This window comes from Rissa tridactyla, chromosome 3 (assembly GCF_028500815.1).
Source record: "Rissa tridactyla isolate bRisTri1 chromosome 3, bRisTri1.patW.cur.20221130, whole genome shotgun sequence".
In the NCBI taxonomy this organism is placed as follows: Eukaryota; Metazoa; Chordata; class Aves; order Charadriiformes; family Laridae; genus Rissa; species Rissa tridactyla.
In genome coordinates, this window is record NC_071468.1 from 40267919 (window position 1) to 40844634 (window position 576716).

Consider the following 576716-nt stretch of genomic DNA (forward strand, 5'->3'; position numbering starts at 1 on the left):
TTGGTGAGACCCCACCTGGAGTGCTGCATCCAGCTCTGGAGCCCTCAGCATAGGAAAGACATGGACCTGTTGGAGTCCAGAGAAAGGCTACAAAGATGCTCAGAGGGCTGGAGCACCTATGCTATGAGGACAGGCTGAGTGAGTTGGGGTTGTTCAGCCTGGAGACGAGAAGGCTCCGGGGAAACCTTACAGCAGCCTTCCAGTACCTAAAGGGGGCTTATAAGAAAGATGGGGACAAACTTTTTAGCAGGGCCTGTTGCGGTAGGACAAGGGGTAATGGTTTTAAACTAAAAGAGGGTAGATTCAGACTAGATATAAGGAAGAAATTTTTTACAATGAGGGTGATGAAACGCTGGAACAGGTTGCCCAGAGAAGTGGTAGATGCGCCATCCCTGGAAACATTCAAGGTCAGGTTGGATGGGGCACTGAGCAACCTGATCTAGTTGAAGAAAGGTCCCTTCCAACCCAAACTATTCTACGATTCCATAATTCTATGTTGCTTCCATTTGTGAACTCTACCTCCCCACAGTAATGGGGGTGGGGTGGGGGGAGTGTCTCCGGCTGTGTATGTATACTTTTTTCTGTATGTATATACATTTGTAAACAGCAATGTTTGTGAAAGAGTCCAGATACTTCATCTGTCATCAAATTTGAATTCCATTGCACAGGTAATAGTCACTATTTTAAGACAAACTGTATTATCGAGATAAATGAAAAAGACCGAAACACTTTAAGAGGTACTGAGTCTATCCTGTGAGCAAGCTTGGACTTGATGTGCATTACTCCCAGCATCACTCCCAGCTTTCTGCCTCTGTAATTGCCATGTTCAGAGATGAAAGAAAAAAATATCAGTGTGTACCTTTCATCCTTTTCTGTGCATTATCTGCAGCTCTCACTGAGCTTGCTTTGTGTCAGAGGATCATGACATCGCTCTTTAACGGTTACTATTTTCTGTAGCTGCAAGTTTCAGAAGTTACGTTGTATGGCCGTGGGAGTCTTCCAAGGCTGGATCGAAGCCAGCAGATGTTCAGTGACAGCCCTGTGCACGGCCCTTGGGCAAAATGAGGGGGTATCAAACAGGTAAGAGGAACACATTCTTTGGCTATATAACTAGCAGTGCGCTAAATACCCAGAAATGGCAGTTGGATGAATTTTCCTTTTCCATGCAACTGGGTTTACTCTGCTATAATTCTCCTGACTCTTAATGCAATTGTGCCTCGTTTATACCAGCACAGGTGAGATGAGAACATGCCCAGTAAAGAGCTAAGAAAGGAGGGCCTGGATATCGGTTTGCTTCCTTGACGTTCTGTGAAATACTACTTCTGATTGCTTAGTTCTGAATGAGTTGACGAGAAATTGTTTTGAGGCAAATACAAGGCATCCATGGCAAGAGAAAAGACACGTGTCATTATGACAAACACACCGGAAATTAGGGCTCTCCCATACCCTCTAGAATACGAAGTGACCGGCATCCGGAGTCAATGGGTGTGTGACCCGTGGCTTTCTGCCCGCTCCAAGAGCTCACGCAGACCAGTGGGATGTCTGAATCCAGATCGCAGCCAAACTCTCCAGTCTAAGGTTTGACTTGAATTTGTGGCTATAAAGCAAGTTCATGTATGCCAAGACGAGCAGTTTTCACAATGAGGCCCAAACTGCCCATGCCTGAGCACAGCGGTGGGGATGCGGAGCAGTGGTGGCATTCTGCAGCCGTGACACAACCTGACAATGAAGAACTGGGATCTCCTGTTACACACACGCGAACAAAGAATTAACCTTCAAACCTAATTACATTAACATTGCTGTTTCCTACTAAAGCTGTCCCAGGGAAGTAAGATTGATTTCTGAATGTGGAAACAATTAAGCAGTCCATTCACGTTGCTTATGAGTCTTTTAGGCAACTTGATGCCTTTTAAAATATCAGGATAAAAACAGCATTACGCTGCAATTGCTTAAAGAATGGGACTTCCTGGATGACTTGCAGAAGTGTATGGGTCTTCTCTAAAGTGCTGGCTATCTTCTCTATAGTGCTGGCTATCTTAAACTAAGATCTGTGATCAATTTCATAATAAGGTCCTGATGCTTTTAATTATCTGTTTTGCAGATATTTGAAGTATAAAAATATAAATTCTGAAGTAAAAAGCTATTTTCAATGAGAAAACATTTTGCAGGTGTGAAATCTCCATGAATTTTCATTCCCTTTTATGCATTAAGCCACCACAATTCCCCAAAATAGTTGCAAATTCTGAAATGCACTGACAGAAAGTGAAAAAAGAGAAGACGAGTATGGATTTTAGGATATGAATACGAGTATATGATGGGAGTGTTAACGGCCAGGCTAATTAAGTCCTCAGAAACAAAATATTTGTAAGGACTGTGATTCTTCTCAGTTAGTATTTTCAGTGTGCCAAATTCATCCTTGGCATAATCCATTTGGCCTCAGGAACAATTTTGGTCCATCGTGATAAAGAGGGCAAACGTACGCTCTCACTTTTTTAAAACAGTGCCTAGATAAATGCACTTTTTGCTATGCTTCCTAATCTACAGAAGTACCAAATCTAGAGACAATGACTAATTGAGTTAATGATGCTGAGGAATATTACACGTAATAGATATTTTATAATATCTCTGAAATGTGTCCACTTGATTTATAGAAACATCAGCACTTCTGTGTAAGTCCCAGACTATGTGCGAGGGCATTTCTTGATAATAATGCATTCTGTGCGTGCACCATTTGCTAGGATTTCACTTTCTCTCTATCAAGTGTGTGTTTACTTTTACTGTACCGCTTGCCATTTACCATCTCACTGCAAGCTCCTAGGGAGCCCAGCACACCCATTTTGGGCTGCTTGTTTTCAGCGGAGGAAGGACAACGCATCCCAATTACCCAATGACCACCTTCCAGCAAACACATTTTCAGAAATGCTTAAGCTTAAAGAAGGCAACATTTAATTCCATGTGCACAACTTGGGTTGCGGGTGGTTCTTTCTTAAATGTGGGGGCATGACCTGGGAGACAGGCTTAGTGCAGTCTCACGGGTGAGAGGGGTACAGGCCTACCTGGGGATGCAGGCAAGAGAGATGGGAGCTGGCTGTGAAAGTCTCTCTCCTGTGTGTATGTGACGTGGCAGCGTGTATCTGGGGCTCCACGGGACTAAGCCCATAAAGAGAGAAGCATTCCATATCCCAAAGGCACTAGGTCTTCATCCAGCACAAAACTGCAGGGGCGATTCCCATGGATCTGTGGAGTGTACTGAGTTCATGGGGCTTTGTGGAGAAGAGATGGCTTCAAAAGAACCAATACGTAACAAGCGCTACTGAAATCATTACAAAGAGAAACAAAGCTACAGAAATCGCATTGTTTGGGATTTTTTGACAGAGCTTTTTTTGCCTTGAGAGAGAAGGGGAGAGAGATATCAGACCTGTGCCTTTAATACTTACTTGGAATATGAGTTTCATGATAGGAAACTGCTGTGGAACAGACTAGAAAGCAACTTTCATATAGGACTTTTTCCCTCCAAATAACCCTATAGAATGTAAGAAGGATCTTCTACAAAATCCAGTGACAAGGCTAATAAAATGAATAACATTTGTTATTTCAAGTTGTAGAGTATTAAAAGAAAATAAAACTATATAAATGTTATTTCTATTAAAAAAAACATTTGTTTCAGCTAACCACTAGAAAATCTATCAGCATTAATGTAGGGATATTTTTCCATTGAGACTTGCTGCTTGGGATGTTGTAAGATGGCATTAATATGATGGTAGAGGTAAAAGAAGAGTTGCACTTAAGTACAGCAGTAAATTGATGCATATTGAGTATATGTTAAATGATGCTCTTATTTTCTCATAACGAACAGGAGGGTAGCACAAGTGTATGTGAGAGAGGAATTTTTGTGAATGGGCTTACTTCAATATAGAAGGAGAAGAAACCTAATTCAGCAAAATAATTCTTCATGCTCATACATAATTAAAATGCAGATTTCACACATTTCTTTAAGAAACACAATGGACGTTCCTTCCCACATACTGCTTTGTAGACAGAGGCAAGCAAGTACGTTTGGATGTGCACTGAGGTACAGACCCTTGTCCTTTTGATGTCAATGTGAATTTTGCCATGGCTTCAATACTGGAGGGTTGATAAGGAAAATGCCATAGGCAACATGCCTGAAGTGCTATATCCGCTCACTCACCACTCCCGTTTATTTCCAGACGTGCTGAGCTGAGCAGAGCCTGCACTTCTCAGGTATGTCTGTGACTATGGACAGACTGGGCCAGGGACCAAAAGCTGCCAAAACTTGTTTTGCAGTGGTATATGTCAAAAAGAGGTGAAGCTAAATTTTATCAATCGTAGTCTCAAGAAAAAATGACAGAATAAATCACTCATTTTCGGACTGATAAGCATGGGAGCTCTCAGCCTAAAGAGCAATTTTGCAAAAAGTTATTAGCGTCAGAAAAAGGGGTCAGGATAAAAGTGCCTCCTCATCCATAACTCTAGCCAGTACGAAGCTAAAAATACATGAAAAAAAAAAAGTTACGGCGGTCGGATCAAATGGAAAACATATTTACGTCATGGTAATGTCACCTCTCCTCTCTCATACACTGCAGAACAGGCTGGGAAAATTACTGTGTCCTCCAGAATACAAGATAGTACAGAAGAACATATAAGCAAATCTCACTCACTGCTAGAAAGATTTTTTGTGTCATCTGGGAAAGTTGAATTTCTCTTTGAGTGCCCTTACTCTGGTAACAAGAAAAGACAGTTAACATTTATTCATATGTTGTACTGATTAGGAAATATCTCTACAAACACAAGTTACTTAGAAACAGCAAGTCTGAAATAGAAGAAAACACCAAGAGAAAAACAAGCTGTAAATACATTTCAAAAGTGTGTTTGTTTTTTTCGTTTTTCTTTTCTTGACTAGCACCGTCTGTACACAATAAAGTATGAACATAAATGTTTGGATAATAAAGATTTGCAAGGCACTTAAACAGTTTTTCTGGATAGGTTTTCTTTTAATGAACCTCTCAATGGAAGTCCTACAACCACCCTTCCTCCTCCCTCAGCTAATGCAGGGAAAGAAGTGTCTTCTGCCAGCAGTTCTTATTTACAGACATGTCCTTAAAGGTTCCTCAAAGTGCTCTCTTAGGCTAAGAGAATCAACAGCCTTATATCTCCATTTTTCATGCTCGTCCTGTTTTTTTTTAATACTACTCTTCTGTATAGTATAGCAAATCTCTCATACACACAGTTGAGACTTGACTCCAACCTTCATCCTCATTCTGTTGTCTTTGGGATGCTATTCAGAAGGGAAAAGGAGGATGGCAGAGATGCGCATTGAAATTCTCTTGAGGTTCATACTTTATCGGCGTCTAGAGGTGATGTCAAAACAGGTGATCATCATGAGATGGGCCTTGCAGAAATTGACACGGTTTTCCAAACGCTCAGTCACACATTCCAGGGCCTCCAGGTATTCCAGAGAATCCAGCTCAAATACCTGCTCCAGATCAACTGTGAGAAAGAAAATACAGAGATAGGAAAAGCAGACAAAACCCAGTGCTGGTTGGTGGGAGAGAGTTAATTCAAGTCTTCAAACCCATCAGTACTCTATACGACATGTTCTCTGGCTTGCCATTGTCCTTAAAAGTTGCCTTTTCTGTTTAATGGCTATTAAAAAGGCACATTGGCTTGCTGGAAAATGCTGTTATGATTGCACTGGATGCTTTCTTGAACGATATGCTCTGCCACCCTCTCCAGAATTGCAGATACCTTTTGCTGCACTCCAACACCCTTAAGCAAACGTTGAATGCTAAGATGTACTGACTCTCTCACACGTTCTGCTGACCAGAAAGAGATTTAAATAGGTGCTCTGGCCTGGGAGGCCAAGTCCTTTGCTGAATTCAGAACTCAGAGTTAGAAACCAACCTCCAACTTCCTTGATCCCCACACTTCTACCTATTCCATGTGATTCTCACTAGACCACTCAAGAGTGGCAAGGGAAGGCGTACACATCAATCACTCCAACACAGGGGCCCGTATGTTGCCAGAGACCAGGTGGCAGTGGCTTCCATGGAAGCCAAGTGCGAGATATGTAGTCTGAGACAGCACTTCCCATCTTATCTGGTCTCTGAGGCTGTGCCGTCCTTGAGGCTTTCTGCATTTATCACAATGGAATCAGATGCAAAGGCATCACACAGTAAGCGAACGGCAATGTACGGCAAATTCTCTGCTCCCTTTGAATCTGTCCTCTTTACCTCTCTTCTTTAATAGTGTTCCTGAAACATATACTGTGGTTGTTTTGCAGGATGTACCAATCTAGTGTTAACTTATGGCAGCTGTCAAAGGAAGAGTTAGGATGCTTTAAGAGAACACAGCAGACAACCTCCTTTTGCCACTTGCAATTATCCTAAATAAATTGAAAATAGTTAGGGTTTTTTTTCTAGAACTCTTTGATATGAACTCATCTGCTTGCTAATACTAAAAATTGTTGTACAATTACTGCAGTATTCTTTATCTTTTTTCCTTTGAGGTGTTGAGGTCCTTCATGAAGAAGGTTGCATTGCATTGAATGCAAATGACCTTTAAGCTCTCTGAACTTTACACATCTATAGTTATAAAAAATGGACCAAATTCATTTTTCATGTAAGCCCACTGGTTCCAAGGGACAAGTTTGCTCCACAGTGTTATTTTGTGGTAGAAGAGCAGATTTATAATATTGCTCATATGTGAGTGATCTGAGGCCAAAAAAAAAATCTAATTTTCAGGAGCTGTGGACTGAAACACGTGAACGTTAATCTACCAATGGCAATATTCACCACTACAATGCTGTACCATTTCAAAATTCAGCTCTCAGGCAAAAAGGATTGTTCAGTTCTACTGTCAACATTTAATAAGAATTATAGGGACTAGTTCTAGAAATACAGTCAATCTAAAACTTGCCCTTAGGTCATATGTCAGTTCATTTTAGTTTACAAACACAGTAGCTCACATCTCATTCTTAGCAAACATTTCTGCTCCCCTGCACCCCCCTCCCCCCCCCCCCCCCGAAATAAACCAAAGGACACCTATGAGTCCAGGCAATAAAACGATGCCCTTACATTCACTGAGCCATTTATTAGGATCCAGCATCAGGTACTGTTTGGTCACCTCCAGTTCTCTCATTAACCACTCGTACTTGGCCTTGACCTCAGCAATTCTCTGCTGGCGATGCTCCAGGATCTTCAGCTTGGCATTGAAACATATCACCTCCTGCCAACCAGAAAAAAGAAGTAGGGAAGGAATAGGTGAAGAGAAGAAATAACCAGATCCATTCAGTCAAATGATCTTTCAATCAATAATACTAGCAACGAGCCATTTACTCTGGAAGCATATGAATCACTGCATGAAATAATCTATCATCTGTTTTATTTTTATTGCTTTTGTTTGGTTTTGATGTTTTCCATCAGTGAGCTTTGGAGACTTTGCAATTGTAGTTAATAATAAACCATAATAATTAATAACAGGCAGCATCTTGAAATCAGATTAACTGTAGCAAAACATTTCTGGTTTGTCACCAGAAGTTTGGCTAAGAAAATCTAAGCTCTCCGGAGAAGGAAATCCATTGCTTGCTGTACTAAAATCCTAAATTCCTCTCTGTGGTTGGCGCATAAGAATTGTAGTAGTCATACTATAAAATAAGAGAACTGGTAGCAATATCAAATTTAAAACATCCTTAAACAAAGGGAATATGTTATGAAAAGCTCTAGCAATTCACAATCATTAATAAAGAAGATATATTTTCTGTAAAGATATGGGGCACAGCAACAGCACGGGGTGCATTGCTGTCTGGAGGCACTCATCCTGGCCTTGCATGACTTCTGAGGGGTGGCAGCCATCAAGATGTGCAGTAAGTGAGCATGGTGAGGGCTGTGCTACCCTCGCCTGCATGGGAGCATTCCCAATACCAGAACTATCTTCCTCCAAGCCTGTGTGAAAGTCTCAGTACTATTCTGCCTTCTGCTCTGTACACAAATCTGCTGTGTGAGTGAAGTGCAGTGGAAACCCCACCCCCAAAAAGAGATTTTTTTTTGCCATAAAAAGTCATATCAGAGAACAACATCACAAACAGCCTAACTAAGTGACAGGGGCTAGGAAGAAAAAGTGCCTTAAAATAATAATAAAGCCTATATCCACAGTTACTCTAAAATTGGTGTTATTTCACCAACTTCAGACACTCTTCCCAATCATACCTCTCAAGAGCTGACCTTTACAACTCCCTGATCTTTTTGTAAATTTGGAAGGCTGAGGTTTGCAGGAACGATTTTGTCAGAGAGAAGATATTAGCTATCCTGAAAACAATACCACCAAAGCACGCTCAAGTGCCTCAGCACCATTGCTGCCTTCAAAGACAGATGCGACAAGATGCTGGAGCACAGGAACCACCAAGACAATAAGCAAGGGGCAAAAATGCAAGGCACCAATGTCTGTTAGCTGCTATGGAAAAAGGCATAACTTGAGTCATAACTGCTCTTAAATGAGATAACAGGTTTTGCTGACTGTTGAATTAACCATATACGATACTACACGTTTCTGACTGCATAATCTGAATTCCTGCTCTTACACCTTATAGGAGGAGGGAGACAGATTACATGGATTGCACTCACCTTGCTGTCCCCACCTCGTCGCCGCTGGAGCCTCTCCACATCATCTATCTCATAGACTTTGATCTCAAAGGGCTCCCCCAGCCCCCTTTGCCCACTTCGCAGGGGTCCATCCACCCAGCGGACCCCGGGGCTGTTGGTAGGCTTCCTTGCTGGAGAAGCGGTATCAAGTGATAAAGCTGGAATAAGCCTCCGTCTCTGTGAACCTGCAAATGCAGAAGTTGACATTCCATGTTAGCACAGTTGCTGCCTCTCCTTTCTGCTCCATCTGCAGAGATGTCTACAAACTATATATTCAGCCCTCTTATGCTCAGAAGAAAAAGGAGCAAAAACCCAGGAAGGCCATGGAAGCTGGGGTGAGCTGTATCTGCAATATGCTGTACCCACTCACGAGTCAGATCCTCATGTGTACTTTGGTGCCTGATTTCAGGATTTGATCTTCAGAGGGCATATGTACCCTAAAGGTTCCAGAGCTTGTGCCTGCTTCCCTTTCCTCAGGTATCAGTGTGTACAATGAAGGGCCAGAGCAGCAGGTTGGAACTGGTCTACCTTTGCTTTCCTATCTCTTTACTGGTACTGGCTCTTGCAGCCTAGGGACAAGGATTAGCCAGCCACTGCACAGGCCATCTCCAGGGGAGGTGTGGTTTTGTTTTTTTTTTTTTAATCACAGCACAAAAAGCACTTTGACATGCCAGTTCTTTTACTATGCTGGAGTTGAGTGCCAGCGTACTGCCACCTAGTCCTTTGCATAGCACCACTGTAGGCTGGCTAGAAGTAAAAACACTAGAGATGACAAAATGCCTGCAACCACCAAGCTTGTCACCAGAGTTGCATTAGCCTTGTCTCTGTTCAGTAGAATATTCTTCTAAAACATTTCCTGCTTATGCAGTTAATGCAGCACTGGTGATGGGCAAGAAAGCAGCAAGAACGATGGGCTAATAGAAAGGTTAGGCACTGTGTCTGCTTCAATACCAGTGCCCATGCACACCCACCCTGCTTTACAATACCAGCACGGTGGATGGGAGCGCTGCAATAGCTGAAAATGTACCATGGTTGATAAAGCCTATGCCATATGGAAAGCATCTGCCATGTGAGTTGCCAAGTCAGGGCCTAAGGTAAAGCAAGGGAGAAAAAGTACGTCACTGGCCTGATGGCAGCAGTAAGGAAGTTGAGCATATGGCTTGTTGGGAAAAAGAACAGACACAAAAAAAACCCCAACTGGTTACATTTCCTTGCTTGGTTTAGTACAATCAGAGCAATAGCTGCGTTTAAAAAAAAACCAAAAAGGTTTTGTAGCTGACAACTCCAGCAGGGTCCCCTCTAGGAGACAGCAGGAATAGAAGGGATGGGAGAAACCAAAAACAAAAGCTGGAGCCAGCAAGTTTGAATGAAACTATTAACTGACTCTCTTGGCTGCAAGAACAAAACTGATGCCAGCGGGGAAGGGATGCAGAATGATCATGCAGATTTTATTTTAAAAACAAGATAAAATCATTTAGAGGAGTCTCCAGCACTACATTTATTGAAACTTGAACGTAAATAGCTTCAACATGTCTGCCAACTTGGTGCTTCAATGAAAGCCAAAAAAAAAAAAAAAACAACCCCAAATCAAAAATATCTATTGATTGTCTAGTTTTTGCATTTGCAAGTAACAAAGACAGTTTCATTCATGGCAGTCTGTTTCTCTACTGACTTCATGAACTATCACATCTTATCTCATTGATTTCTGAGTGCAGCAGTCTGTGCTAGAAACCAGCAGTTAGTAACCAGTAATTAACCTGTAAAGCTCAAAACCAGACGAGAATGGTCTATTTTGCTGTCTGTCTGCAAAGCCTAGACTACAGAGCTTTTATTTGAATGCATCTAAGAGAATTCTATGCAAGAAAAGGAGAGAACAGCCAAGGAGGACGGACAGGGAACTCTAGAGGGCCGCTTCATACCTAAGGGCTTGAGATCTGGGCTGCCCATCCTGTGACACCTATCACGTAGTTGTATTTACTACTCAAACTGCAGGGCAGCAAAAAAGCCCATGCCAGAACAAATGAAGCCTTACAAATACCAGCAAGTAGGAGTTATTTTAGACCTGTGGTACCAGTCACTAGAAGTCGATGCCAGCATTCACTTATCTTGAATGCATTTCAGTTAATCTCTAGATTAAACTGCCTGATCAAGAGAAGAATCAGATCTTGATAAAAGGGAAAGCAGGACCTGACTCATTACCATAGCTAAAAAGGGACAACAACGAGAGAGACACAGTTTGGGAAGACCCCAACAAACTGCAATGCTAAGGGTGACTCTTGTCAGTGATGCTTGAGAAAGGCAACCAAATGGTGAAAGCAGATGCGTACTAGAAGGTAGGTGAGACAGACAGCGTGGTGGACTACTAAATTTTGTTACATGCAAGGAGAGATCTTGCAATGGGCTCAGCCCTTCCTGGGAAACGAGCCCTCCACTTGCTTAGATGTGAAGGGCACTGAGTACAACCCTAGTGCCACTCAAGACCAAAAGGATTTAGGCATTAAACACTTTTAAAAATACATTTTAGGCTTTTGGCCATGGTGTCTCACAGTATCAGTCTTTCAAATTTTGTCTGCATGTAAAAGCAATCTCTTTCCTATCTTTGCTGCTCGTCAACTTTTAGAGCCAGCAACACTCACAAGCATCAGATCTGACCTCCTGTGTAATGCAGCTGAATGCTGCTAATTCTGTTTACTTTGTGTCCCGCGTTGATAGTCACTTCTCCTTTCATGCCATGCCTATGGACTAGCTCTAGCATTTCAAGGAAGAAGCTGAGCAGATTGAAAATTCCTTCTGTCCAGCTCTCCCATGCATGGCTGAACTATGACTAAGGTAGTACCTTCTTCTGTGACGTTTGACCTTCCCTCTTTCTTTTTTTCCCCACTGTGGCTGTTAACACCACCTTCTTGTGTAATAGGGCACTTCTAAACCATCCCCACTGGAAAAACTGTCTCCGACCAGAGCCAAAGCCCAGGTCTGAGACTCTCTGTGATGGTGGATGGCTCCGATTCACCTTGCCATGAGAACAGTGTCAGGCTTTTATTCGGAGCAAAGCAAAACAGACGTCACCAGCATATGAATTACAGGAATGATGGTAAATGTTTTTGCATTTAGTTCCCATTCATATTCATTTAGCTCAATGAGAAACAGAAGCCTGTGGTCTAGAAGGAGGGCTCTGACCTGAGGCTCTGCCTAATAGTGCTTACTCCTCGGATAAGAGGCAGCGGAGACTACAGTAGCGGCAGGAGACATGCTAACATGAGCTTATTATGTTTTTCTAGCCAGAGCTCACGCCTGGATAGCCCATGGGTTATCACAACAAAGCTCTCAGCGCACTGGGGCAATGCGGCAGGGCAGAGCTGCCTGAGGCGGGCAGACTTGCTGCCATCCGCCCAGGGGCTCCTTCAGGAGGCAGGGGCCATCTGCACTGGTCTCCCTGCCCCATCGCAGAGGGTATGCCCACGTGGGAGGCAGAGAAGAAAGAGAAGAGGGATGTCTTTTTACCTGAGCCTTGAATGCTGACTCAGGATGATTTATCTGAGGTTTAGAGCACTTTGGGGAGAAATGAAATGAAAGATCTCCTGCATCTTTGCAGTGACGCAAAACTGAATCTAGTTTATTCTAAACATGCACTGATTAATAGGCTGCTTATTAGCCCAGGTACAGAAAATAACAATATCTTTTGACAGGAGACTCCTGCCACTGACCTCTCCATTTAGCCTCTATTTTTTCTGATTTCACCTTAATTGGGATCAGTAAGGAGATATAGCCAAAGCAGAACTTCAGCTGACAGCTTCTCATCCGTATCAACACGCAGACACAACAATTAAATTGTTAAAATTAATACAGTTTTCCATTTACATAGAAAATACCCATTTGAAGTCACAAATTTATTGGGAGCACTAGATGGGGTTAGGATGTCATAAATTTTGACTGTAAAATAAATAAAATGCTTTGTAGGAATTACAGCACATCCCTCCTCTACTTCCCTGCACACATCTTGTGAAGGTTCCTTATGAGCCTGGAAGCTCAGCAAGAGCAGCTCTTGGCAGGTCCCTCCTGTCTCTGCCCCACCGGCTGGGACTGGGGGAGCGTGCACCCAGCCCAGCACTTTGGCAAACCACCTTATCCTCCCATCAGGTAAATGGGATTCATTCCTCCATTAAAAAAAGAAATTTATACCAAAAATCAAATTGAATGAAATCCTGTAAGCTGAACGTAGGATGGAATAACGACGTTTTCATTGATGATCATACAGCATGTAAAGTAACACGTTGTTTGCTAAATGTCTTGGAGGATATGTTTTTCACTTAGTCTGAATTTATCCACACTCAGAATAACCCCTCTTGAGCCTAGCCTGGGTATGAATAATCAGACTGCAACATAGCCCTGAAAATGCACAGAATACAAGATTTCCTTTCGCAACGGGTCTGTTGCTCTGCCTTAGTTAAGCTTCGGCAAAGCTTAGGCTAAGGTTTGGCAGGTTAAAATTAAGATAAAGGGGGTAACACAGCAGTGGAGGTGTGCAGCGTGAAAGCAGATCTGACTGAAGAGTGGCACTGAACCTACAACATACTTCAGCAAAGATAAGCCCAGAGAAGTCTTAAGGTATTAGAAACACAGACCAAGCCAGCTAGGTATGTAAGGGTAACTTTAAGGACAAGAAGACTCACTGACCTCAGGAAAATTGCCCAACTACATAAAGATGTGTGGTCATAAAAGTTTGTGTTGACCAGGGCAGAAACTCTAAGAGGTCTGGTTTTGCTTAAGTACTGTATATTTTGCAGTGTTCCCCTTAGATTGCTTTCCAAGCACACATTCCAGCCTGAGCATCTTTTCTGTGAAAAAGGTAAAGGCAAAAACCATAAATGCAAAATCTTCATGAAAAAAAGCCTGATGCATATCTCTTCAAAGCAGGATACATCTGAATGGGATGCAAAACAACTGCTGTCCTAGAAATTTCAAGGTATTCCAAACAGAAAATGAAACTGTAACTTGATAGATCATAATTTCAGAAGTTTATAGTGTGTGCTTAAAGGCAGGATGTGGAGCCAAAGCTATTCCCCGCTGCATTTAATGTTATGGGAGGTAAAATTGCCTTTCTGTACAGAACCTGTTGTTCATCTTTTTGTTTTTTTCTCATTAGACAATCCATCCAAACTCAAGGCGATTACAAAAACCAACCCTGGTTAAGTAGAGCAGTGGCCCTAAGCTCCCACCCTTTCTTCTGTGGCTTCATTTCCAAGAAATACTGTGCTTTCAGTAGCAATAGCATCACCCTCAAATGTAGCCTCAAACTACTTGCTTACTAGCAAAGATTATCTGTCCTGCTCCCCCTGCTGCTCCTCACTGTCCAACAATGGGGCTCCTGCTTTGTTTGACTTAAAAATGCAGTGCTGACTCTCCTCTCATTCCCACTTCCTAATGGGATCTGCCCTCGTGGGCAATTGTCCATGACTGAATCAACTCATCCCCGTTCCTTTGACCTCCTTTCCCCTAGCTTATTTTATAGTGCACTTTCCCTAGTGCAGAGCACATAGCTATTCACTCTTCGGATTTTCATACAGTTTGCACAGCTCCCCTCCCAATTATTGAAGACATTGCCAATGATTTCAAGTCGAAGGCCCCTCTGATGGTGTGAAGACTTCATCAGAAGTATTTAGGGTGCCCATCTTGAGGTCAGTAGTCCAAACACCAAATAATCCAGGCATTTATTGCCAGAAAATCTAAACAGCATTCGCTCATCCTGACAACTCAGATTACTTGGGAAGGACTGAGTTGCAGCTAAACACTTGGAATAGTAAACACTGATAGGATCCATCATTCAGAAGAGAATCTTCTATGTCCACCTCACTGTAAAATAATTCAGGTTGTATTCTGTGTTGACTTAAATTCAATCCTGTTGTGAATCAATAAGAAGTACAAGGACACTTGAGGCTAGAAATCACTGCTTGCTGTACATAGGAATAAAGCAACCCTTGTTTTCAACCTTCCATCCACACCTATACTAGATACGTTGCTTCTGTACTGGTATAAGGAATGTGCTGAGGTACGGACTACTAATTTTTTTCTGCCCACCCAGTTCATTCCTTAACCTTGCTTCCTGAATTACTGTCTCATTTTAAAAGGAGCTTTTCAGGGCAGTTTAGAGCTGGTGAATGAGCACTGCTGAAACCAGATCAGGAAGCAGCCCTCCTGCAGCGTGGCAGGATGACAAGTAATCTGGGAGACGCTCCAGGGAAGATGCACATCACGGGGGGGGATGAATTTTCAGCACCCATGATCCCTAGCAAAAAAACAACCAGAGTCTCTTCTAAATATTTGTCTCACTTCAGGCTGGATTTTGGTTTAACAGGTATTTGTCTGCATTGTGGCATTATTTCAGGAGCTGGTTATTGTTATTGCACTGAATAGCCGTGCCAGTCGCAGGGGCAGGAAAGGTGGAGGCTGGAGGGGGAAGTGGCTCTGCAGCCAGACCATTAGCTCCCGACAGGACAGTGGTGGAGGCATTCCAGTGAGCTAATTCTGTGGCAGTGTCAGGAGCAGGTTTTATTTACACCCAGCCTAATGGTGTGCGACTCAGTCATGCATGTTACATGGAGCCTTCACTGTGCACAATAGCCTGCTGCCATTTCCTCTATTAAATCATTCCTATGTTCATGTGGCTGAAAGCTCAGTGCTGGCATGCAGTAGTCAAGCGTGTAAAAAATGATTACTCTGATCCCTTTCAACACAGATTTGCTGCATGAAATGGCCTGGCTTTGACCTGGGAAAATCAATGCTGTTGTTTTAATGAACAAAAAAAAAACCTGGAGCCCAAGCCAGCACTTCCCCTCCCTCTGCTCCCCCCAGGGCTGTCCAGCCAGCAGTCAAATGCATAAAGTGGTCACCTGCATGCAAACAGCATTTTCCTGTATAATTCTAAACATCCTTTGTCATAGTAAAGGTATAATGCAGGATATCAATTAGCTAGCATCACTTGTAAGCAAGTTAAAGTAGAAACGCTGGAAGTTCCCTACGGCTTTGTGATACAAAGGGCAATTCTCAGCTTCCTACACTGTGCCTTAGGCAATCTAAACATGAACCAAATTCCTTTTCACTTGGATTCAACAAGAAAGGCTCAGACTTTTTTTGTTGGTGTTTTGTTTCATCATTATCATTTTGGCCACGTTTCAAAATGTGATGCTTTGCAATATTGGTTGGAGACGGACTTTCATAATTTACAGCCCATGGAGTCAGCCTCTGGCTTTTTCTGCTCCTTCGTAGGCAGGGCTAAGTGCTTCCAGAGATTGAATGTGTTCGAATATAGAATTTTCAGGGCTTTCCAGGAACCTCTAAATCTCCATCTTTAAAACCATTCCACCAGTGAAACCCAGAGCACTCAAGTAAGAGAGAAAAAGGAACTCTAATTGTAGATAATTATTGTCATGTCTTAACAGTCTGTCTTTTTATTGAAGTGTTTAAAACCATGAAGCAATTTGCTCTGCTTTGGTGGTGAAACTTAGTACTGAGAAAGAGCCGCAAGGAGTCATGAAACTTTACTGCAAAAGCCGTAAAATGCTGCAGCAGGAATCTTTAATTATCTACAGGCAGACAGGTTCCCTGTACAAAGATTAAAGCATGTGCACAAACACACACGCTCCCATACACACGTGCCAATCCTGTCCTGGACTGGCAATAGCTGAGTCCTGCAAATGCTGAGATACACAGTCCAACGCAGGGCACAGGCCTAAACTTCCAGAAGTCAGCATTTGGAAACCTTGATTTTCCCCCAGTCTTGTTTCTACTTGGCCTTACAGCATCCCTTAGGTTTTTGTTTTCTGATGTTAACGGATGCTCAACATTCATGGGGCCCAGACTGACCCCACTTGAAAGCACTTTACAGGTAAGGACTTTCTCCCCTAACCCTCACCTCTTTGACTGTCTTCGCCCTTCACACATGAGTCACATCTTCCTCTCATGCCTGAGTCCTGGGTCATTGCCCCCATCAGTGGGTCTGTGCATACAGACAGGCAGCGGTCCCCATCGCTGGCTGCTGCACACTTGCTGCTCCCCCAAGCCTGCTCGGGCCACAGAGTGCTACCCCGAGCACTTCACCCTGCCAGCACCGACCCCAGCACCAGTAAAGCTGCAGGCTCAGACTCAGCTCCACAAAACTGCAACTAGAGAAATCAAAGGAGACACACTCCTTCGCAGTGGTCCAGCCCAATTTGGCAGCGCACTGCAAGCAGTGATACACTGCAGCTCTTAGGTTTAAGTTGATGTCACGTGGGATGGGGACTCTCTTAGGCACCCAACTCTACTCCAAAAGGGAACAGGAAAGAAAACGGCCTCAGGAAGATCTCTGTGGTCTCCACGAAAAGCCTTGTCTGTGATGAATCATCTCAGAGAGAGTCCCGTTCTGCGGTTCTCCTTACAGGCAGCTCTGAAACATTGTAAGGGGCAGGAACTGATAAATAACATCTTGGGGGGGAAGGGTGGTGGGGAGTGGTTAGAAGGCAGAAACAAGGCATTTGTGCACATTACATGGGAATGCAAACAGGACCGGGTGTTAGTGGGTAAACCTCAATAGAGCCTGGGCTCTTTGCTTGCCTGGAGCTAGCACCAAAGCTGCATCTCTGAATCATCCGGTCATGTTTTGAATTGAGAATTAAAGTAATGCCCACATACATACAAACTAAACCAGGGAAAAGATGCTAAAAACCAAAGCAGAAGAGCAAAAAGCAGGTAGGTAACACTTCTGATGTGTTCCTTTTTTCACACCACCATTATCTAGTTTTATGAGCTGGTAACCAGGGAGCACGGAAATTACATGAGTTGCCCAAGGTGATACAGCGAACCAGCAGCACCGTCAGAGAATACAACATAGATCTTGCAAGTCCAAAACTGCCACCCTGCCTGCCTCCCTCTCGTACCTGTCATGTTCCCAGAAAACAAATACAGCTTTCGAAAATGGAGGTCAGCCAGAATGCATTTCCTGACTACACACATTAGTACACGTTATAAAAGCACCCTTGTCATTGTCTTTCCATGAAGCAGCACTGGACCTTTGCACTTGAAATTTCCAAGGAATTAAAAAATAATATATAATCGGTGCTAGTGATGACCGTACAAACTATGCCCTAACACTTCAGTGCCCTGCTGAAGACAGCACTGCCTACCTGAGAGAGGGGAGACTGTAGAGTCAGAGCCTGAAATATGGCTGAGGTGCCAATTGTTTCTTACAGGGGAAAGGCTAATGGAGCGAGCAAAGAAACCAGAGAAAACATAGCTGCACAGATTCTTGCGGGTGGAGAAGGAGGAAGGGCCCACCACAAAAAGAAAATAACAAATGAAACACTCTGCTCCACTGCTAAGCAAGGGCAGGGGAGGATGTGCAGCCAAGTCAGTTGAGGTCGAGGTTAGGAGTCAAGGGTGCCTATAATTTCACCCTGGATCTGGCTCTCCTTAGTTGTAGGCATTGGGCATATCGGTAAAGTTCTCTGCCTTCATTTCTCCATCTGTAAAATGGGGTCTGGAATAATACTTCCACCACAGGGTGGATCAAAGAGCAGCTGTACAAAGCTTTGAAACATACAGCCATAGATCAGGGCTAAATAGCTCTGTTTCTGCCATAAGCAGTCACTTTGGGGGCACTACATGCTGACATGATGTTATAGGACCAACGTTAAATGCTAGAAAGATGGGAATGTTTATTAAGTGGATAGGTTAGCTTCAGGGAAAAGGCTTATGTGCTTCACAATGTAAACACATGATTTTTCAGTAGGTACCAGAATACAGGAGGGAAATATATATTTTTTTTGTTTTATTTTAATTTTGTACTCACAACACTGGTCTGTCTGTGAAATGTACAGATACCCAGGAAGAGCCCAAAATTTAACCTAAGGCTAAGACTGAAGGATATGAACTAGCTTTATCTTTCAAAGCTGTCAATGTAGGTCTGAGGCTTCATGTATGACATTCAGGGCAGAAGCACCTACACATACAAATAATGCACTTAAAAGCATTGAAAGACAAGATCTTAATCTCAGAAAAAAAAAATTATGTCTCTCCAATGTGTCAGAACTTCAAAAGTAATTGTGAGATCTGACAGGGCTGCTGGTGATTCTCTTAAAGACTCTTTATAGCTCCTCTTACAGGGGCCTTGGGCTGATTCATGTTGATCGTGTCTGACAGCTAGCATTTCTGTTAATAATAATCATAAATAAAGAGGACAAGGTTGCCTGACCTGAAATGAGCGTATCTATAGTGCCATATCCATTACAGCACAGTGGATCTGTGACCGCAAATCAGGGAAGGTCCAATGCTCTTGACACTATGTATTAAAATAATATCTGTCTTTTAAGAGCTCAGAACCTTTGTCTGCCATCTTTTTCATTAAAAAGTGTTCCTTAGGAGAGAACACTAGAACAGATCTATAGAAAGGAGATATTACAGAGTGTGAAAGACTGCAAACCTTTGCATTTTTTTGGTTTATTATGCAATAAAAATATATTTGTGAACAGCTCTATTCTCCCTTATGTATCAGCTCCTCCTTCATGTTTTCCTGCATTGAAGTCATAATCCTGGTTTTATGCCATCATAAATCTGCTGACATGTGAAAAATTATACTATTATCAAACACATCAAAACAGAATTATGATTTCACTGCTGCAGGACCAAATGCAAACAGGAGCTGGTTATAAGAAAGTGAAGCCTTATTAATTTCTGGCCAGTGGTTTGCTGCTAGAGATATGGAAGGTAGTAAAGATTTCATTTTTTTTAATTTGCATAAAACCCCTGGTTGTACTTATACACAAATACAAGTCATTCAAAACAATACAGGAATTACTTGCAGATATAGGGAATCACTCTCAAAAGCATGAGAAACAACACACTTAGAATCTCTCCATGTTAGGTGATAGGCTGAATTAAGACAGAAGCTTTGCAAAGTACTTGGAAGGAGGTCAATGTGCCAGGCTACGCTGAACCCCCCAGGGCAGGCAACTTCCAGGGACACAGGCCCCCCACTGAAAATTCTCCATGCCAGAGATTCACATCTGCAATGTTGCTGGCCAGGGAGAGAAGAACTAAACGTAACAAGAAATTAGAATGAAGAGATTAATCTGTTGGCCAACAAAAAAGCTGTATTTGGTGAAAAAATGCAGGTCAGATGTTACACAGCAGTAAAAAAGCAGCAAAGTTTAGATTCTCCATGTATCCCACTAAGGAAAGGTGCCTGCTTGGCTTTGCATATCTGCACAGTACAACAAAGCAGTGTCACTGCTCTGCCAGGTAGGCCAAGGCTGGCTAGACCATGGAAAAGCCTCTTCTCTCCATCTGTGTCTTCCAGACTGCTACAAGAGCAACCTGAAATCTGAGTCTCAGACAGTCGTCTCTTAAGTCCCTTTTCACGGCCACCGACACAACATTCAGCCCTACACAAGGCTTATCAAAAGCCAAAGTTTTAAGCCAAAATACAACCCTGATATAAAAGACAACACAGAGATCTGAAGCTCTTCTGTAATTACAACACAATGTTTTCCTTGCTCGTACCTCCAGCCTTGTCCAGCCTCCAATGTGCTATCTTAAGCAGAGAGAGAGAAGTGAAATGAAACAACTAGTGTTATGAGCATCAGAGTAAACAGATCCTGGTCTTCTACTGATTTAAGTTTGGGATGAACTCTGGAGTCTAAAGAATCCACAGGCTCTGCCTGAAGCTCTTCTCGGAGGATTTTTTTAAAGTACCTCCCCTAGGGAAGTGGGGGTGTGTTCGGTGGTGTCTAATAAGGATAAGTCTACATTGCAATTTTCTCTGTTCCCTCACCTGCAGAGCTGCCTGTTTTCACAGAACTTGATACATTTTTTTCATCTAAATGTCCTGTGGAAAAAGTCCATACCATATGGGCAGCTTCTCCACAAGATACAATCCAGTGGACAGTATACACACAGAAACACAATCTCTGTGGACAGCTTTGTTTTTGTTTTCCACAACATACAAATCATCCCTCTTTTTCTTGCAAGTTACCATTAAAAAGTTTGTATTTGAAAGGAGCTATTAAAGGAACAGCTCCTCAGAAAGAGGAAAATCAATTTATTGCCATGTAAACTGAAGGGGTAAGAAAGAGGTTTTCTCATAGGATGCAAAGTTAACTTCAGAAAGATTATTTCATCACTTGGTCTGTGCTTGCACTGTGTCGAGTGATCACTTTCAGATGCATCCTCTGAACAGGTACCATCAGCCATGCTCTGACGGATATGGTTTTAATAGCGGTATCTATTCTATTCACATCTGCTCTGCACATGTTCTTCCTGCTACCACAGTCAAGAGCATAAAGAAAGGGAGAGTTATGCATTACACAGTTAGTTCACTGCAAATGAATCCCAGAGGTGAGTATCACAGCAAGTGGGAATTGCTGGTGAATTAGGAACTCTATGAGAATAACACATTTTGGACAGCCAGCACTACTGCAGGGTAAGTAGCTACTGATATTTCACATACCTGTGCACACCAGTTCCAATGACAATGTGCATTTTTTCAAAAGTACGTTAGGCAGGACTCACACTTCAGCTTGGGAAAACAGCACCCAGGAGAAAGGTGGGGTGACCAGCTGATGGATGCTTCTCACCCCTGTCCTGCAATTTTCTGAAACTCATTCTGGTGGGAAGATGTACCAGTTGCGACTGCACAGACTCTTGGTATGACCCAGGAGGCTCTGGCCATCTAATTAAAAAGTCCTGATGTAGTGTGAAAGACACTGGGGATTATATCTAAACAAAGATCAAGTCTTTCTGATCCTTTTTATGATCACTGAAAAGGTTTCATATTTGCAAGTGCTTCAGTGCGGTAATTCTCGTATTATATAAAATATAATTTATTATTTGTTATCAATAAATTACAGGGAAAAGAAGGACTCATAACTCTTCATCTTCTAGGTGGGAAGTAGGAACTCAGCAGTGGCTTCAGCTGCAAGGCATGTTGTACCTTTGGGCATCCAGAGCACACAAGGAGCAAAAGTGGGCTCACAACACATACTGCTATTCGGCAAGACTCTGGTCATGTGCTGGTGAAACATGTGCATACCAGGAGGGGAGTCTGTGCCCAAAGTGCTTAAGAACAGCAGTTACATTTCACCACCTCACAAAGGCATCTTTCTGGAATCAAATCAGAAGAATATTTGTATAAATAAATACTTGAATGTGGCTGCCATTGGCAATACTAACCAGTCTTAGGGATAAATGTTCTTCTGTGAGGTAAACCTAAGTGAAATGGGTGAGGGGGAGACTCCACTGCAAAGGCAATGCAACCACACAGGATTTGCGCGCATTGCAAAATGAAGAAACTCAGAGCCCAGGACACTTACCCTGGCCTCGCTTCTCTGCTAAGAGATATAGATGGTACTGAATTAGCTCACCTTTAAGGCCAGCCTCCCCACCACGTACTAGTTATCTGCTTTGGTTTGCATCCTTCTTTCACACCACCACCAGCTTACCTGCATTTGATCGTTTCTTTGGATTTTTGAGACTTCGGCATCTGCCGCTCATGGAGCTGCTGTTCTCACTCATGGAGTCTTGAGCTGAAGAGGCACTCCCCGTCGCCTCGCTGTCCCTCATCATGCTCTCGTAGCCACTGCTCCCCCCGCTGTGGTAGAACAGGGCTGTTTTCCCCATTGCAGGGGGCAGCTCCCCGCTCAGGACACTGCTGTTGTCACTCCCATGACCACTGCTGCAGCGGTGAGGTTTCCGAGGAGGGGTGATCTTGCTGTAAGGTGAAGGCAGCATGTGAACGGTTGGCTTCTCATCTCCAGGAACGCCCCCACGCTCATCTGCCTCTGAGCTTCCCCGCGGCTGTAAGCCTCTGGCACTGGTGCTCCCTTGGAGCAGCTCCGAAATCCGCCCATTGACGGCCCGAAGGGGCAATTTGGAAGCAAGGCTGGAGCCCCGGTTTCTGCTGAGGGACTGTGTTGACCAGGACATGTTCTTCCCACTCGGAGGCAAACTGGAGCTCTGCCCTACAGACTGAGGCAGAGACTTGGTTGAGAAGCTGAGCGTTTTGGTGGCAGATGCAGACAGGCTGCGGGCCTTGGGACTTGCCAGCAGGAGCTTGCTGACTGCAGAGATCTTCGACTGGCTGGCTTTCGGGGAGGCACCTGCAGACTGGGAGAGGCCCGAGTTCGTGGGTGAGGACATGACACTGCGGCTGAGGCTCCTTCCAGCCCTAGGCATGGTGGTGTCTTTGCCAGGGCTCATTTTGGAGCTCACAGAGGACAGGCTTTCTGCTCTTTCCAACGACAAACACTCATAGTGGCTTCCTGTGGACCTCCCGAGGGAGTTGGTCCTGCTGGCAAGCTGCTCCAGTTTGGCACTGAAGAGCTTGCTGCTGCTGTTGTTGCTACTGCTGTCGATGCCAGGGCCCTTCTGTTTGGCATTCAGCTCCTCGGGGAAGCTGGCCAGGAAGGACCCGGGCTGGCTGGAGGGACTGCTCGTGGTGCTGCTGGCTGCACTGTGCTGGGGGCTGGCTCTGTTCTTCTGATCCAAGCTTGACTTTCTCACCGGTGGCAGAGGAGGGGTCCCTTTGGGACGAGTGAGGACACAGTGTTTGGGAGAGGCCATTTTCTTGTCAAGGCTAGTCTTAGAAAACTGAGGGAGGGCAGGACAGCTGACTCCGCTGGTGTCAATGGCAGTAGGATGGAGGTGACTGTCAGGCTCCTCCAGCTTGCTTGCCTTTGGGAGCCCTCGAGGGAGGCTGCCATTCTTCAAGCCGTCACTGGAATGAACAGGGCTTTGGGTTGCAGAGCTGGATGCTGCCACCTCACACCCATCCACAATCCTCTTCAGACTGTCAAATCCTGGGGAGATAGAGGTGTCCCCATTGCTGCTGCTGCTGCTAAACCTGTCCGCTGAGTACTGCTTTGTGCTGTGCTCGGGCTCGGCTGAAACTGCAGCTGTGTCAGGCCTTGGCCCATCACTGCTCCCAGAGCTATCCTTTTTTACATCTTCTTCTCTCTTCAGCCAAGGGTCTTCAAATTTTATATCCTTCTTAGCACTGGATTCTTTCCCGTCATGGGGATGAGCAACCTTTGGGTCTGCAGTTACTGCCGGTACAGCATCATCAGTGTCTTGTGCTTTGAAGGGATTAACGGCAATACATGGATACACAGTAATGTTTGTCTTCATTGGGATGTAGCCTTCACAGCTGCTGAGGCTTGCGGTGTTTTTGATTGTGACAGTAGTTTTCCCTAGAGCTGATATTTTACAGCCTTTGATGGGTGGCACTTTGCCGAAAGCTTCCTCCCCCATTTCCGACAGTATAAGCATGTTGTCAGTCACTGGCTTCTGTTTGTCACTTACGCAAATCATGCTGGCACTTTGTATGGTGCTTGCAAACTCAGAGACAGGGGGTTCTGCCATTGCTTCCCCATGCCCATAGCACGCCTGGGCTATGAAGCTGTGGCACGACTGTTCACCATCACTCCCTGTGCTCATTTCACTCAACCATGAGCTGATGGATGAGCGCCTGCTGCCATCATCCTGGGATTTGTCATCCAGACCCAACTTTGGAAGTGGAAGGAATTGTGTGATGCTGACTTCAGACACAGGTGCTGCACTGGAGTAACATTCAAGATCTTCAGATATGCTGCTGATAATACTGACTGGCCTAGATCCAGAGGCCAAAGCCTGAACAGAGCAGTCACTGTTAAAACTGATGATACTGGTTGGGCGCCCATTGTCGAGGACCCCACTAATGGTTAGCTCTTCTACAAGGGTGAACACCAGCTCATCCTCTCCATTCAGCTCTAACGGTTGCTGCACAGTCACCATGGTGGTGCTCAGAATCTCCTTCTTGGATTCTGGAGAAATGCTTTGTTGCTGATTTTCATCAAGAATGGTCTCTTCAAAATCCCCATTGCTGGAGGACACTGACTTCTTCATGATCTGAGGGCTCATGCCTACAGGTGGGGTCCGGATTTCTGGCTGCAATAAAGATTCGCTAGATGTCATCCCAGTATCCTTACTCAGGGGAGCTGGGGGGGGAGTGGAGCTGGGCAGGACTCCTTTCTGTGTATAGACCTTGCACCTCTGGGAAGGTGACGTTGGTGGCTTGTACTCAGATGTCTTTGAGAGGCTCGCAATGCCAAGCCGGGGCGATCCCATTGGCCGAGGTTTGCCTTCCACAAATCCACAGGTGTTGAGACCTTCTCTGCTGCTTTGCAAGCTGGTGCTATGTGCTAACTGACAAGAGCTAAGCTCTTTACTAGAGCTGCCTGTTACACTCCTGGGAGAAGAAGGAGTTGAAACATTAGTAAGAGCTCCAGAAGGAACAGGGGAGTGATTTCTCTTAGTTTTGCTGGGAGTTGCATTTATATTTTCCTTGGCTTCTCTTTCAGGATGCTGACTTTCTGGCATTGTATCTTCCTTATCTGACTCTGGTAAGTGGCTAAGCTCTGCCAGCTGGCTTGAGACAGAGCACTTAGACATCTGGTCTGAGCTAAATTGAACAGGCATCTCTTCAAAGGGAAATTTGTCTGTCTCTTCACTGCCATCTATGCAATCCAGCCTCTCCTGGAGCTCTGCAAAGGTGTTGCACTTCAGGCAGTCTCTTTCAGATGTGCTGGGTCCTGATTCACTAACTTCCTCCAACCTGCCCTCGGTTTTGGTCTTTTGCAGAGCAGGAACTATGGGAACAAAGTCAGGGGGACCCTCATTATCTGTCAGTTCCTTATCAGAAAGGGCAGTGCCATTGGGGCCAACGTAAATCACCGTGTCACATGACTGCTCACTGCTGGATGAATAATCCGGATCACTTGATAAATGCAAAATAGGGAAGTCGGGGTCAACAGTGTTTCTAGAATGGAAAGGCCTCAGCTGGGTTGGCCTCCGCATCCTGCCCTCCTCACAAGAGCTCTCTCCTCCAGAAGAACTCGATGTGTACTGCAATATGGGAGAGAGAGAGAGCGCATGACATTTCAGCATTGCAAACAGCTCCTTACACAAAGCGCATACACAAAAAGGTCACAGTCACATCTAAACTGGGAAACCTCCAAGCTAGGGCATAGAGCTCTGAAGCTTCCTAACCATAGTCCTACAACCAACACACAACAATGTTCAGTGGAGAACCCAATGCCCCAACTCTGTGTCACACTCGAAATCATGACACTTCCAAAAAAAAAAGTGAACAAATGGATCAGGATCTCTCCCTTAATTGAGCCTGGCAAAAGAAATCAGGTATTTGGCAAAGGCTTTGCTGTTTTTGTGTGTGTGTGTGTGTGTGTGAAGAGGAACAAGAAAATTCATTATACAAATAAGGCACAGAAAATAACGACAATCCCCATTTGGTCATACTACCAGTCAGATGTCCCTGGAGACACACTGCTGTGATGGTGCATGGACTGAATCCCTTCACTCGTCTCTTCAATCCATTGATAAAAAAAGGTTTTGTCAGTCCATAGGCTACCAATTTAAATGAAACTCATAAAATTCACTCATTGTGCCCAATTCACACCATAAGCTGTACAGAACGAACCAGGACTCTAAAACATGAAAGTGGATACAGCCCATCCTCGCTCCTTGGAAAAATCTATCACCCATATTTAGAAGCAGTGGGAATAAAAGGGGTATCAATGCTGGCAACAGACACACTGCTTTGCATTTATTTTGCTCCTGCTCTCTCTGAGAGATCTCACAGAGATCTAATTCTTCATTAACCCCAATTTCCTTTAACTCTACAGCAGTTTCATTCCTTATTATTTCATTAGCACTAAGAGCATAACTGAAAATAAATGCTCTCTGACGGCTATATCATTAAATGAGGCCAGCTTACAAACCTGCTATAGCAGATATGTCTGAACTCGCTCCTCTATGTCTGAAGCTGAAGCGTTTACCCGCCCCTAGTCTCTGCTACGCGCTCTAAGCCACTTGCCTAGGACAGGGTACATACGACCCACACACTTTGGAATTGATTACTGATTTTGTTACATGCTGCTCTACCCAATCAAGGATCCTTTAGGGACCTCCTTCCTCCTTCCTCCACCATTGCAAGAAGAGAGTTATACATTGTCTTACCTTAGTTTTCTTTTTCTTCATCCTGAGGACCCTTGATGCTATCTGGATGGTGGACAGCGTCTCAGCGTAGTTCCCCGCAGCGGCTGAAATGTGAGCTATCATTGTGGTGCGGCAGTTCATATTCCCCAAGGACTCCCGAAGCAACATGGTGAGCTTGCTGTCTCTGCAAAATAAAATGAATTAAGGCTACATTAGCGAGCAAGGTTCCACTTTGACCATCGTGATGTGACTTGGGTCTCAGCAAGATTTTTTCTCCTCTTTTTAATGGAATCCTAATTAGTTTCCTTCCTGAGGTTTGCAGTATGTTGTGTCTGCAGCTGAGCATGCTGAAAGACCCTGGACTACAATTTAAACTTCTTTCCACTTCCCAATTTCTCCTTTCTGTCTTCTTCGAGCCTCAGTCCTTCTGCACTGTTACCACTGCCAATACAGAGATACAGACCAGCACTGGAGACTGACTGTTAAGGAGCCGCTGCAGCAAACATCAAACTGCTGCCCTTTTCCAGTGCACAGTGTGCAAGCAAACTCTGGCCCAGCTCTGGAGGACAAGAGGGTAGTGGATTAGATTAGAGGGCCCAAATTTTTTCTTGCCTGCTAAGGCACTGCATAACTTAATAATAATACTAGTTAAATCACTTGAATTAATTTTGGATGATTCTGGTGAAATACAAAACAATCAAGCCTTAAGACTTCACACAATTGTTCTTTCATATCAGATCTTTTCTTCCACCGAGGCGAGAATCAGATTTTCTGTTCTTGCCATTTACTCTATTGTTCAGCATAGTATAGCTTTTGAAATGCTGATGCCGTATTGTGGGGCTGTCTGTGACTGGACTAGGAATAGGAATTGTCAAGCATGACAATTTTAACAGCATAATAATGCATATATAATGCTTCTGTGGTGGTCATCTAATCCTGTAGTCAGAAATGCATGACACAATTTTTAAAGAGAGCTTTAGCTACAAGGTGCACAGGTCGACTGGCTAGTTAGGTGGGAAGTGGCATCCTCTTGAAGAGAGCCTCTCACACACTAAAAGTTGAGGGTAATTGCTACATATGGCCGAAAGCAGAGACAGCATCAGCCTGATATTTACTTGTTGCTAAAGGAATTGCTTTCACTGTTGTAATGACAGCAGTAGCTTCAGTGGCTGGGGATCAGATTTTTGGGGCTCACTGTTTAGTATCTCCTAATGACCTACGGTGTGTGTGCGTCCTTGGTTGTCTACTTAACATTTCCAGCTCATGGGAATTCTCCATAAAGCTGCAACTGCTGGGAACTGAAGCTATGCCTACTGGGTGGGGCTGACAGACAAACACCAAAATTCTTGAACCTCTCTTTTAATTGAGTAAACAACAGCATTTTGGATGCATATTTTGATGCATCTAGCAAGAGGGCTGGGGAGCTCATAAATAGTGCTTCTCCTGAGATTTCCAGTACTTGCGATTTCAGCTAGGCTGGCCATACTGAAAGTAAAACATTTTTTGGTTCAGGATTTCTGCTTCCTTCTGCTCCAGACACATTGAAGAGAGTCTGGTGTCTTTGAGAAACAAACAAGTGTCCATAAAGACTACACTGAGATGGCCTCACTCATTTCACTTGTGACCTAAGGCTGCTTTGAATCCACAGATGCTGAGTTAATAGGCTGCTGTATCTCAGGTTAGTGGTCCTCCTCTCCATCAAGGAATAATTAAGATGTCAAATTTTGTACATCAGTTACTGCCACTCCAATGCAGAGTCACACGGAAATTATTAACATCTGCACAGAAATCAATAACAAGACTTTCATTTCCTAGTGCTTCTATCATAGCAAAACATGAGACGACAGGGGAAAGGGCAAAAGAATACATTCTGAACATGTCGGTCTCCTGAGAACACATAACCCATGCAGCCAGCATCAGCACACTGCAGCATGGCTCTCCTAGAGGTATATGCATTATGAATATAAAATCATCTGTGCCATCTGCCTTGTACTGAAATACACACTTGCAAGAAGAATGACGCTACAGAGGAAATTCCTACTCTATAATTCAAATGATCCTCTGACATATATCAGATAGGAACTGAAGGGCAGATTTGTTTAGGATTAAAGCCTGACACCTAGCAGCAAAAACGCCCAGCCAACAGCGATTTATAATTTCAGAGTTCACTCATTCAGCACTGTCTGCATCTTGACTATCAACTTCACTTTGCACCCAGACAAAATAATTAGCCTCATGTCAGCACTGCACATTGAAAAATAAAATAAAAAGGAAGAAATTTGCTAAGCACGGATTTTTGTCTGTTCTGGACATTTTCATAAGACAAGTTCACCTGTTCATGGTTCACTGATCTTTCACAATAACATCTAACTTCTAAAGGAAAGAAAGAAAATCAAAGAGAACATAATAACACAAAAACGTGCGGCTTAATTTTTAACTCACCCTATCCTCATCAAGTGAAATATTGGTAAAATATTTGGATGTCTCACTGAAATTTGCTTGACAGACAGTGTGAGACAAAGTAGATGCTTTGTTCTTCTGAATGCTGACATAGCATTTCAGCCTGAAAAAAAAAAAGGCTCTGCATTGTTTCATTAGGTGATTCATGAGCTGATATTTGCAACAGCAAAATTTCCAGTGAAAGCAGAAGTTTTCCAAAGAGAAGCTCTGCACTTCTGCACTGGAAGAGCTTTGAGAAGGAAGACTTTTGTTGATTTTCTGGCTGTGCAAACTAAACTAAGACACATGAAATTTTGAAGAAGCTCACAGAAGGGCTGGTGCTCCTGGGTACACGTTGCTCCCTGTATTAAACAGAGGCTGGTTTGTGGAAGGTCCCCAATTTCTCACAGCACTACAGTGAATTGCACCAATGTCTTTATAGCAAAGGGGAGATCCTCAGGAATGCTAATGGTCCATTCCTGTTCTGCTCCACGACCAATAAAATGATATGCCAGAGCAGCACAATGACCCAATTTTATATACCTGTCTTAATTTTAAACGTACTTCTATCCCATCCACTAATGTTTTTATAGTTTAGGAAATTTACCATAGCCCATCATGAATATCGGGATATAATACAGAGAAAATGAAGGTGGGGTCAGAAGGATACCACACTTTAGACTCCAAAGTCCATTCTGCAGCCTTTTCAGTACTTAAAAGTTACCTCTGTTTTCTAACCGCATCACTTGATCTAATAAAATACATTGTCATTACTTGTAAACCTTTTCTTGCCTAGCTCCTTAGATCATCATGGCTACAGCAAAATACTACTAAATACTACTCATACATCCCATACAGGTAAAACTCCAAAATAAAGTATGCAAAGCTCTATCTCTGGAAAGGTCCAGAGGCAGGAGCCCTAGGGGCAGGAAACTAAACACAAATATCTCTAGGAAATATATCAGCAGGTACGATACAGAGGGCCCATAAAGGAAGAACTGTGCAGGTTGCCAGGCAGAAGTCTCCAGTTTGTTCCATGGATGGCAGCCCTTCACGTGGAGAGGAGCTCTCTCTTCTCCATGCTCTTCCCTTATCTCCTCCGTATTCCCACCTTCTCACATTACAGGAGCTACTGGAGGACTCATAGTGCTATCTTCTGAGTCTCTCAACAGTTACCACTAAGGAACCCTAGCAGGTATTAAAACTCCCCAAACCAGAGACTTGGCAGTGCTGCAGTGAACGCAGGGTTCTCTATTCCTTCTCTTCTGAGACTTCACCATGCAAACTGAGATCAGTGTAAATTAGTCCTTTCACTTGCTCAGTAAGAAGGAAAAATAGATCTCTTTATGCTTCTCTTACACATGTCTGTATTTTCCTTCCTTATGAATGATTAATTATACTCAGATTCAAACAATAGAGAATCCTTTATTAGGTGAATGAAGATCACGATACTTTTTCTTGGGCACTGCCTAAATCCCACTTGCCTACGTGCCTGCTTTTAAAGTCAAAGTCTTTAATTTCATGACTGCATCCTATTTTTCCACTAGACCCCTGCCTCAATCACTGCACAGGATAAACAGTGCTCACTGAACAAGAAGATATTCAGTCTTTCATTTAATCCTTGCCTTTTAATGTGCGGAGTTGTGCCTTATCTACTGTTAGGACTATACAAACTCAGCTCTGAATCCAGAATGGCTGATTTCTTCAAAGACCCTTTTTTTTCAGTGGATCTCATCAAGGCAGTAGCTGATGAATGCCTCTGAGGTGAGGTATAGAATCTCCTGATAATACCTGCAGCAGTGAAGACTTCACTAAGTACTGGTGTTTGGTGTGAAGCACTGATCTTTCAGAGTACTGATCATTATAGAGTCTTTAGTATTCAAAGTACAGCTAATGTTGACTTCCGTTGCAGAGAAAATGAGGCAGCTGATTCTCAATCTGGGTACCCAGAAAACCAGGAATATACAACTAATAGATCACCCAAAATTTTTAGGAACGCATTGACAGAGCCGGTTATGAAGGTGGTACCAGATCCCTTCAAAATATTCCCCTTCTCTTCCAGAGCCCTCCATCCCATATTCCATATGCCTTCCAACTTCTGCTACAAATTAGAGAAAGAATTTATCAACACCGACCAGATCGCTGTATAGTCCTGATTCATGTCCAAATCAGATCCTATATCTGCCTTGAAAAAGATAATTTTAGGGGCCGGGGGGAAATACTGCAAAGACAACACAATACAGAGCCCATGGGGCCAGAGTAAGTGTGCCAGGACAACCTTAATTTTGGCATTTCCTGCCCCTGTAGTGATCGATTTCACAATCTGAATGCTCTTATTACATATTTTTATGTAACTTTATGTGGATTTGTGTTTACACTTCAATGAGACACCAGCAAGCCTGGAACCTTCCTACGTATTAAAAAGACAGTTGCTGAACTAGCTGGCCAGCTGGCAGCAGCAGCTGGCTGCCACCTTTTGTATGGACAAGCAATAGAGAAGCGGAACATGACTCACAATTTACCATGAGGTTTTGTTAGTATTAGCTCCCCGTAGAGAAACAGTGAGACTCAGAAGCATGGCTACACCGTAGAAGAGCTGTGCTCTCCTGTGTTCACATCCTTTTTGCCACGTTATTCTCTCATCCGACAATCCTGTTCTATCAGTGACTATCCTGGCCTTTCCTCATCTGACCTGCTTACCCATTCTCATTCCCATACCACGATCTTCACTCCCGGCTCCTCACTTAGGTACCTCCACTTCATCCTGCTGTGGTCTAACCAGCTACACCGGACTTTGCCAGTCTTTAGTGTCATTGCTAGACCCACTCCCATTACTAATCTCTTTCCTTGCCTCTTGCTCCCGTTAACATCCTGCACTGCCACTGCCTGACCTCTAACGCCCCTCTCCCTGCTCACGTGCCCCTGACTGCTCACTGATCCCCAGCAGAGGAACCCCATAACCCCGCCATAATTTGGCAGGGCTGACTGCGTCACACTGCATAGCCGAGGCACAGGCCAGGGTGAGGGGGCATGGCATGGGCAGTGCCTCCCTGGATCTTCCTCTGTTAGGTCCTTCAGCTTTACGAGAATCCGTGTGAGCAATGTGTTTGAAGTGAGCTATGCAGAAAAGAGGCAAATGGTAATTGCTTTTGTTTAGGGCTGCAAAATAGAATTCATGAATAGAAAATGAAGCAATAAGAATAAATATCACGGTCAGGAAATTCGGAGGAGTCTTCATTGCCCAGCATCTCATTCTCTGTATGGAAGGGGCAAGCACAAGACTGTTCCACAAAACAAGGGAATACTGGAGAGGAAGATCTGGCTGAAGTCTTGGAATAATGATTTTTCTGTGGAATTATTTAACCAATCCTATTATATGCTTTGTTTCATTTGTTTTCCCCCAACTTAATAACAAATGTTTTCTTTGTCTCCCCCTGCCTCTCACCCCACTGCTATGAGGATTTTGGCTATTCAGTGACAACAGCAGCACCATCAGGCATAGAAATAATAACATTCCACCGGGGATACAATACAATATTATAACTAAGCTTTAGGACTTGCAAGGGTGTGTGTTTGTGCTCTCTATTAATCATATACCTTAGTGTCTTCCTAGGCACTTGGCCAAAAGGAGAAAGTTGTGAACTCCCTCAAGGTGTTACTGTTACAGGATCAGACTATGTATGCCCTCAGGTGTCTTGTAATCTAATTATTTATAGAGGTATGTCAAAGGAAAAATCTCAGTAACTATGGTAGTTATTTTTGATCATGAAGTCTTAACTCTGCTCCCTCGTGCTGATGCACTGCTTTATTCGTAGTAATAAATGCTTGCATAACGAGGGAATCACATAAATACTCCATTTGGTTTTGGCACTTATTGCATGGAAATAATCTCTACAGAGGACATTTTATAGCGTAAAAGGCACAAACCCAATAGCGGATGTTACAGGTGTGTAACAGCTGAGTTCATGATGAACCAGTATAGTTTGCTTAGCTGTGTCTTTCCTTTCTGTTAATAATTTTGATAGAGGGAAAGAGGAAATGGGAGAAACGTGTGTAGGCACAGGGAAAATGAGGCCATGTGGAGTGATGCTTCAGCCATGTAAGCCTGGCTTTGTTAGCAGAAGGAAGCGAGGCAGCTGAAGAAAGATGGGTAACGTGTTGGACCTTTAACCTGGGGAATCCTTCACCTGGTGAAATGAGGCATTGGGGAAATAATGAACTTGTTCCAGGTGGAAGCTGACTAGCCTTAAAGGGAAAATTAAGCAAAGTGGAAATCTCCACTGCCACTGCAGTTAGTATAAGGTACACTAGAATTCAGAAAGGTTCATGTACTGGGAAAATCACTATCACATCTGGAAGGAATGTGACGCTGCAGCAATCAAAAGCAGGAGAAAGGTGTTGCTGCATCCAAGCATGGGATAACAGGGACTTATACTTGAATTCTAGTATTACAAAAGGTTTATAAATTGTAGGGCGTTCCCCCCTATAATTCTTGTCTTTTAAGAGTCTAACTATGCAAATTTCATACTGCCAACAATCCTTTTGCCTGTGACAACACATGACCATGTTGCAGAAGCACAAAATAGCATCTTTTGTTTATTTTCACCAAAGACAGAAAAGAAAATTAATGACAGAAGGACAGAGTCCCAATAGCTCTGGCTCCACTGACTCCTTGAAACAGACTGTCCCTCTCACCATAAATGGGCTCATTCAAGAGCTGCAGCTTTTGTATAAAAGTTGACCCCAAAGCTGACAAAACTTCAGCGGTCTACAAAATGGCCAAGGAGTATGTTATCCAAAAATGACATAAAGTGTCTTTGGAGGTCCTGCTGACTGATCTTACCGAACTTATCCATAGTAGAACTATCTCACACAATAAAGCAGTCGTTATCACACTCCTGCTCCACTTTTACCTAGGTATCAAAGAGCGCATGGTTTCTGACATTGCCAGCCCAGGTCTGAGTGCACACCGTTACACTAGCCTTGGGGAAGCACAGAGAAAGATGGCCCCTCCATCTTCTCATTTCTGCCTTGTGCCACCAGTGGAGCTAAAGCAGGACGGGCTTTATTTAAATAATTCATGAGACAAAAAAGCTCCTTGCAGTCTTTGCCCCAGCTACATGAATTTATGTGGTTTGGTTCAGGTGCACTTTGCACTTTGGCAATATCAAACTGAAAACATAACCCCTTATTTACAGGTCAACACGTTACTCAAATGAGAGCTCAGAGATCCAGAGGTACTTTGAAGTCACAGCAAGAGCAAGTGTTGGGGTGGGAGAGCAGCTCTACTGGAGACCAGTGATGGTTTCAGAGAGAGGACTGCACTGAAGATGGACACAATGATCCCTCTCCCCTCTGTACTCCAACCTGCAGCACATTCACACGCAACCATTAAAAACACACAAACAAAGCTCAAAGATAATAAAAAAGCAAAAGGATCCTAGTGGTCTGTCTCATTACAGTGCCAGCTCCTAATAAATTCTAGCTGAAAAACAGAAGCTCAATTATTCCAGGGAGCTAATTAGGCTCAGCAACTATATGTTGGAGTTAAAGCCAGATTCCCCAAAACCAGCAAAGCCACTGGTTAAGAAAGCCTGCTCAGCAAATAGACTGTGATTTACAGGAGAAAAAAAATCCCCACAGTTAAAACCAATAATGGTCCAGATTTTAAATAATTTAAGGACTCTGCATGTAGCCAGGCTCTAAGCTAATTTCTATCAAGCTACACTCACAAAGGGAAGGAAAAAGCCTTCCTTCCCCCCATACCCCTCCTTGTTTGGCCCCTTACTTGGAAGCATTACAGCAACCACAAGTTTGGCTCAGTTTATCTCTGTGAAGCCATTTGGTTGCTTTATATGAGAAAACAACAGTCGTATCTGCTGCTGAATAGCAACTGGAGCAGCTTAGGAGCCTGCCTGCTGCTCTCTGGGCTGCCTGCACCCTGGCAGCACAGTGGGAGCACTGGGAAGGGAAGGACTGGACAGTGGCTGGCCAGTGCCTGTGCCTATAGGGCAGCAATAGGGGAAAATACATAGTGAGAAGGAAGCATGAGGAGACATCCCCTGACAATCTGCTGAGGACACGTTCTGGAAACCACCTTCACACCAGCCACCCTGATGGCTAATACTGGCATGAGCACAGCAACGATATCCAGCAAGGGCATTTCCAACATCCCTCCATCAGCATGAAGAGCAGGATCCGCTCCTGTTGCTCAGCAGCTTCGCTTGCAGCACTGCTGCCCCCAGCTCCCGCCGCTTTCACAGGGCCAAGCAGTAGGCTGATTAAAGCGAGACTCTCCACTCTGCATTCAAGAGGCTAAGCAAAGGGATTGTTTTTCAGAAGGCCTCGCTGCCAGTGTCATCTGCTGGGGTCACATGTGCTGAAGAGCCACCATCGGTGACAGCCCCTGCAGAGAGGGCAGGGCACTGCAAACAAGGACGTGCCTACCAGACTGGCACAACTCTTGCAGGCAGCTAGATGACCGTTTCAGCTGCCTCTCTGGTGATGACAGCACGGTGATTTGGAGGGGGGACAGTAAGGCTGCTCGCTGCCACACTGAGCACTCCCATGCTGCCCGGCTGGAGGCAGCCCATTGCTGCGCACGTAGCAGCACCCGTGAGCCCAAGCAGCAAGCAACAGCACTTTGCCCTTTGCTTGCAAGGAGTGTTATGATCCATATGTAGCGAGAGTGGAACACCCGGGTTATTTCCTCAAATGAAAATTAACTTCAAATGTTTGTAATTGATCCATGAATATTCATGATCTTTTGGGAGGATTTCATAATTACTTCATTCTGGTTAGGCTCATTTGATCTGCAGTAGCGACAGCAGTAGTTTACACTCCTTCATCAAGATGCCAACGATTTGGCAGCATGACCTTCCCAGTTTCCTGTGCTGGAGAGCAGCTCTAGTTATCCTAATTGCAATCCCAAATGGAGTGGTACCTGAAAATAAATTGACTGCTGTTCAGTTTTAAAAACCACTCCACTTGGCACTGCTACTAGTGTAAATAGATGACATCTCCAGGAAACTGGGAAGGTCACTCAGCAAAATACTTCACATTTTGATAAGTAAGATTTTATATGCTGACCTCCTAGAGCCTTCAGCCCACAGCAATATAGCAGAAGGCTGTGAAAGTGCACACACTCCTGTGCAGAAAGGAAAAAGGGGAAAAAGAAGGCAGACTTCAGCTGTCATTAATATTATGAAAATTATACAATTCATCTTATGCCACTTCCTAGATGTATTCCCAAAGAAACTTAGGCTTAAGAGTTCATACTGCCTGTGCACCTGCGCCTAAGCTTGCCTCATCACCTCCAGCAATAAACTTCTATCCTGTTAGCCAATTTGAAGAAAATTTGAGAAAATAATATAAAAGCCTCAAAGATAGTAAGTCTCTGTAAATGCTGTGAGAATTGATGGCTGGGTGGATGGAAAGAAATTTTATTAGTGGTCCCACAGAAACAAGACTGAAAGTCCTTTAACTCTGCTCTTGAACACACCAGAGAAAGAACACAGAAGAGAGAAATTCCCAACCACAGAGGAACTTTCAGCCAGTATTTATACCCTTTTGGATGTCAAAATTAAGAGACAAATTGTTAGAAACATAATTTTCCCCATGCTGATGCTCTCAGAACTGTTCATTTAAATCAATACACCAAAAAATAAACACTCATATGAAAGCGGGTCCTGACTATAAGCTGTCAAAACACAAAGTAAAGCTGTGAAAGTATTAAACTAACATCATTAAATCAAAATAAATAGTCAGAAGCCTCAAGTCGCGCTTCCATCTTTGGTAATCACGTTATTACCTTTTAAAGGTTCCTTTTCATATATGGCTCCAAATCCTGCTTCACAGAGAAGCATGAAACTGCTAAAAGCTGCTAAAAGAAGCAGTCCCTATCCATTAGCAAGGAAGATGGACTTTGCAACAGCCAAGTGATGTGCTAACCTAGGATGGGAATCAAGTAGGTGAAGCAAGTTCCAAAACAGGAATTTTTTGTTTGTCATCTCCCATTTATCAGTGGGGGACACACTGAGCTCAGTTGCTTGGCTCCAAACCATCTAGGAATTAAAAAACCGTGACTGTTATTTAAGAATACTGTATTGGCATGGACAGGCAATGTGTACAGGTCCTAGACAATATGCATGCCCATCTCCTAAAAATCTGAGTAAGTAATAAAGTGGCTAAGTATGGACTTAGCTGTCTAACTTTACACATTCCTCCTCTTTTGAGAAGTGTGAGAAAGCTGAGCTTCTCCTTTACGCTTATCTTCTTTAAAAAGCAAAATGGTCTAGAAAGCTGGTTTCATTTCACAGACTCCATTTATTTACTATTCAATATATAGTTTCAGGGTCAAAATAAGTTTTTTAGACACCTGCAACGATGTTTGCAGAATCTGATGAACACAGCGTTCTCTGGCCTGCAAGTCCTTGGCCTCTATATTTGTTAGGAACTGGAGAGAGACCAAAAACTCCTTTCACATAAAAATGAATGGCCATCAGACAGCAACAACTTTTATCCACAGATGGCCTGAGCTACTCACACAATGGGCTGATTTAGAGATGCGATCAACAGTGATGCTGTTGATCTTGCATGGCAATTAAAGATCATAGATGAAAAGTTCTCTATCCATGCCCGGTTTTGGTGATATCTGAAAACAAGCTCCAAAACTGAGATTTTATGAACTGAAACCCATGGCACTGTGGTCCGAACCCAGTTGTCACTGAAAGCTACAGAAAGGCTCCCATAAGCTTCAGCAGGGTCTGAATTGGGCTTTTACAGATTTAGTGACAGGTTACACGAGATAATGAATAAAATAGTCCCTTCTGAAGTCAAGTACATGGCATTGAAGTTAAAACGTGCAACCACAGGCAGTTTTATGATGTTATTTTTGACAGCATAAAGCCAAATCTAGCAGCTGCTGCAGGGCAGTGGGAAGTTGGTCGTCAAGAGAGGGACAAGAAAACTAAATGTTTGGTTCTTTTACCCCTCTCATGCTCCATCATACTTTATTCATAGAGGACTCCAAATAAAACGTGAGGGACCCCAGTCTCCATAAAAGTACTACGCATGTTAGTAAAAGTGGCCAAATCAATGTATAATGATTTTAATGTGTATATATTTGCTATTTAAACCATTTGGAGATAGGCTGTATCAAATACATTTATCTTCATCTGTGCACCAATTTAAAATACTAATGATGCACATGCATTTGTCATGTTATCTGAAGTTTTGCTCCCCTTTTAAATGGATTCTTCTATTTATTTTGCCGACTATGATACCATTAATTAGACAAGTTCCTCAATAGGCTGTTATATCTCTGACGCTTCAGAGATCTCTTAATAGCCTGTGACAGCAAAGGAAAGAAACTCTTTTAAACTTGCCATTTAGTAATTGTTACATAGCTTGCAGTTTTACCTGAGGTAACTAGAGCATGCTTTAGAGTTTGATAGGTATCTATTATGCCCAGAAAATCAACTGTAAATTTGAGTATTTCCATGTTAATAGCTGCCTCTCCACAAGATTCGTAATTAGAACAGGCTTGTGAGTGCCAGAAAGTAATATACAACTACTGATGTTTGTATGTATTTAGTTTGAAATAATAAAAATATATCTCTTAACAAGTTAGCTGTTCAAAATCCCAGAAACACTAAAATAAAATTTCAAAGACAAGCTGAGCCAGTCTTACATAAAAAGCTCCTTTCAACCTTCAACCGTCTTCAGAAAGCCTCAAACTGGACTCCTTTACAGTGTGCCCGGAAGGTCCCCCTTCTGTTTACAAAGCCACTGCAGAAGCTCAGGAATTCCTGCAGGTGAAAATACTTGAGGCTGCAAGAATATTTTGACAAAGTACTCATTCTAGTCTTACGCTCTTTCCTTGGCATCTGATGTTGAATTTAGGCAGAGAGGGGATACTAGGAGGACATTTGACCTGACTCAGTATGGTCATGCTTATATTCTTGGTGTTAGGTTATAGTGGTTTACAGTGAGGCCCTGCAGCCTCCTTGCTGCATCCCCTCCACATGCCTGCTCCTAAGGGTGGCGAAAAATGTTTTTCAACGTCCAATCAACCCACTCCTTGTCAGTGTGTCTGGAAACACAAGAGAGGCCAAGAAGAGAGGCAGTCATTCCGTAAATGAGAGTGCATGGACAACAACCACAGAATGAGAAGGAGGAAAAAGAAATGCATTGTTGGGTCGTGTGAGCCTGATCCCTGTGGGATGTCATCAAAGCGAAGGTGATGCTTGGGGTGAGAAGAAACTCCTGCCCCTACCCAGTACAGAGAAACCTTAAGCATTTAGAAAACCCATCCTTAAAAATATTAGGGCTTCCTAGCACTGCCCACACACACTTCCATTTCAGAGTGGCATGCTGAAAGCCACCTACTTCTCTATTTGCCTATGCTCCAACACAGCCCTTTGGTTTCCATTGCTCTCACTCCCCGGGAACAGGAATGTTCCTGCCACATGTACAGACACCACTTACACTCCTTATCGTGCACTCTCTATTCCTTAACTCTGTTTGGGTATGCAAGCCAAATTCATTTAATCTTCTCTCACATTAAAAGCTATCCTGCTCCCCTTGCCAGTCTTGTACTTGTTTCAATCTGAATTCATCGTTCATCTATATGGGTGACCAGAGCTGCATCCAGGAGAGGAACTGCTAGCCCCTTGCTTAAGGGCATTACTATTCTTCTGTTTTCATTCCTAATGCCTGCTCAAACTTCATTATTTTCTCACTGTTACGTCAGCTGTGGACACCTGTGTTCATTAACCAATATGCCTAAATCAGCACACTCATACCACCCCCTTTCTAGCTGATGAGCTCCCAGATTCCAGTAGAAATAGTCAGCAGTCCATCAGGGCAAGCGCTTGCATTAGTGCTATTTCTATTATGGTAGCCCTCAAGGTCCCACAGCTGTTCCCATCTGATGTTCTGATCTTCCTTTGTACGGATGATGGCTCTCAGCTTTGTATAACCAGCCACTATGATTAGCGTGCTCCTGCTTTGTGTGCCAAGGCTGCTGGTAATAACACTAAATAAAATCTCTCCCAAAACTGGTCCTTGAAGAACTTCCCTGGTGGCATTCCCTCTACTCTGATAGCACCCACTTCAATGCTAGCTATTGTTGTCTCATCAGTCTTCACTATGTGATGCATCTTACAGCTCCTTGTCTTCTTCAGCTTCACTAGTAATTTCTCAGGAGACACCAATTCAGTTATTTACTCAGGTCTAGACAGATTATGTTTACCACTGTTCTTTCACCTAGAAATTCTGACATTAGGTATCATGTCTGCATAAAATGGAGAGTGAAGGTTGTATCCAAATGTATCCCCATTTTGGCAGAAGTGTTGAATTTAAATGCACAGACAGCTGTTCCAGATTTCCCTGTCTTGGGAACAGTCAAGATATTTCAAGGCTCACCCTCTGAGAAGACAATACCTGTTGCCTGGATTTACTCTAAAGTGAGTTTTAACTCAGGCCTTCAGGATTTTTTCCTCTCACATCTCAATGCTAATACTGAATTTTTGTTGTAGTGTGACTTTTTAACATCAGTGTTAACTTTTGCAGCTACTACAGTAATAAAAATTGATCACTTAATTCAGACAATCTAGCAGTGAACTCATTTAAGCTCCTCTCTTCTCTCTGTCCCTCCTCCTCCTCCATACACACTGATGAGCAAATCACTTAGAGAGGGGTTTGTCTGCTGACTGCATGAATTTTACTCAGCAGGAAAATATATTAATCTAATTGCATTTCAAATGGTGAGGATCTGAATAAATGAACAAGTTGTTCTATGAATAGAAGAATTAATGAAGACTAGTTTCCTGTGGGTTTGGATTCTGTGTTCCTCCATTTCCTACACTTCTGCTGTCCCCTCTTCTACAGTCCCTATGACCCCACCTTACCACATCCCACCTACTCATCTCCTCCAGCTGCAGCTCCTTCCTCTCTCCCTGTTGGCTTGTACGTGCTGGCTGGCTGGTGTTAGGCTCAGCTGGGTGGCGAGCCAGCACGCAATGGAGCACGTAACTGCTGGCTTCACACCTTCATGGCCCAGCCTGCTTCTGCTCTATTCCTCTCCCAGTCCCAGGAGCCTTGCAGGGACCTCCGAGATCTGAAGGCCTGTGCCTGTGTAAAATCTGATTGGAAATGGTCAATTAAGTGGCCAATTAAAAAATGTATTTGGATGACTAGCACTGAGGTGGTCTGATTGTGTATGCTTCAGCCTCTCAGGAGGTGGCTAAGTATCTCTCAGAGCACACATGTCAGAGTCACTCCTGCTTGCGGAGCTTGTCAGGCTTCACAGTTTTGAAGCACGACATCGCGCATAGCAGTCATTCCCACCACCAGCTACTGAGGACAGACAGGACATTTCCCATATTAGCATTATGAGAGTGATTAGAGCCTCCTAATTATAGCTGTGCGATGACAAAAATCTCAGTTCACAGATGTCAAGTTAGCCAGGCTTTTAAGTCTTTCATGTCCTGTGGCTTAGATTATTCCTGCTTTATAATTTTTCAGATCCACCTTATGATTTTATGTCCAATTAATTCTGTGGGAGGACAGCAGTTCTCCAATGAACACGGAGGAAATACAATCAATAACAAATGGGCCGTTGGGAGAGTTCAAGTCATTATTGCATTGTTAATATTTTCCAGTATTTCGGGTTTAGGGTTTTTTGTGTGTGTGACATATGACATTAAATACATAGCCAATGGTTTAAGGGTCCTCTTGCTTTCAAAGCCACTACTGTACCAGTTTAAAAAAAAAGTAATAATGACCCAAAAGGGACCAAAGAAGTTTATACTTCCCTCAGTGCAGCAGATTTGCATATAGTGTAGCTAAGAGGTGTATTTGACCCAAGCATTTATAATTAACTCTTAACTCGTCATATATAAAGAAAAACTTTATTTTCATTTCAGTGTTTTCGTTGCAGTGTAATTCCAAGAAACACCAATTAGCTATCAAATGCTGACAACTTGCACTTATCACTGATTAGGGCTAGATATGAACTATAAACCTAGCACGTTACCATAGTGCAACAGCTCATTACCAGTCTAGCTTTCCTAGCTAATCTTTTCTACTAATTTTTATTTAGGGACCTTCTGGCTAGCTCATCTGAAAATTGTACACTAATGATCTGAGCAGAATTGTGAGCTTTAAACTGTAATACAGGACTAAAAATAATCGTGTTTGATCTCTTTATGTTATGATAGATGTCATTTAATCAATTAGCACAGCAGAATGTATCATTCCATTTCCGATCTGGCAAACATAAAAGAAAACAGAAAAGAGTGAGAGCTACACGCATCTCTAGACCTTTCCCACCATTATATATAGTATCAGGGAATGTTTAGGAGCACAGTCACTGAGACAGCAGTCAAGACACTATTTCCTGTGGATCACCTACAAGTCTACCACAGGGAAATGCCAAGGATGTGACTGCTGCTAGTAGAGGGGACGTGTCAGGGACAGGGTTACAGCACTGTGAATTGTGTCCTGTGGAGATGTCAGGCAGCAGCGTGGCCCAACAAGCATGCTGGGATGCCTGCTGCCAGTTAAGCCTCCAGAAAGGTTTAACATGGGGCGCTGGGCCCCTGGAAAGCCCCAGAATCAGAAATGTGCTTCCAGTTATGCTTGCCTCCTTCTCTCCTACCTGCTTGAGATTATGAAAGTATTTGAGAAACTGCAGCCAGAACTCACATTCTTAATAATCATGGACTAAAGATACTGCAGCAGTGACAATGAGTGCTTCAACAGTTTTTTGCCAAAGCTATATGATAAATAAAAATTACTTCTGAAATATATTGGAGATAAAGAAGGAAAATAATAGGATGTTTCATAATGTTACCAGTTGTTAATGAGTGAAAGGAGTAAAAATGGGAAGAGGTAGGTAGGAACAGGTAGGAAAATATATCTGATCCACACTCTCTAAAGCTTGTGTAAATTAAGGGCATCGTGGGATATAAAAGTTCTATATTTAATGAATAATATAAACAGATTGAGAGCCATCATAGATATATTTGAGAAGCAGCACAAGATCCCATTTAGGGGCTATCTCATTTCCTGCAATCTAACTGTGCTGGAGTTTCTTTTTTGAAGAGTACGAGATTCACTCAGCAATACCTATACCCGTGTTTACCGGTTCCTACTCTGAATGAGTCAAAAATAAAGGTGGTCAAAATGCACATTAATGCCTCGAAAACCAAATTATGTCAATAAATTAACCAAACATCCATTGCCGGTCTATACTTGTGCATTTCAAAACTTGGTTAATGGCAGAAGACAGTATGGTGAGTTCTCACCTAGCCCTGACCTTAAGACAATAAGTGCATAGCCTTTGATCTGCAAGAAGCTGGACCTTTTCGCTAAATATGGTGGCAGAGAACCTTGCTCCTTTAGGAGCAAGAATCCCTCAGGACTCCCCTTACTGGAACCTGCACAGCAAGAGGAGTAAAGATTTGCCGTTCTCTGCCCATATTTCTAGATTTCCCAAATACGTACACTTAAATATGCACAAGTTTGCAGATTTAACTGCCAGAAATGTTTCAATATGAACATAATCAGAGTGTGGGGCTGGGAGACATTCATTTACTATGAGAAAGGAGCCAGAAGGAGAAAACACTGCACATATTCCTATTGCATATTATAAGATTTACCAAGGAGAACTTACTCTCACATTCAGATACTGCAAAATACAGTTAAAGGTCATATGGGCAGCATATAATTTATAATGCCAGCATAGAATACTTAACTCTGTCCCTTTGTATTTAAGACAATAGTCATTGCTAAATTTTATTAGTTGGCTTCTGGCACAACAGAATTGTACTTCCAAATTCTGCAGTTTTAAAAAGGAAGTTATATGAAGCTGCAGTTACTGGCACAATTAATGGATAATACACAGAGAAGAATATAGAATTCATTAGATTTAATATGGATTACAGATTAGATATTAGTAGGAAACATTTGGATTTTTATATTTCTGGGAGATGAATTAAGGTGAAGCAACACACTGGTAATACTTATGAAGCATACAGTTATTGGTTTTATATCTGTATGGATAGGAACATAAAATTATTAGGAAAGTTATTTGTGTTCCGAACTTAAGGTTAGTTTCAATAGAGATAACACAGCTGTTTAATGCATGAAGTAGATGTGTAATTGCTAGTCAAAATGACTCTCACATACCCACACTATTACTGCCAGAGTTGAATATTACCTTACTATAATTTCATACACATCCTGCAACATTCTTTTTTCATAGCCCACAACTAAATGTTCCCTGTTGAGAAGATGTGGTGTTTTGTTGTTACTCTCTTCAGTTATCTATTGTTCTCTGGCCTTCAGCGAGGGATACCTTTAGCAACAGCAGAGTTTGCCCTCTGATTAGGCATCTGAACAGTTACTAGCGTGAAGCTGAGATTCTTTAAAAGAATCAGGTATTGCTCCACAGAAAAGCACCACTGATGGATGGAACCTGGCCAATGGAATTAAAAATGTATTTTTAGGGATTATACTATCTTTTGCATGGGTGTGATCTAATAGCATTATCAGAGAAAATTCAAAATCTTACATATTAAGCAACGTAAATCGTTCTCCAATCAAATGACGCAATTTTTAAAGAAAACCTTATTGTGGTATCTGTTTCCAATAGTCAATTTATTGTCTTGCTTGTAATTCTTTGTTTTCATTGTCTTATCTCTCTGTGAAAAAAAGATGTTTGGTAGAAAAGTTTAAGCAAAACTATGAATTCTCTTGGGAGGATGACAAAATCCATTTCAATTTTCAGAGTATACCTAACCGATGTGTTTGTGATACCAGTAGAGAGAAAGGAGTTTTGCTACAGCACCACAGAAGCATCATGTCCCTGCCTGAAGAAGCCCTGACCCTGCTGGGAAGACAGGTGACAGCCCCTGGGAGCACATACAGTAGAGAGACCCAAAGCATCATATTCAGATTCACAGCAGCCAGAGCCTTCCCCCAGACAACACCCTCTTCACCATGGAGCTTGTTGGGCTGAGATGAGCATGAGGAGAGCTGACACAGCATCTGCCAGTGGACACAAAGGACTTTGCCAGTTGTGTAATCTTCTTGAAGTTTATCTGACACACACAAAAATGATTCCAGGTGAAGGAAGACACAGAGGACTGCAATCAAGAGTAGCTCAAAACCAACAAAAGCCATTGATTGTAATGCCATTACACAGTACATAGCCATCCAAAATGGCAGTAGTCACCGAACAAGAGAAAGGAAAATCTTTTACCAGCTTAACAGGCTTATTTTATATTCTGTATGATGCAAAGATCCTAAGGTTACCAAAGCACACCCTCACTTTTTCTGTAAAACACGCTTCACAGTCAGCAGCCTCAACCCTCGGCTGAAAAAAACAGGAGCATTTCACAAATCTCACTGGAGCACAATGTGATAGGGTGCCAACTGGTTCTCTCACACACATGTATTTTCAGAGTCAAATCTTATTTGGTCCTCCATCAGCTGCTCTTTCACAGAATCACAGAATCTTCAAAGTTGGAAGGGACCTCTAGAGATCATCTAGTCCAACTCCCCTGCTAGAGCAGGATTGCCTGGAGCACGTTACTCAGGGCTGCATCCAGGCGAGTCTTGAAAATCTCCAGAGAATGGGACTCCACAACCTCCCTGGGCAGTGTAAACTATTGCAGTTACCCTCAGTTCCCTTTGACATGAGAGAAACTACCCTCCATGACTCCAGCAATGTCCACACATGAGCGAGATGAGCAGGATTCAGGAGGTGCATGTCGGCAGGGTCTGACTGAGTACACAGAGCTCCTAGAATACTCTCTCTACCTCTCTGAAAAAGTGCAGTTATTTCTCTAACACTGTACCTTTGGAAACACTTTTTTTTTTTTTGTTATGCAGTACATGCCAACCGGGTAGCAAATCTGGATACTGCATCTAATTCCTGTCCTCTTGCACAGGCGTGTAACTTCAAAGCACATCACATGGAGCCTGTGAAAACTGTTGTTTGCAAGAGATAGGAAACGCAGTCTAGGAGCACAAAAGATTCTGCTTCTCTGTTTATAGCTGGAGGGAGACATGAAAATTGTGTGCAATCCTTAAAAGACTGCTCTAAGGAGATTCAGGTCCCACTTCCACAGGGATGATGAGGTGCTTTTAACAGCTCACCTTCTATGTGGCTCCCCTCGTTTGTTCTCTGGCTGTCTCCAAGTGGAACAGCACAGGTGCCTAGTACAGTCTGAGCTGCCCGAAGGGATGAGCACACATGACACAGGAGCTATGTGAGAGCCCTGCCCTCTGGAGCTCCAGCTGAAGGCAGGCAGGAGACCTGGGAAAGCTGCAGGCTGTGCAAGCTGCCTACGGCACAACAGCAGGAGAGAGACTTCAATCAGGGAGAGCACCCACTCCTGCAAAGAGTGTAATACATTGTGCGTCCTTTTCCAAGCCCAAAAATACCTTCATGTCTATGACAGCTCCCAACTTTCTCCTTTTCTCCTAATTATAGAGACTGAAGACTGTATCTCCATAGCTCCCAGCTTTGTAACACCACACAAAACAGCTACTGCCATCATGCTGGTACCCAGCTCTCTGCCCTTCAGAACCAGCTGTACCAAAGGGAGCCAGAAGGGATGGTATTTCCAACAATATGAACTTACATGGAGCCAGAAGGGATGGTACTTCCGACAGTATGAACTTACATTTTGTCATTAATTTTCAAAATGAGTGAAGCTTTATTTCCGCCCAAGAGCAAAACTAAGGAACAGGGAGAGATTTAGGGAATAGCGAGAATTTAGTAACTCCCCTCAGCCCTCAAAAATAACCTATTGGAAAATAATTTTAAATATGGCAAGTAGAACAGTTTTGCCAATGGGTTGATGAGAAAAAATACAGCTAAAACAGTTAAACCTGCCGTCTGAAGTTAATTTTACTGAGTCTTGTCACATACTGCTAGAAAGCATGTCATCTGATGGCATTTATAAACAAACAAAATTTTAAAAATTAAAATAACCTTACAAGTTCATTCTGCAGCAGAAGAGAGAGATAGTTTTAATATTTCAGCAGATAACCAGCCTGCTTAACTCTGAAAAGTCAATGCATATTTTAAAAAATTCACTTCACATCTGTTCATTGTGTACAGGCCTGGAGGCAACCACCAGCCAGAAAACTTTGATCATCCAGCAGAAGCTAGTTGGTGTCTGAAGAGCAGAAGAGGATTGTCTTCGTTGCTTTCCTCTCAAACATGTTACAAAAATAAGAACTTCGGTAAAAGTTTGTATGGAAAAAAACATGTTGCAGTTGCAATGCTATTCAAATGCTCTTGAAGCAATAGGACAAACTGGCTGAAGTATTCAGTATTTACAACCACGCAGTTCTCTTCAAAGCTTCTACGGCCTGTCACTCCATTGAGGGGGTGGTGTTAAATAGAGTCAAAGAAAAGAAGGAGTATAAAGAAAAAATGTTCCGCTATTTGCCCAGAAAATGTAAACCAAGTTTTTGCTTATTTTTAACGTAAGGTCACAAATACTATTTGTATACATTGAAGAGGAAAATCAAATAGCCCTGCTTGTACCACGTCAGTAGTCACAAGTTCCTATTTGTGGCAAGTTTCTGTATAACCTTCTTGAGCTCCAAATTCATGGTTACAGACCCATTTGCAACCAGTCATTAGATGATTGTACATTTCCAATTTTCACATTCACCAGTTTCATCAATCACGTCCCTTGCAATCCCAGACAAACTCATCACTAAGTAACACTTAACCACATACTGCCTCTTTCAACAAATAAGCTGCTAATCATCAAATACTGAACATGAACTATGGTATACAATATCCCTTAGCAAGGATTTGAGGATTATCTCATCTAATTAGATATAAGCGTGTTTTCTAATCTGTGGGTTTAAGCCAAAGCCCAATAAAAAATTTACATTGACTTACACTGAGTTTTGGATCAAGCACTGGGAGAACTTGATTTTGCAATTCAAAGAGAAAGAGACCTTAAAAAAGAAGTGTAACTAAATGATGAAGGAAGAAAAGTGGTTAACCGAGTTAAATCACCTGGCACAGAAATGGACTGGACATCCCATATCCCTGATAGGATAGAGTCTTGAGAAAGACACTGATGAGACTTTCTGGATTTCTTTGATGCCATCCAAGTGTAACAATCCAGCTGACTGATAGTTTTCAGACTCCTAAAAGCAGTGGAGATTCTAGCAGACATACTAGAACATGTTTTATTGTTTATTTGTATAACTGCTGCCATGTGCAAACACTTTCCAAACAAGGCGGAAGATAAATTATCAAAATGGAAGTACAGCGATTGAAAAGTGTTAAAGATTTGACTCGAGAATTCTGCACTGAAATTGCATAAGCCTTGTCCCTACCCAATCTGGAACTGTGTATTATATAACTGTCAATTAATATTTGTTAGTTGCATTTTTATTTTGCTTTTAAATCATTCTACCAATGAAGTGTTCACTTCAGCTCTTGGGAAGTTATTCCATTGACTAACAGGAATCACTGTTAGCATGCTTTGAAGTTTATACTCCTCTATCTCATTACTTAAGGATAAGAAATCATTCTGACACTTTGTCTCACCAGAAAAAATTCTCTCCTCCTGTGTGTATTCACATCCTTCAAATACTACAGAGCAGTTGTCATCTCCCCTCTCAGAGGTCTCCTTTTCCCTGCCAGCTATGAAGCTTTATTTCTGTTGCAGTGTTCTTCCAGGTGCGTAACCCTTTCATCTCAGACCATTCATAGATCTTGCTTCCCTTTTAAATTTTCTCCAGACTGCAACCTCTTCTTAGCGATGAGATGCCCAAATCCGAACAAGGGCTATGTACTGGCACTATACAAAGAAAAGCCATTTTCTTTGGTCATCTGCAGTGGGGTGTCTCTGCTCTCTTGCCCTAAGTCACGCTGGTTTTGTGCAGGGAAAGACGGATCAGTAGGGAAACAAAAGTTAATTTCACAGATCCTATCCATATGCGACTATTCAAGAAACCGGAGATAACCAAAAACGTGAAGTAAGGCTAATAAATACTACTGCATGCTTTTTGATAATTTGCTGCGTTGCACAAGAGCTAGTTATTCCAAGGACTATTTAAAAATTGTTCAATTATACATGAAATGAATTATCACCACATTTCCACGAGAGAAAACGTATTCATGTTCAATTGAGCCTGAACCTGTGGTGGAACAGGTGAGAATAAACTGCTGGATACCCTGACTGAAGGTTCAAAATGGCATTTTAATGAATTAAGTACAGATTCATTTGTATATGAAATCACCACAATGGCCTATTTGGGTCCCACTCAAGTTATATTTCAGCAATAACCGCACGCTACTGGATTGCTTGTTCATTACCAGTCATGTCTGTGCTGGCCCGGGACCAAATTAGTGTCCTTCCATGATACAGCTATCTGTTGCTGATAGGAATGGCTATTTAAATGCAATTAGTAATTGCTATTATATCTGACTATAAAACACAAGCACTTCCCTTCTCATTTCATTTTGCAGTCCATCATTATTTGCTTGTTACAGTATCTGTAAAGTGTTAATTTGTTGAGTTGTTCAAAGAGCATTAAAAGAGCTAGCTCACACAGTGTGATTCTTCCCATTTGAACACTTGTGCAGAATGGAGCCGTATCAACTGAGCTCTGTTGTAAAACTGGTGTAAAGGGATCAGGGTCAGTGAGTACAACATGCTCGCTTACATCTAGTACACATGCACGCAGAAACCTCTGCTCCAATAATTATCACGTTGCCAGTCTGGCAGGACTGAGTTGAAAACCCAAAGCTGGGGAATGGCAGCTCCACTGAAGCTATCCTTGAGGATTTTGTCTACTATCTCTCATTAACTTGATGATGAAACACAGTACTGTAAGACGTGTGCAGATAAAGCTCAAATCTGCACTATCAGCTGTACAAAGTGTCCTACAATAAAGTGCATTGTTGATGAACACTACAACAGCGATTGCTGGAGCATGCAAAATCCGTTATCTTAATGCTCCTGAGCTGCAGATTAAATTACTCTAATAAAATGCAAGAAGTTTTCCTACATTCACAGACTGCGCATCCCTGATTCCATCTATTTTATGTAGTTCCCTGGAATAAAGAAGAAAATTGTCAGGAATTCAACCTACTAAAAATGTCAGCTACAGAAAACCCCCAAAGGTGAAAGTAATTGCCAGATGCTCCAAGGCCTCATTATATCTGCACTGACAGTGTTTCGGTGCTCTTACTGGCAACTGCATTGCTTTTCCATGTTGCCAAAGCACTCTGGCTAGTGTCAAAGAGCACGCACCTAAGGCCAGGTCCTCAGCTGGTATAATATGGCATTGCTCCAATGGCTTTAGCGTCTGTTAGCCAAGGCTCTGGTCCATATGATTTGGTTGCCAACATCATGGAAAAATTCTTTTGTTCCCAAGCAGCTCATGTTTTTAATAGCTAATTAGGAACTGTTTCACATTCAACAAAATCTCTATTGACCACTCTCCTACAATTGGATCATTCAAGGGTATTTCTTAGGCTTATTCCTCTTTTTGAATGGGCTCATTTCTTTTCCTCTTTTGCTTCCCAGTTCTTTGTGGATTGTTGTCTCCTCTAAACATTATCTCAGTGTCTCTTGGAGCTCTCCCATTCATTTTGGGACATTTCCCAGTCCTCTGATTCTGTTTCAGCCGTCACTCATGTCCTCATTTTCCTTCCTTATTTCCCCTTCTGCTCTCATGTTTACACAGGTAAAACAGCACAACAGTTCTTCATCCACTTCTAATATAGTTAATACTAAATTAACACGGAAAGATTTGGTTTTGCCTTTAGAGATTCCAAAGGCAGCACCAGACTTCTGAGGCTTTCTGTTGTCTTTGTACCATGTTCTCCCTGAGGAGAAGAAAAAGCAAGAAACAGAAGACTAGTAGATGCAGCAGTGGAAAGCAAAAGTGATTGAAATCTCTTAATTAAAAAAAAATAATAATTTAGGTTTAGGCCCTGATGAAATAACCATTAAACAGATTGCTCATTGGGCATATAGTTCAATTTTGCATTGAATTCTTAGGCCTAATGAGCAGACAGGGTTGTGTGAATCCCAGAAAACTTAGTACGAGCTCATAAACCAGGATAAAATCTCCAGTACTAATACTAGTTACTGTACAAGAATTATATTGTGAACTGGTTTTTAGCTTTCCTTATCTCTTCCTGAAAAGTTTTCACTGATATTTCTTCTGAGTAAAATAATCTAACTCATGCTGGAGAGGTGGGCCTATGCCAACCTCACAAAGTTCAACAAGACCAAGTGCAAGGTCCTCCATCTGGGTTGGGGCAATCCCAAGCACCGATATAGGCTGGGCAGTGACTGGCTTGAGAGCCACCCTGAAGAAAAGGACCTGGGGGTCCTGGTAGACGAGAGGCTCAACATGAGCCATCAGTGTGCACTCGCAGCCCAGAAAGCCAATCGTATCCTGGGCTGCATCAGGAGAAGCGTGGCCAGCAGGTTGAGGGAGGTGATTCTCCCCCTCTGGTCCACTCGTGAGACCCCACCTGGAGTACTGCGTCCAGTTCTGGAGCCCCTACTACAAGAGAGATATGGACGTGCTGGAACGTGTCCCGAGAAGGGCCACGAGGATGATCAGAGGGCTAGACCACCTCTCCTATGAGGACAGACTGAGGGAGTTGGGGTTGTTCAGTCCAGAGAAAAGAAGGCTCCGAGGAGACCTTATAGTGGCCCACCAGTATCTTAAGGGGGCCTACAAGAAAGCTGATGAGGGACTTTTTAGGATGTCGGGTAATGGTAGGACTAGAGGGAATGGATTAAAACTAGAGATGGGTCAGTTCAGATTGGATGTTAGGAAGAAGTTCTTCACCATGAGGGTGGCGAGACACTGGAACAGGTTGCCCAGAGAGGTGGTGGAAGCCCCATCCCTGGAAGTGTTTAAGGCCAGGCTGGATGGGGCTCTGAGCAACCTGATCTAGCGGGAGATGACCCTGCCCATGGCAGGGGAGTTGGAACTAGATGATCTTTAAGGTCCCTTACAACTCTGACAATTCTATGATTCTATGCTATAAATGCAAAGGCAAGACCTATAAACAAAAGATACCTGGGATCGCAGTTCTCTTCACACACAGGTTTTTTTACACAGATGAAAAACTGCAGATAGATACATCCATTTGACCAAGAAAAGAATGAGTTGCTGGCTCCATCCAAACCTCATTTTCATTTTTACTCCAATAATTAAGTAACAATTTAAAGAAAATATCTGATACACAGCATATTCTTTAGGCTCATCTTCTATACCACAATACTATAATCTAACACTTTCCCTTTTCTCGTCTTTACTTAAAAGCAATAATAGTCTACCCTTGACCAAAAAAACCCAGATTTTGCATTCCATTAGGACTATCTATGTGAGTCCACAACTCTAAAAAAAGTGAAAAAAAAGTAACAGAGACCTAGCAACACTTAAAATGTAAGTAGTGTTTTTTGCCAAGTCTGAATGCCCTTTAAAAATCCTACTTGAATTTTTTCTTGCTTGGTTTTATAAATGGGAATAAATAGAAAAACCAGAAATAAATTATTTTCCAAAGGTCATGCAGAAAGAAAGACTGGATTAGCCCATGGTTTAAGCACCAGATTAGATCTGAAAACATGGTGGCTCTGCCATTAACCCTCTTGTGCAACCTTGCACCAGTCATTTAATATAATTTTGTTTTCTACAGGTAGGATTAAAAAAAAAAACAATACCAGCATGTAAGATCTGGGAGGAACTGCAACCATATGACAGAGAAGCAGAAGTGCCAAGAACAAAACTCATGCTTTTGACTCATGCCCATCTATTTTATGGACAAGACTCCCTCCTTGGATAAGCATAAGCATGGAGTTCAAAATACAGGATGCCTCCAGAAACACTAGCACATTGCGACAGCGCATTAAGAGGGAAGCCTATTAAATAAAACAAGCAACAATTTCTGAAAGAGAAATTCATACAGCCTTGCACTTTTCTAAACAGTTTTCTTACGTTCTTGTAGTCATTAAAATGTATAAAAATGATTATTTCCAAAACAGCATTACCATGAATTATCACCACCCCTGTTGCCTAGCAACTGGAGTAATTTTTGAATAGTGAGCTACATAAACCAGTATGTGGAGTTTGTGCAAATGGGTATTCATCTGAGGGTTTAAAACACATTCATCTTGGAAATCAGAGGCAGATAATGCAGCGCTAATGTAAAGCTGAAATGCTCTTAAAAAAAATAAAATGGCACTAACAATTACTGCAGCTTAGCAAAACTCTCCTCCTGTAGCAGATCTGAGCCCTGTCAAACTTGGTCAAGGCTGGAGTTGACTGCCTTGCTCTTCCCCGGGCTTGCAAGTGCCCCTTTCCAATTTTTATGAAGATATTTGACATTCCTGCAGAGAAAATAATTTTTGCCCAGTTTTTTGAGGGATTTGCTCATAAGTCGAGAGCAAAAGAAGCAGGTGACATTAAATGGCAATGTATTTAAGTCAAACTAAAAATTCTATTTTTATATAACATACTGAGCTAGAAGAACTCACTGGTTCATACCACGACAGAATGATGTGCTTAGTAAGGTTCAAAATAGGTCTGGACATTAACAGTGACAAAGATATAACTCACTGAGATATTAGAGAGGGAGTATAAATGAAAGAGAGACTATACATGAAAGATACAAACTCCCAGAAATGGCAGCCTGGTCACTCATTATCTGCATGTGGTTGCCCATTATAGGCATTCTTACCCCTTCTTCAGACCCACGTGGAATTTAACTTGAATGCAGGACAAGATCCCAAACCATATCAAACTGTATTTTTTGATGTCTGAGAATTTCTACATTGCTTTCTTACAAATTTACTAGACAAGTTCCTGCTAAAGCCAGTGTCAATTTCTGTTACTATTCCCAAAATTTGGGGGCGGAGCAGGTGGGTTGGTCCTGAGGGAGAAAGATTCGAACTTAATGGCTTCCAAGACTTGGCCTTACGGGTAAGAAAAAAAAAAAAAAAAGCAAAATGTGCTGAACAGCAGCACGTGTTTTTCATGGAGACTAAAGGCAGAGAGGCAGATTCATCCCTGGCATAAACACAGAGCCCACTGAAGGCAATGCAGTAGCATCTGCTTATACCAGCTATGAATCTGAACAAGCTTTTCCCTACAACTACTACCTGTGGAGATAAAGCTGGATACAGCACTGAAGGGAGTTTAAGAGCCTGCAGCCTCTCAGAGTTTAGAGAACTACATTTCTGCTGTAACAGAAAACCTCATGTCTATGAAATTGTGAGTTTCCGGGCTCCCAGGAAGCAATGCAGTGCCTACTGACAGGCTGCCATAAAATACTTAATAGTTGTTTAAAAGCTCAGATAAAGAAAAGACGCTCCATTTTGTGAGCTTCTCTATGGAAATTTGCTGAGATCAGACACACAATGCGCAGTGCTGTCACATAAGAAAACACTTCCGTTGTTTTCCTTTGGTTCCACTCAAAAAAGGCAGTTAACAAAATTTTAATTTTCTCCTTAACAATGAAAGAGAACACCCCTAAGAAAGGGAAATTCTCTCAGATAGATAGGCTGGCTGTTGCTTTAAACAAGAGGTACTACTGAACACATAACACATCAGTCTATGGGATGATCAGCCTCTTCTACAATGCAGCACACACACTCCCCCCTCCTTCCTCTCTTCTCCACCGAGGAGCAGCACACACCTGTACTGCCGCACCACTGAGGAAATAGTGTTTGCACTCACCCAGCCACCAAGTCTCTTATTTCCATTGCTCATGAACGATCACATTTGGGAAAAAATGCTTACATTTGGGAAAAAATGCTTTCTGCACTCTTCTCAGCAAGAAGCGGACAACAGTTGCTCCAAAATCTGCCAATACGTTATTCAAGTTATATTTTAAAAGTCCTCCATAGAAACAGCGATGTTGCCTCTGATTTACAGATGACAAACCACTTCTCTATACTTCTACTCTATACTATCTGCTCTTATAGGAGCGAATTCAAGAGGAGATGCTGTCCTGAAGAGAGCTCTTATCTTCTTTCTGCAGCACAGAAACATTGATGAGCGAGTGTGCTGGCACCTCTGGCTGTGTAAGTTCAGGAGTGCAACAGCTGGGAATCACAGCAGAAAGAGACTGGTAGTGCAGCAAGTAGAAGACGTGTTTGGTAACACTCTTCTGCCAGTCAGGCATTGCCAGGAAAGGCACCTGTTGTATTTGGTAAGTATTCCTTGTATGTTTAGTTCTAGCCTAGGGAGCATCATTAACACCATTTTTTCTATTCCTACATTTGGCCTTCCCTTCAATCCCTAAAATCCAACAGGAAGGAAGACAGGTTTTTGAAAGGCACAGTCTGAGCTACACTTTGTGAAGCAGAGTTCAAACTATTTTCACACTATGACTAGGTGCTTGATCCACAAAACATTTAATGAATGTTTATATGTACAAATTTGGTTGGCCCTTAACTGAATTCCAGTCTGACTGAGCTCCAGGAACAGGAATATTTCCAGAGAGCATGTTTTAAGCCCAGAATGCCGAAGAATTTTGGAAAATAAATGTTAAAAGAAAAATAAAATTATAACTAAACTCAATGAATCTTTATTTTCCAAAATGAAGTAAACCAAAGAAGTAAAACTTGTCAATACCTTGCAATCTTGAATGAACGTGAGAAAATAATCACATTTGCAGCCTTTAAAATGATAAAGAGAGTAAAATGTATGGACTGAAATATGCTCTGTGAATGACTTGTTTCATTTTTCCTGTCATCCTGGTGTTCCTAACTCCAGATTCTCATATACATGTCCTTCATGAACGGTGACATTCAGTAGCAGTTTGATTACAAAGTGCTACTGTAAGCCATTCCTGTGATGCTAGTTGCTACTCCCTAGGCTTCAGGCTAGAGAAAAGCAATACCATCCACAAAATCAGAAACTTTTCAACAAGAAGTCTGTAAGACTGCCTGGGTTGGGTAATGAATCCAAACTTGCTTTCAGATCTGCACATATGACAAATGGGGTGAGAAAACAGTGAAGAGAAATGAGTACAAAACATACCCGCTAGGTGAGCAATTACTCTAATTTCCTAGAAGCTAACTGCAGTAGCAAAGGCCACTTGCCTAGGGTGACAAATAGGGCCTACTTCTTTTTTGCAAGTGAAAGGCTGACACTGAGATTCAAATCACGCAACACTAAAATGCAAAGTAACCTTGGATCACAGAAAGAATCTCATGACAAACATGCATGCTGGCAGGGGGGTTGGAACTAGATGATCTTTAAGGTCCTTTCCAACTCTAACCATGCTATGATTCTATGATTGTGCCGTATATTTTCAAGAAACTAAATTCCACACAATGGACAACAAAATAATTTTCTCTATAGTGCTGCATTATGGCAGCAACATTTGTCTCTGTGGAGCAAACATGAATCTGTCTCTCAGATGCTTTGAAACATTAAAAAAAAAATCTTTGAACAGTCCCAAAAAACACACTCATAATGTGCTGAAATCCAAGCCTTAAAATCTTTAAGACACCTGAATCCTATTTCAGCAGGCTTCTTCCTTTGCAACCTGAATGTCAAATACAGTGTAATACCAGATGCAAATACCAGATGTAAGGTGAGATCAGGTGTTACTGGACCCTAGGCAGGTTTTGCTGTACCTCAAGAGGGCTGCACTGACCCCAGCAGCCTGTCTCCTGCTTAGCCCACATCTGCCTCAGTCCCAGACAAGCCCACTGCTTGCAAGCATCCTCTCATTAGGTGCAACACAGAATACCACTTACTTGTACGGGATGTGTTTGCTTCCATTGACAAGGGCAAGGATGACGTTCCCCAGTGCTGACAATGAGAGACAGAGGCCAGAGCTTCCCTCCCGGTTTTTGCTGAGCACTTTCACACAGCTACCCAGGTCAATAAGGTGCAAGCGGCTGCGACCTCCAGACACTGCCATAAACAAAGCAAGCAAACAGTTAGCATGTGCCTCCAAAACAGCTTCCCAGGAAACCAAAAAACTCAGCACGATTTGCAAAGAGGAAACAATCCAGAAACGCGTCCTAATTCATGTTAGCAGCAACAAACTGTAGGGGTCCTGTTAACTCACTGTCAGCCTTTATTGCTGTGCATTGCTGTCCGCTCTGGACTTGCTTAAAAATTGCCGAGGCTTTCAATACTCACCCGCTCCTGCAGGTTTAACTCTGTGGGAGTCACCACTCTGCTGCTTTTTTTTTTTTTTTAAATACATCTCTATTAACCTGTACCTCTGTCATTACTGTTCCTCTGTCTGACAAACTATAGGCTGGGAATTGCTGCTTCCTGAGCAGTGATCCTGTGTTAGCTTCTCTTATCTTTCCCATCTTTAATACTGGATCTTTAGAAGAACCTGTGGTGTCTGTGTGATGCTCAACTTTGCTTTAAGTCTATATACTTTACATTATCATTGGGGCTAAGAAAAGGTTTGCCATGCCATGGATGATGCATTGTGGACAAGCTGCTCTGTTCTGAAAAAAGTTTCTGTAAAACAGACAAGGGTTCCCTATGTTTTTTTCTTGTTTTATTTATATTTAAATACTATATTTAAAGTGAAAAGATGCTACCGCTGAAACACCAAGATTAACTGACATTTGCTCTCTTTAAAAACATATGGCTCCTTATGAACCCAGGGTGGAGACTATGTAGACCTCTCAGAAGTGCTTCTAATTCTCTGCTATCTCAAGATAATTTCCTAGCTATGTATTTTTGCATCCGATCTTTGACCACTTCTCCCTATTCTCAAGAGCTAGTTTAGAAGCAATCTGTAGAAAAAGGCAGTTTTATTTCTAGGATCTTAACTCAAAAGTTAAGAGCACTATTTGAGGATGCAACATAACTTAAACAGGATTGGAAATTCGCATCTGAGTTTATCTCTAAGCAAATAAATTCACAGCCATTTTGACACAGAACCTCAACTTTTGCATCTAGTAAAAAAATGTAGTAGCATGTGGGGAAACAAGTTCACAAGCAAAGATGGTGATGGGAGCAACTAAATGATGGGGACTTTGTAAAGGAAGTTTCCAGATACATGTCATTGCTTTGGAAATGTCTCATCAATCACAGAATCATAGAATGGTTCGAGTTGGAAGGGACCTTAAAGATCACCTAGTTCCAACCCCCCTGCCATGGGCAGGGACACCTCCCACTAGACCAGGCTGCTCAAAGCCCCATCCAGCCTGGTCTTGAACACTTCCGGGGAAGGGGCATCCACAGCTTCTCTGGGCAACCTGTTCCAGTGTCTCACCACCCTGACAGTAAAGAATTTTTTCCTAATACCTAATCTAAATCTACCCTCTTTCAGTTTAAAACCACTACCCCTCATCCCATCACTACACTCTCTGATAAAGAGTCCTTCCCCATCTTTCCTGTAGGCCCCTTTAGGTACTGGAAGGCTGCTATAAGGTCTCCCTGGAGCCTTCTCTTCTCGAGGCTGAACAACCCCAACTCTCTCAGCCTGTCCTCATAGCACAGGTGCTCCAGCCCTCTGGTCATCTTTGTGGCCCTCCACTGGACCTGCTCCAACAGGTCCATGTCCTTCTTATGCTGGGGGACCCAGAGCTGGATGCAGCACTCCAGGTGGGGTTTCACCAGAGCGGAGTAGAGGGGCAGAATCACCTCCTTCAACCTCCTGGCCATGCTTCTTTTGACGCAGCTCAGGATGCAGTTGGCCGCCTGGGCTGCGAGCACACATTGTCGGCTCAATTTGAGCTTCTGAGCTTCTCAGCACAAGCATGTTTTTTCAATGACCGTGCATTCAGTAGCTGTGGTACCATGCCATGATATACAGACATATAGGTACCATGCCATGGTATACAGACATGTAGGTACCATAGGAGGCAGAAGGAAATAAATTTACACAACATTTTACAGATTTGCTCATAGAAAGAAAGTCAACTATGAAAAATTTATATAAATGTAGAAAACATACAGCTACTAAGGGTATTTATAACCATTAGTTGTAACTTAAAACATCTTAACCTAAACTGAAAAAATAAGGAGAGAGATATTTATTTTGCAAGCACTTCAAAATGCAAGGCTCATTGCTTAGTCCTACTACCCAGTGCCTTGACTGACACAAAACTTCCTATAAAAATATAAAGCCTTTCTGTAGAATGTGTTATATATAATTCTATAATTCTGTTTCAGTTGTAGGTAATAGCTAATTGAAATGAACAACAATAAAACTACAAGTAGATTTTTATCCACAGATGTTTCACCGCTGTGCTCTCAGTGGTGGGAAGCGGTGGGATACATCTCATGGGGAAGTATTCACATGCATTACGGGCTCCTGCACTCACTGCGGAAAGTCAGGCTTTCCTGGTGAACCATCCAGGCAGCTGCACCTTCACCTCCTCTGAACTGCTCATGGAGGACTTTTGCCTCCCCACTACAAGTCCTTAAAACTCTTAGACTTAAGAGTCCCTGAGTCCTCTAAGACTGCTGTCCCCAGAAGGCTGAAATTACCTTTTTTGAGTATCCCCCAATATTTCCTTAGAAAACCAAAGAAACGTGTTTAGTTGCTACTGAAAATGACTGCAGGTGACTTTACTGAATTATATATAATAAATATTTCTGTTGCTAAGATTACTGGACGTTGGGAAAAAAAAAAGAAAATGAAAGAAAATCTCAGTCATATTGTTTCCACACACACTCCTATTACACAGGCTGAGGAAATCCAGAATACAAGAAATTACCCTATCTTTCCTTCTTATTTAATTTACAAGTCAAAGTAAGACATTTTGAGGATGGCAGATCCACTTGCTTGATCTGAAAATGAAATTATTTGTTAGGCAAGTTCTCCACTAATATGCTTGGCAACTATAGAGAAAAGAACTGGAACATCCTAACACTTGTTTTTGTCTGTGGTTGCAGAGACTTCGCAGAGCTGACAGCTGAAAAATGACTGTGCCAGTTCTGCCACAATGCCATTTATTTCAATGGTGATAAGCCTGCTTCATGACATTCCTGGTAATGAATCTAACAAGGAGGTAAATACAGTACCAATACGTTATTCTAATAGTCATTTTTTACCAAAATCATACGTTGGCCAGCCCTTTAATCTCTTATCCTTTGGAAGCTGGGTTTCCTTTTTTTTTTTTCCTTTTTCCTATCCTTTTTAAATCCTGTTACTGGAATCCATGTATCTGTACTATCTTCACGATTTGGTTTTTTTTTTTTTTTCTGAAAAGTCCTTCATTACAGCAGGAGACAGTGATAATCACTAGGCGCCTTTTCTGAGCAGCTGGAATTCCCCCCTCATTCAATTATCAGTGAGATCTGACCCTGCCTGGCTTGTGAGGCCACTCAGATATGGGAATCTGAAGACAGGAGGTGGTATGGCCATGAGACAAAGATAAAACTAAAGGCAGTGGGCAAAGCATGCCATATTATAATCCAACAGGATCGTGTCTTCTTTTTTGAAAATGAGTCATTAGAACCACAGGAAAATAATTTTTCCCCTTTTATTAATTGCATTTGAAACCAGTAGAAAAGGACTGGGTGTACATGTACTTGCATCCAGTAAAAAGGATGGAGCATTAAATAATTGTAATAGTAATTCCCTCAAAATCAGCCATCTTTATTCCGATGAACCAGTGTGTTTGAGCTTTCACAGTCTTCCTTTCCACCACAGGGTGGTTAATTAATAAACTTTTAGTTAATTGAGACATCTGCCTGCCAATTCTACAAGGGTTATTACTTAAACACATGCAAACTGCATTTTCTTTTAGAGCGAATTTCTGTTTTTCTCTCTTATAAGTACAATCAATGTAAATTTTCTGCATTCAAACATCAGACATTAATACTGCAGTGATGTTCACCCACTACACATCATAGCTTGCAATCTATTCCTTATTACAAATAACCTGTGCAGAGCCAGGAGCTGAAGCGTATGCTGTTTCTGCAGAATTGCTTAAGACCGCAAATTTAAAGAAGGAGCCATCTCTAGTGTCTTTCAAACAAACATTTTTCCCTGTAAAAAATGATTATTTAAAAAAAAAGAATTTTAATGTGAAAGTTTTCTTTTTTTGGTGGGGCTGCTTCTTATATTATACAAATCTTTTAACGCTGGAACTCACTAAAAAAACCCTTTTGTATATCTCCAGTTATAAACAATTTGGGATACTTGAAACAGAAGATAAATATAATAAAAAAAATATAAATGGTGTGAGTTAAATGAAACCTTTGAAAACTATAGAAACATATAAGTAGACATGGAAGCATCTTGTACTCGTTTACAAGTGGGAGATGGAAGTAAAGACACAAGCCAGTGAAAGCACCTATGGCAAAGAGAGGGAGCAAGCCAACCTGAAAAGCCCAGAGCCCTTACAAAGATCCATGAGAGTGCTTTGTGTACATGTAGTTCGGCCAGTAATTAAAATATCGTGTATCTCCAAGAAAAGCTACAGTTTATGCATTACCAAAATAAGCTTCCACACAAACTGCCGTATTTAGGTGCTGAAGGGGAACAGCTAGTCTAAGGGTGGCAAGAAATTCTCATCCCCAAAACATTTTAATCCATGACCTCAACACTATCAGTAAAGATAACACTAAAAGTCAACCTGAAAAGCACTTCTTTTTTCAGATACAGAGGCCCACACAGTGCTGAGGACGAACTGTTAGTATCTCCACAATGGCAACTAAATTGACAATTAATGGGAATAATCCCCAGTGGCCTTTAATGGCCTTTGGTGGGTCTTTACCAGGCAGGTGGACAATCTGCTGGTATGAATGGCCCCACCCCATTCTGAATGGAGAACTGTTTAAAGCCTGTCTCCAAGTAGGCATGGAGGAAACTAAAGGGAGAGAGGGGACAGCTTACTTCCGCCTTTGCCGCTCTTCTCCATGCGGTACTGGTAGATATGCAGAGTGAAGAGCATGTGGGAGTTGCGGTGATCCTCCTCATCACAGTCCCTCTGGCTGCTGCGACGCGAGGCAATGGCGGCGTCAAGGAAGAAGGCAGCCTTCTCTGCCGTAGGGGCACGGAGCTCACTCTGGTTCTGGAGCTGCAGGTTAACACAAGGGAGAAATGACCTCCAAACTTCCACACGAGTCAAAACTACCAGACAACTTCCCTCAGTCAACACACACTGTAGATACGTTGGCTTCTGACAGGACCAAAAAGGAGGAGGTGCCCGATGAAATGAGACCCTCCTGACACTGGCAGTGACAATACCATATCCTCCAGGAGCTCCATGATCGAATCCAGGCTTCTGAGGGTTCTTACTTGGGATACCTCTGGTGGCAGTTGTTAAAAACAAACCACAGCAAATGAAAACTGTCCTATGAGCTGGTCAAATGCATAAATTTGTTCCTTCACTTTCCCAGAATTTTAAGCTATTTATGCCTATTAATTATTCACTATTTTCATCATTTTTACTGCCTTTTTTTCCCCCTGCATTGCTGGCTCTGGCAATCACTGTGTCCTTCTGATGGTTAGAAGTGAAAAGAAGTGGAAGACACATCAGTCCCAAACTCAACAGTTGGGGGAGACTGGTAGGGGCAGGACTACATGTTCCCCTTCAGAAAGTTTTAGAAGGGAGCAGTCCACAGATGAATCTGGGAAATAACAGCATTGAAGCTTGTGTTCAGGCCCATAGCACGTGGTGAGCAGCACAGAAGAGAAGCTTTTTTCTTGCCCCTTCATACCACAAGCTTATGCACCTGCGCACGAGCCAGGGCAATGCATTAAATGGAACAAGGCAGGTAATACACATACATTCACATTTGCTGGACCTCAGTCCCAGTCACCAGCCTGCTCTTATCTCTCCAAAATGATAGACAGCATAGGAGGGCAGATATTATTAACCTCCCATAATGTTAGGAATGCATATGTGTTTCATGTCACCTAAGATTAGTTTGTCTGTGGAAGGGACATGTAACAGTGTAATCTGATGGCATCAGTTTTGGCAGTACACAGAGCTGGCCCACAGCCCATAGGGTAGATTTGTTTCATCTTGTGTAAAAACAGTGAGGAACTCCCATTCACAGAGTTTGCTCCGCTGCTACATAATACAGCTAGAAGTTAAGTTCTCCTAAAGAAGACAGTACTCCTGTCTTCTCTTCATGACCATTAATCAGCCTGAGGAGGGATAAAGCCGAGGCTCTGTATGGGCTGGGGTGACACAGCTGAAAGCTAAGCTCTCTCTAGAAAGAGGGAGGAGGGCAGGAAGGAGTTAACAAGGCAAGCAGAAGGCAGGCCAGTCTGGGGGTTGATCTCACTAATGTAAGCAACAAGAAAATGTGCATACTTGGAAAGGCCCAATGACAGACAGTGTGACATATGGTGATTATTCATTTGCTATACACACTGCTGAGTTTGCGTATCTGTATGGCTATAATATAATATACTCCCTTCATCTGAGGATTTTGAGAATTCAGGTGTAGGACACATGACTCCAGAATGTCACTATATCTTGTAAACACAGGCAAAAAGGCTTTTTTTTCTGGCAATTTCATTCAGTATTTTACACTGCAGAGGTACACAGACGTCTCATGGAGCTACCTTTTCTCCACTGATCTAAAATAATTCATTTTGTAAAAGGTTGTTCTGTCTGTATCTATATGAAAATAAGCAACAATAATGGAATATTTACTATTATTATTGCTATTGTGCTTAAATACCATAGTAAAGCATTAAGCTGTATAGAGGAGCTAGTTGTTAGTTATGTAACATTTATAACATGCATACGTATGCTAATTCAGATTTTAACTGGCCTGTCTATCACCCCAATGGGAACTGTGAAGAATCAAGTCTCCCATCTTATACTCACTGGACTGCACCGATTACTGGATACCAGGGGGTGAGATCTCATGACACTGCAAATATTTCATAAAGCACTAAAGCCAGGAGTTAAGTGAGAATGTAAACGCTACTTGTTATTCATAAACAAAATGCAACTTTGTAGTCCTTAGGCAGAATGGGAAAGATTGGAAAATATGATCTAAGTATGTCCAAAAGGCTTAAACCACAAAGAGATAAAACGAAATTCATTACTTGCTGTTTAAAATCTCACGATTCATTACTTTTGTGGATGTGAAACATGATTTCTAGATGCTTGGATCTGGAAATAGGGTACGTGACCCTGTAGGTCCGTTCCCTCCTCCCTTCATTCCCCATCCTTGGACACACAGTGCTCTGCAGGTTCTGGATGGAAGCAGCCTTCACCTTTAAGGTTGAAGGAATGTATTCAAGCTCCATCATGCTGGTTTGCTCCTTCATCTACTCATACAAAAATCAGATATACTCCCTCACAGACAGCAAAATGAAAGCACAGGCCTTTTTTCCCCTCAAACCAAGTGCGGGGCAAAAAAAGGGCTGCTGAGGCTTTCTAGTTGTTACCCAGGAAATACAAAACCCAGTTACTCATTCCTGCTAAACCTCCAAACCTGAGAAGAGTTCGAGTTATTCTTGGCTTGCCCAGCTCAGGAATTTATTTCTTGGCAGCAATTAATAAGTAGCAATTAATGCTTCCTACAATGCTGCTAATGCAAGTGCTATAAATAATGTAGTTTATACAGAGATAAACAGCCATATTAATGGCCTCCAGCTATTTGTGCAGTACTGTAAATATTTTAGCTTGTTGTTTTACGAAAGAGAGATCACACTTTCTTTTTATTTTTTTTTTTTAAAGAATGAGGTGAATTTTTGTTTGCAATGAATGTTTTCACGTTTTATTGCAAACACAAGCCCCTGCTCAACATCAGTTATACCAGAGGTACAAATATTTAGGCCAGGAGAGCAGATGGCCCTGCAGCTGCAGGTCATAAAGTTCTTGCATGTTTTAAAGTAAACACTTTCAAGTCTATAAACTTTATGCTCCGGGTAGTTCTTGAATTTGAACCATCCCAATAGCTAAAAAAAAAAAAAAGGTCACATTGCTTGTTTCAGTGTAAAATGAACCGTGGATTCACCTGCATGCCACAAATGGGGTCCTCACAAAGGTAGACACCTGGGGACTGGCCATCTTGCAGGCTTCCTGTAGCCACTTCTGACAACAGGTCTCTCAGATTTTCTTCTTTCCCCCACACCTCCACTGCAGAAATTCGGACAGAGAAGCGTGCTCCTGTCTTCTCTTTGCGTTCATTAATCAACTTGAAGAGCCAGGAGATGGCACAAGGGATTATGCCAAGATTTTGCATGGAATCATCCTTCCCGATCATGGTGTATGACTTCCCTGTCAGGAATGGGGGGGTGGGGTGGGTGGAAAAAAGATAACAACATCACTCCCGGGACCTTCACAGCCTTCTGCCAAGAGAGATTATCCTGCACAGCCTCATGAAAACAACTTCTCTACAATAAGGACAGTTAGCAAGGGAAAAAGATAGGCAGGCAGACAAATAGTACATGGAAAATGGAGAGCATTTAAAACCAGCAGATGAAATCTTGAGTTGCTTTCAAAAATCATTACCTCAAACATTCCCCTGACATCCCCCATTCTCCAGGCACGGTGCTGCAGGTCCCTACCACACAACATTGCAGCCTCTGATGTGACTGAATAGTGGGGGGAATTGAGGAGAGTAGGAGTGCCATGGTCTCTAAAAATCCCTGCTTTAGATACTGTGAGTGTGATATTCTTTGAATACTATTTTACTTCAAAGCACTCCATTATGCTCCATATGCTGGGGCTGGGATTGACATAAACCTGGTCCCAGGATCATAAAGATGTAACTTCACACAGAAAAAAACAAAACCAGGTACATATGGTCACTTGGTGCTTAAGTGGGACCACAACAAGAAATATATTTTATCTGGGTCAAAACCTTCCCCTGGTTTGCTATTATTTGACTCTGCAATTATAGCTGTGGCTTGTTTCTGCTGTAAAATTTTAATTATTAAGAACTGACACAGAATATATCTTGTACTGCTTTAGGTTTCACTACATATAGTAGACAAGTTTTCTAAAGCTCCTAAATCTATAAGCAAAATGATAAAGGTTATACATCCTTTCAGGCAAGTACTTGTAGCTTCTTTACCTTGTTTCATTTCTTATGTTGAATCTATGTAGAAAAAGATCAGTGAAGAAAATATTGCTATGCACATGTCTGTGGCAAGACCTGGGTCTATCCATGGTGGGTGGAACGGTGGTGATGTAGTTAAAGCAACTGCAGAGACTCAACTCATGCTCCAGCAAAGCCCTAGCTAGGCCACCTCTCTGAAGGACATGTAGCACTTGTGAGACACCATTATCCGGTGGCTTTCTTTTCCATCTCATTTGCCATTGAGTGTTCAGCATGTCACAGGGGGTCCAATATCCAGGTGCTCATCCTAATGTTACTCCTGTCTGACAAAGAGGGGCTTTGTGGTTAGCTGGACCAGTGGCCCTGTTCCATTCATTGTACCAGACCCGGTGGCATTGCAGCATTCAGTACTCTTCAGTTTTTGTTGCCAATAATTTGGCATAATCATGGCCTGATAGAGCTTGCTCTTCTTTATCGCTTAAAAACTGAATTAACCTTTTAAGTTGTGTGTGTACATCTGTGTTTCTTTGAGACAATAAAGAATGGAGATCATTGCACATATACAATACAACCCTCTTCATTAAAGAGACAGTATTTTCAAAATACCTTCAGGTAAGCATGAACAAAATATACAATTAATCTTGAAATTTAGTTATTGCAAAAGAATAATGTGTTAATGATGATGATTCTCCCTTTTATTTTCTTTCCATGAATAACTGAAATGCTGTTGATGCATTTGCAAAGAGCAAGTTTTGATCCATTTGTAATATTCAGTTAACCATTACAACAGGATTTGTTGGAAACAGAAACACAGCATCATAGAATGGTTTGGGTTGGAAGGGATCTTAAAGATCACCTAGTTCCAACCCCCCTGCCATGGGCAGAGACACCTTCCACTAGACCAGGTTGCACTAGATTAGAATCGGAAGTGAATCATGAGTGAATTGTCTAATCAGGGAATAGAATACAAACCAAACTATTTGAGTGCCCAGTCACAACACTTCAATAGCACCATCACAAACATCAAGTACTTGAGTGGATACTCAGAGCGTTTACGCAGCTTGATAAAAGCAGTATTTTGGCAAACAGTCTCCCATTTTGTTTTCCCTAATCTAATGTACTAGCAATCTTGGGTTAAAAATATTCACTTTGCTGCTTGAGCAGGGAAATTTAACAATACCAACCAAGCTTGGCATGGCCAAAGCAGAAGACGCAGCCATCTGCCCCATTGACAACAGACTGGATCACCTCAGCCACAGTCCCAGCGCATACTTCAGCCTGTCATGAGTATTAAAAAAAAAAAAATAGGGAAAAAAAAGAAAGAAAAGAAAATTATTAACAATAATAAGGAAAATCAATAGAGTATTTTCACTGGAAAATGGTCATAAAGTCATCAGTGGTCCAGATAGCGTGTTGAAGCACCAAAAAGTCTAATCCTGCTTGTCTCACTCATGTGACCTACTTGTGTAAGCACATGAAGCAGGACTTTTGCTCTGTGCCAAATAAGTTTCATTTGCTGAAGCATCAACATCCTTTGTAGGGTTAAACAAAATATACACACTGTAAGGTGATGTGGTTGGTTTGTTACAACTGCCTATTTAGGGGACTTTAAAAGTACATTTTTAATTAAAAAACAATCAAACACTGAGGAATTTTTACAGGCTCTATTATTTGCCCAATTATGGGCTGAGTTCAATTCCACTAGCAGGTGGGCAAGGAATGTGAGGGGAACAGCCTCTTTGGTATTAGCTAAGTGACATTTCTTATTTTTTCTCTATGTTATTATGAGTCTTAGCTTTTAGCAGCAGTAGGCTCCATCCTGAAGATTGTAGCAGTATTTTAAGAAGTACAACACACAAATTTACCCTGGGCATTCTTAGATTTAAGGTTCAAGCAGGCTGAATGGTCTACAGTGCTTCTGCGGCAACTGCCTATCAATAGTGGGTCAAACTAAATCAGAATTTGCAGTTTAGGCTTTTACGTAAAGCACTTCACATTTGATAATAAATCATGTAAATTCACCTAGTTCATGGGTATTTCTAGACTATCACTATAATAGTAAATACAATGAGCCAAGAAAGGGACTGTTCACAGGCCAGCCCTTGAACGCCATCCAGGCATTAGTCTGGGAGGTGCAAGCTGCCTGGACCGGAACTAGGTCAGGGACTGACCTAATGATATGGCCATATGACAGTGCTTTAGCTGGCCCTGTGTCCTAGCTTTGTTTAGTTTAGTTTAGAAGTACAGAAACAGCCTTACAGTACTGTTTTCTAATTATACTTTGCAATGTTACTTAATTCTTCTACTGTCCTCCTCATGACATTTGGGTAACATAGTTCATCAAAACAAAGTCTAATAAAAATAAGAAATCTGAATATACACATATGAATAAAATTTGTGGACTAACAGAACACTGTATAAATAATCCCTGACTTCTTAATGAATAGAGGACTGCATTAGACAACTTCAGTTCTGATCAGATTGCCATATACACCAAAAAATAAAATTTTATAATATACAATAACTTGTTGATATTGAGGATTTGCCTATGAGGCACCATTTAGCACATTTATTGCACATATAATTTTAGGAGCAATTATTTACAGTAAAGAATAAAGAAAGCACGCAATTATCAAGATACAATTTAATAAACTGATTTCACTATTGATGACATCAGAGGACCAAATTCATCCCTGGTGTAACTCCACTGAAAGTACTACTGTTGCAGCAGAAATGAATTTGGGTCTGGTGCGTGCTATTGTTTAGATAACTGTTCTGATCATACATTGCCTACCTGTGATGCATCTTGGGGGAAAACTGCATCAAAAGCAAACATCTTGGGTGGAACCTGGTTGCCCCTTTTCTGGAAAGCATTCTGACCTCCACAGGCCAAGGGGTCATACAGCGTGATTTGCTTCTTACGGGGGTCAACTTTTAAGAAAGAGCTGGACTCAGATGTGTCTCTGGCAAGGGTGGAAGAAATGCGCACCATGACTTTGACCTGTCAGCAAACACACAAAAAGATGAGCGCACTTGATTAGTCTGTTGGATGCTCTAGACTGTTGAATGAACTTTCCAATTACTCTCGACCAAATCATACTTGCTTGCTGTAGCTAGTGTTTCAGTGGAAGTCAGTGAAGACACAGGAATTATTATAGGCAGAACCTGGCCTAAAATACACAGTGAATAAAGCCAGAACTCATCTCCATCTACTTCAACAAGCAACTTGTGTATTTGAAATTACAAGCGACATTATGGTGGTTTAGTGTCAATGTTACTCAAGTACAATGATAAGGTATTACATCACCTTGTCTTACTCTTAATATAAATTGAAAATGAACTGTACCCCAGTGGCCCAATTAAGAAAGCTGAAAGGTAATCTAGACTGCTAAACTATCAGAACTGCTGCAGTTTCTACGAAGCAGTCTGATCAATAACAGTACATAAAAGCCAGATCTGTAATTTACACCTTTCCGATTCTAATCCAAATGCAAAAAGATGAACTGCTCAGTTTTAAGTGTGATCATCAAAGACTTGTGAAAAGAGCCCTGTTTTAATGGTCAGATTTTGAAATTATCGTCAAGGGAGTGGAATGTAATAAGCGATAAAAGATTTGTTAAAACATGTTAGCTCACGACTCATTAAATGGCTACATAATAAGACATTACTCCTAAGACAAAAATACATCTTCATGGATTTAATGAGGTTATACTGCATGCTTAACCCAGTCGGTAAGCAATTTAGATGTAAGTAAAACTCATGACAATCGCTCTGGCTTTGGTTCTCCCCATAAATTCACCACCTGCAGACACATGAGTTCCCGAACTTTACAGGGCAAACATGTCTCTGCCAGCTCTTGCCTCTAGCCACACCTGCACACACTTTGTCCTAGAGCAGACTGACTTTCACACCAAGCAGACAGAACTTTGATCTTAATGCCTCTGAACTGTATGCCACTTATATCAAACCTACCCACGGTTGGCATGCAAGTGACCACAAAGGGTCACCCCTTGGCAGAGGGTGGGAGCACATCTGCTGTTGGAATGGCAGATGCACCCTGGGAGGAGGTTGTAGCTCTAAAAGTTAGACAAGACTGCAGTTCCTGTTGGCCTCACTGAGACTTGTGCTCTTTGTATGTAGATCTCATTTCTTGCTGGCCTAAGCTCATCCCACATGGAAATAAATCAGCTGCTTTGAGAAGTAAAATCTGGGCAAATTCATTTTTGACACAAGTCCTTCGAAGACAATGGAATGAGATCAGAGATTAATTGGGATTATTCAGTACTTTTGTGATGTCTTCTCTATATATCTGTGAGTCAAAGTGGTAATTTGACTCCACCTATTTTAACCTGGGAAAACAAGTGGTCATTAGATGGTTAATGGTTACAAATCTGTGCACATGATTTCAGTTTTATACAATTAGTTGAGGGAAAAAGTACTGCCTGGGTGTGAACGGGTTCTCTTCTCAACTGTTCATCTGAGCTGCTTATGAAACCTAACCTCTAACTGAAAAAAGCCGCTTACAATATTTTGCCAAATGCATTCTTCTAATCCCAACCCTAAGCAGAGCTGATTTCTACTGAGGACAAAGGCAGCCAACACCCCCAGACAGTCCACATGAACCAGGCAAGGTCTGAATGTTTATTTCAGCCCTAGGTCTCCTGGCAGCTCAGAAGGGAGGCACTAGTCAAATTGGCAGGGAAGGGAGGGAGTTCATCACTGTGAATCCTAGAGCAGCAAGAAAACTAAGAGCAATATCAGTCTTGATCTGTTTTCCTATTTTCAACTTTGGATGCCTTTGGCTTTTTCTACTGTGTCCCACATTTTTAAACAGATGCCAATATCAAGAGCATTAGACTGATCTGCTGGAAACCAAAATAAATGCTATTCTTCAACTACTTTAAATAAAATACTTGGTCTCTGTAGAAAACCGTTTCCCTATAAGTTTATGTGTATTTTTGGCTGCTATGAATCCATGTTCTCCAGATCCCTGATCCTTGTGTGCAAAGGAGAGTTAACTGAATACTCTGGGGCTAAGTTTCTTTGGGTTTTAGAGAACAGATAGTGTGTGAAATTTAACAACCCTTCATGTACAGGCAGCCTAAGAGTTCTTTCTGGCTTCAAACTGTATGGGCATTCAGTTTTAACTTCAGCTACACCAGTTTTGTTACAGCATAATATCACTGGTTTGGGTCCTGATTTAAACCTGTTCACACAAAATCAGATTAATACCTGTCACTCCTTACTCCTAACTTCCAACAGCTATAGTGATAGAAGCTGAGGCATCAGCTTTCTCTTTCCCTGGACTAAAGGACCAATTTAACTGAAATCCTAAATATTTACTAGCATCAGATAAATGGAATGAACCACTATTAAAAAAGAGCTCAACTCAGAAGTCTCAGTAGTTGTCTAACAGCATACATTTTCTGACCATTTGGCTCCTCAACTCTGGCAAATATAGACATTTCTCAATACAAATACTGCTATTGCCACTAACTTTTGGATTTCCTGTGCATTGGGGATTTTCGTTTTGAGACTTAATAGTTCATAGAATCATAGAATTATTTAAGTTGGGAAAGACCCATAAGATCATCAAGTCCAACCATTAACCTAACACTACCAGGTCCACCACTAAACCATGTCCCTAAGCACCACGCCTATGTAGAATCAGAGAATCATTTAGTCTGGAAAAGATTGTGTTCATGTGTGTTAAGGCAGAGGAATATCACATTGATTACATGTGGGTATATCCTGATAGCTGGAACACTGCTTACTCTGAAGCTAGTTTTTTTGCAGCTGGCATGAAGATGTCTGTGTGCCTTGGCACAGCTTATCGTAGGTAGTTCCCCTCACCTCCATTTAGACCTGCCTGCAGGAGCTATCTCCATCCAAGCCAGTTGTCTGGCCCCATCGTAGACAATAGAAACAGAGACTTCTAGCACTTAATTCGCATGGTCTGTTTTATAAAACTGCCTTCCAGATAAGACAAGTTGGACTCCAAAAATGCTTCTTGCTTTCTCGGTACCACCACAGGCATCTTAAATGATTACCTGAGATATAGGTGCCTACATTGTAGGCTGTCTAAAGTTACTCTTTTCTGTAGGAAAAATAAAAACACTTTTCCTGGGCAGCACAGTCCCTGGCCCAAATTCAGCAGCACACACAAATCTGTGTGACAGTCTTCAGCAAAACTCACACGCTAGCCAAAATAAAGATGGGTGCATGAGTGTGATGGACACTGAAGACAAGTAGTAGCAATAGATTATTACTTGAACTCATCTGGTAATTTGAAAACCCTAGAGCATTCTTCCTGGCCAGTTTCACACCAGTGTAACTCTTTCAAATTACTCCTGATTTACATTACATCAAATGAGAAGACAATTAGATCCTGGCTGTGCAAAATGCATGTCCGTTATATGCCATGGGAGCTGCGACTATAGCAAAAACCCAACAAGCAGGCAAGATACAGGGAAACTTCACCCCTGAGAAACACATACTGGAATTCAGAACTGCATACATAACTGTGGCCCAATAAGCTAGGCAGCCCAAAACACGTTTTAAAATATCTGAGCTAGAGGTGTCTTCCAAGCAGAGAGGCAGGTTTGTGGTCTGGCAATCAGGCTGAGATTGGGGGGCTAGGACCCCTCCTAACGGCTGCACCTCAGATGCAATACGATTGTGAACTAGAGTGATATAATCTCTGTTTTACACTCCCCACTGGTACAATGGGCTGAGTCGAAGCCTACTTCACTGCAAGCATATGGATACATTCAGTCACTACCAGGCTCAAAGGACGGGCAGTTGCCATGAGGTAGGCACCCCATTACTAAACACTATTATGCATGGAACTGAAACCCAAGGATTTGTGCAAAGCATTTCCCAAAGGCAGTTATGACAACAGTAAATCAACTAAGCTACTAGTAGAAACGATGGCAGACTGCGTCCTCCTGCTCTGTCGTTTCACAGTCCTTCATGCAATTTATAGCTGGGGGCGGCTCAAGTCCGTGCTGGCCCCTGCAATCCACGCCACGGGGGAGGCAGCGTGAGGACGGGTCAACTTAACTCAGCCAGCTATGGGGATAGCACAGGAACTTAATGGACTTAAAAGACTTCAGTTCAATTTAAGGAACAGACAGGCTGAAGATCACTATGCTGCTTTGGGGAAGGCAGAAATACAGTATGGTTAATTTGAAACTAACTGAACAGTGAAGTTAAAGAACTCTAATACTTTATACTTGCAATTTATATTTAAATAAACTGTAAATTGAACTTCTTCAAAAGAATAAAGCAGGTTTTCTGCTTCACTTCCTATGTGTCATTACTCCTTTAGTCCAATGCTACAGTTTCCCACTAATCTCTTGTAATTGAAGGGTTTAAGAGATACCACTTGCGATTAATGGGACCACTCAGACCGCCAGAAATTCTTATTTGAATCCCAGGGATCAGGTCTTGGCAGCGCCCAGCCTTAGATGCACCTCTGACTGTTTCTATGGAGAAACATGAAAGCAGACTCTTGAGACATGCACTGTTGGTGAAACAAACAACCTGGGCCTAATTTTGATCTAATTTTACACTCATGCAAATCTAGCTGAACTCAGCAAGAATTACCATAGTTTATGAGCAGAGAGAGAGAATAAAAGAAAAGGGCACTTGCTCTGCATCATTACTGTGCCTTTTCTAGGCTATAACTTTACCTCTTAATTCTGCTTGTGTTGGAAGCATTTTTTAATATGTTTTCTCCTGTGAGTTCACAGAATTTCATTTGACAACTGTTCAATCCAATAGGACCCCGTTTACTTCTCTGGATTTCAGTTCCTGCCTACAAAGATTTGTTCTGTTCTTGAATGCATTCTACGGTCATTGAATTCCACAACATTAATCCCGATGCGCAATGCTACAAATGAAAGCAGAACTAGAGCTGCACTGTTTAGGTTTCCTCAACAGAGTTTCCTTGTATTTCTGTCTATGTATTTATTTCATGCGCATATATATGTGTGTGTGTGTGTGATTAAATTACATACACTGTTTTTTAAAGAAACGGATATACATTTTCTGAATGTATAAAAATATATATATACATTTTTCATAAATTTATCTCTAAATCATAATTATTGGCACTGAAGAGTTTCTTCACAGGTACCATTCAGTAGCATGAAGGGAAGATATAGGGGAATTGCTGTAATATCATTATGCTTCTGTACTGTAAAAATAAGTACAGACCTTTTAATCAGCTCTACTACAATTTCAGCTCCTGAACCACGTTCCTTTGCCTTCTCCTCTTTTATCTACTGCATCCCTGTATACACATCAACTATTTCTTGAAGAGAGAATTTGCTAATTGCAGAATTTTTCCCCAGCTAAACTCAACTTGTGACCTACTATGGACCTTTTGTTATGTTCTTACTATGTGGAGAAGGACAAAGGTTCAGCAGGCTCTGCAGAGTAGAGCAACTGGTGCCACAGGAAAAAAAGAAAACAAGAGTCCAGCCCCAGCCATTGACGCTCCCATGTCTCCTGTGCCTGCAGGGGTCTGTCTGGAGGACCAGCAGTGAAAAGAGCACGGAAGGTGGGAGAGGTGAGCTGTGTCAAATCTGTATAAAACACAACTAACTGCAAACAGAGGTTGGAACAAGGCAACACAAGCGATTGGAGATTGACACTGGGGATATTATCACTTCCTTCTACTCTTGCCTGTAAGATTTCGTTTGGGGTTCATTTATCTAATTACTGCAGGGACAGGGCTAGACAGCTGTTGCTTTGGGCACTGTGCTTGCCTTTATGAGCTGTTTTTCTCATCAATCATTTGAGCAGCTTCTGCTGGAGTTGTGCTGGGTAGTGGTGGGAGGCAGGAGCTGTGGTGCAGTCAGGGGCGAGACAGGCCAGCCGGGGCTATTGAGCTGCATTAGCACTCCATCAATGTAATGGCAATCACTGGCTGCAGGAACAGCCTTATTGGAGGTTAATGAAGAGTGGGGTTTGTAATTTCTCACTGTTACAGTTGTAAATAATGGTGGCAGGCATGCATTTTTGCTGTCGCCAGCCACAAAATACTACAGCACAAGAAAACTATGACATCCCAAACACACACTTTGCATGTGTGTGTAGACGCTTTTGCACGGTGGATGTAAAGCTAGCCTTTCTGTAGTACCCAGAGAATATAGAAACAGTCTGTTAAGCATTTTAAAGGATCTTTCTTACAGATTATGAGACAATTAACTGATCATGCTAAAATGAATTCTAGGAGATCAAGATAAACAGACTGAGCCAAAATGAGACAAATACAAAACTGTATGAATGGATGTTGTTTTAATGTAGGTCTCCTGGTCACATTTGAAAACAAAACAAAACCAAACCTCGGATAAATTTATGCCAGTGTAAACTGGTCAGGAAGCATGTGTAAGCAGGCCTTATTCTCCTCTTATTCTGTTTTTAAAAAGGTAACTCTGGTAGGCTTCAGTGCTTCACTTTAGCACAAATGAGAAAACGCTCAGGCCTGATTGCTCATATTCTTTGTGGAAATGGCTGATTCTGCTACTGCTGCTTTGGAAAAGCAGTGAAAAGAATTGAAAAAAAATACCATTAGGACTCGCAGGTCCCCTCTTTTTTACATCTATCCCTCTGTTTCTTTCTTGTGTAATTGCTAGAACTTTACCAGCTCATCAACCCCATCCTGTACAGCAGTTAAACTAATTTGCACTTGTAGCAATAATGGGAAGAACTGTAAGCGTACTATACCCAAACACCAATCATACTATTTGAAGAACTTGCCCTTATCAAGATTGTACCCTTTTTCAATTGGATTATGTAACTGTATTGGTAAATTCAGTAAAATCTGCTGTGAAATATGCTCAGGTCACAGGCCATGGCTCAGTGACCTCTTGTCTTGTTTGAGTCAGCAGTAGCTTTGAGTTTTGTCACTGTAATTTGCTATGGTGAAAAGACAGCGCTGAGCACCGACACTGTCTGAAACCAGCACGTACATCATCCCAGTCACTCAACTGTCACTTTGCTACTTCAGCATTTACTAGATTAACATAGAGCACTGCAACTTTCTTCTCTTCTTTAAAAAATAAAAAAGACATGAGGATGATCCTGTCACAGAAATAATCTCTCACTAAGTTACCCCAAGTGCCCACAAAAAGATTGTGTGTTCCTGGTTTTCCTTTTGATTCCTTCTGATCTCTTTGAGGGAAGCCTGCATTTAGGACCGGCACGGCCGGGGCAGTCTGCGTGTTGCCTCAAGCAGGAGGAGGATTTTCCCCAGCTTCTGACGCTCTTCACATTACCTGCACATGCACCCACAGAAGCGTACCTGCAATCTGTGATGGGGTTAACAACAGCCTAACTCAGCTCATGTGTGGGGATGAAATTTCAGCTTGCCTTTTTTTTTTTTCTTGAGAATATCTTTAAACATCACTGTTAGTGACACTTTCATAAGAACTGAACAAACCAAAACAGCCTTCAACAATCCCAGCATGAACAACATGGGATCAGCTGGCAAGCCTTGTCTTCCCTGCAGTGGATCTGCAGATATGTAAGCATGCACCTACTGGTAAAGTCAGCAGATGTCTGTCTTAAGCCTCTAACACACTACTGCAAAAATTTTCTCTGCTTCTCTCACTACTATAAGAATTTATTTTTCTGCACTGAGTAGCAAGTAGAGTTAGCTGACGTGAATTTCAAGAGCTCCCTGTTTTGCTTCACTTTAGTGACCTTTTAGAGTTAGAGGGTTGGCTGACCCCAACTAACCAAAGGGGTAGCCCATACCATATGACGTCATGCTCAGCAATAAAAGCTGAGGAAAGGAGGAGGAAGGGGGGACATTCAGAGTTATGGCACTTGTCTTCCCAAGTAACCGTTCCACTTGATGGAGCCCTGTTTTCCTGGAGATGGCTGAACATCTGCCTGCCGATGGAAAGCAGTGAATGAATTCCTTGTTTTACTGTGCTTGCGTGCGTGGCTTTTTCTATTAAACTGTGTTTAGCTCAACCCATGAGTTTTCACTTTTACCCTTCTGATTCTCTTGCATGTGCCCCTGGGAGGGAGTGAGCAAGCAGCTGTGTGGGGCTAAGCTGTCTGCCGGAGTTAAACCACGACATAGTCCCAGATACAGAGCATTGCCCAGCTTGGCTATGTTTTCCATTCTTTAAGGTAAGAAACTCAAGTGGTGCAGTAGTGGCCTCCTAAGCATGTGATGTACCTTATGTTGCTCTGTTCGTATTCCAGTCTGGCTTGGTGTCTATGGATCCTACAGACAGATTCACAAAACCCAGGAAACACATTTGCGGCACCACTGAGGCAAGCCTCCCTAAAGGAACTTCTCTGCTCTCATGATAGAAGACAAGGCTGCCATCGTTCTTGCTACACAATAAGGTTGCCATCAGCCTTTGTGAGGGAGGGATCTGGCAGTGGCGAGTCACGTGGCTCTTTCTCATAGGCCATGTTCATATCCTGCTGTAGCGCAGAAAGACTGAAGAGAACTTTGCTTCACTCATTCAAAGTTTCCTCCTAGAAACCTGCCCTTCCAGCAAAACATGACTGTACTGCCTTGGCTGCCACAAGGACTGGAGGTGATAGAAGGCAGCAGCAACATCAAGAGTAGCAGTACTCAAGCATGCTCATTGATAATTATGTCTCCTATATTACTTCTAAGAGCCCTGGTTTCCCATTTTGTGAAGCTATGAAAAAGGTGTCCAGGATGTGGCTTGGTAAGTTTAAGCAGGCAGGTCATCTTATCCCTAATTAGAGAAAGGGTGGCACGGAGGGCTTCACATTATACATTCTCAGGAGAACAGGAACCCCCAGATGAACAAGGCACTCTGGTTTTTTTGTCTAAAGAAACAAGAATTTCTATGGAAAGAATGCAGATAAAAGACAAAGTTTCCTTTATGCGTGTCTTTGAGATTTCTTTTCAGTGCCAGAGAAACAAAGGATATACAGGTATTGCACAGATGATGTATAATCACAATTGTAAGCTTTTCCATTATTTATAAAGATGATCTCCATGACTGCATACAAAAGAAGATTCCCCAGTCTGCACATAACAGTGTATGGCATAGCACCATAAATAATGAGCAGCAATGCAATCAGATAAGAAGGATTTACATTATTTAAGCCAAGCCGGAAGGAGTGACAAATTGCAGTTTAATGCAGATAAGTATGGAAAAAGATGTGTAAAGCTTTGGAGTGGCGGTTGGTAATGACAGCCAGCAAATAAGAGACAGTTCATGGTACTGACTAGGAAAAAGATTTGAGAATTCATCGTGAGGAAAAGAATTCCAAAGAAAGCAAGGGACCACATTGCTAAAGAGAGTCTATATAAATGGAAGAAGGTACGATTATCATATTAGGCAATACAGTGAGATATCTAATATATGCTGGGGTTTTCAGAGGATAAATCCAGTCTGCAGAAGGGGAATATAACCAGCCTCCAGCACCATACATTGCACGAAACAACCAGCAGAGACTTCCAGGATTAGAGCTAGATGCTTTAGTGAGACATACAATACATTATTACCTCACTGAATTCAGCAATAATTCCTTATTTACCTGCAAGTATACGAGATGAGAATTTGACTGGAGTTAGGAACAACCACCAACAAAAGGAAACTTGAAGAAGGAGAAAATGATAAAATCTTCATCCAAGCAATGATATGATTTATATTGTTAGTGAACCTTTCACCTGAAGATCCTACAGAGCTTTGCAAAGGCTTCTGACAGGATTAAGACATATATTTACAATTATGCTCATTTTTCAACTGCAGAAATCGAGCATAAGAACAAATGAATCATCTAAGATCCCAGAAAGGCTTGCTTTACCTAAACAGACTACCTGAACTGTACTTCTTCCCTTTCTTATCCCGTAACTGTAGGTTATAATGTTTACAAGGGCATAAACCCAGTATTAAATTTACTTTTTCTTTCATGTTGTATCCTATTTAATACTACCTGCATGCTTCTATCTTTGGCAGTGATACAGGGAGGAACAATAACTACGGAGCCCAAGCAGCCAGTCACTTAGAATTAATGAGATCCATTTGTAATGCTATATATTATCTCTAACTAAAAATGCATTTGTTGAGCTTTAACAGAAATCCATGGAACAGACTGTTATGGTGGACTTGATTCTGCATGCCTCTGAAACAGACAGGATTATTAATTGTGCCTGGGACAACAGAATAGAAGACAAGACCATACAAGATGCCTCTAAAGGTTCACCATTACTCCATAATATCCCATCTCCAACAGTGACCCAACAGTCTGCTCTGTGAACCTCCCACTGCAGTGTGCTGCACTGATGTCCCACTGGTCCCCTCTGAGGTGTGCTTTGCCACTACCTGCATGGCTCACATATCACTTGCATCCTACCCAGACACAAACTGGGGGGAACTTATACTATCAGGAAAGCGCCACGGGCTCTGATGAGCCAACTTGTAGTTTGAATCAAATCTACAGCCCATTGGGGACATTATTGGGCTTGGGCATGTTCATAATGCCATTTGTGGGATGTTGTCACTGCTTTCGGGGGTGGGGAGAGGAATGCCTCAGAAAACTCTCTCCTGGGTACATAAAGTACATGAAGCTGCCTCTCCCAGCTCCCCCAGAACCTGTTGCTGAGGGTCTGGTTGCTTGTCGTTACTCAGATATTTTTTTTTAATATAAATATATATAGGGGTTTTTTAATACTTGCCCAGACCTAACATTCAATTGCTTTCTGAGCAGTAGTGAACATCATGTTGGGATTTTCAGTAGCCTCCAGAAGGCACTACAACCTGACTCTTACCCCTGAAGGAAAGTACATCCAAGTCAGTCATATGTCTGAGCAAATTTGTTCCTAAAAGCTGGGGATCAGCAAACGCAGCCTCTGGTGGTACAAGTGGTGGCTCTTACTTGGAAAAATCCAAAGACATATTAGCTAAGACCACATTGCTGGTGCAAATGATCTCTATGTTGTACCTGCGATATTGGTTCCTGGGCATGCATCTGACTCCAGGTACAGTGCAGCTCATCTCCATTGCCTCCTGTGTTCCCATGGGAAGAAATCCAGGTATGCAGACAAGGAGGATGGTATACAGTATGCTTAGCACTGATGCTGGTCTGTCTGATCACAGAACCAAGACAGGACTGTAATGCTTTCCTGTGTTTTTTGTACTGAACATAACTACCTAAATAACAGAAGAAAAATGATACCAAACAGAACAACAAAAAAGACAATGAAAACTAAACAGGTGAGAACTAAATGGAAACAAGTATTTTGACAAGTGAAACTTGCCTTGCATCACAGGGAGCTGCTAACTTCTTTTACTCTCGGCTGAAGTTAGAGCATAACATTGCTACTGACCCTCTTCCTTGACGAACACAACTCTATAGCAATGAGGAACAGCCAACAAAGTGCCCATCTGCCTAGTGACCCCTACCACTAATGATTTCATCCACTGCTTGCTGCCTTGTTAAATGCTGTAATAAATAATGGCAGTGTTTGTGAATAGACCAGGTAACTAACCATTTGCCCTAAAACGAATGTCCAGTGCTCGTTAGTAGATTTTGTACATGCTGTAACTCTGCCATCTTAATTCAGGCAAAATTCCCATTGTCTTCAACCTCAACTGCCATTTCCTGACTTTCGAGTGCTTAACCACGCAACCTTAACATTCCCTTAACGTTGCTGTTCGTCAACGGAATAATTCATTATGTTGTGTGTAGCTTAGGGACTGCATAATTCTTTCTAGCAAGTAGCAGCCTTTAATGAATGGCACCTGATCAATAATGCAGAATTCAACATCTGAGAATAAATAAAAAGCCTTTTTCGTGAGGGGTGTCTGTAGGAAATGTCAAAACCATTTATCAAGGGTCCAGGCTGATAGCCTGCAGCTGCTGTCCACAAGAACTATAAATACGAACTTCATTGAGTACTGCAAATACGTTTTTTTTGCCTTGAGTGTAATTAGCTTTTTCCATGACCAAAACACAAAATAAGGACTTATTGAGTATGAATGCAATGGTCATTATGAGAGCCTTTTTAAAGCAAAACTTTGCCATAGTAGTACTTTGTCCCTAAACTGCTAGTTATATAGGATTATTTTGTCTTGTTTTCCAGGTGCACATTTAAAACAATCCTCATTGTAAGTCTGAGCTGCTCAATAGAAATGCAAAAAGGCATTTATGTTTGGGTTTCAAAAAACTCAGATTGACAAGGCAATTGGACAAACAATATAAACGAAGACAATGGTAAGCACACTACCTCTTCCTGGTATCTCGGTGAAGCAACTATCAAAGGAGCAAGCAGTTTTTACCGTTATGGGAAGCTTTGCTTTTTCTTAATAAATGATCTAACAGAGAAGCACTGGATAACTCCAGTTCCCTTGCTGATAATTTGCAACCAGCGGTAAGTGGAGTAGCAATAGGTAAGGGCTATAATCACTCTTGACAAATATGAGCAAGATGATGAAAACAGAGGTTTAATGAAGTTCACTTTAGTCCTGCATGGCTTAAAAAACTTCCTTTTAAGTGGCAAAATGATTCCTCCTTGTCAAATCCTAAACCTAGTGTGATCAGTTTTCTAGGCATGCTATTTAAGTAACCGAATAATCTCATTCCAGACTCTACATATACAAGCAAGGCTCTTTCCACTGCACCTATCACCAGGATGGGGACTGCATCAGCCATATAAACTTACTTTCTAGAGATCAAACTCTTGATTACTTAGGAGATGCTGAAGAGGACTTCACTTTTAGCTAGCCTGAACTACACTGACAATTTGATTTCTCTCTTTTCTAGTGCAGGGAGAGTGATCTGATGGTGGATAAGAACAAGTGGATGGTCTTGGTGAGGTTGGGCAGGCAACAATTCTGTGGCTCCATCCACTCTCTCTCACAGGTGGGTGACAGAGGTGGATGCTTCATCTCTTCTAAAATCTTATGATTTCCAGTTTGGTCGCAATGATGTCACCATGAGTTAACAATGAGATCCAGTGTTCTCAAAACTGAGATCACTCAGCAAAGGCCTTGGTAATTCCTGCAGAGACACTGCATCTCTGTTGACACTACTGGAGGTATTCTGGCTATTACACCAATGAATTTGTTAGCAATCCATCTATTTAAACAGTCCTTTTCCACCTACTATGAAAATTTCTGCGGTAACACTGCTATTTGTCATGGGTGGCCCGGCATGCAGACAATGACTATGAAAGTAGCAGTTAGTGCACAGGTTTCATAAATGATTGAAGCAACTAGCCTTCTCTTGAGCAATAAAGGAATCTTTCATTTTAAGATAATTCATCCTCCATACTTGTCATTACTGTAGCTTAGTTCAGGGAAGAAATGATCTTTGATGCCTTGTAATATTTTGTCAGTCATCACAACATAGAGAGATTAGTGAAGAAAAAAAAAAAGGGTTAGGGGTTGAGGGCTTTTTTAAGAAGCATATTCCCACAGTAGATTAGAGCACAGGGAGAACAAATAAGCAAGGTAAAATGTATCAGAAAGATAAAAGGCAGAAGATGCCACAACAAATAGCACTTACAGAGTGATTTTTAATGTCCAGCACAGAATGAGGCTTGATGAAATATTCAAGCTTCAAATCTAAACATGACCCTAAATCAGCACTGTGTGGTAGGGAAGGAGTCAGCTCTCCTGCCTGCCTATCTGGTGCAGGATGGTTTTATACCACAAAACCTGAAAAAGGTATGTCTTGAAGTGGGACTGCCTGAGTACAGACTGATCATATGCATCAGTATGAGATGTGAGAAGCACTGAAAGCAAGTGTGGCCAGGGTTTGGCCAGGATCCAAATGAGAGTCATGCCAACTTCAACAATATTCAGATTTTCACTGGTGGGGCCAAGGCCCTAACTTGGATCAACTTGGGTTTTCCTCACTTCTTTCAGTACATAAAATCCTTCCAAACAGTTCCTGGAATTTACAGTACCACATTTAGACAGAATGGATCACAAATCTGTCTGGCTAAGAAGCCTCAGGTACAGACACAGACATTATGACAACTATTATGGTGAAAAATTAACAATGCTGGTTTTTAATTGCACTTCTAATGCTGCCTTTATCACTTGTTGTCCACTACTATAGCTGTACACTAGCCCTTCATTTTTTTTAAGGACTGTCCTCAAAGCAACACTCATCTGTGAGTGCTGCAAACCATGCAGTTCTCTGTTTACTTCTTTAATAGTCAAGTATCTTTCATTCTTACATAGTATTTTTGCTATAAAAAGAAAAAATTGGGATATAGATCTTAGTTTGGACAGCATGCATCTCAACTTTGGGTATATTTACATCTGGCTTTTGATTCAGATTATTCAATAACATAAAGCTTAATAAATGGTAACATGTCATGGTTCACACACAGCTTTGTCTGTACCACTGCTCTTACTTTATTTCTGTTAAATTCTGGGCATCTTACCTGACTGCATGTGAATTTGCATTAGCTAATATTCAATACAAGTTTTGGTAAAGGTGACTATTGCGCATGAACCCGCCAAAGTAAAGGAAATGCATTCTGTCATTAATTTCTACCAATTTGTGTAGATGTTCCAAGAAATGTGGTCTCTGTCAAGATGCTTCAGGACATATCCCATTCACTGTGTAATAACAAGATAGAACAGGGCATGTTTTCAATGGAGTGACTATCTCTGGATGTCCTTGGATAGTGTGGGATTCAGTAAACCTTTTAATATTATTTTAATTAAGCTGTTACAGTCCATCATGTCAAAACATAAAAATACAGATTATATAAAACTGCATTAGGGGACCTTACAAAGCCCTGATTAATGGCCTGATAGGTTGTAAAATGAATCCAAACTGTAAATTTATACTGAGGGCTTTTCTAAAATGTGAATTATTGACTTGACAGATCGTAATAACTCTTTCCAAACTATTCTGGTCTATGGTTCAAATCTTTTCTGTATAGCTCACTGACATGCACAGTAAGTCTAATTTACTGTGTCTCTTACTGCATGAACATCCACAGACTGCAGCATCCGCTGAAATGTATTCTGAAATATTGCGAGTGACCAGATGGACAAAGGCATGAGAAAGAAAATGTCATTAATCTATAATGACTTTCAGATAAAAGTAACTCAGAATTCCTCCTACTAGCTCACCTGGCAGAAAAGTTTCTACCATTAATGAGGTACACCGATGCCTGAATATGTTACATGGAATCCGCTTTATGCATCAGCTACCTTGGCTCTCCAGTGATTTCCTTTAGAATAAAAAGGTGGTTTACTTGCTGTTTTGGGATGTCGTTATTTTCTATAGACCTAACACAGAAGAGATATTTCTAATACCTAGCAGATTACATCTAGACTGCTATATTAAACATGACCCTCAAAAAAACCACTTGAACCTAAACCTTCTTATCTGGATATATTTTATTCACCTTTAATTACCTCTGAAGACTGGAGCAAACCTCAGTTCATCAGGCAGGACACTGCAGGCAAAGAGGCATTCTGGATCCTACAGAGCTCAGGCCCTATAGACCATACAGATGTGGCTGGATCAAGCCACTCCGTTCTGGGAACAGACGCTCACTGTTGCAAATATCTACACGAACTCAAAGCCTGTCTTACTGAACCTCTGCAATGCAGGATTTATTTCCCTGAAGTTAAAATTACGAACTCAGATCAGCCAGCATATATTGCAAAATGCCTCCTTTTTCCCTTGATAAGAGGACTCTCACTTACATGTATCTAAATGGAAAAATTGTATCTTGTTGAAACATATACAGTTGAAGATCTTTTGATTGCAAGAAATCACAAATACATTTTAACTTGAGAACTTTCAATTACATCTTTAAAGATCCAACACTCAGAATTTCTATTTTTTCAGGACAAACTTCTCTATTTCAAAATATGATTTTGTTTTGAACAGAAGTAAAAATCCACAAGACTGAAATTTTCTGAGAAATGGTGAAATTATTTTGGATTCATTTAAAAAGTCCGTGTTGGTAAAACAAAGTGTTTTCCTCTCACTGAATTTAAAAATACTTTGAAAATGTAGTTTATATGATGCATTATATAAACAAAAAGTAATTTTGAAATGAAAATACTCCATACCTATGGAATACTGTCAACCCAATTTTTTATTATTTTTTTGGGGGGGGGGGAACCCACAAACAAACAAAATGCAAAACAAACAAAAAAACAACCCATCAAAAACTGATTGAAAAATTTTCAGCTATTTTTGGCTCAATTGCTAGTTCCAACTTTCAATTTCATCAGTTTCAAAATATTCTGATTAGATTAGAACAACAGGCAAAGTCTTTGGAAAGAGGAGTGCACCTGGGGCTGGAGATCAGGGACTGAACTTAGCCTTCGAGTCTCCTTTACCTCATCCACCACTTTTTTTCCTCAGAAGAGAAAGAGAAGGGCTGGCTGGAGACTACCATTGCCCCAAGGGCTGAACATCTACCTCAGGGCTTGAACACAGCCAATTACTTTAACTCTGCTGATGCCTTTGGTGAAGAGAAGGAAGAAAGCCAGCGCATGGCCAAACACTTCAAACGCTTTCTGCATAAGTATGGCCAGTAATATAATTCTGAAAATGTAACATCAACCCTATTTTGAGGTTCAGCTACCCTCTGTACATTGGGAACTTTGCTGTTGAAATATTGGTGACTATAGTAAGGGAGAGGTTTATAAATGCCAGGAAGATGAAGCTGGCTTTTCTAGTTCTAACATCCCATGATAAATGCATTAAAAAAAATTCACTTTGGATTCTCAAGCAGGGAGAGTAACTCTAGGAATGATAATACCAAGCATTTCCCCTCAATATGCAGTACTCACTACTACATAAGGCTATTAAGGTAAACACTGTAACTGGATTATTATTTTTTTAGCGTCTGGATGATGGTGTGACCTTAACAGGATTTGTTCTGCAGTTATGGTCTCAAGGGGATGCTACGAATAATCAAACCACCTACTACACCATGTCACCTAATTGTCCACAGATGTTAGAAAAGAATCCTTCCTCTCCTTTTCCCCAGCCAATGCTGCTGCACAGTTTGCAACTTAGTTGAAGATGTCCTTTAAATCACCAGGTAATGGCCTTTGACAGAGGCAGCAAGAGACTGGACTGATATTTACTGACCTAATGTTTACCAAATACATGTAGGCATGTTCATGAGTTTGTGTGGATCTATTTGATGTCCTTGCATCTCCACCTGTACTAAATGCCTTCAAAAGCAGGATTTCTCCTCCTTCCCTCCATTCTGTTATACATTCCTACATGACTCAGTTCTCTAGGCCTTACTATTGTGACTCATTAGGTGTATGCTATTAATTACTTTGCAAGATACTCTAGTATCTTGAGGAGAAAAGAGCATCTCTTTGCCCTCAGCATCTGACAATCAATGAATCCAACACTTAATCAGGCTAAATACTACTCTCTCCTGATAAATTCTATGGGATTAATTTTTTAAAAGTAAGGCATTGCTCAACGTAGCACCAAATTTCAAAATTACTCCCCAAATTATTGAGAGAATAAATGTTAAGTAGGCCCAGAACTTCCAGGATTTCTCTCACCTTCGTTATGGTATCATTCAGGCGCACAGGGAAGGCATAAACGGGCAGAACTGTAACTGTCTGGAACGAATAGCAATGTGGAAGTGTCCAAACAAGCACTAAAAATGCTGGATTGGATTGGTGGTATTTCTAGTCATCTGCCATAGACAGAGTCTGAATGATTTTCTTGCAGTTCTCTATCGGCACTCTTCATTTCTCACCTGGAAAAGCTCTGCTGCTATTCCAGTCCTAAACTGCTTCTGGCCAGAGATGGAAACCTGCCAAAACATGCAGGCATACTGTGAATGAGGTGTGCTAAAGGGTCCTCTGGGACTACAAACTCATTTTTACACAAGGTCTGAGCAAGGGTGTGAACCCAGATGTCTAGAGATAGACTATTGCATTAACCTACTGTGTCATTTGTCTGTGTTTGTAACAAACTCACGCCGTATTTCATGAACAAGGCTGCACTTCTCTTCAGCCACACAGTGACAAAAGAAGTGCTATAATATTAATTTGTAGTAAAAAAAAGTTGCATGTGGAGCCATCCTTTGCACTGACAGAACATGCATCCTTTTCCACTGACACCGCAGGGAACAGTCATCAGATGTCAAGAGGGATTTTTCAAAAGCCTTCAGAGACCTAATTAGGCTGCCACTGAAACCAGTGATAAAATTCCAATTGCCTTTAGAGGAATAGGAGCCGAGGTGGGCCCTTGTTGTGCTCTGCCAAAGCTTCTGCTCTCTCACCCATGTGTTACGCCGCAGCTCAGACTCTGTTTTCCTCCAATCATTTGGACCTGGTCCATAATCTGGTGCTATATGTCATCTGTTTTTCCAGTCTGATTTAAAAGAGAAGATCATTGAAACAACACTGAACAAACTGATGGCAAAGATAAAAATAACAACAATAACTGCCACTAAAGATCAATTCTTCAGTGCATGATGGAAGGGAAATCTGTCTCAACTGAGAGCTGTAAAGATTTTTAAAATACTGCTCTAAAAAATAGGGATACTGTTGGTTGAGCATTCCTAGTTTAATGCCCTTATTGTGACTAACTGATAAATATATTTATCCAGTAAATTCATTGCCGTGAAATTACAAAAGAATAGGGTTGGGGTTTTTTTCCAATTTCAGCCCATGATAAATTCCTCTTTATTTTACTAGCTCTCTCACATTGTATTAACAGAACTTTATGAAGTGTTTGCCAGGCCAAAGGCTAATCTAATTACATAGACTTTTCTGGATCAGATCCATTTGTTACAGACTATTTCAGTGACTTGGCTTCTGTCTGTGCATGTATGTGTCTACACAAAATGATAAAATCAATGTTCTCTCCCCCAAGCTGTGAATTTTAATACTTTTATACACAGCCTTCTCAAAAGGTTCAAAATTTATTTAAAAAAGGAAGAAATAAAAAAAAGGAAGAAACGGAGAGGTCATTTCTTAGCATGAGTTCATCTGAGATGATCATTTAGACTGCAAAATTACTGTGTATCAAATAAATATTTTTCTCCCCAATAAAGTCTTTTAAAATATCTGTGTTCATTAAGACAGAAATGTAACTTTCTTTTTTCTCCTCACTCTTCCTCCTTTCTCTGATTCTCAGCTGCTCAAATCATTACTGTTCTGCAACAGAGCCAAATTCACAACTGATGTGGAAGACTGGTTTATGTGGTGAAGGACTGTAATTGTGTGCTTAGGTAGTCAAGAGCAAACCCACATGGGTATAATGTACCTCTTGAGGGGGTAAAATGTCTGTTGAGGGAGTCAAAAACAGATGTCTGGATAGATTCATCATTCTCCTGTTCCAGTGCATATAACTCCATGTGCTGAGTTACATACCAGCACACTGTATGCATGGGACAGCTGCACGTCCACTCGCGTGGAGCAAGAGCCCCAGAGCTAGTTCATGAAACATGTACTGCTCCAGTCACACCTCTCCTCCTCCTCAGCCCAACACACCAGGCACAGCTAGTTAGCACATCAGTCAGCAGTCAGAAAACAGGACGGAGATTTCACCAGGCTTCAAAACTAGGTGATGCGGTCCTGGCCATAGGGGAGCATAAGACGAGGTTCAGCTGCAGTCAGTCTCATATGCATCACATGAGACTTGACAACCTTGCTTAAATCTTAAACCCCATTAAAATTGTCTGGCACATCTCTGGCACTGCAACCACGTTAAGGTTCTCCGTGACCAGCTGTTAATTCCCCCAAAGTGGGGAAAGTCTATAGAATTGCTAAATAGGAGCAAGGCTGGTTTTCTGTGAAGAGCACCAACCTAATCACACACACTGAAAATCCTAACAAACCCAAACACAAGCTATGTAAGAATCATCTTCTGAGGTTCTTGAGAATACATTAGCTATTCGACACTAAACATTTCCCCATCCTCAGCAAGATCTCAGAGGTATTTCAGGCATCCCTGTTGATGGGCAGTTTTCTGCTTTGTTACACAAAAATTTCAGTGAAGTTATTCGGCCATCGGCCTGCCTGTATTCTAGTAAAGTAACTTACTACTGCCTCTCCTGTCCAGCCCCTCCTTCTCTTTCCCTCCAACCCCTAATCATTTTGCTATAAATCTGATGACTAAAAGGGGCAGAAGAGAGCAAAGGTGGCATTACCAGAAAGTAAAGTGGTTATTGGTTGAAGAACATAATGACATCTATGGCAGAAACTGTCAAAGAACCTGTCTTCTACTACTGTCGCCTTTAATAATTTTCATTTTGTTTTTTGTTAAAACATGAAAATGAAATCATTCAACTCAGATGGCTGCTACTGGTCTGTCTGCCTGTCAGCCTCGGAGAGCAATTTGGTTTCTGTATTTCTCTGCAGCAGCACAACAAAGTCATTGAGCCAATACTCATCTAATACACACAATACAAGGGGGTCCCAAGGTAGAGCACCATAACTGGGAAATCTGTATTCCCACTGGACAGCCCCATATGGGATCACTGCGTCAAAGGTATGCCACGAGCAAAGGAAATGCTGCAGGAGCCTGCACCACTCCAAAAACTCTCAGGCAAAAGCAATGGCTGCTGGCAGGGCCACTTAAAGCACACAAAAGCAGCCCTGCAGCTCTTCAGCTCCTGCAACTGAAAACAAAAGATAGTGCAAACACACAAGGGAGGTCAGGAGCCACGTAGAACCCGTTATCCCTCACATCATTCCTGTATGAAGTGAAGCACATGCGGGACTGAAAATGTGGCCCAGCAACACCCATCTGCAGACTTTCCAGTCTAAGGAAGGAGAAGGAATGATCTATCCATCTTCTTTCTGGTAATGTTCAAACTACTTCTCATCCAAGCCACAAGGCACATGCATCCAGGCACAGTGTCCCAGCAAAAGCCCTACATAGACGTCCCCAGGTATCATTCAGGTAATAGATTTTTAAAGTTTACTTGACTTTGAACACCATAAATCTAAAAAGTGTTTTCTGAGAAGTCATAGCATACACAGAATAGAAAGCAAAATGTTCTAATTAAAGGCCTTCTCTTGTTATCAGAGGATATTGGATTAGTGCAAACCACATTAGAGGAAACTTGTTAATCCATGTTTGGTTGATTTGTCCGCTAGGGAGACCAAAAGATTTTAGCAGTCAGTATTATTTACAGCAGTTATAATATCCTGTCAGTTTAATGACAGAAAATCTAGTGTTACTTTTTTGGCTGAATGATGAGGGTTTTCTTTTTTTTAATGTGTACACATTTCTAACTATCTGAGTTCTAAACCAATATTATAAATATACTTTGATTTGTGTTGTTAACTTCAACAATATCCATGACACATGAATTAACTGTGCTGATAACCTCCAGAGAGTTGCAAATAGGAACATGATGTAACAGCCATGGTAAGTCATTTCAGGAGTACTTTAATTCCACATGACAACAGTTCTCTTGATGGAGGGGCGGGCTGGGAGAGGCCAGGATTTGCCTGGATTATTCTCTAGGATTACTAGCATGCATCCTGACACAACATCTACAGTTACGTTCAACAGAAAAGCATGAGAACTCTGTCATGTCCCACAGCGTGCATAAGCCAGAACAGCCTATTCAGCTTTTGTGTTGCTTTCTGGGTGAGCATACTAATATAAATAATGAGCATACCTCTAAACACACTCTTTGTCGAAATGAAATGGGGTTCTTCATTTATGGTCCCAAAGTTTCCACATTCCAGGTGGGTCGTTTCTGGCCTTTTTCGCCTTGGCACACTGTTTAGACAAAGAAGCGTCTGTATGCTTCACTAACCCTCATGTTGTACTAACTCTAGGCTTGAGCTTTCAGGCTAGGTGATATTTTTCCCCTTTTCTAAATGAATGCCTTGTTCAACACATTGTTGATACAGGGCTGAAGAGAGGTATATTATACCATAAGGGACCAGTTTACATACAGCAATACATTTTTTTTTTATTAATGCAATCCATCATTTACCTTATCCTCTCTGTGAACAAAACAAAAGGATCAAATTTATACGTAACTGCCCAATGCAGAGATTTTTGTAAGGCTTGTTTATGAAAACAGAAACCAGTGCGGGAGTAAAATATAATTCATAACATAAAAATACTTCCTAAAGGTACAATAAAGATCATGGCATCAGCAGAAATAAAAAGCATTATGGGAGAAATAGTAGCAGATCCTCACATTAGAAGGCAGCAAAGAGAGGTCAGGAAGGGAGAGTAAGGGGGAGCTGGTAGCCCCACTCTGGCCCACACAGAGGGAGCAGCAGCATTAGCTGAGCAGGAGGGAAGAGAATGTGAAGCTTCTGTCTCTGATAAGTCTGTTAAAATGCTGTTTCTAGCAAGCAATATCTCAAATATCAGCTAATACAGACATTTTATATTGCAGTAATGGCATCTGGACCAATTACCATTCTTTTGTGTACCTCTTCACACAAGCAATGCAAAACCAAGTATTCGTCTACTTCTCCTATCTATGAAGAAAATAAGACATGATGAGTTAAGGGCAAGTTCCTAAGATTTTAGGCACCAGATCTTTAGCAGATGTAAATAAGCACGGATCAGCAGAGCTGCTCTCACAGAGCTCTGCCCTGATCTACTTGATCATTTTCTTCTGCTGCAGCGCGGCATCTTCCTCCCTTTTTATAACAGAGCAAGGACAGCTGGGGGAAGCTGGATGGGAGCGAAGACAGACTGGTGTAAGAGAAAAAGACAGATTCCAAAACAGGGAGTCAACAAGGAAGGCAGCCCTGAGAAGAATGTGGGAGGGTGAAAAAGTGGAACACAACGTGAAAGGACCATATTCCTGGAAGCAAAGACATAAAGCAATGAGGAGCAAGCTGTGGCCAAGGGCTGTATTCTGCAGAGTAAGAGTGGTATCGCAGTCCAGAAAACTAGATACAGCAAGTAAAAAGGCAGGCTGGAAGAGTTACATATCACAGTCATTAATGAACTGAAATTAGATTATAAACCCTTTTGGATCTGTCATCCATTGCGGCAATGACGCCCTGCCTCTTCATTTTGCTGCAGAGACCATTTCTGCTGATGAGACTGTAAGCAATTAGAACGAGAGTCCTCACCACCACGAGATATATCAGAAGATACGCAGATCAGAAGATCAGGACATCACAAATTATATGCTTGTGGTGCAGCTACTACAAAGTATGTAAGGAATGCAATGGGATATAATGTTTTTGGTGGGTGCTGTCAGTTAACAACAGAAATAGGAGAGATAAAAAGCAAGAAAACTAGACGGTGAGAGGCTGCAGTTGCCACAGACAAAATTTCTGTATCAGAAACAGAACGGAAAGAAGATAGTGCCCTATTTCGCTTCATCAGGAGGTGATCGTGTCTCTTATTATTGGTATAAAAACAAGCAGTCCTCACTGTGAGCATTTGGTTCTGTTCTGTTTTCATGTACTCTCGGCCTCCCAAACCTGTTGGTCCTGTGAAAACAAGCCTTCTGAGAAAATCAGCAACGAGTTTAGGAAAAAAGCGACACCTTTTACAGCAGCAGAAACAGCTGTTGAACTCCAGCTTTGTAGCACTGCTGTACTGTGGGCTGGCAGCTTTGAGAAAGAGAAGCCTCTAGGCCTGGGGTTTGCAAGCAATTTGCCACACTTGTCATCCTTGCTGTATAAAAGCCTTTCCCGGAGGACATTGTTCTAACAAAATTATCCACCGCAAAGGCCAGCAGCATGCTCATCGTGTCTCAATCAAGGCTGCATAAAGAGGAACGTCAACCATGCATGTCTATCATTTGGACGATTAGCCTTTCTGACTGCAGACACTATCCTAAAAGGCTAGTCCTCAGAAGTACCTAATTTCTCAGTTGGGAATTATTTCTCTTTGTCTGTCAGAAGCACATAGCAATGAACGTCCTCTGAGAACAATATTCAGTGGCTTAAAGCAGAATCGATGCAAATACATCAGAAGCATCCTTGTAACCTCTCTATGACCAAACAAAAAAAAAATTTGTTATTTGTTATATGGAGTAGCTAAAAACAACAACAAAAGAAATAAGATGAGCACAGCACACTAGTCCTTGTGCACCTCCATTTACACTTTTTATACTGCACCTGTCAGTCTCCTTCACTTATCGTGTATTCCCTCTGCACCTCATCAGCTGTATTAACTGCAATTATTTTTAAAGAGGAAAAAAACCCCACATGGTCAAAAGAAAGGGAAGAATTATTTCCAAGGAGCTCTTCATAATCACAATGCACTGCTTTAATCTCTGAGCTGTATTCTATGTCTGATTCATACTAAATTAAACCACCTTCTATTATTGGTTAAGTTTTTTAGTATTGTCTCATTTGCTTGTGCTCCCTGATAATTCAAAGGAAAGAAAACCTGTGAATTGCAGGTGACACCCTTACACCCTTACCACAAGTATAAGGGTCTGATGAGCATAACTGATAGAATAAAGCAATTTACACAATAACATAAAAATTATTACTTACTTTGCGATAATAATTTATCTACCACCTTGTGTACTTTCTGTGAAGGCAATGATCTGAGCCAGGCAACGTCTAAGAATTTCCAGTTCATTCTTAGCTTCCTTCCTTCATTCTTTTGTGACATTTTTAACATCTACTCAAAAGAAATTCTTCAAAGGGACCAGATCTGAACCATGATGACAAAGGCATGCCTAGATGGAGCTAAGAGTCACACTGGGGTTTTTTTCAGTCTGAATTGAAAGGAAGGTTCACTTCTTTCCCTATCTGTCTTATCTCTAAGCTCAGTAAAACACAGACAAATTGGCTTCTTAATGGGGGAAAAAAAGCACAAGCAAAAGCATTTTTATATTATGGGGTTGCAACAGCCTTTACTTTCAAGCTCAACTAAATATTAGCAAATGCAAATTAACATCTCACTTAATATGAAGCTCTTCTTGTCAGTCTATAATCCTCCTCATCCTTCCTCCTCCTTCCCTGTACTCTTGAACTTGATGTGGTCTCTGGCAGCTATTTGATTCGTGTAAATTAAAAGGCACCACTGCATGACAGGGGTGTTTTTGTTTGACTTCTGCATGCACAGGCTGGGATGTGAACTGAAAGCATGATTGCTGGGACAGCCTGCCCAACGTGCATAAATCAAGATTTATTTTTTTAATTTTATTTTTTTTTAACTAAGTTAATTAAAAACTACGGAAGATGCCATGGTAACAATTTTGGAGGTCAAAATCTTTCCCTAAATAGACCAGGTACTGCATAAACTGTATCCAGATCCGTTTACCTATTAACATATCTCAAGTCTATTTGACTAGGGCCATTTGAAGGGGAAAGAGGATTGTTTAGTGTCTGCGCCCGTTTAATCTTGGGCTCTCAGTCAAGACTGCTAATTCACATACTGGTTTTCCTGATCTATTTGTCTATTCACTGAGAGACCACCAACAGCTTTTCCCTCCACTGGTCTGAATCTCTAGCTGTCTGGATTTTGAAAATATCAGGTCCTAAAATTCTCCTTTTAAGAAAGTATCTTTCCATTCTGCTTCCATTTTGGGATATAATACAAACTATTAAAACGAAGCAGGCTCCCATGGTCTCTTTGAAAAATTGATTTCTCCAGCATAACATGTCTCTGGGGATCCAAAGAACAGAATTCCTGCACATCCCCACACAGGAAAAGGCTGTTGCCGGAGGGCCCCCTGCCCACTGTGGGGTGACTGCTGTCCTAAATAATCCTTGAACTCCAGTTACCACATGTGTTGCTGTTATGTGTGGTGTTACTGGGTGGGTACATGAGGAGTAGATCTGTGAATATCCCCCTGGGCTTGCACAGCCAGGCAAAAGCACGGTACAATTTATCTTTCCATTCTTAAAATCCCAGCAGCAGGAACAGACAGTGTTCATGAAACAACCATTTTAATTCAGCATTTGCCTTCTGCTTGTAAGAGTCGTAGCAGAATTTGGTTCGTATTTTTACTTATCAGCTGGACTTTGAACAACCATTAAAAATTCGGACTTGATTCATTTACTTGCATGTTGCAATGTAAAGCTGTGTGCATTGTGCCTCTGACAGTTAGGTGGAAGATACTAACAGTCCTCCAAGGAGATGAACGAGGGGTATGGGAGGGCAGCAATGCTGCAGGATTAAGGTGTCGGGAACACGGCAGGGAGAAGCAGGTTACCACAGCTTTGCTTTATCTGTCTTGTCAGGTCATTTGATCCTGGACTAAGTAATGGACATGTTTACTTAGTAGTGTATTTTTAAAAGATTTCCAAGGGGGTCAGAAAATTTGGTGAATACTCTTCTATCTCACAGTAGTAAAAGAACCTAAAAATAAAAGAAAAAAAGAATTGGAATATGAGGGAGCAAGTTAAACAGAAGTAGAAGGGTGGTTGAGAAAGGTGAAGATAAGTGTAACTTGCAGAGAAAGGAAAGCTGAGCTTTGTCCACAGTCTGGTATTTTAGACTCACTTGCTAGCTAGAACATATCCTTTCTATCCATGTTTCCATATGGTCTGGGACTACCCTGTAGGAGAAGATTGATATAAATCATAGCGTAACACACGTAAAAAATCCCTAGAAAATCACAAAAACCCTACTGAGATGCAAAGGCTTCCTATGAAAACTCTTAGAGCCTAGAAGGTGTTTTCAGCTCTTACAAACTTTCTTTGAAAAAGCGAGGGGGGGGGGAAAAAATGCAGGGCAGGCATGCACGTTGTATATTTTCTGTCCAGACAGTAACTGGGAAATGTCTAAGAAAATATTAATAGTCTGCCTCTGTGGTACTCTTTGCAGATCTGTTCAGTCCCCTGATCAAATGTCCACAGTATAGCCTTGAGAAATAGTGGATGCCGACAATGCCTTAAAAGAAGGATTGTCTCATTAATCGTTGTTTTGTGATTATTGCCTGAGAATATAGTGAAAGGAGACCCAGACATGAGAGAAGAGCAGTTTCAATTTTTATACTTTAACTCAAGTTTTCAGTAACTGACTGCATGTCTCTCCTTTTTTCCCTTTTCCTCCCTTTAGATGCAACAAAGAAAGCAAACCGTTTACTGATACATAGGTAAAACACATCAAGGGAAAAAAAAAAGCCTTCCTGAATAAGAAGAAATGTTCACATTTAAGATGCAGTGCTCAGGCTGGAACAGGCACAGGTAGAAGGATCACAGGTTCAGGAGAGAGGCCACCTGAGGGTGCAATGATGGTGGGAAGAGCACCACGGCCAATGGAGGTGCAACAGCAAAACTGAGATAAACAAGAGACATTCTTGGCAGTTAGGGACAATAAGATGCGCATCAGAGACATGAATAGGTAGATGGAAAACATTTGTGAATAATTTCTGGGGAGGAAACAAAAGGAAGAGAATCCAGATTTGGATTGATAGACTTTAATAGCATGACAGCAGCTATTATAATGGGTAACGAGTATCATGGATACTCAGTTTGTTGGCAGGTTCTGTAAAAATGCCTACGAACCCTGAAATTTTCACCATCCACATGAATTCATGCGCTCAAAGTGCTGCAGTCATCTAGTTCACAACATGAAAATGTTTCACACACTGCTTTTGTCACAAGTAAACACAGGTAAATGGAGTCTGCCTACGTTTAAATTGGCCAATATAGTTTACCTACTTTCATTGCTTCACCTTGACAACAAAGCTGGTGAATTCACCTACTGCTATGTCCATCCTTTCATCCTTGCCCCCCAACCTCCTCCTCTCCAAGTTCTCTCTCCTCCCCTCCCCTCCCCTCCAAAGGACTTACTTTCTTCTATCTCCTGTTACTGAAGAAACCAATATTTAAGCAACAACTTTCTTCACCTTTTTAATCTGACAAATCATGGAGGATATTCCTGTGGCAACCCACTGTCATGAACTACTCTGTACAGTAGATTGAATTCTTCGGTAATAACAATATTATACGCAGAAGCTTTTTTGCACTACTAAAACCATATTAAAAGCAGGATGACATATGATTTACAGTCTTTGACACTGAGCTCCCATATTGCTAGTTTCACAAATGATGTTGCTTTCCAGAAAAATGCTGGAGTAATAGTTGTGCTGCAGTTCTTTGCTAAGCTTCTGCTCCTTCAGTGTGTCGGGCGTTCAATCAAATGGCCTTCCCTTGGTAGCCTTATCTCCCAGTGGGCTAGTGCTGCTTGGATGGAGCTGTGTGAAATGGCTGCACATCGCAGTAGCTCCGATACCTATTTCATTGAGAGCAGAGTTTGAGTGTCCTGAAAATTGCTTAGCAAATAGGACTTGAAATCACAGTGACAGGAGTCTCATGCCTAAGTAAGGCACATTTTGGTACCCATCAGGGGACCAAAGAGTAGTTCTGAGTCATTATTTTAATTCTATTGAAAGGAACCATGCAGAGGCTCCAAATCAGGTGAAGCTCTGCCAGGTCAGTGACTGACAGACATAGGCTGAGCAAGAGCAGACTGGGCGCAGCACAATCATCCAGTGCCAGAGAACTACATACTCATGTTTCTCTTTGCCCAGCCCTGCTATTACACCTCAAGAGACTCGTGGATGCTGGGAATTTCATGCCACTGCAATTCAGAAGGACCTTACAAACCTCCAGGAACAATCTGCATCAATTCGTCCTGAAACCTGAATATTTGACACTTGTAATGTCTTGTCTGCCTTTATATTGTGGGCTGGGAGTGGGAGGAGAAAATGATAAGAGGTTTATGTAGAGAAAGGCTAGTAATCAGAATACTCTTCTTATTCAGCATTATTAGTCCCTACTGAATTAGATGGATCAGCAAATGATACTCCATTTCTCTGGAGATAAAAAACAGTCTGAAATCTTGAGGAAATATTGTGCTTATTAGCGTCTATGTAAAAGCCCTAGAAATAATGCTTACAGAGATAAGATGAAGAATAAGAAAATAATAAAGGCAAAAAAGCAAAGGCAAATTTCCCTCTATGTGCTGCTTTGCAATTAACTGTTTGAAGCAATTCCCGATCCCCTTAATCTCAAGAACTCTGCTTATCTGCCCATCCAGTTATTTTTAATTTGTACTTCTATTATTACTGCTGCATTATTAATACACCCTGATAAGATAGGAAATAGCTTTGTGGTGTTCTGTTTCAGCAATGTCTCACATGGCATAATAGTCTTTATGATGAATAACTCCCTCCCATCTGAGGAGATTCATGATTCCCGCCACCGACGGAGCACAAGGCCCTGGGGGAATCCCGTTTCCTCCTCTGCATTGCTATTCCATTTCCCAAAAGCAGCCTGCACCTCCTTGTGTTTATCACATCTGCACACGCTGTTATCAATCAGGCTGCGTGCCTTCTCCTGTGTGGCGGGGCAATATGCATCCTTGGTGCCTCTGTCAGATCTCATGCCAGCACATACCTTAGCACTGCTCCTCATAGCTGACAAAAATACAACGTTTAAGGTATTTTCTTGAGGATGGAGAGGGGGATGGGGGGTAGCGTAAAGGAGGACAGATTTTCTAGCCACGCTGCTTCCAGAATCTGGGTTTAGGGGCTGCAGCCGAGCTAGTCAAGAACAGATTTCTATTACAAGCCAAGATTTGTATTGGGATAAACTTGCAGCAATAGAGAATGGTGGAAAGAAGGAGGCAAGACATTAAAGCAAAGATAATTATGCTCACACCATACAGTTTGAAATACATATGTCATATTTTCTGTGGGAAAAGGGGGCAGGGAAGAAAGGATCGACAGTTTTTAAGTTTTCCCACATCTATGTTTCTGAAATGGAGTATGTGCTGCTGTAAAGGTTATTGTACAGCTTTCCTCCTGGCATTTTAATACGCACCACATTTTGACACCACATCTTTTTCTAACTAAGCGTCTCCCCTTCGGTACAAACATTGTAAATTGAGCAGATCTGTGGAAAAATCCAGCAGCAATTAATATGGATGAGACCAACTGGGATCTACAGAAATGCAATAGAGCCTCACAGGTACCTAGAGAATGTAATGTAAAATGCTGCTATTTGTATGAGCATTTTCAATCACCTCGCAGGAGAAAAAAAAATCATGCAATGTATAGGAAGACTGAGCTAAACAAGAAGGATTATTATTCTTGATTAAAAACCAGGAGAGGTTACTGGGAGTGTCTTAAGACAATGTTGAGTTCTCCCTCTTAAAAAAAGAATCTGCTAGTTTATAAATAAAATCAAGTCTATAGCTAGTTAGCCCCTCAGTTTTTTCAGATCACTTGCTCAGAAACTCCATATATACCTTTTTTGCAATATATTCTCACTGTACTGGTGGGGAAAGAAACATCAGTATGTTTATACATATATATATGCACACCTATATATGTTTGTAGATACAAATATACAAACCATATGTATAGTGTGTATTACACATGTACGTTCCCATTCATCTGTCACAGATGCACTGCTACAGAAGTATGGAGGGTCACAGGCCTTAAAAATTTATTAACCTACCTCCTGACTTTTTTAAGATAAATAGGTCAATGATTTCAAACTTTGTTTTTACCTTTACTATATAGAAAGATTCTTTCATAAAGAAAAACGGGAACATCAAAGTATTGCTTTTCATACCTGGCATTTCAAATCTTACTGTCCAATAAAAGATCTTGCATTTGGCAAGGCATTTGGGTATCAGGAATCCAGATCCACTAATGAAACGTTTCCAACCCCCAAGCCACACTGCCTGCCTTTCTGGGAAGGAGTCCTCACTGGAAGTGATTCACAGGTCACATTACGCAGCAATGAGAATCTGTGCATCTGAGGGCCAGAGGCTCTGATTTAATGGGTGTGCACATTGTGACCAGCTTTACAGATCCATCCTGACATAAGTACAGCTGAACATCTCTGGTCTTCAAGTCAATAAAGATCAGTTCAACTTTCCTTTGGTTTTCATAAGGCCAAACATGCAAAAGGCTGCTTGTCTTTTTCCTTGAAGGTCTGGTTGCTTTATGCAACCTGCTCAGTTGCATGCAGGTCTGTTCAACCAGACCTGGATGCTGTATAGTGAGCCACTGATGTTTCTTAGACTGGAAAGCAGAGGATGCAGACTTCCATCTGAAGGAGTGAATGCAAGTATCTAGAACTTTCTGCAAGAGTCTTGTACCTGTATCTCCCAGTAGCTAGTTTTCTATTAAAGTTAAAGCTTCAGAGCAGAACACAAGAAGAGAATGTGGTCCTACTCGGGGAGAGATTCATTTCACCTTACTTGAGCCAACGAAAACACAGATGTCTCATTCTAAGGCAGCTGTCTAGGTCGCCTCTGTAATCAACTGAAAAAGAAAGGAACATCTGGTTGGCAAGTCAGCCCATCCTAATATAGGTAGCACTTCTCTCCATTCCTCCATAGGAATTCGTATGACCAGCCTAGATTAGAAGGCTAGTGATCAGTTCACTTCAGCTAGCAACATGAATCTCAGCCTAAGGGAGTGCAATAATGGTGGCAGCAAAGAGTGAGGAAAAAGATAGGGAGATAATGATTTGGAGCATGGAGATACAGGCTTCTTATAAAAGCAGAAAAAATGGATAAATGTCTCCAGAGAGAGCCTCCCAAAAATGGGTTTAATTCCTAAAGGAAAAGGCAACAAAGGGGGAGACAGTGAATGAGAAGAGATATATCTAATGGCATTCTCAGTATTAAAATACAGTTCACACTAGGCTCTTCCTCAGCTGAGCTGGTTATGTATTGAAGTCAATGTTGTACCAGAGAAATGAGGTAAAGCCCAGACCTTTAGGATAATGGAAAGCAGAATAACCTTGCAGCTGAATCAAGAGGCTCAGCTGAATCATTAGCAGCAGCACTGTTACAGCAGTGCTATAGTGGAGACTCCTGCAGTGTCACCATCCCGCCTGCACCACTGAGCACTGCTCTCAGACACATGCTGAGAGAAGTCAAACACAAAAGGAAAAGGCTGGGAAGAGAAGACCTTTAGGAAGTTTTAAAGAAAAAAAAAATTGTAATAAGGCCTACAGCTGAGTGCTTAAAGTACAGTGTCTGCAATTTGCATAAGATCTCAGAAACCTTACCATGATCCCAGGTTTAGCAAAGTATTCAGCATTTAAATTCCCTCCTCAGCATTGTATGAGAAACACCCATGTAATTTTCAGTTTCTTTCATCTTGACTTTCCTGATTTATGTTAACCTCTTCTTCATGGATTTAAAAATTAATTTAATGGGGGGAGAGGTGTCAGGGAGAGGGCAGGGAAGAAGGGGACAGTTCCAAAAGTGCTACTGAAAGTCTTCGAAATGAAGTGGAAGTGATTAACTAGAACTATCATAATGCCCAAAAATATCAACCAGCAGTACAACCTAAATTGAAAAGCAGAGGAAATAAAAATACAGTAGCTCAGAAAAACTTTGAGGAAATCAAAGTATTAAAAACAATAAGTTTTTATATTCTAGAAAAACTCCATAATTTTCATAAACCTTCAACGTTTAAGATATTTTAAAACGTAGCTGCTGTACTCTCATAATATTTCAACAACATGAGAATATGTTTAAAGCATACCGATACTAAAGATTTCTGTAGCTTCATCAGGTTGACAACATTGAAACAGTCAATTAATTGACCCATGTGGGCCTTGTGCACAAGGCTTATAGCCAACCAATTGTCTAAAAATTATTGTCATTCATGCCACTAAGTGACTTCAATCAAGAAAACAGTCAACGAACCAAAAAGTTAGAGATTGCTGGGCAAAAAAATCATGCATCTATGACAATGCAGAGGGCGCTGTATAAATAAAGTCTCTTAGGAAAGTACAAAACCTGGTAGCACCAGGCTGAAGTGATTTGAGCTTGCTAATTTTGTTTTGATCCTCGATGTTTACAGGAAAATCCATCCAAACAGACCAAGGTAAACAATACAAAACTAGGCTTTACAGCTCTTTGCCTGGGTGAAATGTACTATAAAAGAATCACAGAAAGGATTGATTCTTCTAACACAGAAATAAGAAATGTTATCAGTGAGGTACATCCTTTTTCATATTTTGTCTGTCCAGTTCAGTTCCACATGAAGATCTCCTCCATCCACCTCTTGTACTCACAAGCTCCGTCATTAGTACAATTTCTGAATACACATAGGAAGATGTCACTAAGGGGAGGAACACCATTTTTTGTATTCTTTGAGGCAAAAAAAGAATTTACCGAGCAACAGTCTCATATCCATATTTGCTATCACCAATAGTTGGTCCTCAGATTAGGGTACAAGTATTCCTCTATGACATATGGAAAGAGATGCTTTTTCTTTCCAAAGCCAAGAGTTTCATTTAAGGACTGTAGGTTGTTCTCTAGAAAAACCTCACTTTCTGTGTTGCTGTTTTCACTGCCCTCCCAGTAAAAAGGGAGATGTCTACTAGTTTGATGGATGGCTTTATTTTATGGAAAATCAGAAGAGGCAAAGGAATTAACAGAAGAGAGAGATACTTTAGTATCATGCTTGGCCACACAGTGCTCAGATTAGTAGAGCACTCTTCATGCCATACAGCAGAACTGGTCCATTTTGTGGAGTCAAATGTAAGGACAGCAACAGTATTCTGCCTTCAATTTTCCCCTTTCAGGTGTAAGCCAATTTGTCGGTATCCACCTCCACTTACGTGCCTGCATCTGCAACGTTCCAGGAAACCATTACACTAGCATTTGCTTGCTACGAGTTCCGCTTTCTGGGATCTGCTCCTTGCCACCTGACCTTAGGAATCCCATTATCTGGAAAGACAGCTTGTCAGGCCAGGAACCATGGAGCCACTTCCTAAGCTTTTAGCAGTTTGCAGGTGGGCCAAAACAGACCCATTGCCCTTAAACTGTCCCATAAATAGGTGGAGTGAGACCTAATCTTCCTGTTCCAAAGGGGCTGACAAGATTATATGGAAGAAATGCAGCCCTGCTTCTCCATGCAGGAATTCTTTCTTGCATGGTGTAAAGTTTAGGCAACAGGCCAGGTTTTCCCTTAGCAGGCTTGGTTGATATGTGCTAATAGCTCCCACGAAGTAGCTGCTTCATGGAAGAACAATTATGGCCATTCTCTGAATTGTGGAAACATGACCACATAGAAATTTCTTTAAAATACATCTTTTGTTAAACCTAACAGCCAACCAAAATGCAATCTGGCAGACTCCTGGCATGCCTGGCTTGGTACTTCCACATCCATAAGCTTTACTTTAGAGGAAGACGAACTATGCATAGAAAATATGATTGAAGGGGGTAAGAGATTATTGTTTATAGCAATTGTTCCAACTTGTATTAATTTCACCTTTTTCTTAAAGCAGCTTGAGGTATTAAAACTCCTCCCAGAAAAGCCCACCTACCAGGAATCTAGACAAAGAGCATGAAAGCCTCCACCAGCACATTTAGTGAGGAAAAACCCAGTTCTGAGCAACTCTGTCTGGAGGGCAAGAGGGCACCTGGATTTCATTCCAAGTGGAACTAACTATTTAATTTGTACAACAACCATTTGACAACAAAGATGAACACATATGTCTCCTTTAAATGCCTCAAGGGATCATCCTTCCCCCCCCCCCCCCCCCCCCATTTCAGTAACCATGGTAGCTTTGGGCAAAACCAGCTTTCACCTGGGAAATTGTGTTCTTTGATAAAGGTTTTAAAATGGCGTTTGTCATCTCATGGTTAACTTCTTCCCGCTATACACCCGAGTGATGGAGAAAACCTCTGATTTACAAAGGAAAGAGAACCTCTTCTGATCCTCTCGGAAAAACCTTCAAGATGGACCACAGTGAAGTGGAATTCAAAACATATTTTCCAAGTTGTTCTCAGTTTTTTGGCTGACCTTAACACAGGTTTTCAAAAACACCCGCTTAATGTATACCATAATATTGCCAAAAATGTCCTCACATCCACCAATCAGCTAGTCAAAATCCAAACTCTGATAGTAGAAAAGGAGGTTTCCTACATCTTTTGGACTTAATCGAGATGTGCATGAATTTTGTTCCCTTCAAATCAGCTTTGCAAAGCACATAAGTCTAACAATGTCTCTCTACTTCCCACTGCACTGATACAAAGAGTTGACACAGCTTTTGAGGAAGACTATTCAAATCATGATTCATACAGGCTATAGCCAATAGAATACTTACTCATTATTAACACATGTATTGGGCTGTGATAGCTTGGATTAAAGCATGTCAAGGCCAATGCAATAATTGTTGCCCTACTTAGTGAAAAGTCCAATAAGCTATTTTAAGGCAGTGGATAGCTGAAATACTAGTAACTTGTGAATCCAAAGCATTGGCATACACTTCTGCCTCTCCCAAAAGACAGTTCTGAATCTACTCAGAAACCTGAACTGCTTGGGCAGTAGGGCTTTCTTCACTGTTACTTTTGACAGGGGTACATGTAAACAAGAAACAGCACAAGTGGAGAAGTAGAGACAGAAAGAAAAACAGGGAGAAGAGCAAACATTGGTACTGTAGGACAAAGAAATGCCCTTAAACCGAGGAAGGAATGAGAAATTGAAGTCCTAGCTGAAAGGACCTGGTGGAGTAAGAAGGAAAATTGCCTTTTGTTGCTTCCCTCTGTCATCATTCAAGATTTTGTATTTCCTTGTAAAGGAACTGAATTGCGCTAACAGTACCTGATCCATTCCCTTCATAATCTCTTTCCCTATCTGAAACAAATCTGTGAAGTGCTCCATCTTGGCTAGCCACTTGGATCCAAAGAATAGTAACATGTTATATGACCAATATACAAAATGGGACGGTATGACATAAGACCATCTTTTGATTTTTAACAATGATACTACCACTGCCTTTTTTAGGCCAAAGACATAAGACTCTGCCCATTAATCATCAGTGGTATTCTGCCTCTCTGGACCTCCTGCCTCCAAAGAGGCAAGGAGTATCACACTTCTCCCCAGATGTGTTCTTCTTCACTGAACAACGTACTCACCAGCTAGCCTTTATGATGGGAACCTTCAGTGGGGCTCAGAGAAGCGGGTACCAGCTCCCAGTGACGTTCACAAAAAAAAAAATCAAAGGAATAACACAGATGAGTGCCTCTGAAAATTCTCTGCTGTTTTGGCGGAGGCACTTCCAGGTCAGACAAAATCTTTCTGATGCTTCCAGATGGAGTTTAATGCAAATGAACACGAGGAAGAGGTAAGCTGCAGACTAATGTAAAGTGAATAGTAGATTTTAGGCTTATTTCAATCAGATATTGGCCTTTAATAGAAGATTAAATTCTTAGAGCCAGGCACTGAAAAATTATTTTTAACTGAGCCTTCTTTAGTATGTGCCACAGATCCTTAGGAGAAAGGTATAGGACTCAGGAGCATCTATCACACTGCGAATCTCCTACCAGTACTTTGGGGGCATTCCTGGCATTTGGCCATGGCTCAGCTCCCATTCACTACCCTTCCCAGCCAGGCTCTGCGCTCAGGCCCTGCCAGGAGACCGGCTCCTGCACACCTCACTTACTAGACTCTCAAAACCCCCCCTCTCTGCTGCTTCCTACCCTGCCCTACACACTTAGAAAGGGCTCCTCAGAAGCATCTCCAGCATAACTTATTACTCCCCCTTCAAAGATTTTAATAATCTCCTCTTCTACAACACGTACCAAAACTTGACAAGGGGTATCTAATATTAGACTGCTGATGGGTTAAGGACACCACTATGAAGATGACTGAAAATACCTCATTGTTTCTTCTTGCTTCCTGTCTCTCTGTCTATCTGGCCTTCCTCTCTACGCTGAGATCATAAGTGCTCTGGGACAGAAACAGGGTGTTTTTTACCTGAATTTATACATGATTTAGCAAAATGGGCCTAGGCTCTGCAAACAGGCGTCCTGGTGCTACAGAAAAATAAAAAGTAAACACAGCCTCACAAATTACAATCCATTTTGCTAATAGGTTGAAATTACTACCCGAAGAAGGTTCAATGATGACTTGTTTCTCCCTGGTAGAAACCTTTTGCATAGGGATGATTTTAATGCAAAACATTGCGATTTTATTTTGAAATTAACAAGTACCAACAAACAACAATTCACACCAAAAATAATATATAAAGAAAAGTAAACTAATTTCCACCCAAACATAACAAATATTTCTCAGTGAATTTTATAAGACTACACACAGAAAAATAATAAATTAAAGAAAGCACAGAGACCACATCCATTCATCCTAAACCCTGTGCCACCTGAAAACAACCTATTTATTAAGGTTGGCAGAAAATTTTTCATTTAAGGTGTTTTTCACACATAATGTGGGATTTAGCAAAACAACATCTTTCACAGAAAGAACATTGCAGATTTTCATCAAAAGTATTGGTTTAGTTTTGGTTTTGTTTGACAGAAAATGGAAGCAGAGAGACAGGGGGAAGGAGGAGGGAAGCAGACTGGGAAGCAAATCTAGGCAAACCTTACTAGAATGCTCTTATAGTAGTTAATCTGATTGCATGCATGGAATAATTGATTATTTCTGCATGGAAAGCCTTTTTGCTCTGTTTCTTGGCTTATTGTCAGAAGGACAAAATAGACTTAAGGAGTATGTTCCAGAAAACAATAGGACTTGTCGAAACTGCACGTACAGTCATCCAGGACAGTGGCATTCTCTCTGTGTGTAAACCCAGTGAAAGGAATCTGCCACTCTCAGAATATGATGATTCAAAGACAGCAGAGAGGGAAGGAAAAGCGATGCTCAAGCTGTGGCAGTTTATGGAGCAGGACCATCTCTCATCCCAAAAGAAAACTCCCAAGAAACGACTGTGGGGGTTACCACACTACCACCCAGGATCAGATCCTTCTGCCAGCAAACACAAACCCAAAGCACATGTGTGTTATGACCCATACAAGCACCACTGTTAATATATTTGCAACGAGGTCACAAACCTTTTGTTTTACTTCAGGGAGAACTTTTTGGAAATCAGCACAACAAAGAAACTGATCCTTTACTACTTAATTTCCCTTTGACGCTGCTGTATTTCTGCTATGGTCAATGGTGTATATGACATCGAAGTAAGGTGGTGATTATGCGGTCCCAACATTTCATTACCAATATCATGTTCTTCCTTCTGTGAAGCTGAACTTTAGCTTTCAAATAATAGTTCTTCCAAATTCCAGGCTGGTACAGTTTGATTTGCAAAGCCTTTGGTAGGAAAGGGTGTGAAGCATGCAACCTGAATATATACTTTCTAATTCTATTCTCTGTCAGTTGAGACTCTTCAGTTGTAGCCATATCCATACTAATCCATGATAATTAACTTTTAAATATGTTGGCAATAGGCAAATCTTCCTAGTTTAGCTCACAAAAATTATATGCCTGCACATGACAGCTGGGAAACTACAATTTTAAATAAATCATTGTCATAAATTTTGCAATAAGAAGTAGAATCTTTGAAATTTCTAGTAGAAGTGGCAACTGTTTGGTGGCAAGTTCGTTTTAGAAAACTGTGAAATGAAGTTTAACCTCAAAGTCTAAGCTTCAAAGTATACCTGGCTTCCTATTCTGCAGCATCTCAGATACCCACCTACCCTGGCAAACTGACAGCTCTTGAGCTGACACCAAGCCAGCAATACCCAGCATCTGTGCCGGGGCTCCCAGCCCTACAGCAAAGAGCCTGCCTGCCAGGAAGCCCGTCCTGGGACAATCTGTGCGCAGCTGTCCCCGTCAGTCTCAGATACCCAGAATCCTTGGCAACGGCCAGCCTTCCAGTTCTGGTGAAGCAGATTTTCCAGTAACAAACTGTCATTTAAGAAATTGCCCAGCCCACTCAAACCCAAAGTGAAACAGAGTTTTATCACGCTGGGGTTGCTGGTAAAATGCTATTTAAACACAAACCAGAAAAAACCCTAAGACACTGAAAATAACGTTTAGTGTCTTCGCTGAACCCACATCCTCCGTATGGGTCCACATTTTATAAATTTATACCCTTACAGAAAATACTATATGAGAGAAAATGCTGAGAAAAGTAACAGTTTTTAGCATGCTGCTATCAAAACATATGCCAACCAAACTGAACAGTACATGTATAAATAACAGCAATAAAAATTAAAAGCAAACAAGCTTCCATTACCTCATCTGAAGTTTTCCCAGTCTGACAGATCAATTACATTGTTATCCTGGAGTTATTTACTTATTATGCCTCGCACCTATTTCTGACATATTAAAATGAGAATTTGCTACAGAGGTAAACTGATGGGAAACTCTGATGAAAGTGTACGAGCTTCAGGTCAGAATTATAAGATGACCCCTCGAAGAAACCGAAGAGGTGAAAAATGAAACTGAATTCCAGAAACTGCAGGTTAGATGTATCTTTGCTAATGGAAATATGGGGAAAAAAAAGAATTTTCTCTATTTTTACTATATGAATTAACCTAATTTAGTTTACTACTTTGGAGAAGTGGGTGTTACAACATTTTTTAAAACATCTTTGCTATTTCTATATACTCTGATAGCTATGGGATGGTAAGTCTAAACTGAAAAGAAATATTCATTGACTGGACTGCAATATTTCAGTTTTACTTGCACAGCTTCAACGTCTGAAGCCTGTTCTGGTACATGGTATTGATGAAGAAGCAAATCATAGGTCTGTTTGGGAATATTGCAAAACTGTTTCCCAAGAAACCAATGATTAGAGGAGCAAGAAATGTTCAGATTAAGCGTGCAATGTTTTGACAGAGCTATGTTTCTGGCTCTCTGTGTGTAGACCCTTTTCTTGGGAAGGGTGAAAACCGATAGTCAGGAAAAGTGCTCACACAGTTCAACATGGGAAATCAGTCTTCTTGTTTTCATGAACACACCCTTTATTATTCCTCAATGGAATTTTTATTTTTATTCAGATGTAGCCTGTCCCAAGCACAGAAAAGTAAGAATCCTGAGAGGGTATCTTCTATTGTAAATATTTTCCATAGCAGCTTATTACAACAATGAACAGGTTCAAGCTCACTCCTCCTCCCGCTAAATTCAGAGTATGCATCACTACTAACTTTTATAAGACAGTGATAAGATTTGTACATTTCTTCCCACCTACCAGCCAGAGGAAAGGAAGGGATCCCTATGTGTAGGGAATCCCTTTTCAAACAGGCATTAAACTATCCATGAAAGTAATACCATCGTTCTTCGCCAAAAAAAAAAGAAAAAAAGAAAAAAAAAGAAAACCAAGGAAAAAAACCTCAACCCTGGAACTGCACAATATAGGAAAGTGAGTATCCAAAACCAGCAATGAAAATTCTGAAGCCCATCCTATGCTCAGCACTTCTAGATCATATATTACAATTTCTCTTCTAAATACAAAGATTTTCACCAAATTCATTGTCACTGCTTAGCATTCAATGAATATGGAAAAGCTACATACACAGATGCTTGCATAAGAAACTTCCTTGATTAAAGCAAATTGCTGTCCTCAGCAACTGCACATGAGCATTCCCAGATGTAATATACCAGGGTTCTCCATTTGTGACACAGAAAAAGGAAGGGCCGCTGAGACAAACAACAAAGCAACAGCAAACTATACAGCCACCTCCTCTATCACCTCAACCATTTTCCATTATAAGTATGCACCTAAACAGCATTTTAAGAGGGTATGATTATGGAGAATGGGAGGAAATAACATGACAGAAGGAAAAAGGAACAATTCATCATTATCAGCACAGGCTTTGTTCAAGTACCTGGCCCAGCTTTGTCCTGACCGTACTGAAAGCAAGCCAGGAAACATAATCCAGAAGCAAATTACAGTGCGTCCAGCCAAGACACCACTCTGGACAATGAGGGGATCAGGAACCCAGAATATACCACAGCAAGCAACTGCTATGCAGTTTTAAACACAGCCACAAAGACCAACTGCTCTGGAAACCCTAGCAGAATGGACATTATCACTGCCTGGTAGCACTCTGGTCCCAATGCAGGTGTGTCTAGTCTAGCTGGGCCTTGAAATGTATTATTGCTGCACAATTAGGTCTGGCTGTGTCAAGTCAACTTCATTAGAAGTTCACTTGCATTAAGTAACTTATATTGCTAGGCCTTTGTACACATGTTCAGGGACCAATTGCAGTAAAGCCAACTGAGAAACGACACGGTCTTCCAATTCCCTTAATGTTTTGTGCAAGGATAAAATCTTCTCCCAAAGAAAACAAGCATTTCAGTGATACTTGCAAGGCCTACCTTGCCCAAACCAGGGGTGTCTTTCACTTTGCTGACTGCCCTCAACAAACATGGTGGTGCAGGGGGTGGAGAAGTCTGAAGGATACTACTGAAGCTGGTGGAGAAGAGAGGAGATTCAGGAACAGATGATGCAGAAGGCCTGTGTTTCTTCTTTTTGGAAGACAGGTTCAATTTCTGAGCGGCTCTGTGGGAAAAATGAGAAGAGTAAGCTAAAACAATCCCAAACTCATCAACACAAGCAGTCAAGAATAAAGAAAGGTTTCTATCAGGTTACTATTTATGTGGCATTTCGGTTTTGATGTCATTGATCCCAACAGTTTTATAATTCTTGTTCTTCACTCATTATTAATAGCTTAATGCCACCGACTTCACAAAGTTGCTCCAAATTTTGACAGTCTGCAATAAGTAGGGTCACAATCAGGCCTCTGTCACTATCTCATCTGTTGAAACAATTCAGCCTGCAAGAAAACTCCAAAACCTCCAATTAAATCAATGAGCTATATGGCAGTTTCTGTTCTAAAATTAAGTTCAGTCACCAAACGGTTCACACAGAATTGTGTCTTGTTCATAAGCCTCTGATTAGAAAGTGAATACTTGTGCAATGTTTGGATGTAAGCAGACACTGTTAATTAGTATTAAATGCTCAGGTGAATTTGCTGATGTGTGAGAAGCCTTGCACTAGCTGTTTCAAATTTTTATCACCTCTTAAAACATAAGCCAGACTAAAAACTAAACAAACGGTGACCAATGAAAATATTGGTGTTTGCAGTGAGATGGAGACAATTATACCAACTACAGCTGCATTAACCACTATGCAGGGAAACCAATGAAGACTGGTTTTAATACTACAGTATTCTTAGATAACAATGCTGAAGTTTGTATAGACTTTGATTGAAAAAGCTAAGCTTTTCTGGAACAGCAACATTCAGTACTTTTATTTTGCAAAATGTTTTATTTTGAGAGACAATTCAACATTCAGCCTTTGTTGCAGCTGTGTTGTTCCAACACTTGTGCGTTCTGCACTGCCCAGGAATAATGTTAATATTAATCATGCTGTCCCACGGTTTCCCTTTTGTAAAATGAGCACTTTAAACAGAGCAGGTCAACTGGAGCACCATCTCAAAGGAAAGATGGATATAACAATTCATGAGGCTACTTTTATGTTGTTGCTTTGGCAGAAAAATTATTACTTAAGATAGGTGTAAAAGTAATCTGTGCTGACAGTAGCTTTCCTTACTTTGCTGATGTGTGACAGTCAAGACCAATAATTCTAAATCCTCCTAAGTTTTAAGAAGCTTTAGATCCATTAAACTGGTATCAGTATATATTACCCAACACCGAACTCACAAAAGTAATTACATTATTTTATCCCAAGGAGTCAGGGAAAAAAGTTTAAATATATATATATACACACACACACACTCACTCCCTCATTTCAGTATGGAAGTACCTTGTGTTTGTATCAGACGTCTCAGCCACATAAACAAATTACCTTTGGGCATGAAGTTGCCCTATGTCAGCTGGTCATGTGCACACTGTATGCACTGCCAATATGTATTCTTTTAGCCTATGGCAAGTGCACAACAGTTCCAGATAGATTAGTTTTTAATAAAAGAAAAACACTAGGAGATTTTAATTGACCTGACACAGAATTACAACTCAGAAGCTTCCGTACCATCTCCTTGTCCTTCCCTCTGGCCTAAAGACTGCAGTTCATAACCTGGCCCTCTCTTTTAAGAGTTTGCTTTCTTTCTCATAGAAAACATAATCAAAAGCAAAAAGCACTATTTTTTCCTTTTCCCAGCACCATTTCAATCATTTGAGAGAATTCAATGATTTCAGCTTCCACGCTGTCCATCACTAATGTTTTTATCAAGTTACCCATGCATAATCAAGATTTTCTGTATGTCTTAGCTTCATTATAAAATTATTTTAAGCAAAATCTTGTTCTGTGTGCAGCGATTGAGAATACGAATGTTGGCCAAACCCACTGAAAAATTTACTCCTGTGGTCAAGCTCAGTGTTCCAGTCTGAAATATAGACAGTGGCTCCACGCACTCTGGTTACACAGCTGATGTCACTGACTCACCTCGGGTGAAAATACATTTCCTAAAAGCCATTTTCTCAGTTGATTGACAGAGCTGTTATCCCTCTTGCCACTGAATGCTTCTCCAGCATTTGCTGTTCCTTTTACAAAGCTGATAGAGTAATACAAACCACTTCTTGACCCAACCAAGCCCATAGCTGGCATTTTCTTAACGAAAAACCATTGTTGGAGGTACCTGGCCTTTTCAAAACCTTGGAACTATATTCTAGTTTGACAGTTACAACCTTTGAGATTGCATTCAAATGGAAGAACCCGCATTTTCCTTTATATTTTTGGTCTGCAACCAGCAAAATGTATGAAAAAGCAACGAACTATTTCTCACAACTTCATGGGGTTTTTTGCTTTTCCCTAAGGAGAGAAAAATCAGGCAGGCTAGAAAATCATTTACAAGCCCTATCAAACTTGACTGAATTTTGATGGGGATCAAAAAGGCAATAAGCCTCAGGTAATTCCCAGAGCATTTAACTAGGAAGAGAAGGATATTTTAACCAGATGTAGGCTGCAATATGACACAAACATGTACAGTGTGGTAGTGTGGCTTTCTTGTGAGCTCATTTGCGTGAGTAAAATTGTTCAGCTTGGGTGGCTAGCATTGCTCTGAACACAGTTGGTCATGCCAGCTGATGCTGATTTGGCCCTGTGATCTAGGCCAGGAGGTTAGAAATTCTCCCATTTTACTTTTCAAGTCAGAGGCCTGGCTCTCTCATGCAGAGTCTCTGGACAGCCAGACTTCTCAGGCAAAGCACCAGGCTGGACCATGGGAGACCCGATGCTGCTGTGGTTCACGGCCTGCCCAGCCAGCAGCTGTTTAGACTCTGCTCTTTGTACAGGAGCCAACTAATTTGTTTTCTTTTAATATCTAGTATAATAGGGCTCTGATTTCCACTTGAGACTATGCATACTACCGCAGTAAGGGTAATGGTGATGATGGCAACATGGCTTTATGTATTGACAGTAAGCTGATCATACTCCAAGTTACGTTGCATCCCACTTGAGACAAGTGCTACCAGCTATGAACCATGCAGGGGTGTGCAGTGGGCTCCAGTACAATCCAGAGCACTTCCCCGCTGCGTGCGGTATGGCTGCAGTAGGGATTGTGTCCACAGAGACATACAAGGAACTTGATCCAAATTAAATTTCTGAAGTGCATAATTTAAACTGCATTAGTTTATGCGTGGACACACTGTGTGGACACACTCATTCACAACAGAACTGACTTTAATATCATTTTAATGAATTATCTTCCAAAATAATGCAGATTTAATCCAGTTTAGCTAATGTACTTTGGATTCACACCTTCAGTTACTTTGGATTATTTTTTCCTGAGAGTCCCTACGTAAACAAGCTGCTGGAGACTTTTTGAAAGCTTGCAAGATTTGTGGCAGAGGAAATAATCACAAGATCAAGACTTGAGACTGCAGGAGGGGTGTTAGAAAGCTGATTAAAGTTCAATCCAAATAAAACTGATGGATTGCTGGCAGGAAAGGGGAACTGCTTTGAATGTCCACCTGATCCATAGCAAAGACCGAGGTAATTTCTTGAAAGGACATTCTCTGCTCTTTTTTTTTTTAATATACAATTTTAATAAGGTGTATATCTTTGGGCAGTCAGAACGCTTTTCACCTCCCACGTATGCAGAAATGGTGATACATTTTTTTCCCTCAAAACTCCAGGGGGAGGCCGGGATTTTCAAACACATTTATTGTAGAGCTAACTCCCTTGCACTGGAAACCAATTTATGACTGATATGAACTTTCTGAAAACTTAAGATCCTCCGTGGGATTCATTGAAGAAATGGAAGCAAACCAGCTTAGGAGTAATTCTGAGACGTGAGGTGTGGTCTTTGGACACTTGTCTAGAGAGATGAATGAACAGAAATGAATTAAATCATCCATTTTTAACACAGAACAAAGGCACTGCGAGGCGCGATGCAAATATCTCTGCTAAGAAAGTTATTCATACTACTTACAAGCAATACAAGAATGAAGTTGATGAAGCTTCAGACAAAAATAAAAGGCATTATGGAAAGCTCTGTAAATACCTTGCTTAGAGAAGTCCCTGGGTAATGGTTACAGTACAACATACATAAGGAAACACTGTGGAAAGAACAGTTTCAAAATTCATGGTTTTAAATTAACTTTGGCTGCTCACAAAAAGCAACTTCAGAAACTGAGGACGAATCCATACATCCACTTGTTGCTAAGCAATAGTCAGGGGAGGAAAAAAAAAACAACACAACAAACCACAAACGGTGTGATACAGCACTTAAAGAAAAGAACAATAAATAAAGCCTCCCTGCAGTACCGAATGTTCATGTGCCTCCAGCTCGAACAGAGTGGACTGGGACCTCATTTGGCATAAATTCATATAAGATCATGAACTTCAGTGAGCCTAGTTATGCCAACTCATGGCATATTTGCTTCCTCTCTTTTAACTAAGAAAACAGACATTGCTAATAAAATTTAAGGGAGACCTATTTAGCTTGATAAAAGAAATTATTTTTTTATCCAACATATCATTCAAGGCAAAATTAAAACTTTAGCACTTACTGTCAAAGTAGAAGTCAGTAAGGCCAGCAGGTTCATTAGATTCAGAAGGAGATTAGGCATTTAAGTGAATAATTAAAATATTATTCACACTTGTGTGTCAGCAAAGATCATCATTGATAAGTAAAACTGACTCTCACGTGTCAGTACCTGACATGCCCTTTCACCACTGGTATCTGAAGAAATTTCCTTAGGTGCATATCTCTGTTTAATTATTCATTACTGGAGTTTCATACTACACTATGATGCATCCAGCATTTATCACCCTTGGACACAGAATTACAGATCATAGGGGCCAGTGAGCTGGCATATCAGTTTCTGTGTCAAAATAAAAACTTAAAATATGCTCACTTTCATGTCATATTTTCCACAGAGAAAATGGCTCCCAAGCTGTGGAGGCTAAACAGTCGTGTAGTAGCTAACTTTAATATAAGCATTTGCAATTTTCATTAAAACTAAAAATCTATTTTTTTCTTCTGTATTTGGAGGCATAAATTTCATTTTATAAGACAAATACTCTCTGCTGGGTGCAACACTGATGGATTGAGGCATGAACTTTATATGTGCAAGGCATGGCTTACTGGAGGATGTGCTGGTTTGACAGGCCCAAAGGAGATTAATGGTCTTCCCTAGTAATTAAAACTCTATCATTACTTATCCAAAACTGCCTTGCCTGCTGTATCTTAGTGCTGGGTTGGAAAATAGATAGAACCTTAATTTGGAAATCAGTCTCCTGAACTAACTCCCTGAACATATTTGTGCAGATGTATCACCACTGATAAAATACAGTTATAAAATACATTTGTGACCATCAGTGTTGGTTACCCAGTGTGAAACGCTCATATCCTATGGTCTCAGGTTGGGCACCCAAAAGTGAAAGGCACCATTCCCCAATCCCACCCTCACACAAAAGACCTACCAATTTTTTATTTTTTTTTTTAACCGTGGGCCATCCTTCTTCCTGTAGAAAAAGCAGAAATTCTTGACTTTCACCTACTAAGTAAAATGTAATCTGTATGGTATTCTAGTTAACTGAAGGAATGTCAAGCAGAAATATACTGGAAGCTTGCCATTAGTTTTATTATTTCCAACTGAAATGTTTGCAAATATGGGTTCGCAGTGTATTTTCTGTTTTGGGTAAATGTGTTTATATAAAATGAGTCATCATATTGTATAGTTCCTCATGTGGCTTTAAGGTAAAAAACAATGGGATACAGCAAAATTACAACCATGCAGGCTTTTTTCTGTGAGAAAAGCCAGTCTTGATTTTCGGTTACACAGCATCACTCAACAATGCCGCCTTCTCCAGTATCTTTAGTTACTGAATTATATCAGTTATATGCTGCCTATACAAACTGGACACAGGGCACTAAATGGGATGTTTACATTTTCTAATTACAGGGATCTAACCTAGCTTCTGTGAATCATCACCAAAAGCGATTCTGTTTCTCCCAAACACTTGTATAGGTAATGCAGGCTCACTAAGGTGACATTACAGCCAAGTTGGCCTAAGTACTACCACCAAAAAGGGAGACCCCATACCTGCCACTGCCCTGTCTGCATACTTCCTTCACCTCCCATGCTTCTTTCCTCACATTTATTTTGGTTTGGCTGCTACTGGTTTAACCTTCTGAACTGGCTTATGACAAAGGGTGGTCTAAATCATACTTATTTGACATGGCTAATATGGCTGAATTACTATAGCAAGCACTTCCCCACCTTAAAATCTGAGGCACGTGGTAGTAAATGTGGTTTCATGCAAAATCTCATCTTTCTATTTGGAGGGCAATGATCTGGCTTCCTTTGTGCCATGCCTTTCTTTGCATCTTCTAAAGCAAAGAGAACAGAGATGCTTTACAGGACCTTTAACCAACAAGCAAACGGCCACGCTCTGCTGCAAGGGACCAGGTTGCCTGTTCACCATCTGCAGCAAACCAGGGGTACCACCTGAGAAGCATGCTCCATGGCAGAGTGAGAACAACCTCCACGGGCTTTTTCTCATACCTCTACATGGAACAGTTTTTCTCATTCAGACTGAAAGTCAAAAGACAGAGTGACAAGTCTTGCAGTTGGCGTGCCATGTCCCTTCCCAGCTCACGTTCCCTGCCTTCCAACATGGCTTACAAGCTATGAATGAGAATCGGAGCAACTTTACTCCACTTTAATTCTCTGTGTGGCCAAACCCAGGGCTGTGGTGTTGCAGCCTAGTAAGATATGTAAAAAATGAAATAAGAATCCTCAGAGGAATATTTACTGGATTTGTAGTTCCAGTAAGATTCTTAGTATTTGTGTTTAATTATTTTACAATGCCTTTACAATCTGGAGATAATTTGAGCTTTCTGCTTATGCTGTAGAAGGTATAATAAACATCTCTCTAATGCCCAGTAAACACTTGCCCCTTATTGTTCTTTTTATTTTTATGCATGCATTCAATTTCATAGCAACAATAAAGCTGTCCCAGGCTGCAATCTTTCACTTCTTGGGTGGTTAATTCAGATGTTTTGGCCACAGTGCCTTAGTGACTGTGCTCTCTCCTGGAACTGTATTGTAACTGTCCAGAAACTCATTATTTTTAACTTATTTAATTCTAACAAAGTCAAAATAGGGCTTCGAACTTTATTCAGGACAGGTCTTATAAAACCTGAGGTTTGTTACACACAGGGAATCTTAGTGAAATTAGCAGCTCAGACCTGCTCTTATATCAAGTTCAAAGTTGTGTAAATCACTGGCAAACAGCTACTCCTAGGTTGCACCAAAATGAACAAGATGAATATGCTTGAAGACTGACAGCTTAATAAGAAGCTCAAAGCCCTACACAAGTACATATTTCAGGACAGAGGGCTCATATTGTACATAGCTATTATTTGGCTGAAATTCACAGTTTTAGACAAGGATACGACAAGATACGAAACAAACCACTTCTCATGTCATTACTGTTCGATCCACAAGATTCTCTTCACTAGGTATCACTGTGCTCCGGTAAAGATCTTTTTATCTAACCTAAAAGTTTCTGAAAAACCCTAATTCAGTGACAGATGTCCTTCAATCTTTGTCAACAGGATCGTTAATTAGCTCTCATGCATAGAGGTAATGTTGGCCAAAAAAGTAACAAAAAAAATGAACTATCACATTTGGAATTCCTACAAGAAATCATACCCTTATCCTTCAATAGTACTCATCAACAACACTACATCTTGACTTAATAGCTTGATACATTTAGCTAGAGAAAGATCATTTCTGCTTTCTTTCCTTTTTTTTCCAAATCTTTTTCTCCTCATTCTCTTCTCCTTTTAGTACTATTCCTAAATTTCAGGCATTACTGATCCAGGTCACCACACTCAGAATAAAAATGACCAGATTCACATTTCCTGCTGCGTTACTGACTGCAGGCACACATAATCAACCTGCATTTTTAGAGAAAAGAGTGATTTTGGTGATCAGCAGAAGGACCCAACTCTAAAAAAATGTTCAGCACTCAAATGCAGAAGAGAAATGACTAGTCCCTTTTTTTAAAGAGTGGGTAGAGGTTGTTTTTATTATTAATCTAGCTTATTTTTCTCTCTGAAAAATGCTTTTATAAAAAATGGTAGTCAGACAGATGACAGTGCTCACAGCATTATCCCATTCTTGGAAAGCTGTGAGGATGAAATGAATATGTGTCTCCGCATGCTTAGTGCATGAAGCAAGCTGAACCATTATGCTTGGATAAAACAAAATCAGATGTTTAGCACTAGTTTAATATGGGAAGAAAACCAGCTACATTTACTATAACTCAAATGAATTCAAATGTAAGCACTTACCAATTACTGCCATGGTTACTTGGCAATGCATCTCCCATGGGAAAACTGCATAGGCAAGAGACTGAAAACCACAGACTAGAGTAGCCTTAATTTCAGTCACACCGAGCTGAGGGCAAGAGCACAAGTACCTTTCAAGGTCAGAAGCAAGCTCTGTCCAGCTCAAGCTTTGGGTATTAAGAAGTATTGCCTGTATACACTAAAGATTTACATTGTAAGACACGAACATTGCCACTAAGTAATAAGAAAGGAGACACGCACTGTTTTGCATTTGATCTGTTATTGTGTAAAACAAGAAACACACACAGATCTGTCAGTTTTCAAATGTTAGCTGGAAAATATTAGGGGCATAGTTACACTGTCTTCTCCTGAAACTACCACCAGGGATGTCTGGCAAACAGATTTTCCCCATGTGTGAGAAAACCTAGCAAACCTCAACCCATGGGACAGGGCTCCTGGTTAGCCAGCCCCTAGCTGACTCTCCTCAGGACCAAGAAGTAATGACACCTATGACAACCTTAAAACGTGACTAACAGAAGCTTTGCAATGAGAGGCCCACAAACTCCTGGCCATTTAGTAACAGTCCTCAAAATCATACAAAGCAATTTCTTTAACTGTAAGTTTTATGGACCTTATATGATTACAGTTATTCTATTACCTTGGATGCTAAAGCCTGACCACACACTGTGTGGAAAGCTATTGTGCTTCATCTCTGTCCCATTCATCAAAAACCTCCCATAACACCCGGAGGAAAAGCAGCCAGCACACAGATTCACAGTCCATTTTATCATTGTTTAACTTTCCAGTTGGCAAAACAATTAAACAGATACATATAAAGGCCAAAAGGCAGGTAAGCTTTACAAGGTTTTTTGCCTCATCAATATTTTGGAGGCCAGCACGTGTAAAATAACACCAGCATACAAATGGTAAACTATTCTGACAATGCAGATGCACTCAAATTCAATGCACTTAAGCCCAGCTCTGACAAGCAATCTCTTGTCATAGTCAAAAATATTTCCTCTGAGAGTTCCTGTAACTCTTGCCTTGTACTTATTTAAGTCATCACCATGAGATAGTGGTAATTCTTTATGACAAGTTGTTTTCAACTACTGGAGATTATCACCATTACTGTGTATAATATGTTAAGGTCCAAGACTGAGGTCCTCCTCTTAACAGAATGCAAACGTGCTAAAATCAGTCCAGCCCCAACAGCTTATACGCAAAACGGCCAAAACAAAAGAAAAAAATTTATGATCCCACCTTCACAGAGATATGCTGATGCACAAAGAAATTTATGAACAGTGGCAAATAGTAATTTAATATAGATCTCCTGAGCAGATAGTTACGGTGGTTTTGGAGGTGCCTAATGGCATCTGCCCAGTACCTATGAGGAGGGTACCAAGATGACAGAGTCAGGCTCTTCAAGCCAGCGCATGGAAGGAGTACACGAGCTAATGGGCACATGCTGAAACAAGGGAGTTTTGGACAGGATATAAGGAAAAGTTTTGTCACACTGAGGACAGCCAAGCAAGGTTGTTCAGCCTCTGTCCTTGGGTAGGTTTAAGTCACAGATGGATGAAGTCCTGGGCAACCTGTCTGAGCCCAGAGCTGAGCCTGCTTTGAGCAGGAAGTTGGACTACAAACATCCTGAGGTCCTTTCCAGCCTCTGTGATCCAATGCTACAATGAAAGAAATGTTAATGCAATTCTAAGAACAATAAAAATATTCTGCTTTATTTTTTTCTTTCAGAATAGCTTTTCATTGAAAAGTTTCGACAAAATCACTTAGCATCAATCTCAGCAATTTATTTAATCCAAAATGAAAGTTTTAATTTTTAGAACATTAATTTATAATTGAAGCAAATGTAAAACTAAAGTTTCAAATGGAAAAAGTTTGTAACTAAAATTTCAAATGGAAGAAGGGTGTAACTAAAACACATTAAAAATATCTTGATTCTTGTTTACTTTCTGGGAGGACATAAACTAAATCAGCAGAAGCTGATGGAGAAATTTCATTTGAATGAAATCCACATTTCTTGCTGGGGAAAAAACGACAAAATTTTCACCGAAGTTACCTTCAATGTTTTGTTATAAGACCTTCTATCTCTATCTACTGAAGATTCAGGAAGCAATTCTACACAACACTAAATGTCCTCCTATCCTACCATTTGCAGGGGAAGTCCTATGTGCCCAACCTCTTGCAGGAATGCTCAGCATTCTGCTAGCTCAGACCCCACCTCCTTTGGGAGCTGACCTTAATATTTAACCTACTTTAATCATGCTGCAGAATGAGTTATTACAAAAAATTATGAAACTGGGAAACACTATTACTGTTGGCAATTACTGTTATTTTTTAAATAAAACTGTTGTTCTTGTTTTTCTATTTCCAGTAAAATGAAATAAAAAGCAACGTGAAATTAAATACACCACACAAAGTAGTGAGACACTGCCAGAAAGAAGTGAACTGATGTGTGTCACAGACACGAAAAAGCAGAATTTATGAGATGTAAAGCCTTTAATCTGCAGCTTTTTGCTTATTACCTGTACAAATTTCAGTGAAAGCCAATTAATTTTCAGTTCTGAGGGCACTTCTCAGACAGTCGGGCACACTGCTAAACTGAACAAGTATTTGACATGTATTTTTGTTTCTTAGCAAAAGTACATTATTGGAAATACCTCTAAAAATGAAAAAATAAGTTATTTACAATGGCTTAAAATTTTATGCCAAAAGTGTTTCTCTAAATGCATCCTGTCACATATAAAGACACTGTTTGATTTCAGTTGGACCTCAGCCTCTTTTGTGATTTGTTGATAATACCCATACTCGCACCTCTGTTCCACCTGAATAAAGTGCCAGTAACTCATGTTCAATATTGATAAAATACAGCTGAGACTGATGGGTGCAAGGGGAAATTAGCAAGGGTCTTGTCTACTCTTCCAGATCACCAAAGGGACTGCAATCTGTAAGTGCCATGGGTCCATGTTAGGTATGACAAATACAAGCAGCAATATTAGCCAGGAAAAAAATTTCCCCCTTAAAATGCATAGAAAACTAATCCTCTTCTTTCTTTTTGGGTACAGACCTTGATGATGTGATATATTTTTGTCATCTGCAGGCCAGAATATTGCTGTTTGCTCTAATGACAGCAAGGCATGTTTCACCTGGTGCAGCCAGAATGAAAGCTCATTTCCCAAGTGGGGACATTCAGCTGTAACTGAGCTCTCCTTTTGCCGTCCTGTTGTCTTTCTCCATTCTCTCGTCAAGGGTTAGGAGCATGATAAACTTTCTGTTCCTTGTCTTTCATAAGAGAAACCATGCTCAATAAATACCTGAAGCTTTCACAGAGATGTCTGCACCTGAAAATTTTCTTCCTGGACAGCTGCCCTACTGAAAGCCAGGTGAGCTCTCTCAGCTCTGGGGTCTTTTGGTTCCTCCCTCTCCAATGACCCATAGGTTCCTGACGCACAGCACCTACCGCTTGGTGCAATTCTATCAAAAGGTACATTCCCTATGTTACAGCATCCTGCCACAAAGCATATTCTTCTAAAAATCCTGGTCCTCATCATCAAAGTAAACAGCAGGCAAAAAACTACCTCTACCAACAACTTAGAGAATACTTGAAAAAACAGGAACTAAATCACCCTTCCAAGAGCTCTTTGTAATGCAGCTCCCTGACACAGGAGATTAGGCCACTGCATTGCCTTCATCAGAGCAGAATCACTTCTCTACAAAGTTCTTTCTTTGATGAGAAGGTCTGGAAAATTGGTTCATCTACCTCCTTCATAATAAATGTCCCATAGTCAGGAAACAGAACGTTAAGCTAGGAATCTTATGGACAGCATTTTCTGTTGGACTTGCAAAACATTTCCAGTAATTTTTTCTCTGCACACCTACCTCAGAAATTCAGTTTGCCAAAGTACACCTGAATAATTCTGCAATACGCTTTATCATGCTTTCTTATTTGCTATATAGGAAAAGCTTATGCGCTCTGGAAGTAAGATGCAGGACAGCTTGTAGTCGCACACTAACATCTCTCTTCCCTGTAATAAACAGTTGCAATTTGCCCCCGTCACATAGCTCCCTAAGAATAAGACAAAAATTGTATTTGGCACCTGGGCCAAACTCAGCACTGTGATACTCCAGTTTCGAATGGTAAATCTCTACTGCTTTGAAAAGAATACATCAACAGAAGCATGGCATTTAATGGTGGTGAATCAAGCCCTCTGTAATGAAGAGAGTACAATGATGCAGTTCTTAGAAGTCAGCCCCTGAAATTGAAGATGAAAATGCACAGGCAGGAAAAGCAGAGAAGAGAGAGATCACCTATAAAGGTGCAGAAAACAGCACCTCTATAATGTCAAAGATAAAAACACTTAAGCTGAATTTCTGAAAATCAGTCATGTGCTGTGGCTTCTTCTGTTAGCGAGCACACAGCTGGACATTGGCTAGGCACCCCATTAAAGGCCCTTGACCAAATACTGTAGCTTAACTTGACGCTGTTGTCAAATGCTGTGTAACAGAATGAGAAAATTCAAAATTTCACAGATGTCTTTGTGTACTACTGCAACACATTCAAAGCAAAACCTTGGTCATACAAGGAACGGGATGGTCTACCTCAGATTAAAGAAATATGGCAGGAGGTCAGCAAATGCATCGCAGCAGTTCATATGGACAGTATTCAAAAGAAAGTCACCTTATCATTTACCGTGCTTCCATACCACACAGAGGCTTATAGTTTTGTTGCATCCAACTTTTTTATGGAGTTGAATGAAGAAGCTGTTTACTGATCAAAGACTTCTTATGCATTCCATTATAGGGCAGATAATGTTGCAACATATTCTTGAGAAACCTACCACCAAAGAGATTATGATTCAAATATCTTAAATGTTTTTATACACCTACCTCAAAAAAATCAATCCAATTTGGCACAATTTATGTTACCGTCAACCTTTAAAATTGAAGCGTTCTCTTTCTTCCTACTTACAAGAGGCAGACAATGCAATCTTCTTCCAGAATTGTCTATCTTTAAGCCTCAGGTTGCCTCATCTTGCCGTGGATAGAGCCTTCTAGTCAAACTTCTTTCATTGTCATTCCTCTCAAGAGTGCTGGTTCATCTTTTTGGTACATTTTTTCAGAATAAGGGCTTTATGGAAGAAGGCCTAGAGTATGTACCGCCTAGCGTACTCCAAGGAATCAGTTTGGCCCTAGGGAAGGACCTCAAAACCCATCAGCTGATATTAGAATTATAGCAGCGTAGCTTTTCATTTTTTTGAGAAGATCCATTGTGTATTTTGATGCCCTGCGGTCTGGATTGTTGTTTATCTGGAAAAGCACATCCTGCATACAGAAAAATTTGAGTATACCTTGCTCTCCAGACCAGAAGATAACAGAGAGAGAAGAATTTCTTCCTTTTGCCCTACTACAGGTACCTGCAGCAAGGCACAAGCAGTCCAAATGCTCCCTCACCCTGTGTTTGCAGCAAGAGAAGCCCTTGTTCTCCACCCTGAAAATTTGTTCACCTCAACACATCCAGTATATTGGTCATTTTAAAGAACCATAAACCCCTTAACACAATAGCTAGCCAGAAAATAAAACTTGGAATTTAGTTTCCAATGTCACAAGACTCTGCTCTCATTTGGGATGCTTTTATCTACAAGAGATATCTTTTATCTGCTTTTATCAAACAAGAGAGGATGGAAACCTTATTGAGTGGGTAGTGTAGTTAAAATGAAGTTGCCTGACTGATCTGTCGTATCTGCGGCTGCCTCCTTGTATTAAAGAACTCTGCAGCTCCTCTGGAGTAAAGCATTGTCCTGATGTAGTTTCAGACCAAAATGAAAACTTCATTCTATATTTAAGGTATTGATCCATTTGGGACTTATTTAAGCTGCCCAGCTTTATCAGTTTAGGCCTCCTGGGCTCAAAACAAAACTGTGCGGTACTCTCTGAGGAGCCTCAGGCAGACTCTCCCTTCATCCTCCCAGCCCGATTCTTCTGTGTCCTAATACCCAATGAACGTAGATTGCAATCAGCCCTTTTCTAAAAGGCTGCTTGCAGATACCAGCATATCATAGCACTTTCCTTTCTCATAACCAAAAAAAACCACCCGGCACCCTCTCATAGAGCTGCAGAGTTTAACACCAGTCCTTTGGCTTCAACAGGACCCATCAGACTCACAGTGAAGAGCGAGGCTGATAGAGCAGCCAGGGGACTCCTCTGCACAGCTTTGCACACAGCCACACAGCCTCCCAAGCTCTCAGAAATGAGGCTATTTTTAGTAAATCTTCCGTTTTGTCCACTTGCAGCATCGCCATAAACTGTGAGCATCTCTGTAGTGAATGCTTCTTCATTCACTACGTCAAGAAGAAGAATGACTCAAGCCGTCATTCAAGACTGAATATTACAGCTCAGAACACTACAAATATTGGGGGGCAGGAGGAGAAGTACTTTAGCTTAAAGTAGCTGGTAACACAATCTTTTTACGCCACAAGAAATATTTCCTTAAATTTCTAAACAAATTTTATTCTTCTCCCTGATATGGTGCTTTGGTGGGAAAGCAATAGCTACGCACTCTGTGTCTACACAGCGCAAAAGCACTGTAAAGCTGATACGGACAGACAAGCCTGAACTTAAGCCATATAAATACTTTTTGTCCTTGCCTAAACATAAGTTATCCCACTGTAATTTCAGGAGTATGATTATAGCAAACAGCTTTCTTAGTGTGAAGGTATTTATGCTGGTACAGTTTATTCCCAAACAGCAAGGGGAATAGGGGAATATAAAGTAAGTACCACCTAGTGATAAAATTGCAATTACATGAGAGCAGCTGTAGTATTACAATTATTTTGGCAAGAAGAAATATGCCCCACAACAAAAATGACTGCATTGTATACATGTGAACACACACATGCAATACAGCCGTTCCACTTTCCCCTGCAGAGATCAACACCCACACCAGTCCCACAGGCACAAACCAAAGAACAGAAGCGCTGTGGAGCGCAGGATGGGGAGTCAATCTGGGGCCTTGTTAGCTTGGGCAAACATCATCACGCTGCTTCACACCGGAGCTGGGACAGCAGAACACTGCGCCAGACAAAGCTACTGGCCCACAGATCTCCCTCCTTCAGTCATCAATATCACTGACTTTCTTCTTTCATTTCATTATGTGCTCTTGTCGCTATTTTATATATATGTTGTGCTACCTATTTTTTGCTTTGTCTGGTTATTGCCCCATCAATTCATTTAATCAAATAATATTGGAAACACAGCAGGCAGATGAAATAGATTCAGCTCATCACTAACCCGCTGATGGGCATTCGGGGGTGACGTTACAGTCCTTACTCTATTATTAGCGCCTGCCCACTGCATTAAGTTAGACTTCCATTTGCCATTCTGTTCCCCAGGCTAGAGTGTACTTATACTCCCCTTTGGATTTCTTTTCTGTACTAGACATCTACCTCTGAAAATGAAGATATGGAAAGAAGACCCATGGACTATGTGATGCATAATTAGACAGCATTTCATACCAGGAGAAACAGTGTATCTGTGGGGCCTTTTTGCATGGTTATATTTCACATCTCTAACACTGCATGGAGACATGCTCTGATCGCATCAAATGCAAATCAATAATGTTAGGGGGAGTTTCAATGAATATCAGGAGATAAGATCATGCTCTGAAGCTCAGAGGCCAATCTTAGATCACTTGTTTCTGAACATATGATAAATTTGCTGTGCAAGTTCAGTTTTGCAAGGACCTAAGTACCTCCTATGATGTGTGCTGCATGCCTTTTGCTCCTTCTGAGAGTAATGGGGCCTTAAGGGGCTGGACAAATTTCAGGAACAGGCATTTTCCAAGTTATGAAAGGGATTCCTGTCTGTGGACCTGAACCCACACCATCATGTATGCCCTGTATTGCTGCTGAAGGAAGCTGAAGTGGAAAATTCTCATTCTCTTGAAGGAGGAGATTACAGGAAGCCCTAATGCTTTAACAGAAGGCAACCAGCTCATGAATGGAGCTTGCCAGTGCGACTCTTAGGAGACTCTCAGGAAAGTTGACTGGTGGGGCTGCCAGCCAAACTGGGGTTACCATAATGTGTGTTAGGAGGGCGAGACATGATTACACTATCATTATTTACCAAGCAAGATGCAGATTTTTTTTCAAGCATGACTGAATTGCATCAGCCTCTGAACACCTGGCTGGGAGTAAAAATGGCTCACAGGCACAGAGAGGCTGGCTGCCATTGCTGCAGATAAACTATCACAAAAATTTCAAGAACACCACATTAGGTAATTAAAGGAGTATAAATATAGGGCATGTGACTATGCCATCTCCCCCTCTCTATCTGATGCCACTGGAAGAAGTGGAATGACAAAAACGAAGCTTATTTTCATGTTCTTTTCCACCAAGATTAAAGAAGGTTACAGCAGAAGGGCAGTGCTGTGATATTGTCAAGCTGGTTGGGGGGGAGAAAAAAAAAAAAGCACGAACACACACAAAAAAATCCCTCAGTAGTCTATTTTAAGGAGTAATCTTATATAACAGGAAGCAAACACAGTTATTCTGGATGCTTGAACACCGTCTGTCACATCGCCACAAGCAAAGGAAGTATGTGTGACCATTTGAAGACTGTTAGTTTTAATTAGTCTGTAATAATGTTGGTTACATAAATCCTTGCAGGTTGAAGTAGAGGAAGAAAGTGCCATGGCATGGAGATGAAGCCTATATACTATCTAAATTATTCCAAAGCTAAGGGGAAAATAGGCCTTTCCTTGCAAATGGTAAGCTCAGAGATGAGGGTGGCAGTCAGTGTGTCGTATTTACAGGCACTAGTCACTAACACTGGTCTGAATTCTTCAGGACAGGAATATATACTTTCAGGGAGGCACAAGACATGTGGCTCCTCCTTGGCAAAGGAGAACTTTTCTGTCCAAAACCTAATGAATGAAGCATCAGCTATCTATGTACAATTTAGCTGGAACCCTAGAAGGGTCCCTCACAGCTGTGGTATACCGGCTGGCTCATTAGCCACTACCCCAGCTTAGCCTGCGAGTGCTCCAGCGCTGCCCAGAGCTGCTGGTGCAGAGAGCTAACATGCTCCCTCTACACAGACATGTAACACAGGGCAGGATGTGGTCCTCAGTTTCTTACGTTTCTACGTTAGGCATTAGAATTTTGCTAATAGCTTTGGTCACAAACAGTGTTTAGGACAAAAGGATGTACTAGGATTTTGAAAAGATCAATGAAACATTTCAGTGCCTTAAAACCACATGTGCATATTTGTTTTAAGCTTTAGCATACATGGAAAGAGAAATAAAATTGTCTGTATCAGATTGAAAGGCATGTTGTGTCTAACTCGAACCAGAATTTTGATGCTTTCATTTCTGATGCCAAACCAAAAAACAATTATTCATACAGCTTTAGTTACTAACCTGATGAGAACTAAAGGAAGAATTGTGTGGACACTACCCAGGCTTGGGGAGCTTTACCCCAACCAGCCATGCCTGCTCCTCCCAAAGCTGCTGAGGTGTATATATTAGGAGCAGTTCATATCCAGAAACGCAATGCCACAGAGAAACTTTGCAAAGCTCAGGGAAAAAAAACCCATAACTTAGACAGTAACATATAACTGTGCACAACACATCTGGGGCAAATTCTCAGGAAATCTAAGTTAGTGTTGCTCCACATACTTCTGTATGATTTCATAGCAGCTGGTTCATGGAGAGCTTGAAATTTGTCCCACTCTTTATCCCGATTAGATACAAAACTAAAGGCCTCCTAATCCACAAATGAGGAGAAAAAAGATGAAAGGATGAAAGTGAGGTCAGCTAATAAAAACATAAATAAATATAACAAAATTACAATAACTGAATATTACTAAAGGTTAATGTAATGCTTTACTCTTTTTTATCCATTTAGTTCTTGGTATGCTAATTCAAGAAGAGAAAGACCCATTTAGGCACGTCTTTCACATGTAATACTAAGCCTCCCCTTCATGAAAAAACAACTGCATATCGCAATGCTAGGAACTTTTCATAGTGACTAGTGTATAAACCAAGGAAACATATTGTTTTGATTATACTTTTAAAATGGGCATATTGAAAGTTATAAAAGAGGCAAAGAAGGTAATAAAACTCCCTCGATTCACCATCCAAATAACTATAATCACATTATTTACATTGCCTTCCATTCCATCATTATCATTACCATATTATGGCTAGATAATCAAATGCAAGAAACTTTTCTTCATGTCTGATAATAAAACATTTTGCTCAGATGTTCCCAGTTAGAACTGCAGCTTCCCTCACAGAAGTGCAACAGTATGAAGGTAAATACAGCCAGCCATAAAGATCCCCAAATCCACAGGGATGGTGCAAAGCCAGAAGGAATGGAAGAGCCATGATTCCCTGGGCACATGCTACTACTGCCAAACGGACTTCATCTGAGAAGGCATCTCAACTGAATTTCATGGTAACTTCCCACCCCACACAGTACCTGCTCTACATTTCTCTTTGTTTTCTGCAATACGTTTCTCATTTATAGGAGGTTTTGAATAGCACATTACAAACTTTCTGAAAGAAACTGCATCCATTTCTCTCTTCTGTGCTATCCAATGTGTGAGCGTGGCTGAGAAAGAGCAAGATTCACAGCATGTGTGTAAGTGGGAGAGGCAAAGAGATCCAAACACCTGCTGTGACTCCATTTAACCTGTAACTGAAGAATTCCCTTGCAGAAAGCTGAAGAGATTAAGCCTTTAAAATGTACACTTTTTTTTCTATAAACACATGCACAGAATGTAATTTTTACCTCTGTAATTGAGCTAAATATAATTTACATAGCAAAGTACACATAAACATAAGTAACTGTAGCACGTATTTCTCTTGTATACATGCAAACCTGGGCTGTTGGAATGGCTGATGGAAAGGGCAAGTCCAGTTACTTCAGTGCAAAAGCCAAGGCTCACATGTAACAGCCAACATGAACTGCATTTACCTCTGCTGCCCTGCTGGTCACAGCTTGTCACATCGGGAGAGCAAGCACACCCCTGAAGAGTTGCCATTTTAGCCTACCAGTGATCCAGTTCACAACACAGAGAGTTATGTTGGCACAACAAGGGGAAGGAAGGGGAAGACGGGTCAGTAAACTGTGGCATGAAATCAAGGTGTAGCCAGAGGTGTGATGAGGAGTGATTCCCGGTGTTCCCTCTCTCTTTCTGTGCCACTATGGTCCTTTTTTTTTTTCTTCCCCCATCCCATTAATGTTCTTCCAGCTGTTGCCATAATGTGACTTTCAATTTCATTTCTCTGACTACAGTTTGATTTAAGCGTGTTTGCAAAAACTCTCCTGAGATTTTAGAATCACTGTTGCATGTCTCCATATTCAAATAACAGTGGACCCTGATCAGGGTTGATGGTATACCATGAGGGCCTGAGGACCCAAGGCCTGATTTTTTGCTACCTTGCGAAGTCATTAATTGTTTACACCTGAGTAAAATTTAGATGTTAAGGCATTTTGAACCCAGTTGGCCTAGGTATAAACATTTGCACAAGAGACAGGATGTCAGAGCAAGAGAAGCATGCCCTCCTAGCAGCAAAGAGACGCTCTGAGCAACACCGCATCACTGCTCGAGTGATGGCATTTACGTAAGCTCACAGTAGCATCACATCGCATACAGTGTGCACAGCAAGCACACCGCAGTCCGCTCAGAAGAAAGGCGTTGCCAGTGGCATCACCAGCACAAAGGGGACACAAAGATAATTCATAGGATAATTCAGGGTGGAAGGGTGCTCTCTATTCCATCCCCCTGCTCAGACCAAGGCCTTGGTGGTCCCACGGAGCTCCCTCCATCTTGGCCAGGTCTCTTGCACTGGGAGGCCCCAAGCTGGGTGTGGTGCCCACACACAGTCTAACAAGTGCCAAGCCGAGAGGGATAATCAGTTCCCTCCACCCGCAGCTCCGCTCCCGTCAGCACAGCCCAGGACGCCGGTGCCCTCCCTCGCTGCCAGCGCACCCCGTGGGCTGTGCCCGCTCGCTGCCCAGCAGGACCCCAGGTCCTCTTCTGCAGAGCTGCTCCCCAGGCAGCCAGAGCCCAGCCTGCCCTGACACAAGGGCTTCATCCGGCCCAGGGCAGCTACATCTATACAAGTATAGCTGCTGATATGCTGTGAAATTTGAACCGATTTCTCAGAGAAATAAAAAAAAAAACAGAGAAGAAAAACAGGTCCAAGAATGCACTGTTTCTTCATGGAGCCTAGGGGTGGTGGACCCCTAGACCTCCTCTCTTCTCTCATGCTAAGACTAAGATTGCTGTGTGTGGTATTTTTCCAGCCAAGCATTTAATAGTCAGGCTCCCACACTTCTTTAGGATGATTATTCTGGGGGGAAATAACTGAACTCTCATTCAGGAAATCATTCCCAATATTCAGATTAAGTTTTTCTTTGTTTTATTTCCTCCATTTACTTATAGCTACAACTCATCCTTTATGCTAAATAATTATTCTTCTCTCCCTCTTTGGGGGAGTTACCTCCCTCAGATATTTGTGGGCTGTCCTATCCCTCAGGCCACATTAGTCACCATTTAGCCAAACTATACATATTTAGTACTTTTTATTAGGACTCGTTAATTATTCTTAATCCCCTCCTCTGAACTCCCTGATTTCTCAGTCTCTCTCACAACACTGCAGCCAGTATTTCCCATGTTCCTGCATTACAACACTGGAAAGAGTTTTGCATCCCAGTGTTTCTGGAAATAGAGAATATAGTTTAGCTGTTGCACGCTGCATCTCTCCATCCCTACGACTTCTTCACTGCTTCCCAGTGCTTCCCTTACCCACATGGCTAGCCCAACTGGAGCAAAGCCCACAAATAGGATTAAGAGCTGGCTTTCTCCTCTGTCTGAAACTGTGTTAGCTTCTCTTAGTCTTTTTTTTTCTTTTAATTGCTCACTCTCGCTTTCAAGGTTTAGTACAATGTTCACTTTCGCAGTAATAAAATGGTCCAATTTTGAATACTTTCGACATGGTTTCAGTAGTATCTAAAGGTACTGAATGTTAAGCTCAAGCCAATACATTTGGGGCAATTCATAGGCTGATCTTTAGGAATCAATTTTCTTTCCAAGTATGGCATTTTCAGAGCTGTATACTTTAGCTCCAATAACAAGGTGGGCATAATTGTGTCTTGCTGCTGCCCTACTTTATTTTTAGAAATGCAGTGGTTCTGTCACCATGGGCACTTTCTGTAAATGTTGGCTATAAAAATAAACTGACTTTTAAAATAACCAGCAGTGCCCTGCTGCAACTAATGCTCTTAATAATCAGCTACTATTTAATAAAAATACTGATTTTGAGTATTCAGTGAGGCACTGCCTCACTGTGAAACAACAGGTATTCACTGCCAGTCTCAGTGGCTTTGGCTTAAATCATTAAAACCTCTGAAAGGCTAAGGAGATGGCTTTGAATTACACTGACTCAGGAGACGGATACAGAGGCAAGGACTGGGGAGCAGGTACAGCACATATTTATGGAGTACATCTTGCCTCCCACAGAACCAATCCTTCTCATTGGCTACAGCACATATGTTGACAGAGCGAGTGAAGAGCATGTCCTTATCCCTTTTCTCCACTCATTGGGATGCTTTGTACTCTTGAAGAGGTAAAGAGGGAGCAGAGAATATAAACTGACTTCTGTCCTGCCGGTGTGTGAAGGCAAAGGAGCATCCTGTCCCATTCCTCCCACAGCCTAGCACATACCTACATAAAGCTTAGGCAGAGACCTCTGCTAGTTAAGTAGCACGAGAAGGCAAATCACAAGTCTGGCAAGACGAGAGATGGTGACATAAATACTCATCTGCTGAGCAGTCCTGGTGGTTAATGGAAAACATTTATCAGAAAAACAACCCCCACTCCTACAGAGCAGCTTTGACTAAGAGTATGGGAGTTGTATCTTGTCCACAGGTGTCCACAGCTACTAAAATAATACTCTCTGACAAGGATGAAATGATGCAGCACTACCTAAGGATAAATTTACTAGATCCAAATTTAACTGACAGGTCAACAGATCCTTTCCCAGCTGCTATGATGTCAGAGTATGTCAGAGATGATAAAGTTCAGAGGAGCCTTGACTACTCCATCAATGCAGGACCTTATTTTCCACTGACACTGTTAACGTTTTAATCACTATTTAATAGTGGGTCAAAAGATCAACTAAATATTCTCTTCTCCTGGCATAACATTTATTTCTCTAGCAGAAACCTTACTGTTCTGGCCATCTATATTACAAATTTCAAATGTTAGCCACATATCCTGTGCTACCTGTCACTAACATCACACCTTCAGATACATGCCACATTTTGGCTTTCATGGGCTGGCTACATGCCAGTCTCTGTTTTTGTAAAAAAACCTCGGAAGTTTTTTTCCAGATCCTACCTTCCAGGTTTACAAAATTTTTCTCCAATTTGACTGCAGTTCTCTAAAGTCAGAGGTGGCACACTGTAATATATAATTGTGATATATTCCAGAAACTGTTTTATTGCAGTTGGCTAAATTGCAGAAGTCCTTTTGACAAAGGCATGTGGGCTTTGCTGTTGTCAAAAAAAATAAAAGAACAGGCTTTTTCCAAAATGAAGATCTTTGTTCTGTCTAATATCTATAGCTTTTTTCCAACACTTCTATTAAAATTTTGGGTAATTTGCTGAAAATCTATTGTGAACTAGAATATTCAATAATGAAGGTTAAACCATCAAAAACAAGAAGAAAGGCAGTTAAGTGCTGTTCACAGCTTAATATGTTCTCTACAGCTGAGTTACTAAAATGGCAATTCTTGGTACTAAATCCAGATTGTTGAAGAAATGCCATTCCAACATAGCTGAGGACATGCATGCACAATATTTCCTTCATTTCTGCTGCAAGGTTTTTGTTCCCTTGCCCTAGTCTGTTAAGGAACAGTGGCAGTGTGCAGCCACTGGTATCAGCCAGGAAGATGCTGTGCACCACTTGACTGGCCAACCTGATGATGGACGGATTGCTACTTACTCAAGAGTCCTAGATCAAATGAACCACACAGTGCTGTAGTAGCAGTCAGAAGATGTGCTTATGCTTGGCCCCCACAGAATTTCTCGCATTTCCCCAGAAGCTGCAAGCTGCTTATTATAAAGAGGACAGTGAACTAAACAGGCATGAACCTGATCCAGAAGTTACTTCTGCTCTGCAAAAACTGCTACTTAACACACCAACTCACCACCGTTTGGTGGCATGCCAGCATATGTTGTGTTCTGCAACACAGAGCTCTTCCCATTTGATACTGCTTTGGCACTGCCTCCCACAACAATGCTTCGTTAGCTGATGCAATTTTTGCTTCACAAGAGCGTAGCTCTGGTTTGGCAGGCATGACCACAGCAATACCTAGTAAGTCATGCAAGTGCTATGACAGCGTGACCACCACCTGGCTACTCAGACATGCTGTTCTAAGCCGCAGTCAATAGCAGACCTACGACATTTTCTATTGCGTGGGGGCACAGGCAGCATTTCCTGTTAACATGAACATGGAATGGCCTGACTAGGCCACATAGGAGCTAACACGTATGGATCTTGAAGGTCTTTTAGTGAAAGTTGTTGTTTTATGCTTTCCCCTCAATAACATGACCGGAATGTGGATAGGAAAACTCCAGGGCTAGGAAGATGTCAGCCAGAAATACCACAGGGAGCCTATCAAAGGGCTTTGTGGCAAGAAAGGCATTCTATGGCAAGAATGTGATCCACAAATAATTAGATTAGAATTTTCTGCTGACAATTCCCCTGAAAGATAAAAGTGAAAAGAAAGAGAAATGTGAAACTTTATTCAAAGGAAATCAGGAAAAAAAAACCAACAAAACAAAACAGAAATGCAACCTAAGGCAGTGCAAGATATCTAATTGTCACTTACAAAAAAATATTTCTATTCCATCTTTCTTCTTTTTTTAATTGGCAGGATCTGAGGCAAATTATTATAATAATCTAAATTAATTTACATTTTGAAAAGAATGTAGGAAAAGAAAGCAGTATTACAATAAGTAATGTAGCCACAATCAGTGGAGATTGTTTAGAGGCAACTATTCTAACTGCAATCTGTGGACAACACTATTTAAGAGTTTTCATTAAAATTGATAACATTTTCTTTTGAGAATGCCTTAGGTTTAAAACAGCAGCTACACCGTATGACTAGACTGGATTTACCTTGTATGTTGGTTGGTGTATTAGTGAATTCACCAAACGCACACAATTCATTATACCGCCTGAGTCTAAAAAGGGAAAAGTGCTATTTGGGCGAGGACTTTATATATAAGTAGAGGAGGGCCCTGGGGCAATCCCTCAGGCTGCACAGACATGCTCTAACCCAGAAAGAAGTCCAAGAGCAAAAGTTAAAGTTAGGCTCCTTTTAGACAGGTAGTTCTGACAGCAGCAACAAATAATTAGAGTGCCAAATGCAGAATCAGTAACTTTCTTTTCTATTCCCAGATCTCCACATAAATTCCCATGTCAGCTCCAGTGAGGAAAAGTACATAGAAAACGATTGGGTGTATACATAATGCTGAACCACATGAACCTGATTTAGCTGTCCAAAGAAAGAGCATCTCTAGCTTCTATACAGTCTGTGGAGGGAGATAAACTCCTCTAAAAGACACTGAGACCATCTGTATTAGGTTCCTACTCTAAGCTGATGCCTGTAGGAGTTCAGCTTCCCATAGATTGAGAATTTCAGCAGCTGGTTTAGTAAGAACATCCTTCATTAGGATAAATGCATCAGTTTAATACTACATCATACAACTGGTATAGCCTCCTCCAGAGACTTGCAGAAAATCACAAGGCTGTCAATTCTGTTCTTATTTACACATGCAGGTTTTCTCCACATCTTCAACTTCAGAAGCGCTTTTAAGTATCTGCTGCTGCTCTTTATAATAATTTTTCAAAAAAATCTGTCTTACAAGAAATCTGGGGTTTTTTTCCTCACTGAAAATGAATTTTTCTGTCATCTTGGCTTCTTAATCAAATGTATGCCCATATCACAAGAAGTAAAATATTAGGGTTTTCATGATTAGACAACCAAATATTTATTCATGAGTGCACCCACCAGGAACATATATAATGATTTTTATCCTAGTTAGTACTTCCATTCCTGAGACAGTGGCAACTAACCAATGAACTTTTGAGTGAGTCCTCTATAACTTCAGAACATAAGAAATAAGTATAGAGGTTTTCTTCACCTAGTACACGCTTTGCCACAGCCTGGTCCAGTCCCGTTGAGGTTTGGACTGCGAGTGCTGGAATCAAGCAGTATTCAGAGGAAATGTAGGGGCAGGGGGACATCACGGCATCTGGTACACCAGTGACACAGAGCCTACTCTACTGGGGACATGGAAAAGGAAAAAAGGCAAAGAGAAAACAACAACACGTGAAGGGAATAACGGTAAGAAGTGTAGTGATGTGAATTATAGATCACAGTAGAGGCAAACAGAGGAAACTGACTGAAAAAGAAATCATGAAGGAGCACTGAAAGTGTGTCAAGATGCAATTCGTCATTGAGCGTCCTGCTGCCCACTGGAGCTGACATTACCTGCCTGATCCAGAATGATTTATGTGCTGAAATTCTAATGTATATTGCACAGTCAATTCACTGTCAGAAGACACTTTCTGTGCAGAGCTATCCCAAAACAGAAAAACAGAGCAGCCCCTCCACAGAAACTCGTTCACACAGAAATCTTTCATCATAAACTCTCTTTGCACATGGAAAAACCTTTCGGCAGCAAAATCCACTCACAGTGAATGAACAGATTTGTCAAAAGTTTGCAGAAAATTCCATTTGCAACTATCTGCATCATCTAAATCATTCTTTGTAGACAGCCACAGTGTAAAACCACTCAAAGCCAAATAAAAACTGCAATAATGTTATTCTTAAGAATAAGTTTCCCTCAGTTATATCTCCGTATTACAGTCACTTCTGTACATGAATAACAGTTTCTGTGGGTAGAACCTGTTTTTATTTTGTATTGTGAAAACCTGGCTCAAAAACTTTTAATCTTCTCTGTACTGATAGATCCAAGTTTTCCAACCACAGATGACTGTACCTATGCCATTTCTGACAGATGCTTGCCCACTCACTCTTAAAGATGTCCTATGATGGTAACTCCACGACTTCCCTAGGCTATCTACTCCAGTGTTCCGTTATCCTTACTGTATAGGAAGTTTTCCAAATGTCCAGTCTGAAACATCCGTGTTATAATTTGTCCCATTCATCACAAATATGGTGGAAATGTTCTCTTCCACTTTTTTAGACTTTCATTGAATCACTCCTCAGTCTCCTCTTTAAACAGCCCTGTTTCTTTCAGTGTATCCTTGGAAATTATGTTTTCTAGATATGATCCTTCTCACCACTCTCCTGTCTTCTTCCCAGTTTGATCACCTCTTGCTGGAAGCAAAGAGCCCAGACACAAGATTGCTCTTACCATAGCCAAAGGTTTGGTCATAACTACTAATTTTTTTTCTATTGCCCTATTATGCACCACGCTGCACTGTAAACACACAGAAAGAAAACACAACCCTTATCTTCAAATTCACAAGAGGTAAAAAGTGGCTGGCACTAAATATGGAAGTGGTGAGGTGTTTTAAAAAATGCTTAAGACACACTCGTATGCACCTTTGGTCTGTTGCTTTAAGTACTTAAAACCAAACCTTTAGAAATCCAATCCTTACCTTTTAAGTGAAGCATTCTTTCAGCCAAAAGACAGTTTCAGACATTTTGCTGAACATTAGCATTCACCACTGCTCAGTGTGCTTATCCTACGCTTGAAGAACACTCTGACAATCCTTTGGAATTAAAAAAAAATTAAAAAAAATCTTCTAGTAACAAACATGGCAGATGAGGGTGCTATTTTGTTTTAAGCTTTTGGTTGTGGTACAGCTTTACTTCCACAACAAAGGTAAAGGTAATTTCACCAGGTGCTTCATCCAGAGCCAAATCAGGCCAGGATCAGAGCAAAAGTCCTCTCCTGCAGCACGTGCAGAAGGTGCATCAGGACGAGTCTTACAGTGTCATCTGCCACTTGGATAACTGAAGTCCATGGCTGTGCCTATAATTGTACATAAAATGGGCAAGGAATAGTATTTTGGCCTCAAGACCAGCTTGTAAAGCATTCAGCTAAACGCTCTCAGCCCTAAAAACAGGGTGCCTGTGTCCAAAAACAGCCACAGGGGGTGATCTCTGGTCTATGCTAACCTGTGAGCTATGCCTAGGCCTTCTCTGAGAGTGCACCAAACACCCACACTAACTCTTGAACGGCACAGGTAATTGCCAGGCACTGCACCAGCCCAGGCCTATCCGTGCTACAGTTGTGAGATCCATAAGGAAACAGAAGGCTGTGGTAATGGGGCTGACAGGAAATTTTAAGGATTTTGGAATGTATTCCTGAAAAGAGAAAGAAGGACAAAGTCTGTAAGCATGTGAAAATATCGCTTTTTTTTTTTCCATTCAAATCAATTCAGCATGAGCCCAGCTGGTTGCCCACAGAGAGAATTTAACCTGGCGGATGGGGAATGCCTGCCTCAGCACTGAACACTGCCTCTTTTTGCCCCAAAAGTAGGAAGAAAGCAGCTCCTGCTAGAAGGGGTAGGAAAGGATAGGGAGGAAGGGGGCAGGGGGAGCTGCCCTGCAAAGTCACTCACCACCAGCACCCACCAGTCCCCTGTCCCCACAGTAGAACACAGCGCTCAGCAGTAGGCACTGAGTGCCAGGGGAGCTTCAATGAAGGGAAGAGGGAGTCTTAAAAGCTATAAACAGACCTTATGCTTCATGAGAAACTAAGACAAATGATGTCTTATTTTTTCATCGCTAATTTTTTTTCTTTGTTTTTCTTCTGACTCCCACTTCCGGAGGGTTATCTTATTCTTTCAAGCCAGTTGTTTTAACTCTGGAAATACTACCTGCTCTGTTCAGGGCTTCAAGACAGTAAATCTTAGAAGCAGAAAACAGTTGCTGCTCTGAAGATTAAAACAACTCTGCATCTTTTCCCTTGGTAACGTGCCTATGAAGCAAGCATTGTGAGTTTAGACTGCAGCATAACCTACTGTGGTAAAATCCCAGTGTTGCCTCCATGGATTACATACCATTTAATGTTTCAAAGAAGTTGTGACACTACATTTTCAACTTTTTTTTTTTTTTTTTTTTTAATGGGCAGTCTCAGCCAAGCCAAATGCACTGTTTGTTAACAGAAAGCTCATTCCTACTTATGGCCTGCAAGTAGACACTCAGCAGCCCTGGAGTAAGCTGTGAGCCAAGTCAGAAAGCCTTTACATTCAATTAGTAGCTTTACTTTTCCTCTCGGATTTGTAACTGCAAAAACCAATTTAGGATGAGAATGAGCAGAATCCTCAGAGCTGTCAGGAGTGCGGCAGTGTGCTAAGCAGAACTCTGCTTGACAGAAACCACACAAAGAAAATACTGAACTCACTTCCCTGCCCTTGGCTCTCGCAGTCACCTTCGCATGCAGTGCTCCCAGGTCCCCTTTTCTCTCGTTTCCAATTATTCCTCTTCTCATATCATGCTTGATGGACAGTGGAATCAAATATACTGTAGAAAGGGAACTAGGGAAACTAATCGGAGGAATGCACATCATTATGTACTTGTTCACTTCTCCTTTATGTTTTTCTTTAAATAATTATTTGTTTCGTTAACTTAAGTTGGAATCTGAAGCAGGATTGACAACTTCTATTTCTTACATTAACTACATGGGGATCTATTCCAGTGGACACTGAGAGCTCACAGACTACATAACATGATAAGAAAAGAAAGAGTGGAAAAAACTACAACATTTACTTAAGCCGCTTGTATTACTCTTAATTATTCAAATTTTAAAATACTGTTTGATTTGTGTTTAAATGATTGGTGAAGTAGTAATTCCAGTATTTCGGGGATTCTTCAGACTAAGTCTGAGAGGGTCTTTCCTGCCTCAGACCAAAATAATAAGCAGAAAGGCCTGCCTCAATATCAATTTTTATCAAGCGCCCAAACTAGCCACTTACAGAATCTATCATATTAGGCCTCAACGTTATAATCCTACAAGTATCTGAAATTACATTACATCTAAATGGAATAACCAATAAAACATGTCACTTTGCTCTGGTTCTTTTTGAGGTTGACACTAATTTATATTTCCAGAATTCCAATTACATCGCTAGATCACAATTAACCAATATAGTGGAATGATCCGTAACATGCATATGGAGAAAAGATCTGAATTTTCATTTCAGATCAAATTGTAGCCTTGCTCCGCTGAACAATACTGCTAGGACCCTCAGCAGTCACCACCAAGTGGATGCTCTCCAGAACATCCTGTGCGTGCCGAGAATATCTAAAGTGTCAAGGACTGTCAAGGACATATCATCTACAACCCTCTGAAGCGCTTGAGAGATCCTAAAAATAGGGCTCTCTACCCCTTTCCTTCAATTGTGCACTATTTGGTATAATGCCTTCAGCTTTCCTTGCAGTGAGGGAATGCCTGAGAAATTCCTCCTGGGAGGATCTAAATTTTTTTCCATGTCTTCTGTAAGTATGGCTGGTCAAAAACTTGTGGAAGAGATCTAACACTAAATTTTATTTTAAGGAAATGTAAACAGTTGGGGTCTTTATGGCACATTTTTCCTTCACAGAAGGCACACACAGCATTGTACCACCAATAATACCTAGTCCAGGTAGAGAACTCAGCCCACATAAAAGATTAAGGAAGAAATCACAATTCTATTGAGGCAACCAAAGTTCCAGTCAGTTTCCAGCATCAATTTTTGGACCCAAATCTTTCTTTTTTCCTTTTTTTTTTAAGGAAAAAAATAATATATATATATTTATTATAGAAATATAATATAAAATTTAGACCACATTAAAATTATTTAATTCTCATCGAAAACATCTAAACACACTGTTTTTCAGATAAGACCTGTTCACAGTTGCTCTGGAAATAAAGGCATGCTACAAATAGTCCGAAGTGCAATCTTTTATGTACTATACTTGCTTTAATGCACAAGATCACATCTTTCCTTCCAGTGGCTGAATTTAAAAAGTATTAAAACCTGCTACTTATACATAGTTAATGGACTAATTCCTTTAGCTCAAGTAATAAATTGGGCTTCCTGAGTCCAAAGTTGCTAGTGCTTAGTCACCACTCTGTAAATTCAGTCAATCTTTCAGCATTTCAGGACAATTTAATCATCTCAGATCAACAGTAGCACGCACGCAGAGACTCCAGAAGTACAAGATATTAGCTCCTGATGGACCCTGTTGCAGGACACCTGGAGCTAACAAGACAAGCCAGACCCAACTTGACATGCCTCCACATGAGCCGCTCAGGCAAAGCTTCCTAGATCTGTAGGTTCTTGGAAATCATCTTAGCTGCAATGAAGAGCAGCACAGATGGATGCTCTGGCTGAGCAAATAACCCTGGCCTCCTATCTGCTCCGCAGAAGTCAGCATTGGATTAGGAGCTTCAGTACAAAGCCATCCAAACTGTGGATGAGTTGGCTATGCATAAAGGGTCACTCAGCTGTCTCTCCATAATACTGTATTATCTGGGTTTTTCCAGGTGTTTCAGCTCCCCTCTTTCCTGTGTAATTGAGAATCAGCTAGAACACAGAATGATGTTAAATGCTGACAGAAGCATTCACAAGCCACATAATACCTCTCGTTATATGATAGTGACAGTGTCCAAATACAGCAAGCAATATTACTCCTTTCAGAACACGCATGCATAAAGTAGCAGGCCAGTTCACCAAGCTTATCATTAAAACTGGATGTTTGGGAGACGCGCATGTATGGGTGTAAATGGCTACGTGCTGGCATATGCTGGCATGCACGCTTGTGCACAAGCTCATAGGCACCTACTCATGCTCTGCAGCAAATGAATTTTCTCAAAAATAGCTCATTATATTGTAAACTGAGTTATACTGACAATAACTAACCATGGCAACTGCCAAATATATAAAGAACATACAAACACTCCTTTCAAAGCACAGTCTGTGCTTGAATCTGCCTTTTTAAAGCTTGTATGAAAACAGTAGGATGTAATAATACAAGCCTAATTTGTGAAATTCTGCAAGAGAGAAAGGGAGAGTTGAGTAAGTTTCCGAAGAAGCCATATTATAGAAGAGATTTTTTGGTAATGAAGTCAAAAGCATCATCCTGCAATCCTGGCTGACCTCCTGCATAACACAGGCCACAGAAGCTCACTCAGCAAGTACTGCTATGAGCCCATACCTTCTGTTGAGATTATCATGTATTGTTTAAATATATTAGAGAAAAAAATTCATTCACTGTAGAAGTCTCTTCCAGTCTTCTAAGGCTCTAAGCCTCATTTTTAAACCCTGGGCAGCTAATCATCGATGGGATACATATGTTATCACGTAGCTAATTAATATGCATGAAAACCAAATCAGTCACAATATGACACTACCAACAAGCACAAGTAGTATCTACTGCAATACAGAAGATGACTGTATTGCAGTAAAAATTGCAGTAAAAACCCAATTTTACTGGGCGTGAATCATAAAATGCACTATACATGCATTTAAACATGCTCAAATATTGGCCATAAGATATTTTATATGACAAAAAAAAAAAATCATAATTTTAACAACAAAGTATCTACGTTCAAAAAAAAATTTGAGCCATCTATATATGGCCCATAACAAAACACACTGAACACATTTGCATGGAGAATGTTTTCCTCTCCACATATGGGATCTTTTTCATTAAATGGAAAAACTGAAAAACTTGCCAATGGAAAGGGAAGAATTTAATTTAAAGTTTCATTAAAGAGTTTGCTTTCATAGCTAAAACTAAGGAAAATGGCTAGTAGTCCCAGCTGTGCACGCATTACGCAGCATGCAGTAACAAAAAAAAAAAAACCCAAACAAATAAATAAAGGAAGGGGCTTGCCAGCCAAGCTGACATCCTTGGTATCCACTTGACACACTTATAAAGGATGAAGCAATTACCTACTTGTGGCTAGAGCATCTTTGGGTACCTTCATGAGCTCACACATGCTTGACAATGTAACAACTTAGCTTTTCTAATTCAGCATTATCTCAGAGCTGGGCAGGAGCCCATCTCTGCTGTGATGGAGTTTGAGGACAACATAAGCCACAAGGCACTCCTGGACATTTTTCTGAGCGTTCTAAAAGAAAATTGAGTCAGTTTTGACAAGCTGCTGGCAATAACACCGAAAGCACTGCCAACATGCTCAAGCCATTCAACATGTTAACAGGTAGTAGACCAGATGCTATTCGCCTTACTTCTGTTAAACTTATCTTTGGTACTATTCGGAGTTCAGCAAAAAATACTCTTCCCTTCACTGGCATCATCAGCACTATCATCATAACACCACTGCCACCAATCCAGAAAGTTCAAAAAGCTTAAGAAGGGAATGATCCCCAAGGTATCAGCATACACCACACCTACAGACTGCAGGCAAGGGCCAAGCTGTCAAGACAATTCATCCACCTACAGATGATTTCCTGCCACCCTTGTTTTCCTGCAGGGCGTTCAGCCAGGGGCAGGGAGTGGGCTGTACGAAGATTAATTGTTCTGGCATCATCGGCCAACTCCTGGCCACTCTCTTCCCCAAGGGCTCTGCTGCCTCCCCTGTCACGTGGCCTGATGCATATCCATTACATGAACAGGACACAGGTCAGCATTGTGAAATGATGGGTGCAACCTACAGGCTCATCTTGGGATGAAAACATGTTCGGTCATGTGAGGGCAGACATTATATCAGGGCACAGATACCTGCAAAAAAGAATGGGCATCGCTGCTATCCAGGCACAAGCAAGACATGAGACAGCTTTTGCGTACGGGCTTTTGTCTGCTTGGTAAGTTGTTGTCTGCTCTTCTCAGACTTCCTCACGCTGGTACAAGCACAGGGAACAAGCAAATCTCTCTGCAAGTCAACAGGCTTTAGCTAATATCCCCAATACATTTGTAGGCAAAGCCTTCTCTGGGAACAAAAGCATACAGAGAAGGACTTCATGAATCTAGTAAGTTTACTTGCTTGATTAAATCAATTAGTGAGAAAAAAAAAAAGCTTAGATCTCCATGGCTCCAAGGATAATTCACTTTACTTTGGGGATGACTAAACGCAATCACCAAATAGGGCTGGAAAACACACACTTGCTTATTTGGGACAACATTTCTTAATAGTAACCTCAGTAGGCCTCAGGTGAAAGCCTGATTTTTGAGAACAAGCAGCAATAAGAATTAGTAAGGCCATTACTTCTCACACTGCCTAATGCAATTATGCGACATTAACTCACAGAACACTGCCACAAGACTTTTGTCTACCTCCACTGCTCCATTCAGAAGAAGAAACATCTTATCTCCTCTGTTTTGGTCTATATTAAAATGTCCCTGTTAAAGCTAGTAGCACTGTTAGCATTAGGAGCAGAATTGAAATCCAAATCACATACCCAACTCTTGCCACTCATTATTTTGAAAAGGCATTTCCTGTTGTTCAGAATTGCTTCGCTATATAACAGTCTGTGCTAAGGGAAAATGGGAATCTCCTGCTGTTGATAACAAAACACCAGAGATCCACCATAGATAGAAGAGACAATAAAAAACACATTGAAAACTGTCTGGCAGTACACCTCTTTTGCATCCAGCAGTTAACGATTTTAACTAAAATCTGCTTTCCTTAAATATCTTTACCCACAAATCTCCCTCTTCCCACCTAAGCCATTACAGCTTTCTTAGTGACTGCTCCTCACCTGTCAGTTAGCATTATTTAAATAAGTTATCTGATGTAAAAGCACTGGAGTAAATCAGCAGTTGAGGGTGAAAATGCAAATGCTGTGGTTATCAGAGCTAACAGAGCCAGCCTGTCTGCAAGCCTTTGCATGTACATTGGGATCACTTGCTCACCGAGGCTTGGGAAAGCTCTGTCACATCAGGCCCCAACACACTGTGCTCCTTCATTTTCACAATTAAAGCTTAAGATGGGGGGGTGTTTTAAGGTGATATGAACATATCTGAACAGGTAGGATAGAGCTCACTATCTGCCAGCTATAAATATGGTACTGGGGGGTTTGGGGAACTGAGTTTTAAAACAAAGGCTCCAAAGTGACATAGCATCCCTGTGGTGAGGAAAATCACCCAATCCCATCCACGGTCCACAGACACAAAACCATTATTCACCTTGATCCCACTGTTTGTATCGGGGCACTGGCTTTCCATTGGACTCCTATTATTTCTGTCCAGTCTTTAAGTTCTTTGTTTTAAGGAAAAAGGAAATGCCAGCAACTGAAAAGCATAATGTCTTGAAAACCATTCCTTCCCCCTACCCCCTAAAAGGGTGATTTCAACAGATACCCAGAAGTACCAACTTAAATTCATTATTTCATTCATATGCATAATGCCAGCTCCAGCATTTCTCTCCTCTCATTCTCTCCAATGGTTGCCCCAGATAAACAAGCCTTAGTTATGGTTCACAGGCTGTTTGCCACATGCTCCTCTTCATCACAGTTTCATTTCTAATGAAGGTTTTGACACTGGTAAAGTAAATGATAATCTGCTACTCAACTTCTAATTAAGCATACAGAGCTGATAGTGATAACCTTAGCATCTCTGCCTGACTTTTCATTTTAGAGGCCCTTGAGGTTTCCAATTCAATTTCTATCTTTTTCAATCACACAAGAATAATTAGGTTGAAAATGCAAGTAGTGCAATGTGGTACACATCCTCAGCTGTACTGCAGTACTGAGGGTAAACCGCAGGTGGCAGAAACAAAATCCTGTCAAAAGAGAAAGCCTGAGACAAAGGAACTTCAACCAGCAGAGGTACACGCATGTTTACATTTTAGTCTCTCATTTGACATGTATTAAAATATTGGTAGGCTTGCAATCACTGCATATCTCTCTGTTCAAAGGCCTTCTTTTCTATCAGAGAAGGTGGGTAAATTGAACTGCTGATTTTTCTGTGCTTGGTTCTTCCATGTAGGAGCTATACAAAACTGTCTTCTACATTTTTACTGAATCAGTATCTTATATGCTCAGAAATCTTAACATTCTCCTACACCTTTCTGTAAAGTTTTATCACGTTAAATGTTCTGTAAATTTCTTCATTTCCTTCCCAGATTAATTGGCCATGAAGCACAACCTTACTACTTGAAGGGGCTGTAAATTATGTGAAAACACCAACTATGTGTCGTACAAAAAGCGTGTTGAGAAGCACAGGGTTTGGAGTCTCGACATAAACAGAGAACACAGGGAAGAAGTATAAAGTTTGTGTATTTTCCTCTACTAGATATGTTTCTATAGAAGGTATCAAAGACCGTTGAATACCCTGACAACTCTAAGGAGTCTTGAGTTGTTGGACCTCGGTGCTCAGGTTTGCCTTGGAAATTCTTAACCTGATATAGAAAAGCCATACTTAGAGCTCAAAGCATACTGAGCTCTATCTCAGCCCACATGCATGGTGAAGGGGCTGGCTTTGCACAATGTTCAAGGTGCAAAGAAAGTTACAGCAACCCTAAATCACTCTCTTTAAAAAAAAGCAAAACCCCAAAAAATTATGCTTTTATATTAACAGTACTTAAAATGTGATTATCATGTCCTAGATCAATGAAAAGTGCTGTTATGTCACAGGTACCACTGGTTGGAATGCATGAATATAGGTGAAGTATTTTAAGAGAAAACCCTGCACTTTCAGCTCCAGAGATGTAGCTTGGTCATATATTACTTGAATGTACAACAAAGGTGCAATATAAGCTTCCAGTACAGGAGACAGAGTGTATTTATATCAAGGGACGGAGAGGCCGTATGATAAAGCTTTCCTTTGTGCTCCCGTGCACAATCCACAGCTCTCATTAAATTTAAGTAGTCAGTAATAGCTTCAAATGGGATAGGGACTGCAAGCTGTGCTTTCAGAATTTGAGAGGGAAGTGCAAAGGACAATGAAATTCAGCACTTTTAGAAAAGGTACTTTCTATATTTACGTTTATATTGAAATGTATAGGAAACAATAAGTGATACTACAGATACAGTGCTACAGTCTGTATTGTTATCCTGCCGTTCACTTACTCTGATATAATGTTTTATCTTACAGAGTACATATTGCTTATACTGTGGCATTTTTAATATCATGACGTAAATTTGAAGTTCAGGAAGTAGAGGAAAACAGTGCAGACGCTTCAGTGTTACATTAGGGATCTTAATTTGTTTTAAGAAAAGTTTTTACTCAATCTTTTAGTCAGCTTTGTATAATTTGAAAAACATTTGTAATTTTGCACTTTTTCCCAAATACAGTATAAGTCTAAGAGAATGCAGGCAGATACATCAATTTATTATGTTACCAATTAAGGACACAGTTCTACATTTCTTCTACAAAGAATGTATACAACTAGAGGGTATTTTTTTCCAGTCATACTTCATTGGGTTTTTTTATCCTCTTCTCATGGGAAATTCCCATCAAATATAATGAGGATGAAACCAATAAAAGTTGGAAAGAAATTAAACAAACTCTATAGAAATTACTCTAAACAACATATGGGTCAGAGGAGAGTTCAAAAAAAAATATTTGTGTAACTAACTGAATTCTATAACAGAGAGGCATTACCCTTTTAAATCCTATGAGCTGCTTTAAGAAGTCTATGAATAGGAGATAGCTCTCTACCAAATTCTACAGGACTTTTTAACCAATGAAACAAATATCCCAGCTTTCCCCAGGAGCAGTCTAAGAGGAGAACGTGCACAAGAACAGTGGAAAGTTTTCAAAAAAATAATTTGGTTTAGTAGGTTCTTATGAAAAGCAGTGCAAGTGAAGGCAGGAGGAAAGCAGGGGAAAAGAAAATCATGAAAGCTCACTTTTTACACTTTACTAGCTGATAGGAAATGATGAAGTACAAAGCAAATGAATGACTAATTTAAAATATTCTTATTATAATGGACCATAGGATGGAAAACTACCAGTGAAAAGGAGGACACAATGAGATAGGAGGTATATTAGCATAAGAAAATACTGAGCTGGCAAAAAAACAGAGGCAGTCATGCTGACCCTTATTTTATGAATCTCAATCAGACAAAACTCTTATGGAAAAATAAACAGTTTTGGTCAGCAGTTTTTATTTGGTGGGGAGGGGAAGGGAATGGGGAAGGGAATTTTTAGTTTCCTTTTGTAGCTGGAAAAACATAATTGACCAGCAGTGAGTCAATGCAACCAAAAGGATATTTTAAATGCCAAGAACTCAAATGAAAATAACAAATGCAGAAGTGGAGCTGTTTGAAAGAACATTTTCTGAAGGCTTTCTTGGTTCATTTAAAATGCAAGGTGCTTGTCTTGGAAATGATAAATTGAGACAATACTTTCAGGCTCCCTTGGTGCCATTACACCCAATCATACAGGGTGACATTTCTTTGATTTCCACTCCAAGACTTCATTACATCTTGTATAATTTCCCACCAAAAAGAACTCAGAAGGGAATAATTCAGTTAGTGTACAAGTATATTTTTCTATGTCTACATCTCTGTTCCATGTATATTAATAATTGACGTGTTCATGTAAATTGACAAAATGATCAAGCATTCTCATTTTAGTCTGTGACTTTGGAAATCAAACTGCAGTCTTTAAGTCATGTTTTAAAAAAACAACTGTGAATAAAATTACTATAGTTTTGTAATATAAAAAAACCCATATCTGACAGTTTGGGTTCTGCTGTTTGAAACTGCTAACCCAACCTTCAGCAACCTCTCTGTGAGGTTCTGGCCTAGCCCACAGAAGCTGTCTATGCTGAACTCACAAGGCTGAGTATCAGAAAATCTATGTAGCAGTACAGGCACTTTCTCATAGTCTTACTCAGAACTAATTTGGCCTACTATGAGGCTGATGAGTCAAACAGCCACTGTGAACAACCAGAAGTAAAGGACCTTGTAAGGATGGGGTCTGACGGCAATAAAAGTGTCGGTACTATGGCACTATTATCCACTTTCTTCTCGGCAACTCTTAGAAATACATTTGAACAGACCTCTTGCCCATTTATCCACTAAACGTGTTTCCTGCTTGAATACTTCATTGCCTTTTGCATCCACAATGCAGACTTGTGGTGTTGTGAAAAAGGAATTGTGTTATCCATCTTCAAAGCTTTTGCTGCATTTTTCAAAATCCAGTGAAGCATATATTACAAAGGAAAAAAATGTAAAGCAAGAGCACTGTGCTAACCACTAACACAGTAGGGCTGCAATTCAGAGAGGATTACCGTTTCCTTAGCACTGCCTTTGCAGCCACTGGGTGTTACAGTGTATTAAAGAGATTGTTCTGAAACCATCATGGTCAAAAGCAGACATTATCCTGGAAGTAAAATGCAAGTCATTTAACAGCTGAGCTCCCCAGTACAAAGATTCACTCTGTATCAAAGAGAAAAAAATATATTTATCTTCAATTCATTTTTGCCTACCAGTATGTCTCAGTGTATTGATTGTTCTGCCTCTCCATCCTAACATCCTACCAAATCTGCACAGCAGCTTCCACAAACACAGTTCTCTTTTACTAGGACTTGTTAAATACCCCTACTGTGATAGCAGCAGACCATGACCCACACTAAAGAAAAAACAAAATGGTGTGTGAAAGTTCATAATGTCAGCAAATATCCATGACGGTATTGGTTTTCTCACCTTTTTTTCCAGAAAAGCTTCACAGATGTTTCCTCAACTCACAAGTCATGTTGCTGATTCATCAGCATCCTTTTACCCCTGCATCCCTCCTGCTGCCTCCTGTGGTGCCACTGTGGAGCCCGCACTAATAAGCCCAGCAGATATATTAGCCTAGGCTTTGCTACATATCCAGCTTCTTGTGTGGGTGCGTACCACTGGGACGGCATATAGTCCCAACTGGGAATGGGTGAACAACACAAAAGTTGACTCAGCTCATCAAGTTATTTTTTTCTACAATGTACATCATAATTGAGCCTCTGTATTTTCTTATGCTAATCCTAAAAGATTACAGTAACAGTTCTACAACCATTAATACCACATCTGCACATTTCCAGTTTACCTGGCAGTACAATTTGCTCTGACTGGGAGAAAAACATACAATTGTATTTCGCTTGACCTAGCTAAATCGCTAGGATGGAGTGTTCATGCTGGCATTTCTGTGAATCCTGGGAGAAGAGATTATACTCAATCTAGTTGAAAAAGTCTACAAGGGCAAATTAGCCCTTCATGTACCTTAAGCAAACATGAACTGGCAGAATGGTTTCATGTCATTCACTGATTTGCACCATTTAATTGGTGGTTTTCATCTGGTTCTGGATGGCCTTAAAACAAATTTACCAATTTGTGAAACCATTGCCTGATGTTCTTTTTCACTTGGTGCTCCCCCTTGAAAGAAACATTTTTGATATCGAAAGATCCCAGTTCAGAAATCACTGAGGTACATGCTCAACATTTTAAAACGTCCAACTATAAACTCCAACAACTGCTTAATGTAAGCCCATGCCTTAGTAGCCTGAGGTATAAAAAAATAAATAGTGCCTTACTCAGTCACACAGTCTGCTTCACTATGAAAATACTATAAAAGCAACTGGCTTTTATTCCTTTACCTCTTATGCATGCTCATGCTAAGTAGAGAATGGGAACACCAGGAACACAGATACTCTAGTGTAAAACTGTTACAGAGCCACAAGATAAGACAACTGCAGAGGCAGTGCATACGTATGCCTCCTTACTAAAAACATGAGCTCACATAGACAGAAGTGTGAGTACTTTAGCTCACATACAATTCCAGCAACACACACAGATGCGAAGGCACCACCTTGCAGCAGGCTGATAGAATGATTTATTGTCTCTGTTGATTTATCTTGGGAACCTGACAGCTGTCATTGAGAGAGGTACCAAATAACAGTACAGCGTATTACATTTTTTTAAAAACTACATTAAAATTAGTTGGGTTATCTGGTTAAAGCACCCAGAAGTAGGGCTACACAAGAGTCCAAATTTTAGCTATCAAGACCTCTTTGTTCATAATACTTGGAGCCGTCTTTAAAACAATATTCTGTTTGTACAGCTTGAATTATTATAGGAAACATTTCTCTGCACAGCTGTCCTACAAAGAACAAGGGCAATCTGATAACTATTAATTTTATGCATATCAGTTTTACACTGAAGGTAGATCGAGTTGGCAACTTATCTGACCCTACAGAATTACAGCAGGGGAAGCTGTAAGGTGAAAGGAAGCAGGAAACAAAACAGAAGTAAGGTGCTTTTAGAAAGAACATCAGGTTCTTTAGTAAAACAAGAGAAAAGAGGAGCTACCTACTGAAGAAATGCCAGTGTCCTTAGATGCAGGTTCTTTTCCTCGGCAAACCCAGAATGTAAGAATGCAGGGGAGGTCGATGCATGAAAGCCCTCAAGCTAGAGAGCGTGAGCTAGAGACAAATGCAGCAGCTACCCGAGCAAGATCCTAATATCATCACGTGAACAGTGCAGCAGCTTGGACTGTGTCTTATGAGTAGGAGGATAAGCCGCTAAGTTTAAAAGATTTGCATGGAAAGGAAAAGATCTCAGTAAGAACACAGTTAGAGACTGTTTGCTGTTTTATCTCATTTCTTGCTATTTATCTTTGAGTAAATGAACAGTATACTTGTTCTTAATGGATACTTTTGGGTCACAGTCAACCTATGCTTTCAGAGGGAAGATGCTTCTCTGGTGCCGAAGACAACCAAGGTGTCCCTCTATCAGAGGCAGCAGCAGCTAGGCCTCAATTGAAGGAGCACCCCAAGGCAGGATTGAACCAAAGGATCCCACCTGGACACAGGTTAATGATGCCATGTTTGTCACCACGCTTATGAGTCACCTGACACTGGGCATTTCTTGATGGACAACTGCACTCAGCACCTCTCACTGCAGATTTTAAGTATTATTTTCTTCCTTCCTCTGACTACAGCTCTGCAGTTCCTTCTCTTCTCTAGCACTGACTTTGGTGCTTGTTCAACTCACGCTCACCAGCAGACCTAACTAAACCCAGTCTAGTTTTCTGCTAGGACAGCTCAATGCTAAGACAGCAGCCATTACAAAGAGAAATGAACACAGTACTTTGTACTTCCAACCAACTATTCTGTGATTTCTTTCTGTCATTAAAAGACTCATTACCCCGAAACAAATACAGTTTTTATTATTTATGGCTTGGCCTTTCATAGATTTGTGGGTTTTCTGTAGGCATCTAAAACTAATCTTTGGACACCCCCTGGACATAGAGAAGATTCTTTCGAAACCATCGCTTAACACTGAATCAAATGCTTATTTTGATTATTTCAATGGTGGTTGAAATTGGGTGGTGTACACTGCTGTGCCAGCACTGGAATTGTGGAAGTATTCCATCACCATCTATGGATGGAAAACAAAGTTGCAGCATGTTGGATTTTTTTTCCCATTTTATGCCTATTTTCTAAAAACTTGGATCACTACTTCAGACATTCCATTCCAGGCACTGTTCATCCTTATGAATATGACATGTTTTTCAACAGTCTTTTTTTTTTGAGCAATCATTATATATACACTGAAACACGTCCCTTTCTTTGTCAAGAGAATTAGCCGCTTTTCTGCAAATTGACTTCACAAACCAGTTAGGTTTCAGAGTCTTGTACTTAATCTTTTTATTTGTAAAGATCAAATGTCACTGACTAAAAGCTATGATAACTGCACACGGCAAACACACCACCATGGGACATGCAAAGAAGCATGCATCAGCTTCTGCTGTTAATTAAAGTGAAAATTTTGACTTTTTAAGGTATAATTGCAGCTTTCTCTTGAGGTGCAATAAAAAACAGGTCTAAACATTACCCTTCATCTGTCTTTTTCGTCTTTGCTCCAGAAACCACTTTTCTATTTCTCACAAAGTTGTGACAACCCAGCCTGATTACTTCATGTTACTACAGGTGTGTCATGATGTTTAGGGATAAGAAATATTTAACTTGTAATCAGCTTTTCAGCACTGTTTTCTCCAGCTGAGATGTCATTTGCAACGGAATTATTAATTAGTTTCATGACCCAGCCAGAACTAGAGGATTCAATAAGTTTCACCCAGCCATTTGCAACACTGTTTAAAAATTTAATTTCCAAAAGTGATTTCTTTTAAGAAGTGGTTATAGAACTGATTTTTGAGCTGGGAGTAAAATGGCTGGAGAAAGAAGCCCAGTAAATAACTTCCAAGCAAATATCCTGTACAGCAAAAGGACAAGCTATCCAGGGTGTTTCAAACATCATTTAATTTTCTTTACGTATTAATCAGACTGGTAAGCCCTCAATCCTCCAGCTGTTTTCACTCTGAAATGTTGCTAGAAGAGGCAGCATGAGGTTCCTTTTTCACTGTCTTTCAATTATCCTGACTGAATTAACTCTGCTTACAAACTCACAAGGTTTTTCTTCTCCTATTGCCAGCCCAAAATTCTCAAGCTGATAGAAAACTGTGTCCATTCTGGCTCACTTGTTCAGAGCCAAGGGGAGCTCTGGTGTAGGTGAACTGCCTCGTGCCTTCTGCCTTCATGCAAAGGATGCACACACAACTCTGTGCTTGCTGGAGGAAAATAGGAATATATGGGCCAAAGAAACTCTCTCTCCTATGGCTTTATGGGTACTGTAATGCTGATGAGACCTAAAAGTTGTAAAAATGTATTTCGTTCTTTACAGCTAATGGCTTTAATTAGGAATACACGAAAGAGCAAACACTGATAAAGAGAAAGATGAAGTCCAGCAAGAATGAAGTTTGTTAATGTAAAGCACAGTCCCCCTTATTCACATGGGAGAGAGAATCAGTTTCTTGTTACTTAACATGATAAATACGTTGACCATGACTTCAAAAATAAGTCACTATCGCATATGGCAAACAATAGTACTCTCTGTCACAATTGCTCTGCAAATCTGAGATCTGTCATTTGATGTAAGTTACAATCTTTTAAGACCATCGAAACCTGCAGGCTCCACAATTACAAGAAATTATTGTATATTTGTAAACTGATATAAAAGGGTCAAACAGTCCTTCTCTGCAGTGATCTCCCTTTAAGCAACTTGCAAGTCTTTTGACTCTGAGAGGAAAAATGGCCCTTACAATAACAAGGCATTTGCCCAAATCCTCATGCTTTGCACTAATTTCCATTTCAGATGACTAAACAGCAAGGCCCTTGCCCACAAAACTGGAATTGAGTTCCCAATGCAGCAGAATGCTAATAGTTTTAGTCTTAATTCAAAGACACTGCATTTTTAAAAAGCAAACAACATCCAACTATTTGGCAGTTCTGGCCACAGTTTCTTGCTGCTCAGTAAGTCACCTCCCAGCTGCAAAGGAGGCTCCACTGAAAGCCACGCTGATACAGATAGCGCTGCCTAGGTCAGCCTGCAGAAAGAGTTGTAGAAGTCAGATAGGGGTCTGTCAGTTAGTAGAGCAATGATGAACAATTAATGGATGAACAACAAGGGCAGAATTATATAATCATATGCAAATAGCACTCTACCATACACTAGCCCAGAGGCAGACAGAAGGTAATAAATCCATAGCATTTTTCAGATCTTATCTGCAGAACTAGAATGTATACAGGGAGGCCCAAGACATATAGTGCAGAGCCATGAATTGGTACAATTTCATATCTCAGCAATAAAAAGACGAATAAATAAATAGCAAACTGATAAGATGACACATCAGTAAAATGCTAAACAAAGCACTATTTATATTTAAATACACATATATTCCTTTTTTGTTCTCAGGCAAAAAAAACACCCTGGGGATGTTAGGGCTGAGATTCTTCAATGCTGAGCTGATACTAAAACCAGAAGGAAATTAAGAATAACCTTGTACAAGTGAACAAGCAAATGATGCTTATTAACAACCAGCCCTAGAAAGGCAGTGTTGGAGGTAACCTAACCTACAGTGAGTGAAGGTTACCATGGCCACTAGTTCAGCGACATTTAGGAGGAGCATAAGAACAGTAAAGAGAATTGTGTAAACAGGATTAAATATACGTGATGAAAATCATGCATTAAGAAAACACTGAGCTTACATTTATTTAACAGAGAAAGGTGCTCCACTGATACTATTCAGAACTGCTCTGTGCATACAAGTATTGATTTGATACTACTGATTAGGTAACTCCTTCCCCTCCAGCTGTCAATAAACATCATAATGCAAAGGCTTTGGCTACAAAGGGTGCCAGAAAACTCTGGCAGATTGGTTTTCCTTCTTTCTTACTGACAGATTACGTCAACTGAAATACCTCTTAATAATTTTAATTAGTTTCTTTCCTTTTTTTAGGTCAATTGAAATTTAATTAAAATTATCTCTGTAAAGGAACAAGGCTTGCCTAATGCTGTTCAGCATCATTTATTCAGAGCAAGCTGCACTCAGATGGCTGTCCAGCGGCCCATGACATTGTGTACAATTTATAATCCAAATGCCAAAAAGAAAAAGAGAGAGAGAAAATAAATTTGATTTTAATAGGAATATGGAGTTAATGAGTACGAATTCTTCTTATGTTATTATCTAAACTACCTTGTCTGGCACCAGTTAATTATCAGCTATAGCCTCAACAGAGTGTTCTTTTATAAAGTTTCTGTAAAGTTAAAGCCTTCTTTCTCTGCAAGTAAAGAAAGACTTACGCCATGTAGGTTAAAACAGAAAGAAGATGAAGCCCTGAGCTAAGAGGTTACTTTATCCAAAGCAGTGCAACATCTGTTGATGTTTATTTAAAAGCGATAAATATTCCTAAGAGCTATCAGACACCTTACCAGGAACTTGACCCAGCTTTCATCATATTAAAGACTTTCATTGGTTTCATTGGTAACTGGATCACTCTGCCTGTCCCATGTACGGCCAAAAATAATATGTGTTCAATTAAAAATTCTGAATTTACTCTAAAAAGTAAACCAACATTTACTCAGTTTCCACAGAGGCAAAATGCATTTGTTCACAGCCACACACCTAGCATAAGCACATACACCAGTCTGAAAACCCGAGCATACGTCATTGCTGCAAGTTTCAGTAAGAGGTGCTTCTGAGGTGATGCTCATGCAGGTCAAAGACCAGAAGTAATGCCTGAACACAGTGAGTTGGCTGCCACACTAAAGGATGTTCTGACATTTACAAACCATGAGATTCAAAGATGATTGAATCAGCCTCTTCATCCCGATGATCAAAACTCCAGAATGATAATTCGTATCTAATAATGTCTGTTCTTGCACTGGTACGCTATGCAGAGAGAAATGAAATTTGGTTCAAATTTTTACTAGTTTTTTAATTATCCTGATATTAGATGTCTAGAGTCACATTCTTGAAATGATTCAAAAACCTTCAAATAAAACCAAAAATAATCAAACAGAAGTACTAAACCCAGTAATACCTTTTTTCTATAAAGAAAACACATTCCCATACTAAAATTCTTTATGAAAATTAACTAAAATGTGCATTTGAAAAAAAAAATCAGCATTTTAATATTTTTTAAAAGAATGCAGATGGTAAGATGTCAGGAACATCTCTATCTGCCTATGCTATCAAGACATTAAAAGAGATAGCTTTCAAAGGGCTACACAGCATATTTACTTTTTCAGGTTGAAGCTAGAGTAATATAAATTTTTATTGCAACTCTTAAAGTGCAGAGCCCAGATGTAATATTTCTGCTCCTTTCTTTTGGAGAAAAGTACGGAATACCATTGGATAAACTACACATTTATTCCAGAGGTAAAATTTTGTCCACAGCTACATTTGAAAGAAAAAAGCCTTCTACCACAAGTATTAATTTTCTTGATTTCACTTGGGAAACACCAAGAATGAAGATTCGTGATGATTAAAGAAGATTAAAATTGAACCCATGTACAAGTTCGAGCTGATTACTGATTATTTTAATTTGTTCAGTTGAAAAAGAAGGGACAGATATATTGTATAGGCAACTGGGGAGCTGGCAAAACAATCAAAACCATCTCAGAACTGATTTGACTAACTTGCACGTTTCACATCCTTTTAAGTTCAGAAAACCTGTCTTTACAGGAGGTCTTCTGAATCATGAACTACTAATAGCAGGGCAACGATGGCAATAATGCAAGACCAGTATAAAGTTCAGCAGCAAGAGAGACACATGCAACTTGGCATGTGAACTGAGGTAATACCAAGGAAGCACTTAATCATTCTATGAACTCCGCATTGATTTCAGCAGCAGAGCCCATAGCATGGTGAATGAGCCATAATGACAAACTGCATTTTACATCACCTTTCCACTGTTAGAAGCCAGTGTCATTAGTCACCTTGTTTGGCCACAGTTCCCTTTTGTAACAATCAGTATTGCTGTTCATGGATTAAGAAACAACAGGCAAACAGGTTCTGCTGAGGTCCTTGTGGAAGGCACTCTGCCAACTGGGTAATGCAGGCAGCAACCAAAGGGAGGTGAAGCGGGGGACAACGTTTGGAAACATGAGAGGAGCATGACAGCCTTGCCAAAGATAGGCTTGATACTTCTGAGATACTTCAGTCCATTAGATTTATTAAAAACAAAAATGAAGAAAGACTTTGCACCATTTCTAGGTTCCAAACTGACTTAAACTGTTTGACAGGCAAATATATTTTTTCTTTCTAAACCCTTGAATAAGGTTGCTCATACTACAGATGAGTAGAAGCCATGTTTATTATCACTGCAGGGGAAAAAAAGCACAAACAAAAACATTCCCCCCGCCATCCTGAGTGGTGTGGCACTGCGGTGCTGAGCTTGCTAAAAGACAGAGTGCATAGCAGAGAGCGCACCTGGCTGACTCCCCTCCCTCAGAAACTTATAGTAAAAGACTGTCACTCCAAGCAAAACAACACAGCAAGCCTATCAATTTGCATATTTAAACATTACAGTTTGTGTTTGAGATTCCTCTTGCCACATTGAGACAGTCTGCAATTTGTATAGTTCCCAGTCAGGGCAGACCAATTATGCTGGGTTTGTTCTTGGCAGGTCATCTAACTAGCTTCACACTGATGCAAAGTCAGGATTCAGTATAGGAGACTACTTTTGTGAGGAACACTTTAAAAAAAAAAAAAAAAAATTCTTTTCATCAAAACTGACCCTTTTGCACCAGACCAGGTAGGCAAGAAATAGATAGGAAGGTGGAAAAAAGGGATTATTTCTATGACTTCTTATCCCTTTTGTGTTCGTTGGTGCAACCAAAATGCTTAAGGGGTATTAAAACATGATGTTGGAAGTTAGTCAGAAGTAAATTACAAGCTTCTAAATCTGACCTAGAATAAGGGCATAGAAAGGAAGGAATTGTGCCCTAAAGGAATCTCCACGGCTCTCCCAAGCTCAATTTTGCTCAAGTTTATACCATGTCTTTCTCAGACCAACATCTTTCCACAGACTTAAATGGTACGTTAGTAATAGAAGGTACTATTTAATGTAAATAAAAAGTTGCAGTAACCAAATATTTAGATATATGAATTTTTTTCCTATTTTTTAGTGCAGCTGGTATGTCCCTTGTTCATGTTCAGCAGCAAATATCTATACAAATAGCATCACCCAAAGAGAAAAGAAAAAGATAAGTCAAACAGTCAAATATCAAGCACTATGCATCATGACAGGAGGTGAAAGAATGTGATCCATAATTTTACAACTGAGAATTTGCGCAATTAAGAGACATTTGGAAAATGTTTTTCCAAACTGAGTATTTCATAAATTTTAACATAAATGCCTATTCACTGAAAGCACATACACTGCTCCACTGTCCCTCAGAGCGCACAGCTACTCAGTTTGGCTCTTTCTGCCAGCCCCATCCCTGACTCATAGTTACAACTTCCTTGCTGCTTCTGCAAGATGTGCCCATCATCCTCTCACCCTCCCCCAGCCTACATTCACTGCCTTCCTATTTTGAGATATGATGGTTTATACACCCAGGAAGATCATCATGATCACCACAGTTGCCCTCATATAACAAGACACAGATCTGCATTACACATTTATAGAAATCTCTATCAATAAGCTTTTACCAGTCTTCAATCTGCAATGGTTGACTGTCTTCACAGTAAAGACCTTATTTCAACTCTAAGTCTTTATTGCCTAGCCACTGCCTCTCTTTACACACCCAGTAGACTTAAGAGTCCTCAACTACCAAATTTCACATCAATGCAATTATATTTAATTAACTCTACTTGATATTTCTTTTTGATGAGATTACAAGTCATTTTGACAAGAGCTATTTTCCATAAGTTCATGTTGATTGGCATTAATTATATTGCCTTCTTTTAATTCTTTATTAATTAATCTTTATTAATTTCAATATGCTGCTCTGTTTTACAGGGTGCATAACTGGATCTCCACAAGCAACAGTATGCTTTGAAAATGGTAGAGAAGTTTGAAAAAACAGCAAAGAACTGCACTGTAGAAGCTGGAGGTCAAAACCAATCGTCTACCTTTAGGCTCACTGTTCAGTCCTGACAAAGCAACTCAAGCCCACCTGGCAGAGCAGAGAGCTTCCTGCAGAAATGGCTGCTGGGTAGACAGAGCTGGAGGGGGGTGCAAAACAGGAGCAAGAAGCCTCACAGCACATGAGGACGTGCAAGTGTCCCTCACCAAGACAAGTGGGGTGAACCCCACCAGCCTGCAGAATGCTTGAAGTGTACTGATGTCCCCGAGGACTCAGGGGCACAACCTGCATTGCTGTTCCCTGGCCACCTCCCTGCAGAAAAAAAGCACCAGAATACTGAGCACATGTACAATTCGACCTGAAGGACTCCACTGCCATAAACATGGTCACGTCCACCTTTTTAGCAGGCTTTGCTGTTGTTGGGTAGAACCCTACTGAATTTGAGAAGGAGGGGAAAAAGAAAAAAAAAAAATCAGAAAGAAGGAAAAGACTAATTTCTGGTGCAAAATGATAGCAAAATTGATCCCAAAAAGCACTTGGTGCCACTCAACACCTCGTGTTTAAATAATTTAATAATAAGTTTAAATAATAATTTAATAATTTAAAATACTGCTTTTTTAGCAACAATAAGGGTAACACTGTCTTGACTGATGAATTAAAAAACTCAACATTTGACATGTATACAGTTTATAATGACTAATTCAATAAGCTCCATGACCGTTTACATAAAGGTGCTAGCTCACTCTCCTCTCTCACTAGCCATCATTTAGAGACTTGTTTGCTAATCATAATTTGCACCATTTTTTAATCTTTTATTGTTTACAGTGGTTTACAAATTATTTTGAAAAAACAGAGCCAAGGCAGCCTTTCTATAACAGATATATACATTATCAGCTATTCAAACCTCATATGTGGGATTAAAATCTCAGTTACTTCATGATCTAGACAAACCCAAATCTTAAACTGGAGGTTGGCAATTAGCTAACATCCTTTCTGGTGCAGCTTGCATCAACAATTTAACAACCAAGTGGGTTTTTTTATTACACTTCAGTACTCAAACAAGTAGCATTTATGTTTTGAGACATACAAATGCCCACCCAAATGTTTGTGCTGCTTTTATGAAATAATATATGTTTTGGCATGTGGTATCTCTCAATCTTGATGCCTTAGAAGGTAAAACTGCATTAACTTAAAATGCAGTTAGAACACCTCCTCTTCTCTCCTACAAGATTCTCATTTTAACCCCGACCAGAACCTCTTGCTCCTTTCAGCTGTGCCGAAACAACCATTTCTAGTACAGTGCTGTAAACCAAAACACTGGATGATTCAGATTAAAAAAAAAAAACAAAAACAAACTTAATGTTAGTCATTCAATGGTGCAGCGTGCTGGGCAGGCCCACAGTTTCATCAGCCCAATCAAAGAGAAGTTGTAGAGCCAAACCAGAGTAAGAGTAAGCATCTGCGGAAGCTGAGGGATATGAATTTAACAGGATTACACAGCACAAAATTGCTTCTCAGTGTCCTAAAGTTAGTGAACTAAGAGCCATATGGAAGCAAATACCAACAGAGAAGGAGCCAAGGAACAGTAACAGGAGAGCAGGAACAAACAGTGAGTTGGGAGAGATGACTGGGGAACCACAAAAGGTTGAAGAATCCCCACAGGCCATAGGAAAAATTCAGAGGTGGGAAATCATTTCAGAAAAGGAAGATTTATGTAATGGGAGTATTGTACGAATTAGAAAAGACCAGACTGTTAGACATCTGTATTGCGCTCTAATGAAATGCTGTTGGCCACATCATTACAAACACTATGAACTTCAAGTCAATGTACTGACATTGGTGCAGAAGCACCAAGGCAAAAAAAAAAAAAAAAAAAAAAAAAAAATCACACTCTACCTATCAAAGTACAGAAGGGAGAGCTGGAGACTAAAAGAGCTCTTTTGCCCTTGAATCCTCAAGACCTATCTTACATAGGGGAATGCAAAATATCACATCCTCTGTTTGCTTTAAGAAATTTTAAAGCTCTACTTTACTTGCCCATGCTTTGTTATTCTATCAGACTTTTAAAATAATATAAAATACTTTAAAAATACTGGTAAAATACAGGGAATATCATGGCCAGAAGACAACAATTTCTCAGGAGCTGTATCTTTCCTGGTGGGAAGGGAGTGAGAATCAGAACATCCCCTGCACATTTCCAGAGATCATACGCATTACCGAGAATACCAGACTAGTCCTCACACAGCTGAGCACAGCTCATCTGCTGATTCACCTGACCACAAAGCCAGGTAGGTCTCCCTGACCCAGCAGTTCATCTCTCCAGCTGTCTCAGCCCTTTGTGGTGGCATTGAGACCAGGGGCCTGGTGGGAGCACTCTGTGCTCCTTCACTTCTTCCTGAGAAACCAGGTCATAGGAGATGGTGCCAGCCAGGTCTCATGGGAACAGCTGCAACTTACAAGGGTCTGCAACATCAACTTTGAAGCAACAGACTGAAGAAAGAGAAGCATTTTTCCCTTAACAGGGACATTCTAAATAATATTATCCTCACTATCATCCAGAATAAAATTCCAGCTTAAGGTGGGACACTATCTAAAAACTTATGAGCTCATAAAGATGTAAAAGCAAGCGCTGGCAGACAGCAACCTCCCCAAACTAGAGAGGAAGAGAATCAAGTGTGAATAGGGAAATTCTGTGAGCACTTCACCACTTTGCATTTATTTTCCCGTGCTTGCTAGGCCAGAAGGTATCGGGTAAAACTAGGCAGATCTAGCTGGTCAAGAGATACTTACTGACCAAGTTAAACAATCTCCTACTCTGATACCCATACTAAGGAGGAAAGTCTGACATCAACTTATAGACAAGTAAGTATTTGCATGCTCCAGTATTGTCTTTGTGTCTCCAACTATGTGGGTGTGGAGGGAATTTGCTGGTTGCAAACAGACACATAAAGAGGAAATGCTTAACTTAAAAACCATAATTAGCACTTGCTGCTGTTTTTCTGTGGCTTGTGTGCAAAATGAATTGTGCCTGGGCTGAATTTCCTGACTCCTTTCTATTCCCCCTTTCACTAGTAGCTGAAGCAATAGGAAAACTAGAGCAGTACTAGTTAGTTGCCAATGCAGTAAGGCTCATGGAGATGAAAGTCACTCCTCTATTCATCTCTGCTAACCCTCCATAGTGGGAGTCAAAGAAGTTTGAAATTATACTAGTTCCAGAGTAAAAATAAAGAATGTTGATCAAACTGAGAAGTCCAACAAAAATTACACTTCAGACAGGCCTAATTATTGGCCTGTTTCTCATATGCTGCAGACACAAGATTGGCATGTGCTCCAAGAACCTGATAGATGCTTACAGTCTGGTAATTTTTGCAGGCAATGCAGCAATTCCTCCCCTCCCCTGTATTAATCGGATCCTCAGCAAATCAGTGATAGAGAAATCTTCTTGCAGCCTGCTCTGTGATTTTGCAGCCCCTTTTCAGCCCCATACCAGATGCAGCTCTGGGTTTTCGTCTTCTAACCCTAATGCTAGTCCTTGTCTAAGCTTCAGCTCCCCTCAGCACCGTGGCCCACATAAACAAGCTCACAAGGGAGAAACCTTTTCACAGGCTGTACTGTTGTTTTGCATCCCCTTTCCAGCCTCACACCCTGCAGGTCTGGTCTTTGCCCTTCTCTTAACCCCAGTCACACCCTGGGGTCTGTCATGGCCCTGAGAGCACCCACAGGCCTTACAGGTCCTGCCCAGCCCTGCCGGGGCTCCCCACACGTGCCCAGGGACCAGGACCCCACGTCAGCCCCCCGGGCCGTCAGTCCCTGTGCCAGCAATGCCGCAGTTGATACTGTCTCCAGCTCCTCACAGCCCTGCCCTGCCCAGCCATGGGCCCCACTGAGCCATCCCATTCCCACGGAGATGCCCGATGCCCAGAGCTGGGGCTGGCCTGGTGCCCCCCCCGATACTCCTGTGCGGGCAGTGGGCCAGGGTCTGGCTGCCCAGCCCTGCCCTGCCCCGCAATCACGGGGAGCCCCCCAGCCTTACAGCACCTGACAAGATGTTGGCATTGTCTGAGCCTCCATAGGCTGCCTTAGCCCACAGCAGCAGCCCACACGAAAAATCTCTCCAGGGAAAAATCCTTTGGTGGTCTACATAATCATCTGATGCCCAAAACAGCAGTCTGCAATGATGGCTTTTTCCACAAAACATTGATATTTAATAGCTCCTGAGTATGTGAAACAGCAGCTCAGGCTGTCAATGCGGTTTGACTCCCAGTCAACGACTTTGCAAAGCAAATATGAATGAACCACTGTGGGTGTTCCATTGTATTACCCATATTCACTACGAGAAGAGCAGAGAAAACATTAGCTGTAGAAATTACTGCACCTAAAATCTGAAATCACACATCATCTTACCAAATACATAATCAGTTCAGTCTCTCCTGACTATCTATTGCTCAGGTGAAAGCAATGGAAAATATAGTCAGCTTCAGAGATTAAAACCTGAATCTTAAAGTTCAGATTTTGACTGTGATCTCTAAGACCAATCCAAGTAAAAGCCAAATTGCACAATAGTTAGATTACCTATATAAGCAGTTTATATTTCTAGAACAGTATCTCACTGAAGGCATATCTCCATGATCATCTTCTCTTCCAATGAGATAATGATCGCTTTGTCCACAGAGATGAACACCCAGGATGGTGAGGGGCTGGAGCATGTAATATATTAGGAGATGCTGAGACAGCTGAATTTACTTAGCCTTGAGTAGGTGAAGGGGAGCTCTTAGTCCTGTCTACAGCTGATGGAAAGGTTTAGAGAACATAAGGCCAGATTCGTTCTTGGAGATGCACGGGGGCAGAAGGAAAGGCAAAAGATACAAACTGCAACATGGGAAATTCAATTTAATTTTTTTCCCCACCATGAGCATGGCCAATCACTGGAACAGGGACTCAGAAGTTGTAGGAACTCCATCCAGAGGTATTCAAATCACCATGAGACATGACCCTGAGCAACCTGATGTAACTGGACCTGTTCTGTGATTTCACAAACATTAGCTTTTAAGAGGCATACAAAAATACTACTAGAGCATATTTGAGTATAAGGCTTTAAACATTTGTGTGTTTGACAAATACAAAGCCAGCAAGGGATAAAACCAGATTCTGCTGTAAATTAAAGAGGAATTTTGTTTCCATGAACATCTGGGATATGTGTGTGCAAGTGCCATACTGCTAAACAAAAAGCTGGCATGAAGAAAAAGAAAAGTATCTGATTTAGTTTAGGATGTTGTCCCTTGGAGCTAACATATTATATAATGTGTTTGGGGTTTAAGTGTACTTATTTGTAAGGAATTAAAAATAAACAGAACTTTCAAAGTACAAGAATAGTGCTTTATGACAGAACCAGAGATAAAATCTGAATCAGAACACAGCTATAAAATCTGCTTCCAGGAAGTACTGAAAAAGTTGTAATCACTTCACAGGTAAAATGTCAGAAGTTACCCAAATGTGCAGTGGTAGCCACTGTTACTTCAGCTCATAAGCGCTTCAATAATTTTTGAAAATGGGACCAAGGCTCCTGAATCATTCCCATGACAGTGCTCTCGGAAACCTGGTCTCTTCAGCAATTTTGAAATTTTTATTCTAGGAATACATGGTTCTTGTGTTCACAATGTACTTGTTATTTTTAATGGAAATTAAACCTGAAACTTTCAGTCTGAACACACTCTTCAGATTCAGGTGTAAACTTCAGCTTAAATCCATGCCATCCTTAGGCGTGGCAATTTCTTAGCAACTCTACTAATGAGAAAGTCAAAACTTCAGCTTAGGTACCTAATTTCAATACACAAGAGTACAGGAAGATTGAGGCACTTGGCTCAAAATCACCCCAGCTTGGCATGGTGCAAACATATAAACTGACCCATAGGAAGTGCTGAAGACAGACATTTCTGAAATAATGTCTTTCCTAGACCACAGCCCTTTTGCATCACAGAACTAGGCACCCGTGTGAAAAAGGGAGTCACAGCCCCAAATTTCTTTCTAGGTGTAGTCACACACAATGGCTGGCACCTCTCCTCTCTTGTAGATGCAGCTGCTGGAGGGAGAGATGGGCAGCTACAGCACTTGCCCAGCCCCTCTCTCCAGGTCTAGGAAAGGGCTTGCTCCCTCTCACTCACTGCCAGCGGCCCTGTGGATCCCACAGTCCACTGTACACAGTGGAGCATCCTCAGCTGACATTATTCAAGCAAGGACCTATTCCACCCTTGTGTATAAAAGGCATTCCTTTGGGTTGCATGAGCTGTCATTTTTGACTCTCTTCAGGTTCAGGGCTGCCTACAACCCAGTTCTCCAGTTTCATGGAGAAATGCACTAACCTCTAGGTTACTATATAAAAGCCAGGCGTGTTCACAGAGCACAAAGGTGATTCCCTAAGGATACGTGCTATCACCTCTTCTGCATATATGTGCATAAGCAGGTGCCCTGGGATGAAGATAAGCTTCATTCAAGTTGTACTTAAATGCATTTTGTGTTTGACTCTTACTGAGGTTGACTCCATCTCCAGCCATAAGGGAAGCAAAATTTTTAGGTATCCTCTCCATTTGCTCCATCATACTGCTTGCTAAGCAAAAACAATATGCTGAGCACCTAAGCCAGAAAATCAGTGGTGCTGATCCTTCCGTGCCCATGTTCAAGGCATCCTGAAGGTTCTGCTTTCTGTGATACCAGATGTCAATAATGTGTAACAAACTCTTACCGTGATGTAATATAATTACACATAAGATAACCATGTGACTACTCCTTACACGCAAATCCTGTTTGTAGAAAGGATAAGGCATTGGAATGACAAATGTGATGAACTAGAAATAACGGAGGCAAATTCTCCTTGTCTTTGTCAATCCACAGTTACTAAATCCAATGTGATGTTTCATAAAAGGCCCTTTTTATTTCCTGCTCAAATTTGTTGACATTTAGTTTACTGATCCCATTGTTTGAACCTTCTGTGAAAGATATAGCCTCTGTGAAAACCCACAGACTCCATTTGGTTTAGGTATGCCTTGCTTACTGTCTCTGACTGATTAATCTTATTGACTCAGGTGTTGCTAGCTTATCAGTCCACTCTTCACAGGTGAACAAAAGAAATTCATTTTTCAGCAAGGGCTGCTTTTATTGCTTATGTTAATCAAACTTCACTGATTCAGATTTCGCCTCCTCCCAGCAAACCCCGACATCTTTCCAGCTTGCAGACAATTACATTACGTACTGAGCACTTGTCTGAAGCGTTTATCTGTGTTGTAGAGCTTCTCTGCAGCAGACAGCATGTTGGTGCCTGTGGATTCTCTGAATTCCCAGAGATGGGAACCAGATGCTACCATAACTATGCATGCAAAAAAATAGTCTCTCTCTAATAAAAAAAAGCCCTTGAAGGACTTTATTCAGATTTTATGAGCCATCAAGTGGAACAGCTGGGATTTTTTTTTTGGTTGGGATTTTTTGGGGTTTGTGTGGTTTTGGTTTTTTTTGCATTGGTTTCATCCCAGTAATTTTAAAGCACAGACATTTGCCCCAAAGCCTTTGCCTTCAGATACAATATGGTTTTTATTTCAGTTTCGGCTGCTAACTTCTCCTTTTAATTTATATGTCAAAATATTAGGATCCTCTTTTCTCAGTCATATGATTTTTACTGATCTACTTGTGTCAGCAATGAATGCCCATCACCTTTGCTGATTGTCATCCTCAATCGAAGAGGCAAAGGAAGAAGTAAAACATTTAAAACTTTAGGAAGGTTTTTTTGTTTTGGTTTGGTTTTTTTAATCATTTTTATTTTGGTTTTTGGTAATATATACTGATGTACTTTCTGAAACAGACAAGAAATGGATGGAATCCCAAAAGAACATGAAAACAACGCACCACTAAAGCAGATGTGTGCCCAGAGAAACTATGAAAAAACAGATTCCCACATCTTGTTGCATAAAAAGGCAAAAATGAAAATTCCTGATACTGGAAGTATAAAAAAAAAAGAAAAAAGAAGAAAGAAAAACAAACTCACAGGACAAAACCTCTGAAGTACATCTACAAAAGCCACATAAATTAAAAGACTTACTTGTTAATCTCTCCCAGCTAAATTAAGAAAATAAATAGTTTACTCCTTTGTTGCAGTTTTTAACTTGTGCGTTGCTGTCTGAAAGAGGAACAGAAATACTATTCCTTGTTGCTGCACCTTCACACACAATTGAGTATGTCTTCCCAGATTGTTAAGTGAGACTATTATGACTCTCTAACGTACCTTCACGCATAGCAAGTGATGGATATTCCCTACATTAAATCTCTTAAAGCCCCCCAAACTATGGTTAACTACAGCCTTTTTTTGTTTAAATATCAATTTTAATTTAAAAAGTATACACTAAAAGAGAACTCTTCTTCATTTCAGCAGGTCATTGCCCTTTCCTAAACATGCTTCCTAAACACGCAGACTTCATTATGATTCTGAGTTTGTCTAGATTCAACTTCCTGCCATTACATCTTGACATGCTTTTGTCTGCTAGACTGAAGAGTCCTCTAGTATCACGTTTCTGTTCCCTGCAGAGGTTCCCTGCACACTGTCAACACATCTCTCTCTAAATCTGTTTGATAAACTTAAGTCAAGCTGTTGGAATGCACGTTTTCCAAACTTTTAATCATCTTAGTGTCTCTTCTCTGAGGCTTCTTTATTTTTTCAGCACCTTTCTTGACTGTGGACATCAGAACTGGACAGAGTATTCTAGCAGTGGCCATATCTATTCCTAATGCAGAGTTAAAGTAACTTCCCTGTCTCTCTTCATATGTTCTTGTTCTTACAGATATTCAAGAGTTGCATTAGCTCTCCTCGCCACAGTGCCCCACTCTGTGCCCATATGCAACTAATTAACCAAAACACACAGCTCCTTTCCATTAAGCGCTTCTCTTAAGCCCCTATTCTGTAAGCATGGTCTACATTCTTTACTATTGGATTTATGATATTACATTTGACACCAATGTAACACCTATTGTTGGCCGAAATAACTAAGCGATCTGTTACTAACAACCTTTCCAACACCACCTGAAAGGTTTGACAATATTTTTCCAGTTAGTGCCCTATGGCATTCTGTATCTCTACAGAATCCCAACAGGAGCAGTCATTTAACATAATACATAATTTCATGTAGTTTAGTCTGTTTAATGCATTCCCAATTTGTTTCACATTGCTGTAATGTATTAATCAAGAATTCAGAGTGTTAACCCAAATAGCTCAGTGAAATCCACATAGATTGTATTGTATGTATATAAAATTGTACTTTATTAACTAAACGTGTAATCACCTCAGGAAAAACATTTCAAACCAGTACGACCAACACCTGTTATCCATAATCCTAAACTCATTGGCAACTCATTTTAATTTTTTAAACTAATTTTAGATTTTTTTTAATTGTATTTTCCTGTTTGCCCTGGATCAATGTCATGTCCAGTATTGTCCCTGGAGACTTGGATTGTTCCACTAAACCCTCCTTAAATAGTGGCATATTAGCTCTCTGGTGCTCTCAGAATTCCATGACTTAATGAAATACGTCTGTTTCCTTTCGAGTTTTATTTTGTTTTCCTTCCTTCTAGTCCCCTTCCCATGCATAACTTGATTCAGAAGATATAAGTAGTCCTCATTCCTATCAGTTCTTAACTTTATTTCATGAGTTTTGTAATACAGAATGTTTCTCTTCAACTTGTGGAATCATAGGATTATTTTTCTCAGTTTTCATTACACAAGTCCACTTCTGACCTCCATGCATGCAGAGAGAAGTAAAAAAACAAACACCAAGAATCTGAGCGTATGAAACCTAAAGACTCTTAACAACTCAAAGACCCAAGAAATTATCTTTTGTTTTATCCCGTGATGATTTGTGTCTCACTCATGACAAGCAACAGTTGAGGTCTACAGAAATGCTACTGCGCAGTGTCCTATGGAGAAAATCAAAATAAATCAGAATAAGCAAGTTTAAACAGGAAGTCCAAGGCTAATTAACTGACCTGAACTAAAGGTCACAGGGCCCTTGGGAATCTCTGAACAGTGCTATCTTGCACATTTTTGAAATATATAGTTGGACATAACTCAGACATCTTTCACCTTGCACAACTACTCAGATATTTCCACAAGATCACATAGCTGAATTAAAGTAGTTCTGTCTTAATAAAAGGTTGATGCTGCTGTGGGAAGGGACAAATATGGTGGAAGATGAGAGCTGGAAAAGGAATAGCTATTGCAATGAGAAACCTTAGATTCATACTAACTTGTTTCTCTTTCAGTAATAAAAAGCAAAAGCAGAAACAGGCAACTTTGAACTTTCATATAGTGTTGATATGCTCCATCCTGGACAGGTTAGTAACTCCGCTTGCTTACAGATGGCTTGAACAAGAGACACAATGCTGTCCAATTTTTCTCTATGTACATTTCCTTTCTAATGAAAGGCTGACTAATTTCTCCCTGTATTTGCATACAAAGAGGTATTGAGAAAAGGAACAGAAATAATTTCTGCTAATATTGTCTTTTCTGTCTTTGCCTAGATTTCCACAGTTTTCACTTATTCAGCATTCTTTCTTAGATTCAAAGAGTTTTGCTGTAATTCTCACAACAGAGTAACTAGCTTGGTTCCTTTCTCTCATAGTTGTTGGGATAATGAAACCAAAGACTGCCTCACTCGTTAGCCTGGTTATTCAAAGAAATAAGGATGACTAATATCCAATCTAAGTGAATCTCTTTGACTATACCCTAAAAGGACATTTGAATCCATTGACCAATTTTAACCACAAGAACAGATATCTTAAAGAAACGGAGTCTCTATTGATTTCCTGAAAATAGAAAGATGAATAGAAGAGGCAGACTCTGTCAACACTTTGACTGAAGAAATTGTTGCCAATTCTTTATTAGACAACAGCAAATACACTTAGGAGAAAGCCTCTAGAATTCTCCAGTCATAAAAAACCTCTGAAACTACACCCCAGTCATGAAATCTCAAGAAATGGATTCACAGGAAAAATTGTGTCTGTTAGCTGCAATGTTCCTGTAATCACTTGTTTCCTAAATGTGTACATTGATTTTTTGTTTTCTCCTTTAACAAGTCTGTCTCCTGAAAGGCCGCTAGTAGTGTCAAATCAAGAAGCGTGGTAGAAAGCTCTGGAGCCCATGTCCTGTGTGCATGTAATCCTGAGCTTGAGTTATTCAGAAGAGACCAAAGCAATATATTGACTGACATATGCCAATGGACAACAGCTGTAAGATGGGCGTTATGTTCAATCGACAGCTGACCAAAGAGGTGAGGTTCTAAATCTCTATTTGCTACAATCCACCTAGTCACGTATACAGGTGTACTGTGGTTTTATATTTTATAGTCTTATATTTTATAATCACATCACAGGGACGCATATATACAAGCCCAACTGGCAGTTGTCTACCTAACATTAGATTATTTGTCAATAAACAAGTACTTCAACATTTCAACCCATTTTCTTGTTAAAGTTTGTATTCTATGAGCAAGGAAAACTGAAATGGTCTGTATGCATTAGTAATCAGAAGGAAAAGCCATTCACTGGTTGAATAGATTGCTCTCAAGGTTAAGAAAACACTGACTCTGAGCAGGTGGTGGAGAACTCTACAGACAGGGTAAATCACAGCTGGAATTTCAAGGCTGCTGGGGAAGCACTATAACAGTACATCTTGTAACAGGAAAGCAGTAATCAGAATAAAAAGTTTGCCACTCAACTTCCAGGAGTTTAGGAAAAAGTCTTGTTACTATGGATTTATGAAGGTTAGTTTGATGGTGTTAAGAACAGAGGGAAAAAACAACTGGTGGTGCATATGATTTTCTGCTATAGACAGTGCAACTACATCAATTCATCTTTCTCTCTCTGCAAGCCGAGATAGAGACACTATAAATCAGAACTCTTATGTCAAGGTTTAAGGGAAGCAAGAAATATGCAAAACAGTAAATCAACATGAGGTTGCCTATACTATAGTTGGCAGTCACAACTAGACTAGAAGTCAGAAGATTAATGCTGTCCATTTTTATTTCCACTGCTCTAAGAGTAAAACGCAAGATTAAACACCAGGAGTCTTTGGTAACAGGTGCTCAGGGATTACTGCATATGCTGCTAGCAATTTTTCTCAATGTACATGTCAGGTGCAGGGAAAGGCAGTGCCGAGGGAAGGAAATAGCCTCAGTTCCTTTTAAGTTTTCCTAAATCACTGGGGAGCAGTTGTTCATGTAGCAAGTACTCTGGCACCCTAAAAGCCCTCTTAGAAATTAGAAGGCCAAACCTATCCTTAGTTAAGCTCCCCCTGTGCAATCTATTGAAATCAGCAGGAAATCACAAGATGTGGCGAGAAGTAGAAAATAAGTTACCTCTGTTTTTGCATAGTGTATGGAGAGCTGCAGGAGTTCAGCTTCCATACACCCAGGTACTATTGTACCGAATGCTCAAAATCATCTAAGAGAATTAGGAATACAAATCCATGAAAAATTGCCTCCTTCCTTAGTAAACCACTAAAATAATTAGTGCCTCAGTGCCATATCACCGGCATCCAATATTCTTCTCCACAATGCAAAGCACTTATCGGTACACAACATCTAAGACATGAGAGTTGCAGCAAGAACAGGGCCGGCACAGTCATTTACAGGTCAAAAGCTTTTTATCTGTAAAATAGCAGCAATCAGTGAGGTACAAATAGAGAAAGCAAACTTTAAGCTAAGGTAACATCTCAGAAACATCAGACAAAGGCCATTGCCAATTACTGAAGGCAGGAAGTGTCTTCATTACCTCCTTCTGCCTCAACAGAAGCTACGTAACACTTAGAGCTTCTACAAAGCATGTACACTATATGAAGTAGATTAAGTAGGTGTTTGCATAACTGGCCCTTTTCATTGTAATATAATCAGTTATTGACTTTAGCATCTGAGACAGATGGACAGTGTTTGCTTACTAGCTAACGAGTCCCTACTTACCATAAATTTTCATGGAATTGTAATTGAGAAAATAAGCAGTCAGAAAAAAGGAGGGAAAAACTTATATAAATGTATTGTATTCCCAGATGAATTTTTTAAATTTAAAAATTGAACATAACTGATCATATAAAAAGTAATAGCACAAATGAATTCCAGACACAAGTTCACCAGCTTGTGTACATAAGAAAGTAAAAACAAAAATGATGCAAAGAACTCACACATTTACAGAAACAAAAAGTTGTAACTAAATACCAGATTCTTATAGGAATCAGAAAAACTTTAAGGTTGTGGTTTTCAGGCAATATATATTAGAAACAATTAATGTAATGAATTACACTTACAAGACAACATCCATTTTAAAATAATCTCTTAAGCAGAAAAACTTTAATGGTATGTGACCTTTGCTTTACAGAACCAGACATTCATAAGATGGAATTGGGGATTGCATCACAGAGAAACAACATCTTATCTCAAAACTTGCCAAAGAAAAAGGGAGGAAAGGGGAGCTTTGCTTAGAAAATTATCAAGATTTCTCAAGACTGTGAAAGGCTAGTTACACAAGGGACTCCAAATCTTGATGACCATTTCAATAATGACGTTATTCAGTGATTGACATTACCATCAATACAAAACATACCATACGTGGGGCAAGTGCAGATCCAAAAACACTCACCTTGTGCAGTGCACAGAAGCAGGTGTAGCATGTTTCAATACAGACATAACATCAAAGTAACATACCTTTTGTGTATTGGAATTTTAATTTCTCTCTTCAATGGTCAATAAGTTGTTCCTGGATGGTAATCTTTTACTTTAAATGGTTCTAAATAATTCATTTTAAAATATGCTTAGTCCTGAAAACTGTACTTGTTAACTTAAGGTAAACGTCCCTGTACATCTGAAGTAGATTACTTTGATACTAGGAACATGAGGAGGTTTTACATCCTTTTTATCAGTTACATGCTTTGAGGCTAAGCAGATGGCATGTCCCTGCAACTATAGTATTCCACAATAATCTAAGGGTAATTTTAGCTTATTTCTTTTTATAGGTCCATGGATCACTCCCAAAATCCTGTTTAAAAATCAAGGTCCATTATCTGTATTTTAAGCTGTAAATGAAAGCTATTAATCTGCAGCCAACATATAGTGGATCTAGTTGGCATGAAGGTTCTAATTATTTCTGTTTACAGCCCAATGCCAAATTAAACATATCACAACTAGATTTCCAACTGAGGTCTGAAAGTGTATACACTTTGTTAAGTTTTTGTTTGTGTAAGAGCAGCATGCAAGCATCCAAAGATTCAGACACCATGGTTTCACCCATATACCCTACACAATTCCTGCTGGAAATTTACCTAGTCTGGAATCCTGTTGCTAAACTTTTTTGTAACCAAAAGATAAACTGATTCAAACAAAAATGCCATGGAGAATGTGTCAACTTTGAAAAAAAAAAAACGAACCAAAACAAAAAAAAAACATCACCAACAATGGAAATTGTTTGGGACCCAAGATAGAACTACCATGCAAAATTAGAGACCATTCAAATACCTTTGTTTGCCCTCATCTAGGTGTGCCACCTAAGTCCTGATATTTTTTATTGTGTATCAGATCATTGCCTCCACCACTAGGCACTGGCTATTCCTGTATGTAGCTCACACAGTCTTTCCTGCCAGGACATTTTTATTATGTTTACATCGAACCATAGAAAAAGAATATTTGTGCCCCAACTGCCAGCCTTCTTTGGCTTCAGGAGAGTCAAGATTCCCTTTTGATTGGCATGTACTTTATACACATGAAATAACACCAGTAACAGGATGTAGAAATGGCCTGTCAGTTAGGGCTCTCACAGCAATGGGGAGCACAGAAAAGCAATGACTACGAACACAGATCTCCTACATGTCTGATGAATGTTGAACAAGTATGGAAAAGTTTTGCACTCAAACCTAAGTGTCCGTGTCAAATATTTGTTTCACAGTCTTTCAGGTTGACTGAGATCATTGTGATTGAAATTTCCTCCACTAGTCATCCTCAAGACAGGCTTTGAAGGTAGAAATATTTGTGAAAATGATTTACAGATGTTTTAAAACTTGCTGGCATTCCTATTGAAAGACCGTCTGTGGATCTTTTATCTTAATATTCTTCTTTTTATGTATTTCTTATGCAGTATATGATAAGGATGAGAGAAAAGAGTAGAAATTCTGTTCAGACTTGTTAATATATAGTTCTTCAAAATATCTGAGAGACTGACCACATTAAATTCAGCTAATGAAAGAAAATCCTGTTGGGTTCTGCAAAGTTTAAGACAGCAAGAAACCAAAATATGTTTTCACCTAAGTCTCAGAAAATAATTTTCTCTTAGGCATGTTGAGGTCACCACTATTTGACATCGAGGACTTCTCAAGCAGTGCCTAAACCAGTGAACCACTGCAAGGCTTGAAAAAGCAGTTGGGTCCACCACTCTTCAGCACGAAGAAACATTGTCCTCTGAGTCACCTGCAGTTGTGACAATTTAAAAACATTAACTTCAACAGAACTTTCTTCGGAAAGGCACAGAGCATGAGACAAGCAGCTTTCACTCTCTAGCAATGTTCACAATGCTCTCTTGAGAGGTCTCTCAGGCCTTGGGAGCACCAACACCCTGGGTGTGCCCGCACAGCCAGCTGTGCACCTGCACAAGTTACAGGAGTATCAAGAGGAGATTCCTGACCTGGCTCCACATCAGCTAGTGTAATGCTTCAGCTATACCAGTTACAGTCGGACTACTAACACAAATCAAATGTTTCTCCCACAGAGCTTCCCAAGCCAAAGCTGGGCTCTGTGGCACAGGAATACCCACTACAAGCCATTTCTTTCCCTACTAGCTGTTTCTTTCGAGTTTTCGCTGCGCATGTCCCAGTAAAACCTCTGTTGCAATGCCAGGAAAAGTTCATTTTTGTGAACTTCCCCCAGACCTCCAAAAAATTCAAGCCAGGATCTCAAAATGGTGTGATTAAATTGAAACAATATACAGTCTTTAAGGAAAAGTCCCGGTGTTCCTGGATTCTAAGTCTTCGGGCTGTAAGAGTTTTCCCTATATGCAGAAAGATTGTGCAGACTGGGTCCTTACTTTAAGTTTCAACAAAAGTCACATAGTATTGCACCTATAAGGAAAAACAGCAAACTTCAAAAGTTGTGCAATGATAGTTTACCACTATGTATGCAAAAAACAGTGAGGCATAAGATTCTGGTGTCTCTGGAGTGCTAAGTCATCAAAACAGCACAACAGCTTTAACAAGAGCGTCCCACAAATAGCATCCTCATATAATCTTTGTAGTTCATGCAAAATGTACCAGACTTTTTAAAAATATTCAAAAAGGATTCTCAAGAGTGGAAGGGAAATCTGTGGAGCATTCAGCAACATTTTGAACACAACATTCACAATACCCCTCAAGCAGTAAGGCACTGCCTCACCTCCTCCTCCACTAGCTGCCAAACCACACAGGGATGGAGAATGAGTGTAGAAAGGGTCACCAGCAGTTTTCCCAAGAATGGAGGTAACTGTAACTAGAGCTTATCCCATGCTGAGTAGCTACATGTCAGTTACATATGAAGCTAAGGTTTTCTATTCTTATTTTGTCTCAAAATAAGAAGTTTTTTAAAAAAATCTGGACATTTCTGCATTTCATTTGAAAAGCATGCCTTGCTACATCTACAACAGTAGCATTGTGTGGCCCTGCTTAGTGTTTAAGCTGTATAAAGACATGGAATATGATCCCTAGAACAGATTTTTCAGGCTACTTTCAAGATTATCTGTATTCCCATTAGGCTCAATTAATCCAAATATGACTATATCTGATTTCAGACTGAGGCAGGCTTTTGTTCAAGATACACTGTTAGACTTCCTGACCAGCAACAGGAAATGACTTTCAAGACTACCATTTAAAAAAATCTGATTCTCAAAAAATTTTATGTTTTTTGAGTCCCAAAGTGAAATGGGCTTTTATACTTCTCCTTTGTCCTGATGCAATAAAAGTTTTTCCTCTCCAAGAAAGAAGCTTACTGTGCAGGGGAAACAAGGAACAATACCAAGATCCCCAAAACCTTTAGGTATAGTAAGGACAACTGAAAAGCTTTGGTCCAGTTTTGACTTCTAGTTCCTGCACTGTGCTATCACTCTTTGAGAGACTGTTGAAACTCTACAGACCAGTCACAACAGAGAAGTTTTATTCAGAAGGGCAGGTTTGTTTATGGAGTAGTCAGGCCAAAGCTGAAGTCAGAGCCCCAGAAGTTTTCTCCATGTAGAAACCAGCATAGATAGGAACAAGGTTGAGCACAATGCCCCTTGACCTGCTAGAGCTTCACAGAGACACCAGGGAGACAAGCAACAGAAGGTCCGTCCTTCAGATCTTTGTCTCCATCAGCACTGGCATATACTTCTCCCTTAGCTGGAGGTGGCACACTCCAACCTTGTCCTTGGAGGACACAAGGCAGGAGGCTAGTACACCTTAGACTGCAATGGCTCAAAAATGCAGTGCTCTTTATGATAAAGATCCAAACTGGCAGCAAAAGCTAACTCATGTAAAAATCCTAAAATGCTCTGCAACTTATTCTTTTTGTGTAAAGAATCTTACTATTATTTCACATTCACTAAATGAATTATTGTCATCACAAATATGTACTAGAAAGAGGGAAGATGATGCTAAATTAGCATGGATTAGAGGATATCTGAGACAAAAATGACTGATAGCCCTGAAGAGAAAGGCAAATTTGGTGCATGTCATTAAAAGTGTAATCGATTGATTTCAGTTTCTGTGTCAGAACCACCATTAGAAATTCATTATTCATACCTGTATCATCTAATATTCATAAGCCTACCAGTAGAGCACTTTGGACAGTTTTCACTGTTTCTTCCTTTAAAACATTCACATACTGTCCCATGGGAATCCTGACATATCATAAGTTCTCTTGCAGTGAAATCCCAACAAATGACAATTCACAGAAGTTGCAGCCCTTTTAGCTGGCTTGGAAACTTGTCAGCTATAGATCATGAAACATAACAGTCAAGTACTGATATAACTGATAAGTCTCTTGGCTTTTCAAAAGATTGAGAGTCACTATGGCCTTCAGACACTTCTCCGTGGCCCAATGCCAGCTGTAGGCCAGTCAAGTGAGTATCACTGTTGGACTAGAAGTGCCTGAAAACAGAAAAATTATGAGCTCCCAGTATTCCACTACTGATATTCCTCAAGTAATTACACGCAAAATTCCCATGGATGCTTTGACATTTCCTCTAGACTATAGCATTTTAGTTAATTGGGTTTTTTTCCTGAAGATGGATGACTTTTATATCTGAGCCTCACCTGAGGTTTGCTTTGCTTGTTAGGGAACTCAGAGTGAAATACTGTGGGGTGTTATTCAAATTTCAAAAGAATATTTTCTATTCTTCTACTTCAGATTCACATTCCCTGGCTGTGTAATAATTTCTTACTTGCTGACCATGAAAACATTGTATGTGACGCGCATTCGAAAAAAACAGGTAAGCTGGTAGTCACTACTCCATCTGCCGCTTACAAGCGGAAAAAACAAAAGTTTAAAATTCATGTGCCTGGTACAAATGACTGTTTCATATTGTAAACAGCACACCATGTTAATGAATTTGACAACTACTGCCTTCTACTTTGTATTTTATAATACACATACATGTGTGTTCTTACACTTCTTACTCCAACTTTACAAAGATGCAAATAGACACATAAGATGCAAAAGAAAAATTAATGAGATCCATGTTTTGAAAACAAGTTGTGGATTTTCTCGTTAAAAGGTCAAGCATTGAACAACTGAATTGGATACTTCCCTCTAGTGGGAGGTGTCCCTGCCCAGGGCAGGGGGTTTGGAACTAGATGATCTTTAAGGTCCCTTCCAACCCAAACCATTCTGTGATTCTGTGATTTGCTGCTTGAACTGTCAGCAGATGATATAACTTGAAGTTCAGAACAAAACTGACTTCTTATATAAGTGATATTAACCTAATTATGCTATAACCCAAACTAAACCAGGCATTTACGTCTTGCTAAGTACAGTTTAAAAATAAGCAGCCTAAACATGAGAACTCTGCTGGGCCAAGCACACCCAAGAATTCACACCATCAGCTAGAAACGAACAGAGTTCTACTTAAAACATTGTGATTTACACGAGGGATTTTGAGTAAATTTAATTAGTTTCCTACATTTCAGCAGAGTATATTAAGACCAAAATGAATTCTCTCAGCATAAAACAGTGAAACAATGAAAAACAAATGAGTTGAGCCATCTTCATAAATTAATTCATGCTAAAATATGTGCTAATCCCAATCTGCACTGCAGTTAGATATTACCATATGAGTTTATTCAGCAATTTTAATTTAAACTGCCTGCAGTTAAACAGAAAAGGGCAGCAAATCAAGACCACTGTCATCATTCACATTTGCTATTGCAGCATCACATCTGTAAAAAAATGGCAGAGCTGCCCCAAACTATGTTCACTGGGTCTTCTAAAATGCTACTCTTAATCCTTTTACATGATTCAGTTATTGTGTGACAGTGATTGAACATATGCAGCCTTCACATTTGTGAGGGAAAACAGAAGAGGAAAATCTTTCCAGATTTACAAAGTCCAATAACTTTATAAGCTTTTCATTTACCTTAAAAATATAATAGAATCATGTGGAATTAATAATAGTTGGCTCTCTAAAGGGTAGGAATTTAATCGGAATATGACTAAGGTGTTCACTCAAAAGTTCACCCCATATTTTGAAGTTCAGATCTCTCACTAGATTGGATTGGAAGTGCTGTAAAAATAGCTTATTCTCTTGTTATTTCATTACTTCCACAACTCTTCCCCAGCCAATCTTCTAATTATTGAAAAGCATTAAAAGACAAGGATTATTTCAACTTCTTCAGTTACATAAGGATTCAAGTAGGCTAAAAAGATTATGTTCTGCAAAGGGCATACTTCTCCACAGAAAAATATTTCTGTTGTTGATAGTGGATAATTCACTTATTAGCTGCTATGCCCATTTAACAAACAATTTTTATGAATAAATTAATAAAGACAGCCATAAGGTTTTTAATGAAACTTTATCAAGATTTTTTGAAACATTTTTGAAACCTTGTGGTTTTTGAAACATAAGGCTGAGTTTAGACCCTTAGGTAAATTCAACAGCATGACAGGAACAGAAACTGAAATCAGTAACCTTAACTTTCAGCCTGAAAGTGGAAATATTGGTAATTTCCCTAGATGGAAGTAAAATTCAATAAGGAAGCCTGAAAGTTGCCTGCAAAATAGAACTATCCACTTTCAGTTGGCTGTACAATTAATTGCCTATCTCAGAAAATTACTTGGATAGGCCCTTCTCATTCAGGGATACACCCTTCTAAAAATGTCACTAAAACAGGTATTATTCTGGGAGCACAATCACACTTTAACCCAAATCAAGAGTTAAAAAGATATTTTACAGAAGAGGGTAGAAGTATCATCCCCATCTTACATACAAATGCACACAGATGGATTATACAATGTTTTAATGGTAATTCAGCAAGTTTGCGATAAGTATCTATAGCCATGTTTCAACATGTGTGCTGTAGTCTGTCAACCCCACTTCTTCACTACAGAATCATCTCCTTTGAAAGAAATTACATTTCCAGAGAAGGAAAATCTAAGAAATCTCTCTTACCTGGCAAAAAATGATGCTGCCACCGAAGTGCCTGTGGATACTTCACTGGCAACATATGTGCTGTGGGAAGCAGGGAAGCTGTACAAGGAGGGCTTATCTGCATTGTAGCGGTTCAATGCTGCTTCAGTCAGGCCCTCTCGACTAGTCTCTGTCATAAGCTGAGATATCTGAAGACAGAAAAAAACAAAAGTGTTATCAGCTAAAGCTTGCTAGCTGGCCCCTCCTCATCCAGAAGTGCCTCTGGGTTGCAGACGGAGCAAGAGGGACATTTCATTCACTACATCTTTGCTGCTCTGTGAAAAAGTTTATTGCTTCTGTCACGCTAATCTACAGTACTTTGGCTCAGCTCTAACCTTGTCTGAATTAAAACTAATGGTATAAATTCGTCCCGTCACTAGAAATGTCCCTAATGTCTATGGGTTTCCATCCATATGGAAAAGAAAGTAAACCATAATCTTTGCTTGATTTTACTTCAGGATACAAGACAGACATCTTAGATATGTGTAAGATATTTATATTTTACATCAGGGAAAAAAAAATACATGTGTTTGCCTTTGTAAAATAACACAGCACTAGTGTATTAAGTACTTTTGTTGACCTTTCTCCAGAAAAGCCAGCAAACAGCATGGAAAGGAGTCCCTTGGGATCCTAGACTATTTATCATCTCTGGAAAATTGGGATCATTACCACTCACTTTCATTGGCTTTCTTAAAAGGTTTTAAACATCCCATGATTTCATTCTTCTGATGGCCCATTTAACATTTTTTCCCCTGTTAGGAAGCCTCATCTTAGCTTTTCGTTGCCTGGGAAAAGAAATGGAGTTCAATCAGACTCAACCCAGCTCTTCTCAAATAAACTGAAAGATCTTTATTGACTTCAGAGAAAACTGGGTCAGCCCTATTGAAGAATCTCCTCAAAACTGAATTCACTTTCTTGACTATTACTTCTGCATGAATTTACAATGCTGCAATACCATCTATTGTACTTCATGCAATTCCTAAAAACTTCCCTTCCCTCATTTCAACCACAAATAACTTTTGGTCACCAATACGTGTCACAAAATTGTAACATGTGCCTAAAAAACCCACTCCCAAATTATTGCTAGCTATCATACACGGCATTGCTTCCGTCCCTCTGCGAAAAGGTTGCATGCCCTCACCTGTTCAATTTCAGTTCTCATGCCTATCCTTATCACCACAGTAACAGAACATCTTTGTGAGGCATATCAAGAAAAGTACTTGAGATCATCCTGTAGTTCTTTTTCCGCTTAGGCATGCTTTATTTCAGCTGTTAAACATTTCAGCTATTAAAGGCAAAGTTGAAGAACTGTGATTTGTATTTGGGAGAGGAAAAGACATGTTATATAGCAACATTTTTTAGGCCAACTAACAAGCTACCTCTGTTTCTTTTATAGAGAATTGTTACCCATTCTACTATGGCTGAGAAGATAATCTAAGAGTTTATTCTTATTGTACATATTTTTTAGGCCAATCAACTGTAATACTTCTAGAACAAGTATGCTAAACATACTTCTAGAACAAGTAAGCCACTGTATTTTATGAGGAACCAGTAAACTTGCCGAAAGTGCCCCTATCATGTTAGTCATACACTGAGCCTTTCTAATTTACTGATTCACTATATTGAACGATCAGTGCTCTCAGAAGGCTATAGCTGAAATCCTGGACTTAAATCATCTCATACTACTGTTAAAATACAAGAATTTAGGCTGGCTGCCAGGATACCTCCCAACATTTCCAGCGAGCAGGCAGACATTTGTTCTTCAGTGTTCTGCTAACCTATGTATGTCCACTTGGGGCATCCAATACACTTGAATGCACTAAGCAATAATTTTCTCAAGTCTTCCATAAATTTTGCTAACTCAGCTACTTATATTTGCAGGGATCTAGCACAAGATTCTGCCCACAAATTATCCTGAAACCAATTTCATCACCTACCATCTTTGGAACTGCTAAGCAGACAGATTTAAAAAGCTCTCCCTTCAGAGTAGAGAACACTTACAAACTTAACCTCATCTTAGTCCATCCAATTTATATACCTGAAATCAGGGATGTACCATCATTAACCAATTGCCATTGCCGACAGTGTCACCAGGAAGTGCTACTCACTTCCATGGCAACCTGGCAGCAGTTAAGTCGATAAATTAATTTATCTCATCTGCAATCTCAATTGCAATCATAACCTCCCCATCTTCTGCCAAATAAAGATTTGCATCTCCAAATATGAATTTCCACAGCCAGTGCAGCACATTTCTATTGGTGTCAGATCCCATGAAGTTGCTTCTCTCAGGCCTCACCATCTTGCATTTCAGCCAACTGCAAAACAGGAAAGGATTTGTGTGTCTCGATGTTCAGGACACCCAGAAAATGTCCATCATGATGTGGGCTTAAAAGCTGTAACTAAATGGTTTCTGTGATTACGGACACTTTCAGGTGATCCATGCCCATACCCACAAGTCTTATTAATGTGAACAGCACAGAGAAAACAGAGCAATAAAAAGCTTCAAACTGATTGTGGACATTTCCTGGAAGCTATTACTCTCAAGCTTCCTCAAAAGCTGATTAGATGCTCGGCTCGTGAGCTTTTGAATAACTAGTTCTTAAATACAAGCACTCAAAAATAATCAAATCCTCACTTACCAAAGAGACATAAGAAAGATATAAACATAAACCATTCCCCCTCACCTATGCACTCAGAGAGAAATAGATATTAGTCATCAAATGGAATGTTAATGCTTCTTAATAAATGGGGATGAAGATCTTATAAAGCCTGTTTTTAGGTTACATTTTCTTATAGTAAAATGCAAAGGAACTTAAGCTGGAAGTAATCAAACATATTTACAAACTCTGTATTTGTGGAGTACCACACTAACCATAGGACATAGACAGAAGAGAGATAAATAACATTAATTTTGGGAATTGCATAAACTATGGACAAATGCAGAATGGGATTGTTTCTATATAACTGTAGGTTTTCAGTAGTACTGCTATTTTATCACGTGTCCTACACAACAGTCCAAGTACTACAGGGATGCTCAGCTGCTCAAACCACAAGCTGCAAAACATCTGTATGGTACTGACCACCAGAGCCTGCTGAAGAGGTAGCAGCTCTCCTTCCTCTTCAATCACACAGCTTGCTTTGTTGCAGAAAACAAGAAGTTACTGTTGACATTGATATTGATGTATTATCTGTGAAAAGCAGCATTCCAGTGTAAACAGCCATGTCAGAGAGCCCTCCCAGAGCTGCCCTGGATGGACACTCAGAATGGGGCATGTTGAGCTTGTTGAGCACCTTCTCGGTCCTAAGGGTCCAGCACCACTGCCCCTGTCCCTACCCTACACTGGCACACTTCCTGGGCAAAAATCCATTTCTCAGTGTGAGCTCTCACAGAACTAAACTCTCAAATGCACATACTGTCTATCCTTGAGCTCCAGTGATTTACTCTCTCTCTCAATAGGGCCACTTCTTAGTTGACAGTGTATTACAAGGATACCAAAAAGGGAACATACATTATTTTACTTAAACACAAGACATAGGCAAATTAAGACAAAATAAAAACTGAGTTAAGCCACAGTCCGGGATTTCTAACCTAGGAATGGTTTCCAGTTTTAGCACTTGCTTACATTGTCGGTCGAAGTGGGATTTTTCAACAATGAAATATCTCCAGAACCAATAAAAGCTGAAATATTTCCCTGAATTTCAAACATTCTACTGTTCTTTATCTGCGAAGCCTGCAACACCACTTGATGTTATACAGTTCAAAGCCCACAAAAATACCTTGTGATACTGCAGCACTCATAACCTCAAGCAGAACATCAGGTTTTGCTTGAACTAGTTCCTCAAGTCACTCTGTTCCTGTCTTTTCCTTATATCAAAGCAAGAACAGCATAACAAACTAGAACTTGATATTTAAGTATGGAATTGTCCCTTTTGTCATGCAGACAGTGGAGATGAAGGGCAAAGACAGTGTTATGCCAAACTCTGGGCCAGGCTGGGAGCCTTTTTTGTGTCTAGTACTTAACAGAGTATTGTTTATACTACACAAATTTGTACATCTGGGTCAATCCACAGGCTGAGTACCTCAACAGACACCTAAACACATGCCAACAATATTTGACTAAAAAATACTCATGTATTCCCAGAGTTCAATACATATACATAGTGGGCAGAAAGAAATCCAGATAATTCATATATCCAGAGACTACTTACTTTGAGTCAGCATTTCTTTGTTTTCCCTCATAGATTGGGGAGTGTAGAAATAATTTACACTATTATACTGAACTGAAGAGTGGGCTTTGGAGGTAATCTTACCGTCTCATTTACTTTGTCCTCCACTCACAGTACCAAATTATCCCTTTCTCCTCTGACATTGCTCACTGATGTTCACACACACACCAACTTGAGTAAATGCACTCAGGATATATCAAGCATTTAAGGAAAAATGCTCATAGAACAGACATTTCCAAAGCTCTTAGAGAAATTCTTTTTTCCCCATCCCAGTTCAAAAGGCATAGTCGAAAAAAACCACACTTTGAACATTAACAAACTTAGGGATGCTCTTTTTTTTTTTTTTTGCCTTTCCACCCCCCCAATAACATATGCCTGGCAAGTACAGTTCATGTAAGTCTGCCTCTTCAGTGTGACTGTCTCTCTCACCAGATACCATTTCTGGATTTAATGGGGAAAAGAAGAACAGATTCCTCGATTCTCTTCCCCTTCTCTTCTGTGAGTACCCACATAGCATATACATGAGGTTTAAGATCGGTTAATAAGATATATTTTGAGAAAATCCTTTATTGAATTGTTGGCAGCACATCACTGCCTGGATAAGCAACAAAAAGACGAAGCATGGAACAACGCAACCCTTCATGCCTCAATAAAAACCTTTTAAGTGCACATGGAACAAGACAGATGTCCCTCCCAAGGCCCCATTTTTTTCTGCTGTCTCATAAAAGCGAGGCATCCATTAACCTCCTCTTTCACTGCTTTCTGACAGTATATAGCAAGAGCTGGAGATAAGTCATGATTTAAATTCTCTGCTTCATAGGAAAAAGATGGCTCTGCAGTTAAACCTCAGGTGTCAGCCAGGATATTCCAGTTAGAGAGTCACTCTGTGCATCAGACTTGCCATCATGCAGTATGAGGTTAATTATATTTATGTAAGGGCATTCTACAGCCAAGCTCATTAGTGTTTCTAAAGCTTTTAACTGAGGACTCCCAACTGAAATTATTGTACAAATGGAAGTTAGTATTTATGAAAGATGCGAAACATCCTTTTCTCTGGAAGTAGTGAAGCATTCAGGAACATCCCCAAAATCTCATTAACGTAAATAACTGACAAATGAACCGGATACACAGAAATGTATGAAATGTATCCATTTCTGAAGTCAAATTCAAGATATCTGTGTCCAAAATCACTATAAAGCAATCCTCAGTGCCCAGAGATCCTAATCTCAGGAGAGAAGCTCACTAGCAAGAAGAAACTGAAGGTAGAAAGCTCTCTTTCATAAACACACACACACTCATGAATGAGTTCTTTGGCAATCTACTCTTGATTCCGTCCAGCACTGAATTTTCCGCCCAATAAATACTGATGAAATTACTTCCTGGTTTATTTTAGACAGCAAGTGTCTACATTAACCAAGAAAATGGTTCTTCTTAGACACCTCCCTTTAAAAGATGTGTTGAGGGAAGCTCTAAAGGATACCTCTCTCAAAGCTTTAGCACACCAAAAACATCATAAATTCTTATAAACCTGCTTAGGACACAAGCTTAGCAGCTTCATTTCAAGTTTTCCATTACGCACAATCAGGTGTTCTGGTTCTTCTAAAATATTAATCTTTTACCTTCTGTCCAACTCCTTTTGGCTCTTCACAGTTTACTCTCAGTCATAACAAGATAAAGTTGTTCTTCCTGTTTGGCTCAAGAAGGCTGGTTTCTGGTCTACAGGAGTAATGAAACAAGCACTGGGAGAGACACATTCACATGCGTCTTTCTTCTGACACATGTATAGGATACCACACCTTTCCCAAGAACTGAGTGACCCTGTTTTTCCTGGGCTTGACCTATTCCTACTAATTCTTACAGGTTGAGGCAAGAACTCTAATTTACAAATTAATTTTGAAAACTCAAATAATTCTTCCATTTTCTTTAGCATATGAGAGTTCTCTCTCTGATGTGAGTGTGGTGGATTACAGAATAAGATAAAAATCTTAAGTCTTCAGTAAGCCACCAGCTTCCCAGCCACTACAAATTTCAGTGGAAATACAGTAACTTGCCTAAAGGAAGCAGCATCAGAAAACAAATGGAGCTGGAGATGACCGAAGGGAGGTTAATGAAGGAAAGATTGGAGTTCTACTTCACCTAGAGAAGGCATCTCTCAACGAGGAATGTATCAGTAAGTAGTAGGTCCTCTTCCTACCGTTTGGCTATTTTATCTGACTTCATCCATTTTGCCTAACATGGAAGTTCTGCGTTAAGTTCAATGCAGTAACAAAAAAGTGCAGCATAAATTTATGTATGGTAGCATTCAAAGGACAATATCACAGCTGGGACCCACTGTGCTCACTGCCAAAAAGAAAAAAAGAGAAATGGATGTGAATGTGGATAATTTGACATTTATTATATTTCATTTTCATAATTTTAGGGTGTTGCTGGGAGAGGTTAGCATGTGAAAAGAGGAAAAGGAAACACTTAAGAGTCAGTTTCAAATATCATTGTCGAATACAGCTTCAAATGCTTTGAGGTAAATCTGGTAGAGGGCTTACTGAACAACCAGTAAATTGCAGGGGGATTTGGGGGCAGAGGGTAGAGGAGAAAGAGGAATCTTGTGCCTCCCACACAACTATCAAATTAATTTTAACACATCCTTCACAGGGCAAAAAGGAACAATTACACCATTCAATGAGAGCAACTTGAAAGTGGTGAAGATTTGCTAAGTCAGTCATCTTTAATATACCATGGAGTACCAAGGACATACTCCACATCTGTCACAAATCACTCACAATAGAGGTGACATTTAAGGAATTATTCAGGACAAAATCCACCTTTAGAAAAAATAATTTTGAAACGGTAGCAAGTTCCTGTAGCTAAGGGCACTGGCATTGCCTTACAGCACCTTGCCATTTGATTATGACCTTTTCCTCTCACAGTAGAATACTAAGCTGCTGTAGCTCGAGATCACTGTAACTGCTGATACAGACACTGTGTGAGCAAGAACAAGACAGCAATTCCTGATAGTCCTTTCCTGTCAAAAGAATGTGTTCTACGAGGAACACGCTGAAAAAGGACATGCATAATGTCTGCTGCATTCACTCTCTTTCCTGAATGTAGACATACCAGATACTGCTTAGCAAAGACAACTCACTATTCAGTGTGAATACTGAAACTCTAGGGAGGGTCCTTGGGCTTGCTTTGCTCATGCTTCATTCAAATTTACACACAAAATCTGAAATATTGATCTAGCAGAAGGGGCTACCACAATGGCAGAGATTTTCTGTCTAAAGTCAAAACAGTGCACCTTAGAAAGAGTGAGGTTTTTCAAAGGGGGAATCACTGGGATGGCAAGAATGCTGATTATGCTTTGCATTTAACAAGGAAGAGTCAGAGTATATTTAGCATAAACTACTTTTACTTAAACATTACTTAGTTACCATGACAGCATCTAGAGCTTAATTGCAACCTCCAGCTTCCTGCTGTCCAAAAGAAAGATGACCTTTGATTGTTGCAGCCACCTCCCATGTTCCTCTTATAAAAGATAGCTATTTAACACAGATCCAATGCAGTCCTTAGCACAGATGAAATCCCAATTTGCGCAGACATGGGCGCATCCTCCCATTGAAACTACTATGATGCAGTTAGTTCCTTTTCACACTCAAGAGCCCATACCATTAAATGAAATATTTTACAATAAATCACTGAACATCTTAAGATCAGCTACTTAGAGACTGATCAGACATCCAAGTAACGATGGATTTCTCTATTGTAAGACATTTTCCTCTGATTCTTCCTCCTAAGCGTTCTGCCTTACAAGAGTATTTTCGAAATTTTTTATTTATGCTGTATTGTCCATTGTAAATAATGCCACTATTTTCTCAGCCATCCGGTATTCTTCCTCTTACTTTCACTCATTCACTCAATGCACATTCTTGCCCTAGCTTTTGAACTGAAAAGCAAAACAAAACAAACAAACAAAACCAAAACATTCAGTGCAAGAGTACTGCCTGAAAATCTGTGAGTTACTTCTTGAGCGTGCTCTCCTAAAAAACAATACCAAGTAAGAACTGCATTGACAACAATGAAAGCTTTATTATAAAACAGGAAATCTGGTCTATTAAGCCTCTAACAATGGTTCATTCGCTTGATCAACAAATTCCCATACAGACCGTAACTTGGTAAATATAAGCTGATGCACATTCCCAAGCAACCTCCACCACTGAGACATGAGGGACATAGGCTCATTTTGATCTGGTTTAGCAACAAACTCACTATTCTCAGCTTGCCAGTGCCATCCTGAACTAAGCAATCCATGGAAGGAATAGATAGTACTCTATCTACATCAAAAGGAAACAGCACATTGAGTCTCAAATAGTATTGACCAAGCCTGCTTATTGCTTGCTCACTTTGTACCGATATATTTATTAAGCAGAAAAGCAAACAGAGGAAAAAAATGAATACAGGAGGGGAAATTACATGATCTGAAGCATTCAGGACAGCAAATATTACCTCAAGTGAACATAATCCTTGCACAGAAGTTGCAGATTCTAGTCTGCAGTGCTTCTATAGTCTCAGTGACATAGCTTGCAAATTTTATTTATTGGCTATTACTTCATTATCAAACTCTTTTTGGAAAGGCGAGGCCTCCACATTGTTACTAAAACACAGTAGCTATCATAACTTACCTTCCTTAATACCCTCAGTGTTTTCTGATTACATTCAGGATCATACCAGCCTCTCCTATTCCTCCCCAAGGAAGCTACAGGCAGGATAGCCCTCCTGGGATGTAAATCTGCTCCCCCAGAGCTCCCCCAGTGAAGCAGACTCCCCATGAGTCAGTCCCCGATCCTCCCTGATGCAGACCCCTGCAATGTTGTGAGTTATTCCTTGTGAGAAAAGCAGTAAAGAACCGTCAGCTAGACCCAAATACGCCTCTCATGAATGAAGCTCCACCAGCCAAGTCTCTGTGGACAGAACAGCAATGCAAGGCTTCCCAGCTGCCATATTCCCGTACTTACTCTGCAAATTAAAAATAGGAACAGCAGCTATCAAGGAGAGGTTCTGGTCTCAATTTTGTGTCTCTAGGCATTTCAGTAATACAAAAAGATGCTGTGCGGCAACACAATAAAACCGCTTCCTTTCTAATCAAGACAACAACAATATCATGGCAATCTGTGGGAAAGCTGAGGTTGCCTCTAGCTTTCAGAAGTTTTTTAAATCTACTTTATTAAAGCTGTTAATTCTCTTAATTACCTGTATATCCTGCTGGTGCATTATAGAGCTGTGCAGCTGGAAATTAATTGGATCTTTTTCTACTATGACTTTTATTTGCTACCAGATTAGTAACATTTTACAAGAGAAAAGGCCTTTCTTTTATGTGGCTCACTTAAAGTTGATTTCGTACATCCAGATTCAGCAACCATACTGTAACCCCTTATTCCATCAGCTACCTTTTAAGACCTCAACAGCCAGACTAATTGTGCTAAAATAACTAGTGCAGCAACAAAGAGTGTGTGTGAACCATGAAAGATGAGCACGTCTGACTTCTTCCTGTCTGTACACACGGGCAGCTGAATGAAGTGACTGCACTTTTGAAGCTGAGGCAAAAGTCTCTCTAGTTCACTGTGTGCAGGAATAATACATTTGTTATGAAAACAAACTTTCCTTTCTCTGATCAGTTACTACCTGCCAGCAACGTCAAGACATCATAAAAAGTTCAGATCTTACTGTAGCTGTTTCCCTATCACAAACAGCAATCTGTAAGCCATTGACCTTTCACTTGTCAGTTGACAAGAACAGCTCTAGAAGCTACCAGAGTGTGTCAGCATGTGGGCTTAACTTAAATGGCATTATTGACCCAGAAAGCAACCTCGTTCTGTAGCTAGCAAGAAAGTAAGCAATAAAAAACACCATTAGTTTTTCCACAGAGAGGTGTATGAACCGGATCGTTAGTCTTCATTTAAAAGACACATGATCAAGTTCTACCATGAAAACATGAGGAGAAAGAACTACCTCATTTCCAGGATGCAAAAAAATCTGACCGGCTTAGAGATTCCTGCAATGATTATTGCATAAGAATGTGGCATAACGCAAATTGAGCCTACGCACATAATCACCTCATGATCTGACCTTTCTGGGGGTAAGATCAGCATACATCTGATGGGTCTCCTACCCAGCTGCTTATGGAAAGGGGCATGGGAGGTCTGACCCCCAGGGATCTAGCAAATGCCTTGAGTCTACTTATAAACTGGTACAATTCCAGTGGCTTCCCCATCAGAAAGAAATTACGAATATCAGGTTTTCAATAAACTGCTGCCAAAGATTTAGTTACATTAGTGCTAGCAGATAACACAATAATACAAATTGTTTTCTCTGCGTGTTAGGTCATAAGACTATCAATAACGTACCTCATAAAGGGAGGAACCAGGACTTGAATCTTGCATGAGGCATGAACACACACACACGTTTTCAACAAACACAAAAGGGCTGCTTGCAGAGAAGAGTGAACCCATTTAGAGGCCAGGCGTATTTTGGACCAAGCAATACAGAAGCCTGGGAAATTTAAATTGACAGAGGCTGAGAAATCTTTCTCAACTTATCAAATATTTTAAGTTTGAAGATTTATTCTGTAGTACCCTCTTCCATCCACTTTCCTAAACCACCTTCACACAGAAGTACATTTTTTAAAAACTGATTATCTGATGCCAATGATTGTTAATAGTGCTTACTCAGCTTTCTCTTTTGCTGCCTCAATGAAATATTAACAGCTCATCATCTGAAAGGACTCTGAGGAGACTCTTGTATATCCTGATCCATCCTTTAGTGGAATGAAACTTAAGGAGCACATTTGAATGCTTTGTTAAATTTGTATCTCTCAAGACAGGTTTAAGGCTCCAAGTACTCTCAGCTCTTCTGAAAATCCACTGAAACCTGTGGGCAGCAAGGAAAGCTTTAAAAAATAAATAGTGTGTTCAGATCTTAGTGTCTAGTCAGTAAGTTGACGTGTTCCTTCCCTCCATTTCAGTTCAGCTTAACCAATGCTGCAACACATGTTCCAGTGCATTACCTGCATTCCGGTAAGGTCTCTCATTTTAAAAAGAGCATTTTGTCTCATTCCTGAAGAAAGCATCTTTTCTGCTTCCTCTGCTTAGACGCAGTTCCATAGGAAGCATTTAGAACTGCAAAATACCCAGTCTTCTGCATGAAATTTAGTTCTTAAAATGTTGATATCAGCTTAAATGCTCACAATGAAATTAATATCGCTGAATTCACACGTATTCAGGTGACCTTGAATATGCTGTGCTGAGTCATAACAGCTCTCCACATACCTTGCGTTTGCCAGAGGCTGTGTGTGTGTAATAATGATTTATCCTATAGTCACTTTTCTAGAAGTCAAAGAAACCAAGCAATATTATCTTGAATTTGCTGTGAGCGTATATTCATAGTTACCATGTATTAGTAAGCTTCCTAAAAAGTTATCAAGCTGACCATGTGTCTGAGTCCTAAAACTTACATTAGACTAGGATAGCCAAGATAGGAAACATTATGCAAGGTTGAATACAGATCTGCTCAAAAGTTAGAGCATATGTTCAGAAGGGTTCAGTGGGGCTAAATGTAAACGTGGGGTATTGGCTATTGCTTGGCCCAAAATTGCACTGAATATATGCAGAAGTGAAAACAAGGGAAGCACCAATAGAGCAGTGTTGCAAGAAAGGCACTTTTAGGGGGCTGAATTCCAGCTGGAAAAGCCTCAGAACTGTGAGCCTTGCACTTGCCTAGGAAACGCTGTTATTTCATTCCCACAAGCAGGGATGTTCATACATTCTTCAGAAGTCAACAGCATATTCTTTCAATACAAGTACCTTGCAAGACCTCGAGACCAGCCAAACTCTCAATTCAAAAACATAATATCATGTTCCTCTTTTCCCACAGAGAAATAGCATTTAGCCTCAACTTTCACGCTGCAAAATTCCACCTTTGCAGTGAATTGCACAAACCATGGCCTAATCAACCATCTCACAATGTAACAGTCATGCTGAATTGCACTGCTCTTTGGCTTTGGGTAGCTGCCTCTCCCTTTTCTGTCCCTACTATTAATAGTCCCTTGCAGGTGTTCCTTCTTTCCTCCATGCTACCAACGTGCAGATGTAGCAATAGCTAATTTCACAGTTATCAGTGCTAATGGGAGCTGCCATGAAATTGCCTCATTCCCAGAGAAGTCAGTATGCGGTTGCTAAAGGAGAAAAAAAAACCAAAACAAAAAACCAACACAAAACACCATACAGGCAGTTCTGCAGAAGCTATGCATCAGCAGGAGTGACCTCTGTAAATTTAACAAGGTTGGTCTTTCTGATCTCTGTCACAATACACGAACACCTGTCTTACTTTCATGTTAATAATAAAAATGTCCTGCTGAGGTTTTAAAATTATTTTATGACAGCAACAACCATCATTTTTAACAATGAATTAACAAGAATACATGAAAAGAATTCAAAAGGTGCCAGAAGAGCCTTCAAATGAGACCACAGCTGGACAGAAACAGTTCCTTCCTGGCCCTGAAGGTGAATGCCTTAAGGCATAGGTTTGATTGCCTTATTACCTTAGTTTGCATAGCTACAGCTGTTATTAGTAGTCATAAAATCACTCAACTATAAGCGTTTCACTTGGAGGCTACTTCCTGCAATGAATTCCATAGGCTGATGAGGTGCTAGGTTATGCTATATTGTCTTCTGTTTTCTCTAGATTTACTGCCCTCTCAGCTAATGAAAGCAAAAGGAGGAGTAGCAGATCCTCAACTGAAGACCAAATTAAGCTCTGTTGGTGTATAGTGTTAACTATTAGGAACCGGGACTCTGTGTTCTGGTCACCTTTCAATGGCACAGCAAAGAGGTCAGCTTGTGAGCATCAGGCTATGGTACTCTGCTCAACGGGATGGATATTTCTTGCACAGCACTAAACGTATTCTTAGATTTTTACGTATACTCCTAGTCTACTTCTATTTTCCATCAAATTGTGGTTTTGCATCATATCATTTGCTGCAACTTCTGTCATGCTTTCAATCCAAATTGTTTCAGTTGACCATTATTCAATCAGCAAGTCTTAAAGGGATACAAGCCAAGCATAGTTTTCCAGGAGCTAGATGAACATCACATTAGCTGAAGCTGATTGAGCATTTAATTCAAGTGCACACAATAATCTTTCCCCAGTATATGTAATCTGCATTTTGGTCTGCAGGAACCATCATAATCCATCTTCGCTATGACAGTTTTACAGCATGAAGATCATACTCCCACTTTTCACATCAGGGCCCTTGTACACTAAGAACTTTAAGCATACTGACTGTCATTCTCAGCTGGAATTTAGTGCACATTCACTTGCAGACTGAGTAATTAATACTTAATCCCCATCTCTCCTGACCAGCTAAATAAGGTCAGATGAAGAACAATATTTTCTCCGCACCACTGATTTTAGATAACTCTACTTTTAGACAACACTGAGACCTTTGCTTTTCTCAGACAGCATTCAAAAAAAAATAATCAGTGATCAGTTTGAAAGATATGAACTACAGACATGCATATTTTAAAAAATGCACAATTCTGAAAAATTAATAATAGAGCAGAAGATGCACTGGCTCTAGTCTGGCTGTGTTCTACAGCCCTTCCTGAAAAGACAGAAGAGAGAAGAATTGAACATCCGTAGCCTGCAGCACTAACAAATGGCAAACATTCCTCAAAAAAGGATGTACTTTCAAATTCCATCAGTATAAGCTATCATGAGAATTTTGGGTGGACAAATAAATAACCACTTGATTCATCAAGGATTGTTTTCCAGTAAAGCAGAACTTAAATCAAACCAAGGGTAGACTCCATACAGCTTTAATGATCTTGTGTCAGCCATTTCCTGTCTAGGAGAAAGGCTGTAAAAGACAAATAAATGGCAGTCCTATGCAAAGTCTTATGCATCTTACTACCTAACGTGTTCAACTTAACTTTGGAATGCAACGTGCACAGTAAACACCGCCAATTATTTACTCTTTACTTGTAGGTACACTTGGCGTATATTTTCAAAGCAAAATTTGTTCACAGTACGTTCTTCCAGTTTTTGTTATAAATTATTGCCTGTCTCTATAGTACATTAATCTCAGGTAGGCTGTACTTGGTGAATTATCTAAGGCCCTTGTCATTTTCATAATTTCTGCTTCCTTGTAGGCTTATTATTTCCTAATTTTTACCACTAAGATTTGCTAATTTTTATTCTTGTTTCTTTACATAGCCTCATCACTTTTCCTGTTGGGACCCTAAGAGGCAGGAGAGAACAAAACAAACTACTTGGAAAATTTAAAAAGATCTTAACAGTCAAGAGCCAGAAGGTAAAAGAATTGTCAGAGCATACAGTCAAGTCTTATAGCTACATTTATTTCTTCCTTATAAAAAACAAATAAACAAAAAAACAACCAAACAAAAAAACCCCACCACCTTCAAACAGCACTTCTCTACTTCTCTCTACTTACATTTTCTTCTTTTTTTTTTCTTTAAACACAGCAACAATGAATATACACTTTCTTCTACACAGGACACAAACAAAGACAAAAAGTCATAGCCCCAAGAAGTTTGCACAATAAACTAGACTGACAAAACACACTTCACTAGGATCTAAAAATAAACAGTGATTAAAATTAGTGAAGGAACTGGTGGTTGATTTTTTTTTATAAGCAAATAGCAAGATTACATTAACTGCCCCCTTGGGAATAAACCAGATTTACAATAGATTTAATTAAATGCATTTAATGAAGTCCAAATATAAGAACAACAAACAGGCTCATCATCTGAAATGGTGCCTAAACTCTAGTAAACCATTCTGAACCGTAATAAATGCCTCACAGTTATCTTCAGTTTTCATTTTGGCTTTCAGCACTCCGCAGAGAATTTTTATTTGTACATGAAATGTTTTGCATTTTTCCTCTTCAACTCGTTTACTGGATTTGTAATGTAGAAGTTTCAGAAGTCACTTTTAAATCAAGTTTTGAAAGGAAGGCTTTACTCCATTTTAATTAATTCTTAGTGGAGCATCATGGACTGATTTTCTGCTCCTCAGTAACACGCCAAAAGAATGATCACTGACTACAGGTCAGTCGAAGTGCAGTGTTGTAATCTGTATAACTGAAGAAAAAGGTCTCCTGTGTCTCTTCACAAGGTATACTGTAGGCACAGTAGTAAGTACACTTAGTAATAAGTCATCTTGCACATTTGCACTAGGACAAAGGGAATACAAGACAGCATGAGCTAGCTCCAAAAGGTGGAGCACTATTCCATATGTAGGATAATAAAGAACCAAGCCTAAAACACTTCTAGTACTGCTGCTTAGTGCGCATTCTTAAGAGGAGATGAAACACTCCCGCTTCTACTACGTTAGCTTTCAGAACCGGTATACTCTGAGCCTTTGATTTTCTTAATATCGACAGAATGGCATAGAGTTACTAAAAGCAAAAAGCATGATGATGCTCTATCACCAGTGGAGTAAACTTGATTTCAGATCGGAATCTATCCTGAAGTTTATCAGCAATTTCCTTTGGAAAAGCAGCATAAGAGTCTTTCCTAAAGGAAACAAAGTGGAAGAAAGATATATTTGTGTGCGTATATACATAATACATCCACACACAAATAAAGAAATCAGACCAAGCATGCCCAAAAAATCAGAAATGGAAGGAATATATTTATGCATTAAACCATTCAATCCTCCATACTATTTATGCATTAAACCAAAAATTCAGGGATAATTCTCCAAAGACTTCCCACCAAGTTGCCCTGCTCACAATGGCCACAGCGACAGAAGTCACATAAAACGGGTTCATTTTACCCTGTGACCAACCCAGAGGACTAGAATTCTGAAATACTCATTCCTGTATAGTGTCCCCTACAGACAGTGAGCTTGATGCACACAGGGTTCAGTCCTATTCAACAGAAACAGATTATTATGAAAGTTCAAGGAAAAAAGTTTACAGTTTGAAAGCTCAATTTTCCAGCAGATGATCATTAACGGAAGGTTCCCTAGGAGAAAACAGAGCATTGTACAAGGATGACAGGATTTTAGTATTTGCTGGAACTACTTTTATTAGGAATTAAGGCATATTAAAAAAAAAAAAAAGGGAGATATATCCTGGACTCAGAAGCTTTTTGAAAGAATATGTTTCAATGACGCTAAAACCTAAAAAACTTCAGAGGTCAATTTAAAACTTCTATAGTCTTTTTCTTTCCCAAAGGCATGCTTTCAAGTGCATCCCTCTAAAGCAAAGCCCTTGTTTTCAAGTTTTTTCTTTTCAGAAAGCACAGTAGCAGCTTGTTGTAAATGGTAAAGTGTATGAACTCTGTGCAGTTGATAAAAATTCCAGCTCAAGCCATATTTGAAGATAAAAAACAATCAACAACCAAGATATTTTTAGCCAGTCTCCTCTGTTTACAGACTTTTTCCAAACTGCTGTGAACCCTTATAACTTCTCTGTTTCATATTCCTCTCTAATATTGATTCTTCCAGGCAGGCACAGAAAAATTTAACTTCAACATATGACATGATGGCCCTTTTGTTCTGACTGTAACAAAATAAAAGGTTATTTTCTCAACTCTTTGCAAACTGCATAGTGCCCATCTCAGGCATATCCTTCCACTTGCCTGTACATCCGATTCTTAACACATAAAGCATCGGACAATAAAGTTTGTTTCCTTCAAATGTATTGTGAAGGTTTAGTTTTGATGCTCAAAGTATTTTAGGTCCTTTTATAGGAATGGACCTTAAAGTCTGAAAAATATTATACATTTACTGCTCTGGCTCTCTTTCAGCTGAGTTTACATTATATGCTTCTTGATAGAATTTCATTTTTCCCCACTCCACGTCTGTGCAACATTTAAAAAGTCTTGTGAGCAAATTCTCTAACCACCTAAGCACAAACCATTCTCTTGCTCTAGTAGAGTTCTGGCTACTGACAGGTCCTTTGGCTTTCTGTGGTACCATCTATGGATTCTCCAAAAAAGTTATAGAGTCATTTCTACTCAATGTATTCAAATTGGGCACAAGAACATTAGCAGCAATAGCATAAACAAAAATCTTTTTTTCTCACAAATGATATAAAATTGTGCAGCACATAAAATGGGATACTGAGCAGCAATCAGTTGTTTTCCAGTATTTCTGTTAAACCTTTTTAACTCATAGGTGCCCTCCTGCTCTCTTACACTCAAAAGAAAACCAAGCTATCATAAGCCTCCACTGCCACACTTGAAACCACCTTTACTGGAGAACATAGGAGGAATAAGGTGCTATATCATTCATATTCATTATATCATAAAACACCTAGAGGCCCCAGAATTAACGGCCCCTTGCACCAGTGCCGACTGTCCCTGCCTCAGAGACAAAGCATTGAGGGGGCAGAGAGAAGCAGCAAATGCTCCAATATGTGATTAAAGTCATTGAGTAGTGAATGGAAAAGGAAGCAGGGAAACACATATCACTGGGCTTGGAAAAATCTCATAACCTACATAACCCGCACATACATAACCTCTGTCTCAAGCCCCTTTCCAGAAATCTTGATCTAGCCCTAGCTATCATCAGGCCAGGTGTCTGCATTTCACCTACTTTTATATAAGTAGAAATAAATCTTGATAAGCTGGTCTCTGGCAACATTTAAAAGGATCTTTACAAAGGCTCTGAAGTGCAAGACAACACTCAAGATAATCAGCATCACTACTAAATCCTGGCTGCAAATGGCACTTACAGGCATTTAGGATTACAGAGGCAAAGACCCTTGTGATGACTGACTAGGGCAGAGAATAATGAAAAGCTGGTAACAAGAGAACTAGATTTTTCCCCGCAAAGCACTTATTTACATGAAAACAACTTGATCGTTTATTTAGCATTTACACCTAAAAATAAAATAAAATATCTAACCTTTAGGAGACCCTCTGATGCTCTTGTAATTTGTCAGGTAGGCCTGGTGGCCAGGAACCATATTCTGGGCTGCATCAAAAGAAGCATGGCCAGCAGGTCAAGGGAGGTGATTCTACCCCTCTATTCTGCTCTGGTGAGACTGCACCTGGAGTACTGCGTCCAGCTCTGGGGTTCCCAACATAAGAAGGACACGGACATGTTAGACTGAGTCCAAAGGAAGGCCACAAAGATGACCAGAGGGCTGGAGCACCTCTCCTATGAAGACAGGCTGAGAGAGTTGGGGTTGTCCAGCCTCGAGAAGAGAAGGCTCCAAGGAGACCTTACAGCAGCCTTCCAGTACCTAAAGGGGGCCTACAGGAAAGATGGGGAAAGACTCTTCATCAGGGAGTGTAGCAATAGGATGAGGGGTAACAGTTTTAAACTGAAAGAGGGTAGATTTAGATTAGATATTAGGAAGAAATTCTTTACTGTGAGAATGGTGAGGCACTGGAACAGGTTGCCCAGGGAAGCTGTGGCTGCCCCTTCCCTGGAAGTGTTCAAGGCCAGGCTGGATGGGGCTTTGAGCAGCCTGGTCTAGTGGGAGGTGTCCCTGCCCAGGGCAGGGGGGTTGGAACTAGATGATCTTTAAGGTCCCTTCCAACCCAAACCATTCTATGATTCTAACACTTAGCTGTGTTGTTCTCCTAAGTCACCTGAATAGTAGCTGGTTATATTATTTCCTGAACAGGACAAAGAAATGACGGTCTTGTTTATATTACTTCAAAGCAAAAAAAAAAAAAAAATTAGAAATCTTTCACAAGCTTGCAAACTAAGTCTCAGTTAAACCTGCCTAACATTGCAAGACTCTTCATGATGACTTTCACAGAAGCTGGTCCAAATATAGAAAAAGCTTTCTGAGTGCATTTTCCCTGTCAGTCCTGCCTGTGATCACTGTCATGATATACCTGTATGGTACAATTGAGAATCGTGTCACATCCATTTTTACCTCCTGCACATTGGCAGTGAACTTCACACAAAGTCTTCAGGGATCAGAGAGATCAATTAAAAACTGATGATATCTCATTACTATACATTTTCTTCTGATGCGTTCTGTATCATTTCTTTAATAATGCTTGAGTTAATTTCCCATCTTCTGTGTTGCACTGCAGTAACTGAGAAAACGTACGAGAATAAAACAGAGATGACTGTGCTTATGGTTTGTGTTTAAATCCCACAACACTGCCTAGCTCCAGCAGCATAAAACCTGTCAGGAAGGAAGAAAAGCAATAATAAACGCTATTTATCATCTCTCTGTCTCTTACAGGAAAGAAAATATCACTCTATATGCTTTAAAAGAGAAATCTTTTTCAAAACTAGGCCTGAACTCTGCTTTTAGTAATAGCCTTGACTTTCTTGCCAAGTAATAGACAGTGCAGTAAAAGGTGTAAAGAAATTGCAGAATTCGCATCATAGGTGTGACACCAAGCTGCACTCGTTGTAGATCAATGCAGTCACAATGAAGTTAGGGAAGCAGACGTGATTTCATCAAGCATAGTTCAAACCTTTAATTCTTTTTCTGTCTTTCCCATTAGCCAAAAGCCTGTGCATAAATTTAACCTGCTACTTAATAAACACATATATATGCCACTTTCACAAATTCAAAAAAGAATCATACAATTTGAAGTGAAGCATGGCACATGCATGTATTTGATTCAAAGAGCTGTCACAACAAAAACACTTCACTTGCACTCCCACCCATACAACTATTACCTTGCGCTGGTTGCAGCTTAGTCACTTGATGTTCACATCTACCAGTCAGACCTGAGACTTTTTTGGCTTATAAAACTGAAGTCCTCAGATGCCTTAATGATACGAGCGACGGTGACTCTTGTGCTCTCAGACAAGGAAGAGCTACAGATGCTCCTGCTGAGATTTGCTAGTGACATTAAGCATAATGAGTACCAACCAACCCCTTGGAAAATGAGAGCTCATTACTCTCCCTTCCTCTTCAACCTTTGGAGCAGTTCTGAGTTCTACTAGAGAGGTTCAGTGGAAGTGAAAGATGAAGTGCAATTTCATTTCTCCTCAGAGCAGTTTGTAGATTTTAGGAAAAAAAAAAAAAGATGGATTCATCAGCTGGGAGGGACTTTTTCTCACTCCTGTACAGATGTAATCCTTCCTTATTCTTCATAAAATACATCTAGGCACATTCAAAGTTCAAAAGCTGATGGACAATCAGCCTTCTGCTTTCATTTTCAAGAGGGACAGTTCCAACAGACTCTTCAGCGTGGGGTCAGACCAGAGGCGTATGGATAAAGAAAGCTTCCCCATCCACCAGCCCAAAGAGAAGTTGAGCCCACTTGGAGTGCAAGACACCATATTCACTCCCATCACCACAACTGTTCTCACACTCTAGCTGATAAGATCTTATAGGCTTGAAGTTGGTCTCCTTCTTATCTGTATTACACCAATGTAGCCATGTCAACTGCAAAGCAATTATCCTGGAGTGAGACAGAAAGAGTCTGACCTCAAATGTATTTTATCTGATAACACCCACCTCTCAAGTGCACAATGCTCTGGAATATAAGGGAACCAGCAACCACTTTAACTCAAATCCACTGAATTAAAGAAGAGCTGTCCCAACAGAGAACTTGATGCTCCATTTCGGATGCCATTTCAGAAACACTTTAGAGAAAAGAAAACAATGGTTTTACATGATAGCTGTGTGGAATCACATTTCAGTTACATCAGCCTCTAGCTATTTATTCTTTACTTCCCAGAAGCACGGCACAGTATCAAATAAAAAGGCTTTGTCAATTTATTTTTTGCATAGTAATACAATTCTTCATATTTAAAAGCCCAAATCTTTTTCTAAGCAAAATCAAAGGTTAGAAAAGGGTCTTACAAAAAGCAATCAAAAAATATGTATGATTATGTTCCTAAATCTAATCTTACTTCTGTGTCCCATTTCTATAAAACAATGTGAAAAACAAATGTCTCAGTCAAGGAGACAATACATTGATTTGTGTCTTCTTTGAGTGCAAACCTTAGAATCTAAAGGGAAACTCCTAAAAATTTGCTTTCTAATTCTTTTGTCATCCTCTCATTCCCCTGGTTTTGTACCTGTCTTTTTTCTCTCTTCTTGCAACAGACATTGAACAATAGCAAGATACAGGAGGAATATTAGCCACAGGACTGAATCTTTATGAAGCTTTAAAAGCCAACATGTCACTCATATGAATGATTCAACCTAAGAAAGTTTTTTTGAAGCCATGAATCTTCACACACTTTAAAAAAAAAAGAATTCTGAAATGTACACCACTCACGTTGAACTTTGGCAATGTTGTTGAAACTGTTGGAAAAGCACTCTTCGTTAATCTGTTTATCACAGGCCTCCATCCAAAACACAGCACTGGTCATCTGGTGTTTATCCATCACCAGGTTCAAGCTCTAATCTAGGCTTTCTCCAGCTGCCACTCAAGGGCCACTTTCAGAATAGAGGGACAAAGAGTCTAAGCACTACGTACATCAACATCCTTCTCCCAGTCAGCCCAGTTACACCTGTGCTGGAAAGCTTCAGCGGTAGTTTCAGGAATCCTAGTCCTTAGCTATCTATTGGATGCATTTAAAGGAACCTTCTCCATAGAATATAAGATACTAATTGCCTTATGCTTTATGGAAATTTCTCTCTTTTTTTTTTTTATCCTAACATCAGAAATAAGGGAATGTTTATTGTCCACATAAACACATAATCCTTTTATGAATTTTCCTAAGCTCTTGGCCTCAATACTATTTCCACAGCCATAAGTTCCACAGAACTGCACACTGCCTGAAAAGCATATTTCCTCTTCTCACTTCCAAATAAGTCATCTTTTAACTTAACTCTTTGTGTTCTTGAACTATGAAATAAAGCAGAAGCCGACCATTTTTCTCACTGCCACCTTATTTACAATTTGGGCTTGATGCATCAGTCATCTTCTCCCTCTCTCCAGCCCATCTCTACATCATTTTTCCCACTGTTAAAACATCTCCGCTCCTCTCAGTTTATACTTTGTTCAATGATGCAAGCAATCAGCATAGCTATTATTTCAGAAAAGAAATTAGTCTCACATGTGGATGAATCCTTAAGCTACAGAGCAGAGGAGGAAACCAAGACTCCAAATCCTCACTAATTGTGATCTGTTGGCTTTCGCTAATTTATAGGATTAACTCACTCCTCTAATAATCCACAGATTTCTTCCTCACATCACAGCTGAGTCATGGGGTTTTCATACTCATAGGATAAGCCTACTTAGCTCTTTTCAGTCCATGGGATACCCTTTACCTCTTTCTTCCCTTGGTCACCCCAGTATCATGAAGGGGAAAAGTAATGATTCTAAGGTCATTAAGCCATGCATAAAAATGCTGCAAGAGATCACATCACACCAAAGTAATGTGAAAAAGAAACCCCTCCTACAGTTCACATAGACTTCAGCTTCCCTTCTGGATGATATTAGAGAATCAGTATACAACTGGGCTGTTAGTTGAGGGGGTGGACAGGAGGAATGAAATACGAATAGCCAACTCCTGTAATATACAAATTGAATGATCAAACAATCATGGCAAAATGTCAGCTGATGACATACACTGACTTTAGTAGGGTCAGATATAATTATTAGTGATGTGGTTTAAAAAGGCTTTTAGTCAGAGGAAAGCTACTTCAGAGATAACAACTAATGCATGGAGGATGAGGGCAACAGAGATAATTAAGCAGGGATATAATTTCAGTGCCAATGAATTTGTTTGACAATCTGTTTCTTTGCCCAGTCAAACAAACTTTGGAAATAAAATTCCTGCACTTTCATGCTAGTCTCACTAGAGTTACTTTATTGTTAGAGTCCAGGTCACGAAATAAAAAACCACCCAAACCATCAGTGCAAGAGTTTGCACACGTTTGTTCAGCATCATCATTTATGAGCTCACTGTAATGGGAAAGAAGTTTTCTACTATGTTCAGGAGCCATCCCATTCAAATGTGGATCGCATACATTCAGTAACTGAACTGCTATTGAAACACAAGCCATCCAAAAAATTCTGGACCAAAACCTAACTGCACAAAGGTAAAACACCTCCTGCGTTAGTTATCTCATACTGAATTGTGCATGGTCACATAAGAACACGGTACTAGAAGAGATAGTATACAAATCTCCTTTTCTTTTGTTGCTAAGATGCTTTGGCAAAATAGGCCTGGCTCTAGAAAGCATGGAATAATTATAGAAGACACCTGTTAGTCTACAGATGGAACAAGTAACTTGATTTCTGTACCTTGCATTATATGCTTTAGAAGCTACCTAAATTACCCAGGCACTGTTGTAGCCATCGTTAACATTTTAGCTTTATCCTGCTGAACACTTTAAGAAGCAGCAGAAACAGCAGCAAGTGGAAGAGAAATAAATTAGACAGCAGAGACTTGGAAAAAAAAGCTTGGAATCAAAATCCTGGAGGGAAATACCCGCCACACAGGCGTTGGCTCTGTATCTGAACTCTCCATCTTGTGCCCAACTCTAATCATTACCAGTTTCTTTTTAAAAGCCTATGCCTGAAAGAACTGATGTGTTATGAGACAGATGTGACCTAAGTAAACTCCAAACAAATCATTCATCACTGCAAAACTCCAGAACAAGCTGGTACTTTCTCAGAGAACAGTGTTCTTCTAAACACACATTATACATAAAGAGGAAACAGAAAGCACATACTGTAGGCTTTCACCAATTGTACACAAAGCCTTTGATAACTCTCTGAATAGGCTTGAGGATCATTACGCTTGGGGCCAAGAGGCTCTCAGTAGTTTAAGATCTCATTTTCCAAACTTTTGGTCAAAAGGGTCTTTTTAAGAGCAAGGGAGAAAGGAACATTTTCTCCTTTAATATCATTATGTTCACAATACCCCTACTCAAATCCTTACATGCACTATCTTTTTCCTTACCAAATTCAAATTTACAGCCCCAAAGTATGGAGCAGAAGGTGCCCACCCAACCCACGTCAACAGCCACCTTTTCTGTTACCCATCCTTCCCTTTCATGGCCCACATTGTTCCTGGAACGGTTCCTGGAACCAGTTTTCTGGTTCTTTCTTACCTTCCTGTCTCTCGAACATGCTGTGCTAAATAATTTTTTTTTTGCTTTTTAAAATATTCTACTTAGACATGAAAAGATTCTTATGCGGATCCAGGAAGGTAACTAGGGACCAAGGAAGTGGCCACTGTTTTACGTTCTGCAGCTCACACCACAATGCAGTTAATGCTATGCTGTTGGTTTAGAGGTACACCAACATGCAAGAACCATGCAGTTCATTTAAGTTAAAAGAGAGTGCCCATTCAAAAGAGGAAGACCTACTTCTAAAGAATGGAGCACTTTTACTCCAGAAAAAGTCTTTCAGTGTAACCAGCTTAATCGAGTCACTATTTTCAACTCCTTTCCCTTTGAAAGCAAACCCTAAATCAGTCTGAACTACTAAGGATGCAAATCTATCTCAATCTTTGATGTGGTGGTTTTGTTTCAGCTACTTTACCATCTTTTGGATAATAAAGTAATAAAAACGTTATGTATTCCATTTAGTGCCACATTCGCTATAAAAATTATGAGAAGCAATCATTTCATCAAGGTATTTGCACTTTTGGCTCCTACATTACTACCCCAGGACCAAAGGTTTCTTTAGAAGTGTTACGTAATAACCGGTAAGCAACAGAAATGTACTTAACACTGTGGTATCCTGTAATTCACATTAGCAGTTGCACAAATAATTACAGCCCTTCTCAGGTAAAACCTCACCAATTTAAATGAGCTTCTCTGAGCAGGGAAGGACTGAAATCCCTTTGAGTGATAGGGAGATCAACAGAAGCCTTTACAAGTGTTAAACACAGTCTGATCCCCAGGGTATACAAATGCTACCTGCTGATAACTGAAAGAGCACGATTTTCAGACTCTGGATCAAATTCTATTGAATTTTGGCTGGCATTTTCCTATATGTATTCAACAGAAAGGGGTCCCTTTTACCCTGACCAGGTAACCATTTCAGCATTCCAGTGTTCACAGGAGGGCTTTAACAGGCCATGCTTTTTGTTTAAGATCAATCAGTTCCCTTTCCCTTGCCTCTGTGTTTTGTAAGAGGACCGTTTACCAGCAAAATTTGATTCAGCCCCTTACAGAAAACAGCATCAGCTGTTCATTTGTGAACTAGGCCTAGGGGACATCACAGTTTTTTAGAAACCAGTCTTCTTTTCTGTCTAGTCAAAGGGCAGCTAAATATGGAATCACATGAAACAGGGCTGGCAGGGAGTGATGGAGTCATCTATGCCATCTCCTAATTGCCTAAGCAATTCTTAGCAACTATTTCTGACTTAGGGGACTCCATTGATGAGTTCCCATAATGCCTGCATGAAATGATGAGAAAGTTTCTTTTACATCTTACATGCATCTCCAGTTAAAGACACTATTACTGCTTCTATTTTCAGATTTTAAACATATAATACATTACTAAATCTGGTAGTGTATAAATTGACATTTGTTTTACTTACTCCTGATAGCAATTACTCTTTCTGCAAAAGTAGTTGAATAGCTGCTACACTACTGCAGCAGGAAAGCCTTACAAAATCTCAACACTCACTTTATTTTTTATGTTACTTTTTTCTAGCAGAACTGAAATGAAAGTTGTAATCCATTCCCCATAACAAGGTTCCAATTTAAGGCAGTCTGGAGGCGAAGATCCTAGGAAGGGAGTAACATCCTAAAACTTACAATAGTAGGAATACTTTTTGGTGCCTAAAATTGCCATGAGTCAGGTCTGAGCCACAGAATGTCACTTCCGAACTAATGTTTTCTCTTTTTGGTGATACTTCAAGGGAAGAAAACATAGTGATTTTTCAAGGTACTCAACCATTTCTGTCAAGTTATCTACACTGTCTAACAAAAGCTCATTTACAATGGGAGGTGTCTACAACAGGCGCCATTAAGTCTAGAGCCATGAGACTGACTTCTCCCTGGGCATCAATTTAACAAGATTATGACGTAGAAGGGTACTGTACCTCTCTGAAGTGCAAGGCTTTTTATCCCAAGAAATTATTTTCTGTTCCTCTTAGCTAATGCATAGTGAGGTTTTACTAATCACTGTTCTTAAGGGAAGGCAAGAAAATTCAATTAATATGTAGTCATTCGCAAGTAAGTAGCTAGTGCCTCCTTTTTGATTCACCTTCAAATCAAGAAGGGTTCTAATTAAGATGAGGTAACAGATTTATCTTCCTAGTGCTCTTCCCCAGCAGAGTTTTGGAACTGTAAGTGCATAACAAAAAGATATATTTATATGGGAGAGAGATCTAAAACATTCTGAAAATGTGTATCAAATAAGATTAGTATCTGTACACAAAAGCAGAAAAAGCAAAGCTTGCATCTTCCTACAACTTCAAGTTACAAATAAATTACTTTTCAAAGTTTTTCTTCTTACTCGACTAATTCCCAGTCTGATACAGATACTACATAACCAAACGCTAAAATCCTTTCAACATGTTTAGAGACAGAAGCTATCATTATTATTCCTTAACTGGACAATTAAGTGTGACACTTGAGTAAAATGAGAATTTTAACATTTGAAGGCAGAATCTTAGAATATAAAATTTACTATTACCACATTCCACCGCAGACCAATATTGCTAGGTTGGTTTGTGGTTTTTTTTCAGTTTGTCTGGGTTTCTGGGGGGGTTCTTTGGTTTGGTTTTTTGGGGGTTTGTTTTTTTGTTTGTTTGGGTGTTGGAGGTTTTTTGGGGAGTCGCGAGGGAGTCTACTATTTCAAGGTTATTGAAAGGAGAGGGAACAGTCCTTAATCTAACTGGAGCCAACCTACAGGATCAGTCTGGAAAGTTTTGAATATTATATTCTCCTTAGTGAATATCTTTAAGACAAAATAAACCATCTAGGAACCATGAACATTATTCAAAGTAAACAAAAATACATCTTCATAGAAGATGAACCTAAAAGATTGTGAATGCAATAAAACTGAACTAATTTTCCTAATAAAAATAATAATTATTCTGTTTTCTTAACGTTTTCTTTATTTAGGTTTTTTACTTAGATCAAACTTAGATCAGATTTTTTTTTTTCTTAGATCAAACTATGATCACATACTGACTGCCCAAATGTAATTCAGGTTCACTAGAGCATAAATCCACAAAACTATAAAGTCACATATTTTCCAGACAAAATAACTGTAGTTCACTCCTGGTTTTACCAAGTCTTCTTTGGTTCTTGACAATATCTTAATGTTTATGAATAAAATCACTTTTTTCTGGCTGAAATATCAGTTACTCATACTGATAAATGTTAAATATTAATTTAGGGATCTATCTTGCAATCTGTTCATAACTTAGTAGAAAGACCAACTTCCAAAGATATTTATGCGCCTAAGGAAGCCAACAGGGGTGGCTGGGAGAATTCAGCAAGAATAGGCTTGTGTGGCAATCTGCAAGTGCTTGGGCACTCTGAAAAATCCCACCACCTCCAGCTAAGTAAGTAGGAAAGCCTGCCTCCTGTCATAGAAGCCCCTTCTGTGATAGCTGGTATGGACGGGGTCTACAGGTACTTATGGGTGTGGTGTACCAGAAAACAGCAGGCCAAAGAAGAGAAAAAGAACATGCAAGTAGCACATGAAAAATCCCCCTAGAACTGCTAAGCTCTGGAGAGTAGTGGACCTGTTGAATCCATGAGAACTGATAAAAACCAAAACATCAAGAATCAGTTGAATCTGCAGAAGGCCACCAGTACACTCTAGCACCAATGAGAACGTATGCAACTTAGAACAGAAAGGTAGTTCCTGATATATGTAGACAAAGACTGTAGGATCATATGCACACATCATGAACCAAAAGACCTTCTGAGTACTTCCTGAATACCAACCCAGAAGTCACTGTGCACTAGTGTGGTTGCTCCAACCAAATATTATGAGTGAGAACTGTGTGAGGGAATAATTGCATATACTGTATGAATAATTATCTGCTATTAAAAACAACAGCTTGGTTCTATTATTAATAACAGCTGAATTAATAAGTGTTCTAATTAATCCTGGCCATCTGTGTCTCCCCCAGCTCAATTCCCTATCAGGGAAACAGTTATTCACAGCACTCCTTGTTCTGGTGCTCACTATATGAGCACTATTCACTCTTGTACACAACAGAAGCAAGCAGCATTAGCGAGCTCATGCAAGCTTCGATGGGAAGAAAATGAATATGTTTTGTTACTTTAAAATACTTACTTGGTAGGGATATAGAGTGACGCCATTCGTTCGTGACAAAGACCAGGTGCCGTCAAGGTACTGATGAGCCTGGATTGCTACAGAGTTGAGAACGTTACCGTTGCTGGGACTGGTGGCCATTTGAAAGCTGACCTTGGCTTGGTGTCCAGGAGAGCCATTTTTCTTCTCCACCCCATTGACAATTCCTAGACTGTTGGGTTTGCCAGTGTGTTTGTTGGCAACAAAGCCAGTATAATTAGATGTAGCATAGGGAGCAGGCATGTATGCCCAGTCCCTGGGCTGCAGGCTGCCCATGTGCCGAGGACTCACTAATGTGGGGATATTGGAGAGAGGTGGGGGAGAGCCTGGTGAGGCATCGTAGTGTTCTGAGTTGGCAGCTTGCTCTAAGGTCAGCACCATCTGAATGGCCTCTTGCTTCAACTGGTTCAGGTGTGTGGCACAAACATCACATCTGTTGTCCTTCTCGTTCCATGCCTTACGAATGGTATTGGGAACTTGAAGCTTGTCATGAATCACGGAAGAGAAACCTGGGTCCTAAAAATAAAACAGAGAAGGGAGAGGGGGGACAGGAGAGAAATGTTTAACCATGGTCACCACAGTGAAACGTTATTACTGCTGATTGTGCATTTCAAAAGCCAATTTATGAGATAAGCTTAGAATGCAAACAAAGGCCATTAGATATAGTCAACATATGCCAGCAGCAAAGCTGAACAAAAATGAGAAACTAGATTGCGCTGGAAAGAAAAAATTCTTTTACTTTACTGATAAGTGGCAAATATAATTCCACTGCAAGCTTCAACGCATAGGAGAGAGAGACTGAATTAACCTACTTCACACCACTGCACCTAATTCCTGGCTTGAATGAAATCTACTCTTAGTTACACAGGTGAAATCAAGAGCAACTCCACTAAAACCAGTAGGCTTGCAGCAAGGTTCACAAATCCATCTACTCGTCAATGCCTGGTTTTGGTACTCAGAAAATCCAGGAAATATTCTGCAACAAAAATGCAAAATTTCGAAGCCTGCTTGTAAAGAAAAAATGAAAACACGTAAGTACCATCACTCTCCCAAAATCCTTTTCAGAATTCAAAACAGATTCAAACAGATGAATATTTTCAAGACCTTTTCAGCATTCCATTTACCAAAAGTACACTTTTCAGCTGGAAAAAAAAAAAGCCTGCAAACTTTTCTGTTAATCAAATGTTTTACCACTCTTTTGGATATCTGCTGATAATGTAAAATAAAACAATAATTTTATTTAGAAATTAGAACATGTATAGGGTTAATAATTTGTAAAGAATAATTTTCTTCTTGGAAAGCATAGTTTTGGTGAAAAACCATGTGATCAGGTTTAAAACCTCATATCCTTACCCCATGGGTAGATGTCTGAATTTCAGTGGTACTCTCCACAGAGCAATATGCCACCCTGATCTGGCTACAGCCATTGAATGCTGACCTAAATTGCAAAGTGCTTCAGTAAGTTCTGAAGTCAGACAGCAGGCTTAGCAGGAGCTTATCATCAAACTTGCCTAATTCTTACAGTGTCATGCAGTTTTAGAAACACACAGCAAAAAGTGTGTGTGTTACACAGAACAAAAAATGGCAGTTAGGAAATATTTCTTGGAAGTTTCGCACCACATTTTTGTGGTTTTACAGACCAGACAGGGCAGACTTCACCTTCCCTCCTTAAGTTTTGGAGACTTACGGGTGGATTTTCTTATGACTACTCAAAAAGATTTACAGTTAGTAGGATCAGAATCTTTATTATTATTTTCTTTCTCTTCGTCTTTGTGGCTTTATCAGCTTTAGCAGCAAACTGAAATCAGACTGGGAGAGTGCATGGGGGTGGACAGAGGAAATCACACAAAGAGACACCACCCTTATGAAGTAATTTGATGAACCCCATGCCATCCAGGATGGACAAATTTCATGTCTTGATAGTTTGGCTGTGCTGGAAAAGAATGGGTAGGGGGTATAATATAGGGAGGGAGAGAATTCATTGGTAGAGGGTCATATTCATTATGATCCGTCTTTATTATACACTCAAGCATTTTATTTTCACTGTTTAACTACCGTGAACAGCTCCTCAGCATGCAGTGATTAATTGATTCATAAATCATGGTGCCTCTTTATGCACAGCAGCAAAAGAGCAGTTCTAGCCCCAGAAGCCCAAGAGAGTCATATAAGCTGATGGGAAACAACAGGAGGCTGAGATCTGATCAAGCCTCAAGCTGGTCATTTCTATTCTATGCACAAAGGGGGTCAGTGCAAAGTGTGTCAGGAAGGCAGGAACTGGATTCTGCACCAACCCTCCCCCCTTAACCTTCAGAAAAGGGACCAGTGGAAGTCAGGGGGAAAAAACAGGATGCAAAAGATGTCAAATCTTATTTGCCATCCCAGACCGTAACTAGGTCAAGAGATCACATCAGATATGGGCACCCCATCCATGATGCCAGGTACACAGGGAAAGGACTCTCTATTTTTACCATAATGAGCTAGACATAGCTACCTATACGTCTGAAAGCAAGGTGTGAGTCTCCTTTCCAGGCTGCTCCACGTCCGTCCAGGAAAAATCCTTGCCAGCTCTTCCTTCAGCTAGCTAGTGCCACAGAGCTAGTTGTTGTTCTTTGAAAGTTAACTTCCCTTAGGCGACTGGGCTTGAACCCAGGTAATTATATACAATATTCAGATCCAGCAGCAGTTCAAGATGGAAATTCTTGGATACCATGATAAATATCCCAAGGAAATAAAGCCTTCTCTAAAGTAAGCAAACGTCAGCATGATATAAATATTCAAGTAGCACACTGACTTTAAAGAGTGCTGGACAGCAGTGAATTCAGCTTCATCTCAGTGTTAAAACAAACATCAGATCATTCTCTGATACAACAATAAACAGAGAGAGGCAGGGAGGGAAGAAGGAAGACTGTTCCTCCTCAGAAGCAGAAAGGAGGAAACCAGGCACAAACTGAATTGATTACTCCCGAGATTGGCCCTACTAATCTATCAGACTCTACTAGATAGATAGCTCAACACTGGGTCCAAGTCTGGAATATGAAACAGAAAAGCCTACAGGACAGCAAATAAATTTGGAGAAACTCAGGTTCCAGAAACACATTAGTCACATTTTGTTCTCAAAACAAATCTGATAAAGCTTAAAAGAGAGTTTACTTTCTTATTCTGCACTGGGCAGCTCCACCATAATTTCACAGTAGAATCGGCTAACAGTGTTGCAACACATTTAGCAGGAAGGAGGCCAAAGCTGGACAGTCACTACACCCTTGCTTGAATACCAAGGAAATGCAGCTACACAACACTTTCTGTTTCAGTATTTCATCTGCAAGCAACCATCTGCACACATTCCCTTAGGAATGCTTATTCGTTCAATAAACAGTACCTTGTCCCACAGACATCCGACAGTACCTTGTCCCATATGAAACAGTGATGGGCCAGCCTCACGGGGTAAGTGCTTTGAGCTAGCTGCACTAAGCAGCAGGAGTTGGAAAGGTTATACTCAGTACTGAAACTTGTGAGGTCTAAGAAACTCCACGCTCACTGGCATGAGAGTAGATTTGCTTGTGAAATCTGAGGTTGACACTGGAAATACCATTTATATTTTGGCACTTGTTTCCAGTCCTGACAGAACAAAGTACAGTGACACTGAAAACTGAAACAGAACTTTAAAAGTCACAAAAGGGTTTGGTTTGAGTTCAGGGTTCATGATGGTTTCTCTCATTGCTGTAATGGTTCACCCATCTTCAGTATAAACAGCATTACTATAAACTCTTATTCCTATAATAAACAAATGAAGGCATGTAAGAGGTCTGAAAGCTTCAGGAGATCAGTCACAACACAGACCATAGTACAAATGCACAAGGCAAGCAGTGAACTAAACAGAGTGCATACTGAGCTTTGTTGCAAGGATTCTTTTCACATTACCTTTGAATTTTCAAGCTCAAGTAAACACCACTACCAGCTATGTTTAGTTGTTCATCTTCTCCTTGGTAACCAGCTAGTAATTAAACCCTCATCTTTGGTCCTGAACTAAAAACCCCCAAGGGAAAGACAGAAGAGGGAAGGAAGTTTTGCTTTTTAGAGACCCATCAGACAGGTATGCTGAGGAATTCTTGATTTACCCAGTGCAAATGTACCCAGTGAACTGGCACTAGTTAAGAAACACTGAAGTACACAGACAGCTATACCAGGGTGAATGCAGTCCTGACCTCATGGAAGAGGAGGAACAGCACTACTATATGATCATATAAGGTAATGCAGAAGCATCCTTGTCTCTTTCATCTCCCTTTGTAAATTTATACCTTGCTGTATAGTTTTCATGACATTTTAATTCCATCACTAAGAAAGCAGACTACAAAGAGAAAAATCCTTTCCTTCCTGCTACCCAGCTTGGTGCCCATCTTTCTCAACAGAGAAACCAAACAATGACTTTCAGCATGAAGCACAGTCTGTTTCAGACACACATTTACAAAAAGCGCAGAAGAAGACATGATGAAAGCAAATAGAGCTCAACTGGTGGACAGAGGTGGGCAAGAAATAGGATAAGCGATTTGCACTTTTACATGTTACATGGAACCTAGCTGATCATAGATTCATATAAAAATACCTCATACACATACTACTTTTTTGTAAACATGTAGCAGACAGACACTAATATGGGATTTTGTGCAGAACTATTTGATTTGGTCAACTATAGCCTACACAAGTTAGACATTGTAGCTCTATGTCATTACCTCAGAGAACACTCAGCTATACAATGGATCTCAAGACCATCTTATCAAATTATGTTCTTCAACACCAATATTATTCATTGCTCTTCAGGAAAAAATGAAACAGTCAATACTAACTAAATCCTAGAGGTCAGCTTCTGCTTGAAGATGCTCACGGAAGACTCATGGAGTTCTTTTATTTCTGAAAAGGTCCAGCAATGACTGCTGGTATGTAATTCATCACACAAGGTGAGGGGAGAAGTAGGGGAAAGCAACGATCAAAGTTCTGCCCAGGAAGAAGTGTGTTTTCCAGACCCTCACTCTCCACAGGCAGGGAATAAAAGAACTAATTAAGAAACATTAGTAGGAGGGAAGCCTTAACCCTGATAAAAAACACATGTTTTTCCATGACTGTGCAAACATCTCTGCTCTAAACACAATCCTGTTAATCCATGGTTGGTCTCTATTTAGATTAAAAAAAAAAAAAAAATTTCCTCTGTTCCCCTTTCTCTCTTGAGGATATATTTCCAGCCCAATAAAGAAATTATACATACTTTTAAATTTACTTTCCAGGGGCACTTGGGCTATTTTCCAAGTGTGTCTGCACCTTAACTTAAACATATCCTATCATCTTCTCAGCTACATTTCAGAGATCTGCTGTTTTCAGCATTCCAGAGCCCCAGCAGTTGAAAAATAGCTCCTCACTGTTACAATGGCACCACTTCTGTTAAAGCAAATGTTCAAATAAACTGAAGTCAATGGGAGTTTTTCCTCAAATAAGCATGACAGAGATACACACTATGATTATAAATTAGTAGCACTGTACCATCAAACTGAGCCGGGAACCCTGGATAAAAAACAGTTAGCTTTGCTAAGTAAAGACAGAATCATCTGAATTATCTAAGATGGCAGGATCTCTGCTAGCACAAGCAATGTTTTGGTAAGTAAAAGCCAAACTTGCACATGAGCAAGACCAAGGGGGCAGCAAGGTGACCTCCCTTTTTCTATTGCTCCGTACATAACAACTGACACCTTCTTTGGGCAAGACCACACTGCTTTACCTTCTCTGTCACAGAAGACTTCCCTCATGCCCAATACATCTTCTTCACATAAGCCATCCATTACCACTCCCAGCTGGGTAAATGAAACTATCTCATCTCCTTTGCTAGAAAAGGAGAACATATTTCCCTCTTGTCCTTATGAAACTCTCTCCTTTTCCCAGCAGGAACGTCCCCATTTAAGCGCTGTTACTACATGTTGGGGAGAGGAGAGAGGAGGCAGTCCCGAACTGGACAGTTGTAATTAGGGAACTTGGGCAAAAGGAGAGACAGAAGTCACAAGGAAAGCACAGCGGAACAAGAAAGAAGGTTTTTACATTAGCTACATTAGCCTGTTTCCAGCAAGCCATTGAAAAGAGACTGTCTTACCAAGTGCAGTAAAAACCTGCAGTGTTATCATATTCCACCTCTAACTATTATCATTTTATTCCTTAAACTTGAAAACTGATTTCTACTGCTGACTTGAGCCTTCACTTTCAAGAGAGTTCTGTACCACAGTCAGTATCTCCAGAACACATCTGAGGGACCAGTGGGACCAGTTCCTTGTTTTGGGGGGAGAAGGGGTGGAATCAAACCTTAATCCTGTCTTGTGTAGCCCTCACAATGTTAATAATTTCAAGGTGTTTTTCTTGAGTTGGCACGTATTACTGACATTTAGACTTTTATAATTTGTCAGTATAAACCAGCCACTCTGCAGACAGAAAGATTTGCTCTTTTGGTTTAGGTTCTCTGCTTTCTTATCTGAAAGAGACAGAAAGTTTGAGCAAGGTTCACCTTATAAACTTGCAGCAGCAGGAAGCAGAAGAGAGGAAACCCTGGAAAAATAGGAGGATTAAAAATGGGGAGGAGGGAGAGAAGAAGGGGAAAACCAAAAAGTGTTTTCTGATTACTCCATGGATTGGCTTATGGCTCTGATGATGGATCAGCACTGATGGACTTACAGCTGTACACATCTGGCACACAGGTGTTTGTGTTAGCATTTGATAACTAGACAGCAGCCAGATTTTTAATTGGGTTGGGAAGAATAGATGAAATAGCAGCAGGAAAATCTAAATATACATTCAGTGGTGCAAATCCAAGCCTTGCCCAATGAGCTCTGCTGTGCAGTTGTCTAGAGCTCTGCAACACAGACTGAATCTGTGGCCACAGCATGCATGGGGCATCCTGGAGGGAAGCAGCTTCTACAGCTAAGTGGTAGACAAACTCAGCTGTTGCCAAAGAGGCAGAATTTGTCAGCACCCTTTTTATAGCACAAAGAATAGAAACAAACAGAATTGCAGAAGCCTCACCACTTACACGGGAAAAAGCAGCAGCTCCTCCATTCTCTCCTCCTTGCTTTGTATTTTCCTGCCTGAACGTTGAAGGATTGCATTTGCTTTCTTAGCCACCAGAGCACACTATGGGCTTGTGTTCAACTGATTATTCACCTTGACCCCCTGGTACTTTTCTGCATCATTGCTATAAGCAGTCTTGTGTCATGCATGCAACCCAGATGTATCACAGATGCATTTTGGCTCAGATTTCCAGTCACCACCCAGAACTCAGTTGCTATTGCTGCCTCTTCACTCAACTAGGGGCTGGTTACAAACTTGACCTAAATATTGTTAGAATGAGATACTTTCAAGAGCTTACAAATAGTAGCTTTATCAACCAAATGTTTAGTTTCTCTCCTCACCATGGTGGCAAATGTGATGATACTTTTTTTTTTTTCCATAAAATCCTTCTGATTGCTGTTCACAAAGAAACTGTTCTTTATTGTTGATATCCTGTTACCCACCCTTTCAAGCCCATCTGTGATAAGAATGAAGCATGACTGACCTATGATTACATGGGCCAGACCTGTTAAAATACTGGAATAACATTAGTTTTTCTTTGATCCTTTCAAACCTCCCCATTATTCCAAGCTGTGATAAACATCAAATCAACAGATCACTTGAACCTCTTTGAGTAACCAGGCTACAGTAGCAATTACTGTTCTGACACACCTCCACATTTTCAAAGTTGAGCTTGCTTTTCCTGTGAGAAGAGCATTACAGTTCTTTGATGAATGGCAGCACAGTTACTATTGACACTGTAACCAGTGATTTCTCAAACAGCTGTCATACCTGAAGACTGGTAACTAAACATCACAAGTGTGAAGGTCAGGACAGTATTTCTGACACCATATACTTACTGTTCTCCTGATTTATAAACAGATTTGTAGCAAGCTGAAATCTCTTGTAACTGCTTTTCAAACATGAGAATAATATCCCTTTTATTTTAGGCAAACAACCATTAGAAAAAATAGTGTTTTTTATTTCATAACTTAGCATTCTCAAAAGAGCTATTCAGTGTGTAACATTTTTTATCAAATCTCTTCAACTTCATCACATCTACAATTGACATACATCAGAGAATCAAAAAAGAAAAAACAATAGATTGATGCAGGTTATTGGTGGCTCTTACAATGGGTGAAGAACTTTGCCTTTGCTTGTCTGATGTTCCTTTTTGGTTTTTGGTTTTTTATTCACTCAGCTTTCAGAAACAATTTTACCAATTTCTCCACACTGAGGTTCCAACCTGGTTCAGCAGAGCTACCTTTTGTTCATCTTGGATATGCTTTCCTCAAGCAGCAATAACTCAGGGTCTCTTATCTAGTTTCTGTTCTGCCACTATCAGATTTCCACCCTTCTTGACTCGACTGGAGCAGAGTTGAGAAGGCCAAAGGTATGGATTGACTAGAATTAGAGCATTGCAAGCCTCAGTACAGCACTAACTGTGGCCAGTTAAAACCTGAAGAGTTTTACTGGAGTTTAACAAAGCAATTTGAAATTCACACTTTAAATTGACCTTCTTTCATGTCCTTGAATACGAAAAGGCAACCCAAGTAATCTTAATCTTAGTAAAACCGCAAGTAAAAGTAAAATCCTGCCCACTTTATTCAAATCAGATGGAGCACATATGTGTGCCATCTAAGAAACAGAGAATGACTTTTGTTCCTAAACAAAGTATATCAAACAGTTGCTTCACAGTAATAATGCAGTCTCTCCCATGCACACTCACAGTCAGAAGCACATGAAAAATTGAAATGTATTTGCCTCTTCTCTATGTTTCCATTTTGCACTAGATAGATAACATAGTTAAAAACATGTAATTTGTAAACAGAAGCAAGTCTACCCTCTGCACTGATTCTCAAATCTTTGTACATGCGGAGCATTCCAAGCTGCATACAAACCTGCTCTTATCACTCAGCGGCAGTCACATCTCACACTAGTATTGACTGGGGATTTCTACCAGATTTTTATCCCAACTGAACTAAACAACACGAACCTCAACATCTGCAGAGCTGTTACATGTCTTCTTTAGGAACTATTTCCTCCATGTGAATGTACCCAGAATCAAGCAATCGGGCATCGTGAAAGCTGGAGTGTTAGTTAAGACTGCAGAGGACAGTCCCAGATAGGACAACCCTTGAGTTTGCAGGGGGAGAAGATGAGATACCTACTTGAAGCTGATGGTGTGAACTGAGGGGAATGAAGGAGGGGGGAGAGGAGAAATCAAGTCAATGATCTATGAAAGGATTAATGTTTTTCCAACTAATTTCTGATACAAATAATTTGAAGGTCTACTGATGGGGTCAGCAAAGATACAGAATTGCTGACCTAGAAGGAAGATCCCAACATCTCTCTTAGAAGTGTTGTATGCCACCCTGCTTTCCCAAAAGACTTTATGCTGTATTTCGGGAGGACAGAAGTTGCACAAGAGCATCTTGTAACCAGCTCTGACGTTTGACAGCACCTGTCTGAAACATCCTCCTTGACACATACCAGGCCTGCAGCAGGCCACTGCTTTAAATAGTAGCCACATACCAGGTGCTGACAGCTACTTGCTCCACAGGCAGCTAATGTCCCCTGCTGTCTAGCCATACAGGCTCTCACAGCCTCATTTCGATCTGCTAAATCTTTCCCCCTCAGTAACATTTGGCCTGTTATCGTTTACCATCACCTTCTCACCCCAAGCCACTCACCCGCAAGAGGGCGGCTCTGCTTGCTCCCACCTCAGGATTCTTCAAACTCCCATCATATCCACGATCAAACTACATTTCACTGACTCGGTCTCTTGGAAATCCCCTTTTTTCCCAAGAGTGGGAAAAGCACCACCACCCTGTTCGTTTCCTGCCAGTAATACAATGCCCATGCTCCCTCCCCTGGTTTGTGCAGCCTTTTGCGGTCCAGCCTCAGGCTCTCCAGGCTTATCAGGTGCACAGCTCCAAAAGCCAGCAGATACCCTTCGACCCTTCTCCTGCCCCTCACCATGATACCCCACCTCACTCTGTGCACTAATCCCAGCTTCAGGTTAGTTGATACCATACTTATCACTTTGGATGTGCATGACATTATTCTTTATTTTTATTAGCACTTGGTTTTGGTTTTATTAATAATGTGAACTGAGAAATGAAAAATCAGAGCAACCCATGGAAATTTTATTCTAACAGTTTTATGTTATCTCAGGGTGGGTTGTGTCTGCTTGTGAAAGCTTCTCAGCTTTGATGTAATGTCAGACAGCTAAAAATACAAAACTATGTCTGATACAAAAACATTACAGACATACGAAAACAAACAAAAATGCACCACAAAAGTTAAAATCTTTATCTTAGAGGATGCTGAGTGCCCCCAACCTCCATACAGTCAAAGAAATCTAAGAGCATTAGAGCAGCCATGAAAGAACATTTATTTCACCTAGTATACAAGGCAGGAAGCAGGAGCACACCTCAGCTTTTCAGCTGGGAATAATTTCAGGAGCAGAGTTGTTTGCAGGTTTCCAATTCAGTTGCAACATCAGGTTATGTTTGGTCAGCACGGTATAAATATTTGGGGTATGCAAAGGGGAGGAAGAAGAAAAAACAAGATCCTGAAAAAACTAATGAAAGTAACAAGAATCTGCCAACTCTCAGTGGGAACAGAATTACACTGTCACAACTGTCTCACATACAGTATGAGGATAAACTGCAGCGCATGGGACACCTTTTTGCCAGGCAAAGCTCTGTTCTCCAGCCTTGGGGCAGTTGTACTGTTTAACTATGCCAACACAACTCAAGTGGCAGAATGAGTGTTATGACAAGCCCATGGCACACAGCCTTTTTCTCTTAAGTCTGCTGCAAACGTACCTACTAAATTTCATTAAACTGTGTCTGTGCGTGACTTTCCACGCAAACTATAAATGAATCTGTATACTTCAGCATATGCTTCAGCTCCAACTCAGCAGACTGCCTGCATCTGCTGAGACAGGGATTGCACGGGATTTGGTACTTTGTGCCAAGGGTAGGTGACAGAGACTGGGTTCAAGGGGCTGGTGAGTGCAGAAAGATGTGTGGGGATGATAAGAAGCTGCTGTCGGGATGGAAGCTGGTGGGCTGTTGAGTGTGGCTTTACACAAGAAGAGAGCTCCAATTCCACTCACTGTGGCTTTTGCAGATGCCAAAAGGGCCTGCTTTTGGCTGCTCCCTCTCAAAGTGATCCAGAAGGCACCTACCACACCAGCACTAAACTCAAGCTAACACAGCTGCATGCTGCTCTGACGGAAAGTACTGGCTTGAGTCCAGAAGCTGATGGGTCAACTTGGCTGCCAGGTATCAGGTGATGTGAGCATAGCAGAAACTTCCATGGATCTGAAGCCAACTGAAGTTGATACAGAGGACAGTACAATTTTGTGGGCCTTGGTCCGCCCCCTGGGAACATTGCTGCTTCTGAACACTTACAGCCAGGAGCAAGCAACATGATCTAACATTTACCACTGCACTTCTCCAGACTGGTAAATGCTCTCTTTTCATATGTATCTTTACAGTCAGATTTGTGACATCAGAGGAGCTTTGGAGTACAGCTAATAACCTCTTTTGTTATTGTCACCTATTAAAAAAGAACATCCCAAACTCAAAAAGTAGGCATTGTTTCAGTTCAGGGCTACTGGGTTTGTTCAAAAGTACTCACTCACACTGTGCAAACCCAGGCTGTCAGAGCCTCCACAGCTTGTATCCCATCCTCCGCACCCTCACAAAATCCCAAGCAACTCAAGTGTCAGAGAATGCAACAGGGCTCAGTTTGAATGTGTTCTCACCAAGGTCTCAATGAAAGCATTCAGAGCTGAAGGAAGCCAAGCACTCCCCTCCCCACATCCATTCACTACAAACAGAAGCCTCAAGCCCTTGCTGTGGGACCACAGGGGACAAGCACATAATGAGCCCTCCCTGCCAAACAGCATGGTGTTGCTGGCCCCCTATGACACCGATCTACAAGTGTGGGCTAAAAACATGCCTCCCCCACTCTCACCACAGCTCACGTTCTGTCCTGAATAAGCTGACTGCTGACAAGCCCAAGAGGGGATCGGCCTCTTGACTTGTGTGGTCTGATGAAGGCTAAGATTACAAATCTTTTTCCAAATAGTCCCCATGTGAGCCACGTAGAAAAAAAAAAAAAATACCAGTATACACCACACCACGGAGGAGGGGGAAGAAAAAGCTTCCAGTAGAGCCCGGTAACATTAGCCAGCCTCAAACCAAAATACAATGTTCCTCAGGTTACAGTGTCCGCTGAAAAGCTCTCTAACCAGTGGTGAAGAGAATGGATTTCCAACCTTTCTAAAGATTAAAGACACTGATCATGACTTCAGATTAATACAGGGCTCCTTGTGTACCCAGCCACAGCATAATCAATAGAGAAATGGGAATGGCATCTGAAAAGATGAAGGTATTAGTTCTAGAGGCAGCCACTGCCACTATGGCACTGCTTTTGAAATGCACTGAATAAGGCTACCCACCCTCTGTCCCTATCCAAGGGTACCTCCTGCAACTAATCTGCAGAGAAACCCTCTGTAAACTCAGGCTCCAGGTTCTCCACTACTATAGATATAGCTCTATAGATTCAGAAATCAAACACAATTTAAGAAAACATAGACATACCTGCTCAAACAAAAGTGATTTATGATCAGTAGAGTAACAGTGGTGTCTTAAAACACCTTGTAAGAATTTCAGCAACCTCTGATTAAGTAAACATGTTATAAAATCTACATGGTTGCATAATTCATGCAACTTGGGCAGGAAAAAAAAAAATCTACTTTTTGTTATTTACTGACAGACAAGCTGACATCTGGATTTAGACCTATAAAAAACAAAACAAAACAAAAAGACCCACAACATACTGTCAACATCATCCTGGAAAGATGCTTCAAGGAAAACAATGTGGGGAAGGGGGAAACAATAAGTTGTTATTGTACCGGCCTAAATTTATTTTTGTCAGAATAGCTGAAAGCTACATATCCAGAAAGAAAAGAGTAAAGAAATCCAACTTCATTTGTGAGATAGAAAGCTCTCCTACCACTGCATTACCTTATTTTCCTTAGTTTCATTTCAAGAGTCTGAGTCTCATTAATTTAAATTTAATATTAGTCTCTATTTCTCTCTCATGCGTATCTCTACTTCTGATTCACACAGACCTGAACAGTTCCTTGAGAGATAGCTTTATTCTTCTCTGAAGCAGATGGGACACGAGCTAAGGAGGACAGTGTCTTGGAATTAGCACCAAACCTCATTATTCCTAATGCTGTAGCAGAAGAGCCATACTAAGATGGAGACAGAGTAAGAGTAGGAGATCAGAAGGAGTCTGAGCAGATCAGCAGTGATTAAAGTTGCCACTGTGGCTTTAGACTAGATTCACAAAGAATGGCAACATGAAGCATTGTGCTTGTCCTTTGCGGCCAGCTCCCATAGCAGTATCTGGAACCTGGACCTTGGTGCTTGGGGCCCTTAGATAAGCCATGAGGAGCAACGTAGAGACTTGAGCAGTGACACCCAGTAGGGGAACCACATAACCTCGCAAAGAAAAGCTACCAAATATGAGATTGTATCTTGTGGTTATAAACCCCCAGAGCTGTGTTCTACCAGGATTCACCCGTTAAGTCCTCCCCAGCTGCTAAGGCAGCTTCATCATACTCTCCACACAGCAGTAAGGCTGCATCCCTTTAGGCCAACAGCACTTAGCAGAGCAGCCTTCTGGTTTTTAAAACCTCCATCTCCCCAGAAGCTGCACTGTCTACCTTCAGGCACGGCAAGATAAGAAATACAATCTATTCTTCTTGCAGAAGGTGTGCTCCTGAGCAGCCATCACTAGGCTACGTTTTAGGCCCAGAGTCCAGCTCACCACAAGTAGATGTGGCCATGGAGGAGCTTTGGGTCAGGTAAAGTCAGTGCTGCCACCACACCTCCTTCTCCACGCAGCTAAAGTTAGGCAGTTCCCAAGGCGCAAGGCAAGTATGAAGGCTGCAGAGCTAGGAGTTAGTGAGATAAATCATCTTCTGCATGCCTTGATGTTGTGGCTTTATTCCACTTGTCTGGTAGAAACCATCTTAATTGTTGAGGGCAGTGGCCTGAGCAAGGAACCCGAGTTTCTCCAGGTCTTGCTGAACACCATCATGTATAGGCTGTTTTATGCCGAGGCTGCTTAGTGCAGCAGCACCACCTGTCAGACGAACGAGTCCCCAGTTTGGCACAGGAGTGTCTTTTAATTGGCTCTTGCCACGCACCTCTCAATATAACTAATCTTGCATGAGAAGTGATCAATTTTCATGGGGCATCAACACAACCAAAGACAGGCGTCCCAATTCAACTGATCTAATTTAATACATTCAATTAGACTTCGAAATCAGAGATTGCCACTTTATACAGCTTCTTGAAATTCACTGCTGCTACCTCTAAACTTGAGGCCCAGCTTTAGATATTCCATGTATTAAGTTAGAAGAGATAAATTCTCCTCAAAGATCGCATGAGCTTTGTTACATAGAGGGGAAAGGAGAAAGAAGAAGGGGGGAAGGAAGAAGAAGGGGGAAAAGGAGAAAGAAGCCACCAAGCAATTAAAACACTAAATCAATGGAACAGAATCTCCATTGTCAGCCTTTCTTCTCAGGACCTGGGCAAAGAATAGAGACTGCCCTACAATAATCCACTCATTACTTTGTATTTACTTTTTCTTATGATCAGAGTAACACAAGAGCCCTATGACATTGCACTACTCAAGCTAGCAAGAATAGTAGATATGTCCCATAGGAAAAGCAAACTGCACTTGCAAGCTGAGAGCTGTATGTAAGGACCCAACTCCTATATGCCAACAGACCATTTTGGAAGCACACAGGGGCTCCACTCAGTATGTTTAAAGTGGAGGGGTTTTTTTTTTTGTTACCCATACTTCAAGTTTATGGGTGGAAATGTAGTTGCATTGCACAGTCAAATTGCTCGATATATTTTTAATTACAAGCATTTTAGCAACCATTTGTACAGTTTGATATTATTAAGCAGAACTGTGTCTCTGGCTCACAGTCTCTGAAATGATTTCACATATTTTTATCAACACTACACAAGCTACATCTAAGATCCTCAAGGCTTTTGCAGAAGTGATACTAGAACACAGGGATCTTTTTGTTTTATTAATGTTTACAGAGTCTGCATTGAAGACTCCACTGATTACCATAGGGACTAGCAGTCTGGAGTTACTGGGAAGTCCAACTCCCCCCTCCCTCCCTCCCCTTCTCCGCAGTTTTAAATGCTTTTGGTGTTCTCAACTAAACCCTGCATTTAGTTTTGTAATTTAAGTCACTCTCCCATGTTACCATCCATAGAATTTTTTCTGGCATGCTCACAAAATTCCATCAGAGACCTTTTTTGGCATCCACTTCTATAGCATTTTGTGAATTTATTATGCAAAAGTTAAGGGACACAGAAAGAGAAGGATTATGGAGACATCACTTGGTATATCCAGTGCAAATAATAACTGTAACAAAATTTGATGTGTATACATTCAGAGTTTTTATGGCTGCTTTTTTAAAAAATTAAATATTGAATGCACTACTGCATATTAAGGTCATTTTATTGCTAGGGAGAGTTATACCTGCACAGCTAGAACATTTTACACCATCTTCCATAACAGATGTGAACCTCTGATTCCCCACCCCGCCTCCTGCCCCTGTTCCCAGCCAGGCTTTGTACACAATTGTTTTCACATTTATTCTTGGCAGCAATGTCAGCCATGTCAGATGCATAAGGTGTTCCCAGTGCTCTTACACACAAATAAGCACTGAAATGTCTCTGTTCTGAACTCTGTTGTGGCTAGTTTCCTGGTGTTCATACTAGCTTTTGAAAACCTTGATGCAGAACACCTCTTTTGCTACTTAATAACATATAAAGTCAGCTTTCAGAGGATAATATAAAAATATACTGTCTTCAAACCTTTGAGATTTAAGTTACTCCTCTTAATCACATATAGAAGGTGTTTTTAACTTCAAGAAGGGAATTTGCAGATCAATGAATAAATAATTCTGACTCCTTCCTGACAACATCAGCCCCAAACAGAAAACGCAAAAACATACACTTCTTATACTCTCCTTACCCCAGTCCCCAGTTTTGGCTGAACCAAGAGTCCTTGGTAGAATCTGAGTGCAGGAAGCAAAGCAACAGAATCAGAGAACAGTTGAGGTTAGAGGGGACCTCTGGAGGTCATCTCATCTAACCTCCTTGCTCAAGCAGGGCCACCTAGAGCAGGCTGCCCAGGACCATGTCCTGATGGCTTTTGAGTATCTCCGAGTGGGAGACTCCACAATCTCTCTGGGTAATCTGTGCCAGTGCTAGATTACCTGCACAGTGAAAATGTTTCCTGATGTTCAGATGGAAGCTCCTAACGCTTTTTCTCATTTCTTTTGGAGCAGTCCAGATCTCTGTGTGGGCTATGGCACATGGCAGAACAGATGCAGCAAACTGAGCAAGGTGCAAAATCCCTCCAGAATTCAAACTCTGATGTGGGACATGATTCCTAAAGATTCCCCATCTTTAAGCACACTCTAGGCACACTTGCAATGCTGACACCTAGGAGGCCAACATGAAGACTCATCACAGCAACCACCACTACTAAAAGTCATTCTCTCTTACTTCCTCAGAAGTGGAAACCCTCAGGCTTCATTTACAGTGATAGAGCAGAGATCACATACTGTATATGTACAAACTGGCCTCAGAACACATATGATCATGTCTGCTGTCAAACATATTGTGGAACACTCCAAAACAGGAGCAACTATGTAAACTGATGGAGTGCAGCCCTTTGGTGAATACTCTGTGTGGGAAGTAGCCATCGTCCTGCTGACAGATCCCACTAGATTTGGGACAACACCCTAAGTTTTAAGCCTATTCTTGATTCAATACATTAAAATGCCTTTCAGATCTCATCCTCAGAAAGTAATTCCTATGTCATGTCTCATTTGCAGCTTTTAGCATATCACTCATGAGATAAATCCAAGACAGAGGATGACTATGTGCAATGTCTAAAACAGAAAGGATTTTTTAGGGTAAAGCAAGCAGTGTGCAATCTGTTGATTCCTCACATAGCAATAAAAGGCTGTAAAGCACTTCAACAGGGAGGGATGTATTTTAGCCTTAAAGGCTCATAACGCTCAGTAACCTACAGAATTTTTGTCCCTTTGTCTTCTACAAAGGCCTATTAATTTCCTATTAAAATAAGTCTGTGAAAACATAAGTATATAGTATAAGAAACTGCCAAGATGATAATTTTAAGTGGTGTCACAGCAGTCTTGTGTGCGGAAAATCCCATGGGAGGGAAACGGGTGTCGTACCTACCACTGAGCTGTAAAAAGGCTCACAAACGTGGTGCCCAAATACCCACGCTGCAGACCCATGGCACCCTGTTCACAGCTATGAGCTCCCTGACTAGACCACTGAGCCTTAACGCCAGTAAAAAATTCAGTTTTCAAAAGATATTTGCTGTACCATTCTCTCAATTCTGCTATCAGAGAGCACAGAGGCATCATGCCGGCAAACAGCTGTGGGTGCTGAGTCCCTCCCACCTTTACTGCCTCCCACCCCCTCCCCAACACTTTCCTGCCCCTCTGAGCTCCCCAGGGTTTCCAGCTACCAGAAACTTTTCGGAAGTGAAGATACCACTGCAATATATAAGTGGCTAAAAAAATTAAAATAAAATAGAAACCCTATAAAGCTAAAAATAACAGTAGACTATTCTTGTATTGGGTTGGTGGGGGAGACAAGGAAGAAAAGCACAGTAACAAATCCAGTTATTACGCAACTTACTCCATGGAACATCTTTTCTTGATTATGTTTATAAGAGAGCTCCTATCCAAAACCTCAAATTACCCTAATTTGAAACACATTAGGCTTTTTTAATGTAAAGTTTTAATGTAAAATATTAACCAAAAGAAACTACATCTTGCAAGGGCAAGAAAGAATCCAATTTTTTGCCTCTAACTATAACAACTTGCATTGCAGTCAGAAAACAAGATCAAGTCTTTAGTGCACTATATATCCTTTTAAATGCTCAGGGTCTGGTCTTGCTCACACTAATTCCATTAGGATCAAATTCCAGGATTGCACCTCTTTCCATTTTTCCCCTCACACAATCCTCAAGGTTTTCTTTACTCCTCCACTCCTTAATAAGTACTACACAAATATGCATCAACTTTACTTTTTTCCAGCCTTTCATGAATTTAAAAAAAAAAAAAGACTCCCATAAAACACAGGATTGCTTTGTATATGGCACTTCAAACTATTATCAGTGAACATAGCACACAACAGTTACTACTAAGGAAATGCTAGAAGATTGCTGGATGCTGAGAATTAACTACCTTTTCCACTTTCTCTGCAAAATGGAGAAAATCATGTTCTCATTTAAAATTAGAGAAGTTTAAATTAGGAAAAAATGAGGTTCTTGGAGCATTGTATTGTCCCTTTCCAAAAGGAACAAACAGAAAAGCAGATTCCTAGGGCCCTCTCTCTTACCAGGTTCTCCTTATATAAGCAACCTTTGATCAAATATCTGAGCAAATTAATACCATCCAGTTAATTATTTGTTTCCTCAGTGTCTGCTTCTTCAAAATAGCTCATGAATATCAAACCTCTCAATTGGGCCATAGTTTGAAAAGCTCCATAACTTTGGAAGTGCTGCTGCTCAAGATTTTGATTTTTACTAACAGAGCTTCTAACCAACATCCTGCCACCTCAGCTGTGCGTGTAATGAAGACTTTAAGAGATAATTAATTTTTTTTAGACATGGTACAGAAACAGTACTGTTAATAGAGGAAGGGTGGTAATCTAAGTGAAACACAAACACTAGTGAGCAGACATCATGAAAGTGGATATTTGGACATTTTGTTCTGCCTAAGTTCCACTACACTCACCACAGCAGTATGCAAGCATCTTTTCTTTTTTTCTCTCCAGATGGAGAAGCACATGAAAGAGCATGAACACTTCTTTTGACATATCAGGTATTTATACCAACAGGAGTCAACCACACAAATCACAATATACTCAGAAAAAAAGGCGAGTCAAAAAAATAACTTTGTATGTGGAACAGGCTGCAGGGAGACTTGCAATGAATTTTACTGAGACTCACCCTCAACTTGGGTGCACACGGGCTACGTCTCCATCAAAAATAAGCATTTTTTGTAGTTTTACTCTAAAGAGTAGTCTTGGGTCTTCAGTTTTTATTCCAGAGTTTTAATTAACGTTTTAGTTATGCTAAGAGCGTGTACTAAGCACTCCAGTTTTGACACAGTATTTCATCAGAAATGGTTGCAAAGAGGGGAGGAAAGGCTGCATTGCCAAGGAGCTATGCTTCAGCAGTTGCAGAAATGCCTCTACAATAGTAAAAATATGTCAGACCGAAGCCTTTGTGCATTGTGCACTTCTCTATGAATATGCATTTCATCTTTTAATCTGAAGAAAATTAAGCCTAACTTCAATCTTTAAGGTATATATAAAAGCTGAAAGATATGGATTTATGCCTCTCAAGCTATGTTCCATGCAGTATAGACTAGCTAACAGGTACCCCTCGAATTCTTCTATTTTCTCTACTAGGTGAGTAATCATAATTTTAAGAAAAAAAGTTTTAGTTCTCTGCTTTGATCTCACAAAGCTAACTGTCTCACAAACCCACAGACTACCAAGGGCATACTGCAAGGTTTTTTTTTTTCTTGTGTTACTATACAGATCATCATTGTGTTTGACAAGCGACCAAAGCCCAGACATCAGGAAACACAGGCAGACCATACTAAACACAAAACTAGAAGCTAGAAGCAATTATACCTCACTTGAAAGCCACATCTTGCCCAGCTGGCAAATCAACTAGCACTTGTGTGTGGAGTGAGTACTTTTTTTTTTTCCCTGCCAAACCTCCCTCAATGAACTGATGAGATACCCACTTTTCTCCATCCAGAGTAAGATTTATAGTCTTACAAAGCAGGCTGTTAATATAAGACTAGAAAATCAACATGGCAAGGGGAAAACAATGAGTGTGAATGGAATTGATGCAGGAAGTTGAAGTAAATGGAAAAGAAAATCAAAACAGTCAGCAAGGTGAAACTTTATTGACCAAGGAAAGGCTCATTCATTACATGAAAAGTTCAGTATAGAAAGCATTACCCTTCCTGACCTGGAATCTCCTTCATTGAGGGATTCCTCCGTGACAAGCCCGTCTACTTTGGAGATATGATTTTATTAGTGCTACCGAAAGACCTGGAACTGGTTGCAAGGTGCAAGCATACTTTTCATCTAAGGAATCGATGCTGAGTCCAAGAGCCATATCTTTAAATCAGAGCAGTCCACACACTTAGCAGGCTTTGGGGCACAGTCACAAGTCAAGTTGAATGATTCTGCGGCTTTCATAGTTCCTTTACCACAGCTTCCACCTCTCCCAAAAGGCCGACAACCACACATATCCTCAAAAAGACACAACTAATAGTATTAGCAGTTCCTCAGTGACACAGCAGCGTAACCAAGAATTTGCACAGGTAACATCAGGCATTAAAAGAGTCAATATGACTTAAAGGCTTTCAATTCAGTTCACACCTGAACAGCATTTGGACAGCATCATAAAGCCATAAAAAGAGGGGATATACAAAGATGGGATGTTCTAACATCACTTGAGCCCAAGCTCACATTACAGTTAGAGGAGAAAGGCAGGTTACTTTTAAGAGTGTCTGAGTTTGTAAACTCACCTTTGGAGGACTTTGCCTTTCTCCACTGGCTATAGAAATACCCTTAAATCCATCAAATGGTTTGAATGAACATAATACTGCAAGTAATTTTTGCACAATACGGGTAAAATACTGAAACATATTCCAAGTCATTTTCTCCACAGAAGAAGCTAAATTTTTCCGGGTGGTCTGTTTACATGAATTCCTAATGCAAACCCTTGGCCTGGAATTCTTTAAGCACAAGGAGAGAAAAGCACAGAGACCTTGCCTTGACCAGCTCTGCTTGTGTCCTCCCAGAAGTAGGGGTACTCCATGAGACTTCCAATGACATCTATGCTGAGGCAAGGTCAAAGGTAATACAAAGAAAAAGAAAAAAAAAATGTACGTACTTTATTTCACAGGAGAAAACTCCACAAAACAATACACTATAAAAGAAATAGTATAGCTTTTTGTTCCACAGGCATTTTTATAAGGGGCACGGATAAAACTTTATTAATCAGCCTAGCACAAGTTAAAATCCATATACTATGCCAATTTATTTTAGTCTACACTCTTACCTTATAATTCTCAGACCATTTTTTCCACTTTGAAAGACATCACCAAGATAAAGGGGCACTTGAGGTCACTACACTAAGCATATCTTTATGTTCTGAAGAATCAGAAATTCAGAAATGTACTGTGAAATACAAGTCACAAAGAGGCAACTTGCATTTCTTTTGTACGTAAGCTAAGACTGATTTCTATCTGTTAGGTCTCATCCTTTAAATCAGCTTAGGCGCTAAAGTATAACTCCACCTACTACTCAGTAGAAGAACAAATGCTAACAGTATGGTTTAAGGCTAGGCTCACTTAGCCAGTTCCTAAATGACCAGAAGGCTATTCCAAAAAACTATACCCATTAAAGTGTTCAGAATAACCAACATGAATAACAGAAGTGGTGCAGTATCCCTAGGATGACAGAAAAACACCACACCTGTAATTATCTCTTTCCATTAGCCCACAGGTTAGTATCAACTTTGGACTTCCCATTGGTAACAGATTACAAAATAAGGCACAATCAGGCATCCCTGCTCTAGTCCAAGTAAGTAATGACAGGTGCAGGAGAAGGACACAGTCTCTGTCATGAGAGGATGAATTGCCACTGCTGTGGCAGCTTTATTTATACCCAAGAAACATCTAGAGATCACAGCCAGATTAAACTGAGAGCCTTTGCAGAGTCAGGAACCAAATCTATATATTCCAAATCCTATACAAAGTCATCAATTTTGTTCAACTAAGCTAGGAAGATGCCTTCAAGATTATTCTGTTAATACTGAACCACCAGGAAATTAAGAGTTTCTGTTCTTTGTCCACTCTTAATTTGCTGTTCATTAACATTAAAGCCATTTAATTTACTAAAAGGAAATAATTACTTCAAAAATAGTACATACCTTAAATATAGGTTTCTGAATTCTAAAATTAATAATAGTCTCAGAGCAAATCTGATGTATGACATGTTGATGGTTCCCTGAGATGTGGAAGCATGATACCAAGTAATATAGATATTACACAGGAGCACAGAAGAAGAAAAAAATTAAAAATCCACACACATTCCCCCTCACACATTCCCATAGAACAAAAACCCTCAAGATATTTAAAAACAGTAAAGCAAATAGCACTAGTGTATAAACAGCATCACTGTCAAATTGAAAGTTTACAGCAGTTTACAGACCAACGTGGCTAAAAGTTCTGGGATAAATCCAATCTCAACCAACATGGAGGTGGCCTTTTCTGCAGTCTGTGGATTGATTGTCTTTAGGCTTATCCTTGAAAGCAATATGTCTTCCTGAACGGGGGTGTCTCTCACTCCTGTCCTCAAGAGCAGTGGATTAGCAACTTATCGTGGTTCTTCTGCACAATGAAACTGCTTCAGCATCATACCATAAGGGTATGGGCCCTTACAAGTGTTGGGACTTCAGCATTTACTTATGGAAAGAAAAAAGAAAGATAAGAATTTTGATCTTAAATTCACTAATAACCTGCTTGTCCTCACCAAACTTCCAAACACAAATTTAGCAGCCACCCTTAATTTCCCAGTTTTGAAAAGTGACGCTGTTCATAGAACACTTGATAAAAATGTAGGCAGCTCTGTTTCATAACATATATGCCTTACTTGCAATTCACAGCAGCTCGTAGCAATGAAGACAAGGTATTTATGTTGCCCTGATGCTAACACAGGTCTTCACTGTGACAAAGGTGCAGCAGCACAAACTTCAGTTAAAGTTCATCCTGTCAAATTGGGATGTGAGCACTGAAGTACTGAACATCATCATTCCAGGCTCCCCAAACTGCCCAGAGAGATGTGAGGTCTTCTAAGGCACCTCCTGAAAGTGATTCAAACTCAGTTATCTAACAGACGTGCTCTTCCCTACCAGCAGTAGAAAGCCAGTAAAAAGACTGTACTAATGCAGCCACAGAATTCAGTTATGTACCTCAAATTAGTATGATTAATGGACCTGCAGTGTTTAATCAGTGTTATAAGGCCAAGCATATATGAAGATCCCCCATGTCTTTGGGCAGTTACCTCTGAAGTCCATATTATTATTTCTTCTTGGTTATCATTTTCCAGACTAGTTAGCTCAAGGCCAATGCAGGTACACCATTTCTAATACAGCTACCCCTTGATTTCACCGTACAGCCACAGATTTAGCTTGGCCTTATAAATTTGGTCCCTTGCTGCAGTTTATGTTGTACCGAGGCAGAGAAAAAAGCTAAAGGTGCAGCCAGCCTCCCCTTCTCTGTGTTACTGCACATCGCTCCCTGCTCTCAGTGTCATTGCTGAACCTGCAAATGTTGCTGGGAGCCACATGGCCTGTGAATCACACAAGCAGATGCCAGCACTTCTGCGCCTGTGCAGCAGGGATACCACTAAGTGCTGATATCCTTCAGACCAGAGGTTTGGATCCTAATCTCAAAAGCTTTCTAAAAGATGGGCAACCACACATTTCTGACAACTACAGTGCTGATACAGATTAGAGGAAAGTTTAGGTCATGGGAGGATTAGATCACCCTCAAAAGGCAGGATGCCAAAGTAGGAATCCGCATGACAGGAGAGATCAGACTAAGACCAAACCTCGATTTAACATCAAGGGAATGAGAGAAGAGAGGTAAATAACTAGCTCTAAAAACTCATCCATGCTCCTGTCTGGTGCAACATTTCTGATGGATACTGGCATTTCCCAGTTTCTGCTCAGTAGTTGACCATTTATGGGCACCTTCTTTATCAGCTGCTGAATATATAAAACACTTCTTGGGCAACATTAGGCTTTTTACTCTGTCTCTCTGCACCTTTGTATTGACTGACAGAGCAGATTTTCGATGTTCCCCCTCTGATTTAGAAACACTGTCACCCTTTGGTGCAAATCTGATATAGATACTGGTAATTGCATGCAATGTAAAACAGTTAAGCCCCATTTTTATTTTAAGTATGGAGCAGCAGGGGTAGGTCCTTCCTGGGTAAGCTGGTAAAGCTTCAATTAAAGCTCAGTTTTAATTGACCTGCCCCAGAGAGATGTAAAGCAAACCAGCCTTCCCATATCCCAAAGCAATTCCAAGGACCCACTCAGCCATCCATTACAAAAACATGCACATACATTCTGCAGGACTAAGTCAGTCTTTCAACCAGCATGTAGAGCTCCCAGCTAATACATTTCTGACTAGACACCTTCTGAAGGACAGCATTATACTGGTAACAATCCCCTAAATATGAGGCTGATGTTAACTGAAAGGAATAGCCACTCAGTCTTTTTACAGTGACACAATAGCCTCATATTAAAAATGCTGTACTACTGAAGTTTGACCTACATCTCTTACATAGTTTGTTTCTACAGTTTAGATGTCATTTCTTAGGCTATATGCAGCTCTTCAATAATTCAACTTCACAGTGGAATACATTTGGAAATGGGAAAAAAAAGGCATTTAATAAGCATCTTTATATAGAGCCTACAACCCAGTGCTGTCTACAGCTGGGCATTTTACACCAACTTATCTAATTTTCAAAACAGAGGAAGCCTAGCTAATACTCGGATAGGAAATAACCTGGGAATCCAAGTTACTGAAAAAGAAAAACCCACACCAAAAAAAACGCCCACACATGCTACTGAATACCTGATGAATAGGAATTAAAACTGAAATTGTCTGTGTGCAATGGCATATTTAGCTATAGGGAGATGAGCACTGTACTCTCAGACATGTTACAACCTAAGCCTATCATGTTTGCCACACTAGAGCAAGAAGACTAGCATTAAGGAGCAGAAGGGTGATCCATAGCAACATTAAGAATCAAGATTCTACTGATCTTCAGGTCTTTATGGACAGACAGCACAGTTAGAAAAGGCAGGAAGTTAAAATTACTATCTCCCATGTTTCTTCAAAAGTGGCACCAGGGCCACCTGAATGGTGCTGGGAAGGGCAAGAAAGGCGTACTACAAATCAGAAAGAAGCAACCTGCACCACATTCCTATGGGAAGGTTTTACTGCCAGCTCAGTAGTGTAAGGTCTCAACATCCCCCACACTTACCTGCAGGTCACCTCTATTACTGAGCAGTGTGATACCTGCAACTCTGGGCCCTTATCCAGCAGAGCTCAGCTAGCCCCAAAAAAAACAGTGGGTGAAGGTCAAGAGGTGCACCACTTCTACAGCTGAATACAATGAACTCTCCAACTCTTAGCTTGAAAGGTTAGTTGAGTTTGTTTGGCCATAATGCATAATGGTAGTTCTGCTAGTCGAGTACTGGATACACAGCCTTACATACTTAAAAACAAGAAGCTAAAATTAAATAAGTAAAAATATACTCTTTCAACCAGCCTGTGTGTCCACCCTGTCTGTGAACTTATCCACATAATCTCATCAAGTTGCTCCACTGCCCTGCCTTCCTAGCAGTATCACATAGTTATCGCTAGCTAAAATGCAGCGCCCAGTAGTACACAAGGGTAGTAAGACATGCCTGGTTTATGGGATTTGCAGGGTTAGGTGCAGTCTAAATAAAACACGGTAAAGTTAAATGAATATAGAGTGGCTCTGATATATAAGAGGAGGAAGGAAAAGTGTGCCAAGTACGCCACTACATCTATACCAAGATGCAGGTCAATTGAAATTCTGAAATGGAAATGGAAAATTAATCAAGGAGGTTTATCTACAGAATTGTAAAAAGCACGATGAAGAGGGCTTTGATGAATTGCTACTGGAGTAGAGTCCATGTTTGCATGTGGCTTTAAAGACATAGGTCTCTAAGTGCCAAAAATAACAGACAAGTATAGAAGAGGGCACAAGAAACATGCAGAGGAGAAATAGTTCCCAGTGGAAAAACTGTGCACATCAGCCTCTCATTGCACGTCTTCAAGTCATTCTTCTTGGCTTCAGCAATACCTACCACAGTGGGCTGAGAGCCAGCCAAATTGTTCACAAATCCCAGCTAGATGTGGCAATAACAGCAGCAAAAGTTTGGGGAAAGGAAGGGAGAGAAGTGGAAGTAAAAATGGAAACCCATCAGCCTGGCATCTATCATTCATCACTAAAAACTCATTTGTTTCTAAGATGTCTTTCTCCTGCAGTGGTGGAGACTTAGCACCTGACTTTTAAAGTACGATGCAATTTCTGCAAAGCAATCAAGTTCCCTCTCATCAGGGAGCCCCTCCACAGGAGGTCACAAGAGGGGTCTCGGGAATTAGATCTGGGAAGGGTGCATGGAGCTTGGCAGATGTTCTTTAATTTGTCCTCCCTGAGCAGGCAGAGAAGCAGGCTAAAAAGAGTACTTTCAGGCACAGAACGGAAGTTTTTTTTACTCCTTGTAATCCTGTTAAAAGGACTCACTGTGTCAGTTTTCCTTTTTTGTTTTGTTTCTTTTTTTAACAAAGGTAGCATAGTAATTACCTTACAGAGTACAAAAGACATTATAGTAAAGAAACCTCAAAATGCATGAGTTAGGGGGAGACTAAAAAACCCCCAGTCCTTGGTGCCAAGTTGCTTTCATGCCTGGTTGTTATGCCTGGTACATGGCCAAAAAGAGGAGTTCCTTGGTGGTGGTTTTTTGGTTTGGTTTTGGTGTTGGGTTTTTTGGTTTGTTCGTGGGTTTTTTATTCCCCCTGTGAAAACTGAGCAAGCAGCACAGCCAAGCAACACATTGTCTCCTGCGGTTCAATAAGCTACTATTTACATTGAACATCATATACCCAGGCAGACAAACACCGAAATGTAAATCTCACCTGAAGTCTAGGTGCATTATTTGTGGCAGGTCACATCTCTGATGTTGCCCCATCCCCAACTGCAAGGCTGCAATGCCCACAATTCCCCTGCTGGCCCTCAGGTGGGGTTTATCCTCCCCCCTCTCTTCTAGCTACACTAAACCATCTGTGCTAGAGCGAAATGGCTCCCTGCCTCTGATAGATAGCATTTTATTGCTGCTCCTGGAATGCACTAGTGTACCAAAGGGATGCCATTTCAGCATCTCCATGCGTTACAATTTTATTAGCATCTGGCAGCTACTGACTGGCTTTCAAGTGGGAGAAAGAAAGGGTATAGAAACATGCCTCTGAAACAGAAAGATTAGATGTAAAGTGGTGGGGGTTGGGGGGAGGGGTTTAACTGATAGCCAGTCTCCAAGGTTTCTTCTTGTAAACTTAACTGGCAAAAGACTTCCTCTTTAAGAAACAGCGGCGAACTACCATCAGCTTTGAAGTAAGTTTGTACTTTGCAAGCACCACCAAGAGTTCATAGAATCTGTTTTCTACCACATGCAGAACACAGCCCAGCCACCTGTGGACATGCCTTGGCCTCAGGAGGCAGGGGATCTTGCCCTAGCTCTGGGACAACAGGCAGTTATCAAATCATTGGGAAAGGTCAACAAGATTCCCACAGTTTGTTAAACTGCAATTTCATCCCCACCATCACCATATACATCTCAGTATTCAACCATAAATCCTTTAAAATTGTGCCTACATTTCTACTTTGCATGTTCTGGTCTGGCCCTTTGACTTCTCTCAAACCCATGAGTATCTGGGAATCGCTGTTGTTCCAATGCAGAACAACTGTAACAGCCAGCTAATGATATGCTGGCCAGGGCTCAACTGAGTATCAGACTGGTTCTTAGGATGCATTCGCCAGTTTAAATTTAAAGAGAAAATCTCAGTTATAAGAGGCAAAATTATAATTCACAAAGAAATCCCTTCCTTTTGTTGCACAAAATACTAGGACAGATCAGAGGCAAGGGGGAAAAAAGGAGGAGCTTTGAAGGAAACAGGTGCAGCACTACTTTGTCATGTGCCCTCCAGTTCTTCACTGAATATTTCTCAAATACTGAGTCTCTGAACAGGCTATAGAAGAAAAGGAACGAGTTTGACTATATTTTAGGCATTTTTGCTAGCATGTGACCCACACAACAACACAGCTGTAAACTCAGTTTGACTAGTCAGTTAAAACTGGGCTCATGTGTGTGTCACAAGAACAGTACAAAAGTACAAAAGCCAGAGAAAAATCTAGGCTGCTATGCTTCTCTCAAGAACGGGACTTCCAAGAGGACACAGCAAATCTGAGACAGTGATAAAATTCACACTGATGCCAATGACCAAAGAGTTCAGTCAACAGTGAAATTCTCACCTCGCTTTTCTTCTGATGCAATACACACTCTTTAAAATCTCTTCTTCCACAGCTTCTTCCTGACAGTGAGTTTCTACAGTCAATATCTATAAGGCACCCAGCCCTACTCAACATTTTTCCATGCAAGACATGCCCTTGGAGGACAAATGCAGAAAAGCAGAGCTTGCGACTCCAGTTACAGAGCAGCAGGTTCCACAGCGAACACCATTGCCAACACTGCAAAGTTTCAGACATCAAAATCTGGCCTGCTAGTCTAGAGAATGTCTTTATGCCACTGCTGTTTGGATGCAATGAGAATATCTCTGCAGAATTTGAAGTCAGAGTATTTTATTATTTTTTTTTTTTATGATATGCATATGAAAGACAGTATTTTGCTTCTCTGTCTTCTGTGCCCCTCCCAGTAGTCTGGGTGTTTGTAACAGAGATGCTGTTTCCTACCATCATACTGTTACGCAGGATAGCACTCTCTGAACCACCAAGCAATACACTGCTGCTCACTTGCTCAGGGGAAGAAGTTTTCTCTCTTGATACAAAATGGCTCTAAAAGAGCAAAGTTTCTCCTACGTCTGGTGATGGGTACTCTGCCTCGCTCAGGCTACGTGACTTGAGCCTACATTTGTTTTGAATATACACAAATACCATCACAACATATTTCATTCTCTAGCATCTCTTCTCATTTTCCCCAGATGTTGCACCTCAGACTCGAGAGAAACGTTTTCCCCACAGAAGTTGTGCAAACTTCCCACAGCAAGTCTGCTTTGACGATTGCACTATCCCACAAAAAGTTTCCTTAAAAAAAAAAAATCACTAATGGCAATGTTCACATGGAACACATTTACGTGCACATAATATTTGTGGGATATCTTTCTTATCTAATCTTCTCTAAGATTTCTCTTCTTATTTTGGCTTAGCAAGATGCAATTTTATTTTGAATATTTAAGATGCAAATAATTGCTAATTGGATATTACTTTTTTTTGCCCCCCCCCAAGTTTATTCTAAAATGAGAAAACTCAGCTAACCTGATGGAAAAGAACACCATAACAGGATTTGATCTCACTTCCTTTGATATGTGAAACAAAAACAGTTACTCCAGGAGACTTTGAGAAACTCTTATGGAAAATTACAGGTGATTAATAATCCACAGGAAGACTCATTTTGTTCCCTGAATGCAATACGGAGAATTAAAATAATAGAAAAGAAAGGCTACTAGATCAAATCACATTTTGGTTCCTACCAAAAGCTATATTCATTCCAGTTCCCATGATACTTTCCATCTGTTTGCTCCAAGCTTTGCTTCATCAAGTAAGAAAAAAAAAATCTGCTGAATCCGTAAGCAGATCAGATACTGTAATTGGTTTTCCTCAAGCTGTAAGTATTTCTGTTACAAATTCAAAGAACAAATCCCATTTGCCTGGCTCACAAACACTGTCCTGCTGTTTTCCCTTGGACTAGCCACATGAACAAAGAAAACACTTTTCTAAGAGGAACAGAAAATAGGTATTTCTTTCTTGTTTTGTCATATTTTTTAAATGTAACAAAGAGCCAAAGCAGTGCCCACTCCAACACCCCAGCTCCCTTCAATGAGAAACAGAAGACAGCCACCGAGAAACAGAGAGCAAGGAGCCCAGGCCCATTTCATGTCCTATTCTTTGGAAGAAATGGATCAATCAGCCCAATGGGACAATTAAAAAAGCAGTATCAACTGCATGAGAAGTCTTTTTCTGTCCCCCAGTCAAGAACTCTTCTGTCAATAGACCTAAGTGAAAATCTAGGTTTACATTACAAAAATCTAAGCCTTTGTACGCTAGTAGATATGTTGCACATACTTCCAGTGCATCTGTCCTTATTAAATAATCAGGTGAAGGACTGTATAACAAAATTTCCACTACAAGAGAACAAAAATCCAAGACAAGCCTGATCTGTTCAAGTCATATATCATTTACTTGCAACAGATCCAATATACTGTCCTGACAAAGTCATCTGTTACCAAGGCTTGTGCTGAAGACTTCAGGGATCACCTTCATCACAGCAGTTAACGGCTCAAATAAATCTTGTGGTAAAACTCACAGGAATAATTTATTTTTTTAACTCCATATCATAAGAAACATAAAATGCAGCAATTCAAGGCTTCCTAAAGGCTTTTACTGGACAGTCCATGGCTTACTGGAAGGATCTTGAAGACACAGTCCCTACCAGTTCTTATTGCACGAAGTCTATATCTCTCCAAGCCATATTGTAACAGTTCAGAGATGATGGGAACCCCAGATTGACATTAGGCAAGCACATCATGTGTGTGGCTTTCTCTTAATGTGAATGGCAACTGGAGACAATCAGTCCCACAGAACCATACTACTCCCCTCTAACCACTAACAAGTACGCTATAAGCCACAGCTCAGGAAACACTGGCAAATTTAAACCTAACAAAAGCAAAAGAAAAGAAAAGAAGAATTTGTTAATACCACCCTGTCATACTAAGCATGCTCCATATGTTTAAGATCTCCTGTGATCTCAAGACAATGAACTAATACATTACATAGATCAGCATAAAAATAATAAACTAAGCTTAGCAGAAGCACTTTGTACGTGTATATATATATTTGTATATATTTGACAGAAGTCTAGCCACAGATATCTAACAACATAAAAATCAGACAAGCTCAACTTAATATTTCCTGACTACCTTAGATTATGTTGTGCCCACATCTCCTGACATTACCAATGCCTCCATTCCCATTACCCCCAGTACAGATCTCAACTAGCAATGCGCAAAACTATTCACAACAAAACCCAAAGCTAAAAGAAACTATAAGGTGCAGAGACAAGGTTAAACTACTATGGAACTAAACTAGTTTTGTGCAAGCCATTGCAGTTCCACCAAGAGTCCAAAGTAAAAAACATCCTCTTTGAATAAATGTACTTTCAGGATTTTAGTGTCATTTTCATTTTATCACAAATCCAAACAAGTGGTGTTTGTGAGCACTGGACCCAATGGACGTTTTACCAGTCCTCCATCTCTCCTTGCTTGAAGTTCTGGCTGCAGTAAACACACCACAGAATCATTTTCTTAAATCAAAACAAAAACAGAATGCTATTAAAACAACAAAAGAGTAGGAGCCCTAGATCTACTCTCCCTTCAGAGAAAAATTTTATTTCCCAGTTTCACAGGCTCTCCTGCCTGACACTCTGATGCCAAGTTACAGAAGTAGAGCATACACCTCTATGTCCAGTTTCCATTTCACAGGAAACCACAAAACCTCACAGACACACATACATGAACACAAGGGCTCTCTAGTTTTACACGAGTCTTGGTTTTGTTCTGCGGGTTTATACATAGCAAGTAAAATCCCACAAAAAATAAGCTTAAGAAAAGGCACATTATCCACTACTATGCAGTTTTAAAGTAAAAGGCAGCAGCCTGAAGAAAACAAGAGACATATCCCTTAAAAGGAAAGTTTTTTTACAAGGTTTGCCTTAAAAATAATTTTTGTAACAAGCTGCTTTTATTTTAAAAACTAAAAACACAGCAAACTGTGGGTAGAGTGGGTAAATTCTCCAACAATTCAAACTAGAGTGGGTAAATTCTCCAACACCACATAAAATGGCAAACCTCTAGAGTGGCATTCTTTAACAAAGCACAGTTAATTTCATTCTTCTTATTAATGATTTAAGATATAAACTGGTAATATCCATCTTCTTTCCTAGCCCTAATTAAAGTCAGAGCTAAAACGGGTGTGAGTAGAGCAAAGATCTCCACTTACCACTACAATTCAAGGGTATTGCGACAGCGTATCTCACTTCACAACATCATTCTCAAAAGAAGAGTACTGAATTGAGAGAATTTACTCCTAAATTGCAGTGCTAATAATCATTTGCTGTCTGTGCTTACATCCAGTCACCTTTGAGAACTCATGGCTTATAGAATACTTCCACAGAAAGATGCTGTAAGCCAGAAATCAGGATGCAAAAAGCTGCATGCTTGGCTGCATTATTTACTCTTAAACTTTTTCACACCACCTCCCACCAAACTTGGAGCTTCATTGAAGGCTTTTTGCTTCCCATTCAAACTGTTGTGGGGCCTGAGTACCAGCCACCCATTTAAGCACCATTATCTCCAACCAGTTCAGCAGAGACTTATTCTGAGAAAGATGATCTATCTCAGCTGATTGACAACTTAATACGAAAGATAAGAAACATTGAAGATGGGGCATGGAAACAGCAGTTAAATCAATGCTAGTCCAAACAGCTGCAGGATACGCTGGATGGCATCTTCTTCTCTGACTTGCACACAGGCAAAGCCCAGGACAAAATGAAATGTTTTGTGACTAAGCGTACAGCGCCTTAGTTTCGTGGCAAGTAAGATCAGTGAATATAAACAAGCGGTTAAGACAAATTTCAGAATATCTTTAAAGGAAATACAGACTTAGTCACAGCCCTGTTCAACTGGTTGCAAAATAGAGCTATCATGATTTTTCTGTCCACACACGCACACTCTCCCCTCCCCCTGTAGTGGGTCAGGATTCACTACACAGCGACATCTTTCCAAACCCTAGCGCTCTTACTCAGATGCAGTTTCCAGTTAAGCAAAATCTGATAACTAACCACAGGAGTATACACAAGCAGCAGATTTACTCTCTCATTTATGCAACGTTTACTTTATTACAGTGAAAAGCAAAGTTTGGCCCTTTGAGTTTCAGAGAATTTTTTTTAAGGCTAGAAAAATAAGAAACATCTAACTAGTGCTGACTAGCAATAGGTGCAGTATTAGGAAAAATATATTTAGAAGATCAAATATGACATTGCATCAACAAGTTTCATGCAGATAGTCTCTAGAAAATTTTCTCTTATTAATTCAAGCCAAGACACTAATTCACAACAGATATAATTTGACAAATCTACTTCACATTTTTTTAGAGTATATCAACTATGATTTTCTTTTATAATTTATTCCATAATGCTTTGTCAAAATTCTTATTCTACACAATAATCACAGTGTGTTGACTATATCTGATGTGCAGACACTCTAATTCTGACCCATGCTGAGTAACAAAGAGAGTCACTTGAAATAGCTGCCAGTATCTGACTGGACTGATTTTTAAAGCATTTCCAGCATGAGCAATCATGCTTAGTAATTTCAAATAGGATTTCTGAGAACTGCTATGGATGTGATTTTCAAATTAAAGTTGCACTTAAGCAGAGAACACATTTACTGGATTATTTCAGTGCCCAGAGACAGTGCACATCAATATCATGATAATAGTTAAGAGCAAGTTCATTTCAAGTTTTAGCTGCACATGTGGGAAGAAATACAACTAAGGAAGAGGGGAGATTTCTGTATAATCATCTGCCTCTATTTTTAACTGATATCTGTTTTTTCAGAGCTTTGGGGGAAAGAGATATTTCCCATAGAGAGAATCCAAATTCTTACCTTTTTCTTTCAAACTATTTACATAAAGAAATATCCAGTGAAACTACAGACTTGTACCACTGTACTTAAGTAAGACTGTCAAAGAAGCAGAATTCCTAATATTGCCTGCTGAAACATCAAGTTTCAGGGTCAAATATTAAGTGAGCGGAAGTGGAAAAACACTGTTAGAAGCTTTAACACCACAGTCCACTCCTTCCCAGTGGGACCTACCTCAGGGCCCTTGGTACCACATGATCTGACCAAAGCCTTCATGTAGGAATGGGTCAGAAGCTTGGTTAGCTGTCATGCCTTCTGCTGTCCTCCTCTGGAATAAAATCTTCAACCAAGTTTTCCCAGTAGTTGTCCAGTTCATGTTTAGATTTCCCTCTCAAACTCATTACCTCTGCTAATAATACAGCAGACCAGTACTGTAAACTCCAAAAACTGCTTAGTTATACCTTTAGATCTAAGGGACTTGAGTTCAGTTGACTGATTTTATTACTTTACATGGCTGCTCACTTACTTCTAAGTATGCACCTAAAAGGAATGAAGAAATAAGTCCAAGATCATCTTTACTTAACAAGACTGCTTTGCTCTCCAAGATATGTACAATTGGAGACAACAGCAGGAGGAAACATAATCCAACAGAAAAGAGTAGGATTCCCATTAAAAGTTTAACATCAAAATATATCACAGCAAAGACACACATGCTAACTGGAGACTAAAGTTTTTAATTCTAGAGAGATTAGTTCCTGGAAGCCATAATCCTATTGAGAACTTCCCCACAGAAAACTGAATTTATCAAGTTAGCAGAAACTACTGTTGCTCAGATTTGGATTACAGTAAATAGAATGGCATATAACCTAGTGGGGAGGTACCCAAGGGAGAGAGAAATAGTGAAATAAAATGAAAGTTAACAGTTTACCAAACATTTTGAAAAGGTAAACATTTGTCAATAAAGTAAACAAAGGGAGAATTCTGGCAGCTGAGTCAGAATATTACTCCAATGTGCTGAGAATAAAAAGGAATAATACCCTCATTCAAAGACACCTACCAGCCATATCTATCAGAGTGGAGAAACACTGAAAAAACCACAGAGCTAGAAACTGCCATTGTCATTGCTGTTTTACAAAAAAAAAAAAAAAGAAAAAAAACCCAAACAAAAAAACAAAACACACTTAATCAACAAAACCACCTACACACACAAACCACCACGCTTATCTTTATTTTTTTTCACCCACTGGATGAAACTATTCCTTAGAAATCCAGCCAGAGCTGGGAATCTCCCACAAAAGTCTGACTGAAATGACTGGGCTACACTGCCCTTCCCAAGATAGAGAGATTTATGAGAAGTCTCCTTTGCTACTTATCTCCTCATTACTCTTCCACCTTCTAAAGCTGACACTACCTTGCTCCCTTTTGATGGGACAGCCACGCACACTAGTGCTGGAGAACAAAGCCAAAGGAAAAGGTACAAAAGCAGTGACTACAGCTCCACACCCTGACCTACTGAAGTCACTCCAAAAAACAACCATTTGCTTCCCTGGGGACACGTTTGAACACAAAAAGCTTTTTTATTTTTCCAAGTTTCCAGTATCTCCATTCGGGCATCATTCATGCCCATGTCAGAAGTACAGCGCATAGTCCTATTCTGTGTAATTCATCAAATCCTAAGATTTTTAGCAGGACTGTTAAAATCACAATCCAACACAACAGTTGCTGTCTGTGCTGCAGCAGCCCTTAGCACAGCAGCTATACTACAACAGAAAGTATTCTTGAGTGTTTCTGTAGAAATAGCTGAATGCAGCAGACCCACACTGAGAACCATCCCAGGCAGATGATGCATTACTCTGCCAGAAGCCCCAAAAGGCACAAACAAAGTAGAAGGAATAAAATAAACAAGATTTTCTGTGACCCTAAGGATGGGATTATGACATATTTTTTTTAAGCTTGAGCAGGAAGCCTTTCTAAATTACATTTCTTGGATTTTATTGTATTATCTTCATGGCACGGTTATTACACATTAAAGGTAATGACTCTCTTCTGCAAGTAACCTAATATTGAACATGATTGATAACCCCTATCTGGGCTTTAGAGAACACTGAATTTCCTAAGTGGAAGGAGGGAACAGAATCAGATGAGGTGAATAGGGAATAGCTTGAGTGGATTATATGTATGCATATGAAAAACCCACTGCTAGGTTTTCACTAGAACACAGTATTTTCTTGAAAACACCCACTAATGGCACTTCTGTTCTTTTAAGACTGGGTTAATTATCCTCTGCAGGGAGTAAGAGGCAAAAACAAACCTAGGGCCTAAGAAGGAACTGCTTCTTCAGAAGCTGATTTCTCTTTCTCTCACCTCATGTTAATAAGCAAAGATTTGTCTTGGTATTCTTCAGATCCTTACCCATTCCCCTAGTAGCTTTCTGACTCTCAAGCTCGCCTACTTATCAATGCATCATCTCACTGCTCAAGCAAGCCTAGTTAAACTCTCTTGTCTACAATCATTACATTTTAACTTAGGAAAGCGAAGAGAAATAAAAAAGAAAAATTATTTTTAAAAGTAAGAAATTAAAATGGTTCATTATAGAACAGACTCAGTTCTTTGTGAAACAGAAAAAATGTTGTTTGTGGGTTTGTTGGGTTGGGTTTTTTTGTCTGGAGGGGTTGTTTTGGTTTGGTTTTTTAATGTAAGTTTGACCAGAGACCAGACAATCCTTAAAAGGCACTACACAATCATTTAATAGCCTCCTAAGCATGAAACCAGAGCAAGCCACCAACAAGAAACAGCCTCTGATATAACTGTAAAGCAGTACCTCAGTGTTTCTAGATGCTGTCAGACATCTTCAGTGAAGTTTCTTGTGATTTTTAAAGTTAGTTCATTCATTCAAGCAGACATTAACTCTCCCCTCAAAAAAAAAAAAAAAAACCAAACACAGTCCGCTAACACACTAAGTCAATACAGACACTGATCCAGCAGAACTTGACTGTTTGTCAAGGTTTTGGGAAGCACATTTTTCTCTTCTTCCAGGATGGGAGAGCATGCTCTCCTCTCCTCAGCAGAACAGGCCAGGGGAAGCCGGACAAGGAAGACTGCCTGGGGTCGATTCCCTTCAACCCTGACTTTTGCCAAAGGAGGAACTACCAGTGGCTGCTCACCCCTCCTGACATCTCACCAATCTCTGGGAGGGCAGCAGGGAGGCTGCAGGGGAGGACAGCATTTGTTAGAGCTTGTGTGGGACTAACACGGTGACACTACCAAAAGGTGGTAAGAGCTTGTTCAGAGTCACTGTTCCAAACTTCCAGAAAAGCTAAATATATCCCTACTCCCACTCCTCACACACACAGACACCGATAAACAGCAAAATTTTAAAGATATTTTTAAAAATTAAAGTGTCATATTATGGATGTAGTATTCATGGTGTCGGCCTTTTAAAACTTGGTGACTTTTGTACTTGTCATCATGACATCAAGCTGTGAAAAGATTTTGTCTACTTTAAAACTTCTTCCAGTAACAGTTTCCTGAGATAAGTGTCCATCAATAATAGCCCAGAATATTTCTCTTATTGCAAAACTGAAGGAATTATTTCTTTATTCTTAAATTTCTGTCAGCTACAAGTTAGGGCCTCTGAACTATGACATAGAATATTTTCCAAATTCAAGAGTTTATAAACAGAACATGTCCATGTATTCAAATACTAAAGAAGGTAAACAATGAAAAATAAAAACAAACCCCAAAAAACCCCACTTGGAACTATGAAGAAGGAAATAAGTCATCAGTGTAGCAGCTTTTGACATTATTTGTTCTCTCACTCATGCTACAAGGCAGGACACTGCAAAAGTGGTTAAACAACAACCTATGACCTTCAATAACAGAGTCAGGGAAGAAGTTTTGTCCCGTGCAAGCTCTGTTGATTGTCCATTTTCACAGACGTAGTCTCCTCTCTATCTTCTAACATAGGAGTCTAATCTTTGCATCTTTACTGTGACAATAGTCTCTTAGAACACACCATGCCCTCTAACATAGAGCATTTTCCAGTGTTCTCAAACTTATGAGCAGGGAGTCCTCACTTCATATTCACGTCCAAATAAGTACATCAAAGGAAGTCTGAGGTATGAAGTTTGAAATGCCGAATGCTCTGCGCTTACCTACAGCAGCTTCTAAACAGACAAGTACTTATCTTATCTGTGCAAGCAGATTCAATGACATCAGTATAGCATGAAGTGTGCAAGAGATATCATGAAACATACAGTTTACTCTTTACCTGTAAGGCTAAGTGGAACGTTAAAAAGGAATATTTGGGAGCAAGTGGAATGAACTGAGAATGTTATCCCAGTATAATGAAATCAACTTGGGTGATTGAAAAGCTGTCTGCATAAATGATAAAAAGAGTGCTGCACTGAAATTTATGCACAAAGACTGAAATGCAGTTTGTGGCAGTAGGTTGAAAAATTACAGCACTATAATTCAGTAATATTTCATTCTTTGTTGTTTTTTTTTTTTAACTTTAACTGCTCTTAGAATCATTTTTCCTGACAGCACCTTTATTTTCAAACTTGAATAATCTCACTTTTCATCTAAACTGTGTTTCTGAGCTTCTGTTCCGATGTATCAAGAGCAATGCATGAGCATGGCAAGTAATTTGCCCAAACCACACTCTCGCCACTCAAGTTAGAAGCAAGTATACTCACATGCTAAGTTTTCAAGTCTTTATTTTCTTCTTACACTGGTTTTAATGTGGTAAAAATCTCCACTTACTTAAACTTTGTTGCTTCCAACTTCCCTGTCTATTAGCTCAGAAACAGCCAAAGACTATAGCAAAGAGCAAAGCAACTCCCACCTTGCCTCCTTACCAGAGGAGCAAGGAAGTAGAACTATACCTTCATATACACTATTAAAATGTAAAAAGAGTAAGAAGCAGCACATAGTAACAGGGAGATATAAACTAACATCTAATACTCTGACAGAAATTAATCTAAAAGTAGTAATTTTTGCAGGGCTAAAAACAAAAACTGAACAACAAACAAAAACCCCAACAAAATAAAAACCCCACCTCTACCCGCTTCTGCTCCGTGCAAAACCTAAGCAGTATGCAGCCCCTTAAGTAAGAACTGTTGTTGAATGCAGCTCATTCCCAAAAAGGGAGAAACAGAGGAAGTGGGAAAAGCTACATACAATGGAATTATTTTTCCCCACTTCAACTGGCACAAACAACTAACCAACAAGAGCCTGTAATGACCAAAGCTGGACACTCAAACAGCTATGGAACTTTACAAGTTATTTCTACTCCTAGTTCTATTACTAGACTTAGGCTCTGAAGGAATAGGTACGGACTTGCAATCTCCAAAGGGTAAATTTAATTTAGTTTGACATATATTTCATTCAGGTTATGTAAGAACTACTGTAACTTTTTAAGGAAACCAGTGTATTCTACGTAACTTGTAATTTGGGGGTGGTGGGGGTGGGAGAGAGACACTTGATTGTAAAACTAATCAAAAGGTTACCAAAATTAACTTATCACTCTAGCTTTCATTTCCCAAAATGATTTACCAAATACCTCCTTATCATGCACAGGCAGCGTGTTTGTAGGCAACTGAAAGTGAGTTGTTGAGCTCTCAGACTAAACCAGAAGTGATGAATGATAAAAAAGATTTTGGCAAGGGGTAAATTTGTCTTTTTGACAGCTGAGTTAAGATACAGGTCATTGAAGTCTGTCTCGATCCTACAAATTAACCTTACATTCTCAGACACAAAATTTCAAGGTTAAATCTACCAAAGACATTATAATAACAACTCAGTGGAATCCTTTGCTGAGGTTTTAGTAATTTTTTTTTCAACCATGCACAGAGAGCGTGTCTACAGGCACCGTCTGCCAAGAATGATTTTGACTGGATTCTCATGGTAGGCTCCTCTCCCCCAGGCCTGCTATCCCAACTAGGGAACTTGAGACATGTCTTAGTCATCCCAATCTATTTGCTATGGAACCCTGCTCACCCAAATCAGTTTGGAGGCCCAGTCAAGCAGCATATTTTATGGATTGGCATGAGTCACATTTTTAATTAGCTAGTGCTTCCATGTAAGACATTGCCACCACTTGGTAGATACCTCTGAACAAGCGTGAGTACACTTAAAACCCCACAAGCTCAAATATTTTATGGCTGCCCTGTAGTAAATCAGCCCTCAGTTCTTTACACTTCCCTTCAGGAAGCCAAATTTATCCTCAGGATTTGTTCCAAGCATAAAGTATGTGTGTAAGAAAATAGATGTGTCAATGGCATTTCCCACCAAATTACAACTGGTAGTTACACTTGACTCGTAGCATTCCTCTTCTCTCCTTTCAAAAAACCTAGATAGAACTGTATCAGTGAAAGAAAATCCATTAAAAACCTTACCTTTATCACTTCTGTTATGACCTTTCCTTATATCTGCTAATGAAAGCCAAACCACCTCATTTACTTTAGAAAAAGGGGATCTAGATGCATGATAACTGTTGAAGAGTGGTTTGCTTTTTCAAATGCCAGCAGGCAAGTCTTTGGGATACTAACTAGTTCCTGATGCTCCCCAGTGATATATCTATCAACAGAGAATGGCTTAAGAATAGAGACTGCTTTGGGTCTGCTTTTGTGTTTGCTTGTTGGGGTTTTTTTTGTTTGTTTTTTTTTTTTTTTTTTTTTTTTTTTTTTTTTAAAAATCACATCAAAATAATAATTCTGTTTAGCAGTCAATACCTACGTTCCTAACACAGGAGGGTCTAAATCTTGTCCTGTATAATCAATGACCAAGTGATCATTAGGATCTATATTTAGCACCACCAGGTTACAATACCACAATAAATCTTGCTGATAAAAAAAAAAGAAAATCTATAACCTAGACTCCTGCAGGACACGTACATTTCTCTAAGGCAGAAGGCATGCCAAGTTTGCTTCAGAAAAAGGGCCAAACCCCCAACTGTGGTTTGCTTTTATTTTTTTCTCTTGTTGTTTGGCACAGTTTGTTTTTCTATAAGAAAGGAAAACCTGAGGAAAAATAAAGTGTCAAAACAGACCTGTGAATTGGTGCTACGGTAGTTCTGGGGTTTGACTGAAGGAGAGTAATCTCTCTCTGAAGGGGGAACCAATGCCAGAATGATTTAGGAAGCACAAAGCCCAGGTGAAGCCATTGTTTAGTCTAGAAGAAACTCTACAATGGAGTTACTGTGTGCAGTTTAACCTACCACATGTCCTATTTCCATTCCTTATTAACAGAAAAACAAAAGTCACTGCATGAAGCTTTACCTCAGGGACCACTGCAGGTTTCACACATTACACCAGGTTCCAGTCCCGGCTTTGATGATGACTCTGTGTGGCATTATCCGTAGGTGTGCCAAAGGTGCTATGTGACTTTCACAACTTCCATTCTACTGACAGGCTCATCCTGAGCCTCAGCAATAGGAGGCTGCACCACACATCTGCCCTGCACGAATACCTCAGATCAAGGCAGATAAACACAGGAATATCTTCTGCTAGCAGCTTCTGATGTGGAGCTCTCCACTCACATAGGAAAACATTTCTTACTGGTTTGCTGGACTCAAATGTATTCCATTACCATTTATTCCACAGTAGAAGAAAGACTACAGGAAAAGCCACACAGCACAACATGCTAGTCAATACAGGCCATGCAGGCCTACTACTGCCATCCATTCAAGTTCCTCAGCATGTAAATAGTGAACGAATTGCAAGCAATTTCTCATTTATCTCTATTTCTAAAAATATTTTCAGGAAAGTTCCCTAGCAAAGATAGTTAAAGAAATGAAATAATTGAGTAAGTACTAAAATATCTTGGATCAGCAATGAACCAAAAGACAAAAAGAAGGCAAAAAATAAGCAGCCAGTTCAGTACAGAAAAAAAAAAAATCAGCTCTAAGTTTTGAAGATGTACTTTAGCTTATTTTAAAGTATGTTTTCTTGCAAGTGAATCCCTAGAATCATATTTGCTGAATGCTACCATTTGAAAACTCCATTGCGGAACCTGCAGGCTCTGCAGTTTGGTAGCCCCACATAAAACAGGTGAAGGCTGGAAAGAGGCCTGTTGCTAATGAGACAGACCTGAAATGAGTAAAATAAATGTTAATCTCTAGTCACTAACCTGTTCGTTCTTTAGCCATTTAAAACAGAAGAAAAGAGAGCTTTGATCCGGCTCCAACACAAATACTGTTGTTTACATACAGTGTTCAATATGTTCAGCCTTGATCTGGAATTATTTCAGAAATTGGCTGCATATTTCACAACTCTTGCTATTAACACCCAAGACTCTTCTGGCTCAGAAATGCTGGACTGATTTTCTTGCAGGTAAACATTCATTTACCTGTAAGAAAAACATACTTTAACAGCTGCTGCTATGTCTACTGAAAAGACTTTTAATAATAACCTCTCCAGAGGCTAAAGAGTGCAAAGACATGACTGGCACCAATGACTTCTAGAAGGTAATTCAGTATTACAGATAAAAGGAGGAGGAATGGGCTTGGTGCCTACTGTTTGGAAAGGTGTATTGAAACAGCTTTTTTTTTTTAATTCTATGAAACATTCCGTTCACTACGATTCTGAAGGCAAAAGCAGATACTTCTTAAAAAAACACAGCTGGAAAAAGGTAAATATGGTTGGTGCTTTGGTGTGGCAGCCTTGAACATACCTTCACGTTGTACAGGAACCAGTGGAAGGCTCGATACCTGTCTATTATCAATAGCTGTTAGCATTTAGTAGAACAAAGCATTTGCTGCACCGGGAGTAAAATGAAGGACTGCAAGAGAAAGCCTTTTCCCTTGTATATCTGATCTAAACCAAAACAGATTTCACATAGTATTCACCGAAGCAGGAGTAGTGCCTTCCAAAGATTTGGGTCAAATGCAATTCTTATCTGCACCAGGTGACAGTCTGCTGCAGCCATGGTCCCAGAAATGAGGGTGCCCCTCTGGGCAGAGGCTTGCACTTTTTCAGGACCTGCCAGCCAGTTCCTGCAGCAAAACAGAAACCTGCCATCTCGAGTCAGGAGATGTCAGCCTCTCTTTCCTCCCTCGCATCACACACAAGTCCTGGCAGCTTTACAGTTGGAAGACCAGCTTGCACTTGGGCAACTCCTCTGCAGAAATGAGTCTCTCCTCAGAAACTCAACCCTTTCCCCTTCTCCCTAGTCCTTAAACACCAGTCTTATAGCTAAAGAACTGCTTTATGCCCACAGCCAACAGAACAAAAGTCTAGAAAAATAGTTTGAAACTCCCCATCTGAGCACAGGAGATGTGTGGTGGGCTGACCACTCATCTTTCCTTTGCACAGATTGCTTATAGCAGGAAGGAACCCAAAACAAACTAGCCAGCAAAAATTCAGTTACTATTTTCCACCTCTTTAATCACATCTAGCATTGTACCTTTTAAATTCTTAATTAGAATTCTTCCTCTTGTCCTGTGTCTCCGAACTTATGTATCAACCATCTTTGGGGATGTACAGTTATACAGCACCTCACCTACTCACTTCACCACTACAGTATTTCATAAAGCCTGCTACATCTCTTTTGTATCCCAAATGCGCATCTTGCCACCACCTATCCTGACAGCCATAGACATCTGTCAAGAAAGGAAGATGTTTCAGGTCAGACTACTTTAAAAAAACATTATCTTTTATTTACATTAATCTAACATGACTGTAAAACTAAAACATTACCTAAAGCACCTTTGACTAAGATTTAATACCTTCAGTTAACGTGTCCTGTTGCCACCCCAGATCATACATTCCCAAGCTTGGCTTTGGTAAAACAGCCCATAAGCTCAATATTCCTCATACAACCCGAGAGTATGGGCACAGAAGAGAATAGGGCAAAGGTAAAAAGTTTGTACTTGAAAACATAAAAAAAAAATAATGAAAAGGGACAAGCTCCAATTATTTAAAGGCCACTTTAAATATCTCTTCTACGTTTAGAAGCTTGTTCAAATGAAAAGCTATGCATACCAGCAAGCATTCAGGCATGATAAGGAGACACTGATGCCCACTTTCTCAATGACTGTGTCAGTGAACCACTTACGGTTTTAAGAAAAGCTGCTGAGTTTGTGGGTTTAACTTTTCAGTTATTTCACAAGAGGATGGAGGTCAACAAGAATTTAAACATTATAAAAATAAAAAAAAAAAGGGCCATGCTGACCTCTTCTACTTCTCCAACCAAACACAGGATGTCTGTTAGATTAGCTAAGAGACATGCTGCTTGTTAAGTACGCAGTGTTTTAACACAACATGCTTTCATTCTGTTATAAACACTTAATAGCAAGCGCACATCACAAGATACAGTGGAAGAGCTCCCCTACTGGGCTGATTGCTCACCATTCAAAAGCTTACAAACCACTTGAATTAACTGCTAAATAAATCTGTATACCTACCCCTTTTCTCCTCCCACAGCATTGTAACCCCCAGTGGCTGGCAGTATTCCAAGCCAGAGCTTGAATTAGCACAAAGCCCAAAAACCTCTTCAGTTCATACCCACTCACTCTCCCCTTGCTTCCCTCACCCCAACTTATATCTGGGTTTTTTACTGGAAATACAAATTGTTAATAAATAGGTAACTTTCTGCTTCTCCAGTCAAGAAGGGGGAAAAAGGAGTATCTAGACCTGGAAAGCAATAAGCACAAAGTGTGTTTGGAAAGCCACAGTTACGGATAAACACTTCCTCTCTTTGTACTTCCTCAACTTCCAGATCCTCTCTGAATTTCAGTGAAAACACAAGGGGATCAGCACAGTGCGATGCAAGAAGGAGGAGAACCTTTTTGCAAAGTAGATGCCATTTAACAGATCAAAATCATACTACAGATGGAAGCTATGTAACATCTCTCCCTTGCACTGCATCAGGGCCTCTGTAGTTCCAACTGCTTTTCTTACAATTAGTCTTGGTATATAAAATAAAGCATGTGCTTAAGTACTTCCATGACTGGAGGCTAAAATTTCTAATTATTTTTTCATTATCTGATGCCTACTAGATCTTTCTCCAGCCTTCCTTATGGTCCTACACTAATCTTTGCTAGCTTTACCTAAGGCATGCATTGTAGAAACTGAGGCCAAGTCACAGTACAACTTTTAGAGGAATCCAAGGAAAAGAAAATCTGCCAGGCCTGTCATCGAGTTTCCAGGTTCCTCTGCTGGAAAACTGCAGTGTGTTAAAAAAAAAAAAAAAAAAAGACAGCAAAAGCATCAAGGAGCATCTCTAGTCTTAGCCTCAATTCTCCAAAGGCAGGAGTTACTTGCAGCTATCAGTGATGCTTTAAGGAATAGGATGGCAGCAAGAAAGATAAGATATGGGAATTCAAGACTAAGAGATAATCACTTTCCAAGCAGATCTCATGGATAGATTCCTCAAAAAGCATGTTCCTTAGGTATAGCTTGTTATTAAAATATCACTGTATTCCTATTTCTTTGAAATCCTTCTCACACCCTACTTGCCAGCATACAGGTTTAAATACTCCAGTGGACGCTCCTTTGCTTCCTGTATGTTCCATACACATTCAGCCACTGAAAAGGAGTTAAAATATAGCATTAGAAATGCTACAACAGAAACATGGCACAGCTGAACTTCTGCTCTAACCAGACGACTCTTCTTGAGGAAGATGCAAAACCCTTAAAATGCAGCCTGATGTGCAATATACCAGGCTACTTTATCTCCTCCTCTAGTGACCAATCTGTCCTAAAGAAATGAGGACTGACATCACATAGCTTATTTGAGACCATTTCCATCCTGACTACTGCAGCCACAGTAACAGTTTCTTTCATAAGAAAAATGAATATAGAAACAAAAAAAAAATTAAGGAGGTGTATCTTCAGAGATTGTTTCAGTATTGTAGCATGTGCTGCAAGTTATCTACTGCAGGCTCATTGTAGGTTTCCTCTCATTTTTGTTGCCTTTGTGGTTCAATGGTTTTGGGAGAGATTGGCGCAAGAGGTAGGTTTTGGTCCTGGGATACATTCAAAAAAGCACTGCAGACCGAGGGCAAGGCAAGGGCTAGGAATGCAGATACAAATCAACAGCTGGATACAGTTCCACTCTGTTCTTTACTTTTTCCCCACAAAAACACAATACCATGAGATACCCTGTTTCTGGAAGGCCCCCCCACCAAATCATCAGCACACAAATACACTGCTGAAATTTTAGCTGTATCCACACTGTAACAGAAGCAAGTTTGGTATGTCCTGAGACCAATACAGGCAAGGTTTAACTCTCTTACAAATTAATCCCCTCTTATTGCCTATACTCCCCAGCAACTGAGGACATTCAGATTCAAAACACTGGTCAGTTTCCATTTTTTGCAGTCATCGGTAATTAAGAAATTTCTATGACACAGTTAATAAAGCTGCAACAGGAACATATACAATTCTTGCCTGTGAATCCTCATTTAGAACATGAGGAATAATTCTAGTAGCACAAAAATCACTGTTTTATCAAAAGAGAGGACACTTTTGCCTCTCTTTACCTATAGCACAGGCCAAATCCTACTAATGTCCTCAACTGACTTGGATTTAGCTACATATAATAAGCATGGTGGCAAGCAGCCAGAAGGGATCATCAGCAGATGGCAGAATTGACTACAATCTATTTTGTAGTTAGACCACACGGCTGTGTTTGTATCTACTGGGGAAATAAGACTTTTGAAGGGGCGGAGGAAAAAAAAAATTAGATTCAGAAGGCTCTGTAGATTATTACTTGCCCCCCTCCCCTGCCCCCAAAGGAACAAATGAGAAAGATAAAATACATGTAGGCTACAGAGGACTGTCTTGAACGGGAAGCTAAGTGAATACTAGTAGGCTACAGCTAATGAGCGTGTTCCTAATTTCTGCACAATTACTATGGACATATTCCTGGTCAGACAGATGATTCAGGCTTTATCTCTGTTTGCTTGGGGCGGGGGGGGATTACATAGCAAGATACCCAGCACATACAGGTCAGAATTAACAGATTCCAACATATAGCACGCAGCACAGCTCAGGTGTCAACTTTGGTCCAAGTTTTAGAAAGATCTTACAACAGTATTCGAGGTGGCTATATTAGCTGTATGCAACCAGGGACTTTTAAATTTCATCCCTCAGTAGGTAATTCCTTGTTGCTATACTAGAACCAAGCGATACAAACTATCATCATCAGTTGTATTATGTTTTAGCGACATCAGCTAAAAGCCAGAGGCACATGTGCTACATACTGTTCAAGTAATCAGCTAAAGACCACCTCTTCCTAGTGCAGTTTGCCAACCCTGTAAAACAAGACAGGTAATGCTTCATTCCACCCTTTTTTCAACTTTTCACAGATGGAGGAAGTGAGGCTGAGCATCACTGTGGCTTTCTCAGCTTCACAGCCTGTCAGAGGGGGTTTAACTGCCGAATCTCAGTGGCATAGCTCAGTCACAAAGCCGTGCCCAAACCAAACTTGAAGAGTCCAGAGGACAGAACCCAAGTCCACAGATGGAATGAAAACCCGTAAGTAGTTTCAGTGTGCCAAGAGCTACAGTACGTGTAGAAGTAAGTAACAGAGGATAATTAAGGGAAAGAGAGAAAGGGGAAGATTAGGGACGTTTGGGGGTGGGGAGAAGAAATCTTTAGCAATGTTACTTCTTGCTTTCCTTAAATTCTATCCTGAAAGCTTTAGACATGATTGTCTCAGCTGATGTTTTTCAGATGAGGTAACAAAATCTTGTAAAGCTAGGGATCATAAACAGTCTACCACTAGCCAGCTAATTTATATCATTATTTGCAGTTTTAAGCTTAATCAGCACCATGTGTCCCCACAAGATGACTGAGTAGCACTGCACAAGGTTAGACCATCTGGTGCTGGGTTTTTACTTTCTTTTGATTTTTAACTGTTAACACTAATTCTTGCGTGCCCACTGTCTCCCTGAGCTTCAGTCCCTTCTGCCAGATCGAGATCCCATGTATAGATGTAAATGCAGACACAGAGAACATGTTTGCCTCCCACCTCTGCAATCACTCACAGGCATGTAATTTCTCAAACACTTTCAAGCCTTACGCAGAATTCCTTTCTTTGCCTTCTCCAGTTCACCCTTTCCCCCTTCATCTTTTCTGACCTCTCAGTGAAACAAGTAATATCAGCCCAAGAAAAGTAATGTCATGTCTTCTAATGACAGTCCATGTTGACCAGATGATGCCTACTGAGAATATGTAAGCAGCATTCAGCATGACCACATCCGTCTTCATTCCCCCAAAGAAGATCCAGTGTCTGTGTAAGAACGCCAAGTTTTGTCCTTACTTAATGTAAGAGCTCTGATGAAGACAGGTATACACATGCTGCTCATGTGCCTTTCTCACTCCTGCAAGCATCCATTATCAGAATCTCTCATCAGTCACCACCATAACTTCTTGAATGAAAGAGTTTTAAAACAACACATTGCATATTCTAGAACAGGACTTGGTACTTCATCCAACTGCTCCTATCAAAATATTGTCCTTAACCAAAACTAAAAATAATTCCCCTAAACATAAAACATCCAATACCAAGTAGCTGCGATAAATCAATTTTCCTTGCCTGCAGTACAACCTGGATCTAGGCACTTAGTATATCTTAATAAACAAGTTACTCATTCAAAGGAAAATAAATGAAATGCTTTGCCTTGAGGGACAGTTTTACTTAATAGTTTGGTGTTACAATGACAGAACATATGATCTGTCAGCACGAACATCTTTTGTTCTCTGGAAAGTTTTGAAAATGGGTGGTCTCTCTGCCTCAGAGTAGACCATGCTTTAGAAGCATAACGCCCCTTCATCCACAGCAATGCCCTTAAACACATAGGAAAAATAATTTTGTTAATCAGTAAAGAAATCAAACAGAAATCCCAAAACAACAACAACAAAAAAAGTGCTCCTGTGGCAAGCAATTTCCTAGTGTTCGAAGTTTGTGATGTACTATACACCAAGTGACAGATTTAAAAAAAAAAGGGGAGGGGGAGGAGGCTTTAAGTAGGGGAACATGATTTAAACAGTTAAAAAAAAATACAAAAACAAAAAGCAGCTGAAGGCCTGTTACTATTTTTTCTAAGCAGAAAAGAATTCAACGGAATAATGAACTTCAGAGCACTATTATGTCTGAAGATGCCATCCCTATTTGCCATACTCCTGACAAACACAAACGTTGCATCAATTGAGGAAGCTCAGCTGCTCTGTGCTCCAAGCAGTCACGTGCATACAGGTATCTGTGACATGAATATCATAGAATGGACAATAAGCACAAAGCCAATCCTGCTGGAGAACACAGACCAACCGCAACATGAAAATTACTGCATCTTTAATTATCTGTCCCCACACATATGTATTTTCTAGATACAGCTGCATATATTTAATTTATAAGCCAAATGAATTGTTACAAGGGTAGACTTAAAATAACTCCATGACCCTTGAAAGAAATTCCTCTCTACAGACACTACCACTAGAGATACTGGCATCTGATCCCACATACCCACACATACCCAAAAAAATGATTCCCTATCATGGCCAGTAGCAACACTGATGTTTATTATGATTATCTAATCCTTATTCCAAAAATACACACATATTGACAGACAGTGGAAGAAGCAATTGTTTTCTCCACTTTTTCTGACAAACCATGCACCTATCTGCCACCCCTCAGGTTATCAGAAAAGCACAGAAACAACTGTATCTGATCACAGTAATGGTCCATCCATCTCTTTTATACCAATTCATTTAGGGGGTCATTTGTGCCCTGATGCATGAGCTTCTCCCCTTCTAGGTATTTAATATCATTTTCAGTAACATGAGCCCTTCCAGGCTCAAGTTTCCCTCAGCCTTTAGTCACCCTCGTTTGTTAATTATATCAAAATTAGTGATCACATTTGTAACCCCCTTTGCAACAAATGCTTCTAGTTGCCAGACTCTAAGCATAAAAAGCATTTTAGATTGAAGTGATCCTGCAACAATGAGTATGAAAGCAGGGGGGGAGGGGTAGGGAAAAGGCGAGGGAGTTTGTGATCCCATAGGAAGTTGGAAAGGAAAAATGAAAAGCTGGTCTTTTCTATAGGAGGGTAGCATTAAAAGGCCCAAGAGCAAAATATTCTTCTGGGGATGAAAGTCAAGATATCTAACAGGTGCTCAATAAGGCTTCATCAAGAGCTCTTTCAGGATCTTAAAAGTCAAAAAAGGAGTGGTACAAAAATGCAAACAAAGATACATTGATGCAGGTAAGTATAAAGAGATCAGTACAAGCAGAGAGAGACAAAAATCAGAAAGGCTAAGGCACAGGCACATTATGAGTCACAACTACCAAGGGAAATAAGAAATTACAATAAGGAAGTTAGTTTAATAATTAGAAGTAAGTGAAAGGATGCAGAATAGACAGATCCATTACTGTAGGAAAGTCTTTTGTTAACCAACAGAGAATGTGGAGAAATACCTGATGGAACATCACAGACTGAATTACTTTTACCTTAGGCTTCACATTATTTTTAATCAGAATTAATTAGTGGGAATTTTAAGATAAAATAAAACTAAAAAAAGAACAGGAAAAAAAAGGAAATAATATAGCTAGGCACACAGAAAATATTTAGGCTGACATAGTTTAATGAGATTTACCAAGAACACCTAAAGAATAAAGTAGTTTTTAAGAATTCATACAGGATAGGTGGAAACCCAAAAGGGGAAACTGAAATACTAGCTGTAGAAAGGAAGCAATGAGAAGGCATGGTCAGTATAGCTTTAATACCCATAAAAATACTGAAATGAAAGGAGAAAACTTAGAATCATGTAGGGAATAACAGTCAGAGAACAAATAACATCAAGTCAGTATATGACTTAAAAGATGGCAGAAAAGTAGTAAATGTGCAACTTAACTGCCTGAATATAATTGGGCTATACCACATGATATTTCATTAGTAGATTAAGGAAGTATGGTTTATATCAAATCACAGCTAAAGAAGCACACAGCTGGCTGAAAAGACATTCCTGATCAATCATTCTTGCTAAGTCACTATCTAGGAAAATGTGAAGCATGGAACTACAAGGGTTTACTCAGGGTCCAGTACTACACAACATTTTTAACAGTGACTCGATGAAAAACTGAGCGCATTTGCAGATTTTGTGAAATTTATCAGTCCAGGAGAAGCATTAAAGAGCAGGGCTAGCATGCAACACCATTTCTCCATTTCCAAATAAAGGCATTTCACTATTTCTCCAACTAAAAGTGATTGATTGAGTAAATGGAAAAAGAAAGCCTCAGATTCAAGAAGGGTTACAAGTGCTTGAGTGGTAGCCTTGCAGTATTTAGAGAAGAAAGAGTCTAACACTTTCTAGCACTCTCATCCTGCTGGTTTGATGCTGTTCTTCAAGCCACTGTCTCCAAGAAGCACAATGTTGGATAGGCTCAAGTTTGGAAATCATTCTGTCAGACAATGGTAACAATAACCTGACTTAAGTACTGAGTCATGATTTATTATAAAAAGCTTGAGTATGTAAGTTTCAGAAAGTTAATAATAGTTGATCCTTGTACTGACAAATAGATTAACTACCTAGGCCCAAGCACATGTTAAGAGAGCTGTTATCAGGCTGAACAGAAATACTCAGACATAAATAGTTCCATCACACTTTTGAAACCACAAGGGTTTCAAGTCTCCAGAGACATCTAGACATTGACATGAAGTGGTTGAAACTGGCATCAAAACAGCTCTGAAGGGCACATGAAAGTATGCTTGCAAAACCATCTTTCATGTGCTCATTTTCACATAAACAATGGTGACCTGGGGCAAAGAGGATTACCTCACAGAGATTAATGGCCACTCGGAGATGATGTCACAGAGTGTCATTCAAGTGACACTTCATTTCAAGTGTCAACTATGTCTAGATAACGGCTAGCACCCTGGAAATGTCTCACTTCTCAGCCATTAGCAGCAACTAAGCACTCCTGTACCTCAAGAAACACATCACCGTCTAGAGGAGTCAAGGTAGAATACAAGGATGTGTTTTGGAAAGAAGGTTCCTGCAACACCAAGAGCTCAAGATTGCAAGCTTGCAAACCAACTGCTACCAGACAAAAAAGCCCAGAATGAAATGTCACCTTCTGGAAAGATTTTGTAAGAATCTCTCTCCCTATTACTCTGTCTGCCACATCAGTTACTATTCCTGAAGTGAAACAGCAGGGACAAAACCATCAAGCTTCTTTCAGGTAAAACAGTAATTGAGCACAAGAATTTTGCCTCCCTAAGCAAGATTTGCACATCTCTCTTCCATCAAGTGTATGCTTAAACTATTATCTACCCTCCCTCAGTTATGGGGGGTGCAATATCTGAAGGTCAGGTTCTCCTTTGCTCATGTAATCAAACCTTCTTTTTCAAGGACCATGTCTCCCTTGAGGCAGCAAATAAAGCAGAAGAAGAAAGAAGGAAAGTGTACTCTGTATGCAATCTCATGGCTGTAAGACAAATAGGTAATGCTATTTCAATAAGTAAAGGGAGAATTGATCCACAAACTGTCAATTCCACTACAGATTTAGGCTCTTGAAGATTTCTGAGGCTTTTGGGAAGGGACATATTACTTCATGATAGTAATCCCAAGCCTTCACAGAAATTACAGTTTGAGGAAAACCACAAACGAAATGTCAATAGTTTAATCTATAAAATAAGAAAAAAAAAATCACAGACTATGTAACAAAAAAGCGTGACTAAAGCTTTTGAAATTAAACTATATTATTTTACACTGCTCAGATACAGTAACCTGCAGCAGCAGGCCACAGATGGCACAGTAGATGTCTTATCACTCATCCTACAACTTCTTCAGTTCTTGGAACTGGTACATTTTTGGGATAGCAGACTTTGACAGGGCTTCTAACCAGGGCTGTTCTTTTGTTATCAGATGCAGTACCTCCTACTCAGTGCCAACCTTTTTAAACTTTACAGAGCATGTAACTATGCAAAATTAAAAGAAATATCAGCACACTAATACTTATAAACAAGTCATCAATTGTTCTCCCAAATGAAACAGTACAATGGAATTATCTGGGGAAAAAATATAATCTTGCTTTTCAGAAGTGTATGTGTGAGACAGTACAACAACTAAGGAGAATATATTCCCCTGAATCCAAATCCCCCTATTCACTTTCCTACTTCACTCAAAATTCATACCATCACTGGTAATGGCTTAATTTACAAATCCAAATACCCAAAGAACTGTTTTAAACACTACATGCACAAAAAAAGTAAGGCGTGTACCACAGAAAGAACAGTGCATAACTTCCCAGAAGGAATTAAATTCCTCCATATTTCTGATTTGCCTCACATTCACATCCAACCACAAGTACAGATGAAATGGTCTTGCAAATAAGATGTTTCTGTCTTTAATAGAAAAATACTTTTCAGCTCAGACAAGAAGACATTACACCAGATAACCAACAATGTTATTGTTGGAAACAGAAAAACTAGTGTTTTCTATTAAAAGGCATAGACTCATGTTTTACACATTAGTTAACTCCTGTTTGGCACCTGCGGACCTCTTGAGGATACTCTTTATAAAGACTTGGAGGAAAAAAGAAAAGAAAAAAAGAATAGGCAAGCATACACGTCTGTTTAGGAGTCAAAACTAGTCCACAGATTGAAAGGCTCCAACCCACACTTCACATTGAAGTAAGTGCATCAAAGAGGTCCCTTGTACACAAGACTACCATTTTGCCCTGCAAGTAGCAATAACTGTACTTACTATGTACAGCCTTTAATGTCTATTAATAAAAATAATCCAAGGCTAGCTTGACAGACATATTTATGTTGTGAATGTTAGCATCTGGGTCTGGTCCTCTCCTCAAAAAACTGACAAAGACAGACCTTTACAGAAAGACCTTTACAAAAGAAAAATGAATGAGAATTCTACAATAAAAAAGGAAAGAAAAAGAAATACTACGGCTTGCTTTTGGGGGGAGCGGTTTGTTTTTTTTTTTTATTTTGGGGGTTTTGGTTTGGTTCGGGGGTTTTGGTTTGGTTTGTGTGGGTTTGGATTTTTTTTTTTTTAAATAGAGGATTAATTCCCCAGCTTTCCTGCCCCTTTACACCTAAAGTGTCATCTTCCAGACATCACAGCAGGTGTGTTCTAGCCCACCCATAGCTTCAGGGATTAATTAGATATTCCCTATGCCTGAAAGAGACCATAATTTCTTACCCAGTGGTTACTATTTGCAGGTCTGTTTGATTACAGGCCTGTTTAATGGAATTGTTTCTTCAAAGCTGACCCAATGAACTAAGGTGTTTCCAGTGCTGCTATCTGCAAAGTTGAAAGAAATCCTTTATTTTTATGACTACTGCAGCCTTCTGGAAAAGCTGAAGGAAACTATGATTATATTAATAAGTTCAAAGTTTGATCAACTATCTCCACAGCAGGGGGATTGGAACTAGATGATCTTTAAGGTCCCTTCCAACCTAAACTATTCTATGATTCTATTGTCAGACTCACAAGATTTTGTGCTTCCGTCTATTCTTTCCACCAATTCAGCTCCCTACAAGAGCTACTTTTTTGCTCATTCAAGATATACTTGCTTTTGGGGTCCTGTTTAAAGGAGAGGAGAAGGGCCAAGAGCCATTAAACTCACTGTTGAGAGACATCACAAATAGGAAATTCATCAACAAATTTATTCACACATTCACAAGCAAAAAAAAAGTCACAACAAATATTTTATCATCAGCTTCAAAGATGTAACAACTATGTAGAGCGCTTTTATTTTGGGCAATGCATTTCCAAATCCCATAATTCTGCTCCTCCTGAGCAAGTCAGCACAAAGGCAAAGCTAGCAGCAGCAAATGGAGTGGAAAGAAAGGGGAGAGAGAGATGTACCTTCCATATTTAATTGCACTGGGTAGCATCTGTAGAAGCATTCCTGTAATTCATCAGATAAGCAAGAAATTCAACTGTCTACATAGGTGTTCACCAGAACTGCACAGTGACACATCCTATTTGCACCTCATTGAAGAAAGCAAGAGAGATGCACTTCATTTCTTTTTTCCTCATCCTATACTATCCAGTTTACGGGTTTCATCCTCTCCTCAAAAACTGATAAAGACAGACCTTTACAGAAAGACCTTTACAAAAGAAAAATTAATGAGAATTCTACAATAAACTTGGAGAAAAAGGAGTTGGAAATTCCACAGCAACTAAGGTATCAGCTCCTCCTGTAGAGGTCAGGGAATCAGAAGATTACAGCATGAAAAAAATCTTTGAATATCATCACTTATTTAAGTAAATAGTTGGTTTATTCCATTAACTACTCCTTATGGTACTATTTAGATGCATATGATTTGTAGAAGTATACACAACTTCAGTTACCAACAGACAGAAATCTGAAGGCTCAGTAATTGAGACAGTTCTGGGTCAGAAGTTTACTGCATGCTCTTTCCCTGTAGAAGGGTGGCCGTGGATATGGAGTTCCTCCAGCACTGGATAGGTATTTGTTATAGCATTAGGATTTCACAACAGAAAAATTAATTGTTTAATTGAAATTTCTCTTCATCCTCCCCTGCTGTCAGATAAATCATCATTATACAACACTTAACACCACCTACAGGAAACTGGCAGTAATACCTCTCCAAGTAGATAGGCAATTTGATGGGAAGGGGGATAAAACCAAACTAGAAATCTCTCAACCATATGCATTTCTGTTAAATCAGTAATAACTGGGCAAGGGCTTAGCCCAAAACAGCAAATTTACCTCAATGTTTCCTCTGTCGTGAAACAAACAGTATTGGTGAACAAAGCCAAAAAAAGAGTGGAAATGTTCATCTTCCTTCCATTTTTGTTCAATAGACTATATTTCCTCACACCTATAATATTTTGAAATATTTATGGGAAGAAATGATGCATGTAAAAGCCTCCTCTATCGATCTGCTGAAGGAGAACCGCTTTTCCTAGTGTTTTGATCCCAGATGACTACTAGGACTTCAACTTAAAATAAACTTCCTAAAGTGATGCTACAAAAAAAGGGAAGCATTACGCATAACCTGGCAGAGTAATTCCTGTTCATCAGATTGGATTCAGCATCACTGGAACACGGGGATAAAGTGTGCATTTATCACAGAATAGGATCATAGAACCCCTCAGACTGAAAGGAACCTCAGGAAGCCTCGGATCCAACCTCCTTCACAAAGCGAGGCCAGCTGGTAGGAGTATACTCAGCTGAGCTGATTTCATTATCACTGACTTCATTGTCAATTTGGACCGAGCCACCCTGAGGATAGTACATCCATACCTTCACAGAAAGGAAGGCAGAAAGGAAAAAAAAGAAAAAAAAAAAGAGAGGGGTGGTGGTGCTGATGAACCCCACTACCTGAAATTGGGACGCATGTGAAGAATCAGCAGCAGTTATCCCTCTGCCCCACCCTGAAAGTAAACAGTAAGGTCATTACAATTTGGAGAGAAATTTTTCATTATATGCAGGACACGCAACTAAATTTTTTATTCCTCGACAGATTTGTGAGTTGGATGTTCCTGACTTAACCTTATATGCAAGCAACCACATTAAGAATTCCCACAACCACCTCATTGTAACTGTCACTCACGCTTCCTTGTCCCTCCCATGAGTAGAGCCAACTACACCCTAAATCAACGTGACAATTCAGAATTTTCCTCTATGCTAAGATTTGTTCCCTTCATCTTTACTGCACATTTTTTACTCGTTTTTCTTTATATAGCCCCAATGATAGCACAATAAAGTTAAATATGTAAGTCTTTGTTGGATCAGGACCAGAGAGATCCCCACCACCATTTCACGCTATTTAAAAAAATATTTCTGTGATCAGCCTTTGCACGTTTTTAATCTTTATTAGAATTATTCTCGGTGCTTGCAGCTACTCTTAAAAAAACATAGGGAAACAGATGCATAGTAAAAACTCTACTTATACCCTGGATGAGACTAATCAATACAACTCTAAATTGTGTGTTTATTTCCACTTCTTTTAAGGGAAACAGCAACTAAAAAGCAACAACTTGTATCTGGAGGATGGGTAATTATGGACAGCAAGTGTCATTTCAATATAAATAGGGGAAATAAATGCAAATTACACAACACTTAACTCTTACGAATTGGCTGTTAACTGAGACAATAGTCTACAAGATGTTGTTTGGAGTATCTCATTAATAAAATTCAAAATTGTTTTCAGCAATTATGTGCAATCGTTGTCATTTTATCACTGGCCAAAAACAGTCCCTCACTGCATGCTTCAACATATAATTGTATCACAGATTGCCAAGAAAATCATCCTGTCTATAGGAGAGAATTGGAACTGTACCACGCTAACACAGAAATGTCACACACTAGCAAAAGGAAATGTTAGTTCAGAGATTAACTTGCTGCTAGACAAGACTCATAGATGTTCTTGAAAGACCAAGGACAGCACTTACAAAAAAAAGTGACGGGTCACTTTCATAAACTGATTTTAGCAGGTCTAGAAAAGCATTTTCCAGGCCTTGTTTTCACTTGAGAGGTTTATTGTAGCTGGGTTTTACTCTCAAGAACACATGTACCTAAACTTTAATCTGCTGGTTTGGGTCATAATATTGAGCACTGCACACCATTTGTGAAATACCTTGACAAGCTGCTTTGCAACAGGCAATAAAACACTAGTTCTGCAGCATTGTGAGGGAATAACTAGCACCAGCTGCTCAGTCCCTGTAACGGCACGTTTGGAGGGACAGTGCTCAGCTAATAAGCAACAACTCTCCTGCAACCCAGTACACCTAGTTACCCAACAAGATCAAACTGTTTCCTTGATTACTATGGAGACTGTGACACAAGCAATGCTTGTCTGTTTTTACCTGTAGCACAGCCAGAGCATAGTCTGGGACACAGCAATCTGGGCAGAGGCCAGCAGATCAAACTTGCAGCTGAAAATTTGCTATAGCACCTGGACATCCCTTGTCTCCTCCCCCCATAGTGTGTATCCAAACCCAATGTTTTTCCCACATATATCCTAGCTCTATACTTCGCTTCACACTTCCAGGCAACCTGCAGCATAACCCCATCAGTCCCTTCATCCTCCCTGTAGATTCCCATAGCCTATCCTCCCCCTTGACCTTATGCATACCTTCACATCCTCCCTCCTCCTTACCTGTTGCTGGCATGCATCTGTCTTACAGATGTTAATAACAGCCCAATTATTTCTGTGATTTTAATACATTGCAATGTCAGAGACTCCTCAGTTGAAACACACTTCCAACCCTTTTCTTGAAGAGTTATGCCCACCTCGGCATAAATAGCAACAACAGAAATAAGAATAAACTTAAATGAGAGCAGCTGGCTACTTCTTCACCTCCTGCACATACATGGGCACATACACAGAGGCTCACCTACATCACCGACAGGAGCTATTTTCAAGTGCCTGAGACATTGTAGGCCACCTGAAACCTGTCAGAGTGGAAGGATGGAGGTAACTAGGCCTGGGAAATTTGATGAATGTTTATTTGGGACCCAATTTTGCCTACAATTTTTTTGTGTGTCTTGCTGTATCTTTTATTCTTTACAATACAATATGCCCATCTCTGTGCAGTGCAGACCACCCTTAATTAAACAGCTGCGTTTTACTTTCAGGATAAAGTAAAAATACTGTGCTTTTTAGATGATAGGTGTAATTTATAGGAGAATAGATACATGAAATATATTTGCAACTAAATGCCCTCAAGTTTTTAAGTGAGGTCCTAGAGCACTCAGTAACCGTTACCTGAAAACTCACCTTCTGCATCTAACTTTTTCATGAGCAGTAAAACTTCCCAGTCTTTGCCATCCATTCCCTCCACATAGATACAACCTGACACATGAAAGAATGTGGGGAATTTTCTCTCAACTGTCACTTGCTAATTTTGCAAGATAAAAATCTGGTCTCACAAATTTTAACATTGATGAAAATTTGTCTTTGCAAGCATGAGTTTAAATACTTTTTAAAAAACTCAAACACATTCAACAGGATTTCCTAATAAGATGACCAAAAGCATAAAATGTAAATGTTTTTAAACAAAAATATACAGTACTTCTTTTATAAGAGAACTTAAAAAAATTAAGATATAAAAATAAACAAAATTAGAAGGGACATCCAAAATCAAGGGAGAGATTCATCTCTCCCATCAGCACTCAATTAACTCAATGAGGTTAATAGACTCATTCAAGTGAAGAAGAAAACGTGCACAGCGTTCTCTCACTAGTCCAAAAGCACCTAAATCTTAGCTTATTGATAGATCTATCTCCAGCTCTATAAATGATGCTCCCACCAAAAGTCAATCAATACTTTTTGGAAGGGACAATTTTAGGCAGCAGTTGAAACTGAAATCCAAGTCAGCTGTACTGTATCTCCCTAGGGGAAGAGAGCAGACCAAAGCAGGAGCAGACAGAATAACTGCTTTACAAGGGGGATAATGACAGGTAGTTTGACAAGCACCATACTGACTTTATAAAATGTTTCACACACACAAATTATGCAATGCAGCTAATAACGCGACGGGGGTGGAAGGAGGCTGGAAAAGCAGAACACTGTTCATTCATTCTGATGCCATGTTGTTCATACATTACAGAAGCGTCTGTCTGTGTTTTGACAACCTGCCAGTCCATCACTACCTAAAGCACAAGACTTGCCGTAGGCAATTTGACCCTTTTCTTCCTTTCCTACGCCCTCTCGCTTATTCTAAAGAATATAGGCTCTCCAGTAATAGCATTTGATGTTTTTAAATGCAGGCTATAGTTTAGAATTATTTTGCTTATTGAAAAAGCCTACAGGCACATGCAGTATTTTCTCTGTTCTCAGGAAGAATGGCAATGACAGTTTTGTTATTCAGACATTATTCAAATTTAGGACTAAGGCAAGAGTGGGTCTCAGACTTCACACAAAAAAGGTGTTTTAAGCAGCTTGGGATAAGTAGGTTGATTGAGTGTGAACTTTGACCTTGATTTTTTTTTATTTCTACTTGTTCATGTAGTTTTGGTGGTAAACATAAAATTGTGCCTCCAAATATATGTGTTCATATGCCTTATTTTTTCCCCACAGGTAGCGGTACCTGAGCAGGTGGACACATCAAGATACCTGTCTGTACCAAGTTCTTCAGTTGCCATTCAACTGGGGTTAGAAATGTGATAGGAGCTACTTGAGTTGCAAAACTTAAAATAAGGAAGAAGTAAAAGGTAAGTCACAAACTAATATTTGAATGGGGAGATGAGAAAGAGATGGGAGATGTTCTTTCTGCCTTTACTTTCTGTACAAACCAGGTATCTACAATCTGTACCCACAAGCAACCTCAAATAAAAGACTACTAAAAAAACCCCAAAAACCAAACCCCAGAACATATGGAGAGGAAAGGATGCAAGGCTCTATCTCCTACATCTGTTTAGGCATTTGGTACATAATTTCCTCTATGTTTTGCTAACTTAAATGAAAGAAAAAAAACAAACAAAAAACCCAAACAAACAAAAAAAAAAAACCCATTCATACAAAAACAAAAGGGAGAATTGGGTTGTTAACACTGCATTCCTTTGGACAGGCTGTCAATCTCGACTGTTGAAATTTTTTCCTTCTTTCCAAGATAAATTTCAGCTAAACTGTCAGGTTACTGCACTATGAAATCCAGTTTTCAACCTGGGAGGGAGTACTGGATATAGCTGGGGTGGATATAATTTTGTTCACACAGCAGCCTGTATGTTTTAGATGGGTGACCAAAACAGCGTTGATAACGTACCAATGTTTTAGCTGCTGCTGTGCAGCCCCAAGGCTTTCTGTTTCTCATTCTGCTGTCCCAGTGAGCAGGTTGGGGGTGGACAAGAGGTAGGGAAGGCACACAGCCCCAGGACAGCTGACCCCAACTGACCAAAGGGATGTTCCAGTCCATACAACATCATGCTCAGCTGTAAAACTGGGGGAGAGAGGTTTTCTAAAGTAGCTGTTGCTTAGAGACTGGATGAGCATTGGTGTGCTGGTGATGAGCAATTAGTTTCGCACCACTTGTTTTTTGGGGTGGAGGTGAGGGGGGGTCCTTTTTTTACCTTCACTTAAACTGTCTTTATCTCAGCCCATGAGGGTTTTCCCCTTGCTTTTACTCTTCAATTTTCATCCCCACCCCACTGGAAGGGGACAAGCAAATGGTTGGGGGCTTACCTTCCAGCTGGGGTCAACCCACCACTGAGGGGCTTGCTAGGTGGCAGTTCTACTGGTTGGGGAAGATTGGAAGTGAGGTGCATGTACAATTTGATCACCTACTCCTTTCAAGCATCCAGAAAACACCATTTGTTCAGTATTACTGACACACGGTTGCATTTGAACTAGAAATTTAGTTCACTGTTGGGCCTGATTAGGAATTGCCTCTCAAATCAACGAACCCTTTTCAAATGCATGCCTACCCTGATAACAAATTGCTTCTGCCTTCTCCATGCCAAGTACCTTTATAGGGATTTAAGGCAGAGTTTATAAGTGCTTAGTGTCCTGAAAGGTGTTAATATTTAGTCCCACACTCAACACCTGATTAGTGATTCACAGCAAGTCAAGTCAAAGCTCACTTCTACCAGCCTGTGTAATTCCTTTCTATTACTGCCCACACCATAACAGCAATAAAGCACTTAATGCTGTTTTCAACACAGATAATGTATTGCATCTGAATTAGTCTTTTAAACAGCACAGGAAAAGGTAACTCATCCCCTGCTCACATAATCTTTCCTCCAAAGTATTTCTTTTATAGCTACATCCACCAGACTAAATGCTGATATCCTCATCCAAGCAAAAGTTATTCTAAAGCCCTAAGAATTTCTCCAGACGTTATTTGAAGAGCAGACTAGGTGTGACAGTTAGCACAGGGCTCATTTCAGGCAAAACAGAGACTCTATCTTGTAGGTATTTGGAAGAAAATAACACAGAAAATCCAGCAGGTCTGAATAGTAAAATCTGACATAATTACATGACATCATTCATGACAGAATCAGCTCAAGTTGAGAGCATCCTGTGCTCCCTGCTGCCTTGCACATTGCACATGTTCACTAGGACCAGGCTGTATCAAACAGAACATGGAATAATGATTTCCACCCTTTTGCACTCATTTTGCTCCTGCCCAAGTGACCACAGAGAATTAAGAACCAAGCTGTGCCTGGGTTCTAGACAAACTGTTCTGATTCACAAATCAAGGGTTTCCTCACACAGTCATCCTACCACAGACTTTAAAAGACTGAAGAGAGTCATGCTGCTTTGACCACAGAGTTTAGCTGAAATGCCATGCACTGGTTCACACAAAAGCAAGAAACAGGAGAGGAGGCTTGCGCATTAGCATCATATGAATATGACATACACCATGTACTTCACTGACGTACCAAACAACAAAACAGATGCCAAAACACTATGCTGCCTCTGAAACAAGGGTATCAAGTTGGCACACATATGTATACAGACCAGCCCCCAGTGCTTCCTGGGGAAGGCCATACATTATAGCTAGCGCAGAGCCAGCAACAACAGTGGAACTGCTGCAAGAGGAGCACACTGCACTAATTGTATATGCTCCAGGCAGTGCAACAAGGAAGGGGAAGGCCAAATAAAGTGCTTGCTGGCACGTCAAGCTGGCAGTCACACTTACAGCATGAGAATCGCTTACCTACACCCAGTAACCATTGCTGACCTTTGCAGACGTGTCACAGAATCAGCCTACCAGTTCAATCGCTTGCAGGATCAGAGCAACAAACATATACACTATTTACTGAAGAACAATCCACAGAAGAAGGCTGTCATGATATAAACCACAATATAAACACAAGGGTTTGACTGTGTTGCCACTTCTAGCTCATCTGAAAGCAGGGTAACAACCTGTGAGAGTATTTCATCGCTTTTGATTTCTCAAGTCCAACAGCTTCTCCCCACCTGTGTCTACAGAGGAGAGCACTAAGCACAGGGCAGGGTGAAAGATGCAAGACTTAGAATTATAGGCCATTTACCAAAGCTACCTCCTTTTGCCTTTGGGTAGAAACGTCCTAAAAGCTATAGTGTTATAATGACCCAGGTGGTGAATAACCCTTGCAGGGTAAAGTTTCCCTACAGTCATAAAAACAGCTGCCTAGAGGCAGGAATGGAGATGTTTGAGGAAACCTTTTCTTTTCCTCCAATATTTTAGCCGTTGAAAGTTCAGGAACTTAGGGGAAAGTTTGTATCAATATAATGGCATTTTCTCTCTCATTTGCTTCCACAATAAAAGCAGAATAAGCAGCTGTGTTTACAGTTTGCAAATAGAATATTTTTTTATTACCATCTCAAATTATTCATACCAATTTAGTCATTAAATACATTATATATTGTATTGTATAATACATTAAATACATAAATACATATCACAATTGTGGCAATGAGTTAGAGTGATAATGCTGTTTAACCATGGCACACTGAAATTTTACACCTTTGACCTGAAGATTTCTGTAGAAAACAAAACTGATAAAGTTTCCTGTGGCCCTTGTACAATGGGTCCTTTGCTTGTAGTACTTCAGACAGTGAAACTCAGGCATTAGAATGTGCAGAGACTTACTCAGTCCTAAAATTCTTCCACATGTCTTCTTGCATGCTCTGAAAAGATAGGGACATACCATATTGCAGGTTTTGTAGCCCCTTTTCCAGGGCTACACAGCATTTAGAAGTGTTAGCAATATAATCCTAATCTTTCAGAACAGAAAACTGTCTAGGTGGATTATTACTGATGGAACATGATAAATCAGTATTCCCATGTCACAAGCAAGACAATAAATATGCAGAGTGACACCCTCAGACTTTCTTTTTAGTTTAAAAGTTATTGCTATTGTTTAAGAGCTGAGAGCAATCCTTTCTTTTGTGTACACAGTGCACACCATAATAGGACCCTGCTTTCCACAGATACTTAGTATTTAGCGTGAGATGCAAATAATGAAATACAATAGCCAACATGATGGAGTCTGTCTGAAAGGCGTGAAAAGGGAAAACAAAGCAGGAGACAACTCAACCAGTACTAATGAAGTAAGAAAGAACATGACATTGTGTACAAACTTTTGTAAACAATTTCAATGAGCTGTATTTTTTCTACTCCTAACCTGCCCTATTATGAATATGACATAATCTCATGTAACACACTAGATAACATTAAGCTTGGCCTTGAAAATATAACAACATTGTTAAGGAGTCTGTCATTTCCCTTTAATTAATGCCCTACTGTGTCTGACAGACAGCAAGTGTTCATAGCTCACACCAGTGAACTTCAGCGTTGAATGTTGAGAAGGTGTCGGCAAATACTGATTTTTAGTGGCAGACACAAATGAAAGGAGAAACATATTATTGGAATCAGATGAGCTTGAAAGCTCAGCAATGGCTATAGGTTAGGAAGCGTGTAGAGGAAATCTGAATCACTTATGCCAGTTCAGAAAGAAGATTTCAAAAAAAAGGTAAGCATAAGTTAATAGCCTTGCGTGAATCTCATTCCAACATGTAAGTCCAGCATGAGGTCAAGCCCTGGCATGCAAAAGCCTTAGTCCTGTGCTGCATTTCACCTGACATATTCTGCCACTGAAAACTTCTCACTTGCCCACTTTCACTCAGAGCCAGAAAATGGATAAACAGACACTAGCCCATGCAAAATTCAGTTACAGCCCAAATCTTTCACGTAAATAGTCAAAGTGCAATTTGAAGTGCAGCTGGTATCTCTTTGCAACAGCAGGTCTTCCTAACACCACGAAATAATAGCAGCTATCAAACAAATATTGTGCATGACTCTCAGATGCACACTGCTGATGACAAATAATTTCTCCATCAGAAGGCTTTCTGATTAAATTCACATGTAAAGATTATAAGTAATAACAAGCAGTAATCATAATATGGATGCTTTTGAACCACTGCATCGAAGAAACTCAGTTACGATTGAAGAAATGCTCTAAAAGCCAGAGAAAATTCTCCATTTGCAGTTGACAAACTCTCTAAAGTCTATCCAAAAAACTATTCATCCTGTTTTCCCACAATCAGCGTTATTCTCTGCATCAAGTTCAGGAGAATTTAAAACAGACATGTATATTGTGCTGCATTCTATACAATACATCATCCAACCTTGTGATTCAAATCCATCTGCACTGCACTAAATAAAAACAGAATGAGGTTGGGAAAGCTCATCTTGCCAGATAGAAGCAGAAGCCCTGGCCTTCAGGAGAGCAGACTTTGGCCTCTTCAGGGATCTGCTGGGCAGAGGACCATGGGATAAAGCCCCAGAGCAAAGAGGGGCCCAAGAAAGCTAGCTAATATTCAAGGACCACCTGCTCCAAGCTCAGGAGCGATGCGTCCCAACAAAGAGGAAGTCAGCCAAAAACACCAGGATGCCTGCATGGATGAACAGGCGCTCCTGGACAATTTCAATTGGAAAAAAGAAGCCTACAGAGAGTGGAAGCAAGGACAGCCAGCCTGGGAGGAATACAGAGAAATTGTCCGAGCACCCAGGGATCAGGTTAGAAAAGCTAAAGCCCAGATAGACCTAATTCTGGCCAGGGACACCAAGGGCAAAAAGAAAAGCTTCTATAGGTGTGGCAGTGACAAAAGGAACACTAGGGAAAGTGTGGGCTCTCTCTGGAAGGAAACAGGAGACCTGGTCACTTGGGACATGGACAAGGCTGAGGTACTCAATGACTTTTTTGCCTCAGTCTTCACTGGCAAGGGGTCTAGCCACACCGTCTGAATTGCAGAAGGCAAAGGCAGGGACTGGGAGAACAAGGAACTGCCCACTGTAGGAGAAGACCAGGTTCAAGACCATCTAAGGAACCTGAAGGTACACAAATCCATGGGACCTGATGAGATACGTTCACAGGTCCTGAGGGAACTGGCAGATGAAGTTGTTAAGCCACTACCCATCATATTTGAGAAGTCATGGCAGTCTGGTAAAGTTCCTGCTGACTGGAAAAGGGGAAACTTAACCCCCATTTTTAAAAAGGGAAAAAAGGAAGACCTGGGGAACTATGGTCGAGTCAGTCTCACCCCTGTGCCCAGCAAGATCATGGAGCAGATCCTCCTGGAAACTATGCTAAGACACATGGAAAATAAGGAGGTGATTTGTGACAGCCAAGATGGCTTTATTAAGGGCAAATCATGCCTGACAAATTTGTGGGCCTTCTACAATAGGGTTACAGTGTTGGTGGATAAGGGAAGAGCAACTGACATCATCTACCTGGACTCATGCACAAAGCATTTGACTGTCCCATACAACATCCTTGTCTCTAAATTGGAGAGACGTGGATTTGACAAACAGACCACTCGGTGGATAAGGAATTGGCTAGATGGTCACATTCAAAGAGTTGTGGTCAACAGTTCGATGTCCAAGTAAAGACCAGTGACGAATGATGTTCCTCAGGGGTTGGTACTGGGACCAGCACTGTTTAACATCTTTGTTGGTGACATGGACAGTGGGATTGAGTGCAGTCTCAGCAGCTTTGCCAAAGACACCAAGCTTGGTGGAGCGGTCGATGTGCTGGAGGGAAGGGATACCATCCAGAGGGACCTGGACAGGCTTGAGATGTGGGCCTGTGCAAACCTCATGAAATTCAACAAGGCCAAGTGCAAGGTCCTGCACCGGGGTCGGGACAATCCCAAGCACAAATACAGGCTAGGAAGAGAATGGACTGAGAGCAGCCCTGAGGAGAAGGATTTGCCAGTGTTGGTTGATGAGAAGCTCAACATGAGACAACAACATGTACTTGCAGCCCAGTAAGCCAACCGCATCCCGGGCTGCATCAAAAGAAGCATGGCCAGCAGGTCGAAGGAGGTGATTCTACCCCTCTACTCTGCTCTGGTAAGACTGCACCTGGAGTACTGTGTCCCGCTCTGGGGTCCCCAACATAACAAGGGCTTGGACCTGTTGGAGCAGGTCCAGAGGAGGGCCACAAAGATGATCAGAGGGCTGGAGCACCTCTCCTACGAAGACAGGCTGAGAGAGTTGGGGTTGTTCAGCCTGGAGAAGAGAAGGCTCCAGGGAGACCTTATAGCAGGCTTCCAGTACCTAAAGGGGGCCTACAGGAAAGATGGGGAGGGACTCTTTATCAGGGATTGAAGCAATCGGAAAAGGGGTAATGGTTTAAGACATAAAAAGGGTAGATTTAGGTTAGATATTAGGAAGAAATTCTCTGCTGTGAGGGTGGTGAGACATTGGAACAGGTTGCCCAGGGAAGTTGTGGATGCCCCATCCCTAGAAGCGTTCAAGGCCAAGTTGGATGGGGCTTTGAGCAACCTGGTCTAGTGGGAGATGTCCCTGTCCATGGTTGGAACTAGATCATCTTCAAGGTCCCTTCCAACTCTAGCTAAATATCTTGCTGGCAGCACAAATATGCTATTAAGTCACAGTACATAGGAAACTATTAGAGCACACAAAAAGATACTAATAAACTCATAAGTCTAAGATGATAAACAGTGATGCACCAGCCTTTGACAGCGTGGGATACAACATTAAGATTTCATTACATTTTGGGGTTGGTTCCCCCCCCTCCAAAATTATTTACTCTTCTTTAGCGAAAAGAATCTGACCAAGAACTTAGTGTATCAGAATGCCTTGTAGATCTAAAAAAACCTGCATCCCATCCCTTAGGAACTGGCTGGTTGGGTAGATCTGTTTATTCAAATTCTTTTTACTTATGAAAAACGATGAGACTCCTATACCACTAGACTGAGTTAAACAGAAGAGATTCAACAGGAAGCAGTTGCTGTTCTTTTTTCGAAGAACTTATCACACTGCAATGCGGGTCCATCTCTCCCCCTCTGCATGCCTCTGATTCTTCTTGTTAGGGGTGGAGGCAATATCAGAGTGCTGAAAGATTATAAACAGATTTGGACTGTGCCACAGGCCAGTCCCCTGGAATTAATAATGCTTCTCTGCAAGGTACATGATTTGCAGGAGGCTGGGTGACTTAGGAGACAGGCAAGTCTGGGGAGAGTTTTCCACACCTCTTATAACAGGCAACTGAGACACTTCCAAGTTTTTAAAGTAACATACAGAGAAACACTGTTTCTAATATATACAGAAAGCCCACTCATTAGTTGGGTTTATTAGTTATTCTTCAAATAGTTTGAAGTTCAAACTTGGATTAACTTTCATTATTGTCATTAGGTACTAGAGAACAACTCTGCTCAAATTTGTTGCTATATGTAAGAATTGCTCTGTTGCTTTAAGATATACGTAATTTAAAAGTGTTTAGAAGCGCCATCAACACCAGTTGTTACCCACCCCCAAAAAAAAAAAAAGTTATTCAGTGCTTCCTCCAATATCCTTTCATCTACAGAGCTCATTCTGCCATCAGGTGTGGTGTACATGGCAAAAAGACTAGAGCTGGCTTCATTTGTGTCCAGAGACTATCTAGTTCCCTCAGAACTGTTTCGCCTAAGTACAAAATTAAATTCTTGAAACATTTGTATGGCTCTGGGATGAAAAAAGTGCTATTAACACAAATAGCGTAGCTTGCATTTCTCTGTATTTTAAATACTGTTTTATAATGATCTTTCCACTTCACAGTGAAGAATCTCTTTACTCTGTGACATCCAATGCTCAATTAAAAAATACCTGGGAATAAGAGTCATAGGCGTAGCTCACTTAACTATGCCAGTGAGTAACTAGATAGATGTGGTTATATTCCTGCAATTTCTCCAAAAAGAAAACAAAAATATCTCAACTCATGTTTACAGGGAAACATCTCTGTCTCCACTATACATGGCATTCATATTACTAAGCAAACTGAATGGGTGTATGTTTCACTGACACTGATGGGCAGCTGGCACATGGAGAGGCTTTCTGTCTTGCCACCCTGCTACCAAGCACATACTAATGCCACAGTCTCGTCTACCGCCCAGCCCTCCTAAAATATGTTGGTATATGTTACATGGGCAACATTCCATTGAAGTCCATGAAATTACTTACGGCTGACTAGCTTGTACTATGATGTCTTATTATATAGCTGAGGAGGGAATGGCAAAAAAAGTGATACAGTTGCAAAAATTCAGAATCCAATCCCGTATGGTGCTATCAACTATATATTAACTCTTTGTCATGCTGCAATTTACCACCCACAATCTTATCTTCTCCCTGTCCCCAGATGTAGATTTTCATGCCCATTAAAAAAAAAAAAGGCTAGGTCTTGCCATTCTTTTTCCAGACACTCATTCTACTTCATTCCCAAGCAGTTTTTCTCAACATGAAATTCAGAAAGGATTAACTATTTCTCACTATTGTACAGAAACCTCCAATACACGTGAAAATATCAAGTGTGGGAGGGGAATTTTCCACAGAAGTATGATAAATTAGTCTGATGCTCAAAACACATTTCTCTGCAAAGCTCCTGAAGACTCCATCGGGATTTCTTTTCTGCACTTAAGATGCTCTGCAGGATTCTTTCCTGCAGAAGTGACAGAACTTTAGTTAAATGTTATTTAACTAGAATACATTGCACAGCTCAAGTTAACGGATATTTATTGTACTTACACTTACAGAGAAGTCCTAACTGGTTTGTAGGATTTTTCTCAGATTCCTGCGGCAACTACTACACTTTATGATACAGTTATAGGATGTAGAAAGCAATTTTTTTTCTTGGTCACAAATACTTGCTTTTTAAGCTCCTCTTCTGGCCTGAAGTTCTTCAGAGGGCATTCCTTTTAATCTCATGAAGGAGCAGAAACCATAGCACTTCAAATGAAATTGTTAGTGAACCAAAGTCATCCTTCTCCATCCAAAAATACTATTTCTCTTACTTGCCTTCTCATTTGAAGAATGTGAGAACAGCAGCAGCCTCAGCAGGTTCCTCTTAGCCATACCATCTCTTTTTACAATATTATCAACTTGCTTATAACCATCATTCAGTAACTGAGCTTTTATAAAAAAAAAAAGTGAAGGAGTATAAAGCTACAGCAATCACTGCTACTGGATCCCTCTCTATCCATCTCTGCCTTGAACTTGCGAGCAAAGCAAAACACTAAACACAGAGTGAGATACTGCTATCATAGCCGGGGCAATATGGAGTGGGGCACAGGGCAGTTATAAAGAACACTAGTCCAATTAGGGAAGTTTGAGTGTCAGCCTGTTGAATGCCCTATCATTTCCTGGCACCACTGCCTTTAATTAGGCCTTAGATTGATTACTGTCTCTGTTCTCCATTGACCCACCACTGACTCTGACAGGGGTTGTATTTTTCTCTGCCACAATTAGAAGACAAAGTTCTGAGTGTCAGCAAGCATTACACAGGCAGCCAGGCTGCTTAAAACTACAGAGCCTTTGGAGAGAAGACATGTACGTGACATTAACACACACTTCTTTAAAAGATACAGTAAGATGGAGTCAGTCCTGGTCAAACAGTAAGTTATGGTCAAGGTTAATTTAAATTTGCCAGTATATTTAAAAAAATAAAAAAATAAAAAAAGAAACAAACCTAGAGCAGGACTAGCAAAACAGAATCTACCTGATCTACCTGGTTCTTCTGTAATCCAAAATAAGAGGGAAGGTAAGCAACAGAGAGTGAAAGAGTGCTGTTTGAGCATTATATTTGTAAAACAGCAGCAAGTAGGCTGGAGAAAGTAATTTTGTACGCAGGTATTTAGAATATAAAGCTTTACGGCAATCTAGAGCACAATGGACATCTCTGGAGACAAAGTAGCAATGCAAAAATACAATAAAGAAAGTAAAACCTGAAAGAATGTAACAGACAGAAGATCTGTTTCTACATTTATTGTTTTACATTTCATTTTTTGGTAGCACTTAGACACAACAGCTAAAAATAAATAAATCAAGATCCTTTTGCCATACACTATACAGACAGCTTTTTTCCCCAATGAGAATTTACAGTCTTAGTAGACAAGAGGTAAGAAAGAAACAGAGGTAAAAATAACTTGTAGGTAGCACAGTTTGATCAAGGCCATACGGTTTGTCTATGTTACTGCAAGAAAGAGAATTCCAGATTCCACATAGGTTAGTAACTATTCACTGTGCCACATTGCTTTGTGTCATTAAAACACAGGTCCTGGGAATTGAACTATCAGGCTCCTTGTGACTGTGACACATCATTTCACTCCTCCATATCTTTGATCTCAAGTCATATATCTCCCAGGGCGGACAAAAGGCTGGAGCATAATTCATTAATACCTGTGAATTATTTGAGTGCATTTTTAAAACTGAACTAATGTATTTATTACTAGAACTAAGTCCAGATATTAAAAAGTCTTAATGCATTTTGAATAATTAAACTGTCTGAACTTGGGAAGGTTCCTATTAAGTATGATTCTCATTGGTACAAGTTGGCAGCTCAGAGGACATTAGAAACTGGTGGTAATGAAAAAAAAAAAAATCATCCTTCTCCCCCTTCCCCGGCCTTTTCTCATCACTCATGCTTGGCAAGCTCCCACAGTGCAGGACAGCAGCCACCTGTGGAACCAAAATGACACTAGACAATTCTGACAGCAAACCCAGGTGACCAGCCTCTAAAGGATTTGTACAGGTAGAAAATGGGTATCTAGCACCCATATTCTTCTACCATATCAGTGTTCCCACCACAACAGATATGTACATCACCACTCAGAGAGGGAAAGACATTGTTGGGGCTCATTTCTACTTTGCCAGTCCATAGTTACTATTTTGGCCCAAAAGACAGTTGCAATAAGTGAGCTTTCAGATTTGTTCCTTGGAACATACAGGGCTAGCACAAGCTCAGAATCACGTAAATTCAAAAGCATGCTTGATTAGTGTCTGGCATCCAGGTCTGAGATTAGTCCCGCTATCCCTTTAAAATTTGACAACTAGAAGTATGGGTTTATTTTACCAGGAAGCTTCTGCAAAGGAACTTGGGGTTTGTTTTTTTTTTTTCTAAGTTTGTCATAATAGCTACAATTCCAAAAAGGACTGAGAGTTGCTGGGTACATGCAGCAGAAGTGTTAACAAAATGGCAGTGGATGATGCAACAGAAATAGAGCAATGTTTACTCTACTCCTAGGATTCCTTGAACTTGTTGAAATACCTAACAGGTAGAAGCGGCCCATTGTTTGTATTAAACCCCACAGTATGATCAGCAGTCACAGGCCGGGGTCTTGCAATTAGTTCTTTTTTTCCACCACAGCTGAATGACAAGAAGTGAACTAATAGCACAACAGCCACAAAAAGATGGCAATCCAACTTCTTTTCTTATCTACTCTCTGCATCAGTGGAACACCGTTAGCTTCAGTAGAGAAATCTTAACCTACAGGAGCACAAGATCAGCTTTAAGGTCTGTGGCTACTGGAGAGCTATAACAAAATTAAGTTTTAAAGCACAGTAAAATGCCCAGGATATAATTTTAAGAAGTGCAGTGGTATCCCACAATAAACTCATGTACAACCCAGGGAGAAAGTGGCAATACCAGGATGCATTATTTTGTGGCTAGTAAGTTGGTTTTTTTAGTAACCCCCTTATAATTAAAGTGCAAATCAGTTAAATAAATCTCATGGTGCTTTAGCAAAAGTCCTCGTCTTTCACAGTATATGTCCATTCATATTTTGAACATAAACCACTGAGCCATTGATACTTTCCAGTTAGCAATCCAGACCTCACAGATTTCAGCCTTGCTAAACACCAAAGGAATAAGGCAGAATCTTCCAGCGACTGCAGATTAAGAAGTGATGCTGAATTTCTGTTATTTTTGCAAATGCTCAGTCAAATATGAATTCATTCTGTTGAAATGTAGATGCAATGTTTGATTCATTAAGTAGATATTCCTTTTTGCTCACAGGTACAGTATGGCAGCATGAAGGAGAACACTGAACACCCAAGGTATGTGTCTTAGAGGAGCTTAATATCTCACTCCCAGTGCTGACCAGAAATACAGAACCATGAAAAACCCCATGCACTTGTTGTCTCACTCCGTCCCAGAGAGAGTGCCCTGCAGTAGTCTGTTTTGCCACTTCAGAAAAGCAGCTCAAGGGAGAAAAGAAGCCTTCGCATCAGATTGACTGTTAAGACGACAGCCACCAGGACGGCCCAGCACAAAAGCCTCAACAGGGTTAAATCACATCCTTTCAATTTGTGCAGGGGGAGCACAGGTGTGTCTGTAAAATGCATTTATGGTTTTCAAGCACCTTTCCCCTTCTTATAGACCTTCAATTAGATGGTATTTAATCCACTATTTGTCACTGCAAGTAGCCACTCATGGCCACGTGTAAGTAGAGCACGAAACACTATATTTAGACTGTTACTACTGTCAATAGCATACTTTTCCATCTACTTGCATTGCCTTACTAAATTCACTGCCTTCAGACCAGTTCTAATGGAAGGCATTCTCTTAATTAAATTGGCACCTCTGCCCATTTTTCTATCAACTACCAAAAAAAAATGAGAGATGCTAACAGAAGTGCAATAACTAAGACTGCAGTATATGAAAAGGCTGGCTTTTTTCCCCTCTAGTTACAAGTACATTTTTTCATCATGCAGTCATAAACTGTGGGGTAAAAAAATCATTTGCCTGTGGCTATATGTAGTCATTGTGTTTACAAATATTCTGATGTCAGATGAGCAGTTCATGTCTAAATCACTCAGCTGGGCGTAGATATTTGGTTCTAGAAAACACAAATCCCTCCAGACCAAAGGAGAGCATAGGTGAAACAAGGTCTGATTTACTGAGTAATATCTCATGCATTGAAGTCCCTTTTTACTAGTACCATGGGTTTGGGGAAGGGGTTGTTTCTGTGAGATTAGATCCCTAACAGGCTCACCACAATGTCAAAAAATAGGTGCTGGCACATAAGACAGCACAAGAATGTGCACTTGAGAGGACAAGACTGCAGACAAGCTGATCTAATACTGAAGTCCACCCTGCTTTAAAGAGGAGGCTGCACTAGGTAACTTTCAGGAGTCCCTTCCAACCTAAAACATCTACCATCAAGCCTGGCAGCACTCCAGCCAAAGAGCTGCACTGGTATACTATGCACCTTTCCAATTCCACAGAATTGGATCAGTGAACTTGGTTTGAATTTTCCATCTGTGATGACATTTGGTAAAAAATTGATTAAAAGGAGCAATGGGGGTACAAAAACAACTTGTAGCTTTATTAGCTCTGTGTTTGTAGGCAGATCTACCTTTCCCCTCATGGAGCCAATTCAGCAGGCTGTGGTTAGCGCTATAAAGATTTAATTGTGCCATGTCACCTCAATTCAGACAGCTTGTTCACATTATCACCTCTGATGTTAGTTGAGAGGAGCTCTTTGATATTACCTGGTACTCAGAGTGAGGCCTGCTTTGAGATACCTACGTACACACTGCTCACTCACATTTTGTTCAATGTTCAAAACTCTTGCTTACACATCTGCTTTTAGTTATCATTGTGTGAGCAAGCTTGCTAAAGACAATAATGTATTCCCAAGGCCCTAACTTCAAACTGTATTTTCATGATTCTCTGCCACCAAGTGAAAGACAATACTAAGGCTTGGCTAAACACCACTATAAAAATCAAGCCTAATATGCAGAAGAAAAAAAAAAATGTTATTGCAGTGATTCCAGTTGTAGTTCTCCATTCCTTTAAGCCAGGCTTAAAGGGCCTTGTTTACAGAACCACCAAAGCCTTTGCAGTTTGCTAGAAGTTGTAAGGAATCCACAGCAACTCTGAAAAATCAAGTCAACAGATTTTAGAATAACTTAGCCGACCTGAAAATTGACAAGATCCTTCACAGTAAGTTGCTTTTCTTGCTAATCAATAACAAGATTAAAATGAAGTAAGAGTAATGTCTGTTCCATTCTGTTTTACCAGCTCCTGTAGACCCTGGCTGCCAGGCAACACAGCAAGCCATTTCCTTAGGGTTAAAGGTAATTGCTATAATCACAGAGCCAGCAGCAATCCTATCCAGGTGAGTCATTAGTTAGGGAAAAGAAAGTTATCAAAAGAGAGCAGAAAATGGGGTAGAGAGGTTAAAACAGCATCGAAGTTTTTTAAAGGAAGGAGGTGTACAGTGCATTTGCTGGTTACAGAAAGAGAAACAGCAGTATATAAAGAAAGCACAGGGCTGTAGCCAATTAGCAACTCCATGTTTTGGGTGCTCTAACAAGCCTCAGACTGCCTGACAGGATCCTACAACAGACAATAATGAAGGGAAGCACAAACTCCAGTACTGCTTCACCCAACGCAAGGGAGGCCTCTAACACACTGTAACACTTACAGATATATTTCACCCTCGTTTTACACCCTGTAATTTCACCAGAGTCACTACAGTTGCCAGAATAAAACCAAAGATGGAGTCTGCTGCAGGATGTACCATTTACAAAGAACATAATTATTTTCCAGTTAATTGTACATGCACTGCAATAAGTTTCCAGTGGATTTTCTACCTTAATTCCCATGCTAGTCTCCAGTTCACTCACAGCATGCTGCTGGAGGCCTGACATAAAAACAGTATTATAACAGAGCGTGCAGGTTGCCACAGATGGTTCAAATTAAAGGCAGCCTAACAAGCCATTCCACAGACAAAGAGGCAGCACATCCAGCACTGCCCACAGTGAGAACAGTGTCTCCAAACATGCCTGCCTTGAGAGACATTGCAGTGCTGAAGCCCAGTCTCAGAACTCACAGCCATTTGGCTGAAATCCAGGAACGAGAGCCACAGGACTGGACTCTCAAGGCATTGGCCAAGCAAAGCAAGCATGTACCTGCAATCCAGCCATCCAGCAACAGTGGGGTCAGCTTTATAGAAAGTTATTCCTCTGCATTAGGTGCACCCAGCATCAGGAGCACTTCAAAAGACCTTCTGCTGCCTACAGGGCTATGCAACAGTTTAATGAAGCCTAGCAATATGTAGTGGACTCTGGTAGGCACCACAAGAAGAGCTTGGCCAAAATATCCACAAAAGTGGAGGTTGTTAGAGCAGCAGCATATACTCAAACACTTTTTAATTGTGGATGATGAAACATTTCAACGTTACCATAAAAAGTTACTATTCGTGTAATGCCTGCTTTCCTGCTGGCTGTTAAGTAATTTACACAGGACAGCAAATGCTATTATTTCTTGTTCTTAGCATGTTTTTTTATGAAAGATGAAGCTTTCTCAGAAGGGAAATTCAGCCCTGATATCACTCTATAGAATTGCAGTAAAGTATTAGCCTGGTTTTCCATTCACCTGGCAGAACTGCAGACACAGTATCTTGGGGTGTGCTTTCTGCCTACTGTTCTCAGGATCTCAACCTGAGGCTCATGAGGGTTACAGATAGGATTTAAATATATGTTTGGAATACTAATAGTGATGCTAATGCTTGGATGAGAAAGGATGTAAACAGAAAAGAGTTACAGATGCTTTTTTTTTTTTTGCTTGAAAGCATCATGACAAGAGCAGTTAAAGTAATGCAATCCTCAATGAAGAGGAAGAGAATTAAAATCTGAAATATGGTATTTCTGCAGTTTAAACCTTGGGAATAATGACAGTAACAAAGAATGTCTAGGGACAGGAAACAGAGGGAACACATCCAAGATATCATGTAAGCCAGTACAAATTACTACTTATAAATTCTAGACATATTCCCAAGACAAACTTTTCAAAAAGTATAAAAATGCTTTCACATAAACATTTACTTCTGCACTGGTGAGAAAAACACTGAACAATCTATTCCAATTAATGTTCTAACTAATGAAGTGACAAAGGCCCCTTTCTGTTCTTTCAGACACAGTTTAATAGCATTTATATGTTGTCAAGCCTTGCATCATCCATTTGATCTCTGGAAAGGCAGAGAGGCAGACAGAATACAAAACAAACATTAACAAATACTACATGAATACAGGATGCCTAACAGCACGCCATTCACATCAGCAGACAGCCAAGGACAATTAAATTATTCATAGATATGAACTGTCCAAGGTAGGAGAAAAAAAGAAAGAGAATTAGTAAACACTCTCTTGAAGAAAAAAAAAAAAAGAAAAAATATCACAAAAAGACACCCAACTCCATTAGCAATTTCTTTTTGTTTTGTTTTTTTTTTTTTTTTGTTAAACTAACAGTCAGCTTCTGGTACCAATCAAAGAATCAGAAGTCAAGGTCTTTCTAAAAGACTTTTTGTCATAACTGGGTAATTAGTTACTGTATATTCAACTGCCTATTCCCGTCCCTTTAAGGCTGACAGCTTTGAAATGCAAACCACAACTCCCTTCTTCCTCTCTGTACAGAGTCAGGAGGGCTAATGCTGAGCCAGCATACAAGAACTGCTGCAGAATGAGATGGGCAACATTAGCAAGAAAGGAAAAAGCCTATTAGTCAAGAGTACAAGAAGCATGTAAGAAACCTGGACTCAGTTTTATGCAACTGATTATTTCAACAAGTTACTCTGTATCTCCTCTCCTCAGCTGTAAAAACAGAAGCAGCAGACATTTTACTGGGATGAGATCTACATGTGTACTCTAGTAATGGGCACATTGATGTGAATATTTGCAACTGTGTGAAGTCCTGTGACTTCCATGATGCTTCCAGCATCTAAGTGTTCCAAACCACTTGACTCTACCTCTAGGAACATCATTCCTCTCCCATTAAGCAATTTAAAGATCTTTTCCTATGGAAACTTCAGTGGGGAAAGCCCCATTCCACATCACAAGTAAATATTAAAACTTTTTTTTTTTGTAAAAAGCCAGCAAGACAGACAGAAATAGCCTGAGGACAAAGGCTAAGATAGCAAGAAGCTAGAGGGCTCCAGTAGTCAAGCAAAAATTTAAGAGAGCTGCAGCAGCATGGTGGAGCAGACAGCTGTGGACAGCCATCAACACCACAGCAGGGTGGTGGGACAGGACATATATCCTCATCTCAGCTGCACCCAAACTCCCTGTCAGATTTATTTACACTGCCAGTGAAGACAAACTTCAGCTGAGGTGCTTGATAGTGTAATCTGGTAGCTAAGTTATGTGTGCACGATAAGTCCTTGTCCCGACACACAGCATTACCTTTCTGCTGCTCTGCCAGCAGACCATTTTATATCCTTGCAGCTCAACCCCAAGAAGTTAATTTCTCAGAGCCCCGAGGTTTGATGTGTTGGCTGGAATTAAGAAGAGCAGGGAACTTATCTGGATCTTTATGTACTGGGAGCATATGCTAACTACCATTGGTTTTTTTCTAGGTTAGACAGAAATTCTACTCTGATCTCAAGAGATCTTTCCATCAAAGCCTAAATTAACAGAGTTTCAGTGCCAAGATCTTCTAGAAAATTGGCCCAAAGTAGTGAAAAAAAAAAAAAGGATTGAAGAAAGGCAAAGACCAAGTCCGATTCTTTTCATGCATCAGTGATGTCCAGTGGTAACATGAAAAAGATGAGAGGCTTTACTTCAGTGCAAAATAGATTTGTAGGCTGTCTCACTGCCTTTTGAAGACTGTAATCATGATTCTTCAAAAAGGAAAAGAAAGCATCCAAGACCTTTCCCTTTTCTTTCCCAGCCACCACAACCTCTACTAGAACAACCACAACAAAATAAAACAACAAAAAACAAGCCATACTTACCTCTAATTATATACGCATATGCCCAAAGAACAAAATACATAGAACACATTTCATTTTAGGTTTCCAGAAGTAAAAGACCTGTCCTTTACCCTGAAAGCCATTTCAAAAAGCTGTATGGCTAATCAATGAGAGGACACTGGGAGTTCTGCAGCCATTGCTGGAGAAAGCAGTGCAGAAAAAGAAATATATATATGTGTATGTACATAAAGAGAGCAAACTCATATAAAAGCTGCACTGAAGCAATGAATTCTATCCTCTCATTTCATATGGAGGTGGGTAAATAATGGCACAACAGAGATTTCATTCATGCAGAGGTCTAGGGTATGCCGGGAAGTCTCAGTCTGACAATTTGCTGCAGATGCTTACTTAGAGGAGCCATTTATCAGTGTCACCCATGCGCATTACTACACACTGCTTCCTCAGCAGCGTGATTCCACACCAGCTTCCCACATAGCACACTCTGGTCCTTGATATTTCAGGCACAGAAATAGCTCTTATCTGGGCCTTAGCAGTGTGTGCTTATTGAAATGATTCCTATTATCCAAGGAGCATGCATTTGGAGCAGGAAAGGGACAGAATTTATTTCCTTTGCTGATAAAAAGAACAGCAAATTAAGACTAGTCACAACAGTTTTCCTTCCCCCTCTCCCCCTCCTTGTTATACCCCTGTTTACTCATTGCTTATAAACAGCTAACACAAGTATTCACATCAGTAGAGCTGACTCCTGCAGATACAGGCATCTTAGATGTTTCAACTCTTGTTACACTTAAGTGGAATATTAAACAGGCAAGACAGGGCAGACCAAGCTAGAAAGGACTAAGTAACTAGGACTGACAAAGAAGGCTGGCAATTTAAAGGACTTCAATCTGTAAAGTGCTTCATTTAGAGACATCAGTGCCAGCAAATTCAGTCCTCATGTATACCCCCCTGCCTTTAGCTCTCCTCTCACACCTTAAGTCTTTTATATTCTGCTTTTAAATTATTTGGAACAAGTACTACTACATAATAGCGTGCCCTTAGAGTGTCCAGTATGATAATACTGCAGAATTAGTAAGCTTAACTATAAGAATTCAAATTAATCTGGAAATCAAATTATTTTTTTTTTCCTTCAGAGACTGACACAGGGAAAAGAGAAGCCAGGATGCATTCATAGCTATTGCTGGTGCAATACGTCATATGTCATTTCTTTCCTATGTTGGGTGAAACTGTTAGCGCAACGGGTTGAGTCCCTATATTACACCAAGTCTCAAATTGACAGTATGGAACGTGTATGTCCTTGTGACCTGTAAACAAGAAACAAATTAATTAGGTATAAGAAAAAAAAATGTAGTTACATCCTTAGATCACAAGGTGCACCAGTACCTTAGTCTTTGGAAAACCTAATTTCAGAATGAAAAATACTGCAGTGCATTAAACCAAAAGTAACTTTCGTTTTACTACCTTCTACTCTTCTGGCTGCTTGCTGGTTTCTGTTTTGAGAGAGATAGACATATGGAAAATTGTAGGGGTGGTATTTTTAAAAAAAATAAAAAAAACAACACACAGAACCCAAAACAAAACACAACCTTCATATGAATTATTTCTGTAAAGCTTTAAGGACACCAACAGTGAGCTCAGCCTTTTAAAGAACTTTGATTTCCATCACCCATTTCTCCCTGCTTCCCCAGTGTTCGACCTTTCCCATGGATTCTTTCACTGCCTGGACCAACCAAGGCATACTTCATTCCCCACTTCATTTCTGTCCCTATAGCCCGTCTTCTTCCTCTCAAAGCCCTGTACTTCCTCTTGCCTTTCCTATTGTCACAGTAGTTTATGTCTTTTAAGACACCAAAACATATTGGCCAATTTGCTTTAAGTGCCTACCCCCACGCCTTGCAACTTTAAAAATGATTGACAATGATGTTGAAGCCAAACACCCAACAGTTCACCAGCCAAGAAAAGGATAAAACAGAGATATGATGATCAAGTACCTTTAACAATTAAAGATTATTGCAATAGGGAAAGCAATTATGAAAAGATTTCTTTTTTTAATATAAGTTCTTGATAAGAGCTCTGATAAGAATCAGATCCCAACTGTTCATTTAAAATGAGAAGGCATTTCAATGAGCTGCCTGTCCTATCTCATATTCCTCAAACAGCCTCCTTGCAGAAACACTGAATCAATGACTTTACAAAAACCAACTCCAAAAAATCTTGCGGAGCCTTGTTTTCATGGTAATGGGAGAGCGTACCCAAAAGCTCCTTAAGCCAGTTCCTTCTCGTACCCACCTACCTCTTTCTCCCACCTCTAAATCTAAACCAAAATCCACAGAATTTGCGAAATCCATTATTCAAAAATGGATTTGACACACAGGAAAAAAAAAAAGGAAGTCTTATTAAGCATGCTAAAAGAGCAGCTCTGGATTTAGGCTTACCACCCATGCTGCAGAACTGCTTACAAAGCCATCATTAATGGCCTTCCAGCTACCCATCATTTCCCCGTGTTCAGTCTGCCCAGACAGCTAGCTATTGCTTTCTAACAAATACCATTTTAATTGCATCTCCCACTTTGTTAGCCTTCTCGACCTCCAGTACAAGCCATCTACAGTCTAACAATCTCTTAAATCTGACATTCGCACCAGCTAGCACACTTGTATTCCTCCTGCTAGGTTCACATGTATGCAGGCTTATTATCAAGAATTTCCATTAGAAATCTAATGAGTATGAGCTGAAAATGACAGCTTTAGGACTAGTGGGGAGAGAAAAGGGAAGAGGGAGCGAAAAGGGAGAGGTGAATAGGAAAGAATATGTATGTGTATTGCAAATGCCCCCTGTCACCAAAGACTTCATTGTGCCTTTCTGGTGCCAGGGCTTCTCCAGCCCCAACACCTCCCTCCGAGCAACAAATGCCAGCCACATAGTCTCAGCCACTGTTAACTCTTCCTGTGGGAATGCTGCCAGCAATTTCAGCAATATTAACCCAGGGAATACTAACATGATTTAGAGGACTTGTTAAATTTTAATGATACCATTAGAAAAGAGGAAAACACACGAGTCACAACTCCCAGTTTGGTGCATTTGGCTGCTGAATAGGATATTAATGTTTTTCTTTGCCCGGCACTATTAAATGAGCAGTGAAACTAATAGAGAAATGAAGAGTAATGACTTCTATTCTTGCTGTTCAGAGCCTGCTTAAAGCCAAGACTGCCCTATTGCACACTAGGCTTTCTGCTGGAGTCCATCAGGTGGATGGAGTAAACGGGTAATTCTTTCAGCATTTGGCACTTAGCAGGTCAGAGGTTCATTTAGCTAAGAAGCACAGAAAAATAAAACTGTCCCATTGAAATAGTAGCATACAATCATTCAGGCTATCAGTTAGACGGTAGAGCCTGCTCTCCTGAATAACTTCATCACAATCAAGCCCAAGTTTGGCTTTGGTAAGAGAGAAGTTTGCCCAAGTGACTTTTACAGGAGACAGGGCAAAAACATGCAAAGGCTGGGTTCCACACCACTTTTACCAGAGCGACCATCTTCTTCAGCACTGCAGGAATCTCTTTCATATCTTCAAGTACACCTGTGATAAAAGGAATGGGCAATTCCCAACAGAACCACACAGCAGCCCACAGAAATTGAGGAGCTGTAGTCCTGAATCCTCGTTTATCTTCAGTTAATTATGAGGGTGAGAGAAAGAGGGAATGAAACACAACTTGGGAAAAGTTAATTCCACAGCTGAGACAGGTCTCCTTAGACAGTTCTGAACAAAAGTTGAAACCCCCCCAACCACTCTGAATTTTCACTTTTTCTTCAGAAAAAGAAAACATTTACTGTGGTGGATGTCAAAGTCTCCTTTCATTTGCTTTTCCCCAAACATTTACGTGAGTAGAATTTTGTTCCCATGCAAGCTCATGGAATAGAGAAGCTGTTGTGAATACTCAGGTGCAAGTAAACGATCACGTCGAAGTATTTATGATTTAGGGGTCATGGTAAAATAAGTTAGAGTAGAGGCTTGTTATTAATAGATCACAGAAAATCTGCAGGTCAAAACCCATTTGTAAGCAACAAATATATATAAAGCAAGTTCCACTTGAAGGTAATTTGGAAGAGAGGGAATTTTGTATTCACAATTTAAGATTTTCCTACGGACACTAGAGCTGGATGGGTGCTTTACATCAGTCATATTGCACTTGATACAGATATCCTATCTCCAGCATACACAGTTCCTCTGGCACACAGCACGAGCAAGAAATTTTGAAGTGTTTTCTAGAGCCACACTCACATTGGCTTGCAGTATTTTTTTACTAGAATGAAATCATTTTTAAAAAGCATTTGACAGTCTTTTCCTGAATCACAGAGGCCGTTGAATAAGATCATTGACCAGCCACCTACAAAGCAGATACCACAGGGCCTGTAAATTAAGTTCTCCTACTTGTAGGGCAACAAAGTGAGCAGATTCAGCCCTACTTTGTTTAACAAGAAGGCACAACAAGTTTAAGTACGCAATAGCAGAGTCTTGTACCAACACAGGATTTACTCATGTGAATCTAGAAGTGAGGAGAGGGAAGTCTTTTGTTTTCATCATGAATTGTAAACTAAGTCCAATTTAATATGCCATCAGTTCTCCCAGGTCTCTCAAACACAAGATTACTGCTGAATACAGTTTCAGAGGACAGCTGAGCAGAGAAAACCAGTCTGAAGGTTTCTTCGGACTGAAATCTGTTTTCTTCCCTGCCAGAAAACATAGAATATTTTATAACATATAAGAAGTGCAAGATCAACCATAGACTATATAATTTAATAGTACAGATTGAACAGAATAACAGGTCTTAGTGACAACTAAAAGTAAGCACAGTAGAAAATGAAAAAAAAAAATTTAAGAAGCACAACAATGCTGGAATGGTAAGTAGCTTTTAATGGCCTTAATTATTGCAAATTAAATATTTCAAATAAAATAAATTTACTACTGAGACGACAACAATAAATCTGAGCTGTGATTGAACATTCCAATTTCTTAAAATGTATTCATTTGTATAGTTGGTATCATATTTTCCTTTACTTTTTTTTTCATGAAGTAATTCAAAAGTAATCCCTATATTCTGTACTAGTTACAGCTGAGGGTTTTGGTTGGATGCATTGTGCTGCTCTCATCAGTACCTTCTCATCACTCGCATCTGCTGTTGTAATAGCACATCTAGTCAGTCCCTGACCTTTCAATCAAAAGGATCTGAGTTCAGAAAGCAGCACTATTGGAAGTGTTTGAACTATCTATTATTTTGATTAGAACCAAGGCAGGGAGCAACCACCATATATTCACACAGGAGAGCTGCAGGGTTGCTAGCTTATGACCTTCATATGGACAGGGGAAAGAAAAGGTACTTTGGGAAGCCCCAAGGGGACAGGATGCCTACGCCCTGCTCAGCCCAAGCAGCACATCTGATTGCTGCCTTAAATGCATGCAAGTATTCCCTGGCTAGAGGTATAGGATATGTAGAGCTGTGGCCTAACAGAAATCCTACTCATCTCACTTAAGTCAGAATCCCGTCACTGGGGCAAATTTCATGTAAGTCAATAGACTGAAGAGGTTCAGGTTTGGACTTCTTCTCTCTCCCTCCCCACTTCTTGGTTGTTTTTATAAGTAACCAGCAATAGTTGGTGTTACACAAGGAAAAGAGTTTTCAATATTTGACATTTCTTGCAGGATCTTTTGAATAGCCTCCATCCCATGCTCAGAACAGTCCAGTCAACATTACCCTGCCCTATTAAGTGTCTTGTGTTGGTTTGTGCTTTTACTTAGAGAAACCTCAAAAATGCTCTCATTACTCTATAGCTTAGTAATGTTTTCCTATCTATATATTATAGAGTGGAGAGAAAAGAAGCATAAACAAATGCATATTTTGGTTGTAGATACTACAAGATAGTACAACTGTACCAAGAAGGTGTCTGATTATGTATTTCAGGTGTCAAAACCAGAGATCTAAATATAGTTCAAAACAGCTTAATTATGCTCATAGTTATGTATTTTTTTTAAACCCTGGTTTAATGTAGGAAAGTTGCATAGAAGGCAATTGAAAATAAAATTGGACAAGAGAAGTCACTGGGGATTTAAGTACCATAAACCTGTCAATAAAGATGCAGCCATGGTATGATCATCTAAAACAACCTTGCTCCAACGACCATCCCCCATCTTAACAGAAACTGTTAGATGAAACATTGCCATGTCTTTCAAATGTGCAAGATGAAGCTTCCAAAGAAAAGCAGCATTTCAGTGCGTGACTGCAGCAGACTGCTTGCACTTATTGCTTTACCACTGCTTTCTAGAAGAGCAGTACCTTAATTAATTGTTGTGACTTCCATCAGTGTCACAGTGCAACCAAAATTTGGTCCTATAATGTCAAAGACACTTCTAGAACTTTCCACTCTTGGAATACTACTTTGTTTATCAGGCTGCTATTACATACTACAGCTTGCTTAATTCAAACTAAATGTGCAATCTGCTTTTCTGCCATCAGGGATAGTTTTTGAATTGCAGCTTCAGCAACAAACAACATGAACTTAGGAATTACTTACCCAATGGCAGGGAGAAGCCCACACACTTGTATTCCTCACATATTATTAACATACATGCCTCTGAAGCTACAGCATGACACATTGCTAAGTTAGCAATTTAACTTAGAACATCTCTCACACTTTTGACATGCAGACCACATGTCACAAAATGTTGCAGTTCCTACTGCATCATTATGCAGAGCATGACAGTCAAGTTTATTGTGGTGGAAGGCTACAAGTTCAGTGACTGGAAGCACCCCAATTATATGATGTCAAAGGCTATGGGCTGCTGATGTGGCAAAACTGCAAGTGTCTTTCAACCCTACATACACAGCACTGCAACATTCTAATAATCTGCTGATGCAGGCGTGAATCCCATTACATGCTGATGGCCCATAATGGTAACACATGACATTTTTTCTAACACTGTCTGGGGAATTCAGCACAGACTACCTTTCTTCCTCCTGCCCTTCCAAAATTATAAACCAAAATCTTACGCTCGTTATACAAGATGGCTACAGATGTTGCAACATTTACTTCTAGGAAAATAATAAGACTATCTAAAGATAGATGATTTTAGAGATAGGCGCAGCATTCATGGGAGGTATAAAGCACCTTGAAAGAACTTTGTCCCTTAATAATAGGCCAGCATGAAGAGGCCAGCTACAGATTAAGCATTGACTGTGTATTTCTGAACACAGTGTTTTCAGATGCACAGCCAAGTCTCTGTAAGAAAAAAAAAAAACCCCACACAAACTAAATTTCGTCAATATTTTCTTCCTCCCTAGAGATTTACTTCAGATAAAATGTCAATACCCCCAACAGCTCTGTCTATGGTCTCCTAAAAGTATTTTCTTTTCTGATAGGAAAAACACTGTAGTTTCGATTCACTAAATATAATCGTAGGCCCATTCCTAATTTCCAGAGCACTCAATAATGGCAAGCCTTTTTGATCACATGGAGAAAGATACAGAGCTGAGACTGACAGCTTCACAAAAAGCTGTCTTTAATGTACAGTATCTTACCTCAAAAACATTTGCAAGTTTGAAAGAAATATTTATATCGTTTCACATACTGACATTGTGGATTGCAGCAGCAAGACTTCCAGCTGCTCCAAGAAAAGGGTTTACATTAATTCATCGGAGGTGAAGGCATATCCGTTTGTCTCCTCTGGACCTCTGTAAGCAGCTATAATTCCAGGGCAAATGAAGTAGCTTGTGGTTTCACAACTTGCCAGGAAACGTACAATTGTAAGAAGATTTGCAGACGAGTTATGCTAAATGTTTGCTATTGTGACCTGTGATGCAATACAAAAGAATGGTTGTTGTTGCCTAAACTTTAATGGAGTTAATCCTTCCAAATGCTGACAAATTACTGCCTCAGGCCATTTAAAATCACATTTCTAATGCAATAATCCTATCTGCATTACAATGAGTTGGGATGAAATGATTAGGTGCCTGAGATTTTTGCACAGTGAATTAAGTCACCATACAGACTGGCCGTGCTTGTTCACAAATTAAAGGTCTGGACGGAAATGAAATTCCATTATTGTGCCACTTGCTAAGCTTTGAGGAAGGGTTCATTACTGTCCTGTCTCTACTGGGAATGTTTCTAAAGTAGCTACAAGCTAACAGGAACCTATATTTCATTAGATCAGCTTCAGGGCTTTCTTCATTATTAATAATTATTAGTCAAGTCTTTGACTACTCAACACCTCTGAAATAGAAAAAGGCAAATTCAACCATATGCAAGCAAAAAATAAGATAAAGCGTCAGTAAATTTGTGAAAACAGAAACCAAAAGTGTACCCTAAATGCAAGCCCTTTCCTTCCCTCTTCACAGACACGCTGCGCTAAACCAGAATTTGCCCAATTCTTATACTCAGAAACACAGACTTTTTAGCTAGGGGATAGTCCAGAATATAAGTCACCTAACAACATCAGTGCTATCTATCTCTAGCATTTAAAATAGCATCCTTACTTCCTGACTCAATGCCCAGGCAGATATTCATGTCTACACATTCAAATTACCTCTTGGCTTAAAGCCTGTATTCAGGATTTTTGGAATCCTGTACTAACAAATCGCCAGCTTGAGACTATTCTTATTAGCATTCAATTGATTATTTACACACAATATAATTTGATACACATAAACATAGTAACTCTTCAATTAAACTTGATTTTTTTTTTTGTCAGATGCCTGCAAGGTTAGCGTTAAGTTAAAGACAGAGGATATCACAGGTTTGAACTCAAGGCAACCAGATTTCACACAAATTCTGATAAATATGGAGTGTGATGTCATAAACCTCTATACTACACTTCTGAAAATGTAGCCTAAGAAAAGGCTCAAAATTAAAAAAAAAAATAATTTGAGACCATCCTTATCATTGTGGAAATGTTTTGACACTGTGACAAGAAATCCACAAACAATGGCCAATGGCTCTAAGATCCTTTCAGTTACAAACTGTAATGTGCAACTGTAACAACGACTTGTGCTCATTTCCCAAGGGCGTGCTTCGCATGGGGGTTACAATAAGATTTCATTCTCATAAAACATAACCCCTTGTACGCAGATAATTGCTGTACATCATTAAGTCACATCTGTATCACAAGAGGGGAAAAAGAAACAACAAGCTTCTAGCATTTTTCCTTTTGTAATTGGCAGGGAACCTGGCATTTTAAAAGGGTAAATTAAAGTAGCACAGCTATAATTATATATGCCTTACCTTTGTGCCTCATCAAAAAAAAAAAAAGAAAAAAGGAAAAAAATTACCTAAATCCCAAGTTTTCATCCTGTTGATGTATTAGGAGAGAATGCTTCTATTTAAAACTGAAAGCTCAACACTAACAATGAGCTAGTCAGAAGCAGTTTGCTCTAGGTTAAGCGTGGGGTTTTCTATATCAAATAAAAAGCTTCACTACATAGCTTCATGCATAAAGCCTGGTCTGTTTATGCAGCAATTAAGTATACTATTACACTTTGCAGATATACACAAACCTTTACATGATTACACACTGTAGAAAACATCGATGTAAGTTCACATTTGGAAGAGTTATTGCAGATTCCAGTATCTGCTATGGATACATGTCAAAACACAGATAGCCTCATATTCTCCTTGTTCTGCACTACACAATACCCAGGGTTATATGCATTTCTAAATACAGTATAAATGTGAAACAGGTGCCACAGACTATATTTATAATGCTAATGAAATTTCTAGGCTGTCTTCAACAGCACCAACAAAAAATCATCATGTAAGTCAGCTAGATCTAGCTGACTAGAATATGACTAAATGCTCCATTTCATTGTTAAAATAAAGGTGTATTGCCAATTAGTTGTATCCTACAGTGCACTACAGTCTTGAATCGTAAGATGCATTGCAAGTTCTGAGGGAATACCCAGAACAAGGAATGTTATCTGCTCCTTCTTCCACTGAACTCAATGGCAGGATCAATTCTAGCGCCCCTCAAACCTATTCCCATAGCATCAGTCAAAAGCAGACCTCACAGGACCCTGAAGAATGCCAGCTACATTAATGCAGCATGGTAGACTCCAGTTGCAATCTAAACTGAAGTAAGTGTTCCTCAGACGTGTGACAGGTTTCCACGTTCTTGCAAGGGACTCCATAGGTCTCGCCCTCAGAGGTCCTGCCTTCCCCTAGGCAGACACTGATCAGGTTACCCCATGGATGCCAGCAACGATGAACTTGCAAGACCAGCACAGCAGCCCCTATCCAAAGAAGTCATTGGCACTACCATATTATTTGGACCCTATATCACCTAGAACAAAGCCTCACTGTGCTGGACGGCATCTGCTGAAGGCAGAAATCACACGCCCAGGAAGTTCTAAGAGTTGTAAATAAGCCAGAAAGGATGAGAGAAAGGAAGGGATGTTTCTGCAAATAGCCACAGCCAGGTAGCACTCACTTGCAGAAGGGAACTGTATGCCAAAGGCTGGAGTACCTCAACAGGGCTGAGCCTGCAAGTGCTATTAAGCATACCGAATAGGGCAGAGGCTCACCATGGCCCACAGTGACCACTTTACTTGCGCCTCCTTCCTTCCCCCTAAGTGGATAGCAATAGTTTTGCAAAAGGCGCTCCTACAGAACTGGAAGGTTTGGAAAGGAAATGTAAGATGAAAAAAAGAGCATAGGTAAGGGGACTAAAAACAGAGAAGTAAAGCTTACTACTGATGTGATTAAAGATTGGCCTGTACAAGACCATCAGATAAACTACATGAACAACAGAATGAGTAACAATAGTAACACAAGGGTAATGTCTCAGGAAGGCTAGGATAGGCAACAACTACCTCTATTATGGTAAGAGAAACCTGTACAAATCTTTACATGACTGCAAGATCTGACAAGATCTCACATTTAGCACTGCATGAGCGATACAAAGCCTTAACGCTTACATTTTATCTTCCCTCCACCCCCAGGCTCAGTTGTTCTGATGGCTCCTGTATCTGTATCAGTAATTTCCCACCTATACCCACAGCTAGTAATCACTGTCAAATCACACAGCCTGAAATTTGTGAAGATTTTGGTACAGGGCCATTTTCCAGAGAATCAACCGTGTATTAATATGGTTAAATTGACTATTAATTTTGGTGGTTCCACCTTTCCCTTTTCATGAATAATTCAGTTAAGCCAGCTCTTGAGACAAGGTAATAACCAGCCCTTGAGTCTTTTGTTCAAGAGAGCACCAACTCCCTCTCAAACAGCACATAAATAAATAATGGAGAGTACAACACAACAGCAATACCAAGGACCCTTTCTCAGCAGTCGGCTCTTTTCCATGATACCTCTTTATCGTAACCACTAATGAAAACTCTTTGAAGTGGAAGAGTAAATATTATCATTTGATAGTACCTGAACCCAACAGGGCAAACAAAATTGCATTGTATTACATTCTGGGAGCTGTAGACCCATTCACAATACAATGCTCACAGGGTTGCTATGGAGGAATCCAGTGATTACTATTTTGGTAGCACGGGGTCAGCCAAGAGCTGCTGGTCACTCTTTTAGGGCTGTTAGCCTTAATCTTTATATGCACAACAAACAGGGAAAACAAGAAAACCAATGCCAAACAAAACAAAACCAAGAAATTTCAGAGTATGCCTTTGGAGGTGCCAGATTGCCCAACAGAGGCAGAAAGCAGACTTCAAACTCTATCCATGGTTAGTCAGCTCTTAAAACCTGAGTCCAGATTTCAGAAAAGCTTTCATGCTCTTTAGGCACAGGATTATTCAACCTAATACTCAGGGTCCAGCAGCTTCAAGTATTTTTAAGTTTTCTTATTTAAAAAAAAGAAAAAACACAAACAAAACAAACAAAAAAAAACCAAACAAAACAACAACTTAGTGCTTCTCTGTAAAAGAAAAGCATCACCAAGTTGTCCTTGTGGTAATAACACCCCAGAGAGCTAGGTTCAATGCCACGGTCTGTCACAGCCTCCCTGGGTGACCTTTGAGCCACACAGCATTTCAATGTCTCATCTGAACCTGGAGCTACAGGAGGGTCTCTGCTGCACCTGGCCCCACAATGGAAGTACAAACTGCGTGCATCAGACCATACACACCTTACCACTAAGTGGCTGCCAAGCCTCAAAATATTTTGTGAATTCATCCTGTAAGGATCAAAGACAGCAAAAGGAGAAGGGACCAATGACCACCATGAGGCATTCCCATCCTTGCTTGCTCCTCACAAGAACGAGTACACGGGAAATAACAACACAAAACTACCCTCAACGCAATGAAAGAGGGAGGCAAGGAATGAGCTTGAAGGACTGTCACAGAGGCCCACCGAAACCTGGCAGTTCCACAGGAAGCAGGAGGAGGGGACGGGAAAAGGGAACACAATCAAGAAGGCACGAACCCAAACAAACCCCAAAACCCTCAGCAGTGACAGCGGCAGAGGAGAGTCCAGGTGGCCGGCAGTCCCAACGGGAAGCCGGCCCGCAGCCCCACCGGCCGTGAGGAGCCGCTCCCAGGCGGCTGCGGCCCCGCAGCGCAGCCAAGGCCGGGCGGCACACGGATCCCCCCGCTCCGCCCCGGCCCCCGGCTCACCTTGCTGCTGACGGGCCCAGGGATGAGGAGCTTCAGCGCCTGCCTCTTCAGCTCCGCCAGGCGGGCGTTGCAGTGCTCGCACCAGACGCCGCGGTCGGAGCCCGGCGAGGAGCCACCACCGCTGCCGGAGCCCGGCGAGCCGGTGCCGAAGCCCGGCGAGCCGCCCAGCGAGCCGGGGGAGCTGGTGCCGATGCCGGGCGAGGCGGGTCCCGGCGAGCCGGTGAAGGAGCCCGGCGAAGAGGTGCCGGAGCCGGGGGACGGGGTGCCGGAGGAGCCCAGGGCAGAGCCGGCTCCCTCCGGGGCCGGGCGACTCCCCGCCCGGGACTCCTCATATGCCTTCCGGTACCAGCTCTCGGGGGAGAAGGGGGCGGCGGGCTTGGTGGGGGAGCAGGGGTCGGTCACCTGGAGCGGGAGAAGGAGCAGTGGGTCAGGCAGGGAGGCCCGGCTGCGCCGGCAAGTTTCGCTCGGACGCTCCGCGCCCGCGGATGCCCCTGCGCCTCGCCCGCCCCCACGCGACGCCCGGAGCCGCCGCACCGCGGAAGTTGAGCGGGGACGAGGAGCGGTAGCCGGCGGCGCCGGTAAGCGGCGGGCCAGGGGTGCGGGAGCCCCGGCACGGCGGCGGTCACCGCTCCGAGCCGCCCCTCCGCCGACAACTTACCCCGTATTTTCTGCTCCGCGCCGTGACGGCAATCCTCTCCTTATTTCCAGCCACTGAATTCATGGTGGCTTCGCAGCGCGGCGGGAGAATTTCCTACAGGTTTCCCAGTCCGCATCCGAAGGGAACAACTGGTCCCGGGAAGTACCCCCTGCCGAGCGGGCAGGCTGCTCCCTCCGCCGGGCGCAGCCTCCGACGGGATCGCTCAGCCCCGAAACACCGTCAGTTCTCGGGAAAAGGTTTGGGGATGGGGTTTTCTCCCGGTCGGTTTTTCCTCATTGTCTTCCCTCTCATTCCCTTGCAACCCTTGTTTTCACAGAAACAGCAAGATCCAGAGCAGGAGCATTCCCCCCGTCCACAGCTCTCCTCCGCAGGCGAGGCAAAGCATCCAAGGTAGGTTTAGGAAGGTGAAAAGAGGGAGCGGGAGCCGCGCTCGCCCTCGCAGAGGCGCTTTCTGCCTCCGCTACAGCTGCAACTTGTTTCCTTCACCAAGGTTTGTAACTGAGTTAAAAGAAATCCTCCAAAAATATCGGGATCCAGGCTCTGGGAGGAGCCTCCGCGTCCCTTGCAGCCAATATCCTCCTGCCCATTTGTGCCTGACAGTTTCGCAAGGGAAGGGAAGGAAGAGCAGCCGGGCTGCGGAGCCCTGTGCGCTCCCCGGTCAGCGGCAGAGCGGTGGGGCCGGTGGCGGCGAGGGGGCTGCTAAAGCCTCGCCGCGGGTCTGCGCCGTGCCTCGGCTGCCAGGAGGGTCCATTTTATTTTGCAGTATTTCTTGATTGACGTCTGTGATTTCTCTCCCCTGCTCTTGAAAAGGGCGGGGGGGCTGGAGGGGGGGGAACCTTGTTGCTTCCACTGCCGTTATTGGTTAGTTGCCTCTATTCAGGGCTTTAATGAACGTGATTTCACAAGTGTTCCCAATCCTCCCTAAATAACTAGGAAAGAAAAGCGAGCTGTATTTATGACAGTCACTGGCATCTCTTTTTCGTGTTATAATTTTACGTGTATTAATTTAACTTGCAGTCAAGGGCACAATAAATTGATCTCTTAACAATGAAATTCTACAGACTTGTGTCCCTATTAATCTTTCCCTTCTAATTATGATTTCTTTTTGCAGGCTGTGTGTATCTGGTTACAGATTCTTTTTTATTTCAAATCCTGCAGGTAGCACAACCATCTGTAACAAATCTTCCCCCTCAGAACAAGTTGCTGATTTTCTCAGAAATGGATGCAATAGAGACCTAAATGCCAGTTCCCCTGAGAGGGTTGTAACACGGATGGGTTGATGCAATTGAGAAGGCAGAACACACAAGGGACTTGCATCCACCTTTCCACCCTCCTATTGTTACTTCCATATAAACGCATCCTTCCAGCATCCCTAATGTACCTGGATTGTAGCAGCCGTGAGGAAACAAAACCAGCCCACTGCATCACTGAGCAAGGAATCTCCCAGTGCCTTTCTGCTTTCACAGACACTCTGCCAGTAGTAAAGGCGTGTAAGATGCTCTGCTGTCTTTTAACTTGACTGGGTTATCACCCTTAGAGCAGAGCAGCCATTCTTGGTCTGGTTAGAAAGCTTTAATCTAAAGTGATGCCGCCCAAGGTAGCCAGGCTGTGTCAGTAGTGCCTCATACATTTACACAGGTGCCTCCAAAAAGCTGACCAAACGGGCAAACAAAGGAGATTTACGCTAGCTCCTACTGCACGTGAGTGGGTTTCACATAAATCCGCAGGCAGAGATCCTGTGTTTTGTTCGGTAGAGAGACGTGATAGGGGTGATAAGGTAGCGCAGGAAAATGCAGCAGTCCAGAGCAGGCATACTCCGCAGGCCCCCGGAACACGGACTGTTGGCAGCCACGTGCCATCGACGCCACGGTGTGCAACTTCTCGTTTTCTGGGCTCAGCAATTCTGGTGGCGAACTGGCAGATTGGCTTTGTTTTTCCAGCAGCCCTTTCATTACCAAGCTGCCAGCTCTGCCCGCCGCACAGCATCTGCTCTGTAGGTGGGCACCACCCTTCGCCCAACGCCGTGCGAACCTCGGGGAGAGGGTGGCTACCCTGTGGGGGGCAAGGTGTGTGTGGGGGGGGTGTGGGCGCAGCAGCTCGACTAACTTCCAAACAGCGGTCCCGGGCCGCGGCGCGAGCAACACGGCTAACCGTTAAACCGCCGATTTAACGGCCCACCTGGGCGCGCGGAGAGGGGTGGCGGTGGGGGGGGTAAAGCCGCGTGACCCTCAGAGGGCGGCGGTGGGCGCGGCCGGGCGGGGCGGGGCGCGCGGCCCCGCAGCGTTGGCGGGCGGCGAGCGCCCTCTGCCGGCGGCGCTTGGGCGGCGGCAGCGGCCGTGGTGGCCGGCGGTTGGGGCGGGGGTGGCCGAGCCGTTTGGGGAGGTGCGGGGAAGGAGGCGGCCGCCGCTCACCCGGCCCCGCTTTGGTGCGGCGGGTGAGCCGCCAGCTCCGCCGGGGCACGGGATCCGTAACGGGGCCGAGCAGCGCTGTCCCTCCTTCGGAGAAATGCCTGCCGTCCCTGGGGCGGGGGGGATCGGGCTCCAGCGGGCACGGCTGCAAACGGCTGTCCAAGAGTGCCTTTTTCCAGGGTTGGACTCCTCCTAGGGTTTTTAGGATAGGAGATGTTGCCTCCCAGGCAGGGCACGGTGACACGATTCCTCTGCTCCACTGCTCCCGGGTGCTCAGGTCCTAGCGATGTGCCGGTCTGTGCTGCGTTCCCCAGAGACCTGGGCCTGTGGTGGAGTGTCTGCTCTCAGCCAGCTCCTGTCCACCTGGCATCTCTTCCTTTCATTCCTGCCTGCTGCCTGGCTGGGTGACAGCTCTGGCAGTAGCCCAAACGAGCTGGGTTCGTACCCAGGGCTTCGGGAGGCACTGACAGCCTGGGTGCCTGCCCACAGGGTGGCTGAGGGGGGGTCATCTCTGGCAAAGGGGCAGTGGAGAAGCAGATGGAGTAGCCCAGGGAAAAAACTGGATCACATCCACATGGCAGGATCTTGAGAAGGATGTCCACGGCTTTCTCAGTCCCTAGCTGATGGCTAAGGTTGGTTTGATGTGGAGAAGTAGGGTCATGAGTGGTGAGGAGGAAGAACATCCCCAGTCAGGAAAGTAGGACCTCAGGACGTGGGGAAATTGTCATTTGAGCCTGAAGAGTCTCATTAGCAAATTTCCATTTTCTCACCTCTCAGGTCTGGGGGGACTGTAAAGAAGGTGACATTAAGAGAACTCCTCTTGCAACTTGCAGTCTTGCATGACTTTATTGGCCAAGCCTGGGTGGTGGCTCTGTTGCTCTTGCTCTCCCTCCTGACAGGTGTCAGTATTTTGGGTCATTCAAGAAAGGCTTTATTGAATTGTGAGAACTTTTGGAAGCGGAGATACTCCAAATTCTCCAGTTTGAGGTAATTTTCTGCTAAAATCTTTCCAGTTCTTGTTATTTTGTGCTGGCCCAAGTATTGGACACTGTGGTATCACTCCAGCAAGAAGCTCTGCTGGGAACCCTTTGTCTGGGTTAACACCTTCTTCTCTGAGAAGCGTTGAGGTTTAATTTTCTCCCTCTCTTTGGGCTCCATTGTGTGGAAGTTGATAAGGTTTCCCCTTACAACCCCTCCTGCTCCCTGTGTCACTAAGGAAAGACGATTAGTCAGAAGAATCACCAACATGCCAATGACAGGCAGCTCCACAGATACCTCTTGATTTCAAGTTTACACATTTCTTCTGTTACTGTAAATGGTAGTCACGGGAATCTGCCTTAACCTTAGTTCTGGCAAATCATTTGTGCTAGCAGTTCAGAAGTTGGACTAATTGTTGTTCTTAATTCCAGGCAGAGCTGAAAAAATGAGGCCGTTCAGACATTTTTAAGTAAGTGGACAGGAGCCAAAGCCTTGGATACAGGCTTAAGTATCAGACAGAGGTTTGAGCAAAAGCTGGTCTCAAAGCACTGAGGGTGGACTTTGATCTCGATCTACATATTGCACCCCTATGGACAGTTGTGACCTGTCTTTTAGCTAGTATGCAAACTTCCAGTTCCTCCATCACGCCGCATCGGACACAATTGCGGTGGTGCACTGTCACTCTACTGCTTTCAGTGGATTTCTTCTGGGTATATCTCAGTGTGGGTGCAATTAAATCTGACCTAGAAGTTCAGCTTCATTACTCAAACCTGAGATGCTGGCATGAGCCCAGTTCTATCAATAAACAGCAGGTTATGAGAGCTGGAAATGTTGGTTGCATCAAAGAAATCCTTTGAGGTATTCACATTTATAATAAATCTCCGATAAAAAAGGTGACAGCAACTGTAACTTGAAGAGTCATCACTGCCTGCACAGAAGCTTTGTTTCCAAGTTTGGTGCTAATAAGTCTCAGTATCGGGTCTTACTTACAATTTTAAAAAGCTTCCTTGGGGAGATCTGAAATGCATGACAGCTCCGATACTTGCTTAAAGCTGCATATTAATGAGCTGGAGTCCGTTGGGGGACAGGGAGGAAATTGAAGGCATTTGTAGTAATAGTGACAAAGAATTAATAGTAAAGATAGAAACAGCTAATTATTAGGAGCCACAAATAAAATCACCAGAACTTTTCCAGGTTGATATATTTCTTCTCTAAAATCTTTCCCTTGCCAAAGGATTGTTTCAGCCAAAAGCTCTGTTAAGAGCACATTTATGTCCCTTATCCTTTTGTATAGCACACACATCAGCAGAAACACAGCCTGAGTATTCTGCAGGATTTGCGAGTTCATGCAGTACAGGAGGAAATCAGCAGTAGAGATGGCATTTGTACTTCTGGTGTTGTAGGTAATGCTCCTTCTATAGTATCTGGGACATACTGCGCTTCTGGAGTGTGTTTTTCTACTTGCTCTTGACAATTGTTGAGTATCACGGAGAATTAAGACAGGGCATTTCCTCTCTATGAGCTGGCTTCTGAGGCATTTGCTGTAGTACAATTTCTAAATCAGTCCCAAGGTTTACCTTGTGTGTCAGCAGAAAAAAAAAAGACTGATGCCTGAAAATGTGTGCTTCTCATGCATTAGGGACTGTTGCAGTCCCTAGTTCTGGGTGGTGTAACATGGACAGGGAACTCTCTAAGTGGTCCTCATTACAGCTTCTACTTTTTGCTGTTGCCAGCAGAGCCGCATCAGTACACTTTAAATACATTTCTCCCCACTCCAAGCACCACCAGAGTTTTATTGTCAGCCTGACAGGGGTATGTCTCCCTGTTTGCTTAGTTTAGCCCTCTTGCCTCAGGGCCATTGTGCAGGTGTTTAGCTTGTACTTTCCTTGCTTCACTGAGAGACTCCTCGAATCTCTCCGTAATATAAAAGGAAGCCATTTGTGTTTAAATTTGGACAGAGTCTCATTCTGTTGCAAATCAGTTGCCTTTAAATTCCACCCTTGCCCAATGCAAGAACTAATCTATTTTCTAAGAAGGGCTGTCTGTTTGGATTTATTTTGAATGGAAAATTTTTCTATATCTCAAATGTAAAATCTTTCATAGATTTTCTAGAAACTGCTTTCATAGTTCTGCCACACAGCACTGCCTACTTTCATAAATCTTTATGTTCTTGGTAAAAATCAATGCCTACTTATTAATACAATATTGATACGTGTTTCATAAGCAATAAAGGATGCAGTGGCATGCACATATACTCACACAGCAGGGTTGCACGGAGAAGTTTACAGTCATTTTCTGTAGTGGGGTGCATTGCAATGACAAGTCTGCAGCCAATTTTGGTTACGTTCATAAATTCAAATACTGAAATTTGACAGAATCCCATTTTCTGTTACTCTGGCACAATAAGCATTCATTGCAACTCCAGAACTAAAGATGAGCTTGAAAAATGGAACAAAGTGGGAGTACCTGTGAATCCCAAAGCGCCGAGCTCAAGCGAAGCAGATTTTACGCAGAACAGCAACAGAGCAAGAAAATATTGGAGCAACAATAGCCAGAGTCCCAGGCTCGGAAAGAGAAAGATGTGAGCTGCTTCTTGTCTGGAAACCCTGGCTGTCTCTACAGGCATGTGAAAAAGCCATTGACTGCTTGATGGAGCCGCATCCAGGGTAATGCATCCATGGGGTTGTGGTGGAAGCTCCCAGTGAAAGCGTCTGTGCGCTGCCTCGGCCGCGGAGCCATGCTGAGGGGGCCCATGGCAGCCTGAACTGCCAGGACCTGGCTCTGGCACACTGCTAGCCATTCTCCCCGGGCGCAGGTACACCACCTGGAAATAGTAGAGGGCAAAGGATTCCTTTTCAACATTCTTCAAAGACTCTCCTAACTACCTCAGAGGCCGAGGAAAAACGTGTCTTTCCAAAAGAATTATTCTCAGTAATCTCCTTTGGAGAGAAGAGGGGAGAAGACGATGTTAACAAATAACAGCATTAACGGGAGGAATATAGGCCAGCATGTGCCCAAGTGAAAAAAGCGGCTGCTGGAGGGTAGCAAGCACAAAGCCACTGTGCGTGCCCGCCTCCCCTTCGGAGCTGGGGACACAGGCAAGCAGTGCAGGCAGTGTGGAAGGGGGTAAGCAGAGATAACATAGCAAAGTGAACAGGCAGCCCGGAGAAACAAACTTATGTATATAATTTATATAATCACATTTTTATGCTGCATCCTTTTTCTTTGCAGGAGTAATTTATAGCAGTACAGATCAACAACAGAGCTGGCATCACAGACACTAGTCTGTCACCGTCTTGAATGTGTAAATGCCTCAAATTAAACACTATATAAAACGCAGTAGGCATTTCTTTTCTGCCCCTCAGCTCAGCTGAGGTGAACAAATTCAACTCAGTGCTCAAACAACAGAGAATTACGCTCATGATACGCTGCATCAGAGGTCTCACCCCAGTATGTTCCTGAGATTTTTGTAACGGTAGGCACTCCAGATCTGGGAGCATCTGTTTCATTTGAAACTCTTTTTCAACTCCTTTTCAAACATTTGATACATTTATTTTATCATCAAGTCTAGGGTTAAAAGTGAACCTTACAGCATGCAGATTTCAAAAAAAATTAATGCTCTCTTTTTCTCTTTGCTGTACATCATTCCATGCTGATTGTATTCTTCATAAAGAAACTGCAGAGGGCTGATGACTGGCTTATCTGCCTGCCATTTTCCTCATACCTCTTTGTTACCTGACTCTCTGTTGCCATTGCCTTGAAAGTCACAGTTGGGTCCCTGAATCCCTCTCTTCATTAGCTTGCTGGCAGCTGGGGAGGCAGAGCCATGGCCAGACCTGGCACCTCCCATGGACACAGGTCAGTGGCCAAGAAAGTTATAGAGCTGCTCTCTTTGCCCTTCCCTGTCTACCAAAGTGAGTTTTCCTCCAGCTTATTCATGCTCTCCTGCTCTGAGTACTTGAATAACCCACCGGGGGAGTCCAGGAGGATTCGTGACTGGACCCAGGTGACTGCAGTTTTTGTGTCTGTCCATCAAGGGACGTTCAGAATTGGCAGCACAGCTCTGGAGCGCTCAGAGCAGGGGACGAGTAAGGCATGCTTGTTTCTCAGAGGGACACCGTGAGGCCGGTGCTCCAGAACATGGTTTGCTGTGCACGGGAACTTCTTTCAGGTTTAAACAAATGAGCAGTCTCGTCACTGAGCACGGAAGTCAGCATTGGGGAGATGCTCCAACAGCCTGTCTGTGTGCCCAGGCAGGCCTGGGTAAAGTATTGCTGCAGGGTTTCAGGGCAGGCATACTCACAGCTTTAGGCCAGTCTCTGTCCCCTCAAGCTGTGCTGTGTCCCTGGAAGCAACACAAGCAAGGGGCAGCTGTGCTCAGCAGCATGTCCCCGCCCGCTGCCTTAATGAGGTGTCTCTTTTCTGAACCTTAACTATTCTGTCAAATGCCATGACAGAGGGAAAACAATCCCATACCTTGGCAGCTAGCAACACAAACAGTTTCAGAGGTGGGCTGGCAGCAATTGATGGGCATTTCTTCCTACTGCTGGAAAGCTTTGGCAGAGTGGAATGCATTACCCAGTGTTACCTAGTTCAGCAGAACTGTCTTCTTTTCTTTAGAGAGGGCTTGTCTGCTTGTGAAAGTTTTACCAATTTAACATAAATGGAAGCTTAAATTGCCTTAATGAAATCAGCATGACCTTCTTCGATGATTATTTGCTTGGAGTTAAAGCTCCTTTTACTGGTTACACGCATTTAGCTTGTACCCAGGTGCAAGTTGACCTGGAGGGAACCAGCTTTAAGCTGGTAGCAATGTTCAGACATAAAGCCGCATCAGTTTGACAAAGCCAATTTAATGTAACAGCCATAACTGCACCGTAGAAAGATGAATACTTTGCAAGCAACTGTGCTATGGAGGAGGTGAGCGCTCTTAGTCTGCCCCCAGTGCTCCTCACTGCCTCTTTTACAGAGGTTTCCCTCTCTTCAGAGCCATCAGGATATCTCTTTATGCATACACAAGGCCTCAGAGTATTTATAATCGCTTACATTTTAATTTGGTTGTTTAGCCTTGTGCATATTAAAGAAATGTTCACCCATGCAATTAGCCTTATTGAGCATTTTAACTAGTGCTAGCCTCGCCAGTGTATTCATTGCACAATATCTGATCTGCAATGATGCAACGACATCAATTTACCGTAATTAATTTGGTCCAAATCTCCTAGCACAGGCAGGGTGAGAGTCTGGAAAGCGGCTGATGCTGTAGGAGAGTCACACTGCCATGCCGTGACCAAGGAGTTTTGGACAACAGTCAGGTATTTGGTCTGAAAATGTGATGTGCTGCAGTGACAGCTGAGGCTGGTCCTGTCTGAAACATTGGGCCAATATTCCAGGATGAACATTCCTAGGTGAGGGCCCTTGTTAACAATCTTAATGTTTACTGAGAAGCCATGAGTTATTTCTCTAATGAGACCGCAAACTGAAACAGGCCTTTGGTCCAAAAGAGCTGGAATCTGTGCCCTGGAGCTGGCAAATCTCTGTGTTTGTGAACATGTAAGGGACGCCCTCCCGCACTGCTGGGAGCAGCCAGGGCTTCATCATTCACTAACAGGTGCAGAGCAGGGCTGGGGGGGCAGCCTGAGGAGAGGATGCCTTTTGGATCCTGAAGGCTCGCGTGATTTTGTATTGATCTGCATTCTCGTTGGCGGTGGGAGGCTGGTGTTTGCTCCCATGTTATTTACACTTTAAGTCTGTATGACGATGGTGTCTTTGCTAGGTGGAGGAGACACTGCAAGCCTGGGAGGCATGTTCTTTTAAGGTTGTTTACATACAAATAAATAAACAAACCAGCACCAGTGAGTGGAAGATCTCAAGAGAAATTGAGTGTTTCTGTAGCATGCTAGGCCTGCTTAAAACAAAAAAGGAAGAATGTAGTGATTCTGACTTTTTTTCCTAGGAAAAGCCGCACTCTGCCTCAGGGTGGTGATGACAGTTGATGTAAGGATCACCCTCTAGAGAGGAACATATATAAGGTTGTATCATTCAGATAATCTTCATCTTTGGGCTTCAAGTTGATGTATTTATCATCAGAGAAAACATTTTCGATACTAAAAAGTAGGGAGAAAGACCCAGAGGGACCAGAAAGAGTATTGCCAAAATTTCCAAAGTTGAAACTGTCCTATTAAATGCCACACAGCTTGAAGTTGCGTTCAGAAAACCTGTATGGGGATACAGCCTGTTCTGTCAGGCAGCCACCCCATTCCCACTTGCAAATGTTGATGTCTAAGGAAGGTGGTTCTCAGAACTACCTGGAAAGCAAACATCTTTGACTGACAAATATAGATGACTGACTTACCTTTTTTTTTTTTTCTATGAATGTCAGGGTTGCCCAGTTGTTCACGTTCTTTCACATGCTTGACTGGAACAAATTTTCTTAGGCTTCAAAAGGAAGGTTGTAACCTTTTCAGGAAGTGTTTTAGGAAGCTGCTCAGATGCTAACTAATCAGTGGGGGATCCATGTGTGTCTAAGAGGCTTTGTTGAATGAGTCTCTGACAAACCAGGAAGAAAGAATTGCCACATATAACTCAAGTCATTCTGGAAAAGAATGGGCAGCTAGGGCTATATGGCAACTTCAGAATTACAAATTGCCATGCAAATAACAATGTACAAATAATTATAATACAATGAAGGCTACAAGCTTGTAAGCTTCTTCAGGGGAAGGTCCTGACGACATTCAGGAGTCTGGCAAAGGGTGGGTGTGCACGTGTCTTTGTGCACCTCTGTATTTATTGTTTTCTGTGATGAAAGAAAAACATCTGTGTCTCCTCCTAAGATGAACTGTTTACTATTAAAGGCTACCTACCTGCCTAGACACCTGTTGCTCTTTTTGTTTATAGCATACTAATGAAATGAAACTGAGGTTAATTAGGCATTAGAGTTGTATTCAGACTTACTAAGGAGATAGATAGTAAAACTTTAAGTGAAACAAGAAATCATTACAGATACTTACAGTTGTTATTTTACATATCTCAATTATAAGCATTACTAGTGATGGTCCTGTAAACCAGTATTGAATAATGGTCACATTCCTTTGAGCGAACAGGCCGAGGAGGTGCCTTTTAATGGCTTACATAAATGAAGATAGTTTGCTAACAAAACCCAACATCAACATCACTCTCCAAGCTTTAGCCACATGGAATACTGATAAGAGCAACCTTAAAACTCAAGAACCTTACAGCTCTTGTCTTCATAAATGAGGATAACTTGCATACATCACAACCACAAAGACTTTTTTTTTCATGGAGCACAAGGCTAATCCTGACATTCTTCCACACTCCTTCTTCAAGCAGGTAAGAAGTTTCTTACTTTTAAATAGAGTCTGCATTTTCTTATTCACAATACCTGCCAGTAGCTGGTGCCAGGATGTGGCATCTTAATGAGACTTGTTTGCTGGTGCACTTTGACATCACACCTGTTGCAACAAAAGGCCCAGGCTACCTCTCCTTCTCAGGCCCAACCTCTTTTTAGGGTCTTGAAGATGTCAGTAAGGGGAATAAATATGAAGAATCTGTCTTAATGAACTCTGCTTGCAAGGAAATAACTTCCTTTGACCCATAGACTAGGTTGGCAAGCACAGATCATGCAGGAAAGTGGAACGTGGAGCCCCAATTAATGAGTAATTGAAGAAATGTTCTGCAAAAATGGGAACCATTTCTAATCTGTGAATGTAGCAGTGCGTGGCAGATCTACAGATTTCTGTAATTAGCAGGCATCCAAAATATGCTGTTGACGCCACCAGAACCCCTGGAGAATGAGGCATTCTCTCCAGGAGGAGGAAGATGACAAAGTATGCTCTTGCATATGAACTTTTGGCACATCCAAGTACCACTGAAGAAGGCACAGCTTGTATCCTGAACTTTCGGTGTAGAAAATAATGATATCCTTTGGATGCACTGGTGTGAGGACAGGTAGAATATGAGAGAGTTGTTTGACACTGTTAGTTCCCTAACGGCATGTGTCTGGCACATTTCAGGAATCAAGACAGGCAAAGACAACTCAAAGGAAGTACTAAGGGTTGCAGTTTGTAGAAGTGTGAGAGAGAATGAGAGATATCTACACAATACCATGAAATTGGGCTGGTTAACCATGTTCCCCTAGTTTGCCTCTGGTACAGCTTTTGTCTCCAGTAAACTGCTCTAGCAAGGCATGGACTTTACAACAACCCATTAGATTAGGCTTCAAGCTAAACACCTTCCGGTTCTTGTAATTTGCACTTGCAAATGTTGATGTTAGTTAGAGATGCAACAACCAAAATGGTGTAGGTACTCTTCCTCTATTCCATAATATACAGGTCCCTTCAGCAACAGCCTAATTCTGCATTCGACAGCACAAGTATTACTGGGCCAGAAAGTGGTTACTTGTACAAATGATACTCTGTACACGTACTCATACACAGTTTTCAGAGACCAATTTCTTCTCAACACGATTGCTGAGTAGGCCACTATATGGGGACAGAACCAGTTGACTTCAAATTTGTATGAAAATAGCATCTATGATGGGAACACAGAAGATACAGAGCTTGCTGAATATAATTGTGTTAATTACGAGCCCCTCTGTCAAAGACCTGGGAGATGGGAATTTTGAGACCTGGCATCTCCAGAGGTACCTCTGTACATCTGTATGAGGTACATACCCTCAGTATGAGGGTCATGGATGACGAAAAACACCGTACTGTCCCAGTGAGATGGACCCTTAATGGACAGCAAAGATGCCCCCTTATGAGTGTTATAGAAGATTAATTATGTTATTGGTAACATGAAGGTAGTAATGAATGTGGAAAGTTTATCTTATTTTTACAATCCTGAGTGAGAGGAGTGTGACTTTATGCAACCTGGCCTGTCATTAACGTAATTTCTTTGATATAGTTCATGTTTCTGTTGTCAGTGAAGCAGCAAGGGCAGTATGAAAGCAGGGGAGTCTGCTGGGGCAGCTGTAGTGGGGCTGTATGGGGGACAGGGCAAGGCTTTCTCCCCAGGTGGGGAACAGCGATGGTCTGTAAATGCCACTTTTCAGAGGAACACTCACTGATCAGCAGGAACTGAATGTAGCCATTTCTGAACAAATTTATTTAATCCACTTACTATCTAAAAAACGCCCTGCAAACAGAATTTTATCTGTTGTTCTTAAACAAATATTGTAAAGCTTAAACATTTCATTGGCAGAGCAGAAGTTTAGTGCAAGAATTTTACCTTATGGCTTATATCTGATTCGTAGCATAACAAAAGGAAAGCGAACTTGCTGGTCTTGGCTGGGTGCACATAAGTGCTGGACAAACATCAGGTAATTCCAATAGAGAAAGGGGAAGAATGTTCCTCTGTTGCCCTTTTTATTATCCTCGTTATGAATTTTCATTGCTGAAAGGTAAGTTACAAAGTTAAATTTTAGCAGTGATGAATGCATTGTTTCTTCTCTTGCTCCTTGAGATACATTCATTAGCTGATGCAGAGATCTGGTTCTCAGCCAGCTGTTTGAAAGGCCAGGCAAGCTCTGTGTGTGTGTGTGAGAACGCTCTTGTCTTTTTCCCACCACTATTTAACTGTAGTTTCTGATGGTGTACCTCATAGACCTCACTGATTATAGAAATAAGAATCATATTTGAACAGCATTAATCAGAATTTGGCTTCCACCAAAGGACAGTACAACATACATTAAATATAAGTTAGAAAGGCATACTATAGCCTTCCAGAGCTATTTACTTTCAGATTGCTGTTATTATTTTTGAAGCTATTGCCAGAAGTGAGGAAGGCAGATTATTTCCTATTTCTTGTTTAAATGAAAACTGAGAGTGAGTTTGACCATAAGCTTCTAAAACCAGGGCCTTCACAAATTCAGAAATATGACAACTCTGTAAAAAAGATATTACAAAACCTTTCGCCAAATAGTTTCTCATAGATGCCAGTGAGAACATATTTAGTTTAAAAATAAAAGCTGTTTGTACAAGTGTCTCTGGAGAGGGAAATACATGTATTTTTGCCTCTGAAGGGTTCCCCAGTTACCATTTTTTCCTCTCTCTTCTGAATTTCCTTGAAGATGCATTCCTTTTACTGAGGTTTCCATGGTTATTGATCTCTTGAAGTTGTCATATTAGCCCAGGGAACCACTGTTTCTCTGTGTGTCTCAGTCTTTGAATGCAGGTGTTGGTTCTTCCTGTTTTGTAGGGACCCTATTTGGCAAGTCCTTGTCACTGAATTGGACTTTACTTCCCATCTTGATTTGTTGTTCTCTGAATTTAAGTACCTTCCCTGAGCTCATCGTTTTCTAAGCATATACTAGTACAGAGCATGATTGACATTAGCTATCTTGGGTGTGAACTTTGCATGTAAAAGGTGTATGGGTTCAACACATCTACTTGTAGATCATTTTTTCTAATTTCTATGATTGTCCCAAATGTCTGCAGTTTATCATTCATTTCCCCATGTGACTGTATCACTGAAGCCTTTGCTTCCCCAGTGAGAATGGGCAGGGAGTCAGCAATGATGTTCAACTTCTGTGTTATCCCGAGAAAACAGAACAGTCTTTCTCTTCATTTTAGAGCTGTATGCTTCCAGCTGACATTGCACCCAATGGGAGCAATGGTTTCTGGCTATCAAAGGCTAGCTATCATGGCTTACAAAGTGCCTATGTTCTTCCACAATTAGGTACTAATGTCTGTGGGTATAGACCATTCTCAGAACATTTAAATGGTCCTTTCCCCTCAACACCAAGTGATCAGGTTCTGAAATAAGGATGCTACAGAGCGAGCTTATGGGGCTTGTGGGAATCCCTTGTTAAAATTCTGCCATCCCATCCAAAAGAAGAGTTAACCTTATTCCTCTCTGTCTGCTGGAGCTCATCCTCTCAGCGGGTATTGCTAAGTCATCTCTGCCAGACAGAACATGCCTTTGGCACTTAGAAAAGTCCATATGAAGAGATTTATATCTTTTTTTTTCTTTTTTTTTCTTTTTTTTTTTTTAGCTTTGCAGTGTCTGCTACTGTCCCTGGTGTTCATTTACCTGTTTAAAGAGTAAGTTCCTGGGAAAGATCCCCTGCCTCAACTAATTCACTGTGTTATGCTGGAGAAGTGGTACAGAGATCTCACCAAGAAGTGCATTCTGCATTATACTACTTTGCCAAAAGAGGTTGCATCCCATCGTGATTTGGAAGATGCAAAAATAAAAAAAAGTTTCAGTCATTTATGTGAGAAAATCCAAAGGACACATTTCCACATGCCCCCTTTCTTCATGGCCGCTCAGTTCTACCCCATGGAGCCACAAGATTTCCGTGAGAACACCTTCTTGAAAGCCCAATAGCACATTGCCAATAGGAAATGAAGAGGAAGAACGTCTTTCTTCGCATCGGTGTAAAACCAATGCTTGTGTGCTTTCAACAGTTCCATTTACCTCTGTTTCCAGTGCACTTTTACAGATACTTTCAAGATATGTACTTTGGTGTGACATAAAAAAAAACCTGCCCTGGCAAAGAAGACACAGGGGAAACTCATTGCTTGTTTATATAAATTGTAAAACACTGTAATTCAATAAAGTAACTATAAAAAGAGTATGTAACTGGTTTCATTGTGTGTGTCCCCTGCTTTTCATCATAGATATTCTTAGATTAGATAGTTGGGTTTTTTTAAAGCACACGCTATTCCTGATTTGAGCTTCGTAGGGCTACGTTTAAAAAGGTGAATGTCAGCAGCACCACATTGTGCCTCCAGATGAGGAGGCGCCAGAGGAAACTACCAATGAAAACAAACTACATTCAAACAGCTAAACCTCAGAGACAAGCCACCCTCTGTAAACTCAATAATAGCCATCTTGAGCAAATAGACCTGTCTATAGACAAATAGACAACGTATTCTGAAGGTCAACAAACTCTGGCTCTGGTGGCCCAACAGAGCTCTTCTTTTTTTCTCTTTCTTTCTAGGAATGGGTTGAGTCAAGGGCCCTGTATTAAGAGTGGTCTTCTTCCCACTCCTAGTCATACAACTTCTTCAGGAAGTTCTTCCCTACTGATCTCAACAGCTAATGGTAAAACACCATATTTAGCTTAACAAACTATATCTGCAACTTTCACGAAGCTCAAAGAACTACAGACAGGTTCTCAGTTTTCCATCAAATTTGAGTTGAATTCTTCAGAGCTCCTCCTCTGTGCTTGGGGGAGCTCTGAAGAATGGCATTGCTTCTCAAGGCAACAACTTAACACCATACAACTGGCTACTGATAGGATTTTTAGTTTTGTCTCTGCAATATTGAGTGCAGCTTCACCACATAAAAGATATTTCAACAAAGAAGTCCTTAAAGTTGAACTATTGAGTTTTTCTTGGCTGTGTTACTATAAATTAAAATGAAGCTAAATTTCAGCCTTTGCAACTAGTCTCCATCTGGACTGTACCACATCCTTAGTATTCCATCACTGTAAAACCCAAACTATTGTAATGTGTAAAGCTTGAACAACTTGCACATGTGGAAGACCTCAGATGATAGCTTCAAATTCTTGCATTATCAGCTCGAACATCGCACCTCTAGAAAACCTGAGATCTCCGCTCTGGTTATTCAATCATTAGGCTGGTGCCTAGGGCAAGACGTGGTGGCACACCACAACACAAAGCTTAGGACCTGTTCTGCACTGAAAGATGCTGTTATCTTGGCAGGAAAGAGACTACTTTTGGCAGGAAATATTCAAAGGCTTTCATCTGCATGAAACATCTTATTGTTTCCTTTTATGTTACCATTTAGGCAGGTATTTGGAACAGAAAAGTCTGTTCTAGAAGGGCTTCTTAAAAGGAATAGTTAGAGTCCAGGGTAAAAGGAATTGTTTTAGCACAGAAGCAACACGTGTGTTTTTAAGGCTGCAGTGTTTCCAGGACAATGGCAGGAAGAGGTAATTTTAAGCCTCCATGCAGTAGCATCCCTAGATTTTACTTTTTGTACCCTGAACAATATGGAAAATTTCTGTCTGCTGACTCTTGTTGGATCTTGCTTGCTTGCATTTCTGTAGACAAGAATTAACTACCTACTCCCATGGTTTTAGAGATTTGGTCATTTTGATGACACAACTTGCATGCTGGCTGTACATCTCTGTTAGATCTTCCACAGATGAGGCTTCATTTAAAGAGACTAAAAGGTTTTTCCAGCACCTTGTGAGCCAGTACATCACTATTTCTGAAGCTCTTATGCAGACTGAACTCTCTTTGAAGTCAATGGGAGTTCTGTCTGAATAAGGACTTCAGGATTTGGGCCTCAGGATATAAATGCTGTGATCAATCTTTTGAGCATAATGAATAACGTTTTCTTGGCTTTCAGAACTGTACTAAGCCAACTAGTAGCCCCAGGGATTCAAAATGGCTTAAGCAGGAGAATCTGCTTTGTTTCAACTTACATCTTTATTTAGCTTTTAAATCAGCATAGTCCCCATGCCTAGTACTGACGTGCCCGAAAAAAAAACTCCAATAGTAAGACCAGATGTTTCAGTAGTTTTACAGTCAAACCCCTCATGGCATGAGACACTATGAAACAGAGTTGTGTTCAATGAAAACCAAACATACTTGCTGTAGACCGACCTGTTTAGAAGTTGCAACCTGAACATACAGTCTGAAACAAAAGACTTGAAGGCTGAGAATCACAGAATCACAGAATGGTTCAGGTTGGAAGGGACCTTAAAGATCATCTAGTTCCAATCCCGCCGCCGTGGGCAGGGACACCTCCCACTAGACCAGGCTGCTCAAAGCCCCATCCAGCCTGGCCTTGAACACTTCCAGGGATGGGGCATCCACAGCTTTCCTGGGCAACCTGTTCCAATTAATTATGTGACAAGGAGGTCTGTAGGCACTGACTTTGATCAGAACATTGTAGTACCAGACACTGTGCAAACATCAGAGCTAGTAATACAAGAAGTCAACCAATCCAGGGTAAGCAAGACAGATACTGCCTGTCTCCTATTCCTTGTAATTACTCTGACTTTATAGATGGAAAGTTCAGCTAGGGAGAGGTTATATGACTTACCCAATACCTCTCACAACGTCTAGAATGAAACCTGACTGCCAACCTGGTGCCTTACTGTCGAGACTACGCTCCTGCTTTTATACAACGATAACAGTATATTACAGGACTTAAAAAATCATAGTTTCCTGTTGCAGTCCCAGCCTTGGCTGGACTCCAGCATCCCCAGCCACCTTCTCCCCTGAAACCGAGGGCCTCAGTCCTTCCCATTACCTGTGAGGAGAGTTTTGCTGGTGCTGATTTCAGTCTAGATCTGGTGATAAATGACATCTTGATATGACTGGCTGATACTGCCTTAGTAATTGCTGGCAGAATAAGCAGCAGGGCATCAGTAGCCGTGGGGCAGAGCAAAACTGTCTGATGTTTTCAGCCCTCATAGTTTATCATGCAACTGGATTAATGAAACAAGGTATAAAAGAGCCAAGAAAAAAGATAGACTGCAGCAAGAGAAAGAAGTAAAAATATTTCAATTTCTTGTTGCCTAAGAAAGGTCTTGATCAGTGTTAGGCTCCTTTTGCTCTCCTGTGTGATACAGGCAGGTTGAATGAGCCAATAGCGGTTTTTCAGTCCAGCCATGCAGCCAGAATAAATTCCCCATTCATAGGATGGTGAAATGGGCGACAGATGGGGAGGATCTCTGGTCCTGGGATGCTGTAATTAATGGAAATTATCCTGGTGGTGGCATCAATATTTTGTGGTGTAGGAACAAAAATTACAGGAGGTGCTAGCTAGGCATTTTTGTGAGGGAAAAGTTATAGGAATCATTCCTGTCAGGGCAAAGTAATGATTTTTCCTTAGCAATGGGCTGGAAAAGAGAAATAAAAACAGAATAAATGGAGTTCTTCAAAACGTGTTGTCTATTTACTCAACTGCACTGACTGTGCCCTCCTCATAATGACTAGGGGGCTGCTGTTAGGCACCCCAAAGCCTTCTGTTCTCCCAGCTGATTGAGCCCAGCTCCCCCAGCCTTTCCTTGCAGGGTGAGTACTTCAGCCCTGACCATCTTGGTGGTCCCACGGAGCTCCCTCCATCTTGGCCAGGTCTCTTGCACTGGGAGGCCCCAAGCTGGGTGCGGTGCCCACACACAGTCTAACAAGTGCCGAGCCGAGAGGGATAATCAGTTCCCTCCACCCGCAGCTCCGCTCCCGTCAGCACAGCCCAGGACGCCGGTGCCCTCCCTCGCTGCCAGCGCACCCCGTGGGCTGTGCCCGCTCGCTGCCCAGCAGGACCCCAGGTCCTCTTCTGCAGAGCTGCTCCCCAGGCAGCCAGAGCCCAGCCTGCCCTGACACAAGGGCTTCATCCTGCCCGGGGAATTTTGTAAGGTTCCTGTTGGGCCATTCCTCCAGCCTGTGTAAGTCTCTTTGGATGGCAGTCCTGCCCTTGAGTGAATCGCTGAAACTGATGGACAACATCTCCATAAGTTGTCCACATTTATAATGCCAACCTTTCCCAGGCTGTCTGCCTTTCAGAGCCAGCTGTCACAATGAGCAGGCTGAGGGAGAACAGTGCTCTCCACTGTGCAGGAACACAGTGCTCTCCACTGGGATGGATGATAGATAACGTCAGCCTCTCCAGCAGTGGGGAAAAAAGATGTTTTGTGATGAGCTTGTGACAAGTTTTGAACAGGAGACAGGACCACTGGCTCTGGGAGCTGACCATGCAGGTTAGCAAAGCTTTTCACCCAAGAGTCAGTGGAGGTCTCCAAAATAACCGCTGTTATATGTTGTCTTTTCTACAGTCTCCTCTAATTTAACAGTAGATAATTATCATCTTTGTCTCCTCAGATGTCTCACGCTGTTCCTCTGCAGAAACACCCTTAATCTCATTTCCTCTCCTCTACTGGAACCAGGATGCCAGGACACACGCCTCCCCTTCCATGAAAGCTATCTGTCATGCCTCCTGGCCCCTAAATGGGCCTGTCTGGCTCCAATAATACAGGGACCTTCAGCCTTTATTTAATGTGGTACCTGCAGACATGGCTGCCGCTGACAATCCTTGACCTTCCTCTGCAGCACCAAAGGCACCTGGGAGAGCACAGTTATATTGAGCATGCCTATCTTGAGATAAAATTTGCAGGGAACTGCAAGGCCAGAAGACGTGGACTAGGTAAATTCACGTTTCTTAACACAGTAGTAACTTGGGGAACATTTTGCGGGCTCTTACGTCTGTGTAAGCATGGGTGAAGGTGCACGGGTGAACAGCCCAGTTCCTTTCCTCCAGTCCCAGGTCTGATGCTGGCCCTTTAGCATTTTGGTGGAGGAAGTCCACAACTTCTGCTTGTGCCAGTGGAGAGTCAGTGGAGAGTCTGAAAGAACTGTAAGTACCAGGTTGGTATGCATTGCAATGGGAAAATGTGAAGCCTTCAGGTGTGAGTATATATTCGACTGTCACTAGCAGGCAGAAAAGTGTTTTCAAGAAACAGCTCCAAAGGTGATGAGGGAGACATAAAAAGCAATGTATTACCTGAAATACAAGAAACGGGACTCCCAAACATGAAGTTCAGCAGCTGGAAGAATTTCTCCACAGTATCAATAAGACTGAGGAGAGAGTCTCCATGATGTACCAGATATGCTCTGACACAGCTGAACCTACTTAAAGTTTTAAACAAGTAAAGTCTTGCCCAGCCTACAATTTGCAGCAGCGATGTAAACAGCCTGCTGATTCAGTTGTATTTGTAGATGGTTTCCAGGGCTTGCTTCTTTGATTTCGTCTTTTCTTTTTGTTTTCTTTTTTATGCCTGAGTAATGAGTTCCCTTCCCTCTCCCTCCTTCAACTAGGTCAAAAACCCTCTGACTTCTTCAAAGCCTTGGCTCTGCTTCCCTGTGTGGATTTAGTCCAGGTGCTAGGCTGGTTCCTCCCTAGAGGCTTCCCAGTGCGATCTGCTCCCTTATCTTGGTTCCTGATCTTGAGGGAAGAGGCAAAACAGCCAGCAAGGAGAGTCATGTAGCTCCCCAGGATGGGCTCCCTGGGGAGCTTCGAAGAGTCCCCTTATGCAGCCCACCACCACCACGGGGAGCTGGGTGGGCACAGCATGGGCTAGCAAGTCATGAAAGACAAGGGAAATGGAAGAGCTGGGTGCAGCACTTCTTGGCTGCTTCCTGGAGGACCCATGGGGCAGCTCCTTCACAAGCTGGTCAGATAACTGCTACATGATCCTAGCTGGCAGGGAGCACTCAGCTTTTTGGATCCTAGAGAGTCTGAGATTGGTTCTGGACACTTCCTTCACCCCCAATTTGGTAACAATCTAGACAATGGAATTGGGCTGCTTATGCCCAAAGTGAAGACTGAAACTTGCTTTTATCTGTCCTATTTGCATGTGTCTTTCTTGGGGACAGGTATAAGAAGATGGGGCTGGAGGAGTCGCTGTGTGATGAATTCAGGCACAATCCCACTTTTTACTTGCCGGAATACCCTCTTCCCTTGCATTTGAGACTGTAAGATAAAAAATTATATATACCATCAAAGGATATATGTTAAGATCCTATCTGCACTATGAATTGTAACTGTGTTGTACACAGGCATCCTGATTTGATACAGCAGTAGCTGAGGCAGCCTCTGGGGTAGCACCGCTAGAAACAAATTGTGCTCTCTCTGGAGCCCTGTGAGCTATGAAATGATTTCCTGAAACAGGCATCTTCCTGCTGACAGCCAGGATGAGGCTGACAGTGGCTCCCAGACTGCAGAATATGAATGAAACTTGTATTCACGCCAGCTGTGTTAGTGATCCAGTACAACACACTGTATATCAAACGGAAGAAGGATTCATCTAGGGAAAATAATTTCAGCTTCCAAAGAGAGACTAAAGACGACTAATAAAAAAATATATTTTCTTAATGGGCCTTTATTGCTCTTGCTTTAATCTTCAGAAACCTGTATCTTCACACATTATAACAGTAATGATTACCTTTGTTTTTCATTTTTACTGACAAAGAAATGAAATACACAGCAAATGCATTAACAAGAGCGCACTGCAGTCTTAGGAGCAGTGCAACAGTGGTTTCCAGATGGAAATCCAGTTTATACCTAGTCAAATGTTTACCTGCATTAACTCTTTCTTGCCTTACTGTTTAAGAAAATATCATTGAAAGACAACTTGTGTTAGAGAAGTACAAAGAGAACTAAAAAATTGCCTCTTTCAGATTGCTTCCATCACCACATTTAGACCATGCTAATCTCTTCTTCGCAAAGCATAGCAGCTCCTTTGCAGCTATGTTTGAAAACAGCTCCGCTGAGCTTCCAGCACAAGTGAAGCAAATGGGTAGAGCAGAAGACCTGTCATGAGAAGCCCTGTACTCTGTTTTCAGCTCTGCCACTAGAACTGCCTGACAGAGGGTAAGGCATTCAATGCCTCTGTGTGCCAGTCTTCCCCAGATTTCATCAGCTGAAGAAGTCTGTTGATGACACAGAGCTGGGATATGCAGTTAAGACAGAGGAGTGGTAGGACACTGTAAAGGAGGAAACCAGCTTTGATGGAGAGTAGAAAAACAGAAATGGGGCTGAAGGTGTGGAGCACAAAGTGCAAGATGGTGCCCTTGGGGACCAGACCACAGAATCTTCTCCTACAAGCTGAGACGTCCTCAGTTGAGGGCAACTGCTGGTCACTTGTTAGAAGATGATGTACAAGGTAAGAACGCCAGGGGACAGAGCTCGAACTCAAGTTCGAGGACAACAGTACAGTAACACTCAAGAAAATGATTAACCTAGAAATGAGAAGAGAAGTGAAGTCTGTGCTGGTCTTCTGGCAAGGGTAGTTGAGACACGTATTCTACACTAATGTCTTTCAAAAAATGGTGCTTCATCAGTTTATGAAAATCAAATGTCCTCTGATCCTAAGTTTTGAACAGTTTTAGCTCCTGACTTTCAAACTGGTTATGAAAAGGGAACTGTTTATTGCCTATAGTAGCAGAAATGTTCTCAAGGATTACTTTGTTTGTAAATTTGACTATGGCAATGGTTTGAGTGTTACCTGCATGTTTAAAATGGAAGCAAAATATCATGTGCCAATGGATGAGTAACATAAAATGGAACTAACTGGTCCAGTTTAATTGCCTACAGTAAACAAAGCACAAATATTTGACAAAAACTAGAAATTGTAGAAAATTTATTTGATCTATTATATTATTTCAAAAGTAGTAACCTATCTGATGCCTTATTAGTTAAATACAAACAGGGATTACATTTAAATAAAAAAGCTTTATCTTAGTAGCATGCCTTCGCAATTTTAGTCATCTTACGGTAGTCACTTACCTACTTATTACTCATTTTCACAGGTCTCGTTTTCCATTAGTTTTTCAGAAGCAATTGTAAAGTCATTTCTTGACTCCATTAACATTAGTTTTCCTGTATTTTTCAAACTAAATTCCATGATTTCTTTTCCAGACCTTACACAGTATTTCTGTCAAGAGCTCTTTTTCCAGGTGTGACTATATTTCAATATGTATACAGAACTCAAAGAAATATAGCTACACAGTTTTTATTTTAATTACAAGCACAAGGTCACAAGCTGAGCTTTGTTATACTTTAAAATACGTATTTCAACTAACCGCAAAGCTACACTGCTGTTACCATAAGGCATCTTGAACACTGAAAGGGAAGATCTTAACTTTCATCTACTATCATCATTGAAATGTAGTCTCTGTAGCGAACAGTGTTTGTTTCTGGATCCAGAGCAGTGGAGAGCATGTCCTCCATTTCTTCCTGAGTAAAGGGCTCACCTGAAAGACAGCAGAGAATAACACTTTGTCTTGTTAAGTATTCTTTCCAGGGCTGACAAATTACACCCCTTTTCCCATGCATGGATCTCCTTTTGGTGCTCACACAGAAGAGAAAAGGACCAATACTAAGGATCCAATTCCTTCACTTTTGCCAATATAAGTCCTGCACCCCAAGCGAGCTCGTCTAAAGGAAAGGAGACAGAGGGCCTGGATCTTCCGATCTCTCCTTCTAGTTCACAGACTCCAAAACAGCCTGTTCCTCTCTGCCACAGGGATTTTGAAACCACCGTTTTTGCCAGAGTGAATTCTTCTAATGTGTACATTAGAATTATTATCTCTAATTTAGCTATCCTTTCACTGGTATTTACATTATAACAGTCTTCAGTTTTTTTCTCTTTTAGGAGCTTCAAAGCTGCTGATGGCTTACTGCATCCCTCTTTGAGAACAAGGTCCCCATCTGAGGGTAGGTCTTGTGCAAAGCCTGCACTTCGTTTTGTACTTGAGGCAGGCATGAGTCAGCCATGCAAGAAAAGCAGGCTCTTCAAGGGATATGGAGGATTACATGATATACCACTTAAATCTGGTCTCTGAATCTCTTTGTTTGCATACGGCACTAGAATTAAGATCAAGATAATGTAGGAAAGAATGAGCACTGGAACTACCTGGAACTACATCTGGAAATCTAAACTACAATTCTACAGGTGGACAGAAAGTGTAACATCCTTAGGAAGCACAGAGATGTGCACAGAATCATAAAATATCCACACAAGACTGAATTATGACTCTTAATAATAACCTCTATCTTAAAACGTTTGCAAGCAGGCACATAAATGTTGTTTCCCTGCATTATTCACCAGTGAAGTGTTCTAGTCTGCAGCCACTCATCACGGCAACAGCATTGTTTGAAGACAATGTATCTACTCCCACAAGTTTTGGCAAGCAGAATGAGGACCTCAAGGTGCCATATACATACGTCATGTTTATTTACTTAAATACTGATATTACAAAAGCCATGTTACCTTCTTCAGTCAAATATTTGATCACGTCCTCTTTAGTAATATACCCACATTTATTCTCATCCAAAACCTTTAAAGAAAAAGAATAAAACTTGTGGTTTTAACCATATTGATTCAAGAATCAGCAACTTCTTTCCAGCAGTTATGTACTTGAATATTTAGTTACAGACCTCAAATGCATGTAGAAGAACATCTTCTGGAATAGGCTGGTAGCTGAAACCATTGAATCAGAAAAGTTAAGTCACTGTTTGCCAGGCTGCTCTACTATTCTGAATGAATAAAATATGAGTACTGAAAGAAAGGGAAAACTTAATTTCTATGAGAATTTACTAAGCTTGTCTATCAACCATTTAATTTCGGCTTGACTTTTTGAAACTGTCCAGATCTTCAGCTCTTTTATTGTACTCCAGTTGAATTTTCCTTGTGCTAAGGAGCCAGATGAAGGGCTTCTGCATGTCTGGGCTGGCTGAGTGGGTTAGTAGGAATCAATAATAGCTGAATCATTCCATGTAGCCAATGCCCTGAACAGAAGATGGCCAAACCAAGAAAACACAGTTTTGTCCAGGTACGCTTGTAGGTAGGCAACAGATCACCTAGTGGGACTTCAACAGTCTAAAGAGCTGATGATCAGTAAAGAATGCTGGCAGCTATAAAAGAAAAGGTCTGTCACTAACAGTTCCAGAGAGACAGGAGAAGTGGGCACATGTGTGTGTACATATGTGTGCCTAATTTCAGAATCATAGAATCATAGAATCATTTAGGTTGGAAAAGACCTTTAAGATCACCAAGTCCAACCATTAACCTAGCACTGCCAAGTTCACCACTAAACCATGTCCAAAGAGCTGGAAAAGAAACCCTGTGCAGCAATGGAGACCTTCTATATCCCAGCAGACTCTCACCAGCCCCCAAGAACACTAAAGAGAAGCTGTTGAAGCCAGGGAGGTTCTAACTGCGTGATTGTTTTGTCCAGACCCGCCTTGCTCTTTTACTATCTAAAAATCAAATGTACTAAGAAGAGGCCTTGTTTTTTGTGATCCAAATCTCATGTGCCCTTGGATAAGTGAACTGTGGACATAGTGCCCCAAAAGATAAAGTAGGTCTTGACAAGCCTGCACTGGCCTGGGGAAAATGTGTGGGGAAAATGTGTGGGGTTTGTTGGTTTTTTTCTTTGTATGTGTGTGTATGTTTGTGTGGAGAGGGTGGGGGGGAGGAGAAGAGAGCCCAAAGTAGAAAGGTATAATTTTGTGAAAGGGTGAACATCAGTGTGGAGCCAGAAATGTATCATGAAGGCCAGAGAAGGCAAAGGTGCGGGAACCTGGGAAGGCAAGGCACCTGCGCTGGCACACTGGGACCCAAACACTGCTGGCTGGTCCATGTCCAGGCACAGGCACAAAAACTCTCAAACTCAGCCCCAAGGTGGACCCTGCTGCCTCTGGATGCTGCGAGACAGTTTTGGGAAATCCTATAGCTATTCTGTGTGTAGAACACACTCTTACCAAAGGCTCTCTGTGTGCAAAATAACTTCTCAGTATTGGCCAAGGCTGAGTCTCCCAAAACCCTTGGCTACCATCTTTAAAAAGAAAGATAAATTCCCTATAAGTAATCTTGCTTTTAGTGCAAAATATCAAAATAGCACAAGTTCCTGTGTACATGCAAATATTTCTATGTACCTTTGAACAATGAAATGCGGTTTTGTTCTAGACTTTTGGATCAGCAGTCTTTTAGAGTGCTAGTTGTGTACATTCAACTGTACCTGGCTGTCACTTTGAGACATGAATATGAAGCTGATTTAATACAACTTATAAAAAATACACTGTAACAGACTGTGCTTCTCAGTAACCGTAACTCATATGTTCAGAGAAAGTAATGGTTATGAACTTAATTTGCATTTAAAATATTTTAGAGATGCACAAAACATGTTGAATAGCAAGTTAATTCTGATTCACATTAAAAATACAAAAGCTACACATTATCACAATTCATGATTATAAGCTGGTATTATTTATATCATCTGTACAACATAATTTTATGTAGATAAAGTAATTTTGAAACAAAAGCTATCACGCTAATGTAAACTGAGTTTAAATAACAAAAAAACCCCTGTACTTCTTGCAGTTACATAAAATTACTGTCGATATATTTATTCAGAATCAACCCTGTCAATCTGGAATAAACTACAGACACAGAAAATCCACTTTCCATTACCTTCTGTCGAGTAGTACTTTTGTCATCACTGGAAGAAATTTTTCCAGATGAACGTATCCGGTCGGTTCTTCTTCTTCTACCTAAAAATAAAACTTAAGCATGGCAGGTTATATGACTCATTAGCAAAATAATATGAAAACCAGAAAATTGGGGTGGTTCCTGCATTAAAATTACAGAGTTAGACTTTGAATATTTATATCAGGTTTTTAATATCACATGGCACCGTAACATCTGAGTGAAATGCTTGTGATCAAATAGAGGGAAATTTGAGGAAGAAATAATATCCCAGGCAAAATACAGCCCTGCTATTATAGACACTTTCAACAACTCAATATTGCCCTCTTGTGCTTAGAAACCATTCATGCAAAGGAACTGGATGCCTAGTAACTGATCTTATCTCCCACAATAACACAGCAGAGGTTTAAATTCAGAGGCATTCATACTAGTAAAGTCCAGCAGGACGTGGAACATTCCCAAGCAGTGTAATGTGACCACCCATAACAGCAAACCTTTAGCACGTTCCCTGGCATGAGTTTGGCCTGTGCCACCTAACGCTCCCCCCAGCAGTCACCAGGCCTGGCTAGGACCTTAGGGACTGTTCTCCAGCAGGCTGCTTTGCGCAGCCACTCCACATAAAACATTTGCCAGGGTAGACATGAGCTGCTCTGTGCCAGCTGGCTTCAACACCCAAGGATGTTTCTGGGCATATTTAATGTGCTAGTTTGGACATAACCCCAGTCTAGTACACCTCAAGGATGGAATTTGTTGCCTCCACATGTTTCATAGCCAGAGAGAGTCGTCAGGGGAAGGACCAGAGAGGCAGGCAGACTGAGTGAGGGCAGTCTGAAACAGTCATAAGGCAGACCATAAAGCGTTACACAAAGAAAAGCCTCCTTTTGCCTCCCAAACAAATTAACAAATTAGTCCCAAAACATTGGGGACTTCTAGCAGCATTCTCGCTACATTCCTATACTTCTGCAGGAGATGAGCAACTGCTCCCTATCATCCCGATGCATCCCTTTCCTGAAAATTTCAAGTTTTACTCCCAAAAAGGAGCCCTCTTAATGGAGCTAGCCTGTTCCCGTCTGTGTTGAAACTGGATGTGTGCCTTGTGGTCTCACATGACAGCAGCGACACCTTGCTAGGCTCTCCACAGGCACAGCTCAGATTGAAAGAAGACTCAAATAGGCACTGATTTGAAATCTCCTGACTGAGCCAGGAAAAGATGAAGTAAGAAATCTTCCTCTTGGGAGCTGGTTCAGAGCTGGGGGTGATGCCTGATACATCCAGTTGCTTAAATAGAGAGCTACAACTGCTGCTGCATGCTCTTTTCCAGTGCTCTTGTAGGGTTTTGGTTGCTAAAAGCAGGCAGCCACCACCTCTTGCTGCTTTAGAGTGGAAATTGGCTTGAAAAAGAACTTTTTCCCTTCTGTTTGGTGAGCCTAGTGGAAGACATCTTTAGCAAGGAAATTAAGCCATTGCATGCTTCATGCTAAATCAAATGGTATCTTTTACCACTACAGAATCATTTGTTTTACTGCTTGCTTGATTGAAAAGATGTAACAAAATACCTGACAAAACTTAACTTCTTTGCAGTGACATAACAGTCAATACACTGAACTATTCCATGCATCACAAATATTGAGATGTAAAAGTACACAGCATGTTTTAGGGAACATCTTGTGCTTCAACTAGTATTAGGTCAGAAGTCCACAGAGACAGAAAAAGAAACAGGGTAGCTATTTATTGCAAATAGATAGATGTGTCTTATATTAAGCAGAACAAGCAAAAGCAAGGACGCAGAACATCCATGAAGATGCTAAAATATATAAACCAAGTTTAAGAGCCAAAAAACATTAGCTCTGCTCAGCCAAACAGTTGAAGGTCATCCTAATTTTCATTCCAGAAGAACTCACTGCCAATGACCACTTCAGAGCTCAACATAACAAATACTTGTGAAAGCGTCAGCCCTCACTGACAAATATCATCCAGCTTTGCCTCTTTATGTTGGTGTGCTATTTGTATTTTGCCTTCAGCGAGCAGTCTGCAGAAGAAAACCGTCCTTCCTGACAATGAACCTAGACCTGGGAGGTGATGAACAACCTCAGCTTCCTCTGACCTGGAAAGAACAGCTTCCATTTCAGTGGCTCCACAGGCCCAGCAATATCTTGAACTGTTAAAATTAATCCTATTTCTAACATTGGATAGATAGGTGAATAAATTGAATATATTAACCTCACCTATGTCAGTAAGTATTCAGATTTGCAGGTGTATGTATCCTCTTACTCTTCCTCATACTCACTCCTGTTCTACAGCTCATTTCCCATTGATGTTTTCCTTTTTCTGTAATTCCTCCTCTTTTCACAGTGACTGTGACAATAACAGTATTTGGTTGGTCAAACTGTGAGTTTTGCTGTATCTCTTTTCCTTTGTGTACATCCACAGCTCCTGTAACAACTGTACTGTAGCATCCATTATGTTTTGTATCTTTACTCTCGCAGCCGTATTATTATTGTCCACATAACATTTGGGAACTTGACTCACAAAGAAAGAAAACCATCTTCCAGAGTTATCCAGGAGATCTGTGTCAGAGCAGTGCACTGAACCTGGGATTTCAGACTCCAAGCATTGTAGTAACCCTCAGATTATCTTTCACCATCTCTAGGATTATCATTTAATCTTAACTTTGTAACTAGGCCTAAAGATATTATATTAACTCCAGCATTTAGGATAAGGCAATATAGGAAAGAGTATATGATAAGTTTTAGAGATAAAATAATTATATGAATGATGATTTGGCAGATATGAATAATTTGAGGGCAACGTATGCTCGTTTAGCTACAATAAGGCTAATAGGAAGATGAGATGACTGAGAGACAGAAGTCGTGAGAAACAGAAATTAATCACAGTTTACAAGGGCAAAAATACTGGAGAAGTAGCTTGGCTACAAACTGGCCAACAGAGACAATTTTTACTTGATCTAGATTAAGATAAAAGGTTATTATCATAGTCAATTGTAATAGTACCTTACATAAATTAAGATATATTTGTGATTAACATAATACATTAAGGGTTCTACAAGAAGACAGTGTTGTTCTGGTACTAAACTTATGCCAAGGTTTCATTTACAGGCACCACAAAACCTTCTTTGAGATTTAAATTTCAGTTCAGCAATCTTTAATGTTAACCATTACTCTTGAATATATTCTTTCTTCTTGCAGTATTTGTACTTTAATATCCTTGTAATCAACAATTGCATACATGTTGTACTGTTGTATCTCCAGAATCTTCCACCTCATAGCTGCATTGCATTCTACGTTGTTATGTACTACTTATCTCAAATTTTCAGTAATGCTGAAAATTGATTTTAAAAAAAAAAAGAAAGTCCAGTCTCTTTGGGAGGGGGAGGCAGGCCTTAAACTCTCCTGATTCCCCTGGATTTAGCAGGGTGGTCAAAGTATCCTTTTCCTTTTCTCAATTCTGTATCTTGAGTCAGTTGCACTGTTCATTTGCTGCAAACAAAAATCTTTGTGGGCCACTAAAAATATCATCTATATTAAGCACCATAATTTCTCTTTCCATTTTGTCTTGTTTGTCAGTGGGCGCTGGGACAATCTGGTACTGAGAGTACAGAACCAGAGCAGACAGACTGCAGTATCATGTTAAAAGATCTTTCTCCTCTGACGGTTCTTTGCACTTCCTCATCTGAAGCAGCTGTGTCATATTCACAAGACTTAGCACAAGATTTCTCACACTTGTCCTGGTTTGAGGTAAAACAGAACCAATTTTCTGATTTGTAATTTTACTTTTTAGCTGGGCCTCTCCTAACTGACTAAAGTCTGAAATTAACAGCATATTGTTCAGAAACCGTTCACTCTCAGAGTGATAAGACCTGATTATACCAAGAAATGGTATGCACAGAGGCTCTTGCTTAGACTTATTGCTATAACATCCAAGGTCAGCTAACTTCGCTGCTTGCCCCGTTAGAGGGTCAGAAGCGGAGAAGCGTAGAGGGGTCCCACCTGCAGGGAGGAGCAGAAAGGACAGGTGACCCAAAACTGACCAACAGGGTATTCCATCCCATAGGCATCACGCTCAGTATAAAAGCTGAGGGATCAAAGGGGCAAGGCTGCTCTGGCTCACTCTTTCTTCAATGGCTGATGTCTGAGGAGGACCCTGTCTGTTCATCTGCCTTTGATCCCGATCCGAGCATTCCTGACTCTAGTTCTGGAATTCAGCTCCTGTCCATCGCTGACTGCAGTCTGGGACTTTCCCTATGTCTGCTAGTGACGCGATCGTCATCCTGGGAGCTGGATATGGTTTTGTATATATTGTATACTCTTTTTTTCTTTAATTTTTATTATTCTATTATTATTTACTCTTTTCTTATTTATTATTATTTTCATTAAAGTAGTTTAGTTCTTTTTCTAAACTCGTAAATCTCCTTATCTCTTCCTCTCCTCTCTGAGGAGGGAGGGGGGAGGGCTGTCTGCCGTTCTGATTGTCCAATCCAGCCAAAACCACGACAACGCTAAATTCTGATCTGCAAGAGACCAGAGAAGCCTACTGAGGAAAGACTACTACTGCAACCATCCAAAGTCTTGTTGGGGACAGGAAGAAAAGAGTAAGAGAGATCAATTCCCAGTATCGTGACCTATACGTGAAAAAGAGAAAAATACTTCCCCCATCTCTCAGGCCCAACATCTTCTATTCCTTAAAGCATCATATCAGTTTGCGAAAAGCACATGAAGTCCTTTTCCCACTTCTTTGTCCCATTTATTAACCATACCCTGACAAGGCACCACCACACCATCCTTTCTATTACAAGCATGAGGGAAGGAGACAAAAATTAGAGTAGGAAAAAACTGTGGAGAAATGTGATTGAAGTTCCTTACCGCTGCAGATCACAGGGAGAAGGGGAGAACCACTAGGTCATGTGAAGTTTTATGTCTGGATTCTGACTTACAGGCTTAAGTAATCAAGAAAAGATTACTTACCTATAATTGAGAAATCTCAAGACTGGGAGAGACCTCACGAAGGACAAAAAGTTCAGAGGTCTGGCTATAAGATATCAGTAACGGGACCCAGTGAAAAAAAAATAGCAGGTCTTCCCCCTGTGTACTTTTGGAATTTGATGTATAATTTTAAAACCTGCTCAAGAACTAATTTTTATTGCTTAATCATCCAGTGTGTGTTCATGGCACATCCAGAAGAGTGAGATGGTCAGGGTTTGGATATGCTAGTCCGACTGAGGTTTAGGACATCCTTTTTCATCGGCCAAAAGCAATTTTTACTCCATTTTCTGTAAAAGCCACTCCACCTTGGCACAGTATCACAGTGACCTTCTGGGGTAAAAGAGAGTCTAAGATTCCTCATTTCAACCCATCAACATTGTTACCTCATCAGCCTAAAGGCTGGCTTCAGGGCAACCTGAGAGACAGCCTGCCTCCCTGAATCGCTTCCATGACACTTCCAAACTGTGGGAAAAGAGCTTAGGTTTCCCACACAGCAAGGCAGAAGGGCCAAACTTGTGCAAGTTTAAGATTGAAAAAAAAAAAAAAGATCTAAACATTTACCTTTGCAAGCAGTTCATGTAGCTCTGCCTCAGTTGGGAAGCAACCCAGTGACCTGACAATTGAACCAATCTCTCTGAAAGAAAGAAAGATCGTCTCTGTCAGTAAATCTGCAATACATGAGTGTCTGTGGAGAATCCAGATACCAATTCAGAGCTTGCGTTTAGGAGTGTGCATGTGCAAACACACAAGCATGCACACGCATATGTATGTGGACTTTTAAGATGATGTCTCAGTAAGCAATGTCTATTTTTACATACATTAAATATTCTGGAGCTTTTTGGAAGAGTATAATTGTTCCTGTGACCTTCCAAAAAAATTCTTCTTACCATTGTGTTGCAGTGTACTGTGTGCAGGTTACTTTTCAACCGCTGTCCTCTAATTGTTAAGCTTAGTTTCAGTATATAGTTAATAAAACACTTGAAAACCTACTGAGATGAAAGGTAACAAATAAAATATATGTTTACATTAAATGCTATAAAGATAGAAGTTGTAACTGCAGGAAAGAACAATTACAAAAGGTCAGGAAGGAGGCAGCCCTGCTATGCCCCTGCTGTGCTCTGAAAGAGCCAAACAGACCAACACAGGGGCTTAATCACCACACTGTTTATGCTGCAAATTATATTCATAGCTTGCATTTACTGCTGAACCTGATGTAGTTGTTCTGAGGCTCTAAACAAAATTCTGACCAAACTGGCAATGCCTCAAAAAAGTTTGAGATGAACAACATCACAGACTAGAAACAAAAGTACTGTAAAGCTGTAGAAGAGAGTACTAATGAGACTTACGGTATGATTGAAAACAAAATAACAGAAACATCAATATTGCTTGTGATTCTCAGTCCAATTCTACAACACATAAATTCAAATGTGAATAAGCGCCCACAGTGCTGTGGTTCCCATGAATCAAACCTCTGTGGTTTCTTCATCTTCACCAGTACATTTGGTGGAAAAATTAGATTGCCTAATAAAAATGGTAGATACAAGAAGCAATGACCTTTGTAAAATTATCTTACAACAGTAGGGCCCCAAACATAGCACACCAAGCACACATAAAATTAGATGGGTCAGACTTTGGCTTTCTCAGAGAGGTCCCATGGAGCTCTTGTGGTGACTGAAAACATGTGAGAAGCACTACAATAGACGAAAGAGAGGATAAGGCTGGCTGCACAAAAACAGTTACAAAACAAAACCCAGTCTCATGCATACAGTTGTTACAGAGCAAAGCCATCTGCTCAAATGACTCAATGAAACCTTGTCCCCTGTGGACACGAATGGAAGTTTGGCCATTGGCCTCAATGAGGTCAGAGATTAAGTCCTATTTTTGTAATCCTTGTCCGTGCATCCTATTTCTGGTGTGGATATACCGTATTTGATGCTCTCACTCCTGCACTCCCTCATCTTTTCCAGCTAAAAGGTACGTGTAAATATTTTCTGCTTGCCCCAGAGAAACATCCAACCCAAATCATGCCTCCCTGCTGTCCCACACTATTTCTACTCTTCCAGACTGCCAGAGACGGGAAGGTTGCCATCATCTCCTGCCTCACCTCACACTCAGCAAAACTGCGACGTGACTAAGGTAAGCCAGGCCCTGGAAGACTTTACAAAATCTGGCATTGTTGGTTGCTGTTTCTGACAGTCCATGCATGTGCCAGCATGGGGATGTTGTTTGAAGTGTCTGTGGTCAAAGAAGTCATGTCACATTTGGTAATAACGTGAAGTTTAAAGGACCCAGATAGGAAATTGTATTTTCCTCCCAGCCACTTCCTCTCACTTAGTTCAGCAGCTGCAGTTTCTGCTGTGTAGTTTTTAGCATACAAAAATGATGATTAAAAGGAGTTTATGTTCATACAGATTTTGTAATACAGACACAACAAAATTTTGGGCAATAGTTTTCACCCTACATATAAAACTTGCGGTGACTAGATTTGCAAAATCATGAAAGCCCTTGACTCAGATTGTGTTGTAAGCAGCATGAAACAATACCGTCTTCCTCATGCTTAATTTCTTACTAACTTTTATTTGCATTAGGAGTCATGCAATACCAATGCTGGCCTCTCAAGCCAGGGTAATTTTCCATATTCTTCACAGGAATCTGATATTTCAGGCAGCAACATTCATACGTCTGCAATTGTGGTTAAGAATTGTGCTGTACTGCCACCTTCTGATACAAGATAATAAACCATTAATAATCCCATTATTGTGATACAGCCCCACAATATGAACCTAGGAACAATTAGACAATAAATTGTTGTTCATTGTCAGTAACTGTATTAGGATAAAAATTCATGTGAAATTGTGCATTTATTATGTTAAATAAGCTTTTGAACGTCTCCTCTCACATGTTATGACTTAGTGACTGAATGAATACATTTTAAAACAGCCTATTTGTACAATTTCATTGTTGTAACATTTTCTCAAACTCTATATCCATAAAATAATAGAGTGAGGAGTGTAGCAAACTTTACAGCTATTTAGCCAGGACTGCAGAGGTAAATGATAAACGAATAAGCAACTAGTCCAACATGGTGCAGTGAGGGCTTGGGGCTCCCCAGGGCTGGTGGGGTGGCAGTGGCAGGAGCTCCCCGTGGTGGATGGCAGGGCAGGACCCAGCAGCCAGGGCCTGTCCTATTGCCCAGCCCACTTCTGTGAAGTGCCCATAATTCCTTAAATTTAGAGGCACTAGTAAGCATGCATTGTTAAAACCATCCCATGAACATTTTGCACCTCTCTTGCCTCTGTCTTATAATGTAGAAAAGATGTTTGGAACATCTAAAGATGTTTTCCAATTTGACTTTGTGAGGAATGTCTAATGACAACAGTTTCACCAGTTCTCACGCTCCTTTGCAGTGTCTATACTCAATAATTGATTTATAACTGAAAGCTCTGGTGATACTCTTGTGAAAATAGTAACTGGAAATATGAAAACTTACTTCAGTAAATTTTAATGACTACAGCTTACGACAACTTCAGAACCTGCTCAGTGAGACATAAATTTGTGTTTTATGTATTTTCTAACAAAAGCCATATTGCTATGTGGAGGGATGCTTATGCTAAAACAAAGTTAAAGTAGCAATGTCAAATATTAAAACTTTTAAAATACCAGAATTAAGATTATTTAGGAATTTTTAAATTGGACTGCCTTTTGCTGTGTATCTTGTAGCCAATTATGCCCTGATCAGTCTAACAGTCCATATTTTTATCTTCCACTGAACTTTTTCTTACTCCCTCAGACATACATTTTGTTTGTATTTCCATAACATCGCACACAAAAGGTATAGTGCATGCAGTTCTCCCTCCTGACTCCCATCTGTGCATCCCATTCCCCCAGTTCTGGTCATCCTATTTCAAAAAGGAGAAAGCTGAACAAGAAGGAGCACAAAAAAGAATGGCCAGAGCTATGGAGTAGAATCTCCTAAGAGATCAAACACATCCAGACTCTTCATCCTTAAACTACTGTGGTGGAGGACGGATGTGACAGACGGCTATGAAATCATTAATGGTGTCAAGAAGATTAATAGAGAACAATTGTTTGCTATTTATCATAAGACCAAGAAAAATCAGGTGCCGTTCTAATCATAATGTGGCAGATGTATGAAAGCCAACAAGAAATACTGCATATTTGCTCAATTCCTTATATTCTTCCCCCAGGTAACTACAAGTAGCTCAGATGAGGGTGCTGGGCTAAATGGACTTTTAGTGCAATCAAGTATGATCATCTTTATTATTGTTGTTGTTGTTGTTATTATTATGTTATATAATCAAATTACGTGCAAGTTTCTTCCAAGTCTCCTAAAAACACCTTCCTGTCAGAGCCACATCCAACTCCCATATTAACCCAGAGGAAGAGGGACAAGCAGGATGCATTTCAGCTGGAGACATCTACTGAGAGCAGGTGACACACACTGGCAGGGACACACCCTGGTGTGCCAGGCCTATCCCGAAAGCGAGGGGATCCATACAGGATCCGGGACCTGTAGCATCAAATGAGCTATCAGAGCAGAGATTTGCCAGTAATAATTGTGGCCTTAGACTTCTTGTCTAGCTGCAGTTTCTTCTTGCCTCTTTACTCCACCAGTCCCAGCATCCCTCTCTCAAGCCAGTTTCAACCACTGAACAATGCAAAATGTCTTTTAAACAAGCAAAGACATAATTGCCCAATCAGGGACAAAAGGACTGTTTCAATTACATTTTCTGATAGAGCAGAGGCAGGTTTAGGGAGTTATTTATCTCTGTACTAGATACTGTAATATTTCTGTGGGAAGATATTTACAAACCTGACATCCACAGTTTTATTGCGTTCATGGTCAAACACCTCAAAAGCTTCCATAATCTTTTTCTCAATTTCAGCTACTGCGACATCTGCAAAAAAGAAACATAAGAAAAGAAAAAGAAAGATTCACTGAGCCGTTGCAACTGATTTATTTCCAATTTGAGAACTGCAACAGCAGAACCACCAAAACTGATAAAAGGGCAGACAGGAAAGGTACTTTGAAAAAGCGTAAGTTATTCTGAAAAAAACCCCCACTCTAAATGCAGAATCTGTCATTTATATTAGCAATATGGCCTTGCTATGGCTTTGCAGCTACACCAAGTCTCATGGTAATGGTGCATCTCAGCTGCGTGATCACCTAGCTGTCCAGGTGTGGACCCTGCTCAGGGTGTGCCCAGCTCCTTCTGGACCACAAGCCCTTCCTGGATGCCATGGTGCCAGTGGAAGGAGCAAGGTGAACCCAGGCCCAGGCTTGCCCTGAGATGGGGCTGAGTCACTTCATCCAGGTTCCTGCATCCAAGGAAACCTAAGTGCTCTCATGTCCACTAAGTTAGCCATAATGTATGAAAAGCTGAGAACCAGCAATAGAGAGATGGCTACGATACATGCACAGTGAATATGTCTCATGGTAAATAATTTATTGTAACAGTTTGGAAAGGAAGACAGTCTCAGGGAAAGGAAAGGAGCAATTTTCTGCATTTGCTTTTTTTATCTCAATCTCAAAGAATGGGGAAAGAAGAACCACAAGTTATCACAGTTATATCTCATTAAAGCCAGAAATATCATACTTGGGGTAAGTGAAGTACTAGGAAATAAATTCTGAAGAGAAAAATGTAAAGAGAGGAAGAGGCCCATCTCAAAAAAAAGCTCCCTGTCAAGGAAACCAGGATAAATAGTGAACTGTTTTGCCCATTTATTAATGTCATTTGTCTCCAAAACACAGGATATAGGAAATCAAGTGCTATGAAGTTGACCTTTTGGTTCCTGTGACTAAATACAGCCCCAAACTCCAGATGGCAAACCAGCTCTCAGGAGGCAGCATTTTGTGAGCTAGCCCCACGGCCTCCACAGAGACACCATAGGGAACGTGGCTGTCTCTTCTGTGTTCTCAACATGATGATAAAAGCATAACTCTTCTCTATCAGAACAGATTTATTTTCTTCTTTAAGCTCATCTGGTGTTAAAAGTGTTTTTGAACAGCTATGACTAGCATTAAACCACTGGACATTGTTTCCACTGACATAACAAATCCATACCTGGTTTTCCACAATCCAAATATTTTAAGAATCCCTGGGGCTGCAGTCTACAGCCATTATTGTCATTTACTCTCTTGCCCTCATGACAGAAATGTCTGTTTTCTGGCAAAGGGTATCAGAACTGAAAGACACATTGGCTTTGTGATGTCCCTGTTTTTATCTTGACCCATGAGCTTTTTCATCATATTTTCTCCCCTTGTGCTGCTGAGGAAGGCAGAGAGTGGCTGGGTGGGTGCCTGGCAGCTGCTCAGGGTCAACCCAGCACAGGCTACAAGGACTTCAATATAGTAGTGGATTGACCCAATTATAAAGAAGTACTTTTTCATATAGGAGAGAGGTGCATCCCCTTATAAAGGTACAGGTGCCTGCTGCTTTCTGTCTGTGTTTAGTACTGAACTCCCCCAGAGGACACATAAGGAGAAGAGAGGCCTGTATTCCTCTTTCTGACTCTATTCCCCTCACGGAAGCATGGGCAGCTACATGTACAATGGATTGGAGACTGGAGCTCACTGAGGAAGATGAGACCTGTTCAGTCCCCAGACAGGACAATCTGCAGTTTTTCATAGCTTGACACTAATCCCTGCCTTTTATGTGCTTAAGCACTACGAACCACATTTAATTCCTTTCCAAAAAGCATAGTTAAATCTAAGTGGACCTGATTCCTTGTAGAAGGGGCACTAAAGACTTACTCTCAAACTGCTAAATTTGATGGGAGTTTTTCAATGACTTCAAGAAGTCCTGGATCCATTCTCCAGTGTAGACTGTTGGAGCTTAGTTCTCGAGATCAGGCACTTCAATTGTACACTACAACTGGCAATACAGAAATGCTGAAGGAATATTTATAGCTGTATATTCTTGGCTTGATGAGCGACCCTTCTGTAGAAATAAGAACTAACCAGGGGAAAGCAGGGAAACATTTACAGTACTGGGACTATACAGCCATCCAGCCTTTTCAAGCTTTGCCTTCCATGAAAATAGTATACACTAATCTTACCTGTTTCAAGAGTCCTGGCAAAGAAAGATCCTGATATGAAATTAACTCAATGGTTTAATCTAGGTATTAGATAATCTATATTTCTTCGAAGAACTGAGAGAAAGTTGTGATTAAGAGCCATATCCATGGAAGAAAATATAATACACTGTGGTCCTCTCAAAGACTCTGTGTGAAAAGAGTGAACACCTAATAAGCTATTACCTAGATCTCTTGTTGTCCCTCTAGGGATGAAAGTCAAAGATGCTCAACACAGTTCAGCATGGCAAAGCCAGTGTCATGGTTTAACCCCAGCTAGCAACTAAGCACCACACAGTTGCTCGCTCACTTTCCCCCATGGCGGGATGGGGGAGAGAATCAGAATGGTAAAAGTGAGAAAACTCGTGAGTGAAGATAAAGACAGCTTAGTAAGTAAAGCAAAAGCCACACATGCAAGCAAAGCAACACAAGGCATTCACTCACTGCTTCCCATTGGCAGGCAGGTGTTCAGCCACCTCCAGGAAAGTAGAGCTCCATCACACGTAACAGTTACTTGGGAAGACAAACGCCATAACTCTGAATGTCTCCCCCTTCCTTCTTCTTCCCACAGTTTTATATACTGAGCATGACGTCATGTGGTATGGAACATCCCTTTGGTCAGTTGGGGTCAGCTGTCCTGGCTGCGTTCCCTCCTAACTTTTTGTGCACCCCCAGTCTACTTGCTGGCATGGCAATGTGAGGAGCAGAAAGGTCTTGACTGCCTAGCAACAACCAAAACCATCAGTGTTTTACGAACACTATTCTCATCCCAAATCCAAAAAACAGCACTATACCAGCTGCCAGTAAGACAGTCAACTCTATCCCAGCCGAAACCATGGCGGCCAGTTATCTGAAAACTTCTATGACTCACTCTAAACCTCTCTTTGGGAGGGAGAAAAAGATGGATTCCAGCTCTAGGCTAGGTAATGGATAAAGGTTTAAAACGACCCCTTCAAGAAGGGCATCAAGAGATCAGACATGCAGCTAACACAGCAGATGTGATGCTCTAACGTACTGAAATCTTTCTGTACAAAGAGAGTCTGCTCCATGGGTAGATAAATGAAAGTTTCATGTTGTCCTGTGGAGCAATTTTTTTAGCAGTTTTTAGGACTGAAATACCTACGCTCTGATTGAATAAAAGATTTCACTCGCTTATTCTACTAACTAGAAAAACAATACATAATACCAAAGACAAAATTATCTGATTTCTTCTAATGGCTGAAATAAATAAATATTGAAACATTCCATGCCAAAAAGTATTCCATTACCTACACCTACTTATCCCCTCAAATGCATCCTTTAGGGATGACATACTATTTCCATTTTTATGCTGCTAAAATGCTTCAGATACTTTTTTTTTCTCATTTTCTTGTTCTCATTTATTTTCCTACCACATAAGCAATAAGAAGACAAAATGTCTTAAAATGCATTCCTCAGATACATTAACTGAAAAGCGTATTCACTATCAGTTCCCTTTCCTGTACTATCCTTTGCTATTTTCCCAGTTTGTTTAGCATGAACTAGATAAAGCTCTAGACGCTGCCTGTTAAGTAAGACTGGCAGGGAGCTGGGAGTCCCAAATTAATTCTGCTGGTTCTTTCAGACTGAATTGTTCCTTTTCAGATTGTCCAGACTGTTCCCCGGCACTCTGAGGCCCATTTGAAGCCAGCTCTTAAGCAGCACACCTGCCTCAGTTGTGACATTTCTTCTTCAAAGACCACAGCTTCAGTCTTTGTAGGGAACAGAAGCAATTAAATAGATGTGGCTCTGCCAGACTCTTGAGTAATGAGCATTTTAAAAAGTGATTTCTAGTTGATACAATTTGCTAGATTCTACCATTCATTTAACTCTATGAGCTTGCTTTCTTTTCTTCCTTGGGGCCAGTTGCTCTGATGGTTCAAAAAGCCAACCCTTCCTTTCACTGAAGATAAACTATGCGCAGAAAAAAGAGTATCAAAAGGACAGGTAGGCCAACATTAAACAACCACCTAAAATGCTGGGGAACAGCATCTGTCTGCTGCTTACAGGAAAAGATTTAAATGAATCCCACTGCAGCCTGATGAATCTATTTACAAAATGCGAAACTCTGGAACTCTTTTCATGCTCTGTAAAGAGTAAAATTAAGGGCTGATTTGTAGAAGCACCAGTGGACTTGATTTTATTACTTAGTGTTGCTGCTGAACACACCTGAAACATTAATCTTTATAAACATTAATCTAGGTGTATTTTAATAAATATAGTCAATTTTATATTTAAACTCCCATATGCATGTGGACACCTCATTAATTACTGCATCCCCTCTTCATGGTACTATGTTATGGTCACAAGCAGGTGTGAGGAAACCCCTGAGGTCTCTGGTGACAGGAACTCTTTCTCACAGAGAGCTGCCTCATGGAACTAGTCAGTCTGAAACGACAAGGGACACAACTGGGTAACCCCAACTCAGTGACAGACAGTTTTAGAGTCATCTACATGTTGTTTTTCTGGTTTTATTTAAAAGTGTTGTTACCAACAGCTCTTTTGTAGACTTCCCCATTCAATAACTGGGTCTTATGAGCAGGAAGTACAGAATTGTACCCATGGATACGTACTCCAGCACCTTTTCTTCTCTTTCCCGCTAGCCATTATTTCAACCCAAAGGGCAGGCAGCAACATTGGTTCTGTCAGTTGAAAAACCAGGAATGGGATGCAAAGACTGCCATGAAGAAAAAGGAACATTTTTAAGAAGGCAATGGGCACGAGAGGGGACATGACTGTGCAGGCAGACACATGAGAAAATGTGAGTCTTAAAGCCCCCTGCAGTCTCCACTGGAATTCAGTGAACCTTCTCTTTTTGCTCACAGATCCAAGCTACAGTATTTAACCACCCTCCCCTCACTGCTCCAACACTCTTCCATAAAGCCCTATGACCATCCTTCACAAATCCTAGCTCTTCCCATCATCCCCAAAATCACAAGTAACACACTCTGTCTTGCCATACAACGCCAATCGAAGAGGAGAGGTGAGAAGGGGGTTGAGCTATGAGGTATATCTGAGGTATATCTGAGCCAGCCAGGGGTGGAAAAGGTACAAAAAAGTAAGTGTGAAGTCCCTGCTTAAAAAGTGATCCTACTGCACGATCAAAAAGAAAGGTTTCACCAACAAGCAAAAATAGCTAAACAGATCTTATTCCTTGCAGCTTTAATATGGAGTTAAAATCCTAGAAAGATGCAGGAACAGTTTCCCGGTAAGAAGTAAGATTGGTGCTATTCTTGAAGAATACCATGTTCCCTTTAAGGGCAATTCCCAATTTATTATCTAGGTATACAGGGCAAAAGGACGAAAGAGATGAGCTAAAAAGCAGAAGAGATTTGTCTTTGATTTTTCACTGTTTCATCTAACCTCATCCAAAATCCTTCACAAAACCACTACTGGAAATCAGGGCATAAGAATTGAAAAAAAAAACAAAAAAAAAACCAAAACCAAATCTCACTGTAGTTCTAATGAGAAGCATGCAATGTATATTTGCTTAAATACAAAGCAAAAAAAAAACCAATAAGAGAATTCATAATCGCAACTCTGAGGAGGTTATTGATTAGCTCTTATGAGATCTAATTAGGCTTTTAAGCAAGTGTTAAATGTACTGCCACCTAGGTCAAGATATTAAAAAGCTGTCACAATACTCAGCATCACCAGCACAGGTGAAAGCTCAAACACTCTCAAATAAGCTCGTCTGTTTTATCATGACATTGTGTTTCCAGAAGAAAAAGGAAAAGCCGATATAGTGTCATAAAATGAATTCTTGGTGATGATATCAGTGTAAGGTGTTCCCATACTTCCGCTTCTCTTTCCTAACTCTAAAGCAAAGTATGCGACTCCCTAAATTGTTCTGCCACAATTGTTCATGTCGCCTTCAGGTTAAGTGTGGGGAGCTTGATTGACTTAAAAATAATTCAGAAACCTTGCCCCACCCCAAAGTAGAAAACCTTACAGCATTTAACTAATTCTATTTTAAGGAAATCACTGAGGAAAAGGAACACAGAGAGAAAACAATCTTGAGGCCATTTGAATCTGACTTACTGGCAAGACCTTTTTGCTCTATAGAATAAAAGGCATACATTAGTTTTTTTCTAGTGACCTTCTTAATTCCAAAGGAAGGTTAATGTACAGTCAGTCTAATATGCTGAAACAGTAATTGTATGCCATACTCTAAAAATATTGAGGCAAGAGAAACATTTTTTCTCTACTCTGTACCTCCTATAGCATGTATGATATCAATATATTAGATACCAGAAAAGGAAGGAAAAATATGATTAAGCTGTAAGCTTGCATAATATGCAGCGTTGTTTCTTTGTGTCTTGTGATACATAATGAAATAATTTAAGATATCTGCTCATCGAAGAGTCTTCATTCTGTAAAGACAAATCAAGCAGATTTTCAAGAAAAACAAGAGGTTTATAAAGCAGCTTCGTTTCTCCAGAGAAGGGATAAACCCATTCCTGCACTGCAATCTGAAAAAAACTAGGTTGACACAAAATATTGATGGCACCAATCGGAAATGTGTCACCTGAATTTAGCCATTCAGATTGAATGAAAAGACAAAAGATGCAGCTTCATGAAATTTGGTACGTGCTAGTTCCCAAGAAATGAACAGACTGAGCTCGTCACTGACAGTGGTACCTACTCCAATCTGGGGATCCAACCTATGGCCTGCAGACTCAGTAAAGGGATAATCCTTTCTTGGATGAGAAGCATCCCATGTTATCACAGATGATACGTAGGCAATCTGAATTTTAGTCTGTTTCCCTATACAAGAACAGAAAAGCTTAACTGGTTTCTGCAAAGGCCACTTTCAAGCATTCTCAAAGAAGCAAAAATGAAGGCTCAAGAACAGCAAAAGCTTTTTCTTTCATGTTTTTCAGAATTGTTGAGGACTAGCTATATCATTGCTCCCTATTGTTTATGCTTGTCACAGCATACACCATGTGGTATCCAGATAAACAAGCAAACCCCATCAACAGTGTTAATCAACAAAACCAAAACCCGACACTCATCATCATCTATGGGAGCAACCTTGGACTAAGAGCATAACCTCACCCTATTGTCATACCTCTTTTCTTAATGGGAGTACCTGTGAGAGCTGAAAAATTACCTGAAAAATTTCCATCACAGTAACTGCCTTACGTAAAACTAATAGAAAATAAAAATAAAGGGACTATATTTAAAAATAGATACACAGAATGGAGCTCTCAGTGTAGAGCAATCAGAACAACATTGCACAGCCCCATGGCACGTGGTGTGAATAACCATGAGAACAAAACCACCATCAGCAAATAGTTTTAGAAAAATCAGGTAATTAATTTCATGTCTGATAATAAAATACAGGCTGTCAGTGTGATGAAGGCTGTGGCAAAGTTAAGTGCAAAAGCTACTTCAAATTCTGACACAAAAATATTAAACACCGTTTTTCCTTTTTGTCTTCTTTACATAAGACAATTGTAACGTGGGCAAAATATATAATAAAGTAATGTAAAAAATTAAGCACTATCTTGACTCCAGCATTGGCTATGGAAATGAGATTACTTTATAGAATTAAGCTAGTAATAAAAAAAAAAAATAAAAAGAGTTCAGATCAACCACAATGGAAATATTTTGGTTATTTCACTTAGAAGTTGACAAATTCATTAGAGATTTTTAAAAATGATATAACAACTGTGCATTTCAACCTCAAAGTTGAAAATGCAACCATATACCAATATGCAAAGTATATCCAGTTTGTGACAGTCAGTTGGCAGCAACTAATGGAGCTACAAGTTGCCAGTAACTTTACCTGATGAAACAAGATATCCTGAATATTACCTAGGTTTTGATTGTTTAGTAGATGGTATTTTAAATGCCATGGCATTCTAATCTATCATAGATTCAGAGATGTTTTAATACATGTGGGAACCAAAACTAAGAAAACTAATGGGGCAATTAACAAAGTAATTCAACTGTTGAGAAACAAAGTAAGTACAGAAATTATTGCTGCCTTGATAAGCAGTCAAGCTTCTAGTTGCTCATAAAAATCTTAATCTAACTGACACTATAACATAGAACAAAGCAGGCTATGGAGGATGCCGTGTCAAGCTGGAAAAAAAGCCATAAATAATCAATGCCTTTCATCACCTAGTATATCCAAAGGTGTTTAAATCCATAGTTCACACTGCTTCCAAAACACAGTTCATATTAAAGTGTCATTGATTTGAAAGGGACCATTCACAAAGTTCTTGTCCCAGTTATCTCTCCCCGGAGGTGTTGGAGTCACAGTCAATCTTGCCCACTCCCCTCCCTTCTGGATCAAATATGGTTCTTCATCAATGGAAAAAATATTTCTTTCCCTCGGCAGTACACATCCTTCTAGGTCATCAAACCCATTTTAATGCTGTCACTTCTGGTTGCTCTTGCAAGATGTCATTATTTTGCCTGGTCTGTGCTGGGCAAACAGCCCCCACACCAGTCCACAGAGGTCACTCTGTATCCTCAGTACTTGATAACTCATACCTATCTGCCCTGATTCATAATGATATAACAGCCTGAACAGCTGCTGCATTAAACCTGACTCTCACATCCTCACCAGGATCCTGTTTGCCTGCTCTGTCCAGAGCTTGCTCTGTATTTCTTAAAGCCAGGGGATGCAGATGGCAAAGTATGTCAGCATGAAGCCCCAGTGGAACTACAACTACTGCCCGGGCTTGCTGCAGATAATGCATTTGCCTATGGGAATGGAGAAGGGCAAATTAAGAGGGATACCCTTGCTACTTCTAAAAATTCCTTGACAGATGCCTGCTGTAACACAAAATTCTCCATATGCTGGAGGGGACCGATAAACCACTATTTTCTGCATCACTTCCCATACTATGACCCTGACAGTGTCCCTGTGCCCAGGCTTCCAGAACTCAGACATTAATTTCCCTGGAGGAATTTCCCATTTCTTTCTGGAGGTCTCCAGAATGGGGGATTGCAATTTGTTTGTCAAAGAAATAAAAGGCTTAAGGACTTCCTATATACAAAATGTAAACCAAACTTACTCTAAACTTACTGAAACTATTTATAACGAAGCAGAACTTGCAAGTGAAGAGAAGAGGGGCTGGGAATGTTAAATGTTAGGAGTAGCTCAGTGGGACTGGGTCCCAGCAGGAATCCTGCTAATGTTACACACTGCTGCTTGCAGTCTGTAAAACTCCACTAAGGAGGTTTTACAGTCTGTAAAACTCCACTAAGGGCTGGACATGGGGTAGGTTTGTTGGTGAGGAAAGCATATGGAAGACGGACTGCAACTTTTCTGCCACTGAACAAAAAGCAGGAGCACGCACTGAGGATGTGGTAAGGGATACAATTCTGCCCTTCCTATTACCTGGCTGAGCTCCCTGCACAGAAATGCACACAGGCAGAGGTAGCTGACACCACTGGCCAACTCTTCTTGCTTTGCCCTGGAGCACTGTTGCCTCTGGGACAGTACTCCTTTGCTCTGCTGAACCTCCTTCCCCAGCTTTGTGCATTTGTCATCATCATCTTTGCCCCTCTTCAGGTGCCACATGTGACTGTGTCCTTGTCAGTCTAGACCCAGCTCCAGGAGATTAGACTTATTTTTCGGGAAAAGGGAGTAATTAGTCTCTCCTCTGCCCTACAGGCAAGAAAATCCTTCCTCCTTGCTGTTCAAAGAGTTCCTGAGCAGCTTGTTGGTGAGGGCAAGCTAAGTGTACATCCAGTCGTGGGACATATGAGGGAAGGATGCTACAATCATACAGTTTGCCAGGGAAAACTCCATTCCCTTGTAGGCAGTTATTCTGAGTAATGCAAAACAGGTACACATCAATCCATGTCAGTCACAGCACTTCATGCATCTCAAGAAAGGCTCAACAAAATATGCCCCGATGTTTTTATTGTACACAATCTGTGCAGTTATGCTATATTTACATATATATCTATATATACTGAAGCACCATTCTTCATAAGAATCAGCAGAGAAGCCCGCAATCCTGGGAAATGATGAAGGAATACTACCTAGCTATACACAGCTAGAGTTCAATTTTCTCAAGCCTCTGCACTAGCTGAGGTTTGATGAGTGATCAATTTTTTTTTTTTGGTGGGATGGTATGGAAGGAGTCTTTCCTACTTTCACTGCACAAAATGAATTTATGATTTGGTCTGCATCTGCCAAAGAGGAGAAACAGAGGTGCAGTGGCTGGCTGGGATGTAGCATGCACCATGTTCCAGGTCAAAGCAATTACGATAAAACAGACCCTGGCAGGGACTCCTAATCAGCCACAAGCCCAGGCAGTGGCCCATAGCAGCACCTAGGTGAGCTGGGCTAGTCCAGGCCTTGGAAATGCAGGTGTGCAGGCTGGAGCCAGGACTTGACTACAGCACAAGATTTTCTGGCTGATGAAGTGTTCTGGACGTAGCAGCATGCCCAGAAAAAAAAAAAGTCAGAAAAGAAAACCACAAGTTGGCCTAATTCAGGTTAAAATTGCAAGACATTCTGACATTTTCTATGTGAGTAATTTGTAAGCCATGCTACAGCATTCCTTTTACGTATTCAAGAAAAATGGTCCAGTGGAGGCCATCATCTCCTTCCTTGCTGGTGGCAGTAGGCAGAAGCCCTTCCACCAGGAAATGGCAATGCAAGTTGGGATTCCCACATACACAGCAGCACAGGCAAGTTTCCTGCTCTCTGTTTTAACCAGCCAGGATGATACTGTGCAGGTGGATTACTACCTTTAAGTAGCAGGGAAGCGCACAAGCAAATACTTGGCACCCAGCCCTCCTCCAGCTCCAACTTACTGTTGTTCTGCTGCTGCTCTAAGGACTATGTGCAGGTCCACCAAGCCACAGCCCCAAGCTCCTCCTGCCATCTCCCACTGTCCCCCTGGCTGTTTGGCGTAGAATCATAGGGTTGGAAGGGACGTCTGGAGATCATCTAGTCCAACCCCCCTGCCAGAGCAGGGTCACCTAGACCAGGTTGAACAGGAACGTGTCCAGGCGGGTTTTGAATGTCTCCAGAGTTGGAGACTCCACCACCTCTCTGGGCAGCCTGTTCCAATGCTCTGTCACCCTCAGGGTAAAGAAGTTCCTCCTCATGTTTAGGTGGAACTTCCTATGCTCAAGTTTGTGCCCATTACCTCTTGTCCTGTCCCCGGGTACCACTGAAAAGAGCCTGGCCCCATCCTCCTGACACCCACCCTTTAGGTATTTATAAGCATTGATAAGGTCCCCCCTCAGCCGTCTTTTTTCCAGACTGAATAGACCCAAATCCCTCAGCCTTTCTTCATAAGAGAGGTGCTCCAGTCCCCTAATCATCTTGGTAGCCCTTTGCTGCGCCCTCTCCAGCAGTTCCCTGTCCTTGAACTGGGGAGCCCAGAACTGGACGCAGTACTCCAGGTGCGGCCTCACCAAGGCAGAGTAGAGGGGGAGGATGACCTCCCTCGACCTGCTGGCCACACTCTTCTTGATGCACCCCAGGATGCCATTGGCCTTTTCGGCCACAAGGGCACATTGCTGGCTCATGGTCATCCTGTTGTCCACCAGGACTCCCAGGTCTCTTTCAGCTGAGCTGCTCTCCAGCAGGCCAGCCCCCAACCTGTACTGGTGCATGGGGTTATTCCTTCCCAGGTGCAGCACCCTACACTTGCCCTTGTTGAATTTCATAAGGTTCCTCTTTGCCCAAATCTCCAGCCTGTCCAGGTCTCTCTGTATGGCAGCACAGCCTTCCAGTGTGTCAGCCACCCCCCCAGCTTTGTGTCATCGGCAAACTTGCTGAGGGTGCACTCTATCCCCTCATCCAGGTCATTGATGAATATATTGAAGAGGACTGGACCCAGTACTGACCCTTGGGAACACCACTCATCACTGACCTCCAACTAGACTCTGTGCCCCTAATCGCGACCCTCTGAGCTCTGTTTTTCAACCAGTTTTCTATCCATCTTACTCTCCACTCACCTAACCCACTCTTCCTAAGCTTCCCTATGGGGATGCTGTGGGAGACAGTGTCGAACGCCTTGCTGAAGTCAAGGTAGACCACATCTACTGCCCTCCCCTCATCTATCCATCCGGTCATGCCATCATAGAAAGCTATCAGATTAGCCAGATTTAGGGTATTGCAGTTAGCACCCAGTGACAAGCACTGTGCTGTGCTGTTTTGCACCTTTCCCTATAGCTACAGCTTACAGATTTTTATCACCCTGAGTACAAAGTCTCTCTGAGCTCTGCGACAGTCAATAGTGAGAGCTAAAGCCCTGACCTGACCTTCTTAAGTGCCTTACTCCTTGTATTCTAGCTCCCTATCACCCCCTTATTAAATAGTGCAGGCTCATGCTGTGAACAGTAACATACAGCTTATTGCCGATATCCTCTGGAGAATACATAGCACTGGGAAACAGAAGGAATGCATGTAGAGTATGCTCTGTGTACCACCAAACCTCAGAAAAAACGTAGGGATAATCTTTTAGAGCTTGAAAGAATCTGGAGTCATTGTTACTTACAGCAAAAACACTTGGCAGTCCTCCTGAGCATCCTCCAAAACGCAACAGTGCCTACCCTGACAATAGCAGTTTCTCTCTTCCCAGCTTTCACACAAGTTTGTTTGCCCACACGTTGTGCATTTGTTGCTGCTGAGTCCTTGCAGAAAAGCCAGTTTCTTTTTTTTTTATCACCCCTAATAGTTGGTCATGTGTTGAAACATCTCTTTTTTTCCTCAAACCCATTTTGCCTTCTTGCACTTCTTGGAGGGGAGGGTTGGCTGAGAAGGGCCTCAAGACAATGGGATGGGACAGTTACAGTGGCTTTACAGGACAGGAAAAGCTATTGAGTCCTGCATCATAACAACACACATTTTCATCTCGTAAGCTGTCAAACATTTTATGTCAGGAGTACCTGTAACATTTTTAGAGCAACAATCAGGACACAGCAAGAAATGTTCAACTACAGCTCTCAGGATTTCTCCCTGCCTGTCTTCCCAAGCAGTTGGCCATAGCCATGCTGCTCTAGTTCCACTGGCCTCACAACTGTTGCAGATTACTACTTTGGAAGCAGCATGCAATAGGGACTCTCAGGAAGAGACATATATCCAAATTCGACCTAACAGGTCTCTATTATGACCTAGATTTCAGCCAGCCAAGCACATCATCATTTTGCAGCTACTCAAGCGGTGGCCTGGTCTGACTTCACAAAGCCTGGAGCTTCATGAGCCAAAGCAGCAAGCTCTGAGTGATATCACTCACCCTAATCATTTGCACAGGTCCAGCTCTGACAGCAAAGCTCTCCTTCCGCTAGCTGGTGTCCACAGACAAGCTGCCAAATACTTGCCATTGCATGCAATTGACACTGAGGGCAATGAAACAGCATGCTTTGTCACACTAACTTGTAGAATATAGGGGTAAAATCCTTTCCTTTTGATATAAAGATCTCCACTTCTGAGCAGAGGATGTGGAGATATGTCAGTCATCCAAAGAAAGCAAGGAAGTCACATCTATGCAGAGATCTGGATTGCCTCCTGTACGCCTGTGATTTACAAACATACAACTAATATTTCTCTTGAGGAAAGTCATGATGTTATCCTTCCTACAGTGAAGTGAAAGAAATGCCAGTACTTGATGCATGTTAGCCTGCAAAAAATAATTGTGATACTTTTTTAAAAGTCAATACCGGGTGCATGCAATCTCCCTTTTCATAAGGCAGAGATAAGCTCAGCATAAATCTCCATTAGGGATGTCTTGCACATCCCTGAAATCCCAACTCTGGCAGTTGTACCAGTCAGCACTCCTGTTGCGGCTCAGAGCTGGCAAAAACAGTAATCTCCATTGTTGTAATTTGTTCCCTATCTTTCATCTCAGCCACACCTGGGTATAATGAAAGAGTTATGTCTAGCCTGTACTTATATTCTCTTTCATCACTAACAGCCAACTGCCCTGTGAGGATATATAGCTCTCCTGGTGATGCTGAGAGCCTTGCTATACCTCCAGCTGCTGCTGAAAAGGAAGAGCTTACAGAGGCTGCGACACCGGCAGCACACAACCCATGCCACTACCCTGTGTGGTCGCAGAAGGCACTTGTCTCCATTTCTCCTGGACTCCACACAGTGCTGGCCCCAGAAGCAGATGGCAGAGCCACAAAGGACAACTCCGACACACACAGCCTACAACATGTATGCCCCACACCAAGGTCCACCAAAATGCAGTGACGCGCAGGCTGCTGTGTGCTCCACAGCAGCAGCTCACACTGCCGACGACGTAGGATGGCCCCCACAGGGCACTGCATAACTTGTCACCAATGTGCACGTGCATCTGACTGCATGTATGGCAGCACCCGACACCTCGCAAATCGAATATGCCTAGTGCGCTGCCTCTGCACAAGCAGTCAGGAACCAGGGACCAGAATCAAGTGGATATTAGTACTCTGAGAATTAATTTACTTTAAACGTAAGCCATTTTAAAGTTTAACTGCAGCACCACAGTAGCTCGGCTAGAATACAGCAGTTTGTAAACTTTCTGCTTTTGAAAGAACCGTAACGATCTACAATATAAGGTCAGAATGAGGGCGTTTAAGTATGACGTTTAATACATGCTGTTACTATGTAACGTATCACAAGCCCTTCAATTTGCCTGACAGGGTCTCAAATGGGTTAAAAAATATACAGTTTCTAGACTGGTTGCAATTCTATCTGCACTACTCTGGCATGAGGGCTCTGACCAAGCAGAGGAAGACTGCTACAGCGAAACAAAATGGCAAGGGATTACAGAGGTTTGCTGCAGCTATGCGAATTAATATGAACCTCCATTTTTTCTTTTTGTTTGCCTAAGAGTAATATTCTGAATTTGAACAGCATTTCAGCTGACAAATTTAAGATGTTTACATTTACCATCAAGGGGGAATAAGACTTATTTCTATAACTATTTGAGGCAGGCTAAGCTAAAGGAGAAAGCTGGTAAACAGGGGAAAAAAGGATACAAGCTGTTCATGGATCAGTTTCAGAATTCACATCTAATTTTCAACCTGACCATCAGCAGTAGCGGTCCAGAACCTCCTGTGACCTTACACCAGCAACACGACAATCCTTACCATTTTTAAGATGGAGCTTGTTAAACTTTTGAAAGTTATGGTTGTATGGAACCCCAGGCTGGACTCAAGGATCTCTTGCTATCTTTTCATTCATGGGGCTTTCACGTACTACCCACGCCTATGTAGCATTGAACAGTAAGGATGTCACATTTCCAAAAAGTTGGGAGTCCCTATTTTCTTGAAGATGGACATTTACAATTAAAGACCATTTACAAAAATATCTCCCAAGACCTGTTAGGTAGCACTTAATCCAGCCTCAAAAGCCATGGGGGCCAGAGGTGAGTTTTGGGACCTCCTGCCCCTTACCATGCTGATAGCTTTTTGTCATGGTTTTGGCCAAATTGGCCAATGGCCGGTGACAGATGCTCCCCCTCAGCCTCTCATACAGACAGGAGGAGAGAGAAAGAGATTTATGAGTTTAGAAGAAACTAAACTACTTTAATGAAACATTAATAATGAGATAAAAAGGAAAATAAGGAAATAGATACAGTATATACAAAACCGTATTAAGCTCCCGGGATGACGTCACCGGCAGGCACTGGGGAAGTCCCAGATTGGACTCAGCGGCGGGTGGGAACTGGATTCCAGAGCTGGAGTCAGGAACCCACCGATCGGGATCAAAGGCAGATGAACAGACAGGGTCCTCCTCAGACGTCAGCCATTGAAGAAAGAGAACTGACCCTTTGATCCCTCAGCTTTTACGCTGAGCATGGGGCAGATGGGATGGAATACCCCTGTTGGTCAATTTTGGGTCACCTGTCCTGTCCGCTCCTCCCTGCAGGTGGGACCCCTCCACGCTTTTCCACTTACGACCCTCCAACGGGGCAAATAACGAAATTAGCTGACCTTGGTTGTTACAGCAATAAGTATAATCAAGAGCCTCGCTGCGTACCATTCCTTGGCACAAACTGTCTTATCATTCTGAATGAACCATTTCAGACACAACATGCTGTTAATTTCAGAGAGTTAGAAGAGGCCTAGCTAAGAAATAAAATAACTGAACAGAAAGTTGGTTCTGTTTTACCTCAAACCAGGACACTTTTACCCCCACACCGGGTACCTGCGAGCTCCACGCAGGGGGCTCTGGCCACCTTCTGCAGTGCCCTGAGCCCCATCTCCCACTGCCCTGTGCCCTCCCCGATGCACAGGGCCCACCTCCGCACAGGCTGGGCTGGGACATCGTTGCCGCAGCTACTTCCCCCTCAGGATACTTCACATGATGTGCAGGAGCTATTTGCACCTTCTGATGCCCCACCTCAACCATACCCCCATGATAGAAACCACAGCAGTGGCAGCTGGACCCCATGGCACGATCTGGGCAGGGCAGAGCAGTGGGGTGACAAGTACCCCTGTCTGCTCGGCCACCTCCCACCTGGGGGCGAAACGCCGAGCACATTCGACCACAGGTTCTTGTCAGACCTCTGTTACCCGAAAGACCACGTCCCTTCCACAACCTTTAGCCCTCCAGGTTTTCTTGCCAATAGCAACAAAGCAGTATTTGCTCACACAAAATAAAGGTACTCCTAAATTGAAAAAAAAAAAAACCTCCAACCCCACAGACCTCAGAATAATTAGTATGTAGACATGGAAATTCTTAATAACATGTTAACTATTGTTGGAAAGATAATTTGTGGGAGTTCTTGAGCTCCCTGTCAGCACTGCGTATCTGCTGGTTGGCATTGTTTAAAAGACAAAAAAGTTTAAAGCCTTTCTGCACACCAGCCAATTTTTTATTCAGTAAGTCAGCTAGAAGTAGAGCCAAACTGAAAAACTTCTGCCATTTTATGCACCATGGAAACAAGAAACCTGTCAATCTGCAATTACCTATTCTACATCCATTTGAGATCAACTTTTACTGCAGAGTGTAGCCAAGGGGATTGGATCTACAGCCTGTGTTTGTCCATGGGAGATGGACAAAATTTATTTTTTGTATCTCTCTCAAATAAGTACAACTATTAAAACATAACTCAGATTGCTGTCAAGGTGCGTGTTAAACTGCATTACAGTCTAATAAAAGCTATAAACTCTTCTCCTCATGTGATTTCTCACAGCAATGTCAACAAGAGGATACAAAAATATTCAGTGTTCATCTGCATCTGTAAATTCCACTGTGATAAAACTGCACACTGATTTCCTAAGTGATCTCATATATTCAGATTTTCTTCTAGAGATGAAATATTGCTTGCTTGAGCCCTATGAAAGCTACTTATTTTTAACACCTCATACAAATGTAGTATTTTTTTTCCATAAACGAAACACTGCTACTTTTTAAATCAGAGATAATTTCTCTGATGGACTACTTTAGCCTGAAGGTTTATTGTGAGTGTTTAATCCGTAGCTTTTGTACCTTTCAAATGCCAAGGCTTATTTGTGAAACTCTCAAAAATACATTTTAAAATCCTTAATATAGCAAGACCCTTAAATGTACTCATGTGCTTAAGCATCATGTGCATCATATTATCCCATTCAGCGGGATTCCCCAAAGCCGTACACAGCTTAAGTGCTTTTCTGTGTCAGATTTGAAACTCTCTAGTTAATTAAGTGTGCTCCAAGCAGAAATAATGGTTACAACTGCCTACAGCGCTCACGGCAGCTACTAGGCTCTCTAAGCTTGGACTTGCAACTTTATTAAAACAGGATGAGCAGTGATAGCACATTTTCAATATCGCTAGCAACACAGAATCCAGGCAGAGCCAGGTGACATGGAGAGGGAAGGTTTAGATCCTACCTCCAGACACGGGAGGATTCGGCAGGGCTGGTGAAGCAGGGGCAACTCTGCCTCTTTGCAAGAAGGTAGTAGCTGAACGGGTATGTAGCTACTTCTTACCAAATGTAGACTCCAGTAAATCTTTGATTTCACCAGCGTGCCAAGTAGCAAACCGTGGCAGTTAAAGAGCAGATATATACGTATGATTGAATGTAGTTACTGTATTTACATAAAGCGCTAAAAGTGGGGTGAAAACTCTTTCCCATCTCCACTAACAACCTCCACATGACTGCTTCATAAGTGGGGAAGAGGATCTGTGAAGCCTGATTACATACTGCAGCTGTAACTCAAACTACCCAGGACAACTACTAGTCATTTACCAGAGAAAACCACCATCACAGAACGGTTATTCACCACCTCCGTAGGTCTTCACATCAGAATCAGGTATCTTTCTGGAGGACATCTGTTGTCCAGAACTAGTTATTCGGTTTCATATGGGTGTAAGTGGGTGAAACAGGAGCTCAGACAATTTAATATACTTCCTTTTGAATTAAAATTCATTACTTATTAATTGCCTTTTAAATATGTGTTAACTGGCACAAAGAATATGGTCTTAGAAAAACGCTAATACTGATCAATTACATAACATTACCATAATGATATAGGAACACTGAGCGTTTTCTCCTTTATGTACTTTCACGTGATTTCTTAAATCCCAGCTGGAGAAAAATATGTCTTGTCTTCTGTCTAGTTCTACTTCAGGCACTACCGGTCTGACATTTTGCTTTCAGGTTCTAGTAACATCAGTATTGAGATCAGAGATATTAAAACTTAGAAAATCTGACATGTTATGTCAAATTACAAAGAAGGTATCTGAGAGCAAATGGAAGAACAGACAGACCGAATTAAGTAGCAGAAAAAGGGAAAGAAACAGAATGATAGGAGGGAAGATACATGCAAATATACAGAAGAGAAAGATTAAGAAAACAGTCTAGTGTGATCAGATAGGTATGAAGAAAAAACGTTAAATAATGCGGAAAGCACAAGTGTAGGGATATAAATTCATACATAAAACATGTAGCTACTGTCTAACACTTATGCACATACAAGATTTTATTCACAAGGATTGCATAAGTGAGAGGGTAATACTCATGTGAGTAACATGACGTACAAGAAGTTGCAGGATTTGGCCTTTCACCATTTTTCCTTGTGTGCATCGTGTGCATCTGTAAAACATTTAGGCAGGCATTCTAACTTTGAAGAAGACAAAACTTGAAAATAATAGGACCTAAGGGAAACCTTTAACATGAAAGCTGGTGGAACTGCAGTTCTACAAAGAACCAAGAAGAATACCCTAAAGACTAATTATTTGACAATACAACTAATGTTATTGTTCTGTTTGAAGCATAATAAAGTAAAAGTTGCAGTTTGCATAGATGTGGGATGCTTGTCGGAAGAAAACATGATTGATGTGTGAATCCGGAATCAAGGAATCCTAATTAACCCTCTAATTGCTATCTTCAAGAAGTCTAATAGCAACTCTGAAATGGGTGTAAGTGATTTATTCTAATGGGATTGCTTCTGCAGTTTAATGAGACACTGACTGTTAGCTTATCTCAACTGTTTTTATAATAATGAGACTCATTTATAGGGCAATATGCAACTGGTTTGCTAAGAGCGGTCTATGATTCTCATGAGTGACAGAAGGTAAGTCAGATGCCTTGTGATACAGGTTTATCCTCATTCTACAGATAGAAAACCAAAGCCCAGTATTTCACTTTCCATGGTCCACCAGGAAGACTGGTAAGGCCAGGAATGGAGCTTATGGGTCAAGGTTGTTTAGGATGACAGCACGATTTTCCTCTACAAGATGACATCTGATTCTCTATTGGGAATACTGTTTTGCACAATGTTAAAAAACATGAAGTGTAAAAAAAAACAACAAAAAAACCCCAAACAAAAACCAACAAGAGAGTCTGTCTTCAGTAATACAGTAATTAAACTTCTTACAAAGTATTGTCACTTTGAAACTACAAAAACAGCATCAAAAGCCACTAATCAAGCAACCAAAAACCCACGACCTTCCTTCTCCAAGAGCTTCTGCCCGTAGATTGACAAAATGGTGCAGAATCTCAATATCATACATATGGGTGCCGAAAATATACAGAGACAGAACTTCCCGATATTACTGTTATCCTGCCAGAACACCAGATTCCCCCTTCTCAGATGGTTCAGCAGACTTCTAGGCTGTTATCCTATCGTCTCTATCCACCTCTGCCAGCACTATGCCTCAGCTTCATTTGCAAGACTAGAAAGATGCAAAAAATATGCTTTCACAAGACTAAGCAAAAACGAAAAACAATATAAAAGAAATAATGCTTTTAGAACAGTCCTCACTGAAGCCACATCAGTGTTACTTCTTAATTTCTGTATGATATCTATACTACAAAGTACATGCTGGAAATACTTCTACCAAAATCAAATTACTTACTCAGCACCATCCACAGCAACTATTTATACAGGACTTTCCTATGGATTATATTATTTTTTTCCTAAATAATATGAAACAATCCATTATTTAGATTATTTCAAATACAATGTTCAGAATTTTCAAACTGTCACAACACCCACAAGTCTACTTACGGAAGGGATAGATTTTAGAGGTCACGGTATTGTGAGTTGTACAGAAAGTACGTTTTTGTTGAAACGATACTCCTCACAAGAGGAATTACCTTTAGCCTGTAAAATATAATTTCTGGCAACACTCCCTAAAGTAGAACACGCTTGCCTCTAAAAATAAGCCGTGGTGCTATCAGCAGCAGAGATTACTTTTTCCTGGCAGAGAGCGCCTGATGCATCCAGAAATGACTGCAAGGGGCGATGGCCAACTGGCTCCAGCGGCCACTTCAGCCATCCCGGCTGTCCTGGAAGCCACCCCACACCGTCACCAGGCAGTCAGCCCGGCCGCCATCAACTATGGGTGCACCCTGCGCAGCCGTAACACAACCATAATGCTTCCAGCACCCGTGGCCATTGCCTGTGGGTGGCATTGGCCATGGGTGGCATGGCAGCGGGCAGCTGGTGGCATCTCCGGTGACAGGGAGTGCTGGGGAGAAGCTCCTGGCCGAGGCGGCGCAGGCCTGAGGCAGGGTGGCACTGGTGTGGCCATCGTGAACGGCATGGGGGGGGCAGGAGGTGTATTTATATAAATATATGCGTGTGTATGCATTCGTATGTACCCATACACACACATGTATATGTCTGTGTCTCTCAGTACGTGTCCGTCTGCCATCCCGGCACCAGCCCCGTGAAGGGCAGACCCCGCCGGCCTCCGTCTCTCTCGCCGCTGGAGGCCGCCCCCGCTCGGCCGGCGCCCGGCGACGTCCCGTCTCCCCAGCCAGCCCTCTCGCACAGCCTGTGGGGCGGGAGGCCCCGGCCCCGGCCCCGGCCCCGGCTCCGGCTCCGGCCCCGGCCCCGGCCCGGCCTTACCCTCGCTGCTCCCCTCCTTCTCCGCCATGGCAGCAGCCCAGCGCCGTCGCCATGGCGACGCGGGCCTGGCCGGGCCCCGCCGGGCCCTTTCCTCCCGCCGCCGCCGCTCCCCGACACCGGGCGCGGCGAGGCCGGCTGCCGGCGGCCTGGGCCTGGCTGACAGACGCAGCCACTTTCCCTCCGCCCTGGAGAGCTCGTCGCTTGCGGCCTCCGCGGCCTGCTGACACAGAAAGCCAGGGAACGGTGATGGAAGTAGTTTGGTGGAGGCTCGGCCTGCCGGCCTCCAGTACTGCACCGGGCACAGCAGCCCACCCCAAAATGTGGGGCCCAGGGCAGAGGCCCAGCCCCGGGCTGCTCCCCAGGCCCCGGGGCACCCCACGCTGGGGGGTAGGATGTTATTCGCGCTTGTGCTAAAGAGATGGAAAAGGTCACCGACCAGCAGGCCTGGCCTGCGAGGGGGGGCAGTGCTGCGGCCAGGCACCGAACCAGCCCCTTCACAGTACTCCGTTTCTCTTCAAAACAGCGTTTTCCCAGCAGTTGCAGAGATTTCCGCGTATCTGAGCTTTAGAAAGTGAAAGAACATTTTATTCCAAATACCATCGCACCAAAAGAGCTAAAATATTCTGTCTTAGCGATATTAAATAAAACGGTGCCGTTTAAATTTAGCTCTGTGTTTTAGCAGACACACTCGCGATGCCTGGTTCTTCTGACTCTAAAACAACTGTGAAAGTAGAGAAAATATAAATATTAATATTCCGGCAAGATGCAACCAAATATTCATAGAAAAATAAATATTTATGAAATTCCTAGAACTAAAACCTTGTCCTCGCCATAGCAGGTGCTTGTTTGTCAGATGTTAAACTTTTGCAAAGCCCCTGTGGATGACTCCTCCTCACAGGCTCATCCCCACCTCTCCAACAAGCAGTTACGATGGGCTCAGTATTCATGGAAGCCTGAAATTTCAAAAAACACATTGAACCCAAATAAGGCTTCTCTGCTTTAAAAGAATCACTTACTTTTTTATAACATTTTAAGATTCGCTATTTGCCTTTCAGCCACTTATTTCTGCGTTTTTATTGAACGTGGCTGAATAAAGAGGGTATAATAGATACCCAAGAGAATACATCTTCACTCTGTTGGGAAAACAGCTGATGATGCTCTCTAACAAAGCTGATCCCTCTGAAAGGTTTTCTACAGACTTGAACTGTTTATTCAAGTAACTAAGTATTTCAAATTACATGTCTGACTACAGGAATAGCACGGATTTGTTCCCTCTCAAATTGATAAGAGATGTTTTGGTGAGAACAACATGGCAGCCGAAGTTAGGGGATGCAGCAGCAGCAGGAAAAGCCCTTATCTTTCAGTCTTACAGGCATCTCATTTCTTTATTCCCTCAACCCCTCCACACACAAGACCAGTGTCTTTCCTGGTGGCAGATCTATGGTGGTGGATCATTCACGTGTTTGAGACTGAAGAAGAGCGTGAAACACGTTGTTTTGGCAAGGACGGAACTTTCTTACCTCTTCCCTCTCCTACCCCAAAAGTGGAATTTTGTGTTCTTGAACATTGTGCCCAGCATTAGATTTCTTGTGTCATTTTCCAGATGACCTGATTCATCGTAGGACATTTACCGCTCTTCTGCAAATGCTACGCTAATTCAAAGTGTTTACCACAGTTCCCTAATAAAAGCCTTAAAAAATCCTGTTCTAGTCATTCAGATTTTCACGCCAAATCCATACCCAAAATATGAACAACATTCAGCTTTAAAATAGACATAAATATTGCCTATTGTGTGAATTTATTGACATTCCTGTGTTTTTACAGTAGCCTTTGAATTTAAGTGAGTCGCTGCACATGTGACATGATAAGACAGTGACTCCACTGAGGCTGCTGCCTTTAACATCTTCCCAGCAATTTCACCAGGGCTTTCCTCACCACCCTTTCCTATTTGGCGCACACTTGTCTTTGTTTCCTCCAAGAGGGATGGTAACGAAAGCAGTGTGTAAGAGCCGATCAAGAAAGGGGAAAGCATGAAGTACACAACAGCTATGACACGTGTATGCCACAATGTCTGAGTCCTGTTGTAGCAGCTGACTCCGGCCCTCACGAGCTGCTACAATAACTCCTCAGGGAGAGCATTATTCTGAGCATATAAAAGTATTAGTCAAATCCTGGATGTTCATACTTGTTAAGTTTGATGCCATTAGACTAGCTGCCAAATCTTTTGTGACTTAACGGCTAATACTAATTTCAGCAAACAGTATTTTGCACTGTCCTGCCCATGTTGTTGAGATTCCCCTTAAGACAATTTCTGTAAATCGAAGTGCTTTGTTTGCATCGTCTGCTCCAGCCTGGAGTTTCCTTTTGCTTTCAATAGCTTGCAGCCAAATGTCAGCACCTGTTTCCCCTTCTTCCCCCAATTCCTGACAGACAGGCCTTTGGTGTCTTGCATGTCTCCAGAAGCAGAACAAAATATGGAATGAGAAAGCACTTCAGAACAAGAACTTGCTGCTTTAAAATTTCCTGGCAACATATCTCGAAAAATCTATGTAGGAAAAAAACGTTAACAATTATAATGCAGATCAAATATTGGCCCTGAACCACATGACTGTTTCCCTTCTAACTTAATGCACAGACATCTCAAACCAAGGGTATGAGTGGGCTGAAACAACTAATCGCATTTTGGCACAGACAAGTACAAAAGGAAACCCAGAACTACTAATTCAACAGCTTGAAATATCAGCTGCTGCATGCAAGATCTTTAAAGAGCTCCTCTGAAGAGAACATACCCTTTTAAACTTGTAATTTTTCACTTGAAAAATGTCAGGAAATATCTCAGGGAAAATATGGAAGAAACCATCCTTGTTGATATAAAGCCTGCAGTCTAATAGATGTAAGGTACTCTTGCCTCTGCACCTAATTTCATCACATACATTCCCCTCAGCTATCAGGGTCCTATCACACATTTTGTATATTTTCCATACATATGTTCTGAAATTTTGTTTAGCAATAAAAAACGGCTCTAAAATGAGAGAAGTGATGTAAAAGATAAAGCAGTTCAAGGAGGTATAATAACTTCCTACAAAGCAGTGTCCCCCCGTGGCTTCGGGATTGCAGCGTTTGGACATGTCTTTACTCTGAACACTTGAGGAAGACCTTCACTATAGAACACCCTTCCTGGGTCCTGGGGGACCATATCACTGAAGGCACAAAGCAGCGAATTCATTTGCCCTTTGCAGAGACAGTAAATGAATAGCTACAATTCTGTGATAGGAGTCTACCTACAACTCCTCTAAACGGGTACAGCCCTACCACTCTGGAGGTGTTCCCATGTCACAGTACCCTTTTTCACCAATATAACACGAATGACCCAAGTGCATTTGGCATCTCCATTCCACTTTTCCTCTGGGATCAGCAGCTGATCTGAGTGACTCAGAAAGAAGCTTCTTCAAAACAGAGTATTATCTAAACATTATCTGTTCACCCAAATGATACACAGCAACCAGACAAAAATGAGAAAAAGACTCCATCATTCCTTGCCTATGCTGTATCTTTCCCTTCAGATTTTGGGTAAATTGCACTGAGAGCAGCTACCTCGTTCCTTGATGTGTGGGAAGGAACACAGCTTCTCTTCTGGCTTGTTCTCTTTGATACTGCAGACTTTGATCCTATGCTTGGACCAGATGAAGGGAAGCCTAACAGAGTGGGTAGAGACAGACAAATAGGCATGCCCACCATTACTTGCCCTACCATTGACCTCTTCCAAGCTGCTGGTATTTTCATATTAACATTATCTGTCATCATTTTGTTTTCTTTTTGAAAAATAAAAGTCTTCCTGCTCTGACCTACAGAACAGCAAAAAGCACATAAAACGGGAAGGGAGTTCCTTTATTTTTCATACAACATAGTAAATCTAGAAGCCCAAAATCTGATCGCTTAAATAAAACGTCAGGGTATGTTTCCTTGAGACAGGTGGAGTTCACCGATGATGAAAGGGGAGGATCCAGCTCTTTCTTCAGTCTTGCCCTTCCTTCTCTACTGCTGGCTGCACATCCTCCTTCTACCTTGTGCTGGCTCTGCCATTCATTGAGAGCAGATATGAGTCACTGAAGTAGTAAAAAAACAAAGTGAATAGTTTTCTGCCACATTAAGAAATTCTGTAAAGGGTCTGACAAGCATCTGAATCAGCACTGCCAGGATGTCGGACCGTGCAATTAGAAGTGAGGGAGAAATAGGGAGGAAGGCAGGAAGGGTGAGAGATTCTTTTAGAGGGAGAAGGCTCAGTAGCTGGCCGAGTCTGTACGTAAAACTCAGAAGGAAGGAAGGGGAAAAAATAGGTTTGAAGGCCACTTATGTAGCAGCATCTCAAATCCTTCTCCGCCCACAGGATGGCTTTGTAACTGTCCTGGCAAATATCTCTCGTTGCTCATATACAGCTACTATCCTATGGATCTTTAGCTGCTCCTGTCCAGCTCCAACAAATCTGCATTTGAGGAAAAGGGACTGAACATGCATTAAAAATGAGTTACTAGGAAAAAGGACGCATTTCTTTCCCTCAGCAGTATTCCTCAATGTCAAGGAACTACTGGCAGTGCTCAGCCTCTGGGATTATGCCTAAAGAACTGCAGCAGAAAAATGCTCTCGCTTTTATATGTAAGTGCCAGGATGCTGTTCCCCTTCCCACCCAGGCATAGAAATGGCCCTAGAGATCCACATATTTTAACCCTCAGACTTTATTACCATTAATTATATCTAGAAATGAAGCCAGGATCCCCAAGAACACGGTGGCAGGAACAAAACACAATCATCCATCTGCCTAGCAACACGGGTTGCCATGAGTACTTCTCCCTGTGCTCCACCGGCAGCAGGGGCTCGCCACTGAACACCGAGCCAAGTTCAAGGGCCCCATACTGGTAAAGAAAGCCTGCTTACTCAAATGAAGACCTTGGTTTTCATATCCAAGACACCTGTGGTCCTCTGGAGCCTAGAAGGTGTCAGCCAGCAGCCTAAAATTCAGAAATGAGGGACTTCTGGAGAGCAAGACGTCTCCCTTGCAAGAGACAAAAGCAGTGACGTTGGCAACATGAATGCAAACTCCATTCTTCCTTTCTCTGTTTCTTTTGAAAAAGTTCTTTGCACATGTTTCAATACCATGCCAAAAATCGCCAAATAACATGCTATCAAATCACTCAATTTATGTACTTAGGAAGAAAAGAAGAAAAACCCAAGAGTGGTACTGAATACATGAAAATACTCCTTCACGCCCCTAGGTCAGGGAGTCCTCGAATCACAAACCATTTGTAGGAGGCTGAGAGAGGGTGTATTCAAGATATCCATTTGCCTGGTTCTCCACTGAGCAGCTGCTTCAGGCCTCACTAGAAGAAAGGATACTCAAAGAGACAGACCTTTGATATGACCCAGAAGGCTCATTTTGGTGTTCTTAAAAAAGTGAAAGACTTTTTGATTGTTGTTTAATATTTAAGGGAGGCCCTCTAATAGTGTAATGAGCTAGAAGCTGTGTAAAAATAGAGATAATATGAGAAGAACACAAAATTGTAGGTTTCAGACTGACATTTAGACAATCACAATTGAATGAAAATGTTGAACGCTGGAATTGTGGTTATGTTACCAATATTGTGAAACTAGCCCTTGAAAAAAAGCTCTGATTTCATTGTTTGTTATATGATAACATGTAATTTAAGGGTATAAAGGCCATAGCGTGAGTAAATTGGACGAAAGTACAATTTACAAAGCCATCAGCCACGACACAGGATTAATTAGCTTTGGGATGAGAGGAGGAACTACGGTTACGCACCTGAATGATCATATATGGCACTTAATCAGTTTACATGAGGCATGATATAGTACTTTTTAATACTTAGGAAAATCCTCCTAGCACATGAGTAGCAGAACTACCTTCTTTTAGATTATCTGTCAAGATTGTTTGGGCATGAAGATATTGCTGTACTCACTAGGTTAGTAATAATTAAAATCAAAATGAACCTGGGTATAAGAAACCCCATCAATTTAAGCACTTAAGATTTTTCTGTTTTCTTCAGAATGCAAGTTTTCATTTATTAAAATAAATTCTAGGCCATCTGTTTGTGAAGATAAAGTTTGGAGAATTTATGTAGCATTATCCTTTTAAATCTCCAGTAGGACAGTAAGGTAGAAAATCATATTCTGTAACAAGCCTCATTAACTTAATGTGTTCAGGATTTCACTTTACAAGTCTGACCCCACTACCTGCTCATGTTAACTTCAGAATTGCAGTGGGAATAAGGTTAAGGTCTGTAGGACTGATCTTAACTTGATTCACAATTTATTCATCTCCACTGACACAAATGGCACAGGATTAAGACTAGTGTTATAGCATAAGCATCACCTCAATTCTCATTCATCTCAGCGTTTTTTTATTCAAAGGGCTAATTGTATGGCTAGCTTGTTTTTCCAGGTTTGTGACATTTTCTTATTACTTAAATATAAGCTTTAACTTTGCAGAGATTAAATTAATTTCCATACTTAAATAACGTTACCTCTGATCAACTAGAGATATTGTACAGAGTATGTTTTGTAAAATTTCCTATATAGACTTACTCTTGTAAAATGAAAGTTGCTTTGAAATAAAAATATACTTTGTTACTTTAAGAGGGGGAAAAAAGGAACAGAACTAAGACATGTCCCAGGAATATTTTCTCTACCTTTAGAATAAAAAAGAAATTGAACTCCTGTTTGATTCCCTCGTGAGGGATAGGGGACTTTGATGCACTGTGGCCAGAAGATAGATAACTGTATTAATGAAAATCTAATCTGTGCTCAGAGACTGTCCATGTTGGCTGTGAATGTAAATATTCATACCACAATAGACTGTTACACTGTCAAAAGCTGAAGTTCAGCCAGTTTTACCAGGAAGAGCTGACATTTTGCTGTATTCTTCATTCTAGGGAACAGGAAAAATAAGCCATCAAAACTGTTCCTCCCCTTTAAATTTTGCCAGTGTAACTATTTACATATGTCATAAACCTATAAATAGGAAGCGTTTGTCCACTGAGCCATTTAGACACAGTAACTCAAACTAAGAGAGGTACCAAATACTTCAGATTGGTCAAGTTTACAGTGGCACTGTGCCAGGGCTAGCAGAGGCATCACCTCTTTTTGTATCACCTTTCTGCCATGCCCCAGGGCATGGCCATGAAAGGATCTGAGTAGTATACTGATTCAGATAAAAAATAAAAAATACTCTTTTGTTGTTGTTGTGGCTGTGAGGTTGTGAGCTGGGCTAGCGCAGCAGAAGGTCCAGTGTAAGAACAACTGACTGGGGCTAAGGAAACACAGACCTGCCACCAAGCAGCAGCCTGAGCCTTTCGGCACTGTCCTCCATCATTGGGTGGAAGGGGCTTTTGGTCCATCGCTGGCTTGCCTTCTCCCAACTCAGATGTTTGCTGTCCTCAACTAGCTTCCAGACATGCTCCAATCAGTGGAGGCCCACCAAGGAAGCAAAGGCAGGGCTTGAATAGAGAAGCATCATCATGTATTAGACGAGCTGGCAGAGCTGGCAGAGGAAAAAAAAAAAAAAGACTGTTTTTAGACATATGATCCCTTTTTCAGCTCTGAAATAGAAGTTGCATCCCTTCAACAGAGTACAGTGGCCATCATTTTCAAACAAATTTAGCTTTATTATGTTACATCATTTGGACTATTGGAGTGAAATGGCTAGCTGGTACCTGCCAGGTAGAGGTGAGTGTTTGCAAAGGAAGACATGATAAGGACATTAGCCTTGTGGGACAGATGAGAAGCAGTTATCACATGCAGAGCCCTAAGGCGTGGGGAAAACTGCAACATGCAAAACTGATTCTAATAGATACTGTAGATAGATGCAGATAAAGGAAGAGGCACTTAAATATCCTGATAAGGCCATTTCAATTGTCTAAGGGTTGGACCTTCAGAGCTGTATCACTTAAGCATTTATGAAGCTGTGCAATGAACCACACAAGGGAAATGACAAACAACATGAAAAATGACCCAGGAAAAACAAATAGGTAACAAAGTACTAATGGGTTATTTCTCCATGAGATGAGTTCTCACTTGCTGAATAGCTACAAAAATACTCGCACAGCATAATGTAGGGAGCGACAACTGCTTAAGCCATGGTTGTTCATCAGACAGTTGCTGATCAGACACACTGATCTTACACAGATCAATGTGTAAGATTATTCCAACAGGTAAAGATTCACAGCATTAGGAAAACTGTGATCAATTACCTGCTCACTTAAGGAAGTTATGGCTAAGATTACACAAGACAGTGAAAATGGACTACATAATATATGCTTAAATTTTAAGAGCTGCTAACTGAACTTTACAAAGTGGAAATACAAGTTTAATAATCCATCTGAAACTAAGGATCAGTAAACCCTAAATGAGCAACCTCTTCCCAGTTCTGTCATTGGCACCACAAGTTACCATTGGAATAGCTATGTAAATAAACCTAAAAGTGGTATCACTTACAGTGTGAGATAGTTAATTTCTTATAATTGCTTATTGAAATATATAATTAAAGCAGAACACATCTTTTATCTGTTGTATGTATACTTCCATGATACAGCAGTATTTATTGGCATTGCTGCATACATCATCGCCACCTTGAGAGCTATAGTAACTGTCAGTTCAGATTAACTCAACCAAACACAGAGCCCGAGAGGAAGGGTAGTTTTTAACTAAACTGCAAGACCTGGAAGCCTGAAGACCAAACCTTCCTGCAGTGATTCGAGGCAGTACTGTTGTCTCCTTGTGACTTTATCTTCCAGCTGGCATCTCCCCCCTGTAACAGAAGAATCAGATAGCAGTGGGTGTGGATGCCCCTGTACGTCTCCTTCCACTTCCTTTCACCTCACCCCGGCTGTTCAACACAGCACAGCTTATTTAATACTTTAAATTGATAAACAAAGCTGTGACCCAGGTAGTGATCATACATCCTATTTTGTCACTTCTCAAGCAGTGCAACTGCTGGGACAGTAAGATCTTAAACCACTGCAGCTGAACTACACAGAATCTGACAGTGAAATTATTAAGTGTCGTTTGGTCTGTGACCTTGGATAAGCCTTTTAAGCCACATTTTTCAAACACTAACACACGTAAGTGTTTTTCCATCTGTTGTTATTTGCAGGATTAAGAACAAATCTCCAAAAGTTCAGAATACCTTACCTGACAAGCGATATTGTATCATGTATGTATTGCATGTGGGCTAAGTATGACTGTTGTATATTTTAGGATCTCTTTAAGATAGTATTTGTACCTCTCTCCCCATCCTCTTTGCAAGTAGTCTGTCTCTTAGGTGCAGTGTGGAACATCTGAGACACGTTGAAGACACACAATTGAAGATAGAACTAAAATTTAGTATTAAAGAGGTGAACCTGAGGTTAATTTGTAGAAATAAGAAAATGTAGAATAAGAAAATGTAGAGCACGTAGCAAAAAGGGAGGCATGTGGGGAAAAACGTGGGACCTAGGGAAGATGGCATATCCAAGTGATGAGCCTTTTGGAAAGGTTCTCCTTTTGTGCTCTGTGTGCCTCTGTAAACACCCAAAGATGCTCCTGGAAGCAGACACATCCTTGAAGGAACCATCACTTCTCCTCTTCCAATAGTGAAATATTTGCATGCTAAAAGTCCGTATTTCACAGAGACGTAGACAGGTTCGTGATCGCCAGATCCCAAGACACTAAACAGGCCACTTTGTTGATCTCCATCCAACACCAGGAAGTTTAACAAGGTCAAACAGCAAGGTGGTGCAGTAACATGTTCTCCCTTCTGACTGATGGTCAAATATCTGCAGCCTTGGTCTCACCAGCAAGCCTGCATGGCTACAGTAGTCTTTTCACTAAGCAGTTTATCTATGAAACCTTCTAAAATGTCTACCAGAAATCTGCCAGGATGCTCATGAACTGATCTGGTAGCCATGGAGATACACATGATTCTTCTGATCTAAAATTTCAGAAGTCTGAGAATCTCTTGTTCTCCCAAACAATTCTAGCAGCCAAAATTTTCAGCATATTTTCAGAAGTCCAGTTTCCAGAGTGACTGAAGACCTCCTCAGTAAATGACACAGTCCCAGAAAGGACTAAAAGAGGTTTTCTGTCTTTGTGGGATTACTTTGATTCAATAGTAGAAGGAAGAAGCTGATTTTCAGAGCTCCATTTTTATCACTTTCCAATCTATATTCATTGCCATAAAATATGAATGCATAAACTTATCAGCCTAGAGCCATTGGCTTCCCTATAGATTTGAGAAATGAGAAACACAGAGGAAAATCTCAGATTTGAGACTTTGAATGAAGTAAATACCCATCTCTTTTTCTCAGTAGGGACAATCTGCAGTAATATCAGAGTTACAAAGGGGGGGAAATTAAAAAAAAAGCTCCATAAATTCACAGATCACTCAAAGCTCCAGGACTGGCATTTGGATCTGCATGAGGTGTGGCTGGTTATGAAGGAGCCAGTGCCATTAGTAGCAACCCAATGGTGGATGTTGGGAAGGTGTCTTCTGCTTTTAGGAGAGCCATCACCAAATTCTTCAATAGCCTGGTGGATTGCAGCAGATGAGAGTTGATTTTATATTAATCACAAACTTAGCTTGTAAGAGCTCTTTTTTTGACAAGTTTGTGATCACAAATAATTGCATGGAATTAATCACTTATATTGTCACTTGGAAATCAAGAATAAAAGTGCTAATATCTGGAAGCTGGAGAGAGAGAGAATCTGTGTTATCTATTGAGAAAGGCAGATAATATGCATTGGGAAGAGAAAGGATCTGTGAGGTATTAGTGTTAGAAGAATTAGAATGAAACCTAAATGAGAGGATTTCAAAGTAGAATAAAAATGAAGAACAGAAGTGAGAAAGCACAGTCAAATGCTTGAAACAGAAGCATCAGGAAACAAAAGGATGAAAGAAAATCTGGATATAGATAATCAGATAGAAAAGTTGCATTTGTCAGAATGATATATAAGGAATCTTTAAGTTTTGAAAAAAAATGAAGAGAGAGGAGGATCTAGTGATCCAAAACATCAGCAGATCTAAATGGCTAAAGGAGAAATCCCTGTCTTGAGGCACATAATCATAGTCAATCCCAATCAGGAGGCATATCTATATATGCTTAGCTTTACCTCACACAAGTAACACCAGTGAGTTCAGCAGTAAGCTCCATCAGTGTAAATCACACTTCTCCCTGTCTTACACCCCCAGTTTCAGCAGATGCAGCCACAGTAAAGACTGAAAAAAAAAGAAGACAGAAATCAAATGCAATTTCCAATTCAGATAAAACATCAGACTGTTAAAAGTGCTGAAAGAAAATTCTTCTCCTTTATCCTTACAAACGTGGTTACAAATATACCTAAAGGGCAGAAAGGGGAAAATTAACATATGCTTACCCAGTTTTAAATGCTTTTATTTTAAAATATAGGCTGTTAGGATTTTAAGAGATCTTGGTGCCCTGCAACAAGCAACTTTATTGCTAATTAAAGTACTGTGTTTCATAAATTTCCTTTTCTTAATTCTAAGAAGTTTTCTCATTTTTGTCATTCTCTAGAATTAACAAAATCCCTTATGCAATTCCAGGAGAAGCAGTAATAAATTAGTTTAATAAACTTGATCAAAGAAGCAAAGTAAACTTCAAATTTCAACAGAACTGCTTAAAATCCAGAACACACTCTGGAAGGGCGCAGTGTTTACCACTGGTATTTAGTCGACGTTTTTTTTTTAAACTGAGCTTTATTCAAACCCGTTCTGGATATCACCCAAGAAAGCACCCTGTAGCATCCCAGCGTGAGGCTGCTGACAGCCCACCCTTGTTGAGGCAGGCAGGCTCCTTGCTGCTGCTCCACCAGCCTTTCTGCTTCAGCCCACACAGTGGTTGCTGCTCCATCTCTTACACTTCACTCTCGCTCTTCCTGCCCTCTGCCTGCAAGCCACAGCCTCCCTGTAAAGCCAAGACATTTTCAACCTTGGCTCAGAAGTATCTGTGGCCTCCAGGTGCTTGTTCCCTGGCAGATTGGGCCCAAGGTGCTGCCAGCTGTGGGTGTTGAGTGACCAGCCCTTGGCTCCTGAAGGGTTCCAGTTAGCCGTCATGCAAAGGGAAGTGCTCTCTCCCTGGCTCCACAAGTGCAAGTTTCCAGCATGGTCCCCATCACACCAGTAACAGTTTGCCTGGGGGGGAGGAGAAGGAGGAGGAGGAAGAAGGCACGAGCGAAGGAGGAGTATTTTCACCCTTACACAACTTTTGCTGCTGAGTATCCAAATTGGCTTCTGTGGATTTGTTACCTGTTCACAGCAGTGAAAAGTGACTCAGCACCCATGTTCATTCACTTCCCTCCCAGGCTGTCAGTTTGGGGGGGTTATCTGGGGTAGTGTTCTCCAAAGCAGCCCTTGTTCACTTGGAAGCAGTCAGAGATCTTCAACTCATTTCACGTGGATTGCCGCAAGCTGTGATCCACTGCCAGCACAGGTCAGGTTCAAGCCAGACATTTCAATCTTTCAGCAAAGTGAAGTTTTGCATCATTATGATGAAATATTTCAAGTATATGAAAGCATTTGAAACACATACAAATGGGGTAGAAAATACAGGGAAAGCTATAAACCGGTAAATGAGAAGTACAAAGGAACAAAAGGAAATATTACCAGAAATATTTCCTCATAATAAGGGTGCTTCAAATAAACAGTGGACCTAAAGCTTGGTTCTGATTTATTGCTGGTTGCCAGTGCTTGGCATTAGGTACAAACTCGGATATTGTCAAGCCTAAGAAGTTGGACAGGGATTGCTAGAGTTAGTTACTATGGAGTTAAAAAAAAACGTTGGCTTTTGTGATGAGACAGCTTCACAGAAGAAATGAAGGACAGAGGAAAAAAGTTGGTTTTGAGCATTCATTTAAAGGTTTGCCATCTGAATGGTCTGTATTCATTTCCTTTAAAGCTGATCAGTTATAACATTATTTTCTCACATAATTGCTTCAAGTGTTTTGTGTTTTTTTTTTTTATTTTTAATTGCCTTTTTTGTGTCAGTATATTAGAATTTCACAGTGCTATCCACAACCAGAGTATCTGAGCCTTTCCCATGTGGAATATACTGAGGATAAAAAAAACTTTCTAGATATTGTGGACAATCTGATTCTTCTCTGGTTTGAAGGTGTGAGATTTGTGCTTGGAGCACACATCTTTTTTCATTCCTTCTTAACAATGCTTTTGATTTTAAGTTCTTGAGTTTGTACATGATAGACAAGCATGCTATTGTCACTCAGCGACCAGCTTTTGTTTGATTTCAGAAACGCTGTCCCATATATGATAATAGGATTGCTAAAATAGTTCCATGTTATGACTAGCATGCTGTGTTCACCTTGCTTCTTATTTGTTTTAATTTTTGCTGTTGGGGATCTCTTATTTTGCTGGTAATTGGAGCAGGAGGGAGTAGGACAAACAAGTGCAGATGCCTCATCTCATAGAGGAACTGCCAGGCAGTTCTGTTTTCTTTTGTATGAAAAAGAACTCATAAAATCCAGAATCTCATTGAGGCCCTGACCCTGTGATGAACTCAGCAGAGTCACAGGGGTCCCAGGACATAAGAAAAACTACAGGATAGAGTGCCCTGGATTGCAAATACTGATAATTCAGGGTGCTGCACAAAACACGTTAGCCTGATGCTCTTTTAGAAAGATGGCTTGCTTTGTCAGCAGAAAATTTTAGCTGGGTAGTTTAGGAGCTTCTTGAGTTAGCTACCTTACAGCATAAAACCCCAAAAAAAACTTCTAACCCCCCACCCCTAGTTTTGCTGGCACTGCTCCTTTAAAGCAGTGTGACCTGATGGGATACCTGGCTGTGGTTTATAATACCTGCTGGAAGGGCTGCCTGCCTTCTGGCAAGAGTGTGCTCCTGGGAGTCTCCTCAGACTATGGATGTGGAACAGCCAGGTTAAGTGACAGCACTTTTCTTCTGATGCTTATTGTCAAGTAATTGTTCTCAGAGAGTTAGCAGGGGGCTTACTTAGGTTTTGGATGCTTTCCTAGGAAATTACCTGTAGCCGTTTGCTAGCAGTTACTTTATTGTCTTGCCAGAAGAGTCTCTGTTGCTGCTAAGTCTGTCATGTGAAATGATGCTGGTTTTCCTCATCCTGAAAATAAAGAAAGGCTGAGCAGATTTGCTCCAGCAGAGTGGGTTAAAAAGCAGCCGATGACAAAATGGCTTTCTTTCCAGGGAGCATTCTACAGTGAGGTAAACTTAATTGGGTAAAATGCAGTTTCTTTAAAAAAAAAACAAACAAACAAAAAAACCAATCCACAAGCTAACCAAACCTCTGACTTCATTTCTTTATCCTGTTTTTCTGTATTTCTTAATTTAAAGGTGGTATAGGTATAGTGTACAGTCTTAAGCATTGTTAATGGTTGTGCTGTGGTTTGCTAGTGCATGGTTGGGTTCTGCGTAGCTCTCTGAGCCCAAGCATGTGTGATGGGAGGTGAGAGGGCAGAAAGGAAAAGGCTCCGTTTCCTTCTCTCACTGACTCTGTAGAGGGCTTTTCCTTTTCTGTGCTGACTTATTCTGGGGCCTAACAGAAAAGGAGCTAGGCTTTGGGATGCTGCTTCCAAAGGTAAGAGTGAAGAGATCTGAGACCAAGACTGTGCGGAAAGGCAGTTTTGTACTTTCTAAGTTGTTTTCTGATGCTTTGGTGTCTCCTGGAGCTACCTTAGCAAACCTCAGGATTTTGTAGCAACAGCCTTGTAGGACTGGCAGAGAAGTGCCTAGACAGGGAAAGCTCCCTGACATCTAGCTATTTCTTTCTTTTCTTTCTTTTTAATGTACTGGAAGTGTTTCCTATGTAAAAGTACTGCTGGAGAGAAGTTTGAGGTACTGCCTCTGCCAGCATGTAGTTCTCCTGAGGCTGTAGAACTTAAAAACAAATAAGCCAGCAGCTTCAGAAAGGAAAAAAATAAGCATCCTATTGCTGGGATATGTACATTTGTGAATGCTCTGGGCTTCAGCCGTGTGGCGTGCCCTCATTACAAAAATGGACATCTTGAAAGCATGCTAACATGGATTAATGAATATTCAAGAATAGTTTGCTTACTCAGCTTTGCCCATTGCAGATTTAAGATATGTGGTTGGACTATTGCAGTGCCTTTTGTTAGCATACAATATTCTTTTAAGTCTTAGGGGGTTTACATGGGTTTGTTTAGCAAGACCTTCCCAATCTGTAGAAGACATTCTTTGTGAACTGAGGAGAGGGGACAGAGGAGATGACCTAAGAGCTGGCAGCACTCTGGTGCCACAACAGGTGTGTGGCTGCTTCCCTCTTTTGACCAAAGCATCTCAAGAGGAGAAGGAGAAAGAATATTAAAGAGGCTTTAAAAGTAAAATGATGACAGGAGGGTACTGTGTGTATTATAGAGGGTGCAAAGCCTCAGAACAGGAGGGAAAGACAACCCAAGACAGTGGTCATCTGGACATTAAGGGGGCGGGGAGGGGTGGCATTGTTTGGGTTTCGTTGGGTTTTTTGTTTGGGTTTTCTGGTTGGGTTTTTTAAGTCAAGTTGAACAGAAAAGTTGCATTAGGCAATAGCTGGTCTGTTGGCTGCCAGTTATGAACTGTCCTGCCACCCATGCTTCTTGCATCTGTCTTCTGAGATCAATTGGTCTTAGTTACATATATTGACCATAGGTTTCTTCTGGTATATAAGCAGGAACGTACACCAGAGCTGACACTCAACTTTAAAACCTACTTACGATTTTCTTAATAGTCCCTTAGAGAGATTAATTGATACTCTCTTGAAATGGTTGTTTCGCATTGTCTTCTCATGGGAAAACAATATTTTTGGAAGTTGATTTACAGTGCTACCTTATCTGTCACAGACTGACCACTATTCAGAAGGGTTTAGTCTATCTAACCTTCCTGAGTTCACAGCTTCAATCTAGGAAATGTGTATATGTGACAGGTTACAAGAAAATATCAAGCAACTGCAGATGTCTGATTTACAAAACTGTATACCTTCTTATGAACTAGTTCATATGTAACACTTGATAAGTGTGTGGTTAGTAAACTTCTGAGTGTCTCTGAATAAAGCCAGAATGAATCCTGGGTTTAATGGTGGAGGATGCAGCCTTTTTTCAAGGCCAGGCTTGGAAGCTGTGTGAATCTTTGAACGCTCTGAATTGAGAAACTGTTTCTCAAACTCATGGGTTTGGGTTTTGGCTTTTTTAAGCAAGAAAAGCTACTTCTTGAAAATGGGAAAAGGGGGATTCCTGTTGCTATGGGGTCAATGGGTACTCAGCCTTTAAAGGGTGACAAACACAGTTTGTGGCTGGTTCGTGGTGTCCCAGTGTAGCTTTGCAGCCCTTCCTTCTGCTTGGTGGGATTGTTTCATCCATACCTCATCTTCATCCAGCACAGGAAAAACAAAACAGCATTAAGATCTTAAAAAGGACCTGTGTACTGACCCTTGACTGACAACGCCCCTGGAGGCCCAAAGGGTACGACGGCAGAAAGGGGAATGCTATGCAGAAGTGTAATAAGAGAAAGATGCTCCTGAGGAGGAACTGGCCAACCAAACTGGTGCCAGAAACCTGAATTTCAGTCCCTTGAATGCTGTTAGCTCTACTTGTGATCAGGCACTAACTATCCTTAGGTCCGAAACTATCCTTGGGGCCTAACTGATCTAGTTCCTGTGCAAATAATAGGCCTTATTATGGCAAATGACCGCCTCGTTTCTGAGATTAATTGGATCTCATTTGATATTAAAATATCATGGAGAGATTATAGATAGTACAAGGCAAGGTCAGTCTCGTTCAGCATCTTGACTCTGATAGTGAGCAGTAGTGAATGTCAGGGGAAGAGAGGAGCACAGGGCAAGTGTAGTGGTATTTCTCCGAAACAAACTCCCAACCTCTTTGTGGAGTCTCTACAGATAGAGCCTATCTATAGAGATATACAGTTAGGGGGTTCTTTGGGCTCAGAAATCATCAGAATAGACCCTTTTGTCATGCAACCTCACTTGTTACAAATTAGCACTTTAAAAATGCCTGAAATTTTCTGACTGGCTCTAATAATGATTAATGAGGATTTCATGAGGAAAGATGAAAAGGGAGAAAGAAAAAGACTCGCTCCACATGCTCTTTGCTATCATAAAAGGCACTTCAAGAGTATTTCAAGAATGACAGTCTCTTTTAAAGTAATGGTGTGTTGAATGTGGATCTCTGAAGGCAATATTAATTGAGGGTAAATGGGTTAAGGACATACAAAAGAGACCAGGAGCATATTGTGATGGTCAGATGTAGGGCAAAGCATGAGAAGAACAGACAGAACAGGACAAACACGGCTGTAAGAGCAGAACTAGGAAAAGATAAATGCCAGTGTCCTCCTGCAACACAGAAGGTGTACAGAAAGGTTCAAAGCCCAGGTGGGACAGGACTCCTGAGACTATCCAGTCCCCTCCTGAAAGCCTTGTTCACCCTTTTGTCACTGCTCTTGGCAAACAGGAGGATGGGGATTTGGAAGGACTAAGGGTGAATAATGGAAAGAACATTAGGGATGAGGAGAGCAACTAATTAAAGTCTAAACGAGCACAAACAAAAGTGAGGGAAACCAGAGTAACTGAGCTGTTGAAGGGCCAAGTCCCAGAGGGAGGATCCCAAATTACTTTTGAGAGGGGAAACTGGTTTGGAGAGAAAAACATTGTCTTAAGTTAGAAAGTTACACATTGAGGAGGAAAATGTTATATGATGGATAAATAAAGTGCATAGAACTGCATCTGTTATGTATGGGTAGTTGGGGTAGATGTCACTTTCCATTTAAATGGAAAGGAAGATTTTTTTTAATATATTTTTGAGACCAAAGAAAGGGCAATTTTAATGGAGGAGTACTTGTGGCTATCAGCAATGATGTTTTGTTTTTCATATGGTCATCATTATCATACAAGTAGCAGTTTTTCAAAGGAAAGCTGAAGTGCTTTCCTCTAGCACTTTCTTGTTTCAGGAGTTTGCATTACCAAACACTCACTTTTATCCTATGGCTGGTGTCTGTCTCCATGATCTAGGAAAAGCAGAGTTGAAGGATCTACTATCTGTATTAAGAGAGTGCACAATGATGAGGAGAGCATATCTCTTTAACTTATTTTTTCCTCTTCAAAGTATGAATAGGGAAGAGGCAAAACTCCTGAAACGTAGGACTCAAAAGAGAACAGGGGAGCATCTTAGAGGTTTTTTCCAGAGGCAAATGTGTAAGAAATATGTATTTAACTTAAACTGCAAAAAACTTTGTTTTTTATACACTGAGAGCCTGTCATTAAGGTTACATGTCTGTATCAGTTATGTGTGTATTTTATGTACTTAGCTTTAAAAAACACTGTTCTTACCACAATTAAATCACCCGATATCTGAAAATAACTGGGATTTCTCACTTTTATAATGGGTAACAGCATACTGTAGTTTGAAAGCACAGTCGTATTGTACTTGTGAATATTTGTTTGGTAGTGTAATTGAGTGGTTAGATAGTGGTTACTACTGTGGTATGAATTAATCTCCTCTTAAAAGAAGTTCAGCCTTCTAAGTGGTTTAATAAAGAGATAGCCTTAGCAACTGAAAAAATATCTCAGGTTGGTGGTGTTAAACTTGGGGGCAGGGGTTTTTTTACTTTATGTACTTGTGCCTTTATATACAGGCTTGAATGCTTTAGGGTAAGTAATCTCTTGATGTGCCTCAACGCTCTTAGCTGTATTGTTTCTCCATGGTAACGGGAGTATAAAGCAGTATAAGCATGTTACTGAAGTAGGCAGACATGACATTGTTTAGGAATGGGATTACATGTGAGGACTACAGTTTTAAGGTGATTCTGAATGAGAGCATTTTCTAACATAGAGGTGCTGTGAATGTCTGCAGACGTGCTGATTTAAGGCCAGGTTTAGGGTTCCAAAACTAGCATGAAAGAATCTCTCAATCTGTAAAGTTTGCGGCGGTGAGAGGGATTATCAGGTGATTAGGTGGATGAAGCTCTTCCAAAAACATGGCTCAACATGTGATGAGGCTTCTGCCAGATCAAGGCCTAAACATAGGGCTCTGTCTGAGGTTCAGATGTGAAGGCTTAATTATGTATCTTCTCGTTAAAAAATTTTTACCTTCAAAACTCAAAAAAAGAACACGGAGGTTGGGCAGGCAGATGACATCTAAATTAATGCAGAACTGTCTGTAAGCTTCAGTAAGTCATGTGGCAATATTAACTAGGTGAACCCTGCTTACTTTTATTCCTGCTGTGGCAGAACAGTATATATATCAAAAGTACCTCAGCAGACTAGCTTAGATAGCTCTTTCATGAACAAATGGACAAAGGTAATGATTTATATTGGTGCAGCTTGATCACACACTGACCTCTGCCTAGCACTTATGCACTCTTGTCCTTTTCATCCCCTATTGAGATGACTCTGACCTACTAGGCTGAGATAAAATCTACTAACTTGCATTTCCTAGGAAAGGAAAGGTTCTGACAACCTTTTTCTCATCTGTACATGTTGCATGAGGGAGCACTCCCTGTCTCTGTTCCAACAAGCTGTTGTGTAGTGATGGGTTGAGCTAACCTTGCTGACTGAGTCATGTTTCCTCCAAAGGGATCCAGCCTGAGTGAGGACAGAGCAGCGTGTGTCTATATGTGCTTAAAAGAGCCCTTTCCTGGTGCAGCTAAAACACAGTGACTTCCTCATCTCTCCTCCCTTCCTCTTGGTGCAGGTAAATGTAATTTGTTCTGGTTCAGAAGGCCACGCGACCTGTACCAACACAAAGCAACTTCATGCCAAACACGCCTTCTCTTCAGTAGAATTTCATACTCATCTTCTAGTTGTTTGACTGGCTTTTTTTTTTCTCGTGCAAGTGAAAATTAGCTTTTTATCCAGGCTCCCTAAGGAAGCAGATCAGTGCTTCCTTTCTGTTCATGCAAAACCCTCTCTGCTGTTTGTTTTCAAGTAACTTTTGACCAAATTGGAAAAATTCAAGCACTGTAGATCTCAGTGGCTGAGGAAAGCCCTGAAGTAATGCTGTACTGAGGAGGAAAAAAGAGAGAAAACCGAGCAGTTTTGGTTAGCTGATTGGCTCTGCGCTGAGCCCCAGACTAGCACTTCTTGTCCTGTGGAGAGTTAATGCACTTGAAAAACCTTTGTTAGTCCTGTGGCTTTGTGAGCCCCGGCCTGCTCTAAATATCAGGTCTATGCGTGCCTCTTGCTGCTGCAACTAGTGAAAAAAAAAAAAAAACCAAACGGGTGTACAGCTCTACTTTTGTCCTTATGTAACTGTGTTAACAAGGTTGTATCAGGCTAACTATTTTGAGTAGCGGTGTTGTTCGTTTCGAACCCTTTAGGAAACAAACCGCGCAGGCTAGGCCCCATCCGGCAGCGAGGGGAGAGGAGGAGCTGCCCTGCCTGCCAGGCCGCGGCCTGCACACAGCGCCGGCTCGGGGGAGGGGGAAAGAGGCTGTTTAGTTGGGCTGGGGCCTTTTACTCGTGTTTAATCCCCGCCAGAAGGCCGGAGAGAGGCCTGCCTGGGTGGCATGGCGACTTGAGAGGATTATTTTGCCGAAGGGGTTGTCTCGGTTGAAGGGACAAACGGCGCGGCTTCCTGCTGCCGCCTGCCCAACATGGCGCGGGCACGGCCGCCGTGTGCGCGGAGCGGGGCGCTCCGGCAGGCAGAGCCGCTCTCCCCCCCGCCTCCCTCACACCGGGCCCGGCGGGGAGGCCGCCGCGGAGCAGGCGGCGCCCCGCGCCTGTGAGGGCAGTGGGGGGGTCTGCGCTCGGGCGGGTATTTACGGTACGGGCGCGCGCGGGCGGCCGTTACGGTAGCGGGGGGAGGAGGGACTACGTGCGCGGGGGCGGGGCGGGCGGTGCTGCGTGCTCGGCCCCGCGAGGCGCGTCTCCCTCGCGAGCTCGGTGAAAGGATTTGGCGCCAGGCGGGTCCGCTCTGCAGCTGCCGCAGCCGCACGCACCAGCCGCGCCACCCGCCCACCGCCGCCCGACGGGGCCTCCTCGACCCACAGCCGCCGCCCGCGCCAGCCCCGGAGCCGCCCGCCAGCCCGCCCGCCCAGGGACCGAGCCGCCGCCGCCATGAGCTGCTCGCCCGTGAACGTGAAAAAGCTGAAGGTGTCGGAGCTGAAGGAGGAGCTGAAAAAGCGGCGCCTCTCCGACAAGGGCCTCAAGGCCGAGCTCATGGAGCGGCTCCAGGCCGCGCTAGACCAGGAGGAGGCCGGCGGGGGAGGCCCCGCCAGCAGCGCAGTTGAGCCTGGCAACGGCAGCATGGAGGGGGAGGCGGCCGAGAGCGGCGGGGGCGCCTCGCAGCTCCACCAAGGGGGAGGCCCCGACCAGGCCGCGGCCTCCACCGCGGAGGACGACGACGAGGAAGGGCTGGAGGCCGCCGATGGCGACGCCATGGAGCTCGGCGAGGAGAACGGCGAGCGGGCGGGGGCCGGGGGCGGCCCCATGGAAGAGGAGGCGGGCGGCGAGGAGGAGGAAGAGGAGGAGGAGGAGGATGAGAACGGAGACGACCAGGGTTTCCAAGAAGGGGAGGACGAGCTCGCCGACGAGGAGGAGGCCGCGGCCGGCGACGCCAACGGGCACGGGGAGCAGCAGCCGCCGCAGCCCCAGCCCCAGCAGCAGCAGCCCCCGCCGCTTCTCCAGCCGCGCGGCGGCGCCAAGGAAGCCCCCGGCAAAAGCCCTGGCGGCGCCTCGGGGCCCCCGGCGGCGGCCCCCTCCGGCCCGGCGGGCCCCGCCAAGCAGCAGCAGCAGCAGAAGAAAGCGGAAGGCGGCGGCGGCCGCCCCGGGGCTCAGGCCGCCGGGGGTGAGTGTGCGCGGCGGGAAGGGGGGGGGGGTAGCGGCGTTAATTCCTCCCCCCCCCCCCGGAACCCCCGTCGCGCGCGGGGGGGGAGGGGGGGGGCAGAACGACCAGGAGGGCGGTTTCCGGGGCGCGCGCGGGAGCGGGCGCGACGGCGGCGCCTCCCCCGCGGGTGGCGGGGGGAGTGGATCGGGGGGGGTTGTCCACCGCCTTCCGCACGGCACCGTACCGCGTGCTCCCCGCCGAGCCCCGCGGGGGACGGTGAGGGGGGAGGCTGGTGTTCGGTGAGGGGCTGTTGTGCGGGGCAGGCGGCGGAGGGAGCTGGGGGGGAGGCGCAGGGAAGGGGCCCCCGCGGGGGGGAGGGGGGGGGGGTGTAAGGGGGGAGGGGCGGCAGCGGAGGGGCCGCTGGGGCGCGCTGTATTGTGCCGAGGAGCGCTGGGCGGCGTGACGTCACTTCCGGGCTGTGCGCCGCACGGGGATGGCGCTGGGAAGGCCTGGTAGGACGGAGGGGCGGGAGGGAGGAGGCGGAATCCCTTCCCTGCAGGCAGCCGGGCGGCCCCGCGCGGGGCTGCCGACCGGGCCGTCGCGCCCGCGCCGCCGGGAGGAGGCGCAGTCGTGCGGATCGCGCTGTGTCCTTGCGAGCGGCCGGGAATGTCCGGGGGGGGGGGGCAGGGCGCGGGTCCGCCGTCGCAGGAGGGGTTTTTTTGTTCGATTCGTTTTCCTTTTTTTTTTTTTTTTGTCCGATTTATTTTTTTTTCACCACTTGGGAGCAGTCTGGGGGAATTTTAGTGTGGAGGAGTGTGCCGGCCGCTTCTGTCGTGGATCGGAGGCGATTTAGCAGACTAATTTTGAGTCTTCTGAGAAGATTTGAGATAGGGTGGTTGTTAGTTGTTTTGTGTTTTTTGTTTTGTTTTTTTTTTTTTTATCGTAGTACTAAACAAAGTTCTTCTCCAGGGTGCTGTTCCTTTTCTCGTGCTGTAGGGTCTTACCGTTTCCAAAGCTGGAACTGTCGTATAGGAAGGAGTTCATTCCCGATTAAAGAGCTGCTTTGTGTAATTAAAATAAATCGTTAATTCTGCTACAGGAGATGCTAAAACAGAACAAAAGCCCGGTGAGAAAAAGAGGGGTGTGAAGAGACCACGTGAAGACCATGGCCGTGGATATTTTGAATACATTGAGGAGAATAAGTACAGCAGGTAAATAAACTAGATGCTGGGTAGCATTTTGTGAATGAAGAGAAGTAAAGTACAGAAATGCTTATTTTAACTGTGTGAAAATACATGTAGATTTATTATCTTTTGGTTTTGTTTTGTGCAGGGCCAAGTCCCCTCAACCACCTGTTGAAGAAGAAGATGAACATTTTGATGACACAGTGGTTTGTCTTGATACTTGTGAGTAAACATGCTTTCCTTTACTTTGGAAAGTTGTGGTATTATGCTTTTAGTCTTAAAACCACACTTTCTGAAATGTGGGGTGAAAACATTTGTTGAGTTTTGTTACCAAGTAGTTTAAAAAAAAAAATCCCTAAAAACAGTGTTTCCACCCATTTTCAGTAAACAAAAGAACAGAAGGATATACAGGTCTTTATATTAGCAGTAACGAGCTTGGTTTTTCCCATGAAGTCTGTAATATCGTACAGTTTTCTGAAGAAATCTTAACCAAAACACTAATCTAGTATGGAAACTAAGCTGGCCAAGTGTAGAGTGAACATAGAATACATTTGAAACAGCTTGAGAAAATAGTTCCGTAGCACTTGAGTTTTTCACTGCAGAAAGTTTTGAGAGTCAGTAGTGTAGGTGGTTAACTGTAGTACAATTTGTGAAGTGAGCTTCCTGCATAATTTGCTGAGGCCCTATTTGTGTACCAATCAGTGGAGTATTTCTTCAGGTTTTATAATAAATTTAACAAAAAAAAGAAAAATCAGGTAAGGCCTCCTGAAAAATGACCCATTCATGCAACCTGGGAGTTTGTGGTGCGGGGGGGTGATTTGTGCTAAGGGGATTGCAGAGAGAATTGATTGGAAGGGTGTAGAAATTGACAAGTACATGCAAACAGTTGGTGGGGGTTTTTTTTGAGGCAGATTATAATCATTACTAATATTGTGATGTACCATGACTGGGGCAAACTTGACATTTGTATTCTTGAGGGTAAATAAGGACTTAGTGTAGTCTTTTAAAAAAAAAAAAAAAAAAAACCAAAACGAACCACCCAGAACTTAAATAAGCAATGCTTGAACTTGTTGGATTCTTAAAGCGCCATGGAAGGAAAGCTTAAATTTTGGCATTATCTGGCATATTTGCTAGTAGTTCCAGGTGTCTTTTTCCTGAGAAATGTTTTGAAATGGAAGGAGGTATTAGTTTACAGTCACATAAATTGCTGAATATGCCACCCTTCGCATCTTGGTAACTAAATCTCAAGTTTCTATCTGCTAACCTGGTGAGTAGCCACCTTTGTGAGAGCTTCTGATTTTCCCAATAACTGAGTAGTAGCTACTTTTCTTTATTATTATTTCTAGTAGCAAGTTTTGTCACTTGACAAACTCCATGATTTAAAGCGCCGACAGACTGCTTGGAGATCAGAATCAAACACAGCTTTAAGACTGAATTGTGTAACAACTTGGCGCTCTCTTTATTGGACCATAATGATCCAGACATATAAGAGGTTTAGCACTCTTAAGTGCTTTTTATTACCTGTGTCTTACAAGGAAGCTGTAACTTCAAATTCTGTTCTCATTTGTTGTTCTAAAAGTAACCTACACAGGTGGGTTTCTTTTATATGATTTTGCCCGTTTTTCGTACAACAAAGAAAAGCTAGAAGTACTAATGAGAAAACACTTGGATCACAAATATTGTAGTTGCAACTGAGGATGGCTCTGTGCAAACAAAAGAAGATCTCGTGCATGAGAGTTACCAGTAACACAGGGAAGACTGCATTTTAGTGTACCCTGGCAGCATGCAGACTTTATATCAGTGCAGAAGAACTCACTGTTTGCTCACTTCGCTCCTTTCTTGTAATCATCAAATAGGTTTGGAGTTTCTTCTATGGATTCCTTGCTTTGGGGAATTCAAGTGCTATATCCTGCACCTCATGTTACCATTTGACATTGTCTTTGTGAAATGTTCTAGAAGATTAATTTGAAACTTCATGGTGCTGCGGCTCTAAAGATGTCTGTAAAACAAAGGTTCCACTTAAGTTCTTAGAGTGATAGGTGAATTCATAGTGCAGGTAGTGTTTCTTAGGTGAAGTAGGTTCTCTTACACCACATTCTATGTGCTTAACCTATCTGCATTTGACTTAACTGATTTTATTTTAATTGGCTTAATCTAATTGGACTTGCTAACTGACTATATTAACCAAAGACCGTACTACTTTCAGTACTTAAATGTGTTCCTATTTACTTCTTGGCTGCCCTTAAGTTTGGGCATGAGGGGTAAGAAGACTTCAAAAAAGGTATCTAGCAAATAATGCAAAGACCATGATGCAGATTTCTTTGCTCTATATTGATGGAAATATCTCAGGGTAACCCAGCAAAAATGGTTCAAATAGATGAGATGAAATTCAGGTTTTTAAGTAGATGAGAAAAAAAACAGGGAATTTGCTGACAGAAGTGAACATGGCACCTTGAAAGTTATTCTTCTGAGCTAGCTTTTGCTGAGATTTTTTGGCTGAGCTTCAGCCTGCAGCTCTGTCTAGGCATGTGTTCAGTTGCTTTCCTGAAAGATGCTGAGCGCTTGCTGTCAGTTTGTCTTGAAAATCACCTTGGAAAGCTAGAATCACCTTTAGTGCATAAAACTGGACAGCTGTACTTTATTTTGTAATAAGAGTAAACAGAACGATTTTTATGTTAACAGATAACTGTGACCTGCATTTTAAAATCTCAAGAGACCGGTTTAGTGCTTCCTCTCTGACCATGGAAAGCTTTGCTTTCCTTTGGGCTGGAGGGAGAGCCTCCTATGGTGTTTCTAAAGGCAAAGTCTGCTTTGAGATGAAGGTGAGTTAACCCGATGTTTTATGGGAGACTGTTTTGCATGCTTAAATTTAATATTATTTATACTTGTCAGGTTTTTTTTTTGTACTTAGTTGAAACTAATTCAGGTGAACAGAGCTTTCAGAAGGCCTTGTCTTATGAGCTGTGAAATGGTTCTTGATAAAAGATGTCTCAATTACCAAAATTGCTTCCTCTTTTATAAAAATGGCCATTTAACAACCAAAAAAGCAGCTTGGCTTGGATTTGCCCGGAATATGTAACTTTTGGTCTCAGTTTTGAACCAAGAATTTCATTGGGCATCTTGTACATCAACTCTTGAAGAATTTTGATACTTGCTGGTCAAAAGTTTGCTTTACTTTCTGAAGGTTACACAAAGCTTGTCTCTTTTTTTTTTAAAGAGGGATGTAAATTATCCCAGCAGCCCTTTTTTCCTCTTCCTACTTAGAGCAGGTCAAACTCAAAGACTAAGCGGGGATTTGGTCTAGATGACCTCCAGAGGTCCCTTCCAACCTGAATAATTCTGATTTGTTTATGCAGTGAATGTATTTAGCAGGTACTTGAGAGCAAGAGTTCTCCTAAAGAGTAAGAATGGCAAAGAGCCATTGTAATCAACGGATTTCTCCAACTTCTTAACAGAAGAATAAGAGGAGGCACAAAGCTTGTTTTATTTTTATATTTTATTTTTTTTTACTTAGTGATCTTAAAGGCTTCTTTGCATATGAAGTGCCTGTGTATATAAATGCTTACTCTGTTCTCTTCCTCTAGTACTTTCAAATCTAACCACTACCATGAGGAGTGGGTAGTGGTCCCATTCTCCATGCTCTTGCATTGAGTGATTTCTGTTGGTACCTGTAACTTTGGAAGGGCAATGGAGTGAAATTGATGTCAGTATTTATTACCTTATTCACTTTCAAATCAGTTTCACCTCGGTCACCTGACTCAAATAGTTGTGGAAACTGGTAGGATGCTGATCAGTTTTTCACTTCAATTTGGTGAAGTTTGTAAAGGCAGTTAGAAAAAAGCTGGTTGTCTACAGATTCCAGTGCGTTTAGGTGGGGTTTTTTGAATCTGGTTATGTTGTTTGGAATCTGGCAACTTGCCGAGGAAGTCTGCTTACTGTGGAAAGGGATGAGTGTAATATTTTCTCCAGTCTATGTAAAGCAATTTTTTATCCATTACTGCATTTTACTGGCAAAGTAATTTCCTGTTAATCCCAACTTTATGGCGATTATTTTTTTTTTTTTAATACATATACATCTTGTTTGTGATTCTAATAGAGTATCAAAAGGATTAAGGCTTTTGGCCACTGAGAGGGACTGCTGTGACTAAGTGCTTTGAAAGGTATATGGTATCTTGCATCTTCATTGCTCAGTCAGGAGATGTAACTATTTAGTGATTGGCTTGTGATTTCACATACTTCAGCATGTTTTATTTTTGCAGAAGATGATTACTTAGACCTAGTAAAGATGTTACCTTTGTGTTTCTATCTTGTTGGTGTCTAATAAATACTACGTACCTTTTAATGAATAATTTAAAAATAGGTTACAGAAAAGATTCCTGTTAAACACCTGTATACAAAAGACATTGACATACATGAAGTGCGAGTTGGCTGGTCACTGAACACAAGTGGAATGTTGCTTGGTAAGACTTTAAACATTTGATTACTTTTGTATTATTAATTGTGTACATGGTTGACATTTTAAGTGTAATTTTTTTTCTTAAGCAGATGGGAAAAGCTTAGGAATTGTAGTCTATGTGTTCTGAAAAGTGGTCTTAACTTGAATTGTTCACTGGACATGATGTGAGAAAGTTTATTACTGGGACCAAATAAAGTTGTTACGTATTCAGGCCTATAAGGATTACATGATATGAGAGTTAATTCTTTCAGTGGTCAGGCATGGGTTGTGGAGAACATTCTTGAAGGCCTGACAAGATTAAGGATTTCTCCTTTTCATGTAGTGTCGTAAGTAGGAAGAGGAGGTTTTTTGCCTCTTTTTATTTTTTTTAAGAGTGGGGCATGGTATAAGATTTAACCAGTGAAGAAAAATTCCTGGATAACTACGTTATCTTTTTGGCCTGGGGAGAGAATCCTCATTTCTGAAAGTAGCTAGGAAGAAAGGAGTACAACTTCATTAGATATATGGGAACTGACCATAATGGCATTTATAACTAATACTTGCTGCTGAGACACATCTTTGTGGGAAATGTATATGAATTGATATGTTCTGACATCAGCAGTAGCTTTCTACTTGAAGTGCTTATGTTCCACCTGAGTCCTTGTGTTTGACACTTCCTGTTAGCTTGTTCCTTGCAGCTTCATCCTCAGCTGTCGCATAGGCTGAATGTCTGCTAAACTCCCTTTAAAATAGGGAGGGGTAAGTCCTACTGGAGACTAAATTCAGAAAGCCTTTCTGACTAACTACATTACAGGTATGCTGGTGCATAATGAGGTCTTCAGAATTTAAAAATACTTGGTCATGTATTTGACAGTTCAGCTTTATGGCAGCATAAGGCTCTTAACCCTGGGATGGAGGAAGCACTGCTTTTCCACTCAAGTGAGAATATTCTTGAATACAAGAATGCAGTGTAGCTGTTTGGGGGTCATTGCTTGTTTCGGCGTTAATAGAAACATTCTGAACGGCAGCTTACTTAAGTAGCTGTAAAATGATTGTATTTCTAAAAGGTTAGATGAAGATGCCTATTTTTAATAAGTTTAAATTATTTCTTCAGGTGAAGAAGAATTTTCTTATGGGTATTCTCTAAAAGGAATAAAGACATGCAATTGCGAGACTGAAGACTTTGGTGAGAAGTTTGATGAAAATGATGTGATTGGATGTTTTGCTGTAAGTTTTCACTTATTTTCTTCTGAAGAAAAACATCCTTGAATTTTTAGACTGCTTTGATGTGAGAAGCAGTAAACCAAATACAGAAAAACTTGGAGCAAGACAAGTTGTTTAACATAGGGAGGAGGTAGGAATGGCAGATATCAACAGTGACTGCTGTCAATGTGTTAAGATTTCATGTTCACAGATGAATGTCTTTAAAGCCTTTTTAAAAAAAATCAGATCTTAAACAAGACAGTCATTGCAAGTAACTTATTTTAAGAGAAAACTTTTAAGTAGTTCTTTTATGATAGAACAGTGTTACAGAAGTTGAGTGAATATAGCCAATAGAGTGAAATGACTAATACAACTAATAGAGCAAGGTGAGTAACTTTATCCAAACTAATGCTTTGTTTGAAAACCAGAATTTCGATGGTGATGAAGTGGAACTCTCATATTCAAAGAACGGACAAGAGCTTGGTGTTGCATTCAAAATAAGTAAGGAAGTTCTTGATGGGCGGCCGCTCTTCCCACATGTTCTCTGCCATAACTGTGCAGTTGAGTTCAACTTTGGTCAGAAGGAGGAACCTTACTTTCCTGTACCTGAAGAGTATACCTTCATCCAGAAGGTCCCTCTGGAGGATAGGGTCCGAGGACCAAAGGGACCTGAGCAAAAGAAAGATTGTGAGGTAAGTTTCTTGTTCATAGTATCAAAGTTGTTGAGGTATATGAACAGAAGTGATGGAGTTTAAATAGACTGTTAACTCTCTGACCTTTTTGTTTGGGAGCTTTAATACTTGGTATCCCGTGACTCAACCCCCCCTGACATCCCCATGCCCCCCACTTGGTTTCCATTAGGCTTGCTGGTCGAAGTTGCATATTAAAGAAAATCTTTGAACTAGTATCTCAAGTGTAGAACCTGTTGTCATAGGTGGTGATGATGATCGGCTTGCCTGGAGCTGGCAAGACTACATGGGTTACCAAACATGCAGCCGCAAATCCTGGGAAATACAACATTCTTGGGACAAATACTATTATGGACAAAATGATGGTAAGTGATAATACTACATTTTATTTGTTGATACATTAAAGACTTGCTGTAAATCCAAGGTCTTTGGCTGCTGTGGTGTTCTCTTGTATCAGAGAAATCTAAGAAACTGACTAGTGGTTTTTAGTGACTGTTTTAAATTTTTCTTTTGCTCAGCTGCTACTCATACATGGCACAGCAGGATTCTGAAGCTTTTTGTGATACTATCACTGTCCTCAGCACATTTAGTTTTGAATTAGTAATGTGATCAGTATACCTTAGATTCAGCTGTATTGATTCACCTAAATTCTTAGTTTCTAAAGCTCTGTGTCTTATGGAGGTTTTGGGAATGTTGGTTATGAGTTTGTAGCCATGGCCTTGAATTGAACAATGGTTGAAGTGAGGTGAAGAGCATTTAGCAAAGGAAAATATCAGCCACGTGCATCAGGGCTACTTTAACTCTGGGAAATCTCTCCATAGGTTGCAGGTTTTAAGCGGCAGATGGCAGACACTGGGAAGCTTAACACACTGTTGCAGAGAGCTCCGCAGTGTCTTGGAAAGTTCATTGAGATTGCAGCTCGTAAGAAGCGGAATTTCATTTTGGATCAGGTAGAAGCTTCAGTGAAAAATCATTAAGGAAATTTGTTATAGGCTGTAGTGCAGTAATTAAATGGGATTAATGTTACATTGTAATAGCAGTTGTTTCATTTACTGATTTACTACTCGTTCAGGGGACACAAAGTTGAGATATTACTACAAATGCTTGTCTGAACTTCTCTGGATTTATGGGATGTGGGAGGAATAGTGTTTTAACACGTGGATATGAGCTCGTAACTTTGCATTATGCAGCATCTTTATGTCCAGTTATTTGTAAACTTCATTGCAAGCTCTTGTAGAGGTGAAGTCTATACACCATAAGTTGACTTCCTTAACTCTTACAATGACAGCTACGTGTAGTAAGTTACTGCATTTTTTTCAGACAAATGTGTCTGCAGCTGCGCAGAGGAGAAAAATGTGCCTGTTTGCAGGCTTCCAGCGCAAAGCAGTTGTTGTTTGCCCAAAAGATGAAGACTACAAGCAAAGAACACAAAAGAAGGCAGAGGTGGAGGGAAAAGATCTTCCAGAGCATGCAGTTCTCAAAATGAAAGGCATGGAACATAATCCTATACTGTGTTTTAGGATGCTGAGTATCTGTTTAAAGGATTAAGTAAACGTGAAGTCTAAAAATCACTTATCTTAAACAGTTGTACTTAAACAAAACTGGAAGACTATTGTAACTTATAGGACAACACTATATTGTGTTCCCTCTGCTGCAGTCCTTAACACTACTCAGTTATGCTGATATGCTTCATGCAGATGCACAAAGCTGTCTTGGCATAAAGTGCCCTATATAAGTGACGTATTTGGCAGAAACTGGTATTCTGAGTGGAGGTTTATAAAAGAAAAAAAAGATCTAGGCAGAATGTTTTCAAGGTTTGGAACAGTACTGGCAACTCCATGAAGACCTGTTTATTTCCTTTGCTACTGTTACATTTCGTAAATGCTCAAATTACGTAATTTTGTCCCTATGCTGAGGGAATGCAGCGGGTGGGAGGAAGAATGGGAGAAAGGTGGTTAAATTACGGCTTTGATTGTAGCTGAATGTAGATGCTGAATACTCAGTGTTTTTGCAATTATAGGGAACTTCACACTGCCAGAGGTAGCAGAGTGTTTCGATGAAATAATCTATGTAGAGTTGCAAAAAGAAGAAGCGCAGAAGCTTTTGGAGCAGTATAAAGAAGAAAGTAAGAAATCTCTTCCACCGGAAAAGAAACAGAACACTGGCTCAAAGAAGAACAAGAAGAGCAATAAAAATCAATTTAATAGGGGTCAGAGAGGTCGTGGAGGATTCAACATGCGGGGCAACTTCAGGGGAGGAGGTGAGCGTAGAAATAAGCCTGTAAATTTTGGAGGTTGCTGCTGCTGAGGGTTGGAGGGGGAAAGCTCGTAGTGCTTGTATTGCAATTATTATATGGTGGGAATCTTGATTTCAACTTTGTAAGTTTAATTTATTAGTGCAAAGTTAATTGTCCAACTTTAAAAGTGAAGATTGCCAAAATCCTAGATTATACTCTTCATGTAGTTTGAGGCACATCTTTGAGGTTTTTATGTTAGGTTTGGTGTTCACTTGTATACCAGACTGTATTGGGGTGGTAGTGCATGGTTAAATTACCATCTTTCACTATGACCGGATGATTTATCTTTGCACTGACAGTTTTGCACTAAATTTGTATGTCTTATTTCTATACCACTGGTATTTTGAACAATAATCTTCAAGTAAGAAATACATCAGACTGAACAATTACTTGATGAAGTAACTCTTTCCCTGCAGTCCCTGGCAATCGTGGTGGATACAACAGGAGGGGAGGCAACATGCCTCAGCGAGGTGGTGGAGGTGGCGGAGGTGGTGGTGGCAGCAGCGGTGCAATTGGCTACCCATATCCTCGTGGCCCTGTCTTTCCAAGCAGAGGTGGCTACTCAAACAGAGGAAACTATAACAGAGGTGGAATGCCCAACAGGGGAAACTACAACCAGGTGATGCTTTCGGGGGGATTTATCAATTGAACAACAATACTTTGGATGATGTTTGAAAGGCTTGGTGGCTGTCAATACCCACAGACTTTGTGGTACTATACTAATCCCACACTAAAAGGCCTAGCTTTCTAGTTTAGTGTGTGTGCCCAGGGCTCTGAATGTTGCATAAGAAGTTCTGATGCGGGGGTTCCATCTTAAAGATGGAATATTTTTAGGGCATGTGTGTGAAGGCTTGTGTTTGATTTTTTTTTTTTTCTTCTTTTTCTTCCCCCCCCCCCCCCCCCCCCCCCCCCCTCCAGGTAGTAGTAATGCTTGTTTGGCCTTAAGGTCAAGATGTATCTTTATCAAGCATTTAGGGAACTTTCTGGAAATAGCTCTGGGGAGAGTCTTTGTTTTGGTGTCTGGTATCAAGCACAACAAGTGAAGACATGCTAGCCTAGGTCTTAACTGATGGAATATCAGTGGAAATATTTGAAAACATAATTTGGATTACTGAAGAGCCAGCAGATGGAGCCCAAGCTAGTAAACATGGCTCAGGTTTGTCTAATAATGACAAACAGGGAAAATGCAGTATTTTATCTATTAGTATCAATGTTCCTTTTTTGTACCATAACTTTTATTTGAAGTTTTGTGGACTAGCTCTTCTATTTTCAGTTGTATGACCCATATCCTTTTGCCTGATCAGATAACACATCCTTGCAGCAACTACAGCCTTTCCTAACTAAAAATAGGCAAGCTCCTGTATTTTTAGTTGTCCTGGTGCAGTTTAGCAGCTGGAAATAGGGTGAGTCAAAACTGGATTAGCCAGCTTTCCAGACCACTGGCAACAACAGTTTGAGCTGGCTTATTAATTTGAGGTTCTTGCCCCATGTTCAAGAAGCAGGTGCTTGGAGAGGCGGCTTTTGGTATTCTAGTGTTTTTCAGCAAGACTTTTTGTTTGTTTGTTTTTAACCTAGGCCTCATAACTTGTATTTGAAAGATTGTATATGGTATGTGATGTTTGGATGGTAATGGAAAGATCAGTACTAGTGCACTTCTGAAAAATCCATGTAGATTAAGTAGTTAAAAACTGTTGTCCTCTTGCAGAACTTCAGAGGAAGGGGAAATAATCGTGGCTACAAAAACCAATCTCAGGGCTACAACCAGTGGCAGCAGGGTGTAAGTATTAATAACTTCGCCTTTTCACTGTTAACTTGAATGTTTCAAAATGCTATCAGAAATAATTTAATGTATAATCAAAACTTGATAGTAAAATCTTCTAATGCTAGGTAATATCACTATAAATAGTTTTCTCTGCAAAACTTAAATCTGGCTTGATCGTCTTGATGTATCAAATATCAGCTATGGCTTATTGGTCTTGATGGTATGTAGTATTTGGCTTCACATTGCTACTCTGAAGTGAACTTAACTGCCTTAAGTTGTTAAGGAACGTGCTGCTATTTGAGAGGACTTAAATATTCTCAAGTTCCAGGAGAACTAGATGTTTGTTAAATGCTTTATGTAAGAAATGCAACCATTACGCGATTACAGGTTAAAACTAACTATTTATCCATTTATTGCAGCAATTCTGGGGTCAGAAGCCATGGAGTCAGCATTATCACCAAGGATATTATTGAATACCCAAATAAATGAACTGATACATATTTCTCCAAAACCTTCACAAGAAGTCGACTGTTTTCTTTAGTAGGCTAACTTTTTAAACATTCCACAAGAGGAAGTGCCTGCGGGTTCCTTTTTTAGAAGCTTTGTGGGTTGATTTTTTTCTTTTCTTTTTTTGTACATTTTTAATTGCAGTTTTAAAGTGATTCGTAAGAGAACCTCAGCATTGTGCACGATAAGAGAATGTGTCAGTATTTCAGGGTTCTACATTTTATCTGTAAAATGTGACTTTTTTTTTACCACAACAAAAGTAAAACGTTGCTTTGTACCTGGTGTCTTTTTATTAAAGAATTTTCTCCTTTTTCCCCATCCCCCAATTTCTAAGAAACAGTCGTGAGTCGTGTCACAATATGATAGAAATGTTAGCAACCAGATTGGTCCGGAGGCTCCTTAGTAGCCCTCGTGAATACCATGAGATCATGTAAAGCTCCGTATTACACTCCATCCTCTCTATGAAGCTTCTGGGTGGGGAGGGGACGAGGGAGAGGTGAAAGTTTCTGGCAATAACTAGGACTCTTTTTGTACCATTTGGAACTCAATAAGATGTCGGGGGCAAAGAGGAGACCTGGGGCTAAATAGTGAAGGTGGAGTGTATGTAGAAGCTCTTTAAGTTGTAAAACTTGGTTGCATTATTTGTGGAGGCTCAAACTTGTGAAGGTACAACACCATAATTTCTTTTCCATTTGTTCTGCATTTTGATTCTGAAAAGAAGCTGGCTTTGCCCATTTCTTATTAAACAAAACTTGTTGTAAATCCAGTTGTCTAATGGGATCTATATGAAGTTAGCTGTGTGTCTGTATAACTTTTTCCCCACAAAATACTGTATACCTAGTGTGCTTGTAGTAGTTACTCCACCATTTTGTAAGCTAATGAAACTGTGAGTCACCCATTTTATATCTAATTTTTAATCATGTCAATTCTCAAATGGGTGTATCTCCTTAGCCTGCTGATTCCTTTTCTCTTTAAAGAAAGTGGGTGGAGAAATTTAACTCTAGACGTTTGTTTGCAATAAAATAAATTCATTTTACTCTTGTTTTGGGATTGTCGCCATCAAGGTCTAAAATCCCTTTAAGGCTATAAAGAGGAAGAGAATGTACGAAAGCGATGATGTTGGACAGTTTTTAAACTCATTACTGTGTACATGCTGAAATACTTGTGTTTCTTTAACAATCTAAACTGGTGGTTGCTCTGTTGGAGATATATCACGTGTATAATCTCACAGTTTAACATGGTTATATGTATAGGGCAAAAGTCTTTTGAGTTGCGCTTGCATCATGTAAATCCACTTAACCTATTTATTGTAAAATAGACATTAGGGAAGGAGCAGGGGAAGAAACTGGACAGGGAGTAGGACAGGCGGAGGGTTGTCATGGAGAAGGAATCCTGGAGTTCAACAGAGAGCTTGGATTTGTTTTAGCCGCAATTTTGTTCAGATTTACGCTTTTGTAAAATTGTAGTGGCAATGTTAGCTAATGATTTCCTTGCGTTTTAATGCCGTAGGACAGGGGAGAGACGTAACCATCCTGAGTCGGACTCATGGTGCACATGTGGAAACACATGTCACTTCCCAGCAGCAGCCTAGACCTAGAGCTGGTGTAGTGTGCTTGAAACTTTCCTCAAATGTTAGTCGATTTCTAATAGTCTTCAGCAGTAAAGATAAAGTTGTGTTGCTCTTCTAGCCTTTATAGCAGATGACGTTGCATATTGACATTAAACATTAACAGCACCACCTCCTTGTTAATATTGCTTTAAATCATCCCTGTACTTTGAATGAGAAAAATGTAAATTGTCTTTAAAGAAACACTATTTAATGAACTAGAAATACGGGGAATCTAACCCTGAATCTGTTTTGCTGAAATGGAATTTTCTTTAGACTTGCAGAAGTTTAGTGTAACTGAAGTCCATCTCCCTTCTACCCTCCTCACAAGAACTAACACTTTGTATGGAGTGCTGATCCTTTGCTTATTTTGGTACTCTATAAAATTATATAGTCTTCAACTGAAATACAAGAGCCTACACTTACTATGTGGTTGTAAAGCTTTTATTTTAATTCAAAAGTCTGGGATGTTTCATTTTCAATTCTTCACTGTATGGTGGTTAAACAAAAAAGCTACCCATGAGAGGAAGTGCTTCAGCTGTCTTACACTTGTAAGAGGAGTATTTGTTTCTACTAAAAGTACTCCTGTATATAATATATATAAAAAAAAAAAAGCTGTTTTGATAAGTTCAGCAGTGTATGTGCTGCCCGTTTTCAAAAGAGCTTCAACGTAAGCACCAGTGAGGCACGTGATATAGGTGTCTAAATACTGACTAGCACTTGCGTGAGGCTGGATGTTCATTCAGCCTGGGCCTGCCGGCAAAGGAGAGACAGCCCCTCGTCTTAGCCCTGGTTGTTGTTAGAGAAGGGATTTATTTTGCTGTGTGAAAACAGCTTAAATAGAAAAGCCATTGCTTAGAAAATCACTGATATTAAAACACTTAGATTTGCAGTCTGTGTTTAATAAAGGCAGTAGAAAACTTAGCTGGTGGCTAGAGAAAGGTGAGGGAAGCACAGCTGTGTGTTACCACAAGGAGAGGGCTGAGCCATCTGTCATGTTGAGTAATTTTTCCTGCCTCAAAGGACTTGTTTGCATGAGGAAAAGTCCCCGTGGTGCGGCAGCCCCACGGCTGCCGGGGTGGTGCAGATGCTAGGGCCATACAACACGGGTTTGGGTTTGTCTTTCGTGGTGGTTTTGTTTTTTGTTTTTTTTTTTTTTTTTTTCCTGATGGAGTACAAACTGGGTTTCCTTTTTTTCTAATTGAGGGGGTTTTTTTCATGAGGAGTATGAACCTGCAGAGCCTTGGAGTGGGTTCAGTAGCAGTAGGAACGTGGCATGTGATGTCTGTGCAGCTCCGGGCAGCGGTGATGCTGCCACTGGCGGTGGTCTCGGTGCAGCCCTGCCTGCTGAAGCTGCTGCCAGCTCATCTGACAGCAGGTTGCAGCCACCCTGCATGGCGTGATGGGGACGGGTGCACTTAGCTGCGGCGGGAAGGCAGGTCTGTGGTGGCTCAGGAGGAAGTTCCTATTTAAAAACAAAACAAAACTACTTCAGTTGTGTTTCTGCCTCTGCTAGTAACAGTCGCGAAGATACACACACTGCAAGTGGCGGTGCTTCCCTGACGCACGGGGGATTGGCGAGGGGCCCTGTCCTGGGTGCGCTGAGAGTAAATGGCCTTTGTAAACGGACTCGCCTGTGGGACACGGGGGGGCGGCTTTTGCTCTGGGGTGTCGAAGACATCCCTGTCCCCAAACCCTGTCTCTGCTGTCGTGAGCTGCCCCTTCCAGCGTGCCGCACTGCTCCTGCACTGCTGGGGGAGCCTGGCTTCCATGGCACCTGTACACAAGCTCCTCCCGGTGCTTATTCCAGAGTAATTCTTGATCAACAAAGGCATTTTCGGAAATTCTGACCAATTTTTCTGATAGTGGCATGAATTAAACCAACGTTCTGGCAATGCCGCGTGCGGTCTGTGCCACTTGCATAAAAAAAATTTCTTCTAGGTTTTGGGGTTTTTTTAATCACTCACTATGCTCTTGAACAATGTTTTTAATAGAAATAGGTGATGAGGTCATCTCTTAAGATTCAGAGGTTTCCTTGTTCGTGACCTTTTGGAAAGCTAGGCCACTGCTTTCTAAAAGTGTGACCTCAGGTGAAGCCACAAGAAATCAAACCGAGTTACAGAGAGACATGAGGTACTTTAATACTTCTGCGGATGTTTAACTGCCAGAGGCTGGACTCCCCCAGCGAAGACATCTGCATAGACTGTAGGTTTACTTAGCAGTTGGGAACTGGTACAGTGGGAGTAAGCATGTGTTGTGGTCTTGGCCAAATTGGCCAATGGCCGGTGACAGATGCTCCCCCTCAGCCTCTCATACAGAGAGGAGGAGAGAGAAAGAGATTTACAAGTTTAGAAGAAACTAAACTACTTTAATGAAACATTAATAATGAGATAAAAAGGAAAATAAGGAAATAGATACAGTATATACAAAACCGTGTTAAGCTCCCGGGATGACGTCACTGGCAGGCACAGGGGAAGTCCCAGATTGGACTCAGCGGCGGGTGGGAACTGGATTCCAGAGCTGGAGTCAGGAACCCACCGATCGGGATCAAAGGCAGATGAACAGACAGGGTCCTCCTCAGACGTCAGCCATGGAAGGAAGAGAACTGACCCTTTGATCCCTCAGCTTTTACGCTGAGCATGGGGCAGATGGGATGGAATACCCCTGTTGGTCAATTTTGGGTCACCTGTCCTGTCCGCTCCTCCCTGCAGGTGGGACCCCTCCACGCTTTTCCACTTACGACCCTCCAATGGGGCAAATAACGAAATTAGCTGACCTTGGTTGTTACAGCAATAAGTATAATCAAGAGCCTCGCTGCGTACCATTCCTTGGCACAAACTGTCTTATCATTCTGAATGAACCATTTCAGACACAACATGCTGTTAATTTCAGAGAGTTAGAAGAGGCCTAGCTAAGAAATAAAATAACTGAACAGAAAGTTGGTTGTTTTACCTCAAACCAGGACAGCCTGGCTGGAGCTGTCTCCAGCTGAAGCACCCCGGAGGACGGCTGAGCGCTCCATCCAGGATGGCAGAAACAGCCGCTGAGAGGAAGGCGGAAACTGGGAGGAGCAGCTTTGTCGCTGGGGTGTTGGTGGTACGGCCAGAGCAGCGCCTCTCTCTCTGCCCTGCGCAGCTCACCAGCTCACCCCAGACAAAGCCACCCCACGCAGGTGGAGGGGGCGAGGAGGCCTCTCTCTTATTTTAATAGCAGATTAGCGATTCGTTCTGAGCAGCTTCTCTCCTTTGCTGTCTCCTCCGATGCGGCAGGGCTCCCTAGAGGTAGCCGTGGCAGGGAATGGGCTGAAATCGGGACTTGGCCAGTCATTAATCTGGATGTGACTCTTGCCTTAGTTTGTTTTTCTGCCAGTACTGGGAGCGGCAGGAAGATTCAGCAATGAATCAGTTGCTATGTAAACTCAGCTGTAGTTTAAAAAAAAAAAAAAAAAAAAAAAAAAAAAGATGCTAAATGCTTAACACATTGTCAACATCAAAAGAGAAAAAACAAAGGCAAATGTAAAAAAACCAAGTGATCTAATTACTCATGTGGGTGACTTGATACACAAGTGTTACTTTAGAGCAAGTTTTTTGTTCTCTTTTCTGGTTTAGTAGACGGTCTCTGATCTGCAGAGTAACTTTGGTCCAAACAGTTACTGAAATCGAAACTATGGGTAAGACAGCTCAGCCAGTTTTTCCCTCCAACTTTTTCAAGCTCAGAAAAATGTTACCGCTCGGTAGTGAAGGGCGGATGCAATTTACACTAAATGACGATGCAGGGAATCTGCTGCCTGGTTAGCACACAGGGATCAAATGGGTGCTCGTTTTTCTCAGTGTTCCTTCTCCCTCAGCGAGGCTCAAACGGCTGCTTCCTAAGACACCTCTGATGGATAACTGCTGGGGCATAAAAACGCAAGTATGTGTTTTCGGGTCTGAGTGCGGCCCTCCTTTAAGTCACACCAGCCTCTGTTAACTCTTCTGCCACTCTCTGCTCCGGAGCTTTTCCACCAAGTTCCAACAAAAACTCATTCGCTTTAGACCTGGGGAGGTCTGTGCTGGCGAGGAGCACTGATGGAGCACGGGTTCCAAAATGGTGCAGATGCCCAGGAGAGGTGAGAAATAAAAAGGCCCAGAGTAGCACTGAAGATCTCTCTGGACATAAATGCAGGCTTAAAGCACCAGTGGTTGTTTACAAGGTGAGAGCCGAAGGAGAGGCTGATTCTCTTCCTTAGTCTCTCCTGAACTTTCAGCTCTGTGGAGCTGTTGAGCAAGTAGATAAGATAAGCCCTTGTATTATAAAAGGACTTTTGTCTTTGTGGTAAGAAGGTAGTAAGAGACGGGGGGAGAGGAAATGAGTCAGACTTGTTGGGAGGGATTTAATGTAATACATTTTTCTGAAAGAAATGACACTTGGCGTTTGCTCACATCATGCTGAAAATTCAGAAATAGTTGAGGTATCAGAGGCAAGTCCAGAAGCAGCACCATCACGTGCAGGTTGTGAGCAGTGGAGCTACGCACCCAAAGCCTGGCACTTCCACGTCGTGCACCCTTTGTCTTCTCCCCTTGGTTCTCTCTGCACCTGGGGAGCTGTGGGGCCTCCAGCCCATCCTGGCAGCACTGGCTGTGGCGGAGGGAATGAATTCCCTGAAAGCAAAACGGGAGGTTACTGGGTGGTCCTCTGCACCACACTGGACTTTTTCTGCCTTGAGTTTTGCAGATTCTCTATCTCTCCGTAGGTCACGCAGTTGCAGAAATGTTGTTTGGAGATGCAGTCCATCCTCCCGCTGGCGGCAGGACTGGCACTAGTGCTGGGGTCAGCTGGGGCTTTATCTAGCAGAAGGTTGAAAACCTGCAAGGGTGGAAATGACGTGACCCCTCTGGGCAACCTATTCCAGCACTGCACCGACCTCGTCGTAAAACGGTTTGTCCCAACGCCTGGCCTGAAGCTCCCAAGCTAGAGTTTGTGGCCATTGCCCCTGCCCCATCATATGCAGCTATCCAGAGGTGTTTGGCTCCGTCTTTGTAACTGTCCTGCAGATAATATTAGGTGGTTGTTAGGTCACCCCACAGCCTGCTCCTCCTCAGACTAAGTCCAACTCCTTCCACCGTTTTTCCAGAAGGGGTGTTCTTGACCTCCCTGAACACCTGAGGAGCCCTTCACTGGACCCTCTGCAGTTTTCTGACATCCTTGTAGACTGAGAGGCCCAAAGCTGGGCGTCAATATTGGACCTGCCGCCTCAGCCGTGTCACGTACCCGGCGGGTAAGTGTGTCCCTTGGTTTGCTGACCACATACTTCCTGATGGAGCTCAGGCGGTGGTTTGCCTTATTTGCAGTGAGAACGCTCTCTTGGCCCACGGTCAACTTGGCGTCCACTGTTAAGTCCTTTCCTTTTCAGCAGGGCGGCTACTCAGCTAGCTGCTTCCCAGCCTCTCCTCTCCGCTCCATGATGCAAGCAGCTACGCTGTAATAATAATAATAATAATAATAATAATAATAATAATAATAATAATAAAAATATTAATAACAATAATAATTATATAATTTATTAAACTGTTAAATAGTAAGCCAAACACCTCAAAAAGGAACATTAGTTGTAAATTACTTGTGCAAATTAAACTTCCTGTGTATTCTCCCTATTTGCCCTAAGAGACCTCGGAGAAAGCGGCTGTGATAGCGTGGCGAGAACTATTTCAGTACTTACGTTATCAGCGAACGCAACATTTAACTGTCACGAAACGCATTTGGTTTCCCGACCTAGGACATTCCTTCAGTCGTGCCTTTTGTATGAACCGGCCTGCCCCTTTTTCACAAAGAGAAGGAAAGCGTCTCCTGCGCGGAGTGGGGGCCACCACCGAGGGCCGCGCTGGCTGCCAGCGCTGGAGCCGCCGGGCTGGCTCCCATACGTGTCTGCGGTAGGAGCTGCTTTCTCAGAAAGAAAGGAGGAGGTGGCAGGAATCGCTGCGATCCGGCGCTCCGCTCCGCAGGGCAGCACGCTGAGCACAGCCCTGCCCCGCGTTGAGGGGACTCTGCAGTCTGCTTGTCCATGGAGAAGAAGGTGGAGGCCAGGGGCCACTTCCAAATAGCCAACATCTCCCCGGTGGCTCCGGGACATTCTCAGGAGGGGGCTGCTGCTACTGCTTCGGCAGACCCGTTGGCACAGTCCCGGAATATTTATGTGCCTCCAGGGCTTGGCAGCCGGCCAGGCCTTTTTTATTTTTTTCCTTTAAGGAAACACCCGGGGAAGAGAAACGAGAGACTCCCAACGTTTTTTTTCGGCAGATCCTAGTGCAGAAAACCAAGAGGAGGGAAGTTTTCAGGAACGATCTTCCTCTGATAGATACTTACTGCCTTGAAAGGTGTGTTATCCAGCAAGTACCAAGTTTAAGTACCCTTCTCCAGTCCCAGAACAAACCAGTGAAAATTACACTGCTGAAAGCAACCGAAAGGCTGGCAGGGGAAGGGAGGCACTGCGTGGGGTCCTCCTTGAATGGTGCCTGTATCTTAAGCCTCCTAATTCGAGTGGATCCCACTGGGATCCATCGCTAGTAGATGGACGGTGTTGCTGATGTTTCAGCAATGGAACGCCTCGGAATTTTGTCAGGCTTGCTGCCATACCAGAAGTCTGCGATTTAATTCAGGGCTGTGGTTTGTGGTGTCTCAGGGCGTTCCTGAAGTGTGGGGACCGTGGCTGCACGCGTGTGTCCAGGTACGCGTGTGTGCAGGGGGGCAGCCTGTGCTCCACTTGAACGGAACGTTATTCTGCGGGAGTGGCTTGTTGGCCGTGTGGTTGGTGGTGACTCTGTGACCCACTCAGATGCTCTCGAGATGCCTCTCTTAGATGATGTTGAGAGTGCACATGTGGGTGACCGAGGTGTACAAACTGAGGTATGGTGTCCCCAGAAGAAGGATGAACGGTGATACAGAAAATGGTGAGTTGAAATGAATGGTGACCGGCTTTTGGGATGGAGAGGACTGTCGTGCTTGTTAGAGGGGGTAAGAAGCCCCCACAGTAGTGGTTCAAGGGAACTTTGTGAGGTTTAGGAAAAAAGGGCTGAGCTCCTTTTATCCATCTGGGAGTCTGAGTAGGTGGTTACTGAAGAATGTGGCACTTGGATACTATCAGAGCTACGAGATCAAGTCAAACAAGTTCTGTCATGGCCTCACAATGCTGCCTCAGGTGACCCTTGAGGGCTTTAATGTTGGATGAAACCATTATAAGCACAGCACGTGATAATCACTGGTAGTTCCAGATTTCTTTGGGGGGCCTGAATGGAGTATCATCCCTTCTATTTTGAGGAATGGGCCTTTGGAAATTTTTTTGCTCTGTATTTGCTCTATGAAGGAACCCTGCAACAGCCATTTGTGCTAATGTATCCGCCCAATATTAAATCAGTTATTGGCTTTTCATCTTTAGCGATGTTGCCACCATCTCAGACAGAGCCTGAACGTTTCCTGACAGGGAAGGGGATGTTATCTTCCCTTTAATCACTTAAGTAACATATCCCAAGTGTTCTGTTGGTGGGAACTGAGGGCATCCTGACTGTGAATTTTGCACGGAAGCCATGAGCAAACGGGCTGGGTGGATCTCTCTCTCCCTTTCCGCAGCATCTCTGCAGTGTCACAGTGATGAGGTGGTGGAGAAAGATCTTTCTCGCTGGCCTTGGCCACCTGGAGAAGGTAAAAGTGGTAAGAACTCTTGACCTGGACGATGGAAAGCATGAATATCAGTCAGAGTTGTAAAGCTTGTAGGTGAACTCCAAAATCCCGTCATGCGCGTATATACAGGCTTGAAGGTCAAGATGTCTCATGGATAAATGCACACCGTGGTCACCAGAGCTGATCACAAGCCATTTGCCATCAACAGGGAAGATGAGGATCTGTTGTCCGGGGAGAGAAGCCACGTTGGCTGAGCACGCACCTGCTGCCCTTTGTAACGGCACTGGACAAAAAAACCAAGGAGTTTAAAAAATAAGCGAAGCACGCGTTTCCTTCTCTCCAGCGCATGACGACAGAGAGGAGGAATGTTTGGGTCCATTAAATACGCCACCAGAGTGTATGGGCTGGGTATTTCTGGAGCTGTGGCCAACCTAAAGAGAAAGAGCCCTGCAGTGGGAATTGCCTGCCCCCAAGGTACATTTTAGGCACTGCCAGCAGGCTCCTGGCACGTCCAGGAAAGTTGAGGGCTCTGGCACAGCCTTGCTCACGGCAGCTGACAGCAGGATTAAAATATCCTCCTCAGAATGAACTGCTCTTGATCTTGGGAAGCAGCAGATAGAGGGATGCCGTGACCGATCCATCCCCGCAGGCACAGGCAGACCCACTGCTGGAGGGCGCTCAGGCAGACTACGAGCCCGTGAAAACATGGGGGCTTACCAACAGTCCTAGTCAGGGTGCTGCTTCCTGTGAATAAAAGCCTGCGTTTTCCTCAAACTGTCTCATCCGAGGCTCTGCCTTCTCATCAGCCTGCTCCTCCGCCCCTGTTTGAAGGTTTAGCAGCCACCCTTGCTTTGTGTAGTATTTTCATTTTAAGCGTAAGAAGGATAGATGTTCCAAGGCCTCGAGTCTCCAGCTCCACTTCTGACATTTAATTAATTCTTGATTCTTCAATTTAAAAAATAAATCATCAAAGGATCATCTTCTTGATGATCTGCACACGCCATAAAACCTTCGTTTCCATCAGTTTCCCAAGGCAATAACAACATATTTGTTTGAAACTTTAAATGGAGGAAACCAAACAATTTTCCCTGGTGACCGCTGAGCTCCTGAGCTCAACGCCTGGATATGGGAATGAGAGAAGGATGGGAATTAGTCTGCTAAGCTGGGGAAAACCTTTCACTTGGGAGCTCATTACAACTGAGTCCACACAGTACTTCATTGTCACCCGGGTTGCTTGCACCAGAAATAACAGACTTACTTCCCCCCCACCCCCCAAAAATCACCCTACCAAAAGCCAGGCTCATTTGTTAATGAGAGAAGGTGACCCTTCCCTTGCAGTGCTCGGGGACTTGGGGTGGGCGGTGACGCACACAGGGAAGCCTGAAAAATGCAGCAAGAGCCAACACCTCCCCAAAATCTCCGCTCGGGTGAAGAGGTAAATGACGAGTTTGGGACGAGAGCTGCCATTGCCCCTTGCTGTCAACGTCAAAAAAAGTTCTTGGGTTTTGAGCCTGTTGCAATTGGTGGGCAAACACCTTTTCCCAAGAGTTATCGCTCTTGCGGGGAGCGGCACGAGCGAGGTGCGGGGCAGCCAATGGGGCCACAAACCCACCTACTAATTTTGGTGGCGTTTTCGAATGCTTCAAGGGAGGATTTTACTTAACTTCAGGGATCAAAACTAAGTGTGCTGGGCAGTCACCGCCCCGTGACCAAGTAACTAACTGTCAGTAAAATAAACAAGATTTTAGCAACTTCATAGCTTAAAGTTGCTATACAACATTCATTCTCTCCTTTCTAAGGCTCAGTCAGAGGGCTGGAAACCAAACACCTTCAAAATTACTATTTCTCTTCCTTTCTAGTATCCGTCTGGTAGGTTTTAATTGGAAGAATGTTTTGAACCTCGATAAAGCAAGAACTATCACATTAGCAGCAATACTTAAAGATATCAAGTCCAACAGTAAAACACCGATGCATGCTATGCATTTCCACCAATGACTTACATTAAAAAAATTCGGATTAATAGGGTTACAGCTCACTAATTTAAAAAATAGTTAGGAAATTGTTTTCAAATGTTACCGTTTCTTCTACTAAGTTACTACAATTTTTAGATCCTCGTGAATGTATCCCAATTTACGACAACTAACAGCCTTGAGATTCTGGGGTTTTGTCCTGTCCTTCACCCTTCCAACAGGGGTTTGTAACCCGTCAGTCACTTTCAATCCATTTTTCCACAGCTGGCACAGGAGCAGCCGTAGCCGGTGCTTTGAGGAATTACGTTGGACTTTCCCCCGCCTCGCCTCCTGCATGTTTAACCCTGAGCATTCTTCCCTCTGCTACTGCAGGCCCCCGTCTTTAACACCAACCGAGTCCTGCTCACAGCTTCCTTGGCTCATCCCCCCAGCCCCACTCTGCAAAAGCTCCGACTGCCGGTTGGCTCCATTCCGCCTCAACTTTCACTGGGTAAGGAAGCCCGAACGTTGTCGGCCAGACTGCCTGCGCATCGCCTCTCTCCCCATTTTCCTGTTAACATCTGGCACACTCGTTTTACATTTTGCACAGTGAGGCAGAAGTATTAGATCGGTTATCTCCGCAGCGCAGGTACCTCCAGGAATTCACCGTTATTGGCCAGAATTGCTAATACTGTGGTTAAACTGCTATTGAGCTAATAGCCTTAAATGCAGCAGCTTAAACCAACACCAATTAACACTGAAGAGGATCTAATGTTGCAGTTTTTCCCCAATTTTTTAATTTACACGGCGTTGTGATGCTTCTGCTTTTTTATACACGCGGTCACAGTACTTGTGCACTTTGAAGGATGCCACTATGCGCACACTAACTTCTTTCCTATCGGTACAAACCAGCGTTCTCCTCTTTCTCTTCTTTTACTCTGACAAAGAGTAAATTTTCACCCGCATGCTTTTGTTTCCTAACTCCCCGGCTGAACTATGACCTCGCAGCCAAAAGACCCCCTGCTTAGGCTGCAGCTCCTTTTCTTAGGTCAGATAGGAAAGAACTCAACCCGTATTAAAATAGGAGCTTGCTAATTCCCCGCTCATGGCTCAGTTTCCCACTAGCGCTCCAAGGGCTTTAGGAGGCAACAGCTCCCACCCCATCCAAAGGGAAGGAGCCTTCCTCCCCCCCAGCACAGAACCAGAGGAAATACTTTTCGGAATGAAGAGTTCGCTACCAGTTAACTTCTGAGTTTAGATTTTGCAGTGAGGACAGGAAGCGTTTCATTGCGCTAACTCAGGTTTTCTGGAGACTTTTTATATTAAACTGTTGAACTCAATGTCCTCCATAAAATTTATCTTCATTGTTTCCTCCAGAAGAAAGAGGACTAGAAGAAAAAAAGGAAACAGAGTATACTGGTTTGTTTTCTTCTTCTAAGAGGCTAATCCACAGAGGGTAGAAGTTGAATTATCTTAGTGTAAATAGCATGTTCGTTTAGTGCTCTCATGCATATTTCCAAATTAAATAAGTAGAGCAATGCCGCTGTTCACATCTGGATTCTCAAACCTCCCCAAACCTACTTGAGTTAACCGATTGCAAACTCTCTCAGACTAAGTACAGGGTGGGGTAAGTACAGGACTATTTTTGCTCAGTGAATGCCTTCAGACCAAAAAGTGCTTATAGCTTAATATACTATAAATAATTCTGTGAAAAAAGTAAATACATTGTCTCACTGGTGTAGAGAGAAGCAAGCACGGAATACTATGCCATCACTCATCTTTTTACCAATATGCAATTAGCCCTAAACGCTGTATCTCCAAATAAGATGGTTTCCTTGAAATTATATAGTGTTATTTCATTCAACTGAAAACATACAGTGAAATATACAAGAACCCAAACTACTGACCATCACTATTTACAAATAACGTAAATTATTATTCCAGCAATTGTAAGGAAGTGTCTTAAATAGAAGTAAATCAAGTAAAAAGATTAATCAAGTAAAAAGAGTAGTTACATAGCTTAGACTGCTTCTGAAGCGTGATTTTATTTAGTTTCACACAGAACAAAACCAGAAATCCTTCAACTTCACACTGTATATATAAATTATGTGAAGTTATTCTGCAGCTGAAATCTTACAAAGGCTACTGATATCACCCACCTTGCACAAGCAAAGCCTTCACCTACTGTTAAAATATTGCCGTTTCACAAAAGCACAATTAACAGTAGCACTGAAGGATACACTTACTCAGAGAACAGCTAATGAAAATATTTTCCTGTATTTAAATGAGACATAATTATAATTTGATAAAATGAACCATTCTGTTTGTAATGGAAGTCAAAGCAGCCCCGAAACACTGCCATTAATCCTCTGAGACCCTCTAGCAGAACACATCAGTTCCCAGATGTTTATTAGGTGGTCATTCTTAACTGTGTACATAGTCATATACATACATACATACACGAAACAAAGAAAGGCTTGTACGCTGACTTGAAAGATTCACTGTGAATTTCTTGCTCGGATTTGCTAGGAAAACCAGCATGATTTGTCAGTTTTAGGCACCTCACACATTTACAGGAAAGACTGCCATTTTTGGACCACCTTCTCCCAGAGCTGTATTAGACCACGGATTCCTCTATCGCAGACTATGAATTGCTTCCTTCATTGCCAGTTTGTTTTCTTTCTGGATCAAGAGAACTGCCTTCAAATAAAATTTTGTTTCTCATTCCTTCTTTAAGCATCCTTTGACGGATCCTGTGTTGGGCCAAATTGTACCTGCAGTAAAACCTAGAGGAGGGGATGAAAAGAAAACAAGATTCCCTGCTTTATATGAGTGACAGTATCAAATCAGAGTTATTCAACCAGTTGAAAAGTTGAAACCGCATATAATAATGCTAGTAAAATTCATTATGAAATGATGTATAACGAATATACCAGAGTAACTGCTATTTCTTTAAGGCAAACATTAAGCAGCCACTGAGGAGCAGGATATACAAGTCCAATGGAAAATGCTAATTTCTGTAATTTGGATCTTAATTTCATGACCATTTAGTCTGCTGCCTTTATAATTAGGACAGAAGGATAGCATATGTGAAGGAAAAAACAAAGAATTAAGAAAGACCAAAATAACTGGGTGGTTTGCTCTCTTCTGATTCAAGAAACAATGGCAAGTTTTTTTTTAAAAAAAATCAACATAAAAATTCAAAGGCCTGAAACTCTTTTCCTTTAAAAAAATAAGTATTTTGGGGAGAAGGAAGAGGACACTTTGCTAGGCAAGTTTTTTTATGGAGTTTCAGAAACAGTGTGAAAGGTCACATGGGGATCATGTTGTACAAAGCAGTCAACATCGGTCTGTCAAAATTCAAGAAGTGTTTTACATACCAGTATCCTAACATTGTGCAAATAAAACCACCGACTGCAAAGTCACAAGATCTTCTAACTCTACCTGAAAGAAAAACAAAAATCCTCAAAAAATTAGAGAAAAAACCTCATATGACTTCCCATTATTAATAAAACCTAACAGCAAATAGGAATTAATTTTTCCTTGCAAATAAATATATAAAACCCAGAAGGCACAAGTACTTACTAGTTGCTAAAAAATGTCCAAGACCCACAACTAAAGATCCCACGGAGCCATAGAGCACTGATTCTCGTGAACATGGGACACTTTTAACATCAAGAAATCCTAGGAGTTTAAAGGACTGTAAAAAAAAAACAAACCACACCACAAATTCAAAAAAATTACTTTTGTAGAACTCTATGATGCCAACTGAGCAAAAAGTGAACATACAAACTCTATATCGGGGCAGAACTGAACATGCACAGCTGCATCAGGAATAGTTTCGGAAAAGTCAACTATTGATTTAGGCAACATTATTCTGTACAAACCTGCCGATCCATCCTTTCTATTGAATCTTATAAAAGAACTACTTCATTTTTTTTCCTTTACACTCCCCCAAAAAGGACGGGAGAAAACCCTTAAGAATCCAGGATCTCTGTTCAAAATCAACATACATCACAACACACAGGCAGGGTTACAATCAATTATGCAGTGAGTTATGCCATGTAATTTTAATATCTGAAAAGGCAAATGTGCTTAAAAAAAAGTGAAATTACTGGGGAAATTACTGGTTCACTACTACATGTAGTAGAGAACCTCATACTGAGCATTTAAAACATTTATAAACCAGTGATATTTAACCTAATCGCATGTATAGCCAGGGCCTGTGCACAGAAATTCTTCTATATACAACACAGAAGTTTTTAAACTAACCTACTGGTACAAGTTATCCAAACTACTTCATACTCTGTCTCACATCTATAACCTACCCCAGTTTATACCTACCAGTTTTCTATTTAATTTTCAAATGGTAATTACACGTGGCATTCATAAACCCAACTGTGAACTGACAAATATGTTTTTCATTTCAGAGATGCCTACACTGGCTTCTGCATAACCCAGGTCTTCTAACGAATACAATTTGTATTTCCCACCTGACGAACATCCCTGCATATGCACAATGGCACTTTAGGCAGGAGTGGGAAACCACACACAAATACGTCTCAAGACGACTTGGGTCAGAGTTAAGGTGGCTGCACTATAGTAACGTCTGCACATCTTTCTGCTATTAATTCTTTTGTTAGGGATGGTGTAAGAATTTGTCCTCATTCTACTGTGTTTAAATCCTTAGACCATTAAATACCACATGTGCAACTATATCAACTGAAATCTTGAAAGATAATTTTAAAATGGTTTTAATTTTTTTGTAAAGCTATTCTACTTGGACAAAGTAGAATTTGCAGATGGGAGTACTACAGTCAACTACGGGTGGAGGGCTGACAACTCTGAGACAAGACATTGTGAAACAACGTCTGACTGGGGCAAGAGGGATGGCAAGCATCTGACAACAGCTGGATTTGTATGCAAGTATGGAAATCCCCATCAATGATTTCATTTACATTCCCTGTGGACGACCATTAGCTGTTTCCACACAACCCCTGTCTACAAACGAGACAAAAAGATTTGGTCTATGTTGGTCTAGTCCCCTAATGAGTAATTTCAAATACTCTCGCATGGAAGAAGTCACTCGATATCTTGCTGTTGTTGGCTAAGAAGGCACCCCTGCTACGTCCGTGCAGCATGATGCATCCTTTCAAAATAGTATTTCACCTGCTGCCATACTTGACATCCCTTGTTGTGACTCCAGCCACTGCTAACCACTGCGTTACGAAGGCTCAAGTGTCACGACAGCGTTTCACCCGCGGAGAGAAAGCCCCGTGGCGGGCTCCGTGGAAAAACAAGCGCAACCCACCCCCTTCCTCCCCGGCCCCGGCCCCGCAGAGCCTCAGCTCCGCCGTCGCTTTCCGTGTATTGTTCCCCCATTATTTCCTCTGGAGCAAAACCGGCGGGGGATCAGCGCTGCTCTGCGACGCCCTCTCCTCTCCCCGGCCGTGGGCTCCCCCTCGCCTTTCGGGGGCGCGGGGAGCCTTCCTCATCCTCCTCCGCCTCCCGGCTGCGCTTCAGCGGGGCGGGCGGGAACCCTCACAACGCCTGACAGGCTCCGCGCACCGCCGCCTCCTGCCTCTGCGGGGATCGGGGGCCCGGCCTGGCCGAGGCGACGTGAGGCGGGACCACGGCTCCCTCAGCCGCCCGCCTCAAGCCGGGCCGAGGAGGGGAGGCTCCGGGGCGGGAAGGGCCCCTCACCGCCCGCCCATCCTCCATTACCTTGCTCGGCTCAGAGTCGCCCTCGCCCGCCATGATGTGACAAGCGCCTTTCCCGGCTGCCCGCCCCCCCTCCCCGCACACCAGCGAGGCCGGACTACGGCCGCCTAGAGAAGGCAGGGGGAGGGGCCACTCTATCCGCCCCGGCCCGCCCCATCTCTATGGTGCCCGCGGGGGAAAAAGGCGGGGGGGGCGGCCGAGCGCGCCGGCGCCATTTTAGGTCTCGCGCTGAGATTCCAGCAAAATCCTTTGTTCGGTGAAATGGGTCACGGCGTGGGGCGCGCGCCCGCGCATGCACGCACGCACGCACGCACGCACGCACGCACGAGGGGGAAGGGGAGGGGAGGGGAGGGGGAGGGGGCGAGCGCGGTGCTCGCGCTCATGCCCGCCCCGCCCCGTTCCGTTGTGCTCGGGGCGCGCGCCTTCGCCGGGCGGCAACGGTTGTGGCGGGCGGGCCGGCGGCTGTGGCGCGCGGCGGCGAGTGCGGGCAGCGCCCCGCGGTCCCGGCGCTGCGCAGGCTGCGGGCGGGGCAGGGCCGACCCCTGCCGCCCCTCCGCTGCTGGGGTTACCGTCTCGGTGCTGCGAGAGCGGCAGCTCCGCGTCCTCCTCGGGCCCTTCCTGCGTGGGGAGGGTGGCGCACGTCCGCCATGTGCCTCCCCATCGCGCTGTGGGCCGCGGCCGCAGGAGAGGTCGTTGAGGACGGGTTCCAAAGCAGCTGGCGGCCCGGTGCGGCACCGCAAGTCCTCGGTGAGAGGCCCTGCCGCAGCCCGGCCGCCTGAGGGCCTAGGTCCCAGCTTGTCAGAGCTATTAAAAGCTAAAAGGGTAGTAACAGGACGAGGAGACGTAAACACCCTCCGTGGGTAGCGCCTAGTGGGAGAAGGAGGTTATGGGACCCCTCACGGGGTGCAGGTAGCCTGAACGACGTGGACATCATGATTTTGAGTGTCCCTTCCAACCTAGACGATTCTATGATTGGCATCACGGATGCAGGGAGGGGTTTTCAGCCTGGGCGGGAAGGAAGCCAGAGTGCTGGGGTGGGATGAGGAAAAGGTGACGTACAAGCGGGAGGGAAGTACCCTGGTGGCAGGGGAAGAAGGCTGAGGAAGAGTTGTTTCCCAAGAAGTGAAAATGGTCTTGGGTGGGACATTTTACAACTAAATCGGGCAAAACATAGTGGATGCAGCAGGGGGATGTCTTCCGCTAAATCAGGTGGACGTGCTAGAAATGATGCCTTAGAGATGTAGTTGTACCTGTAGTAATATCTGAAGAGGTCAATAGTGCTAAGTAACGTGGGTCAGAGTTTCATAGTTCTGCAAGAGACTGTAAAAATGCATTTTGCTCTGAGAAAACAAGTCTGTGCCTGATAAGTAGTGAATTACAGGGTAGGTTCAATTTAGGACCTTTTCCATTTTAGCAATGAAGTATAACCAGGATGAGAAATGTGGAGTATTGCTCTTTGATTTAAAAAATAATGTTTCTTGAAACACATTGGTTTCCCGGGAGGAATGAAATATCTTCAGACCTTGCTAAATATTATATTTGGTTGGTTGGTTGGTTTTTTTTAATCCTATGCTAAATAAAATGGTCTTTTTCACACACTGAAATTTAAGCCAGTTTGAGTTTTCTGTTATTATCTTAGGGTTTCCAGGATTTTGAAAACCATGCATGTTTACACAGTCAGTTTTGGTGTATCACTAGTTGAAAAGTGCTATTGGACATTTGTGTGAGCTATTTTAAATCTCTGATGGATTAGAAACAAGTCTCAATCCTTCTGAACAGTCCCGATCTGTCACTGTTTTAACATCTTCATAGGCTTTGCAAGCAATGCTCAGAATTCATGGAACACACTGATTCAATACATTTACTATCCATTTTAAAAAAATCAGTAAACATTGTTTGAATTACGAGTAGTTTAGCCTGTTTAAAGCTGTCGTATGTTATGTATGTAGTGCTGCAAACATAGGACATTTGCTACAGTATGTGAAAAACAAAATTATTGGCATAATCTTTCCTGAGAAAAGTTCGTAATGTATGTTTTTTATCTTGGTTTAAAAAATGTCATTGCATTTTATTAAGGAATGACAAGTGCTGAGGAATATAGTAAGAAATCACAAGAACATGCTGTTATATATATCTCAGATTAACAAAGCCACAATGGTGAAAAATAGACACTGCTTTTACTGCCAATGAGGTGGCCTGGCCTGCAGAAGTTCATATTTTGAAGGAGAAGAATGGAAAGATCATTTTTTGCTTTGAAACAGGAAATCGGCTTTGGAATTAAGGTGCTGGAGAGCAGAGTACACAAATAGAGCATCTTCTGACTGATAGTCAAGAGTAGGCTAAGGAGAAGCGTGTGGTTTTACCTACATGTCATTTATCCCTTTTCCAGCTATCTGAATCACACAAATTACACTGAAATACCAATTGGCAGGAAACATAACATTCTAGGTTTTTTTCCCCTCTTTGGTACTCACTCCTTAATCTGCTTTACTGTTGCACTTCATTGTTCTGCTTTGTCTCTCTTAGAAGTTGCCCTTTGCGGCGTTAGAAATACGCAGGGGGCTGCTTGACAGTGCTTGGCATCAGCGAAGGCACTTGAGCTGGAGCCTCCTTGGCTTAAAAGCAGAGGTGCCGCTGATGTGACGCTTTGGGACAGCCTGCAGCTGCCTTTTCCTTCTGGCCTGTGGGGACCTGAGATGTTGGGGCATGCAGGGCCACAGGGCGATGCCATCTGGCTCTTGAGGAGGGCTGGGCTCTTGAAGCGTGGGCCTTGTACTTCTGCTGCTTTTCTCTGGATGTGTTTTGAAGGCTCTGGAAGTAGGATGCTCTTTTTCACATCCTGGATTCAAATAAAAACGTGGATTGTAGCATCATAGAAGGGTTTAGGTTGGAAGGGACCTTAAAGATCGTCTGGTTCCAACCCCTGTGTCATGGGCAGAGACACCTCCCACTAGACCAGGCTGCTCAAAGCCCCATCCAGCCTGGCCTTGAACACTTCCAGGGAAGGGGCATCCACAACTTCCTTGGGCAACCTGTGCCAGTGTCTCACCACCCTCATAGTGAAAAATTTCTTCCTGATATCTAATCTAAATCTACCCTCTTTCACTTTAAGACCATTACCCCTCATCCTATCACTCCACTCCCTGATAAGAGTCCCTCCCCATCTTTCCTGTAGGCCCCCTTTAGGTACTGGAAGGCTGCTGTAAGGTCTCCCTGGAGCCTTCTCTTCTCCAGGCTGAACAACCCCAACTCTCTCAACCTGTCTTCATAGGAGAGGTGCTCCAGCCCTCTGATCATCTTCCTGGCCCTCCTCTGGACCCACTCCAACAGGTCCATGTCCTTCTTGTGCTGACAACTCCAGAGCTGGATGCAGTATTCCAGGTGGGGTCTCATGAGAGAGGAGCAGAGGGGCAGAATCACCTCCCTTGACCTGCTGGCCACGTTTCTTTTGATGCAGCCCAGGATGCAGTTGGCTTCCTGGGCTGCAAGTGCACACTGTCAGCTCATGTTGAGCTCATCAGCCAACATCCCAAATCCTTCTCCTCAGGGCTGTCAGCTCATGTTGAGCTCATCAGCCAACGTCCCAAATCCTTCTTCTCAGGGCTGCTCTCAATCCATTCTCCACCCAGCCTGTATTTGTGCTTGGGATTGTCCCGAGCCAAGTGCAGGACCTTGCACTTGGCCTGGTTGAACTTCATGAGGTTGGCATGGTCCCACCTCTCAAGCCTGGATAACTGTTCTAGCTAGCTAAAATGCAGGTTTTAGCCTGTTTTAGTTGATAAAGTGGGATGAGGCTGTGCGGGCATGCGGTGCTGCTACATTTGTGATGGTGATAGCAGAGGGAATGTGAGAGCTCCTGAAATACGCCTGCTGCCTTGCCAGTGTGATTTGCTACAAGGGCTGGACCAACCTTTGATTAAACCCTTGGTACAGCCAGCCCAGCAGAGGCACGTCCCAGAGTATATTCCCGTGTGTCCTGCCCGAGTGTCCTACAGGGAAGGAGGTTGAGCAAGAGCCCTGGTCTACATGTCTTCCGTCCTCCACTGACAGGGACACTGCATTGTTCCTGGAAGCTGGGCACTTTGTATATATGTTTGGGATTGCTGCCTTGGTTTTCCGACCCTAAAGGACACGACTGATAGAAAGATACTTCTTTCCTTAATGGCATTATCTGGAGCTGGAGACCCTTGGCAGAAGCTGCCTATGCATGCTCAGTTTTATCCATTGTAGCGTGCTGACACTCCTTCTCAGCAGTTTGAACTTTCCCTGTATTTATGCAGTCCTTATTTTTATTAGTGGTGATCAATAAGGCATAGCATCCCTTGCTGTGAAGCTGCACACCTGTCCACTCCATCCTGAAATTGGCCAGCTTGGGAATGGTTTGGAGTGGTCTTTGGCAGCAGTCCTTGTTCTGTCCCATCACCCTTCACCTCTGTGTTTAAAGGTCAGGCCGGGCAAAGCTCTTGTCAGTCCAGCAGCAGGAAAAAGGCCACCACATACAGGACATGGGGCAGCGGACAAAAGGCCCTCATGTCACAACAGTGGCTTACTGACTTCTCCAGTGCTTATTTCCTTCATCACATGGAGCACTTTCTTGAGGAGTCTGAACCTACATACAAGGATCTCATCACTTCTGAAACAATTTGGGCTGTAGGCCCTAGAAGGAGGAAGCCATCACACAGGTGTGGAATTTCCTACCTTTAGCACCTCTTGGTCATATAAGTTATTTCTATACCACAAGCTGTTTATGTAGCCTTGTGGAGAAGCAAGCACCTGCAAAAGATGTGACAGCCTGTCCTCGGAAATAGATTTGATAGGAGGTATGGGTGATAACCACTCTAGGATGATGGCTACCATAGGCCTTTCAGATAACTAACCTTCAGTGAGGTGCATTCAGCATCTCCCTAAGGGTGGCATGCTCTGCCCTGGTAGTTGGCGAAGTCCCTCCTCCCGGTCTGTCTGTAGCAGTTGATACTGACAAGTGGGGGCTGCTCTGTCTGCTGGTATCAAACCACTCTCGGCTTCGCCTTTCAGCTCCACACATAGCTTAAACTGTTCCAAGGTGGGCTGCTGACACCAGAGGTGGTCCATGCTTTCCTCTTCTTTGCTGTGCAATCCTGCCTTCTCCTTTGTACCACCAGTTCTGCCACCTGATGCAACGGAAAGATTAACACTGCACAAAAAGCTGTTTTGTGGGCATTGTGGGCAGGGGAAACACGCTGATCTTCTGAGAGCAGTGCAGATTTAGATCAAGTGCTTCAAGAAGCTGCTCTGTTGGAGATGATGTTTGGTAGGTAGCAGGCCATCAAGTTCTTGGGCTAGTAGTTGAGGCATGCCTCAAGACAAGTTTTGGAGATGTTCAGCGGGACATTTTCTCTCTCTTCATGGTCACCCTGAAGCTCCTTAAATAGTGGTCGATCAATTGCTTGTGGTGACCACATGCCATTTCGTAAGCCGTGAAAGCAAGGGGTACTTAGACTTGCCAGAAGTCAGGAAGAGGGTGGTTATTCATAGAATCATAGAATCATAGAATCGCTGAGGTTGGAAGGGACCTTTAAGATCATCAAGTCCAACCATTAACCTACCCTGACAAAAACCACTTCTAAACCATGTCCCTAAGTGCCCCATCTACCCTTTTTTTAAACACCTCCAGGGATGGTGAATCCACCACCTCCCTGGGCAGCCTATTCCAATGTTTAATAACCCTGTCAGTGAAAAAATGTTTCCTAATGTCCAATCTAAACCTCCCCTGACATAACTTGAACCCGTTTCCTCTTGTCCTATCACTTGTCACCAGGGAGAAGAGGTCAGCCCCCGTCTCTCTACAACCTCCTTTCAGGTAGTTGTAGAGGGTGTTAAGGTCTCCCCTCAGCCTTGTCTTCTCCAGGCTAAACAACCCCAGCTCCCTCAGCCGCTCCTCAACGACTCATGTCCACTCATGTCCTCAGTTGTCATGAGGGTGTTTGTCCTTCGGGAGGAGGACGTAACGTTACTGGATGCAAGTGTGTAGGAGTTAATGTATGTTGGTAGTTTTGTGGTGGTGAATGGTTATTGTGACGGCTGTAGAGGTACTGTGCAGTAGGTTATGTCAGGGTAACCACCCTTGTGGGGACGGGGCAGGCACAAAGACTGGGTGCAGGCTGCTGTTGCCAAGGCAGTCAGCGACCACGCACATGCAATTGAATTAAAAAAAAAAGACTTTTTTTTTTCCCCCTCAAGAATTAATGCTAATGCAAATTAAATTTCAGCTGCAAGACAGTTTTATTCTGGGTTGGCTTCGCTGATCGTTTCTGTAGGTTGACTTTGCCTGACTTGTTCCTAACAAATGGTCTTTTCAGCTGCAACACGTAAGAGATGTGAATTCAATGTACTCTTCTAAAAGCCAAGGAAATAACGACGGGCTTCTAATGGCTTTATTTCTTCTGCTAGGTCTTGTAATCTGTTTATCTAATTCAGGCACTTGATTCAAAAAGAAAGAGGAGTTTATATAAAAAAAATGCTTATATAAAATGTAGCGGTTATAATTGCAGCTACAGTTAGAGCTACATTTAGAACTTCCTGACTTATTAGCAGCAATTGGACTTAAGGATGCTTCTGACTAAAAACAGAACAGAGGTTTTCTTAATTAACCAAAATTTTTCATATAATGTAAATTATTTCTATTTTGTCTATAAAGCATGTCTTAAATGGATTAGCGGCAAATACTGACAGACACTAAGTTTTCTTGTATGTGACTGTAATCCACTTCAAGCAGATAATGGTAGTATTTATTTCTGCCATTTTTTGGTCCATTTTTTTAAGTCGCAACTTTGGAAGATGTAGAACTTGTTTTCTGCAACTGAAGACATTAGGAGATATATGCTATTTCTGAAATAATTATTTCTGAATAATAATGACCTAGTAACCATAGAGTTGTAGAAACAGGAATGTGGAAGGGACCTCCTCTTGCCTCAGAGCTACTTTACTTAGGCCTGTTTCATTCCTAACATGTTCATCTAACTTTGTTTTAAAACTTCCCCTTCCATTGCACATCTTAATTTTTCATAACACAGTAGCTGTCCTGAGGTTTCTGTCACGAACAGTGTGGAGGGGGGTTATTAGGAACTCCGAGCCTCGTGTTCCACATCTGTCATATGAATGAGTCAGGCTTAATCTTTATTAATTCCTGAGGGAAAACTGGAGACTAAAACTAATAAGGTATTTGTATGGTAATTGTTTCTTTTGGGATGTGGTTTCTGAGAATTCATAACAAACTGAAGAGGGTTGCACCAGTAAGAAATTTATTTAGAAACCAGCTGTTTAAACAGCACAATGCAACTAGAAAATTCATAGAGGGGGAAAAAAAAAATCTGTTGAAGGCTATTAAATGCTCAGACACCCTCTCAGGTGTAAGAATTCCCTCAGCACAAGTCTCTGGAGGCTGCAAGGGTGTCCTGAGGCAGCACCACGGTGTGCTTCTCCTGGCCCTACACTTTTCCCTATACATCAAACACTAGCTAAATTAACTTTTTGCATTACTCACTGTGTCTCTTGCATTTTTGCCAAGATTAGGCTAAAGCCCAGAGAAGGGAAAGAGCCTTCTTATTCCTTTAATGTACTATGGTCTGGACAACTGGTTCATTTTTAACACAGACGGTGATGTAATATAATGATATCAGTGAACTGCAGGGTAAGGGGGGAGAGAAGTGGTGTGCCAGGAGCCACTTTGGCGATGTGTTTTGCATGCAATGTGCTGTTAAAGTAGATGTATAATTAGCAGCATGCAGGGAAAGAGGAGTCACATTCATGGAGCAGTCTACCAAAGTAGACACTCAAATCGGACAGCTGGAGGGGATGTTCAGAAATGATGCCATGTACCAACTAGAAAAAAAATACGGTGCATCAGGTAGATCTCATTATATCTTGGGGTTTTTTCTTTTTCTTTTTTTTTTTTTTCTTTTTTCTGGGGGGGGGGGCATGATAAGGAGTTTGGGTTTTTTATTTTAATTTTGTAATCAAGTACTGCACATTTTAGAGTAGCTTTCACTGACTTATCCCCACCCCACCCTGTCTGGTGACACGACTGTCCGCTAGTACCCTGCCAGATTCAAGGTGTTTTCTTCCACTGGAATCAACAGTATACTCCGAAGACAGCCGCTGTCCAAAATACATGGAAAGATTCAGAGGAGTCAGTATATTTTTTTCATCATGCTACAAAGGCTGGTTTCAGTATGCTAGGGCAGGATCTTCTGTACAAAGTAGCCCACCTTTGGCAAGGGGCAAAGGAAAGAAAGCTCGTGGCTTCAGAAGGATCTCATAAGAACCAGCCAGTCTGCAAGGCTGAGATTTGAGAGATCAAAGTCAAGCACGACGTATTATTTCCAAACAGTTGTTCCAGATTTGCAGGCACCTCAGGTGTCCCGCTGTGGTGTCCAGATTCCCTGGCAAGAATTCAAGGTTTTTCTCATTCGTGACAGGAATGACTTCATGTCTTGCACACTGAGAGTGTTAATTTAGCATATAAATATTTCTGTACCTGGTGCGGTTTCTGCTGCTTTCTGAGGAGGATCAGAGATTAAAAATACTTCCTATCTTGTTGCTAGTGTTTTCGGATCCAGTATTTTTTGTCCTTTTCCTGATGCCACACTGTGACCTGGCGTGAAGGCTGAGTCAGTCTGTTGGTGACTGGCTACCGAGGGCTGCGACCTTCTGTCGGATTTTGATTTTGGAGGATCCTGGTTTTCTCCCTAAAGCATCAGGTGCTGGGCTAAAGACACATCTATGAATTAACTCTACAGAGCACCTGGTGCAAGACAGACAGCAAAATTGGGTGGGAAACAGAAGCTGTGCTCTGAGGTTTTGGAAAGCAGTAGGTAGGGCAACTGGAGCTCTCTGGGTTGGCGGGGGAATTGTTGCTGTGTGGACCAGGGGGGATTCGGGTGCACCCTCTGCACTGAACTGTTAGTTTTCATCCCCCTCCACACGCACAGTGGTGGGGAAGCCTTCGGGAGTCTTCCTTAGTGTAGGGCCCGGTGCTGTTATCCTCAGCAGTGAGACAGCTAGCTGCTCCCTAAATTCAGTTTCATGGGCATCTATTCAGTGGCTTCTGAATAGATGCAAAACGTTTCTTTAGTTATGCTGGTAGTTTTATTTTCCCATACATTTTCCCATGCTGATAGCTTTATTTTCCCAGCATGTCAGACTTGTGCCTTCGCAGTACCTCTGCAGGAACAAGAGCAGAAGCTAAACATCTGCTTAATTAACTTACTTACAAACTGTTTAAAATTCCTAGAGAGCTGGATATAATTGGTGTCTAATAGATTAGTTTTTCTGGTCCGCTAAAGCTAAAATAGCCTACAACCAGCCAGAGGTAGCTGGTGAGTTATTCTTCCAGTCCCGGGGCAGTCCGTGTTGGCAGGAAGCTTCACCAACAAGCTTCACCAGACCCGGTGCTCCAGAGAGGGGCCATTGCTAAGGTGGGGAAGAGAAAGGAGTGCGTATTTTGATGAGTGGTCCTTCAGAGTGCTAACTTGGGTTTAGGATAGTATAATTCTGAATAATAGTGTTGGTTCCATCCGATTCCCACTTCGTCCTCGTGCTTGGGAGCGATATATACATTCCCATATTTTATGGTTTCCTTTTTACATTTGTTTACCTCCTGTGAGGGTACTTTAAACTCGTCGATCAAGATGATCATTGCAGTAAAGCAGTTTGTCTTAAATCCCCCGTCTTTTTCAAATGCTTGTAATGAATATTAAAAAACTAATGCTGTTCAAAGTTGTGGGGTTTGGTTGTTTTTTTTTTCCCCTGAACCTAACTACAGGCAAGCCTCAGATTTATTTGGAACATATTAGATGTCTCTTTAAAATTTATCTATAACTGGCATAATTAGCTGCTCAGAGAGTTGTGGTGAAAAACGAATCCCTAAGAAGAATTTCAGGCATTACACCGTTATTTTTAAGTCAGATCATGGAACGGTACCCAAACCTTCACCATTTCATTTATTAGGTCTTTCTCCAAAAAATGCAGAGCTGCTATGCACCCAGAGGAGCAGAATTTAAGCATTTTGATTTTATTTAAACCGCGGTAACCATCAGCTCCTTAGTTACTAGGGGTGTGTCTGCTAAGAACAATCTGTCACCTGTCACTGGGCTTTTAAACAACTGTGGTTTCAGATCCAGAGCTAAGACAGGTAATTAACAAAATCGTGCAGACTTCAGTTGCGAAAAGTGCTAATTTTTTGATATTATCATTATCCACAAGAGTGCTGCTTTTTCAGTTACTTTCACATTCTCGTACCATTTCAACTTATAGTTATGAAGAATGACATACGGACTGATTCTAGCTCGTTTGTAAAGGTGTATTAGCTACAAACTGTCCAGAATCTGGAAATTTATATAAATGCTGGTTAAACCTATTTTTTTCATAATTAACACAGCTCAGTTTCTGGAAAGTTTCTAGAATCCGTTTTAACACACATACACTGATATTTCACCAAAGCACTAAGCTACCCAAATCCTTAAACCTTACTGATAACTTCAAATTTATTGAGGTTATTAGTATCATTTTTGGGGAAAAAAGAGGTCAGAGTACATACACTGAATTTTGACAGGTGCTAAAACATCACATAATAGCATTGTTAAATAAAACAATAAAACCTGTTTTCTTGTCCAGAAAGATAAGAAATTGCTATTGGGCCTCTACCCCACTAACAACGAAGTTACCATATTTAATGGCACTATAAACTTTGGAGTAGTAGGGCTGGAAGGGATCTCAAGATGTCATTTTGTCCAAAATTGTGTAAAAGTATGGACTAGATGAAAACTGCACACGAATCCTTTTTGCCCCTTGCACCCTCCGTGCGTATGTACGCCTTCAGGTCATCAATACAAATGAATGCTACCACCAAATACTGGTGTGAAGGGAACATTAGATTTAATTTATTTAATTTCTAGTACCAATGTATTATTCTGTCAGTGCAGCCTGCTTTCACATCCAGCTAACACGTCTGATCAGAGTAAATCAAACACCCGGGAAAGCTGTGATTTGGAGGACAGGTACCATAACTTGTATATCTTCTGTTGTGAGTCAGGGTGGTCTGCATGCCGGCGTGGAGCGGGAACCGGAGCAGTCCGAGCAGGATAGCTGGAGGAGCCCCAAGAAGTGAGGTCTCTCTTGTTTTACAGACCTGCAGAAGAGCAGCTGTAACTGTGTTCCCTTCTCTCATGGGGAGCTGCTGCTGGCTACTTTGTTGGTCTCCCTTCCGTCTTCCAAGCCCGGTATTTCCTACAGCTTATTGGTTATTCCTGGGTATCTTTGTGCTGGTGGAGCTATGTCTATATAGCTATGTCTATAAGGGTGGACCCTGGACAACAAGCAGAGTGCCAGTCTTCCTGATCGCCTCTGAATTGCCCATGATTGCTGTGCCCTGCACGACCTTGGCAAGGAAGCAAGACACTTCCCTGGTTGCTTGCGACCCACCGTCCCATCCCCACTGGCTCTCTGTGTCCTTCTTGACTTACCCTTTTATCATCACCTTGCTGGGGGCTTTGACAACCATCTTGAGAGCCCTGAGGAACTGTCCCGCATTTCTCCAGAGCTCTGGATAACCTGCCCTCACTAGCCTTGAGCGGACTAGCCAGCTGGAGAGGAGGCAGCTATGGAGGAATGCACCATGGCTTGCGTATTCTGCCCTGTAGAAAGGAATGGTGGAAGACTGCTTTTGTTGTACTTTGTGAAGAGCTGACAGGAAAGGGAACGGAACTGGTGTGTGGTTTGCTTAAATGCTACTTTAAAAGGAGTTGGTGGGAAATGGGGTGGTTGGAGGGAAATTTGATAAAGGCTCTGCAAGCAACAGCCACAGATGGGAACTTCTATAAAGGTTAGAGAGGTTGGATGTGGAGCTGGTGGCTCCTGCCCTGGAGGGTTTGAAGAAACCTTCTCAGTAAAGAAACTTCCTTCTCTCCTTCCAAGATCAAAAGCTTTCTCTCTCTTTGCCTCATTTCAGCTCTCAGGAGAGAGATTGCCTATCTTTCCACTGACAGCTTTATGACCACATGTGCCCCGTGCTCCCTCCCCAGTAGGGTCCCAATAGACAGACCCCTTTTGTCCCAGAAACTTTGTCTCCTGCAGGAAAAAGCACTGAGGCATGCAGATATCTTCACCTCTGTCTTCCACAGGAAGGTTCTGGAAAGCTATTAATCCAGGATTGGGAGAGGCCATCAGCAAACTGTGGGCCATGATCTCTGCCCCCTTCCAGGTCCCCCAAAGAATACAAATGCTAGGGAAGTGTGGTGCTCTGGGCAAAGATTAGACATGTAGTTACAGAAGTGGGTCAGTGAAAGTGGCCAAACACCATGAAGACGTCTTGGTGCCACCATACCGTTCTCACTCCATCCTAGCAGTGCTGAGCCCCTCCTACAGATCTTGTCATTGATTTTCCACAGCTAGAAGGTAACACACTTAGTCCAGGCTTAGTTGATCAGTTCAGAAATACTCAATTTCACTGTCTTTTTGAAGGTCCCTTCCTGCTTCAGAAACTATTTTAAAATCATATTCAAAGTTCCCCAAGCTGCTTGCCAGCAGTTACTGACCAAGCAAATTCCATCTCAATGAAAATTCTTCCAGTTACTGGAAGCAAAATTGTTCTTACCTGCGTGTTGCCCTCAGACAGAAGTGAATGCATGAGTCAGATTAAAAAAAAGAAAATGCCTTTATTGTTTTATCACTCGTGGATACATGGATTTCATATGTGTCATTTGCTCGATTTGCCTGAAGCAAATCTGGGTGTATATCTGCCAGACCCAGCTTCTTCTCACAATGCTGAGGCTACTCAAGTCTTCCTGCTGCTATGGGACACCAGTGAACTGGAAGAACGCCTCGGTGTTGCAAGAGAAAGCTACAGAGAAAATGTTCAGCGCCACTATCAGAAGGCCCCGCTATTGCAATTCAGGGTAGAGTTCAGTTATCACTGTGTGATCAAATTGGATTTATCAATGTCTCAGGCAATTTTCAGGTAGCAAGTTGCACAAGATGCTCTTTACAAGGCTGATGGGTGGTCTTCCTGTACTTTGTGTGCTGCTATTGAAAAGCACCAGTGGGAACCAATTTTTAAAACTCACTCTCCACTCTCATAGCGACTGTGGGTCAGGCAAATTCTAGCCTGAAAATTGGTTTGAAGGTTGACGTGTTTGGCTGAACAGCGGTAAGAAAGACCAGCTGAACAATCTGGGGAGTCAGACACGAGCGTTCATATCCTGATCAGAGGGTTTGGCTGTCTCGGGGCAGCTAGAGGCTTTGACAGCAAAGAAGAATGGAAGGATGGCATCGCCGAGCAGCCAGTGTTGCTGCCTGTGCTGGGCTGAGTCAGCCAGCGCGCTGAGCTGACCTTACGCTGCTCTTCTCTGCTTTTCCTCACATGGCTGTCCCAGGCTGTTTTATTAGAATAGAGAAGCAATTAAGTCTGACAACACAACTCTCTAAACTACATTGTAAGACAGAATAAAGAAGATTGTGAAAATAAATCTGTCCTCTACTTGGTGGGTCCTTACAAGGCAGATAGCCTTTCCTCTAGGGTTTCCTTGAGTCCTTCTCATCTTCTGTCCAGGCTCCTGCCTTGTCTTCTCAACATCAGCTTAACTTCTGAGCAAGCTTCCTCCCTAAGTTCTTGCTTTGATGCAAAACCTGGCTTCTCTGATTGCTGTCCAAGACCTTTCTTTATTATGGGACCCATCTCCTGACTCTGTTCTGGCCCTAACCATTTAGACACCACCCTGGTGCTATGTCTTTCCTAGCAGCTCCTAAGTGCTAAGCCATGGGTGGACCAGCTGGAGCATGAAGCCGTGCACTTTGCAAGCTCATCAGGAGAGTGACTGAGCTGTTCTCTCAGGGAACACCACCCACGTGGGTGAGAGGGTTTCAGAGGAGGTGGAGTGCTTTGAGATGAATTGCTCATCCAGGAAGAAAGGTAGTGGGCTGGAAAGCTGATTCCCTCACATCAGCCTCTCCCTTCCATGGCAAGGCTCCAAAAAGTATCTTGAGCCTCTTCTGACGTGAGCTGGGAGGAAGATTCAGAAGGAAATCTGTGAAAGGCTACATGATGGAGATCTTACTCAATCCTGAAAATCCTGTCCATGCCAAACAAGTTCCTTTCAAGAATGTGTGAGTTTTGTTACTCCCATGACAGTACTAAATCAGCTGGAAAAGTACCTTGTGTCTGGGTGGCTAAACCCAGAGGGACCCAGAGCCAGTGTGTAGGCAACTGGGTCGTGCCCTGACTGTCCGTCAGCTTGAGTCTGAAGAACCCAATCCACAGCTCCCTCTCTGTATATTTAATCACTGCCTTATACATCTGTGTTAGGGATAATAGAGGATGGTCCGAGTGAGCCACGACGGAAAATTACTAGTTGAATCAAACCCAGTATACCTGCCGAGAAAAAGGACCTCAGTACTGTTGCTGCAAAAACTACGTGTGTATCCATGAGAACCTGACCTTCGAAGAAGAAGATAACAAGAAGGGAGTACAACAGTGTAGTCAGGTATCAGACAGCTGCTGTTGGCAAAGCTGGATCATGAGTCTGGTAAGGCTCGCTGCATGCACTGGCCACACGTGCAGTGACTCTAGCCTCTGCTCAATCCGGTGCAGGATATAAGGGGGGCTGTCTCGGGCTGGAGAGGGAGAGAGAGACATGAGCGCACTTTGAAGATACAGGGGACGCCCTGAACAAGCGCTGTGCCTGCCTCCCTCTGCCGTACCGATGCAGCTCCTCGTTACCCTGCTGCTCAGCGGTGCTACTGCGATCTATGGGGTGGTAAGACTCTCTGAAGTAACTTTTGGGACATTTGGGAACTGCTTAGCAAGGCTTCGCAATAAAGCTGAATTCACTGCTTTTTTTCCTGTAGCAAGGCTTCACAATAAAGCAGAGTTAACCCTTTATTTTCCTTTCTGTGGACTCCAGTTTGTATGTTGGAATCTTTGAAAAAGAGCCGGTTACAACATCGTATAATGTATTCTTCTTTTGCCGTCCTCATCTATGGAATCACCATCATGTTCTTTTCAGCTGAGCAACCCCAAGCAACGCCACAGGCTTGGGGAAGAGTGGCTGGAAAGCTGCCCAGCAGAAAGGCACCTGGGGGTACTGGGGGACGGCCAGCTTAACATGAGCCAGCGGTGTGCCCAGGTGGCCAAGAAGGCCAACAACATTCTGGCTTGTATCAAGAACAGCGTGGCCAGCAGGAGCAGGGAAGTGATGGTGCCTCTGTACTCGGCACTGGTGAGGCCTCACCTCAAGTACCGTGTTCAGTTCTGGGCCCCTCTGTACAAGAGGGACATTGAAGTGCTGGAGCGTGTCCAGAGGAGAGCTACCAGGCTGGTGAGGGGTCTGGAGACCAGGTCATATGAGGAGAGGCTGAGGGAGCTGGGCATGTTTAGCTTGGAGAAGAGGAGGCTGAGGGGAGACCTCATTGCCCTCTACAGCTACCTGAAAGGAGGTTGGAGAGAGGTGGGTGTTGGCCTCTTCTTCCAGGTGAATAATGACAGGACCAGAGGAAATGGTCTGAAGTTGCGGCAGGGGAGGTTTAGATTAGATATTAGGAAGAATTACTTTACTGATGGAGTGGTCAGGCACTGGAGCAGCCTGCCCAGGGAGGTGGTTGAGTCACCATCCCTAGAGGCGTTTAAGAAACGTCTAGATGTGGCACTTCAGGGCATGCTCTAGTGGCAGAGATTGTAGGTTGTTTGGTTGGACTTGATGATCTCAAAGGTCCTTTCCAACCATGAAGATTCTATGATTCTATGATTCTATAATTAATCACTTTATTGATAGGCTGAGCATACATGTAAAATCAAGTCATTGGCAATACCACGTGTCTGTTCACGCTGCGTATCTTCAGATGCCAGTTAGACTTCTGAGCTACATGTTTCTTCCATAAAATACCATATCTTTCTTTGGAGGGGCTTTGTTCCTCTTTTGATGGACTATAGATCATCACGTTCTGCTTCTTAATTTAGTATCTAATGGCTTATTAGTCGTACTGTAAAGTTCTTTATGACTTCAGTTACATGGCTACAGTAATTAGTGCTTATATTCCTGAGGCCTGCGTAGCAGCGCTTTAACACTGCGTAAGGAGATGAAACATTCCACAACAGAGCACGAATTGCTCCCAGGATTTCTAATTTTACATCCTTAAGTTTTGTAGAGCCTTGCTGTGGGAGCCTCTCCAGAAACAGGGTCATGGGTAATCCGGTATAGTCATTTTCAGTGGATTTCACAGCAGAGATGCAGAAAAATATTCATGGGAAACTTCCAAGATCATGTAGCTTTCACTGCACTGAGGAACACGGGAACTTTTCAGTAATGAACACTTGTTTGTTAGCGCGATGCTCAGCTGTCATTTGCAGGACTTGAACAAAAATAGTTGATGTTTGATTTGGCTGCTTTCAGCATTTCTGTATTCTTGACTACATTTTCGTGAAATGTTGGAGCAACTTCTAGAAATGTATCAGAACTCATGCTAAAAATGAATTCCACCCTGCTAACATCTGTTTCCAGATGTTTTCTCTGAGTTGCCTGATTATCATCCACTGGGACGGCTGTTGTTCCACTGAAGTGATTACCTGCAGGTGCGAGCACTGCATGAAGTTGAACCTGCGCGGGGTGCAGGCCACACGGCTGGTCTGCCACCTTTCAGAGGAGACAGGGGTCGCTGCTGTCGGGCTGGGCACAGCTTGTCCTCACACCACCGGTTCTGAGCATTAACCACAGGCCTCCGCCTGGGCTGTGGCATTTCTCTTGTTAGGCTAAATGCCTCTTTATATTTTCATGGCCTCTTTCCAAATGAAACTCGATCGAGTAATTAATAATACGGAGGGAGAGTTAAGCTTTTTAAGTTTTGCACGTTTTCCTGCCAATTATTCCATCAAAGACGGGCTTGCTTTGTTGCTACAGAGCTCCTCTGCGAGGCATGACTTTGGTTTATTGGACAATACATGCATTTCTGAGAGCAACTTACATAAGAGTTGGCCTGCCTAAACTTCATCTTCATACAAGACTCATTTTGACCACTCAGTGGCCATGTCAAATATGAAAGCAGACACGGAACAACGCGTCCCCCCCGTTCGGTATTTGGGTAAGAGGGACAGGCAGCCTGGCAGTAATGGCACTTGTCTGTAACCCGCCATTGCTGCCTTTATCCTTTCCACACAAGGTGCTGCAGCCTTCTCTCCTTGCAGCCGCTTGGGGATCTCGCCGTGCCATCACGCGTTGCTGCTGCTTCTGCCGGCGTGGCTTTTCCAGGGCAGACAACAGATTTCAGCCCTCAGAGATGGCAGCAGCACTGCCTCTTTTACCTCTGGTGTCAGCTGTACCCACCTGCAAGGAGCTGTCGGGATCTGTAAGGCCCTGCTCCTTCCTCCTCCCCCTCCTCTTCCTCCTGGAGTTTGTGGCTGCGCTGGATCTCAGTGACATGGGGCAGGCGACGCAGGGCTCGCTGCCGGCAGGTTGTCTCGGGGGTACCTGCCACTTCTCTGAAACCCTTTTTACACCACACACAGGGCAATGGAGTGACGAGTCCCGCTACTCTCCTTAGAGCAAAGCAAATCTGTTGGCTTTAATCTTGGGAGGCATTTTCATAACATCGTTTCTGCAGCAGCCGGTTTCTATGGAAACCAAGGAACAACTCTCAGTGCCTACAGGAAAGACGACCGCTGACCTGCTCGTCCTTCCCCGGCCCGTGCCGCTGGGCTCCCCTGCCTTGGCACGTGCACGCCTCTGCTGGTGTGAGCCACGCAGGAGTAATTCCTCTTTCAGTAATTTTACTTTTCAGTAAGGTCTCTTCTAATGCTTGGGAAAACTGCACTTTTGGAAGACTCTAGTGTCTGAATTTGTGAAAATATTTACTTCATAGCCAGCTGTGGTTATGCGGGTTTCAAAGTCTTGGTGTTTTTGCACCTCGCCAGGTGCAGGGATGAGGAGGAGCAAGACCCGGGCACTTGACCCAGGCTGGCCCCCAGGATTATTTCATACCATGAACATCACATTCAATACAAATTAGAAAGCGTGCTGAGAAGTTCTCTCTCTCCCTTGATCGTGGTGGTCCAGAGAACTCCTTGCCCCAGTGCCGGACCCCTGAGCCCTTCCCTTCCTCCCGAAGCCGCAGCGCTCGCAGTGTCCCACATCTGCTGTCCCCTGCTGGGAGTGCACAGCTTCCTGCTGATAGAATTGCCTGAGTATAATCCTTGTATATTTTATATTGGTATCGGGTTCAATATTGGTTCTTTAGTATTATTAGTGTTAATTATTTAGTCTTATTCTAATAAATCTGTTTATATTTGAACCCTTGGGTCTCCTTGTTTTTTTTTTTCCTGATTCCCCTTCTCAGGTGGGGAGGGGTCATCGGGTGACAGAATAATTGTCTAAATGACAATAAATTGTTGGGGGTTCCTCAAACCATAGCAACACACATCACTCATTGCCGTGGGCTGGGCAAACCCAAGCCCAAAGGCTTCAGCCTGTTCCACCAGCAGCAGCCCGAGTGCTGTGCCTCCTCTGGCTGCTGCCCGTCCTCCTCCTCCTCGTCCCACCTCATCCTGCCTCTCTGGGCAGCTTGTCCAATGTACAGTGACAGCTTATGGAGCAGTTGAGGATGAGTAATTTTTGGAAAAGCTTCACAAAGTTAAAGCAATGTGAAAGACGGCCAGCTAGCATGATTCCGCTCCATAGGGCAGGTTCCATTAGTCATTGTAAAGGGAGGAAGATGTATAACATAAGGAATTATGTACATCAATCCAGGTTTGAGTTGCATGAGAAATCCTCTTACAGCTTCGGAAGATGCCTAGGAAAGTGCTGTTGCATTGACAGGACATAAAAGGAAAAAATATGATTTCAGGGCACCTAGGCCTCTATGGTCAGTGTTTAGTCTGTTTAGCTGAAGGATTTAAACTCCAGCTTGTAAAAATACACAAAATGACAGATACAGTGTCTTTTATTTTTACGAAAAAAGCTGGTAAAAGATGATGTAAATAGAAGTGGAACGTGCCACTAAATAAAACTACTCATCCACAGTAAATACTTATTAAATAATTAAGAACACCATCCACAGTACCACAAACCCATCAAAATAATTCCATTTTATCAGGGACAGGGAAAAAAATATGGTGATTATGGCAATACATTTTTAATTGGATCATGGACTTCCTTGAGCTTTCAGCAACCGGGTGCTGATGAGATGCTCTTTCTCTGGATGTTTTTTTGGACTTCACTAGCCTTGAAGGTCAGGTCTTCCAGCCAGCAAAGACCAGCGACAACTTGGGATGGGCTCTTGTGGCTGGGCCCTCTCTGAGCCACCCCCGCTGGCTCAGCCTGTCTGCCCATGGTGAATCCTTCTTTGCCTGGCTACCGGAGCTAAATGTGCCTGAGCTGTGCCTGGATCCTCCTGAGCCCTATCCCTGTGCCCACAGGAGGGAGGAGTGACTCCAGGCTGTCCTTCAGCCCCATGGTGGCTGAGCTATCCCAGCCCCACAGCCAGGAGTTTACCACAGATGAAGCAGTTTCCACCTTTACTCTTGTTCCAAACCTCATGTAATCGTGGTGAGACAAGCAGAACTCTGGCTTCTTGTTTGAGTGGGAACATTGCATTATGCAAATATTAGAAAAGCCGTTACTTTCCTCACAAAGTATAAAAGCCAGGCTACTTAATTCTTTGTTGCTTGTCCAAGAGAACCAGGTTACTGGTGGAGTGCTCTAAGCACGTCCCTGTACAAAAACCTGCAGTAGAGCCTTATCCATCCCATCCCATTCTGTCCCATGCCCTGTGTGGGACTGTTGCAGGAGCCAGGCTTGCCGCACAGCTCGGTGGGACAGCATTTCATGCCCTATTCAGTGTTAGGGCGCGGCTTTGTTTTTTTTCAGTCTTGCTTATCAGAATCTCTCAGGACAGGAATGGAGGGGAGCCCCCCTGCAGGCAGGCAGTTCCTGCACCTGCTGACGGGGAGGTGGGAGAGAGTGGGGTGTTTGCCCCCTTCCCGCTGCTTGGGCAGTAAGGGCAGTGCCAGGATGGACCCTTCCCTCCTGTGGCCTTACCCCTGTGGGGAGGAACAGAGATCACAGAATCATAGAATCATAGAATGGTTCGGGTTGGAAGGGACCTTAAAGATCATCTAGTTCCAACCCCCCTGCCCTGGGCAGGGACACCTCCCACTAGGCCAGGCTGCTCAAAGCCCCATCCAGCCTGGCCTTGAACACTTCCAGGGAAGGGGCAGCCACAGCTTCCCTGGGCAACCTGTTCCAGTGCCTCACCACCCTGACAGTAAAGAATTTCTGCCTGATATCTAATCTAAATCTACCCTCTTTCAGTTTAAAACTGTTACCCCTTGTCCTATCGCTACACTCCCTGATGAAGAGTCCCTCCCCATCTTTCCTGTAGGCCCCCTTCAGGTGCTGGAAGGCTGCTGTAAGGTCTCCCTGGAGCCTTCTCTTCTCCAGGCTGAAGAACCCCAAGAGAAGACCCTAGTAGCACTTGTGCCTAGTGTTTGTGTGGTGACATGGCCCTGTGGGTGGGATGCTGGCACCAGGGATTGCAGAGAGGAGGGATGGTGGGGCTTTCTCAAGCCTCCCCACGTCTGTCTCCTTCCCACGGCAGGTGGTGTTTCTTAAGGAGCCACAAACCCACGTCAGACTCTTCCATAACTAGAGGTTTTTGTCTGTGTGTTTGGGTAGAGAGGGGAGACTTGACTGACACAGGCTCAGCTGCAGCTTTTGATTGCATTTCTTCAAACGCTGCAGGCACCATTTAAAAACATGGTTTAAAATTTAAAAGCAGCTTTAGCCCTTGGTCTGAGCAGCAGCCTTCCCTCATGCTGAAAGGTCATTTAATGCTAGAACAATTGCGTTGGGGGCTTCTTCTGAAGTGAGAGTAAAGTGATGCTACACCAGGGGAGGACGGATGACTGAGATGAAGCCCTTGAAATCCCTTGCTGGGTCTCCCAGAGTCCCTCCTGCTCATCTGAGTGTCCTGGTGCTGCCAGCTCAGGTCCCCTCTAGGGCACGCTCTGCATCTGCTGCAGCACTCCAATGGCAGAGATGTAACCTTGTGGACAGTCTGTCCCCATGGTTCCTGTCCCAAAAGCAAGTTGCTGTTGGGAAAGGCACCAAGAGAGCTTTTGTGAACTGCTCAGACAGGAGGGCAAATGTTTCCTTATTCTGGGGTCATCATGGAAGGATGATGTCATCAGCACAGGCTTCCACAGCTGAAAAAGTGGAAGAGCTGTCGATCACGTACTTTGGCCTCTCCAGCTGCCTGTGGACATGGGGATTCTAATGTTTCTCAAAGGCTACCTTCTCAAAATCAAGCTGACGGTCACTGGAAGTACGCTTTTAGGGTGGGTTTTTTTTTCTGATAAAACAAAGATAAAAATTTATGAAGGTGATCAGCTGAAACGTAATGTACTTCACTTTTTTACAACTTGCAGACAAGGCTTAAAGGCAACGGCTGGCTCAGAAAGTTGGCAGAATGTCACCTCGGGGTCTGCAAGGAGGGACAGAATCAAGCTTTTGCAGGCTACCAGGTATACGCTGCAAAAGCCACCACTGGTGGACATTAAACAAGAGCCTGTTTCTCGGGGGGGGCGGATTGCTACTACTTTAAGACATTCTCAGTAAACCTCCCCAGAAGATAAGGAAGAAGAAGTATAGATTAGCTCATGACACGGTCAGGGAAGAGCGTCATGACCTATAGGGTTAGCTGGTCTGCAGCTACAAGCCAGGTCCTCAGAGACCATTTAGGAAGTTGAGCATCTGTAGAGGACAGAGTGAGGGAGGAAGAGATGACTCTGAGCTGATTGCTCTGGATGTGCTACCTATAGGTTATGCCACAGGCTAGGACCGGGAAGATGCGTAGTCTGGCTCTGAGCAGATTCCTGTTTGTACTGGGTTTAACGCTGCAGTATTAGTATATTATCAGTCAATAATTACATGTCAGTATATTTAGTATAACAGCCTTTGTTTTTCTCATGGGAAGACAACCTCAGCAATATTAGCACCAACCGTTACACCTTTGAAGCCCAGCGCAAGCTGGAGAGGTGCTAGAGGCTGCCTGTCTCTTGGAGGGATGTGCTGCAGGCTCCCACCCTATGCTCATCCCGCCGCTCCGACAGCACGGGGCCAGCCTGGCATCCCTGCGTGCGAGCCGCAGCCTGGCACTTTCGCCGGAGGAGCCTTTGTGCGAGGAGCCGTGGGGCAGAGGCAGCGCCACGGAGACCGTCCTTCCTTTAAACCTCTTAACACGCAGAGAAGCCGTAAGGCTCCTGGGAGGGCAAAGCAGCTTAAAGAAAGCAATTGCAGGGGTGAGAGCATCCTCAAAAGCCAGGGAACCCCCCGAGGCATTTCTCTGCCCTTGACTCCGGAGTGCTGGGGGTAAAAGCCAGCCCGAGCAGCCTCTGCTCAGCCGGTCACCCCAACTATCGTCGGTTCTTGTTCAGTGCTTTTACTAAACTTTCCGAGTCTGATGTAAAAAATAATTGACCTTTACAGTTGCGTTTGAGCCGGCTACATTGCCATCAGCTCTCGCTGGTCCTCACTACTCAGCTCATATTTGCGTAACGGCGTGTGAATTACTTTGTTGGAAGCTGACACTTCACTGCAGGATTAGTGAAGTGACTCAACACGGGGCTGGTGCACGAAATTTAAGATGCAGAGCATCTTTTGGGGGGGGAAAAAAAAAAGAGGAAAATTCTAGTGCTCTTGGAAATCTTCACTTCTAGGATGCTATGACTGAAGTAATGAATGAGCTGAAGTACAGAGGAAAAATAAACTCAGTTCCAGCTATTTAAAGGCTCAGCAATTCCTTCCAGGCGAAAGACAAGCAGCTATTGTGTGCCTGCGCTGGGAGGGCTGGGGGGAGGCAGCGTTTCCCACAGGCAAATTAGGAATGGGAAAAGCAGAACAAAACCCACAAGCCTCAGAAGCCCGAGTAGGGAACACAAGCCATTTTCTGTTCGACATGATTTGTGTTGTCATTAGGTGGGCTTAATGGGGCATTATTCTTATTCTGGGAGGAAAGCCTGGCTTTACTTGAGCTACCAGTAATGACTGTTCTGACCTGGGAAACGTGAGGGAGCCGGCCAAAACCGCATTTGCCGTGTCACTCACTGGGAACAGGGGATCTCCTCCTCCCCGCCGTCCCTCGCTGGCAGCGGAGGCTGGCCACGTTTTGCTAGAGCCTGATAAAAGCTTGTCTGTGTCCTGTTTGGCACGGGGGGATCCGATTCATGTCATTTATCTCACTGTAAAGGAAGATCCATATCAGCCGCCACGCTGGGACTGGACCCGAACACCACGAAAGGGTGTTTGAACTCCCCACGCTGCTGCCCCACGGTTGCCTGGGGCAGAAGACGAGGCCGGCATCACGGCTGCGGGAAAGGCTCTTCTCATCTGAGATGCCTTGAAGCCACCTCCCAAGCCATGGCGAGCCCCAGCAGGAACAGTTCAGTGACACAGTCGTGGCTTCTTGAAGTCCAGTGCTTGGGCACCTTGTTTCAGGCTGTGTAAGGGTAAAAGGGGTTAAAAAAGGGTCCCTGAAAGGAAATCTTAAGAGTAGAAACCCATGAGCTTAGTTTGAACAGCCCCCATGGGGCGCACGTGAAGCCCCTCGGGGGCTGTTTGAGCTAAACTCACGTGAAGCCCCTCTCTTTCAGCTTTGCTGGCTTCATTCAGAAGACACCAACAGTGATGTCTCCCCTTTCACACAACCGCACGGGCTCGAAGCAGCTCAGCAGGTGACCGGCAAGCACAGCGGGCTTCCTGCTTTGAGGATTGCAGGATTGACACTCCACTGGGCAAAGAGCTTGAGAACCGCTGGCCACCCATCTTCCACCTGCAGAAGGAGCCGTGATACCTCAAGCTCCTTGTCCTGGGCTGCTGCTCAGCAGGAGAGGGATGGAGCTGCCGGTCTGGTGCGAGTAACATCCCTCTCTAAGGAAACCCAAAGATACACGTAGCCCCCTCTCATCCCCAACGCAAGCTAAAACTGTGCCACTGCAGGAATCTTGCATTTCTTCATGGCTAGATCCTGGCTGAGTTTGAGATACGCTAATTTTAGTGGACCAGATCATGTGAGGAATATGGGATTCCTACTCTAGACCAGCAGGAATCAGCGTTACCAGTGGAGCAGAGCTGCTTTCTCAAAGCAATGCTATGGGCTTCCCTGACAAGTTTTTCTAGTTTGTTGCAAGTTTTTTTATGATCTGATTTAAATCAAACCAGAGTACGGGAGTAAGTCAGGAACTGCCCAATAGCCATTTTCATTGCATTAATACGAAGCACTGTGAAACAAAACATTTATTTTGGGGAGTGAGAGGACTAAGGTGCCTTTAGCCGTAAAAAAGCTTTGCCTGTTGAGAAGCTGTTCTGATGGCAAACTTGCACGGTAAGCCCTGCGTGCCCTGGATCTTGATAACGCCTCAGACAAACCAAAGGGCAGCAGCTCCTGATGCCCATGTCAGAAAACAGCCTATAGCTTTGCTATAGGAAACCCTTGGGTAGTTTTACTGTCCTGTGAAAACATCTTTCAAAACCAAAGAGCTTGGGTGGCACTGACAAAACAAGCTGTAGGCACCAGGGGAATAACACACGGAGCCAACTGTCTTTTTTTATAAAAGTATTTTTAATAAACTGATGGATTTAAGTTTCAGATGCTAGACAACTTGTTGCCATGTACAGGTAACAAAAGTCAAAATTCTCTGAATTTTATACAAATACTATGTAGTACAGTAAACTTGAATACAAGTTTACAAAAAATGCATCAGTGAATATTCAGCTTGTAACCAACTTCCAACAGTGAAAATTATCATGTATCAATAGTGATCAGAATTGCATTGCAAATTTTAGAAGTAATGCAACTATGTTTTTACCAAGCCACTCTGAAGTTACTGGTGCACACTGACAGTACATTGGATTTTTTTTGGCTTGCTGAACAGAAAATGGCATTTAAATAAAACGACCTTGAGTTAAAGAATACAATACGTATCAAAAGTACTATCTTACAGAAACTTAAACGAGAATGAGAAAGTAAACAGAGCAGAACCCTGAAGTAGTGATATTTTTCTACCCGTTTTGATGGAAAAGACTCCACAGGTGTCCAGCTTTCTCACAGCATTTTGGAGTGTTCTAGTCCTAGCACAGTGTGGTCATTAGTAGACTAAAGTAATCCCTGCTTGGCAGTAATGCTGGTGAAAGGTAACTTGCTCTATTGCTAACAGATTGGAGTAACCACTGGCAGGGTGACTTCTTGGAGGCATCCAGTGGAGGCTGAGTTGACAGCAGGCGATTGAAGTTACAGTACCGCTCGCTTTGATACAAACCCAAGAGCCTTCAGGGTTCGGGTGTCAGTTTCCTCACAGGATTTACAAATGGATGGTTTTACAAATGGATGGTTTGGAAACAACAACAACAAAAAGAACCCACACAAAAAAAAAGGAGCATAAGACAGTATTTTCACCTGTACAGCTACCAATAAAATGAATGTTTTTGTTACAAACTTTCCAGTCTGCTTTATAAAAAATAGTCTTAGTTTTACTTCTAAATAAAAACTGTGCTGTGATCTGTCACGTTCTTGCATTGTACATGCTGTAGGTGTGTGTGTTAATGAAGGTGTAGAGATTTGTGACCTAGCGCTCTGGATATATCAGAAGCCTAAAAAGCTGATTTTGGTACATAAAAGTTAGGTAGCAATGAAAATTCATTCTATTTATTTTTCCTAAAACCTAGGAAAAGCTACAGTACATTGCTAGATCAGTGGCCTCAACCCTGAGCTGAAATAAAGGACCTGCCTTGGCCGAGAGACTTAGTCACGTTACTACCACAGCTGCACAGCAGAGACAGAATAACCTGTCTGCGGCCTGTTGTCTTAGCTGTAAGTAGTGTGAGATTCAGTTCTGTAATGCTTGAGAGTTGACTGGAGACCACCATGTTCATTTTCACTACAGGAAAAAAAGGAAAGGAGAACTCAAATTCAGAGATTTAAGTGAAAAAAGCACTCAACAGGGAGAGTCAGTATGTCCAGCTTCTGGAGGCCAAACAGAGAACGTAATTAGTGTCAGATTTGTCAGTCTTAAGCGCTTCCCACTTGGTAGAAGAGATAATTAAAACTCGTACCAAACTACAGTTAAAGAGACTTCTACTATTATCCCACTTTTTCCAGAAAGAGTCTCACTTGATTTTTCCCCCGCAACTGAGCGTCCCTCTCTCTCTGTACCTACACTGCATCACAGAAGATGAGTGAAAACTTCAAAGACCGGCTGACAAAAGGATTCAACCCAACTCCTAGCAGAAAAACTTCTGCCCATTTCCAGCGCGAGTCGGAGCTGGCGATCACAAGAATTCTTACTACGATACAGCCTACTGCACCTTCCTGTGGGGTTCAATGGCACTGACTGCCCGTGGCTAGGAGCATCCATAACATGAAGCATTCTTGCCTCCTAAGAGGGCTTTTGTGGTTTTTTTGGGTTTTTTTTGGTTTTTTTTGTTTTTGTTTTTTGTTTTTTTTTTTTCCTTTTAAACAGGAGAAACTGTAGAGTCAGTATTTCACTTAATGGAAAAACTAAACGCAGCGACAGACTGAAAATAAAGCTTGTAAGAATCATTTATACTTCTCGTAACGCACACTTCTTTGTGACCTGATCAGTTTATGGATGGTATGGTTTTTGTTAGTTTAAGGCAGCAAGTCTTACAAAATACACAAGCTCACCTCCCTCATGTTTGTGCTACTGTATCCTTATGTGCACAATAGAACCTCACTAATTTACACTAATGACTGGAAGAACCATTAATTCTCTTGGTAAGTGAACAAGAATAAGGCATTCCATTATATATTCTGATCACTAATTATAATTTAGCTCTAATTATAATCTACCAGCAAACATACTTCTGTGTTTTAGAAAATAATATCTCTTACCTTCAGATATAATTATGTGTGCAGATTAGTGGGTTCTGCTGTGTAAACACGCAGGTGCATAAGCAATTTTCAGGTTTTTCTTCATTACATCTGACAAGAAAGTTAATGCCACAGATAGAGACTGTGGGAAAATAAATTAGGATTTCTCTATAATTTGTGCAGATATGCACAACTGGGCAGTAATTTATAGCTCAAAAAAGGACACGAATGTTTACAAACTCAAATGAAGCAAAATCAGCAGCAGAAAGCAAGGCCATTCCCCAACCATAAATGGCTTGTAGTACACTATTCACTAAACTATGTGAAACAAACAAACAAAAGAATACAAGTACTAACTTTATATACAAGTTTAAAATCAAGTAAAGCAAACAGTGAAAAAAAATTGTTGATGCTTCTAACAGATGACATTCTCGCTGTCTAAATCCTGGTTGAAGTAGACTGTAAATACAGACAGAAGGTAGGATGCAAACTACATGGCTGAGTTAAAAAAAAAAAAAAAGGGACCAATGTGCATTGTAATGAGATAGAAATTTCCCTTCATATGTGCAAAAATCCACAGTTTCATTAATGTAGAGGTCATAATTCTAGTAACAGATCTTAGACAAAACCAGTCTCCCTACATCCTGGAATCTACCTGTTTACATCAGCCACTTTAAGTGCACAGTACCCTGTTCACACATATAGTATTCAGCAGTTTCTGGCGTTTCTCAGAAATTTAACGTTCACCTGCCTTAAATCTTGAAAACAAGGGGGAGAGTTCATCCAGGGCATCATACCACTGCTTTTGAGTTATAGCAACAGTTAAATCAAACTCAAATTCTCTCTTCTTCCATGGTGGCAGGAGTCCTTACAGGACTTGTAAACAGCAGTACACAATACTGTAAACAAATAATTTAAGTTCTGCTTTATACAAGATGTTAAGTTAACCCAGGTCTACCAAACAGGTGAAAATGAAAAGGGTGGCTTCAAACAAAATCCTTCCCTTTTCTCCCAGCAATTCTTTTCACTACATAAATAATCCTGAGCTGAAACAGGGGTTGGCGAGAGCCTTTTTTGCATATAAAAACAATGTTCTAGAGTCAGCTCTCATGTTCTGTCAGGAAGTCGATTGCTGGAGAGATGAAACCGAAGTATTTCAAACCATTCGTTACTTTGGAGGAGGACTTATAATTTGGTGTGGCGACCAGTTCTAGACCCAGATGCTGAGCTGGCCAAGGAAGCCGATGCTGCTGCATCCTCAGCTTCCTCCAGCTCATCGTGTAGCTCCTGGCTAACGCTAGACTGGAGGGCTGCAGGAGTGAGCCACTCCTTCGGCAGACAGCTCTGCAGGAACGGTATACAAGAGCTGAAGTAGGCAAGGCGATTCACCCATCGTGGAATCTCTTTTCCACACAGAATCTAGGTGGAAGGGGAAGAAAAAAAAAAAAAAAATTAATTTGAGTTCTGGATTCATCAGTAACAAAACTACAGTATTGTAAATAAAAAGCAAAGGCAGTGGCAGCCTTACAATTTACCTATTACAAACGCCAGTCAAGAAGCACTCAAGTTAGATGCACTAAGACAACTTTTTCCATCAGTGAAAGCAGCATCCCAAGTCATATAAGTAGACTTGTTTTCCCACTGTGAGAGTTTGACACATGGTTACACACTTCACACACTTTTTCTTTTTTTTTAGAAGTCCTGAAAAACCTAACCACCTCGCTCTTTTTGAACAACTTCTATAAAAGGCGTAGAAATGAGTTAAGCTATACTTTCTAGTCACTGCTAATTCCTCAGAAACAGAAATCGCAGGAAAAAATCTCACTATTACAAAAAAAGCACCCTGAAATCGAGCGGTCAAGATGACGGTGTCAATGCTACAGTTCGGTGGAGTTATGCACACAGCTGAGGCTATTTACTGTGACGGCCTCTGATGACTTTGCACAAGACGTCACTATCTTACAGCACCCAGGCCAAGCACACACACACTCAGGTTCACTGGAACAAGAGAAGCTATACAATGCAAAGCTGGTTTCAACTCCTCAAAAATATATAAAGCTGCATTAAATACTTGTTTTTACTGTACATCATTCCTTCAATGGTTTTGTTGTCGCTATCAAGGAGTGAGATATTTTACTTACTCACTTCTGGCATTACTTACTCCAGTGCAAATCTGGAGAAAATCATAGCTAATGGGAGCATTACTCTGCTGTAACTGAGCAGCATTTAACCTGTAATTATATCCCTGTTTTTATAGTCAATTTGACCACTAAATAGGACAAGACATAAAATAGAAACAACATCACCATGAGGTTGAAGAGTATGGCAAAAATCTGGCCATACAGCCAGATTTCACGCCAACTGCAGCTTTGTCAGTGTCTCACCCTACTTATTTCTACCAACGTTGCACATGAATCATCATCTCAATAAAATTTTCCAGTACCACTGGAAGATCAAACAGTCTACACAAAACACAGGCTATACAATAAATGTGCCATTAACTATTTTGAAAAAAAAGAACAATTAGATTTTATGGAAGCTCACCATGGAAAAAAAAATAGCCATCCCTTTTTGGAGTGCTTCAATAAAACATTAGAATAAATTCTGACCAGGACAGATTGCCAACTACTGATAAAAATCACAACTGCCATTCCCCTCTTTGTCCTCCGTTACTTCTTCCTGACCTTTTCCCTTGTGTTGACACGCATGAGAATGATCAGGCATTCAATCATACTGGCAAACCGATCATGTTAAAATAAAGCTGAGGGGAAAAAGCTAAGCCCCTTGGGACTCCATAATCAGATACTTTGCACGACCACTCAGGTATCTACATGCCCAGGACGCAGGTGCTGTCAAAAAGCCTCTCAAGCAGAAGATTAACGTTGACTGTGAAACTTCCAATGCCTCTGTTATTCTTTAACAGTAGGTCATAACTTTAAAAATTATTTTCAGTGTGATGGTTCTGTGGGGAAATACTGATAAAAGTTAACACATGGTTCTGTCTTCAGTAGTGATCTCTGAAGCATCTGAAATGCTTTTGAAATCCTGTTAATACTTCATTTACTAGGTCTCTCAATTAGGCATGCACCCCTGCTCAAACACAAACTATGTATGACAACAATATTTAGCATCTTTGGCAGCAAAATCTTGTACTTTGGACACAAGCACCAATAAAACTTGAAAAACGGTGGCGTTTGGCCAAGGTACCAGAGATGGAAAGTTGGAAATTAGGCCAAACGTTCCAAAGGACAGGAAGGAGATGACGCCCTGTAGCCACCTGGTAAGCACCTTCTATAGACCTTCATGTTTGTTTACCTCAGATAAAGCTGAAGAAAAGTGATTGCAGTTTTTGTGCATTAGGTGATAAGCATTTCCTTTGAATTCTTTTCCAAGCTCTTCCACTATTTTTTCTATGTCATCTTCCATAAAGTCAGTACTGCCTAGAACCACAGCCTCTCTAAAAGAAAAACAGAGAGTAGAAGGTGATCAGGCTTCCATGATATAGGTGGATTACTGTTCATACAACGCTCAAAAATCATTCCGCTGTGGGTGATAAGATCCTTCTGCCGCCCTAGAATAACACAAGTTCTTCCTATTCCATTTTACAGCACCACTTTCAACTTTATCATGGGAGATTATTTCCTTGCTGATCATCCACCTGTAGCTCACTTAAGCTGTATATTCTGTATGAATAATAAAAGCTAGCCACAAGTCCACATAATTTATACACATTTAAGGAATTTAATGGTATGCTAAAAATAATGTTCTTTGCGGTAGACACTTCACTGTCTCCATCACCCTCTCTCCATCTTTCATTTCTAAGTAAACACAATGATTTAGTCAAAAATCCTGTAGTATCATTCAACACTCTATACTCAAAAATAAATGCAACAACTTGTCTTTTTAATATGCCTTCTCAAAAGCAAGAAAATAGGTATCTTTCTTACTTAAATTTAAATGTTTCGCCCAACTCGGAAGCATTTCCTGGTGAAATTTCAAATATTCCAGAAAAAGGGTACGGATGACCACCATAGGCAAATTCTGAAAGAAAAAGATGAGATTTAACAAAAATGGCATACAACGACAATAGAAAACAGCAGACTTCACTGCCTGGAGGATCACTTCACAAGGACTTAAAGCTACACACCAGACAGTTAATTTACACGTGTAACAAAAGCAAGGAGCTGGAAATGAATAGTTTTGTTAGTTACTAGATAAGCTAAGTAAAAACTGACAGGGAATTTCCTACATCAGTATACAGGTTTAACATGAATAACTTTACAGTAAGTATGTATTGTTTTCATTGTATACCAATGTTCTTTATACATGCTTGCCTGTTAAGAGTCCACTTACATATTTATAGGTTAGGGATTCCAAGTACTGCATCCTCAAGGGTCCGATGGCGCTTCTATTCAGTGCATGCTACAGCTCTAAGTGTGGCAGCGTGATCTAATAGGTTTTTTAATTTCTTAATTTGCAAGAGTTCAACCGTCCTGAGTTCTTTACTATAACAAGAAAGTAAACCAGTGCACACATCTGAAGTCTGTACGTAGCATTTGCTGGCATAAGCACTTACAGTACATGAAAATATCATGGTGTGCTTTAGCTTCCTTCTGTGTCTGTAAGATAACGCAGCACGCCACACCCGAAGTGCAATAAAAAGCTTTAAGCATGACTTCACGCTTCCTTTCCTCAAAACTCGTAACACATCATCCAAGTCTAGCATCCAGTTTTATGGATAATCTCTTTTACAACAGGTTAATAAATAAAGTTTGATGTACTTTGAAAAATGCAAGTCATTGTTCTAGCAGGGGTATGACCTGCTACGTGAGAAAGCTGTTATAATCTGAACAGGAAGGGAAGCACATGTTTTTGGCACAGCTCAAAAACTGGGTTTCAGGCACAGCACTATTAAGAGTCAGGTCTTTCTGGTTTGGATTAAAAGAAATTATTAAAAAAAAAAGTTTTAACAATAAACATTGTGTTTTGTCAATTCGTTTCTTTGATAACACTTGCAAACCCAGTTACAACATGACCATTATAGTAGCTGAAACATCTATAGTATAAGATAACTGTGCAATGTGGGTTTTGGACTGCACGACACACCTTTTGCTGCTTCCCCTCACCTCCAAACACATTCCAAAAAAAAGAACTGAAGTAGTTTTTCTCCTTTAAATGGACTACTTTTAGCAACACCGTCACCTTAGAGCGTCATCATACTGCCAGGCAAGAACACCTCAGACCTGAGCCTGTGCTACAGTGCGCTCAGAAACACCCTCTGGCAGCAGTGGGGATTCAAAGTGGCCTGAACAGATCAGGAAGCTGCATCCCCGAAGTACGACCTATTTAGCAAAATTGGAATGTATTGCTGTATTTATCACACATGTATCTTTTGTGAACAGTATGCATGAGATGCCTTTTAAAGAAACTGTCTCTTTAAACAAACCAACCTACCAATAAGGAACAGACAGTTTTTCCTGAGCATCACGCACTTTTAGGTGCCTATTTGCAACAGACTATTGTTTCTGTAGTTCCAAATGACCTCCTTGCACTAAGCGCTGGCAGAATACTAAGGAAACATGATTCAACCATGCTTACATGAAGCATACATTTGTTTTAACAATAGGTATTTCAAAACCTGAAATGAAGATTTCTATGCCTAGCGGAATAAATGGCACACTTTTTCACAGCTGCATAGCTTTATACAAGAATCCAAGATGACTACCGGATTATTCATATCCAAGGTTTTTTTTTTCCAGAGGCAGAAGAGATGAGAACTTTCAAGAGAAAACCAATGGACAGGTTTCAGGAGCCAGACTTCCCTCACTACCTGAAAAATGTTTTTGAAATAACAGCATTACTGGAACAAAGAGTAAGTTATGTTTTTCTTGTACGTACCTCGGCCATACACCTCTATACCTGAATGGAACACTCCAATTCCAAGGGAAGAAGTATATTCATTCATCCAATACTGAAAGGAAAAAAGAAAACAAAAAAGACTCTAGAGTTAGTTTCTAATACAGATTTGTCTTCTGATAGCAGACCAATATGTATTTATCCCCCACATCAAAAACATAAAATCCTACCACAAAGTGAAAATGCACTACCCATTTTATGGGAACAGAACATGCCGTTAAAATTCCCCAACTGTAGGCAGTGAATTAATTCCATTAGATTCTACTCCAGTGTTTTAGTGCTGTCAATGTTTGTCAACCAAGGAGACCGTACCTGGGAGAAATCCTGATCAGCTTTTGATTTGTCAACAAGTTACAGGTTGTAAAGTTTTCCATTAAGTGGAATACATTCTAGAATCAACTGCAGTAATTAACTGCAGTAATTTTGCAGGAGCACTTCTTTTTTTTTTAAGTAACAGTGTCAGATTAATATATACACGACTGTCATTTACAGCAATGACCACACGTTAGCTTATGACCAGGTGAGCACGAGACACACTCAGAGATATGTAAGACGAATTAAAATTACCTTAGTATATTTTGTCTTTGAATACTCAAGTGGCGGTCACCATACAAAAGACTAAGCTCCCTCCAGGCTCCTGATGTATGTGTCTCCTTACATCAGGAGTAAGTCTTTTTGCATACATCTAACACCTGTTTCCGATATATCACTTCTATTGTAGCCAACAGATAATTGCTGCATTTCAAAAGGAAATCAGGAAGTGATAATTTAAAAAAAAAAAAAAAAAAAGGAAAAAAAAAAGGAAAAGGGAAGAAAAAACCCTTCCCATAGTGAGTTCTCTTGGCTTTTTCAAAAGCAGCAGCAGCTATTAGCAGCCTATAGGAGCTGGCTATTACCCTCAAGACCTTAAAGATGCACAGAGTTCTGGAAAGGAAAACCTCAAAATTACTGCCTTTCCTTGGCTACATCACCATCCTCGAAATATCAGTCTCCATGCACTAAAAATTTTCAAGTGACACAATCTAAAAAGGAACCTCAAAAAAAGTCTAAAAAAAAAAAAAAGAAGCCTCAGTTGCATCCTTAAAACTGACATTGGCTAACAAGAAAAAGCTCTCAAAAATACAAGGAAAAGATTATTTTGTTAAGTACTCCAGTAGCAGGATATTTCCTCCCAGGTCGTCTGGTCCCAAAGGGCACCGCTGCGAACTTCTACAAAGCAGATTTCAAGAAGTCAGCTGGCAGGCAGGATACAGGCTGAGGTAGGACCCCCAGCAAATTAACATTTATCTAGCAAACAGGAAGAAAAAGAAGCTATCTTCTTTACACAACCTGCTGACATAATAAGTGCTTTCTGATGTGAAGTCACTATTAAAACAGCACAACTGATGATAAAAATGTAAAAGGTTACAGGTGTCACACTTTGTTCAGATGTGCTAGCTGGAGTTAGTGCGTAATTTACAGGGCCATTACAGACATTATGGCATATAACGTGCATTTCTGAAAGCTAGTTTTCTCCCAATAAAAATGATACACTAAACTTTGGACTGAGAAGCTATTCACGAAAATCAAGGCAAGTTAAATGGCAGAAAGAGCAAGCCAGGCCAAAAGTTACAAATTTTCAGGCATAAAATAGGGACGCATTTGGCTTTTACAGTTGTCCTTATTCTAAGTATCACAAAACCTAAGATCAGCACATGATTTTTTCCAGCCTAAAATTCACACCTGTGCTAGCAGGCACAGGACACAAATAACTTATCTGGATAACAAGATCCTCAGGATTTGATGATCTCTTCTATAGACAAGCCAGTTGTGGGATATTTTGTCAACATAAATTAACGGAAGACAGATTTTGCTCCTTATATTTAAAGTTAAGACTTATTGAGGTCTGTGGATAAATTTTGCTTAGGACACAACTTTACCTTTTGCTTTAATTTCTGGCTTTGTCAATGCATTGCTATGTTAGCTAGTGGGGTATGGATGACTACACTAAATCATCACCTTAGCCTATTGAAAAGGCTTAGCAGTTCTTTCCTTCCTCTCCCCAGAGAAGAGCAGAGAGCTAGTCCGTATGATCAAGCTGCATCCAGAAATATACTGGGTTAGATTTATCCTGTATAGAAAGACACAGAACAAGGAGAAAACAAGAAGAGAGGAAGGAAGGAGAACAATGTTCAGACTACCCAACTAACTTAATGGGTTTGTGCCCATAAAAAAAACCCGATTCTGTTCATTGAAGTGAAATCAAAAGCCCCCAGGAAAATGGAAGAGCTACTTCAACAGAAACCTGTTTCAGTTCTGAAGCCAGTCCTATCCCACACTTTACCAGCTGACCATTTCAAAATAGTTTTAGGTTTATATTTATAGTCAAAGCCGTAGGCACATTCAACATACAGTTTGTCAGCACAGGAAGAAAGTATGTTTGCCTAATGAGAGGGTGTATCCAAATGAACCTAATCAAGAATTGAGCTAGACAGGGTCCCTGGTGCTCTAGTCTTTGCTTTCCTGGACACCCATTCCACCAGAAAACTCTGGGTCCATCCTCTGAATTCCAAATAACACATCACACGCGCATCGGATCTGTTAATGCCAAGCAAGGTTATCGCTGCTCTCTGAAAATGGAACAAAAGTTACACAAGATATCCCCTGAGCAGCAGAATTAATAAAGCCTAGTTTGTTACTAGGTGGAAAAAGAGAAAAATGATTCGTGCACCTCCCCTCCCACAACCTGGTGAAACAACCTAATGCAAGGTATAGGGAGAGGACAGGAAAGTGGGTCACCACCCCTCCTCATCGATCCGCCCAGAAGTAGACAAACGGGACGGAAAGCTGCTCTAACAAGGTGTTCAGCAGGGCCAGTGCTATTCAAGTCCGCACTCCTCCTGATGGTGGCACCTAAACACATGGAGCTCACTAGACTACAAAAACTGAGCAGCTTTGGAAAGAGGTGCCTAAAGCAAGCTGGCACTTCACTTAGCATTTCCAGTAAGAACAGAGTAGGTTAATTGAAGATAAAAAAGAATTTCAACAAGGCAGAATTACTTTCCCCCTAGGAACAGTAATTATATCTAATTATTACTTAATCTGGATCAGCTATTGGAAGGTTGGTCACATTTTCTTGTTGAGCAAAATGCCTTATCTCACTGAAGAAAGAAATGCAGGACAAGTCCAACTTAAAATATGCTGAATTTCGCTACAGCTGAAAAGATTATATACGACTTACAAAATAAAGACTGTATATTAAGTGACATCTACATAGCTCGCCGTTTCAGTAACACGCCCTAAATTCTGGAATCTCAAACTGATTCCAAAAGCTACATCCTTGCTTTCGTTACACAAACTGGATTCCCTTCATTTAGTCTTGATATGCATTTTGACATAGTAGAACGTATGAATGCACACAGTAGAATGAATGAAGCACAGTCCCATATCCTCAATATTTTGCTGTCATTCAGTCTTGTAGAACAGGGATTCATGTTTAATGCAACTATCAGAACAAAAATATTGGAGAGGTATTTTTCTATGCACACAATAAAGTCATGTCACTGAAATGAAAGAAAAACACTAATCCCAGTGCTTCAAAAATATCTTCATTACTTTCTCCAGAGCTTTCATTTATGTTAATACTTTAGATTGTTATAGTCTTATTTGACAAGGGAAAAAATAGGATGCTACTTTGGGCACAAAAAAGCTAGACTCCTAAAAATAGCTGTTAGTTAAAATGAAACTATAAGTACTCCGGTTCTCAAAACACAATATATCAAAGTCTTCACCCTACTCTTTTAATGATAATAAAAATGTTTTTCAAAGGCATGAACTGCAGCACGTAAATATGCCCTTAAACTTCTCTCCTGCCATAAAATTACCAGTACTTGAAAGTCCACTTTCTTGTATGACACATACAGCCCTCCTCGCCCCTTGGTTTTATCAAAGATTTTCTCTTTTTCAAGCGCTAAGGACAATGGAAGGGTATATGCTGCAAAACCAACCGACTCAGCCCTGTAAGGAGTTTCAACAGTAGCAAGGTCACCTGGTATTCCCCTGCATACCTAAGCAGCTGTCTGGGAAATGAAGCTACAGTTAGCACTCGGGTTAAAATAAAGCTGTTCATACGACTGTTGCAATTATAGTAGTGTGATTCTGTCAACCAGGTGACTAACAGCGGTCTCTTGTTCCAAAAGAGAAACAAAAAACCCCAATCCCAAACCTAAAGTATAAAAAAAAAAAGCAAACCCCAAACCCATCTCCAAGTGACAGGAAATGTTCAGAAGCAAACAGTAAACCTGCTAGTGCCTCAATATGCAGTTGGCAGAATCTGATGAAAAGCTATTACGAAAGACTCTTCCCTTCTCCCCCCAACTCTTAGTGCCCCCAAACAAGGCGGTATCATTGATTTCAGCAGGCTGTCTACATGCAGTAATGTAACTGCTACGCAACATGAAAGCGAGGTGTTGGTTTAAGCTCCTGCTTCAAACAAGTTTAAAATGGACTGGGAGATCATTCAGCGAAAGAGTTCGAGGCACGGACAGTGTCTTCCAGACACCATGGGAACGTTAGCTTTTCTTTCCAAAGCTTAAAGGAAATCTGTTTCTCTAACGGTCAAATAACGTAGACATCATTATAAAACAATGCACACAGCTGAAGCAGGACACAGAAATATTCTGCTTAGTGGTCTCAGCTTACACTACGTATAATTTGTGGTGATGTACAGCTTCAACAAATACCACAACTGCAGACCAATACACAAAAAGCCACCCCTCCGTGCGATCAAACATCTGCAAATAAACGTGCTTGCTTGCTTCTTTTGGAGAGTAAGTTCCTTCCACAGATGGTGGCTTTGGAGACTATGCAACTTCTTGATGCAGGCAGAGCCCCACTAATCACAACAGAACAACCATCAGTCCCCACCATGCCCTAAGGAAAAGTACGACACTAGTTTTTACGAGCACAACCTTACTGTTGCTTTTTTCCCCCCGCTTCCCTCCTGTCAACTGTCAGCCTTCCTAGGACGGCTGGAGTAAAACTGATCACAGCAATTCAACTCTGGAGGAAAAAGCAAGGAGGATATGGGTTGCAGCAAGGAAATCTAAAGAGTAAGAGATGAAGGAGAACCATGTGAATGGAAGAGTAGACGATCACAAGAGCAAAAGAAAAGGCATGCTGAAGTCACACCCCACTAATGCTATCATCATCGTGAGAACGGAGTTTCTCCCAGAGGCCAGGGCATGACTTTCCAGGCAGGCACTTAGATAGGAGACAGTCCGTTCCGTGCAGTTTTCACAGCCTGCCTGTGAACTGGGCCCAGGCGACATTTTGCACAGCTAAGCAAGTCTTCTGAGAACGCTGGGTCTTCCACCTTAGCAAGTCAGAAGTGCGTCAAGCATTGACTTCAAAGATACTACCTTATGTAAGAGTCCTGAAACTGAAGTCCTACTTCTTTCTCCTTACAAATATTTATAGTTAATATATGTAAAGCCACCTCTTTTCATGCTAAAAGAGCTTCTCCAGCATGTATTTTTGAACTGTAGTCCAGAGAAGTCATACATATGCATGCGACAGAGTCGCACCCTCCTGAAGTCTAGTATAAATAAGGCACACTGACTTTTTGTCGTATCAGCATCATGTATGAGCTCAACCAGGTGAGCAAAGACACCATGTTGTTTTCCCCTCTCTCAGAAAAACCACAGCAAATAGACTGCTCCTGTCTCCAGCCTCCCCTCATTCCCTACAATGAGGGGAAAACAAAGTAGAAGTAACAGGTTATATTCACCGGAGGACAGAACTCAGGCACAGGAAGGGGCAAAAAAAAAAAAAAAAAGAAATCCTGTGACAGGGACACTGATTTCTGTGATAAGTATTAGGGTGAAGGAAATTAATGACAAGCATCAGGCTAGTTCATATAAAAAAATCTCATCTATAATTTTAATTTCAAGGCAGACAGCTCCCTATTGATTGCTATTAAATATTTTGACATTTGAGCCTGTGTATTCCCAAGCAAACAAACTGCATCTTCTCTCTGCCAGCAGTCACTGACTCTACACTATACACTTTCACCCTTTTAAAACACCTAAAGTTCACTTTAAAATGGTGGCAGTGGTGGTGGTAGGAGAGCCTGTCCAAAATTAGCCAAGTATTGCAAACACGGTTACCTGAAGCTAGCTGTCAATCTTACTGTCCCTCTACCTGTAGACTCAAGACACGGTCAGAGAACTGGGGCTACTTGTTCTAATTTCCAGCGATTGAAAAGCATTAGCGGATAATATTTTCTTAATATTACTTATCCGCACCTCCTGTTCCACGCAGGTACTTACACCTCATTTGTTACCATGGCATCTGAGCAGCTTCCAGCTGCACAGAAGACAATACAGCAGTTGCTGGGGGTGTCACAGAAAGATTACCCAGAAGGGAGGGAAAGGTGGGTGAGCTCACAGGGCTGCAAATCAGAACTGGAGCCGTTCCTTTATGTCTACCAAGTTGCAGCCATACCAAAACTGTTAAAAAATCCTGGTCTAGGATAAAAAAAAAAAAAAACACGTTACCGACACCGCACTAAAAAACCTCTTATTCCTACACAGACAGTGGTTACCCCCAGCTAATACCCTGCTGGGATATTCCACGCAGAAGTGGCAAATCCGCCACTTTTATGGTTTTCAGGCACGGGAAAGGCCGGGCCTCCCCCTTGCTGAGCCCTGGGGGCAACAACCACAGGAGGAGGAGAAATTCACGTTTCGCCACCCATTCCCAGCGTGGGGAAGAGTTTCCCCCGCCACAGGGCGCGGATCGACCCGTCGCTGCCAGGCCGGGCCCGGCCCCGCAGCAAACTTTTGTTGCGGGTCACAAGAGATCGGTAGAAACTGACACACACCCCCAAATTATCCATCCCTGCTCCTCCCCTCCTGCGGGAGCCCACGGAGCCGACTCCGGCGGGGACGGGCAGGGGAAGGGCAGGAAAAGTTTCCCCCCCCCGTCCCTACCCCGACCCCCGTCAGGGGGCTCCCCGCCGCGGCCCACCCGCCATGGGGGGCCGGCGCCCCCGCCCGCCGCCACAGGTGCCTTGCGGGGCCGCGCCGCCGCCGCCAGCCCCGGGCCGGACCGGGCCCCGCCGCCGGCGCGGGCCCCAGGGCTCACCATGTCGTAGACGTTGAGGATCACCAGCTGGTTCGCCATCGCCGGCGGCCCGCGGGCGCCCCCCGCCCGCTCGGTGGCTCCCGCTGCGGCGGCGCTGGCGCTGCTCAGGCCGGCGGCGGGGCGGTGGGGACCCCCGGGGGCCGCTTCCTCCTCGTCCTGCCTGTTGCTGCGGGGCGGGGGGGGGCGGCGGGCACCATGGAGCCGCCGCCGCGGAGGGACCGGGGCCTCGCCCCTGGGACGACGCGCTCAGCCCGCGGCCGGCGGCGGGGGCCGGGCGGCGCGGAGGGGGGAGAGGCGGGCGCGGGCCCCACCCCGGTGGCGATGGCGGTGCCGGTGGCGGCGGGAAGGGAAGGAGGGAGGGAGGGAAGGAGGAGGAGGCGCGGCGGTCAGGGCGAGGCGCAGGCAGCGCCTGGCGCTGGCGCCGCCGCCGGGGCCGCGGGACGGCCTGGCAGCCCCTCCAATGGGCGCAAAATGGAGCCGCTCGAACCCGCCCTCATCTTCGGCGGGGAGCGGGCTGGCGGGGAGGACTACAGCTCCCGGCGCACAGCGCGGCAGGGAGGAGGAGGAGGAGAACGACGACTACGGCTCCCAGCGTGCCCGACCGGTGTAGGGGGCTGCCCGCCCTGCCTTTGCCCATCTCCGCCACGGGGGGGTGTCTGGGGTGGGTGAGGGGGATGGAAGATCCCGGTGCGGGATGCCGAGGCCTGTCCTGCGGGGACCGAGCCCCGGCCCCGGCTGCAGGCCCCGGCCGGGCCGGGCCGGGCCTGACAGCGCCGCCATTTTCACCAGGCTGCTCAAAGCCCCATCCAGGCTGGTCTTGAACACTTCCAGGGATGGGGCATCCACAGCTTCTCTGGGGCAAACTGTTCCAGTGCCTCACCACTCTCATAGTGAAAAATTTCTTCCTGATAACCTAAATCTAAATCTGCCCTCTTCCAGTTTGAAGCCATTACCCCTCATGCTATCACTACATGCCCTTGGAGTCCCTTTCCAGCTTTCTTGTAGGCCGCTATAAGCTCTGTTGTGAAGACTTCCCAGAGGTTTGGCTGCTGGTTGTCAGAATATGAAATTCAAATGCCTGAGAGACTGGTGTGTAAACCTGATGTTCGTCTTAGCCGTATGAGGGCTGTTGGTGGTAGTGCCTTACTTTGCCAGTGAAAGAGTGAACCTGTGGATAGGGTGTCCGTAACTCCTTTGGGTCGTGTTCTTCAGTGGCTCTTACAGCTGGCAGCTAGGAATCAGGTTGGCAGTTACTAAACAAAAAAAGTTTTGTGGGGTAAAGCTGCTTCTGTATTGAGGAATACTGAGGAAAATATGGTATCTTAAAAACTGCAGGCGTCAAAAACCTTATCTGACAAGACAGGGACTCCATTTCCAACCAACAGTATGCATTAACTGGAAGAGAAGAATACAAATGCTGGAATGACTTCTAGTGAATCACTTAGTTTTTGTTCTGTCTTGTTCGTTGCCTGTCTACAAGGTGCACTGTGAGGAAAAAGGAGAGGAAGACATAACTTCTAGCCTGTAGTGACAGGAGAGAGAGAGAAAATTATATGAATAAAGCTGAAGAGTAAAGCCCAAAGTGTAGTTTATTTGACTTGAAAATTGAATTTTGGTACTTAAATATTAGTCTGACTACATAGAGCAGCAACACAGTACTACAGCTCTGACTTCCTCAGTGATACCGTTTATCTTTTCATGGCTTTATCTGCAAAAGACAGGAAAAACCTTCTTTTGAGCAAAAAGACTGATTAGCTAGGTGTCAGAAGCAATGTTAAACATGTGAATAATGCAGAAAGTTATGCCTTATGTGGTATGTTTTATAGCAGTTTGTGTTGATCTGAGTAGTTTGGAGAGTGAGAAAGTATGGTATGGGAATAGCCCAAGATACTCACTGAGATCAGTTGGGCAATTTGGTAAAGGGGCAGTGGTCAGTAGTGGGCACTGTTACCACAAAAGGAGTACAGTGTGTGAAGCCAGGGACTTCAGTCTTCTAAAACTGAAAGCCAAGCTGCTCGAGCCGTTAATAGGAACACAGAAAATCTCCTCAGAGAAGAACACAAACCCAAATCATTGTCTGCCAATCTGTACTGCATTTACTTTATGCCATGACATTTTCCTATCCTTGTACAGGAGAAATACGTTTAAAGAGCAGTCTGGTTTCTTGTCTTTATGGAAAATGCCATTGTTTGTTTAGTTTTCAAAGGTATAGAAATCGCCAAGATTAGAGGAGCACCAATTTTCAGCCATGAAAGAGAACTGAGAGAAGCCTAAGGCACCTTAAATTCACAGGGAGATGCAGAGCACCCCACACAGGTGTTGCTACAAACCTCCCGTGCGTCCTGCATTTGGCATAGGTGCAGCGAAGGTGGAACACAGATGTGCAATTGGTCCAGAAAGAACTGGGGAGCTCTCACCTATCCTTCAGCCCATGGGACCATCCTCTCTTAAGGGAAGACCGACTTAATGTTCAGTAGGAACAACCTGTTTTCACTGGAGGTGAAATTTCAAAACTGATTTCTCATTTTTTCTGATTTCTGTTATTGTACAAACTGTACTGAAATAGATGGGATATGAATCATGCAAAACAAATCGGTAACAAATGATTAAAAATGCTCATGTAGTCTTCATGCCAGTTTTGTACAGCTTTTACAATCTTTATGAAAATTTTCATAAGCTGTGAATATAAAATGAAGTGCTTATGGGAAGTTCAACCACTTATTTACCTATGGAACTTTATTAAACTTATTTTAGGACAAACAGAACAATTGCCATTAACAGTATAAGCTTTATAAGATATCTTAACTTGCCAATAATACAACTCTGTCTAGAAGTGCAAAAATGTCTTCAGCTGGAATTAAATAAGACACTTAACTATTATAACAAGTACTGTAACCCTTACATTTATATATTGAAGGAGAAGGTAAGTTTGAGAGGATGTATAATCCAAGTACGTACTTTAGAGATAGAATTAACATTTGTTAAACAAGAAGTAAAACATAGTATCAAAAACTATCTTCAGGAACATATAATAGTCCGTCTATGGACTGTGCTGCTCATTGTGGGAACCGAATTACATTTTATCACATTATAAAAAAGAGAATAACCTGTAGTTTCGATCTAATATCCTCACTCTGAACACGTAGATGGCACTATGACTAGAAGCCCAAGCAATGTGATTGTTCAAGGTGCTGTTTAAAATCAGATACTGCTCATGCAGTCCTTCGTTTGTACTGTTCTGATGAAACACAAAACAGGATCTGTAATTCTGAACAGAAACAATACAGGAGTTACTTATTTTTGAACTAACTTAGAAAAGCAATTAAACACAAACAGATTCGGCGTGGTGGCTTTTTTACGTGCAAGTAGTGGTTGAAAATGATTAATAGATTCTGCTATGTAAATGTTCAATTGAGCATAAATTAAATGTCCATATGAACATAAATTATATAATTCAGTCTCTTGACAGAGCTATTAAGAAACTGCCAGTAATTTACTGAACAGTAACTTACAGTAACTGTGTTTCTCTAAAGACATCATCTTGGAGAATTTTCTGATCTTACAGTTGTAAGTCAGTCTGTATTCAGTTTATCATATTTAGTCTATTGTACAGATCTCAAGGCTACTACTAGACAGAAGAGACAGAATACAAAATAGAGAACTTCGAAGATGCCTCAGGATTTATTTCTGAAAATCTTCAGAAGATGTTTTCCTCAATCTGAAAGGGGCTTGAAGATGCTTCAGAATTTTGGGGAAAGTCCTGGACAGGACAAAGCATTAGTTCTGTGGATGTTACAGAACATATTCTGTCTTTTCCCATCCAGCTTGGCTGCTTGAAGGTAAAAACCCCAGATGACATGGTTCATACATTCTCTTTACATTCTTTCAACCTCATAACACTCAAAACATAAAAAAAGATGCATAAAAGCATTTCTTTAGCTAAATAAGATTTTAAAAGAAAGTCTTGGGGAAGAGTTTTATGGGTGTTCTAAAAGTCTTGTTATCTTCAAGAAAACCAGGAAAAAAGTCAGCCATGAGGAACTGACTCTCACCTACACTAGTGGGCCAAGGTGATGGTGATTGAAGAGGTTATCTTAGCGGATGGGTTTAGAAGAGGCTGGTAGTCTCATACTCAAAGGATTTTCTTATTAAAAGATGCAGAAATTTAATTAAGGTTTCATTAACAGAACAGTTTGCTGGCAAGACAGTTGAGTCTGCTTTGCTTCTTCGAAAGTCTACCATCAAGAGGGTGGGAAAAGCAGATTCATTTTCCACATAGAATAATCTTTAACCTAACTGTGCAAGGTTAAAAAAATGTCATTAAATGAGCTGTCAGAGCTAACAGAGGGAACAAAACTCTTCAATTTGAATAGACAATAAAGAAGTGCTGCTTGGAGGAGAGCTCATAATGGAGAATACGATCTTCATAAATAGTGGGCTCAAAGCCTTTTCAACTTGCCTGTCTCAATAGGTCTTCTGGATTCCTTTCTCCTCTTTACAAGAATGTTCCTCACCGGTAAGAGTCAGGTTATATTAACTCCACTGGCATCCACATCCAAACAGTTAGATGAAAAGGATTTAGGCGGAAAAACATATTGCATATTGCAATAATGGAAGTGTCCTGCTATTTTGGACTGAAAGTCTCAGAAGATCCTGAAGCCAAAGTTGCTGAGGCAAAGTTAGACTGCTGAAGGCCAGTAAAACCACTTGGTCTTCATACTGCATTACCTTGACAATCTCCTATGAAAGGCAGGAAACTGGGTGAAATGTGTGCATCGGCCATATGATTGGAAGTTAATCTGATGCTGACCTGAAAGCCAAGGCTCCTCTAGAGCATAATATCAATAATATTATTGATACATAAGGCAAAAAGAGCAATACTAAGCAAAAAGAGCTCTCTTCACAGGGAGCCACATGGAGAAGACAAAGGGCAATGGCTACAAGTTGCACTGGGAGAGGTTTCATCTCGATGTAAGAAAGAATTGTTTTACAGGGAGAACAATCAGTCGCTGGAACAACCTCTCCAGGGATGTGGTAGAGTCCCTGTCGCTAGAGGTTTTCAAGATGTGACTGGACAGGGTGCTAGGTAATGTCATCTAGGATCCCTTTCCCATGAAGGGTGGGACCAGATGATGTTCTGAGGTTCCTTCCAGCCTGGGCTGATCTATGATTCTATGATTCGAATCTATTTTACAAAGATATTCAAATTTACCCAGAGTTACGTTTGTGATTAAGATTAGACTCTAGCAACGAGAAGGGTACAAATATGTCAGGCTTCTTAAATATGAATTGATGCATAAAAGCAGCATCATTTTTCTTAGAAGTATATCGTAATGGTAGAAGTATTTTAAACAAAGAGATGTACCTGTAATGGTGAAATAGATTTCACCCTAAATTTAACTATCATTGCATTTCTCGTACCAAGACTACAGATAGACTACTAAAAATTCTTACTGAATTGTAATGATATTATTGCCCCTTTGAGCAAAAGCCCAAACTTGTGGGGCGGGTTCTGTGAGACAATTTTGTTTAGATGGGAAATAAACGCTATGAAGTAGGCCTAAATGCTAAGGAAACTATTAATAAATAGGATATCCAAATGGAATCCTTTCCAAACTGGCATTGGTAACAAAACTGTCTCTGGCTTTGATGTGAGAGGATTTCAGGGAAATTTCTGTCTCTCTGAACAACACAGCAAAGACAAGATTTTGCAGAAATTTCAAGCCAGATACTCTGTCCTTGTACGCAAGAAATAACTTACTCTTTGCCTTTATTTTTTGGGAAGGATGAACACAATTTTTATTGCTTATTCTACTTCCACTGGCTTGAACCCACTCTTCTTCTGACAGCTTCCTGCTGTGTGTTTGCATCTGAGGAATTTTTTCTCATTCTATAATCCCCCTCTGGCTTGCTGTCTAGCACTCTTCTTTGTGTTCCACTCTTCTGTATCACAAGAGTTTCAATTATTCCTGTTGTTGACCACAAAGAATATAATAACTAACAATGCAGATAATGACAGCACAAAATTATCCTTTTAGATCATTTTATGGTTAGACCGACGCAGTGTTGTCATATGAGCTTTATTCCACCCTGTCAATGGTTCACCGTGTCCCCCTCCTCCAAGGATATTAGTAATGCGAGAATATGAAGTAAGATAACAATAGATTTTATTCAGGCTATCACCAGCTATTTCTAAACATACATTTTCAGAGCTGTGGTCCCCATATTTTATCCAATGCAGAGTTTTTACTTTGTTTAAGCATCATGAGATGTGCTTTGTACAGACAGCTCATCTGTTAAAAATATAAATCAAAGAAAAAACCAACAGGTTAAAAATGTGAATTTAAAATGTGTGTCATTTGAAAGTATGGTACATGAGAAGGTGACATCGCGCTTCAGTACATTTGATTTACTTATCTTTAAGAGATAATTGTGTTTGTCATGGTTGCAAATGAGTAAGTAGGATCATGTCCAAACCTCCAGCATAGCTGTATATGTATACATAGAAGAGTGTCGAAGAGTTCTTTCATAAATTGGGCTGTCAGAGGCGGCTACCACAGTTCCTGTAACAGTATATGTAGATGAGGAGCTGGCTTAAATATCCTTTGTCATCCTGCTGAAAAAGGAAGCAAGGTACTAATTTTAGTTATAAATAGATCAGGCAGAATTAGTTTTGATGACGACGTGGATTAGTGCGTTATTTTTTCTGTTTGGAGAGAAGGCAGTCTGAAATGTCAAAGCGGGTTTTGAAGTTTCATTTCCCAAACCATATTCTGTTTGGCACATTTTCCTTCTGTTTACTGTATTGTTTCGATACCTCCCACATGCATAACTGTGAATAGTCTGTGATGTTAAGTCCAGTATATGAAATGTTAAAATGTTATGCAGCTCCATATACTTCCATTCAGACTAAAGAGGTCTCAACATGTGTAAGAACAGTAATACTTTGCATATAGAACATGATGCATAAAACATTTAAATTGCACTCTCCGTAGATGGCTTGCTTCTTTCATGAATGAAGCATACCCACAGTCAGTTCTGCCTTTCGTCTCCCATAATATCAAATTCGCTTCAACATTTCTAACATATGCATCGCCATCATATCTGTAAAGCATGTGGAACATGACATCTTGGCAAAACAGCAGGAGCACACAAACAGCACCCTGCGTGGATGGGTGAGCACGTGGAGCTGCTGCAGAGGGTAAGACAGGTACTCTAAGGCGTCTTAAGGCATCTTGCAATTACAGCATTGTCGTGGTGCAGCAATACCCACTAGAAACCAAAGCATCCTGTACTATGTGCGAAAAGGAACATAAAGATTTGATAACGTTACTCCTGACATTAGATTTGGGTGCCTTCTGCAGCTTCACATCCCTACACGACCATGGTAGAAGAAGTCTTCCTTGTGCCTCACAACTTCTCAGCAGTTTACTTACAAGGAAGTAACAGGTTGGAAATACTCTTCATAAAGAAGTTGAACCATATTTATTCCAACCATAATAGACTACCTAAAGAAGGAGGAGCTTTGTTCAGACATTGAATGTTGCGCTCTGTTTCATTTTTTCATATGCGGCCCAGCTAGAATGAAACCCGTAACTCTTACCTGGTCCTCATCTGTTGGATTCCACAGAAACTTCTTAATGAAACAAAAAGTCAACAACCATTAAACCTCTTATTTTTATTTATCTTGATCTAACGTAGTGTCAATTGTTTAGACATGCCACTCTTCTCCATGACTTAAAAAGATAAGCAGCAAGTCTGTCTTTCTGCTATACAGTTTAAACTTCCTTATGTTATTAAAAATCAACTTTAAAGCAACACTAATTTCTAAAGATTGGTAGCCAACTATTGCTATCAATCAGCATTACTCAGAACTGGTAACTAAAAATTTAGATAACAGAAAAATTACAGTCCCCACTTTCTTTACACTGTTTATTTAACAGCACAATGGGTGAAGCTCTGAACTACAGCAAATGGCCCTTAACTTGTTGGGATCAGGTACAGACAGGGCTTTTGCAGGTATTCTGGAGAGCAATCTGAGAAAGGAAAAAAAATATTTCAATGGTTTTCTGCACTGATTCAATCAGGCTATTCTGGTAGACAATACTTAGAATACTACTTCACATTAAGTGCCTAAGTACTGAGTCTGTACCGTAACAAAAGAAAAGGATGGTACGAACAGTAACATCAGAACACCCTCATTTTATATTAAGTGATATACACTCAAGTATAGCACTTTGGTTTCATATGACAGTATGGCCAAAATGCCTAGTCTTCTTTGGGCTGTTAATACAGTGTCTTACCCAGGTGTTTTGTAGGTAGTGAAATTATGTTTTTCACAGGCTACATCTACACGTCTAAAAGACAAAGAAAAAATAATCTGTGTAAATTAGTTTCATTTAATACTTCAGCAGTGCACAAACATGTAAGTGATTTTTCATTATTCTAAACATGTAAGTGATTTTTCATTATTCTATGCTTTACCAATTATCATTATTTGTACAACAATTTTTCATCTATTATTTTGGTTTTCTAAAGTCTATTCACAAAAACCCCTTCCCCAATAATTTCAGGATGTTACTGAATTCTCTAAGGATATGTATTTTTAAAGAAAATATGAAAAATCTGGCTTTGGGGATGAATTTTAGGCTAGCTTCAAATTAATTCTAAAGGTAAAAGAGATCTGTTGGTTATGTTTTTCCTTCCCCGAACTCTTTGATATGTCAGAAATCTCAGTACGAGAATGAAGTTTGAGTTAATAATACTGTACTTACAATCATGGATGTAAACAGTTCAGAGAGTAATAGGAAAATAAGGCTGAACAAACTGCAGAAGATCATCTTCTCCATCCCACTGCCCCACGACAGGATAAAGGATACCTACATTACGCTGGCTTTTCCAGGGTGATAATGAGAATTGATACTATTATGGAAAGTTGGATATTTTACTTAAAAAAAAAATGCTAGTTTCTTTCCTCAGAAGTTATAAGCTATGTAAATCTGTACATAATTCCAAAAGATAAACATTTCAATTAATTTTAGGCATTTATGCAGCAAAACAAACATTTTATAAATTCAGTAAGTGATATATGTGAGGCTAAAAATACCACTATATTAGCATGTATTTCAACTAGTTACCCAGAAGTAAATAAATGATTAAAACTTATCTCTCACTAACAATATTTCTTCCTGGAGGGCAGCCAACATAAAAGTAAGATACTGAAAAAACCCACAAACTTTAGTTTACCCAGGAAACCTTCCAGAAATTAACCTTGTCCATGCGCTTTGGGGATTCTGGTCACTACTAATGGGAATGTAGCGACAGGACGAGGGGTAGTGGTTTTAAACTGAAGGAGGGTAGATTTAGATTAGATATTAGGAAGAAATTCTTTACTGTCAGGGTGGCGAGACACTGGAACAGGTTGCCCAGAGAAGTTGTGGCTGCCTCATCCCTGGAAGTGTTCAAGGCCAGGCTGGATGGGGCGTTGAGCAGCCTGGTCTAGCGGGAGGTGTCCCTGCCCAGGGCAGGGGGGTTGGAACTACATGATCTTTAAGGTCCCTTCCAACCCGAACCATTCTATCATTCTATGAATAATGGCTGTTGCACCAATTCTGCATGCTGTGGTTCAGTACCATGGCTGCCTTCTTGGCCACAAACCGTGTCATGTCTTACTCATCTTGTACACTCTTTTGTCAATACTGTACTGTGCACTTCTGTCTTCTGTATTTCTGCTTTGGCAGTGTTTATATTATTCTACATGACGTTACTTAACTGGAAGGATATGAACTGGAGTGAAATCCTCCTTGCAGTGGGTCAGGATTTGCTCATAAGAATTTGAGAAGCACTGCTGCCGTATTTATTTTTCAAATTATTTTATCAAGCTACAGTGCCTACCTGATGCTATGGTTTACATGCATTTTCAAAGATGCTAGGCTGCAGTTCAGCTGACATAACACTGCTGGTTAATTCTCTACAAAAGTATCCCCCTCACAAAACAAGCATTTGTGTAAGAATTTATTTTGAATTAAAACAGTAACACCAAAGAAATGAAATGCAGCAATATCAAGGTCATTTCATTTGGAGGCAAGAGGCATCTATTATTATTATTACTTGTTATTTCTTATTTCATTATCACATCACCTATAATGTCAGTGTCCCATTTTACTGCCACTGTACTAACACAGGTGTAGTTGTGGTGTTACAGGTGGATGTTTGAGAGTCAGTCCTGGCAGTCAGTGACTTTTAAATGCTTATTGATTGCAGAGAAACAAGTTTGACATTATTAGACCTCCCGGTTACTTTTTTAATAACACAGCAGCTATCCAAGGACAGACTACATTTTTCAATGTTAGTTTCAGGACTAGTTCTCTTGGAATGCTAGCATAAATTTTGCTTTGGGAGGATGGATTAATGATTGCTGTGAAATAGGTCTTTATAGATAAACACAAGTCCAATTAAAGTGAGATAGCGGAGACAGCCTAGAAAATGTGAACAGATGAAAGATACCTTTTTTTTTAGTTTGCAGACAAGCCACATTGCGAAACGCAGAAAAGTCAAGTTTGGGTGGGAGGTTGATCACTGTTGAGGGAGATTTGGGTTTATTATTGAACCCATTAGCAGGTGCAGTAGAATCTGGAATTAGGAAGGTGGAAGTAAGCAGAATTACAGACATCCTATCTGAAGTCACTTCTTGCAGATCTCTGGCTTGTGTTGAGATAAGATGAAAAGCATACGACAACCTACTGTGGCACTGAAGCTGAAATCTATCAGTCAGAGACTGTTGACTCAGGCAGCCCTAAAACAGAATACGTAGCTGGTTGCTGCTGTCATAGTTTTCCATAAAGAAATCAGTTTCAGAAAATCACTGGTCCTTGCAAACAGTACCGAAGACAGCTGATTGTATTTCCCATCTGTGAGCTGCGATTCTGAAATGGCAAAGTTTGCTCCCTGGCATTTTTAGCGCTCCTTGAAGGAGAATATTAGAGTGGAATTGGAAGCTTGATTAAAAACTTTCAAAGATCAACCATTTCTGACAAAAGAATAATCAGGCTACTTTGTGCTGTGATGCAGAGCATAGTGATGATATCATCAGATGTTCGTAGGGGTCTTTATGGCTCTGTACCTCAGTATATTAATGTAAAGACCTTTGGCCTTGAATCCTGGGCTAAAATCAGCAGCATGAATTCTATAACTTGCCTAGAAGCAATCCATTTTGACTGATTTGGAGGGAGGAAAAAAAAGGGTGGAATGGCATATCCACACAGACATTTTGAGGATCCTGCCACCATTACAGGTACGAGCTGATATGGAAAGAGAAACTGAACAGCATGCTGGGTGCGGGGGGAGCAGGAAGTCAGAAATAATCAAACATCCTTAAATGAAGGGCTCAAAGATGGATTCACATCACAAAAGTGAGTAGGGAAGTCACCTGCCTGAAAGCAGCCAGATTTGACTGCGTGGGAGTGCTTGAGCAAAACACGAGCAGATTTATTTCAAAACCCACAAGTAATTTCTTTGCTTTTTTTGCTTTTTTATGCATCACTGTTACTATCAATGGCACAGGTGATTACCGTTGTAGCTAAAGAGAAATATGGTATTCTCTGCCAACGCTTGGTATCTTTGGAGATGGGGGTGCAAGATGTAGGGCCCTGCCAACGGTAGATTTAAGATCGTTTCATTCATTGGCAGTGAGATCCTCACGGGTGAGAGCTGGTAGAAGAATCCAGAAGACTAGAGGACAGCTCACCAAAGTATGAAGTCTGTGCTAATTGTTGAAGAAGGTTGAAAAATCGTCTGGTATCCTAAAGCAAAATGTTGGGCCTCCTCAAAAAAATGAAGGAGGCATTACCGATGTCTGATGATTCCTGGTAAATGAATGAGTATCTGGATTTAAAAAAAGGAAATGAGTTCTGGCATAAGAGCTCCAGTGCCAGTGATTTTAACATGGGAGCAGTACTGCTGATTCAAAGATGAAGTCAGAGAAGAATGGCCCTTTGGGGTGTTTAGCCTTCTTCGTGGACCATTTGCCAAGATCTTTGTCTGGATACTTCACCTAACTGAAAATGTAAAAATCTTGCCTTGGATGGAAAGCAAAAGCAGCTATTCAAAACAAAACACAATACAGAGTCTGAGCCCATTACCAATTGTCAGACCAATTTACGGGGACACAGGAGACTGGCAAAATAACATCTAAAATATAATGAGTGTAATTATGGGAACAAATAAAGGAAAGCTGATAGTAAAGCACATGAATCACAGTAGTTAGGACTATTAGGCATCTACTTTTGCTTTCTGAGTATCTCAGGACATTATAATTACATCCGGATTCTTCTAAATAAAGCACAGTGAATTTAGTTAACTAAAGCATTTCCGTTCTTAGGTGACTACTTCGTGACATATGAACGTTTGAAGCCTCTGAAATAACAGGGAATTGTAATTAATTTTAAATATAAGAATGAGGTCCAACCACCTATGCATCTATGGAATAACGCTCTCCCAACTACATTAGTGCAGTGGTTTAGTCTGTCTGGTACCATATACATCTGCGCTCAGACTCTGATGCTCCAAGGGAGAGTGAAAACAAATGCATCTTCACTTCACAGAGAGTAATTTGGCCATTGTGTACTGGGAAAATCATAAGTCGCTAATTCTTACAGCATACCTGATGGAACGCTTAGGCCTGACATTAAATTACATTAATTTTCTTGTGCAGAGTTGCAAGCATTACGAAAATGTTGAGGATAATGGCCACTTTCTTTTATCAAACATGAAAGAAATTGATTTCTTAGGCAGCACATTGTAAAACTTTTCCTTCAGTTACCAGATCGTTTTTGTGATCCTAAAGCCTTCTTCCTATTCTTACATCCGTTTTGAACAGGGGATATTAGAACTAGACACAAATATATTAGTCTCAGCTTTATCAACACTATGCACCGAAGCAAATTGATCTTCTTATTCATATACTCTTTCTTAGACGTACAAAAATCCCATTCGGTCCTTTGCCAGAGCACTGTACTAAGGCTATACGGGTGAGGTGCTGATGTTAACAGTAGCTGAAGTCATCTCTGTCAAAGAATGAGGTGGCTCCGTCATGTGCCACACTCAGTAATCTCTCGTATATCTTTCTAGGATGAAGAGCTCTTAGTTTATATGTGGAATGTAAGGTTTAGAGTCTGGAAAGGCTCTGCGATATTTGCAAAAAGGCTTATCAAGTGAGAGAAGACACTTTTTAACCTTCAGTAGGCGATCAATTTTTTATTAGTTCACTCATATGCAAAAGACAACAGCATCTTGCTTGTCAAAGCGACATTTGCGTTTCTGAAAAAAGGTGGTTAATAGTATGGAAGACGGTGAGAACTGTCTCCTGAGTAACCCAAGTATCAATAACACTTTTAGAGGTGGAGAGAAGATTTGAATAAACCTGTATGCAAATCTGAAACAAAAGTGAGGATAGGAGAGTTAGGATTGATCTTCAACCCCAGATCCTTATTAGTGAATAGAAACTTGGTCTGTAGGTTTGTTCAAGAGATGTATCTTCACCTAGGAATACATAAATGCTGAAAATCCTGTCAGCTGGAACACAAAGAGTGAAAAGAAACTTTGGAATGAATCTATGTATTGAGTAAAATGTGCATGGTTTTCCTGTCAAAAGAACCCCTTGTAACTGGATTATCTATTTTATATTTTATAAATATTTTATTTGCTTTCCCTCATGTGACTCTCGTCATATGGGCATATGGCCTTTCTTGAAGTATTACAGCAACAAGCAGTATTTTCCCATTAGCAATATTAACTATATTATTTAATTTATGGAATTACTGTCAGGGCAGTTAGTGTAGTACTGATGAAGCTTCTAATTCCTACTTTTCAGAACTACATCATCAACTTAACATCTACTGTATAAATTTTTCTGATACTCACAATGCTTTTGTATAATTGGATTCTGAAGTATAGTCAGTTTGATGGTAAAATGTAAATGTCTAAAAGAGAATAAAGAATAACAATAATTAATAAAAAAAATTAAACCACAGTGATGCTTCTAGTGAGATAAAGGATAACTTCATGGTATCTGAGCAATCTGAAAAAATGTCCAATTCTACTTCTGGAACTTATTTTGTGTGGGTCACCCGCAGTGCCTATGTTAAGTGACAGGCTGGATCTTTTCTCTATTTGTGTGGTTCTACATTGCCCAAACAGTGTATCTGGGATTTATCTACCCTAAATTAGGTATCTGAATATAGGTCAACACATCCCATAAACCAGGAGCCTTTAGTTGAGACAAATTGCCTTAGTACAAAAGACTAAACCTGCGCTCTCAGTATTTTTACACACTTCAGATTCCTTTGGAAAAGGCACTCAAGAGGTCTGCTCTCATCCTAAGCAATGCACCTCCTTCCTGAAACATCCGAAAATAAAAGCACTGTCAGGCTTGCAATGTGTTTGCAAGGACTGCATGGTTCAGCGTCCTCATTCCTATTTGGGAAAGGGCGAGCTTATAGAGAGCGACAGGACTTAAACTTCTACAAAATAGCAGTTGCTTCACAGCATGCTATGATTATGGTGTAGGCATCTAAATTAGCAGGTTGTTCAAGCACAAGAGAGACACTTCTGATATGTATGCATCATTAGACACCCAAGTGAAACCGAGCAGCAGCAGAATGGAAGGGGGCAGATAAAAAAGATGAAATGCTGACAAATGCTTAAGAGATATTTAAGCATGTTCCATGTGCCTAAATTTGGGTAGACGATTTCCAGCTTATGTGACTTATTGTTCATGTTTATTAAGACATCTGCCTTCTTAGTATCACAGAATTTTGTAGGTAATTTACAGATTTACAGTGCTGACCTTAGTTAATATGCTATTTTAATTTATAGTTTTAAGGAAACACACTCAAATAATAGCTATATCAGTAGAAAATTAATCTGCATGGACCTATGTGAGCATATACTCTACTGCGAAGTCTCAATAGCAGTGAATGCATGTGGAAAGACGCCTTTCTCTGCTCTTTCTATGTACATACAGAGTATCCCAAATATTGCCCAAATAGAGCAGAAAATTAAAATATATAGCAAAATATAGTGAAAAGAAACTTATATATTTGAAAGAAACTTAAAAAACCCACCAACCTTACCTCATTTTAACACAGATTCCATGAGCAACTTCACAACTACTGGTTTTTTTAGTTGTAGTAGAAGGTCTGGCCTGTAGACTTCCATGGATGTACCTACAACCTTCTCCTCAAAAGCTGTCAGAGACCAAAATGTCAATTCATCTTCCATGTCCAGATAGTAGACATTCAAATCCATGCTGTGTTGAAAAGCTACAATTGTGCAGAATCTTCGGAGCTAAATGTAGAGCTAAATATTTCAGTTTCCAAGGGACAGGTCTGGTGGTATATTCTAGAACCATCAATTAATGACATGTATACATTAGCAGATGGATTCAAATGAAGGACCGTATTTTTCTTGCCACTTATCCACACAGGAAGCTTTACTAATACTCTCAAGCCAGTTCTTGCAGCAAATCATATTTTTTTTCTCATTTTTGTCAATATATTCCCGAAGTAGTCCGTAAGAAGAAACATTCGTGTAATTTAAATTTACAAAAGATTATGGCTGTATTTATTTCAAATTAATTTTTATTGTAGTTGTTATCTTTCCCATATGGTATCTACATGTACTTCATTCATATACATCCCAAAGTTAAAGAGAAATGTTCCGACAAGCTATGCCTACTGTCTGACTATCTTTTGCCCTCTCAATCTCACTCCCACTTTAAAAAAAAAAAAAAAAAGAAAAGAAAAAAACACAGGATCTTGCAGGATCATTTCCTTTGTCAACTGGAATCCTTTTGCTTAAGAATCGAGATGTCGTGGGGATAGAAGATGGGTCTCTGTAGATACATAAGGAGCATATTTTGAAGAAGGAAGGCAAGGCAAACTCCTTCATTTTTTGCTTTTAATGACTATAAATTTCAGTCTGCTGACTCTGGTAGTGCTACCATGTATGATCACACATGAGGAAGTGGGATACCAGTGTCTTTAATAAAACAGTGACTGAACAAACTAGTTTGACAAATGATCAACTACTCTAAAATACTTACCATACTGCACAGTGTTTTGTGTAATAATGAGATGCCTGGTGGTTATTATATACATTTCAGATACAGGAATGTTCCTGAGAAAAAGGAAGTGACTCAGCACTAGCTGGAGTTTCTGAAGATACTCTCCCCATAGACACGCTGCCAATATGGATGCATGTGCTGTTACTATATGAAGCCATATGGTTTGAACAGTATTCATGAAGGATGCTCATGCTTCGTCTTTTTGCACATAGGAACATAAAGAGACCACACCATATATTCCGTAGTCCCCTCAACCCCATAATTCTAGATCTAGACAGCTCAATGAGGACCTTTTCCAGAGACAGAAGATGAATAAGCATATGGGATACACATCTCAAAGAACTTTACAGAAACAACCGTACTAATGGTGATAACAAGAAGCGTCCCCTTCACATCCAGAGCTAATATGGAGTTAGCGTATGTTAAGAAAAAGATTGCTCTAAGAAACACATTCATAGATGCTTTTACAATAGTATTGTAGGTGGAACCCCAGGTGGCTGCTTGCGGATGTCTGACATTTTTTGGTTTTGATTAGTATACCTTAATCTGTGAAAGCGCTTTCACTTCATCGTGTAGAGGGGCTTGATTTGGCCGAATAGGCTTTGTAAGGAGTTTGTTGTGCTTGTCATTCCTCTGGCTACAGAAAGAATGAAAAAGGGGTTTGTCTAAATAATTTGGTCCTATTCAGATTAAGAACTGCTGTCCAACTCAGCTCTGAAAGTACAGGGGGCTTAGGAAAGAGCACAGACTAATTAATTTCCTAACTCTAATGAAATTCAGATATAATTTAAATTTTGAATGAGTTCCAGAACACTCCACATGGAAAAAGAGTGTCTTGATTTCTTTTTTTTTTTACCCTGGTTGAGGTGACCACTTTTATACAGTGCTGAATGAGCAAACCATATCACTATAAGCTCAAATGTCCAGTTTATCGAAGTCGTGAGCAGCAAGTGTAATTCCTATTGGAGGACAGGCTGTTCTTAAGACAAGCTTTTAACCCAACTCTGAATGAACATCAGAGCTGTGAAGCTGAGTAAGCCTTCTCTGACTCAGGTATTGAAGACTGCACTTCTGTCAGTCAATCTCCTGAGACAATACTGCTCCAATTTTTACCCTGGAGGCAGCAGTTTCTAGTATTAATGCATGAGATTCTCTGCATGAGAGTCAGATGTTTGCCATGTCTTTCCTCGAATACTCCAAACCTCTGTTGAGGCTATCTATCAGATCATCTTTTCTTGGAGGGTCACCTCTGGTGAAGCCAATGAATGAGCAAGCAAAATAGAAGATGTAACAGAAAATAATAGTGACAATCCATTTTTATTATTTCAGTTCATGATTGAATACAGCCTCATTTACCTTCTATCTTCTTGTCCCTAACCGCATGGCACAAAACCTACTTAAATCCACTAATGGTGTATTTATTTTTGTTGGCTGTGTTTCTATCACAGATGTATATGCCTTGCCCAGGCCCTGTATTGGGTACTGTTTTTCATGTTATGGTCTATTCCCTTCTGAAAGCTAGCTGTGTCTCTCTTAATCTAGTATAATCTGAAAGGGATGGTGAAAATGGACTAACTTGTTTCAGAATCATGAGAAGGTATCTCCACTTCTCCACGTTATCAGCTGCTGCCCCCAGTTTTGCATCATTTGTGAATTTGCTGAGGGTGCGTTTCATCCCACTGATGGAGATATTTAACATATCAGCTCACCTCTGCCAGTTAGACTTTAAACTGTTGACCCTCTGGAGTCAGCCAGTTTTCCACCCACCTTGTGTACCAGTCATTCATTGTATAACAAATGCTTTGCTAAGGTCAAGGGAAATGACATCTACTGTTACACCAAATCAGTCCTCCTCTCACTGAAAATGATCAGGTTGGTCAAGCATGATTTTTTCTTGGTAAAACCATGCTGACTGTTTCCAATCACTTTCTCATTCTTTCTGTGACTGGAAACACCTCCCAGGATGATTTGATCAATAATATTCCTAAGGACTGAGGTTAGGCTGATTGCCCCATAGTTCTCCCTTGCCTTCCTTCTCTCCTTCTTCAGACGGCCGAGGTGTTTGCCTTTTCCCCTAATCACCACAGCTACTCAAAGATGATGAAGAGTGGCCTTGCAATGACATCTGCCAGCTCTCTCAGAAGTCTTAAAGGTATCCTGTCTGATCCTGTGGACTGTGCATGTCCATCTTATCTAAGTAGTCCCTAATTAGGTCCATTGATACTGCAGGTAGTAAATCTCTCCTACGAAATTTACTCATGTGAGTGAAGACCTGGTAAGACAGAAAACAAAATTTGTCAATGAAGACTGAGGGAGGAGGGCACTGAATACTTCAGCTTCTCTTTCTCCTTAGTAGATCTCCAGCTTGATCCAGCAGTGGGCCCACCTTTTCCTTTTTCTTCCTGATGCTGTTGATGCACCTACAGAAGCCTTTCTTGTTACCCTTCATATCCCTTGCTAGTTTCAATTCCAGCCATGCTTAGGTTTTCCCAGTTCTGTCCCTGCATATCCTTGGTAGCTTGTAGCTTGTCCTTGGCAGCTTGGTAGCTTGTCCCTGCTTCCATGTCCTGTACACTTTGGTTTTGCATTTGAGCTCAATCATCATCTCATGTAGGGTATGTTGCTGGACCTGATTTGGAGTCATGCAGACCTGTTTATAGCTACAGTGTATTAAAATGCACTTCTATTATAAACATCCCACGGTCCCCCAAGGAAACAGGCCAGAGGCTCAGCCTGTCTTCCCATTTGGACAGAGATGACTCTTGCCTTTGCCAGGGGTAGTAACACAAGACTTTTGCGGATCAGCTCTAGTCAGGCTAGGGACGTTGCAGTGGCCATGAGGCAGAAACTCTCAACAAAGAGCACTGGAAGACCGATTAATGGATTTCCTTCTCATGCTTCTGCTTACTGAGTCAGTATGTAAATGGTACTTGGGTATAGTCTTCTGTGAGCCTTCATAAGCCTGACTTCTCTTTAAAAATGACCATCAAGAAAATGGCTCAGTACTATCATTTGACCTCCTCTCGTGGCACTGTCATTATGCCTTCCTAGGGTATCTTGAGGTTATTGTTTTTAGCAGAAATATTTATGAAGTCCTCTTTGGAAATCTTCTTGACAGTACCCTTGGCCTGGCCACCTGCACTGTGCAACAGTTGGGCTGTCAGTTCTGCCATACTTGGCCCATCTGCTTCTTGTTCTTTGTAAGTAGTCTTCAGCTGCTGCTGTATTTGCAATGATAAGCTTGGCTCTCAAGCCATCACCAGGCTACCTTGCTAGGATCCATCCTCTGTGCTACATAAGATGCCTCAGTAGGTAAGACTGAGTGTCCAATAAGCCTGATTGATAGCTGTGTCTTGCAAGCCTGGTCTCAATGCATATTTATCATGGCCTTTGGAGCTTGCAAATTTTGCCTGAGGGGGCTTTTCTATATGATCTTGCATTCTCAGAAGAGTTTTTGATTGGAACAACAGCTCAAACCGTAGAATAAGGTCTCTCAAGTTTCGTGAACGATTTTGTAGGACATGTCTGTGGTACTGTCCAGCACTGCTCCACTGAACTTCATAGAGATGAACTCACATTGAACTTTTGTACATTTACCAGGTGACTCAAGTAGTCAAAAAGACATACCATTGTCTGTAGAGTGAACCGCACCTGCTCAGTTGAATTCTCCTTTAATAGCCAACTAAAGATGAGCAGCTACCTTGGGAAAAGACTTGGTGGGTTTTCCTGAGTCCGGAATAATGAATAAAAGGACTTTTCTTGATAACAGTTGTGTCCTACTTGGGAATTCCAGGTATTTTCAATATGATGCTGTGATTAGAATCTGAAAGTGAATGCCTTAAAAAGTCAGAAGGTTTCAAAATAATCTCTCTTGGATGTACTGAAAAAGTTGTCATGACATTTCAGTCACCTGCTTTTGAGAAAAATCAAGGCTATCATGCCATTAAACTTCTAGTCAAACTGAATTGGATAAAAATAATCAAGTTATCTTCCTGTAATAAATGCTAAGGCTGAAAGCCGGAGTTTTTTTATTAGAATCATACTGTATAGGGGGTGCAGGTTAACAATACCTGAAGAATAACAGTTTGTTAACTCTCTTCTTGGTACGTCTATCCATCTAAAAATAATTTTCAGTCTTAACAGACCAATGAAATGAATAAATATTATTCTACTACTGTCATTTACAAAAAGGTAGCTTCAGTGATCTCTTCCTTGACATTTCTTTATCACTTAATTACAAAAAATAATACTTAATAACCACTTAAAATATAATACACTTAACCAAGAATAATCTGGTGAATAGTGCTTCCATGAGACAATTCTGGTAGAGGAAGTTTTGATCTAGATACTTGAAAATATCCATTATATGTGTTGTTTTTGTAGGTGTAGTAAACGTCATCCTACACCAGCCCAGATGAGAATGCTGCATTTATGTATGTCATCCTCATAACAGAACTGTAAGGAACAGGTAAGTAAAAACTTCTTAAGCCCCTAAATTGTCTGTCTTCATTATAAACTGATAGGGAAAAAAAAGTCTGGAGGAGCTGCAGCCACTGCAGATCAGCAACAATGTAATTTCAGATGGGATTGAGTCATAACTAACAGCCTCTATAGATAAAGAAGCAGTATTTGGAAAATTTAAGAACTTCACTAAGTTTGCTGTATTTCTGATTTTATTAAATGCTTCATTATATCCAAGATAAACTTCAGTAGATGTCCATGTTGCCAAAGTACTTAATTGTTTTCCACTCTGTTAAAAAAAAATGACACAGTGATTAGGCAAATAGTAACTTCTCTTAAAGCTTATATCAAGGATGTACATGAAGAAATCAAGATGTTTTGGGATACATTTTCAGCTAATGTAATTAGGAGAGCTTTATTGAAATTAATTTACAGATTTAAGCTGTGATCCTAAAAATAATGTCATATGGCTGCATGAGCTTGTGCAGTGAGAGCCACAGACAGTGTGCAGACCTTATTTCAAAATGTTCTTTAAATAAATTGTTGCTGTCTGGCCATTTCTAATTCTAAACCCAGCACTACATCAATGAAAAGTAGATCTAAAATAGTTTCATACAGACATTTAATGACGACCATCCATATCTTAAAAGTCAAATGAGAACTACAGATAACTTAGCTGCACTGGATAGACAGATGAACACCAAATATCTTGAATGTATTGTAGTTATTTCACTTTCAGTAAGCTTCTGTTCTGCTTCAAGTTTAAAAAAATACTAGCTTCTCATTTATAAAAAGCACTATTTATTAAAAATATGATTCCATTATCTGCTAGAGCTACATCAGTTACATTGTTATTTAGGCCTTGGGTCAAAGCACCTGAGAGAACTTTTACTTCTTTGTAAGTTTTGAATCCATCACTTGTATAGAAAGTTCCAAAAGTTAATTCATAATAAAACTGCTGTTGTTGGAAAACAGGCAGACCATTTAATGGAGAGGTCACTGTTTTGGGGGAACAGAGTGAGATGTAATTTTCCTTGCTAGGAAATGATTGTTTGGGCCTTCGAGTTATAAAAGGAGTATCTAGAACAAAGCATTCCTGAAATACTGTTGCTTTCCATGTATTTTTGCTACGATGTCATTGAGATTGCAGGTACATCGGCAGTCCGTAATCTGGAAATGGAAGAAACAACAGATAAACAGATAAACTTGAAAGATGAAAACTTCAATCAGTTTAACTTACTGAAAAAAATTCAGCTACATGATTAATGTCACATTCTTAGAAGAACTGCATCTACAGTGGTACAAAATTATTTTAAAATTCTGTTCTAATTCCAGAAGATAGATGATGCCATGAAATTGTGGAGAAAAATATCAAAATTTGCCTGCAGTTGGACTTTAACTTCTAAACTTACGAAACCAGGCATATTCCTGTCTCAGTGCTGTCTGGGAACTGTACGTGACCGAACGATTTGACTGAGAAGAGAGTATCTGGAGTTAAAAATGAATGGTTGTAACATTATAACTCCATGGAATAATACAGCTTTCACTATTACTGAGGACACCTTCCCCCCACCTTTCCCACAGCATCCTTTGAGCTACTTGGAATGTGCAGAAGAAAACAGATTTTGCAGATGATGATCAGGGCCACTGATAATTTAGCAAGAGTTGTGCTGATAAGCAATAAGAGCTTAAAAGAGATAACCTACGTGTAGGCATAGGCCTCTCATAAATCATGCAGACTAACAAACCTGACAGCAGAAATTGTCACGAATCTTGAGAATTTCTAAGTCTTGGGAAGAAGAATTCTTAGTTTCTTAAACACTCAGCGCGTGTGTAGATGTGCATCACGTTGACAGTTACACGTGCATCCCTAATGCAGATATTCTAAGCACTGAAAGCAGAAAATGTTAGTATGCTTGGTAAGCGACTAACTTGGAGAATCAGGAAAAAATAACAAATCATATCATGTAATTCTGTATCCTTATGCTTATATGCTTCACTTGCCCGTGCTCAGTGTATTCCATAGAATTATTAATGAATTCTCCTAATCTGTTCATTGGTGGGTTCCTTACGGAGATCAAGAATCTGTGTGGTCCCCCCAGTTACAAGTACACAGCATACCATGTGTCATTAGGATATACATAGATATGAACACAGCTCCAGTAGCTCCAATACATCAAGTCCGGAGTAAGTTTGAAACTTAAGATGTTTCCTTGATGGGCATTCCCAGGAAACAGAGAATGTGGTAATGCAAGTTAATCGAGACAGAGGAATTATTTTTGCTACTTTTCAATTAATAACAGCTGCACAGCTTTCCAGTATTACTTCCCTAACTTCAGTTGGTTTACTACTGCTTGTTCATTAAATACATAGCATAATAATGGATCTGACAGGGTGCAAAAGGCCAGCATCTCTGAAGAAATCAAGGCCCAAACACTTCTGTTTCACTACATCAGGATACAGCGGGGCTGACAGAAACTTAAAAATTGAAAAATTCAGCTCAGTATAAAGCAGACCTATGAGGAGTATAAGCTTTCTAGTTTTGGCTTCTGGAGAAAATGTGGTGCAGGACAGAACCTATTCCTATACTTGCAAACTGTTTTGGGTTTCCTGAGAAGCTGCCGCTGAGTTTCAGAGGAGACTTAAGAAGCCTAGGAACCCCTCGCTGGCTGTTTACCAAATACTGAGCGAAACTTCGAGTCTGTCCAAAGTTCCAAAAGAAAAAGAAGCTGGTAGCTCAGTTAGGACTGGTCTTGTTTCCTTTTCTCTCATTTCACTAGAAAATACGTCTCCTGAGAAACTGAGTTTGAAATTTCAGTTTTCATACCTTGCCTAGCCGTAATCATTCTGTCCAGTCTGACTAGAATTTGAATTAGTCTGTGGGCTCAGTGCTCTCAAGAGGGATGCTAAGGAGGCTCTTGCATATGGTTATTGGATACAAGTTGTTTCAACCCAAACTTACTTCAGTCTTTTTCACTCAACAGGTGCATTAACTTCCAGACTTATCTCAGTAAATTAAATATTTGGAAAAGCGAAAACGATGCAAATTTTGTTCCTGTAGACGTGAACGCAAGGGCCCCTGGCTTCAATAAAAGGTGTTTCTGCAAAATAACCAAGCATATGTGAGATGATTCCGATGAATCAATAGACTCTCTTCCTTATTTGGAAGAAAAAAGGCTGTTAATTTATAATGCCATTTTATTTTCTCTTACTTGATTATTCTGCACTTCAGTTGTCTAAAAAAGCAGCAGTTAATAATATAGAAAAATTAATACCGGAACTCACACCATTAAGAAACAATGTGTATGTTCCCATTTTGGGGGGTGGGGTGAATTGTTTAAGCTCTGCTGTGAAAAATGCAATAGAAAAAGCCCATCTCTGGTTATAGCAACTTTTGATATGGAGTGTTGCTATGTTGCCATCTAGTGATAAAATCGGAAGGTACAATAGATAACGAAAGGGAGAGCAAACCGCACGTACATAAACAGTACTACCTACTCCATTAAAAGTCATTATCGTTTCTTGCAGTATAAATACATAGCGCTAATTACGTGCTGAGAGTAAACTCTTCAAAAAAGAAGGTAAAGTCGCAAAACGTCTTATAATCGGCGTGAAGAGATTGTGTAAAATGGGCAAGGATCAGATGGCAAATATGCTGCAGAAAATGTCTGTGGTTGAGAACCCCCTGTAAAATGTAAACTCAGGGTCATTCACACCACCCCATGACAAAATTTAGCTCTGATGTATTTGGATTAGCTTCACTGAAGATCTACATAGGAAAAAAATTTACAGATCACAGAACTTGTGACAAAATAACCTTTGCTACACATAACTCTTGGCATGTTCACATTAGTATTATTTATTGGTTGGTTCTATTTTCTCATGAACTCACAATCAACTAAAAACTGAATTTTTGTCACTGCTGACCTGTTGTGTTTTCATGGCACGCTGCAAAATATGATGAATACCACATACTCTTGGAAAGTAAAAGAAGTAATTGTCCTCAAATGCACTAAGCAGTGATAAAAGTAGATCAACTGACAGTATGGGAGCCCTTATATCAGTTCTAATATTTATTGGTCCAAAATACTGGAAATAATAGTGCAGAAGAGTTTCATCAGGGGCTCCAGTGCAGAAAAAATAGGAATTGAAGGGGATGGCACTGCCGCAGGAAGCTCTTCAAATGTCAGGTTTGTCTGGATTCACGAATTGCCTTTTTGTGACTCTCCAGACTCACCAAAATCTTAGCACAATCCCTTGACTTATTTCTAAGAAAACTGACAATAGCTGCTTGTGAAAAGAAAGAAACTAATCCATCCTTTGGAATCCTATATGATGTTCCTAAGAAAAAAGCTCCTATGAACGTCACCTGGTGGTGGATGCTGTAGGATGAGGAGGTTCTGGGATCCCTTTGGCTTTTCCCTCACTTGCCAACTACCTCCTTGGTATTCTCTTTCCTATCCGGAATATGCAAACCCACAGTATGACTGTAACGTAAGCAAATATTAAAGGAAGGATTACTGCTTTGAGTATTATTTTATCACATATGTTTAGAACCCTATTACTACAGCCACTGCCCTACTACTGCGCATCGAGGATATAGTTAATTGCTGATTCACAGAAAATGCTGAATTCTTCAGCAACAGGTGAAGAATTCACCTGTTTTTGCACAAATACCTGAACTTTATTCTAACCAAGCTAGCAGAGATACTGGAAGCAGTTTAATTGAACCTAAATGATACTCTTCCTGACCTACCTTATTTCTCTTTTGAAATTGTGCCTGAAATATCAGCACATAAAATAAAAATGTGCAACCCCTACTTAGAAGTCTAGACAAAGGTGAAGAAGAGTGTCTGTCCACAATTTTTTTCTAAATGAGGATGAGGTGTTTGACACAATATCTCACACACATTCTGAACTTCCAGGAACGGCATGCCGGAAGCGGGGGGAAAATGTTTAACTTCGAGCTGATACCTACAACTTGACAATTAAGACTCAAAGACCATTCATTACAGTAAAAATGTTAGGTGTTTTCTGAGTCCAGTCTTGCTTTCTACTCCATGTGTTTCTATACATATTAAGTGGAATAATTACATGCAGGGAGTTTTTTGGGACTGAGAGAAAAGCCTACATAAGATTAGGTGCTGTGGTGAATGAAACAAAGAGCAGCTAAACGTGAAGATGACAACCTCTCTTCAAAGAAAAGGAAAAATGGAAAAATCATTACTGAAGCACAAAGTTATCTCAAAGTAGAAAAAAGAGGCCCAGACGTGGGACTCTCATTAACAGCTGTTTGTGGAGTCACAATCATAACAATTTTAAACAGCATGGCACTTAAAAAAAAATATATCAAATAGCATACCCTAATTTTGGATGCTCTTGAGAATAGTACTTTTCTTTTTTCAAATAGTTATGAACAACAGGTTCCTGTCCCAAATTCCAAAACAGCCTGCCGCGTATCTGAGAACTCTGTTTAGGTAAAATAAAGGTTATTACTAATTAGATTTTTGTCCAGCTAATGTAAGGCTGTTTATGACAAAGTTTGTCTTTTGAAATTCTGAAATTGGAATAAGCTTTGATATTATAAAATAACTTTTCAAACAATGACATACCATTAAAATCATATTTACACAATTTGTTCATTTCAGAACACAAAACACTCAGATTCAAGTTCAGTTTTCTCTGCATTCTATCCATCGCAGCAGACAGAAAACAAAACCACTTCCCTAACATCTAGTTATCCAACAACAAAAATGACTTCACAATACAATTAATATTGCTACCTTTTTCTTCTATTTCATTTTAATCCTGAAGGTAGTACAAACGTTAAAAAAACCGACGACATAATGATGGCAATTTAAAATAATAATTTAAAAAATTAAAATAACTTGTGGTGCCATGCCTGCACACCTCGTGTCAGGTACTGTTCCGAAGACTAATTACTTTCTGCCATTTGTTTAGTTCCAAAATCCACTCCTAACAACATTTATTATATATATTAATCCCTGCATGTGGGATGATCTCTTAAATGAACCTCCATTCAGTCATGAGATCTATCTGTACAGATCACCTTGTACAACACGTTGTCACATTTTAGGTCTAAATTAAACGGGTAAATTGACATCCCTGTTTATCACATATCATGACTTCCACCAGGCTTTTGCTTAAACCTTTTTCCAACAGTTTGTTTGCAGGTGCATGAGGAAATCTGAAAAAAGACTTCTGTTTAACTGTCACACGTTACTGCCATTTACAATTTCTGGATATAATTTTCACAAAGACTAAAATTTGGCTGAATCACTAAAACTTGCTAATTATTCTATCTCTATGAAGTAAACAATAGGTTTCACCTCACTCATTATACATGTGTTACTGCTGCAGTACTAACAGAAGAGAAAACCTTGCAAATTTATTTTTCCTAACACAGTAAAAGGAAATAAGTAAAGACGTATGCAGGTAGTGTATTTCAATAAGACATTTCCACTTTCAACTGCTAAATTTTCACAAGAAAGACATACATTTTAACTTTTTTTTTTTTCTTGAGTGGCATCATTTCAACATGCTTGTGATGGAATAATTGCAGCGTAATTCATTTTGGAAGGCAACAGCAACTGAGGGAAGCAACACCTCCTTTGACAGAAATAAAGGGGGAAACAGTAAGAATTTATGCAGAAGAATTTTTTGACTTCTGATGCTGTCATACTTCCTTCAGCAGCCCTTCTTCAGTCTCTCGCCATTCTTATGCGCTATGAAGCTATATACAGCCTCTTCTGCTGCAGCAAAGGAAGAGGGGTTAGTCATATTAAAACAAAATAGAACTCTTTTCTTGTGAAGGAAATGTTACAAAGCTGTTATTTAATGTGCATCATGTATGCTTCCATGACTGGCACATAGTTGACATACTGTTCTTTCAGTCAGGAAGAAGGCAAACACCTGATATTCCCATCTCATGGTACGCGCAAGGGGAAAAATCATTCAGTGTGGCAGACTCGCCACCTTTACCACCAAGTACAGTGGTGTAAGGATGTGCACGTGTCATAAAACAGCTGACATGCTGCTGCAAGTTTGCATCCCGCAGTTTGCGTCCCGCAGCTTCCTGTCGATCTACTGAAATCAAAATGGCAAGTCGTGCCATCCGTCCTTAGACTAGGGCAAGCTGCGTGACCACACGGCTGCTTGCTCAGAGGTGGCTGTGTAGAAGAACTCGCACAGGGAGAATATGCGCTTGCTTCCACAGCTGTGGAGTTCAATCGTTTTTAGCAGACTGCAGACTACTTGTGCAGCATCTCCCCAAATCCAGTTTCTTAGCAAGGACCCATTTTTTATTCTTTAAAGTTTTCATATCTCCACACAGGATCACAATCTTTCTCACAGTCAAAGAGGGGGTAAGGTAGGAAATAATTTATGTTATCATCTCTTCATATTAAATTTGGCAAACATTATGAAATAAGGAATTTGATAAACAAGACATTAGTTTACTGTACCAATGCAATATTTAATCAGATTCATTGTATGCCACACGTGTTAAAAATCTCAAACAAATACACAAATTCAAATAAATGAATAATAGGTTGGTCTGCCAAAGTCTGCCATCAATCAGCTTGAATTTGTGTCAAAATTGTATTCCATAAAAATGACGGGAAAAAAAAGAAGAGCTAGGTTAAGACAGAAGGCCAAAGTACACACTCAAACTTAAATTTAACTGGCTTTCACATATGGAGAGTGGGTCTGTACTACAAAACCAACAAATTACATATTACTTGAAATTATTGTTAAAAAGCTTGCTATTGTATAAAACTGTATTACACTATTTAAATCAATCTGCTTGTATGAGATGTGTATACAGTGTCTAAAATAATGTTTTTAACATAATGGTTTCGGTTGTTCCACTGTGTAAATATTTTAAAATTTAAAGAAATCGATATTTGTTTCTTATGTTCCTCATTTATAAAATTACTCTAAGCATCTTTCGTACACTTTTTTGTAAAGTAGCTTCCCTCTTACCAAAAATATGCACTATTTACAGAAAGCGTGTCTTCTCAAAAGTTCACCTTATTTAAAGTTATCAGATCAAAATGATCAGTTTTTCAAGGAAGTATACCTGCTGTATCAGAGTGCCCAATGGAGACCCTGTGTTGTGCCCTGTACGAGCAGAAGACTCCCCTCTCCAATAAGGGAGACGTGTCCCTCTCTGTCATGACATGACAGGGAGCAAAGTGCTGCTGGTGTTAGAATTAGGGCCTCCGAGTCTTCTGCACTCTTGCTGCAGCTGGAATGGGTAAGGCCCAAGGGCGAGGGAAAGGCAGGGAAACTGCTGTACCTTGGATGTCAGAAATACAATAGAATTAGGATTGCATGAAAACAAACCCCATTAAACATCCTGGATGAAGTCAACGCGAAAACATCCAGTGCCTTCAAAAGAGGTCAAGTCTTCATCCATCCGTTTAAGCAGAAAAAAGAAGCCGTAGACGAGGATCGGAGTTTATGATACGGAAGCATGTTTTAATCACCACTCAAGTAAAATGTTAAAAATCTACCGCTTATCTTCAAATTTGCTGAAAAAAATTCCATATGACTCCAAAACTAAATTGGCAGTTTTCAAGCAAAGACACAAATAATTCTAACTAGTGTGACAGAAGTAGAAGAAAAAAGCCTCATCTATGGTTCTTCTAGGATGAGAGAGATCGCTGCTATTAAGGCTGTCTTTGGCTTCTTGTCAGTCACGTTTTGTTTAAGTTTGGTAACTGTACTCAGTGCATTCCTTCCAGCAAAACAAAACAAAAAAAGCAATTAAGTACTCCTTTCTGCAGTAATATATGGGAAGTGTAGGAAGACATTCTCAGGCAATATTAACACTAATCAAAACAGAAGACATGCAAGAAGGTTTACCCTGTGGTTGACAGAAAAAAATCCAAGTAAGGAGCTTACTAGCCTACTATACAAATAAGGAGACAGATGCATGGCTTTGAGGGCAAGCGCGTGATGCTTTGCATGACACAGGACCTATTAGAGGCATTAAAAAAACATGAAAAAGAAAGCTACTGCTATTTATTTCTATTATGTTTAGAGAAACAGGACTTTGTATAAGTATTTTGTAAGCAAAAGAATGCCATTGAAAATATTCCCAGCATTATAGATGCTTGCCTCCTAAATAAAGTTTGCCAATGACACCAAGCTGTGTGGCACGGTCGACGTACTGGAGGGAAGGGATGCCATCCAGAGGGACCTGGACAGACTCGAGAGGTGGGCCTGTGCAAAGCCCATGAAGTTCAGCCAGGCCAAGTGCCAGGTCCTGCACCTGGGTCATGGCAATCCCAGGCACAAATACAGGTGAATGGCTGTAGCAGAGAATGGCTTGAGAACAGTGCTGAGGAGAAGGACTTGGGGGTGCTGGTGGATGAGAAGCTCAACATGAGCCACCGATGTGCACTTGCAGCCCAGAAAGCCAACTGCATCCTGGGCTGCATCAAAAGAAGCGTGGCCAGCAGGTCAAGGGAGGTGATTCTGCCCCTCTACTCCGCTCTGGTGAGACCCCACCTGGAGTACTGCATCCAGCTCCAGAGTCGTCAGCACAAGAAGGACATGGACCTGTTGGAACGGGTCCAGAGGAGGGCCACGAAGATGATCCAAGGGCTGGAGCACTTCTCCTATAAGGACAGGCTGAGAGAGTTGGGGTTGTTCAGCCTGGGGAAGAGAGGCTCCAGGGAGACCTTACAGCAGCCTTCCAGTACCTAAAGGGGGCCTACAGGAAAAGTTGGGAGGGACTCTTTATCAGGGACACAGGGTAATGATAGGACACGGGGTAATGGCTTCAAACTGAAAGAGGGGAGATTTAGATTAGATATCAGGAAGAAATTCTTTACTGTCAGGGTGGTGAGACACTGGAACAGGTTGCCCAGAGAAGCTGCAGATGCCCCTTCCCTGGAAGTGTTCAAGACCAGGCTGGATGGGGCTTTGAGCAGCCTGGTCTAGCAGGAGATGACCCTGCCCAGGGCAGGGGGGTTGGAACTAGATGATCTTTAAGGTCCCTTCTAACCTGAACCATTCTGTGATTCTAAATAAAGGGAGCCAAATACTGTCAAACTCCATGGATGACAGGAGAAGAATACAAGTTACTGTTTTCACCTAAAACCCAGTGGTTTTATTCAGGAAATCTACAGAACTTTTTCAGTAGTCTCACGACCATCAGACTTTTTCTTTGCTTCTTCCTAGTGCTTCCAAGTATAAGGTGATCATAACTCTGGTAGGGCTTCCTAGACTGACAACCACCAGGGTTCCTGTCTGGTCTTACTATGTTAAAATACGTGCTCTTATGCTCCACTACTCATGTTTTCTTGGCCTGTCTAGCACACTTAAAGAGCATGCTGTCTCCCTCCACACAAGTGGCACCTTCTGCTCAATTATTTTTAATTCCTGGTTGTTTGAGCAGATGTTTTTTAGCTGCAGCTTCACTCTGACAGAGCCTTCTTCAGAGACGTTACAGTGTGCAGGGACACATGCTCATGTTCTAAGGTTTAAACATCATTACTTTAGCGAGCAGGATAAATACACATACACAGACAAAGGAATAAAGTCTCTGCCTCATTTTTCTCCTTTCTCATGAGCATTCTATGGAATTCTGCAACAGCGTTCAAGATGCAATCAAAATTCCCCTGTGTTCTACAGTAGATAGAAGGTTCTTTGATAACCTTCAGCCCTGTTAGACATACGTCCTCCCAAGTCTGTCTCTTTTCTTTGTAATCATTTGCTCATGAGCTGCCTTCTGCAATTCTGTCTTGAAACACTGATTTACCTTGGGCAATGGCTGCGGTTTTGTTCAGTGCTACGTCTGAATCCACATGTCAATATCCTTCATTTTTAGACCTGTACTAAGTACAAAAGCTCCTCTTTTCACCTTCTATGGATTTTAATCCAATATGGAAACAAAAGAGTTCTCAATTTGACCCACACATATGTATACACACAACACACAACATTAGGAGTACCTGGAAGATTCATAAATTCCAAAGTGTCAGCTTTTTCATTTATTCAAACAGATCATTAAAAATATTGTGCCTGTTAGAAAACGTTACTATTACATATTCCCAGAAATATTTACATCGAAAAAAACCCTACCTGTCTGTTTGTGAAGCTGCCATCACATACCGCATGAAACAATTAGAATGATCAGAAGCAGGCAAATACCGCTCTTTATCCTCAAATGTCTAGAAGACAGAAACATGTTTTGCTTTGATATACTGTCTTCCTAGCGCTGTTGGTTTATATTTTACTTATGGCAATATATACATCTATATAATGTTTTATTATTCACATAAAAAAGCCCCCCTTTGATTTACGAATAGTGTAATTGAATTCAAGGAGACTATTTATGAACACACAAGCATGCTTGGAAACGCAAGGTCCTAAAGCCTTGGTCAATAATCCCATAGGTAGGTTAGTAATTATCACAGCACTTGCTACCTCTTGTTCAATGACTAATTGAAAACTTGAACAACTGAAGCTATTCTGGAATGGCTCAAGAGGAAATGGAAATATTTAAGGCAGGAAGAGAGCTTGAACACATGGGTAGGATTTCAGATTATTTAGATAGACAGGGTGAGGTGAAAAATAAATGAGAAGGAACTACAGTTTTCCATTGGGAAAGGGTCATAGGGGACCGAGAGAGTTAGAGAACATGAACGAATACGCAACAATTATTTTTGATGTTCATGAAATAAATCGCAGCAATCCCATCTGGTAAGAGAAAATGTAAAACTAAGAGAGGTTTCTTACACGAAATTTGGTTTCTTTGTGGCTTTTTTTTTTAAATGCCCGTATATTAGATCTTTGTGCAAGAGAAGCCCCCCCCACTTCTATTAAAGAGAGAATACAACCTAGCAGTTCAGCACTCCAGTGACAGACAATCTACATCTCTAAGGCTGGATGACTAGAGGTTTAGAGCATTGTTTATAAACACATTGCACCAACTTTAAAAGAAAAAAAGAATGAAGAATGTGAGAGAAACTTGAGCCTAAAAGCATGTAAAATATTCATTAAGGTTTTGGCTCAAGTTTTTCTTACATGTATGTGAGACAACCTAGCTACTGTACTGTATCAGAGTGACACTTTGGGGAACTACAAGGTGACTGTTTCTCAACAGCTATATAAACAAGCCCCCTAATGACAGCCAACTGGCTGGGCACATTTCCCAGTCACCGAGCTCTCTAAGAACGCGGTACGGATCATTCTAGAGGCCCGCACATCCTGATTGCCTGGCTTTAAGGTCACACTTCACCCCGTTCACCAGTTTACACTCATCCATCTCGTCACAAAACATCACTTAGGATTACGAGTGAAAGAAGTGAAGGACTTAATCAGGACTCGGGTATTATGGGTTACAGGTTAGCAGATACAACGTGGCCAAAAATTGTTATTCTAACCTATATTTAGCAACCAAACACAATCTTAGTTGATGCGTTAGCTCTCACCCACAGCCCTTGTGGCACTTTCAAGAGTCGCTTGAACTGATACTTTGGCAATGACCCAGACAAGGGAACTATTCTAAACAAACAACAGACCTAGGAAAAAGTAAAAACTTTCAAGCAATTCAGGATCTTTCTTAGTCAAATATTGTGCAGTATTTGGCGTCCTGTTTTAATGAATAAAAACAACAAGAAGGATTCATACATTTATTGGGGGGGGTTTGTTTCCTTTACACAGTTCTTCATTCTCCCTGACTCAAAAAGACACACTGAGAGAAATTTATAAACCTATGAAGTCCGGCAAAAAATTAATCGTGCCAATTATCTACCACACATACATTCTATTAAACTTTGAATGGCTGATGCTGTCAAAGGCCAAGACAGAGACAGGACACAGTATCTTTATACACACTTAACATGTTGTAATGCCCAGGAACAGGGAACTTATTTACACCTGCCTTGGAGGGTAAGCTGCTGCTCCGATCACAATAAGCAATCAAATTCTGGGGGGAACACTGTAAGAAAAGTTAACTTGCATCATATATGTCCATTTTCATATTTAATGTTTTATAGGTAAACATTTAAATTACAATATCATACATACAGAAAACTGTTCAATTTCTGCTCTGTAAAGACAGCAATTCGTTTGCCGTTCTTTTAGGGAACAACGGAATATGCAGATCTGAAGAACTCTTAAAATTTTTTTACTATTTTTTAAAATTATTTTTATAAAATAGTTGTCTTTGCAAATCATAATTTACAAATCTCATTTCCAAGCAAAGGATTTGCTCTACAACTTTTCAATGACAGTATTTTACTTTCCTGTGTATCTCCAGTCTTTATTACACTTGCATGTAAAAAATGCACTTCTGTGAACTACCAATGACATTTCAAAAGTATCCTATATTATTTTAACTATTTTCCCACTAAATTCAAAATCGTCCTATTATGGTGATGGTTATGATGATTTTTAAAATTCTTTCCTTCTATCTTCTGCAGTACAAAAATCAGGAAATCCCCAGTCAATAAATGAAGATCCTTCATATTCTAGATATATTTAACCAAAGAGTTGAAAACATTTCCTAGTGTGTGCAAACATATCACTTGTGACAACATACACAAATATTACTTTCTAATGTTCTTAATCTCATTTTTATCGTGATAAAAAGATTAATGAACGTAACAAAAATAATTAAGGGACATTTTAACTGGAAAAACTAATTTAAAATGAGTAATAACAAGAAACAAGCAGGGATCAATTACATTAGCACACTGTTCAAATAAAATTATGTGTGTCCTAACTGTATAATGATTTCTCTTCCTCCTAAGCTAAGCTGACAGCATTCTGGAGAGTCTGAAGTGCTACAGATGCCAACTGTGTCTGGCACAGCGAGTCTTAGACTTTTTTAGACTATGGCACTATCAACACCCAGTATTTTTTGTGAGTCATTGTACATCTTAACATCAAATTAAAACAGGAAAATGCTCTGAAGATGGTGTAAATAATCAGGAAGTAAAATTAACTTGCCTTTGATTGAATGTTTTAATGAGATTAATGTGACAAATTTCAACATTTTCTTGTTTAACCCAGTTCTGTAGGACACCTGCATATTAGCTAACCATGGCCCACAGACCACTCTTCTGCAACCACTGTTCTAGTGTAGATAAGACCTCAGTGTAAAATATCTAGGTATTACATCATTGTCACAGGCAGAACCAATTTTAGCAGAAAACTCGTACCAGGGACCACGTGCCCTCACATTTTCATTGCCAAGGGCTATTTCTTCAATCTATACTTTTCCAGAAACTCAGAAATTGCTTACAGTAGGAAACACAGTGTCAGAAAAGTATTGACATCATTCAGTAGCCCTTCAACACAGTTAAGAAGTATTAATAGGGAGAAAGAAATAGCACCCTATAACCCATCAGCCATGCGGAGCATTAGCTAATAGCCCAGTTGGCCTTCTTGCTTGTTACAGCATTTTCCCTTCATTCATGCTCACCCTTGATTTTCTGAACTACTGAAGTTCTTACCTAAATTCTCCTCTAAACTACTCTGTGTCAATTTTTTTAAAAATACATAATCAGAATATGTGGGATACTTCATCAGAATAATTGAAAACGTACAGATGTAACAATTCTATGTATCTCTTCAAGACATCAGACTGAAATGCAGATCTCGCATTGCTTCCATTCAGTGTTTATCTATTAAAAATTCCTGTCTGAGTCTCTTGCAATTTACTGGGAGGCGGGAACTGCAGTCATATGAAAAGCCTGAGCGTACCCAAATTGGAGTAAAATTTGTGATCAGTGTAACTGCCTCAGTTCTTCATATCCAGTCAGTAACATTGAACAATTCAGAAGACAGTACAACCTAAACTTTATCAGCGTGTACTTCTACCATGGGTTCAGTTTCACAGAGTCAATCCCATATAAGACCTGGGGAACTACAGACTGGTCAGTCTCACCTCTGTGCCCAGCAAGATCGTGGAGCAGATCCTCCTGGAATCTCTGCTAAGGCACATGGAAAATATGGAGGTGATCAGTGACAGCCCACATGGCTTCATCTAGGGCAAGTCATGTCTGACAAATTTGGTGGCCTTCTACGATGTTGCTACAGCACTGGTAGATAAGGGGAGAGCAACCAACGTCATCTACCTGGACTTATGCAAAGCCTTTGACACTGTCCCACATGACATCCTGGTCTCTAAATTGGAAAGGCATGGATTTGACGGATGGACCACTTGGTGGATAAGGAACTGGCTAGATGGCCGCACTCAAAGGGTTGCGGTCAACAGCTCAATGTCCAAGTGGAAAGCAGTGACGAATGGTGTTCCTCAGGTGTCAGTACTGGGACCAGTTCTCTTCAACATCTTTGTTGGAGACATGGACAGTGCGATTGAGTGCAGCCTCAGCAACTTTGCCGAGGACACCAAGCTGTGTGGCGCAGTCGACATGCTGGAGGGAAGGGATGCCATCCAGAGGGACCTGGACAGACTCGAGAGGTGGGCCTGTGCAAACCTCATGAAGTTCAACCAGGCCAACTGTAAGGTCTTGCACCTGGGTCATGGCAATCCCAGGCACAAATACAGGCTGGGCAGAGAATGGCTTGAGAACAGCCCTGAGGAGAAGGACTTGGGGGTGCTGGTGGATGACAAACTCAACATGAGCCAGCAATGTGCACTTGCAGCCCAGAAAGCCAACTGCATCCTGGGCTGCATCAAAAGCAGTGTGGCCAGCAGGTCAAGGGAAGTGATTCTGCCCCTCTACTCCGCTCTGGTGAGACCCCACCTGGAGTACTGCATCCAGCTCCGGAGTCGTCAGCACAAGAAGGACATGGACCTGTTGGAACAGGTCCAGAGGAGGGCCACAAAGATGACCAGAAGGCTGGAGCACCTATGCTATGAAGACAGGCTGAGAGAGTTGGGGTTGTTCAGCTTGCAGAAGAGAAGGCTCCAGGGAGACCTTACAGCAGCCTTCCAGTACCTAAAGGGGGCCTACAGGAAAGACGGGGAGGGACTCTTTATCAGGGAGCGTAATGATAGGATGAGGGGTAATGGTTTTAAACTGAAGGAGGGTAGATTTAAGTTAGATATTAGGAAGAAATTCTTTACTGTGAGGGTGGTGAGACACTGGAACAGGTTGCCCAGGGAAGTGGTGGATGCTCCATCCCTGGAAGTGTTCAAGGCCAGGCTGGATGGGGCTTTGAGCAGCCTGGTCTAGTGGGAGGTGTCCCTGCCCAGGGCAGGGGGGTTGGAACTAGATGATCTTTAAGGTCCCTTCTAAGCCGAAACATTCTATGATTCTATATATCAGCTTGCTAATGCCAGAAAAGGCAGTCACATTCCTTTGTTCCTTGAACATAAACTCTTGCCACTTTGTGCCACCTCTAAATGCCCATGTGACCTCTCACAGAGCAGATTCAGCTTGCCCAAATAGCAAAACAAAGGTAACATAGTCCATTCACGTTAGAGGAAAAAAACAGTATTGTAACATTGCATTCTCTTGCTGGTTTTCTTGCTTATAGTAAATGAATGAAAATAAGTGCAATTGGGAGTTTCTGCACAGTTTTATTCTAAGCTTTTACTTATGCTACAGCAAATGCCTGTTTTTGACAAGGAGCATTACGCACCTTGTTGTGTTTGTACTTTGGTCAAGAGTTACCACGTCTTAGAACTATACTATAAATACTGTTAGTGAATCATGTCAACAAAGAGTATTTAATGTCTTTTATGGTATTAGAATGAAAGCCTCCGTTTACTTTGAAAAGAAAAGGGGGTGGAGGAATGATGGGCCCATAATACCATATCGTAATAAAAATTTCTAAATCTTGCAGTACCAATAACTATTGATTAGCTTGGACTTCATTAAATACATACAGGTTTTCTGGAAGTGAAGACTTCATAGTTTTCTTCCCTGGTTCTATACCTACCAAGAAGACATACCTATACATAAATCTCAAAACTCTTCTACACCAAATAAAAATAGCAGAACAATGGATTCGTGTGCCCGAGACCTCTCTGGAAAGTGACATTACACTGATACCACACTACTAGGACACTACCACGACAGGCCCAAATTTATTTTGAGATTTGAGGGAATATTTGTGTCGGCAATGGTGAGGTGTTAATATGATTCACCTATACTGGAAAATCATATCCTGAAACATTAATCTAGATCATTTTGGGGGGAGTCACGAGATGATCTACAGCCGAAGAAGTGAGAGCACTAAACCAAAGTTTGCCACTGTGTCAGCAAGACTGGAGAAACTGACTTCAGGAGCCCCTTGTGGCTTTTAGTGACTTCCCACAAGCTCTGTGCTTGTGTGCTTTCTGTGATACAGAAATCACGGCTATGGTGGTTTTTTTAGCACAAGCAGACAAAAATAGCAATACTATGGACTACATTAAATGTTTAAGGAATTATTTGCTAATTGAAGTGTGTACACACACACCATTGCCTGGTATAATTTGCAATTGCTCAACATCTTTGTACTCAACTGACTACTTGGTCGTAGCATCTCTTTGCACTGATACTCAGGATTTAGATATTTTCAGATATTTTTAAAAAATGTTCTCTGTCAACTTTGTATTTAATTTTCTGTTATATATCTTCCTAGTTTTACAAAGCACAGTTCAACTTATCACCAGTGGCTTTTATAGACCCTCAAATTCTTGGCTAGAGTAAGCCTGAAGGAGTGAAGAAGCAACTAAAATCAAACTCTACAACATGCCAGACAGCTGCATATTGTGGCTGCTCAGTGACTCAGGTTTTTGAATAGCTGTTTTAGCAATAATTACATCATTCAGATTTATGTCTTTTTAATAGCTACCTTACACAAAAAAAATCTTCCCCCAGGGGTGTTGATTCTGTGAAGCAGGAAAGAATGAAAACAGCCACTGAGACATCAGTTCCACTTCTAAACCCTCAAATATGCATGATGAAGGCATTACGCTGCTATGGGTTTTTTCCATTATTTTTTTTTCCTCATGAATAAGCTCGGGGCCATGTTCCGGTGCCTCTGGAGAAAATGACCTCTTACATTCAGCCCCTGGTTCGTTTCACTAACACTAATTTACATTCTTCTCATTAAGTCGGCAACACTAACCACACAAGCAAAGCCGTGATATACTGCAAACGCACATTTGCAGGTTTGACATCTGTGACGGATATAACGTTGAGGGAAGGCGGGACCCACACCAGTGCTGGGCCCCCCAGGCTGGCAGGGACCAGAGGCACCGGCTCTGGTTCACGGGACACCTGTAGCAGGTCAGGCTGTGGGATGCCGCCCCACGGAGAGCCCGCTGTGGAGAAGGCACACCACAGGATCGGCGGCCACCAAACCCAAGGCCGCAGCTTGAGCATATATTAAGCCCAGGCCAGACGCAGCGCACAGAAAGGCCATCCCCCGGGCTGCCCTTAGCGCCCCTTCCCCTCCTTCCACCTCCACAAGGCTCAGCGGCCATCTGGCCACAGCAAGGCCGGCAGCGCCCTGCGAGACGCCATGGCCGCCGCCGCCCGGCCGCCGCCCACTCCCCAACCGACATGGACTCGCGTCGCCACGTGGGGCAAACCGACACGGAACCCGGTCCTGCCACAGGTGCGGCCCCCGGGGACTACGAGCCCCAGCATGCACCGCGCCCGGCTCCGCGCGGCGCCCGGCGCGGGGGAGGCCACGCAGCCCGCTGGGTAATGTAGTCCGGGCTGGAAGGCGCGGGAGAAGCGGCGCAAGGGCGAGGAAGAAGGAAAAAAAAAAAAAAAAAAAAGCCTCCGGGAGCAGCGGCGGCTCTCGTTTTCGGCGGGAGAGCGGAGCGGGGCTCCGCCTGAGGGCAGAGGGGGTGTGCCTAGCGGGGGAGGCCGCGCTGGTGGGGCCGGTAGGCGGCGGCACCTGGAGGCGGCGGCACCACCACCCGCCCGCCCGGGAGGAGGCGGGGCGGAGCCGCCGCGCGCTGCCGCATGTGCCTGGAGCGGAGCCGGAGCGGGCAACGCGAGCCATGGCGGAGCATGGCGCCCCGGCGCCCGCCATCCCCAACGGCGAGTGCGCCGCCCGCCGCCCCGGCAACAAGGTGACCGTCGTGCTGGGGGCCCAGTGGGGCGACGAGGGCAAAGGCAAGGTGGTGGACCTGCTGGCGCAGGACGCCGACATCGTCTGCAGGTGCCAGGTGAGGAGGCGGAAGAGGGAGGAGGGGGTGGCAGCCGGGGCGCGGGGGAGGCCGCGGGTGTCACCTTGAAGCGGGCGGCCCCGGACACCGGCCCCAGCGCCCGCCCGGCTCCGCGCCGTCGCTCCCTCTCGCCCCCCGTTCTCGCCGGGGCGCCCGCCTCAGCGCGGGGCCGGGCGGCCGGTGCCCGGTGAGGCGGCGGCGGGTGCTCCCGCCGCGCAGGGTGGGCTGCGGAGCAGCGAAACCTTTCCCGGCAGGGCAGCACCCCTGGCCAGAGCCCCGCCGCCGGCTCCGCAGCCCTCCCGCTCCTCCTTTGTCCCCGTCCGGACGCCGGGAGGAGGAGGAGGAGGAGGCAGGCGCCCTCCTCGCCTCCAGCAGGAGGAATGCGCCCGGGGTCGCGTTTCTCCAGCTCGGGCCCGCCGCCGCCGCACCACTCTTTGTCTGGGGGGCGCCGGGAAGGGGCCGCGCTCGGCGGTTCCCGCAGCATCGCTGCGGGGACGGGAGCCCTCTCCGGTGGTGGCGGCGGCGTGGCCTAAGCCGCAGCGGCGGTGAGCGCGCTGTGTTGCGCTGCGCTGCCCGCCCCCCCCCCCCCCCCCCCCCCCCCCCCGCCCCCGGAGGGGCAGTGGTGGCCCCCGGCACGGAACCGGCGGTTCGTTACAGGATGCACGTGAGGGTGTGCGTGTCGTCCCCAACCGCTCGGCCCTCTTGGGGTTAAAACTAGCTTTTTAAGGAGTCGCCTGCCCCATGCTTTCAAGATCATTGTTGTGTCAATGGAATCCCATGTTTCTCCGTTATTTTTTTTTTTTTTTAAATTTTTTCTTTTCTCTGTGGAGGCCTTATTCCTGCAAAAGAGCAAAAAAAGTGAGTCTAGCCCACAAGCACTGAACTCTTAAATGCCTGCGTTAAAACACAACGGATCTGAGGAGATGTTTTTCTTAACGTTTCTAGTGTAGTGATTCTACAGGGCACAACTAAAGCTATGTGCGGTTTTTTCTTGAAGTTAAGAGATGCAGCAGTGTAAAATGCCTACAACAAGCGCAGACTTCATGTAAGTGTCGTTATCCATATGCTTTTGTTGAATGCACAAATTAAATTTGCTCTCAAATATATTTTGAAAGAGTGTATCATTTCCCGAAGAGTGCAGATACTGAGGCGTTGTATTTTCTAACGAGATCTGCATGTAAAACTGGTGGTTTCAAAACCAAGTCAGTTTCAAAGCTGACAAATCAAAAACTTGAACTTCAGATGCTTTAATTTTGAAGTAAAAAATATTTTATTAAATAGCTGTTTTTGCAAATTAATTACTTTTTCCCATGTATCTTGTTTTTTTTAAAAAAAAAAAATCATAAAATCTGGTGTGGTGCTGTGGCATGATTGTCTGGTTTTGTGGGTTATAGAACACAGTGACTCAGTTCATCCTTTACAACTTTGTTCTTGAAACTTGAAGGACATCTAGGTGAGCGTGTATGTGCAATACTCAGAAGTGTCGGGGGAGAGAGAGGGGCAGACAGTGAATTTTTGTGTGCATGTGTTTTAATGTATTTGTTACTACTTTTGAATCAGCTGGTAAAGGATCGAGAAAAGGGAAGAAATATGCTGGTACCTCAGGCTTGAATGTCATGGCCTGTTCTGCCATTTCTAACAGCTTGTTGCTCCTGCTGAAGGAAGGAGTTTTTCTTTTTTCTTCCCTTTCCTGTTGATGGCTGTGCTGTCTGGGTCTCCTCCCATACGCTGACTCTGGGACTTGAACACTTCTGTAAGTTGATTTAACTGACCAAAATGGCAGGAAACTATTTTTTGTTGGATTAACTTTCTACCTTTTTAGTAAATAAAACTTAATTTAATTGTCTCAGAGGACCTTAATGAAAAGAGGACCCCAGGACAGGGTAGACACAAAGAACAGTTTCTCAGAATGAGAGGGGAAAATAGGAATATTCTCTTTCAGTGGTACTGAGCTACTAAATAATCTTGCTGTGTGTGGTTCTTGTGCTTTTCATAGGGGTGCAAGTCCAGAAAGAAAGACTGTAACACACTTAGTTTGCCCTTTGTTAATATCAACTTTCTGTAATCGGAGCTTTTGATTCTTATTTCGCCATTATAGTCTTATTCTAGGATGATTCTTTCTATTCATCATGCCACAGAGTTGCTAGAAGGCCTGTGGATGAGGTCAAATATTTCTAGCATGCTCTTGTGAAAAATTTATTAGTACAACTGTTTGCTTGGAGAACTTGGGAAGTTGTTGTAGCAGGTCTAAGATGTCTTGGAAGCTTGCATTATATTTTCAGTGGAACTGGGAGCTCTAGTGTGGCTTTCATGTCACTGTCCCTGGTTCTGTGCAGATGCAGAGCATAAAAATGGTCCTGTCCCACAACCAAGAACTATCACTTACAATGCCTGTAAAGGCTTTGCAAGAAGTTGTACTCTGAAATCTGTGGCCATACCTTCTTGTCTCCTACATAGCCAGTGTGCTAATGACTTCAGTCACTTTTTTAACGAGCCGGTTATGGCATCTGGAATGAAGTCCTTGCTTAGGTACAATCAGCCAAATAAGCGTGTCAGTAAATAAGCTGTATTATGGTTCTGTTTCTTCTAAATACAACCCTCCAAAGTACTTTATCTTAGGTTTAGAGGTTGTTGAAAGGACTCTCGTGCTCAGTGCAAGAGTATGGGATTTTCTCTTCAGAAGATAGATTCACATTTATCAAAAGTAGCATTATGGTTTCAGAAACAACTATTTGAAGAGACTAAACTAAAATTAAAATATATCTAGGGGGCTGCATATATGTCGCTGCTAATGCAGCTGCACGGGCAACTCTCAGAGTTTCATGAGGGCACTGTTAGTACAGAGGGTTCAGATGCAATTAATACAGACGTGTCTACATGACAGGCAAACCGTGTACTTGTTTTTCCGCTGTTAAATTTGAATTGGCCTTAATTTACCTCTAGGAGGTATCTGGTAGAATGATACTTTCGATTAAACAAATGTATTGGTGAGACTTTTGCACTTAAACCTATATCTGCTCTCTGGTGGCTTACAGAGGAAAGTCTGCTTACCTGCTATCACATAAATCATAGTCCAGACAGTAAAGCAGAGAAATAATTGGTTTGAAATTCAGGAATAGTTGCGAGAAAAACTGTGCTTTTGTGGTTTTTGATTGACATGGTTTCCTTTTGGTAAGCAGCTATCCTTGCTGCCATTTTAAAGTATACGTACGTTTTTTTGTCAATTCCATGGGTAATGGAAAGTAAACGGAAAACATTTCTTGTTCTGATTAAGGGATTTCCTACCACTGCAGAATGCAACCAAATTAGGGAATTTAATTACCAGAGTTTCATTTGTTACTGGATACGTGAATGGCAAGTTAGTGCAAGCAAATTATTTTAGATAATAACTTTATCAAAACAAATACAGTACCAAAATATACTATGTATCTCTTACATTAACACCACCTCCTGCACCCAATCTACCAGTGTATGCATACAGCAAAAAAATGTAATGTCCGCACTGCGTGATTCTGTTCTTACTTATTTCATCAGCAGTTTTTTGGTCACTTCCTGTTCTTACTATTGGAGGTAGCTGATTTATTCAGACTATATAATTCACACAGGAGATTTCTAAGTCTTCAAACTATTTTCAAGCCATGCTCCCTATGCCAAAGAATCCTGTTTCCCTGCTTCCTCGGTTCTATTGTACATCTTGTTACTACTTTAAAACAGAATTGCAGCTTCTTACCACATCTTCTCAGCTGATTTCAGGATGGTCGGTCCGTAACTTACCATTTCTGCTCTGCTGTCGGGTCACACCGTTCCTAGTCCTCAGCTGCTAATGCATGGTAATTGCAATGTGTGGATTCTTTGGACTCCCTTTTCCTCTTCCTCCCCCCAAACAACAGTGGGTATAGTGACGCCATCACTGATCACTTGATCGGTAGCAATTACAGTACAATAATTAGAGAAGTTTTTAGAGTGCAGATTCTTGGGGTTAAGCAGTTACGATTGATCAGCTGATAACTGCTAACTGAAGTCCTCAGACCAATGCTATGTAGTACCTCCATATCACTAGTCTGTATATAGCCACTTTTTTTTTTTAAATGTGATTTTTCTTATCTTCCTTTCACCAAGTCCACTTTTTTTTCTAAATATTCTCATTTTGAAAGGTGTTTTAGTCTAGAGCCTTTGCAGGTCATGCAGAATTAAGAATAACGGAATCAGTAGCTACAGCTATTGGTGCTGTTTTAGCTGCTCAGGCATTCGGTATGTGATGTCTAGCTAGAGCTCTTTTTTCTGGTTTTTTTTTTTTTGTTGTTGTTTTGTTTTGTTTTTTAAGTGCTAGGTGCACTTTTGGACCTTGTAGTGGTTGGCAACATGCCAATAATGTGCTCTGGTGAGGAAAGAGAGGTCGGTAAAATGAGTTCTTTAGCCTGCCCCATCAGTGAGTCATATGCTTTACAGACCTGTTTTAGAGCATCACTGACAGGTGATCTGTTGTTGCTGTAAACAATCACACAATGTCTAAATTATTTCAGACAGAACAGTTAAAATCTGATTTTCCAGTTCATAAGCTTTGTACCATTAACAAAGGAGATCTTAATACCACTAAAGAGCAAATTACACCTTGATCTACTGGTTTATTATTGTTCTTTCAATCTTACTGTTACTACAAAAGTTTACTGCATTTGGTTGGTTAAGATGCAGTAGTCTGTAGCAGCTGATTACGATTTCAAATATATTTTTTATTTCTACTGTACTACCTCACACATTTGGAAGATGTTCTCTGTAAGTATTCCCAAAGTCACTTCTTATTTTTCATATCCTTTGTAGCAGCTTATTAAGATTTCAGATATATTTTTTATTTCTACTGTACTACCTCACACGTTTAGAAGATGTTCTCTGTAAGTATTCCCAAAGTCACTTTTTGTATTTCATATCCTTTCTTAAATATTCTTGTGAAATGTAGCAAACATTGGTGGAGTTTTGTGCACTGGAGCAACGTAGTGCTGGACCAACCTATGCTTTCAACGTTTTTCTTGTTCCTTATCTGCCTGCCTCTCTTGATCTCTTTTCTCTCTTAGGGATAGGTTGGTCTTTATTCTGGACTTGGATAATGAATCCTGTTCACTACCAAACTTATATAGGCATTGCAACGGTACAGGGTTTTGCAGATCAGTTGAAACTAAGCCTAAACCAGCTCTAAAGAGTCTTTCTGAATATTGTCTTTCAATAGCAGTTCCTCAGAGCAGGTTCTATCAGTATAGAGAAATGTATGGAGTTTTTTGAGATTAATAGACTTAAGTAAAGTTAATTATTTCTTTTATTTGTTAATGTGTAAAACATAATGTGCTTATTCTCTCATATTCTGCCTCAAACCACACACTTGATCTTGTTCTGATGCAACAATTCTTGTCCTACACATTCAAAAACTTCTGAAGTCTAGCCAAAGTTTTAGAAACTTTTACATGTGTAACATGATGGCTCCTTGAACTAGGTTTAGATCTTACAGACATGAATGGATTGTTAAGGAAGAGAATTGCTAGCTGCTGGGTGTTGTTTACTCCTAGATTTCAGTATAGGTTATACAGTAGAGTTTGTTAGCAGTTTGTTAGCTGATAATTCATTGGGGGTGGTGGGGGGGAGAAAGCAAGAAATTATTCACAAAATTTGGGATCTGGGAGAATGAATTGGGTATCAAAACCTTGATTTTTTTAAATTATTATTTTTAAAGGGGGATGGTTTGCAATCTGAAGTTCAAAATAGATTTTTGGCAATATGTATTGAAATGAGGAGCAAATAGCCTTGCAATTGCAAAGCTGTGTCGAGTTAGATTGCGTCATAGGGGTTCAGATATGTCTCTTCACTAGGCCGGTCAACTTTTTAAAGTGTGTTCAGCATTCTGAGACTGTGGCATTCTGATTGTGGCAAGAAGCAGCCTTTCTTAAGTTTCTTGTAAGTAATAATAGTATCCAGCTTTCTTGATGCATTTTTGACTTTTCATCTAAGAGTTAAATGAAAATGTTTACAACCATATGATGCCAAAGCAACATTGACTTGCTTCTTGCCCAACTTGGCAGTCACTTGTATAGCTAGCTCAGAAACAACAGTGGTTGCCCTGAGCTAAAAAAGAATGCTGGAATGTGGTAGCAATAAAAGTAAACTGTAGAAAAAATTATGCACACACACATCTGATGGGGAGAGTTGAAGGGAGTGTATGGCTTCTTCCTTAACGTAGCGTAAGATAACATCTCTTTAAACTAGACAACTAATTTCTATTCTAGAGGAGATAACTTGAAAGACTTCTTTGCTCTACCCTGAGGCATCATATTTTTGAGATAGACAACTTGGCATGATCATGTCATAAGAAAAAGCAGTGATTGTCATCATAGACTTTTTGAGTAGATAGTTCTCTTAAATGCATATGTCAGTATTTCATAGTTACTTTAAATACTTTTGTATTTAGTATCTGTATAGAGAGCCATTCACAGTATGCTTTTGATAGTAATTTCAGTCTGCTTTTCTAATTAAATCTTTTTTTCCCTATACACATCCACTGTTAGGTAAAGTTCCAGTAACATAGACCAGTCTTAGCAGTTATGAGTACTGCTGTAGGCAAGGCATCAGGGTTTGAACTGCTGTCTTGATATGTTCAAAACGGGTTTAACTGTTCTACGAACATCTAGGCTGTCCTTGACTAATGAAGATATGCTCTGAAACTAAAATGCCTATTTTCAACTTACGTAGATTTAAAATGGAGAAGGATATGTTGTTGTTCCTCCGTCTTAGTTTCAAATGTGTTACATTTTTTATGTGTTCCTGCAGTGATTTCTTGTTTGCGTGCTCTACTTAACGCAGGTCCACATGCTGCATACTTAAGCATACACTTCCTTGGCTAACACACATGGCACACATTTATTCTTGCTCTTTGTGCTGTACACAAAGGCTTTAAAAAAGCAGAGAATGTCTTACTTGGGTTTGTGGGGGTACCCTGCTTTCCTTTTTGTTTCTGCTTGCTCCAAGTTGATATATTAACGTTCTCTATTAGACTGTGTGCACTTCTTTTAGGGAAAAAAAAAAAAAGTAAGGAAAAACCCCGAAGTTTGAAGCTAGAATGAACTTAAGATCAAGAGCAAGGGCCTTTCAGTGAAGGATATAAGTATGTACATTTTTCCTGGAAGAGTCCCCTGTGCCAGGAAAATAGAAGAACTGCAGATCCTTTTCCCTTAAACTGGAAGAAGTGGTCAAGTCCTCTGCATACTTTTCAGGTAAATCAGAGAGGTTGGCTGCAAACCCAGGAGCACGGAACTTTTCTGATCAAACTCAGCAGAGGAGAAAGTTCTGATTCAAGTTCTCTGTACACATTTGGGTATGGCTTTGTATTATTTTCAGAGTCTTTTTGGAAGTGAGGTTCCATGTTTCCTCAATTGTTGGCTTCACTTAGGTTCACTCTTAAGTTAGCAGGCATTGTATATAAAGCATACCGGAGCTTGTAACTCCCAGTTTGATGTTTGGGGTTTCTGTAATTTTTATTTTCTTTAAATTTAAAATTTTTATATCCTTGGTAAACATAAATATTGTTGGAGTATATTTATGGAAAGCCAAATAAGTTATTCTTGAATAAATGAATAAATTCTTGAATAAACTTAAGAAGCATTCTGGATGTACCTTCATATGTAGCAAAACCAAAACCCCAGGCGGCGGTTAGTTCAACTTCAGTGTTCTGTTAGCTGAGTTTTGGTAGTGGCTGATTAAGCACTGTAAACCTGAAGTCTTACTTGATAAACTTTCTTGCACTGTTTTAATTCAGCAAGAAAATATTTTTGTCTATAAAGAGCATGTGCCTTTAGTCCTGACAATAAAGGTCATGATGCAAAAAGGCTAGTGAAATAGTCATCGATTAGACTTTCTGGAGACGGGCTGAAGTCATTGCTAGTTTGTCAAATTAACTTCATTAAATTATCAAGACCCCGCCGTAACTCCCAGAAAGATTGGCTCTTATTTGTCCAGTGAATCAGCTCGATACATGAATGTTGTCTGGGGGCTTTTGACTAGTACAGCAATGCAATTCCAGGAGAAAAATGGTTGTTAAATATTATTATGCTCCTTCTCCATGCTTTGTATGTGATTTGTAACTGTTTTGCGTGGACAAAATGTAGGAAGCTAAAAGAGCAGTTGTGCTATGGGAAGGCTCAAAGTGAGAAAACTTGTCTTTCTTCAAGGTTGTTCATACATTCTTTCGATTTTACTGGTTTGGCTACAGAATACACCTTTCTAAGAGTTACACTTCTAAAAATTGTTTTCAGTCTTCAGAGCTATAAGGAAAAATAATCACACACTGTAGTCAGGTACTTGCATTAGTATAGTTGCTAGTTCTCTTCAGTTCTTTACCCAAGATACTGTAGCTAGCAGTTAAGCTATAGAATGCAAGAGAAAATAAGCCATTTTGCATAGATAGGGGAAGTGCTGAAATGATTTACCTTAAAATTACCGTAGATGTCCTATTAGAAATACTGTTCAGTCAGTGTGTTTGAAATGTAGTCCTCTGTAGAGGACTAAATGTAGACTAATCGATTAGTCTTCGATACATTTTTCCAGTGAGACTATCTGGACCATTGGTACAGTATGGTGGTAACTGGTGCGTTTGTGTTGTGTGCGTGGGTGTATTGTTTGTGGTAAGTATTGCCTTCCAGTGCTTTGCTAGTGTGTTATGGCTAGCAGGAGTCACTTGTTTGATTTATAGAAACATCAAGTGTGTTTCCAGTATGGTGTCAACTAGCAGATAATGACTTTTTTTCTTTCCAAGCTAGTATTTTCAGGCACTCAAAACTATTGCAAAAAGGGTGTTTCCTAAGAATGTTTATCAAATGGCCCCCAGATGTGCAATACTTGCAGCAGCCTTTGCTATCTTATTCCCCCTCTGTGCATGTGTAACTGATTCTGTTCACGTTTGCCGGGGTAGGTATGTTTTAGAATAACATCTTGTTTTGTGTGTAGTACTGACTAACTTATCTAAATTGAATATATGGATGCAGATTCTTGGGTGTGGTTCTTAACACTGAGAAGGATTTTTGGGCTGCTTGATCTTCTTGAGCAAGCTGAAGAAAAAGCTCTTATTTTTTTTTTTGTTTGCTTTAAAAAAAGTAGTAATATCTCTGAGCAGCGTACCACTGTAAAAGGAATATTTCAAAAGTGGTATTTCCTAGGGAATGTTTTTTGGAATGAGGCTTCTAGAAAGCAGGTAAATAAGGGGTTTTGTTACCAGGATGGCTGTTGTACTAACAGTACTTGTGTGATAATTTGTCTATTACTGTGCACCTTTCTGTCAGAGTCCTGTATACTTAGCTGTTCTACATGTTGAATAGCTTGGATATTTCAGGATTACCAGCTAGTGGTGAGGGATCATGTACTTTTTCAAGGAAGTGATTTAAAGATACCACACCAGTGAAATTGGAATAATGCCTTTTTAAAAAGCTTATGCATTTAGTTATCTTAAAACAACAGGCTTTGCTTAAAATATTACAGATTTTGCCTGACCTTACTTTCACTCTAGCACTTAATGACTTAAAATACTCTAAAATAATAGTATAATTTAATAGTGTCAGGATCATGAAAGGAGAAAAAAGGCTACTGGGTCTTAATAGGATTTTAAGTTGTTCATCCATCAGAGCATCGAACTAAAAAGTCCCTAAACAAAATCCATATACTGAAATGCATAGGTTCACACTTGTTGTTCATGATGACTTTCACACTGCATCTCCAAATAAATGGAAATATTTTTTTTTTCATTCCAATCCAGCTGGCACCCTTTTGAGCTGGATATGTGCAGAAGTTTTAAAAAAACCCAACAAAACAATAACCAAACATACCCCTCAAAAACAAACCAACAACTCTTTATTTAAAGGGTACTAGGAAACTTTCACAGTTGAGGTGGTTTGTTTTTTTGTTTCAGTTTGGTTTGTTTCTTTTTGTATCAAGGCTACGATTAAGATGCCCAACTTCGTAATTCCATGAATTGTTTGAACTGATATTGTTGGGGAAAAAAGTAGGTGTTTGGTTCTCCCTGCACTTTGAGCAAGCTCGTGTTTTCCCCCGTTATCAGCACAAATGTTGAATGTCACCTGGTGGTAATCACTCCTTTAGCGTTGCTGGCAGCAGCGTAGGCAGCAATGGGTAATCTGAAAACTGGAGTCTGGGTCCAGCCATGAAACCAACCACCCTAACTTTGGTGTCTTGTTTCAAAGTCTTGAGCAACAACAGTTGACTTCAAGGGAGAGTCAAAAGTTAAGGAAGGACAACATCGTATTTGTATTACTCTGTATTGCAAAGTGTGTGCTCCTTACAGTTGAAAAGTAGGGGAAATTCAATTGGAGACACAATTTAACAGAATAATTTGGTAAAGCTGTGGGATGCTTAAGGGGCTGATCCCTTGGTCACCAAAGAATCCTTAGGGAGAGGAGAGAGAACTGTTCCAAATGAAAGATACGAGGAGAACAAACAGTGCAAGGAAAGGAGAAAGGACAAACAGGCGGAATGCTTTTAACCTTTTTTAATTTACCTCAAAATACACTGCTAAGAAGATTGCTGGCTTCTGAAAATCCAATTTTGGAAACCTCAGAGTATGCTAAAACTGCAATGCTGTGCCTTGACAGAGATGCACAGATAAATGGTGCTATATCTAAGCAAAGTATGCTTGGGACTTCAGGAGTGGTAAGCCTGTGTTAGCCTCTTGATAGGAGTAGTGTGTGGTGTTACTGGTTCTTATTCCTTTTTGTTTTGTGTTGCTAGATGGAGAATCTGTTTTATGTTCTGTTCTTTAGCACGCTATGAGCCTATTTTTCCTATATACTCAGTTTTCTGTGATGAAATGAGCCTAAGTCCAGAGGCTGTTTTCTAATGTAAAGAAAACCTAAAGAGACATGGTTAGGCCTTTTGTTGTGTGGTGGTGGTGTGGGGTTTTGTTTGTTTGTTTGTTTGTTGTTTTTTGTTTTTTTTTTTTAAATAGCACTCTCTCTTCTAAGTGAGCTAGTGAGCTTTATTAGAACTTAAGGGAAAAGGTTGTTTATATTCTTACCTAAATAGCCTAGTAATAACCTAATCTAGAGAGATATTTCAGTGTTAAATAAGCAAAGTTAAGCATTATGCATGTTCAGTTTATGAAGTGCTTAGTCTCTGGTGTAATATTAACAAGAACTGATTTTTTTTTTTCTCATAATTTCCAACAGTACACTTCCAGTTCACAGTATTTGAATGCACAGTCTTTTGGGCAATAAACATCTGTTTTTCTGTTGTGTTTGTTGTCTGACTTTGTGTCCTTGGTATGTTTCAGGGGCAATGCTGTACTTAGAAAATTTTCAATTAACTAGCAGATACCTTTTGGCATGACTTCCAGAATGAAGTGACTTAAAATAAAAAATGCTGGGGTATTCTACGTTGTGTCTATTGAAATGAGAAGCTCACAGTGTATAAGGATTCTGCTCTATAGATCCAAACCTGAAGGATGTGTGCAGGGTTATACTTATGTATGCAAAAAAACCAATTTATCTTCTCTGTGGTAATTGTATGTTTAAGAAAATAAATATACACAGTTGTTGGTAGCATAAAAATCAGAATTAATTTTCAGTGATTAATGTTTAGAGTTTTATGAATTTTTAATTATTTTTAGAATTATGATATGTTCATTAATAGCTGTTTAAACTGACAGAGACATGAGGCTTGGGGAGGAGAGAGGAAGAAGGTTCTTAATTTTAAGAGAGACAGTCTTATTTGGGTTCAAAGTTTTGCTTCTGTTCTGGTAGATTATCTGAGGGTTTACAATACTGTATCTGATATTGTAACATCCTGTGAGATGCAGGAGAGAAAAAAAGAAAAAAAATCACAAAGTGTTTTTGGGAAGCATTTAAAGAAACAAGTGGGGGTTTTTGTGTGTGTGATTGGTTTGTTTTGGCTTTTTTTTTTTTCCTCTTTCTTAATAATATGTTAGATGAGTGGGGTTAGACCACTCTCGCAACAGAGCACAGAAACCATGGAAGCAGAGGGAGAGAACACAAAAATTTATAAAGAAGGTTCAGTGGGTTTGTGTTCAGGGCATACTTGGACTTTGAAAGATCTCTTGTGGTCCCACCTATACTGCCTATTCTGAACTGGGTTTTTTGGTCTTCTGCAAGTTCAACTTACCTAAAAATCGCTAAAAAGGTCTTTCTTTTTTTTCTTAAAAGGGTTTTCTTGCTTGTCTTTTGCATTAGGTGTTTGTGTCTTCGCTGTCTTTCAGAAAACCTCTTTTGCGTAATTTTGGAACGAAATATTGCATTGCAATACCAAGCAAGTAAAGTCTTGAGTCTGTTAGGTGTTCCTGACTATGTCATGCTATTTCTTTTTACTGATTACCTTTCTTCTTTATTTTTCTATTTATTTTTTTTAATCCACACAGTATTATTTCTCTTACTCTGTCAAAGCCAGCTCTGCCTTGGCTGCCTGACCTCCTTCACAGCCTGCATTCCGACTTCTGGAGGGGCTTTCTCTGCTTCCATTCTGCAGAATTGGAAGAAAGCATCCCAGTGAAGAATTGTGTTGTTCAGTGTGCTACTGCTGCTGCCCTGTACCTCTCATGTATAAAGAGTCATCTTCCCCCCCAGTCCCCCTCGATCCTTTTGTGCAGTCCATCTGTTTGTAGCTGAATCCAGAGTTGCCTTGTCCTAATGAGTGTGTTGGCTATGACATGCTTCTTGGCTCAGCTGAAGGAAATCTTGCCACTGTGCATGGAGAAAGGGAAAAGGAGCCACTATTACATCCACATAGTGTATTCCAGACTGAGCAAGGGCATCTTTTGGTCTTGTCACGCACTTGGCCTCTCTGCCTGTGTTGGCCCAAGGTAGGCATTTCAGTCGTCACATGGCTAGGAGATAACCCCTGTAGTTTGGGTACCTAGAAGGTTACCAAGATATGGTAGACTAATTACTGCATTTAGTTAACTAGGGAGTATTGTGAGCCTCAAGAAATGACTTGTATATCTTAATTTCCCTCTGGCCAAAGCTTTAGAGAAAGTATTGAAGATCATTTGGGCATGAACTTTGTTTATCTAATCGTGAAAATAAATTCCACGGTTAGTTCTCCATTAATAATGTTTAAACATTTGAATCAAAGGAGTGTTAGCTTGAATAACATAACTGGTCCCATTTGGTTTAATATGATGAGGGAGGAGGAGCAGCGAGAAGTCCAAATGGAAAGCACTGAAGCCAGGAGTGACGACTTCAGCTTATACCTTGAATTATGCCTAGAGTCAATAGTTGCCTACATTACAAAGATGTTGGCATTACCATCAATTTCTGAAGGAAGAAAAAAAAAAAAAAAAACCCAAACCAAAGCCAAGCCCCATAACCTAACAACAACCCACCTCTCCACCTCACCACCACTAGAACTCCGAGTTCAGGTTTTTGTAATAAGAATTGTTTACCAAACCCATGTTGTGCAATATCTGAGCACACAACATGTGTACACTTTACTGCTAGTTCACTGTAAGTGTACAGTGTGAACCATTCTCTTAATATACTACAATTCCTAACTGTGTAACTATACACTTGAACTTCTACAGTTAAGGTAGCTTACCTGTAAATCAACAGCAGAATTTTGAAAACTGAGTTAATGAAATACTGTTGTTTTAATGCTTTCCTAAAATATGGTTTGAAATTAAAAATATTTTTCAAAACGATGCATTTTGACAGAATGACATCCAAAGCAGGATGGGGACTGACTTAATGTTCTACCAGACAACTGCTATCAGTGGCACTTTTGGGATTGAATCTTTTTGCGTTGTAGGCATCATAATATTATAAACAACTAAATTCCAAGATTCAGATTTGAGTCTAATCTGAAAATAAGCATTTGGAAACCTTGAGGTGTTAGTATCTGCCCGGGTTTGAGATAAAAGAGAACCAGTTTATTTTTCAGTAATTTCAGACGGTGTGGCCTAAGTGTGTTCAGATGGCGATTCATCACACATAATGTCAAGTTTTCTGCTTGAGTCTCTAGCAAAATGCCTTAAAAGTATAACTGGTCACAGTAAACATGCAGAAATATATGTAACTAGCTTGCTTCTAGATGAGGTATGGGCTGTGCTGTGTGTGTAGTTCAGGGTTTAAAAGGTAACATGCCATTTTTCTGAGCCGTGGGGTATTTTTCAATGAGCATTGAACCAGCACACCACCAAAAACCAGCAGCTGCGTTCTATGATGAACAGAGCCTGGGTCCGCATGCTGTACACTTTACTCAAGCAGACGTGACCACTGAATTTTAAGTTACCACGTCTGAATGGCACTAGAAACTTGACAAACTCTGAGAGAGTAAGAATTTATTGTTAATCGTGATCTAACTTCTAAAATCACAAAATTTTCTTCCCCTTTATTTGACATTCATGATGCTAGTACAACTTTTTTTTTTTTTTTTTAATAAATTGAGAAGCAAAACATGAAATAAAATCATCCAGATAGTAGGAGATTTCAAATGAACAGTCATTCACTAATTTTAGTGTTCTTTATGGGTTAGTCCAGTTTATTTATGCTGCAGTGGGAGACTTTGGACTTGTCTTCCCATTTGTAAATCACTACTACCTCAGTGTTGTACTTGGACCTATTTATTGGATTTTCATTTAAATCACTTCAGTGCTCATGTTAAATTTGTCTAGACTGATATTAACCAGTGGATCTAATAGAGAGGAATAATTTGAAGGAATCTGATGAGGAAGAAGAAAACTACCACTTTCAGCAGATGTACTTGATTGTAAGTGCTACTTTAGTACATAGCTGTTCTTTTGTCCCCAAGAAAGGTTTTGCTTAGGTTCTCAAACACTGTGTAGAAAACCAACATCTCTTCTTTCTAAAAAAAGGCTTGTATATTTTATTTATGTATGTAACTTAATAGTTCTTAGAGTATTACCTAGTTTTGGAGTAATGTGCAGTAGCTCAAGAGTGTCAGCACTTCATTTCAAAAATAGTTTTTATGTAGCTAGTTAACATCCTTTTAAATCAAAGATGCAACTGTAGAAGTGGTAGACCACTAAATAATCTTTCTTAACAGCTACTGTTGAGTAGAAAGGATGGGAGGAAGAGGAAGGTTATTACTGAACATTTATTATTTTCTTAAAAGGATAAACTTGAAAGACTTGCTTTATTTATGCATTCAATATGTTTCACATGTTGTGAATTGAAAAATTGTTCTTCTATGATAAAGTCAGATCATTTGTAGTGAAAACCATCTGCATCCGGAAATCTCTACAAATTCTTCAAGGTACTGTTCACTACATGGAAAAACTATGTTATATTAATAAATCATTTCAACTTTTCCTAAATTCAGGCATTTCCTTTTTTGGGTGAAGGTTTGTAAATCTCTCTGTTTCCAAAGGAGGTGGAACGACTGTAAGTCCTCAAATAAATAATGCCGAAATTCTGAGAATTTTCATTGCTAACTTCACTGAGATTAGGCTTTTACTTGAGGCACGTGTGTTGATACACATATCAGATATATGGCTTTATGTATTGCATTCATGCTTTGTAAATGTTGTGTAAGTAGCAAGTCGGTGTTGAGTCCATTACTTAGAAAAGACCTTCTGTGATACATTAGTCTGAAATATTTCAGATTTATAATTCCACAACTTAATATTTCATATAGTTTCTTTTTTCTTCTTTTCCTATAATGCCTTCAGCTTCTTTGTGCTGAAAGAAGGCTTAGATTAAAAGTCCTTCCTTTAAGGCTTTCCTTCCATGAAGCAGTTTGTTTATTTCTGGTGCAAGGTGCCTCTAAAGGATGTTCCCGTAGTTATGACAAACGGAACCATTTTGTATGTACCCTTGACTTGCACAAAGGACTCAGTCACAAGAGAGTGTAAGCTTATTTTCAAAAGTACATCAAACAAGAACTGGGGATATTTGGTAACTATTTTGTAATCTTTTTAGTTTCATAAGCCTGTCTTGACCCTGTTTAAGACTTGGTCACGGGCTTCTTTTTGTATTTTAGACATATTTTAGTTTAACAAATCTTTTAATAATCTCTTTGTGGTAATGAAAAAAGCTAGAAATGTTAAGTGTTAGTTTGATGTAAATGGCTTCCTGTAACTTACGAAACCACAATCGTCTTAGTTGCCTCTAGGTTCACTCCTTCACAGCGTGTTTCAGATACAAATGACTTGTACTATTACAGACCTCTCTTATCGCTGGGGATGTATAGAATGAATAAGTTAACTCTGCAGGTTAGTACTCATAGGAAAACATTCAAAAGAGACTTATCTTTCCCAAGAACTACATGGTTTTATGTGCTCAGTTTAACTGATGATGTTTTTTTTTCTCTGCTAACACTCTCCATAACTGTAATAGGAACCTAGTAAAACTGATGATGGCTTTTAGAAATGTTTGCATGTTCTAGAATACTTATGCTTTTCTCCAATAATTTTTAGAAACATTTTAATCTTATTCCAAGCTCTTGTACCTTTGATGAACTAAAATACTGTCCAAAGTCTATATGACAGGCGATACTGATGTTGAAATTGTAAAGTTTGACAAAACAAGTTCAGCTGATTTCCTGGGAGATCTCTGAAAGATCCTTCGTCAGTAACAGAAATGAAAGCTGCAGACTTGGAGCTGAAATCAGTTTATTCCATCGCTATACTGTGTGTTGATTTGTCTTTAGTTTCAAAAACTATTAACACTTTTTTAAATTATTATTTTTCTTCTCCCCCAGGGAGGAAATAATGCAGGGCATACAGTTGTTGTGGATTCTGTGGAGTATGACTTTCATCTTCTGCCAAGTGGGATCATCAATCCAAAAGTCACTGCATTCATTGGTAAGTGGGACATCTCTAAAAAATAGACAATACTGTAGTTACGGAATTCTGACATACTAAAATAAGAAAAGGTATCAGGACATACAGGATCAGGATTTTTCTTCCTCAGATTCCCTTAGGCCTGAATTGCTCTACTATCTTGTTGATACTGTCTTAACTCATTTGTGAAGTTTAGATTACAGAGGTTTCCTTTACTGTCTCGGATAGTTCAGCTTTGTTCTTATCTGCACTATCAATGCAAACAGCTAGCTGCTTACCTTGTCTTCATTCTCCCTTTTATTTTCTCTACCAATTATTTCTTTTATTCTCAGAATTCCTCCCCCGTGTTTTAATCTTCAGCCCTGCTAAGTAACTACCAGTACCTTTTGAAACATAGATCTTTCCTGCCTTTTCCATTGGATTGTGAAATGAATGTTGACTCCAAAAAGACTTCTGTGCTATACTATATAGTTCTTAGCAAAATGTCCCCTCAGGGAGAGTATGTTAGGAGGTTTAGGGCAGTTGCAGTACTATGTAATGTCAGGATCTACGATTTGTTTGCTTCCTGAAAGGGGATTTAGATCGGCCTGTCTGCTGTCCCTACAAGCTTACATACCCCCTACCTCTCTTGGAATCCTGTTTGCAATCCTACGTGTTTTTTTTCCTTCGGATTGCTTGTGTGACCAACCTACTTAATAGTGCTGTGTAGCCCTTAAAATTTCCTTCTAAAAATGGAGGTAAATATAAAACATGTCTACACAGTGTTACAACTGTGCATCTGCTTGTGTGCTGTTTCACAAGTCAGGTGAGTCTCTGGGTCACTAAAGTGTTGACAGATCAACACTCCCATCCTGCTTTTTTGATAATCGGAACTCCTCTCCCTTACACAGCGTACTTCTCACAGTCAGAACTGTATTGCCATGCTCTTCCTATCACTTCTTCCTGCATATCTCATTGCTTTGAGCCTGTAGTCTTGCCTCTCAGCTTGGTACATGTGCCAAGAGTAAGTGGGTATTGAGAGTTTGCTAAACAGCATAGCAACTAGAGAGCCTCTGTTGCTAGTTACTTGATTCATAAACAGTACTTGCTGAATTCTTGAGTCCAGCTTGTAGCGACTGTGTACTTGCAGTCAGCATTAACTCTTTACTTGATGGGAATTGGTGGTTAATTGCCTCTTTATATTGTGACTTGATAGTGGGATAGTTTTGGATCAACTTGCCCTGCCTAATACTTCTACAGAAATTGAGCCAATGGGCATGGAAATAGATTCCCTCTGATGAAGGCAAGGTTGTGATGTTAACTGCTCCAGTTCTGAAGACTGTGGCAGATGATATTGTTTTTATTCCCCTCTGATGTGTTACTTTAGAAAGTTATTGATTGAAAACAGTAAAAAAAAAAAAAAAAAAAAAAAAAAAAGGATGTTCATTTGCCTTGTTTTGTTTGGTGTAGACTCAGGGTTGAGTAGGAAGGACCCCATCCTTTAGAAGTACAATAGGCAGGAGAGAGCTTTTTACAAATCCTCTTGTCTGTATCTGCTATTTCTTGGTCTTGTCTCAAATCTAAAGTTTGTTCTAGCATCGTGGTTTTATTTTAACCCCAGCCAGCAACTAGGACCATGTAGCCGTTTACTCACTTCCCCTCGCTGCCAGTAGGATAGGGAGATGAGGGAGAAAAGGGAAAAAAACCCCAAACCTTGTGGGTTGAGATAAAGATAGTTTAATAGAACAGTAATGGAAGAGAAAATAATAATGGTAAAAGAATATACAAAGAGAGTAATGCAATACAGTTGTTCACCACCCGATCGATGATTGATTGCCCAGCTCGTCCTGAGCAGCAATTGCAGATCCCTGCCCCCTGTCCAAGCCCCATTTATATACTGAGCATGATATCTATGCTATGGAATATTCCTTTGTCCAGCTTGTCCTGCCTATGCTATGCTTCCTATCAGCTTCTGTGAGAAGCTGAAAAAGTCCTGGACTTAATATAAGCATTACTTAGCAACAGTTAAAACAGTATGCATTATCAACATTATTCTGATACTAAATCCAAAACACAGCAGCTACTAGGAAGAAAATTAACTCTATCCCAGCTGAAACCAGGACGGTTTGCCTTGTGTTTAAGATCTCTTTTGGAAAAAAATTAATTTATCTGGCTTAGGATTCCACTGAAAGGGCTTATAGGTTAAAAAAAAAAAAAAAAAGAGCAAGGCCAAAATGATTGGAGCATTATAATAGATTATTACTACTGATAGGAGTGTGCCATGAAAGTTATAGTGAAGAAGTCTTAAATATTTTGGTGTTTAGAATGCTTTTATCTATGTGAAATTAGGCAATATGCAAATAGTCTGAAATGGCAGGTCCCTTCATTCTTTAGCTAGATGTTATCATACTGATAGCTTTGGATCTAGTGATCTACTGAGTTTGGTATGACCTTAAGATGTTCAGTTTTGCTGTATGGAAATGCTTTTTCTTGGGCACTCCATGATGCTGGTTAATTGTATGAGCTAGTAGTCTTTTTCTGATCAATGTGACAGTTGTAGGAAAGCGAGCTTGCTTTCGATGGAGCTTTTTCCTCTATTATGTTTGCTAGTCTGTGAACAACCCCAGCTCTATATATGGAATATTGTGTGTCTATGTACAGCAGAAGAGTGACTGAAGGGGATGCTAGTGTTTGTAATGATGATAGAAATGTGCTAAGCTTTTAAAAAAACAATAGGGTTATTAAAATGAAGTACAAAGAGGGAAGTTAATTTTAGATATGAGGAAGAGGAAGTTGCATTCCGGACTGTCCCACGGTGCTGTTACTCTTTGTCCTGATCTAAATTGAAAGTTTGTTGAGTTTATTAAAAAAGTTCAATGCATGTAGTAAGAAATGTATACGTATAAATCAGTCTTCTACAGACAAATTCCTAAGAATAAAAATTGCAATGTTTTGGAAGTTTAAAAATTTAAATAAAATACCCTGCATACAAAACATGAAGTGTCTTTGAATTGTTTGGAATATTTTTTTTTCTATAGTCAACGTAATTAATTAAATTTTGTGTAATGATTTTCTTCAGGAAATGGTGTTGTAATTCATTTGCCAGGACTCTTTGAAGAAGCTGAAAAAAACTTGAAGAAAGGAAAAGGTGAGAAAATTTTAAGATACTACTCGTAAAATAGTTTGTGGGGCCATCCTCAGAAGATTTAGACGGAGGATGCCTCTGTAGAGGTTACATACAAGGTGTTTTTCCAGAACTCTGTTTAGCTGCTAGTTTCTGACAGGAGTCTTGCCAGAAGTCCCAGGCCCGCATAGGAAGACAGACAAAAGGAGTCTTTGTACAGTTTCAGAAGAGAACATGTTCTATATATGAATCATCTGCAGACATTTTCCTTTGCTTAAAGCAATGAATTTAAGAAGCGAAACAACTTGTTAAAGTGTGTTACCTGTTCATAGTTGTTTTACCTCTTACAATATTAGTGGACAATTTAATGGTACCTGTTAATGTAAACAAATGCTGTGATAATCACTTCTCCATTCAGAACTCAGTTTTTGGATACTTCCTCTTATGTCTATGGCCATGCTTGGCAGCAGTCTGCTATAAGTGAGGTAAATCAATGGTCTAGATTATTAAAAAACAAAAAGCTACTGACTGATTGTTGAAATTGAAGAACTAATAGAATAGCTAGAATTCTTCCTCAGAATAAGCCTGACTTTCTCAGTTTTATAGGCTGGTGCCGAGTTTTAATTATTGAAATCTAGTTTTTTGCTCTGGAACGTGATTGCTCACTCTTTAAATAGATTGACTGAAGACTAAACATGAAAAGTATTGATCCTTTATACATCAGAAGACAAAAATTCTATACAAAACATAATTTGAACTATTTCATTTTGTCTTTTAAGGGCTAGAAGGATGGGAAAAAAGACTAATAATTTCTGACAGGGCTCATATTGGTAAGTTCCTGCTTGTGGTTTGTTTTTTTGATGTTTTTTATTTTTATTTTTTTTTTGCTAATCTTTGTTTTCTCTGACCTTTCCACGGCAGTAAAAGCGTGACAATTTTTAGCCATCTCTTTATATAGGTATGTACGTTTCTTTGGATTAAGTCTCCACATGCAGCTTTGGTTTATTGATGATCCTAGGAAAAAAATCATTCACCACTCAGGACCCTTCCAGGATTATATTCTAATGACTCTTTAATCCTAGTCCATAAGCATAACCTAGTCAGGAAAGCAGGTTCACTTTCCAAGCCAAAGATTAGAGGTGCAAAGCAGTCAAAAAGCAGTTCACAAGTTAATCGAATGATTCATTTCCCCCTTTGGTGTAAAAGCAGTGTTGCTTGTAACAACTTTTCTGCTGGGAAACCACGTGTCTGGGTGTGACTCAAAAACTCGTGGGCTCCCTACCAAATAAATTGCCGTGCATTTCAGAAATGAGACTTTATGGGAAGGACGCTATAGGGATGGAGAGAACGGCTGCCCTCCTCGCAGGGAGCTCATCAGTCAGGCATTGATTCCAGTCTGTTTCAGACAACTCTGCAGTTCAGAGCCTGGAGTAAAATAGTGTTTAGAGTCGAAACCACCAACACAGAACTTCAGAGGCTTTTCCGGTATCACTCCTAGGACATCTTTATTACATAAATTCATCCTTTAAAGTAGATCTTTAGATATTGTAACATAATAGTTACGTAACTGCATGTATTAGGAAATGGATTTATTGCTGCTCTGGTAATCATCTTCGGATGATGCAAACTTTTTAGGTCTTTATCAGATAAAAGCTTATTACACCAGAAAAAAGGTTTTGCTTTTGGTTTGGTTGTTTTGGTTTTTTTAACTGATCTGGAATAGCTTAGTGAGTGAACATGTTGTTTCAGAATAAGTATGTTTTTACTTTGGAGTAACTACTGAGTTTGAAATAGTTGAGTAACTGTTCCGAAGTTACTAAAATTGTTTCTGAGATTAGAATCACTGTAGGTGAATTACTTGGAAGTGACCAGATTATTAGAAAAACTCTTCTGCGATGATTATATTGCAGTGGTAATACTGTGAGGTTTTCATAGCTAAAACGGACCAGTTATTGACTGTTATTCGTAAGCATTCAACCTTTTAACGTAAGTGAACTTTCACAACGCTTCTGTTTAGAAAGTTCTGGTAACAGTCTGGAGGTCTGTTGCCATGACAAATATACCTTCTCTAAAATGGATATTGGTGATCTGTGAATGATTAGTCTGTAACAAAAGATCAACCAAAAATAGGTTCAAGCTGCTGGGGATAATCTAATCCTTTAAATTACGGGATATGTGGAAATAAACACAAAAGTAAATCGGTAAGGCAAACAAGGAAAACCAGCTCTTGTTCTAGGCGAGTAGAGTCTTGTTAAATGAGTCTCTCTCTTGCAAGTTTTCAGTTTTCCTGTGTAATGTGTAGATTAGTAGTTTAACTTTCAGGAGATAGTACTCAAGAAAAATAAACTGGCTTCTGTTAACCTGCAAAGTGTATTTGACATGAGTCTTGTCAGATTTTTTTTTTTTTTTTTTTTTTTTGCTTTTATGGTAGAAAAAGAACTGGTACAAGGAATACTTTGCATAGTCTTTGTCATTAATAATATGTAATGCTTTGAAAAAATAACCAGGGCTTGTGAAGATGACTTCTGTTTACATAACAGACATCAGTGGGAGCTGTTGTATTTCCAAATGTATTTTAATGTATGTTGTCTAAAACATAAAAATAAAATGGTTTAAGAGATATTTAGAACGAATGAGAATGTTTATTTAAAGTTCCCACCTTAAATTTCAGCAGTATGACATTTTTTACCATAATCTGTTTTCCAGGTTTTTTTTTCAACTGCATGTTTTCTTTGTTGTCTCTACATTCTTTTGGGCCACTACAAAGCTGAAATGGCTTAGTTATTCTATGGGAGGTGTATACACATCTGCAAGTATTCTACAAAATAAACCCTTAAACAAAAAAAAAGAAAAAGAGAAAGTCTGTGAAAAACTTCAGAACTCTTCCCTGTGAAAAAATTTAACTTGTAAAAAAGGAGGGGAAAAAACCCCCTCTCTTGTCATTTTATTTGCCTGTCTTCAGTGTGTATATTTTTGTTTTCCACATTGATAAACAGGGCTAGAGTTAGTTTGAAGAAATTGTTACTGACAATTTGTAACTTGCTTCACACAAATTTCTCAAGTTATTTTTATTTTCTTAGTATTTGATTTCCACCAAGCTGCTGATGGCATCCAAGAACAACAGAGGCAAGAACAAGCAGGAAAAAAGTAGGTAGTTTTATTTTGTCAAACATAGGATGACTTAGTGCAAACATATGACTTAATACATTGGATTTCTGTTATTGTTTGTCATCGAGTTTAAAAAAAGTGTTAATTATCCTTGTAAATCTTCAGCGTGGAGTATGCAGGGATCATTACTTACACTTTTGTCCTCAAGTGGCTAGCAAAAGATTATGTTCTTAATGAAAGGGCTGTATCTTGGTATTTTGCCTTATGAAAAAGTTTCTAGTTCCTAATTAGCTTTATAAAAAAGGGTTCCTGCTTCCTAATGTTTTAATTGTTTACTGGAGGTATTTGTTTTTGTAAAGATATATTTCTTTTTATGAAGATTGAAGGACCCCTTTGACATCTCCAAATAACCGAAAGGTCTGATATGACTAATTTGGTATCTCACGATGCTTCATAGTCAGAAGTGCATGTAAATGTTCACATTGTCTACTACAGGCTGCTAGTAACTTCCTGAAGCTTTTAAAACTTTCAGAAACTATCTGCTGTGTTTCTAACTCATGGTTTCCAAGCAGCTTGCTAGTTGTTGGGGAGGGAGAAAAAGCTGGAAGAATTAACTGTGACATGTCTACAGCTGGAAAGTAATGCAGCTCTGTAGGCTTCTGAGATACCAGTAAATTTAATCTGTCTTTTGTGAAGTTTGCCTATGTGGGTGAAAAGTAATTCAGTCTTCCTTACTGAGATCTGTAAAACATGTCATCCATGACAATAACCTGTAAGAGTGTGTCTGATTTGGGCATACCTTGCTTCACACAGATTGCTATTGAGTAATAATTTGTCAGTTATTCTTAATTTTCACACTTCACTGGGCTGTACTGGCTGTCTTGTTACCTGTTATTTTAGGAATTGAAAAGTAAGCAGGAAGAACCTACATATACGTATATGGAAGAATATGCATATATTTTTTAATGAGCCAGTGTGTGTCTATCAGCTATTTTTGTATGTTTGTGGAGTGCAGGCTAAAAATGCTATATGACAATATTTGCAATTAAAACACTGTCAGTCACTCAGCTACTGTGAGAAGGAACCACTTCATTAGTTAGTGTTAAAGATTGTAAGGGAAAGCCCGATGAAGAAATAACCACTTTTTTGCAATTACTTCATTTGTTTCAAAGAAACCCAAAGAAAAAAAGTTACGTTCAAAGCCGAAATTCTGCAACAATCTTAGTTTCCAAGCTTGTTAAAACTGCTGATGGATTGAAAATACTAAGCTATCTATTTCCTCCTAAATTTTAGGGCTCTCTAAGTGACTGTAATGGGGGACTTACTACTACAGGCTGGCTAAGAACAGGCTATCATAAACTCGTTATCAAAACACTGTCTCCTGTTTGTTGGGGGTGGGGAATTGAAATAGCCTGCTAGCATGTCTAACTGCAGATTTGACCGCATAGGATATTTGGTATTAAAATTCTTTTGTGTCTAACACTTCAAAGTTGATCACGATAAATAGTAAGTTTATTTTTTATTTTAACTGAATGCTTTTATCTGTTCAAATGTAGCTCAGAAACAGTCACAAGTAAGGTTCATGTAGCTTCCCTTGCAGAAAGGTTATAGAAAAGGTAATCTAATACAGTATATTATGCTTAGACAATTGTTTTAATTTCTATAAACACAGTGTTCTGACAGCTTAACTCTTTTATGAATTGGCGTGTCTTAACGAAACAAAAGAAATAGAAACCAACCTCCTTAAAAAAATTCTCTGTGGAGGGTATGAATCGGGCTGGAGGCTGGAGTCAATTATTTAAGCCACAATGTCCTGCTCTTGTTAAATAATACTGTGTGATGGAAAGTTGATTAGAATGTCTTTCTTTTCAGCCTGGAGGCAAACGTATCACTCCCAGAGATTACTCAGTATTGAGTCTAATTGGAAGAATTCGTTTTTTCCCAAGATTATTGTTTTGAATCTACTCCAAACTACTAATGATGTAGCGAAAATGAATTATATGCTGATTATGAACTGTATTTCAGTTCACTCATATCAGTTGATACCCTTTAACATAAAGTTTAGCTATGACCTGTACCTTCCACTTCAAATGGAGTTCCTCTTGAATTGAGTTATGGTATGGCACCTTCAAGGCAGTTTGAAGAAATCTGGGCCACTCCACGTATGCAGAATTTATAATTGAAGATAAGGCTTTGTGTGTCTGCTCAGGGGAGAAAAAAACCCAAAAAACAGTTAAAACTGGGTGCAAAACTAAGCTTAGCAGTGTACAGCCCACTTCTGAAAATGCTGCACGCTTGTTCACTTCTTTAAAAGTTACTTAATCTTTTGAGAGCAATGGGGAAGATGTTTGACAATCTGCTTACGATGAGTGCAGTTTGGCTCCATTTTAATAGCTATTTAGCAAGACTCTGGCAGAAGGCACTTTCTGAACTAGCTGTACTTCTCTGACAGTAAAGTCAGCACAAGCAGGTTGTATCTTAGGATATCACTGACGTTAGCTGGAAAATGCTTTTCAGGCAGAGTGGGTAGGTAAGGGTAAGAAAAAGAATTCAGGTTTTCAGAATTGGCTGCAGTGGAAAAATCTATTCCTGAACCCTGTCTAACTTAACAGCTTTTTGAGTATCATTGTCACTCTTAGACGCTCAGCTGTGTTTTCTGTTTTCCTGGCTCCAGCTGAGGTGTTCAGAATTAAATATTTCTTACATACAAACTTGAAAGCCATACTGTTGGTGCTGTTGCTTTATGGAGGACTGTCTTCAGGACAGTTTTTTAGGAAGGTGTTTAGTTAGTTTCAGTTCATAATACTGAAGGTTGTTGTCTTGGCATTCAGTTCCCTAAGTATAAAAGTTCAGAATTGTTTACAAATAAATATGTAAGAGTTCACTAAAGTATGAAAAGTTACTGGTTTGAAAAACAGAAGGTTAATACATTTATGTCTATAGACAGTGATATTCTGAAACTAAGTTGCATATTAAAGTATCTCATGTTTTAAATGCTTAAAATAAGATTCTAAATGCTCGCAATTAACAGCATTTCCTTTTATGCTAAGGATGTATTGGCTTTAAAGAAAAAACAGCTTAGTTTTATATCAGTAATAACTCCTGTTGTTATCTTTTGAAAGTTTGGGAACTACCAAGAAGGGAATTGGTCCAGTATATTCTTCAAAAGCAGCTCGAAGTGGACTCAGAATGTGTGATCTTGTTTCTGACTTTGATGAATTTTCTGAGAGGTAATTTCTGTATTTTAAGGCACGGTTGTAACCATAGTTCTCGGTTTCTGGGTTAGTACCCTGTGTAAGCAATTACATCTCCTTGCAGTTACTTTTTAAATTAAAATTTATTTTAAAATATGAAAATAACTTTATTTATAACTTTATTAACTTATCTATTTATAATTATTAAAATATTTTATTGTTTGAAATTGTTTAATGACCAAATAATTGCAGATATGTAACCAGCAAAACCGAAGGTTGGTGGGGGCATGAGGAAGAAACAAAAAACCAAAAACCTTAGCGAAGCATTTTTGCCTTCCAGGTTCAAAGTGTTAGCCAATCAGTACAAAGCGATATATCCTACCTTAGAGATAGATATTGAAGGGGAATTGAAAAAGCTCAAGGTAAGCCTGCTTCTGTCTGTTAAATGATGTAATCACTGTGAGCAGCTACTGCTATATAAATCTCCTGGCGACTGATGCTTGTGCTTGTGTGAGGAGTTAAAACATAATACATATCATGAGAAATTGGTATGTATCAATTCTAAAGAGCCTGGTAGAATCCTTAAAGACACTTCAAAACTTGGTTTCAAGAGAAATATTGTAAGCTTTAAAAAAAAAAAAAAAAAAGGCTTTGTAGGGAGAATTATTTTGACTCCCACTTGCTTAAACATACTGGCTGGGAGGAAAATACCCAAGATTGTAGCTGGGGAAGGTATGTTTCATCGTAAAGCAGAATATTAATTCCTTCGGTCAGAAACTTAAGAACTGAAGTAAATTATTATTCTAAGTGATAAGCCTTAAGGGAAAAAAATATTGTCTAACAACATAGAGAAATGTAAGTTGATAGCAGCAGAACTAATGAAGCCCGATTGCCAGCAAACTAGTCTTGTGGTTAATTATGAATTCTGATTTGATGTTTTCCCTGCAATTGGGACAGTTGCAAGATTTCTCGCTAGTATTAATTTTCTTATGCCTCGTAGTGCAATTTTTGTGGTACGCCCAAGTTCTTAATTGAAAAAAAATTATCAGGTGTCTTACCCTTACCCAGCCATTTTCTTCATGTGTTTTATAGAAACCTAACTGTATGACCCCTTAAAAAACTTCAGCCAAATTTGGTAAATTGTTTAAAACCATTGAGGTATGTGTGGACCAGGGGAGGGGGTGCACAGTTACATGTTTAATTTTTTCAGGAAATCAGGCCAAATAAATCATCCTTCGTGTATCTTCAGTTGCCGCTAAACTCAGTTTGCCAGCACTAGAATGGAGTATATGGGAGTTCTTAGCACTTCTGTTTGTCTTATTTTTAATAATACTTATTATACATGTTCAGTTGTAGTATTTTTATCAATATATAGACCTAAAAATTGGTTACAATTGAGTATTTTATAATGCTTTATAGTTTACTTAATACACATTAGGATCACAGAATAGCTGCAATTCATTGTTAGGGTGGAAACATAACATATGTATTTGTAGCTTGAGGAAAATTGTTTGCACTGAATGTTTGTTTTGTGCCAATGCACTTGATTAAATTCTGAAACACAAAAAGTCATATTTCATGTGAAGTAAATCATTAGAATGAGAACTTCCGTGTGTTCTCATGGGGGAAAAAGGCTGTCTACCAAGTGTTAATCTGAACATTACTGGCTTCTTACTTCCAGCTACTCAGTGGCATTCAGGCACATGACCCTTAATTCCAATAAATAACTCTTTACTTTTACTTACAAACATACCTGTGTATATATGTATCACAAATTAATACTGCTTTACAATTGTGTGCATTTGTTGGCTTCAGATGGCCAGAAGTGGAACTCCCCACATGCTGGTTCTGGAGGAGAAACTTTGAACAGTTGGAAACGAAATACCAAATACAGCAAAGTATTGTGACTATACTCAAGCTTGCATATTTCTAAAGGATTTCAAAAGTTTGGATTTTTTTTCTTTTTGTTCCTCCTCTTTTTTTCTTTCTTTCCTCCTCGGAAGAGCATACATGTCTATTGTGTCAATCTGATGCTAATGTTCTTCCTTCCCTTCTTCACACGTTATGGCATATCTAGCATTTCTTTATGTTTGCTTTTCCTTTTCAAAAGGAATACAAGCATTGTTATGAGAGAGCAATAGCACTTGTACTCTGGCTGGCTTTATCATAATGAAATTATACTATACAGTAGTCTTTTGTATTATTCAGGGCTGCATGGAAAAAGTAAAACCAATGGTAAGGGATGGTGTATATTTCATGTATGAGGCTTTACATGGACCACCAAAGAAGATCTTAGTAGAAGGTGCAAATGCAGCACTGCTGGACATAGATTTTGGTAGGTATAACCTTTTTGAGACACACATTGCTATATACTTATGTTGTGAAAGAGGAACGCTAAATGTAAACTCTTCCATGCTTAGCTGTTTGTATGGCATAAGTGTTTTATATTTTGGAAGACCGGTATTCTCTATGACTATGACTAGCAAATAATTGAGGCGTGGGGGGGAATTTTTTAATCGAATTATTTCAAAAAGCTTTAGACTCTCCCAAGGTTAACTATTTGAATGACAGTAACGATCAGGTAACTTTCCTTAAATAGAGTGCAGCTACTACTTCAGTGTCTATAAATTTCATATGAAATAACTCACAGTTGTATACATCTATGTATACACTTGAGAAGAAAAATGGAGGGCTTTGAGAGGCAAAGTGTGTGAGCAAAATTGTTCTTTCCAGAATTCTAAAGTTCTTTGCAATTTCTCATCATTATAATGTGCTGACCAGTTTGTAGAGCTTGTATTTTATTTTTTTCTCCCAAAATGAAAAATGGTAAACCTGTATTTTGTAACCTTTTAATATCATTTTCTTAAGAGTCTCCCTTCAAATTTTCACATTGTTCTTTAGTGAGTGTATCTTATATGCAAGGCATGGATTTCTGGTGTCTTACTCCGATTTTTTGAATTGTATGATCATTCGGTACTGTTATGGAGTCAACTTTTGCCTCAGTACCAGTTGAAGTGATAATATTTCTCCCTTTTTCAATAAAGAAGGATCAGACAATGTAGGTGTAAAGCTAAGAGCTCATTAAATATGTTCTTGATTGATATGATCTTGATATGATTGATATGATCAAGCTATGATCTTGAAAAAAAATACGTTTTTTGTGTGTTTTGTTTTTTAGCATTGTAAAACCTAGGTAAGTGCAATGCAAGTACTGTTCCCCACCAGGTTAGGTTTATTATTATTTTTTTTTTAATAGTTTAAAACCAGTGTTCTAATAAGTTTTTAAAATCAATTCTTTTAATAGGCACATACCCTTTTGTGACTTCATCAAACTGCACAGTTGGAGGTGTGTGTACAGGTCTGGGCATGCCACCGCAGAATGTCGGGGAAGTGTACGGAGTTGTGAAAGCATATACAACGAGAGTTGGAATCGGTGCCTTTCCTACAGAACAAGATAATGTGAGTATTATCAGCCCTAGATGTGACCTGTAACTGGGTGACATAACTTGGTGTGTCTGCCTTATGTTAAAACAATGTTAAATATAGGTAGATGACAGTGTGTTTGGATATCTCATCCTTCTGATTCTAGACTGAGTTTACAGGAGTGCCAGATCTGATTGTCAGTCTGTCAGACCTTCCTATGGAATAGAAGGCTAGAGCAGGAATAAATTTTGAAACATTTGCTCAGACAGCATTCTCGTAGAATGAATTAGAAATAGCATTTTGTATTTCTGTTTTCATCCCAATGGACAACTTTGTGAAAAATTGGGGGAAGAACTTTGAAGGTAATTCACAGTATTGTAAAATGTTAAGTATACACCTGTATGATGTATTGCAAATTAAAAAAAAAAAAAAAGGCTCATGTAATAGTATTGCTTTTTGTTAGGAAATTGGAGAATTGCTGCAAATGAGAGGTAAAGAGTTTGGTGTTACAACTGGTAGAAAGAGAAGATGTGGCTGGCTGGACCTTGTGTTACTCCGATATGCCTACATGATTAATGGATTTACTGCGTGAGTTATTTTGACAGCTTTGCTGGCAACTTGACGTAAAATCGGGAAATGCTACAGTTACTGCAAATTGTACATATACTCGTTAGTAACATTTAGACTGCTAGTATTGACGATTGGTTTGATATTTTGATAAATGAAGTGTCCCTCACTTTTCCTAGCATAAATGTTTTTACATTTGACACTTTTATGCTCATAAATTTTTCTTTCCTTTACTTGCAGTGTATCATTATTTCTCATTTAAAATGATCCAAGAAGCATTATGTATCTCAGTACTTGATGCTTCAAACTACCCTAACCCCTGCCATTTCACCAAACCCAAACCAAATCAAATGCATTACAAGGGCCTTAAAACCTGATATGGTTTGTGGGGTTTTGTTTTGTTAGTTTGTTTTCAAAATAAGACAGATGGGAAACCATCGGTATCTTCAGCAGTCTGTGTAAATGTAGAAAATTTGGATATGACTTGGGATTTTAATTAAAATGAAAAATAGATGTCTGAAACAAAACTGGTATAAAATTTCTAGTAGGTCAAACTGTAATACGTGCTTTACTTGAATTGTCCTGTTTTTCTTGTTCTTTGTGTTTTTTATTTAAAATAGGATACAGCCAGGTATTTACAGAGCCAGTGTTTGATTATTTTGCTGCCTTCACTGTAGGACGGGAACATTTGGCAGGGGACAGGAACAGACAGCACCAGGCATCATGCTATGAAGCCATCTCAAATGAATGGTCATAAAGTTTCTTAGCAGCACCCTGACCAATTAAAATTCTAACACTTAAAGCTATAGACCAGTCACTTTAATTGGAGAATACCTGTTCTTTGAATTTTGCCATTTTCTGGTAGTATTAGATTTAAGGACACAACAGAAAGGCTGTTTAAGGTTTTTTTGGTGGGTTTTTTTTTTTTTTTTGAGTCACACCAGATAAACAGTTTAGGGCCACGTGAGCTATTTTTCTAAGGAAAGACAATGACAATGTGCAGGAATCAATTTTTCTTTTGGTATTTTTCCAATGGGATTAGAGTTGAGAGTTGTTGAACTTGTTTAATTGGAGTAATGTTTCTTTATAGATTGGCGCTTACCAAATTGGATATCTTGGATGTATTTCCAGAAATCAAAGTTGGTGTTGCATACAAACTAGATGGTGAAATCATACCTCATTTTCCTGGTAAGACTGTTTGATTAACAATTTTAGATTTTGGTGAAATGTACAAGTAAAAGTCAAACGCATTTAAGTAAAACTTATGACAGGAATGTGTTATTTCAGCATCAAGCCATTAATGGTTTCCCAGATGCACCAGAGACACCTTTACCACACCTGTACCTGGGACCTAAAGACACCTGAACCAAATACTGTTGTTTGTCTACTAGAAAGATGCAAAGTGCTATGTAAAGCTTCTTACATGTGAATGTTACTGCTTTATCCTTTTCCTTTAATAGAGCCTGCATTAGCTTCGAGCTAAGTTGGAAGCTCGTTTCACACTCTAAACCGGTGTCTTATTCCTACTACTGTATTCATCCCCTCCTCTAGCAGGACAAATCTTCCTTTAAATATGCAGTGAACCACATGAGAGAACCAATACAGTTGAAAAGCCAGGTTTTTCTCTCCCTGTGTTATTTTTCTAACAGTTCAGTTCCCTGTAATGGTTCACAGAGCAGCCAAAACCCTGTCACACCTACGCAGTGGAAAAGAGGGAAAAAGGGTGGGGGAGGAAATGAGCTATTAGTTTAGATGAAAGCAAGACTATTTTCTAATGCAGGACCAACGTATATCAGCTTAATGTGATAGAAACTGTAGCTCCTGATGAGGACAGTGGTCATTTTAGTGATCGCTTTTACCTGAAAATTGTATCTACCTGTTAAAATGTTCAGATATCACAAACCATTGTTTTCATGGGTAATGTATCTTTTTCAGTTTGCTATAGTAGAGATACTCCAGAAAAAGGAAGAACATGAACCAGTACTAAAGATTGGTCTTTCTAATTTTCTAATGTGTGCATAGAGGCATAAAAGTTTCCATTTTAGTTGCTACCTCAGGGTTTGGGGCTGGTCACAGGTTATAATTTTTCATATGATACCATCGGCAGAGAACTTTTTGTGGATGAGGAGATGAACTCTAGTAATCAGGTAGAACTCACAGCAGGATTTATGTAGTATAAAGATGTAATTACGTATAAAGGAATAAGTGATGATCTGCCAGTTGTCCTTGAAAATAGCACATATCCGTTGGGGAAATTCTGAAGGAGTTAACAAAAATATCTTCTGTTTCTCCGTGTGCCTGGTGGAGTTCTCCAACTGATTTGCCCTCCAGGATCTTCAAACAAAAGTGACATTTACAATCTGAATGCATACTGAATGACGTGGCATAGGCTTTTATTCAGGAAATTTAGTGGTCATCTTGCAGTAAACCAGGGAATGCTTTTCCTTTTTTAAGACTCTCATATTCCCTGATTGATACCATTATCAAAATATTAAGGAAATTTGGGTGTACTTTAGATGGCCTTTGAACATAATGGAGATTACACGTTTGAATTGAGAACTACTCGGTAAGTGCTTCATCTGTAGCCCTGTCATCTAACCTGGGGGCTATTTGGACTGTCTTCTGTTCAAGCCAGAGGAACTTCTCTGGCACTCCGTCATTAAAGATGACATAAACAGGTGGCCATGTTTTCCAGTGCTGAGACTTCAGTGATTACCCCTTATTATGTCTCTTAGATGGGACCAGGATCTTGTTACTACTCCTGAGGACAGATTTTTGCTCCCTGTGTATGCCCAAATAACAGGTAGACCTTTGGTCATAGCAGCACAGCGTGTCTCACCTGCCTGTTTTTCTTCGCTGTGTGAAGAATTAAGAATTATGGTAGAAATTTAGTAGGCGCTGTTGTCTTTGCTGTTCACACGCTGCCTTCCTTAAGTGTCAGGAAGGAGTTATAGCTGAACTTCTGGTAAGCTGGAAGATGCTGTCTCTCACAGTGCCTCTGTGTTCCATGCCTCGCTCTTTGCTATACTCCTCAACATTTGGCAGCATTTCCAGCACATATGCTACAGGTTACTTATTACCCCTGACGTAAAAAACAAAAGGTAACTTTCTTCCCACTTCGTGTTTTGTAGACAATTAGATTATTTCTGATGTCTGCATTTCTGCATGCTGTGCACTTGTGTGATTTATTTATTTTTTTAAAACTTGCCACTTTGGCATTTTGAATTTAATTTAGAAGAGATCTAGTCTGGGAATCTCTTGCTGGCAGGGTATTTCTTTCTCTCTCCCCTCCCACTCTCTTGGAGATGTTAGTGATTTACCCTTCTTGTGAAATGACTGTCACTAATTTAGGAGCACACACAGTGCCCACCATCTCAGAAAAAACATGCCATATTTCATATATTGTTCCGTTTTCCAGCTGGATCAGAGAATCATACGAGTCTCACTCTGTTTTTTTAGCTTAGATTTCTGTGGGCATTTCATAATCTTCTGTTGAGAAAGAACTGAAAATGTCTTGTAAATCTACAGCTGATTTCAGTTGGTATCACCGAGGCTGTAGTCGTTTGCTATGGAGGTGGTCGGTGTCTCCATTTCTGCTCTGTCATAGGAGTTTATGAAAGAAAGATGGAACTCCCTGCTAGCTCTGAGCTGATCGGATTAAAAGGAATGTGAAAGCCATGGTCTAGTTCTGCTGGTGTCTCCTGTCCAGGCTCAAGCATCAGTTGATCCCAGCACGGACTAACACAACCTCTAGCTCAGGAGACTTTGAAAACACAGATCCTTAGGAAATTGGGAGATTAGTTTGGAGAAGCTTTACTTCATGCTTGCCTTTTCTTCCTTTTTTTTTTTTTTTTTTTTTTTTCCTTCTGCTCTTTTCTCGGGCATCTACTGTAGATTAAGGAGCTAAGACACTGTGCTTAGATGCACCTTTGGCCTGATCTATATGACTGGTTTTATGTTCTGTTTCTGGAAATTCCTGGAGGATCATTCTCTTACAAATGGTGCCAAGATCCCAAATTTCAGCTATTCTTTTTGAGTTGGAAGTAACATCATATCATTTGCTCTCCAAATGACAGTACCAGACTACCAGATACTATTATTTCTGCTCTCTCTGTTATCTAATTCAGCTGTTAATAAGGAATATTCCAGAAAGCCTAATAGGTAATTCCCCTAAGGGAAGAGCTGAGAGAAATCTGGATGGTGACTACATCTGTTACTACACTGAGTTTGTGGCTTATCTGTACCCACACATCATCTTTTATCACACCTGCTGGAGTGAAATGAGAGAATCACTTGAAACATCAAGAAATTTATCCCTTCTCTTTCTTCTTCCCCTTTCGGGAAATAAGGAATTGAACTAATAGAGTAATGGAAGACTGTAGGCAGGATTAGACCATTCACTTCTAAGTGTTTTCAGCTTTCTCCCAGCTAGCTTCATCAGAGAGGCTTCAAAGTGAAAATGCCTCTATATGTAGCTATTGTATTTTACAGATCGCCTGGACAGCAGACAATACCTCAGTTGTTACTGCTGATGACATTAAAGAAAGTGCTTATCCTAGGCCTCTGCAACCCAACATCCTTAATGTGCCTGTCTGTCTGTCCTGATCACAAGTATTGATTCCGGATCATTTGCCTTAACCTGTGAACACCTCAGTCTGAAAATTGTGCGTTTTCTCACTGTTGTAGGCTTTAAAGTCAGTGGAGCATAGTCCACTTTCACCCTTACTCAAAATGCCTGGCTCATGAAGGCTGTCCTTACAACATTGCTACTATCGAACCCTTACCTGCGCCAGGACAAATTATGCAATATTACGAGCCTGAGTTTGTTGGCTATGCGCACGCAGGAAGGGATTAGCTATGGTTTTGTATTTGCACCTCTACTCTGCCTCTTGCACCTAAACCCCTTTCCCAGGTTGACTAGCTTTCTTTGCAGGACTGACTTAATCCGAGACATGGAGCCTATGTGACGTTAATTACAGTGCCTTTGGCAAAACCCTGTCTTTTTCAGGAAGGCAAGAATGCCTGACACCTCCCAGTGTTATTTTTTTATCAATGTATTTTGACCATTTTCAGGCTTAAGCCTTTTGTTCCACTGCCCAGTGTCATTCCAATACTAATGTTCAGATAGTTACTGGAATGATTCAATTCCAGAGCAATGTGCTTACCTTCTTTTCCAGTACTTGAAATCCTCACAGAATTCCGAGTTAATGGAATTGTAGCAAGTTACCAAATGAAGGACAAAAGGAATATACTCATTGCTTCGATAACTATGTTTAGGAGAAAGTACACTCCTATGCCATTTTAAAACATGTTTTAACTGCCTGATACATACAAGCTGGTTCCTAATTTTGTTTTCACATCGCAAATTCCCTCATGAAGGGGGAGCTGGATCTTGGTATGTGTTCAGCAAAAAAAAAAAAGAAAAATCAACACTTTGGGGAATTACTTTTCCTGAAAAGCTGTTTTCTGAACTGAAAAGATTGTAGTTTAACCAAAATATATGCATGTGATTGAGTACTGTAATTCCTGAAGTCTAAGTCCTGATAGTTACTGGATTATTATTTTTTCCTCCTCTGCTTATATTAACAAAACAGGACACTTCAGCACCTTCAGTGCTGGATTATCTTATGAGTAAACCTCTTTGTATAAGAAAAGAATAAAGAGCTTTATAGTTATGCATTTAGTGGTGGAAAATATATAATCTTTGTAGACATAATATTTTTGTTCCTGTTTGCTTCTCAGCCAACCAGGAAGTCTTAAATAAAGTAGAGGTTCAGTATGAGACACTCCCAGGATGGGATACGGACATATCAAATGCAAGGACTTTTGATGAGCTGCCTGTAAATGCACAGAATTATGTTCGCTTTATAGAGATGGAGTTGGGTGTTCCTGGTAAGTAAAACAGATTGTTGTTGTTGTTGTTTTGGTTTGTTTCCTGCTTCAGGAAACCTATCTTGTACTTTGCCTTACTGAACATTCAAAACGTTGAAAACTGTTTTGTAGCTGTGCTTAATTCTGATGTACCTGGTGATACTTGTACTTATTGTTTTATTTCTTTTTGTCTATCTATTTAGCTGGTGAATTGAAAATTTTCAAAAGTTTCAATATGCATTCTTTCTTTGGCTTATACTGTAGTTCTTGTTCAAGTGAGACTTCTATAACTTAAGTGTTTTGCAGGTTGGTTATAATAGGGGTTAAGCTCCGCTGCCATTATCAAGTCAGTGGGACTAGTGGTATATTAATGTGATTAAATACATGTGACAGTAAGAGGTCCTAAACTAACAAATTTCTCTTATGCTTAACAAATTTCTCTTATGCGCCCTAATAAAGATGATCCTGTGGTTCCATCCAAAGCTGGGACTTAAGAGATGCTGCAAATCTTTACTTTTCTGACAGTTTCTTTGTATCTTTTTTCCTATTATCTGGAAAACTGGTTTGTTTATAAGGCAGCTTCAGGACTATTCCTGCCTTTCTAAGTTACCGATGCATTCTTACTTCGAGAACAATAGAAATAGTTGTCATTTCTTAATGTTCTAATAGTATATGCTGTGTTTTTCTTCAGACTATGGTACTTAAGATCTTAAGAAGATAAGTTTGTGTCTTATCTTAAGATACAATCTGATCTTGCGTTGTATTACTTATAATAAAAGTTTGCTTTTCTCTCCTGCAGTTAAATGGATCGGAGTAGGGAAATCCAGGGAATCAATGATCCAGCTGTTTTAAAGATTTCAGATGCATGGAAGAAAGCACACTCCTCAAAAGACTGCTCATTCTTAAATGCATTAGTAGCCCGCAAAGCAAAGACGTTGGAAAGATAGATTTTTGCATGGAAAGAAATGCTAGAGTTGATACCCCCAAATCAATCGCTACTCCTGAAAGAGACTTTAACTTGAACCTGTGTCAGTTCTTGTTCAACCGTGATTTCCAGGACACTTGTCATTGTTGTTCAAGGTGCCATCAAATACTTTTTTTCTTTACCTAATATCTACTTCATAATGTAATTCCTGTTTGAAAATCTAAGGTAGCATTATTTTCATGACTGTTTGTCTTTGTTATCCTCTCTCTGCTTTTGGCGGTGTTACTTCCCTGAAATTTTAGACAGTAAAAATAATGCAGTTTTGCACAGATAGTTTTACATCCTCATTATTTGTATTCCTAAAGCTGTTGTATTCTTAATGGCTGCTCTTGTGAGTGATTAAAGAGGGGGGTTCTGATTTTATAATGCTATAAATGCTGTCTAAATTATTGTGTGATCTGTTTTTTTAAAAAAAGATGTGATGCCAAGTTGTTAAGAATGTCCAGGTTTTTTTAGCCGTGTAATACAGAAAACTTACTCTTTGTAACTCACAGAGGACACTCAAGTGTTACCAGGAAGTGTGCCCAGAAAGTTAGAAAATTGATATTGTAAAAAGTTCATTTGCAATTATTAAAGAACCGTTCTCATTTTGAGCTAAATGTTTTATAATGTTACTCATTTTTTTCTGGTATTTTAAAAACCCTGCACTTATCTACTTCCGAGGCACATATCTCAAACTGTTTCCCTAATTAAATGAGGTTATATTTATATTTGCTAAGAAGTCTTAACATTTTGATGCCCTTTTAAATTCCTTTCTGCATAGCCAATAGAAGATCTTTCTCTGGAGAACTGGCAAAGCACAGATACTTTTGTAATTATAAATTGAAGATACTTTAGAAATAACGTTTAAAGTATTCAACATATTTGCTTAAGATGTAGGGAAAATTAACAAGTATTCACCTCATGACATCTGACATATTTTGACTTATTAGTGTTGGGAAATGTTCTAGAATTATTTTCATTTATAACCATTATTATATATTCCAAAGAATCTGATTTCTTTTGGCAACAAGCCAATAATTACATATTCCCTTTCCAGATTTTTTGAGGATTACTTTGTTTTTACACATTATACTCTGGTATTCATGCACTTCCTTTTCACTTCAAATAAAAATTACTTTGTTTCCTAAAAAAAAGTTTTTATTGGGGTGGGGCAGTGGTTTTAGATTTAGTTTAGTAGATTTCAGCTATGCAGGTGAATGTAAGAAACTGTTAATGCAAAGTAACAGATACGAGGCCTTGGAGGTTATGTTGTAGGTAACCAGATGTTGCCTGAAATGGAATGACTTGTTGGACTGATGCTGCTGTTGAGGTGTTCATCACAATGTTTATGTTGTCAATTGGCGTAAAATTGCTCATCATAAGGGAAGGAACAGGAAAGTTGAACAATAAAACTACTGATATTTAAGGAGCATTTTCTACGTAATCATTTGCATGTGGCAGAGCAGTTAGCGAGGTGTGTTATTTCTCTTGTGTAATATGTGGAAAGAGGAGGATACCACAGTATGCTGGGAAACTGGCAAATACATTGAGAAACCTTTGTATCAGCATTGAATGTAATCATAGGATCATGTTGTAAAGGTCATTCTCCTCAGCATTAAAAACCAAACAACTTCATGCTCAGTTTTTTCTGGAGGGGATGAGGGTCTAGTTCTGCTGTCAGCCTTGCAGTCCAGGAGAGAGCCGTACCATCCCTCCCTAGCTAAGGGCAGTCTTGAATTAAAAATCTGTTCCTAATTCCCGGATGAAGAGAAGGAGGGATATAACTGTGTGAAACATAAATTCCAATGTTAATTTAGAAGGAAAAAAACCCAATATTACTTTTTTTGAGGCGATGGAGGGAACTGACCTTGCAATATGAACAATAAGTAATAATTACTTAGTATTCTTGCCTTTCTGTAGCTGTAGGAGGCACCAAGGGGATTTGTGCTGTCAGTGAAACTACCAGCCAAGGACTGGGGGCCTAGCTGGTTCAAGGAGTGAGTAAATAAACAAATGAGGGCATGTTTTCCTTCTACAGTGAGTGAATAAATGAGGGGTTACTATGTAGTTATGTTTTGCTTCTGCCAAGGAGAGAGCTTCAAGTTCAAGGCACGTTTCAATTCTCCCACTGTTGTCACTCCACTGGACAAACTACCCTCGTTTTTCAGTTGAGGAATTGATATGCCCACATGCAGCAGGATTTCTAAGCAATAAAGCCATAGCCTAAAATGGTATGGTAGAAAGTATTTGTGCAATTAAAGAAACAAACCAGAATTGTCTTGGATGCAAGAGTAGTTTGTTCTTTTGCTTTCTTTTAAGTTCAGCTGATTCAGTTTCTTTTGATTCTTCCACTCAAGTGCAGGCCTGGAAAGTTGAAAACATCCTTCTACCAGTACTTGTCCAGATAATACGTGGTCCGGGATCCTTTGGTGTATATTTATTCTCGTGACCTGCAGTGAAGAATTTTTATCTTTAAATATCAGGTGGTTAAACTTGGCATCTGTAAAGCTTATTATGTTGTCCCCAAATGCCAGTTTTGCATAAGCTTTGCTAGAGTGAATTCTTGGACTGGTACACAAACTACTTTCCTGGTGTTAAAGAATGGTTATAGAACAGTTATGTTCTACCAAATTTTCCCCTCCCCTAGTGCTACTCATTTGTACGTGTGGGGAAAATAGGCTGGGATGTGTTATTGCCAACCTGAATGTTGTGGAAACAAATGTTAAAAGTTATGGAGATTGTCTCAAATGCTGTGTGCTGTGCTTTTGAAACCATGCTATGTACAACTGTGGAACCAAGGAGGAAGAAGAGAAGAACAGCCTAATGCCCTACCACCAGCAGTTTGTTTACCAGGGGCAAAGTTACATGCCTTTGAAGGCACTTCTAGTGTTTTCGCTAGCCAAAACTCACTGTTCACCTTTTTATCTCCGCCTTCATTAGTCAAGAGCCTTTTGGCCTCAAAGAAATTGCCACACTCATTGGCAGAAGGCTTTGGCTTGTCTGTCACGGGCTGGTAGTAAGCTGTAATAAAAGGAAAAACCTTTCTACTTCAATGAGAAGCACGCATTTATCAGGCCCTTCCTGTATACTCCCTTCCTCTGTGAAGTCTCTTCTGTTGCTAGCATGTAAGGGGAGAGGATGGCAGCATAGGATAGTAGTTGAAATTGGTTCTCCAAGTGTCCCCTCCCGCTAATGGGATGTTTACAGGAGGCACGGATACCTGTTAGACCTGACAAGGCTGATGACAGACAAGGTATTTTGATCTCATGCCATTCTTGCTGCCACTGAAATATTTATGAGGTCGATTCTCCTAGGCTTGTGCTGTACTGCAGCTTTTAATAGCGCTTATATCCCTACGGTTTAGCGAGGCTCCTTTACTAACTAATAGGAGGGGAAGTGAGGGATACTTCTGCTGCTTAGCCTTTCCACTTGTATTCCATGTATAATTGGGTTTTGGCATGTAGCTAATGGACAAAACCTTCAGATAAAGTGGCAGGCAGATAATATTGATGTATTGATGTAGTGCATGACAGCTGCTTTTGTCTGTCGTCATCCTGGAAATCTGCTTTCTATGAGAAGATTATAGTTTCCTTTTGCCGTCACAGCCAGCTCCCTTAATGAAACGTAATCAAAGGTTTGGCTGGTTTAGAAAAAGTAAAAGGCAAAGTAGCTGGGGATGAAGATAAGGGACAACTCGATGTGGTGAGTTTTCTCCCGCTTGTGCTGTTCCTAGTCTCTGAAGCAGTGAAGCTTGATAAACCAAGTGGTATAGCAATCAAGCACGCTTCTTTTAGTGTGTGACAGCTTTACCTACTTAAGGCAGAGGCTGTGCATACATGCATACACACAGATGATGCATTATTTGCAGAGACTTCAAATTTTACACCATTTTTTGTTGGTCTGAGTGTTACAACTCATTTGACCTGTCATCTTTAAAAATACCTTGCAATAAATACACAGTCATATATCTTCCATTCAACTTTCAATGGGTAGTGTTGGGTTAGATCCTAATGTTCTTCACTTACACTTGATTTAATAGTTCTTAAGTGAATGAAAGCAATGTATTTTCTTACGCTATGTTAGTTTTTTTCAGTGATGAATCAATTTGTGCATACATCCAGGTACTTACTCTTTACCTCTTTGAATGCATACTACTGGCGTTATCTACAGTGCGTTTTGAGTAACTATTTTTAGATAACGATCTGCACAAGTACAAATAGTTTGCCTTGTTGTCATTCATCAGTTGCCTTCTGCATATTACAGAGGGAATGGGGATACCTGAGCATTAGTAGTGGGGAGAGGGTATGGCTTTGGGGGGCAGGTGGCAGCTCTTTTTTGGAAAAAGTGAGGTGACTCTTCACTATTTTCTTGGTGCAATTTAGGACTAGTTCCTTTACAGCGGAGCGAACTTCCCTAATTCATCTTCGTGTCCCTCTCGGCAGGAAAACCAGCGCGGATCACTTACTTGAGTTGTGATACGGCAAGTCAAATGCTGCTTTGTACGAAGTTTGATTGTACCAGTCGATGGTGGTCTTTTCCATTAGTTTTTGAAAACGCACGTAATTCCCGAGAGCTGAATTGTCAAAGTCAGGTTGGAATGGAGTTTTGGCTTCATAGTTTACTGGAGCTGGTTGCAGTTTGCTGAAAGGTCTCGGCAAAAAGCATAAATCATCCTGTAATCTCATGCTGACATATGGTATGTAAATAGCATGATCCACCCAAAGGGTAGCCAGCATTGTAAATGTATTTTCTAATCTCCTGCTGAAATGAGTACTCGGTATAATGCAGCTGTAAGCTAATAGATATTAACAGCCTGAGAATGTACAGTAAGACCTTAATAATTCAGTATTGTTCGATTGGCTCCATCTGACTTGTAATTAGCACGATAAGGGTTATGCTCTTGCAGTCGAGCAACTAACTGCATTGGTTTAATATTACTAGAATTTTTAAAGCCTTGACTTCCCAACAGAAATAACCTGCAACATTTTAAAAAAAAAATCTTAAATTAAACATGTTTTGAAGTTGATGTGCAATACAACAAATTCTCATAGGAAGGAAAAAAACCCAGTATTTTTTTACAACAATTTCCATTCTAGATTCTGATATACATAATAAATTCAGGTCATGCAGCACTCCTGGTATGGCCAGAAACTTTTGGATGTAGTTTTGGTTTTACTCTCCCTGGATTCTCTTCTTGTTGCTCTTTTAGGCCAAAGTCATAAAAAATCATTAGAAGTTGTTGCAACATTGCCCACAACAGGCATCAAGGGGAAAGGCGTATTCCACAGGTCTGTCTTAGAGGTTTACTTTGATGCTTACCCTGGAGCTCCTCGGGATGTGTGTGCCTTGTGGACCCGTCCTAGTTGCCCGGGATAGAAACCATGGACATCTTTTCCAGAACGAACAACTGAGCTGATGAAGGAAGCAAGTAGAAGATAGTTGAAGGTACAAGCAGGAGACTAGAGAGCAGGAATCCCACCCAAGCTGTGGAAAAGCAAATGTTGGGGTTTTTTTATATGGCAGGTATGGAAAAGAAATATTTTTGTCCTAGTACAGAGCTTGTAAGTGAATTAAGGGAATGACATTGATAACAAGGCAAAATCTTGTTATCTTTTAAAAAGAATTGAGTGTGCAGAGGAATGCTTATTTATTTATTTATTTATTTAAGAAATAAAAGCTGGGTGGACCTCCCCCCCACCCTCCGCCAAAGTACCCTTCTGAAATGCTGAGTCTTGAGCAGATATTGCTGTACAACTGGCGGCCTGGCCTGTGCTCGCAATGTGTGCTGTGCGGTTCAAGAAGCTCACCCTGAAGGCAGGATTGGTGCGGGACCTATAAACTCCCTCAGTTTCCTTGCGGAGTACAACATGCCGAATTCCTACAAACGGTGATGTAAAGTGTTATTTTTTGTGTTTAAGGAGCTTCTGGTGGACCTAAAATAACTTGCTTACGGGGCTTGAATGTATTAATTTTGGTAGCAGATTTTGGTAGCAAAATCTGCTATGGAATAGCGTATCTATTAGGAATTGCCCAGGAAGAAAAGAAGCAGTATATGCACGTAAAAGCAAAGGTTCTATAAAACATTAAATTTTGCAGAGATATGTGAGTTTCTAGAATGAATTGCACAATACTAGCGGCAGGTCTTGGAGGAGAAACAAGTGCAGGAACCAGATAACTTATTTAAACAGTATTTTATAATTCAGGACGACAGTATGCTGTTCTGTGACTCAAAGCAGAATTTCTTTGCAGTCTGATTCATTATATCAGTGAGTCTGATGGTCTGCTCGTTTGTCACAATTAACTAATAATTTATTCTACCTCCCGAGGAATGAGATTTGGCTGCTGTGTATAAAACAGTGACTCACCAGTATTTGCAAAACAAAGTAGATGTTTTCTGTATTTTGTTGCCCATCAGAGTCGGTGAATTATGTTTTGGCCACTCCACGGTAACTACTTCTCTGGAGTGTGAATTAATATTGCAACTCCAGGAGTTTGATGTTAAAATCGGTTCTCACCAGAGACCTTAGTCAGACTATTGTTTTGAATAGTATCGTGACACAGCCGTCTTAGAAACTCCTTGAATACATCCACAGTTTAATCTTTTTTTTCCCTTAAAATTAAGACCATTGTGTCTTCCACTTAGTTGTGGAGCATGATGTAAAAACTCCTTATCCAATTCAGTCTACAAAAGAATGTATTTTCATGCTTTAGATAATTTCAGTCAATCTTGGAAAATGTAGCTATACAACATACAAAAGTGACAACTCCAACACTCACACACAATATGAGCTGTTGAGAATCACTGTTATATTTACCAACATTTCCATATCCCTGTCAGCCAGTTCTGCACAACTGTTGTCCTCATCATAGTCAGCAGCACCAACAGAGATTCCTCTCCTCTCCCTGACTCCTCCCTGGGGGCGATTCTTTTCCTTAGGTTTTACCCTTAGCGTGGCTTCGGCGGGAAGCCTTCCTCATCCCTCATCTTTGGGAAGTGGGGGACGTTGCATCTTCCTTCCTCCAGCAGGAATCGTGTGCTCAGGTTGCCAACCCAGCTACCTGAGATCATGCCAGTAGCGACCATGTCTACCACAGAGTTGACAAGCTTTCTTCCAAACCTCAGGCTGCTTACCTGTCTCCTGGTGTACGCTTCGAAGGCTCTCATCTCAGAATTTACCCTCCATCCTGGATACATCCAGGAATATTTTTAAAATTTGCTGCTTGAATGCCTAGGTTACAGCTTTCTGTTGTAACTTTGCACGTAAAACTTTAGTTGCGGGTCTCGGAAGCTTTTGAGACCTGATGTATTAACAAAACTCATCATACTGTGAACTAAAGCGGCTTTGGTCTTAACAAGCAAGGGACATAAAGCCCGGTAGGAAGAAGAGAGCCTAAGACAGAAGTTAAATGGTTCATGTAGAGGCCTGCAGGAAGCCCATGATGGATAAGGGAAAGGTGTACATCCAAACACTACAGCCATACAACTAAAATCGTGGGACCATCTGTAACCTACCTGCTCATGCTAAATGATAGTAATCCATTAAAAAATATCCTAGACTCGGTTTTGAACTTATCTAACTCAACACACTGAAAAAGGATTCTTTTTCCAGGATGAAATCCATCCTGCTTTCCAAAACCGAGGAAGCCCACATCAGTAAAGTTTATTTAACTAAGTGGTATTTCTGTTTCCAGATTGGGCAAAGACTGAGGCTGGAACGTGAGCTTACCTTTCCCGGTTCACACACGGTGGGGTTATGGACTGAGATAAATCATGGAAGGAAGATGAGGAAAGGCAAAGCTTGCGGGCACAGTGGCGGGGGCCGTCTCCCCAAGCGCCCCCGCCCTTGCTAAGCTGGTCTGAGTGAGTCCCTCTACCTCGCTAAGGCTGGCTTTGTGATGGAATGGAGCAACCATTGCACCTGGCACTGAACGGGGAGCGCCCCTCGGCCTCGCGGGGGCATTTGTGAGCGCTGTTTGAGCCAATTCACTCGCAACGCTGCCGTTGACTGAGTACACAATAAAATGAAGGAGTGACGAGAGCCTAAGGAAAGTCAGAGCTAACACAGGGGAGGGGAAAAGCCAATCTATCAGCAAATCACTTGGAAACTTGTGCCCCTGCACACCCGAGCCACCTCCTGAGCGCTGCTGCTGCACTCTGGTAAATTGGACTGCAGCGTCTCAGGTTGCGTAGTCCTCAAGTTACTCATCCTTCTGAGTGCAGGAGCATCTCCTGACAGTGGTGAAGTTTAAAGAAAGTCAAAGGGTGAGAAAACAAAAAAGAAGATGTGATGCAAAAGGAATGAGTCCAGGGTTGGATCTTTAAGGGTAAACCTTTTTCTGATGTTTTATTGGACATGCTCTCCAATACATCCTACGTGCTGTAGACAGAAGGTAAAGCTTTCTTTAACCTTTCTGGAATTAGAAACGTAGGTGTAATTTGAGTCTGGATTTTTTTATGCACCCTTCTGTCATATGAGCTACGACCTACATCTTGGCACTGAAACAGGGAGACTTCGGGGAAAGATGAGGTGGGCCAGGGAAGAAGGAAGAGCTTTGCTTGCTCAGTGGGGTCTGGGATACGAGGAGGGACTCTGCCTTCGCCGATCCAGACACTTGCCTAACCTTCTACCCTGAGACTTCACAGCCTCCCAGATGATCTGCTCTGGCATTTCACCATTAGAAAGTTTCTCCTACCATCCACTCAGATCCCTCCTGCTGCAATTTAAGCATGCTGATCGGTGGTCTGTTTGCTATGGACAGTGAGGACAGATTATTCCCTTTTGCTCTGCAGCAATGTTTTGGGTATTTGCTATGTCCCAACTGTTTTTTCCTCCGATAATTCTCTGAAGCGTTGCTTGGAGATCATTTTTAGAGCTCTCCAAGGCTGTTTGGTTTGGTTTTTTTCTCTGTCAGTGGGGAGTTGGGACCTGAATATGGTCACAGTTCATTCACTGATGTTTGCAGTGCTGAGCAGAAAGGATGGATGACATAATGTATCTTCCATCAGGAAATGTAATTATGGGTTCCGCTATGATACTTCCCATCTTTCCAATGGCATAACTTTGCTGATTCGTACTTTGGTCCATTTTGCATTTGCCCTATTGATATTTTTTTTTTGCTTGCATATAGAAACTTGCCCACAGCCTTTCTGCATTGCAGCCTATTTTTCTCAGACCATTTCTCTGATTTGTTAAAATAATTTCAAAGTGTTGCCCTGTTTTCTAATGTACTTTTGGTTCTTCTCAGCTTTGCATCCCCTGCACATTTACTAAATACACGCTCTATCCCATCACTGATTTCACCGATGAGAAATTTGAATTGTATGGCAGCAGGACCCGTTTACTGAATACATCTTGCTGGTTTGATGGTGGACGACTTTGCAGGGTGTGTTTTTTGTTTCCCCTGACCAATTCTGCACTTACTGCAAAGCAGTTTTATCTAGACCACATTCCGTCATTTGCTTGTACATCCTGCAAGTTCAAACACGTCACCATTTGACCTGATACCAGCGGCTTGCCAGTGCTGTGAAGAAAATGTCCTGATCTTCACCTCGTGGTTTCTGAGCCTTGTGCCAAACCAGTTGCCCTTGCTAAATAGGCAGAAAATGAACCAGTGAAAAATGAGGAGGTGCCTGATGGTTCGGCAGGTTGACTCAGCCCATTGAAGAGCCCAGGGTGCAGCGGAGGTGCTGCCAGGGGTCTTGCCAAGGCCTAGAGGTGGGGTTTGCCACTTCCCAGGAGAAGAAAGGTTGAGTTTGCCTGTAGGATAAGGAATTGGGAGGCAAATACAGATGACGTTTTCATTAATTTCTAGCTAATTGTAACTTAATAATAAATAAGGATTAAGACTAAAGTGATTTTAGGTAATCTTCTTTAATCAGACGATTTTTTGTGCTGCTGTTTTTGTGTGAGAACACCCCGAACATACTTGTTCAGTCAACCACAATTCATTAATTAATATGGATGACAACTCTGCGTACTGAATCACTGAAAGGCGATTCAAAAAAATGACATACGTGTCTCACACGTGTGCTCGCTCGCTCGCCTCGGTATCAAGCTGCCTCCGCGCTGGGGTGGAAAGATGGGTTTTCTTCACGTTGACCACCCGGCTGGCTCCAGTCTCCCTGCAGAAGCCCAGTGCAGCTTTCATCCCGAGACAGGCGACGATGGTCAGATTCAGCCCTGGTGTTTTGCAACCCTTCTGGCTTCCTGTTTTCTCCCCCCAGACAAAATAGTGCCCACCCAGCAATCTCGGCACAGGTGGAGACTTGTCCCTGGAAGCGGAGGCAGCAGCAGTGGGGTGGCGCAGGAGAGGAGAGGCAGAAAGTGGTAGTGGCAGAGGGACGGTGCAGCCCCGGGCTTCGCTGCGTTGGTGGTTTAGAAGAGAAAGAGCGATTTGCAAATTCAGCACAGTCAGGAAGGGAGAAAATTAGACACAGTAAATAAAGAAACCTGCAAAGTTATTTTTATACTCTTTCTTGAGGGCGGAGCTGGGATTTAAAAGCCCCTTGGCTGCAACACTGGTCCTGCCTATGGCCGTGGTCTGTGCCCAGTAGCAGGTGAGTGGGAGATTTCATTCCTTATTGTAAGAAATCCAACCCATTCCCATTATCTTTTTCTTTCTTAAACAAAGAAAAGGAAAGGAGCGAGAAGATTTGCCTCTTTCCTGTCGACCTACCCACCCCCAAAGTTTCCCAACGCTGCACTTGCATTGCAGCTCAGGCTGAATATTTCCCTTTGGATGCTGCCCTCTGCAAAGGCTTTTGGGACGGGGGCATCTGGAGAGCTGAAGTTTGCTGACGAGCAGAAAGCGAGCACCTTTGCCACCCGAGAGCGGCCAGACGCATGGGTCCAGCGCCGGGCGGCTCATCCTTTGCCAGGAGACAAAGGGATCCGCATCGGAGCCGCGCTGAGGCTGCACTCGCCGGAAGAAACCTAACAATTCTTATTTACCAAATTGACAAAATCCTATCATCGCAATTAAGGGGATATGTAATTAACTGTGTCTTAATTACAGCAGCTGCCACTTCATCTGAATGCGGCAATTTGCAGAGAAACCGGGGGAGATGCTGTAAATTCGTGTGTGTACACAGCGCGAGCACAAGCAGCGCGGCGTGTGTGGCTGCCAGGGCTGCCATGCCCTGACCCGGGGGGCTCGGGGCAAAGGTTCACTGGCCACTGGCCCGCCTGGCCAGGGTGGCCTCTGGAAACTCCTCAGGGCGGCAGAGCTTCTGAAAACCCTGCTATGAACCTATTGCACAGGAGGTTTCAAGTGCTTTGCTCCACCTTGGCTTGCCGAGCTGCGGGGCTGAACGTTGTCCAGTGCCGCAAAAACCTCCTGACACAGAAACATTTTTAAAGAGCTTCTTATTCCTGACTCCTGGCCTCTGTAGGGGCACGAGAGCCCCCCTTGTGTGCGTCGAGGTGCACTGGGTGAGATTAATTTCACAGAAGCATGGAATCATAGAATCGTTTTGGTTGGAAGAGACCTTTAAGATCATCCAGTCTGACCGCTAACCTACCACTGCCAAGTCCGCTGCTAACCCGTGTCCCTTGGCGCTCATTTCTCTTGGTCTCTCACAGTGCACTTTCATGCAGGGCTGCAGGATGTTTTCCAAGCGTTTGTACCCTTTGCTGCTGCAGCCTTCCCCAGCTCACGCTACTCACTTCCCGGGAGCTGCTGTGGATTCCTGAGACGGCCCAGTTTTCCCTCCTGAGGTACCCAGAAGGTGGTGGTGGTGGCTGCAGATCCACCTGGGTTTCCCCATCTTTCCTGCCTGCCTCAGCGGTTGCCTGCTTCTGCTTCCCGCCCCTAAGCAGGACTTGGTGACTGGCTGTGCCAGGTTTGGGCAGCGAGCTGCGATGGGAGGGACATGGTTTTCCATATCTGCAGAGACAGCATGAGGTTCCCTGTTCTTCTAAGGCAAGAGCCATGGGTGCTTGTAGGTAGGAAAAGGGTGCCCATCTGCTAAGACCAGCTCTGCTCCCCAACCGAGACTCCTCCTGAAGATCATGCTGGGGAGCCATGTTATCCCTCTGTGCCTCGGTTTACCCACCAGTAATGGGCTCAGACAATTCGCTTGACCTGGTCACGCAGCATCTGTGCCTCAGGTACGGCTCACAAACACTGACCTAAGCCCAGAAGGTGCTTTCCTAACAGAAACCTAAACTATTTTCCGAGTATTTCAGTACAGTGCAGCATCAAGAAAGGCTGGCTTGTTAATAGGCACATCAAGAATTTGAAAAGACAGGATGACATCCCCTCACTATTTAAATGATGGCACGAGCTCCCATGGACGCTGGTGCGACCAGAATTTCACCAACCGCCGCTACTCAGCTGCCACAAGCTGTCTTCACATCACGCTGTGGGCCTCAGGATTGCAGTCGACGGCACTTTGAGGAACAGAAAAACACAGTTAAAACTTGTTAAAACTTGTCTCTATTAATCTCTTAAAAAGCACTTAGTCCTTGCAGTTTACATGCCGAATGAGGCTTCATGGAAAACTTTTGAAGTGCATTTCTCTTTCTGTCCTCTTTGGGATGGAGCGCCACCCGCCTGGTGTTTTTAATACCAGTTATATTTGCACACATGGGCTTTGTTTCATCGACCTTTGGGTTTTGCCGCCCATATTTTGAAAGGTAAAATAATAGAACATTCTGACTCAGTTATTTCCATGGCTGTTGTCTGGGGTGTTACTGGCTGTGCTTTGGGTATGGCCTTAGCAGGAGAAATTAAATAAAAAAACAGAAGAAAACAAAGCAGCCTTTCAACTTGTTTAACCAAAGTGGAGCATCTAGACAGGAGTGATGCAATTTTCATAGCCGCCAAGCACTTTGGCTTTCACCGACATCATTTGTGGACTCCACTATGGGTGCCAGGCATCTAGCTTTCGGTAACTGGATTATGGAAACGCCACACAAAGGTTCCCATTGCCATCCAAGTGACCTTAGCAACAAGCACAAAAGGAATGCAGAAAACACGAGACGCCAGAAGAATGTTTTTTCTCCACGTTCCCAGTTTGATAGGTGCAGGGTATTGTCATGCCCTACTGACACCACAGTCTTCCTAGGACGCATAAAGTGCTGTCAGCGCCGTCACCCACTGCAGACCTCCCTCCGCCCCGCCACGGGCTCAGTGAATGTTGTTTGCTCTCCCGCTCGTAAACCCGGAGAGACAAATCTGCGGTCGGTCACACTTCGGCAGTTTATATTCGAGCACCTGTTACACAGCTAAACATGGGGTTTTTTGACATCCAGGTGTTTGGCAGCAGCAAATGTCCGACACCCAGGAGGGCTATGAAAGCCCTCCCTACCCAGCCCCTGGTGTTTCGGCGGCTGAGATCCCTGGATTAGAGGGATTTGCTGGTGTTTGCGAAGGCAGCTCCCCTCTGGCCCACGCCGTCGCTGGGACCCAGGTGCTGACCCCTCTCTGCAGGGGGCAGGCGGGGGCCCACGGCTCCATCCAGTCGCAGGGGGTGAACAAAGGCCCGCGAGGAACTGGAATGAGATCACCAAATCCATTCGATTTATTCGGGATTTGAGCCTCGGTCTTCTGGGTGAAAGTGAGTGCGTTAACCCGCTGTGGGAGTTAATTCCTTGCCCAGTCATTATTCAGGCATCATTAAAGTATGCATTGTGCTGGAGGTCAAATCAGATTACTCTAAAGAATTTGGAATGGGAAAAATGCTGGGGGTTTTTTCATCAGCCTAAGTGTTTGGTTATCTCAGTGTTTAGCTATTTATATTGTGCCTGTCACTGTGGCATGCCACTGTCTAAACAAAGGGATGCTCTAAATCTCTTATTATTTCAATGGCATTAATGTTCTTCAGCTGGGGCAAAAGGAAAATAATTTCCCCCTGGAAGATAACAGAGTAAGTGGTTTAACCTAAACAGCGGCTCTGGGAAAACTGTTCCTAGAGGCTCACCCAGGCGGAACGGTCCCGCGGCTCCACATCAGCTGCCACCAACAACCACCCGGTCGCATCTGGAGATGTTTCTGCCCACACCTTCTCCTACTGCTGGGGACAAGCCCCCCCTGCCACAAGCAGGGCTACCCTGCAGTAGCACAAACGCGAAGGAGGGTGACAGCCTGGCTCTACTTCACACTTTAAGGAGAGAAAGAGGCGCAGGGCTGCATGGCGCTCAGCCCTCGTGCACGAGTGGTACATTGAGCAGAGCTCTCCTCTGCAGAGGTGCCTTCTTCAGATCATATGCTGCTGGCAGCCGGGGGGAGAAGCAACACATGGGCTGGATCAAGGAGTATTCGTTTCTTGGCGATTCACAAAGACACAACTTGTAGTTGTGGATCCAGACATATGCTGCCCTTATCACAGAAAAGAAAAATCCTAGGGTAATAGCTCCGTGCCAGAGGGGGATCAGCGAGGCAGAAGCAGGAGCAAATGAGGGGCGCAAGAAGTCAGCTCCCACCCCAGAGAGACCTCTCCGGATTTCTGGTTGTGGCCTGGGAACTGGAAGCAAGTCGAAAAGCAGATCGAATTGGTCTGCAACTGTAAAATAAGATGAGGGTCCCCCTCGGGAGCACACGGTGGCTGGGAAGGAAGTCTAAATACTGAGACTATTTTAGTGCTGAGGGACGGTGCTCGGAGAGTCTTGGTGTCTGGCACGCTCCTGTGAGGAAGAGAGAGGAAAGGTGAGAGCACCAACTGGCCGTAATGGGGATGGCAGGCAAAGGGACCCTCCATAGGCTGAAAGAGGCCTCCATAGATTTTAATCTGTGGGGTTTTCTTTGGCTTTGTTTCGTGTGGAAATAAGGCCTAGAGGATCACTCTGTTAGCTCCCTCTCCTGAACTTTCTGACCAGCTTGATGAAGGTGGTGTTCTCAAAGACGTTCCATCCCTGCAGTTCAGCTCCTGTGTGCAAACGAGCGTCCCAGAAGAAAAGACAAACCTGGACTTGCGGGAGCTCAGGTTCAGCGTTAGTTAGGTGCCATGAAGGAGAGGGTTTTATAAACACTGCAGCTGCAAAAGGAACTCTGCAGAAGCAAAATGCTAAAGGGAGCACATTCGACATGGAGTAATCTGGGAGCAGGACACACAGTTCTAGAGATCCAGGCTTCATACGTTCAACTGCCCAGCAGTAACTATTTGTAATTAACTTCAAATTGAATCTGAAATTTCCATAAGTTTCTCCATCCAGGGACTGAAACACATTTCTCTACTTTGAAATACACAAGGGCCCACGCGTCCTGAGCACAGAACTCAACGCAAGCCCCATACTTGAGGAGTGTAGGGGACATCGGAGAGGTACTGGGCTGCACTGAGATGTGCTGCACTGCGACGTGCTGAGCTGCTGTGCCTGGATGGCACAGGAGAACAGGACTGAGAGGTGCACAAACATGAAAGCACGAGGAGCTCCCTCTTGCCATCTTCATCACTCTTCATGTGTGAGGGGCTGAGATAGACTGGGAGTCCTCCTGAGGCACTTCCAGCCCCCCAGCTATGAATCCAATACAGAGCTGAACCAGTGTATAGCCAAAATGCCTGCGCTCCTGGCCAGTACTGGAGGGAGCAGAGACCACTAAACACCGTAGAAGGATCCAAGCTACTTCATTTGTGTTTCAACATAGCACATGGGGGGCTGGCTCTGCAAATGGAAGAAAAGAGACAAATTGCTGCCTCTGTTGCTAAATATCCTGGTTCGGGTGTTATCTTCACCTTGCAGCAAGGGATGCTGGAAGCACAGAGTGAGATCAATTTACTGAGGAGGAAATTATTTGGTGCATGGAGTCCCAGTGGTGAAAAGCACTTTGTGCTGTGTCAGGGTTGGTCCCACTCTTGCATGCACCTGGATTTCACCCAAGGCAGACCTGTGCCCTCATCGGGAACAGGAACCATCCAACAGCCATGTGCTCCTATACACCAAAACATGCAAAACTGGGGGCAGGCACGTACTAGGTACGTGTTCATGTTCAGGTTCATACCTGAACCACATGTTCAGGTACTGGGGCAGTCTGGAAAAGTGTCCTTTGTGGCTGCTTTTGCTTTCTCCCCAGATTCATCCAGACCAGCTCCTCATTGTCTACCCCTTCATTGACCTAGCGGCCTTATAGCTCCTGTACAGCGCTTTTCCAGGATATCTGCAGGAATCTCCTAGCCTAGCAACTTCTTCCCTGTGGTATGTGGTGGCATTCGGGGCTGACCTCCCACAGGTGGTGGGACAGGAGGCTTGTGAGCCAACGCATCTCTTTGGGGCAGGACCCCTAACACACAAATCCCATCAGCACGGTTCTCTTTTTCTTGTAGCATGGACTCATGTTGCAACAAGAACTAGGATGATCGCACCCCTATGGTGTTGTGCCTGCCTGCTTTGCCTGCCTCCTCTGGCCTGGCAGGTTGACGTGGTCCTGAATTCTGCAATAGTCGGCCTGGAGTGACTGCGGGAGGTGGGGAATGGGAGATGCTGCCCCGTTTTCCTGTAGGGGTGAGGCTGCCTGAGAGGGACCTAAAAGAGGTTGATGCTGGCTGGGCATACCCATGGGCAGCTGAAAGCCAGGATCCCGCTGACAGTCTGCCCTGCACTACTGTGGGACCATTCATTTTTGTGTTCAATGTTAAAGAAATATTACAAAAGAATTGCACTGGAGCTTGCTATTGTAACCTCTGATGGTGCCCATTTAACTCCTCGGTGGAAGACCGTGATGCTTACCTCTTGTTCTCCAGTGGTAGCAGTATCCAGTGATATCTTTTAAAAGACAACTGGGGCAGAAGTGATGCTTATGCTGTGAAATAGGTCAAACGTGATGCGACACCTTATCTGTTTAGCTGTGAACCCCACCATTGCTGCTTGGCCTCCGTATTGATTAAATGACGGTTTTAAAATGCTCCTGAAACCTCTGCCTGTCGCCTCATATAATTGCGTTAAGGAGTAAGCACCGGTCCTATGTCCTTTCAGCTCGGAGGATCTAATTATTGTTTCTCATTTCTGTAGCCCGGAAAAAAGAGAGAGAGGCCATCTTAGCGCACAGATGGCCTGTGATTTACATCAGGAGCCATGGGGTTAGGGACCGTCCCAGCAGAGAAAGCACGCTGGCCTTTCTTTTATTGAACTGTCTGCGAATGATGTGTAGTCAAAATCCTGGCCACCTGTGGCCATTAAAGATCCAGTGGTGCTTTTTGCAGGACCAACACCCACGTCCCGAGCACGTTCAGGGGGGTGGGATGGAGGGGTGCAAGGGTGGAAATACACTCCAGCTTCCTAAATCCTACTTCCTGATTAAATTGCAAGAGAGAGGCATTATCTCCTTCCCGCCCTGAGTTTTCCTGTAATGTTATTAAACTGTAGGCAATCAAATAGTTACTGCATATTGCCCCGGAGCTGGGAGCATTTCCGCTGTGAATTCAAAGGATCCTAACGTGTCATTTCAGCTTGTGAAGTGCCTGGGAATGGCGCTTACTGCCTTGAGAAGAGCCCTTCAGTCCTGCAGGCATTTTTACGAGGCTGTAAAATGTTCCTGAATCTGCTAAAGACTGAAATATTAAAGGAAAAAAAAAAGGAACACACTTTCAAGCTTCACCTTAAATCATTGGATTTGTATGAAGGACTAAAACTCTTGGGGGGAGAGGCTCGACACTGACAACAGCGACGGTGGAGCCGTGACACGGGTAGGTTCTTCGTGGTGTTGGGTGGAAATGCCTGGAAGAAACACCGAACACACGTGGGCTTGTGCTTCCCCTAATTGCATGGCTTTTATTGAGGAATACACAAAATGAGCACTTAAAATTAGACTCTGAGAGCTCTTGCTTAAACGAAGAGACTGTCAATATTTGCAGAGTGATGCTTGGGCTCACCCAGACGGTATCCAAGTACATCCCACTTGAACGCTTGAATACATGGAGCACTCTCTTTTCTCTCCTTAATGAAAAACAAAATGGGGAGAGCCTGATTTTGCTTTTCAGATCCGTTTTGCTCACATTTTTTCCAGATGCTCCCAGACTTGGTCTTGACTTTTCAGCAACTCCTTCAAATAGCAGACTCAGCACTATGGCATGTACTGGCCGGAGACTATATGAAACACAAAACAAAAAGGGGGGGGAAGACTTTTTTTTCCAAATATTGTAGGTTCCTGACTCTCTAATCTCCCTCTCTCTCTGGGTTGTAAGATGAAATACCCTGAGCAGACATTGACGGGTTCTGGAGGCCGAGCAGGAGTGCATTGCCTGAAGGCTGAATTGAATTGTAACACGGCATGATCTTGCCAGGATGACTGGGTAAGGCATCCCATACAACACCCTTGCACTTTTATCACAAAGAAATCATAATTTTGAAGCTGATGGGCATTACCACCCCAGATGGCTCGCATCTCTTTGTGAATTTTTTATTTTACTTTGCTGGAATAGCGGGACACGAGAGCCTGGTCTGAGGCAATTTCGTGTTTCTCAGGTAGGGCCAAACTCTGTTGGATCCGTAGCGCTGCAAGCTCAAAGTAACCACAGTGAAGGCTTCTGCCCTCTAATCTTTCTGTGCTCAAAGCATTTCTCACCCATCCCAGACCTCTGATCCCCTTGGTATCTCTGGCTTTTGCAGGCAGTTAGCTGCCCTCCCCTGCGAAACCTCCCCGTCGCTGTCTCCCAGGTGACAGGGATGCTGATGCCCACCGCAGCGGGTGGAAAGCCTTGCACCCCACAGCAAGTGCGGCTGCTTCCCTGCCCCGTTGCATCCATCACCCTGCACACACCTGGGTGAGTACCTTCTGCTGGAAACGGCAAGGGCACGGGCACAGCTCACACAACAGCACTTCCCACCGCTTCCATATAGGTCTCCATTTAATGAAAGGCGTGTAAGCCTCCGAGTACTTTATAAAGCAGGCTGAATATTATCTTCCCCATACACCTGGGGAAACTACAGCTCAGATGCTTGCTAAAAGCCACGCCACATGAGGACCTCGGTTTCCATTTTCCTGAACGGATGTCCCGGCCACGGCCTCCGCAGCGCTCACTGGTTCCCCCATCTCTTCAGACAGCAGGTCCATGAATGCGAGGAGATGTTCTCCACCTTGGGAACACTTGCTGGCCCATCCCCGAGGGCAGGGGATACAATTTCCAACCCTGATTTCCTGGAACAAACCAGCCACAAAAGCAGAAGTATCTGACGAATTTGGTCTGGCACAGACTGTTCACTGCAAATCTTAATGCAAATAAGAGAAATGTCAGTGCTAAAAGAAAAAGAGTATTTAGGAAAAAGAATTAAAAATCTTGTGCTGTTTTGTGGCATTTGTGCATAAAATAATGAGACCAAATATATCACCATTGGATTTGAGCCAGATAAGTTCATAACGTTTAATCCAGCTGGTGGATCATGACTCCCTTCATTATTTAAAGCAATGCTGTGGGAAAAGACACACAGCAAAGCGAACAAGATGGTGCTTGAGCTGCCATACTCCTGGCAGCCGAACAAATGCAGCGTGCGTTTTCTCACACCAGCAGGGAGAGGAAAAGAAAACGTGGAGCTAACGAGGAGCCCAGCATCCCCTCACGACGCAGGCTGAGCCTCACCCGCTGCCATCTCCCCTGCCGTCTGGCTCTCCTCGTCTCAAGTGACAGTGTTTCCCTGCTCCTCCTGACCACAGCCCTGGGCTTTGTAAGGCGCTGTGATACCCAGCCAGGAGAAGGCTGTGCTGGAGCAGAGCACTTCATCGGGCTCTCCAGCCTGTCCCTCCCATGCTGGAAGACAGGAGGCAAGCACCTACTTTGCAACGCTTCCCCTAAGCACACTCCTCAGCAGCTCAGGGATGGAGCCAGAGGCGGTAACTTCACACAGACCAGCCCTTCAGCAACTTATTTCCTTCTCCTGGTTCACCCAGTCTCACATGCAAACTTTCTGGGTCACGGCATCAGGGTGATGAGACACTGGAACGGGTTGCCCAGAGAAGCTGCGGATGCCCCTTCCCTGGAAGTGTTCAAGGACAGGTTGGATGGGGCTTTGAGCAGCCAGGTCTAGTGGGAGGTGTCCCTGCCCATGGCAGCAGGGTTGGAACTAGATGATCTTTAAGGTCCCTTCTAATCCAAACCATTCTATGATTCTTGCAATACCCTTAGCCATCTTCTCTCCTGGTTTCCGCGTCCCTGCCACTCTTCTGCCTCCTTGCTTGCTCCCCTCAACGACTCAGCTGATGAGGCCTCGCAGTTTTTGGCACTGTTGATTTGGGGACAGTCTATAGACCCCACCACAAGCCCGTCCCTGCACCGGTCCCCCTGCCTGTCCCCTGACAGCCCCGCAGGACCCCCTTCGCAGGAGCTGATGGACGTTGCCCCAGAGCTGCCAGCATGTCCCCATCCCCAAATGCCATGGAAGTGCCTCTGGCAGCTTTCGTCTCTGAGAGGTGTCATGCTGCCTTGAGTATGAGATGATGTTTTTCGGGCCGTGAGCGCTGTGGGTCCAGGGAGGACACGAGGGCTCTGCCTAACTCGGGGTGTGCGGCTGGGCTCGGAGGTGGCCGTGTCTGCACGCATCTGCATCTTTCTGTGTCAATGTGGGGAGACCAGCTGGGGTGCAACGGCATTGGCACACAGGACTGTGCTTCTCCTCCGTACTTAGGTCTTTCAGAAGCAGCTTTCTGTGGAAAAAATAAAAGGACACCCTCGCTTCATTGCTCATGATATAGAGCTGCTAGGGCAAAGCATTTTTTTTTATATTTCTAGGTAAAACTAAAAAAGATATCCTGGTCATGACATTTGTTTTCCCTCTGAGGTTTGTTTTCCAGGAACGTTGATTCTCGTCTCACAGAGCTTGTCGGGCATGTCGCACTTGTCAGCACGGTCCTTAATTGATGCATCAATGGGGCTGTCGCGTCTCTCAAGCATCTCCCAAATATATGAGACACGCAGATACAAGCAAAAGCTCAAGGCACAACCCAAAGTACAAAAATATGATTAAGTAACTTCCTTGCAAATCAATTTTCACCTGCTTTTTTCCTCCTCTGTCTCAACCTGACAAGCTCTTCTGTCATCCTTCCAGGCTTCCAAGAAAAAAAGCTGGGCAGGACAAACACCACCTTCTATGGTGGGAAAACAAATTGACCCTTCTTTGTATTGTAGGTGAATCTTTCCAGTTCTCCTTCACACAAAACAAAGGATACAACTGTTATCCACCTATTTGTACATCAGCATGTGAGTCTTGCAGCTAACACAAGACAAAGAGCAGGAAAGAGAAATAGCTTTATCGAAGTGCTGGGTGTTTCAGCAGATGGGTGGGGAACGAGGAAGGACAAGAGAGGTAAAAGAGCCCATAAACACCCAGAAATAGGTGTGGTGCTTTCACAGCTTTTGTGGCGCTTTGTGCTCAGCTGTTGCCTGGGGATGGACGGTTTCCTTGGAGGACAAAGATCGACTGCCCGCAGGCTGGGCTCAGGAGGCTATAATTTTGGGTGGAGGGGGAAGAGGCGAGGTCTGGACTGTGGGATGAGCAAGAGGGGCAGCAGGATGATGCCTGCTCAGAGGATGCTGAGCAACAGAGCCCCAAGGCTCAGGCACCGGCTCCGGCTCCGTGGCTGCTGCTGGCTCTGCAGCTCTGCTGGCTGTTTTGCTGATGCAATTTGGGGGGCCCGCCAGGTTGCTACTTTCCTCAGGCTCCCAAATCTCAAACCACACACACTTTGAAGTGTCTCAAGACAACCACCGAACCCCTTGCTCCATCACTCGGGAAATGCATCTCGCAGGTGAGTGGCGACCCAAACACTGCTGCTGACCCATGTGCAAGGCTGGGGAACCTGCATGAAGAGCACTGGCAAAATTCCTGCCCAGCAGCTCTTGTTTAAAAGTCCTTTCCCAGGAAAAGGGTGAGGGCAGTAAATACCTGCTTGCTGAGCCGAGAAGTGGCACGTCTCCTGGCGGCACCCTCCCTTGCTGCCATTTGCACGTGCTTCTTCCCTCTCTGCTTCCGGCCAGCATGGAAAACTCCTTCCTCTACCATGTCCTTCCTCCATCTTCTCATTTCTAGAATGAACAAACACAATGCTTTTGACCATTCCTGAAAAGTCATGTTTTCAGTAAGGCTGGCCTCTCTGGTGGCTCAGCAGCGGCTGCTTGCTGGTGGAAGCTCAGCACGAAGGGGTGTCAACACCCCACGCCGAGGGCTGCTGTGGCCCAGCCTTGGGCTGAGCTTTGGGAAAAGCGATGTGCTTGTGCCTGCACGGTGGGCTGAGGCACGTGCCAGAGAAAGGAGCAGGATGGCTGTCCAGCATCACCTCTGCGGTCCACAAATGCAGCTTTTCTACCCTTTAAGGCCACTTTTGTGTTTTCCTTGAAGGAAACCTCTCAGCTTTTGCTTTCCTGCTGCTTTGCATGCAGCCCCACGGGCATGGGGTCCGGCTGGGGAGGAGGACGCTTCAAGGAGCAGGGCCAGTCACCAGGACAGGGATGGCAATGGGGACAGAGACTACGACAGGGAAGCCCATCAGCACAGGCCAGAGGGGAAGAATACAAGAGGCCTCCAGAGCTCTTCCCAACAGCTGCTCGGAGCAAGTTGCTAGTATGCTTTTTATTTTTGGACATTAGCTGAGCATTAAAAGTTTTGCAAAGACATGTCAGCTGCCCAGGCAAACTCTCCTGCTGTCCCTCCAGAGACACAGGAGGTGCTGCCCAGGCTTGGGCATCCATGCACCCTCCCTGCCCGGAGGAAGAGGTTGGATACGAAGTCTCAGCCCCGGTGTTAATTGGCCCAGCCTGCCAATTACCCGAGGTGCTAAAGGTTTGATTTTGCAAGGCGGGGAGGGCCCCATGGGGGTTTCGGCTGATCGTTTGTGCCAGGTGGCTGTGGGGCGCTCGACGCTGGCGGGGGGGCGGGTAGGGGACGCCGAGGGGACTCGCAACAACAGCACACCCTCGAAGTTATTGCTCATTTCTGCTAAAAGTGTCCTGTCGAGGGCAAACGACCAAAGCGCAGGACCGCCCCTGCGCTCACCTCTGCCCGTCCTACCGCAGGGGGAGGTAAGGGCTCTTACCCTTCCCCCGGGGGCGGCGCTGACCCCCGCCTCCCCGGGCCGTAGGCTCTCGGCTGCCGGGAGCCCGGAGCGACGCGGGCCGGGACGGCGCGGGGGGACCCCGGGGGCAGCGGCGGGAGGGCGGGCGGCAGGTGGAGCCGCGGCGGGTGCGGGCAGCACCGGTCCGGTGGATGCTCGGTGCCCGCCGGCGCCGCTAGGGGTCTCCCGCCGCTCACGGTTGGGCGGCGGCGGCGGGGCGCAGCCGGCGGGACCGCGGCGGGCGCGGAAGCGGGCGGGAGCCGGGGACCGGCGGCTCCAGGGAGCCGCCGCCGCCTTCCCCTCCGCGACCCCGGCCGGGGCAGCGCCTCCGCTGCCGCCCGCCCCGGTGGGCGGCTGGGTCCCCCCAGCACGGGGCTGCCCCCTCGTAATCGCGGCGGCGGCCACCGGAGCGTGGTCAGCGGGGACCAGGGCGAGGGAGCGGAGTGTGAACGGGGGTTTTTAAAGCGAGTTAACACCCAAAGCATTAACGCGCTTAAAAAAAAAAAAAAAAGAAGAAGAAAATATTCCCCCTTTGATGCTATACTATACGAGGTGAATTTTCAGCCGGCTTCTCGGGGACACATGAAAATGTCCTGTGCTCGAGTGAATAAAGAGGTTTGCCGAAGCCCCAGGCCAGCGGGGAGCGATCGCCCGTCGCCCCCATTCCCTGGCCATCCGCTTTGTTTCTTTGTTAGCGACCCGCCACGCACACGCCGCGCCAGCGCTCCGACTGCTCGCACCTTCAAAGGGGGAAAAAGAACCAAAGCAATGACCGGGTTAAAAAGGGGATTTCACTTCGCTGGCTGATTTTAGGGCTGTGATAAGTCCAAACTATTGGGAACCTCATTGAGAACCGAACGACAATCAAGAGTGCAGGAGGGCTGGGTGTATATATATATTTTTTTTTTTCCTTCCCCCAGAGACTCTGGGTTTTGTTTCAGAAACTTCATAGGCGTAGGAGCTGGCTGCAAAGGTTGAACCAGATCTATTCCAAGTTTTATCTGCCTCACAAAAGTCATTTTGGCAGCCAGGGAACCGACAAGACCTGAATCCAAAAACCCAGCAGAAGTTCCCTGTTAGAAACTTTAGAGCAGGAAAATGTCTAGCACTTCGAAACAATGTAGGCTTTCATGTGAAGCTCTTCGCAAAGTTACAACACAGTAAAAAAGTTCTTGGATTCAACACTGTTTACTCGCATCACAGGCTGACACCAAGCCCAGGTTCCCCTACCCAAGGCGAAGGGCCGGCGACAGAGTGCAAAAACCAGCTCTTAAGTGCATATTTGTGTATGGCACCAACACAAAAAAGCTGTGACATGCAACTGAATGAAGTAAATGCTTTTCCTACCGGAGTAGTTCAGCGAGTGCATCTGAGGCCATTCCTCTTCTCTTTTCTAAGTCTGACATTTTCCTGGCCCCGTATGCTAATGGAAACCGTCCTAAACTAGCAGGTATCACCTGCCCCTGCAGGGAAGCAGCATCTCCTTCTCCTAGTACTTGCCACCAGTGAAAATTTCTGGAAACAAGTGAGAAAGCTGAGTTAAAAGGCTTTATCGTGTGCTTGTAACACTGCTACTGAACGCGATTCAGACCGGTGAAAATTTCAACCCCTTACAAAACTGCTGTTCAGCATGGAAGTGAGTTTCTCAAGTGAGTTTCCCCACGTTGCCCTTCTTGAGGTCCCTGATATGAGGCTTTCCTCTCACCGAAGACCTCTCAAATGGGGCAGTGATTGCCAGGGGAGGAAACGATAGCCAAGGAAAGTGGAATTAGCCATAGTGCAGACAGGGCTTGTGTGTCACTGTTTCCCCTTGAAAAATATGTTCATTTTGCTTGTGATTTGAATTGCAGCTGCAGTTCAAATTGCAGGACCCCTCTGTGCTGCACCGTGCCCAGCTGCATAACAGGACAGCGTGTTCTCCCCTGGATTGCAATCCGAGCGGGCTGCTTCCGTACTTAAGAGTACCGTAGAAGGCTGCAAACCCAAAAAGAGCAGTTGGGCAAAGGCTAATGCTGCAAAGAATGGGACTGGAGGATATTTGCTACTTATTAGGCTGCTTGCAGCCTCATGGGGCTGAGGGTACATGGTAGCCATCAGTAGGAAGGCTCTGGCTGTGTGGGGACATCAGAACTTTGGGATTGACACCTGGAAGCTATTAGGCTTCATGCAAACAGTTCTCCGAGCCACTCCAGGAAGACGGGTGATTAAAACCAACACTAACCTTCAGCATGCATCCTCCATGACTGTCTGGACATGGCAGCTTCCAGAAGAACGTTCTTGATCTTAATAACATAGTTTACCTAGGGAATCAAACCACCCTGACGCATGACCTCATGGAGTACAGGATAGTGGGGGAGTTAGTGCCTGCTGAGGTCCCAGATTAGAGGCTGAGGAAGTTTCATTCCAGTGCTTTTTCTAATGGTATATTGACCAGTTTATGTGTGCCAGGTAAAGTGCACTGAGACATTTTAATCAGCATTTTCAGGAGATGTTTCTTATCTTGGCCTGAGAAGCCTTGTCTGCATCTTGTTTCGGCTGTCCATCTCTTCCTGTCTAATAGAGAGTTGTGCTACAGAATTTAGATTTGAAAGCAGGAAAACTGCATGGACAGATGACCCAGAAACTTTCTGGAAGCACGATCAAGGCAGAACACGTAACTTCTTTGATGACTTTTTATATTTAAGTGCTTTCCTCTGCTTTATTTCTGGGTTCACATCAACAGAGCTTTCTTATTTATCTGCTTCAACTGTGATGCCCTTCCAGGGCTGCTATTTAATTATTTTCCTGTAATATGCATCTGGAAGCATTGTAGTTTCCTTCCTCTGTATCGCAGTGCATGTGATTTGTTTTCTTGCTTTCCAGCTGGATCATGCTTTTTTATAGTTGGAGATTTACTGAAGTGAGAATCCTTTCTCCAATTAAATGCTCTCAGTTTAAGAAATCATTCTCATTTTTCGTGCAAAAGGATCTTGAAGCCGATCCAGGCCATACAAGGTAATCGATGTTTCCTCCTCGGTGAGGTGGGGTTTTTTCCCAAGTTGTTTATGTTGTATCAGGGAAAGCACTGCGTACTCAACAGGTTATTCATAAATAATGAGCATAGGGAAGTCTTGGCCATCGGCTGAAGTGAAACCAGAGAGAGAACAAGCCCACAGCACCTCCTGAGGCCAAGTGTCACCGTCAACGTCTGCCCCAAAGAGTTGGCATTCGTGATGGGTTTGCACTTTCTGGGGAGGGTGCTCCTGGGCGCAAGGAGTCCGGACCCGGGTGGGGTGATGCTCTGCCCTCATTGAAAGGTAGAGTTCAATTTTAAGGCAAGAAATCTCTTTAGTACAGTAACTAGGGGAGATGTCACAAATTTATGGATGCTGGAGCCACTCTTTATCATTTGAAGCTTTTCTCTGGGACCTGTACCTGGACGGCATGCGCTGAAGATGAAATGTCAACTCAATCATTCTTCAGTGAGATGTTGTTCCATTTTTTTTTCTGAAGATACATTTAAAGGGCAACTCGTTTGCATAACATTTTCATATCCCTGGTCTTGAAAAGGCTTAAGGAGCCAGGACTACAATCTGAAATCTAATATTCTTACCTTTTGCGGTGGCAGAGGACAGCGGGAAATGTCAATAAAAATGTCTCGATTCTCTTTGTAAAAGAACATCACGTAAACTGGAGAAGACAGTCAATGAAGGGTTAAAATAGCAAATAGTATTACACTTTGGGGTTTTTTTATTTCCTTACCCCAGGCATTTACTGTGGGTTCTCTTTGTGAAATGTGGTGGAATTATTGTGAAGACGTGTTGTTTAAATATTAAACATTAATGTTCTTCTTTTGATGGTGAAGCCAGTATTAAACCCGTTAATTTTTCATTAAAGCACCTAAAGCCAAATTTGTTTAAACTTTCAGTTTGCTGTCATCTTCATAATAGGAAACACGAAGTAAAAGCCGCCCAGACCTGAGAATAAATCGGAGTGAAATGTGGGAGCCAGCCACAGGCTTCCCCGCACGGCAGAGGGGAGGTGAAGGGGAAGAGAGAAGCAGCAGGAGGGGAAGGAAGAAGAAAAGCAGCTCTAGGAAGGGAGGATGAGGGAGGAAAAGAGAAGCATGTACAGAGCAACAGGAAAGGGTTTGTAAGTATTAAACACACCCCTACGGGGATGGGGCCAGCACAACTTCTGCTCAGCAAAAGGCGTAAAAACTCGTCGCAGGTTGGAGAGGGGTCAGCCTTGGGGGATGCCGCGTGATCCTGTGGATGAGCCACTGCGGACGGGTGAGGGACACGGAGTTTCTAAGCCAGAGCCGGTGCCCTTGCAGCATTGCTAGGGGGAACAAAAGGCAGCGATACTTCACGGCCAAGTTTGGCCCCCAGTTGCGTTATTTTATCTCAGCGAGATGTGTAAGTCCGCTCCCACTCGCTGCTCCCAACGTCGAAGGCGGCACCTGTAAAATCACATCCAGGCAGGAGTCTGTACCTTCACCGTTGTTTTGTGATCGCCGGCGAGAAAAATAGCTCACAGGAGGTGTTTGTGTGTGATCCTTTGGAGCATAAATGATTTTAAGCTGTGGTTGGCGGGTAGGGTAGTGGCTGGGCAGGGAGATGGAGTAGGAAGCGCTGGATGAGGCTGCATTTGCCAAGCAGGGAGAAGGATTTTACAGTAATTGAGATGTGAAATGCTGAGAGTCTTGACAAGAGTTTTAGCTGTACAGATGGGTAAGGAAGGCCATATCTCAGAGATGTTATGCAGAAAGAATCTGCAAGCGGCAGAGAGGGAGCTTGGATGTGAGCCCGGGGGAGGCACCCGCCGGAGCCGCTGCCCAGGTGACTCCGGGGAGCGACAGTGTGGAGCGATGGAAGGAGGGATGGGTGGAGGGACAGAGGGATGGGCGGGTGTCTGAGTGGAGGGATGGGGTTGTGCAGAGCTATCAGAAACTGAGGGATCCCCAAGAGGGAGAGGGAAAAGGTGGGCAGCTGTGTTATAGCCCTGCCAGGTGCAAGCTGATGGCTCCTTGTCCATGCCAAGCTTAGAGACTTCAGTTTTTGATATGGGTCGGAGTCTCCGGTAGACCAGCAGGTCTCCAGTAAAGCACTACATCTGGGAGACAACACGTCCCCAAAAGAGATACCAATGGGAACTTCAAACACCTTCTGGTTCTGGGGTATGAGGATCCATCCAAAGTCTTGCTAGCCAGACTGGAACACATGGAGGTGATATTTCTCCCTCTTCATGCCCCTGTGCAGATGTAATAGTCGATGTCTTTTATGGCTAATGAAGGACTAGCACCATGCCCTTCATCCATTATGCTATAGCAGATGATGTTACAATGTGAATATGAAAAGGAAAAATACCAGAAAAATCTTCCTTGTATTTCATCCAGTGAGATTTCCAGCTACACAGAAGACCAAAAAGCGATCCATTAATATTTAATATAGGCTATTTTATTAGAAATAATAGGGAAAACAGGCCCATATTTAACTTTGATTATTGGACTCTTTTTTTTAAACACCACTTTTACGTTGTTTTAACCAATCCAATTAACCTTGAGGGAAAAGTCCCACTTGATTTAATAAGGATGACTTTGACAAGGACTCATAGACATGTTACAGAATGACTACAAAATCTAAGGGGTCCTGATACCAGGGGTGGCCTAAATTGAGCTGCCAGCTCATGAGCACTGAAGTAAACAGGGTGATCATGGATGCTGCGTCAGTGGGATACGGTCCAGCCAACTGACGGGGCAGTGAATGAGCAGCACTATTTCCTATTGGATTGTGCAGAGCAGCCCAAAAAACTACATCTCTGTCACTGGTCGTATTTTTCACCTGAATTATTTAAGCCCTTGCCTGGAAGGGCCATCTCTGTGTATTCCTCTCCTTTGCTCTGTCCTTCTCTTCCTCCCTGTTCCCCTTCCCTCTCTCCCTTACGTGACCAGCTCATTTGCAACATTTCTGCTGCAATCCCGCCGAGATTCATTTTCACTTTTTTATTGAAAAATCAAAATCTTTGGAATTAAAAGCTCCCAATATTGAATTTTCAATAACAGGTGAAAATTACGCTCTGCACGACGATGAGGAGAAGGATGCGCCGAGCGGGAAGCGTGGTGATGTGGGCGCCAGCGGGCTCACGTTTGACCCACACGAGACAACTGGGGCAAGTATTAAAAGAAAAGGAAAAAAGCAAACGTCATTTGGGAAGCGCAGCGGAGAACACAGGGGAAGGAAGTTTTCCATTCAGGGCAGGGGTGGTAGGGGGAGGAATTTTCCTGCCGTTCGATTGCAAAGCAAAAGCAGGCTGCAGAGTTTTTGGGCGATGGATACATTTGTGGAAAAGCATCGGGGGCTTGAGGGTTCCCTTTAGGGGAGAAACAGCTTGATAGGTGCTGCTGGGGCTGCTCCCAGCTGCCCTTCCCGGGGGCTTTGAGCCTGCAGATGCCTCGCTGTGCCCTGGCGTGTGGCGAGCGGTGGGACGGTGGGTGGTGGCGGCGATGGGTGAGCCCCTCTGCTGCGGCAAACGCAGCGAAGCAGCCGGGGCCGTTTTCTTTATGAGATCTTCTGCCACCAAACTAATGCAGATGCAGCAGCGCGACACCGCTAGCTTCACTGGCACCCGGCGTTCCTTTAATTACCATCCAGCCTTGCTCCGAGTGGGGTTAAGCAAGGCCATGGTGACACTGCCAGTACGTGCTGTGACTGCTCACCCAGGCTCACCAAGGTATTTGCATTTTATGCTTTTCTGGGAGCATCCTCCTTTTTCCGTGGGGCCCTTTGTGGCTGCTCGAACGTGTGCTCAAGCAAGAGATGCGTGTTTGGGGTGCCTGGAGTGGCATCCCTGAGAGCCATGTGCCGAGAGAGAGGCCCCATGTGTGCTGGGCGGTGGGTCGGGGACCCCCCAGGAGCAGGGGAGTTCGGCCACCTTCACGAGAGGTCGGGCCTCGCTCCTCAAGTGCAATGGCTCGTGCTAACCAAGGTCAACCACTTCCCTGGCTGGTGTTTCTTTAGGTTTCTTTTTTTAAAGTTTCTCTTTCAATCAAACCCTCGCCTTGTTTTTCACGCAGCATCACAGGGCACACAGAAGCAGGGATGGACGGCCTGGGAAGGCAAGCGCAGAGCTGCTGGGGGGTCTGTTGGGGTGGGTGATGGTTAGCAAGTGGAGAAGAACCGATGAGGTGGTTCCCTTATGCCTTCAACCATGTCACAAAACGTTTTGCCACCACCTCCCCGAGAGCACGCTCCTTCTCAAACACTGTTTCATTTCCTGCCGAGCTGTTGTCACGGATGGAGACTTTGAAGATGAGGAAAATCATGTAGGTCTGAGTTACCAGCTAGTGAGATACTCCAAAATTAATTTTGAAGAGCTGTATTCTGCTTCTCCCTCTGCTTTCCTCCCAGAGCCCAGCCCCACTCCCTGCAAAGTCGGGGGAGTTTTGCTCCTGGCCTTGACTGTCCCTGGAGTAAAGCAATTTTGTAAAAAAAGCAAAACACACAAATAGCCAGCTCCAAGGGCCTTGCCTGTATTATCTGTGCAGGAAGCCCTCCCCAGCCTGGAAGGAGCTACCGAGGATGCCCTTGTGAGGAGGCGACAGGAGGAAATCCATTAGGAGGCAAAGCCTTGTTTGAAAATTTCACTGTGGCTCCCTCCCTCCTTCCCTCCCTCCATCTCAGCCGGCCCCGGGTCTGTTCCCAGCCGGCCCCGGGGAAAGCAACTGGCGGCAGCACGTGAGAAGCGCTGCAGATGGATGGTGTGTCACGGGCACAGCTGGACAGATCTGGCACGCAGGTGTCGGTCCGGTGCCTGCCAGCTGCCCGGCCGCCGCCAGATATTTGTGACCGAGGGATGAAAGGGGAGAGGAGTCTCCCTCCTCGGCTGTATCACAGAGAGGGAGGCAGCCGTGCTGGGGGAAGGCAGAAAACCCTTCCCACAAAAATCTGTGGGGATGGACTGCCCCACCGGTGAGGGCATGGAGGGTCCCGGGGCTGGATGTGGCGGTTGCTGCCCTGCAAACTGGGGGACCTCCGGCAGCCCCACAGGGACGGCCAAACCGACCCGGCACGGCCATGGCTGAGTGCGTGCACGGGGGAAGCCTCCACAGGAGGTCCTCTCCTGCCTTGCCCAGGGTGGAGGCGGGCAGTCTTAGCATTGGAAAAGGCCATCTCCTAACTCAGGCAGTTTCCATAGATCATGGAAATAAAAGTTGGTAGCTGCTTAGGTACAAAATGATCATGACCTCTTTTTTTTGGTGCAAGAAGAAACGTTAAAACCCAGCACCCAGACATTTGGTGCTTAGGCTGCTAGAGATTATGGGCTAAATAACGTGGGAGAGAGAACAAGAAAGATGTTAAATGTTATTGCTGAAAGATATTTTCTTAAACGCCGTATCCCTCAACACAAATGCTGGAGAGGTTATGCCCTACCTGATCAGCAGGGAATAAAACTAACTGAAGTTATATGTATATATTTCTAAAGAAACGTGTTTTTGTGGGTTATGTGTGGAGTCTGTGCATACACTCGTGTTTGCACATACACGTAAATGGAGCTGGAAGTCAACTAGTAAGGGGCGAGATGCTGCAGAGTCTTCCCTGGACACCAGGCGGGTGCACTGGTGGCCTTCAGGAGTGGCCAACAGGAGACCTGGGCTTCATGGTTTCCTTCCAACTTTTGGCATTTCCCTGTTGATTATGATGTGTCAGGGAGTCTCGGAGTTCGTGTCACGTGGATGCACATAACCAGCAGAAGAAAGGGAAGTCAGTTGCAATGAATATGGCCTAGAAGCAAGGAACAGCATAGAATTGGTAAAATAAAAAATAATGGCTTACTATTATACAAAGTTATGGTTAAAGGCAATTAATGGGCTTTTTTAAAAACATATCAGTAGCACAGGAAAACTGAACAACAGTGTGTCACTAAATGGAAACCATAAACTGTCAGTCAAACATTATTGAAGCCTTGCAAAGGCTTTGCAATCAGTAAATATTCCTCTTGTGCATTTGGGAAGGAACATACGCTCTATTCGCATCCCAGGAAGATGGCAATGATGAGGATGCCCGGCTTTCCTGTCCCATGTCGGCTCACGGCGCTGTTAAGGCCAAGCTCCGGCTCTGCAGGGTGCCAGGCGGCACAGAGCCGCAGGCAGCCCGTCCCGTAGGGCAGCGAGGGCTTTGGCCAAGGACCTCTCTGCAAGCTGCTGCTGCGATTGCAAAGTCTCTGGGCCTGCTCCCCATGCTAGGCTACCGCAAAAACTCCCCCCACACCCAGAAAGAGTCCTGCCCCCAGTCCCTCTTTAGGTATTTTGTCAAGCCAGGCTTGCATAGACCTGCTGGAGGGGGTTTCCTGGGGGCAGCAGGGGGTCCGACCTCCTCCCTCCAACCTTGCCCTTCAGACTGAGCCCCCCTCTCCTCCCACTGCCTGGACAAATCCCACCACTCCTCCTGCAATGGCAGAAATGTCCCTAGCCAGACGACTCTGGTTGCCCTCACCAAACCAGGGCAGCACACCATTTAAAGGCTGCCCTTTGAGAGCAGTTCCCCTCTCTGTGCACAGTAACTTTGTTTACCATCAGTCATTATATTAATGGGACTCTCAGTGCAGTTTTTTTTTTTTTCTGAAGCGCAGCTTGTATGTTAAACAATTACGACAGAGATTTCAATAGCTCCCATTGCAGACTCAACTTTAGCCAACATCTGGGAGAATCTCTCAAGATGACGTTTATTATCCATTTTCTGCACAAGAAGATGCTGTTGGCTTCCAACGAGTCAGCAAGCAAAGGTTATTCCTTCTCTCTTTAAAGAGGCTGTCGGAGCTTTTTCATTTCTCATAAACTACTAATGGAAATTACAAAGAAACCTAATTTTGGTTGGTTGGCTCCTAACCATTAGACAAATTTAGCTTGCCCTAGCCATGAACCCCCTGTATCTCCTGCAGGACCGCCTTGCACTGCTAACATCCCGCACACTACTGCATCAGCCTGAATACAGAGAAATATTCCAGTGCCGAGCCTGCGCACATAATATTTCCATCCCTCTGCCCAGCCTGTGATGTTTGCGTGTTATCTATTCCCATCACACCACCTGCCTGCACTTCAGAAAGTTTGGAGATGTACGGTACCTGACAGCCGGCAATTAAGGGTTCAGCTGGGCTGTGTAGTGATAGCGCCTTGCCCTCCCTGAAGGATACAGACTCTCTTCCTTCAAGAGAGCTGGTGATGTATTCAGATTGCTTATGTTTGTTTTTCTTTATGGAGAAGGTGGGGTGTTTTTTAATTGGTTGGTCCCTTCTTCTAACCCGCTGAAAGCTGGAGTAAAGTAAGTCACTTTCGAGTTTGGCATCAGAGGTGCTGCTCGGCTTATTTCATAGATTTACATCTGATCATCAAAGTGACATAAGACAATAAAGAATCCTTTTCTTGCCTTGCCTTGCCTCCCCAGTAAGGACAGGATGGACGTGTGCACCCCAGAAACACTGACTCCCATGCTAAGTGCGACTTGGGGACATGAAGGTAAAATCTTTGAAGCAACTCAAGGGAAACCCAAGGGAAGGCTTTCCCAGGGGCACGTTGAGAGCAGCGAGGCTGGAGGGAGGCCCTGCAGGGAAGTGCTTGGGGCATGATGGGGTCCCCTGTGTCCTTGGCACCACATGAAGGTGAGACACTCCTCCTCAGCTGGGGACTGGGCGAAGGGCAGCACCCTGACACCAGCACCACGCGGCGATGGGGGCATCGGGGCACAGCTCGGGCCACATGAGCTCCCCGTGAGTTGTTTAAAACACCCAGGCACATGCCAGCAGGTGGGCCCATGGAGTACCACTGCGGCCAAAGCCACCCCTTCCCTCCCAGCTGGGGAAATCTCGATGGTGGTGTTTGAAAAAAACAGCTGCTTCACTGAAGGGAGACAGTGATCACATCGCATGGAAAAGGTGTTTTTACCCCCTGTGAGGACAGGGAGGGTGAGCTGCTCCCCTGCCCCTCCGGGAGGGAAGCCAGCGGTGGCTGGGAGCAGCCTGGAGCCAACACCAGCCCCCACGGTCGGATGAGCGGCAGCTTGGTCCTATCATTTCAAGCATCTACGGATGCAGGTTGGCATGGTGTGCTCTGAGCTTGCACTCCTTTTGCAAAAGGGGCGTTTTTCTCTGGAAGTCACTCATGTGGGCAGTTCCCATTCTGCTTGAGCTCAAGGGCTTCGATGGTGCAGAGGGGGCACCAATTCCTGAGGATGCTCTGACATAGCCAGGTTGTCCCCACACAGGGTTGGAGCCACCGCAGCAGTGTGGCACCCATGACCAGCCCTTTGCCTCTCTGCATCGGGACATCTGGAAGCCCACGCTTTCCTGTGCCATGGGCAAAACCCTGTTGTGGCTTGCAGAGAAGGCCAAGCGCAGGCACCCTGTGCAGGAATGAGCAGAGGGCTGGGTGGGATGGCCGGGTGCCATGGACACAGTTTTGCTCCTCAATGGAGTTGGGACGCAGCTGGGGGACAGCTTGGTTGTTGCATCCCCTCCCCAGGGATTTCTTTGGGATGGCAGACAGGACAGAGGGACAGTGTACAGAGCTTAATCCTTGCTTTTGCAAAATTCACATTTTGCAAAGCCCAGTTCAATCCAATGTGTTGAACAGGGTTAAAAAAGAAAACCCACGTAACTCATCACAGCAATTGCATAGCTGTGGCGTTGGAACCCCCCATGCCTACAAAAGGTGGGTCCCAGGGATGGCCAACCTCAGCCAGGGTCTGGGCGCTGCCGGGTGACCTCTCTGCGGGTGCCTGGGGGCTCCAGCCTCCAGGGCTTTGAGGGCTTGAGTGTCCCCGCTGAGGGGAAAGGGCAGTGGCCCCCTCTGCCAGCCCTGAGGGCGGGTGACGAAGTGGAGAGGGGCTAAAATGCCATGGGGCTGCCCAGTATTGCAGTGTCACGGACCCGGTCTTGCTTCTCAAAACAATAGTGTTGCCCTGCTGCGGTATAAAAATCTGCCCTTCCACCTCCACGTAGAACACGACAGAGTCACTAAAAAGTGCTGGCAGGGGGAGGGAAGCAGGGGCTCCTGACGCTGGGCAGACCCTGGTTTCCTTCTGTGGGTGCACAGACATGGCTGGCGATGCCGGGACAAACACCCCTCACCAGCCACATCTGCGGCTTCCACTCACGGTCCGAGCGAGGGGCAGCTGGGGAGAGCGAGTGAGTGGCCTACGTCTCCTATGAGCTTTCAACAGGCCGGCAGGCTCATAGAGGAGAAAACTTCAAAAATAGTGCAAGAAGTTCAGCTTTACCCCTCACCTTCCCACAAAGCTGCGGCGCTGCGGTGCCGGAGCCGGTGCCGAACTGCCCTGCTCGAGGCAGCGGCATCCCTCCCCAGGGCCTCGGCAGCCGTGGGACTGGGCCCATGGCGTTTAGCACCACTGCCCGCTTTGGAGAGGCCCCTTGGCTTATTCCGGGAAGGGAGGATTAGGAATAAAATTCCGTGTTTCTCACCGCTTATTTGTAATCTTTCCGCCGTGTTGATAGCGGCGATTTGTTACAGTGAACAAACGGGGCTTCACGAGGCTCGTCCGGGAGAGGGGTCTCCGTGGAGAGGACTCTTTCCTCTCCCTCCCCAGCTCCGAAGGATGCCCCCGCCGGATCTGGGAGAGGCAGATACTAAAGGATTAGCGCGCGGTGCTGGAAGGGCTGCAGCCGGAGGGGAGGCTTGGCACCGCCGCCTGGATGAGAGCTCGCAACAATGGCGAGCTGCAGCCTGCCAAATCTCAACACAGCAGGCAAGGCTAGGCTCGGCTCTAGCTAAACGGGAGCCGTGTAGGACCCTCCATTTTGGAAGAGCGCTAGCAAGGTCTGGCACTTGGAATTCTTGGCATCCACAAGTGTCTTCGCTCTTTCTTATCCCCTCCTGTTCCCAGTAGATTTTGCATCCTTTACAATGGATAAATTATACATGCAGAGTTTACTCTCCTACCCGAGCTTCGAGAATACCCCAGTGCCAGCCAAGGGAGCTGGTGCATGGGGGAATAGCCAGGAATGTTTAAAATAGTCTGGCCATGTGACTGGGGATTGGAAAAGAAAAAAAAAATAAAAAAAAAAATCCTTTCCCCCAGCGCTTTAAATGCAAGCAAACTTTTTTTTTTTTTCACGGGAGAGAGTCATGAACTGGTGATCTGTGCGCCAGTCACGAGCCAGCAGCCCTGGTTTCCCTCCTGGCTGCAGAAGCAGCTGCGTCTGGGCCCTGGGGTGAGGCACAGGGAGCCAGAGCCGGCACGGAGGATGGCTGGATCCAACCTGGGCCGAGGTGGAGGCAGCCGCCGCCGTAGGGAAAGCGGGAAGGCGGCGGAGCGCACCCGTCCCTCCCTCTTTGGCTGGTGCTGAGTGATTAAACCCGAGGGCGGGTGTACCTGCGCTTGTACATACAGCTTGTTCTCTGTCGGCTCTTTGTAGGGAGAAAAACCAACCGTGAAAAGGGAGACGCCGGCGACGCAGATCCCAGTTTGGGCAAGGAACCAGCTGGGAGAAGTGGGGCGCTTGGCCCCATGTACTCCTCCCTGCCCGGCTGCCCTCCCAACCCCTGGTTGCCTGTCCCCGCATCCCCTTGCCCTGGGTGGTACCCACCAGAACACGTCCCACCGTGTCCATCCCCGGGAAAGCCCCATCCACCCAGGGACGGGGACAAGGACAGTGCTCCCTGATCCTCCAGAAGCTCCCCGCACCCAGGGGCCACTGCTGCTCCCCACCTCGGTGCTGGGGGGCAGAGGGGGCAGCGGTATTAATGAAGCTTGTAATGACGGCTACCGGCTTGTACTACAAGCATCTGAGTCTCATTTGAATTCAGGCAACTTTAAGCTCTTTTGGCAGTATAAAAGGGCCTGAAAGTGGATTCCAGTCACATGTGCGCTTGCTTTTAGACACCAGCGCGGTGCCAGCGTGATGTAAAGGGGCCTCCGCGAGCCGGAGAATCAGGCCCTGCATATTTTACACTCTTTTGTAGCTTGCTGTGACTCTGCTTATCTCTAACAGTTAAAAACCGAGTGCCAATGGTCTACACGCTGGATACGTATCATGCAAAACCAAATATAGCACGGCTCAAGAACACTCTTTGCATAATGTACATATGTATTTCATTTATTTTTGTAAAAATTCTGCTTAAGCATATGGAAGGGAAGGAGTGATAACACTGCCTAGAGGCAGATATAATGTGGTCAGGCAATGTGCAAGCTTCCTCACACAGCTCGAGGAATGTGCCTGAGTTTGAAGTTGTTACATGAGTCCTGGACAATTCCTTAGCAGGGAGAAGCAAGTAGGTCATACAGATGATTTTGTGACAGGGGTCTTCCTTCACATCAGATGGCAGAGAGCCTCCAAATGCATTTCACCTGGGGCTTATGTTTTCTAACCCAGAACTATGGATGTGCAAGACTCTGGCTGAAAATAACCGTGTAGATCCATATTTAGGAGCCTGCATGCATGAATTTTTCTTCAAACTTTTGGCTTGCCACATCGACGCTGTCCTACCAGTAATTCTACAAACCCTCTGGCTTACATTGCATAGCACAACCACTACCGCCAATTGCAAAAAAAAAAAAAAGAAAGGCAAGCTACTAACATAAAAAATAACCACATTTAATAAATTTTAAAGCTCCTTGTCCTTCCTGGGCAGGGACAGCCAGACAGGACTGACCCCAGTGCCTGGCCGGAGAGATGCTGGGCTCCTGCCAGTGCTACAAACAAGAGCTGTGCTTTGTTCTTCTCAAAGTGTGCTTCTGTCCATGCTGCCTTTTCCAACTTTCCTTGTACGCAGACGAAATTGTATTTTTAAAAACGAGAGTGGCTGCTGCTAGAGATTGGGGTAAACCACGTGTCGGCTTTGACATGTGCATTCATCCCCTCTCAGCCGCAGTGGGAGCCGCTGGGATCTGTTTGACATTGCATTGCACGCATCAGCTTCTGGATGCTTGGCCAAAGCTAACCCCAAGCCTTCTGGGGCCCTTGGCCAAACCTCGCGGCCTCGCTGTGCCGAGGGAATCTTCCTGTCCTGCCGTGGCCCCCAGCAAGCAGGAAAGCTGGGACCACTGAACCGTCCAGCCTCTTCCTTCCCCTTACTGATCTCTGCTGGGTTTACTCCTGATTTTTACAGGTGCAAATGATGGGCAAACCAAACGCATTAGCATTAGCTGATGGGAGGTGGGCCACAAAGATGATCAAAGGTCTGGAGCACTTCTCCTACGAGGACAGGCTGAGAGAGTTGGGGTTGTTCAGCCTGGGGAAGAGAAGGCTCCAGGGAGAACTTATAGAGGCCTTCCAGTACCTAAAGAGGGGCTACAGGAAAGGTGGGGAGGGGCTGTTTGTCGGGGAGTGTAGCAATAGGACGAGGGGTAACGGTTTTGAACTGAAAGAGGGTGGATTTAGATTAGATATTAGGAAGGAATTCTTTACTCTGAGGGTGGTGAGACCACTCAGTGCCTCACCACTGGAACAGGTCGCCCAGGGAAGCTGTGGAGGCCCCATCCCTGGAGGTGTTGAAGGCCAGGCTGGATGGGGCTTTGAGCAACGTGGTCCAGTGGGAGGTGTCCCTGCCCATGGCAGGGGCGTTGGAACTAGATGATCTTTAGGGTCCCTTCCAACCCAAACCATTCTATGATTCTATGTTTGCAGATCCATCAGCTTGTGGGGCATTTTGAAGCCAGCATGTAGAACGCAGGTGCCTGTACCAAGGCATACACAATTTAAGGGCTGATCTTCCAAGCTGGTTGTACCTTGCGTGGGGAAGATGGTCAGACATAACTTTGAGTTCATGTTTAAGTCCATCTTGCTTCACCAAAGCACGTATTTAGCGGTAAGTGGATAATATAGTGTAATTCATGATAATTTAGTGTAATTCATCTAAAAGGGGTACTTCCCTAAACAGGGACCGTGAGAACACACCTAAGCTAAGCTGAAGTCAATGGGCTTTACTTTTGAGTATCATTAGCTGATACCTGAAGCACCGGTATCACAGTCTAAACGGCTTGATGGAGAAAGGAAGGATGAATAAATAGAGATTACAGCGACACCGACATGTAGTTACTCATGGACACCGGCGCATGTTTAACTCACGGACATGCGTTTTACCTATGGGTTTGCACAGATTTTAACTAAAGGGCTTTGTTTTAGAAACTGGGGGATCCTTGGGCAAGGTGTTATCTGACTGACACACAAACGCCTTCTGCTGAGAGGCTGTTTTGCAGAAGGAATTAGAAAGACTGGTCTGAGTGGGAAGAGGTTGGAGCAGAGATGTTGTAAGAGGACAAAGAGCTGCCAGGGTATGAAAATACGTAACAGAGGCAGCAGCATTGAACAACAAGATACCTTTTTCTGTGTCGTGCTCCCCCTTTCTATCCTGAGACAAATCTTTATCTATTTTTTTTTTTTTACTGGTACAAAGCGATTTGCTTAATATAGTCTTAGGCAGCTGTAACTGAGAATAAAATTAGATCTTGGTGTGCTAATTGGGGCCCTGACCCAGAGGAGCAGTTAAGCATACGCTTAACGTGAAGTATGAAAGCCGCTCCACCCAAGTTGGTGAGGGTACGCCTAAGCTTCGGGTTAAGCATCATTTCAAGTATTTGGAGCACAGAGCTCACAAGAGCTGGTATTGAACCTCCTCCCATTTCTGCTTAGTTACCTCAAACTTCCAAACATTTTCATGTTAAAATTATGAGTGTTTGACAGGGAACTATTATCATTTTCCTACCCTTCCTTGGAGGAAAATTGCCCTCCAAATTAAGGGGTGAATTTCATTTTAGGAGAACTGCAAGACTAGAGACAAAGTCACCTCTCCTTTACTGACCTTCCTCCCTGTAGCGCTGGGTGTTCTTGGTTGGAATGGAGGAATTAGGGAGAGGTGTTTGTAGGGAAGTCTGTGGTTCCCTGGCTTACAGATCGTACAAGACAGGAGGACTGAATTTCAATTTAAACTATTAATTTGGAGGGAAGCAATAAAACAGAAAAGCATGTAAAGATTTACTTGCCCAAAAACCTCTGAAATGTCTCCTATTTTTAGAATGCTCTGCAAATGCTTTTCATGCAAATGTACACGCACGTATACATACGTATGTATATCTCTGTTATGTAAATCAACTCTGGCTTCTTATTCACTGTGTTAACGAGCTTTGAAAAGGCTTTGGCATTTCCTTTTCTGTGAAGGGACTTTTGTTTTTAAAGAAATAATTAAACCCGTGTATCGTAAAGGTACTTATAAAGCAGCCAGACTCCGATAGCTGTATTCAAGCTAAATATGACCTGGTTGGGCAAGCTGCCCCCTGAAGTATTTCCCTGAATACTGGCAAACTTTTAATCGCTCACTTAAAGCTGATGCTGAAGTACCTGGCTGAATTAAGGCCTCATCCTGTGGTCCGGGGTGTTTGGTTAGCACCCAGGGAGCCAGGCACTTGAGGGGGTGGGACGGGGGAAGTACAAGGAGTTGGCTAAATCTCCCCGCCCTGCCAAAAAGCCCAGATCTGGCCGGTGGAGTCACGGGGACAGCTTTCACCTGCAGTGCATGGTCACACCAAGTCTTGTGTCCTTGGTATGCCTGGTCCTGCAGCCACATCTGGGCGGGCAACTGCAGGTGCGCAGGGAGCACAGCACCCGCCTCGCGGGGTGCAGTCTTCTGGAATAAAAATCCTGTTCTTCAAGTCCCTGCGTGAGTCTCCGTCCTGCTGGCAGTGAGTCAGGAGATGACTACCGTGGACCCCTTCAGTGCTACACCACCTCTTATAAAGTCATCAAAACCCAGAGGGAAGCCAAGAATTCCTGAGGCTGGATTGCGTCCCAGAGTGTCCAGTAAGCAGAGATGTACATTATATGTATGCCTAAAATGGAAACACGAGCTGGTGCTTGCTTCTACAGCTTCAAAGGCAGCAGCCAGCAAATTCTCTCTGGAGCCCAAATGCTAGTCCCAGCGGCCAGCCCACCATACTGGCTGAGAACAAAGGTGAGCGGCAGGTCCCAGCCCACAGGTGCTGGAGCATCTGCAGAGCAGCAGCCAGAGCGGGCCCTACACCGCAGGATATCCGCAAATAAAGTGGTTGGGTCCCACCACATCTGTAAGAGGACTAAACCTTGCAGCAGTCAGAAAACATCTCAGCAAATGAGGGTGGGTTTTTTTTTTTTTTTCCTGTCAGTAGGAGGATGTTTCTTAGTAGCAGCTTCTGCCCATGTCCGTCGTTGGCTGCTTTGTGTGACTTCCCTTTTCACTTTAAGCTGTCTGTACTGAGCGCCAAAGGAAATGAAGTGGGATTATTTTACACCCAAGTTGTATATCCCCTAAGAAAGGGAGAACCCTGCTGTGCCAACTAGTGGTTTCCATACAGTGGCAATGCATAGAAAACAGACAGTGACTTTGAAAAGTAAAACCCTCCAGGGAGCCACTGCGCTCCCTGAGGAAACACCATTTACCGTGCACCAGCTCCATTTGTTCCAGGGACATTTCTAACCTGTTGCCTGGATTTTAATGCAGTTCAGGTTGTCACATCGCACCAAGCTATGGGCTGTCTTTAGCAGGTAAGAACAACGGGCTCAAAGGATTGGGTTTTGTTGGTTATAAATACTGTTTATTGGCAAAGATTAACGAAGGAGCAGCTGGTTTGGAGCGGTCAGGTAATGGAGGTGGGGCACTGATGCCCCCTCCCTGCAGACTCCCTCCTGGCACAGCAGGGACAGGAAGACCGATTGCCCCCCCGGCTCTTGGTTTCCACTTGGTTTCCAGCTCCAGCCAAAGAGGTGAAATCAAGCAGTTTCCATGTTGCCTGCATTCCCTGAATATTCATTCCTCTTTCTCAAAAACGAAAGGGGGAAAAAAAAAAAGGTAAGAAGAAAGTAAGCCTCACATTTTCTGTGACATCTCAAGCTGGGGGGAAAGGCCAAGATAAATGGATACTTTCAAGGTCATTAGCTTGTGGAGCTCACAGTTTGTATCGCCCTGCCAGAGCTCGGCTTGGAGAGGTTATAAATGTTTTTCGTCTGGAGCAGGGAGCTCATTGTTGGAGTTTGGATCCTCTGCTTGGCTGACAGTGAAAAATCCAAATTCTGGTGGAGTAGGGCCCCCCACCCCGCCTGGGAGGTCTTTTGTCTATTCATCTGCAGCAGAAAACACAGGGAATTAGATGTGCAGCCGAAGATATTGCAATGCCTCGCCGCTACGGTTGCCACCACCAAAACCGCCGCTGGGCAGCTGACCTTCCTGGCGGCCCACCAAAAGAGACGCAAGGTCAAGTGTTGTTTGCGCTCTAAGAAAATTGCTTCAAAATGATGTCCAGTCCTCTCTAGCCTCACCAGCCGGCAGCCCCACGGTCTGTGGAGAACAGACAGGGGGTAGGACCCAGTCAGAAACCCAGGGCGCGGGGCAGGGCACCACCTGTCAACCTTGGCAGGCTGCAGATTTTGGGGACACCCTAAGCCGAGGCAGTGGCGGGCATTTTGCAGCTGTGGCAAGTGCAGCACCACTGCAGCTGAGCCCACCTGCTGACACGCAGGTGTCTTCTCCTCATCCCTGCTCCCAGGCCTGCCGAAAGTCACCGCTTTTGGCTGTGTCTTTGTTTGAGTTAATAACGCCTGCACCTGGCTCTTTTCTGTGCTGCTCAGGGCCCCCGAGGGGTTTGGAGGTGCAGGGGCACAGTCACAGTATCGGTGAAACCCAGCCTCTGAAGGGGGAACTGGTGTCACCCTGCCTGGCTGTCTACATCTCTTCTGCCTTGTCCCATTGCTCTGCCACCCCGCAGCAATGCTGGGCACGGGGATGGTGTGTGCAAGGGCAGACATCCTTCAGTCTCATCACCCTGCCTTGAAGGCTGCTGTATGACGCCAGGTAAGACCAGAGCTTTTCCTTCAAAATTGGGTCTTCTCCTTTCACCCAGGCGTGGGCTGGGTTTGCTCGGTGGATTGATGCTGCTCCCGGCATCTCGGGCCCCACGGGTTCCAGGGGACTCAGAAATGGTGCAGATAAATTGTCGTTTGGGGTCAATGCCACAGACTGAAATGGGTAGAAAATTCCAGCTATTTGGTGCTCAGTCAGGCCAGATGTTTTATAGCCTCTGGTGGAATATCAGTAGATGTATTTCACAGCGGTAAAGGTCAAAGATGGACTCTAAAATAAGTGGAGCCAGCATTTTTGATGGCTCTCAGATTAGAGGAATATTTACTGGCAGATAATATCTGCAGAACAAAAACTTCTCGCTCAGGAACGGAGAAGAGTTTTAGCAGTGTCTGGGACCTCTGGGAACCATCAGGTCTCCCAGACCTCAGGCTGGCACAGAGGGTCCACAGGGATTTTGCTCTCTTCTTCCAGGGCATGAAAGGCACCCTGACAAACGGAGCCAAGCCCCTCTGCCTCTCCACTGTGCACCGATGAAGTGACTCCCTTAGTGGCTAACAACAGGGGTTTCTGTTCATCATTTCCAGGTCATGACAGTGAAGCACGGGGAACCTGGGAGCTGCAACCTCCAGGATCTCCATCGCCCCTCCTTCCCTTACCCCACCAAGCCACGGTTCCGTCTCACCTGCTGCCTGCACCGGCTGGGTAGCTGTGGGGAGACGTCTTTCCAAGCCCTTTCTCCCCACCACCTCCAGAAGCAAAGTCCCAGGAGCCTCCAAAAAGCTGCTGCTCCATAGGGATGCCTCAGCACAGTGCCTCTAACATGTATTCCCACTTATTCGCAGCAGGCTCTGCAGGACAGCTGGGCTGATCTGAGATTTAACTGCCAGGTACAGGTCCATTTTCCTACTGAATTTATCCCCAAGATAATTTTCTGTGGAAGCTGTAGTTTATATAAAGATCCATCCCCAAGCATATATAAACTAGAGGCTGCAATAATACAATTTGAAAGTGGACAGGGCATGAATTAGTGCTCTTCCAGAGATATTTCTGAAATGGCACACAGAAATACTGAGAGCAGATGTTATATTGCTTTTAGAGGACAAAAATGGGTCAGACCTTATAGCAGAGTTTCTAACCACCACGTAGTCTCTGCTGGCCTATATTTCTCAGGATGAGAGTGGGGAACACTAACTCTCCTGCTCCAGGTGTCCCAAACCCCTGGAACAGTTTATCTCCTAAAACACTACCGAGGCAGTGTTGGTGTGTGCGAGAGGAAGGTCTGCCTTCCCGTCTGTTATCTTCAGAAAAGTAAGCGGTCTCCACATCTGAATCAGGCAAAAGTAAAACAATCAGCCCAGCTGTCACCATCCTAAGAATGAGAGTTTGGGGAGCAAACAGATCCCAGGAAGCGTGGGATGAAGCCTAAGCACCTGTGAGTGCTCTGGAGGTGGTGTTACTCCATGGCCAGGGGCTGGAGGGGAGGAGGAAGACCCATGAGACCCTTTCGACACCGGGCACATAGCACAGACCTGGCAGCCAGGGCAGGAGCCATGCTGGGGCTGGAAACCAGGGACCGAGTGGCAGGTTGTGCCTGTATCCCGGGCCGGGCTGACCTTGGCTGAGGTGGAACGGATGGATAGCCACGAGGCACCGGCAGGACCTCCCCGACAGACAGGCCAGCCTGAAACGTGAGGGCTCCGGACGGGAGCCAGATCATTTGCCATTGCCTTGTCAGTGTCCTGGGATGACCTGGACACTGAACCACTTCAGGCTGACTCGATGGCTGGAGACCCTGTTGCTCCTCAGACAAATAGCTCACCTTTACCTTAACCCATTTGGTTTAGCTAGCAGAAAACCACCATTCTGTGGGGTTTTTTTTGAAAGGTTTGATCTTTTTTCAACTAGTAATTTCCTGTTACAGAGGGTCTTCCTGAAGAATTGCCTTCAAGTCATCCGATGCTTGTTGGAAAATGAGGTTTCCCTGGGCAGCAGTGGTTAAAAGAAGCACTCATATTCTCTGCATATTGCCGAGGTCTGTATCGCTTGGTGCTGACTGCAGGCAGGAACGAGTCAGCCCGTGGCTGTAGTAGCAGGAGAGTTAATAGGAAAGGGAAAAAGTACGCAGGGGCAGCATATGTGCGATTCCTGCTAGCAGTCCCCCAGGACAGCGGAAAGCAGGTAGCGGCACTTTAACTCCGCTGAAGCCATCAGCAGAAGCCCCCCTGCCTCCCCACAGCAGCCCAGGCTTCGGCTCCAGCCTCCTTGTCACAAAAGCAACTGGGACAGGAGGGCTGTGCTCCACAGGCATGGCAGAAATCCCAGACAAGGTCTAAGACAGAGGCCATCCGTCTCCCTGAGCGCCTGCAATGCTGGGGCAGGGCTGCAGGGACGGCCGGACCTGGCGGGGTTCCCCCCTTCCCCCCACCAGCACTGGGGGTCACAGCCCGATGGCTCCCGGCGTCCTTGTATGCGAAGGAGGGCGAGCCTCGGGATGAGCATCTCCAGAGCAACGAGAGAGACAATGGCAGGAACGCACGCTGGCCCCGACCAAGTAGGCCATAAGTCAAAACAGGCTATCACACCCAAAATCATGTCAGGGGATTTGCTAGCACCAGTGGAAACTTTACCGGGTTTCATGCTTTAAATAAACTGACCTAAAATATCCTAGCAAGGTACCCAGTCAGAAAAATGCCAAAAAGCAGCCAAAAGCTTACCAAGGCAGTCAGCAATGCAAAGTAATTCAGCCATTCAAAAACCATTCGTTTTTCACGTCAGTCCTTGATTAATAGGCGCTTAAATTAAGTTTGGTTTGTTTGTTTGTTTGTTCTTCTGGGATTAGCTGTTTCGCTTTGAAAGAACACAAGCCCCTCAAAAGATAAATGGAGGCGATGCACAGCAAAGGTCCAGCCGCCCTCTGCTTTTTCTGAAAGGCTCAGATGACTTCTGACTCTCCTTCTGGGTTTCCACCTGCCTGAGACGTGAAACAGGAGCTTTGTGGGCGCGTGAGGTGGCAACGGGCTCGCTGTTAAGCTGGACCATGGCGAGAGCGTTGGCGTAGCTGGGCTCTGGTGACTGATAATGAAGCAGGCAGGAGGTTTTGGGTCTTCCCCTTATCCCAGCACACCATCCCAGGGAGGTGATGCCAGGCTCTGAGGGCTCTGGTGGAACAAAGGCTGGACGAACTGCCCATCTTGGTGAGAGGAACAGAAATTAAACTTCATGAACTTGAACAAAAGACTAATCTTTGGGAGGGGAGAGGAGAGGGAAAGAGAGAGGAACCACAGACAATTAGTACTCTACAGGCTCTGACAGAGTCATTAATGAGGGATAATATCCAATTAAGGAGGAGGATGGGAAATCTGGGGAATGCCTGTGTATATTCCAGTAAATTGCTCGTGGCTCCTCCTTATTCCCCTCCCCAACTTTGATGATCGTCTAAACAGGAAAGAAACGTTCAAGTGAAATACAGTTGATGGAAATATTGGGAGGCCACAGGTAGATGGCTTGCTGCCCAGATGTCCTGGGAGCGCATCCCCGCTCACACGCCTCATCAGAGATGCAGGCATTGAAGGGTGCGCGAGAGGGAGCCTAAAAGGTTCTGGCAATGATTTAACTCAATTAAAGTCTGTGGGAGGGTTCAGCTTCACATCATGAGGCAAACACAGGATGAGTAACTGATATAAAACTGAAAGGCACTTTACTTGTGTCTTTTGTCTTTAGGATGGCAGGAGGTGGATAATATTCCTGCGCTGACAGGGTAAGGCTGGAGCTGAGCAGACTCTTGTAAAGCATTACCGCTTTTTGTTGTCAAAAAGGTCATCAGCAGCTTGGAAATGCAGATTTCCTTCCAGCAGGAAGTCTTTTTTTTTTTTTAAAAAAACACAAACCCACTTTCTACCCATCTCAGCGCTTCTTTAAATGGAACTGTTAGTCCTGTTGATGTGACCTAAATCAGCAATGTCCTGCATAAGAAAGAGAAATAACACACAGTCCCCAGTGCCTCAGAAACACTTGTCTGGATCGACAGAGCGAGAGTCTGTTTCCAGAGAGTCTCCTATAAAAATAGCTGGTAGCAGTTTTCAGAAGTTTGAATTGTCCGGGTTTGTGGGTTTTTTGGGTTTTGAGGGGTTTTGAGGGTATGGTTTTTGGGGATAATTTTATTTTTAAGGCAAAAAGCCCAAAATATTCATTATGTCAGCAGTGTTGTTTTTCATTTAGCACCTCCCTTAAAGTGATTCACAAAGTAGTTTCAGGAGTAAAGCTTAATTTGTTTAAGTTTTTGCACATGCTGTGCAGGAGGAGAGCTAGAAGAACTCCTAAGACTTTTCCAGATCTTTAGAGCTTTCTTGAAAGCCAGTAGGTCCCTTTATCCCTCAAGCTTTATGACTACATTCTCTCCCCAGTGTTGCTGTAAGGAACAGAGACCTTTACATGTCTGCATTTACAGATGGGCTCTGAACAGTGTAATCACCAAGTTCTGACTTCACTTGCTCTTGTTGTCGCTCCTTTTCTCCATAAATACGTGTATATATATATATTCAATCCCTCTCAGCCCCAGTGTCTACAACCGGTGGTTATTGCATCAGTGAACGTTACGGATCCCACTTTTCCTAGGGCAGGGCCCTTAGTGTGCACAAAGGCACAATGCAGGGAAGATTAATATCAGCTTCTGCTTTGCCATTCCAAGCCCCTGCTAACTGTAAATAATATTTTAGCAAAGATCTTGATGCATCATGATCTATTGTGTTGCAGCGATGATGCTGCTTGTTATGTCTTTAGCAGTGATTTATCATCCTCTGCAATGACACAAATCACGGATGGCTCATGACACTCCAGGATGTATGATCTCTTAGTGGTGGCAGTGATGAATTCTGCGCTTAGATCATAACATTTTGAAACCTGGGATGTGGAGCTGATCCTTTGCTTTTTACTTCTAAAAGGTACCTAAAGCAATAAAACCCTCTCTTTGTTAACAATACGTCAACTAGCACATCTTCCCCTTTCACGACAGCTCGATACGGTTAATTTTGGCTAAGCCTCGAAGGGTTATCAGGCAACTCCAGATTACTCATTCCTTTTGCTTTTCCCCTACTACCTCCTAACCTTTAATGTCCTCCTCCTGCATTCTGGTCCCAGGGACATATTTTGAAATTCTGCTGCATGTATAATGAGTATAAAATGTTCCTCTAGGAGCTGGAGAAAGCTCAGATGTTTGGGTACAGTAGGCCCATTCCGACACAACAAGCCTACGCTCAAGCTGTGATCCCAACAGAGAAGAAAGCTTTTCAGGTCTGAGCTGCTCTCATCCAGTGAGCTACTGCCGTACCAGCTCTGCTCCAAGGAAGTGGAAGTACTTGCTTTTATTTATTTTTATCCTGTGGCATCAAAACACCCCAGGTAAGAGAGGACAGACTGGAGAGGAGGGTGTTGAAGGTTCTCACTCTTCACTGCCGGGTCCCTGCTGCCGAGACAATGTGGATTTCTTTTAGGCAACATGTAAATTCTTGTGAGAATGCAAGTTTTCTGGTTTTAGCGTTGACAAAATAGACATGAATGTCAAAGACAGAAAAGAAAAAAAAAAGAAAAGAAGAAGAAGAGGAAGAAAAAAGAAAATCCTCCCAAAACCTCAGGGGGCCAAATGCTGCCTTTGGTGAAGAGCACCTGAGCAGCTGCTCTGGCTGTAGTCATGGATCCTACAGGTTGCCTTCGCTTTGGGTACAGGTGGAAACCTGGGGCTGAGAGACCTTGCTCCAGCAGCCAACACTTCCCCTGGGCTCAGACTGAAGTGAAGGGGCCCCTCCTGGCCTCAGCCCCCATTGCTCTGCCTCTTCCCAGAAGTGATGGGGAAATCAGCCGCCCCTTCCTCACCACCCCCACCCCAGGGAGGACTTGGACAGGCAGCTGTAAAGCACCGCTGGTACCCGAGGCGAGGGTCCCCAGCTGCGTCTGCTTCCTCGGTAGCTGGGGCTGTAAGGCAGCGATGGTGTCTTGTGGTCGGAGAGGTGCTGGAGCCCTGAGCCAGCCGTTCCCTGTGTGGGCGATGGTGGGGCTGTGTGGGCTTCTGGCATCCCAGTACCTGGGGAGGAGGTGGGCAGGTGAGGGCATCCTCTTCAAGGGCTGCAGGAAACCCAGGCAGGGTGGCTGAGGCACCCTGTGTCCCTCGGCCTCATCCTCAAAGCCTGGAGGCTCCAAGGTGGCTCCTCACCACTGGATGGAGCAAAAGAGGTGGGCGAGGAGAGCCGAGGAAGTCTCCCAGGGTGCTGGGCTGGCTGCCTGCCTGCCCTGGCCCAGGCTCCGGCTTGGCTTCCAGGGAAGCTGTTAATAACCCGGAGCCTGCTTTCGCCTCTGCTAGCGGGGACAGGGCTCCTCAGGGTGCCCCCCTGCCGCTCGTTGCCCAGCCTGCTGGCCCACCAGCCCCCTTTGCCACAGCTGCTGCCGGCGGGCGCCAGCTCTCCAGGTGCTCCACCGGCCGGGGACACCCCGACAGCCAAGAACGTGTCCTCAGCAGAGGGACCTGCACTGGCACCCGGCACACTTGCTCTGCCGAAGCAGCTGACTGTCTCAGGGAGGGATGGGAATCATGTCCAGGATCTGCACGAACTCCCTTGCAACTTCTTCCTGGCCACTGGAGACGGATAGGGTGTTCCACGACCCCCAGGGCCACTGTAGGGGCAGGGTGCTCACCATGAGCCCCGTGTAGTGATCGGGGTGGATGGAGGAGCGCAAGTGATCACATCGTGAAAGCCACTGTTTGACCCTGCAGCCTCAATGCTCCCAGAAAGGAGGTTTCCTATTATTTCAGGGTAGGGCTGGAGCCCGGGGAGGTGGCTCCTGCTCCCCAAAGTGGGAAAGGGGGGGGTGTTGGAGGTAGCAGCAGCTCCCCGGGGCAGCAAGGGTGAAGGAGTGGGATGTAGGCACACCACCCCAGGGCACAGACCCCGCTCAGGTCTGCCCAGAGGATTTTGGTGCTTGCCTCCTGCCCACGTCTGCCAGACACAACCGACTTGGTTTCTTCAAAGCTGTAATATGTTGAGACTTGGCGGCATTTTGCTGATACACCATATTGTTATCAAATCTCGGAGATCTGACATTTTTTCCTATTCCTTCCATCAAAGAACAGACGTCCTAAGCCAGTCAATTAATGTAAGAACTCATTTGACATGAGAAAATGGCCCTATTTAAGGAAGGAGCTTTTTTTTCTAAAACTTAGCAAAACAAGAACCATAATTATCAGCCTGAGACAGCCAAGCATCGTGGAAAATTTTACCTCAAGTGGTGAATGTTCAGCCAAGTTAGGACATAACAAAGCAAGATTTTAGAATAGAAAATCCTGGGCCATCCTGCTTATAGTCTTCAGTGCTCATTAGTGCCCGTGTTTTCTGTAATACTGTAATTCGTTAGACAACATGATATCATGATATGATATTGCTGCAGTAGGCAATGTTGTCCCCTAAGAAGAGAGTTATATTGAACAAGAAACAAACGTATCATAACACATACTTTTTTAGGCTACATACTCTGGGGTGGTCAGCTATAAAAACACATAGAAGCCTTTCAGACTGAAGCCTTCCTTGTTACTAGTCTGAAATGTCCACGTCCAGAAGGGGAACCATCTCCCGGTGGCTTGCAAAGGTGAGAGAAACCATTTGAGATACACCCTCTTGTGGTATCAGAGTTCTTCAGTTCCCAGTGCATAAATGTGGTTGCCACTAAAATTCTTAACAGTGGGGATTTTACACATACAATAAAGTTATCGCAGATAGCACTCTGTAAATATAAATATGTATTTGAAACTTAGCGAGATGCACCAAGAACCTTGTATCTTTTAGTATGTAACACTTCACAATATACTTCTCACTATTTTATGTTATTGCTTTACAATAAACATCTTTTCATCCCTCATATTTCACCAAGTATTTTCAACTGAAAATGTTGTAAGAAGGACTGTGCAACTAATTGGGTTATTGAAAGTGTGTATTGAAAGTATGAATAATTGGATTTGATAAAGAATTAAAATGGGTTACACTGACCAAAAGCAGCCAAGAATTAAGAAAGAAAATCTGAAAGCAATTTGATTCAAGTAAAGAAAATGAAACGTGTTCCTAAGCCAAAACAATTGCAATAAAATAATTACAATAAAAAATACTAATGAAAGCCAAAGGATGTAAAATCTGGGATGACAGAACGGGAGAGAAGCGCTCCTGTGAGCCAGTGTCGCAGCAGCCAGAGCAGTTTTGTTAATGGGGAGGGCTCAGGTTTAATATTCAATATTCTCCCGTGCCCAGAAGACATCTGAAGCCACACCACAGCCCCGCTCAGGCAACACCCTGGACACGGGACTACAGGCTTGGCTGAAGCTGAGTCTCCTTGTCCTCGGTGGCTGCTCTGACCACTGTGCTATTGAATAAAAGGGGATCCTCGTCCTTGATTTTATAGGAAGCCTCCTGTTTTCTAACGGGTGCTTGAATTTTTTGACTATGCTAAAACAGCTAGCAATGGAAATTATGGGACCGATTTGTCTACCATGTTCTGATGTATTTCTTTCAGCTGAAAGTCTCTGGCAAAACTGACTTGGATTTGCAAATATGTTTGAGCTGCCCTGAAATATCATTTATGGAAGCACCTGTTATTTTCCAAAATATGATATGATGATGATGATGATGATAAGAGTAATGATAACAGCTGTTATTGTTCAGGTAACTCTACCAGTATTTTCTTATTTCTTCTTTTACGTCACTTTTTTACTGCTTCTTATTTCTTCATCTACCTGCAGCATATTATGTTATGTATATTTTCCTGCTTATTTTGCTTCGTCCTTTCCACTGCCATACGTGATGGTGCTCTCATGGCTTTACACATCCTCAGGTGCACGGCCCCATGACTTCTTTTTATATTGCCTGGGCCAAATCCTTCACAGCATTACTCCGGTTTCCCTCAGGTGGGACACCAATGAAGTCAAGCTACATCAACACAGAGTTGTGCAACTGTGGAAAAGCAGAGCCCTTATCTGTACTATGCCTTGATATGTTTTTTTTGGTTTGTAATGTCTTTCTCAGCACATATCTTTATTTACAATTTCCTTTTTTATTTCTCTGCACCTCGTTTTACAAACCTGGCTTCTTTACATTCGG

At 41.9% G+C, this 576716-nt stretch overlaps 8 protein-coding genes across 10 annotated transcripts; 2 read left to right on the top strand and 6 right to left on the bottom strand.

The window, feature by feature from the left end:
* Positions 1–4355: 4355 nt before the first annotated feature.
* KIF26B (kinesin family member 26B) lies at positions 4356–300026 on the bottom strand. Its single transcript, XM_054197213.1, has 15 exons — positions 299551–300026; positions 298893–299294; positions 208034–208567; positions 179610–179776; positions 110110–110293; positions 68905–69111; positions 67295–67388; positions 65064–65326; positions 61972–62155; positions 56906–57065; positions 26697–26859; positions 22127–25565; positions 8640–8842; positions 7095–7245; positions 4356–5508 (listed from the first exon to the last, which is right to left on the bottom strand). The coding sequence occupies exons 1-15, from the start codon at positions 299611–299613 to the stop codon at positions 5360–5362; spliced, it is 6363 nt and encodes a 2120-aa protein (XP_054053188.1). The 5' UTR covers positions 299614–300026; the 3' UTR covers positions 4356–5359.
* A 22108-nt stretch (positions 300027–322134) lies between these two features.
* On the bottom strand, positions 322135–357411 carry EFCAB2 (EF-hand calcium binding domain 2). Of its 2 annotated transcripts, none has more exons than XM_054195942.1 (7): positions 357292–357411; positions 335758–335842; positions 331485–331557; positions 325909–325988; positions 323874–323916; positions 323707–323773; positions 322135–322687 (listed from the first exon to the last, which is right to left on the bottom strand). In XM_054195942.1, the coding sequence occupies exons 1-7, from the start codon at positions 357317–357319 to the stop codon at positions 322572–322574; spliced, it is 492 nt and encodes a 163-aa protein (XP_054051917.1). In that variant the 5' UTR covers positions 357320–357411; the 3' UTR covers positions 322135–322571. The 2 variants fall into 2 exon arrangements, with proteins under 2 accessions (XP_054051917.1, XP_054051918.1); XM_054195943.1 differs by lacking the exon at positions 357292–357411 and adding an exon at positions 356446–356457.
* Positions 357412–378198: 20787 nt separating this feature from the next.
* Positions 378199–393217, top strand: HNRNPU (heterogeneous nuclear ribonucleoprotein U). Its single transcript, XM_054194258.1, has 14 exons — positions 378199–379128; positions 380207–380318; positions 380440–380513; positions 382974–383113; positions 384652–384751; positions 385841–385953; positions 386358–386621; positions 386864–386983; positions 387440–387568; positions 387939–388107; positions 388639–388878; positions 389331–389533; positions 390620–390691; positions 391096–393217. The coding sequence occupies exons 1-14, from the start codon at positions 378399–378401 to the stop codon at positions 391147–391149; spliced, it is 2520 nt and encodes an 839-aa protein (XP_054050233.1). The 5' UTR covers positions 378199–378398; the 3' UTR covers positions 391150–393217.
* An 11200-nt stretch (positions 393218–404417) lies between these two features.
* Positions 404418–408374, bottom strand: LOC128906658 (cytochrome c oxidase assembly protein COX20, mitochondrial). 2 transcript variants are annotated; one of them, XM_054194259.1, is made up of 4 exons: positions 408116–408374; positions 405977–406091; positions 405772–405835; positions 404418–405210 (listed from the first exon to the last, which is right to left on the bottom strand). In XM_054194259.1, the coding sequence occupies exons 1-4, from the start codon at positions 408146–408148 to the stop codon at positions 405036–405038; spliced, it is 387 nt and encodes a 128-aa protein (XP_054050234.1). In that variant the 5' UTR covers positions 408149–408374; the 3' UTR covers positions 404418–405035. The 2 variants fall into 2 exon arrangements, with proteins under 2 accessions (XP_054050234.1, XP_054050235.1); XM_054194260.1 differs by having other exon boundaries at positions 404418–405177; positions 408116–408357.
* Positions 408375–432729: 24355 nt separating this feature from the next.
* DESI2 (desumoylating isopeptidase 2) lies at positions 432730–448541 on the bottom strand. Its single transcript, XM_054195952.1, has 5 exons — positions 448058–448541; positions 440915–440987; positions 438964–439057; positions 438332–438473; positions 432730–436435 (listed from the first exon to the last, which is right to left on the bottom strand). The coding sequence occupies exons 1-5, from the start codon at positions 448094–448096 to the stop codon at positions 436202–436204; spliced, it is 582 nt and encodes a 193-aa protein (XP_054051927.1). The 5' UTR covers positions 448097–448541; the 3' UTR covers positions 432730–436201.
* Positions 448542–450923: 2382 nt separating this feature from the next.
* CATSPERE (catsper channel auxiliary subunit epsilon) lies at positions 450924–473575 on the bottom strand. Its single transcript, XM_054194789.1, is given in 10 exon segments — positions 450924–451325; positions 455062–455161; positions 455661–455671; positions 457235–457275; positions 468456–468574; positions 468576–468709; positions 468712–468928; positions 469307–469347; positions 469349–469395; positions 473548–473575. Coding segments are annotated over 10 exon segments (918 nt in total). The 3' UTR covers positions 450924–451145.
* A 13842-nt stretch (positions 473576–487417) lies between these two features.
* ADSS2 (adenylosuccinate synthase 2) lies at positions 487418–525946 on the top strand. Its single transcript, XM_054195153.1, has 13 exons — positions 487418–487764; positions 504478–504580; positions 507618–507686; positions 508442–508492; positions 510743–510809; positions 513893–514000; positions 514305–514386; positions 516173–516299; positions 517269–517423; positions 517851–517975; positions 519045–519142; positions 523697–523846; positions 524625–525946. The coding sequence occupies exons 1-13, from the start codon at positions 487597–487599 to the stop codon at positions 524675–524677; spliced, it is 1356 nt and encodes a 451-aa protein (XP_054051128.1). The 5' UTR covers positions 487418–487596; the 3' UTR covers positions 524678–525946.
* A 1198-nt stretch (positions 525947–527144) lies between these two features.
* Positions 527145–531957, bottom strand: C3H1orf100 (chromosome 3 C1orf100 homolog). The gene is made up of 5 exons (XM_054194794.1): positions 531925–531957; positions 530600–530670; positions 530112–530204; positions 529258–529442; positions 527145–527242 (listed from the first exon to the last, which is right to left on the bottom strand). Exons 1-5 carry the CDS (start codon positions 531955–531957, stop codon positions 527145–527147), a joined length of 480 nt encoding a protein of 159 aa, XP_054050769.1.
* Between the last annotated feature and the right edge of the window lie 44759 nt (positions 531958–576716).

Excerpts from the sequence above, each read along its gene's own strand:
- KIF26B (XM_054197213.1), bottom strand. The coding sequence starts at position 299,613 with ATGAATTCAGTGGCTGGAAATAAGGAGAGGATTGCCGTCACGGCGCGG. Across the intron at positions 69,112-110,109 it reads ACACCCCTGGTTTGGGCAAG|GTCAAAGTCATGGTGCGCAT; the intron begins GTAGGCCTTGCA and ends GTTTGCTGACAG. Across the intron at positions 57,066-61,971 it reads GAAGAGCGGCAAAGGCGGAA|TGTCTGGAGGTCGCAGCCGC; the intron begins GTAAGCTGTCCC and ends TGTTTATGGCAG.
- EFCAB2 (XM_054195942.1), bottom strand. The coding sequence starts at position 357,319 with ATGGCGGAGAAGGAGGGGAGCAGCGAGG. Across the intron at positions 331,558-335,757 it reads AATAAAACTGTGGATGTCAG|AGAGATTGGTTCAATTGTCA; the intron begins GTTTGTAAATAT and ends TCTTTCTTTCAG. Across the intron at positions 322,688-323,706 it reads CAAATATTTGACTGAAGAAG|GTGAGCCCTTTACTCAGGAA; the intron begins GTAACATGGCTT and ends GCTGTCTTTCAG.
- HNRNPU (XM_054194258.1), top strand. The coding sequence starts at position 378,399 with ATGAGCTGCTCGCCCGTGAACGTGAAAAAGCTGAAGGTGTCGGAGCTG. Across the intron at positions 379,129-380,206 it reads CGGGGCTCAGGCCGCCGGGG|GAGATGCTAAAACAGAACAA; the intron begins GTGAGTGTGCGC and ends ATTCTGCTACAG. Across the intron at positions 388,879-389,330 it reads GGGCAACTTCAGGGGAGGAG|TCCCTGGCAATCGTGGTGGA; the intron begins GTGAGCGTAGAA and ends CTTTCCCTGCAG.
- LOC128906658 (XM_054194259.1), bottom strand. The coding sequence starts at position 408,148 with ATGGCGGGCGAGGGCGACTCTGAGCCGAGCAAG. Across the intron at positions 406,092-408,115 it reads GCGACTCTGAGCCGAGCAAG|TCCTTTAAACTCCTAGGATT; the intron begins GTAATGGAGGAT and ends TTTTTTTTACAG. Across the intron at positions 405,211-405,771 it reads TGCACAATGTTAGGATACTG|GGAATCTTGTTTTCTTTTCA; the intron begins GTATGTAAAACA and ends CATATAAAGCAG.
- DESI2 (XM_054195952.1), bottom strand. The coding sequence starts at position 448,096 with ATGGCGAACCAGCTGGTGATCCTCAACGTCTACGACATG. Across the intron at positions 440,988-448,057 it reads TCCTCAACGTCTACGACATG|TATTGGATGAATGAATATAC; the intron begins GTGAGCCCTGGG and ends TTTTCCTTTCAG. Across the intron at positions 438,474-438,963 it reads GGCGAAACATTTAAATTTAA|AGAGGCTGTGGTTCTAGGCA; the intron begins GTAAGAAAGATA and ends TTTTTCTTTTAG.
- ADSS2 (XM_054195153.1), top strand. The coding sequence starts at position 487,597 with ATGGCGGAGCATGGCGCCCCGGCGCCCGCCATCCCCAACGGCGAGTGC. Across the intron at positions 516,300-517,268 it reads ACTGCTGGACATAGATTTTG|GCACATACCCTTTTGTGACT; the intron begins GTAGGTATAACC and ends TTCTTTTAATAG. Across the intron at positions 523,847-524,624 it reads GATGGAGTTGGGTGTTCCTG|TTAAATGGATCGGAGTAGGG; the intron begins GTAAGTAAAACA and ends TCTCTCCTGCAG.
- C3H1orf100 (XM_054194794.1), bottom strand. The coding sequence starts at position 531,957 with ATGAGAGCCTTCGAAGCGTACACCAGGAGACAG. Across the intron at positions 530,671-531,924 it reads AAGCGTACACCAGGAGACAG|GAATTCGGCATGTTGTACTC; the intron begins GTAAGCAGCCTG and ends CACCGTTTGTAG. Across the intron at positions 527,243-529,257 it reads CTTGCCGTATCACAACTCAA|GTCACGAGAATAAATATACA; the intron begins GTAAGTGATCCG and ends TCTTCACTGCAG.